This window comes from Triturus cristatus, chromosome 8, assembly GCF_964204655.1.
Source record: "Triturus cristatus chromosome 8, aTriCri1.1, whole genome shotgun sequence".
In the NCBI taxonomy this organism is placed as follows: Eukaryota; Metazoa; Chordata; class Amphibia; order Caudata; family Salamandridae; genus Triturus; species Triturus cristatus.
Window position 1 is genome coordinate 226,587,157 of NC_140591.1, and position 576,716 is coordinate 227,163,872.

Here is a 576,716-nt window from a genome sequence, read left to right on the forward strand (position 1 = left end):
CAACTCCAACTGGTGGAATAACATACTGTTGTATTGCCGTTACATTGACGACATATTTATTCTCTGGAAAGGGACAACGACTCAACTAGAAACCATGATCACAGATCTGAACACCATCAACCCCAGGATTCAGTTCACTTGGAATATTCAAAAACACAAGATTCATTTTCTAGATGTTCTTATCACCAAAACAGAAGACAATAATAATTTTGAAACCTCAGTGTTTTTAAAACCCACAGACCGCAACAGTATCCTACACTATACTAGTTTTCACCCAAACAGCCTCCTCAGGAATCTGCCATTCTCTCAATTCCTCAGAATCAGAAGAATTTGTTCAAACCCAGAAACCACCAAAAATAAAGAACTTGAATACACTTCACGCTTTCAAAATCGGGGATATCCTGACAATGTTCTCCTCGAATGCTTACAACGAGCACAACAAAAGGATAGAACCATGTTGCTCCAAAAACAAACACAAAAATCAACTGATCGTCCAGTCTTTGTTTCCAAATTCTCCACAGCTGCCAAAGAGATCAGGAACATTATCAACACGAGATGAGAGATGTTATCATCAGAAGACGATTTCAATAAAATCTTTGTCACCAAGCCATTATTTGCGTTTACTCGCGGGAAAAATTTCAAAACACTTCTATCTACAACGCATACCAGCCGAACCACTAGTCACTACAAAGGAATGACCAAATGCAACAATTGTGTGCATTGTAATAACGTGATTACTGGCAACTCATTGACACATCCATCCTCAGGCAAATCAATCACTTTGAAACATGCATGCGATTGCAATTCCATGAACGTAATATATTGCATCAAATGCCCCTGTGGCAAAGCCTACATTGGCAAAACGGAAAGAAGAATCAAAGTAAGAATTACGGAACACAAAAGCAAAATTAGGAACCTCAGTACCTCTTCTCCACTTGCCACCCACTGGAATGAATTACATCATACCATCTCTCAATTGAGATTTCAGGTAGTCAAACTTATCAGCATCACTCCAGGCATTGACACATCGCAAAAACTGCTACAAATAGAAATCTTCCGGATCAAATACCTAAACACTTTGATCCCATCCGGTCTCAACGACCGCATTGATATGAACTGTTTTTTATGAATACATGCACATTTCCACTCCACACCCTTTTGATTCCCTTCCCTTTTATTTCCGTACTTTACTAAACCCCATTCACAACACTTATCCAATTCCCTCCAATTTCAATTTTTTAGGGACATAACTACAGATCGATACCTTGATATTTACATTTATGTGCATTTATTGACGTTAAACTGTACATCTTGTATTAGCATATATTCAAAGGGTTTACATGTTGTATATATCTAGATTCACATGAAGAGCACTCCATTAACCCACACACTATCCGGGTTTCTAATCATTACACATCCTCTACATGGTTTATTTGCACTGCCTTCGTTTTTCTTTTTATTAGATACGTCCCCATCGGTAAAATTCGTTTCTCTCTCTAGACATTAATAAATGGTTATTTGCAATAGCATTTTTGCCATATTAGTCCACCAGGTTTTCTTTTTTCCCTGTTCTTTTTCTCATCATCGTTCACTCCTTTGAGGTTGTGAGCGTCCCAGTCATTTCTTTCACTTTATTAGTTAGAATTTTTTTCGAACCCTTTGTTTCACTGATAATTCAGTTTCCGATCTGCATAGCCGCAAGTATTTTTTCGATGTCCATTGTTGCACGTGATTTTTCTCACTGCCGTACATTCTATTAAGCACCAGAGTTTTGTTTGTCCAATCACCGCGTCTGTTTCAGCTTGCCCCACAGATTTCGAATCGCCACTTGTGCGCGTCCCGATTCACGGAAGGAAAGGTATGCGTTTGCACGCATTAGTCCACCGCTTTGTTTTGTTCCGCCGTAGTCTTCTTGGATTACCACAACTATCACTCTTGTTTCAGTGGTTGACTGGCCATATTGGCACAACACAACTCGCCGCGCAGGGAGCACCGTACGTGGTTATTTTCACCCACAAACTATACAGCGCTGCCATTTCACTTTTTGTGAACTAGGTAAGCCCAGAACCATTTCATGGTTTTTACTGCTTCTTAGTTCTGTTCAAGTGGATTACATATATCTACAATTTACCACATCCTTTATGTTACAGATCCTTTTTGAAACTCATTTGGTTGCTACACTCGTTCAAGCGATAAATTCAGTTATTTCATGCTTTCAGGTGAGCGCTCTTAGATTTGCGCATTACCATTAGTCAACACCTCTATTCTCCCCAATTTGTAAAAAAACGGGCTCACCAGAACTTGTCTTTTGGCTTTTTTCACCCTGCACTCCCCACAAGAATGTTTCCTCACGAGTGTATCCCACGAATGGTAAACACATCACGTATACTCAATGCTTACTGTTGTGGTCATTATTCTCACACAAGGGGACTTTAAATAGAAGTTGTCACCTTCCATACTCAAACATGGCTTGAAGTGTCTAGCATGCTGCGTGTTATTACTAACCTCCACTTGAGCATCACAGTATTAGTATTTGCTTTATTAGGTCTTTAACATGGAAAATATATGATGCTTACATCTGTTTTAGGTTGGCCCCTGACGAAGGGACTTTTCAAAATCCCGAAAGGCATTGGGCATTTTCCATCAATGAATTGAAAGCAATTTCTATTATGTACAAAACAGCTACGTTTGTTCAATAATGAACCAGTTAATTTGTATGCACAGTTAAGAAACTATTAACTTGTTGCACCATTGAGAACTTTCATTAAGTCTTTTTTCTTGAGATCAAATGGTTAATCACTAAAGATGTTTTGTTTAATCTTATCTTGTGTAAAGTTTTTCATATTTTGAAAATGTCATTTGCAACATTTTTGTTCTAAAGTGTGTCCTTGGGGGGGATTCCCCAAGCAGGTAAATAGTGCAAGGTACTCGGTGGGTTCTCCCCCCTTTCCCTTTTCGCTCCTGAGGACTGACATAATTGAACCATTGGTTAGAGCCAAGAAAACCAAAACAAACATATCGACAGAATGACATTTTTAAAAATTAAAAGCGATCAGTTGAAATTAGATTTGCTTCAAGAAGATCAGTATTCATCTATATAAATTACCCAGGGGAACTCTCAAAATGACATGTCGTTTAAAAGACGTGTTTCTAAAAGCATATCACACCCCTTCCAACAATCTATGCTCCATCGACGTATTCCTTAATAATTAAAAATGATAACTAAACCTATGTTGTAGTGGCGAACGCTTAATATTTGTTCCCTGATGCTCCCAGTTTCTCTCAGAGTTTATATTCAATTCGGATTCGCTTTCAGGGCGCTATTGGGCTGCTCACTGTCTTCTGTGCCCCTCAGACACGAATGATTTATACATGCACCGCAGACGCGTTAAACCAATCAACAACACGCAATCATAACAAAATGATGCCCTCTATTGTTCTGTGCCACTGCTTGCACACAGCTCTTGCTGCATGCAACATGCTGCTCGCGCTAATGTTGTGCAGCGGTCTTTAAATGCCCCCTGACTGGTGACTTCATGCAGCACACACTGGCACGCAGACAGCAGCAGGCACGTCAAAAGTGCTCGAGTCGGACAGGTAGTGCCTGGAGGCGCTACAGCTGCTTTATTGTTATTAGCCACTGGAGATAAATTCAAGTGCGAGTTCTCACAAGATCTACCTCGATTATCTACCTTGTAAATGAGTGACTTAGACAAGAGTGGGACATTTCAAGCTACAAAAATGGAAACAAAGCAAATACACTGTAAAGACTGATTTGCAAATGGTTAGCCACAAATGTCGACATGCCATGAGCATATGCTGGCACGTGGTAACTATTACGATCGGATGGATTAAATGTAGATAGTACGGCTGCACTATATTGTTATTTCTGGAGTGGCAGAGTGCGGCGTTAAGCCATGACGGCTAATGCCTCACTCTGCCACTTCTGTTATACATATCCCCCTTTATGTTGAGTGCAGTCCCACAGCACCTGTGTTGCTGGACTTAATAAACTCACATTCTACAGTTTTTCAAATTGATTGCACGTCATATGGTAACATTGTTTTGAGAATATTGCTGCAAAAAGATTGTATAACATCAGTATTGCAATTTTGGTGGCAATCTTAATTAAAATAAGTGCATGGTTGCCAAACTTTTAAAAGAACATAGTATTCGCACAAAGTAAAATAAAACAGTGTCTGCCTAGCTTTCCGTATAGATGAAGTTTGCATGGTATTACTGTAACGCACAGAGAACCACAATACCCGTTTTACATTTGATTAACACCAGTACACTGCAGTAACGGCAGTCTTTTACACACGTTTCTTTTATCCCAACCTGAAATTCCAGATGGAAAACACAACATAAAGTCACATAATATTCCCAAGATGTCGCGTTTAATATAGAAATGAATCAAGACTGCTAACAAGCATCACTGAAGTGTGAGTCTCGTGAACCACTTAATTAAAGGGCAGGCTGCGATAGTTTTTGAGGACATAATCCTTCAGTAACAGATATTCCAGCACCCGTGTTACAAATACAGTATTGACGACGCACCTCATTTATAGTTAGCAGTTATGCTACCAATATGACAGATATCTCTTCAGTCGTGTGTCGCACGGGGGTGGGGGCCGGGGGGGAGTGTTAACATAAATTAAGAAAAATCCTTATCCTACCTGCTGAGGTCCTGAGCACGTCCGCGCCGCATCTGGTCCGTTCGTTGGCGCCTACAGCGGTAAGCCCCTCTCAGGCTCTAAGCCAATCCTGGCGCTGTCAGCAGCGCCAGGATTGGCTTAGGGCATGGTTACTCGCTGCCCGCCTGCCCATTAGGAGACCGAGGTTTGAGCCTTTGCTCAACCCCCGGTCTCCTAATGGGCATGCGCCAGCCAGAGCAGACACTAGTGCGCATGACTGGGCACGGAACGCAAATTCGCTCACCTTCCCCAATCATGCGCACTTGTGCTGCTGCCTGTTGCCCCTGCCTGGTCCGTCTGACAATCATGTCAGTCAACATGACGCCGGACCGCCCACCGGCGGTCCGACGTCATGCTGACTGACATGATTGTCAGTTCTCCCTCTGCTTCTTTGAACTTAAGTAAACTGATTCAGTTTACTTAAGTTCAAAGACGCCGATGCTGCGGGTGGGGGGGCTACGCCCCAACACCCTAATGGACGCACCGCTACTGGACTCAGGAGATGGATACCCCCTTGGGAGTTGTGGATGTCTGGCTGCTGTGAGAGGTAAATGGTTCAGCCGGAAGCTGCATCTTTCCCTTCCCCTTTCCCCGACAACCAGTGAAATAAGTTGGGGTATTTGGAGTTCATCACTGTACAGCCTTGTTCAGCCTGGTTGGAGATATTCAGGAGGAGGGTACAATGAGGCCCATATACCCACCAGGGCCATTTCCGAACGCCATGCTCTGCGATGTATTTTTTGCAGGAGATGTTGCAGAGTTGTTATGTTGCCAGGATATATGGCTTTATTGCATTGTTTGTTCATACTTAAATGAATGAATGAAAGGTTTTATAAAGAGAGTGAATGCCCAGGCGTCTTAATGCTGGAATTGCCCATGTGATCGTCCTGTGAGGGCAGACGCTGGCTTAAAGCCTGGGTAGGAATAGCCATGTTTTTAGGGATTTTCTGAAAGTCTGTCTATTGGTTTGGGTCCTCAGTGTAAAAGGTAACATACTCCTTAATTTACAGGACAGCTGTAAGAAGCTTCTGCCACCTCCCCCCCCCCCCCCTCCCATTTTACAGTCTGTGCCCTAGGGATGCCCAGGAGGACAGTAGGGGATGATCTAAGGTTACGTCTTGGGATGTACCATCTGATGAATTTGGTAAAATGAGCAGGGCTGACGCCATAGAGGGGCTTGTGGGCAATGCATAAAGACTTGAATTGAACCCTCTCTTGAACTGGCAGCCAGTGCAAATCTCGAATACTTTGTGACACCGGACTGAACTTCTGAATTGTAAGCAGTAAACGTGCTGCTGGTTTTTTGAAGTGACTGTAGCTTCCGTATAGTCCATTTTTTTGCTCCCAGGTAGAGGACGTTACTGTAATCTATCCTTGATGATATCAAGGCTATGATCACTGTTTTTGTAGATTCTTTGGGATAAACGGGGTGACTTTTTTTAGAATCTTCAAAGTATAGAAGCAAGATGATGTAATAAGATTGACCTGGTCCGTAAAAGTAAATTGATCATCTAACATGCCTCCCAGACTCTTTACCTTCCTTACTGGGGTTGGACATTGTCCAGCGACAACTGGCCACCAGGAATCATTCAAGAATGAGGTATTTTTACCAAATAGTAGTACCTCCGTTTTTTCTGTATTTAGTTTAAGCCAGCAGTTATCCTGCATCCATCTAATGATGTGGGCCAGCCAATTATTAAAATTCTTTGCCACAACATCTGGCTCTGATGATAGTGACACCACAACTTGAGTGTCATCTGCGTAATAGATAGCAGTGAATCAGTAGGAACGGATGAGTTTGGCCACTGGGGCAACATAAATGTTGAACAGGGTTGGGGATAGTGAAGACCCCTGGGGCACCCCAAATGACAACTCAAATGAGTGTGATTTATATCCTCCCAACATTAGAGTTTGCTCTTTGTTTGCTTGGAAAGAACTAATAATATTCGAAGACCCGCCTGTAATCCTCATTTCGGATAATCGCCGCATGAGTACTTGATGGGTCATCGTGTCAAACGCGGCTGAGACGTCTAGCAAAATAAGAATTGCTTTCCCTCTATCTTCTGTTAAAATGCGGATCTCCACAGTGGCTGCAATTAATGCTGACTCTGTACTGTGTTGAGGCCGAAAGCCGTGTTGTGAGGAGTCCAGTTTATTATTTGTCTCTAAGAAATGTACCAGGTCTTCATTTAGAGCTTTTTCTAGAATTTTAGATAGAAGCGGAAGACAAGAGATTGGCCGATACTGTTTGACCTCAGTAGGGTCCTGCGAGGGTTTTTTCAGAATAGGGCGTACTAGTGATTTTTTCCAGCTGTCGGAGAAAGACCCTGAGTCAAGGATATTGTTTAGGAGGGGTACGAGATGGCTTGCAATGGTAGTAGGGACCAAGGGAAGTACCGATGCCGGACAAGGTTCCAGTGGGGATCCAGATTTGGTTGATAGTAGGAGCCTCTCTACTCTTTCCAGGGTCAACTTATTTAACATTTCTAAACAAGCCTGTGGGGTTTCAATGTTATGCTCCAGGTACGCCTGCTCCTCTGACCCAGAATCCTTATGGTGGTTTGAGAACTCTTCATATACAGTGTTTACTTTGTTGTAAATGAAATCTATCAGTTTATTACAGAATGCTGAGTCCAGGATGAACCGTTTGCTTTCATCAAAGTATAATAGTGCACTAACTGTTTTGAAAAGTTTTCTAGCTGAGTTTCTTGCTGAACTAATTGTTTTCGGTAAAAAAAATGCGATATTGCGAAGACGGTTGCCTCTTTATATTTTTCAATAATTCTTTTATAGACATTTTTTTCCTCTTAGAAGTAATCTTTCCTCCATCTTCGTTCCTGCACTTCTTTTTGAGATCCTTCAACTCAGCCGTGTACCACGGGGCTGATGGTTGATATTTGCGATTTCGTTTATATTTTTTTGGGGAGCTAACTTGGTAACCGCTAAATTGATCTAGCGGGCAAAATGTTAATAAAGAAACTTTAAAAAACATAAGTACTCATAGTAAATTCATAAAATGACCATCAAACTGATAAACTGAACAATTTATATGACTACGTTAAGAATGGTGTACAATAAATGCAGTATGAAGCACTGCATGTTCCCAACTGTTTGGCAGGGAGGGAGAGGACGTTTTAATTAATTTCCACAGAGCAATATGCAGTGAGGACAACCTGGAAAGTCAAGTTGGAGTTAAAACCAATGAAATGTCATTGGAGAAGTAAAAGTAAAAACCCAGCTACCTAAACCACCCTAAACCGTAAACACGATAGCCTACCACTTCCCCAACTTGACCTACCCATACCATCGACAACAGACCCACCCTCTCCCTAAACCTTGTACAATACACTAGACAGAACGTTAACCGCTCCCCAATGTGTCTTACCCACACCGCCCACAACTGACAAACCCCTTCCATGAACACACATTCCCACCTGTTTCCCAACTCATCCCATCCTCACTATCCCAGCTCATCTCAGTCACACCACCGGCAACAGACTCACCTCTATTGTAAATACCCTATATACTATCCACACGTTTACATTTCATTATGTGACCTCTTAATGTGCTCCTGTCCCTTCCTCGGCGTCTCTATGCCCTCGAGTACCTTGTGGAGGAGGGTCTCTGTGGGTGCACAAGGAAGAGGGTGTCTGGTTGCTGGAGGGGTGGGGAGGGCGACTTGCCTGCTTGTGGTGGCTGTCATGTTCCCCAGCCACTTGGGAGGTTGATGGACCTATGTGCCTCCTCTTTGCCCAGCTCCTACCACAGATGGAAAGCCACCTCAAAGGGCTCTCTTTTGGCCATCAGTGGTTACCTCTCACCTGGTCTTTCGCTATGGGTCCTCCTCCTCTTCTTCCTGAGACTGGCCTCTGTAATGAGCAGCAAGGAAAAAGGAAACAGACATGAATTGAAGCCACTGAAAGAACCTGTACAGCATCAGTTACACAGCATTGCAGCTTTTCTAGAGCCATAGAGATGATGGGATTCTGCATTCCTGGTATGTTCTTTTTACCTATAATTACTGTTTGCAGTACTGACCATTAATTATTTCACCAACACCTGCATAACAATTAATAAAAACATGTTCTGGTCAAACAGATGGAAAGAATTACAAAAACAATCGTGAGGCGACATATATAGCAGACACGATTAAAGTCATACTGTCACAGAAAATATGGCAGATTAATTCAGGAAACCCAGTACATTGACATTTTCATGCAATAATATTTTTGGAATACTATTGCCACATAATAATTCCAGTCTTACCTGACTCCCAAGCCACACCACAGTCTGCTCCTAATGCGGTATCAGTACAACAAACATTGTTCCTGGGTTATCGAGTGAGTTAGTGTTACTGTGTTAAGTAGTTAAGGTTGACCAAGGCTTGGATTAGGGTTAAGTTTGGTTATTGACAGGTTAGGTGGTTAACGGAAGGTAGACAACAGATTTATGTATGGAATGGCATAAAAAACATTAAAAGAAGGTGTTGTAGAAATATGGCACATGCTGTGAAATGGCAAGGGGTGATGGGCAATGGGCAGCATATTTCTTCGACCTATCTAACTAAATGACTAAGATGCAAAGGTAAAAACATTGTGATGGGGTTAACTTAAAAAGGGTTGGGAACCAGACTTAGGGGCAAGGAAAGCATACCTTAACAAATGCAGTAGTTGTCATTAAGACAATAACTTTACTTAACACTTGTTCCAGCAGCCACTTACTCCTGTACCCCTCCCTGACACTAATCTTCCTGGTTCTTCTCAGCCGAGTCCACTTAGGCAGGATCTAGAAAAAATAAAAGGCACTTATTTAGTTATATGAATACCACCGGTGGCTTCTCCGCTATGGCGGAGGAGCGCCACCATCCCTCAAACTTGAAAAATAAAACGATAATAAAACAGGTTTATTATGTTATTTTTCAAGTTCTGAGGGCTGAGTCTTGGCATCGCCGGGGCAGTCACGGGGTGTGGGGGGCACTGCTGTCAGTTCACATGTGGGTTTACACATATGCACATATGACATACGCACTGAGATGTCTCCAACCCGAGCTGCGTTGCAGGGTTGGAGACAGCTGGCACAAGCTCCCAGTCTCTCTGGGAGGGCAAGTCCAGGGTGCTCACACCAATCCTAACGCTGCTCTCATGCTGCATGATGAGGCAAAAAAAATAACCATTATTTAAAGTTCATATTAAAAAATATAAATAAGTTTTAGGCGGATGTGAACAATGTGCACAGCCCTTGTGTTGTCACTCAGAGTGCAGGAACCCAATCAGGAAAGGGGGCTGCCCCACTGCCCCACTGCCCCACGCTGTATACTTTGGTGAGAGGAAGCAAAATGAGAATGACAATTTAACAGACCAAAACTGCTCTATGTATGTATATTAATTATTTATTTATTTATAAGGTTTTGTATAGCATGAACATGACCCTAGAGGGTATCAGAGCACTTTACATTATAGGGTAGGTAGGATACAGTTGTAAGAATATTATGTATGCTTTTCTGAAAAAACAGACTTAAAGCAATGTAATTCTTCAGCTACAAGCCATAAAAAAGTCAGTAAAGTTCAGGAAGTTGCGTAGCCATTTAATATTGGCTTTAGAAACAAACATTAACATTTGAGCTAGCGAGAGACATCATAATCAGCATATGTTATACTCAGTTCTCATAACCTCCACTCTGTAGCATTGGCAAGGAGGAAGAAGTGATGTATGATGGTGGCTTCCAGTTAGTCTATAGCGAGCTTACTATACGGTAGCCATGCCATAACTCTATATGTAGTATAATATATCTTACATACCTTGGGTTTAAATCGTCTTTCATTTTTATGTCTCTCCTGAGCGCATGCACTGTCGTGTGCAAGACATTTTGTCTATTTAAAGTGGGCTGAGAGGCAGCCCATTACTTACCATTGGTTGACTTCATTGTCACACTCATTTGCTTGCTTTTCATACATTGATTGGCATGTGCGGCATTCAGTTCTTCTACTTGCCTTTGTCCCTCCCTCAGAGCATATACCAAATACCTGTGTCCTACAACTCCTCCCTTAATCCGGTGCTAGTATTTTTTTGTCTAGGCACCCAAATAGAGTGCATGTCTTTTCTAGCAGTCTCCATTGTGTACTCATTCTCCATGTTGGTTTGCCCCCCGTTGCTTTGCACACCGTGTTACTTACTGACAAATGGCCCTTGTCTGAACATTTACTGTACTTTATTAAATTGGTTCGCACACATTACAAGCCAAGTTGGTTTTAAATTACAAAAATGTACATAGCTCAGTGAATGGTGCTCATGTTATCCTCTTCAGTAGGATTAAATGCTCAGCCATGCTTGACAGGATGTCAATCCTTCACATGCAGGTTTCATAGAGATTTCTGCACACGGTGCCCGACCTACCGTGATATCTTGGTAGATTTACCGAAAAGAAGTAGACTTGCTGCGATGACTGGAGTTTCCTGTGAAGAGAGGTTTTATTTTACTGCTGGATGCAGAGTCTGAAGTGGTTCAGCAAGGAAACATTGTTTACATCGCTGTCATTACATCGCGCTATTACAACACGGTTGTTACAACAACTGCATTGTTAGTACGCAATGCATTTACATCACAAGTCATTACAACGAGTTGCACTAGGGGGCGCTGAGGTATTGGAAATGAATTCCAACACCTTCCCTACTATTGCGCAAATTGGAGTAGGAATAGTAATTATTACTATTCCTAAGTTCAACGCGCCCTCTAGTGCAAGTCATTGTAATGACTTGCGAAGTAAATGCATTGCGTACTAAAAACGCGGTCGTTGTAATGCCCGCGTTGTAAAAGCACGTCATGTAATACATCGTGATGTAATGCGCCATATTCCTTTCAGCAGCCAGATACAGTAGGACCCAATACTCAGCTAAGAGGCCAAGGCCCAGATTACAAGTATAGGTGCTATTTATCACACCTGATCAATAACAATACCACAGGGTTTGTTATTTGTCAGGTGTGATAAATAACACCTTGTATACGTATGTGGGGAGTAACATGCAATTTTGGTGTGCTTAACACCAAAGTCCACCTGATACAGTAAATACTGTATGCTTTTCTCCTGTTAAATTTCGTCAGGTTAGACATGCTGATATTTAAAAAAAGTTGAGGTATTTAATGCATCCAATAAAGATCAGAAGTGTTAAATACCTTTCAACTCATAAATCCAACCTGTGCGTAAACAGAGGTTTACGCGCTGGTTGGAATACACCGACCATCTTGTAAGCAGGGCCCTAAAGGTTTTCTGCAGCCTCACAATCCACAGGCACCAAAAAGAAATTACATGTGTGGCCTCACTCTCGTCTCAAGTCCCAGCCAATGTTTAGGCCTATGTTTAGAATGTATTCAAGTTTTTATATAGCACACATAAGACATACAATCAGGGTGATAAGGTGCTTTTCAATTAGACAGTCATTATTACTATTAAGTAGTGATCTAAAATTTAATCACCTGAATCGCTATCAGTGTCAGTTTTTCTTACAGCTTCCTCATCATCATTCCCTATTTTAGGTTATTTTTTGTCTTTTCTGTTGCTATTGCTGGGTACATTCGAGCTCCCTTAACTACACATTTTCTCCACCTATGCTGTCCTTCATCCTTGAGCATCTGCATAATTTCGCACTGCTCTCATGGCTCTGTTCTGGTACCTTTCTTTCTCTTTGGCATGAACTGCTCGCTCCCAAGCATTTAATGTTTTGTACTGTGTAGGTCTAAGAGGTGGTTTCATTTCAAATAATCTTTCCCTTAAATGTACAAAAACCTTTAAATCAAAAGTACCATATTGCAAAAATTTGAATGGTCCTCCATAATCTTGTACCATTGGCGAAGCCAAAAACATGTATGAAGCCCTACATTTGTTGCCATGTATGACCTGACTTTTCACTGGAGCCTCTTTACCCTCCCGAACAAGGACCCGCACATCAACCCTCATCAAATCTCGAAGGGCTTTAAAACATTTCAATTAACACAATTGTTATTATTATTATTATTTTCTCACTTGTAGAGCACGTGGTGGCCCGAAGGCATTCTAGGGCTGAATAAGAGGCAGCAACCTGTCAACCCAGTAAAAGCACCTTAGTGACCAAATTATTTTGTAAAGCCAAGTTTTAATCGCATTCTGGAAATGTAGCTTCTTTTCTGTCCCTCGAAAAGATAGTGACAGAACATTCCAAAGCTTTGCTACATTAAAGCCACATGAGCGTCCACCTCTTCTAGCTTTCTAGATCGCTGGGGTGGAAGCTAAGTGTATGTTCAAAGAACATAGGAATCTGTTTGGAGTGTAGGGAGTAACAAGTTGTTGCCGGATAGGTGGACCTTGGCCTTGTAGAACGCAATGCGCGATGCGTAATGATGTAAATTCCACTCTTTGAGCAAATGGGAAGCCAGTGGAGGTTTCTCAGGCCTTGCCTAACTGACTGTGATCTCAGAAGCCCAAGTAATGTGCATATGGCCTCATTCTGCACAACCTACAGTTTCTTGAGAACTCCTTTTGGGGACTCCAGTTATAAAGAGTTGTCATAGTCCAAATGAGACAGGACCAAGGCTTGCACCACCACAAGTCTCGAAGTTTGGGAGACCAAGGATAGACTCTTGCACAGCAGTCGTATCACGAGATTCAACAATAATTGAGCTATGATCAATTCAGAACACTTCAATGGTTTTTTGGGTCTAAAATGTGGTGTACATCAATATCTTCTTCGACTCCAGTCACAATGCTCTTTTCATAAGCCTATCGCAGATTAGTACTTGATGACTCATCAACCAATCTCAGCATGATACTTCACACCAACTGACCTATCCCAGCACGGCATACCCGGATATAGTTTTTCACTTCTTGCAGCAGTTCACACTCCTTTACAATTTTCTTGCACACCAATTCTACAACTTTAAGCAAGCACAATATGCAAATAACTTTTGTCTGCATGCTAAAGAATTCAAAGTAGTTCATTCATAAAAGAAACAATCGAAAATTAGGTTTTAACACCCTTCAACTTCCTTACACACACAGATACGAATGAAATCTCCAGTAGCGGGAAATCACCATAAATTATATAGTTTTCCCTTTGCGCAATAGGTTTCACTAACACGAATCAAGATAGGTACAATCACAACAATTTGTTACGCTCTCTATCTCAAATGTGCAGTAGATGGTACCTCACGAATTAGCACCACAAAACTGTAGCAGACAAATAACACCACATTTATTCTTTCTTAACTATCCTGGAATCTAAGACTACTACGAGTCCAATAACAACTTCAAGTGCTCAACATCAAATGCTTTGACACGACTAATCTATCAACCTCTACCAAAATGCATAACTTCAACCCAAAGACAAACTCTTAATTAACAGTTGTGATGCATAACCCTATTCTCACACCTCCACCACAGCAACCACCTATTAAACCACAGACTCCTTCAGTCTTCAAGTTCAGGCTATGAATTTAAGGGGTGTGGGCAATTCTAAACGTAGGCACATTATTTCAGTTCCTTTTCTCATGTGACAAACTGTCCTCTCGCTATTACTTAAAGGAGCAGGGTTTTCTATATCTCAATCTTCAGGTGTAATCATTAAATAACCCTCACCACTGGCCGTATGACCTAGTGATGGGGGTTATTTAATGGAGCAAACATCTGTATCAATCCAATGATTTGACAAATTATTAATGACTTTTAGTACAGTCAGAGAATTTGTGTGAGTTAAATTGCTTTAATTTCAATTATTTTAGTTTTCCTGTACATTATTCAATAAGTATTAATCTTTTAAGTATCAGCATTAAAAGTTAATATAATCCAATTATCGATTTTTCAATATAAGGAAAAATACAATATTAGTCAAATTAACAATTAATATTGTAATAATGTAGCAAGCGGGTTCGATAAAGGAATTTCCCTAATCTAAATTCCAGTTGGAATGAAATAGAAATAAGGTGGCAGATAAGATTCTCAATAAAGAGCTGAGATGAGAGAATAAATGCATAAGGAAATGCATGCAAAATAACTGTTCAACATGTAAAACAGGCCTTTCAATGTTAATGCATTATTTTCCGTTAACATGTCATCATTAGTTAGGCTAACTTAAATCAGTACTTATTTACTTTACTTGCAGGCTTATGAATTTAAGTATGATTACCTACTACAAACTTTGCATTAAGTATATGTGCTATTTAAATGTAGACTTTTACATATTTTTAACAAAAAGCGGTTTGCAAAGAAAATTCACTCCAGCAGTTTCCCACGCAATGGTTGAATAACCATCAAAATGTCTTCTTTGCAAAACAAAGTCTTTAGAGTGCACCCTCTTTCTTTGCTGAGTCGTCATTTTTTTTCCAGGGTTTCAACTTCTCTCAACTTTTTATATTCTCTATCCTTTCTCTCTTCCATTTGTATTTCTTCTCTCACCTGCCTTCCTCTTTCTTTATGTTTCTTCCTAAATCCCTTACATAAAGCATATGAGCATATTAAATCGATGCCAGTGACAGAATCTCTTTTGCCTAGAGTCCCTAAAACAGTAGCGGTTTCTAAAGATTCTAATTCAGGTTTCAGATCAGAAATGTCCTTTGCAAATCCTTCTATCGTTCCACTCTCGTCGGGTATGTAGAAGCAGCAATGTTGAGCTTTCAACACTTTACAGACTCTGCCTTTCTCTGTTAACAACATATCTAAAGCAAATCAATCTTGCAGAATTATTGACCTAATATCCACTAATTCTGTGTTAACTGCCAGCAAAGCACCAGATGTACTAGTAGCCAATTTATCTACTACTGTAGATAACATTCTAGTAATTTAAAACTACTCCTACTGGTGGTATGATTGCTCCAAAAATATCTCCCACTAATTGAAATCCATCATTAGTACTCAGGGGGTGTTTTCGGGGTGTTGTCATTGTTAAAGCATTAATGCTATTCACATGATACATTTTGGGAAATAATAAAGCTAAATAGCAAACACCCTCCCACTCAGCAGTTCACTAGAAATAGGCATGTTGCCTGCAAATAAAATAAACTCTGGGAATAACTATCTCTTCCCCTGTTAAGATTTGAACAGGCCATCCTAAAACTTAAAATGTGTGTTCACAGATAGTTATATCAATGTGTCTCTTTCTAAACTGGGTTCTCCTTTTGTATACACATAATTCTTTTGATATGCCTTGCTTCGCAGCTACTCCGGTTGCGGCTCTTCCTGGGCGGAGAACTGTGCCAGTGCAGTCATCAGCCGTAACAGAGTAAGTCAAGTCTCCCGCATTGTTTCTTCTCCCCTGGCTTCCCACAGCACATGTAGGCATCGCGGCAGTCCCAGCCCTCAATGCTTAATTACACATTTCAAGCCGACCATCTGTGAGTGTGTACCTTTAAGGTCTTTTAACATTCTGGACTGGTAGGCAGTTTGGCCAGGTGGCCGGTGCCTTTATTTGTCTGGCCTCGGGTTGATAATCCTGCTGCGCAGTGTTGGCGCATTATGTCTTGAGCAGTTTAATAAATAGCGCAAACTCGACCGGGAGGTGTTTTTGCAGCACTACTTTGTGATGAGGTAAGGCACCTGTAATGTGCACTCACTGAGAATTCCATTGCAGTTCATTTAAATATTTGAGCTGCTTTGCAGGAGTGATAACAAAGAAGCCGCTCCTGTTCCCCAGCTTCATATCGTAAGCAAGAGTCCTCGTAGCTTTCTTCAAGTGTCACACTGACTGAACTCCTTTCCATGCCCTCGAAGCCAGTAAACAGTTTGGTACATAATTACCGAGAAGAGTGGTGCATATTTTGCTTGCTCACCCCCTTCCAAAACAGGACAGACTTAGATGGAGCAACACATCTTTGACTGAACAATAAGCACGTCAAAACAAGCCTCGAGAAGGAGGATAAAGCTGATTTACAAAATGACAGTTAAAAAAATGCAAGCACTAGCAATGACCAGAGGTCTTTTTTTTTAATCAACACTGTTTTCATTGATTGGCGAGTTTGTACATGTGAGTGTCTCTGGGGGTATGTGTGAATGTTTGTGCATCTGCATAGATGTATGTATATATGAGCACGCCATTCATGGATGGTTGAATGGATAGTTGAATGCAAGAGTAGATGAGGTATTGGTGTGTGGGTGCATAAATTAATGGAAGGGTGTGGCTGAGTACATGGATAAGTGAGTGAATATAAATAAGTGCTACTTGGATAGAATAGTGGATGTATAGAAGAATGCATGGAGTGACAACTATGCATGAGCAGTTTAATGGGTGAATTAGATAACAAGAGTGCATCATGGACAAATGAGTGAGCAAGTATATGACAGAATGGATGCCTATAAATAAGTTAGTGAGTGCATAGGAAGATAAGCAAGAGAATTTAACTCACTCGCACCTGCACTCCTAAAACCCTAGTATACGTAAGCCAGCAACCTCATTCACACCTGACTGCCACATGCACCAGTAACCTTCCTCACACCTGCAATGGAAGTTGCAAAGTATTCTCATGTGCACGTCGCTCACGCAACTGGAACACCCACCAGTAAGCTTACACTCACCTTGCTCACACCTTTACTGTCACTTGTACCAGCACCTGTACTGGCACTTTAACTCTCATATGCACTCACACTTGGACTAGCATCATTAATCTCTCTCACAGCAGCACTGACCTCTGCTCTGGCACTAGCGTTCACCCCTGCTCTCCTACTTGCAGTCACAGCTATTCTGACACTTGCACCAGTCACATCTGGTCACTGCTAGATGATTTGAATAACATTTATTGGTGGCTTCATGCAGCGTCTCAGTCTCTTGCAGCCACACTCACTGCAGAGTGATGGAGGACGGTGATTCCTAATCCTCAAAGAGCAGAAATATCTCTAGGGAGACTCCTGATAGCTTTGATTCCACCAACTACCAATTTAATTTCAGAATTGCATGGTCTGAGTAAACCAGCCCTGCCAAGTACCACGCGTCAGGTGTTCCAGTGACTGAGCTAAGCTCTGCATTGCAGTCACTGTCTGCAGTCTGCACAAAGTTGAGTTAAGCATCAATGAGGCTGGCTCAGGCTCCACGCGGGGGCCTTTCTCATATCCTAGTGCCCTTCCATTTGTGGTGCTTTGCAGCATTTTTTAGATTTTCTCAGTGTTTCTTGCTGCTCAAATGGGTGTCATTTCTGATATTTATATATTTCCCACGTCTTCATTGCTCAAGTTTGCTCGCGAGAAAGTGTCACTCATAGTTGCTAAATGTCACTCATAATTACACTGAAATTATGAAAATGTCACACATAAGCAATCTGAAACCTTGGCAGATATGGTCAAGCATAGTTGAAAAATATGCCGCAGGTATTCAAGAGTCTCCATATAACTGACTAAGCACTGAGAGAGTACAGCCCTCTCTCTCACTGGAAAACATTTGGAACATTTTACTGTAATCATGCACTCCCAGTGCCAGGGCATAACAGAGACGATCTATCAGGTCTTGGAATGCTTTCAAACAATCTTTGTCCCATGGAAGCAGATCAGACACATCTTTGTGCATCAGCCTCAGTAAAGGCTTGGACACTAGGAAAAGGTTTGGTATCCACTGTCTGCAGTAGCCAACCATTCCCAGGAACATCCTGACTTCTCGCTGTGTGGGTTGATCTTCAGGATTATCTCTATTCTTTCTTTTGACACCTTCCTCATTCCTTTTTTCAATGAAATTTCCAAAATATAAGATTTATTTATAGTGTTGTGATTTGCTTGTGGACACCTTTTGTCTGTTCTCAATGATTTAAAAGAGCAATTGTATCCTGTTTACAAGCTTCTTGTGTACTTGATGCCACACGCAAGTCATCAATTTCCTGCACAAGAACTGAATTGCAAGGCATTTGTAAAGTCTCAAGATTCTTCTTCAAGATCTAATTAAAGTTCGAAGGACTCTCTGTATATCTTGTGGATCTCGGCACCATGCCAATACTCTATCTCTAAATACAAATGAAAAGAAGAATTGACTGTCCTCATGCAATGGGATAGAGAAAAAGGCCTGGCAGAGATCCAAAACTGTAAACCACTCCGCAGTGCAGGGATAAGAAATAATATTGTTGCTGGATTCGGTACCACAACACAACATGAGACCACTATATCTTACATTTTTCGAAGATCCTGTATAATTCAATACTTGCCGTTGGGCTTATGCAAATCAAAATATTGCAAGGACTTCTGACAATTTCATTTAAAAATCCCTTGTTTTAGCATGTTTTCAAACACTGGAGTTATTCCACCCACTGTCTCAGGTTAAATGGGTTATCTTTATATGGTGGTGTTCTCGGAAAAACAACATTTGGCTTTATTGTGATTTGGTCTGGTTCTACGCCTTTGATTAGTCCGATGTCTTTCCCTGAAAAATCGCAAACTTCTGATTTTACACTAGCTCATAAATCGAGAGGTAAATCTTCTACCGTCCCTACAGGATACTATGCTACAGCTGTTTCTTGTCTGGCCATTTTAAATTCATCATGTATTTGAAATTCAATTGCATCTGGTGTGCAGTAAATAGTGAAATTTCACTTGCGCAAAAGATCCCTTCCTAACAGATTTACAGGACTTGAATCAGAAACCACAAATTGGTGATCCTCCTCAAATGGACCTATTTTTACTAGCACTTTTTTTTAAACAGAATTAGTTAATTAGTTATTTGTGACACCTACGACTTGAATCTTCTTTCCCGAGTAAGGTAGGTCTGGGACTTCTGCTGTTCTAACAGTGGAATGTGTAACCCCAGTGATAATGAGAAATGACACTTCGTGGCCATTAACCTCTCTTTCTACAAATGGTACACATTAGTCTACCTCTAAGACTGTGCCAAGTATGCATTACTCCTCCCCCCTCAGGCACCATTATTGGGAATTGTCAAAATCAAAGCTCTCACTCTCCTACATGGTGATCTGTTCAGATTGGTTCTGATTTTGGAATGGATTTGAATTTGCTCTTCGTACTTGACTCAGATTGAATCTGAGAATACCTATATTCTATGGGGACGTGGGTGCTTGTGGGACCTCTCATCATAGGAACTTGTGACTGCGGTGACATCCTGACTCATTAGAGTGGAACCTGAACCTGAACCTGAACATTTGGCATTTGCGTTTGATTTACCCCTTGCCCATCACCACTCACTCAATTTGAAGTCCTATTCGGGATAAAAATGTGGGCACCAGACCTCAACTGTGGCAGCAGAGTGGCGAACAAAAATCTATTTGGCTTCAATGATCGTTTGGCTGTTTTACATGATCTCAATGAATTCCGGGCATTACAAAGCAACGTCCAAGTAAAACGCACCACCACTGGAGAAGTGAAAGCTGTTCTGGCAATACCTGCCTGGGTACCGAAGATTGGGGACCTGGTCGGAGCAAAGATTGTGGACAAAAAAGAATTTGGGCAATCTTACTGAGCGCCTGTACTTATCCTGGCTGTCAAAGGAACAAGAACAGTTGATCTGATAAAACCACACTATGAGGCCAATACTCAATAGTAGGCCGCGTGAGCTCCTGGGTAGCAACTGATCTCCTCTCGCTACCATACAGGAAGTTCAGATGGAAAGATTAACTACGTTTGAAGATTGTACTCCGCAAAGTGAAGGAGTTACCAACAATGGAATGCAACTTGTACCGTTGAAATTGAAAAACATATAACTACTAATGACACACAGATTCAACCTAACACCGATGTCTATGTGAATATGTCTCGAATGGAGGCATCTGCCAGTTCTACACAACCTGCTGAGCTACCAAAGATAGATCGAACTGCGTCTGGCTACTTCATCGATTTTGACAATTTTTCATTGGATCCAAGTGAACTCGAGTTACCGCCACCGCCTGTTCCACACAAACAACAAATTGGTGATTTCTACCTTTGGCTGAAAAATACTTACTTTGCTTTTCCCTGGCTACGGCTCTGGATTGCAATTGGTCTACTGTTCCTAGTCCTTTGGATTGGTATAGTAACTGTCTTCTTCTTGCAGCTGAATGGACATTACCTTCCAGAACACTCTGCTGTACAACATGTGAACTTGGTCCTGAAACCACATGCATCATTACTCCATGAACAGAGGGAACTGTCCTTAGTAAACATTACAGCAGTTCCAGAATAGTTTGGGACAGAGTTTCCTATGATGTACATGGTCCTACTGAACATTTAAGAATACCACACTTGTTTAAAATTTCTTTTAGCGCTATCATCACCTCTAGTACTCTCTCATATGATTGGGACATTGAAACTGTGCATCCTATGCTATCTGATTTAGAACAATCTGCTGCATTTTCAAATGATGAATTGTATGATGGTACATCTAATTTTGACACCATGTTTTGTTACCAACACTATGGTCACCATTTTTTGCAAAAAGCAAGTATCCCACGTAAAGTTTTCACTTACCTTCAATGGGAAGATTGCCCAGCACCGCCGAAAGGTAGTTCAATCACATTTGCACAGACGTTTACTTATTTTTCTGGGTTTAACACTTCATACCTGACCTTTTATTACTATAAGCTTGCATCTACACCTGCAAAAAAAAATATGCTCACTAAGCTCATATGCTCTGCTTTGTTTATTGCCCAGCTGTCTGTACATGGTTTTGACTTTTGGAAAGACACTCTAGACACAAAATCTGTCTGGGGGACTAAAGATTGGCACGTTCAGGGAACTGTGGCCTTATTTAGAGCATGCCTCACACCACATCAGATGATCTTTCTAAAAGACACAGTGCTACAGACTTCCTGTCTTGGACTAGCCAAGATCAAGAACTTGAACTTACCTCGGATTTCCTCACTAACACACTTTGAAAATTGGCAAAACACAACATTACACGTGAGGATACATTAGATGCCTTGCTACACAATGGTTCTTACAATTCATCAGCCCCCAATTGGAAGGGATGGTTGGTTTGGCCTATCAACACAAATAGGTGTCAGTTAAGATTCAGGAGTATCATCGAAGGGTTTAGTATCCATAGGCCTGACCAGTACTATGTACAATCAAGACACTCTGGGTGTTGGGAAGTTATGCCTAGAGTGACTAAAGACCTCGACACTGTCCCTGGTGAAACAACACATCTCTTCGCTCAGATGACATGGATCATAGGGATTTTTTGTTAGGTCCCCAGAAGCCACGTCAAAAGCGCTTCTTGTATGCTATTTACAACGAGTTATGGAAAAGCTCTCAACAGAAGGCCGCTGAGAGACTACGTGAGACTGATAGGGTTAACCTAGAGAAGGCTTTGGCAGTGGTTGACAATGGCATGACCACACTATCATCCAGAATTTATTCACTGGGCAACATTGTGTCTTCTGCAACAGATATAATGGAACAGGATTTGTCTATTCTCCAATGTGGACAATCGCAATTGCGGTCCATTCTATTATTAAGCTGGATGCTACAATCATTGCGTTCTGGTCATGTGCCCTGGCGTAACATCAACTGTACGACTCTGTTTTCTTTATATAATGTAATGGAAAGATAGATGGTTATGACACGAAAAGAAGCAAAATATACCATGCTGCACATTGAAAAATTGGACACATTACGTTTCACCGTGGCTGAGTCACCTTCCACAGAATGGTTAATCCATGGCTATATTACACTGCTAGTCACAACATTCCAATTTCAATACTGTCTCCAGTAGCACCAGGTAGGCAGGCATGAAGTGCTAGGAGAAGGATACATACACGAGTACTGGAAATTACCGTACAGATTTTGATGCAGGAATGGGGAGAGTAAAGTTTTTCTCAGCGGTTCAAACTGTGAAAGTGCTTTAAGTGCGTCCCTAGTTTGCAAAGACATTTCGCTTCACAGAGCTTGTAATGCTTCAGTTGCTAACTTGTGCTGTCACTTGAAGGGTTCCCCAGCTGCCGTGATTCATCCGGTGTTCGAGTTGCTTTCGAATGAGAGCTAATTGATGTTGAATGATCAAGGCTGTTGTGTGATGGTACCCAGCATTGCATATAGTGTCACAGTAAGTTCCAGGGTTACTTGTTGTATGCAAGTATTGTTTCCACTGACCCACACAGTTAGGGAGGCAATGCTATGGCCTTCATTGAATGTTTCCTTTATACGGTGTGATTCTCTGAGCAGACTAAAAGCCATGCTTTTTCAGAAAGAAGTGGCCTTAACCTGGGGCCGAGAGACTTTTGATCTCCAGGTTGCAAGGTCTTCATCTGATATACAGGCACTAGTCTCTACGAACTTCCCGCTCCATTTCAGGGAAATGGTTCATCATATCTTTAACATGTCGGATACGAGGGGGATTGTGCACCTATTTAAAAGTATAGGTTCGCGACTATTGAGCACCTTTCAGATGATCTTCGGTGTTGTTCCAGCATTCACACACTCTGTATTGGGAAGTGTTTTTGGAGGGCTTCCGCTGGTCCTACTACTTGTAGTGGGTATCCTGGTTTTAATTTTCCTGCTTCGCAATGGATGGCCCAGTTCATTGAGGGATGGAAAAAGCCCTGCTGGTATGACGTTGTCCTAAATGCATGGTACTCCATCTGAGCACACCTCGGCTTCAGGAGCTAAGCGAGCATTGGTTTCTGTTGTTCAGACCAGTCTGGGTTGAATGCATCCTGCTTGTGTTCAGCTGCCTATTCTGCGGATACGAATGCATGTTGGACATGTGTCTGACCCTTCCATCGGTTGCACCACTGGACATAGATCTATCAGTGGACCCCTTAAAGGCCCATGTGTATCAGGGTCCTCAGCGTATTGCCATGTTGATGATGGCATTTTTAGAGCCCTTTCGGAATGGACAACGGCTCTACAACAGGCTCCCTGGAAAATCACCTTTGCTCCATTTACCTGATACAAGAGGTGTTGCAGGGACCGTCGTCTGCGAATGCGAGCGACAGTGATATTGCATCTCCAAACAGGACACAAACATTTGGCTCTCCGTGTGATGGGAACAATTCGGCCCTTTTTCAACAACAAACCAAATTAGAATGTGAAACATCACTTTGTTTTATTTTTTTGCTCTTACTGAGCACCATGGTTTTTGATGTGCTCAGTTGGCCTAAAAATATATTGACTATTAGCGTACTTGTAGAGGTATTGAAGTTTAATAGCATTTTTTTTTTTTTTTAGAGTGTTGGTCAGTGTAAAAAAAGTGGCGGATATGTGAAGGATGTAAATTTGAACCTTCTTATCCTGTGGTTGGTCTACATGTTTCAACCATGTTCCAATGTGCCACGTAAGGTCTGATTGCTTTTATCAGGTCCGTGGAAGCTTGCATGCACACTAAGACATGCAGCTGATTGGTGGTTTGTGCTTACAACTCACTTGTAAAGTCTCCATGTCGCTTTTACTTTTTAGCAACGGTAGCTCCTTGCCACCTGAGATCGGCCGAGGGGGTGGACACTGTAGTCACACCTTCATCAAGGTATCTCACCCTCAGGTACCTAAATGTCCTCAGTCATCCCTAATAGAATATTTTTTTATTAGATGATGGGTTCCACCCATGCAAAACGATCATGAAAATGCTCTATGACACTGCAAGGAGGAAGGTATTTGCAATACAACAGAAATTATGTAGGTTCAAGTTAATGAAGAGCTGCCCCCAAAAATCATAAGTACTAGCACTTATCTGCTGCCAAGGAGAGTACCGGTACTTATAAACGGTAGGCTTCTTGTCTGTTAGTGCTGGTGACCTGTCTGACAGCCAAGGCACTTCTGTAGCAGTGATTGGTGAGCTGAGCCCCTGCTGAACTATTCAGTGGGGGCTCATTTGCATAACGTCCAGTGTTCACCATCCTGCTGTGTTGCAAACACAGGATTGAGGCAGCGCAATTAAGAAATCCAAAGAAGGTAACTAGGTTAAAGGGACTTTCATCCTTCCTGATTCTTTTGCTTGAGTATCTGCGTATGTTTGTCTGTTTGCCTGTCGGTGGTTTTGTGTGAGGAAAAACGTGTGAGAAAGGGGGGGAGGTTCGAGACACTCTTGGGGAGGTATATTAAAGGAAATGTGTGGAATGGTGTGGGGCAGGGGCGGTGGGTGAGATTTTAAAGTGGTGGGGCGCAAACAAATTAGCATACAGCACCGTAGCGAGCGAGCACAGCGAGCGATCCCGAACCCCAAAAGGGGGGTTTGGGGGGGTTCCCCCCCCCAAGAAAATTTTGAAAAAAAAGAAGAAAAATTGTGCATTTTCAAGCAAATTTGAGAAAGCAGGAAGGTTAATAAAGCAATTGTGAAAGTGCAGTTATTACATTAATAGATGGCATAACATAGGTAGCTGCTTATTCAGTATTACCACAGAGCTTCATACATTCTGTCCTATTATGCTCAGGTGCTGAATTCAGACTATAAGACTCATGGAAATCTCAGCTCTAAAAGTATTCAACAAACAAGTAGCAGCATTCACTTTTTGTAAATGAAATCCGCACGTCTGTCTTTCAGTGTAGCAAACTTGTCAATTACTTTCATGTTGAAGTCCGGTATCTTTTGGACTAGCTTGCTCTCTACAGATAGCATCGCCAAAGCATTTAGTCTTTCCTCTAGCATGGTGTTCCTGAGGAATGTCTTTATGCGCTTTAAAGCTGAAAAACATCGTTCAGCTTCTACTGTTGTCATTGGAGTCGTAATCACAATTTTTAGTAAAGTCACTGTCTCTGTAAGTGAGTTTTCCATATGCAGTTTATGAATTAAACTCAGCAAAGTCAAGGCGCTTGTGGCCTTCCGGTACACAGGCATTCCGTAGAGTACAGTTAACTCAGTTCTCAGCTGCTCTTTTTTGAGCATAGGATATGCTTCCACAGCCTGATTCAGAGCACACTCAGGGAAGGATTCATCATATTGTGCAAACTCTTTACTTTGCAATAAAGTTGCACTCACCAAATGTTTTGTGAATGAAAAACGTTCTTTCGCCTGCACAATTACAATGTCACATATCTCCTTTCCAATTCGAACCAGAGAGGTGATGTTTTGTCTGCAGTTTGCAAAAATAGAATGCTCCGGCAGTTTGCTCTCTAAATCTTCAACCCCATCTCTCACTTTCATAATCTGTTGTACAAATGCAGATGTATTGGCTTTCACAGAGATAGTATCTAGGTCTTTTCTTTGCAACTGATCGTATAACACATCAACAGGAATCATTATGTCATGAAATAAAAACAGTAAGAACTGAAACTCTTTGTCTTGTAGTGTTCTAATAAAGCCATGGACTTCACTCTGACTTGTGTGATCAAAGTCTGTTCTGGATACTATGGCGACAAAACATTTCTCAAGGCCCTCCCTCTGTTCAAAGATTAAGTTGACTGTACGAATGTGAAAGTTCCAACGAGTTGAGGATCCCCTTGGTACGCTTTTGTCCACAATCTCATGAAGGGCTTCTGTTCTTTTGGGGGAACGTGTGAAGAATGCTGATATGCCTCCGATATCCTGAAAGAAAACTCGTGTCTCTCTGATCTTTGATACCGCCTGTTGCATAATAAGATTGAGTTGGTGGGCGTAACAGTGCACAAAATGAGCATTAGGTTACACATCTCGAATTCGTTTTTGTACTCCACTAAGGCTTAGACTCATTACGGACGCACCATCATAGCTTTGTGCGATAAGTTTTTGTTTTTGAGGCAGGTCCGGGAAAATTAAGTCCAGTTGACACAGTATTCAGTGATGGTTGCTGCACTAGAGTCACTTAAATGCGTGAAGCCATAAAATCTTTCCACAACGTTTCTGTCACTGTCAAGGTACCGAAACACTAACACGGACTGGGTTTGAGTGGACACATCAGTGGTGTCATCAGCCTGAATAGCCACAAAGTCTGTGTTTCGCAACTCTTGCACAATATGGCTTCTTATAATTTCGAGCATACAGTCAAGGAGTTCATTTTGTATTCTATTAGAGGTGCCCTTAAAGACTGTAGCATGTGCTAAATGTCTTTCCAAATCCTGGTCTATGGTTGTCATTAAATCCACTAGGCCTCGGAAGATCCCAGGTTTTGAGGAAGTTTCTGATTCGTCATGGCCTCGCAATGCCAGTTCGAAAGCACCACAGAAACGAATGCAATCAATGATCTTGGATAGATTTTGTCTGTTCTTATCAACAGCTTCATTGTGTTTTTGAATGGATTTGCGATATGCATCATTTATCTGCTGCTCAATTGGTGCGTCTTCCCCCAACATTCCCAGTCTTGTCGGGTTTTCCAGATGATTTCTTGTGAGCGCATGCTTCTTTATTTTTTCAGCGATGTGCTTCAGGTCGACCATTCCTTGCCGTGTCCAAGAAAAGTCACCGCCAAACAGCAAGCAGGGGAAGCAGAACAGAGAATTTCTTATAGGGCACCCTGTAAGCCAATCAGCTTTTGTGTACCAGGCATTTGAGAATGTACGTTTTGACATTTTTCCTCTGTCCTGGTTAGTTTGCTGTAGGTTTATTTCAGGCTGATGAGGTCCTAATTGTTTTATCTGTAGTTTTTGTTCAAGTGGCCGTGACTGGAATGACTTTGTAATCAGCTCTTGTACTGTATTCATGATGGTGTGTTGCTGGCCTTACCAATATATATATATATATTAAAGAAACCTGTCAATAATCAAAGTACAACATATAAGGTGCAGTGCAATAATATCAAATTTCAGTATAAATACATTATACATATATCTTGTGCATTATCCTAATACATCTCAAATGACTGCTAAAAATAGAGCCGTACTGCCTCCTGCCTCTCTGTGCCATAGTGGTTGCTGGAGGCACTGAAAGACACTGCTTGAGGGCCTTGAGAGTGACCACATACATAGCCTTAACTACCATGTAAAAAAATATATAGCATCAGTTTCCTTACCTTTAACACTGGTGTTTGCTGGGTTGTAGCCGGGGTCGGGTGAGAGAGCAGCGAAGGAGGTTGGGGTCCTCTTGTTGTTTGCTGGAAAATTGCCCCAAAATGCGGTAATGTTTCAGGTTGTCAGGTGCTGAAAATGAAAAGATAACAATTTATTTTTGAAACAGTAGGGTAATGAAACAAAGACTGTGGGGAAAAAACATAACGCTCCAATTTTTTCCTTGCAGTTTGCATCCAGCTCTTAGATGACAGTTAATAGCTGTCTGTTGTATGTTAGGATTTTAACTTAGAAACTGCAAGTAACAAAATGATCTCTCTGACAAAAGCAGTGCCTTGAGCACCAGTTGTATTACAAACGGATATATTCATTTTCAGGCACTGGGAGATTAAGTGATTTGCCCAGAATCACAGGATGTGGACGTGACCTCTAACCATCATTAAATCGGGTGATATTCACTCTATTGTTGCAGGGCTTAGAACCAGCAGGCGGGTGTGATGAATCAGTATATAAAACAACGCATGGCTAGTGCTTCTAACATTATTAAGATGCAATTGTTATTAATAGTAATAATCTAAGAAAACCAAAGGAAAATACAGGTTGAGGCAGACGCATGGTGGGGGCGTTATTTGGAGGTGCTCCTACCCCCACCTCATCCCACTCCAGAGAATGAATAAGAAAATAAAGCGTGCTTTGAGCTGGAAAGAGCATGGGTACGGTCAGCCGGAAAGAATTGCCGGGACGCGCGGCGCCGCCTGCAGGTGTAGGGGGTGCTGGCACCGCCGGGTGAGTGCCTTCTTTGTGCTCAGGCGCGGCCTTGAGGTGCAGCTGCTGGATGAAAAACCTGGACATTACGGGGGTCCACTCGATGCCCACCATCTAAGAGTCAGGTTTAAGAATGCCAGCTGAGGGTCAAAGGCCGGGGGAGGAGGGCGCAAGGAATGCCGAGAAGCATTCAGCGCAGGTACAAGATACACAACCCCCGCACGCGGACAGACCCGTCGGCAGCGACTCCTTCGCGGCATCTCGGTGGGCTGAGCGCCTGCTGCGGAGATGAACTGCACGGGCGTACCTTCAATTGGTGCAGCAGGCGCACTGACACCGGGGCCCATCAGCGGCTGATCTTCGCGGCATCTCAGTGGTCTGAGCCCATGCTCTAGAGATGAGCAGGGCTCTGGCGTAGCCAGTTCAACCTGAGTTTTAAGCATCATCATTTCATTTGTGTGCATGCTGCGTAATACGTGGTCCGTAGTATCATATTACTCATACACACGCCATTCCCTGACATATCAGACCACTGTCTTAAAATGGCGTATGAGAAGGCGGAGTTAGGGGAGGGACGTTCCTTTCACAGTACAGGTATGTAGACCTGCCTTGACCCATTACTGTCCGAACAGTGTAGGGGTGCGAGCAGGGTGCGAAAGTGAGGTAGGGGAGAGTACAAATGGAAACCAGGTTGGAGACCCCTGACCCACAGCTGACACCCATGTGAGGGTGCCCGTGAGGCGGCTCTGAGGGGCTCCGCTTTATTACCCCTCACTCTTGTCCTCCGCACACAAAGCGTCACAGTACAGCGGGGACTGCCAGGTGCCATGTCTGGGTGCCATGTGTTGGTAGCTCCCCCCTCCTACCTATTAGTAACAGGCTGTCATCTCCTAGTCCGCGGGGGCTGGGGGCGCCCTTCCATCGGAGATGACAGAAAGCCTCAGAGGATCAGAGCAAGGCAAACACAGGACTCCTGGGGGGGAGGGGGTCTGTCATCTCACCCCCAACTGATAAAAGGTCAGCTTCTGTCTAACGACCCGTCCCGCGCGCCCTAGAACCAATGAGGCAAAACGTAGCCTGCGGGTCAAGTCGCGGCCTTAAAAGCACACAAATAACGAACCACATTCAACATTTTCGCCAATGACACAGCACGAAGCAGAGCCGCTAAACTGCGCAATGCTCGGATGCAAAACAGTAATGGAAGCTGCACCACGTTTGCAAGGCGCTGTTAAGCTCACTTTGTAAACCCTATACAATTCTTATCCAACGAAACACTAAACAGTCTCTTCGTGCTTAATAGAAAATGTTTTCAATGTCTAACCGCATGATACTCTCTCGACCTGGGGTTGATGGAGTTGGGCCTCACGAAGACACGACTCACGAGGCGACTCTCAGGCGACTGGCGAGTGAACCGTTACCTAACGTAACCAGGCTGAACCGGGACACTGCAGCGCCGCGCGCCGCAAATGGCCAATCACTGCATGACTACATTAAGTCAGAGACAGTGATTGGCCATTGTGCAGGGCGGCTGAGCCACCCACGCTCGGCATCCAATATGGATTGCCCCTGCAGTGCTGCGCGGTGACCGGCCAATCCTGGCGCTACATGCAGTGCCAGGATTGGCTTGAGGGCACACTAACTGCTCGCCCTGTCGCCCTTTTGCTGCCGCCAGCATAACCTGCACCCCCCCCCTACTAGCTAATGGGGCTCTGGCCCTGGGGACTCATGCGCATGCTCGGGCAAGTTGCTGCCCGAAGCATACATGTGGGAAAACAACTACCGCCCCCCCTGCGCCGCCCCCCCTGCGCACTCCCGATTCAGTCGGGTGCTGCCCGGCGGCGCCGGATAAATATCGTGCTGCTAAGCAGTCAGCACGTAAAAACATTTATTTTAATTATTTCGGCAGCCGCGGGTCCAAGCAGGGGTGGGGCTACGCCCCTACGCCCCAATGGACGCACCGCGGCTGGTGTGGGGATGTGTGTGCGTGTGTGTGTGTGTGTGTGTGTGTGTGTACGTCTGCTTGTTTCTGTGTGTGTGTGTGCGTGTGTATGTGCGTGCACACTCGAGAATATATAGTATTGTGCCAAGCAACACCAAACAACAGTATGGAAACTTCGGATATTATTAAACAAGGAAATGTTAAAACATCACTGCGTTTGGCTTTTGTTAGGAGTTAACCTATTTTGTTCATAGAAACGCATTTCCCGTCTGTTTTGGTACCTGCTGCAACTAGTACTAAAGTCAATAAGTAACAGTATGTCTTGCTCTTAGTCCCGCCCCTAGCCCCGCCCACTCGCCCATTTAAATGAGTACCTGCACTATTTTTTTCCCATTTAAAGCACTGACTATTCCTAGACGTCGCTCTCTTTGTCCCTGCTTTCTTTACCCGACAATTTTTCTATACTTCACTTTTCCTTTTGTCCATTTCTTGCTTCACCACTCTCTCTCTCTCTGCCTTGCATATATCCACCTGTTAACCTCAACCTCTGTCTGCTTCTAGCTAGTGCTTAATTTGAGCCAGTGGTTTCCGGTACTCAGCACCAGCACTTAATGGTCAACACTGGCACTTATGACAGTCTGCCACATGGTGGTGTGGTTTGTATTATTTAGAAATTAGCACAGCAACCGTTGTTTATTAATGAAATATGCATTAAAAGAATGGCTAATACCTGCCACCTAAGCTATTCTTATACCTGTGGGGGCCTGGAATGGTCTCAATTGTCACACTTGTTACTTTTTGGCTGGCAGACATATGGCACCTTGAGTTCATATTTTGGCTGTTTTTGTTTGGTCCTGTTTCTGAAAGTTTTTGCTTAAATTGAATATTTTTTTTATCATGAGACCTTAGCAGAAAATAGACAAAAAGATCTAAGTTGTTCCAAACAGTGGGCCACAAGCAAATATGTCTTTCGATACTTCAAAGGGTTTCATTTAATTCATAATGACACTAGGTGGCAGCAGAGACAGCATGATCTGCTGTGAATCATACAGATCTCTATTGTAGTGTGACTTGACTGCTGGCAATAAAATACTGCTAATGCATGTATATGCAATCATATGATTTGCAAACCTGTCCTGTCATGAATGTCTAGTTCTACTGTTGTTACCTTGAGAAAAGTAGTTTGTTATCGTGGGGAAAGGAGTGTACTCACTGTATCATGTTAGCATACTATTTACGGTCGGGATAATAAAAATACCTAGACCTGTAAAACCTGTATTCCTACCTTTGCACCGTCCTTATTCTGTATAAATATGCCCTAAGTCTATCCCAACTCTCTTTGAATGTAATTACTATTTGCTTTTCCACCATTTTTACGTGATGTATTTCCAGGCATTTACGTTCCTTTCCTTAATTAAATAGTTGTCAATGTTTCTGCTGAGTTTCCTTTCCCTCAGTATCATATCATTACTTATAAATCTTGGAATACCACACCCGATGTACAAAAGGCTGTCACAGAGCATTTGATGTTTCTTGCACACCAACTTGTTTGCTACTAGCCCTTCATTTCATTTCCTTTCCCGTACTAATCCATTGCATCGTAAATACACATTCACAGGAGGTTGCAAAACCTCTCGTCCTTATTAGGTAAGCTAAGCAGGGGGCAGTTTGCAACCCCCTACAAATGCCTGCGAAGGCTGGGTTAGAGGTCTGCAAAGGACAGAATTCCTCCATCCCTGAATTAAAATTCCTATGAATTGACATATGTTTAAGGTCTCGCCTAGACAGCGCATTTGCTGTCTCTTGGAGACATTTGTTTATACTCTCAGGGAGCTTAAAGCCCACGTTACTTATCATTGGTTGCCTTCATTAACACTTTCAAAAGGGTGCTTGCATATGATCAGTGGGTGACGGCGTAACCTGCTGAACCCTCCTATGGAGCATGGCCCAAGTACTTGTGTCCTTTCACTACTTTTCTTGTGGAAGCTTTAGCTTTAGCCATTCTTTACAGGTGCACCTCGGCCACATCCTGTGTTCTTAAACAGTTCTCATATGCCTGCTTGTCCATGCATGCTGCCTTTTTTCTCTATGATCAGATCTTGGCTACATACTGAGTTTTCTTTATTTAGCTTTAAACAGTCCCCATATTACTGCTTCTGCGTCATCAGCATGTGACAGCTTCATTCTTTACCTTTAGAGCACCTTGGGCACATGGTAGGCTTGCAGTTCTTTCTCTTGCTGCTTTTGGCATCCTCCCCAATGCACCACCCATCCACTTCTCAATGCACCACCATTGCCTCTATTCCAAGTTGCCCACCTTTTTTGTGCTTACCCAGTCCCACCACCCCGCCCCTGCTTTTGCAATCCTTGGGCCTCATTTACAATATTTTGATGCACTTCAGCGCAGCAAGCATTCCTGCTGCGCTGCAGTGCATCAAAATAAAAGGGCAGGGTTGAGGCGCATTCCTGTCCTTCTCCCCTACGGGGGTGTACAAATAACAGCCGTGCGCCAGTGCAGACACCCTTGTGTCATTTTGCAAGGGTGCCTGCACAAAAATAATCATTAAAGGCATTTTTCACTTTCTACGCGTGCTGCACGCATAGAAAGAGGAAAAACGAGGAGAAATAATAGTATTGCTCCTCGTTGGGCCTCCTTACCCTCCCCTGGGGAAGTGTAGGATTTTGACGCATTACAATCTTTACAATAGGTTGTAAATCTGGGAATGTGTGAGGTTCCATGGATATTACGTGGGAACTCCCACAGCAACCCCTTTCACGCAGAGATACACATATTTGCAAGGTCATGCAGGGTGACTTTACATCGCCTTGTAAATATGGGGAAGCCCATTGCGCTGCCTGTGCGTCAATAAAAGTAACACACCGGCGGCGCAAGGAGCTTGTAAATAAGCCCCCTTGGGTCCATATTAACAACAAGCATTGGCATAGCGAATAGGTCTCGCCTTTGGGACCTTATAAGTGTTTAGCCATGCAACAGTTGCATAACTAAATACTTATAAGGTCCCAAAAGCGAGACCTATTGGCTGTGCCAAGCGGCCTTGCGGCCGTGAAAGTAATCGCGATCAAACATCAAAGCGTCTGCTAAAGTGAAAGTAATCGCGGTCAAGCGTGGGGCGCGTGGCTGCGCACATGCACTGTAGCTCTAGGCTGGCCTGGTAGCACTTTTTGGAGCCCTCTCAATAAGTCTCGCCAGACCAGTGCATGCGCTGGGTCAGGCGAGACCTAAAAATAAAAAATGAGTCCCCACATTCTTTTAGTTGCTTGCAGCTGTAATTTACTACAGGGTTGTATCATTTTTTGAATGCGTTTTAGTGCACATGTACATTTCTTCCTGGAACGGTGGAGAGTTCAGAAACAAGGTAGATGCCCTCATCATGAGGCTGCTCTAGTAAGGTGGACAACCGGCACCCCTGTAAACAGAGCCCCGGGAGTGCCGCGGGCACCACCACCATGCTCAGCGCCCTCTCTGCAGACAGACAGCAGATATAGGGTCAGGTCAGCTCAGCAATCTGCTAACAGCAAACGACCTGAGTGTGTAATAAAGACACGCATGCGGCCTGCAACAGATCTCCCTTTGCATCACTTTGTGTTTTACGGCTCTTATCTGTTAGATTTACAGCAGCTTATCTGTATCTTCCATAGCGCCAAGTCCAGACTCAGGACAACGCAAAGCTACGTTCAGGCCACATTTGACTGTTATTTGCACTCATAAATAGTTGTATTCCACGTGCATGTGTCTTTTAAAGACAGGTTGTTTGTTATTGCTAATTGGAGATACACTTCTCCTGCACTACCTTGAGTAGTGCGCCAAGACGCCTTCGGGCATGCGTGCGCTCTACAAATATAAAAATCAAATCAAATGAAATCAAATCAAATCTAAAGAGGGCACATGATGCACCTCCTTATGTGTCCACATGAACAGAAGACGGATAAACAAGGCGCTGCCAGGTGCTCTTTGCTTAGTTCTGCTTCTTGTAGCCGACCTTGGGGCATCACAACTGGGCCCGGACGTAGGGTAGCAGGAGACTGGCGATGTCACGAGAGCATTGCATGCACTTAGTGAAGAGGTTCTTTGCTCTGTGTATGAGGCTCTTGGCGCTAGCTCAAGCCCAAGAGGTGACTGTAGTTTTTGATTTTGTAAATGCTTATCTTTTCTGATGCACTGCAGGCCCAGTCCGAGCTCCCTAGGATCGAAACTAGAAAGCTGAGAAAGTCGTAAAGAGAAGAAAAAAAAGTTGAGTCAGCAAATAACATGCACACCTCCCAGCCATTTTGAGAGAATAATAGCACAAGATGTACATTTCCGCCATTGGGGAGTTCCGGGAAGTGTTTGAATTTTGTGGGCTTAATGCACACGTAATGTTCACTTTTTGGGATACTGTGTTTAGAACGAACATGGACTTGGGTTTGAACTGTGATAACATAGGATGCATTTTGACACTTTCAACTGAATTCCATTGCTAGGTTGTGCATTAAAGTGAAGCTTTAATAGATACTGTGTTTGCCTGTTTGAGTATTAGAAAATCTGCAGTGATACTGGGACCGCTAATGTGCTTTGTTCTAGGACCTATTTTTATCACTGGAGGGTAATAGTCACAAGAATGTATGGGAAAAGTAAGTATCTGCTCCAGGAGTCGGGAAGACACTGACTGATATGTAATCCAGCACATTAACAACATTTCAAACTTTGGATGTAGGTAATGCTGAATTGCCAGAATAAAAATATCTGTTTAAATTAACCAGCATGCAATTAAATAATGCTGCTCAGAACGTCTTATTACTTCTGCAGGTTCGGAATGTATTTACCACAATGCCTGGGATCTTAATAAAGTAGTTTAGTTCACTTGATAAAGTAGTTCAGTTCACTCAAAACAAAAAATACTGAAGTAAGTCATTTAGATCCTCGGTTGCGATGTATTCACTAGCTGGGTTTGCCAACTGTTGATCCTTAAGATGCTGATACAATATTTTCTGAGTTAATCTTTTTCAGTTGACAGGATCAGGAGGAATGTATAAATTGCAGAGCACAATTTGCGCTTTATTCCTGCTGCGAAGATTAATATCGGTTACTAGGATATAATTCAAAGCTTTCTCCGCTATCGACCATGTATAGTTCGTAATGGTGGAGATAAATGTTGCAAGACCACCCATTGGTCTTCCATACTCTGACAGCTTCCCTGTGTGTTTCATCTTAGAGGTATACCCTTTCAAGACAAGTTCTTCTTTTGTTCAGGTTCCAAGGTGACATATTACATTGAATCTGTACATTCATCCCATTAGATGGACCAGCTTTGAGTTTATTTGTGATTCCTATATTTAAGGATAGCAATGATAGCTCATGCCCATTGCAACCAAGGTATTTAGATTTTTCTCAACTAGTTAATGCTTATCTGAGGTAGAAGCAAGAGTTCCTGGGAGCCAGCCCCAGTCTACTGGTTCTGGTGTGGTTCTCACCCACATCAGTTCTGGGTCTCAGCACCCACCAAAAATGCAGGAGCGGTGATTTTTTTCAATACACCATTAGCGGAGAGGGAACTAAGATGGGGAATAAATCAAGAACTACCTATAGAGATGCCAACTGCTGTGTATTACGGCAAACTGATCCGAAGAATTAGATCAATTCATATACGGATTAGAAGACAGCAAGGCCATAAAAGAAATGCAGCCATAAAAGAGCAAAAAAAAAAAAAAAAATGAAAAGAAGCTCAATGTGCAAAGGTTTCCCGGGACATTTTTCTTAAACCTTCCTCCCACAAATCGCAAAAACACAGCTATATCTTTGTAATCACTTCTCAACGGTGGTTGGTATTACTCAATTCATGAGAGAGCTGGATATCGCCCTTGTTATAAAATAAACAGGTAAACACAGCTGAATGTACGTCAAACTGGCCAATAGAACTCTCCTAAACACAGATTTTAAAATCCTCACCAAGATTCTGGCGAAAAGGCTTGATAAATGAATGCCATATTAGTAGATTCAGATCAAGTTGGCGTCATTAGGGGTGGGCAGGGATTGGCGGAACAGACAGCTAGAAAAAGGATTCTAGCAACACTCTTGAGCTTGGATGGGATAAACATTTAATTGCATGCGCTAGGACTTTTTGAAGGTAGTGCTAAGACACTCTGGGCCAAGTTCCATCATGATAGTGTGGATATTGGCGGGCATATGAAGCTCTGGAAGAAAGAGTCAAAGTGAACGGGAGTTAGTGGAAACAATTTATATTATGAAGGAGCACTAGACAGGTGTGTCCTCTCTCTCAACTTTGCCTTGGTAGTGAAAATCTTGGCAGAAGAAATAAAGAGGAGGACAAAGGTGACAGGTATTACGTTTGGCTCTGCTGAGCACGAGACATGTCTCCTCACAGAGTACGTAACGCTGACCTTGTCTGACCCCTTGGTGGACTCAGAATACTGAGAAAGAGTTTCAGGTTTTAAAATCCACAAACCTGAAAACTGAAATTCTGGGTTCTTGATTCCGTAGGATTTGAGTCGACAAAATTGCCCTTTTCGTTAGATTACATTATACATAAGTTACATAGGCATCCAAAGTCACACTGTGAGAGGGTTGGATGGGGATAAGGGAAGATGGTGCTCAGGCGTGTGCACTATACATATGCTTCGTAATCAAATAAAAGAGGTGCTGTCCGGTCAGGGGTACCAACCCAAGGAAAAAACCCCGGCAAACAAGTGGGTCAGACCCACTCTAGGAAACAAAAGATTAGGTCCTGCGCACACATTAAGGATATCATTTTTGATAGTGTCCGGTAGAGGAATGAAAAAGGCTCAGAATCCGTAGGATTTTGGAACAATGAAGGTTGGCATCAGAAGAATTAGTGAAAAGTATTCTTTATATATGTCAATATCTGACCAATACAGGATATACAGTACATCAGCCGACACGTGTTTCGTCACACCGTGTAAAGATATGACTCTTCAGGGCTAGGAAGGACATAAAGAAAAGATATGAGAAAGTAAGAATAAACAAGCTGAGCTAATAAAAGTTATTGGAAAATTATTTTGAATAAACACCAGTGAGTGGGTTTCGAACTGTATGGAGTTCTCACATAGTGTGCAGAGTAGATGAATGTGCATCAGAGAAAGAACCCTGATAGAAATAGAAAACATGAAACACCCGAATCATTATAGTGGAGAAACATAGTACATGCACAGTCATATAATGGGTTTTTAAGAAGTCAAAGATGACGAAAAGGGAAGTAGTCCAATTAGAAAAATATGTCATATAGAGGGCAAGAAATGCGTGTCCATTTGAGCACGAAATGTGCAAGAATCACAAGCTGGTGAGTACCAAGTATATGAAAGTAAACATGGAAAGACACCTGGAAAATAGAAAGACAGAAATGGTAGAACATGTGGAAACAAAAGGACGACCACCACCGGAACCTCCCAGAGCTCACAGGAGCATGAGAAATGTCTGGACAAAAAGTGGGAGAATGTGAAATAAAGTGATATACGGGGTAAAACCACATAATCATTGTAACCTTCATAAGTGTGTGAGCACAACAATAGAGCATATGGTAAAGCAGAAAGAAATACTGTTAAAGCCGTAGGCTGTATACCTGAGAACCTTCCCGGAAGGACACACAGTCAAAAACATATGAAGAAACACGCAAGCATTAAAGAACTTCGCATCAGAATTTTTTTTTTACATAAACAATGAGGCAAAACCAAAAGTATACTGTAAGAAGCGGGCACAGGTGTATGCAGGCTGTATCCGTGAGAGAAACATTCGGAACAACATATGTACTGGAGAGATGGTGCATCAAATTTTATACATATTAAAACGAGGTGTTCTAATGATCGAAACGAGCGGGAAACAGACGTACACAGACTGCCTACGAAGGAGAAACCGAGTGACATCTGGAAAGTAAAAGATTTTGAATAACAGCTAGAAAATCAAGCAAAGAATGGACAGAAGGTATGGGGAAGCGGTAACGCAATCCAAGTCAAACGAAGCCGCGAGGCAAAGGGAGGGGGTGTGTTGGATTTAACTCAAGAGAGGCAAAGATAAGATAAAAAGAACAAAGCAGCAGTTACCTGTTAACGCAGAGTGCGTGTTCGTGGAGATCGTAGTTGGGTATGAAAAGTGCGGGTGCGGTACGGTGAGACCGGCCACCCGGCGTGGTGAAGTGGGGCGGCGAAGTACACCTGCCACTTAGGTAACCGGTTGTAAGCTCTGGGGATAAGAGATTAAAGTGAGCCTGGTGCGGGTCTGGTGATTGATTGGTTCTGGTGGAGAAAAATTAAATCTTACCGAGTGGGGGAAGGATCACGTGTATTGGATCCACCGATTTCAGGATGTAGAAACATCGTGGTAATGGAACCGGAAGTTTAAATAGAGGGTGTGCTAATGGTGGTGTTGACAACTAGAACGTGCAGTAAACGCGGATGTGCTACAGCGGAAGTGAGAAAAGTACTGTCAAAATCGTCATGGTTACGCGTGTTGAAATCGAAGACGGCTAATGGGGGTGAGCGCAGGAGGAAGTGTAGAAAGCGAAACGTTTTAAAAGAAAAGGGGGTGAAAAGGCAAAGCATGTAGGCACAACGAGTAACTAAGTAAAATTACTAAGAATAAATCGAACAATGGAGGAGGGAATGAGGCTTAGAGGCCGGAACAGGTCAAACAATAGGCAGAAGTTCCAAGAGGTGGTTTAGACATTGTCTAGAGAAGCAGGTATAAGTAAATCAGAATAAGTGAGCAAAATTCAGACAAAGTAGAATGCAGGTAACCAAATTGGTGATGTTCTCTCTGTAGGCAAAAACCACAATAATGAAAATGACAACAGCATAATAATACATTCCAGTGATGGGAATATCCTAAAAGTAGAGCAGTTTGAGAGAAAACAAATAATAAGTGACCGACAGGTGTTGGTCAATCTGCATTAAAATAACTGTGAAGAAATGATGGTGCAACAATAGAGAGATAAGCTACAGGAGTACTGACAGTAAAAAGAAAACAATCAAAATAGACAAGTCACTGTTGCAAGATTGTAGGTCATGAGTTTAGAACAAAATGAATCATACAACAGGAAGGATGGGTAAACGCGTTCCAAGAATGAACAGGACCTGAAAAGTAAAGTCAATGTTCCTAGGTTCCTAGAAAGTATTGCAGTTCATGGTCGATGTTAAGACCGTGTTTCACCGACTGAAGGCGCATGATCCATGTCGCCTCTTGTCTTCTTAGTTTCAATTCACGGTTGCCACCTCTGGTGTTACTCTTGGTGATGTCTATTCCAAAGAAGGATAGTCTTTTTCGTGTGCCCTGAGTTTTGTATGTAGCAATGTGAGAAGCCATTGGGTACTTGGCATCTTCATTGTGCATCGCACGCACATGTTCGCTAATGCGTTCTTTCAGAGATCTGATCGTGCTCCCAACATATTGTAGTTTACATGTGCATTGTAGGATATACACAACATAGGAAGAATTACAGTTGATGTTACAGGTAATTCTGTATTTCTTGCCATTCCAACCGCAAAATTCCTTGGTGCCATTCATGGCCCATTTACAAATGCCACAGCAACCACATTTGAAAAAGCCAATGGTATGTGGTTTGAGCCACGTGGAGGATGTAGATGTAGGGTGTGGAATTGTCGGACATAGTCTGTTTCTGAGTGTTCTCCCTTTTCTGAATGTTATTCTGGGTCGATCAGTAATGTTATCCTTAAGGGCTTGGTCAGCCAGAAGGATATCCCAGTGTTTGTTGAAACTTTTACGTATTGTGGTACTGATGTCGTTGTACTCCGTGATGAGTCTGACAGTTTGTTTGTCTGTCTTTCTGCAGGTCTTGACTTCCAGTGTCGTTTCTCTTCTGATGTTCTTTATTCTGTTAGTGGCTTTCTTGAGGGTCAGAGGTTTGTATCCACGTTTGACAAGTCTGTGCTTCATATCGCTTAGGCAATTTGCAAATTCTGTATCTTCGCTACAGTTCCTCCTGGCTCTGGTGAATTCTCCAAAGGGAATTGTCTCTATCTGGTGTAAGGGATGTGCACTGTCGGCGTAGAGAATGGCATTGCACGAGGTTTCCTTGCGATACAGTCTACTGTGAAGGAAATTGTCTTTGACGTATAGTTCAACATCCAGGAAGGAGATGCTGGTCATACTGGATTCACATGTGAATCTCATGTCCATGTTGTTGGAGTTGAGGTATTCACAGAAAGAGTTCAGGTTTTCTTGTGAGCCAGACCAAAGAAGTAGTGGCTATGATCATGTTAGGTTGCCATTGTATGTCAGCGAGGATTCCTAGAATATGCTTGGTGTCCTGTATGTAGGAGGGCAAATTTCTGACCATCGGTTTCAGAAACAGGTCAACATATTGGGCTAGGTTTTTGGTAGGCCCTTCTATACCATAAATAATCGGATGTCCAGGAGGGAAAGAAGCCTGCTTGTGAACCTTAGGGAGAGTGTACAGAACAGGGTATGTGGGTTTGGCTACTGCCATGTAACCCACTTCGTCCTCATCAATGAGTCCCATTCCTTGCCAAGTCTGGAGTTTCTTGTTGATGAGACTGGTCAGGGGACCAGTAGGGTTGTAGTCCAGACGCTCATAGCAGGTGCTGTCTTGTAGTTGACTCATGATTTCGTTGTGGTAGTCAATGCGGTTCATGACGATCACATTCCCGCCTTTGTCGGCTTCTCTAATGATGATGTTGCGTTCAGTACTTAGATTTTTGAGAGTCATTTTCTCGCCCTTGGTAAGATTTTCTTTGGTCTTGCGGTTTCTCCTCATGATATCCCTCTCATGTTTATCCAGATCTTCTAGTACTAGGTTGTGGAATACATCGATAGCATTTCCTCCAGAGAGGGTTGGCATCCATTTAGATTTGTTCTTCAGGCCACTATGGATGGTGCCATAGGGATCTATGTTGAGGTCTCGTAGTAGCAAGTCGAGGCTTAGTGGTGGGTCATCCGTTTCAGTGATAGACAAAAGTAGGTGGGTGTCAAGCACATCCTTGATGGTCCAAAGGGGCGATGTTGTGAGTAGGTCTTGTCTGATTGGTGTTAACCGCCATAGTTCCAAAGTGTTTTTTGAGTTTAAGGCCTCTGATAAATTTGAAAAGGTCCACTTTGGATCTGCATAGGTCTCCTGCTTCGTAGGGATTGAAATTGAGGCCCTTGTTGAGGAGGGAGATCATATGGTCATTGAGTGGAAAAGAGGAGAGATTAACTACCTGTATGTCAGTGTTGATCATTGTTGCTTGTCGTTCCCGGATCTCAGTTTCTTTTTGTAAAGCTCGTTTTCCAGACCTTTTCCCTCTGTGGGTTTTTTGTCCCCTGTACCCTGTCATTGTTGTGTTCTCGTCTCGCGCCTGATGGCTTGTACCTCGCGTAAAAAACTGGAGCTGGTCGTTTTGGAGTTGGGTTGATCCGAGTTCTCAGGTTCGCTCTCACTTGTGACCTCTGTATTGAGGGATGGCGTACTAGAGGAGATTGGAGATCTGGAGATATTTGTAGCTCTGGGGGCGTTAAGAACTACTCGGTCGTATTTGCGTGCAAAGGTGAATACGCGTCCCTCTTTGTAGTCGGCTTCGTCCCTTTTGAGTTGTCTCATTTTCCTTTCTTTTATATCATTCTGATGCTTGGTCAAAACTTCTTTGAGGATTGCATAGTTCTTTTCGGTTGCGTCTTTAAGGTTAAGGTCTTCTATTTCTTTTTCTAGAATCGTGATTTCAATTTGTAATTTGGTTACTTTGCGTTCTGCATTCTCTATAAGGATATGAATAAGTGTTTTCGAGTTATTGGTCAAAGTTTCTTCCCATTTGCCCAACAGGTCGTCATCCAAGTCATCAAAAGTGGGGAATATCTTTGAATGTAGTCCTCTCGGGACTCTGTTAAGCCTCAGGTATTGCTTCAGTGTGGCGCTGTCCCACCATCTGGAATTTTCTGTCTTTTTCAGTCTTTCTAATTTAATGAACTTTTCTTTCAGTCCTTCTTTACGTTTATGAATTGCTATTTGTTGCTGTACCGGTCAGTGGAGTGCCTTTAGCTAAGTTCTCGAAGAGATCTGCTGCCACCTTGTCTCTATCCATAACAGGGGAGATGAACAAAGAACTTGAGAGATTAACAGGTATACTTTCTGTGCAATGCGGCCGCCCTTCCCTGTACTGTCCAAAGTCACACTGTGTGAGGGTTGGATGGGGATAAGGGAAGATGGCTCTCAAAAATCTAAGTACTGAACGCAACATCATCATTAGAAAAGCCGACAAAGGCGGGAACGTGATCGTCATGAACCGCATTGACTACCACAACGAAATCATGGGTCAACTACAAGACATCACCTGCTATGAGCATCTGGACTACAACCCTACTGGTTCCCTGACCAGTCTCATCAACAAGAAACTCCAGACTTGGCAAGGAATGGGACTCATTGATGAGGACGAAGTGGGTTACATGGCAGTAGCCAAACCCACATACCCTGTTCTGTACACTCTCCCTAAGGTTCACAAGCAGGCTTCTTTCCCTCCTGGACGTCCGATTATTTCTGGTATAGGAGGGCCTACCGAAAAACTAGCCCAATATGTTGACCTGTTTCTGAAACCGATGGTCAGAAATTTGCCCTCCTACATACAGGACACCAAGCATATTCTAGGAATCCTCGCTGACCTACAATGGCAACCTAACATGATCATAGCCACCCTGGATGTTGTCTCCCTGTACACATCCATCAATCCCGAACTGGGACTTGATGTTGTCTCAAAATCTCTCCACCACAGATCGGCTACCTTATGGGAACACACAAACATGGTGATCAGTATGATGGAGATCATTCTCAATAACAACTTTTTCATGTACGAACACCAGTGGTACAAACAGATTAAAGGTGTGGCCATGGGTTCCAAGTTCTCACCATCCTTTGCCAACCTATATATGGGTGCCCTAGAAACAGAATGGCTATGGGGGGTGAAAGCAGCCCAATGGATGGACTACATTATATACTGGGGCAGATACATTGATGATTGTCTACTTCTTTGGTCTGGCTCACAAGAAAACCTGAACTCTTTCTGTGAATACCTCAACTCCAACAACATGGACATGAGATTCACATGTGAATCCAGTATGACCAGCATCTCCTTCCTGGATGTTGAACTATACGTCAAAGACAATTCCCTTCACTGTAGACTGTATCGCAAGGAAACCTCGTGCAATGCCATTCTCCACGCCGACAGTGCACATCCCTTACACCAGATAGAGACAATTCCCTTTGGAGAATTCACCAGAGCCAGGAGGAACTGTAGCGAAGATACAGAATTTGCAAATTGCCTAAGCGATATGAAGCACAGACTTGTCAAACGTGGATACAAACCTCTGACCCTCAAGAAAGCCACTAACAGAATAAAGAACATCAGAAGAGAAACGACACTGGAAGTCAAGACCTGCAGAAAGACAGACAAACAAACTGTCAGACTCATCACGGAGTACAACGACATCAGTACCACAATACGTAAAAGTTTCAACAAACACTGGGATATCCTTCTGGCTGACCAAGCCCTTAAGGATAACATTACTGATCGACCCAGAATAACATTCAGAAAAGGGAGAACACTCAGAAACAGACTATGTCCGACAATTCCACACCCTACATCTACATCCTCCACGTGGCTCAAACCCAATACCATTGGCTTTTTCAAATGTGGTTGCTGTGGCATTTGTAAATGGGCCATGAATGGCACCAAGGAATTTAGCGGTTGGAATGGCAAGAAATACAGAATTACCTGTAACATCAACTGTAATTCTTCCTATGTTGTGTATATCGTACAATGCACATGTAAACTACAATATGTTGGGAGCACGATCAGATCTCTGAAAGAACGCATTAGCGAACATGTGCGTGCGATGCACAATGAAGATGCCAAGTACCCAATGGCTTCTCACATTGCTACATGCAAAACTCAGGGCACACGAAAAAGACTATCCTTCTTTGGAATAGACATCACCAAGAGTAACACCAGAGGTGGCAACCGTGAACTGAAACTAAGAAGACAAGAGGCGACATGGATCATGCGCCTTCAGTCGGTGAAACACGGTCTTAACATCGACCATGAACTGCAATACTTTCTAGGAACCTAGGAACATTGACTTTACTTTTCAGGTCCTGTTCATTCTTGTAACGCGTTTACCCATCCTTCCTGTTGTATGATTCATTTTGTTCTAAACTCTTGACCTACAATCTTGCAACAGTGACTTGTCTATTTTGATTGTTTTCTTTTTACTGTCAGTACTCCTGTAGCTTATCTCTCTATTGTTGCACCATCATTTCTTCCCAGTTATTTTAATGCAGATTGACCAACACCTGTCGGTCACTCATTATTTGTTTTCTCTCAAACTGCTCTACTTTTAGGATATTCCCATCACTGGAATGTATTATTATGCTGTTGTCATTTTCATTATTGTGGTTTTTGCCTACAGAGAGAACATCACCAATTTGGTTACCTGCATTCTACTTTGTCTGAATTTTGCTCACTTATTATGATTTACTTATACCTGCTTCTCTAGACAATGTCTAAACCACCTCTTGGAACTTCTGCCTATTGTTTGACTTGTTCCGGCCTCTAAGCCTCATTCCCTCCTCCATTGTTCGATTTATTCTTAGTAATTTTACTTAGTTACTCGTTGTGCCTACATGCTTTGCCTTTTCACCTCCTTTTCTTTTAAAACGTTTCGCTTTCTACACTTCCTCATGCGCTCACCCCCATTAGCCGTCTTCGATTTCAACATGCGTAACCATGACGATTTTGACAGTACTTTTCTCACTTCCGCTGTAGCACATCCGCGTTTACTGCACGTTCTAGTTGTCAACACCACCATTAGCACACCCTCTATTTAAACTTCCGGTTCCATTACCACGATGTTTCTACATCCTGAAATCAGTGGATCCAATACACGTGATCCTTCCCCCACTCGGTAAGATTTAATTTTTCTCCGCCAGAACCAATCAATCACCAGACCCGCACCAGGCTCACTTTAATCTCTTATCCCCAGAGCTTACAACCGGTTACCTAAGTGGCAGGTGTACTTCGCCGCCCCACTTCACCACGCCGGGTGGCCGGTCTCACCGTACCGCACCCGCACTTTTCATACCCAACTACGATCTCCACGAACACGCACTCTGCGTTAACAGGTAACTGCTGCTTTGTTCTTTTTATCTTATCTTTGCCTCTCTTGAGTTAAATCCAACACACCCCCTCCCTTTGCCTCGCGGCTTCGTTTGACTTGGATTGCGTTACCGCTTCCCCATACCTTATGTCCATTCTTTGCTGGATTTTCTAGTTGTTGTTCAAAATCTTTTACTTTCCAGATGTCACTCGGTTTCTCCTTCGTAGGCAGTCTGTCTACGTCTGTTTCCCGCTCGTTTCGAGCATTAGAACACCTCGTTTTAATATGTATAAAATTTGATGCACCATCTCTCCAGTACATATGTTGTTCCGAATGTTTCTCTCACGGATACAGCCTGCATACACCTGTGCCCGCTTCTTACAGTATACTTTTGGTTTTGCCTCATTGTTTATGTAAAAATATTTTTCTGATGCAAAGTTCTTTAATGCATGCGTATTTCTTCATATGTTTTTGACTGTGTGTCCTTCCGGGAAGGTTCTCAAGTATACAGCCTACGGTTTTAACAGTATTTCTTTCTTTTTTACCATATGCTCTATTGTTGTTGTACTCACACACTTATGCAGGTTACAATGATTATGTGGTTTTACCCCGTATATCACTTTATTTCACATTCTCCCACTTTTTGTCCAGCATTTCTCATGCTCCTGTGAGTTCTGGGAGGTTCCGGTGGTGGTCGTCCTTTTGTTTCCACATGTTCTACCATTTCTGTCTTTCTATTTTCCAGGTGTCTTTCCATGTTTACTTTCATATACTTGGTACTCACCAGCTTGTGATTCTTGCACATTTCGTGCTCAAATGGACACGCATTTCTTGCCCTCTATATGACATATTTTTCTAATTGGACTACTTCCCTTTTCGTCATCTTTGACTTCTTAAAAACCCATTATATGACTGTGCATGTACTATGTTTCTCCACTATAATGATTCGGGTGTTTCATGTTTTCTATTTCTATCAGGGTTCTTTCTCTGATGCACATTCATCTACTCTGCACACTATGTGAGAACTCCATACAGTTCGAAACCCACTCACTGGTGTTTATTCAAAATAATTTTCCAATAACTTTTATTAGCTCAGCTTGTTTATTCTTACTATCTCATATCTTTTCTTTATGTCCTTCCTAGCCCTGAAGAGTCATATCTTTACACGGTGTGACGAAACACGTGTCGGCTGATGTATTGTATATCCTGTATTGGTCAGATATTGACATATATAAAGAATACTTTTCACTAATTCTTCTGATGTCAACCTTCATTGTTCCAAAATCCTACGGATTCTGAGCCGTTTTCATTCCTCTACCGGACACTATCAAAAGTGATATCCTTAATGTGTGCGCAGGACCTAATCTTTTGTTACATAGGCATCCACCTCACTAAATAGTTGACAGAGTAGACAGCAGCAAACTTTAAAGAGGCATTATACTGGTAAATGGTGGCGGACTCTATATAGCTCTTAGGTTGAGACGAAACACACTCAAAATCAATCTATTGCCCAGGGCCAGACTGGGAACCAAAACTGGCCCTGGCAAAGTGCTCAACCGGCCCCCCCGGGGGTTGGGGGTGCGGCCGAGCTGTTTGCCAGGGCCTGTTTCGGCCGATTTTGTTACAGGGCCAGTATTCCAGGGGCCCAAAACCGGCCCACACACTGGCAGCCCACCGGGGAAATGCCTGTTGCCCGCTACAACCAGTCAGGCCCTGCTATTGCCCAGGCCCCAATACGTATTTCAGGCCTCCTGGTAGCTATCCTGGCAGACAAGTTGAAAATGCTGCAAAGAAAGATTATGAAATGTGTATGGGTTTGAGGCAAAGTTCGAATTAGATTATTAATAGCTCTAAGGGAAAAGGGAATGTTGGCGTGTCCCAATATATTGCATTCCTATTGTGCAGCCAACTCCCACATAGCTGTGTTGTGGACATCAAGAGAGACTGAAAAAAGTGACGTCCCATGCACCTGGCTGTGGAGGGCGGGACTTTGCAGGTTCCAGTATGGATGGCCACGTCAGTCAAGACAGTGCTGAAGCTCCAGTAATAAGGGCAAGAGAATACACAAAGCACAACTGTAAGTTTCACTTAGTCATGTGACCCAGAAACAGGCTACAGACACTAAATGGCTAAGGCAAGAAAATGCCAACTTCCTAAAAGTGACATTTTCTAAACTGTAATTTAAAATCTGACTTCACCATAGTGGACTTTTCATTACAATTCCAGAGACACCAAACAAACTGGTTACTTGTTCCCATTTGGAAATTCCACCTTATTAAATGTAATAAGGTAATTCCAATGTTATCCTATGGGAGAGGTAGACCTTGCAATAGTGAAAAACAAAGTTAAGAGTTCTTCACTACCAGGACACGTAAAACTTAAAAGTACATGTCCAACTTTTTAAATACACTGCACGCTGCTCTAAGGGCTGTACAGGATCTACCCTAGGGATGACTTGCATGTATTAAAAAAGAAGGTTCGGGTTTGACACAAGGTTTATTTTGCCAAGTCGAAATGGTAGTTTAAAACTGCACATACAGGTTTTAATGGAAGACATGTTTAAAGGGCTACTTAAGTGGATGGCACAATCCGTGCTGCAGGCACACTAGTAGCATTTAATTTACAGGCCCTTGGCACATTTAGTACCAGTTTACTTCGGACTTACAAGTAAATTAAATATGCCAATTGGGGATAAGCCAATGTTACCATGTTTTAAGGAGTGGCAAGTGCACTTTAGCACTGGTTAGCAGGCAAGTTTGATTGTACTTCTCTTCTCGATAAGAAACAACTTCAGTGAGCTCAGGATTGTAAGATGTGGTCGAACATTCTAGCACCCACGACCAACCTGGAGACGACATGGATGGTTGCTTTGAAGTGGCCATGGGAGGGTTTCGAAGTCCTACTAATAAGGAGTTTCCCTAGCCAAGGAAAGTAACAAGATTGTGAGCTTCAAAACGACCACAGGTAAAGGAGCTGTTATCACTGAGAACTTCAAGTTGAAATTGTGCCCCCTTTCCAATTTCATGGATGTGTTTGAACATTCAGGCTTTAACCTAGATCGACTTTCAGTGATTTTGGGGACTCCACACCAATGGTTTGCAATTCAGTACAGAGAAGGGGCTCTGTTAGACTTGACTATGTGTAAAGCAGGTCATAGAGACAGAAAAAGGAACTCACTTGTCATGCACAATATCCTCAAGGACATTGGCCATGTGTCTCATCTTCTAAAGAATAGATTTTCAAGTAGAACTGGGTGTCATCAGCATAAAAGTGAAATATATTGCTCCATGTAGAGGTAAAGCATGTCTGAGAAAGATTAAAGCCTTGTTGAGCAAATGTGACAGATAGACCTCAAGCTGGAAAGGATGTTAACCATTTTTACACATAGGCCCTGATTTTCCAAGTATGAAGGGAACCACCCAAGGACTGTATTATTCAGCCCATTCTATCATTGGGGAATTTGAGGTGGGTCACTATGCCAAAGGCAGCAGACTGGTCGAAGAGGATAAAGAGTCACAAGTTACCCAGGTCGAAGATGCAGACAGCCTTATCGACTATTTTTAATTATGTCATATCCGTGCTATATTCTGGCCGGAAACCTGATTGCATCTTATTAAAAAGACTGTTTTCTGCAATGGAGCATTTGATGCCGTTTTCTTCAAAGAAGCATTTGAGTTGGGATTCAGCAAATATTTGGGGCCTTTGGCTAGGAAAGCTGGACACTTGTTGGCACATATTTAAATCATAGGCATACCCTTATCTTTCAGCGATTGATGCTGTTCCTTCCAATGGAGAGGTTTTGATCAGGCTGTTCTAGTTGGGGTTTCCTTAAGCATTGTTGTAGGAACAGGTTCAGAGAAGTGATAGGAGTGTTTGGTTTTGGCAATACTTTTAATCAGTTATGCTGGGGTGGCCTTATTAAAGTAGGCCCAGGTGGGATTGGCTCTTAACGAGATTTTATTGTACTGCAGTGATTTTGAACTGTTGGATGAACATGAGAGAAATTTGGAGCTTTTTCCAGGCGCTGTGCTGTATGGCTGGTTGGCATGTAGACAGATGTCATGACTGAAGTCTTACCCTTTCAATCTAATGACCATGGTCCAGAGGGCTTAACACGGGTCAGGGGTGCATTTAGAAACTGCAGTGGACAAGGGATCATAATGAAACACTAAACCAAATCCATGGATACAAATGAAGATGACATAACCAGGGTCTCTAACCACATTACCATGACCTCCAATCCATACCTCATTTTCTTAACCTTGATTTAAAAAAAAAAACTGGTATAGGCTAAAATATATGTTATAGATGTTTTAGCCAGGGAATCAATAGAGCATATATACCCATGCCAGAAGATCTGGAGACTGTTATCCGAACTAGCATATTAACCTTTTTCTCTCTGTATGCAAAAGGATCAAGCTTCCAGTGACCACATTTTTAACATATCTCCTAGAATGTGTTCCGGTCTGCGATAGTGAAGTCTTGATTGAGCTTATCTGCTACCTCATTGCTTATACCCTGTGTGTGAACTCATTGAATACATTTCAGTATGCTACTGCCCATTGCAGAGTAGTGGCTTCCATATTGGAAGAGACTAGTGACATTGCGCTGCCTGTCTTATTATTTAAAAGATACAATTGAAGGACAGAATGCAGAACAAATCAAAACATTCACCCCCAGTCAAGAGATCTGGGTTAAATCCATCATTCTTTTGCTCACCATGCCACCCCAGTTTAGACCTGGCTATATGCAAATCAGTCTTGACCCTGTGCCTCATGGGAACAGTCCAGCCTGAACTGCCAAGCCAGGTCCTCCCTGGACCGAAAACAAGCATCCTAGGACCGGTTTCGGGGTTTCACCCCTCTTCAGCCAGGATAGCTTGATTCCAGTGGCATTCCGGTGCTAGGATGCTTGTTTCCAGTCTAGGGAGGACCGGACTTGGCAGTTCGGGCTGGACTGTTCCCATGAGGCACAGGGTCAAGACTGATTTGCATATGGCTGGGTTCAAACTGGAATGGCATTGTGAGCAAAAAAACGATGGATTTAGGCCCAGATCTCTGTACTGGGGTGAATGTATGACATTGTTCTGCATTCTGTCCATCAACTGTTGTTTTTGCATTTGTCACCCCGTGTGGGTCGGGTATGCTCAGACGTGAGCCCCGTGCTCTCCATGCCACTGGAATCAAGCTATCCTGGCTGAAGAGGGGTGAAACCACGAAACTGGTCCTAGGATGCTTGTTTCCAGTCTAGGGAGGACCTGACTTGGCAGTTCGGGCTGGACTGTTCCCATGAGGCACAGGGTCAAGACTGATTTGCATATGGCTGGGTTCAAACTGGAATGGCATTGTGAGCAAAAAAAACGATGGATTTAGGCCCAGATCTCTGTACTGGGGTGAATGTATGACATTGTTCTGCATTCTGTCCATCATTATTATTTAGGCCTTGGCAGCAGAGTTGTTAATACAGGTCAGCACAACTGGCTCAGATATCGGTAATGCAAAATCACATAATCCCTGCCAAAATACTTCCGTTTTTCGCTATTACCATGGAGTGTAGGCATTGTGTGTGAGTTTCAAGAGAGTTTATTTTACCATTCAATGCATCCACAGACCATGGGTGTAGGAAATTTGTCCTTTCTGCAGGGTCGCCCCAGATTTTTCGCATTTTGCTGGACAATATAATTTTTCTGTTTGTAGTACTCTGTGCACTATACCCCTACAAACCAGTGATTAAGTGCCTGTGCTTTGCCTTTCAACATGGTGAAATTGGTATAGCCCTAGTGGGCATATTTAACTAACCTACAAGTCTGTAGTATATGGTAAAAGTTTACTCAGAGCCTTTAGGTTAAATGTCACTAGTAAATTGTGGTACCCATTGTGCCACTAAAAGAGTGACAATGAAGGATGATTTTATAGATTCTTACAGTAAGCCTGGGATGGTTGGGTGAAGGGCAGAAAAGTGAATGAATACAATAGATGTACACTTTATTTATAAAGAAGTATATTCTAAGTAATTGTTTTACATAGTTGTGCCAGCAGCTCACTGTGCCCAAAGAGCTTGAAAAAGACTGTACCTCTGGATCAGCACCAGAGTGTTCAAAACGTACCAGTGCCTGGCCCTGGGAAGGATGGGTCAGGTCCCTCCTTAGCACAGTGAGAGAGGGGAAGAGCCAGGATTGAATAGAGAAGCTCCCTAAAAAGGCCCCAAAAGAGTTTGAAGGAAAAGGAATCCCATAACCATCCAGAGCACAAGATGGAGGTTCTGATGGGCAGAAGCCCAGGGAGCCATTTCACCTACCCAGGTGTTATGACTGCCCCTGTTAATGCACAAGCATGGGGACTCTGCCTGTCCCAGTAAACCACTTAGAGGTAGACACTGCACAGGGGTGCCAATGTAACGTTAGAGGGAGGCTGTCCACAGTAGGAGAGGGTAGAGCATGCCCTAGTGTCCCTTAGTTGGAAAGTAGACCCAGAAGGTATGCTGGTGATCCCTGAGGGTGGGAGTCATCTCTTCCAGGCGGTCTCTATGAATGGAATGCCTGCCACTACTCTGGAGGATATCTGTGCCAGCCATACTATGGTGGTATCCAAGCTGGTCTCCCCAGAACTTCATCTGTTTTGCGGCCTTGATTCCCTTAGAACACAGGCTCAGAGGAGAGTTAGTCAGCCCCCTGATGCCCATTGACTGCTTCCTTGGCAATGACTTCCACCAGTGAGAAAAGAGCTGGTTGTGGTGATCGCTACCCAGGAAACACAATGTCTGGGTGTACAGCTCCCAAATAGAGAGTATAAAGGCCCAGATAGAGTGTAAGGGGTAGTAGGTGGAAGCCATCCACAGTGGGGGGACCAGTGGGTAAGGGGTTACCTGCTCTGAGAGAAGAACATCCCAAGAATGACCCTGGTGCGGCCACTTCTCACCTGGAAGGGATGCCTGAATTGTAACAAAGGGAGAGGACAGGAGACCTGCCCCAGGTATACTCCCTACTTGACACAGTGTGTCACTTTTGAGGGGGTCTATGTTTTCCCCCAGAATGTCTCAGACTACCAGGCAGCGGTTAGTTTCAGGGTACAGATCCTGAATTAAAAGGCAAGTCTCAGGACACCACCCCTTATGTGCCAAATGCAAAAATGGAGGGAGGGTATTTATCACCTCAGAGTGTGGCCCTCCCTACTCTGAAAAGCCTAAGAGGCAAGGGAGGCCTCAGGAGCAAGTGGAAGGACTCCTTACCAGCCCCACGGCTAGAAGTGAGGCCATCCCAAGGTCCCAAATAGGAGCCTCCACCTGGAAGTGGATGGCCAACGTCCTGGCTCCTGACACTGAACACTGTCAGTGGCCTCTTTAGGTTATTTGCCTTGTAGGTAGGGGGCAGAAGTCTGAACCAGATGCAGAATGGGACATATGACCTTGTTAGTCATGGTGTACTATTTGCATTCTGGGATGCATCTGTGGGCAAGCTCGGGTTAGGAGCCTCACATATGGGGTCTGCAGGGGACCACAGCGTAGGAGAGCTGGGTAGATCGTAGGGTCCTCTGGGGTGCGTGGAATTGGAGTCGGCTGTTGAGGTATGCTGGTCCAGTGTCGTGGAGGGCCTTGTGGGCATGGGTGAGCATCTTGAAGGTGACTCTAGCTTCGATGGGGAGTCAGTGGAGTGTGTGCAGGTGCAGGGAGATGTGGCAGTGTCTTGGCAGGTCAAGGACCAGTCTTGGGGCGGCGTTCTGGATGTTCTGTAGCTTGCGGTGAGGTTTTTGTTTATTCCGGCGTAGAGTGCGTTGCCATAGTCGAGTCTGCTGGTGACCAGGGCGTGAGTGACGGTCTTTCTGTGTTCGAGGGGGATCCGTTTGAAGGTCTTATGTAGGAGGCGGAGGGTGTGGAAGCAGGAGGATGCGACGGAGTTGATCTGGCGGTCTATTTTGAGCTCGGAGTCCAGTATGATTCCCAGGTTGCGAGCCTGGTCCGTGGGGATGGGCGGGCTTCCGAGGGCGGGGCGCCACCAGGTGTCCTTCCATGCGTCGGAGTTTGGGCCCATGATTAGATCTTATTGCCCATAAGGCAAGGTGCATGGTATTTAAAAGCAGGAAATGTGGAAATGTAGGAATTTCATGTTAAACATATACTTACAGTGAGAAAAACCCCAATAGCAATTTTCACTGCAGCAAGGCTAGCTGTTCCATTGGAAAACGCTGTGTAACAGTATCACATTTGATAATGCTAATTTTGGGTAGGAAACAGCTAGAAAAATGATTAAACAGCTATTTTTAATAGGTAGTAAAATTCAAATTCAATTGTGAAGTTTGATCATTGATAACTATTAAGGAAAAGCTACTTATAAAGTTACCTTTTCCCTAGCTAAAGCCACTGAGGCCCATTTGCATTTGCTCTCCCACTTCAGCCAGCCAGTAATTAGCATGTGAAAAGGTGTGAAAACTGCTCCCAAAGCAAAGAACAAAGGCCTGTGTGTGGGGAGGTGATATTGTTCCCATGGCAGGATGACCATTGGGGTTGGGCCCAGGAACTGGGTTAACTTCAAAGAAGCCTCCTCTGTCAAAGAAAAATGTTAACTGCCACCTGAACAGGGCCCTTCATTTGTCCCCTCAGCCAGGTAAGCTCCACTCACAGTGGGCCTGCTTCTGACATCACAGTGTCAAATCCTGCTCGACACTTCTGATGGGGTTTACATATCTCACTGGGTGCACAAGACAGGGAAATAGGATGTTAAAATAATTCTTGTGTATTCTCGATCTGGTTGCTGGAAAATCCTGCTTTTTTCCACCATACTTCTGTCTCTGGGTTTATTGAGTGTACAGTGACTGTCCCATACTGGATTTTCATGTTTGATGTGGGAGGACACTAGTATTACTGTAGTACACTCCTCAAACATACCCCCATCCCTTCAGAGCCCAAGTTTAGTGTGGTCAATCTGCAGGCACCTTGAAAGTTCCCAAAAGACCTGAGAACTTTTCCCTCATTGGAGTATACCTAGGAGTCATTTCCACCCACTAGCTTGTGCCAGGCATAAATATGATATTTGCAGGTACCCACTTCTGAACACTCCTGGGCCTGTGTAAGATCAAAAGAGGACTGACCTTGCTCCACAACCTAAGAAGGCCCTGAAAGAATTGGACGTGCTCTCTCTTGTACCCAGGACAAAGCAGTGGATTCCAAGTTTCGTAAGACTGATCTCCATTTAAAGCTACAGGTACACAACAAGTTACACGTGACCTTTTCCCACAACTGCCCAGGTAACCCAGTGGCAACTTGACCTGGACGGAACACTGCTGTTTGGCCTCTACCTGACACCTTGAGAGTCTCTAAGTGCCTCCGTTGAGGTCTTGGGGGGCTTTAGAAGTGTACTCTTTTGGTAGACTCTGACTTACAGTACTAATGTCAGAAGGTAAAATATTCAACCAGGACAAACCTGGTTGTAATATCCAACCTGTGCTCCATCACGGTCAGTCTCAAATTGCGCCTAGACCTTGGTCCACTGATGCAATTGACTATCACCGGTACTTTGTGCTTCTTGGTGCTATTTTTACTTAAAAAGTTTAAAATATTAAATCTCTAGTTCCTCAAATTAGATTTTTGTCATTTTTATGTAATTTTATTTTATCACTTCGGTTTGGGAATTTTATTGTTTTGCATTTCAATTTCACTATTGTTTTGGTACATCAAAGATACTTTCCACATTTCCCTAAGTTAAGCCTGTCTGCCACAACTACCAGGGGGTTAATCTCAGGTTAATGTAGTGACTGTACAGGTTCATCCCGACATGGGATGGGATTAATTCTTGAGGTGGATAGTCACCCTCCCCAAAATAATAATCCCGTTTCTTACAGTAGTGTTCAGTGGTGGGATCTGGGACTGGTGTTTTGCTGTAACACTCAGTGATTTAACTTAAAATCAAAAATCTCTTTTGCAATTTGTCATCAAAATCAACCTTTACATTTTTAGTTGACTTCTTATCTTTAATTGGTCAAGTTTTGATTTTTCCTAAATTTCATTCCTACCCCCCTATTCTGTGATTTTTAAAGGAATGGAAGTGGATTGAACAGCACTGAGAGCCTCAGCATGATATATCTAAGGTGGATATTTAAGAAAAGAGGGCAAATGCAGGCAAAGCAGTCCAAGAAGGGGGCTATCTGATTGCCCTTGAAGCATGGGAGGACTTCCGCATGCTGCAGTCCACCACACAGGAGCAAGGAGATGAAGGAGCAGATGAGGTGGAGGAAGATATGGAGGAAGATGATGACATTGTGGAGGCTCAATTGCCAATGGGGGATATGCCTGCAGGAGCTGAATCACCTGCATTGTCCACAGCAGGAGAGCAGTGCGTCTTCTCGCAGCTTGACCTTATCAGAGCTGGAGGACAGGTAGGTGGAGAGGGCCCTGAAGCAGTTGTGTAAGGAGATGGGACTGAAGTTAGTAAAGAACTCCAAAGATCTGGAGTCCAGATAACCCTCAGAATCTGGGAAGAGGTGTGCATGTTGCAATCTACATAACAGGAGCAGGAGGAGGATGGTGATGGTGCAGCAGGGGAAGATGAAATGGAGGAGGGAGAGAATATCCTGACCACGGCCCTAGAGCTACATAATAGAGAAGGGTCCACAGGAGTGAGGTCCCCAGCCACGAACAGTGTGTCCTCCCATAGCCTCATACCTGAAGAGCTGGAATACAGGAGAGCGGAGAGAGTTTTGAAGCCGCAACTGGCCAAAGCTGGCAATTTTAGAAAGCAGCTGCAGCCAGGGTCCTGCAGGAGAAACAGACAGAAGCTCAGAGGGCACTTGAGGAGAAATGACTAGCCTTAGAGGAGAAGAAAATGCTTCTGGCCCATGAAATGAGCCAGAAGAAACTGGACCTAAAAGCCAAGAGGGTGCCAAAGTACAGTGAAGAGGGTGGAAGCAATAAAGTAGTGTCAAGAGACTGTAAAATGGTCCATATCCTCAAATACCTGGTGCCTAGTTTGTGGTGTGTGCTGATATTGAGGCCTATATGATGGCCTTGGAAATGCAGATAGTCCCTTAGAAAGATTGGGCGGACAGGTCTCTGAAGGCATATGCCCATTTCAAGGAGGGGGGGGAACAACCTTTACAATGCAACTTTTACAACGCACTACACTTACAACGCATTTTTTACAACGCAAAATCCACTACAACGCATTCCATTACAACGCATGACACTACAACGCATTTTTAAAAACTACCTTTACAACGCATTCCATTACATCGCATACTACCTTTACAACGCATACCATTACAACGCATAATATTACACTACACTATCCAACACTTACCCTACTGTTGCACCCCCTGGAGTTAGAATAGTAATTTTTACCCCTATACTATCCAACACTTACCCTACTGTTGCACCCCCTGGAGTTAGAATATTAATTTTTACCCCTATACTATCCAACACTTACCCTACTGTTGCACCCCCTGGAGTTAGAATAGTAATTTTTACCCCTATACTATCTAATACTTACCTTAAATGCAATTTAATATTATGCGTTGTAATGGTATGCGTTGTAAAGGTAGTATGCGGTGTAATGGAATGCGTTGTAAAGGTAGTTTTTAAAAATGCGTTGTAGTGTCATGCTATGTAATGGAATGCGTTGTAATGGATTTTGCGTTGTAAAAAATGCGTTGTAAAGGTATGCGTTGTAATAGCATGCGTTGTAACGTCATACATCCAAGGAGGGATACCTTACTGGCCCTAGGAAAGGATGACAGGATGAAGTGTACCGTCGTGATGGGAGCCCTTGTGGTGCAGTATGGTCTAATCCCAGAAATGCAGTGTCTGACGTTTAGGGGGAGTAAAAAGGTGTCTAATTATTCTTGGGTTGATATCATGTATTACTATAGGAAGGTATTAGAAGGATGGGAGAAGGGCAGCAAAGTTAGTTACTATGTTGGGCTGTACAATCTATGTTTAAGAGACCACATGTTCAGTAATTGATGTGCAGAGCTGCACCAACAGCTGAATGATTCAAAGCTCACTGTGCTCAATGAGCTTGCAAAGGAATCTGACCTCTGGATTAGCACAATGGTGTTAAAGAAGGTATTTGGGGGGGGGGGGGCATCAACAGAAGGGTGGACAGTGTCCCCACCAGAAGAAGGATGGGGGAGACAAAGAAAAACCAAAAGAGTTCTCAAAAGGCTCTCAAAACAGTATTCAGGGAAAGGATTGTCAGTCCAATTCTGAGCATAAGATGTGTGGTTTTAATTGGAAGAGGTCCTCCGGCTACATCTGGCCCAGGTACCATTAGTGTTACCAGTATGGGCACTTCACATGAAATCCTATCTTTAAGCGCAGGAAGCAGTCCCCCACTTTTGTGTCTACCCTTGAATGGGCGGTGCATTGCTGAAGGAGGAGGATGCCCCAGTTACTTTTGACACGAGTCCAGAGTTTACCCTAGTGTCCCTAGGTAACAAGGAGATGGTGGCAAAAATTCACAATTCTGACAATCCAAAAAGTATAGGCAGTGGGTCACCATCAAAGGGCAGACGGTGGCGGCTCTGAGAGATACAGGAGCCAGTATGAATACTGTTAAGTGTCGTATGGTGTCTACAGAGCAGGTTGTTACAGCATCCAACCAGTTGAGCCATTACCCAGGGGCTCTAGTTCCCTGTGAATGTGGGGGGACTCACGTTTGTTAAAGGTAGCTGCAAGTCCAGCCATGCCCGCTGACTGTGTTAGGGAATGAGCTAGACCACCCCATCAGGAAAGAAGTGGAGCTCAGGTCTCACCTGGAGATGTTGGGGTTGCCTGAGTGGCTGTGCCTGATCACATGGTCCATGGTAGCCCATCAGGAGAGTCAAAAGGACCTGGAGCTTGGAAAAATGGCCTGGTACCTGCCAAGAAGAGGAAGGGCAGGTACTGTGAGAAACCCACCCTAGAGATTCCGACTCTTTGGGAGGAGGCTGGCACTTGGGGTTACACTCTGGAACCTACAGGGGCAGACACTGCTGCCCTGGGAGACCTACATGAGCTAGCTGGGTGGGTGGCAAACTGAGGGCAGCTGACCCAGGCAGAGTTCTGCAAAGTGCAGAGGGAGTGTCCCACTCTTGAGAGCCTACAGCGGCAGGCTGAGGCCCAGGAAGCTGGCGACATCTCTGGTGATCACTACATTTACTTTGCTACTGGAGCTGGGCCAGGATATCCTCTGGCAGGACATCTGGGGCACACCAAAACCTTTGACCACTTGGTTACCCACTTCTATTGGGCCCAGATGAGGATGCAGGGCCAGCTGTACGACCCTAAATTGCATGCGCAAACGGGTTTGCAACCCGTTGGCGCATGCAAAATGGCCCAGGGCCATGTACAGTTCCTAAATAGTGAGTCCCAATTTGTGACTCTCTATTAGGAAGAGGCGTTCCCTTCCTAATAGTGTCTGCAAAGCAATGCATGAATGTTTTGTGACCGCAATTTCGGTCGTAAAACACTCGCAAATTACACCCTCTTTAAGAGGGTGGTAATGCAGTCGCAATTGCCACTTTGTGACTGGCTCAAAAAATATTTTTTAAGGGCAGGCAGTGGTCCCAGGAAACGTTTCCTTTAAGGAAAACGGGCTGCATTAAAAAAAAAACTGCTTTATTTAAAAGCAGTCCCAGACATGCGAGAGGCTCATTAATATTCATGAACCTTGCAATTTCCGACCCCATTGGGAATTGCAAACAGTGTTAAACATGCTGTTGTACATGCCAAATAGCGCCTCGCTAATTGCGAGTCGCAAATGACTCGCAATTTGCGAGGCGCTATTTTGCACATCGTACATCTGGCCCGCAGTCTGGTGCCTTCTGCAAATCCTGCCAGGCCAGTGGGATGTCGGGGCAAAGCACAAGACCCCCTTGTTTCCGTTCCCAAAGTGGGATCACCCCTTGAGATGGTGAACATCAACATTGTGTTATATTCCCGGTTTAGGCCCATGTAGCGAAGCAGCTTTTTTCTTACATTGTCCTCACAATAACATTTCAGCTGTGCCCTTTTGCACATATTTGCTTGCAGGGCAATGTTGGATTAATTTCCCTGAAACTAAACTTGTTTACATATCTAGCTTCGTAAAACATTATCACAATGCCCTGATCATCAAGTACAAAGTCTCTTTTCACATTATGCACAAATGTCATCTCTATCTTCATCCACAGGGCGACAGGGCTATCTACATATCCATAACATCACTAATCTATACGCACATTGAAAGGCAGCTTTCTATTATACAAGATGAGCATCCCGATAGAATAGTAGAGGAGGCACTTCCGCTAACACCAAGGGTCCTTGACTGACTGACTGATTTATTTATTTATAGAGCGCACTATTGCCGAGGCGTCATGGCGCTAGGTGGTGTGCAGGGACGGCAGCAGACAGGTTCACGGATGGGTGAAGAGCCAAGTCTTAATTTCTTTTCTAAAAAACGATCTGCTGGCCTGAAGTCTCAGTTGTAAAGGAAGGGAGTTCCATAGCTTAGCCGCTAAGAAGGAAAAGCGTTTTCCTCCCCATCTTGCTTTTTTGATCTTTGGAAGTTGTACCAGTCCAGAAGTAGAAGATCTTAGGATACGCGACGGTACATATTGAGGAAACAAAGATTGCACATCCTTAGCCCCACCTCCAAATAGGGCTTTATGTACTAGGCAGAGTGCCTTAAAGTCAACCCGGCGTCTCACTGGAAGCCAGTGAAGTTGCTTTATGCTAGCGGAGGTGGGATGATGTTTGGGTAGTTTGAGCAATACTCGCGCTGCTGCCTTTTGAATTGATTGGAGTTTAGAGAATTGAGCTGCACCTGCTCCCAAATAAAGAGCATTGCAGTAGTCTATTCTCGATAAGACCATGGCTCCTACCACGGTTTTCCTCAGAGAGAAAGGGATGAAGGGGAGGATCTTCAGGCCTTTCAACGTAAAAAAGCAAGTTGACGTGACTTGATTAATCTGTGGTGCCAGGGTAAGGTCTTTATCGATCAGAAAGCCTAGGTTCCTTGCCTTATTCACCAGTACCGGGCAGGTACCGGCTACAGATGGCCACCATAATTGGCTCCAGACCGGGGATTTCTGTCCAAACTCTACCACCTCTGTTTTTTCCGCGTTAAGTTTTAAGAAGTTGGAATTCATCCAGGACATCAATGCGGAGAGACATTTGTAGAACCAGGCAGCTGTTACGTCCACGTTAGGTGCTACGGACACCCCTGGCTGGGTGTCATCTGCGTAAGACACCAGCGTGAAACCATAGCTTTTTATGAGTCTAGCCAGAGGGGCAACGTATATATTAAATAAGGTCGGGGATAGGGCCGAGCCCTGGGGGACTCCACCAGGGAGAGTAAACTCTTCAGACTGAAGGCCATCCCAGAGGATCAGTTGTTCCCTGGAGGACAGGAAAGAGGTAAGAAGGGCCAATGCTTTACCACCGATGCCAGCATCCTGCAGCCTTTGAACTAATACCGCATGGTTTATGGTATCGAAGGCTGCTGTCAGATCCAGCAATATCAGGGCAGCCCTTCCTCCACCATCCATCACCTTCCGAATCTCCTCTGTTGCCATAATCAAGGCCGACTCAGTAGAATGCAGAGATCTAAAACCGTGTTGGGTAGAGTCAAGGATGTTATTTAGCTCCAAATAGGTTGTCAATTCAGAGTTCATCGCCTTCTCCAAAATTTTAGCGGGTAGAGGCAGGTAGGAGATCGGACGGTAATTTTTCTCCTCTAGGAGATCAAGCTTAGGTTTTTTAAAGAGAGGACGAATACAGGCTTTTTCCAGGTCAGCGGAAAGATCCCCGAGTTTACAATTTGGTTTAGTATTTAGCATGCTGAGACTTCCCCACACAGCTGTCTGACATCATGTGAGGGCTGTCCAGTTCGTGACGAAGACGGGGTCCATCTTTCTATCATATCAGGTAATGGGGTTGGATCGTCCCTTGGAGAGATTCTTGGCTTTATACCTACACACACTGTAGGTACACTTAGAGTAGGGTTCACATTGTAGGAGTACGCTTGATTACTTGCTTGTTTTATATGCCTGCATTTTATACACAGTTTTAGCACTATGGTAGAACTATTGCTACTATTTATGCTGTTGGTGCTTGTAATCACTTTTATCTGCTTCTGTCTATTAGTCCTTGCTGCACATGTATTTTATACAACAATAATAATGTTGGTTCAATAAACATATTGAAAACGTTCCACTGCGTGTCTTCTTTATACTACTCTGAGAAAAAGTGAGCAAGAGTGACTGAGTGAAGGCATCTGTACTGTTTCCATGATCCCTGAGCGGTCAGGATTGTCATGTTCAGTGGTTGCTAGAAACCATTCGCTCCTTGGTAGGGTAGGGGGGCTTACGGTAGCACTGTGAGCTAGCTTTTCTGTAGGTCAACATATCCTGTTGGGGTGTCCAGAATCAGTCTTGGCACCAAGCCCCTAGTTTATGTTGTCCAAACAAATGTGCAGATCCTACAGATAAGTAGAAACTACATGACATGGCGCTGCCAACGTTGGTTAGGTTCTTATTTAACGGTCAATCTGAGTACTTCAGTCGTGGTTTCTCAGAGACCTCTACTCACATTTAACCAGGATACGTCTGAAGTGGGAAGGGAAACAAATCTGCCTCAGCTAGGTAGGTATACCCTTGTATTGGCTGTAGGTTATTTAAACTTGGAGGATTAGAAGTTCCCACATTGTGTATACCATATCTCTATAGGTATTGTAACTAAATACTCTTTCTCTGACAATGACCAAACAAGCTGAAGACGTTGAAGAGCAGGTTGCGGCTCTAAATATTACAGAAAACTGCAGACAGGCAGTTACTATGAAATGATTACAACATGGCCTCCAGGAAACAGGTGGAGATGTTACCTTCGTGGTTCAGGCACACGAAGCATTCAAAACAGAGGTATTCTATTCATGGGTTAAATTCCCACCTGCAAATGCACGTACACAGTTGTTTCACACTTATATGGAAGATGAACCACCTGAAGAGTATTTCCCATATGTGGACATAAAAGTCCCATTAACTTACCAAGAGCATATTAATTGGTTTAAAGGCGCCCTACCCCATACCACAGAAAATGTGAGACTCTGTCCGCTCAGCAAAGAAGGAGCAACCTGGCCTGTCTTAACTTCATATACACCACATCCAGACATTGCTACTTTGCAGCAGGAATGTGTACACTTTATAGAGATTTAGTAAAAAATTACAGAAATTTTACACAATATATAATGAGAACATTGACAGTTCAACATGCGAGGGCTGCTTAGGCTGCACAACCTCAAACAGCTACTACAGGTATTAGTCCCCAAAAGCTGAACGCCGTTATGGGAAAGATTCCCACCAGCCGGGAGCAAATCCCATTTTGGATAGCGCAGAAAACAGCTCAGCTTGAAGCAGTTTTTCCTCATACGAGCCCGCAGGAAAAACACAGAATACTAGCAATTTGCTTGCCAATGGAGATGGCTACCCCGATAAAAGATTGTGTCAATTGGGGTACAATCTTCGCTGCTGTTTATACATGAACACATGGTACCCCTTCAATAGCAGTTGTACTAGATGTACTGAAACAAATACATAATGAGTACGAGGCAGAGCCTGCCGTAGATCTGGGGATGAAAAGTATGGGCTATTTTGCCCAGGTATCTGCAATTATGTTAAGTAACATAAAAGGGGAGGCAGCAGCAGTGGCTATATGCCAACGCCTGAGGGAATTCACTCCTGCACAGCAGGTGCAAGAATTACCTAAGATTATCGAAGACACATATGCTTCGCTTGGTAGAGATAATCTGGGAGCCAGACCGGGCAAAACAATAGTTAAGAGCAATTCTGAAAAGGATAACTCTAAATAGGCACCCGATTCTTCAAAGAAGAAATGGGAAAACAAACAAACCAATAAACAAAACAAGAAGCAGTCACTGGGTGGATCTCCTCAACAGGAACACACCGAGATAAAATACAATTTGAGAAACCGTGACATTATTATGATTCTGACAGGAATCAGGATATTGATACAAGTTCCTCTTGTTTCTTTCAGGAATCATATGAAAAACGTTCGGAGTGAGGTAAACAGTCAGAACACAGATCGGGAGAGCGTGTCAAGCAGGAAAGGGAGACTCATCGCACTTCGAACTATATCATAAAAGCGGAAGACAAACAAAAGACTTCTAAACCTCAATTTAAAAAGAAGAAGGTAGCCGGGATTTAAATTAGAAATGCCCAGGCTACTGAGGACTCTGCATTGGGAATGGGCAGTGACGATGTTAGACAACGCGTCAGAAGTCACAATAGCTCGTTGGAACCTGATGGATTATCTGGCTGAAGTAGCGCTGAGTCAGCATATCACGGTGTAAACACCTGATACAAGGGTAAGTGTCACACATTGTTTATAGGAAATAATGCTCCAGATGGAGGGGGACATACCCGTACACTCGTTTCCTTTAGGAGAACCGGACATATGGCTATGACAGTATTTGGCCTGAAAAGGATTGGCCACCTGATTCCATATTGGATTGCCCAATAGGGGAAGAAGTTATTTCACCTGCTTTCTCCGACCTCGTACCAGAATCTGTTAAAAATGCATAAGCGCAGTAGTGGGCGTTCAAGCAAGCTCCTGCACTTTACTACAATCATGTTGGGTGGGATGATGATGAGTCACCTCATCACGGAATTCTATTCAAATCAATTCCTCAACCACGAAGACAATACCCAATTAAGCATGAAGCAAAGAAACAAGTCAGGGAGATCCTAGATCAACTTGAATACCAGGGTGTAATAGACAATTGCACCTCACCTATGAATAATCCCTTGTTTCCTGTAATGAAATCTGATAATTCATATTGTTTAGTCTTTGATTTAAACGCATCCACACGTACATTTTCAGTACAAAATGCACATAGTGCAGCACTAATGTATAACATTGTGCGGAAAAAATACAAAACAACACTAGACATCTCAAATGAATTTTCTGACAAAATATAGCGCCTGGGATCATATTTATGACAGCATTCTCAGCGCTAGTTCCTCATTACCAATTTTGTCGATTACCACAGGGGTAAAGAATAGCCCCAGGATGTTTTCAGTCAGAGTAATAGAGTTACTTCCAAATTTTGGCATTGTCCTATATAGATGACGTCTATATGACAGATGATGAATTAATGGAACACTTGTCAAGGATAAACCACATAATTCTTGGATTCTTGAAGAACCCTATGAGGTGAAAGAGGGGAAATATGAGGTCACCTACCTGGTGGACTCCAAAAGATCTAGGAACCCATTAATGCTCCTACATGAACGCACCCAGTCCGTCAGACTGGCACCCTTTAATTCCTTTCGGGTCAATACCACTTGTGGGGTACCTCAAGGGTCATACCTTTCCCCTCACTTGTTCAATATATATATCTGCCCTCTGATTCACGCTCTTCAAGAAAGGGGAGTGAAGGTATACAACTATGCAGATGACATGCAGCTGATTTTTTCGCTTAATGAAACAAATGACACCAAGGAACTATTCCAACACACCATGCTTTTCATCAAGGGGTGGATGACTCATAATTATCTCAAATTAAACTCGGACAAAACAGAGATAATTATTTCTAATAACAGAATAGAACAGTGGGCACCTGTACACTGGCCTGCTGCACTGGGCTCTCCTCTCATACCCAAAAATTCTGTCAAAAGTTTGGGAATCAAGATAAATGCTAATCTTTCCATACAGGTTCCAACAGATTAACCTGGTCTCATCCTCATGCATTTATCAATTGAGGACCTTCAAGAAAATAGGAAATTTTTCTCCAGGGAGGCAAGCACAGCTATTTTGCTTGCCCTGATAATATCCCGGCTGGATTATGCCAATTCCATTTATCTGCTTACCAAACTCACAGGTTATAGCACATCCAAAATCAAGCTGCCAGGCTAGTCTTTCAGCAACCAAGACACTGCCACACTAAACCTCTCATGAAACCGCTCCATTGACTGCCTGTGATCCAGAGGTGTATGTTCAAGACCGGATGCATGGTCTTTAACGCACTTCATGAAACAGGCCCTAAGTTCATCTCCACTAAGATCTCAAGATATTTACCCAGAAGGAATCTTAGATCAGCTACCATGAATATGCTGACTATCCCGAGATTTAAGCGAAAGAGAACGGGCGGCTCGCGCTTTTTTGTACTAGGCCCCACACTCTGGAATTGCCTACCAACAGAAATCAGACTAATTCCGGAATACACCAGTTTTAGGAAAAATCTTAAAACATGGCTCAAGCCTACTGCTAGAACCCTGGAGGACAGCTTCCCTCTCCCCACAGCGCCAAGAGACCGTTGGTATACGTGCACTTTACAAATTCCCTAAACATAAACATGTGTACCGCTTTAAGAGGTCCGAAGCCCTTCCCGAGCCTCCTGTGTAACAAGAAGGAAGGTGGGTCAGTGGAAGGAGTTGCCCTCTTCCCTACCCTGGCCCCAGAGCAACAGAGTGACTGTCGTCACTTGGGCCAGTTTACCTCTCTCTACCTCTTGACCATAGGGCTCACTAATTGGTGTACCCATGACATAGATATGGGGGGCAGAAGGCCAGTCAAGAATAAAATCTACAAGCTGTCTGACAAGTTGAGGGTCAGCATCAAGGATGATGTTTCGAAGATGTTGAATTTGGGGGTGATTAAGCCCTCCTGTATTCCCTGGTCCAATACAGTGGTACTGGTGAAGAAGTTACTTACCTTTGGTAATGCCTTATCTGATAGAGACTCTATCTACCCACTGATTCCTTACCTTAGACTATTCCCCAGGCGTCAGACGGGATTCAGAAGTTTTTGAGCAGTACCCATGCATGCCAGTAGGTGGCATAGTTCGGCTGCGCATCTGTGGCATCGTCGGCATCAGCACCAGAACTGACATGCCCAGTACCTATATTGGGGCTACCCCAGTGCACTGAGGTTAGTTTCTTTTGTATCTTTTCACTCCAGGAGCGTGGAGTCACAATGAGAACCCACTAAGAAAATGTAAGACTGCATATTAGGACAACAAGACTTCAGAATGCAGGGACTGAGTCCATCAGCACCATTAGGAACCAATCAGAGTAACAGACAATTTTGGCAACCTCGAACATGACCCTCTGATGCCCAAGGTAAGCGTGGAAACAGATCTTACCCCTTTCATTGTTTACTCATGCATGCCCTTAGCAAAACACAGGAAAGATACAAAGTACATTTTCAATACATTTATTGAAACAATCATAACCTTGCATAGAATGAATGAGCTGTGATTATTAGGCAGATAAAACAAAGCAAGATAACCTATATATCTCCCTACCAAGCTCTAACACTATTCTTAGAGCATAATAGGTGTACCCTTCTGCCCGATCTCTTAGGCTAGCCTGAGACCCCATACCTGGATGACTCGGTCTATAGTTGGATTGGGCAGTCCGTCTCTGCAGGATCAGCATTGGCAGAGCAGCATGTCAAACAACAGTCATGCCATGACCTTTATAACTGAAGTGACAGCTCTAACCCACAAAAAGGCAGTGCCCTCTTTATATAGTAAAACCACTGTGTTAGAGGTACAGCTCTGATGCAATATTGTATCTAGATGTTTAGAAGCTGTCTCCGCGTGGGTAACCTATGTACTAGGATATCTTGTTCTATGTTCCTAGCCTTGAAAAAAATGTCCAGATTATGTCACAGGTAAGGCTGTCTAAAAAAAAGCATCATGTGCAGCATTACTTAGAAACATATTGTTAAAGTAAAATATGTAACAGGTAACAGAACTATGATGAAGTCAGCTAAAATGTGTAAAACGTTAAACTAAAAGGAGAATGAAAGTGGGTCCACAAGGGCTTCTCCACAAGTGTGGCAAGAGTCCCTGCAATTTGGTGACCCTCCTGGTTTTAGTCACTAGAAAGGCAGTTTTGTGCAGAGACTCAAAACGTGCACACATCAAGAAGGTAAGAACAAGATTTAGATCCCTCTGGGGCATGATGAATAGCCTGAGTGAAAATGTGCGGCAAGATTTTAATAAACCGAGCCACAACAAGTGACTTAAATAAAGGTTGGTCCGGCAACTGCAAAATTGCCAAAATGGCTGTTAGATAACCTTTAACTTTGCCCAGAGCAGAGTCCTGTAGGCCCAACAATAGAGCAAACAGAAGAACCTTAGAGATAGATGCAGAAAGAGGGTCGATGTTAAGTGGACAAAAAACATATCACAAACTTATCCCAAAGGGAGGTATATACCAACTTGGTGGAGGGATGAATGGCTGCCAAAATAAAATCATATACTGTAAAGAAGGTTGAAAGCTGTCAACTGTCACAGCTCAATCTCCCCGCATAAAGGTGAAGGGTGAGCAGGTTCGGGTGCAGAACCCTCCCCCTGTCGCTGGGACGTAAGATCCTCTCATAGAGGCAGCCTGAGGACCAATGGCCACACTTAACAGCTCTGGATACCAGAATCTCTGTGCCCATTCCGGAAAAACAAGAATAACTGGTCATTCCTCATCTTCTTTAGAATACTGGGCAGGAGTGTATAAGCAAAAAGAGTACAGGAGGCCGGAGTGCCTTTCGAGAGGAAAAGTGTCTCTGAGCGCGAGTTGCCTTACAAACCCCATCACAAAACTGGACATTGAATGTTCTCGGCAGTGGCAAACAGATCTAACTAAGGCTCTCCCCACAGCTGAAAGAGACCTTGCACCACCTCCATGTGGAGACGCCATTTGTGATCCGCTAGTCATCTTCGACTAAGTTCATCCACCCTGGTGTTCAGAGAGCCCACCAAGGGTTGAACGAACAGGGAAATGCCCTGGCATTACCGCTATATCCAGAGATGCAGAGCATCTTGACAAAGGGTCCACAACCCCACCTGCCCTGTTTGTTGCAGTACCATATGGTGGTGGTGTAATTCATGAACACCTGCACCAGCCTTCCCTCGATTCAATGCCAAGCGAAGCATCCAAAGCTCCAAGAGGTTGACGTGGAGCCCAGACTCTGCTGGAGACCTGAGTCCACCCCTCGCAGATGGCCGCCCCATCCCAGAAGCGATGCATCTGCCACCACAGTTATCTCTGGTTGAGAAAGGGAGAGGGGTCTGCCACTGACCCAATCGCGGTTCATCAGCCACAACTGTGAATCTTTTGCAGTTCCCTCCGAGATCTGGACCATGTCAGAGCGATTCCCCTGACGCTGTGCCCACTAGGACTTCAGATCCAACTGCTGAGCCTGCATATGCCAATGGACATAAATTACTTGGGTGGAAATTCCGCACTGCAGAATGATGATTCTGCCATGAGTGGGAAAATTCCACCCAAGTGTGGAGACTCCACATTCATAACTTAACGAGTCGTAAGTCCTTTTGTGAATTGGGCCCTTAATATTCTGGACTAGCCACTCTGGAGGATAGGCCCAAAACTGCATTGTGTCAAGAACAGGTCTGATGAAAAGGAGCATTCGAGTCAGGTGTGACTTCGTAATGTTGATAGTGAACCCCAGCGAGTGCAGATGTTTCGCTGTAGTCTGGAGGTGGGAAACAACTGCACCCACCTTCAACAGCCAATCGTTGAGCTAGGGAAAGTCTGGAACCCCTGACCCCTGCAGATGAGCTGCAACCACCGACATTATGAACACCCAAAGGGCACTGGTAAGGCCAAAGAGGAGCACAGCAAATTGAAAGTGCTCTTGTCCCATTGTGAACCACAGGTAATATCTGTGGGCAGACAGGATGGGGATGTAGAAATATGCATCCTGCAAGTCCAATGCTACCATCTAGTCTCCCAGGTGCAAGGCAGATAGAACTTGTGCAAGCATCTTTAATTTTTCTTTTTTCAGGAAGAGATTAGGTGCAGGTCTAGGATAGGACGAAGGACTCTGTCCTTCTTAGGTACCAGAAAGTAGCGGGAATACCAACCAAGACATACTCCTGATGCTGGCATCCTCTCTATGGCTACGAATACGAACAACGAAGTCAGTGTAACGTAAACAAGGCACTTTACATCAAAAGGGCATGGGTCTACAAGCTCGGAACAAACCAATATGTTGTTGTGAGGAACGCAGACCTATGAAGATAATACAAGTTATGTATAAAGCCCTCACTCACCAACCTGGTTGGTGACATGCTTCATCATCGGGCTCCACTGGGTATGGCCGAATGCCATCCCAGTGTGCTGCAACGCCAGGTTACTGCGGAGCGGGGTTCAAGTGAAGTGACAGTGAATTTAAAATTTCCAATTGAGTCAAAAAAGTAAATTTAATAATTTCGCTAATTGGAAATATTAAAAAGGAGTGAAGGTCAAAAAATAGAAGACCTGTTTCACTCCATGGCGGTCAACATGTTTCTGCCTAAATGAATGTTCAACAGGCTTTCGTCAGGACCAGAGTGGGGGTGCAAAGTCCCGGTGGTATGAATGCGCTAAGGTTCACCCTACCGTGGGCTATTGTGTGAAAAATCTGTATTTACAGTGAAAAATCCGCCAAGTAATATTGTGGTGGAGAGAAACGAGTTTATTCTGGAGTTAAAAAGACACACAAACAAAAGACAAAACATGAAAGAGTTGTAAATGTTGATGGTCAACTCGTAATCAGGCGCTGTAGAATCAACCTGAAAACATGGTGCTCAAATGAAGAAGTGCCATTAACATATACCTCAGGTGCAGTAATAGTGAAAACAGTGCACCTAAGACTAACCAAATATTGGTGTCAGGTAAGTAGATTGCGACTTATCCTGAATAGCGTGTCTACAAATGTATATCGGAACACACGTGGACTTTAAACTCTGTGTGAGAATCTCGAGTCAAATATGGGCTGAGGCACGACAGCGCGTGTCCATGTGTAAGTCATCGTGGACTTATAATGCAAAAAGAATGGAAAATCAGTCTTACTAAGAGGCATATCCATTTGAAGCCTCAGGGATCCCGGGGGGGGGGGGGGGGGGGGGGAATTGGGAGCAATATGGCACACCCTGTAAAGGAAAAAGAAAAGAGGAAAAAATCTCGAGCGGCTGAGCTCTGGGAGCGCTTACCGTAAGAAACGGGAGCAAAGGGGGGGGGAAAGGGGATGTTTGTTTACTCACGCCCTCGCTGCTTGGCACCCGTTAGGAACCTAGAGCGCCTCTTGCCACCGGGTCCAGGATGAGAGGATCCATGGCTCGAGGCACGTATAAGAGAAATTGTCCCGTGAGGCAGGGGGGCAGTGAAAAAGAAAGGAGCACGGGGATAGGTCAGAATCTCCCGTGCTCTGCTGTGATTGGTTAAAATGGCGGGTGTACAGCCAATAGCGTAATAGGTAAGGGGAAGTCGTCCAAAGGTAATGGGCGACGTTTTTATAAAAAGGAAAGGGGAAGAAAACTTAATTGAGCGTGGGAAGAAGACTCATGGCTTGCAGCGGTCACTAGGACAGAGGACCTACAAAGAGGGGGAACAAAGACAGAGAAGCCATCAATGGTAGTACAAACGTTGTGCACTGGATTACAAATAAGGGGCCAGCAGCCGAGTAAAGAGAACGACTGCCTGTCTATCGTCAAAGGGGGGTCTCTATGGCTCCTTTGGTCGAGCAAGGAGAGGTGGTCCTCCATCAGCCATTCATAAGTGGGTGGCATGGGTGTTTTGGTAGTCACAAAGGGGAAGGTGTAGCCCCTTTGGACGATTTGCAAAACCCAACAGTCCAATGTTATTGGTTGCCTGTGTAACAGGTTATGGCGTATCCTGCTCTCCACTGGATGCCTATGATAGTCGGAGGGCAAATTAAAGGGATTTGGAGGATGTGGCTGCAGGGGGGTTGGTGGGCTGGCCCAAACTCTGGCTAGCTGTCCTATGTGGTCTATGGGACCCCCTTCCATGGCCACAAAAAGGCTGGGCAGCCTGTTGGCGGCGGTGGCTTGGAGGTTATGGACACAGTTGGGACCCCCTTCCAGGGATGACAAGGGACTATTGACAAGCCCATGGACCTGATTGTAGCGCTGCTGTCCTTAAAGTGCTCCAGCACAGAGTCCGCCTTCTCTCCAAAAAGCTGAAGGTATCAGAGGGCATGTGCATAAGCAAGGCTTAGACATCTCCTGAAAATCCAGTGGTTCTGAGCTAGTGTGGTGCTGCAAGGCCACTGACAATGAAGTTTCTCTACCCAGTGAGTCGGTTGTGTCCAATCCACATTGTATGGGGAACTTTCTGCATCTCAACCATCACAATAGCTTGGCAGAGTATGGACAATAGGCAGCACTTGTGCAACCGCATCTCAGATCGTTTGGTAATATCGGCCCAAAAGGCACACAGTGTTCACTGACTTCAAAACAAGACTGGCGGAAGAGAACATTCTTGTGCCAAAGGTACCCAGCCTCTTGGATTCCCTATCCGGTGGAGTGGCAGGAAACATACTGGGGTTGATCCTAGAGGTGGAGGCTTGGACCACCAAGCTCTCTGGGGTGGGGTGCTGGATAAGGAAACTGGGGTCCCCATGGATGGAGCAAAGGAGGCAAGCAATCATCCTATGCACAGCAGCCCCTGCACAGGGCTTGGACCAGGCCTCAAGTAGGATGTTGGCAAGTGCTTCATGAAAAAGAAGTAAACGTTCAGAAGGGGCAGCTCCTGGCTGAAGCACCTTCGTCAAGACGTTCATCTTGAAAACCACTGTGGGTAGCTGAAGGTCCAATACCTGAGTTATCCTACACACCATCATAGTGAAAGAGGCTCCCTCCTCTGTAGCCATGGTAGGAGGACAGACCAAGCCAGTGTTAGGTGAGGTGTCTTACCCACTGGCCTCTGTCATTTCCCTCATACCAGTTGTCCTTATTCTCATCTAAGGGATGCTAGTATCTATATGGGTCCTTCAGACCCCTCCCAATCGGCTCCCTCTCCAGGCCTATCAAATGCAAAAAGCACTGGCTCCAATCCAGAGAGCATGGTCCTGGTCGGTGCCAGACACAGCATTGGGTGACACCCATGTGGCTCCGCGTCAGAGTTGGGAAGGACAACGAGAACTGCAGTGCCGGGGCGTCAGCACTGGAATGGGTGCCAAGGAAGGTCTCGCCAGCGGCTCTGCTCCAGATCCAACATGGGATCCATGGTGCTCGACTGGCGCTGATGTGGAGCCAAACAAAGCCACCTCCCAGCCCGCAGGAGTAATGCTCAAAAACATTCTGCATCAGGTCTTACACCTGGGGAATATTCTAAGGTAACGAATTTGGAGTTTGAAGTCTCGATCAGATACCTAAGGCTGCCCCAGTGGGCACCATTCCAGAACTTAGATTCTGTGAGGATTACAGGAGACTCAATTCAGTCACCAAGACTGATGCTCACCCTATCGCCAAGCTGATCAGTTCATTGATCGGTTGAGGGCTGCCAAGTTCCACAGTACCTCTGACTTTACATCAGGGTAATCGGCAGAACACCCTGAATGAGGGAAGCAAGGAGAGGTTGGTATTCTGTGCACCACTTACAGTTGAGGGTGATGAATGTTCCTGCTAATTTTACAGAGGTTGGTAAACTGGGTCCTGGCTGTGCTAGAAAACCTTAGTGTGCCTAATTGGATGACATTGCTGTTTTCAGCACCAGCTGGAAGGACCACTTGCACCACCTCCACGAAGTGGCTCTAGCTCTGCAAAAGGCAGGCCTGCCTATCGAGGCCAGTGTGTGCCAGATAGGGCAGGTATCAGTGATGTACTTGGGCCACCAAGTCAGTGGAGGCTTGATCCAACAGCTCCAGCTCAAAGATACAGACCATTACGGCTTGGGAGCGTCTACAAGAACCAGACTGAAACGAGAGCCTTCTAAAGCCTTACTGAACACAACAAAAGTTTTATTAAGAGATATGCCACCTTTGTTGCCCTCTTAACTGAGTGGACTTCCAAGAAGCAGCCCAAACAATGTGCCAGTTAGGGGCATGCCAATTTGACCATGGTTAAAAGGGAAAGAAGAAGCACTTTACCACTGGTTCGCAGAAGTAAAATGAGCAGAATCCGATGGCCAACAAAACAGGTTCAGTCAAAGAAGGCAAAACATGAGGGAATACCACGTACAATTACAACATACCTTTTTACACAACTTCTAGATTCAGTGTAAGCAGCATATTTTCAGAGAAAAGCAGTTCTGGTGAATTCAGAACTGAAAAAGAAGTAAATTAGTTCTGGTCTGTCTTCCAATCTCTGACCCCAGCGTTCTGCTTCACTTCTAAGGTGCCACCAACTAAACGCTTCTGCTCTTACCGCATTAAAGGACCGCTCCCCACGCCGCTGTACAGCCTCGGTGTACTGGTGTTTACTTTGCTGTTCATTTTTGCTGCACTGCCTGCCTGTTTATTTGCTGTTTAGTTTGCCGACTGCTTGACTGTATTTTCCTGTTGTTGCCTGCCTAATTTCATTTTCCTCTCCTGCTAGTCTTTGTGCCCCACTTGCCTTCTGTTCCCCCCGCCGTCTTTCACCCGTTCTTTTCCCGCTCTTCTCGCCACTACGTCCCTGCGGCCCCACCTCCCTGCTCTCCCATTCGCCGCCCAGCTCCCGCCTCCCGGCTGCTCCTCCCTCCCAACTCCCCTTATATGGAGGCCGCACAACGGGCGCGCCTAAGGCAAGCCCGTCTGCGCCCGTCCGCGCCTGGACTGCGCCCAGCGCCAGGACCCCTGGCCCCCGCTACCGCCAAGACGCCCGTCACCGCTACGATCCCAGCACCCTCCACGCACTCGACACCGGACGATCACACACCTGCTTCCTGGCGGCCCCGAAGCGCACCCACGGACCTTTCACCTGCCGGAACTGCAGCTTCTCCAGAATCCACCCCGCCAAACCGCCGACCTGGAAAGAACCCAACTACCTCAGATGCATCCTCCTCAACACCCGCTCCGCCTGCAAACACGTCGTTGAACTCTGGGACCTACTCAACTCAACCTCCCCAGACGTCGCCTTCCTGACGGAGACCTGGCTGAACCTCGCCTCGGCACCCGAATTCGCCATAGCCGTCCCAGAAGGCTACAAGATCACCCGCAGGGACTGTACCAACAGAGTAGGAGGAGGAATCGCCATCGTCCACAGGAACACTCTCAGAGTCTCGACCAACACCGACGACACCCTCAGCACCGCCGAACACTTGCACTTCCTGATCCACACCGACCCCAACACCACACTCAGAGGAACCCTCGTCTACAGACCCCCCAGACCCCGACCACAGTTCAGCGACTACATCATCGACTTCGTCAGCACACACGCCCTCGCCTCCACGGACTACATCCTCCTCGGTGACCTGAACTTCCACCTCAAGAACAATGAAGACACCAACTCCACCACCCTGATCGACATCCTAGCAAGCCTCGGACTCAGACAATTCGTCACAACACCCACCCACTCCACCGGCCACACGCTTGACCCCATCTTCTCCACAAGCCCCCACTCTCCTTCAACCACACCACCGAACTCCACTGGACCTACCACCGCTGCATCCACTTCACCTTCAAGAAGCCCACCACGCACCACCGCACCCAACAGATGCCTTGCAGCTGCTGGAGCAAAGTCACCAAAGACCAGCTAACTATCTTCCTCGCCCAGAGCCCACCCGCCGACCCCACCGACCCGGACACCGCCGCCCGCAACCTCAGACAGTGGATCGACGACTGCGCCAACACCCTCGCCCTGTTCAAGAGACCCTCCAACAGTCACACCAGCAAGAAAGCCAGCTGGTTCCCTGAAGACCTCCAGGCCTCCAAGCGAACCTGACGAAAACTGGAGAAGAACTGGCTCCGTGAACAAACACCAGACAGCTACGCAGCCCACAAGAGTGCCACCCACAGACACCATCATCTCATCAGATCTGCCAAAAGGGCCTCCTTCAGAGACCGCCTAGACAACAACGCACACAACAGCAAAGAGCTCTTCAACATCGTGAGGGAACTCTCCAATCCCAGCTCAAACACCAACGACGTCCCACCTTCGCAAAACCTGTGCGACTCGCTGGCCACCTTCTTCCACCGCAAGAGCACAGACATCCATGACAGCTTCAACGCCACGCCCGCCCCAACAACCACTGAGACCTCCGCCCCCATGACCACCATCCGCACCAACCGCCTGCTCGCCTGGACCAACATCAGCGATGACGACACCATCAAGACCATGAACACCAACCACTCCGGATCTCCGTCAGACCCATGCCCACACCACATCTTCAACAAAGCCAGCACAGGCATCGCACCCAATCTCCGGAAAGTCATCAACATCTCCTTCGAGACAGCAACATTCCCGGAGAGCTGGAAGCACGCTGAGATCAACGCCTTACTCAAGAAACCCAAGGCGGACCCCAAGGACCTCCGGCCCATCTCCCTGCTCCCGTTCCCGGCGAAGGTCATCGAGAAGACCGTCAACAAACAACTGACCCACTACCTCGAGGAGAACAGCATCCTGGACCCTTCCCAATCCGGGTTCCGCTGCAACCACAGCACCGAAACTGCCCTCATCGCCGCCACCGATGACATCAGGACCCTGCTAGACAACGGAGAAACAGCGGCCCTCATCCTTCTGGACTTGTCAGCCGCCTTCGACACGGTCTGCCACCGCACATTACAAACATGCCTCTACGACGCTAGGATCCAAGAGAAGGCCTTGGACTGGACCACCTCCTTCCTCGCCGGCAGAACACAGAGAGTCCGCCTTCCCCCTTCCGCTCCGAAGCCACCGAGATCATTTGCGGCGTACCCCAAGGCTCATCCCTCAGCCCAACGCTGTTCAACATCCACATGGCACCACTCGCCCACGTCGCCCGACTGTACGACCTCAACCTCATCTCCTATGCCGACGACACCCAGATGATCCTCTCCCTCACCAAAGACCCCCTCACCGCCAGAACCAACCTCCACGAATGAATGAAGGCCATCGCCGAATGGATGAGGAACAGCCGACTGAAGCTGAACTCGGACAAGACGGAGGTCCTCATCCTCGGATCCACCCCCTCGGCCTGGGATGACTCCTGGAGGCCGACCGCACCAACACCCACCGACCACGCACGCAACCTAGGGGTTATCCTCGACTCCACCCTCTCCATGACTAAGCAGGTCAACGCCGTCTCTTCCTCATGCTTCAACACCCTCCGCATGCTTTGCAGGATCTACAAGTGGAACCCCACCGAAACGAGAAGAACGGTCACCCAGGCCCTCGTCAGCAGTAGACTGGACTACGGAAACGCCCTCTATGCAGGAGCCTCGGCCAAACTCCTGAGACGACTGCAACACATCCAGAATGCCTCTGAACGCCTGATCCACGACATCCCTCGCCGCAGCCACATCACACCCCACCTGAGAGACCTGCACTGGCTCCCCGTCAACAAGAGGATAACCTTCAAGCTCCTCACCCACGCACACAAGGCACTCCACAACACCGAACCAGCTTACCTCAACAGACGACTCAGCTTCTACACCCCCACCTGCCAGCTCTGCTCCGCCGACCTCGCCCTCGCCACGGTCCCCTGCATCTGAAGATCAACTTCCGGCAGCAGATCGCTCTCCCACCTCGCCACCAAGACCTGGAACACACTCCCCCACCCACCTACGGCATACCCAAGACCTGCTGACCTTCAGAAGACTCCTCAAGACCTGGCTTTTTGAGCAGTAGCAGCATCCCCCACCCCCTAGCGCCTTAAGACCCTCACGGGTAAGTAGTGCACTTTACAAAGGTTATGATTGATTGATTGATTGATTCAACTTGCTGTTCCACTGCCAACAGTGCCTCTTTGTAAACTACCTTCTCGTGGACTGTGATTACTACAAAGCAAAAGTGTTTTTAATAAAAATCTAGCAATACATGATGAAGAACAATGTGCTCGTAATGCCAAGTTAGCACAGGCACACAGTTTCTTTAAAGCTCCATTCACCAACTTATCCACAGCATTTCCGGGAGACACTATGTAGCTAGACAGTCCACGCCTGACAAATTGTGCAGCACTGAGTCCTTGTACACAACTTAAACCAGCTCTTCATGTACCCTCCCCCCCCATACATTCTAGGTTTAAATGTGAATTTGATGGATCCTTTTTGTATTTTAGCATTAACCATCTTCACATATGTACAGACTGCCATCTGGGAGATGGAATACCAGACAAAGACTGAGCAGGCCATCTCTGACCTTCTACTCTGGCTCCATCACAGGAAATAGTATATTCTCTCTCACGAGTAAGGTCGCCTTCCATATTCTCCTTTGAACCGTACCACCCCTTGCCTAGAAGTACCCCCCACCTCAAACTTCAAGTATGTATGGAAAGTATGCCTAGTGGCTTTGTGCTATATGCTGTCCTGCAAATGCTCGCTCATTTATTACGTGAAGGTTTGCTATGCACTGAAGCCATCACGCCTGATCCAGCCTTGTGAAGTGGGTGAACACATATTTGAGGGAAGGATAAGGTCCACCCTAAACCCCCACCTTCCCAAGAATTAGGGGTAAACTTGAAAAGCAGGACTTGGCTAGAAACCACCTATGCACATTAAGGCAGTAGGGAAATCCACAAACGAGAAGAGCACAGAAGTCTCTTCCTGGTTGTCACCACAACCTGTGACTGCCCCTTCCTGCTGCAGCATGCAGGCAGTCGGACAGCCCATGCTGGTAACACCAGCAGAATTGATTGATTGCCTCGATTCAAAATGGTACTCTTGAGGGTGGAAGCACCGTTTTTGCACAGGAGAGGGGAGCAGGAGGGACTAGAGTGTGACTCAGCGCACGCACGTGCGTGCACCCCTCACAAGTGCAAGTCCCCAGGGTTTGGGGCATCTGCGTCTTTGGCAGAATCTCACTTTTGCCGGTTTGAACAGACCTGCCCTCTGAGAAAGAGGGGAGGCGAGTTTGTCGGGCGACTCACGATAGGCCAAACGTAGTCAGCAGGACATGGGGGGGGGGGGGGGGCGGGGGTTTAGTTGACACCTAATGAGATCTGAAGAGGGAGAGACAAGTAAGCAAAGTAAGAAGAACATCATTCAGAAATTAACAGAAAAGGTTTTTCAATGATGCCCTTTCTCACAGCGAGAGGTGCACTGAATTCCGAATAATAATGTTAAACAATAGAGCTTTGCCTTGGTCTTGTCTCACACACGACACAGAGCTAAATCACCCCGAGAGGCCCCAGCGTTTGCTGACTTTCTGAAGAAGGGTTGGGAACGAGCAGAGGTAAGTTTATAGGTCGGTTAACGGGAAATCATAAGCGTGCCCAAAATATCGGTGCAAATGAAGGACAAATTCATTTGTATGAAATGCTGGGAATATTTCATTATGCGAAAAAGCCAGAATTTTGGCCGTGGGTGTCATTAGTTAAAGGGTGTTACAAATCTGATACTGTTGTCTGGGCTATGTACATGGAAGGTGGTCTGTGTGCTCACAATGTGTGTGCTATTCAGTCTTTGGCTTAGTGCCCCTGTATCCTAGTGGCAAAACCTTTACATCCTTCCTGCCTTAACTGCAGGATATGCTTGCATTGCATGTACACTTGCATAGCACTTCCCTGCTCCTTAAGAGGTTGAGAGGTTGAAAGCCCCACCGGCTACTTGAGAGGTTGAAAGCCCCACCGGCTCCTCGAGAAGTTGGAAAGCCCCACCGGCTCCTCGAGAGGTTGAAAGCCCCACCGGCTCCTTGAGAGGTTAAAACCCCCACCGGCTCCTTGAGAGGTTGAAAGCCCCACCGGCTCCTTGAGAGGTTAAAAGCCCCACCGGCTCCTTGAGAGGTTAAAAGCCCCACCGGCTCCTTGAGAGGTTGAAAGCCCTACCTGCTCCTCAAGACGTTGAAAGCACCACCGGCTCCTTCAATGGCTGCTCCGACTGTTGTGGAAGGTCGGTGTAGTGTGTGCTTTATTTTTGACCACGTATGAATAATTTTAGTGCCATGCATAAGGTTTGTCGGAGTCCTAGTCGTGTTGCTGAAAAACAGGTGACGAGTAGGAGAGCTATGTGGGAGGGTAAATGTACTATTGCGTATACTCGCCATAACTAGCTAACCAAGCTTGTGGGACTGAATAATCTAGTACAACAGTAGGGCTAGGAGAGGCAGTGGTGAGACTCAGAAGATCATACCGTCGAAATGTGTGCAGAGCTTATCTCTCATGCTGTTATTCATCTATTATTCTCACTTCCTCAGGCTAGACTATGACTGCCTTTTAAACACTAGTAATTGTGTAGTAATTGTATGAAAACCATGAAAAATCATTAGCTGCCCTGTAAAATGAATTATGTTATATTTGATATTGTCTACCATTCAACAGGCCCCATGGACTCTTGATACAAATGTACCTTCACGCCCTGAAGAAGGTGATACCCCGGACATGGGATGACAACACCGAAACGCGCGTCGGCGTGTTTTGATCTTTTCTGTCCCTTACATGTGCACCTTATTGTCTGCTTTATGAAAAACAAATCAATGTTAATTTAGTTTATGTTTTCAAATGATCCATAATAAGATATATTGTAATCTTCTGAAGCACGACTCTATAAGTAGAGGACTGTACACTAGCAACCGGATTGCTTTACTAAAGAAATAATTGTTCTATTTTTGCACATGTATAGGGATGTTGTATCAGAACCAGTTATAACAATTCTTGATGAATGTCTAGTGTGGGTTCACGGTTTGAATGGGTATATTTGAATGTGAGATTGCATGAATGTCGTATGAAAGGTAGTCCATGGAAATTCTTATTATGAAGGGCCAGTGTTATTGTTGTATATATTTTATAATGTAAAGAATAGATTCCGGTATTGATTTGTTGTCTTTTGAACAATAGCAAGATAAAAATAAAATGCTGTTTCAATAATTGACTCATATAATTTTTGGTGTAAGTACATGGCTTAGCCTGAGTGACATATTAATTTAACGACTTATATGTGTTCCTACAAATAAATAGGTAGAGCAGCCTGTTAGATTTTTGATATCTCAGATGATCAAGTCACCACATGTATCTGGGGCCACTTGCTGTGGTAGAGACAGACCACACGTAGTAGCGTAAACACCGCAATAGTGGGTCTATGGGGACCCCCAAAGAGCATTGGAGGGGATACCAAAGATATAGTCGTCTGTGATTTGCCCAGGAACGGTGGCGGTGAAACCCAAAGGCTGCTAAGACCTCTTACCCTGGGTTAGCGACCAACTCATTCTCTCTACACTTCTTGATTTTTAGCTCGACCTCCTATCTTCTGAAAGGGAAACCTATTCTCCCACAGTCGCATCTTTTACTTGACAGACTTCTGACCCTTCAGTTTACTCGGCCACCCACCTGCATAATCGACCCGCCCCTGTTTTATGCAATGCCCATGGGCTTCAGTTTTTAACCTTATGCCTTCACCTTGAATTTCCTGCACTTTCTAACTCAAATTCACGAGCATCCTGGGGGTGAAGAACAAAGATAATACCTTCTGCTCCAGCTGTTATAGGCGAATGCACCCTGCAAGTAGTCATGCTGCTTTAAAGTGTGGCATGTCACAAGCAATGAACATCACTGCAAGAAAGGGAAGGCTCAAATCCCCGCCATTAACACAAACTTGGTATCATGTTAATACACTGAATTTCCTATAAAGGTCCAATGAACGTGTTACTGATTAACCGTGTTCATCATTATTCAGTTGCACAGGTTAAATCAACCACATCTCGTACCTTGGACTTCCTGGTTAAAAGATCTCTGCGGAAAAGACTAGTCCCTTGCTCAGAGATGGAGCGCTGGAAAATGAGAGGGAATTCCGGGTAATACCATTAGCAGTGCTAAGAGCTGGTGCCTGACCCGGTGTCGGATACACTCCACTGCCTGCAGAAAGCACTCGAGGTTTCTAAGAATCACGCCGGCGGCCAAATTAACCAGAACATTCCGCAGACACTGATAAGATGTAATAGAAAGATAATATTTATGGCCTGAAACTGGTAGTCACTGAACTTTGAGCGCTAATATTCACATATTTCCAGGCAGCCAATAAACCTACGCCTTCCCTGCTAGTCCCTAGTGTACAGTAAGGTTTTCAAACCTCATGACTTCAGCTGTGAAACAATATGATGGTCAAAAATAGGATGGTCATAAGCCAGTGTTTTAAAGTAAGTGTGTGTGTGTGTGTGTGTGTGTGTGTGTGCGTGCGTGTGCGTGTGTGTGTATATAGACACACAACAACAACAAAAAAGACAAAGGTTACAGGGATGTTATAGCGAAGTTCAGATTTTACACAAATAAAGTCATAGAAATTCAGCAGTTATAGTTATCTCAAGAAACTATAACTCACCCCTGCAAATGATATCACTGATTACATCATCCAGTGATTGTGTTTTCTAAATGTTTATGAGTGTTAAATATATATATACTAAGGTACCACGACAGTTAAATTAGTATAATTTGTGTACTACTAGTGAGTGATACTATATTAGGCGAGTGGCTGTGTGACTGTGAATGAGTGGGTGTGTGATTGGCTGTATGGGTGTGTAAGTCTCTGTGTGGGTGTATGAATGGTTGTGTGGATGTGTGAGTAGTTCTGTGGTTGATGTCATCAGTGACGTCAATGACCATTTCATGAGTGATATAATATGTGAGGACATAAGCAGTACATTGCGGGAGCGTAAGTTATAGTTAGCTCAGGTAACTATAACTACTGAATTTCAATGGCTTTGTACAAGTGAAATCTGAGCCCAACTATAAGTTCCTGTAACCTTTCTTTTTTCAGTGAATTTCTACGATTCTTTAATGCTATTTCGTAACTATAACATCCCTGAAGCCTTTGGTTGTGTTTTTTTATTTTAAAGGTTTTTTAAATTTTGTTGCCTGACTGTAACCTATAACCTTTAATAGTGAGTGTGTGAGTGGCAGTATAGGCTGGTAAGTGGGTGTGTGTGACTGTATGGGTCTGTGAGTGGCTGTATGGGTCTGTGAGTGGATGTGTGTGGATGTGTGTGAGGCTGTATGGGTTGGTGACTGGGCATGTGAGTGGCCGTATCGGTATCTGAGTGTGGGTGAGTCCGAGTGGCTGTATGGGTCTGTGAGTGGGGGTTTGACTGTATTGTGTGTGAGTGGATGAATGGATCTGTAAGTGGGTGTGTGAGTAGCAATGTGGGAATATGGGTTGGGTGCCCAGTAGCCTTAGAGTCAGTCTCATCACCGAAATCAAGAATCGAGGGTGAAACATCAGTATCAGTCTTAAGATCCTGGACTCTCCTTTCCGGAGGACAGGCCTAAAACTGCACTGTGTCCAGAACAGCTCAGATGAAAGGGGGCGCCCAAGAGGGAGTCAGGTGTAACTTGAGCACATGGATAGTGAACCCCAGCAAGTGCAGAGGTGGGAGAAGACAGCCTGGGGTGAGCCCGCTTCCAGCAGCCAGTCGTCAAGATGAGGGATGTGGGAAGACTGGCACCCCTGATCTCCACAGATGAGCTGCAACTACCACCATCACCTTGGTGAACACCCAATGGGCACTGGTAAGGCCAAAAGGGAGCATTATTATTTAGCATTTGTAGAGCGCGTAGCTACCCAAAAGCCTCCCAGCATGGCGAACTGAAACTGCTTGTGGCCTACCTTGGACCGCAGGTAACGCCTGTGGGCAGGCAGGATGGGAATGTGGATGTATGTGTCCTGCAAGTCCAACGCTACCATCCAGTCTCCTGGGTCCAGATCAGAGAGGACTTGAACAAGAGTGAGCATTCTGAATTTCTCCTTTTTCAGGAAGAAATCAAGATGGTGCAGGGGTAGAATAGGACGAAGGCCTCCATTCATTTTGAACACCAGAAAGTAGCAGGAATAACAACCACAACCTACTTCTGATATCTACACCCTCTTTATGTCTCTCTTGACAGGCATCAGTCTGTCGCAAGTGGGTAGCATGTGTGGAGGGGAAGTGATGAAGGGGAGGGAGTAGCTCCTTTGGACAATCTGAAGAACCCAGTGGTCTGATGTTATTATCCTCCAGTGGTGCAGATGATGGCGTATCCTAACTGTGACTGGGTGCCCTTGATGGTAGGAAGAAAAGGGGTTTGGAGGCTCTATCTGCCAGGGGGTTGGTGGTCTGGCTCAACCACGGAGTCCGTGGGGGTCTGTGGGTACCACATCCTCAGTCATGCAGAGGCTGGAAAGCTTGCATGCCGTGATTGCTGGGAGGGTAAAGATGCGGCTGGAAGTATCTTCCATGGTGACGAGAGAAGCGAAAGGTGGAATGGGGTAGGCTAGGAGACATGGAAAGGCCTAAGGACCTGTTCATAGCTCTGCTATCCCTGAAGCTCTCCAGTGCTGAGTCCCCCTGGTCTACAAAGAGACCAGCGCCGTCAGAGTGCATGTCCATAAGCAAAACTTGGACATCCCTGGAAAAGCCAGATGTCCTGAGTCAGGCTTGGTGCTGCAATGCCACAGACGAAGAAAACGCTCTTCCCAGCGAGTCGGTTGTGTAAATCCACATTGGATTGTAAACTTTGCTGCATCTCTCCCGTCTGTTATAGCATGGGAGACTGTAGCCTAGACCTCCCACAGGGCCATGGGCAGCACCTATTCAACAGAATCCCAGAGCGCATGGGAGTAATGGCCCAAAAGGTAAGTGGTGTTCATGGACCGCAGTGCCAGACTGGTGGAAGAAAACATTTTCTTGCCTAAGGTGTGCAGCCTCTTTGATTCCTTATCTTGAGGGGTGGTAGAGAATGCACTAGGATTCACTCGGGAAGTTGAGGCTTGGACCACCAAGCTCTCCTGGGTAAGGTGTTGTGTGAGGAAACTGGGGGCCCCGGAGTGAGACAGTGGCAGCAGGCAATCGTCCTGCTCACAGGAGTCCCTGTGCAGGATTTGGACCAGGTGCCAAGCAGGACATCCATAGGGGCTTCATTAAATGTGAGAAGCGGTTCTGAGGAGGTCACTCCTGGCTGAAGCACCTCTGTTAAGACGTTAGCCTTGACTGCCACTAAAGGTAGGCTAAGATCCAGGACCCTGACCGCCCTTCTCACCACCATAGTAAAGGAGACACCCTCCTCCATAGCCACGGTAGGAGGAGAGACCATGCCATTATCTGGAGAAGGGTCCAGTTCACTGGCGTCTGCCAATTCCTCACACCAGTCCATGTTGGGGTCTAGGGCTGGTATTCTTCAGGGTCCAGCGCCCTCCCCCAAACCTCCCCAAGTCCCAACACATAAGAATAGGGCTTCTGTTCCAGCCTCAAAGGCATGTCCCCTCCAGCTCTGTGTCAGAGTCTGGATGAGAATGGGGACAGTGCTTCTGAGGGGCACCGGGAGCAATGGTATCAGGACTGGCACCGTGAAAGGTCGAGGGGGCAAAATAAGCACCAGTCCAGAGCCATCTGTGGATCCAAACAGGCTGGAACCACTGGTGAACAACCAGTAGGGGCCCCTACTGAATCTGTGGGGTCTGTAAGGCACACTAGCAGGAGAGGCCACCCCGATATGAGGTGCATGGCCTCACAGAAGTCACGAAGTTGGGTGAGTGTCACTTGGACTGCCAGAAACTTGGGGAGATGCAGAGCTGGCCAGACCTCAAAGGACGACACAGCCTCATCTTATCAGATGACTTTGACGAATGGGGTGAAGTCGAAGACCTCTTGTTTTTCTTATTCTTGTGGGACTTACCATAAGACGACTTAAAGTATGACGAGGATCAAGGGTTCTACACCAGATCCCGGGACCTTCCTCTCGACAGAGACCGTCGTGGAGTCACATGCCTAGGGGCAAGGCGCATGGTGAGCGCTCCCTCAGGGCCTTGGGTGCATAGAGTGGTGGTCGATGCAGGTCTTCGAGTCATGGTCACGCTCGAGGCAACAGAGGCCAACAAGATGGGGGTCCATCACCGACATCTGTCAGTGATAGGCGCTGTAGGGCTTGAAACCAGATTTCCTAGCTGATATACCTACCTAAGATTGTCAAAAAAGGCTTCGACAAAAGTCAAAAAATAGTCAGTCAAAAAATGACTGGGGGTAGTTTTCTCAATATATGCACGGACTGGCGTGGAACGAAAAGAACTTACGTCAGTGCGCTGAGGGTGGTGCCTATACAGGTGCTTCCAGCACGTACGCCGACACCACGCAGAGCTGGACGCCACCTAATGGCACAGAGGGATATTGCTCATGAAAAATTTCCAGATCCACTCTGACACCTGGGGATAATTCTAAGGTAAGGAATCTGCCACTATAAGTATTTACCAGATACATTGCAACAGTTTGCGATTTTGTAATCTTGCAGCAAGATATCGGTCAAGCTCAAGCGGACTTTGGTTTGGGAGCCGACATGGGTGACAATACCGGTTCATCCATTGGCATGGTGGCGGTGAAGCTGTGGGAACCAAGGTTATCTAGTGGACTGGGAGGAAATCTGCATTGAGTCGGTATGGGTCCAATGATGGGTCCAGAGGGGACAGACATTGCGCATTGTGTCACAGTACGTCTTGTTGATGCTGGATGGCCATTTTGAGTTGGGTTCCGCACACCAAACAGTAACGGCATTGTAAGAAAGGTTGTGGCGCTGTACGCCTCTTGCTCGATGGTAAATCGCACTCCTATTAATTTTATTCGTGCGGACTTGCACACCTTCAATTTTCTCATATTGCGAGCCACACACAGTTGATCTAATGTCAGCTCCGAGCCTGACAGTACAAGGATTTTCACACCCGTATTCAAAGTGACATAACGTGAATTTCTAGTGATGTGTCCTTAAGTATTGTGTATGGTTTTTCCTTGGCTGGTACACAAATATTTAGTTTTTTTAGTATCAACTGTGTCACTGTCATCTTCCATAGCACTGTGGTTTATTATAGAAGTGTGTAAACATGCAGATTGTATCTCCCCCACCTTTTTTCTTGTCCTCTCCTGGTGAACCATGGGGAAAAATGGGAAAATGTTTTTGCAAGATATGCCAGAGTGTGTGGACCTAGTTTAAGTGCAGAAAGGCAAACCTCATTGTTATTGCACTACTTAGGTACGGAGGAGCAGGAAATCTTTAATCCCCTTCCATCATTGTCCGGTGAAGAGAGTGATGGTCTATTAGGGAATCTGGGATGATGAGCGTTAGAACGAGTTCTTCTCTCTGCTATGATCGTACAGGCAGCTGGAACCCACCGATCCCCAGAAACCATCACACACATACTGAAAGCAGAATCACCAGTAGCCATGCGAAGACCCCATGGGAAGGGGGATTTGGGAAACACAATAAACTAACATAGGAAATTAACATAAGAGGTTAAAATAAAAAAAGAATCAACAAGCATGGGTTCGTGCTGGTGGAGAAGGCAAACAATGGGTCACAGATCCGCCTTGGTGATTCAATTCTTAGGACCCACTGAGGGTTTGCTCATGAGCACCCCAGCTGTAAGGTATCATGATATCAGTGGCAAAGTGTTAAAAGGGAGTATATTGCAAGACTAGCTCCTGCAAGGTATTATGTTGTAAGCATACAATAATTGCTCAACAGTAAAAATGACAGGCATGCATAAACACCTGCATTAAGTCTGAATGAAACTATGGTGATAGGCATACATAAACATCTGCATGTGTTTTTAAGGTTAAACTATGTTAATAAGCATACACAAACACACACACCTCCCCCCGCCCCCTCCTACCTGTGGCATTCGGAGCTTCTGTTGCTCCGGCTTCAGAATCTGATGATGTCAACGGGACTGGGAAGGCAGTTGAAGTTGAGCCTGTCTCCCAACTGGAGTGAACTGATGGATGGGATTCATCTTAGAAATAAACAACTTACAATTTACTTCAACTACCATTGTCTTCATTGTGAGGTGCCTACTTCATTACGCTGGCGACAGAGATGCTTGGATCTTAAAAAAGGGATCTCAACATCGAACATATGTGTCTTGTGTCGGGCTTAAGCGTCTTGATTCAAGGTGACAGCTATCTCGAAGAAACCCACTCAAGGTACTGTTTCATGTATTGTAAAGACGAGGAGTCAGGAGATTGAATCTTAGTGAGTTTATTACTCAGTTAACGACACACTCAACCGGAGGCTAGTGCAACCAGTACATAATGACATTAATCCCAACTGTCATAACTGCCACTAGAATCTCCGGTTGTCAACATTCCAACCGGAGGGTGCCACGCGCAGGAGGGAGGGGCGCGCGGGGAAACAGAGTAAAGTGACATATTTACTGTGTAACAACATAACACATCTCCTCCTCAAGGAAAGGAATACATTTTGTGAACCAGAATATACAGGAAGAACATAGATAAGCGTGAGTAACAGGAAACTATTCACAAACAAAATCTTTGTATTTGCTGGGTTTGATCACGACGCGACCACATCTACTTATGGTTGCATCTTCTTCTGCATTGTCCATCTCTAACACTGGTTCTAGATTAGTTTCAGGTGTTTCATTGGGATCCTTTGAACCTTCAGGTGTACAGGCAACTGGAACGCATCTATCTCCGCTTGGTTCTACAGCTTCCTGTTCATCCTCCAACTCAATATCACTACCATGACTCACAGAAGCCCCAGGTTCACTTGTGGTCGCTTCACAGTTCGCACCTATGGTCTCGATAACTCCACTTCCCTGTACGTCTGTACTGTTAAGTCCCTTGTGTTGCTGTTGCTGGTGATCACCATCTCCTTCTGAATCTGTAAAATCCAGTTCAACACGACCCAGCACATCTAACTCTTTACTTTTCCTTTCCTTTGCCTTGTGTTTTTTACTCCTTGTTTCGTTGGGAGTCTTATCTTTCCTTTTACAAACAGACAATGCTGATGCGTGCCATACTTTCCCGTCACTGAGTCGTGCAGAATTGCAAAATACTTCTTCCACTTCTAACGGGTTAGAGAACCTGTTTTGTCCTTTGCTTATGTTACCACTTCTCCTTACTCTCACCATGTCCCCAACCTCCAGGTTAATTTCTTTGCAGTTGTGTTTGCTGTCAAATCTTCCTTTACTCTGGTCCTTGGACTCTTGTATCTTCTTTCTCACATTTTCTACAGACCATTCTGATTTTCTTGCGCTTTTTAGCCAACCGATATTGTCTTTAGAAATGGGAGTTCTTCCTCTCAGCATTTCAAATGGGCTTACCATGGTTTTTTCTCCTGGTGTTATCCTGTAGCTCCATACCATTTTTCCCAACTCCTTTCTCCAGCACTTATTGTTATTGTTAGCCAACTGGATGATGCCTTTTATCACCCTGTTAAACCTCTCTACGGCTCCGTTGCCCGCTGGATGGTAGATGCTAGTAGTTTTATGTTTAATTCCATTTTCATTTACATATTTTTTGAAAACGTCAGACATGAACTGACTACCGTTGTCACTGACAATAATTTTGGGTATGCCTTCCCTACTAAATATTTTGTCCAAAAATTTTACAATATCGGTTGCATCCACTTTCCTGCAAACCTTAATTTCCGGCCATTTAGAGAAATGATCAATTAAGACCAGTACATACATCTGTTCTTCCTGCCATCTCACAGGACCCATTATATCTATTCCAACTCTTTCCCACGCCATGTTGGGGCATTCTAATGGTTGGAGTGGCGGTCTTAAGACATTTTGGGTTTTATCAGAATTCTCACAAGGTACACAATTCCTCACAGCTCTTTCAATTTGTATGTCGCACCCTGGCCACCAATACCAGCTCTTTATTCTCTGTTTTGTTTTATTTATGCCAAGATGCCCCTCATGGCACAAATCAATAAGCCTCTCTCTTAAGGCTGTGGGGGGTATTACTTTGCCCTGTCTCAATATCATTTCGTTTTCCATAGATAACTCATTTCTTAATTCCCAATAGGCTCGCATTTCTTTCGTCATGTTACTCTTCTTTGGCCATCCTACCACAATGTGTCTTTTTACCTCTTCTAATGTTCCATCTTTTTCATATTCTTCTTTCCATGCTTCCTTGGTTATACTTGGGAATTCCTCCCTCACATTGGCAACACATAGTTCTTCCTCCTTCTCTGTTCTCTCCACATTGTGCAAGGGTAACCGACTTAGAAAATCAGCAACGACGTTCTTTGATCCTGGCAAGTACTGCACTTCATAGTTGTAATCCAACAATTTGATTGACAATCTTGCCAATCTTGGTGATGCATTGAATAATCCCTTAACAGTGAGTACTTTAGTCAGTGGTTTGTGGTCACTCCTTAAAATTATTCTTTTCCCCCATATGTATTGTCTATAATGGTCAAGTCCCCACGCACACGCCAAGGCTTCGCGCTCTATTACGGAATACTTCTCTTCCGTTTGTGTCAAAGATCGGGATGCGAAGGCGATAGTGACTTCTTTACCATCAGATTCCACTTGGGTTAATACCGCTCCAATGCCCTTTCCGCTTGCATCTGTGGTGACTACACATTGTAAATCGTTCTCAAAACCCTTAAGGGGTGGAGCGTCACAAATCTCTTTTTTAAGGTTTTTGTAACTGTTTTCACAGTCTTGCGACCACTCGAATTTGATTTTGTTTTTTAGAAGGGTTCTGAGACAGTGTGTTTTCATCGAGAAATTTTTAACAAACTTTGAATAATATTCCACCAGACCTAGGAACGCTCTTAGTTCCTCTTTATTCTGTGGCACTGGTGCATCCTGGATGGCTTTGATCAATTCTTTCTTGGGTTTAACCCCATCCTTGGTGATTTCGTGTCCTAAGTATGTGACAGAGTCTTTGCTAAACTTACACTTCCTGTATTCTGCTGTCAATCCACCTTTCTCTAAGATTTTCAGAACTTGTTCCGACCGTTTGTCGTGTTCTTTTTTGTCTTTTCCCATTATGAGAATATCGTCTTGAAAAATGAGTATGTTCTTTATTCCTTTGAATATCTCGTGCATCAGTCTTTGAAATAGTGCAGCTGCTGATGCTAGCCCAACAGGTACTCTTTTAAATCTGAAGCACCCAAATGGCGTTATAAATGTAGTAAGATGTCTGCTCTCGGGATGTAGAGACACCTGGTGGTATGCTGCAGCTAAGTCAATGGTTGAGAATACAGTCATGCCCTTGGTAAGGGACAGCATCTCGTTTATTTTCGGTAAAGGGTACTGATCGATTAGAATGTTCTTGTTAAGGTCGCGCAAATCGATGCATAATCTTAACTTTTTGTTGGCCCTTCTTGCGACCACCAGAGGTGCGACCCACTCTGACGATTCCGTTGTTTCAATTATTTCAGCATCTAGCAGCTTGTTTATTTCAGTTTCTACTTCTTCCTTTAAAGACAACGGTATTTGTCTTACTTTATGTAGACATGGTTCTGCACCTTCCTTCAGCTTTATAACATGTTGAAAGCCTTTTAGTTTCCCTATTTTTCCGTTAAATACATTAGGAAACTTGTTTACTAAATCACAGTTCTCTTGTAGAGTTATCAGGACAGGTTCGGCACTATTTGGATTCAGAGTTATTCCAAGTTTGCCTTGGTCCCTCCAACCAAGTACTGATGGACCATTAACTGCTACATATAGTTTGCTGCTAGTTTCCCTTTCTTTGAATGCACATTTAAGTTCCTTAAACCCCATAAGTTCTATGGGTTCACCAGTGAATGTCTTGAGACTGATATCTGGTTCCTCTAAATGTCTTCCCACCTTGCTTCTAAATTTCTGTTTCCATACTTCACGGTTAATTATTGTACATGGTGACCCGGAATCAGCTACAATATTAATACTCACGCCACCAATTTCCACCAAGCAGGTTGTTTTTTTTTTCTTGTATTTCACCTCCTCCTCCTCATTTTTTTCCTCATTTATCTCCAGTATGCATAAATTGTACACAGACTCGTCAGAAGATTCTTGCTCGGACTCTTCTTCATCTTCGTCTTCCACGAACTTCACCTTCTCTTTACCCTTCCTTTTGCATGATTTCTGGAAATGGCCAATGATTCCACATTGGGTACATTTATTGTTCCTTGCTGGACATTTCCAATCATTTGCCAGATGTTTTCCGCTACTTGGTTGGAGGGACCAAGGCAAACTTGGAATAACTCTGAATCCAAATAGTGCCGAACCTGTCCTGATAACTCTACAGGAGAACTGTGATTTAGTAAACAAGTTTCCTAATGTATTTAACGGAAAAATAGGGAAACTAAAAGGCATTCAACATGTTATAAAGCTGAAGGAAGGTGCAGAACCATGTCTACATAAAGTAAGACAAATACCGTTGTCTTTAAAGGAAGAAGTAGAAACTGAAATAAACAAGCTGCTAGATGCTGAAATAATTGAAACAACGGAATCGTCACCAACTATTCTTCAATTGGATTCCTTCCATCCGATCATGTCGTTGGGATTGTTCACTTCGTGGCTCCTTTCTTTCAAAATTTTCCTTTTAGTTTGTAGGTTTTAACCTTTGTCTTCTATCTTCCTTTAATCTTGCATATCAATAGTTGTCCTCCTGTTATTTCACTTTTTTTTCTTTACTTTTGGTGCCGCAAATTCACAATTTTTCTTCGCACCACTTCCGTTGCACGTTCTTTCGGTTAACTTCTTCTTTCACTTCTTTTGCACGATCCCTTACTTGTGGGTTCTTCTGTGTGTCGTTCACCATCCTCGTCGCCAATTTGTAAAGACGAGGAGTCAGGAGATTGAATCTTAGTGAGTTTATTACTCAGTTAACGACACACTCAACCGGAGGCTAGTGCAACCAGTACATAATGACATTAATCCCAACTGTCATAACTGCCACTAGAATCTCCGGTTGTCAACATTCCAACCGGAGGGTGCCACGCGCAGGAGGGAGGGGCGCGCGGGGAAACAGAGTAAAGTGACATATTTACTGTGTAACAACATAACATGTATCTACAAGTGATTCCGGGAAGCCTGCTTACAGTACTAGACTCTGCATTTTTTTAAATGACCTCTTGAGGACTCGCATGCAGCAGTGTGTGCATCAGAACTCTGTGCTCAGCTTGGTCTGACTCGCGCACACCGCAAGGACTCTTGCGCTGTAACGTGTGCATCAGAACTTTCACACGTGCACCGCTGTTTCTTCAAGCTAAAGACTTCCAGCGTCAATCGCACCCTCTGACCTTACCGTCGTCACGTTACGCTTACATTGCGGCCATCTCGAGTAGAGTTTTATTTAATTGATAAGCACATAGCTACAGCCGCTTCTTCCTTGTGCTTTGCGTGTCGTTCAGTTTCAGTGAGACGCACACATACTCTTCATTTACGAGGAGCCTCATTTGCAATTCTATGGATATCTTGGAGTGACGCACACCTACTTTGATCAGAGGTAACATGCATTACAAGTTGAGGTAAAGAACATAAGTACTATGCAAGATAATTCGTCAGAGAACTTCATACATCTGTTGAGGACGAAATTTCCTCAAGTGTTTTGTGAAACGTTGGGATGTTTAGGACATTACGTTCATCGCATAAGTCTTGTTGATGTTGCGAAGCCGGTATGTATGAAAGTGTGTAATGTACCTATGAATCCTTATATGATGCTCCCCCAGATCCCAAGAGTAAGGACATGGTAGATTTCTTGTCTCACCTACCATTTCCTCAATTGAAAGAATCAGACCAGGAAGAGTTAGCGGACCCAATCACACGCACGGAAATAAGAGAAGCTATTGTCGCCGGGGTTAGGGGGAACGCAAACTGACCAAGTTATATTTGGAGGGGAGGTGCAGCAATACGACACTCTCAAACTGGACATGGGATAATCACCCTAATCTTAGAAGTAGTCAGAGGAAGTGGTACATGGCAGAGACAGTGAATCTACAAATGAGTGACCAGGGGGGGAAGGAGGGGGTTCGTTTGTAGAGTTTTAATGTTATAGTTTATTTATTGAGAATCTTTAATCCAAACCAAAGTACTGCATTGAGTATTAGTGCAGATATCCGCTGTTCATATACTCTTTCCCAGACAGAAAGGTATTGTTTGTTTCACAAGTATCATATCAAATTTGAATGCGAATATTTGATATAAGTGGAAACTGCTGAGACTATACTGTATTGTTATTCTGATTGATTGCACTGTATTGGGAATTCTGATATAACTGTACTGTTATAATTACTTTGGATGGTTTAAAATTTCAATAAAAATTAATATAAAAAAAGAGAAGATCTTGCCGAATTGTCCCGCAACAAAACACCTGGGTTAGATGGGCTGTCAGTGGAGTTTTTATGCCACTTTCTCGACACTATTGGTTCCGCATTTAGAAAAACAATATAGTGCGGCCTTAAAAATGGGTCGTCTTCCGGATACCGCGATGCAGGCACTAGTGACTTCACTCCCGAAACCTGGCAGGTACCCCAAAGAAATTGTGGGTTACCGCCCTTGTCGTTATTAAATACAGAGTATAAAATTCTCAGCAAAGTACAAGCACGACAATTGCTTCCTATGCTATCCCAGTTAATTCATATAGACCAATGCGGTTTCATACCGGGCCCTAGCACTTCAGTAAACATTAGAAAACTACATCATGTAATGGATACCGTCTCTGCCGATCTGAAGGGAACGGGTTGCATTTCACTTGACAAGAGACAAGCATTTGATACGGTGGGGTGGAAATAAAGGATAGCGACCTTAAGCGGATTCGGTATTCCCACAGAATACCTTAAATGGATCCAGTTGTTATGCACCAAACAGACGGCAAGAGTTAGGACAGGAAGACACATCTCCCGTGCGTACCCAGTGCATAGAGGCACGAGACAGGGATGCCCTTTGTCCCCCTATATTATTTGTTTTAGCCCTGGAACCGCTGGCATTACAATTACAAAAGGGAGTGGAAAAATGGGGAATCCCAACAAGAAGCGGCATACAAGCACTGTTGCTATATGCGGATGATATTATTGTATATATTAAGGATTTATGCGAAAACATAGCCCCCATAGCTAACTCTTTTGCACACCTTGAGAGAGTATCGGGACTGGCTAACAATGCAAATAAATCTTATGCATTTCTCTTCCAAGATGATCAGCAGCTTATAGATATACCGTTTGGAGGTTAGACACTTCTGATAGCACGGCACACATTTAAATATTTAGGGATACAGATTTATAGATCTGCTCTGGACCTACTTGAAGGCAATCTCCAGAAAGCGATGACCTTCCTAAGATCCCAGATTATATTCTGGACATCCCTCCCACTCACAGTAGCAGCTCGGATAGCAATATCCAAAATGGAGATGCTCTCGCGCATATTGTATTATTTTGTTATCCTCCCGGTCTTGATCCCCGCACATTATTGCACAGTGCTAAATACACTACTGATAGACTTGAAATGGGGGAAGGGCCGGAAGAGGGTCGGACTGATGAAAATACAACTCCCAACAGATAAGGGTGGTCTGGGGGCACCGGACTTCCGTGCATACTGTTTTGCCAGCCAGTTGCAATGGTTATCGTACTGGTTGGTAGGCAGAAACCTCCATGAAATAGGATAGGATGTCTCCGTAATAGCGAGAGGCGCATTACAGACGGTTCTGTTACCACCTGTGCGGATCCCTCCTGATGCGCCTCTACTGCTTCGCATTGAACTCATGTACTGGAAACAGGCAACGCAATACACAAAACATACAGTACCATATGCACCAAATATACCGCTTCAGGGTATTCCCATGCCTAAGGGCATATTAACGACCCGCAGAATACAAGTGTGGGAGGAAGCGGGGGTAACGACAGTGGGAGCACTGTTTGGAGACGGAATGCTGCTTAGTCATACGGACTTTGTGCATGAGCAGGGACTCCCTGAATCACTGTTCCTACTTTACTCACATGTGATGCGGTGGGTCAGACAGCACTGGACTCCTGAAAATGCAGAACCACCAACACATGAACTGGTACACGCCCTACACCTAATGGGTAATGAAAGACACTTAATTGGATGGCTGTATAGAGGAACGCATGCACATGTAGCGTTATCTCTCACCCCATTAAGAAGTAAATGGGAGCGGGAACGGGAGTCAAGCAAAGAATTCCCAGATAAGGAGTGGAAGGAAATGCTGGCCTACCCTGAAAATGTATCTAGAAACACAAGATTTAAAATCATTCAATATATGATTTTGCACAGGGCGTATCTTACACCGCATAGGTTACATGAGATATACCCGGAAGTACCAGCACAATGCCCCAGGTGCATAGAACCAGATGCAACGCTGACACATATGATTTGGGTGTGCCCAACTCTATCAGGGTACTGGACGCGAATAACTGGGGACCCTAATCAGGTGATTGGGGGAACAAGACTGGGATCCATTGAAAGTTGCATGTTAGGGGTTTACAATAAGCCCAAATCACAGAGAGTACAGACGAGATTCACTGATTTGTTATTGTTATTAGCAAAGTGATTCATAACGAGACGATGGAAATCATCAAATACACCCAGTATACACGCCTGGCGGGAGGATGTCATTAGATGGGGAAGGGTTGAGAGCGACTCTATACACAGGGAAGAGTATAGAGGGCAACGAAATACACCAATTTCCTTGGAATGGAACGCGCTACTTGAAGCTTTTAAGACACTTGACACACAACCAGAATAGGAGTATTCTTCATTTTTGTTTACATATGGTACAACACAGTGAAATGACCATGGGATATTAGGATGCACAGACAGAAAGTATGTGTCGGTCTACAAAAACAATATTGGGTGCGCCTCTGGTAGGCCGTGCAGATTGTAAATAACTGAATATACTCCATCTCTGCCCTGATGTTCAGAACAGTACTTTCAAGACCTATCTCTGTTCAGAGCACCCAAAGTACACGAGGTATGCATAAAGTGTAATGGACATATCTATCAAAGTACCATGGTGGGTGGGGGTGGGAGTTTATTTTCTTCCTTGATTTTATACAAGCAATATGTTTGCAGTGTATGTCACATTTAGGAAGGAATGTACTGAAACATGATCACAATGGAAAGACATATTCTGTAATGCCTGTTATACGCAATGTAATACTATGAGAATCCTTGCAAATTATGGATGTATGTAATAATCTTATTTTTTCTCTCTTCAACTGCAAATTAAATAAAATGTGTTTTTAAAGAAAAGTGCATAATGTACCTGTGGCTGTACGAGAATTTGTGCAAGCAGAATAGGAGAGGTTAAAGGCAGAAGGTGTTTTTGAAGATGTGGAAGCAACACAGTGGCTTGCTCCGGTTGTAGCAGCCAAGAAAGCTGATGGGTCTTTACACTTGTGTGTTGATCTGAGAGAGCTAAACAAGCATGTTGTAGTAGACCGTTATCCTTTACCTAAGATAGCTGAAATGTTGATGCTACTGCGGGGTGCCAAGGTGTTTACCACCATTGATCTAAAATGTGCTTATGATCAGATTAAGCTTGATGAGGCCTCTAAAGATCTTACGGCGTTCGTGACTCCGTTTGGGATTTATCATTTTGTCAGACTTTCTTTTGGTTTAGTCTCAGCAGCCTCGGTTTTTCAGAGAGCTTTAGAAAATGTTTTGAAAGGACTGTTTGGTGTAAGAATATATCAGGATGATATGTTGATTTTTGGGAGAGATAATATGGAACATGATGAGAGGGTCATGAGTGTTTTGAGCAGACTCAATGAATTTAATCTGACAGTCAAGATTCAGAAATGTAAATTCAGGAGGGAGTCCATTGACTATTTAGGACATTCTATCTCAGCGGGTGGTGTGATGCCCAAAGAGGACTTTGTTGATGCCATTCGCAAGTTGCATTCTCCCACTAATAAGGAAGAGTTAATGAGTTTTCTAGGAATGGCAGAACACTACAGTATATTTGTCCAAGGTTTTGTCACTTTGTGTTCACATGAGAGCTCTGCTTCGTAAAGGGTGAGAGTTTATATGGGACCAAGCGTGTGAAGAAGAGTTTTGCATATTAAAGGAGAGATTGAGTTGTACAACAAAATTGAGAAGTTTTGATCCCAAAAAGAGGTCATTTCTGATCACTGATGCTTGCATGAAGGGACTAGGTGCTGTTTTATCACAAAGGAATCAAGGGCACGATAATGTAATTATGTTTCTTTCAAGGAGCTTGAGGGGTACTGAAATGTGCTATTCTGTAGTGGAAAGAGAAGCCTTCGCTGTATATTGGTCTGTAAAGAAATTGAGGAATCTCTTGTGGAGTTTCATATTAGTAGTAAGGATGGCCCACAAGCCCTTATCTAAGATTTTTAAGAAAAATGGTATTGATGCCATTTTCAGTAGGATCACCAAATGGGTAGTAGCGCTACAAGAGTTTGATTTCAACATTAAATATTTGTCAGCTGTTGAGAACAAGGTAGCAGATGCTTTGTCCCGTTTGGTAGATGGTGATGACAAGAGCTTATCTGTTGAAAGTGAACAAGATGAGGAGTTAGTCTGTTTCATAGAAAGGGGTAGCATTGCCAAGGAAAGGTGGCATGAAGCTCTTGCCACTGATTGTGGTATGCTTAGAGTCTTGGATTGGGTGAGGGCAGGTTGGAACGCGAAACCAAAGAAGATGAAGAAGTAGAAAAATATTGGCATGTTAAGGATGAACTGTCAGAGCAAGAACGCCTGCTGGTCAGGGACATGAGGTTGGTTCCCCCAGTATCCCTTAGAGAGGAACTTCTCTCTTTAGCTCAGGCAGGTCATCAAGGAAAGTCCAAGACAAAGGAGAGATTTAGATTGACTTACTGGCGGCTGGGTATGGATTTGCATGTGGACAGTGGCAGCTGGTTATAACGGGCGAAAGGGGCGTTGCCCTACCTAGCATCCGAGAGGAAAGAGAGAATGAATGTACAACACGAAGCAGCTTTAAATGAAGTGCTCTCTGCTTGGTGCTAACACAGATTCTTTCTGTTGCTTTTTAATGAAAGAGCTGAGGAGCGAGACAAGTCATCGTGCGCATGTGCTGGCTGGGGCAACGGCTATCACTCGCCCTTGAGGGGCACACACGAGGAGAGTGATGTCAGCATGGTATGAGTGGCAATGGTCAACTGGTATATGGGGTACTTATGCTGTGGCCCACGCGTTTTCAGCAGAGCGCCATTGAAATAAATGGTATGGGGCAGGGCTGGCCTACATTGAGGAAGTGAAGTGGATGGTAACAGCTGAAGGACTCCCTTCATGTTTGTACTGCTGTTTAAGCCTCCTGGTTGGATGTTGGAAGCTGGGGTAGTGGGCTGTGGAAGATTTTGTCTAGGCAGCTCCAATTTCATTTCGGGGTCGGGATAATAATCAGAATGCAGCAGGTGTGCGTGCGTCGTGTATCGTGTTGCTGGTGCCTTGGCGGTTTATTACACCGACCAGACGAAATGGGACTTAACCAGGTGGCACACGCTTTTGAGGTAAGTGAACGAGTATAATTTAATGTGGAACATAATATACTCTCTTCCGGTCGAGGCGAGTATTCATTGGGCTTTTTTAGTGCCAGCTTTATTCGGAACGAGATCACCAGTCAAATGTGAGCAAGGGTAAAGTCAGGAGAAGCTGAGGCCTGGGACTATTCCTTACATTCGTAAGGATAACAGACTGAAGACTATTTAGAAAAGCGGTAGGAGTTTGTTGGGCACCTGCACCGGTTTAAATTACGGCAGTGCCTTGTTAGCATTCCACTTACTATTTGCTAGCCACAATCGCAGCCGCAGAACAAGCTGCAATCTGTCTGTGAGCACGTGCGCAGCATATCAGAGAATTACTAATAGCCTGCGGATATGAACAAGCAATGCAATCTGGCAGGGATACAGTTTATGCCCTTGCATGCGCAGTTACGGCGCTGTGCCTTCAGATGAGAATACAAGTTCTCGGAGACCGAGATGTATTTTACCGAGATTATTATAAGCACTGCACTCTGATTAATAGCGTCCGATATCTATCTGCAGTACAGGCTGAGACCATCCTCCTCCCCCCTCCCTATCAGAGCGCTTGACTAATGTGGCAACAGAAGGCTCAGTGAAAGCCCACCCAGTGTTACATGGGTGGGTATAAATATTGTTAAACGGGGCCCGTTATGTTACAAGCTGACGGAGCTTAATGCAGAAGCCATCAGAAGTACCCCTGAGAAGCACGACCACATAACATGTCTAGAATACACAAAAGCCAAAAAAGTGCTTTTGTATTTAATGCGGAGAAGGTAGTGCAATGTTTCATAGGTGGGTACGTGTGTGAATGTCGCACTGCCAACACAGGAAAGGCAAGCCCTCATTCCAAGGTTTAGTGCCGCTTTCCTGCATAGTATCTGGCAGGTAACCTGTGGCTGATTGGTTGATCTAGTAGGGTTTCAGTGTAATGCTTTTTGGGTTCGTTTCAGCATTCGGTTCACATTGTTGGTGAAGTCGGTTCAGTAAGTATGCTAAGCTGTACATGCCCTAGCACAAAAATTTTCGGTGCACCACTTTCAAAATCCACCAGCCGCCCCTGCATGTGGAACATGTTATTATAGATTTTGTTCGATGTGCGTTTAGTAAAAGAGTAGCAACGCCTAAGGTCCAACCCATGGTAAAAAGGGAGCGCCCTAATGGTCCATGGAAGGAAGTTGACTTGGTCGCATCCGTTCTTCAGGCTGTGAGTGGTACGTTTTAGTTCTTGTTGACTTATTTTCCAGATGGCCTGAAATAGCCATTACGCATGGTGTTGAAACCAAGCATGTGAAGGCATTTTTGGAGGAGCTTATGGCTAGAGAGGGGATACCTGATGTCATTCTTACAGACAATGGGGCACAGCTAGTTTCAAGAGAAATGGAACAGTTTCTGTGCGAACGTGGAATTAAACATAAAAAATGCTCATTATGTCACCCAGAGACGAATGGAATGGTAGAGCGTTTTAATCGTGTGTTGAAAGAAACCATAGACATGTAAATGTAAATGTAAATGTATGTGTCTTGTAAAGCGCACTGCTGCCCTGAGGCGTCGTGGCGCTGTAGACCGCTGGGGAACCCGTCCTGGCTATCCCTGTGAGATGGTCCCTCCAGGGTATCTCCAAGGTGAAACCAGGCATCCCCGGCGAATGTGGGGGGCCGTTGAGGAGATGAGGCAAGCTAATGCCCAGAGTTGCCGAGTGTGATCCCTGGTAAGAGTAGGCACCGAAGCGAGAATTATCGAGTCCGCTGGCCCTGGTCCACGACCCTGCCGCTTCGGGAATTGAACCCTGGTCCCGGGCCGTCCTCTGCTTCCGGGTCTGCTGCCTCTAACCAGTGAGCCACACCACTCCACATGGCAAAAAGTGCAGATTTGGATTGGCGGAAAGAAATATTCAAAAAGATGCAAGCATACAGGGTGTCCCCTTATGCTGTTACCAAGAAGACTCCTTTTGAGTTATTCAGGGGTAGGCGTGCCAACACCCTGGTGCCACCTACTTGGGTCAATGACATGCAATAAAATCGTGATGAGTATAATGAGGGGTGTGATTGGAGGTCAACAGAGGCTAAAAAGTTTGAAGCTCATAAAGAGCTTTATGACCTAAGAAAGAGTGTTAAAAGAACTGTTGTCAAAGTGGGAGACTGGGTTTTAGTTAAGAATCCGTGCAAAAAAGGTTCTTCTACAGGGTTTTTAAAACCTATGCAAGTCAACAAAGTCTTTAATAATGCTGACAAGACTAGTGACTTTCGCATATAGAACTTAAACAGAGTTGTCGTGATCAGAGATGATTTGATTCAGGCTCATCTTTTGAGTCGGGAAACCCGACTGGGAACTGATCTTGCGAGCTCCTCCAAAAATACTGAGCCTATTTAGAGGTCTGTGAGGGTGTCTACGCCTCCAGTATATTTGAGTGCATATGTGAAGTAATCAGTATGGTTCTTTATGAATTGTTATCCGCCTCTTATAACTTTTCATTTGTAAAAAAAAAAAATTAGGAAGTGTATCTTCTTTGCTTTGTTGTGCGAAATATTTAACGTTATTTGTATTTTTACAATTGCAGTTTTCTTTCAATAAGGTTGGGTTTACTTTGCAAAGAAGGGAGATGTGTGGTATTCTGAGCCTCTGTTGCTACGGCTTCAGAATCTGATGATGTCATCTGGACTGGGAAGTCAGTTGAAGTTGAGCCTGTCTCCCAACTGGAGTGAACTGATGAATGGGATTCTTTCTAGAAATAAACAACTCACAAGTTACTTCAACTACCGTTGTCTTAATTTTGAGGTGCCTACTTTGTTACACCCTCCAGTCCTTCCCCCCACACCTCCCTGGGTAAGATATACACATGCCATACATCTGGTCCAATCAGGTATTGGGAGCGTTATCCAGACTTTCAGCGGTTAAGAGTACAAGAGACACAAAACTTCCTTCCCTAGAGGAGAATAGTCAAAATGTAAGTTGCGTTGCAAGTAATGTCACGCACAGCAAAAACAAACTCAATGATCCGATACTAACAATCCCACAGACATCCTGCAGTACATGAAAATAGCAAAGAATCCCAAGTTAAAGTTCAGCGCCGTGAGGGACTTCTCTGAAAAGTTGCTAAATATTCTGCCTTGCCAAAAAAAACTGCGTCGAGAGCTGGCCAGAGAAGAGACGAAGAGCTGCAGGACCGCCCCGGCTGGAAATCTCAGTGCAAAGCATTGAGACTAGCAGGGGCGGGGATTAAATACCGTCCGGTTCTCCAGGAAGGCGCCTGACAGTTCGTTGACTCACTCGTGGGAGCCCCAGCTGCATCGGTTCTAGCAGAGGCCGCCCCCGAAGGGGGCTCGAGGGCCGGCGCCATAATGGCCGCCAGAGCCCGACAAGGAACGGAACTTGTTCTCGCCAGAGGGAAGCACCGCAGGGCAAAACGCCCTGAGGCCCCCGCCCCCCCCCTTCCAAGAACAATGGGAGAAGAGGAAGGGGAGATATAAGACGCTCCCCCTGCGGCAGCCCACTTGCATATCATGGGAGCTGGGGGAGCGGCGCCAGCGAGTTTCGAATCCCACCCACCCACACCTAGGGAGCAGCAGCGTCGCAGTGCTGACGAAAACCAAAGGAACTACGGGTGCAAGGGTTGGATATGGAGTCACACTGACGGACGGTGTGTGTGTGAATAGGGCCACTCACTTTGGGATGCCGCATGGCAGGGTGAGTTGGCCAAAAACGGGGGCAGGTAACGGAGACGTCGCTCGCAACCCAGCCCCCGCCAGTCGGCAGGGCGCCAAACAATCTTAACAAGGTAGCGGGTTGAGGCCTAACTCCGGGTGGAATCTGCCCCCGCGCAACGAGAGCGCACAGAGAGTGCAAATCTAACGGTGGAAACAAGTGTATTGGTGTTGTATGGGAGCACACCGACAGGGCGGTGTGTAGAAGGAGGGCCACTCACTTTGGGATGCCGCACGGCAGGGTGAGTGCGCCTGACAAAATCGGGGTAGCAAACGGAGACGGCACTCGCAGCCCAGCCCCCGCCAGAAGGTGGGGCACAAAAGAGACTAACAAGGTAGCGAGTTGGGGCCTAACTCCAGGGAAAAGGCTACCCCCCACAAGCAAAGGGGCGTGGTAAACAACAAAGAACAATCTACGAGCTGTCAGGGTGATTTACGACCCCAGGAGTTGCAAATGAGCAAAAAGACAAACCAGTGATTTATGGCCAGCCGATGATTTATGGCTGATGATTTATGTTGCTCATGCAGAATGATTTATGACAGCGGAATGATGACCGATTGTGACAGAATGATTTATGACATACCAATTATTTATGACCCATGATTTATGTCTGATGATTTATGATGCTCATGCAACATGATTTATGACAACGAAATTATGACGGGTTATGACCGAATGATTTATGACATACCGATGATTTATGACCCATGATTTATGGCTGCTGATTTAGGGTGATCAGGCAGAGAGATTTATGGCAACAAAGTAAGGGCCAATTGTGGCAGAATGATTTATGACGCACACTGATTTATGGCCCATGATTTATGATGTCCAGCTGACAATGCGTGACATCACATTGGTAATAATGTGTGACAATGATTTATGACCCCGGCCTCCAAGGGGGTGTCCGGGGGAGTTGCATAAGTGTGACTATGTAATAAGTAATAAAAACTGCGGCCAACAATTACCACCACATACGACGATTGTTGGCTATGTTTAGTAATGCAGATGCACAAGTATGGTACGGTTCCTGGAATGGGCGCAGTGCGGCCGTTATTTTGTGCAGCAGCTCAGAGGAGCACAGGACCAGGGATACAGAGACAGAGGGAGGGGTAGTAGGAGAGAGAGAGAGAGGGAGAGAGACCCCCATCGCAGTAGGGCTGGTCCTTATTCAACTTGTTGCACCTCGCAATCCAGGTGTGCCTGGGGGGAAAGTAAGGTAAGGAAAACACTACAAGTACACCAAGACAAACATCACATCACAGAGGGAGCACCTAATGATATACAGGGTGTACATTAATGTGTGACATGCGCAGGGTGTGCAGACTTGGTCCCAGAAGTGTGCCTCATAGGGAGATACTTGCTGGGAGCCAAAGCAGACTTCCTAGGGAGGAGGTACGTTAACCATGGGGGAACCACATGTCCTATTGCGATGGAATATGACCCAACCCTTAAAGAACAACGAGGGGGGCGAGCAGCTCAGGAGAGTCTGACAATTATTCTAAAGAGATTTTATTTTGGGAAACACATGCAAGAGAGGGGAAACAGTTGAAGAATATGTTACTGTTTTAAAAAAGTTGGCATCGTCTTGCAAATTAGACAATACTGTAGATGAACGAACTAATAAGGGTCCAGTTTATGCTTGGGGGCATTAATGACAAAGCTTGAGAAGACTTCTGACTATGGGATGATAATTCATTAACAGAAATGATCAATCTGGCAAAAAGATTGGCACACAGCACAGCGTCTGTGGAAGAAATGAAAAAGAATGTTGTGGGAAATGAGCAGTTCTGTTTCTGCGATAAATTAAGTACATACTGGGTTGAAGGAACAAGATAAAAGAATGACAAGAAATCATAATCAGAGCAAAATCAAGCGGTTTAATGGGAAATGTTTCAGATGCAGGGCTTTAGGACACATGGCAAATGATAAAAAATGTCCAGGGTGGAAGGTAACTTGTAAACTGTGTTTACTCAAAGGGCACATGAGTAAGTGTTGCAGGAGTAAAAACAGTTACGGGAATGTGGATGCAGTAATGGATGAAGAGGAAGAGTGTGAAGAAATAGTTTTGCAGGTTACTGGAAAACAAGGTGATGGACCTCATGATAATGTGATGGTGCAAGGCCAGAAAGTGAGACTGCAGTTGGACTCGGGAGCTAAGCCAACTATAAATTCACAAGAGTATTTCAGAGCAATATCAGGGACAAAGTTAAACTGTTTTCATGAAAATCACAAAAGTATACACGTTGCAATACATAAAAAGAAAAATCATAAAATTACCTCCTCTACTAATAATACATGAATGTATAGGAGAGAACAGGTAAGGTGCTATGGAAAGTTAAAAAATAAATCACAGCTTAATACAAGCTAAAAAGGACCAACCCAGTTGAAAGCACCCACAACAAATCCCGCCCATGAATAACCCCAGGAAAAAACACAAATAGTGGGAGATTTTAACCATTGAAGAAAGAGGAAAGCAGGCCTCATATGATTAAAACTCATGTCAGAAGGAGTGGACAGATGAATTTAGAGGAAAGATGAATAAATCTTGGGCATAGCATGATGATATGAAAAGTGTGAGGGAGGGAGGTATTGTCACAAGTACATGCAGGTAGGTCTGAAATTTTACACCAAAATCCTTTAGGCAGCAGGAGTTGATAGAATAGGTTAAGTCTAAAGTAGTTAGCATCCTACAATGAAAATTAGGCATCTCAAGTGACAGATACGGCTCCAGACCAGGAACTAATTTCACCATGATAAAATGGCACATAGTGCGCTTGTGAAGGTCGACGGCACCACGGTCTGCAGCCACCCTGTCGTTGAAAGCCTGTTTAAACCATAAGATGTCCCTCCTTACTATGTTCTTGGTTAGTGAACAGCTCAGGATGGCCCAAAGAATTGAAAATGCGCCTGACAAATGCAAGCCAGTTAATACTCAACATACCATTAAAGCCCAAACAATCTTGTAAAATGAGCCTATTGAGAGACAGATCCTCCTTTAACCAGATGGACAACTAAAATAACAGGGGATGAAATCCAGTGGGATCGGTTCCTCAGAGGGGTTACTCAATGGAACTTAGAGAATTCTCCTTCAACCTGGAGCTGGGAAGCAGGTACATAACCCAAATTTTGCATCCATAACGAGCTAATGAAACACTTGGCCTGGAAAACTTTAATCATTGCCTCCACATTGATGTGGCTCAGACGCGATGCTAGGAGGCCAACCCCATTAATAGCCGATTTAAACCTTGTAGAATTTTTCTTTAACAAGGGTTGTCCAGAAAGTCACGGATCCAAGAGGATCCCAAGTATAAAAAATAATCAAAACTGGTGATGTGGTGGCCCTTAACCAAAAAACATTTGCATCTGGTGTTCCTGAGAACCACCACTATAACATGCGATTTAGAGTGATTAGTGGAGAGATCAAGTCCATCCATGTAATGAACAAAAAGATCTAACAGACGCTGAAGGCCCTTGGCTGTTCGAGACATGAGGACAGTGTCGTCTGTGTATAAAAGAACAGGAAGGCGATGGCTGCCTGTGGTCGAGACATCTACTCCTGGGTCCATTAGGGCCCGATACAGGCCATTAGTGTACAGGGTGAGAAGAAACAGGGCCAGGATACACCACCGACACACCCTTCCCTTCCGCTGCAAAGATCAAGTATACACACCGTCCGGCCCAAATCTGATGACAGCTGTTAGCCCTTCATGCAGAGTGTAAAAATGAGAGCTGGGCCGGTTCAGCCCCCATGGACCCAAGAGCGGCCCAGAGCTTGGATCTATTAAGTCTGTCAAAGGCTGAGCTCAGGACCATGAAGGCCAAATATACTGCCCGTCCTCTCTCGCATGGGTGTACTTAGCAGACAGCAGATAGGGGTTTAGTACCTGGTTCACTGTGCCCCTTCTCACCCGAAACCCATACTGGGCTTCAGAGAGAATATTTTTATCCTTCGCCCAGGCAGACAGAAGGTCCAACAAGACCACACCCAGCATCTTAACCTCGCTATCTACCTCCTGGGACAATAGCAAGCAGGGTCGGCCCTGTTCCCGGGACTATGATGGAACATTTCCAGCTGATAGTGAGTCTCCCTCTGATGACCACATTGAAGTGCTGTGTCAGCAAGGGGGCCCAAAGATTCACCTCTGATTTCAATAGATAGCCGGGTACCCGGGGTCTTGCCCTCTTGCAAGGACTTAATGGCTTTCCTGACTTCTTCCCAATGCAGGCAGAGACCAGGGGTCATCCACTCCTCAGATACCGGGGATGGGCAAGGTTCGAGATCATAAACCACCCTGAACTGATTCCACCACACCTGTGGGGAATGGTAGGAGCCTGGATGCTGGTTTGATCTGGGGTGAAAAGGGGATGGTTTATTTCCTTCAGAACTCAGAACAATTACGGTGGACACAAGCCTCCAGCATCTTGTCCCAAAGCTCCCTCTTAAGAGCATTCTTCTTCACACAGCAAGCTACATGAGAATTGGCTCTAGCCCTCCTGATTTCATCCCCACCCGAGGCTGCCTGTGTAGAGAGGCCATAAGTACTCTATGGGCCTTGATGCAAGCCTTATCAAATCATTTGACAGGTGGCGCGGGAAGGACTGCTACGGTGGCAGTAAAAGATCAGTTAATAAAACTTGCTATGTTATAAAAAGCATGCAAGCTGTTAGAGTAAAGGTGATGCAGGAATAAACTGGTCTATTAACGTGATCTAGGAACTATGCCGGATCCCAACTCTGATTCTCCCTGTGTGAACATGAAAGTTAGCAAACAAGATGATGAGATTTTAAGATGTGAGAAATCGAGAGTTATTTTTGGGAAGAATTTCCAGAAGGGGTATGTGCACAAGATCAAAATCTGAGAAGGTTCTAGTCCCATAGTGAGCAAGCTGAGAGGTACATTTTTAAGTTAAGGAGGCAGTTATCAAAGAACTGGGAAAGTTTGAGGCAATTGGAGTAATTGAAAAGGTTGAAGGAGCAAAGTGGTTGTCCTCTGTAGTGGTTGCGCAGAAACAGAGTGGCAATATCAGGTTGTGTGTAGATCTGAGGGGTTGACATAAGGCTGTTGTTGTGGACAGGTTTCTTATTCTGGGTATCAATGACTTAATGTGTACCTCACTGATGCAAGGTGGTTCTCAACGCTAGACTCAGCAGCTGCATATCACCAAATTAGACTGCATGAAAAATCCATATCAATGGGACAGATAGATTCAGAGGAATGCGATTTGGGTTTGTTTCCGCTGCCTCAGTCTTTCAAAGAGCTATGGACAGTTTGTTGGGTGATTTATCGGTGAAGGTTTACCAGGACAGCATTTTGATTTTTGAAAATTCCCTGGAGGAACATGATTGTGGAGTGCATGCAGTTTTGGGAAGATTATGTGAGAAGGGACTCACATTTAAGTTTAATAAGTGTAGGTTAAATAGGTAACAACTGGACTTTCTTGGTCATACCTTGACCAGGGATGGTTTGAAACCTAAGCAGGAGCTTGATCAAAGCATCAATTTGAAGCCTGTATTGAAGAACAAAGAGGAGTTAGCATCCTTTTTGGGATTAGTGAAATTTTATAGTAAATCTATTGAACATTTTTCAGAGAAAAGATTTATGATTATGAGTTTGGTGAAGGAAAATAATGAATTCAAGTGGGATGAGACCTGTGGAGAGGAATTCAGAAAATTGAAAGAAGAGCTACATAATGTGCAAAGTTTGAAACGTTATTGCCCAGAATAAGTAAATGTGATTTGCATTGATGTAAGTATGAAAGGTCTTGGTACGGATTTTTTCTCAGAAAAAAAGGCAGGGTTGAGAGAACATGAACATTTATTTCACGTGCTCTCAAACCAGCTTAAACAAGATATTCTGTAATCAAAAGGGAAACATTTGCTATCTTCTGAGCAATAGAGAAATATAAGAATTTTGTATGGGGTAGAGAGTTTACAGTAATTACTGATCACAAGCCGTTAAGGGAGGTATTCATGAGGAAAGGAGTGGATAATATCTCCAGTAGAATTGATAAGTGGGTTATTGCATTACAAGAATCCGATTTGCAGGTTGTTCACATACCAGGGAAAAGTAATGTGGTTGTGGACTGTTTATCCAGGATGGTCAGTGTAAGTGATATTGTAAAGTATGAGGAAGAAGTGAATGATGATGTGTATAATGAAAGTAGGAGCTGTGGAGATGGAAGAGTGGAAGAAAGAAGTGGGTGAAGATGAGGTGTTGCAAAGTGTGATATAGAAGATGGAGAAAGGTTGAGGAGGAAAGAAGCTGGTTGCAGAGGCGGTGGAGCTATTTTGGAATATTGAAGATGATTTATCACTTGATGGTATAGTGTTCAGAAGAACTATATTAATTCCTCCTGGGTCAGTACGAAAGAGGTTAGATTGTATGGCTCATGAAGGGTAAAAGGGAATTTCTAGAACTAAGGAACGGTTGTGTTTAAGTTACTGGTGGACAGTGGTGAATGATGTGAATTAAAAAATTGTGATTGAATTTTTGTTGCAAGTTTTTGGGAGAGAAGGGCTACCAGGTAGTGTGCTAACTGATAATGGTGTGGACTTTGTGTCCAAAGAAATTAGTAACTTTCTTAAAAAGAGAGGAATCACACATAAGAGGTCTGCTCTCTATCACCCAGAAACAAACAGAATGGTGAAAAGACTAAATAGAACAATCGAAGAGGCAATACAGGTAGTAAAGGGGGCGAGGAAAGAACTTAAGAGCTGTTTGGAAGCGTACAGGCTCACTCCCCATTGAACCTTCGGTAAGACTCCTTTCAAACTGTTCGGAGAGAGGAGAGCCAATTCTGTACTTGCTCCGCCTTGAACTAATGGATGTAAGAACATGGTGTTGAGGGTGAAGAGTAGAAGAAAAGGGAGAAAAGGAAAGTTGAAAGTGGAAGAAAGGAAAGTGGATGACAGGAAGGTGGTGAAGGCTGTATGTGTTGAGGTTGGGGATGTTGTAAAGATTTGGGCTCCTGTCACTCATGAACAGTATTCCAAATACTGCAGGCCTCTGAGGATTATCAACGTGTTTAAAAATGCAGTTAAGACAGAAGACAATCGTATTTGGAATTTGAATAGAGTCTCGAAGGCAACACATGGACAAGGAAAGACTGGAAAAAATCAGGGTGAAACAAGGAGAGATTCAAGGAGAGGATCGAACAGGCGCCTGATAAGTCCTGGAAGATTCAAAGATTTTGTTATTTATAAATGAGTTAATTTGTTTATAGTATTGTGTTTATTCTATCTATAGTATAGTAAATCTGTGTGCATTGAATTTTGTGTTCTATTGTACAAAGGGAGATATGTATGGTGTCTTGGGGTTGAAATATGGAACATTGGGGCTTGGAACTGGGTAGCATTCTGCTGAGCTGCTATGCGTGGTGTAGAATGTTATGAGCTCAGCTCATGTGGGGTCCGTAGCAGATAGAGCTGTGGATGGAGTCCTTTTTTATGGAGTGAACTACTAGTATCAACTGCATGCAGTCTACGTGTCATTAGAATAACAGCACACATGGCTTCTTTGAAGGCCTCAATCTGCAACAGTCGACAATGGTCTGGGAACTCCGGGCACATTGGTATCGGCTCCATTGCTAGTGACCTTGATGGAATGCAACTGACATCATTATACCGTTGTACCTTCTCTTTAGCGTCAGAGTGGTGGGATGGAGTCTAGTCCTATTTTTATTTTTCTTGCTGGTGTTTGGTCTTGAACTTACCAGAGAAAGGCCCAGTGACTGGGCCCATGACCTGGAGCAGGATATACATAAAGGCCACAGCTTCTTCTTGTGCTCAGTGACATACAGCTTCACCTCCTGGTCTCAAAACACCTATAGGTGTAGGAGGGTGCACTTATCATATGACATTAAGGGTTTGTGGTGTGCCCTAAACCTGGCGCACATGTTACTACTTGTGTAACGATATATCTGTAAGAGACATTAGTTAGTGATAGATTCCTTCCCTTAGAATATCCCCAGGCATCAGACTGGATCCGGAAAGTTTTGCTAGCAGTACCCCTGCACGTCAGTAGGTGGCATCCTGCGGCTCCGCGACCGCCGCTGGCGTCGTAAGCGTCGAGATGGCGTCACGGAGACTACTTACGCGCAACCCATGCGCGCTGATGTCTGTTCTGTACACGACTTTGCGCACCAGGAACGCAGAGCCATGCAAGAAACTGACCACTGGTGCCAAGAAACTAGGGCTCTGAAAGGGATGACCTTGACACTAGAAATTAGTTCGCAGAACGGGGAGGATGGGTGGGGCGGTAAGGAATCCATCACTAACTAATAACTAATGTCTCTTACAGATATATTGTTACACAAGTAGTAACTTGTGCATCTGAAAGAGACACGTTAGTGATAGATTCCTTACCTTAGAATAGATACCCCAGCAATACCAACCTCGGTGGTGGGTCTGCAAAAAGATTACACCAGAAAGTCACGGAGAACAGAACGGCCAAAGAAGCCGCCTCTCCAGACCTGACTGTCAAGGCAGTAATGCTTGGTAAACGTGTGCAGCGAAGCCTATGTAGCTGCCTGACAAATGTCCTGCAATGGGACGCCACGTCCCAAGGCAGCAGTGGCTGCAGTTGCCCTGGTCAAATGGGCACGCAGCCCCCCAGGAGGCTCCTTCTTAGCCAAGGAGTAACATGCTTTGATGCACAGAACGACCCACTTAGAGATGGCCTGCTTGTGCACAGCCCGTCCTTTTTTGGCACCCACGTAGCGAACAAAGTGCTGGTCTTCCACCCGGAACTGCTGCGTACGCTTCAGATAGAATGCGAGCGCACGTTTTGGGTCCAGACGGTGGAGCCTCTCCTCCTCCCTTGAAGGATGCGGAGGCGGAAAGAAGGTGGGCAAAGTGATGGTCTGCCTGATGTGGAAGGGAGTGACAACCTTTGGCAAGAAAGAAGGACGGGTCCTTAAAACCACCTTGGCCGGATGAACCGAAAGGAAAGGAGGCTTGGAAGAAAGAGCCTGGAGCTCACTCACTCGTCTGGCAGAGGTGATAGCTACCAGGAAAGCCGTCTTCAGAGTGAGAAGACGCAAAGGACAGTTATGAAGGGGCTCGAAGGGAGCGCACATCAGATATGTCAAGACTAGGTTTAAGTCCCATTGAGGCATCATGAATGGCACGGGAGGAAACGTGTGCGTAATGCCTTTCAGGAGAAGGCTGATCTGGAAGCCGTAAAAAGGCGGCGATAGCTGAAAGATAACTTTTGATAGTGCCCAGAGCAGAGGCCTGCTGGGCCAAAGAAAGAAGGAACAGAAGGACTTCAGAAAGAGGGGCAGAAAAGGGATCCACAGCCTTCGCTGTGCACCATGCCACAAACTTGTTCCACCTGCAGGCGTATACCGTTTCAGTGGAGGAACACCTGGCTGCCAGAATTACATCACAGACTTCGGGAGGAAGATCAAAGCTGTCAACTGTCGCCGCTCAATCTCCACGCATGGAGGTGAAGGCATGACAGGTTCGAGTGGAGGACAGTGGTATAGGCGGAAAGGCGTACAATAGACTGCAGCTCCACTCGCGATAAAAAGCGTCGCGGAGCGAGTGCCGCCTTGGAAATTCCAACGCGCAGAACTGATGACATTGCGCGTTCTCTTCGGTGGCGAATAGATCTATCCAAGGTTCTCCCCACTGCTGAAACAGACCTTACACCACGACAGAGTTCAGATGCCATTCGTGATCCATCAAGCACCAGCGGCTGAGTTCGTCTGCCCTGGCATTCAGAGAACCTGCCAGGTGTTGAACCACCAAGGCAATGCTTTGATGTTCCAGCCATGTCCAGAGGCGCATAGCCTCCTGACATAGGGTCCAGGACCCCACCACGCCGTTTGTTGCAATACCACATGGCGGTGGTGTTGTCCGTGAACACCTGCACCACACTTTCCCGGAGAGAGGGAAGGAATGCCTTCAGTGCAAGACGGATCACCCGCAGCTCCAAAAGATTGATATGGAGCTGGGACCCCGCCGGAGACCAGAGGCCTCTGATCTCCGCCTCTCCCAAGTGGCCACCCCATCCCAGGAGGGACGCATCAGTCACCACTGTGTGCTCCGGTTGGAGAAGGGAGAGGGATCTGCCACTGACCCAATCGCAGTTCGTGAGCCACCACCGCAATTGTCGTGCAGCGCCCTCCGAGATCTAGACATGATCGGACAGGTTGCCCTGATGCTGTGCCCACTGGAACTTCAGGTCGCACTGCAGAGCCCGCATACGCCATCTTGCATGTATCACCAGCAGGATGCAGGAGGCCATCAGGCCCAGAAGCCGGAGGGTCATCCTGAACAAAACCCATGACAGAGGCTGAAAGATCGTAATCATAGCCTGAATATCCCGGACTCGCTGTTCGGGAGGATAAACCCAAAACAGCGTCGAATCCAGAACCGCTCCATTGAAGGGGAGCTTATGAGAGGGACTCAGGTGCGACTTCGGCACGTTGATGGAGAACCCGAGCAAATGCAGGAGGTCGGCCGTAGTCTGAAGGTGGTTGATGACTGCCTGGGGCAAGCCCGCCTTCAACAACCAGTCGTCGAGGTCGTCAGACTGATGCCCCGACCTGCGCAGATGAGCTGCGACCACCGCCATCACCTTCGTGAACACCCGAGGGGCGCTGGTAAGGCCGAAGGGGAGCACAGCAAACTGAAAATGCTCCTGGCCTACCGTGAACTGCAAGTAACGCCGGTGGGCTGGCAGGACGGGAATGTGAAAATATGCGTCCTTCAAGTCCAACGCTACTATCCAGTCTCCAGGGTTGAGGGCAGCCAAGACCTGAGCCAGAGTCCGCATTTTGAACTTCTCCTTGAGGAGGAAGCGGTTGACGTCCCGGAGGTCCAAGATGGGACGCAGGCCCCTTTGTCCTTCTTGGGGACCAGAAAGTAGTGGGAATAACAACCATTCCCTACTTCTGGCCCTCTTGGCCAAGAGGGCCGCAACTTCCTGCTGGAGAGTCGCCAAGTGTTCCCCCGACATGCGGTGGTACCGAGGTGGCATGGCTGGAGGGGTGGACTGGAAGGGAATAACCCTTGCGGATGATCTGCAACTTGTCCGATGTGATATCGTGCCAGTGGGGGAGGTGATGACGAAGCCTGCCACCCACTGGCATGGGGTGCTCCACAAAGCCCAGATTAGGAAGGTTTGGAGGTAGAAGCAGCGGGGGCAGAGGTAGACTGTCCCCCACGCTGATTCCTAGAGCCGCCCCTGCGGAAGGTTCTGCACAGGCTTGCTGAGGAACGTGCCTGGGCGCTCCTGTCTTGGCCACGAAAGGAACAAAAACCAGGAGTAGCCGGGTTCTTGGTCGAAAGGCCCAAGGACTTGGCCGTGGCCCGCGAGTCCTTAAAACGCTCCAGTGCACTGTCGGCCTTATCACCAAACAGGCGAGTGCCATCGAAGGGCATGTCCATGAGCGTGCTCTGAACATCGGGCGAGAACCCAGTAGATCGCAACCAGATGTGGCGACGCAGCGCCACCATTGTAAAAATCGCCCTGCCCAATGAGTCAGCGGTGTCCAAACCACACCGAATGGCGAACTTAGCCGCATCCTTACCCTCAGCAACCTCCTGGGAAAGCACAGCATGGACCTCTTCAGGACACTGAGGCAACACCGGAGCAACCGTATCCCACACCGTGTGGGAATAGCGGCCCAATAAGCAGGCGGTGTTCACCGACCGCAGCCCCAAGCTGGCCGAAGAGAACAACCGCTTACCAAACTGTTCCAGCTTCTTAGAGTCCTTATCCGGCGGAGCCGTGGGTAAGGCACTCTGCAACGTCGAGGCCTGGATGACCAGACTCCCAGGCGTGGGATGAGTGGTCAGAAACGCGGGGTCACCAGGCGCCGGGCGGTGACGTCTGGCGACATTCTTATCCACAGGGGCCCCCGTGGCCGGCCGCAACCAAGTGCCCAACAGGACAACGGTGAGGGTGTCGTTGAAGGGAAGCAGTGGCTCCGACAAGGTAGACGCCGTCTGGAGCACCTCAGTGAGGAGATTAGTTTTGAGGGCCACCGTAGGAAGATCGAGGTTGAGGACCTCAGCAGCCCGACGGAGCACCATCGTATAGGAAGCACCCATCTCCATGGTAGGCGGGGGAGGGCAAACCCCGGGTCAGAAGAGACATCGAGGTCGCCGGCATCCTCCAAATCGTCCACTCAGTCCTGCTCGTAGTCACACTGACGGGCAAGAGAGTCCTCGGACCCCTCCCAATCATCCTCCCCCTCTGTTTCAGGAGGAACCGGCTGCGGCGGTACAGCCGGAGAAGGGACATACGGCGTCTGAAACAGCGCCGTGAATGGCGCCGGCCGGAGTCGGGCCGGCGCTGTCTCCCAATGCAGGTCCCAGGCCGGAACGAAATGGTCCTGAAACTGGGGCAAGGGCGGAATGAACGGCACCCACAGCCTCGTGGCCAAAGCCGGATCCGCCGGCGGTGCAGACGGCCCAACAGGATCTGGACACAGGACCGCGGGGCCTGAAGGCACGCCGGCGGGAGCCCGAGGCCTAAACAGGTGGTCCATGGTTGCAAGAAATTCTTGCACCTGTTCGGGAGTCGCCGACGGACCCGGGTAAGGCGGGTAGGCCGCGGGACTCCCAGGCTCCAAAGGAGCCACAGGGGCCGAACCCCTGTCGCCCTCGTCTGCATCCGAGGACCGACAGGGGAACGTCAGAGAGCAAACACGCTTCTTCGACTTCTTTTTATGTCGTCGATTACCACAATCTGAGGGCGAAGTCTTGGAGCCCGAGGAGCGACGACTGCGGCCCGCGAGTGGTCCCGGGAACGGTCCCTGGACCTGGAATGGTGCTGGGACGAGTGCCGGACCTCCAGTAGTTTCCGGCGGCGCTCTCTCAAGGCCTTCGGGGCCTTGGCCCGACAGTCCCGGCAGGACCGGGATTTGTGGCCGGTCTCCAGGCAGTAGAGGCAAACATCGTGGGGGTCCGCCGCCGACATTGCGACGGCAGGCCCCACAGAACTTAAATCCAGGCATCCCTACGTGCTCCAGGAGAAAAAAGGGGGAGACAAAAGTCTCAAAAGAGTAGTCAAAAAGTGACTAAGGTACGTGCTCTATCCGGATCTGCGCTTGCTGGTGCGGAAAAAGAAAGAACTGACATCAGCGCACATGGGTGGCGCCTAAGTAGTCTCCGTGACGTCATCTCGGCGCTTACGACGCCAGCGACAGTCGCGGAGCTGCAGGACGCCACCTACTGACGCACAGGGCTACTGCTAGCAAAACTTTCCGGATCCAGTCTGATGCCTGGGGATATTCTAAGGTAAGGAATCTATCACGAACGTGTCTCTTTCAGATACCAAAGGCACACATCATGCAAGACTGTGACAGACATCTGTTTCCAGAAGTCACAGCTCAGCTTAAATCATGTCATTCTTGGAGGGGACATTATTCAGTAGAACGCTGTGGAAAAGTTTGGAGTCACTGAAAAAAAAACAAAGTTGGGAGCAAAGCTCCAGATCTCCGTTTGAAGAAACAGAAAGAAACTGTCAGCGCACAGGGGAGGAGTGTAAATGTGACTCTACTTCATCACCACACAAGGCCACCTAGTGCCACACAGGAACACTAATAACAAAATTACCGGATTCAGTCTGGCACTTGGGGGATATTTTTTCTAAGGCGGAATCTGCAGATCCAGACAGAGGTTGGTGGGTAATGGGTTCCCTTGTTTACACTGAATTGTGTAACATTTGTATTGCAATGTGTTCCCATACAAAATGTCCCATAGTATGCTAGCATTACAATGTAATACAAGTAATGTTATTGTAATATAACATTTGATCACTAGGTTAACACCTTTTCTTCTCTGATAACTTTTATCCACTGATCTTCTCTTGCTCCTTTCTGGCCTCCCACAACTTCTAAACTCCTTAAGGTCAGAAACTCATATTCTTGCCCACCCTCAATTTTAATTCCAGTTTTTACATTTTTAAATAACCGGGGCAAAGTTTTAATCCAAGCTTCAGACAAAAACCAAAAGATTTTTGACTCTGAATTCACGGTTCTGATCGACAACTGTATACCTAAAAATGCAATCTATTGCTCACTTGTGCCAATGAGGGTTGCTGTAGGATTTTTGTTCAGGAGTCCCAGGGTAGACATCGGTTACTGAGCTCAAATAGTGAAAATCAAAGCCTCCTACTACTGGGGTCCTGGGGATTTAACTTTCAATTGAGCACAAAACTGAGCATTAAGTAAACCCATTTAGCACCCGACCCTCAGGGTAGAAAGGGCAAGTGGTTCAAACCATTAAACATGTAATGGTGATTATGGAACTATTGCAGACAATATGGTTTTATGAAATTGTTTAGGTCATAGTGGCCTCATATTGGAAGAAACCCACATCTCCACCCTAACACACGTCTTTGAATCTCCTAGCAATGGAGAAATAACCTTAAAACAGAACAAATAAGAAATTAAGATTTTGAAACGCCTTTATGAGGGAATGCCAACCTTGTCTTTACCACACAGACTGAAGGCCTTGTTTGTATTTATTAAGCGCAACATTCATCCCGAGGGATATCACGGCACTAGGAAGCGTTTCCTTAGACCTCTTAACGCTTCTAGAGAGGCTGGGTGATGGCTTGAAGAACTGGGATAACGTAAACTGCAGAATTCAACTGAAATCTGATAGAATAGGGGATACTGGATCCCTCCTGATTTGATTTATCTTGCAGAGAGCTCTTGTAGGGGATAGTATGGATGCGTGGAATGTAATTTTCGGGGAGTGGCTCCAGTGCACTGTCGGCCTTATTGCCAAACAGGCGAGTGCCATCGAAGGGCATGTCCATGAGCGAGCTCTGGACAACTAGAGGGTGCGGGGTTGAGAGTTTTGCTCTGGGTGACAACACTGACATTACACATGGTTTCTATTCCTGCATGCCCAAAATGTTTTACTTCCTTGAAGGTAACAACACTTAATGTCAAACACGGACACCAACATTTCCTATATATTATTCTTGCAGGTCAGCGGACCCTTGTATTGCTGTATCACTGGTCACTGCCATTAAGCTTACCCATCTTGTTTGTAAAATAATCAACAATGTTTATGTGAAAGGAACCATTGTCCAGTCAGTGCTTTTACGTAACATCTGTGCTACTTGTACCAAACAAGACAACACTATACACAAATATCAGAGGGCACTGATAAGATATACAATCAGCATGGTAATTTCTTTTAACTAATAGGCAGCATTGGATGCTGCTCTCAAAAGTTCAAATCCCAACATGTGCCCATGCAGGTTTTGACTCTGTTTGGGTTATACGTACAGCCACTCCTGCAAAGATGACAGTAGCCTGGAGTGTAATATGTCCCAAAGCAGTTCTTTCCTGCAGTGTCCCATTTGTGCACTGTACCTTACTTGGGATCATCACTGTGCAGACTAAGCCTGCTTTTGTTGGTGAGGGGAGAAGGTGTTGCCCGCTGAAGGTGGTGTGTCTTCCGCATGGCCCAGCAAGCAGGATAGTGATGAATTTGCCCCAGCTGGCCAACACTGATGCAGCCTCTGGTGTACAAGAGCTCTATTTGGCTGAAACAGGGTGGAGCTAGACAGCTGGTGGAGCTAGGTAAAGCTGCTCTCTGAAGGATCTAGCTTCAGTCATTGGGGAGGGGCTTGATATTCTTTGGGCCTAGGTCAAAAACCCACCCTCATTTAAAAAAAAGATAAAAGAGCAGCCCACCCTGGATCATCATAAGGGAGCCAACACAGCTGAAAGTCACCATCACTCTCAGTGATTGATCAGTTAAGTGGCAAATCTGTCAAGACACTGTCCTTCTTTTTAGGGAGACCACCAACTGCGGTCGTAGCTTTCTCAGTGCCATGCCATATCCGGTGCAGTGCTGTGTGGATTTGTAATGATGGAACCTTTTGGCTCCAGATGTATTCCGTAGAACTGTCACATAAGCATTTAGAGCGTAGTGAAGTGAATGCAGGTTTGGAATGTTGTGTTCGTTGTTACACACGAAGAATAAAGACTTGTTATACTAAGTTCCGTGTGTGGTATAGTCATAGGTGAGTACCTGGGCTAGGGAGGGAGGGGGGACGCTATAACTGGTGACGAGATAGGGGATAAGTAACCCAAAGATTAGCAGTGCTCTCCCAGAGAAGTTGCGATGGTCCAGAAAATTGCTCATGCGTGCCAAGTGTGCCTCTGTCAAAGTACGAATTCGACGTCTGTTGCATGTGGAGTTAAAGTGCAGCCTCAGTTAAGTGTAAAGCATTTGAATATAAAAGCTTCGCTGGAAAGTGTACACATCGGTGGCTGAGAGCCTGCTGGGAAGTCCACACAAGAAGTACTGCACAACTATGCAACTCAACCATAGATTCATATGGAGTGATAACGCTAGAGGCAGACGCAACCAGGTTTAGAAAGAGCCGCAAAGAGCAAAATAATGCTGCAAACAGAAACGCTGTGAGGAAGAGATAAACCCGGTGTCAGTCAGCACAAAGAGACACTCACAGGTAAAGTGATGCAAGAAACTGTCTTTTGCCTTTCAGCCCTGAATCAGCCGTTGTGCCACTCCGCTGAGGGAGGCAACCCCAGAGAAAGCACCTGGGGATGTGCTTGCGGAGCTGTCCATACCCAAAGCGGCCCACCACCAAAGCTGCGGGGTGGTGACACAGTAATAACACCCAAGGTCTCCTATAAGCAAAGAGCTCTCATGGAGACCAAGAGGGAAGTCAAGGTTCCATGGGCTGTCCAAAATGATCCAGAGGTCAGCACAGAACAAGGCCTTAGAGATGGCCTGGATGAAACCGGTCCTAGAGGACAGTATCGGAAGGAACTCCACCCTCAGTGTAAGACAATGTCATCAATGGTTACAATGCTGCTGCCTTATTGAAACCATTTGATACCGCCAAAACGTTGAATATTGGCTACAGATTGACTGCCTGGATAGACACATTTGAGGATTTCATTGATGCAATTGAAAAAAACAATAACAAAAAGATTATCAAGTAGCTTAAAAACCTCACTGACGAAGGTGTAAAAGAAGTCATAAAGAAGATGCCGGTAGCTGACGAAATTACATACAGTCAAATCAAAGCTGCCTTGATCCGCAAGTTCACTCCAATGCCCAATATGGATTACAAAAGGTACATCTACGGTCAAGAACCACAGAAAGTTGGTGAGACCATCAACAAATTTGTAGAGTCTGGATACGCTCATCAAGCACTCTAAGTTCAATGAGTTTAATGATGAGGAAGCTATACGCCTCAGAGTGATTGAAGGATGCTTATCAGATTTGTTCAGACGACTAATGCTGAGAGAAACTTAGTTTGGAGCGCATACTCATGGCTGCAAGAGCTGAAGAGCGGACTGATCGACAAGCTGCTGACATGGAGTCCAGAGATGCCCAGAGTGAGTCAGTTATGAGTGTAAAAGCAAGCCAAAGTACCAGGTCAAGAGACGCCAAGTGAATTCTCCACAGAAAAAAAGTTGTGCTGCAGATGTGGAATTTCATTTCAAGATGAAGGTAAACGTCCCGCCACTGGACAGAACTGCAAAGGGTGAGGAAAGAAGAACAATTTTAGGACATCTAAATCTTCGTTAAACAGCTTTTCCATCTCAATATCAAGTGAAAGGTAAGAAGATGATTGTCCTATGTCGATGTTTACATCAGAAAAGCATGCACATGTTGGACTGGGCGCCTGTGAAGAAAAACACCAAGCCAAGAGAAATCGACATGACAAAGTACCAAAGTCATACAATCATTGTCTGAAGATCACATTCAAAGTCAATGGTTGTTTAATACCTTTCCTTAATGATAGTGGTCCGTCAATAAATATTATACCGGAGGAGAAATGTAATGAACTGTCTCCAGTGCCCCAACTTACACCACCGAAAACTAAAGTATATATGTTGGCTGCATTGATGCCACTAACAAGTCAATATTCCTGTGTAGCAAAGATGAAGCATAAGAAAAGAAAAGTACAAGCACCCATTCACTTTCTTCAAGGTACGGCATTACTCCACTTCAGCACAGCTGCTCATATGGGAAGGATATCCGTGAACTATAGCATGAATGCTCATCATGAAACAGCATAGTAATTACCTTCCTAGTATCGTGGGCTGGAAAAACTCAAGACTATGAAAGTTTTACACATTAATGAGGACGCCCTTCCTACTACTTAAAAACACAGACAAATTGCCTTTTTCATTATAGGAAGCTGTTGAAAAACAACTTAAATCTTCACTCAAACATGATATAATTGAGCGTTCCACTGGTCCAACTCCATGGGTTTCTCCCAAAGTGATAGTACCCAAAAAGGACAGTGAAGAAGCTGTATGCATCTGCGTGGATATCCTTCAAGCGAATAAGGCAATTGGAAGAGAATGACATCCAGGTCCACACGTTGCAACAGGATAACACAATTGAATGGTGAGAAGGTATTCTCTCGCCTGAATCTGAATATAGGATATCATCAGTTGGAACTGGAAGAGAATTGCAGGTACATTACAACCTTTTCTACACATGTTGGTTTATTCTGTTACAAGAGACTAAGTTTTGGTGTGTCCCACGCTGCAGAGCTATTCCAAGATGCCATTTGGCGCATCACATAGCCGGTCATGAATGCTTTCAACTATATTGATGATATATTGTTTTTTGGAGCTACACAGGAGCATGACAAACCTCTCCCGCAAGCGTGTCAGTTGCTCGCTGAGGCCGGCTTAACTCTCAATTCAGAGAAATGTGAGTTCCATAAGAAAAAGTTAAAAATCTTTGGCCATATCTTTTCTGATGGGGACATGACACCCGATCCAGCTAAAGTCCAAGCGCTGTTAACTACCTGTCGTTTCTATGTTGCGATCATACCTTAGCATGAACCAGCCATTGCCCGAGATACATACAAGACTTTACCACGGTCAGTGCACCATTACAAGACTTGCTGACTAAGAATATTTATTTTCTTTGGTTACCTGAATGCGAGCAAAGCTTTCAGAAGATCAATGCAAGCTACTGGGAATACTACTGAAATGACATATTTTGAGCCAAAGCCTCATACTGAGATTGTTGTTCACGCTAGCACGGTTGGGTTGGGCGCCATACTTGCACAGCAGACACCCAAATGCTCAAAGACATACTGTGGCTTATGCAAGCCGAAAGCTTGTCCCAAACTGAACATGTTTATTGCCAACCTAAGAAAGAAAGCTTAGCAGTGGTAAGAGATTGTGAACATTTCCATGTATTCATGGATGGGAAGCCCTTCACACTTGTGACCGATCATAAACCATTATTGACTATATTTGGAAATCTAAAATTAAAAAAGCCTCTGCGCAATGAACGTTGGGGTCTGCAATTGCACGAGTACAATTACATCATCGTGCATCATCCAGAGAAAGATCAGAAGCCTGCGGACTACTTTTCACGTGAGCCTCTACAATGTTTAGGCACCCATTTAAAAACAGGTAAAGCTTACATAAATTTCATAGAGAAATCAAGTAGCCCAAACTGCAATTTCGTTTGAACAAATTGTCACTGCCACAAGAAAAGAAAGTGGCATGCTGAAACTGAAAGACATTATTACACATTAGTCTTGGTACCATCATTCTAGACCTCTTACCAATGACAGTGAATATCAAAAGTTTAAGAATGTCAAAGATGAACTGTCCCTTATTCAGAAAGGCTTTATCCTGAGAGGTTTGAGAATTGTCATTCTGGAGAGTCTGCGACAACAGATAATTAAAGTGGTCCATAAAAGATATCGTGGGATTGTTGTCACCAAACAAGCTCTCCGAATCAGAGTCCAGTTTCCACATCTCGATGAGAGTTGAAAGAGAATTAAAGGCCTGTTATCTATGCAACTACCGATCATCGAAAACTACTCAACACCCACGAAATATGTCAAGAGTTGCCAATGCATGCATGGAAAATATTACAGAGGACTTATTTGGTTCTCTTGACAACAGACATCAACTGATGAGGTTGCTGATGAATATTCACATTTTTGATTGGTCAAAGATCTTTAATCTATCACTCTAGAACATAGGTACTCACAAACATTTCCCTGGGGGCCATAAAGTTGGGTCTGTGATGTGACAGAGGGCTGCATTTATCTCTTCAGGGTGGTCGTCAGGGGGACGGGTGATTGGTGGTAAGGTAGGTGTAGGGGAAGCGGAGCATATACATCCAGTGGCTGAATTATGAAACCAGAAAACCTTGGATTAATCCCAGCTTCCCCACTTAACCAAATTGTGTGATTCAAGGCAATAGTTTTATTTCACTTTCCCTCCTTCTTCATTATCACATATTAGAGGACCTCGAAATACATTAATTTAGGATGTGCACTTTAAAAAACCTTCTCCTGTGTTTGATTCAATAAATGATAATGTTAATGTATAATAGGAGATCAGGCCACCCAAAGAGAGCACATACCTTATTTGCGTCTTGGTTCACAATTGCCATTGCTGTCAAGGTAGGGGGGGGGGGTGAATTAATGGTTCTAAATTCATGTTTGAAAACAATCACTTTTAGAAAGGGAAATACTTCTCAATGCACTGATATATTCTGATGTACTAACATAAATTGGATGTGCATGTTCATGAAATACACTTTTCAAATTTTAAAGAGACTTTTTTACACTTTAGCTGAAAGACGACGTTAAAAATGAGCGTTCCTTAAGTTAAGTTCTGCAGGACTCCCTAGTCATGTCTTTTCTTTAACTTCAATTAACCTTGAAATACATTTCCTGTTCAAATAACATCTTTTTTTTTTGTTTGTGCTGAGTCGAGTAAATAGCAGCTTAGTGCTGCAGTTAACAAGGGGGCTGCATGTAAAGGTCAGGAGGGCTGCATGCGCCCCGAACCGTACTTTAGTATCACTGTTCTAGAACGTGTCTGAGACTAGATAGCAGCTTCACGACCTGGGGTGTTCCTGCAATCTTAAAGTCTGACAGTGGCCCACCTTTCAACAGTCAAGAATTCAAAGACTTTTTAGTCATCTTAATGTGAAGCATCAGAAGAGCACCCCTCTTTGGTCAATGGCCTTGTCAAACATTTCATGAGTACTCTAAAGAAAGCTGTCCAGCGAGCAGTGCTGGAGAAGCTTGACCATAACGCTTTCCTAAACTCAACTCTTTAAACTTATGACCCTCATTCGACAACAGGTAAAAGCCCTGCCATCTTGATGTTCGGGAGAGCCACGATGACCAATTTACCTCAGTGGACCAACAGCGGAGCAAATACCGAGGAAGAAACACTCATGAAAGACTTGGATAGTAAGAGAAAAATGAAAGACTATGCGGACAAGCATTGACATGCCAGAGATGTCATGTTTACTAGAGGAGATTGAGTGCTTGCTCATCAGCATAGAAAATGACAGTCCGATGCTCCTTTTGATGCTGAACCATTTTATATTGTGACCAGCAAAGGACACATGGTGACTGCCCAGCGTCCTGGGAAGTCCATTATGCAAGACCTCTCGCATTTCCAACATGTGGCTCATCACTTGTCAGGCATTGATGATATTGCAGAGACTGGTTCTGAACGGACAAGTGAAGGACCCCTGACTGTTGCTATTTCTCCATTATCAACACCAGTCATGGACATTTCTATTGCCTGTCCTCAGCTTCTAAAGACACAGTCGGGATGCATGATTCAAGTGTCACAAAGTCTCACTGAAGAGCTTTAATTGTATTTGTGTGCAATCTTTTATTCAACAGAGGGGGAGATGTAGAGTTGTGTGGGTTTGTAATGAGAGAACATTTGGGCTCCTGATGGATTCCGTAGAACTGTGGTGTAACATTTAAAGCATAGTGAAGTGAATGGAGGTTTAGATTGTTGAGTTTGCGGTTATACGCAGAAGAATAAAGACGTGTTATGTAGTCATTGGCGAGTACCTGGGCTGGGGAGGATGCTACATCAGGCATTACAATTTGATTGCAGTGCAGCCAAATGACTGTCCTTAAGAGCACCTAGTCATCTTGGTTGCTCTGGTTTTATGGGTACACCGCAGCACCACTAGAGCCTCAAGGCCTCACCATACAGCTTGGCGGTGCAGGTCTTTCCCTGGGGCTGCAGCTGGCAATTTTCAGATTTTCCTGCCATCAGCTCCTAGTATTCCTATATCTTTTCCAGGTAGTGTCTTCCTCCAACACCCATTCTCAGAAGAGGGTCAGCTCCTACCCTCAAGGCAGCTATTCTTTTAGCTAGTTGCATAACGTCCAGGTTTCTGTTCCTGAACTAGGCCAAGTGAAAAAGCGAACTCTTCCTTGGCATATGAAAGAGCTTCTTAGTCTCAATGGGTGTGGGACCCCCGATTATGGTGCAGTGAAATCTTCGCACCACAGAGGTCAAGGAATGGTACCGTTTTTGGGCAGTTCTTGTCTTTTGCGTATTCCTTCCAAACTGATTGAGCAAAAGTCTTTGTCTTCAAGTATTAGCAGGATTGGTGGATTTAAGAGTCTCCTAACAGGGGAAACAAAAGAAGGACAAGGAGGTCATGAGAGGCTACCCCACTAAACTCTCTACTTTTGGGGAGTAGCTCTTCCAAAAAACAATAGAACAAGAAAGAACAGAGGCTTTCTCTACATTGAAAATAGGACTCTCAGGCTATAACACTCCACATCCTAGAAAGTTATGAATACCGCTGTTCAGTTGAAGCAACTGCAGGACTTACCCTTGAACTTGGTGCATCCATTCCAGAGCTATTGGCTGTTCATTGTAGGAAACAGACATAGAATTCTTGTCTACCTCTTATCAGAAGAGGACTGCAACGTAACACTGACTTTTGTTTTTATGGAGTGATTGTCGTTGACCACTAGGAGGAATCGCTTAACCTGGACTGAGGAGGCAGAGAATGCTTTCACGTGGAGTTTGCCTCTCTTCCATCACAAGAACCCCTTATAATAGGTAACATTTTTAATGAAAACTGTTAAGATTTGCCGGCATTATACGGAAATTAGTTAAGGTGACAGAACATATGGTGATCATGGGTGTCTTGTCGAATACGACACTGAACAGCACTGGTCAAGGACCATTAAGTCAGCTGTGTACTTTTCAGAGAAAAGCCGGTGGAAAAATATTATTTCATTAGAATTTCTTATTTGCATATATGAACTTGCTGTGTTCTGGATTCTCAAGACTTGGGGCATGGAGAAAGTGGCACCAAATATAGCAGGCCTGGTCTTAACTTTTAAGTTACATGTGCAGTCAAGTGGAACTGCCAAAGTGTCATAGGTGGGTGGATGCCTGGAGGGGGTTGCGTGATCAGCTGGAACTTTACTGGAACTTTGCCTTACTTGTGCTCAACTCGAGCATGACGTGTAACTGACGTGGGGAAGGGTTGCTGTGCAACCGGGGAGTCTGGAAGCTAGAAGTGAGGCCTTCAGTGTCAGGGCGACCAGCACATCTTGTATTATCTGGTATCTAAAGTCTGGAGCAGGGACTGATTCGTGACATAGGTTGCCCATCACCAAGAGCCAATGTGGCATTTATTTCTTCGTTTACTGCTGAAGTCTTACATGGGGGCTATGGGCTTTTCACTGACGTGAGCTTTGTAATCGCACAAAAAGAGACAGGAAGGCTAGGCTTTCTCCTTTGCAGATGGGTCATGTTTATCCCTCCTTCTCCAGGCAGGAATGTGGTTTCGGTAGGAGTAAGCAGATAACCGTGCTCAATACTGTCTCGGCACCTCGGTCGGGGCCCCTTTGGCTGAGGCCCAAGTGTGCAAGGCCAAGGATACGCAGCTGCAGCTTTCAGAGCGTTCTGAGGCCTGAAACCTCTTTTCGGCTCTGGCTGAGCCACAATAATGGAAATGCGGGAAAACTTGATGCAAAACGTGTAGGCCTCAGAGCAGATTTGTCGTTTCTCTCATGGGAGACTGGATTATGGCAGGCCACGTTATAGCATAAGCATCATGATAGACAGGCCATGGAGGGGAAATACACAGGTTACATGTATGTGCACATGAGTGGTGGGGAACACACGGGGACACATAGGCCTTATAATATTTTAATTTCCTCATTCCCTCCTTGTCCCCTGGTGGACCCTCATGTCATATCTATTCTCATGAGACAGTCAATCTGTTCTTGCAGCATTATTTTACCATTTTCAATGCTCTGTAAATGGGGATGTGGAACACATGCAGTAGCACACAGGCCGCAAATGGCCGGGCCACACTGCAGACATAGGCAACAACTGAATATCATCAGTAGTATTAGTCCACAGACTGTCAACACTTTCCATCCCCATGCTGATATTATTTCCCAGAGCCAACTGGACCAAGTCCACGTGCCTGGGTCTTGGTGTATGCTTTGGGCAATCTTGTGGAGTCTTGTTATTGCTTTGTATACAGACGGTGCGTTATTAGGTATGAAAACGCAACAGCTGGAACCGATGACCCTACAGGCCCCGCCCCTATCCACTAGGATGACGTCCAGAACAAGACGATTCTGAAGAACGACCATTCTCATAGCAGACTGTTCCTGGGTCAAGTTCCCCAGGGCTGATGCAGTCTCATTAGCAACTGTTTCTAGAATCCTTGTTAGTCTGCGGATAAGTTTACTATTCTGGACGGGACCTATGAAGAAAAAGAATCCTTTGTTGAAATCTGTATATTGCTCCCAAGCTGTTTCAGTCTGGTCAATGCCAGAGGCATCGAGCCCTCGTCTGTGTCTGATAAGTGCTAGTTGGAGATTTTGATGATAGTTCGATGGGGCCAAGAAAACCGGTGGTAAAAGAAATGATATATAGCACGTCCCACCCCAGTCTAAGGGCAGTTGCACATAGGCTGTCTGGCCACAAATAAAGTAGGTGTGTCGTGATGCTCTGAAATAAGACTTTCCTTTGTCTTTAAACACTATTATAGTGTTACACTCGCTGTGCCCCAAATGTACAGAGCCTTCTTTTCTGACACACAAGTTCCCTTTTACTGGCAGGACTGTGATTGAGGATGGACCTAAATTGTGTATGGGCTTGACATTCAACACTATAAAGTCGAGGGTCGCATTTCCTTGCAGATACTCTTCATTTTCTAGATCTGTACCTTTCCTTTGGGGAAAACCTTCTTCATCGGGGAAACATGCTTTATTCATGACTTCATTCAAATTTCCCCATACCCAGTCGCCCCTACACTCCTTGTCTTGACATTCTTTGGCATCACCGTTGATGGATGTCATTAAGGCAAACCATGCTCCGCAAGAACCATTATGGGAGAATGGAAATGGGAAAAGAGGCAACACTCCCTTTACCTTCTGATACGGGGGAAGTCGGCCACAGACCCAGCAGTCTGTAGCATTGCTAGTCTGATGTGAATGGTGCAGCATCTGAATAAAGGTATTGTTGCGTAAGGCAAGTCGATATGATAGCTCATGGGATGGCAGATCACTAAATGTGTGCTTTATGGTATCATTAGTAGAAGAGTGTAAGAGTGAGGCAATAGGAGGAAAAATAGCATGTAGTATTAAGCTGATACATATCATCGTGATGCACAGATGAAATAAAAAAATCAAAGTCACTATACATCTACCACGTAATATTTTACAGTATTTGCTTTTCATCTTGCTCTTTTTCTCATCAGTAGTATCCAAGATCTGATGCGAGCCAGAATACATGTTCAACCGCTTCACCACCTAGTGGACTTAATTGATCAAACGGGTTCTGACTTTTTAGATCTAAGTTTAGCTTTGTACTCCTGCTGGGGAGTCTCCTCTAGTAAAGGGGGCTCAAAGTCTGAAAAGTTTATGTCCTTTTTAAACGAATCGTTATTTCCAACGTAGCGTTTACAATGATGAAGATGAACCCATCCTTTCCGTCCTTCGACTTTAACAGCGGTCCTCGTGGTCAATAATACCAACTTGGGCGTCTTCCACCTTGGCTCAAGAGGGCTCGTTCTATCAAAGTTCCGTATGACTACGTAATCCCCAGGAACGAGGGAATGTTCCTTGACCTGAGTGTTGTCAGGGAAGGCGGCAGCAACCTGCGAACGACAAGAGAGTAGTGCAGACATCAAGGAAGCCAGGTAATCTGTCAGCATGTTACTATCAACATCGGTGATCTTTTTAGGCATTGGAGTGCCCCACATATTCGGTGGTCTACCAAAGACCACTTCATAGGGAGATAAGCCTGTTCTAGAATGGGCTACCATTCGCATGTAAAAGAGGGCAACCGGCAGGGCTACCATCCAATCTACACCTTTGTCTGCGCAAATCTTTGCTAGTTTTATCTTTAAGGTCTGATTATGTCTTTCTACAAGGCCTGCTGCCTCAGGATGTCGTACACAAAGGAACTTCCAGGTATACCCTAACAGAAGGGACACCTGTTTCATGAATTCAGAGGAGAAAGGCTGACCGTTGTCGGAATATACGACACGCGGTAATCCATAACGTGGGAAAAACTCTCGTACCAATTGTCTGGCGGTAGTTACAGCAGTATAATCAGGAACTGGATAGGCCTCTGTCCATCTTGATAGTGAACATACTACTACCAGGACATATTTGTAACCTCTACATCTGTCCATTTGGATATAATCCATTTGGAGGACTTCAAAAGGATGGTCAGGTGGATGGAATCCACCTTGTTCCATTGGAATGCCTTTACCTGGATTGAATTGGCAACAGATCATACATGTTCTGACCTTTTGTTTCGCTGCTGCACGCAGGTGCTTGTTGAACCATATATTCTGTAAGCTGTCTAGCATTGCTTTCTCTCCTAAGTGTGCAGGACTATGTGCGGTATTTATGATCACTTGTACCATCGCATCAGGAAGAAACCATGTTTCTTTGCCCTTAGTCATCCAACCCTGATCAGTCAGTACCCCTCCTTGTTCCGACCATTTCTTTAATTCGTCTAGAGTAGCATGTGTCTGTATGTCTTGTACATCCTTGGAAGGATCCCTGACTGTCATGGCTTTGGTCATTGATGGTACCTGTGATTTCGTCATGTCTAGTGGGGTCTGAGCTGTCTGTTTAGCTGTTCGGTCTGCCAGATCATTGCCTTGAGAAATGGTATCTGTGGCTTTAGTATGTGCTTTGCATTTCAGAACCGCTATGGCTGTTGGTAAATGTATAGCATCTAGAAGGGCTTGAATAAGGGGCCATGCTGTATCTTGGCCCCGTGAGAGGTCAAGAAACCTCTTTCCCTCCATAGTACTCCGAAGTCATGAACTACCCCATATGCGTATTGTGAGTCAGTGTAAATGTTTACTCTCAGGTGCTTAGCTCTTATGCACGCTTGTGTCAGAGCGATGAGCTCTGCTGCTTGTGCTGACAGTATGTCTATTCTTTTAGTCTCTATGATTTCAGTAGCAGTGGTCACTGCATATGCTGCCACTAATTCTCCCGCCCCCGTCCTCATGCATGAGCCGTCAACATAGAGTGTTAGGTCAGGGTCTGGGAGTGCAACATCTGTCAAGTCTTGTCTTGGTTTAGTCACGGTATGTATTACTTCAACACAGTCATGTGGGGAAACGTTTTCTGTACTGGAGGGCAAAAGAGTAGCAGGATTCAGTATGTTGCATCGTCTGATCTCTATGTGTGGTTGAAATAACGTCAGCTCATACCCTGTCAGTCTCGCTACAGTCAGGTGTTGTGTTTGTGTTCGGTTCAAGAGAACCTCTACTGCGTGTAGTACTTGTACTGTCAGGGGGTGGCCCAGCACTATCGAGTCACTTTGTCTTATGGCTAAGGCTGTTGCTGCAACAGATTTTAGGCACGCAGGCAAAGCCTGTGCTACTGAGTCCAATGTACTAGAGAAATAAGCACAGGGCTTGTGTTTTCCTGCATGATCTTGTGTTAGGACAGATAGTGCTGTTCCATCTCGCTCTGTCACAAAAAGCATAAAAGATTTGTTGTAATCAGGGATCGCTAAAACTGGTGCTTGACATAAAGCTCTTTTTAATTCTTCAAATGCCACAGTGTGTTCTTGTGTCCAAGGGAGGACTTTAGTAGAAGCTACCTCCTGTGTCGTCAACTGTATTAGGGGCTTGGCTATGTGAGCATACTGGGGAATCCACTGCCTGCAATATGAAGTGAGGCCAATGAATGCACGTACCTCCTTCTGTGTCTTGGGCTGTGAAAGGCCAGAAATCAATTGAATACGTTCGGGTGTCAGTCGCCTACCCTCCTTGGATAGCAAGTGCCCAAGGTACGCCACTTGCTGTTCACAGAATTGCAACTTCGAAGGGGACACTTTGTGCCCCTTGTCAGCTAGGAAATGTAAAACAGTGAGTGATGCATTTTCACAGTCAGTTTCCGATCGTGCAGTAATGAGAATGTCATCTACATACTGTATCAGTGCTGTAGTGGTAGGCATATGAATACTGTCTAGTTGTCTTTTGAGTGCCTGACTGTAGATGCTAGGACTTTCCGTGAAGCCCTGTGGTGCTCTTGTGAATCTGAAGCTGCGGCCTTTTAAACTGAAACCAAAAAGATATTGGCTGTCCGGATGTATTGGGATACTGAAAAAGGCGTTCTTCAGATCGATAACTGTTAAGAACGTAGCCTTCGCATCAATGGCAGTCAATAATGAAGAAATGTCCGGGACCACAGGGTACTGTGGCACCACACATTTGTTTAATTCTCGCAGGTCCACAACTAATCTATAGACAGGTGATGCATTGGGATCAGTTCTTTTAAGAATAGGAAGAACAGGTGAATTGCATATGTTTGAATCTGTCTCTATCACCACCCCTTGTGCGATGAGTTCATCGATAATTTTCAGCAACCCTACTTCAGCTTCAGGTGGAATTTTATATTGTCTAATCCGTGGCAGCACCACTCCTTCCTTGAGAGTGTCCTGGTATGGTGTAATGTTCATGAAACCTACGTCAGTCGGGCCTTGTGCCCATAGGTGCTGTGGTACATTTTGAAGCGTGATGTCAATATCTTTCATAACAAAATGTCCCTTGAAATCACGTAAATACAGTCGCACTCCTTCTGGCGAGCAACAGATAATTGCCCCCAGTTCCTTTAACGTTTTTATGCCGAGTAAGTTTTCTGGACATGATTTAATAAGCAGTAAGTCTGTTGTATGTATTAGTGGACCAACTCCTAAAGAGACTGGTTCTGAAACCTCATTGATAATAGGCTTTCCTGAAAAGCCCAGGGATATACTCTTTGAGCCCGAGAGGGGTGCCCCTGGAACCTCAAAATGACTGATGGTAGTTCTACTTGCCCCAGTGTCAATCAAAAACTTTTTATTCTTTCCTAGTAAGCGTGCATGCACATAGGGACCCGCTTGGTCCACAGGAACTGGAATAAGGGGCAAGTCGAATTCCCTCTCTGGGCTTCTTCACGAATATGCTTGGTATTCTGGATAGTTAGTCTGAGCGTGCTCATACATTTGTGTTGTGGCGTGAGCTGGTGCAGGTGCATGGACAGGCGGCGGCGGTGGAAATGTATCTGATGTCTGATGTGTGTTATTTTCTTTGGGAGGATAAGGACGTGGCTTTGTTTTACCTATCGCTATATTGTGTTTCAGGACCGCACATTCATTTACGAAGTGGCCTGGCTTCTTGCAATAATTACAGGTCCCATTATTTTGTTTCGTGCTATTCTTGTTCGTGTTTGTGTTTGCCGGGGTCGATTGGGCCACCAGCATCTTCATCTTTGTGTCTCTCATGCGTCTCTTGTCCTGGTCGTGTTCTTCTCTAATTCTGTTCTGGTGGTATTGTAACATCAGTAACATTTGTGAAGGGCTGTTTGCTTGCCAAGTACTCTCAACCTTCAGTACCCTATACTTCACCTCTGGTAGGGAATTTTCTACTAGTTTGCTCACGAAAAGATGGGGATATGAATCACTACCGGGCTTAAGACCACTATTGATAGTGAAACATTTCTCAAACCTAGAGTAAAAATCGCTAGTGTCCTCGTCTGGTTTCTGTTTACAGGCTGAAATAGCATCCCAGTCTTCTTTCTTGGTAATTAGTAATCTGGGCAAAACTTGTACAAGGAGTTCAGGTAGGTCTTTAGCTCGGGGACCCAGACCAACCCCCGGGCCTCTTCCCTCTTCCTCTCTTTCCAACAGATCCCAGCTGAGCCTTTTCTCTCCCACCTCCCAGTCCAGTCCTTTCAGCTTCTCGTAAATACCAGCAGGCAATAGTACTTTTAATAACTTTAGAATGTCAGCATATGTATATTCTCCTAAGCGAAGAATGTCCTTTAGTTCTCGGTAAAAACCCCCCGGGTCTTTATCATGGGATGGTAACATTTTTTTCATTTCCAGTATCTCTAATTTCCACAAGGGGGTGTAGACATACACCCGTTGCAGTTCATTGTTTGCATCCTTTACAGGATGAACCTCTCGTAGGGGGTTCAGCTTGTCGTATGACTGTCCCTTAACCTGTGGTGGAGCGGGAAGCAGGGATCTAGTCACGTATACTATATACTTGTGTCGCTGATCCAGAATGACATTAATCAGTTCAGTACCCATGTTCATCCACCTGTCTAGTATTATGTCGTCCAGCAACTTATACAATAGACCAGGACCAGAATATTGACTCTCATATAACGTGATCAAATGTTGGACCATGTAAACACCAGCTATGCGCTGTTCGTTTGGTGGGAGGCTCAAGAACGTTTGGGCTACAATATCATTATTATATATATCATATTGGGATATCCACAGGGTGGCTGACCGTGCTAATTCATTTTCGGTCGGGGTGAGGGGCTGATCGTTCCCTAGCCATTTATTCACCGCTTTTTCGGTGATCTGGAACAAACTTTCAAGGGAATATCTTTCTTTTATGGCAGTTCCCTGTTTACGGTGATTGAGGCCCTTGGGCCTTTCGAATCGCCGGGCACGGCCCACATAATGTATTCTGTCTTTGTCCCCTGCTTCGTCATCAGATGATAACTCAGCTTTTTCGTTCGGGCCTCCTTCGTGTGACGCTATTATTGCCTTTCGAATTTTGGTCAACATGTTGTCTGTCTGGCCTGATTTATCATGCTGACCGGCATCTATGCGATCACTCCAACCAATATAACAACGTCTACGTCCCCGTCGCCTTCGTCTTTTTCCCTGATCAGACAATTAATTAGGAAGCGAAGGATATAGTTCTTAACAATTACCTTTCTATTTTGTACAGCTTCTGCTATACACTCAGGACCTTCCCCTGTTCTTATGAATGTGTACATTTTCTTTAGATGTTTAACCATATCTGGTAATTTTTCCAAATCTGCGCCTGCTCGTCTAAGCCGTAGTGAAAACACGAGCATTCTGCCCTTTCCTGGATCATATATACATTCGGAGATGTCTACTTTTACTGTCGGCCCCCCTCCTGATGTTGCCCCGGATCCTCCCTCCCCGCCGTCCTCGAGTTCCTGGAGTTGTTCTTGCGTTGGGAGTGCAGGGAAAAATCCGTCCACGTATGCTGGTGGGGATTCCTCTAGGTAGGTGTTAATGAACGTTTCGGATGCTGTTTGTTTTATTTTTCGGGGTACTTGCGGTGGCACTCTAACCGGTCTTTCTACTGGGGCCACTTTTGCTAGCTCCTCTGAAAGGACGGGATAAATACCAGCAACGACAGTATTTCTTTCTCTTTCAGCCTGCTCTCTTTTTACCCGCTCCCCTTCTTCCTGTAATTTCTCTTCTTTGGCTTTTTCGGACTCCTGTCTACTTCTCTCTGCTTTGTGGAACTCTTTCTCTGTTCTTCTATGTGACTCCTTGCGCCATAACTCAATGGCATCCTTCTGAGCAGGTCTATATTTTCTCTTCCATATCTCTTCCTCTACCTTCATGATGCATTCCGCATCCCACGTTCCCGTAATGGGCCATTTATACTTTGTCTCTAAATCCTTCGTATAATCCACCCACAGTTCTGAAAACAACACGGCATCTAAACCATGCTTACAGTACATGAAATGTCCAGGTGTGTCTCTAGGCGGAATGTTAACTGGTTCCTCTAGTACACCTTTTCTGGTACATATCTTACGCAGTTTTGAAAATAACGGCATGTTGGAATGTAACCGAAAACAAAAATCACAATGAACAAAAAAAAAAAAAAATCACAATGAAACAAACTTTACACAAAAACCTGACACATTCAAACCTAACTGAACCTTACTAAGACAATAACATTCATACAGTTATATCGGTGCACCTGAAAACTTGGACTTTAATTCTTGAAAACATTAATTCTTGAATGCATGCTCTTGAACATACCGGTCTCACAAGTGAGACACGTCTTTACCGTGTTCATTAAATGAACCCGTCATTATTGCAACCCCCATGAGAAACTCACCGGGAAGCAGAACTTGAACTTGAAGGCCTCGGACACTTGACGCTGCGCAGGGAAAGGCGTATCTTAGGTGGATCTCTAGAAACCTCGGACACAGCTCTCTCGCAGGGTGGGCTCTGGGTCGGGACGATCCGCAATCCTCACCGCCTCGTATGGATGCCTGGTCGCAGTCCGTCTCCTTCGTTGGCCTGAGGGAGTTGGCGGGAAAACCCGCGACGTGTACACTTGAAGTCCGTCACGGCTGTGGAAGGGGGCAAAACTGGACCTTCATCTCCGGTGCATGGGGAAGGAGATTTGTCCCTGTTCGGGCGCCATTAATGTCGTAAATAAAATATTACGCGTTCGGAATTTCTATATATCAATATGATCATGCATGAAGCAAGAGGCTGAGTCCGTGGTATCAGGTTCAAAAGGGCTTTATTCAAATAACTCGAGTTATAGGGAGAATAGTTCCATCACCACAAGGGATCAGGACCAGGATTCTCAAAATATTCTCAGAATATTCTCAAACTTTATTCACAGAGTACAGTATATATATGTTTGTAATAATATACGTAAGCAGGAGTGCTTCAGGCGGAGCAAGAGAGAATGAGATAAGAGCATGTGGGTGTGTAAGTAGGCGTGAAGGTGGGCGTCCACTTCATGATAATAGGTAAGTGTCATAGGTGGGTGGATGTCTGGAGGGGGTTGCGTGATCAGCTGGAACTTTACTGGAACTTTGCCTTACTTGTGCTCAACTCGAGCATGACGTGTAACTGACGTGGGGAAGGGTTGCTGTGCAACCGGGGAGTCTGGAAGCTAGAAGTGAGGCCTTCAGTGTCAGGGCGACCAGCACATCTTGTATTATCTGGTATCTAAAGTCTGGAGCAGGGACTGATTCGTGACATAGGTTGCCCATCACCAAGAGCCAATGTGGCATTTATTTCTTCGTTTACTGCTGAAGTCTTACATGGGGGCTATGGGCTTTTCACTGACGTGAGCTTTGTAATCGCACAAAAAGAGACAGGAAGGCTAGGCTTTCTCCTTTGCAGATGGGTCATGTTTATCCCTCCTTCTCCAGGCAGGAATGTGGTTTCGGTAGGAGTAAGCAGATAACCGTGCTCAATACTGTCTCGGCACCTCGGTCGGGGCCCCTTTGGCTGAGGCCCAAGTGTGCAAGGCCAAGGATACGCAGCTGCAGCTTTCAGAGCGTTCTGAGGCCTGAAACCTCTTTTCGGCTCTGGCTGAGCCACAATAATGGAAATGCGGGAAAACATGATGCAAAACGTGTAGGCCTCAGAGCAGATTTGTCGTTTCTCTCATGGGAGATTATGGCAGGCCACGTTATAGCATAAGCATCATGATAGACAGGCCATGGAGGGGAAATACACAGGTTACATGTATGTGCACATGAGTGGTGGGGAACACACGGGGACACATAGGCCTTATAATATTTTAATTTCCTCAGGGAGATGTAGAGTTGTGTGGGTTTGTAATGAGAGATTATTTGGGCTCCTGATGGATTCCGTAGAACTGTGGTGTAACATTTAAAGCATAGTGAAGTGAATGGAGGTTTAGATTGTTGAGTTTGCGGTTATACGCAGAAGAATAAAGACGTGTTATGTAGTCATTGGCGAGTACCTGGGCTGGGGAGGATGCTACATCAGGCATTACAATTTGATTGCAGTGCAGCCAAATGACTGTCCTTAAGAGCACCTAGTCATCTTGGTTGCTCTGGTTTTATGGGTACACCGCAGCACCACTAGAGCCTCAAGGCCTCACCATACAGCTTGGCGGTGCAGGTCTTTCCCTGGGGCTGCAGCTGGCAATTTTCAGATTTTCCTGCCATCAGCTCCTAGTATTCCTATATCTTTTCCAGGTAGTGTCTTCCTCCAACACCCATTCTCAGAAGAGGGTCAGCTCCTACCCTCAAGGCAGCTATTCTTTTAGCTAGTTGCATAACGTCCAGGTTTCTGTTCCTGAAGTAGGCCAAGTGAAAAAGCGAACTCTTCCTTGGCATATGAAAGAGCTTCTTAGTCTCAATGGGTGTGGGACCCCCGATTATGGTGCAGTGAAATCTTCGCACCACAGAGGTCAAGGAATGGTACCGTTTTTGGGCAGTTCTTGTCTTTTGCGTATTCCTTCCAAACTGATTGAGCAAAAGTCTTTGTCTTCAAGTATTAGCAGGATTGGTGGATTTAAGAGTCTCCTAACAGGGGAAACAAAAGAAGGACAAGGAGGTCATGAGAGGCTACCCCACTAAACTCTCTACTTTTGGGGAGTAGCTCTTCCAAAAAACAATAGAACAAGAAAGAACAGAGGCTTTCTCTACATTGAAAATAGGACTCTCAGGCTATAACACTCCACATCCTAGAAAGTTATGAATACCGCTGTTCAGTTGAAGCAACTGCAGGACTTACCCTTGAACTTGGTGCATCCATTCCAGAGCTATTGGCTGTTCATTGTAGGAAACAGACATAGAATTCTTGTCTACCTCTTATCAGAAGAGGACTGCAACGTAACACTGACTTTTGTTTTTATGGAGTGATTGTCGTTGACCACTAGGAGGAATCGCTTAACCTGGACTGAGCAGGCAGAGAATGCTTTCACGTGGAGTTTGCCTCTCTTCCATCACAAGAACCCCTTATAATAGGTAAAATTTTTAATGAAAACTGTTAAGATTTGCCGGCATTATACGGAAATTAGTTAAGGTGACAGAACATATGGTGATCATGGGTGTCTTGTCGAATACGACACTGAACAGCACTGGTCAAGGACCATTAAGTCAGCTGTGTACTTTTCAGAGAAAAGCCGGTGGAAAAATATTATTTCATTAGAATTTCTTATTTGCATATATGAACTTGCTGTGTTCTGGATTCTAAAGACTTGGGGCATGGAGAAAGTGGCACCAAATATAGCAGGCCTGGTCTTAACTTTTAAGTTACATGTGCAGTCAAGTGGAACTGCCAAAGTACCTGGTTCACCCTGGCACAAATAGAATAAATCTCATGAAGTCCCAACTTGGCAGCTGGAAATATCTCAAGGTGAAACTGTAAATTGAAGTTTTCCATCACAATGCAAGCAGCTAGGGCGTGAGAAGCAGCCATTTGGGAAAAGAGCACTTTGGTTTTTAATGATAAGTGCTGCTCTAAAACTTGTAGCAGGAATTGGAAGTCTAGGAGAAAAGATAAAGAATGCTTTAATATGCGGTTTTAGAAATAAAAATGCATTATTTAGGCCTCAGCCTGCAGAGGATCAGGCAGCGGAGTAGGGATGATCACTTCTGCCAAGGGTTTGTGTGCTTCATTATGCATAGTACAACGTTCAGCGTTGCCTCGACTGGGTCAACGTCCCCACCCTGCACTCTGTAGGGTGACCACCCTCAGACAAATTAATCCAATTTGTTAGAAATCAAATGTCAGATCGCGTATTGTTAGATCATTAGTTCCTTTTATTTAGGACGTCGAGTTGCATCACACGTATGTATCCTGTTCATTTTGTATGCATTAAACTGATTCAAGCATTCAAAGGTTCGGTTGTCAGCGTGTTTAAATAATAAAGGACAGTTATCATGCTGAATCTAACCCATGATTATGGCATTAAACTTGGAACCATCCATTAACCATTATCCACCTGAGGTGCAGCTTGTATTTTAATGGGTGCACAACGGAGTTTAGAACTTTGAGCACCGGTATGTATTTGTGCAGTCACTCCGTTCACACTAGAAAGAACCTTAAGGTCATTTTAAGCGTCTTTTCTTTGGGGTTTCTTTCATCACACTGGTTCAAAGATGTTGTTTTCACTTTTTTTGCACAATGTAGATCGGATAAAACTTGGCCACGGACATGCACTGCATTTCTCTATTCCCTATCTTTTTACATTTCTTGATGCTTTGAATCAGTTTAATGTTGCGGTTTCCACGCCTTTTGCATTATTGATTATTTCTACATTTTACTGCTTGAAGGGACCCGTCCCTAAATGCATTGGTATTCATATAACAGATGCATTCCATGCATACAAAATTAACATGATATATACGCGTGATGCAAGACGACGTCCTAAATTAAAGGAAACTAATGATCTAACCAGTCGCGATCTGACATTTGATTTCTAACAAATTGGATTAATTTGTCTGAGGGTGGTCACCCCACGGAGTGCAGTGTGGGGATGTTGTCACAGCCGAGACAACACTGAACTTTGTACTATTAGATTCACGGCCAGGATCAGAGGGCGAGACCCACTTGCACTCTACCAAAACTAGACTGGTATAATATATTCACTTAAAGATCAACTACAGAGTGCCACAAAACTTTTCTAATTCTTCATTATGCATAGACATGGCTGAGGACAAACTACCATTGGAATTCTTATGAGATCGGTCTCTCCTAATGGAATCGAGGACCAAAGCGTGTTCAATCTAGCTTGTCAAAGCCATGCATTATATTTTACTATGACCTTGTACTGTTCCTATTGGAGCAGGGTCAAGACTGATTTGCATATGACTGGGTCAAAACTGAGGTGGCATAGTGTGTAAACTAACGACGAACTGGGATCAATGTTCCCTCTAATTTTTTTCCTCTGTGTGTGGCAGTGTTGGGTCTCTGTGCGCTGCAACCATGGCTATGTGCGCCAGGAACCAGACCGCGCGTGTGTGCAGTGCCAAATATCACTCCAAACTTTTGCTAAAAAAACTGAAAAGACAGTGCAATTCCACACATATTAGTCAGTTATTTGGAGTGAGAAGGATAGCGGAAGGATAGAAGGGTAAGAAAGGTTTGAATTCATGTAGCACCTGTTACCCCTGATGGGTGTTGAAGTGCTTCTCTGGTGAGTAGCACGCTACTCCGGAACCCATAAAGTATTAGTGTTGAAAATTAGTATAGTGAAATACGAAGTAATTTGGTGGATATGTTATTCAGTTATTAGGATAGAGAATGGTAGGTGGCGGATAGAAGAGGGTAAGAGGTTTGTATTTATATAGCACTTGCTACCCCTGATGGGGTTTTGAAGAGCTTTTTTGGGCGAGTAGCACGCTACTCTGGAACCCATGAAGGATTAGTGGTGAATTAGTATAGTGGAATATGAAATTTGAGCAGTGAACATGTTAGTCTGTTATTTTGATTGAAAAGGATAGTGGAGGGATAGAAGAGTGAACGATTTAGATATTTTGTTGGGGGGAGGTCATAGCAGTAGGAGGAGGCTTTTGGATGAATAAAAAGGAGTTCTGGAGGGGAAGAGTCAGAGGGAAGACTTTAGAAAGGTTTGTTTTGGGGAATCGGTATAGTAAAAGAGGTGTCATGATGCAAGGAGGGGTAGAGTAGGGGAGAGTCTAGAAACAAATTTTGGGGATCATAGTAGTGGCATGGGTTAAGGATAAATGAGAGAGTTGATGTAGAGGATATATTGATAGATGTATAAGGGTGAGAAATAGTGTAGTGCATTGGAAAGAGTAGCAGAACGAAGTTTGAGATGAGTCAGAAAGTTGGGCTAGAAGATATATTGAGAGAAGGAAGAGTACTATAGGAATAATAAACAATGGGGACTGTTCATGAAGGGTGGGGAGAGAGGAGAATACAGGAAAGGAGAAAGAGAGGAATAACCGAAGAGAGAGGGAGGAAACATAGAAAGGGATAAAGGATCATGTGGATAGAATGGAACCAATAATGAAAGAATACATGAGGACACGATAATTGAGACATGAAAATTGAAACGTGAAAATGAAGAATAAGAACATTTAGTGGGGTGGAGAGAATTTATGAATCGTCGGAGAACTGGATTAAGGGAATTTTGGAATAATGAAAAATCTGGAACGCAGAGAAATTATAGGGCAGACAGAAATAATGGAAAAGCAAAGAACTTTAAGCCTGCAAATCCAAAAACATGAAAATAGCACATTCCAATATCTGCTGCCTTAGCAACTGTGCTCTATGGCAGAACCAGATCATAAAGAGTTGCAAAAACATTACCATAAGAGTTACACTTACTTCGACTTCGGAAAAGGAACGGGTGGTAGTTGCTCTGATTTTTAACAGAAGGAAAAGGAATAACCTTTACAAAGTAATCGGTTTCGAATTTCAGGTTTAAAAATGGCAGAGATTTCATCACCGATTTATCAAAGCTATAAAAATGGAAGATATAAAGATATAAAAATGGAAGACGCAGGATCCTTTTTATGAGATTAAGAATTTTGTAAAAGGTGCTCAGAATGCTTAAATCAATGCACAGTTAATTTTTTTTTGTGACACTGTATTACAAACGAGTCACTCTGTAAGATTTCTGAGCTAAGAGATGGTCACGTGCTGCTAACCCAGACCTGTAAACACGATCTGTCTTTGAAAGTAATACCTCCTTCCCAGGAAAATAAACCAGGACCTGTTGTTTGAATGGCAAACCAGACATGCGTGCCCAGATAGTAAGTATAATATGGACTCCCTGATGTACTGGAGGCGCGGGTGTCCACTGGCGCACACCAGGCACCGATATCTCAGGGGCAGGTTACCTGTTCATTTTTACAACTCTGGCTTGAGCAGTGATGATAAAGACGGAAGGTTTCCACTTAAGATGCCGCCAGACTGAATAAGACCCTTATTTGTGAGGAACTTTACCAGGACGCCGCCAGTTGCCGACTAAGTGAACTGGGAAACCGCCAACTCATCTTGTAGCCTCCCCGTGTCCCTGGAGGGATTGACCGCCATATCGCCGCATTTGGCGTGGGGTCGAGGCTGCAGGAGCGCCGGAGAGCACCCGGAAGGAGGAGGGAACAACAGCGTGAGGTAACTGAGGGCGCGTGCTGCAGGGACTCTCTAGACCAGGAGTCCCTGCGCTGCACAGGTGTGCACGGCCGCGCCCCCAGCAAGACACGCCCCCGGCCGCAACGCCTCCTTTAAGAACAGCGCTCTTCCGCTCAGCGGGACGCGAGCGGGACGCCGAGCGAAGCCCGGGCAAAGGGTGGGCCCTCTGTGGCCCTCAGAGGCCAGAAGAGGCTGGACTGGGCCATAAACCCTGGTCGGTTACACTTAGCTCCTTTTTGCTACTACTGCTAGGAAATACGGGTTATGAACTGTCGCGAAACTAGAAGTATGGCCGCTGTAGGAGCTAAAAAACTCACTGGAACTCTGGACGATTTTATCACCCGCACTCATGCGTTAATCGACGAGGGAATAATACTAATGGATAGGAGAGTGTCCCAAGACTTGGCCATGGCCAAGCGATCCTCCCTGGGCCTTATTGCACAGGCACAGACTCCTAACATTGACTCTCGGACAGATATACAGGCCCTAGTACATAGCACTGGAGAGACTGGGGATCTTGATGCTTCAAACACTTTACAGGATCTGGAGGCTTCTCCTAACCTTCATCTCCTAACAGAGAGTGGAGCGCAACAAAGTGAGTCAAACACCTCTAACACCATATCCGCTACAAAAGAAAGGGGCCGGATAGAAGGGGCAATCCCCAAGCAAAATCGAAAGGCCAATAAACCATCCATTCCTAAAGGAAAGAAGGTTCGAATTCCCCCTAACCTCCCTAACATGGATAAATTGCCAGTAGTTTTACCTAGTCCCACAGGGGGACCGCATTCTATTAAGAGTGGTTTACCCTTGAGCCTTCCAGACGACACTATCGTCGACCAAAGTCTGGAAGAAATTCTGGAGCTGAGTGGGGAAGTTGGTAATTTAGCAAAATCACCATCACAGGAGGGGAATGGTTCAAGCATAAATAAAACCACTATTTTTAATATGTTAAAAGTATTGCTGGAACCCATAGAGGCTAGATTACGCTGCCTGGAAACTGTCCTAAAAAACATACATAAGGATATAAGTGCCCCTAGTTTTACCTTGAACAACAAAACCGCCCAGGTCACCATCCCACCTAAAACGGCCAACAAGCCTTCGGTGGCTGTTAACAGAACGCTGGAGACCAAAAATGTGGCCCCCAAGAAACCTAGTAACACTCCAAACCAGGTTGGCACCAAAACAAAGCCCTCTGTAATTGACCAAACTCAGAAAACAGATCAAACCCAGAAAACAATTAAAATTAATCCAACCCCTCAGGCTACATCAAGTGATTGCTTATCACAGCCTCTAAATCTTGATGCACCCGACAGAGCCAAGGGCATGGCCCGCAGAAATATTCACCTTCCCCCTGATGCCTGTCCCTACGTGATCATTCTCACTGGTGTTACTGAAATCCCTCCATCAGAAGTAGAATCGTACCAGGCTCTTAAAAACAAAGTATGTCACTGGCTATCCAAAAATTATCCCCTCCCGCCAAACATACCGAGCAATATTCTAATGATAGAGAGAGTTCCGTGGGTGGGAGGCAACAGAAAAAACCTACAAGGGGACTGCGTAGTGGTCACCTTTGAGAATACGGAGGTTGTAGATTTTATTTGTAGTAGTGGATCCCCTAGATATCAGGCGAGCACGGTGACTGCTAGACCTCTTTCCTACTTTTATCTACCACAAAATCAAGCTGATAATCGATGGAGCTGGTTAAAAGGACCACATGACCGTAAATCCAGACAGAGACTTAATCCCCCCTGGGAAATACAATCCCTTGGGTGGGAGGAGGGGTGGGATGCGGGATGGAACCTGGCAAGGAGCAGAAGAGGTAGACCGCGCCAAGGCGGTCCTCTTGTTGGTCCACATCACATCCAACCTTATTATTACCACCAGCTTACAAATGGTCTAGACAATCCCTTGCACTTTCCAATAGCCAATCGCTTTGAATGCCTGTCAACCACAGACTGGGTTGACTGACAAACACAGGGCTCGTCAATTGGACGGAGTTATCAGATTATTCCTATTCAACCATGTAAGGATGTTGCTACGGAGGTCTTGATTAAATTAAACTTATCTCCTACGCCTGACAAAGGCCCGGCGGAGGGCGAGTGCCGGGGAGCGCTTACCCCTCCTAACGTAGATTCACTATATTGTAAATTTCTCACCTGGAATGTGGCGGGTTTAAATGTAAAGGCTCTAGATCCCATATGGCAAGGGTTCGTAAAACAAGACGACATCCTGGCAATCCAAGAAACATGGGACACCACCACAAGTTTTTCATTGGATGGTTTCCGCAGTTTTTCTACTCCAGCAGTTCCAGGAGCAAGAGGGAGAGCAAAGGGTGGCCTACTCACACTGTGTTCTCTGGACTTGGTGGGGGTTTTTAAAAAACTAGATTCCGCACCCATGAACACGTTAGTTGTGGAGTGGACTCTACCTGATTCAAACATTTTTTTGCTTATTAATTTTTATAATTCCAAGGAGGTTTCCTACGCGAATGAGCATTTGACCTCCCTGTTAGACTTCCTGTCAGTCTATAGACAAGATTGCATTTCCGTCCCAGAGATGGTAATCCTGGGTGATTTTAACATTCACCCTTGTGAGGGAGATTGCTATAACGATAGATATGGGGGTTTACCGACCGAGGGCATTCCCCATGTCTAACACACGAACGAGGGTGAGTGTCTTGAGACTTTCCTTGCGAACTTAAACCTATTTGAATTTGATCAGGGCAAAAATGAACCCAGAGCCCCAACCTTTATTGGGAGAGACGCCAACACCGTCATAGACTATATTTTTGTATCAACCGGGGTCCTGTTAAAGGCATGTGAGTATAGGGTTGTTACTGCTAGTTTCAGTGATCATCATCCTGTCCTCCTAATGCTGGACCTAGACTGTTTCCGGATCAGTAGATTGACAGGCGTGGCAGCTTCAAAAGACTTGACGACTAAGGACCAGGGAAGGCGTCTAAAATGGGGGATGATTGTCCCTGATCAATTCTTCCAAACATTAGCCCAAGAGTCGGAGGCTAATATGGCAGTGTGCTTAGATCCAACCGCCCTGGGCTCCGATGTAGTGGCTGCATATGAGGAGATATGTGTAAGGATCTCTAAGAACCTGGAGCCAAGGCCAGGCGCACAAAGGAATAAGAAGATTTACAAATGGTTTAACAAGGAATGCTCGCTAAAACACAGTGCCCTGCTGAAAGCACTAAAATATAAACCCAGAGACAGGCCCTTAGTGGCTAACCTAAGAAAGAATACAAAATTGCAGTTATTAATCGCAAAACCCAAATTAAGGAGGAAGCTTGGGATAGTTTACTATCCATTGATGTATTGAGAGACAGCAAAAAGTTTTGGGCCACTGTGAACCAGCCTTTTTTTTCCGAGGATGGGAAAACTGATATGGACTGTGTGATCGAAGACGATAGATGGCTAGGCCACTTCAAACAGATTTATGAATCCACAGCATTAACTTCACCAGTCAGTGCCCATGCTTCATCCCACCTGGTTATGGAGTTTAACACCACCGAGGTTGAAAGGGCGATTAAAGACACAAGTAAACACAAGGCCCCGGGACCTGATGGGGTCCCCGCAGATCTCTACATCCAGTATCCGCAATTTTGGTCAAAAATATTAACCAATGTTTTCAATGCGATACCTGCAGCTGGTGTTCCTTCCTCCTGGTCTACCTCTATTATTGTGCCCATCTTCAAGAAAGGGAACAGGGGGGACCCTGCCTGCTACAGGCCAATCTCCCTGTTGGACTCTGCCGTTAAGATCCTGGGCAGAGTCATTCTGCAAAGACTGGGGGATTGGCTTGTGGAGAGCGGGATCCTTTCGGAACTACATTATGGTTTCAGAGCACATAGAGGGACCATGGACCAATGTTTAAACCTTCACCTCATTATTAGCAAATACACCGTGGTGAAGGGGGGGCTTCTTTATTTGGGATTTATGGACTTATCTTCTGCTTTTGATTTGGTTAACCGTTCAAAATTGTGGATTATTTTGCGTGACTTGGGTTTGGACACTACTTTGGTTAATTTTTTGCACGACCTCCATCAAAACTTGTCCGCCTCTGTTAGGGTAACAAGGGAAGGAAGATGCACTGCGAAGTTTAGGTCAGGGAGAGGGGTCAGACAAGGCTGCATCCTGGCCCCTCTCCTCTTCACACTGTATATTAACTCCTTGGGGAAATCCCTGAACTCAGCTACCTTGGACATGCCGCGTATGGGGGGGCTACCTATTCCGGTCCTCCTATACGCGGACGACGCTGTTCTTATAGCTCGGACTGGTACGGGCCTGCAAAGACTATTAGATCACTTTGGTGGTTTTATGGAAGCCTTGGACCTAAAGATTAACACTGCTAAATCTCATGTTATGGTTACAGGTTCACGGAAGAAAAATATGAAGGTTAGGTCCTTCAGCTGTAACAGTTCTCCAATTTCGAGGGTACCCTTCTTTTGCTATTTGGGAGTCACCTTTGACGAGAAAGGAACTTGGGGTGCCCAACTGAAACTAAAGGAGAATGGAGTTAGCAGATCCACCACAGCTCTTATGCATTTCTCCAAAAGATTGGGTTCGAGACCCATGGAAGCCATGACTCGTATTTATAGAGCCAAATGTGTGGCAATTGCATCCTATGGGGCTGATATTTGGGGCTACGTTTCAGCCCCAGGCATCCAAATTGCAGAAAACAATTTTATACGAGCCTTATCACTCCCGAAATCATCTCCTACATATTCAATCCATAACGAAATAGGCTTGGGACATGTCACTGATCTCTTAAAAATGTCCCCACTGTTATGTTTTAAAACCTGGACAAATGAGGAGATCACATTGAATCATTGCATTCTCAAAGATTGTATGACTCTGGATAAAGCAGATAGCATACCGTGGCTGGCGTATGTTAGAGCGGCATGCGCTAGGCTAGGGCGCCCGGATATGTACTCTTTTCCACAGAATCTTAAGAAAGAGGATGTAAGGTGGGTCAAGCAGCACTTTCGAAATATGTTGGAGGCTGAGAGGGAAACGGTTGAGCTTTGTAAACCAATGGTAAGATCATTTTACCAACTTTCGTCGTCCATGGCTATGGAACCTTATTTAAAATATGTAACCAAACCATATCATCGTTTCCTACTTATAAGGTTCAGGTTCAACCTGATACATCTTGTGCTTGGCTCGTACACAAAGTGGGGTACTCCAGAAGATTCCCCACCCTGCACCTGCGATTTTTTTTCCACACAGGACACTCTGCACCTAGTTATGCTTTGTGAACATTATTTGGTGGCCCGTAAAAAATGTCTTTTCCCTATCTTGAAAGACTTAAACTTTGCTCAGGTACGGCCGGCTCTATTATACCTACAGATGTTGAACTCGGTACAGGTCACATATGGTGTAGCTTGTTTTTTGGTAGCAGCCGTTAGACAAAATAAAACAAGACTTGTCCCAAAAATCATCCACCAAACCTGACACTTGCAAAAAAAAAAAAAAAAAAAAAGAAAAAAAAAAATGTTGGTGGGAATGTTTAAAATATACTGAAATGGGTACTCCCTATATCTATTTTTTAAACTTGTTCTTGTAAATCCTTTTTTAACATGTTTTTTATCCAGGATTGGCAATCACCTTTAAACTTGTTTAATTGTATTTTAACCTTGTTTTATGTACTATGTATTGCTTTTATGGTTTTAATTAACCGAATAAAGTTCTTTGACTGACTGACTGAATAAGACCATGCCGCAAGCCTCACCTGTGGCCAGTTACTAATTAACCTGCTCACGCAGTACACGTAACTGCGCTTCGTTCTAAGTGATGAATGTTGGAAACCCTGCCCTCTTCTCATGGGCTTTGTTCTTTTGACTTTTCCACTCAGTTGTGTTTATAAAGCGCTTCCTACCCTATAGGAGGGCACTAGGTGCTTTCTGTGGACGAGTGTCCTGTCACTCTGTTTCCTTTGGAACTGGGCGCTAAAATTGAACTACTTAGGTACTCCCTTAGCCCAAGTGTAACTCCTCTCCCCAAAAACAGCGAGCCCCAGAAGAAAAGCAGAGTCTCAAACACGGCGTGCGTTAAAGAACACACTGTGTTTGAGACACTGTTTTACTTTTCTTAACAGTGCACAGCTGCTGGGCTGATTGTGGGCCTTTGAGTTAGTATTCATGTTAATTGCAGCCCTGTGCGCTGCAGTTCACAAGAATACTATCTCAAAGGGTCACAATAAGACCCGCAACTGTGCACAATTAAGAAAAGAAAAGTACGTTGGGCAGATTTACAAGCCCCGTACGCCACTTTTGCGCCGCCGTTGCGTCACTTCTGTGATGCAGTGGCGGCGTAAAGCCAGCGCCATGCTGCAGGGTATTTACAACGTGAGGCATCTGGGAGATGTGTCACATTGTAAAGCCCTGCGCCAGAAGTAGGTGTTGCTGTGCAGGGGAGGGGGCGTTCCGTCGCAGGAACGCCTCCTAAAAGTGGCCGAGTGAAATCTACAAGATTTCACTCAGTTACTTTTGAGCCAATGCTGCGTCAAAATCCTGCGCCTGCTTGAAGCAGGCGTAAGGATTGACGCAGCATTTCAAAGATACGGCACCCCGGAGCCTTGCTAAAGCTGCGTCGCGCTTGCGACGCAACTCCATCAATACGCTGTCTTTATGGCATAGATGTGTCACGCATCTGTCTGTTTTTGCCCCATGGTGCACCGCATTGTAAATGCGGCGCATCCATGGTGACGGAGCCGTGACGCACAATAACTGGTGGAACCCTGCTGATATGCAGGGATGCGCCAGTTATTGTAAATCTGCCCCTAAGAGTTTAGCTTTATTTTTTGCTCTCAATCTCATTTTACATTTGGGTTTTCAGCTTTAAAACATGACAATTTAGATTTCCTTATGAGCCTTAGGATTCCGAGAACAGCGAGCTATACAGGCTCAGTCAGGGCTGTAAAATAAATGATATTTTCAAGTATCCAGTGCCATTTAAATGACAGAGCTCGGCCCGCCGCCGTACTCCTGACGAGAGCAGCCAGTGAGCAGAGTGTTTGAGACACTGTTTTCTTTTCTTAACAGTGCACAGCTATGGGGCTGATTGTGACCCTTTGAGTTAGTATTCATGTTAATTGTAGCGCCCACGGGCGCTGCAATTAACATGAATACTAACTCAGGGGTCACAATCAGCCCCGTAGCTGTGCACTGTAAAGAAAATGAAAAGCAGAGTCTCAAACACAGCGTGTGCTTTAGCACACGTCCTGTTTGAGACACTGTTTTTTTCTTTTGTTAACAGTGGACAACTGCGGGGCTGATTGTGGGCTGGCCTTTGAGTTAGTATTCATGTTAATTGCAGGGCCCACGGGCGCTGCAATTAACATGAATACTAACTCAAAGGGTCACAATCAGCCCCGTAGCTGTGCACTGTAAAGAAAATGAAAAGCAGAGTCTCAAACACAGCGTGTGCTTTAGCACACGTCCTGTTTGAGACACTGTTTTTTTCTTTTGTTAACAGTGGACAACTGCGGGGCTGATTGTGGGCTGGCCTTTGAGTTAGTATTCATGTTAATTGCAGGGCCCACGGGCGCTGCAATTACCATGAATACTAACTCAAAGGACCACAATCAGCCCCGCAGCTGTACACTGTAAGAGTGCAAGGGCCACTCCCTCGTGTTTTCGTCGTCTCCCCAACGAGGAAATGAAAGTTTTTCGCGGGGGCAAACGGTCTTGCGAAATGTGCTGTGTGTGCGCGCTACAGACAGTGCACTGTGCGCTTGGGGTGACTTCGGTGGGCGCGCGCACACGCGCGCAGGTTTTTGGGAACACTGACTGGGATACAGCTTAAAGAAATTACAAGTGACTGAGATTAATTCTAGCATTCCACTCATCACTTTTTGTATAAGTGTGATGGGTATGCCCAGAGAAAGGGTCCCATGCTCACAGTGTCACTGGAAGTAGATTTAGGAGCCCCGATCAAGGCGAAACCAGTCTTGGGTTCCTGGTGCTATGGTTCAGGGAGGACCTGGCTTGGTAGTTCAGGCTGGACTGTTCCTATTGGAACAGGGTCAAGAATGATTAGCATACGGTCGGGTCCCATCTAAGGTGCTATATTGTGCATAATGATAGACTGAGATGTGGCCCAAGTGATTACCAGTGGCTCTGATGAATTCAAGCATTCTGCTTCATATTTTAATATGGGTACATATACACGCTACTTTAAATAATGGATTCAACTAAAGACAGTCTCTAGGTGCCAGCAAGGAACTCTACCCGCTAGCCTCTTGGCGAAAGGATGGCCAAACTGATTTGTATGCTCAAGGTGGTTGTCAAACTTGGTATGCTCTTAAAGCACTGTTTTGCAATACAATCATGTTTAGGCACAGGTACTTATTTTTTCTCATCATACTGACCTACAGCAAGAGAAAGACAGAAAAAACTGTGACAAAGGGAGAAAAACTGAAAAGGATAGAAAAAAAAGTGACAAGGGGAGAAAATCATTAAAAGATAAACGACATGCCTGTGCGGTCGAGCATGCACAGCGTCCACCAGTATATTTTAGTTTACATTTACAGTTCCAAGATGGCCGATGGCCATTTGAGAACCATACCTTTTAAAATAAAGCATGCACGCAATGCCACATAAATTGTGACTATGATTGGCCTGGTAGCCTTTTGCAGCTGTTGAGCCTTTGCAAAAATAAAATAATAAAAGAAAAAACGGTATTGGGAATGTGGGACAGGAGGGTGATTAACAGGAAGTGAGTGTATGTAGCACAAGCATGAGCGGGCCAGTAGTAGTGGGTGAACGTTGCACAGGTGACTGTGGTAGGAAGGCGATAAATCTGTGGCAATTAATTGTGCAAACTCTCATACTGCAAGTTCACTCCAACCTTATTAACATGGAATGGGGTGGAGGACTCATTTAATACTGAGAAACACAGCAAGTTGCAGTATCAGGTTCTCCTAAGTGCAAAAATACCACATGGTAATTCCCGCCAAAATGAGGCCAATTCACTACTGAGAACAGGAAAGTTACACTAACTGTGGCTGGTCATGAATGGGCTCAGATAAAGAGTTTCTTTGGAAGGCACCACATACATTTTATTCATTTAATACATTTAAAACATTAGGTTAGGAGTTTCAGTTGGAAATGTATGCATGGTAAAGGCTATCTTGTTTCACATGTCTTTTAGAAAGAATCACTGTAGACAACTGAAAGATCTGGTAGCAGGAAAAAACTACACAAGACAAAAAACAAAATCACAGGTCAGTTTCGTCAATTTTTATTTAACCAATACAATTCCTGTTTGTTACAATGAAGGAAACTTCAGCAAGTATAAATGTGATACAGTTTTACAAACAATCCCCCATTGTTCAGTACCTTTAAATAGAATTTAAAACCCTCATAAAAAGTGCATTTTATGAATTGCTGTTAAAATTTTAATACACAATTCCATCATCTTAAAATGTTTCAGGTCTCTGAACTCTAAGTACAGTTTCTGCATCACTTTACATGTTGCTACCTCCATTATGTTTTAGTAACTGACAGTAAAAACCCTCTACTTTTGCCACGCATAAAAAGTAAAAGATCTAGGTTTAAAAAACACTAAGTATGAATGTGAAAGCTTCTGCAAACAGTTCTTCTGGATACCACAACAATCTTTAGCTGCTGGTTCAATTAGGGACACCAGAAGGGACTTACAATCAATATATTGCAGACAGGCAAACTAGATTTACATTGCAGAGTCAACGGCGGGATTGTCCACAGTACAGCACCTATAGAATTCTCATATGAAATATAAGAGTAAAACACTGCAGTCATCCCTCAGATGATTAATACATCTCTGGCAATGGATCAAAGCAATTCACATAGTTTAGGAAGTAGTTTGCTTTCAAATGGTCATGGGACAAAAGAGGGAGATTTCATCATTACCCAGGGTTCTAATCTTTCAAGAAGAGCATTTCTATAAATCTACTAGAGGCCAGGTATAATCAAACGCAATAGAGACTAAAGGACCATTTTATGGTTTGAAACTGAAAGCACTATCTTAAGACTCAGTTTATCAGCTTTAGGCAGAACACCTCTTTTTTGCTAATGGCAGAAGACATATTTCTCAGCTAGGTGTGCATCACACAATATTCATCACTGATGCTAGGCAATCTTTGTCTAAGTTAAGCAACTGTGATGAAAATTAAAGCTTAGAAAATACGTTTATGGTGAAATACTGTTTGCCAAGACCAGGTCAAGGCCACCCACATATCCTTGTATTAGCTCATTTGTATAGGTAAGTGGTGGTAAACTAACCACTAACTGCACCAGTGATATTCTATTTGTCCCAGACAATATGTGAATGCACCAATACGTACACCAACTTCCACCAACCTAAATTTGCATCATAACCAGCCTCACAGCCCTCAGTATTACTCTTCATGACAAATACACCTAATTTTCACATAAGGACATGCATAAGGGCATGCCTTTAACAACACAACATGGTAGTTTCTGACTGCTGACCATGCTCAGTTCTCCCAAGATTCCCAGCACAAGGCACATTGCAAACAAACCACCAAAACTTGTCAGCTCCAATCTAAAGTGCAGTTGGAGATACCCTAATGTATATGCATACAAATCATACTGAAACTTGAAAAAACAATGAGTTGTACTTCTGGTAGGGGCAACCTTCCAAAGACAAGAATGGAAGAGTCCCATTGAATTTCTTAGTCAGTATATTGCTCACAGATACAAAACAACCTAACGTTGCACAACATTGTTAATATGAACGGTGTTCACCAAATTTTTAAGATCTACCCAGCTACTCCATTTCCAGCTTATTTGTGTACAGGCGTTTTTTATTCATAGTTTAAAGTCTCTACGCTTAACAACCACCCTATTTTCTTGAATCTGATTCTGCACCGAAATATCAACCTTTCAACTCTCGCTGGGAGGGCCAACCTCTATCATAATTCTACTAGTTAATAAGCTTATTCTAAGGACACCCAGTATGAGACTGGGGTACAATCTGTGCCTCGCATCACATGCTACTTGCTGTAAGGAAAAGAGCAGCAATGAACTACAAAACTGAAATGACATCACAGCTGCAGATTACATTACATAAAAGCAGTACCAAACAAAAGATAATCTGCATTAACACTGATGAATTAAGGGATTGTTATAAGAAGTAAGATTGACTTTCACAGCATGCTACATGTTTGTCTATAATCTTCGACACAAAAAAATACAAAACCCCAGGAACAAAAACCCAATATTGGCATTTATATTTGAATTAAATGTCTAAGACACAGATACAATTATATACATTCATTAGACTGCCTTCCAGCAGAATATAAGGACAAAATGTCTTCAAGTTAAAACCTGCATTTTACATAGTAGGGCATCAGAGCTTTATTGGCCCCAGGAAAATAAGTTCAAGCTCCATCAATGCTCAGTGTGAGTCAATAATGTTACTTCCTACTGCCCAGTTTGCAGCAAAACATTTTAACAATGGCTTTGTGTTCTTTTGGTAACCTTTTACTTCACTCCATAATCTTAGTATTAGTGAGCATTCACCCTTTTAAGTAAGCATTACAGCCCACTGTTGGGCCTACAATGGTTGTTAAAGGTCCGAACCAGAGTTGCACCCTCAAGTTACAGGCCTATAACGAGGGAGAGGGAATTAGACAAATGGCATTGCCAAAGGCAGATGGGCTTTAATGCTATTGGAACACTGTGGGCAGAATGTTAAAAAATAAAGAGGGAGAAACCAAAACACAAGCACTGGAATGTTTTTTGGAAGGTCTATGACAGCCATTATTGAGCCTGAGCTACTCCATTCTCTTCAATGTAACTCAACATCCCAATGTTCTAAAATCATTATCATTTACATACCATATCAATCCAGGAGATAAGGCACATTTGAGCTCCTTTGTAGACTATGAAATATTCCTGTCAAGAAACGTACAGATAGACAATTCTTTTGCCCCATGATTACAAAAAACTGGCCCAAATTAGCAAACCATATTAATTATGGCCAGGTCTGATTCTCCAATTCCAGTTAATTGGGATAGTATTAATTCCAAGAAGGTGACTCTTTAATACCTATTTTATCAGCATTTTAGTTTTAACAACTAAGGGTTAAGCACCAAATACAACTGCAAAGAAGAACGCTAAGAAAGCTGAACTGTAGGCAATATGGTGGCGAAATGCATTTCGATTTTCTCAAGTCAAGATCTAATAGTTGGTCTTATTTATCATGAAATCACCATCGTTTACACCTTGTCTCTCCATCTGCCAGAGTCCTGCTGACGTTAGAAGTTATTATTCTGCTTTTGAAGCAATTCTGTAGCATTTTAATTATGAGATGTGAAATGTGCTAGAGTACAATTGCAGGCATTTCGTTTGAAAAGTACATCAGTACTTGAACAGAGAGACTTCAAGATGGAAGACTGTAATTGCAGGTCTCCGCAGGAACTCACTGCAATAACTCTCTGCAGGAACCGAAAACTTTGGCCACATTTCCTAAAAGCACATGGTCTCTCCTCACACAGTCTTAACAAATTGTTGTTGCCACAATGCTTTGCTGGAAGTTTGTTATATACTTCCTTCTCGGAATGGTTAAGTTACGGTGTAGAGTAATACTGTGTAAGCAAAAAATTGCATTATTTCATTTTTGTACTATGGCATTTAATGTCGCTGGTTGCTAAGTTTTTCTACCACTAAAGAGTATTTTGAAAAACCTTGGTCTCCTCATACAGATGTTCCCTCAATACCCCCCACTTCAGTTACGCTAGATATGTCATAAGTAGCGCAATATATCAGATTTCAATTAGGTTTTCACTTTTGTTGCAAACAACACTTAGTGTATATTGCTCCCACAAAACTTAGTCTTTCATATCAAAATGTGCTTAAACTGGTGACAATCACCATTTCACGAGGTACTTACTTTGGCACAAACTGCAATAAAGGCAAACTGCATTGCACATTTATACCCTTGCATTTATACTTTTCGGGTAAAAAAAGAAAAATACAGCAATATTCAATATAAAAGCTAAGCTACATATAAGTAGCTACAGAAAACAGCTCTAAAGGAACATGACCCTGTAATACCACTTCCGATTTCAAGTTTTATATAACAGAACAAAAATGGAGGAAGCTAAAGAGCAGTAATTACACACAGTCGAAAATTGGAGCAAGTGTGAGATTGTGGATGGCTTGCATGTTACTATGTTAGCTTGAACTTCAAAACTATTTAAATACATTACGTGCCAAAAGGCAGCCATCGCAAAACACTTTTAGCAGTGGGTTTTTTCTGTCAATTTAGTTTTCTACAGCTAAAGTTGCATGGAGTGTATTGCATTGTGTTGAGTCTGGTCGAGAACCTGTGTTAATAAACTATAAATAAATAATGAAGAGTAGCATAATTCAAAAGCAAAACAATATTCTTTTCTAACAGTTAATTACCATTGTCAAAAAGTATTGGTGAGATTAAATATGCTTGCAATACCCAAGTTAATTCTGGAAAAGGAATGACATTTTCGAATAAGTACCAAATTGGTACAAGAACGATAGATGGCAATATAACCAGCCTTAACTCATATTTCAACAAATACCTATCAATGCTTGAGTGATGCAGCTGGTGTGGGACGCTTCATGTGCAGCAGACAACTTGAAGCTACATTGGTGGTCAGAGATACTTATTGTTTTAACACATCCACACAAAAAACCTGTGTGTAACCCGATGACTGCAGGTTCAAATCCCATTTAGTCAACGCAACCCCTCATCGCACATAGGGCACTATAATGAATACCATGAGTTAAGTAACAATACCACTCATTACCAATGCCTAGAGACAGTTCACATTCAAAAGGATATAAAAACATACATATCATTTACTTAAGTATCAGTACTTAGATTTAGAACCTTCTCGAGATTCAAATCTATCCAATTAATTGGCTTAAATAAGGGTGAATCAGTCTGCAGTGCAAAACCCCCACAAAAGCAATAGTGCTTGCCCTAAAAAATACTTTAAAGTGTGCTTTTTCAAGTCCTTTCAATTGACTCAACAGCCTGCTCCAAATCAGTGGACCACAATCCTTGAAACATTCAGATTCACTCTTCATGTTAATGGGTGAATAAGTTAGAACTACAACACCACTAAGCTGAGTGAGGTACACGTATGCACTTCCACAAAGTATCTCTGGGGCATACAGAAATATAACTGCATCTGGGGCATCACATGCAAACAAGTCATTTTGAGCGTTCTGACAATACCAGCCAAATCTTGCACATGTCTATACAAAATATAACCTTTGGTTTTCTTTTAAAATACACTTATTGATAACAAATTACAACAGTAAACACCACCGGTACACAAAATGTATTGTCATTTTGCCCTATGAAATAGAGGTTTCACCAAAATGTATTCCATGAGAAGCTGCATCAGCCTGGTCTGGATTCTAACCTGGGACTTGCAAACGTCTGCAGTGGGGCCTTAACATCCTGCTAGCTAGATCAGGTTTTCAAAAACAGTTCCCACAGTGAATTTCAAAGTTCAGTTTTATAAGGTCTGTCATTTGTTCACAAAGCATATGTTTTATAAATTTATTGTGCCTCAATTTGGAGTCATAATGTTCAATTGGATTCAATAGTTTTCTCCTCTGCCTCAAAAGGTCCATTATTCCAAAATGTCCTTAATTTAGGGCATTACATTTTCCTTATTTGTGAGCCATGTAGGTCATGTGATAGACATCTCATTTTTAATAGATGTTCCATAGCTCCTTCTTCGTTTGGTGTATCAGTTTGACAGCAATGAAAATTACAGGCATTACTGTTACCCAATAGAATGCTATTTACTTAATCAACCTTAAAGGGAATAGCTGCATTGTCTTCCAGAACTCCAACATTTTAAACTAAAAAGTCTTTACTTTAATTTTAATTTTCCAATGTATCTATCCTCAATAGACAAACATGCTTAGAATGCCCCTACCCCCACCGCCCTGAAAGCTGAATTTCAGCACACTTAAAAAAAGTGTTTTAAGTTTCTTATGGCATCATCACGTACCAATTTCTTTTACTGCAACTTTTAGCATGTAAATCTACATGCGATACTAACAGTGGAAACCTATCTTGACGTAAATAAGAAAGGCTATTCAATTTGTAATCCTAGTCTGACATCAGAGCTGTATTTGTGTGTATATACCCCATTCAAAATGTTCTGGTGTTTATGATTAGTACGGAGATGCCATACTGATGAAACGTCTGTCTATTTAGTTCATCATCCGCATCTTTAATTGTAAATGCCAGTATATTTCGAGATATTAGAATGTTAATAGGTATAATGCAGAGTAGATCCAGTTTTGCATAACCTCTTCTCTAGCAAAGTGTACCATGTGAATTCACAGGATAAGGCTAGTGTACCTAGCAGAAAATAGTAGAAGGGAGGCATGTATGGACTCCAACTACTTTCCATGTTTCTGCAGACAAATTAACACCACCTTCAGCGTCTTGAATACAGCTCGTATAACAGCACTAAGCTGATCTAAGGAATAAACCAGTTGCAAATCACTGCTTTGAAGAGTCTGGTGACAAGGATCAAACTAAACGGTGCTGCAAATACACTGTCTCTCTTGGCTCAGGAGATGGTAGCTGGTGTTTTGATGTAGGCGAAAATGTACTTCCAAATACGTTGCTTTTTAACAGTTCACCATTGGTTGGAAATGTTTTCATCTAACCACTATGGTCATATCCAAATAGTAAAAGGGACCTTTTTAGCCTCTTATCATAGGCATGCAAAGTGTGTTCATTACTAGCCGAGCAATAAGAAAGGAGAATACTAAGAGACACTAGCTAGTCTTTTGCAAAAGTGATGCCATCCAGGAAACCTATATTCAATGATCAAAAATCTTCTAACACAATTGTGCATGGATTTATGTTGAGGTTCATTCTTTGCTAGAACAGTGCTAAGCTCCCAAAACAGAGCAGAACAGGCATCTGCAAAAATAAAATTCTTTCATAGAACAGCAAGAAAATATAACTGGATGGGGTTGGTTGAAAAGTAGCTTTGACAAATGAAAAATATTCTAATAAAATATGATTAAAGACCTGCATTTGCAGAAACAAGAAATAGAGATAAAAGAATCTAAACATAAATATGTAAAGGAGTATTTATTTTTGCAATCTGCCATTTTTCATTTTTTTATTTTATGATTAGTCAGGTAATACGTCCTGGCTGAAAAAAGCATTGCCTCATTTAAGACTACTATATAGCCATAGGGAAGATTATGATATATGCACTGCTACGAGTTATGAACCAGACTATGAAGCTGCACAAGTTGGATTGCCAATCAGAACCTTCTCCTCTGTCAGTTTTAGTGCTTGATATAAAATGTAAAGCAGGTCAGTGTATGAGATATGCCAATTCCTTTTTTTCAGCCCAAAAATTACACAGAGATATTCCGTTTGGGTTCTTTGAACATTTTAGCATGTCGTGCTTTGAGGTTCATAAACTTATTGTGTAGCATTCGCTAAACGTTACAGAAGTAACACACATCTTGATGTCATTCCTGTTCAACTGTGTTAAGTATCTTGCTCTATACTGAGGGCATTTGCATTCCAGTGTCTTTTTTGGGGTACGTTTTGGTGATAGATCTATCCTTGAAGACCGGACACAATCATGCACTTCCTGTGCACCTTTGCAATGGCCCCAGCCAGGACTACAATTGGCGCATTACAAATTGTTGGAAATTTAACAGTAGGAATTTGTAATTCTTTCTTCTATTTGCAATGTACATGTGTACTCTGAAGAATCAAGCTGAAATAGTCTTAGGTCTCCTGTGGACTTCCAACGTGGACAGACAAAATTGGAAAAGAGGAATATGGTCCTACTCACAGCTACTGTTTCACTAGGCCCTGTATGATTATGGGGGAAGGGAAATCACCCCAAAAACACAGCATTCACAATCCTAACTGCCCAATATGAAGTTTTTTCTCAGAGAAAAATAATGATTAGCTTGCGGAGTACGCACTTTGTGCGAGAAGAATGGAGTTCTGAAGAAGTCCTTCCTATTGGTCCTGCAAGGATATCCTCAAAATGTGTAAGGCAAAGATCCTCTGAGTAAAGGAATGCCAATACAAATATTAAATACTGCAAAAAGATCTGATCTTTCTCCTGCTCAGACTCAAATTGTAAAGCAGCATACAAATACTCCTAACACTCAGAAGGGTGTGGTGGAGGATAACATGCTAGTTTTGAAGAATCTGTCAATAAATACTCCCATGTCCTAGGAGTGACTAGGGTTGAAAGCCACCTTGAGGTGTCAGAAGTAACACAAATGTAAATCTGCTCCTCAATCAAGTTAAGCCTAAGGACCTAGAAGGATGAAATAGTTTTTTCAGGAAAATGTCCTCTTAGAGCGTGGTTTGTTGTGAGTTTATTTATAATTTCTAAACTAAAAAGAAAGCAGGGAATTTTGTAGGCACAAAAGGAAGGATCAGAGTTGTTGTTTATCAAAACAGAGGCTGAACTGACAAACAGCACTAACTGAAAGTGCATTACTCTGCTTTCATTTCCTTCCGAGCAAGAAGGCACTTCTAGTGTAGCTGAAGCATACCACTGTTTTTGCTTAAATCCTATATAAACTTAGAAAATGTGTTCCTGGATGCCTTTCAGTGAGAAAAAAAAAACATAGATCGATTCTTTATGGTCATCATCACTGCTATTGCCCTTATAATTTATGGTAGTCTCTGCAAAGCATTGATTTACCAACCCTCAAGATTTTATCTTATTCTTTTTTTTAACCAGTTCAGCACTCTTAACTTGGATATACCATTTTTACATCCTAAATATTATTTAGAAGAAAGGTGCCACAAATATAATTTAAATGACGAAATGGCAAAAAAGATGGCTAAGATAAAGTGAAAAGAACTTTATGGCTGGAAAATAACACTCAGTAGCCCTCAACACAAGGCCACTGACGGTGCAGATGCTCCCTTGACGGTAGAGAGGGAGAAATAAGAGGAAATATCAGAGGGTCCACCATTGCCAAAGGCTTAACAAAAGGGTTGCAATTAAAAATCTGAAGACCATGTACAGCCTAGTGTGAAAGTAATAGGGAAATGTGGATATTGTCAGGGTGTATTAGCCCTTATTTGTTATCAATATCAATGACTATATGATACCAAAGGGTCAATAACGCTTTTACAATATCCTGAGATCATTTCACAGAATCAGGAAATACTCCAAAAGCATGTAAGCCATAAGAGATTCCATGCAACAGAAATGCTGAAAGCAGGAGTTCAGTCATTTTGACAAGTACCCCAGATTAGGAACTGCAATTAAAATGATGTTTAGATATTAAGCGTTGGAATTTGTGTGAAAGAATAGTGTGTTTAAGAACGGATTGCCAGAAAATTGATTTGTTTAATAAAACAGCTACTCATTTCCAACTCTATAAACACACAGTGAGGCCTAAAATGTTTTATGTGTAAGAGAGGTGTCATGGCTAAAGCAGCCTCAATGCTAATCACATGAGGAAGAAGGCAATCTAACATGACAAGGAACTACTGAAATCAGCTACTTGACAAGTGCTTTGCGTGATGTTGGTATCTCAGGGGCTCGTGCAAATCCAATCCTGTACTTCTGCACATTCAACAACCGCTCCCAGTCTGAAACACAAAATACTCAGCTCCAAAAGAACTCTTTGGAAATAGAACAAGCAGGCAAGGCAGGATTTAGCAATGGGTTGCTGTTTTTTTTTTCCCCAAACAAGGCAGGATATTGCAACCGGTTGCTGTGTTTTTTTTCCAAACAATGCATATCACCAAGGGAGAGGCTTGGCAAGGGTGAGGCAGGCTTGGATCATTATATTCCCTTGCCGGCTGGAGGCCATTCTTAAGGGTAAAACTCTAAAACATGAGAAAGGGGGTCAAGACGGTACAGGCCGGGCTTGCTTTTCGGAGCCACTTCTAAGCCAACCCTTGGCCACCATCGGCCAGGCTGCCCGAATGGGGAGCTAGGATTCAAAATTAAGTTCCACTTTAATCAACAGATGTCTGAGTGGGCTAAATTATTAGAGCAACGAAAAAAAGAAAATGCATTTGAAATATCTGTTGCTTAATGCTGTCCGCTTCATATTTGCTGAGTACATCTATTCTCAAATATTATGAAATACAATAAAAGAGGGTTATTTTTCAAAGGGGCTGCTTTGGTATTTAAACATTACACTGTTTTGAACCAAAAAATTAAATTGAAAATATTACACTTTGTGCAAAACAAATGTTTTTCCCCAGACTTCCCGGTAAGTTGTAAAAAACTGAAGGTATTTTCAAGCGAAATATTGCACTTTGCTTTTGTTCTTACACAAATAATGCACAGGATTTATCACATTTTGTAGCTTTGATTATTACAAGTTGAAGCGCACAATGAATGACAGAAGCGGAAGGGAAAGTGCGATTCCTTACCCCTTAGAGGGTATAAGCGACAGCATTAACCTTTCTCCTGCTAATATTATATTAAAAAGAGCGACCATGACAAAGTAAAGCTGTGCAAGAAAAAGATACTTGCCAAGTTCTAAACAAGTGAAAGGAACATTGAGTGGGGTGACGGCCACTAATATTGTGCAAAACGATATGGATTTGATAAATGTCAGCTAATTAAAGTGTCACCCGAAGAAGTACCAGATTTGGGCAAATGAGGCGGGTCCACTACAGACCTCAATTCCTGGCAACGTTTTTTACATTAAATTAGCAAAGTGTGAAATAGCTTTTTATTTCCCTTCCGTAGCATGATGAAGGGTCTGCTGGTTTATTGTGACCCGCTTCACATTTTCAGTCACTGGACAGTGCTTTTCACCGGCATCGCAGACACCTTTCACACTGCAACAGCAAAATAATGGTAGAAAAAAACTTTCCTGGTGAGCAAGATGCTAAGAAACCTTCATATTACTTCTGCAGCCCCGCTCTGAAACGCACAAAGGCAGAGCAACGCCATTTTTGCCAGATATGCAAATGTTATCATTTGGAGATGCCAGTACAATTAAAAACAAAAATGATTAGTTGACTAGAATATACAGCTGAATTGACTATGTGTCCCCCGCCTTTGCCACTAGAGAGAGACACAAGGCATTGGGAATCATAAAACACTGAACTCCGGATATGAGACAAAGATCCAAAATTCAGCTACAAGGAGAAAAGCTGTGCTCCTTGTTTTTAGTTTCACTATCATTAGTAATGTTAGGCATCAAGAAAAAGAAAACGCATCTTTGCACATAACTGAAGCAAATGCTGACGCTAGGATAGAATCAGTTTGATGCTACATCACAAACAGCTTCTGGTAGGCATCTACAGGAGAAGGAAGCTTCAATGCGTCCATTGCACTCATCTCGCGTAACTGCATCAGGTCAGGTGGCGAGTTATAGCACGGAGAGCGTACAAAAGTTCTGCCTGCATCCGAGCTTCCATTAGAAGCAGGTTCACATGGACCTGGAGGGCACAAAAGGACAGAAATGTAAGCATCTTACTCACATCAACACTTTTTTTATTTAGTTTGTTACTATTGTATGCAACCCGCCCAAAACTCAAGCATGATATCAAGATTATGAAAAAAACATACATTTCTAAGCTTTATTGTACTTCGAAACAAAAACTCAGTGCATCACATCCTACTGACAGCCTCAATAACTCAGCATGGATTTTAAATGTTGGCACGAATACACAGCCAACTCGCTCCCTCCCAATTTACCAGTCACCTCATTACAAATACGTCGAAGTCCACAGATGGGACAGTAATGTCTTTTTACGCAATACAAATGCTCCTTTAATTTTCAGGCTTAGGCCTGGAGGAATAGTTGCATAAATCCAGTCTGGCTGAGCACAGCCATGGTTCCAGGAAGGGCAATGTGGCACTTTCTTTTAATGTGTAAAGCCAGGAGGGAGACAGCAGGGGAGTGCAACATTCAGCTCCCTGATTACAGTTATCAACATAGAAAGATTCAATCTAGCTATATCCATTGATAGAACAGACGGAAGTCTTTTTATACATTCACATATCACAGATAAATAACCGAGTACTGCTCTAAAATGCCTGGTTTCCTCGTAAGTGATTTAAAAAGTTTAAAAAGCTAATGATTAGGAGCTTACAATTCTTCCTGAAAGATCTGTTGAGTTTTAGGAACCTAATTTAGCCGTACTATATCCTTAAGGCAGGGGATATTTCCCAGGGAAATACATGAATATTCGTTGGTCAGTTTCTGGGACATTCCTTAGGCCTAATCGGGGTGTGAAGTTACCTTCCAAATCCACTTAAATCCTTTACTGTTTTCAAGCAAAGTTATAACAGTTTCTTTTCAGAAAGGAACTCTGCCAAATCCACAATTTAATCTTTTAGTTTTTTCAAGCCAAGTTATCAGAGTTCCTTGTTAGAAAACCAGGTCAAAATCAGTTTTAAGTGAAACATGCACAGTTAGTTTTGGGAATAAAAAGAAACACCACATCCAGGAAAGGTCTCATGAAGTTTCCACCAACAATTTTTCTGATTGTTTCCCTCAGGTGTATTGTGGAGCTATTGCAGAAGATCTTCACCATGGCCAGTCCCAAGCCCAGCTGTGAAAGGAGGAGACTTATGTGTGGGGCTAGCTGCCACTCCATGTAAAAATCCTAGCTGCAGAAACATCCACCAAAAGACAGCCCGGCCTTGGGAGAGAGGCATCTCCTTCATGGAGAGCTACAATGCCTTGTGGTGAAATTAACTACAATAAAGCCCTTTGTGGTAAATATTTCGTTACCGGTACTATTTTTTATGCGGTAAAGTCTTAGTGAGAATAACTCAGTAAAAATAAGAGGCAGAATCCGTGGTATTAGAGGTTTTAAAAGGCTTTATTCCTATACATAGGAATACAATTCGAATTGTGGGCCTTCTATTCCATCACCACGAAAGTTCAGGAAGGAAGGGGGCATATATTATTGACAGATGAGCAGTTTTATAGAAAATGCATTACAGTGAAACAGATGCAGGAGGCGTAACAGCTGATAATACAGAAAAACTGTGCATACGTAACTAATAGAGGCGTAAACATGGGTGTAACTAAATAAGTCATTAAACATGATGTCACAAGTGGGTGGATCCATAGGAGAATCCTGCAATGTCAGTAGAAATATTCGGCAGAGATGCGCGCGCAGCCGCATGACGTGTGATTGACGTGCAACTAGAGAGTGAAGGGGACTTGACATTTAGCTCTACATGTGGAGACAGAAGTCTGGGGTTATGTCAACCTAATCCCAAATCATATCTAATATCCTATGTTTAAAGAACTGTGTTATCCAAAAGGAAAGGTCTCTAGGATAGAATCTATTCTATACTGACTGTTAGTGCGTGTACAAGCGTCTAAGTGTCTACACTAGATGCGAGGGGGTAGGAATATTCCATGGTAACGGGGCTATGAATTACTTGCATGAGGACAGCGAGGCCTGGCCCCTTTGCACGGTAGCTGGAGGAATGTTTACCTAAACTGCTAGACAGGAATGCATCGGATGAGGAGCGAAGGAGATAATCTCGAAGGTGAAATACAGTTTTTGGCAGGCGATAGGCTGGATCAGGCACCGTTAGCCGCGCAGGGAGTAGGACAAAGTTCATGGTCACAGATGCAGGCTCAGACTGGAGCTTTCAGAGGCAGAAGGCAGGAAAGGCTTGATGACAGAATTCGGGCCTACTCGCATGAATCTGTAAAATGTGGAAAGTGAACCATATAAAGTCGGTGGCCTTTCATACTTAGGAATGGAATATCTGACCCATTCATGGCGGGTCTGAAAGAGGACATGGTGGACGCACATATATTTGCGTCTTCAAAACTGGAGTAGGAGGGAACATACATGTACTTATAGCATGTACATGGAGCCGTTGGGGTCTACGATAGGGGACATAACTGATCACAAAATTCATATTTCCTCATTCCCTCCTTGTCCCCTACGGACCCTCAGGAGATATCGATCTTCATCAATCCATCGATCTGTTCATATAGCATCATTTGTTCTTCTTTCTTCTTCCGGGATCTTGAATGAAAACGTGGATGTGGGATACACGATGTGGCACACAGACCACAAATCGCTGGCCCACATTGTAGACATAAGCAGCAACTGAATAGTATGAGAAAGCCAATACCTAGGAAGGATAGGATTCTCCATCCCCAGGCTGACAACACGCCCCAGAACCAACCGGACCAAGTCCAGGTGCCTGGACTCTGGTGTATCTGGCTTATAATCTTATGAAGGCGGGTTATGGCTTTATATACTGACGGCGAATTTTCTGGTATGAAAATGCAGCAACTTGATCCGATGACCCTACAAGCTCCGCCCCTATCGGCCAGGATGACGTCAAGGACAAGACGATTTTGAAGCACAACAATCCGCATAGCAGACTGCTCTTCTGTTAAATTGCCTAAGGCGGAAATAGTCTCGTTCACTACTGCTTCAAGGGTTCTGGTTAATCTACGTATCAGCTTACTATTAGTGACTGTACCTATATAGGGAAAGAATCCTTTATTGAAATCTGTGTATTTTTCCCATGCTGTTTCAGTGTAATCGTCAATTGGGAGATCTCTCTGTTGTCTATTGTGTACTAAATGGGTATTTCTATGATAATCAGGAGGAGCTAGGAAAACAGGTGGCAGAAGGAATGCTATGTAACAAGTACCATCCCAATCTAGAGGTAGACATATATATGCGGTCTGGCCACATATGAAGTAGGAATGATGGGAAGCTCTAAATGTAGACTTGCCTTGATCACTGAATTTTATTACAGTGGTGCATTTACTGTGGCCCATGTGTATGGAACCATTCTTTTTTATACATAATTCCCCTTTTACTGGGAATACTGACATGGCGGGCAAGATTGGTGTAGCTTCAGATTCCACGTTCAGGATCATGAGGTTAAGTGTAAAATTACCTAATCCATATACTTCATTTTCTAGATCAGTTCCTGTTCTTTTGGGGAGTCCCTCCTTGTTAGGGTAGCAGACTTTAAGTAAAACTAGGTTCAGGTTTCCCCAAACCCAGTTGTCTTGATAAACTGCGGAATTTGAATCTAGGGAATTAATCAAACTAAACCATGCTCCACAGGAGCCATTGTGTGTGAATGGATATGGAAAGAGGGGCAAAACTCCCTTATAGTTTTGATAGGGAGGGAGTCGGCCACATATCCAACAATTTGTGGCATTGCTGGTCTGATGGGAATGATGTAACATACTAATGAATGTGTTGTTGCGCAGCGCAAATCTATATGACAACTCATGCGGAGGAAATTCGCTAAAAGAATGTTCTGCAGTTATATTGTAAGCATGTTTAAGAATAGGGTAATACATATGCAGTAGTATGCTGGAAAAAATAATCAGAAGACTTAGAAAAAACAAAATTAATAATGTTACTGTGCAGTGACTACGAAGTGATTTACAATACGCATGCTTTTTCAGCTGCATTCGCTGATTTCTTTCTCTATTCCGGTCTAGAGGATACATGTCAGAGACAAATTCAACCGATTCACCTTGGAGAGGACTTAAACAATCAAAATGTCTGACTTACTAGACCTCAATTTTAGTTTGTAAAGTTCTGGTTTGGTTAATTCAACCAAGGGGAGCTTTGAGTCTGTCTTTGAGGGAATATAGGGTTGAGTATTTATACTGGATGGTAGTCCATAAAATTTCTTGATATGACTCGAGTGCAACCACCCTTTGCGACCCTCGATCTTCACGGCAGTCCTTGTAGTCAGTAGAACCAACTTAGGCGACTTCCACCTAGGATCCAGTTGGGTCTTCCGGTCGAAATTCCTGACCAAAACCAGGTCACCAGGAACCACGTCATGGGGCTTCACCTCAGTATTATCGGGAAAAGCTGCGGCTACCTGTGAACGACAAGATTGTAGTGCAGACATCAAGGAAGCCAGGTAATCTGTCAGCATATTACAGTCAACATCAGTTATTTTGCGAGGTATAGGCGTCCCCCACATATTTGGTGGTCTACCGAAGATCACCTCGTACGGGGATAGCCCAGTTCGAGAATGTGCTACCATTCTCATGTAAAAGAGCGCAACTGGTAAGGCTACTATCCAGTCGACACCTTTTTCCCTACATATTTTGGACAATCTAATTTTCAGAGTTTGATTATGGCGTTCCACGAGACCTGCGGCCTCGGGATGCCGGACACAGTGGAATTTCCATTGGTAGCCTAACAAAAGGGAAACGTGTTTCATTAGTTCGGATGAGAACGGCTGGCCGTTATCTGAGTAGACAACACGTGGTAAACCGTACCGTGGGAAGAATTCTCGAACTAACTGTTTGGCAGTAGTCGGAGCAGTGTAATCTGAAACCGGGTATGCTTCTGTCCAACGGGAAAGAGCACAGACCACTACAAGAACATATTTGAATCCTCAACATCGTTCCATCTGGATATAATCCATCTGGAGGACTTCAAAAGCATGATCGGGAAGTTGAAATCCACCCTGCTCTACGGGGATGCTTTTACCTGGATTAAACTGACAACATATCATACAGGTACGAACTTTTTGTTTAGCTGCTGCTCGTAAGTGTTTGTTGAACCAAATGTGTTGAATGCTGTCTAGCATAGCTTTTTCTCCTAGGTGTGCTGGACTATGTATTGTGTTAATGATGACTTGGACCATAGAGTCGGGAAGAAACCATATAGATTTTTCCTTCGTCATCCATCCTTGATCCGTTTGGATCCCTCCTAATTCAGTCCATTTCTTTATTTCTTTTGGTGTAGCATGTGTCTGTATGTCAATTACATCAAGGGCGGGATCCTTAACTGTCATGCAATGTGTTAGTGTCGGGACTATTGTCTTTGTCATGTCAGTTGTGAGAGTCTGATTCTGAGCAGTCTGTTTAGCTGTTCTGTCAGCTAGGTCATTACCCTGAGAAACTTTTGTATGGGCTTTGCATTTCATAATCGATATTGCAGTAGGTAGATGAATCGCGTCTAATAGGGTTTGAATGAGGGGTCCGTGCTGGATGTGGGCACCGTGAGAAGTTAAATAACCTCTCTCTCGCCACAGTACGCCGAAGTCATGGACGACTCCGAATGCATAACGTGAATCTGTGTATATGTTGACTTTCTTATCTTTGGCTTGAATACAGGCTTGTGTCAGAGCGATGAGCTCTGCTGCTTGAGCTGACAAAGTGTTAATACGATTTGTTTCAATGACTTCAGTGTCTGTTGTGACTGCGTAAGCGGCCACTAACTCTCCTGTACTTGTTCTCATACATGACCCATCTACATACAATGTCAAGTCTGGATCTGACAAAGGGATATCTGTCAAGTCTTGTCTGGGTTTCGTCGTGATAGTAATAATTTCGACACAATCATGTGCCAATGGATCTGTTCCGCTCACTGGTAACAGTGTGGCAGGATTTAACGTATTGCAACGTCTGATTTCTATGTGTGGCTGAAACAATGTCAGTTCGTAACCGGTGAGTCTCGCTATAGTCAAGTGTTGTGTTTGTGTGCGATTCAAGAGAACCTCTACTGCATGTGGTACTTGTACTGTCAATTGATGTCCTAACACTATGGCATCGCTTTGTCTGATTGCTAAAGCTGTTGCTGCCACCGATTTCAGGCACGCAGGAAGAGCCTGAGCTACTGGATCTAATGTACTAGAGAAATAAGCACATGGTTTGTGTGATCCTGCTTGTTCCTGAGTGAGTACTGACAAAGCAGTACCTTCGCGTTCTGTAACAAAGAGTGTAAACTGTTTGCTGTAACATGGTGTTGCTAAAACAGGTGCTTGGCATAAAGCTTTCTTTAAGCTTTCAAAGGCGTGTGTATGTTCTTGAGTCCAAGGGAGGACAGTCGATGTGGCTGCCTCCTGTGTTGTCAACTGGATGAGTGGTTTTGCTAGGAATGCATATTGAGGGATCCACTGCCTACAGTATGAAGTGAGGCCTATAAAAGCCCGCACCTCCTTTTGTGTCTTGGGTGGTGGCATGTTAGCGATTAACTGGATGCGGTCGGGTGTAAGCTGCCTTCCCTCCTTGGACAGCGAGTGCCCAAGGTAAACAACTCGCGGGACACAGAATTGCAGCTTAGAAGGGGACACCTTGTGCCCTTTGTCGGCCAGAAATTTCAAAACCGTCAGTGACGCTTTTTCACATTCAGGTTCGCTTCGGGCGGTGATCAGCAGATCATCGACATATTGAAGCAAGGCAGTGTTAACTGGCATGTGGATACTGTCAAGTTCTCGTTTCAGTGCTTGGCTATAGATGCTGGGGCTTTCTGTAAATCCTTGAGGTGCGCGTGTGAATTTAAAACTTCGTCCATTTAAACTGAACCCGAACAAGTATTGACTTTCTGGATCTATTGGGACGCTAAAGAAAGCATTCTTGAGATCAATTACAGTGAAGAACGTTGCTTCTGAGTCAATAGCTGTTAGTAATGAAGAGATATCTGGGACCACGGGGTATTGTGGTACAATACATTTATTTAATTCGCGCAGATCAATAACTAATCGATATACTGGTGGTGCTTTTGGATCCGTTCTTTTAAGAATCGGAATTATCGGGGAATTACATACATTGGAGTCTGTTTTGACAACCACTCCTTTTGCAATAAGCTCGTCAATGATTTGCAGCAAAGCCACAACAGCATCGGGTGGTAACTTGTATTGTCGCATTCGTGGTAGTATTACTCCTGTTTTTAGTGTGACACGATATGGTGTAATATTCATGCAACCAACATCAGTGGGGCCTTGTGCCCATAAATGTGTAGGTAAATTCTGCAGTCGGTGATCCATGTCTCTGGACACATAGTGACCTTTAAAATCACGTAAAAATAGTCGTACTCCTTCCGGAGAACAACATATTATAGCTCCTAGAGCTTTCAATGTTTTTATACCTAACAAGTTTTCTGGACATGATTTAGTGAGCAATAAATCTGTAGTACGTGTCAATGGACCGACTGTAAGTGGAAGAGGTTGTGTTACGTCATTTATTATAGGTTTTCCTGAGAATCCAAGGGAAATATTTTGTGAGCCTGAGAGGGGTGCCCCTGGAACTTCACTGCGTCGTATAGTCGTTCTGCTTGCCCCTGTATCAAGTAAAAACTTTCTGTCTTCCCCTAATAGTTCACTATGTACATAAGGTCCCTCTTGGTCTACAGGAACCTCAATAAGGGGTAAGCCAACTTCCCTCTCTAGGCTATCTCATGAGTATCGCTGATAATCGGGATAATCTGCTTGTGCATACTGATACATCTGTTGTGTTGTCGCTTGTGTTGCAGCAATAGGCTGCGCTTGTGGTGGTGCTACAATCTGTTGTGGAGCTCCCTGTTGCGGAGCTAATTGTTGCGAAGCTAACCTAGGTTGTGCATGCTGAGGGATTTGTTGTTCATTCTGATCCTGTCTAGGTGGACGTGGTCTCTCCTGCGTTCTACCTGTAGCAATATTATGTTTCAAGACTGGACAATCGTGTATATAATGACCTTGTTGTTTACAATAGTTACATGTCCCTTTCGTAGGACCTGCGGAATTACCCTTTTGATGACCATCGGTTGGAACTGACTGTGCAACAAGCATTTTCATTTTTGTATCTTTCATACGTCTTTGTTCGTGTTCTTGTTCTTCTCTAATTCTATTGTGATGATATTGTAACATCTGTAACATCTGTGATGGGGTATTACCTTGCCAGGTACTTTCGAATTTCAATACTCTATTCTTAACTTGTAGCAGAGAATTTTCAACTAATTTTGTCACGAACAGATGTGGATATGACTCACTACTGGCTTTGATACCACTATTTATACCAAAACATTTTTCAAATCGGGAATAGAAATCACTAGTGTCTTCATCTGGTTTTTGTTTACAGGCTGATATTGCACCCCAGTCTTCCTTTTTCGTAGTTAATAAACGTGGCAGTACCTGTACTAGTAGCCCTGCTAGTGCTGTAGTCTTTTCCCCAAGCCCTGATCCTGCAGCTCGGGCCTTTTCTTCGTTTTCTAATGCTGTCCAATCTATCTTTTGGTCTCCCACCTCCCATTCCTTTTCTTTGAGTTTCTCATAAACACCGGAGGGTAATAGGACTTTTAATATTTTCATAATATCGGGGTAGGTATACTCTCCCATGAGTAACAAGTCCTTTATTTCACGGTGGAAACCTGCTGGGTCCTTGTCATGGCTGGGTACTACTTTCTTCATTTCTAATAATTCTAGTTTAGTTATAGGCGTGTACACAAACACGCGTGTAAAGTTATTACCGTCACCTCTAATTGGGTGTACTTCGCGTAACGGGTTCTGTCTATCTATAGGATACATTTTTCTTCCCATAATGGGAACTGGAACGTGTTCTGGGCATACGAAATTTAAATATTGGTTTCGGAATTCTAGAATTTCTTTAATCAAATCAGTACTTGACCCTCTCCATATGTTCGTGAGTAGTTCTGTCAATATGTCAGGTAAGGGTCCTGGATCGGAGTGTTGGCTTTTATATAATATAAGGAGGTGTTGAATCATGTATATACTAGCTAAACGCTGTTCGTATGGGTCAAGATTCAGAAACGTGTGTGCAAGTACATCATCATTGTAGTCGCTGGGACTGTCAGCCCATTGTACTGCTGACCTAGCTAATTCTTGTTCGTCCATGGAATCGAGCATATGGTACCCTCTTCGATCTCGGAGTAATTTATCAACGGCTTGGAATAGGTGTTCGGGGGATTTTGTATTTAACATAGGATTTGGAAAATGTCTATTATATTCTGGACGTATTGGACGTATCGGGTCATTAAAGTCTCTAGTATTATTATGTGGTCTTCCTCTACCTACATAAGCTATTGTTTCGACTTGTTCTGATTCTTGCTCCTCCTCCTCTTCTGATTCTACTCTGTCTGTTTCTCGTCTTTCTTTATGTATTCGTTCTACTTCCTTGCGGATCTTTCGACTCATGGCGATTATACACGCCTGTCTATCGTGTTTCTCTTCTGATATGTTCTGACCCCATTTGACAAGTCTTTGCATGGTATCGTGATCTGCCCCGGGCCTGTCTTGATTCCTAATTACACAATTTATGAAAAAACGTAGTAGCTGTCTTTGGACATCCACTTTCTGATATTCCATAGCTTCGTTAATACTTTCTGGACCTCGCCCTGTGTGGACAAGGCGATATATTTTGTCTAGGTGTTCACCCATTCCTGGTATTGTCATTAAATATAATGTAGCTCGTCTTATACGTAGTGATGATATGAGCAATTTATCCTGTCTACCTGGCACTGGGTCGTATCTACAATCCACAAGCTGTTCTTTAAACATGTCGGATGTCGCTAATTGGGGTGTACGTTGGAGTGCTAAATCTCTAAGGGTCTGTTTATTTCGCGGCGGGGTGGCAAACATGTCTGTCGTACCTCCTGTAGCACCATCTGAGGCGCTAGGCACGAAAGGATTCGTTGGACGTAGGATAGAGATTGTGGATGCGGGAAAAACTGTAGAAACGGACGGACCTGTGGGAACTTGTGGAGGAGTTTGTAGTTGCGGGGGTACAGACGGATGCTCTTGGTGTTGAACACCATCGGCAAGCGGTGAGTGTGGTATGGCATTAGCATACTCGGGAGCTACGTCATCTAAATAAGAGGAAAGGAAAACGTCCTTTGCTGTTTTGGGATGTGTTTTGGGATGTGCTTTTATCGGAAGCAATGGAGGAGTTAAATCTTTTGGTATTTCCGGGGTAGCCTTAGGTAACCCTTCGGCCAAAAGAGGATACATACCATTCATAAGAGTGTTTCTTTGTCTATCTACTTGTTCTGAGTTTACTCGGGTACCTTCCTCAAGTAATAGATTTTCTCGAGTTTTATTTGAATTCTCTCTACCTTTCTCTTCCTGCCTGTGTGCTTTTTCTGTACGTCTGTATGATTCTTTACGCCATAATTCAATGGCATCTTTCTGTGACTGTCTGGCTTTCTTTTTCCATAATTCTTCTTCTACTCTCATGATGCAATCTGCATCCCAGGTCCCTGCTGCGGGCCATCTCTGACTTTCTGGTAATTCTTTGGTGTAGTCCACCCATAAATCAAGAAATAATACGGCATCTAGACCATGCTTATGATACATAAAGTATCCTGGAGTGTCCCTAGGTGGAATGGGAACAGCTTCTTCGAGTACCCCTTTTCTAGTTTTGATCTGTCTCAGTTTCGAAAAGAGCGGCATTTTTAGATCTTGTTTCTAGAACACACTTTATACGATGAACACAATAATGAACAGTCATTCACACCACAATGTATAGAACGTATTAAAACATTTAACATTTAACAGTTTTAACGAACAATGATAACTAATAGAAAACTAGTTACTGACATAATACTGACACTAGATAATATTTATTTATATGCAAGACATACTATATATACTGCTAAACAGTACAGATACACTGCTGAAACAGTGCAGACCGGATTTGTGTACCCAAACCCGTCTTGACCGGCACAGACTGTGTGCACGTTAAGTGCCTCCCCGGTAATGGTACTCACCGGGTAGCTCGGAACGGAAGGCCTCGGAACGGAACTGAAACTGGACCGGACTGGACTGGACTCGACTCGACTGGACTCGAAACTTCGGAACCTGGTGGGCCTCTGTATACCTCGGATCTTGCTCTCTCAGCTAGGCTCTGGTCGGGATACTTCGCACTTCTCACCGCCTCGTCTGGGTGTTGATCGCAGCCTCAGTCACTCCCGCTTGGCCGGAGGGAGATACAGGAAATCCTGCGGGTACGCGTTTTTGTCCGTTCAGCTGTGGCAGGAGACCGGGCCTGCAACGCACCGCCGGCGCGTGAGATGAGAAAGTGTCCCTATTCGGGCGCCAATTTATGTGGTAAATATTTCGTTACCGGTACTATTTTTTATGCGGTAAAGTCTTAGTGAGAATAACTCAGTAAAAATAAGAGGCAGAATCCGTGGTATTAGAGGTTTTAAAAGGCTTTATTCCTATACAAAGGAATACAATTCGAATTGTGGGCCTTCTATTCCATCACCACGAAAGTTCAGGAAGGAAGGGGGCATATATTATTGACAGATGAGCAGTTTTATAGAAAATGCATTACAGTGAAACAGATGCAGGAGGCGTAACAGCTGATAATACAGAAAAACTGTGCATACGTAACTAATAGAGGCGTAAACATGGGTGTAACTAAATACGTCATTAAACATGATGTCACAAGTGGGTGGATCCATAGGAGAATCCTGCAATGTCAGTAGAAATATTCGGCAGAGATGCGCGCGCAGCCGCATGACGTGTGATTGACGTGCAACTAGAGAGTGAAGGGGACTTGACATTTAGCTCTACATGTGGAGACAGAAGTCTGGGGTTATGTCAACCTAATCCCAAATCATATCTAATATCCTATGTTTAAAGAACTGTGTTATCCAAAAGGAAAGGTCTCTAGGATAGAATCTATTCTATACTGACTGTTAGTGCGTGTACAAGCGTCTAAGTGTCTACACTAGATGCGAGGGGGTAGGAATATTCCATGGTAACGGGGCTATGAATTACTTGCATGAGGACAGCGAGGCCTGGCCCCTTTGCACGGTAGCTGGAGGAATGTTTACCTAAACTGCTAGACAGGAATGCATCGGATGAGGAGCGAAGGAGATAATCTCGAAGGTGAAATACAGTTTTTGGCAGGCGATAGGCTGGATCAGGCACCGTTAGCCGCGCAGGGAGTAGGACAAAGTTCATGGTCACAGATGCAGGCTCAGACTGGAGCTTTCAGAGGCAGAAGGCAGGAAAGGCTTGATGACAGAATTCGGGCCTACTCGCCTGAATCTGTAAAATGTGGAAAGTGAACCATATAAAGTCGGTGGCCTTTCATACTTAGGAATGGAATATCTGACCCATTCATGGCGGGTCTGAAAGAGGACATGTTGACGGTGGACGCACATATATTTGCGTCTTCAAAACTGGAGTAGGAGGGAACATACATGTACTTATAGCATGTACATGGAGCCGTTGGGGTCTACGATAGGGGACATAACTGATCACAAAATTCATATTTCCTCACCTTGGTGAAAACAACACACAATTCTTTTTTCAAGGGATCCCCATTGAACCATTCAGGAAGGAATCGATTCTAGTATCCATCAAGAAACATCCCCTGTGTGTTTTATATTTAAAAGAAGGTCCCGTGGCCAGAAACAACCACCATGAAAATGTATGAAAAATATGTGGCTAAAATATAGGAAGTGCCTCAGGTAAGCAACCAACACGGAGCTAATTGGCAGGTTCTCACCAATTTGCTCAATTTATCATCATCAACAACTTTCCTTAGTACTGGGACCTGGTAGCACTACAAATACATGTCACTGTTTCCCAGTGCACCAACCAAGATTCAAATCTATGGCCTTCGGTTACAAACACACATGCAGTGGCCACATTGACCAATTGAGCTTTCCTACTGGAACAAGGTGCATTTCCCACAATTTAGTTTAATTTGCATTTAGGTCTCGTATTATTTTAGGTCTGGCCTCTGATGCAGCGTTAGCAGTCTTGTCAGACTATTTTTCTCCCCCCCAAAAAATCTTCTATATAGACCTACACAGAGTGGCTTTCGGTCAGTGGGCATGGTTCCTTAGTCTTTTAAGCTGATATTCACAGTTTGATTCCACCCATCACAGCATACAGAAGGTCCCTTCACTTTGAATGACTGCGCAATGCTTGTACACACTGTTCACATTTGCCTAAAATACTTCAACTGCAAAGCTAGGTCAAAGATTGCTTTATTTTATTTATATTAACTTTATTTTGTTTGTACTCCTTTTGATAGTTTGTTATAAAGTGTTTTAGTGACATAACATTGTGGTTACCTGCGATTTGAGTGCTTAATTAGATTTTGTCCGCTTCACAAATTAAAATAATAAAATACAAGCCACAAGCATTGATGTTAAAAATCAAAACATTTAGTCAAGGACCAAAATCGATTTTTTATAAAATTCCAATTTTGACATAAAGCAGCTATGCTTCAATGACATTTTCATTTTAATTTAAGTTTTGCTGCATATGGTTATAAAAATAGTTTTAAAAAATAAAGAAAAAAATTCACCATTGCTCCAGCTCTCAAAAGGCATACCCATTAGCTTTGTCAAAAAAAAAAATGCTTTTTGACTGTCGATTACAGGCTTTAGTCCTTTCTCGAGACACAAAGGACCACAAGCAAGGGTTGGCGGGTAGATAATGCAGAAGAGAGGCTGTACATGCACGCTGTGGGTAAAAAAATGTAAAGCTGATAACGCTCTGAAGACCTCCCAAAAGCAGCTCCGTTAACCGGTGGTTTGAGGAGGTTCAAAAACACTAGGTTTTCTCTTGTTTTTGTTGAAGTATAGTTCTGGCAGGTTTGATGTAAGTGTGTTTGCACAGAGCACAGCAGCCTGTGTAATATCTTACATTTGCCTTGGGAATACTCACCTTCTCTGAGTGCTTGAACTGGCGCCAGTAGCCATCATACATGCGCTTCGTAGTCCTTTCGGGATAGCAGGTCACTGTCTTAATGTAAACCTTCAGGCTTCGTTCAAGCAACTGATTAACTTCGCCGTAATCGTAATCATCATACCTATGGAAAAAAGCTCAGGCTTAGTAGCTGCACTTTCGTCATTCAAAGCAGTTTCAAGCTTGCACTTCATAGCTAACCCACGTATTTTTCTTGTGTTGGTAAATACAAACTCCCTGGCTGTCTTTGGCCCACACTACACAGCAGATTACACAGGAAATCTCCTCAAAGACTAGCACTGCGTTGCATGCATAGCACGAGATACTTCATGCCAGAGTTTGCACAATCTCCGGTGCAAGGTGTCCCGTACAAGCCACCTCATGAATTGGCCTGCTGCACTGAAGACCACTTACCACTTAACCAGCCTTTCCGAAACGTGTAGAAGACCAAAGGCTTCCAACCAGATAGGGGGGGGAAGGGTATGAACTTGGGCACACAGGCTGGTGTGATGTAAAGAATCAATGGCTACCTTATAGAAGGGCACCAGCAAGCTCTTGTCAGGACTTCCGAAGGTGCTACTGACCTGAATTATGATGACTTATCCCATCTTAATGAGTACCTCTTCTCACTTACTCTTTACAACTAGCCAGACCGCCATTGCTTAAGTTTCCTAAAGATCACTGAGCCTTTCCTAAGGGGAGAAAGAGGGTGGCAAGCTAATGTGAATCAGGTATAATATACTAAAACTCACAAATTACCACCCTGCAATTTGGGTTTACAACCACACAAAGCCGCCATTTACCATAGTGCCTGCTTTGTGCTTCAATGAACGTGGCCCACTGTGTTTTATGAAGACTGACAGGTGCCAGGTGAGCTGGCATTTCACAACATTCACAACGATTGAGAGATTACTTTAAGGTGACTGGAGCACCTTAGTCCCTTGTTCTTTTTCATGACTATGAGGTAGGAGCTAGAATTGCCAGGCGACAGCACATAAAAGTGCTTCTCACATGATCCATCTAGCTGGCTCTGCATGCTTCTGGGCTATGCTGTGCAACCAGCTCAGTGCTATTCTAAAGAGATGGTCATTAACTTGACCATCTTTCAACACCATGTAGGGTGTGTGTTGGTGAAAGCGCACTGAGTCACATCGATACAACCTTTTCCTTACATCATGTTCAATTGTCTCCAAGCTTGTGAAAAGAGTATACAAAGCACGGCAAGCTTTTGCAAAGGAGAAAACTTGGGTCAAATCCAGGCTTCAAGCTAACACGTTGAAGAGAACTACCCGTCAAACTTTACATAACCCTTAGGTGTGGCCTTCAAAGATCAGTGCTAACATTTACTGCAGCGAGCGGCCCATGAGCTTACATAATTCATCGATTAAAGCACAGCTCCAGCTGAGCTTGACAAAAATACCAGACAAAATATTCTATCCAGTTCAATAGAAGGTTTAGATACTCAATTGGGAATGGCGTATTTTCATCACTGCTCACAAAAACAAAGAATATCTCAAATCTTTTGTTAAATAATAAAAAAATGTAATGGCATAACATCAAAAACTCATGGAACACCTTTTAGCCAGGTGATGAATGAGGTTACAAACCAACACGGTATAAGCATGGTCGTTTACTGAAGGCGTGATAGACCCTAATAATAAACAACTGAGTGAATAAAAAGCACCACATTTTCTTTCAGAAAATCAGTAAACAGATTGGATGCCAAAAGGGTTGACAGATAGTAAACATCCAAGCTGCGGCCATTGCCACAGGAAAGATCACCTTACAGGCAAGAAGCTTCATTTCACAGTCAGCAGCAGCTATAGACTTAATGAGATTGGGCATGGCCTGACCTATGCCAACTAACACCCATTTGTGAAGATCCCCCGGAAAGAAGCGGAACATATGCCTGGCCTGTTGAAGTGTCAATGCACTGGGTAAACAGTTGTTGCATAAAGAGCTGGCACATGGCATCACTTGAACACGTCAATAGTGTATTTTTATTATGAAAACACCAATCATCTGCTCTTGTACTAGGCCAAGACCGAAGAAAGCAACTGAAGCTCCTCACTTGCATTGGAAACTTTGAAATTTTAGTTACCAGAAGAGCTGCCTAAAATACTTCCCCAGGAATGTTCTTATTTTATAATTTTACTAAGAGCAATTTAACCCAAAATGTATATGTAAGAAGCGGAACATGACAACTGTGAAACGGCTGGAAAGAGGTGCCACAAATAAAGTCAGTAAAAGATTTGGATGTAACGGAGGAACAAAAAACAGAGAAGGAGGAGTCAAATAACTTAAACCTTTCTGAAAACGCCCCACTGAAAGTGACCTGAACAACCATGGCCGATTAATTAGACATGAAAGATGACAGGTCAGCAAGTGATGATTGTAGCCACTCCCAGCCTCCAAGAGACAGCCTTAATGCAGGGCAACCGGAAGGGGTGAATTAAAGTGAACCAAGCCTTCTGATGTACATCATCGCACAAATTTATTTCAAATTTATTTCAGCCGCCCACCAAAGAACCGGCTGGCATCCCATTCATTCAGCCTCAGCATTTGGGACATGGGATGGAGGTCGAATCCTGCTGCAAAAGCAGGTACCCTCTGTGCGGAACAAAGAGGTGGCTGAATGCTGAATGCAAAGAAAATATGCGTAGCAGATATTCTTAGTCCTATCTAGCGCAATCAGTATCAACTCTGCTTGATCCTCCTATACCGTATGTAGTACTTTCAACAAAAGCAGCATCAGTGGAAACACGTGCCGCAAGCCCTGAGACCAGCTGAATCTGGAGGCATCCCCCAGGGAACCATTCAGAGGAGGCGAATGGCGCAAAAACTGAAGCCACTTCCTGCACTGGGCTGCGGCAAAGAGATCCACAAGTGGATACCCCAATCAGGAGAAGACTGCCCTCGTCCCATCGAGGTGTAGCCCCCACTCATGGTCCTTCAGCAAGAGACAACAGAGTGTCCCCTCTTGTGCTGTGGACCCAGTTCAGTGGGCCATTTCCCATTGTTGTGCTGATTGTCACTGGTCTAGGGCCGCACACTGCTACGTCTGTTAATATAATGGACGGCCGTGGTGTTGAGTGACAGCATCTGAACGATGATCCCTGATGCTGAAGAAAAATCTCTTTATGGCAAGGTACACTCTTGCTGATGGCTAAATGGGCAATCCATCTCCAGATGGGAGAGGACCATCCACCAGTGAAGGTCTGAATGGATGGACCTTAGCCAAGAGACTTCCCTGGATAGGAAGCCAGAACAGTTGCAAGCATCATTGTAGGCTTCTCATCCACGATCTGGCATGAGGGACCAGCAGGACACACAAGGCCATGTTTACCCTTCAGGTTGAATGTTGAGGGTATGTGACTGGCCCTTGCACCCTTAGGAGAATTAAGAGTACTTCAATGGAAATCTTTGGCCTTATAATGGATTGCAAAGAATTTCATTCAAACAGTATTGTAGTGCAGAGTGAGGCCAAACCCAATCTCTATAAATACCATCAAACCAACTTTCAAAAGCCATGGGTAAATCTATTCAACGTGTAGTACAGACATGAACTATCTGAAATAATGTTATATCAAGTAAATAAAACAAACGTAATTTATTTCACCAGTTAATCAATCATTCTATCATCCAAATTCAATTGTGGCTACTTGAGATATCACTGGATGGCAAACCTGCTGTTCTGCCTTTCATAGTAAATTCCATAGTCTGCATATGCATGAAAAAATCTGTCAACAAAGTATTGCAAGTTTCAAACCAGCAATCAGGTCTCCTTTGGTGTAATAAATTTAACTTGCGTTTTCGATCAAGATTTAAACATATGGTGAACTCTGGAAAAAATGCTCTGGGACTGCACTGCTAACAGTTCTTAATATTATCCTTAAAAATCCTATAACCTCACAACATCAGTGCAATTATACATGCTTCAGCATGGATTACTATGGAAAAAAGGATGTTTGGTCTTCAGAATGCCGTAATGTATCCCTGCGTGTCTTGATGTCTAAATCTTGTTAGAACATTGGAATGTTGGGAGCTCCATTTAAAACACTGGAGTAGCTCCGGGCTTATAATGGCTGGTATAATCCCGGAGCTCCAACATTCCAATGTTTTTGAGGGGGATTTCTATCCCCTCGCGCTCCCTAAAGCCTTTCTTTTATTTGTTAGAACATTCTTCCCTCTAGTGGCAGAATGTTCTAATAGCCTTATAGCCCTTCGTAGCTGGGCTATACCGGCTATTAAAGTCCCGCTCCCTTGTTAATGGCCCTCCCCTTCGGCTTGGGCCTTTAACGCTGGAGCGGGCCTTTAATAGCCGGTATAGCCCGCTATGGCGGACTACAAGGCTATATTAAAGGATTCTTGCCTTGTATTTAAGAGCAATATAATCTAGATTCCCTAAACTGTCCAGTCATCTGCAAGCAAGCATTACGAGACACTGATGACCTTTCTTCAGATGTATCCCACAATACTTAAACGATTTCCAAGTTAGTAATTTATGCCTGTCCTGAAACTCTAGAAAATAAATGGCAGCCAACCTTTTTTTCATTTAGGCATATGTGGGTGTGTTAGGATGTTGCACCACCATCGACAATGGGTACGTGGTATCATATAACGTTTCAATTATGTTGCAAAGTTGACAGCTATCTTTTTTTAAAGAGTAATATTCATTTGTCGTTCTATCTATTTACACTGGCTTGACTTTCCACAAACTGTTACCTTCCAAAAGAACCACTATAATAGCAGACACTACGCAAATGTTCCACTCATACCTTCCAGCATTTCAGCTAAACGAGGTTCAATTATAACTAATCACCCTCGTAACATAGAAATAAAGGAAACAAGGAAATATTTATATAAGGAGACACATTTAACAATCACTGAACATAGTCCTTGAGCCAACCCAGCCAATGTCTGTTGTCTAAAGCGGATACCAGATCTGTACATATGGTAAAATGACGTGAGCCCATGCCATTTCACATTGTGTGTTCTTATTCCCCTTTTAATTTTGGACATCACAATTTTACTTTTTGCATTCTATTCTAAAACTGGTCATGGTACCCTTGTAGTTCTCATATTTAGTTGTAGCTTAGATTTGTAGCTGCTTCTTATGAGTATTAACCTCTGGTTCAGCTTATTTAAAACAAACTGTGTAATGAAACTAGTAAATAAAAGTGCAATAAACAACCGCATAACCACCAGAGAGAGCATGTGTAAACCCAAAACTAGAGCGGAGTAGCTGAGAAATTTGACATAAAAAAAAAAATCACAAACAGCTGTACTTTAGGAAGGAACACCCTGAAAAGAAAATCTACAGCCCTAAAATACCAGGAACTATAGGACATATAAACATTTGTTTCACTAACAGAAAAAGCAGGTCACAGAAATTCCCTATAGCCCTATAAACCCACACTTAGTATGTAACTGAAGGACAACTTTCCCATTAAACAATATTGCTGCCTGAAGAGTGACGTTTCTTCCAAATAACCGGTTATTTCTGTGTAGTCACTGATTGAAGATAAGGAAATAAAGTATATTTTACTGTTATAAGGAATGCCTTCAACGAGGTAGAAAAAAGGAGGCAATGTTGTCATCCTGAATAGAAAAGATCATGTAATGGAAGTAGGACAAAAGCTAACCCACAACAATGATGCTCAACGAAGATGGCTCGGTGAACTGAATATTTGTTGATGACATATGCAATGGTCTTCAGAACACATGTTTGAGTCCTGGCAAGGCCAAATCATCCTTCTATACTTTATAGGTTGTCAAATAAAGTACCAATTAACTAGGTACTCATAACAGCACCTATTCACAAGGATTACACACTGCATTATTAAGTTCCTGAGAAATCTGAAACAATGGACAAGTGAAGGACTCCTTAGTAATGAGTCGTAAAACTGTCCAGACATGCATGTGTACCAAAGCATTCCTAAATAATTCTTAGTAAATAGGAAATACAAAAATAGTAGCGCATCACGGAAGAAAAATGTCAAAATCTGGATCATTCACTGAGATGGTTTCAGATCACAAAGATGGAGATATGCATCGGCTGGTGCTCATACTGGTCTCCTGCATCACGACATTGCCGACTTACTTAACAACGTACCTGGGATCCAATATGCCAAGGTTTTCATACTTGTAAGAAAGAAGTATATAGTTTGTGCATGCCAATTAAAAATTATTAAGTCTGGCTGCTATTAAATTATTTATTTACAAAAGGTCTACAAACTAGTGCCTTCGGTCCAGATTATATTATAAACTTTACACTAGGTAATAAGGTTTTTATACTTGAAAAATCAATATGTATACACAGGCTCTAAGGTGCCACAAAGAGCACTGGGTTTGCTTCCTCCTTTGCAATCTAATTATCAGTTAGCATGAAAAGGGGTGGACTGATGAGGACAATAAGAGGAATACATCAAATCAATTGTTCTTTGGGCAAAACATACATATTATGTCAGAGTTATCTAGAACAGAACAGATGGAATGCTGCAAGACTAACTCAGTTATATTAACTCCAATCAATACAAATCAACATTTTCCTCAAAATGCAGCAAGGATTCAAATTCCTAGATATTTAGGTCTATATATCAAAGTGCACTTGCAAATCTATTGCAAAATCACAGGAATTAACTGTGCTCAAAATGACCAACCATCTTATTCGTTAAAATGCATCCCTTTTGGGGAATACCAGTTTTATAAGTAATTGCAGACCGTAGAGTATTTTCGATGATTGCAAGCGATAGGTGGTTGTCTTGTTCTAATCCACCTGTAAATAAGGAGTAAAATATTTTTTCAAGTACGAATCGCAATGGCCATACCATACGGGTCTGGAAGTTAATGGTTCGCTCTCAGCAAGTACAGGAGGAATGATCAACGAACATAGTTTCTTTGCATTAACAATATAATGATGTATTTCTAATATTCATATTTACTATTGAATGCTAAATTTTAGATGCCATCCATATAGCGAACAAACAATACATCTGGTCCCATATGCTAAAGTGGAATGTATGAAAAATCTATATGTATAAACTTACCTTATGCCAAACATACAGTGAACATAGTTAAAAAGTGCTCTTCTTAACATAGTTGTGTCTACATCTTCATGAGTTGCCATGGTATTGTAAGTTAGATTGTAGACGGTCCTAAACTTGTCATCCAGGAGGTGCCCAATGTCCGAATAAAGCCTATTGACCAGGGAGAAGCCATGATCTTCCCAGGAATAGTCCTAAATAAAGAGAAATTACACACTCAGTTAAAGAATTACAGAATCGGACTGCAAGGCATAAACACATTATCCACTCACTGAGTTATCCACCTTCGGAGAACCCTCAAGTCTGTGCTACTACTGGGGAAACCCTACAGGTTAGCTCTGATGGCACCGAAGGTTAACCCAACTACCACTTTGAAGTTCTGTATCTGAGAGTTTAATAGAAATAAAGCAACATGCAAAGCATAACAGAGACATATAGAGCTACATAAAACAAACATACACAACCAAAGTAGTAAAGGAGATCACTGAATGGTTTGTGTACTTTAATATAAGAAGGTGTAGTCAGAATCCCAAAATGTCCACTTGTTGACAAATGGAAAGTAAATTGGAAACGTTACTTACCCTAAAGATTATATGGTAACCCCAGTCCCAAAGTACTCTAATTCAATAGCTGCTTCACATTGAGAACACTATTCTCAGTACTTTCGAGGGTACTATTACAAGGATTGTCTTTCAGATGCATTAAAATCCTATTCAAATATTCTTGACAATGCTCCTACTTGGTTCTGGTAATGAAAGAGACCCAGTTGCGATGATTCCCTGATGCAGGTGAGAAAGCAAAAGACACTACTGATGCAGGTGGGCAGTAGTGTTCATGTAAAGCAATATTTTGAAAAGAGATATGGCGTTAACAATGGTAAGCAACTACCCTTTTTCAGTGTTCTCTGTAAGTAATGTACCAAATCTGGGCAACTATTATCGTTTCACAGCCTCCATACCCGTTCCTCAACTTCACCTGCACCAAATCAATTGTGTAAAGAACTGAAGTAATCATAAAACAACAAGCTAACCATCCAACCGACCTTCAATCTGAGTGAAGAGGTCTTCTCCGCACATTTTGTTGATAAGTCTAGAAAGATCCAACTAGAACTCCAACATGCATCACATAACAGCCTTCATGAGCTCAGTCCATTACAGCGACCTGCCTAAGCTCTGAGAGTGCTCTGTCCTATAGTGGAACAGGCCTTACTCCCAAAAATAATGCATCCCTGAACAATTTCAGACTGCCTGACGATCCAGAGCTTCAAAGAATCATAATGTCACTAAAACTCTCTAATCATTTCCATTATCCCCTGCCGGCTAAACTCTTCAAAGACTTTAGATCCGCCATCCTCCCTCTCCGGTCCGCAATTATCCATGAATTGCTCGTACAGGGTAGGATTCCGGATTGCCTAAAGATAGGTCAAGTCACTCCCATTCCTAAAAAGCCCAATGTAGACCTATCTGATCCCAACAATTTACACCCAATTTCCAACATCATGACTCTAGCTAAACTTTATGAGAAATGCGTACACCTACAACTTTGCAATCACATTGAAGAGTTTCCGCTGCTTGACCAATACCAATCTGGTTTTAGAGCGGGACTTAGTACTGAAACAGCCCTAACCCACATTGTTGATGACGCCTTGAGTCTAATGGACCATAATGTGCCCTGCCTCCTTATCCTTAATCTATCCTCAGCGTTTGACACAGTCAAACACAAAAACCTGATTGATATTCTGGAAAAAAAGATGGGGTTAGCGGGCCCGGTCTTAAATTGGTTTAACTCATTCCTACAGAACAGAACACAAAGAATAAAAGTGAATCGCTCCCTCGCTAATAGTGCCACAGTTTCAATTGGAGTGCCCCAAGGTTCCACACTCTCACCAACACTCTTCAACTTGTTCATGGAACCCCTCACTGAAATCCTGAAATGTTCAAACATACAATACCACATGTACGCTGATGATACGCAACTCTATATGATAGTGGCCTCTCTAGAAGACATCACAACGCTGAACTGTGTTCTTCTGAACACTCAACAATGGCTAACTCACAATCACCTTCTGCTTAATACTCTCAAGACTGAATTCCTCGTGATCGCCCTGCCCACCCACTCCATACCCATTCAAGACTGGCTCAAACATCTTACGGCCCTCAACTGCAATCCTCATGTGGTGGATTCCACTAGATCCTTAGACAACACCTCAATATGCAAGAGCATATCGGTGCAACAACTAGAGGAGCCAACTACCAACACGCTTAGAAACATCAAGCCGTTCTTACCTCCGGTGACCTGCAACTTGCAGCTCAGTCACTAGAGATTTCTCGTGTGGAATATGGAATTGGGACCTTGGCCGGGCTGCCCAAAGCTAGTCTGACCCCCCCCTTAGGGCCACTCTGAGCTCTACTGCCAGACTGGTCACGGGCTCGCAGAAACATGATCACATCACACCTGACTTAATTCAACTCAACTGGCTATCGCTCAATGATCGGATTAGGTTCAAGATTGCTTGCCTGACGCACAGAGCGCTTCACCATAATACTCCCACTTACTTGGCAAATAAGCTCAAACTCTCTAGTATGTCTAGGCGCCTAAGAAGCTCAAGCACTCTCCTGGGGAACATCCACATATTCAAAAAGAAAAGAACATACAACCATGCCTTGTCAGGTCTGGCCCCAAGAATTTGGAACGCTCTTCCTCCGGATATCCTTTCGAACCCTTCAACCTCCTTTTTCGAAATACAAGTCAAAGATCTTCTCTTGAATAACCAGCTGAAATAATACTCCCGAAGTCAATATAACTCGAGCAAGGCCTTGCAACTAGCTATTAGGAAGGGACGCCTTTAGAACACCCCTTCCTAATGGCGACACGCAAACCCTATTTTGCGCGTTAGTATAACGTTACCAACGCGCAAAATAGAGTTGATACAGTCTACAACCCTTTTTGGAGGCTGAGACGGCCCAAATCTCCGTTTGCGACTGCTAAAAAAGGTAGTACAAGTGCTCCTAGGTGAAATATTCCCCCTGTGTACTTCCATAATTAAAAAAAAAAAGGTGCGCTCAAGTGTGGGAGGCATCATATAAAGGAAAGCCTATTATGGCTCAAGAAAACTTTTACTCACGGACAAATGCATAAAAGAGACCTTAAAGTTTTGTGGAGCATTCACTCTGCAGAATGTAATTTGTGTGTGTGGAGACCGCAATCTCATACATACCCAAAGATGATGTGAGAAGCTGCAAAAATGTATTTAAACACCAAAATCTTCTTCTGTCCCCTACATTTATCAGGAAACTAGTCGGGTATATACATTTGACTAGAAGTCCTCCTTTGAAGCCACTCCCCATTTGCTATCTGTGATGTCTCATCTTGAATGCTAGGTTTCACAAATCCATTTGTTGATCTTACCTGGACGGGCAGCTAGTCTCCTTAAGAAGCCATTTATTAGTATATCTCAATGTGATGACTAATGTACAAGTTACTTACCGTCGGTAACGATGTATCTGGTAGAGACGATTCTAGCCGCAGATTCCTTAACGTAGAATTATTCCCAGGCGTGGGACTGGATCCGGAAAATCTTTGCCACAGCATCTCTGCGCGCCGGGGGCGGTACCACGAGACCCCGCCCTGCCGTCGTCCGCGGACGTGACGTCAGCGAGCTCACATAAGTCCCACCCCACATAAGTCCCACCCCGGCGCACTGACGTCAGTTTTCCGTGGAGAACTTTACCGCGCCACAAAGCGGAGCCATCACAAACAAAACTGTGAGAGTATGGGAACAGTGCGCGAAAAAAATCAGTGAAACAAAAAGGGAAGAAGTGCATGGTGAGGAACAGCACCATTAGGGACAGTGCCAAGCACTGCGTTACTGAAAGTCATGGAAAGGAAAGAGCTGAGCACCGCTCTGAGAAGCAACCCTGCAAAGCGAAGGCGATAATCTCCCTGGAGGCAAAAAAAACACATGTTAAAAATGACGTGGCAGACGACAGAAAGTCTGCAACCACAATCTATAACAGTGAAGGGCAACAAGTCCGGAACAGAGGAGTAACGACAAAGCACCCCAAGACAACACCATCAAGGAGTGTCATACCTCCTGTAAAAAGCTAAGGGCTGAGGCACAGCCAAGAAACCCCAACCCAGAGTATTGCGGAGGAGATTTTGAATAGGCCCCACACTGGAAGAACCAGGGTGCAGGGATGCAAAAGTACACATGAACCTACTGTCCAATCACCAGAAAAGAAGGAGTGGAACAATTAAACAGAACGAAGCATCCCACGAGGGAGGAAGAGAAAGAGAGCACCTGCAGAAGACAAATGCCACCCAAAGGGAGGCGAGTGCAGAAGACCAAGCTGAAGGGTCCTCGCAGAACGGGGAGGAAGAGCGGGTCGTGAAGGAATCTGCTGCTAGAATCGTCTCTACCAGATACATTGTTACCGAAGGTAAGTAACTTGTACATCTGAGAGACTACTAGCCGCTGATTCCTTAACGTAGAAAAGATACCCTAGCTATACCCAGAGGGGAGGAAGGTCTGCGAAAGAACCTCACCAGCTTGGAAGAACACAGGGCTCAACAGGGGATGTATCATGGGGACAGGAAGAATGGTCCAGCCCCCACCAAGCAGAAGAAGGCAAGAACAAGGAGAAGGGAAGGCCAGGATACCACAAGCCTACCCGTGGAGCAAAGGGCGTCCGCCAGAAAACCCTGAGGGGTAGAAGGCACCCCCCCCCCCAGTACCAGAGGAAGAAAATAACCACCCTCAAAGCCAGGGAAAAGAGAAGGAACGGCGGTAGAGCCTGCCCCAGGAGAACACACACACAGCGAAGGGCACAGCTGAATGGGTGTCTATCCCGAAGTAGGGAACAAGGCCGGAACTGTTCCACAGTCGAGAAGCGCAGACGTGAGAAAGAAGACACAGATGCGCAAAGCTCCAACAAACAAGGGACAGGAGCACACTGACACGGCAAGGCCCACGGAGTGGGACCAAAACGACCAGGCGCATGCAGCAAACAGCTGGCAAATACTATGAAGCAGCAGCTCAGAACAAGGCTGGCGCAAGACGAAGACATACAGGCCCCAGCCGAAACGGCAGAGAACTAGGTGGAAACACCAAGACACAATGCTGTAATCAGCATGACAAAGGTCGGTCCGATGATCCAGAGGCGAAGAGGGAACGAACCTTATAGAGAAGGATAGAAACATAAAAGAGACCGCATTAAGCGGTATACTGTGACGCCAGGAAAACGCAAGGAACCTGAGAAGGTATCCACGCCCGCCTAGCCTAAGACAGGGCTATACAATAGCCAACAAATACCCCACCTAGGGTATGAATCGTCCCTGAACAAAAACAGGGAAACCCGCAGCAGAGGTCAAGAACATAAAAGACCTGTGGGAACACCACAGATGGCTTACCAAGCAGCCAAACACCTCTTAGGGAAACCCGCAGCAGAGGCCAAGAACCGAAAAGACCTGTAGAAAACACCACAGACGGCTTACTAATCAGCCCAAAAAGACACAAAGGAGTCCGCGTGGGTGTGAAACAACAGAGTTCCATCAAAAGGTAAATCCACAAGACGCTCCCGAACATTCTCTGGAAAAAACCATCCCGCAGCCAAGCATGGTGGCGGAGGGCCACAGAACTCGCCATAGCACGGCCGAGGGAATCAGAGACGCCCACGGCCTAACGGAGAATGAAGGTAGCTAACTCCCGACCATCCCGCACATGTTGCCGCAGATCAGCGCGGGCACCCTCTTGGGAGGCGCGAGACAGAAGGGACTCCGCGGAATCCCACAGATCGGAAGTAGCCCTGGCCAACACACAAAGGGTGTTGAGTGCACGCAAAGTAGCGCTAGTGGAGGCGAAAATGTTACGCCCCCAGGAGTCCAGCCACCGAGCCTCCCGTGACGGCGGGAGCAGCACTGAAGGCAAGGAAGGAAAAGCAGCCCGCAGGAAAGGGCCCTGGGCCGAGGGCTAGGAAAAAAGGCAAACTGGATCGTGCGGAGCAGGAAGGTGGCGGTGAAGGAGCGGTTGAGGCACCGGATCCCCCGTGGCAGGGCGCCCCGAGAAGAAAGTTGTGGAGCGACGCTTCAAATGGGAGCAACGGCTCCTCTCCATCAGAGCCCTGGAGGAGAACCTCTAATAAGTGGTCCGTAGGGAGTGGGGCAGCCAGATTGCCCATGTGCAAAATGCCAGTGGCCGTGGAAATGGCCCGGACAAAGGCCACACTCGCCTCCGTAGGGCGTCGTGGGGGGGGAAGCAACTCCTCCGTGGGCGAAGGCTGCAAACTAAGATGCCCGTCCCCGTGCCCTGCTGGAGGGAGAAAAGACCAGCCCCTGTAGGATGGGAAACCCACGGACGAGTGGGAAACCTGAGAGGACTCTGGAGAGGACAGAGAAGCCTGCGGGGCAGACAACTGCAGGGAATGGGAGAGCGGGTCTGGGGGCTGTGGACGTGGAGACGGCGTAGAACCCGCCCTGGAATCTGCCGGAAAAAAGGCCACGACGCGGCGCCCATTCTCCGGTGAAGAGGAGACAAGGAGACGACAACCCTCCATAGAGGAAGGGACATCCGGAGAAGAGTCGACGATTCGACGTCAGGGAGTCGACCACAGGCACCGAAGTGCCCACCGGCGGCACCGGGTTGACCTCCACCACCACGTGCCGCATCGGGGAGAGGCAGGGTCTGAGACGAAGCAGCCAATGAACAGCGCTGAAAAGGCGCCGGCTCGACCCCCTGGCGAGGCAGCCCGGGTCCCGGCCTCCACCCGCAGTGCCGCCCGCACCAGGGAGGAAAGCCGTTGACGCCGGAGAAGCGTCGGCTCGGCCTCCGGGAAGACCGCCGCCTGCCCAGAGGACCGAGGGGGAATTGGGGACGAGCCCTTAGTCCCGGAGACCTCCTGCGACACCGCATGGAACCCCGCAGGGCTTTGCGGCGAGGCACGGACGCCATGGGCGGAGGGCAACCCCGAAGGGCCGAACCTCGACGGCACCACACTTCCAAAACCTGAAGCCGAACTCGTCGGCCTGGCGAGTCTGCAGAAGGCCCCGCGCACGCAGAGGAATCCAGGCCCAGCGCACGGCGAGGAATCCACAGACATCGCAGAAAGAGGAGGAGGAGGAGAGCACAAGGAAGCCTGCAGAACTGTAGCGTAGGCTTTCATCTGGCCCTCGTCGCCCCAACGCCAGGAAACAGCGGATAGGGTGGCGACGGACGAGGGCGCACGTTCCGGGAGGGACCGGCGACCTCTGCCGAAGGAGGACAGGGCCTCGGCGGCAAGCTGCAAGACTTACCGGCAGGCGAACGACACCAAAGGGGCCTCGGCGAAGGACGATGCCGCAGCCGGAAACGGCGGCCCCTGGACCCGTCTGAGGTAGGAGATGGACGCTGCGACAACACCGATCTGGACAAGCGGGCCGACAGCAATTTCATCCGGCGCTCCCGCCGGGACATCGGCTTGAGATGCTGACAAGCCTCGCAGTCCGTACAGTCATGGTGCTCGCCCAAGCACCACATACAAATAGTGTGAGGGTCCGTTGCCGAATTCTGACGTGCATATTCCGTTCGAGGCATATGAGCTGCAGATTATACACTGTGCATAGATTATACAGCAGTACCCAACCCTAGCGGTGACCACCGGTATCCGTTGCAGTAGTTTGGAACAGTGTTTTGAGTACAGCCTGGCCCACAGTAGCTTGTTGCTTGGTTTGCACATCTACACAGTAATGTTTTGTGAAAGTGTGCGGTGTTGACCATGTAGCTGCTTTGCATATGTCATCTAGTGGTATGTTTCCTAGAAAAGCCATAGAAGCCCCTATCTTTCTGGTAGAGTGGGCTTTAGGGGGAACCGATAGCGTTTGTTTTGCTTTGTGGTAGCAAATCTGTATGCATTTCACAATCCACCTAGCTATCCCTGATTTAGAAATAGGGTTGCCTTTATGTGGTGGAGAGAAGGAGACAAATAGCCGTTTGGTTTTCCAGAAAGGTTGTGTGCGTTGGATGTAGTAAAGTAAAGCCCTTTTTACATCCAGTGTGTGTAACGCTCTTTCCGCAACAGTTTGAGGTTGTGAGAAAAAGACTGGTAATTCTACCGACTGGTTTAAATGGAATGGAAAAATGACTTTGGGTAGAAACTTTGGGTTGGTGCGGAGTACAACCTTGTTCTGATGCATTTGGAGAAAAGGTTCCTGTATAGTGAGTGCTTGTATTTCACTAACCCTTCTGAGGGAAGTGATGGCCACTAGAAAAGCTGTTTTCCATGTGAGAAATTGGATCTCACATTTATGTAATGGTTCGAAAGAGGGTCCCATTAACCGTGTGAGAACTATATTCAAATTCCAGACCGGTGAGAGTGGTACTCTGGGTGGAATTACTCTTTTGAGGCCTTCCATGAAGGCCTTGATGGCAGGCACTCTGAAGAGTGATAGGTGCTGCCTGTTCTGTAAGTAAGCAGCAATGGCAGCGAGATGTAACCTAATGGAAGTATATGCTAGGTTACACCTTTGTAGGTGGAGTAAATAACATATGATGTGCTGTATGGACACATTTAAAGGATTGATTGTGTTGTTGTGGCAGTAAACAACAAATCTTTTCCACTTTGCAGCATAGCATGCCCTAGTAGTAGGGCGTCTAGCTTCCTTGATAATGTTCATGCAATCAGGGGGAAGGTTAAGGTATCCAAATTCTAGGACCTCAGGAGCCAGATCGCAAGGTTGAGCTGGGTCCGGGTGCCTGATCTCTCCATGGTTCTGGGTTAGGAGGCATGGTGAGAGGTGTAGCTTTTGGTCTGGTACTACTGAGAGTTCCAGCAATGTGGTGTACCACAGTTGTCTGGCCCATGTTGGAGCTACTAGGATCAGTGTTAGGGAATGCTGTTGTAGCTTTCGCACCACTAATGGAATTAGTGGGAGAGGTGGAAAAGCGTATGCAAATTTGTTTGACCAGTTCATCCATATCGCATTGCCTTTGGACAATGGGTGTGGATATCTGGCGGCGAAGCTTGGGCATTTTTTGTTTTCGTGGGTGGCGAATAGGTCTATGTGTGGATGCCCCCACTTCTGAAAGAACGGGTGAAGAACTTGTGGGTGAAGTTCCCACTCGTGGATCTGCTGAGTCTGTCTGCTGAGCAGATCTGCCACGGTGTTTTGGACTCCTGGGACGTGTTGGGCCAGGAGAAAGATTTTTTGTGGAATTGCCCATCTCCACATGCTCTGTGCTAGCTGAGATAGCTGTGGAGAGTGTGTGCTCCCCTGCTTTTGAATGTAGTACATGGCAGTCTGTGCGAATGAGGACTGCCTTGCCTGAAATCTGCGTCTGGAAGGATTTTAGGGCGAGGAAGATTGCTAGTAACTCCAGATGGTTGATGTGGAGGAACTTTTGTTGTGGCATCCATGTGCCCTGTGCTGTGAGATGTAACAGGTGAGCTCCCCAGCCGGAGAGCGATGCGTCTGTTGTGAGGATTATCTGTGGGACCGGGTCCAGGAACGGTCGACCTCTGGAAAGGTTTGTGGTGTTCCACCACTGCAGAGAGCGATGGGTGCGACCGTCTACCAACACCAGATCTGCCAGTTGTCCCTGGGCCTGGTTCCACTGGCACGCTAAGCACTCTTGGAGTGGACGCATCTGGAGTCTTGCATGGGGCACTATGAAGATGCAAGAAGCCATCATCCCTATCAGTTGCATAAACACTTTTGCTGGGAGAGAGTGTTGAGATATGAATTTTTGACGCAGTGCCTGTTTCTTTGCAATCCTGGCAGGATTGGGATAGGCTATGGCTTTTGAGGTGTCTATGGTGGCACCGAGGTATTGTTTTGTGTGTGATGGTACCAGGTGGGATTTTTGACGGTTCACCGTGAACCCTAGCTGGTGGAGTAGTTGGACTGTAGCGGCGGTATGTTGCACACATTGTTCGTAGGACGTGGCTTTTATTAGCCAATCGTCCAGATACGGGAAGACGTGAATGTGCTGTCTTCTGAGGTGTGCAGCCACTACTGCTAGGTACTTGGTGAATACCCTTGGTGCTGTTGTTACCCCCAAACGGGAGCACCTTGAACTGGTAGTGTTCCCCGTCCACCACAAATCTGAGGTACTTTCTGTGAGACCGGTGTACTGGAACATGAAAGTATGCGTCTTTCAAGTCCAGAGTGGTGAGAAAATCGTTCTGGGAGAGAAGTGGGAGAACCTGTTGAAGGGTTACCATGTGAAAATGGTCTGAGTGTATGTAAGAGTTTAGAGGTCTGAGATCTAGGATAGGTCGTAGAGTCTCGTCTGTCTTTGGAATCAGAAAGTACAGGGAGTAGACCCCTAAATTTTTCTGATTTATGGGGACCTGCTCTATGGCTCCTTTTTGCAGGAGGGTGGTCACCTCCTGTTTTAGCAGTGTAGTATGTTCTTGAGACATAGGGCGATGCCTGGGTGGAATGTTTGGGGGGGCAGATGTTAGTTCTAAGCAATACCCTGACTGAATAATTTGTGTCACCCATCTGTCTGAGGTGATTGTCTCCCAGACGTGGAAGAAATGTTGTATTCTGCACCCGACCGGAGTGGAATGGTCTGGAGGGAGCGGGGGAAAGTCATTGGGTAGTGGCAGAGCGGGCGGTATTTGTTTTGCCTCTGTATCCGCCTCTTTGATAACCCTTTGTGAAGGTAGATTGAGGAGGGGATTTGTAGGACGTGGATGCACTATCCGAGGAGTAGCCTCTGCCCGTGCCTCGAAAGGAAGAGCGGCGAAAGGAGCGCCTAGGAGTGTGTGACTGTAGGGCTCCCATGGAGTCACCGTGTCAGTATCTTTTTTCATCTTTTCGAGGGCTTCATCAACTTTTGGGCCAAATCGATGATCTTGGTCAAATGGGTGATTTAATATAGAGGCTTGTACCTCAGGTTTAAAACCTGAAACTCTGAGCCAGGCATGACGACGTAGAAGGACACTGGTGTTTATGGCCCTGGAGGCTGTATCTGCTGCATCTAGGGCACAGCGAATAGAGGTATTAGTTATTAGTTTTCCCTCTTGGATCAATTCATTGGCCCTGTTCTTATATTTTTCAGGGAGATGGTGCATGATGGTCTCTAACTCATCGTAATGTGCCCTGTCGTATCTGGCCAATAGCGCTTGCGTGTTGGCGATACGCCATATGTTGGCGGCTTGCGACGCAGTGCGCTTCCCTGACGCATCTAGGAGCTTGGACTCCTTGTCAGGTGGTGGTGCTTCGCCTGACGCCTGGGAATTGGAGCATTTTCTAGCTGTAGATACCACTAGGGAATCCAATGGTGCAGGGCCTTTAATATATGAAGGGTCTGTGGGGGCGGCTTTGTATTTCTTCTCTATACGGGGGTTAAGGACCCTGGCCCTGACTGGGTCTTTAAAGACTTCCGGTGCATGTTTAATAACCCCTTTTAACATAGGTAGGATGGCAGTAGACCTATGTGCGTCTTCAAAGGTGTCTAGGAGGAAATCCTCCTCTACCGGGTCAGTGTGTAACTCCACCCCGTGGTAGTGTGCCGCCCTCTGTAATAGGTGGTGAAAACCCAAGGAATCTTCAGGTGGGGATGCCCTAGATGGGTAAAGGTCATCCTGTGGGACATCTGGGATGTCCTGGTTATTATAGTCGTCCCATGGGTCTGGAGATCCAGTAGGGGTGGGATCCTGTGGCACATCTGCTGGATCATAAAATGGGTCTCCTAAGTCGTCTGGGACAGGAGACAAGGTTGGGGAACGATGGGGCAGGGGTGGAGAGGGTAGAGGTGGGGAGGGTGGAGGAGGAGGGGAAGGCACTCTGAAAGGGGAGGTAGCAGTGTCTTTCCTCTTTGGGGGTGGAGGTGGAGCTGGTTTATCCAAGTGTCTCTTTTTTGTAGACAATGTCAAATGTCCAGTTTTTGGATCCTTGGTGAGTGTCTTTTGGAGAGGATCCGGTGTAAAAAGTTCTTGCGACACTGGTTGTTCGGTCGGCGCCGAAGTTTTCGGGGCCGACGGCTTTTTAGGCTTGTCCAAGCCGTGCTTCTTTGGGACCTCCGATTTTTTGGTCGGTGCCGAAGAAGGCTTCGGCACGGGAGTGTCGGAGCCGAGGGCCTTGTGATGTTTGGTCGGCACCGGCAGGGTAGGTTGACACCGAAGGCTTTGGTACTGGGTTCGGTGTGGATATGGAGGCCGATCTTTTCTTCGGTGCCGAAGGGTGTTTTTCGGTACCGATGGTAGGCTGACTCGAGCCCGAGCTGCCGGAAGGCTTAATAGGCTTCTTTACCGGGCCCGAAGGCCCGTGAAGACTTTGCAAATTGGGGTATAGCCTTCGCTGCAGTTTATACCAGGACACATGGTACCCTTCACTGGCTGTTTTACCGGATGTATTGAAGCAGCTCCAGAATGAGTATGGGGCAGCACCTGCTTTGGACTTCGGGATGAAACTGATGGGCAATGTTGCGGCAGTATCCATCATTATGTTAAGTAACATAAAAGGGGAGGGAGCGGCACTGGCTATATGCCAACGCCTGAGGGATCTCACTCCTGTTCAGCAGGAGCGGGAATTACCCAAGATTTTCGAAGAAACTTATGCTGCTTTAGGTGGAGAAAATTTGGAAGCCAGACCTGGGAAGCCACAACTTAAGAATGATTCTGAAAAGGATAACCAAGCACGCACCGGATTCTTAGCCAAAGAATAAATTAGATAATACACAAAAAAGATAAAGACAAGACACGATCACAGGGGGAGTCTCCTCAGCATGAAGCTACTGAAAAAAGATACAATCTTAGAAACCATGCTAACATTAGGAACCCTGACAAAAGTATCAGGATACTGATACACGTTCTTCTTGTTTCTTTCAGGAGTCATCCGTTAAACATTCAGAGAGAGGTGGATGATCATAGCACAGATCGGAAGAGGACATGAAGCCGAAGAAGAAATCACAACGCTCATCTGACTACATCAATAACAAAGAAAAATCCAAGAATTAACCTCAATTCAAAAAGAAAAGGGTAGCTGGGATTAAGATCATTCAATCCCAGAATACTGAGGACTCGGTTTCTGAACAGGGAATGGGCATTGACAATGCTGGACAGCGCAGCAGAAGTCACGATAGCTCGCAAGAACCTGATGGATTATCTGGCAGAAGTAGTGCTGCGTGAGCATATCATGGTGGAAACATATGATAATAGGGTAAGTATTAACCATCGTTTATACGAAATTACTCTTCAGTTGGAGGGGGAAATATCCAGAAACATCAAAGCTCTCTCTTAGGAGAACTTGACATATGGTTACAATATTCTTTTGGCTGAAAAAGACCGGCCACCTGAGTTCGTAATGGAATGTCCAAACGAGGAAACGTTAATTTTACCTGCCATTTACCTCATTCCAGAATAAGTTCAACATTCCTATGCCAAGGAGTGGGAGTTAGAGCTAGCTCCTGTGTTATACTGCAATCATGTGGGGTGTGATGACGAGACACCTAATCACAAGATCTCATTGAAATTAATTCCTCAACCTCAGAGTCAATACCCCATAAAACATGAAGCTAAAAACAAGCTATGGATATCCAAATACAACTTGGATACCAAGGTGTAATGGAAAATTGTACCTCAATGAATAACCGGTTTCCTGTAACGAAACCAGACAATTCATACTGTCTAGTATACAGACATTTAAACACATCTACTCGGACATTTGCAATACAAAATGCACACAGTGCTGCACTAATGAATAACATTGTGAGGTAAAAATACAAAACAACACTAGGTATTTCAAATGGATTCTTCTGCCAAACTATAGCGCCTGGAGGCAGATATTTGACAGCATTTTCAGCGCTAGGCTCACAAAGGGAATTTTGTCATTTGCCTCAAGGGTATAAGAATAGCCCTGGGCTGTTTTCAGCCAGAGTAACGGAGTTACTTAAAAAGTTTGATGAGGAGGAGTACTATATGTATTGCAGAATACTGTTGATTGGAAGATACCATGGGACACCGAACTCCACTGTGGGGCATAATTAAAGCATGTAATTCTATGAAAGATCCACTGTGGCAGCTTTTTAGCTAACAGTCTGAAGTTCAAGTCATTTGCTTTAAGTTCAGTCTCTGCACCACTAGGGTTTATGCAGCACAACAACTCCTGTTCATAGGCCTGGTTCATGCTTATTGAAAATTTTATGAAATATAATACCTGTATGTTTTCGAGGACATTTAAATTCAGGACCACCCATATGTCCGTGACAGCAACTCATGAACGGAATGTCTTGCTTTTGAAGCCACTGGGTGAATAGATGCAGCTGCCATGCCCTAAATTTGAGTCTCACTGGTCAAACAGGTAATCAGCTACCACCATCGCCAGAGCTTTCTAGAACAGCCATTTGGCAGTAGAGGTGAAGTGCTGAAACTGGAGAATGTAACTTTGATGCCTCAAACTAACATCGGAGGAGAAGGTCATGGCCGGCTTGGTATCCAAAATGCACAAATTAAATGAATCCTCTGAGGTTAAGGAGAAGTCACCATAATTGATAAAGAATACAAAATAAGAGTAGGACATGTGGGTGGATTATGAAAAGGTTGGAGATAGCTATAAGACAAAATGCTTCGACCGCTCATTTTTCAATTAACAGTTAGAAATGTAATATGTACTCTGTGATATGTTGAAAATAAACTGCATTTTCTCCTCTCTTGCCCACCGTGTGAAAGCTAAAACATTGGGTGAAAACCTATAATGATAGTATTGGGGGTTAGAACTAGGAAAGAGGAGTTGGTGTCACCCAAGCGTAGAAGTGAGATGAATATCCATTATTGTAATACAAGTTATACAGGATAATGAATGAATCTTTGTAATACAACTTTACTTTTAAGGCTCATGGGAATGGGGTGCCAAAAAGCCTGTCTCGAACATGGCTGTAATGAATTGAGGCTCTTTGTGATGTGGAATATAATTCAGCATCATCCGCTTCCAAAAATGGGCTGAAAAGTGCACTTGATCTCAGACATCAATACCCCACTACACCAGCCACTGGCGAGGAGAAAAACCTGGTCTGGGGAATCTTTTTAATATGGATCAGGTGAGTCCATTTTATAGAGAAGAGAGATGGGTGGGTCAGTGTGGAATCTGTAGTTAGACTGAATATCTGCCAGAAAGAGCATTACCAAAGGTAAATAACGTGTTCTTCTGGTTGAGGCTTCTAACAGCACATTACTGACCTTGTAAACAGATACAAACGCAGTTCCTCCCCAGGTGGTGGGTGTATGGAATGGCCCAGATCAGAAAATCCGGCATGACTGAACAGGTAAAATGCCCCTCACGCCAGACCTAGCTATACGCACAGTAGTGCTTTGCTTTGTCAAGGTGTGGCCAGACTACCATGTCGCAGTCTGACAGATGCCAAGGACAGGACAGGCACTCCATGAGCCAGCACAGTGGGTGTATGCTTTGTCCTGGTACAGTGAAATGGGTCCTCCAGAGGCAGCTTCTTGGACAGTGCATAGCAGATTTTGATACAGCTTACTATCCACCTTCACAAAGAATTTAGGGTACAGACAATTGAGTCTTTCCTCCTCTTTCAAGAGGTGAAGCGAGGCAAAACAAAACATAGGAAGAGTGATGGACTGCCTAAAGTTAAAAGCATACGCAACTTTTGGCAAAAAAAGCAACCTTTGTCCTTAGCACCAATAAGGTAGTGTAGGACAGCTGCCCTGTGAGAGCCTGGAGTTCAGACATGTGACGAGCTAAAGTCACCAGAAACAGAAAGACAGTCTTCAGAGTCAGTAGACGTAGTGGACAGCAGTGGACAGGTTTGAATTGCATACACATGAGGAAAGTGAGGACAAAATTAAGATCCCGCTGTGGCATCACAAAGGGCGTGGGGGGAATATAAATGAGTTAAACGTATTAGAATCCTCATCATAACAGATGAGTTGAACAAGGATGGCTGCTGACAATTGAACTGCAGTTGAGCCTCCACTGCAGGTCTTGCGCAGTTTCCTCCGAATAACAGCCAATCCCTATTTACCTTCGGTCAAAAGCTGAACTTATTGTAGCACGACGGACAGGTGCTCTTCTGAAAGAGGTCTGATGTAGGTGGAAGATGTGGTGGAAAGAAAAGGAAAAGAAAAACAGGCTTGTTGGACGATTTGGAGGACCCACCTTTTGGATGTCATATTTTACCACCTTTGCAAGAAATATCTGATCCTGCTCCCCAAAAGGTGCTCATGTGCCACTAAGGGCAAACTACATCTGTTTGGAGGCTGTTGCCATAGGGGAATGGGAAATTCATTGCCCCTGGTCGTCTAAATGTTGTCTGCTGGACCCCTGTCCTGGATCCCGAAAGGAATGGGGCACCCATTGCATGAGTGGCGGGCCTTGGCGTACACCAGCCCCTTAACAGGGGCAACACTGCTGAGGATGCACTCTTTAAAGGGTAGATAGGATCAGGGAAAGTGCTCTGGCTCGGCATTCGTTAAATTGTTCCAATGCTGAGTTTGCCTTCTCACCAAATAAACAAGTCCCATTGAATGACATGGCTATTAAAGAGGCTAGAACGTCCCCAGAGAAGCCAGTGGAAATCATTCAAGTGTGACACCAAAGCACCTTGGGAACTGCCAGCAAGATCTCGCCAACCATCTCCCATTAAGCATGGATATATCTCTCAGGCATGCAGCTGGCACTGACGGCCCAGAAGGCTAGGCTGGCCAAGTTTCACCCTACTGGTAGACGTTTGAACCACCAAACTTTCTAGTGTATGGTGCTGCATGAAGAATTCAGTGATGCCTGGAACCTGCCTGTGACGTCTGGCAACCTACCTGTTCACTGGTGGACAAGAACACGGCTTCGATCAGGTGCTCATAAAGGGGTCAGTCAGGATTTTATTAAATGGAAGTAATGGTTCTGATGAAGTTTGACCCCTTGCTAAATTTCTGTTAGTACATTGGTTTTGCCTTCCATAGTTGGCAGTTGTACATTTAGTACCTCTGCTGCATTTCTCATTACCACAGCACAGGAAAATCTTTCTTCCATTGGTGGTCCAGGGGAGCAAACGACCCAGTGCGTGGGGAATTATCCAACCCACTGGCCTCCTGTAAGCCCATGTATAAATGGTTATCATCATAATGTTGGGGAAAATAGCAAGAGTAAGACTGTGAGGCAGAATGATGTCCTCGGAAACTCTTAGTCTGAAAGTGGCAGGAATGGGAGGAATCCCGGTTGGCCTTTTTGTCCTTCTGCTTTGACACGTTGACTTATCAGAAAACTTGGACTGTGACAAATACCTGTCACGGAAACGTGTCTGCGCCCCACACTTCTTGCGTTAACAAGACGTCCTAGACTTCTTTTGCGTTCGGCGACATACATGTTCGCTTTCTGGGACTACATTTACATCAATAATGGCACACTCCTCCCTGGACTCGGGAGTTATGCTCTGAATCCAAATACCAGAGGCACACCTCATGGGGATCTGTCACAGATATCTGTTTGCATCAGTCCGTATAAGGCTTTAACCCTGTAGTTTTGGGAGAGGACATAGTTTCCTTGTACAGTGAAAAAAAAAGTAATCAACCTGTTGGTAGCGAGTTCTGGATCCAAGTGTCAAGGTGTAGAAAAGAAGGACACTTGGGGGTCGCTTAAGTGAGGCTCCATTGTCACTTTCCGAGTGGAACAAAGTCAACGGAGCCAAACGGCATCACCCACCGGCATAAGGGAGCAATGCTGTTAAATCTTACAGATCCAGGGAAATCTGCAGTTAGAAGTATCAGTAATTGGAGTTTCCCTTCCCATAGTGCATATCTTCAGTAAAATCCTTAGGCATCTGACATCTTGATTAGTCGGGGTAAAAGATACAATTGAAATGGAAAACTATTGTGTGTTTTATTCATCTGACATCATATCCTGGACTTCCTCAGGTATTTGATCTATTGAAAAGCAAGTATCTCTGAATTTCAGCATGTCCATATTAAAATGAAATGTAAATGTTGATGGTAGCCTTGTCTTGCCAATACCAGAATCTAATATCCAGCTACAGCTTTCAGCTTTGTATAAACAGTTAGATGTGGTAGCTGGCGTCTAAAATACTTCTGCCTGAAACTGAAGCTTACTCTACAGTCATGTGGATGTGGCTGATAGACATGCTTGTAAGAACAATTTTTAGTACTCTTTCCGCTACAAAGCTGAGAAGTACTCGCTGGATATTTGATTCTGGTATTAGCAAGACATGGTTACCTTGAACATTTACATTTTATTTTACTACGGGTGTGATTGGAATTCAGAGAGACCTTCTTTTCAATCGAAAGTTTATGATCAGAGCCATGAGGAAGTCCAGGTGATGATGTCAGACAAAACACATCCTGGCTAGTTGTCTTAAAGAAGGAAAGAAAATAAAGATCTGGAATTTAGATAAGACTGTACACAACTCTACACATCATGTTTCGAGTGCTTTCAAGGACTTAAGAGTATTATTCAAGGATTTCGAGCACCTGAAACATCTAAGCTAAGAATTTTGGTTATGTGATTACTCAATAAATATCTAGAGGTGTGTTAATACTCAAGGGTATGATTTCGATTTCGGAGGACGGGTTACTCCATCACAACGGTGATAGATATCCCTTCCGCAGAAATATAAATCCCATTGGAAATTATGGGATTTAGATTTCAGTGGGCGGGATATCTGTCACCATTGTAACAGAGTAGCCCGTCCGCCGAAATCGGGCCTTAAGTGCTGCTATTGCGCTGGCATTGTCTCGGACATCTGAGATTAAAAGATCTACAGATCTTTCAGTTAACCTGCATTCATAGTTTTAGTTTGCGACAAAGAAACTGGGTTCCCAACAGTAATCATGTTCATATCTGATGCTTGCACACATAAAAATCAAATGGTGTACCTGCTGTAGACGGTCTATGAGGCACAGGGAGAGTCATTTACAAACCTGAGCTCGAAATGTTGGTAGGTGTTCCTCTCCTCTCCTAGCAAAATCTTTGTATCCAAACCCTGGATCTTCAATATAGCGTGAAGCAGTAGACGAAGAGACTAGATCATCATCGAAAGCTGAGAAGGGGCAGAAAGTGCAACGCCAATAATATCAGAATAGGTATGACTAGTTGTGATACTCATTACCATACAACACAAACTAATTAGTCTTGATTACTTTTTATGCTGACTCTCCAACATGTCAGCAAGTATGGGAAGCATGCTGAAAGGGGATATGAAAAAAGGAAATAATGGACAAAATTACAAATCTCGAAAGATACAATGTTTTTGCAGTAATCAAACATTTTTCTTTGAATCAATATTTTCACTTTAAGCAAAGTGAGAACCCACGTTGACGGCACTTTGGAGTCTGTTTTTTTATGTGGAGAAATGCTGCATGCTAATCAAATAACAGGCACAGTGTCTACAAAAAGTGCACCTAAAGTTTAATTATGGCAGCAGGTTGTTCAAATAATTTGCACATGCCCATGGATTCTGACAGATTATTTACCGTGCTACCAATTTAGCATTTTGTAAACACACATTTTCATATTTTTCCCCTACTGAACATGACAACAGAAATAGATCTTGTGAAATTCATGAACATGCATTTAGCACCCACATTTTCTGTCAGAACTGAATAAGAATTTGATTGTAATAATGTGCAGAAATTCGAATTTAGGGGAGAGACGGGAGATACTCCCTACAACACTAATGTTGTACAGAGACAGCATACTGAGGCGCATCCCACAGGAAACTTGCATTTCTAGTTACGTTCAATAAAAATGGAGTAAAACTAGTCTACATCCACCCAACAATTTTTATTTAGTTTGTAATAGTCTCATATTTCAGACCAAAAATAATGCATTTGGATGACAAAAAGAAATTTTCTTTGTATACCAGATTTTAACCAAAAAAAAAAAAAAACTTATTTTAGAGCTCATACCTACTACATCAGGTAAGAAAATCTAGACCTCCTTAACCAGATCCCGTTCGCAGGCAAAAGAACGTTGGAAGGGGTTTATAACTGCCTATTTGTACTCTTCCAAATTGGTTTAAATATAGAAGCAGGCAACGTTTATAAGGCCACATCTTAACCAAAGGAGTTGAGAGTGTAGACTTCTTGAAGACCATCAATACTGAATTTAAAAAAAACTTTTCTTATCTTTGCAAGGATTTTAAAAATGACTGGAGAGGCCAACTTTTAGGGACCTCCATAGTTGTTATCAACATTTACATCACATTTATTGCAAACATTTGCAAACCATTGGTCCGAAGGATCATATTCATCAAGAGCACCAAAAAATATCATAACTGACAAGTATAAAATGTCAGCCAAGAAGAGTTTCACAAAAAAAGTTAACATTTTGCTGTGGGGAAATAATGTTAGTTTAGCAACCTGAAATATTTAATCACTGAAAGAGATACAGTAATATGGTAAGAATCCTACTTCTCCACCCACTCAATGTTCTCTGGGTTCAAGGATAGGCATTTTTCGATCTTTTTTAATTGTTGCAATATTTGCTCCATTGAAATATAGCCAACTAACCATGCTCTATACAACTGTTTAGTCAGTACAATGGCTAATCTCTACTGGCCCTGCTTTACTGTAGAGAAAACAAGCATTTGCAATGCATTAGGTCTCACATTAGTTAAATGCAGAGCTATTAGCTTCGCAAATGGAAAAGAAATGTGGCGTCTGCCTGCCTTTGTTTTTTTATTTATTGATTTTGTAGTAATGGCAGCACACCATGCTTTAGATGTTTAACCCTTTCGCTGCGGCGGGAATTCCGCCGCAGCGCTGGGGGGTGCGGGGGGCAGCGCGGTGGCGCTGTGCTCATGACGGAGCCACTCCGTCATGAGCCACGGTTGAGCTGTGCTCATGACGGAGCGGTTCCGTCATGACTCCGCCCAGTTGCGTTGTCCCCCCGCACAGGCGGGGAAACAGCGCCGCGTGGGCGGCACGGCCGCCAACGGTCGTGGCATGACGGAACCGTTCCGTTATGAGCACACGGCAACCGTGGCTCATGACGGAGCGGTTCCGTCATGAGCGGGGAAGGGGTTAAAGCTAAAGCGCGGCGTGCCGCCATTGCTACACAAGTCAATAAATAGAAAAAAAAAGCAGTGCGGCTGCCATCTTTTTTTCTATTCATTTACTATTGTAGCAATCGCTTTAGCTTAATATGTTTCAAAGTAAAGCGTGGCTTGCTGCAATTGCAATAAAAGTAAATAAATGGAAAAGAAAAGCGGCGTCCGCCCGCCTGCTTTTGTTTTTCTATTTATTGACTTTTGTAGCAATGGCGGCACACCGTGCTTTAGCTTTAGATGTTTAAAGCTAAAGCGTGGTGTGTTGCCATTGCCACAAGAGTCAATAAATATATTTTAAAAAGTTGTGCTGCGAAAACCAGGAAGGACAGCAGCAATAATGAGAGGGAAGGGGTGCGTCTGCGAGCCAGGAGGCAACAGATGGCTAGAGACGGCCAACTAATAGAAACAATCCGTGAAATACCAAAGGCGGGACAGAGGGATACTACTGACCAACCACAGTAAAAGAATTCCCAAAAGGCATGCCAACCAACCAACTAGAAGTGCTGGGCGGAGCGTAAAGCCCATATTCTCAATACAACATTTCTCAAAGAGACAGCACAAGCGCTGCCTAGGCGAGACTTAGAATGAAAAAAAAAAAAAAGATGATCAGCAACAGATGAAGGCATTCTTTATGCAGTCAGACGAAGACTAAAGCAGTGGTAGCACTCACTTGCTTTTTCAGGGATTCAATCCTGCTCCTTCACTAGGCATTCTCGATTTCTTTATCTCTTTTAAGACTATTAAAACTATGTTATCTGAAAAAGCGAATAAATAGGTACACCATAGGGCATGGTGGAGTTTTTCAATGTTAGGTCTGTTGTCAGTATAAGAAATAGGTCTTGTGGGACTGAATCAGTATTCGTACAATTATTCATACAGTATGGTTTGAAAGCGTGGTGTACAGGGAAACCATGTGGCAGACCTACACATTTAAATTCTTTTTGCTAAATGGCAGTGGATGTTGCTTTATCCTATTGGAGGTAACATTCAGGGGCAAGCTTCTTCAGCACTGATAAAGAGCACTTGACACTGGATGGATGGGTCAGATCTTTACCCTACATAGTACTTTCAGAAGGTCAACCGCATGGAAACACAAGAAGGCTTGGGTTTCTCAAGGGGGAAGCACAAAACTCTTGAGAGAGACAGTTAGTAGTTGCCTTACTCCCCAGTAGAAATTTCGTAAAAACAAAGGTCAATGATACAGATTCAATCAAAGGAGTCAGAGATACTTGCAACATATTCTCTTTGGTCTAAAAGTTCAGTTTCTGATTTGTAAAAGAGCCATATTGAGCAAAAAAGTTTCTAACAAAAATAGAAGAGGTGTGTTAAGGCGTCAAGAGTCCCCTTACTGCAATGGGGAAAGGCCCAGTTGAAAAGAGGCTGCGAGCTGGGACTAGCAAACCAGTCTAGGGGAACCCACAGGTGAGGCTTGACCCTTTGGGTCCTCAGGCACGCAGGGACAACCTTGGTCTACTTTTCCTTGGGTCAATTCTCCTTAGGCTGCGGGGCTCTGATACAGTGGTGTCTTTTGGCGTCGCATAAGGAGCTGGAGTCTCTTGCCCGGTAGGGAATCCAGTCTGGGCAACCCCAAGGATTAGCTTGGCTCTTGTGGGTCTGGGGACCCCGTTGGCATCGTTCACTTCCTTGAACACGGGCTATCGGGTGCAGAGGTATTTTGAGACGCCGGGAAGCAAAAGTCACAGACTAACTCTTTGTTTCTGCTGCAGAGTGGCAAGCAAGACAGTTTGGCCAATCTTGATGTGGGTCTCACTGTCCCTGAAGTCCCTCGACGTGCAGGTCGGTCTTCATTGGCGTTGGTGTCTGGCGTTGGTGTCTGGACTGGACACAAGCCCTGGCTGCTGCCAGGTGTTCAGTACCCCAGGTATTGGTACTGTGCGGCTCTGGTCAGTCCTGGCATCCCCACACTTGGAGGGAGGACGGATTTGACCTGTAGGACCACAGCTACCTCTTCCTGGGTGGCTGATGCGTCGGTAGTCCCGGTGAGCGGCAGGTCGGTGAACCGGGTCTTGCTTCTTTTGTGCCTGTGGCTGCAGGGGAGTAGCTCCTCTACTCCAAAAGAGTTCCTTTGTCAATTTACAAAGAACTGGCAGCCCTCAGCTGTAATTGGTCAATACTAAAATGTCAATACCCCAAATGGGCTATTATCTATACCTTGAATGTAAAATGTAGATATAACTATTTTCAAGCTCATTGGACGTACATTACAAAATCTATGTATCAATTGCAACGGCGCTAGTGCATGGCGCGACCTTACATAAAATCAATAAAGTATGTTAAAAAAAAAAAAGAGGCCTTGGGTAGAAGTGACAACATTTGCTAATGTTTTTCTAACAAACCTGCAAGTAGATATCTTGCTTACTTTCTCAAGCTAAAAACTAATAAGCAAGAATGTAGATACATCCCCTTCTGTTAAAACTGGAGTTTGTTATCTTGGAGCTAAAATCAGATCTGAAAAGCATATCTGACTCAGCTAAAATTAGTGTACGAAGATCCATTTGAAAATGCTGGAAATCTTCACTTTCTTGATCCCATTAAATATAATAACTGCCAGAAAGTCATAGAGGAATGTGACTGAATCAAGTAGCTCAAGAGCATCCTCTCGGGAAGTCTCCCCTCTGTCTCCCCTCTGTGAGAAGCACACTTGGGTACTAGTAATAATAAATCCATTTAGTAATGATGTATCCGATTCACCAGCCATCCATAGGGAGCAAGCACAATTTTACATTTTGCTATGGGTGTATACAGGGCTATTTTCCCCTTCCAAATGAAAAGAATTAGAACCCGCACAGACCCAAACCTGCAAAGTCATTTGACAGAGAGTGGTAATTTATTTCAACTGTGTTTGTTCAAATAGTACCATGGCTGTTGTCTGAGGTCTCCCTAGTAGAAGGGTCAGAATGAGTTGCACTGTTCCTAATTTTAAATAGACACAAAGACCTGCATGGAAGAAACCACAAAGATGATGTATAAATGTAAATGAGTAACGATCTGCTTCAGCGCTTCCTCTGTATGACCGTATCAGAGATGTATTGAGCGGAACCCCAACAAAATGTATCCCCCCAGTAAGGAAATATTTGGGGGCACTTATAAAAAACAAGCTGTCTAGGGCCTTGAACACAGGCAATAGGTTTTTGACCGTTCCCTCTGGAGACTGCCCCTGTATCTGTTTATCAAGTAAAAACTCCCTACCACGGAAGATTAGAGGCCACTAAAAAGAAAGCCTTAGCAAATTCACTTTCAAAAGAATTTAGGCTGAAAGGAAGACCCCCTATATAACAATAACTGGAAAAGCAAGCCAATAATGCTTGAATAAATAAAGCTTGCAGCAGTTAAAGTTTTAAAAAAAATACAAAAACGGTTGCTCTCTATATGCAATGTATTTATGAGAGAGAATTTGTGAGATGAGGAAGTACACTTTTGTTATGTAAGATAACCACTAATGATTTGCAATGTGAGCAATCCATAAGGAGGTAGAATGATACACCAAATCACCAACAGCATGTGGTCGGAGCATAAGCTCATGCTACACAGATGTTAAAGAATTAGTAGCAATAGGTATGCAGACAACTGTGCAGTAAGCAAGGCTTAAAAAGTTGCTTAACTCAATACCAAACTGGCAGGCAGTATTAAGGGTATATGAAACTTGCATATTGAAGTTCTGCAGAGGTTTGCCGGTACCTCTGATGCAAAGTCTTCAAAATCTGAGCCATAGTCAGCATGCAAAATGCATTACCAGGAGAAACCAGTTCACAGTAGGCAGGTCTAGGACAGACCTGGTGACCTTGTTTTTTGTCAAGAAGTACTTGTAGTAAACCATTAGGCGCTTCTCCTGTTCCGCAACCAGCTCAATAGCTCCCAGTAGCAGAAGCTCCTGAATCTTCAAATGTTACTCTGGGGCTATTTCTGGAGTGCTATCTGAGAGGCATTAGTACTAGAGGGAATATTTTACTATAGGACATCCCTGGTAAGACTATTGTATTTGAAAGAACAAAAGTTGCTGTATCCTTGGAGCTAAATGCTCGTTGTTCTCCGAGGATGAGAGCTGACCTCCCCTCAAGGAGTCATGCAGATTCTTTGACTGGGTCTGCAGAGCTGGTAAACTGGGGAGCTGACTTGTGTTAGTTGCAAAATGTACATGTCATAGTAGATGCACAACAGGAATAAAACTGCTTACCTTTAAATGCGTATCTGGTGTAAAGGCTCTGGAGCTTGGTACAGATGATAAACAGCCTTTTTGGTTCAAAGTTTTGAAGCTTAGGAGTTTTTCCTTCACTAACCAAGTCTTGCATTGCTCAATTACTTAAACGGTGGTGGGAAAAGCAGAGTTATTAAAGTGCACATCTATGGTCACGGCCAAATATCAGATATTTCAAATAGGGGAGAGATGAATTGACGAGTAACCCCAGCACTAACTCTCAATTAATGTGTACACACAAAAAGGACTGGGGGGGGGATCTTTGAGGAGGAAATTATTCCAGTTCAAACATGTCTTTTCCTATTGAATTTCTTTCCACCTTTGCTGGATTATTCATAAAAATGTAAAGGTACCCCTTGCTCACACTTGGTAAACATGCACCATTATAGGGACCACCTTCACCGACTCCTTAATGATTCAATGTGGGATCATCTGGAGCTCGAGACTTATTTTTTTCAGTTTGTAAAACAAGGGTCTCTTGAAGGTTAAAACTGTATTTGGGCAGAGATGCTTATGTTAACTTTATTCAGTATTGGCCTGTCCTATACAAAATTAAAAACATAACACTAGGTCCTTTTATGATCAACATGTTTCAGCCCTTTTAGTGTACATTCTCAGTTTCACTCTGTAAAAAACAGAAGACTAAAATAACAAGCATTTGGAATGCAATATGTCTTGCATTACTGATAGCTTGAGGTATTGGTGTTGCAAATAATAATGCAAGCCAATAGCTCATACTTTAAGTAATACGAGACCTACTGCATTGAAAATGCTTGTTTAGTGAGCCAGGAGCATTGTATGTCTCAGTGCAGTACCGCAAGCTGCTCCTAGAGGTCCCTAGTGAGCAAGGCACCAGCACTGCATGCCTAGGGGCAGTATTGCAAACTGCTCCTAGAGGTCCCTAGTGAGCAAGGCACCAGCACTGCTTGTCTAGGTGCAGTACCACAAGCTTCTCCTAGAGATCCCTAGTGAGCATCACACGTTTGGTCACATATGGTACTACATCCTGTAGAAGATATGGTAAATCCACCCTACGCATAATGCATTGCATGCAAGACAGAAGCAGGAGTACATTCAAATAGCTATGTCCATATATACAATTAGTAGCTTTGAAATGTGACAAAATAATTTTTGATATTAATTTGGTATTCGGTTGTAGCTGATGAAAGGAAATTTATAGAGGATCTAATATAAATGTGAGATGTGCTAGCGAGTAAAGTAACCAACCTAGTTTAGGACCAAGTGACTGTCATGTCTGAAGGCCTTTAAGAAAATAGTGTTTTGCGGCTGTAATTAAAACCCAGGGTGTAACAACACATGTAACAGAGGGTGTCCTCATGGGGGGTTACAAGAAGAGACAAGGCGCTACTATGGAGGGACTACTATGCCTAATGACCAATGAAAAGCCACCATTTACAAAGGACAGGGGCAGCAGTCAATTAAAAAGATAGATGGAATGTAGGCGGAGTTTTATGCCCATATCCTGAACCCAGCATGTCTCGAAGAGACAGCACAAGCGCTGCCTAGGCGAGACCTAAAAACCACTTAGGAACCCATAGTAAAAGAATGAACAGGACTCAAACAACTAGCTGTGATGCCAGGACAGATACAAAAGTGTGAAGCCACAGCATGGTTTGCACAGGATAGCTGGGAGTTGGAATGAGCCATACAGTGGAAGCCATACTTTCACTCCATCTTGATTGCTTTGCCATCTTAAAAGAACAGTATAATCCATTTTAAAAAATGGCTGCCTTATTACCAACAATTGCCAGGTCAACTCAATGAAAAATTTCGAATTCTTTGGACACACACATCCACATATAACACTTAAAGATCTTTCATAGGATCACATTAATTTTACTTTCACATTTACCAACAAAATCATTATGTAGCTAGACATTCAACAAGTCTCTACAATCTATACAAAAAAGGATGGAAATCTCAAACCCTTACGAAAAGGATGATCAGTAAGTGCATCTGTGCCAGGTTAATGGTTGATAGCACTATATGAATTTATAACATACAATAATATAACATCCAACGCTGCAAAGGAAACCTGCATGGAATACATTACAATAAATCCAGTTTTCTGCATCAAACCGACATAAATCTTACAAACAGCTGAGTTAGCACTTCTGCTGTACTTATATTCATGCCCCACTTCCCTTTTAGCTATTTTTAAGTTTACTGCTACTTCTGTATGTTGTTTATCTTGCTTTTATGCCAGATAGCTAAATGTACGAAGAGGGAGCTAAGCCCCCCTCAATAGATTTTACTTTAACAACTGTTACAAATACTTGAAATGAGCAGCTCATATCATTAAGTGGACAATTCTTGGAAATCAGTGGTTATCATAAGCCACTGGAAGAAACCCATCCTTTATTCTACTTTGGTATATATAAGTTGTATTTGAAGAGTGTTACTACTGGGTCAGCAGTGAATACTTGTGACTCACTGCACTATGGGAGATAGTGTGGGCCACTGTTCAATAGAGGCTGTGGATACAGAAGAAACATGCAAGGACATGCTAAACTTATATCACCTTCAGGAACAGTACTTGGGACAATGTAATTATTTTAAAAAATAAATGCACTTTGTGAAGAGAAAGAAACATTAGCGAAGGACTGATAGGGGGCAAGTTGTGAAGAGACAGTTAGGGGAAAGGCATTTTCCTATTCTTATAAAGAAAATAAAACAAAGCCCTAACAAATAAACTCTGAAAATAGACATGTTTCACGTTGTGATCACAGCTTCTACTCCCATTTGCAGTGGTGGCTGCTTCGGAACAGGGGTGGTGAGGCAGGGGGGAATTGCAGTAAAAAAAGATAATAAAAAAGTAACTTACCTTTTCCTTTGCTGCCGTGCGTCTCTCCTCCATCCTCTTCCACACGATCTGAAAGCACCCAGGCTTCCGGGCTCTCCCAGCCAATCACGACGCTGCAAGCGTTGTGACTGGTCTGAGCGTCCTGTTTGGACGCTCAGGCTGTGCCTGGGGAGGCGGGGCATGTTCTGCACGGGGCTGTGCAACACATCCAAATGGAGAACAATGCCAAAAGGTCCGGCCAAACTGTCACGTGCACTTAGAGGAGTGCAAACCACTCCTCACTCTGGCGTCACGGAGCCCAACCCTGCCCCTCCAGGATCCGAGCTCCCCAAAGAAAAAGAAAATGATAGAAACGTTATTTTATCATTTTCTTTTGTGCACTGCTGAATTAGCAGTGGGGCGATGCTCCTCTGCCTTAGCGGAGGAGCCGCCACTGCCCATTTGTCCTGCCACACCCCAAACTTTATGTGTTCTAAAGCAGATCACGATGGGCCTCTATCACACAATCTATTCTGATGGGGTGCGCACAGAAGCCTTAAAGGGCTAGGCCATGCTTCATTTCAGAAGTCATGAATTACCACACTTGATCCCCCCCGTTAATTCCTCATTTCTCACCAGATTTTCAGCCAGACTTTTCGGCTGGTTTCAGCAGCTGAAAAACTCCGGAATGAATCTCTTAACTACGGTTACCGGCCCCATCTGGATTACTGGGGCTTCCAGAACGGGAACCTTACAGACATGCTTAAATGAAGCTGAAAGCAGAGGATGCCACGTTACATTGCCTTTCATAAGTCTGCTGCCCAACACTAGATAGTCCAAAGTGCCTTGCGTTTAATATCTTTGTCTACATTGTTCAATCGTCCTACTCACGCCTTACCAGACAGCGCTTTGTCTCCAGGTACCATCTAAGTGAGTGACACTCAAAGTACGGCCCGGGGGCGAGTGCAGCACTCCGGACCACTACATGTGGACCCCTCATCAACAGCCGCGCTGGGCTGCAATCCACTTGACTCAGTACGAACATTAAAAAGATGTTAAATGAAAACACACATTTATTTAATGGTTAATTTAAATTAAAGAAAGGAAGTAACTAGGGTGTCCTGCACGGCTTACCTTTGAAAATACTTTCATTTTTAAATACACATGGCAGATAAAGTCTGCTCAAAATTCTAAAAGGGTATTCCCTTCACATGCAGAAGCGTTTCACCTTAGCACGTCAGATGAAATCGGTGCATTCAGGAGTATTTGTTTTAAAGGTAATGGAGTTCAAACACAAATTTAGAAACATTCTTCACCCCACCTTGACAAGAATTTCCGTAGTGAACTGAGTAAAGCCTGTTATGTGCTCTCGCTGGGCGCCTTGGGCTTCAATTGAACGTGGACTACATGAGAGTTTGTTAAATGAAGCACAGGGTGAAGGTTTTTTTACAGCATAACCTCCTCAAGTTATGAATGTCGAGGTCCTCTTAATGTGATAGTGAGGAAGAAAGAGGGAGAGCAGCACACATCTTGGTTAAGCGGAGAGACCTGCTGGCATCAATGCGGCCCCCGGTCCCACCACAGACTAAACTTGGTGCCCCTTGTAACATGTTTGCGGGTACCCGGGATGCAAGTGAAGTGATGGTTCGTCTCCTGCAGCAGGATCCGAGAGGCGTCCTGGAAGAGGTGTGGGCAGAGCCGATGCCAGCCGCCACCGTTACTAAGCGCCTCTCGAGCACTCCTGCCACGGGTCACTAGGCACAGGCTTTTATCCTGAGCCCATCCTTCATCTCTGAACAGCCAGCTGGCTCCATTGCGCAACCACCCTCGCCCTGGAGGCGATTACCGCTCAGCTGACGGCGTTTGATCTGCATGTTAATTGTTGGCTCGTTCCCAACAAGCCTTGGAAACAAAAGCCACACGGCCATTTGACAGAACCTTAACCATCAGGGGTTAATCTGAGATTCACAGGGCCCACTTTACCGACTCTCTGGTTCATTAAGCAGTCAAAACATAATTAAATGTGGGAAGAAACCTGCCTGACATCTGCCCGCGGCTAGAACTGCTTCTGCTTTTTGGCACAGAAATCCATCGTTATAAGAAGAGCAAAAACTAAAAAACGGTGGTTTTCTCTGGTGCATAATTTCTGCCGCCAATATCTCAGCTATTTTAAAAGCGGACTAACTCAGAGCCCATGAACAACATCACCTGCGAAAAAACTAAAACGATACCAACTTCAGGGCAGGTTAGGCGTATGCTTTGGAAGGGGCAGAATGAATGGCATAGTATCTATCTCAGTGCCCAATCATCGCTGCTCCCACCCCCCAGACTGACCAAGTTAACTTGTGCTTCCTTCAGACATTGTGTGAAAGAAGGGAGGTGACCAGCAAGAGTATACTGACAGGGGCAAAATGGAGCAAGGAAATCCACTGCTGAACCAGGAAGGAGGTGGGTTCACCACCTCCTTCCTGAGTGTGACGTCACAGATGCGGGTGATCCAGCCACATGTGAAGGTAGCGAAGCCGAGATGGCAACGGGTGGTCATCTGTGTTCGCTCTAGTCATCTGGCACTCTTACTAAACCCAGAAATTTCTGAAAACTAGAAACCCCGGTAATCCAGGTTAGTGTGTGGGTTGCGAGAATACTGGAACGTTTTCTTACCTAAAATGCCATGAAAATTAAAACATCAGCATTTTCCTCACAATTCTGTGGCTTAAACTTCTGAAATGTACTAAATTTCTAACACCCATCGTTCCCACACTTGTCCCAAGAAAAAAGCTGCTCCACTTATGTGGCCGAGTCTAGTGTACGTGCCAGGAATGCATCAAACCAGGGTCAATGCGAGTTCTTGGCAAGGACTCCCATGGTCCCTGGTTTGATCCGTCCCGGTCGTGTTTTGTGTCGCAGGTGCAAAGTCCAGCCGCACAAGTGCAGTACCTTCGTTATCAGGAGACGCATGGGAACAGACCAGTAGATCATTTTGTTATTACTTAATAGATTTCTCTACATGTTCGGCTTCCAAATGTAAGCCATTTCGCAAGAAAGAACACGTTTTGCAAAACGCCATTTTGACTGACTCCAAATTCAGAAGGCTACAAATAATCACTGTTCTCTAAACTAAGCATTTTGTGTACATTTCAGAAATACATAGGTTTCCTTCATAGCCAGTTTTCAGTCAATAGATTTAAACATATCAATTGCTAAATGGTCGGCACACAGTAATTCGAAGCTGAAGCTCCGTTGTTGGCTCTGGGTATGATTGAAAGTTTCTGAAAAACCTACAAATCCTATATATCCTTGCAAACAGTAGGATCTGGCAAATGTGATTTTATATTGCTTTTGTGAATCAGCCATCACGACAGAAAATTACAGATGAAAATGTTGCCACCAATTGCTATTTGTTTCGACTTATTTTCATTACTTTTTTGCCTCAACAATTAGTTTCTTTGGGAACAGGTTACAAGATCTACACAAATGATGCCTTGCTGAATTCATAACTTGGTCTGCTTTACAGAAATGCACAGCTTTCTTTTATCACCTATGGGTTTCACACCGGTCTCCACCACAAACTGGAAGTAGGTGGAAAGCACACAATTAGGCAAAATGGGCTACCTCTTAAGAAATGAAAAAACGGAGGTAAAACATTATTTTTGATACAGCTCTGCGCGTTCCCTAAAGCTGCGAAGAGGAGGAGGATGATGATGATGATTTTAGCACGGCAAAACGTTTGCTGATGTTATTGTTAGGAAAACGAATCCAGACACTTTTTTTTCCATTTTACCCCACAAAAACCCCAAATTTACCTGTGTGGAGCCTATTTTCTTGGGCCTCTCCAGTGGAATCCAAGAACCCTTTGTACCATTACGATCCCAATGATGCTGGGGAAAAAGGACGCATATTTTGTGTGTAAAATATGTGTAGTTATGTAGGCTTAAGCGTGAAGTACCGTATTGGAAAAGTTTAAGTTAAGGGGTTAAAAGAAGAGGTGCAGCCTGGAAAAAGATTTAGCTTTCCTGATGCTGCTTGGTATCTACAGAGGGCAGGGGTTGCAAGGACAATTCCAGGGGTCGCAACTGCTACCTCTGGCAAAACTTAAATGACTTGAAACCAAAAGGAGGAACCTAGAGCTTTTTGTATGAGGTCCTGCACAATGCTCCAAGGAATATGAGAGACAACAGAATGTGCAGTTCCTTTAAAGAGGGGTTGGGGGTATGAGGGAAACAAGCCTCTTATTGAATGCCCTCACACACCTAGCAAGGTGCCATGCTTCATCATTTCGCTGCGCTCCTCGTCGGGCCGGCGCTGCAATGCCCGACGGGCTCCCGTGAAGGGGCTCTTTGCCGGAGATCTTTTAAGAGACAGCCGTTTGGTGCATGAGGGTGAGTGAACTGTGTAGTGAGTGAGTGTGAAGGGTGGTTTAAAATAGGTTTAGCACTGCCCTGAAGGAATTAATTTTAGTCACGGGTGTGCTACCCTAATTAAAATGTGTGGGCCCTGTTTGGATATACAATGATCCACAGGGTCTAGTACGTGTGCGTGGGTGACAGGTTTCTTGCCTGTTGCCCCTAGCGGGTCACTCGGCAATTCTTCAGGACCAATGTCTAAAGAGTAAGTGCTCCAAAACTCTTACACTACTACAAGGCCAGTGCCGTAAAAAACTATTTATATCACCAGCTTTGTAAATCCAGGGAATGTGAAAGACAACAAGGTGCGAGCATCCGAGCCCAACACCAGATGGCGATGTATGCACACAGCGTGAATTCTGCAGCTCATATGCCTCGAACAGAGTGTTCCTTTGCAGTCTAAAAGAAAGATCTTCGTCTGTAACCCGTTGGGTTCTCTAGAAAATAGCAGAGTGGAAACGGACTTAGATAGGCAAACTTATAATGGCTTTGCATGGAGAGTACATACTATCACAATAGTATAGAGCCTCCGCAAGGTAGTTCTAGAAGACCGGCATGCATACCCAGTCTCCTGTCACAAGGTGGATGTCTTTACTAGGAGAGCTTTTTAAATGTGAAAACTGTCTTCTCTGCTTCAGCAGTCTGGCAATGCCAGACCCCAGAACCATGTCCTTGGTGGGAATCTAAACAATTTTGCATGTCACCCCAATGAGAAATTCAACTGGAAGTCAATTGAATACCAAATGGCTGCAATAATTAATGAAAAGCAAGACACAATCGTTTAAGGATGGGTGGTCAAAGAGCCAATGCCACAAATGTCCTTACAGCTAGCTACCATCTGGTCCTGAAAATCTTGTAGAGAGAAAAACAAGCCATGCAGGGTTTGGTGGCCCAATAATGCTTGTGAATACAACCACGTTCAGGAACAAGTTGTCCTAACAGAGTCACCACTGAAAGCGACAATACAACATGCTGCCATAAACCAATTCTGCTGGCACAGGTTGTTTACATGGGTCGGCCGAGTGCACATCCTACACTGCGGCTCATAAACATCTATTACAGCTGCACGTCCATACTTCCATGGCTGCCAGTCGTTCAGCGCTGAAAAGCACTGCTTGCGTCTGTTAAGGAAAGGTATTTGCTGAAAACCATGGAAAAGGCATGTGTAACACTTACTGGATAGCAGTGTAAAGAAAGAGTTGGCACTGTAAGGGTAGGAGGATAGCAGGAGACACACATACCTAGCTGATGACCCACAATACCCTAATCCAAGACTTCACAGAAAGAGATGGGTCAGAGGCCTTGCCGAAGTGCCCCTAGCCCACCCTTGGTTAGAGTTACAAATTTGATTGTTTTCAGGTGGATCTTGGCAGTCGATGGTGTTCATTTATCATTCATCTATGACTTGGTAATGAACAGGAGAATGGACCACTCAGATTCCAAAAAGTGGAAAATACCGAACCCACGTTTTACAGGTAATCAAGTACTGATTAGAATGGCCTTATCTCTCTGCGGCTTGCGGCTGCCATGTCTTTAGGGCCGAATTGAAGTGCACTGCAGTTTACTAAAAGAAGGGGAGGCAAGTGTTGCGGTCGATGGACCAGTTATTGATGAGCGCATGGCACTCGTTTCCACGCGTTGGGGTACTAAGGTTTGGCCAACTGAACTATTATCTGCAGGGACCGATTTCTACAGCAGCAAACATGCCCAGATGGTGCAGCACCTAAGAATGCAGCGGCCCCTGCAGGTCACCCCAAGCTTGCTAGGCCTATGACTGAAACACTATATGCAGCGTTAGGATTCATTCGGGTGCATGCCATTGTCTCGGTTGAACTAGCCTCTTCCAAGTACGAAAATGAAACACAGTGGTTGCCTGCCACAAATGTTTAATCTAGCATACGCAAAAAGCGTTATGGCTTCAACTATGACAATGTCAGTGGCGTCTGAAACCAGTTTAGGTACTTTTATGAATTCCCGGTTTTCAGTCTTAAGTATGATTTTCTCAGCAGATGGCATGGCACGGACATTTTGGATGAACAAACTTCTCCTTAGATTAGAAATACACAAGAGCACAAAACATTACAATAAATAATCTTCTTCCGGGTCTCTTTTTGTCGTCATCAATCTCTCCAATTACTATTTCATGAGGAACAAATGCTGTATGTTCAGCAGCCCTTCTAGGCCCTGTGCGTAGCATGTGACTACACGTTAAGCCACTAACATTATCTAGTACATGTCCAGCCTCTTTTCTAGTACTAAGTAAAGTTGGCCCGGGATTCGTGTATTGCTCACACTGGTGTGATAACTCATATAATTTAGTGACTCCTAAAGAAAAAAATGTTTACCTTCGGTAAAAATCTTTTAGGTTCCTCATCTGTTGAATGTCCCCAGGCCACAGACAGGATCCAGAAACTTTTCCATAACTCTCCTGCGACGGCAGGGAGTGGTGGCTCAAATTTGGCACCAGAAAGAATGTTACTAGAACCATAAAACGTCCATACCGGCACACAGATGTTGGTACCCCAACTAATGTGTCCATGCCGAGAGAAGAAAACAACATCAATTGTGGCAGTGTAATGCAGCAATCTTGGCTGGACCATTTTTAAATGTGGCCTATGACTATCGTTCAGAACAAGGTCGTCGATTGGCTCGGTGAAGAATCTGCAGGTAGATGGAGCACCTATCAGAAAGATTGTTACAGAAGGTAACCAACTATTTCTGCTGATGGATACCTTTACCTGTTGACTCCTCACCTGTTGAGTAGATTACAAAACAGTACTCAGGTGGTGGATCTGAAGGGCTGTCCAGACAAGGAAATCCCGGAGAACTGAGCATGCAAAATGGTTATCCCTACTCACCTCTGAATCCAAACAATAATGTTTGGGTCAATGGAAAATTCCAGGTCGAACAACAGGGATGCCCTTGCCTGCATGTGATGCATCACCATCCTTGGTGAACTGGCTTTGACCAATCAGTTGTCCAGGTACAAGAATACAGAGATTTCAGACCTCCTGAGATGGTGAAAACCCGCGTTACCGATGTCAGTCCAAATGGGAAGACTGCAAACTGGCAGGGAGTGGACCCTACATCAAGGTACCTCTTCTGCGACTGAAGGATAGGTATGCAGGAATATGCATCCTGCATGTCAAGGAGAACCATGCAGTCTTCCGCTTCAAGCACCAGAAGGACTTGAGCCAGGGAGAGTGTCTTGAACTTTTCCTGAAGTGTAGGATCGAAACTAGACTGGTGTCCTTTCTGGGAACCAGGGAGTACAGAGAATAGCACATCTGCCCAATTTCTTTATCTGAACAAACTCCACTGCTCCTTTCTGCAGCAGGGCTCCACCTCCTGCTGCAGGATTTGAAGATGGTCTTCTGGCTAAGGCTCTGAAGAGGAGTCTGCTAGAGCAAACCTCCTTCCACAGTCTGAAGGCCTTCCAGTCCTCTCATGGGACGCACATGCTCCTTCAAGGAGAAGCTAAAGCAGTTTGCCAGGTGTTGCAGGGGAGGAGGAGTAGTGGGATGAGAACTGCTAGATTTCAAGGCTCCTGCTTCTGTAGTGCCTGAGCATTGTGTTTAGCTGCAGGAGAGGATGAGAAGGTTGGTGTTGCTAAAAATTAAATCCTTTTGAGAAGCCTCGATTTGTTTGAAATGCATGTAGGCCCTAGCGTTTGAATGAAGGCCCTAAGAACCTTACCATGGCAGCGTCTGTGTATAGGTACAGTGGAGCCCATGGCCCTAGCCACCGAATCAGCTTATCTAGCCCAACCCTAATGATGTGTCTTAACGAGTCTTGTCCGTCACAGACCACCTCTGCAAAGTGTTCCTTAAGACGGACTGGCAAATTTTGGAAAACCGTTGCTGTCATGTTCTCTAGAACATGGGTATTTCACATCCGGAGACAGTCTGAATGAAGGGAGCAGAGAGCCAAGCTACTCACCAAGAAGATCTTTTTCCCAAGAGCCTCAAACATTTTAGATTCCCTATGATGACAGGGAACCAGGAAAGCTCCCAGGTTCTGTTTAGTACAGGATGAGGCCTAGTCTACCAGACTCTCTGGGGTAAAGATGTACTGTCAGGAACGGTGGATGACCTGGTGCTGGCCTGTATCTCCTGACCACTAAGCAGTTCACTGCTGGGGCAGATGCATCTTTTCCCACAAGTCCTTTAGTGGCTCTGTTTGTGCCTCATTAAAAGGCAGCATTGGTTCCGCCAAAGTGAAGAAAGGATGTAGGACCTCTGTCAGGATATTAGATTTTGATTCCACAAAAGGAAGAGGCAAGTATAAAACATCAGCTGCATTCCTAAAAACAGCAAGAAATAAAGTCACTTCTGCACGTGCTGGCTCTGAAGGGGGGCACGGTCAGGTGAAGTGTCTAGTCCACTCCTGTTTTGAGGCAGTAACTAATCTGCCATACTGGAGTAAGGGGGTGGCAGCAAAGTGGCTGCCTTGCTGATATCATAGATGTCAGTTGTACCGCTTCTGACATCTGTAAGGGATCTAAGTTGGACCAAGTACATCATACATGGTTGGCCAGTAATGCTGGTATGAGAAGGCGCATTCTCCCCTGTAGCTTTGCCCCTCTGGAATGCAGAAGGAACTCTGCTGGCTTTAGCGCCACCTATTCTTTTGAGAGCACTGGCATCAACAAAGCCAGTAGAAGCAGCACACCAATGTATGTAATGGCCCCGGTGAAGGACTTGCGGGTAAGGGTCTTGGTGCCGAAAAGACCATTGCCGATGCCAGTGGTGTTCCTAGTGGAACAAAATAGAGGCTCAGGCCTAGGGAGAACTGATGGGTGAAACCCCACTTTGAGACCCCCAAAGGTCCCTTAACCTCGGAGGTGCACCAAAGAGGACCAACGCCTGCTGGAACATCTCCTACATCGCATGGAAAAAACAGGGCTGGATCAGCACCAAGCACAGGGATTTCAGCATAAATCCACGATGTTGCTGCAAAATGCATGGTCACTGGTGGAACCAACCAGGGCCCTGGAGCAGGTGCCACTGTTGCTCTGCCGCCTGGCCTTATATCCAGGAGCTCCCGCTCAGCGGACAACTACTCCTTTGGGGAAGGAGTAAATTGAGTGACTCGGCCTCGAGGAGAATCCCCTCCAAGTTTCCTCTTTTTCTTATGTTTCCCCTTTTTTCCCCTAAAGGACATGGAAGAAGGAGAGGAATGAGATCAATAGTGTGTCCTCGACCTGGAGCGAGTACGACGTTGATCCAAACAATCACTGTGGGCCATTAAACATTTGGCATTCCATTCTTTTATGGCCTTTGGATTCATGCTACACTACTGTTAGAATGACCTTCAATCATGCCCTGACGTGAGGCACCACAAGGAGGCCTCTGGGGGGTCAATGATGGACACTTGCCTGTCACAAGTGCAACACGGCTGCATCCCTGACTTTTTGGGAGCTGGAATTAAGTTAAGCACAGAATAGGAAGGTTCTGAAAGTGAGAATTCTTTGAGAAAATCACTGTGACATGAAAAAAGAAGAAGAAAAAAGAAAAAGAAAATTAATAAAAATTCCTACATCCACATTCAAGGGTGCAAAAAAAAAAAAAAAAAAGGGGAACGGACATTGTTGCACCAGGTGGGTGCTCTATGGCTTCAGTGATGACATAGTATTATTTTGGGCACCGTACTGGAACTAGCACCCCACATAAGCGATGAAAAGTGCATGGATCCAGTATGCTGCCTGAGGATTTTCGACAGGTGAGAAATCTGCAGACAGAAGAATCGATCAGAGGTGCCATACACAAACGGTCCATGCAGACAGGCTCTAAAAAATTCTGAGGATGCATTTTAAATTTAAGTCTTGGGTAAGAAAAACAGGTGAGACACACAGGGGACCGATTGCCAAAGTTCCTGCCAATTGTGAGAGAGGCTGGTGATGCCTGGACTGGGACTCCTACACCTATAGTATATTTTAGGCGGAGGTGTTAAAGGGTCTGTGATGACAATAACCCTCATGGTGGAACATGGACTCTTAGTGCGGGCATCCTTCGAGACAGCTCGCCACATTTGCAGCCTATGCGTCACAGGTCTTCATGCCACATGTGCACAAGATGGTCATAACCAGGAGCTCCTGAAGGAGACCACATTTGCCAGGTACCTGCAGCAATTTCCACAATTGCCTTTCATTTCAAAATTATGGAAGGACTTATTTACTAAAAAGGAACCAAATGACCCAAATAAAAAGACATTGCCTTTTTAAAAGAAGTGTACCGACGGGTGTGTATTTCGGATGACAAGTATTATGGGCTGCACTTCCCATTCCACTGATCAGAATAAGTGCAGCAAAAAAGCTGTTACTCCCGACAACGCTGCCCCTCCCAGATCAAACCGTGGAGTACCAAAAGATATTATTAAATTGCTAGCAATAGATCGAGAAGGACATCATTTTCATAAGGCAGACCCCAGGCATGCAAGGTTTGCATAGGTGTACACAAAACCTGCAGCTCAGCAGTCTGCCAGTTCGTACCGCCATTATGTAATGGGCAGTAGCATAACAGAGGCATATTGCCTGGCAGACACCAGTAAAACCCCCAGCAGTATGGTCTTGCTCAATTATGTAGAGGGCCACAGTATTAAAAATGTTCACCAAAATGGAGATCCAGTAAAGATCCAGCTGGCTATCTAATTTAGTTGCAACCCATTGCCAGCTCCTGTAGATGGAAGGCTTCTTTTTACACGCCGACCTACAACCCATTGGTTGCATCGTGCTACATTTAGTGGTGGACAATGCAGAACATACAATAATAAAGTAGCTAATGCCACTTTTAAGTCAGACAGCCCTCATCTCACTCACTGTCCAGGACTCAGACTTCATAGGAAGTCCCTCCTCACACCAGTGCCTTTTGACATACACATTTCGACATCATGTACCGACATACGAAGGAGAAAAACAAGAAGAACATGAAGGGAAGGGAAGGGGAGGGACATTAGGTTCACACATTACAGCATCATATCGGCAGATGCGGAAAGAACAAATCAGAAAGCACTAGAACTGGGCCCAAGAACAAAACAGTTACCTGCAGATATGACTAGAAGGCTTTCTTTCTTCTCCTTCTCAAAGCGAGTTGTCATTTCCGCCTGAGAAGCCTCTTCATCTTCTCGATCTTCTTGAAGTCTTTTCATTCTTTCCATTAAGGTCTCAAGTTCACTGGCCGAATCAGTTGACTGGAAAACCAGAAAAATTGGCGAAGAATAATTAAATGTTCATCCTGAGTTAGGTGCCAAATTCTGATATTTTAGAGAGAAAATACATTGAACGACACACAAGTTTTGAAATTAATTTGCAGGTTATCTTTTTAACCTCACTGCCATTTTATTGTTTTGTAACCTAAGACAGGCATTTCTGCTCTACTGGCTCCTTACTACAGTACAACTTCAAAGTTACCAATACAGTCTTCTCCGGGTACCTGCAATGAAGGAAGCAAGAACCAAGAAGGTTCCAATGGACCAAAGGCATGATTAATTGTGTCACACCTCTTACGTATGGCCAAAAGCGCATCATCATCATGAACCTTGAATCTAGTCTCCAGTAGCTTAGCCAAGTTCAAAGGTGAATGCTACTTTCCTGCTGCTGTGGACACTGCAGATACAGGACTGTAAAAAAGACACCATGGGCTACTGGCCACAGTAAAGCCAGGAAGTAGCACGGTGCTTAACAGCCTTTAAGAACAGGCAGGTCCAAAGTCAGGAGAAGGGGGCAATAGTTGGCATTTTGAAGAAAAAAAATGCTTTCAGGTTTAGTGCTTGCCCAGGAGGATAGTGACAAGAGTGTTTGTCTGGTCCAAGAGTCGGATAAGTAATTCTGCAAACAGTCAAATAGTTACCTTGTAAGCATTAGTCGCTAGACACAGTATTTTATAGTTCGGATTTACTATCTGAAGCTGTAGTTTCTGTTTTAACCATTGTGACATAGGCAAGTATGTATCTATCCTGCTACAGATAGGGAGATTGTAGGATCCTGCCACAGACAGGGAGGTCACAAAATCCTGCTACAGACAGGAAGGTCGCGGGATCCTGCTACAGACAGGAAGGTCGTGGGATCATGCTACAGACAGGAAGGTCGCGGGATCCTGCTACAGACAGGAAGGTCGTGGGATCCTGCTACAGACAGGAAGGTCGTGGGATCCTGCTACAGACAGGAAGGTCGTGGGATCCTGCTACAGACAGGAAGTTGTAGGATCCTGCTACAGACAGGAAGTTGTGGGATCCTGCTACAGATAGGGAGGTCGCGGGATCCTACTACAGACAGGGAGGTTGTTTGAGTTGACCAGAGAGCACGCGCAAAACATGGGAACATTGCTAATAGTTTTGACAACTAACATACAAAATGTGAATTATTGAAGTGGTCTGTTGCTTATGTAAAATGAACATCTCTATGGGATACACGGTCATCAATTTTATAATCCTGGCAATGTAAATCAAAATGTGTTTTAGAACAATTTAAAATGCATTACTTCCGCTATATAGTTTTATGCTAGTAAAAGAATGAATAAACTACCAAGAAGCCATTTGTGGCAATTGGCTTCTTGCACTGGGAAAACCTTAAACGAGACACACAGCCTCTCAGATAATTATACAATTTCACAATGTGAGGATAGTTGCCAATTCCCTATATGAGCCAATAAACCACATTCTGCAATTAGAAAAAAAGTTTAGATTCTTAGAAAAAGAACTGAGCTTAAGAAAAAAAAATGAAAAAAAGAAAATACTCAGTTACACTTACCCCAAAATTGTTGCTTGTGAGCGCTGCATTTTCTATGGTGTTGTCATTGGCAAGATCACAGGCGCAGAAGTTGTTGACTGGCTCTGGTCTGAATCCATTGGGAGGGTCCTGATCGCTCTCTGGATTTATGCCACTTCCGAACACGAAGCTTGCCAAAGCATGGTAATGAGCCAGCAGGACCACAGCATGCACAAGCTCAGCCAGAGACCAGTTGTTCTGCCCAGTCTTGACCAAATTCTGAAAGTCAATCCAAGTGAAGAGACACATTAAGAACGTCATCTCCTCGAGCCCTCACAGGTTCAGGGCAAGCTTTGACACAGCTCATGTGAAGATGGAAAATGTGGCTTCGAACATTCCTGCCTGCTGCTGTACCAAAATGTCAGATTGTACAAGTCTAATGGCCTCAATCAGAGTGTAGAATATCCAATAGGCTCAGAGCATCCCCTATGGGATTATTGTTTGCCTACAGCATCGCATGCCGTTTTGGACTCCGTTATAAACTTTGCAGGAATTAATGGGGGAAAATGTTCACTGACGTTTTTGAAAGGGTTTTTACAAGCAGTATTATCCCAGATTTATGCATGTACAATGTCTGACAGGTAGAACATGGACGAAAAATCACACACTAAAAATGAGGAGAGGCATTTGCAATCACCTGCAAAGTAGAAAAGCAGGCACGGAACAATTCGTGCCCAATTTCCCGCTTTGCACACTAATCAGAATGACCCCCTATGTGATTCAGCTGTTATTGCCAGCTTCTTGATTTTAAATTCGGAGGATCTGTCTATTTGGCTGACCAGCTCAGTTCACCACCTCTGGTGGTCTCTCTGCACATCAGCCGGCAGAACACCAGACTGGGGAGCAAGAAGTGCAAAAAGAAAAACCTAGTCAAGATCTGGAACCCTGCTGCTGGTCTTTAATCTATGAACGAGACGAAGACACCTCCTTAAAACCTACCTCCCAACCCTGTAAGCAATCACCTTCCCCTCTCAGAAACAAGAACCCACAAACTAGATTCAAGCTTTGATTGGATCTCTGCCTTCGACAAGGTACAGTGCTCCTCTGCTTTTCAGCGAGATTCGAGCCCTACAATTGTCATAAACACAGTGCTTTAATTGGGATGAAAAACCTGGGCGGGGGGGGGGGGTCTCTCAAAGGGGTGTGGCCAATGTCATTAAGGCGTGGCTTAAAAACACATAAGCTAAAAATCTGTGCTTAGCATAGTGTGCCGCCCGACTTGTATTTTGCTGCTTCTGTCATTGCATCCAGATATATGTTACAACAAGTATCATCAAACCTACAGGTCAGGACTATTGACTTTGTATTGTATTGTAGAGTGTTCTTGTATAGCGCATCTATCACCCTACGGGTATCTTGGCGCCTTGCCTTGCCAATGGTTGCATACGATAAATAAGCAGCAACTATGGCTTGTATACAATATTGAAAAAGCTTCCACTTAAAGCCCTGTAATACCACAACATTGTTGCTGCTCCTGAGTTTCAAAAGGAGAAGGGAAATCCAGAGCAAATTACTCTCTAAAGGATTTCTCTTCCCCCTACAACGCTCACCTGGCATGACGTCATGCCGCAACTTCTCCACTAGTGAGAAGTGAGCAGTGTGAGCACGCGAACATTGATATGCCTGCGGTCACTGCAGTCTGAAAAAAAAACAGACCGCCTTTGCCAGGGCCCAAAACAGAGCCCGATAGAGACCAGTTTCGAGGCCCCCTTTAAAAAATTGCCAGTGCTCACCACCGGTGAGACCCTGCCCACTTAAAGCACTGCATAAACATACACTCTTATGACTTTTCATAATACCCTCCATAACATTTTCATTAACATATACAATAAACAACACAGCTTCTGGTTTATACTAGATTTGGGATTTTTGTTTCAGGAACATACGTTCTCAGTTTCATAACGTACATGCCATCTCTTATTTCGTCACTAACACTTCAGTTCCTTCATCGAGAATCCAAAAGACCAATATTTAAGTCTTGCATTCCCTGCAATTCCAACTCTCTGTTAGTCAAACGATACATCTGAACTAATTTTAAATAGTACATTGCTAAGCTATCAATAAATGATACGAACTAAAAGAAAGTAAACTACAGCTGTAGCAGATGAAGGACTAGAGAGTTGCTTCCTTATTGGACCAATATGTTGCGATTAACTTTCGCTCCACCTGTGTGTGGAGCTCACCCCACTCTGCACGCCACCTCTGCGGAGCTCACCCAAATCTGCATTTTACTTCTGGTCACAGCTCCCTCCACCTCTCTGCAGAGCTCACCCCACTCTGCACGCCACCTCTCTGCAGAGCTCACCCAAATCTGCACTTTACTTCTGGTCACAGCTCCCTCCACCTCTCTGCAGAGCTCACCCCACTCTGCACCCCACCTCTCTGCAGAGTTCACCCAAATCTGCACTTTAATTCTGGTCACAGCTCACCCTACTCAGTACTCCACCTCTCTGCAGAGCTCACCCCACTCTGCACGCCACCTCTCTGCAGAGCTCACCCCACTCTGCACGCCACCTCTCTGCAGAGCTCACCCAAATCTGCACTTTACTTCTGGTCACAGCTCCCTCAACCTCTCTGCAGAGCTCACCCCACTCTGCACGCCACCTCTCTGCAGAGCTCACCCAAATCTGCACTTTACTTCTGGTCACAGCTCCCTCCACCTCTCTGCAGAGCTCACCCCACTCTGCACGCCACCTCTCTGCAGAGCTCACCCCACTCTGCACGCCACCTCTCTGCAGAGCTCACCCAAATCTGCACTTTACTTCTGGTCACAGCTCCCTCCACCTCTCTGCAGAGCTCACCCCACTCTGCACGCCACCTCTCTGCAGAGTTCACCCAAATCTGCACTTTAATTCTGGTCACAGCTCACCCTACTCAGTACTCCACCTCTCTGCAGAGCTCACCCCACTCTGCACGCCACCTCTCTGCAGAGCTCACCCCACTCTGCACGCCACCTCTCTGCAGAGCTCACCCAAATCTGCACTTTACTTCTGGTCACAGCTCCCTCCACCTCTCTGCAGAGCTCACCCCACTCTGCACGCCACCTCTCTGCAGAGCTCACGCAAATCTGCACTTTAATTCTGGTCACAGCTCACCCTACTCAGTACTCCACCTCTCTGCAGAGCTCACCCCACTCTGCACGCACCTCTCTGCAGAGCTCACCCCACTCTGCACGCCACCTCTCTGCAGAGTCACCCAAATCTGCACTTTACTTCTGGACACAGCTCACCCTACTCAGTACTCCACCTCTCTGCAGAGCTCACCCCACTCTGCACGCCACCTCTCTGCAGAGCTTTCCCAAATCTGCACTTTACTTATGGTCACAGCTCCCCCCACTCAGTACTCCACCTCTCTGCGGAGCTCACCCCACTCTGCACTTTACGTCTGATCAGAGCTCACCCCACTCAGTACTCCACCTCTGTGTGGAGCACACCACATTCAGCACTTCACCTCTCTGCGGAGCTCACCCCACTTTAAAGCGCCCTCATAGTGTCTAATACAGCATTCCTACATTGGTAATTTTGCAACTGAAAGTCCCAATAGAGTGGAGAGGGGTAATTTTGGCATTCAAAATTACCACAGTAATACAACTTTTACTCTCTGGATAATTGTTTTCTGAATTTTGTACAGAGGAATAGAAACATTGAGCATGCTAACGGAAAAGGGTAAAGCACAGGTATGGACCCATTAAAGGGCTCATCTACACTTCATCCTACAAATCCTTTACTTAATAGTAAATATAACGTAGGGTCTGGGCTTTTCTGAGAAAACACACTCACTGGGATTCGAAGAAGGGCAAAACAGATAGGAGAAGGTAACAAAATAACACCGAACGTTTGGGGCTACTACCAGTTAGGTAAGAGCAGTAAAATTAGAAATTAAGCAGGAATGTGATTTGAAGACCTCATTTGCACTTAAAGAAGCACTTCCATGAGGCATCTTGGTATGGTATGTGTGGGAAACTTGAGGCGAAAATTGAATCCTTATTCAGGTCCATGCAGGAGAATAAACCTATAAATGAAAGGGACTTTCCAGAAGAAGGTAGGCTGAACAGGGAAGAATGAAGGCTGAACAGGGAATTAGTGAGAAAGAGCTGCAATAAGATTATAAAAATAAGGAATTTTGTCAAAATAGCTTCAGGTGAAGCTTAAAGGCCACTTTTGTGCCACGGGGTTTCAGGCTTTCACCCTACACTTCAACGTAAATTATTTCCCCTGCCAATGACCTTGTCAATAAGACAGGGAAAAGAATGCTGCCTTACAGAGCATACACCAATTATAAACAATGTTTAGGACCGAAGACCATAGAACACTGAACATTTTCGAGCAACATCTGTAATGTGCAAGTTGATGGATATCATGTAGAAAAAACATTACGTGAGAAACATATGTGAAAATCTTCATTTTGAACAAATGTGCTCACATTACACGATGGCTATTTTGCCAGTTTGTGTCTTCGTCATCCCCTTTCGCATTATGGCTTTTATAAGATAGGCTTTCATTCTCATCACACTATTCTACACCAACATCTACTTTCTAGGTCTTGCCTACCAGACAGTGCAAGCTGTCTGGTTGCGAAAGACCTATAGTAAACTTAGTGGGCTTACAGCCCGCCCACTGTTTGCTATTGATTGTATTTATTGTCAGTCACATCATTTTCTTGCTTATCGAATGGATTCCCTTCCTCTTCTGATGTGTGTCCCTCCTCGACTGATTGATTTGTATCCTTTCACTGCTTACATTTAGGAAACTACTTTATTCTTTGTCCTTCACCACTCCACGAGAGAGCAGGTGTTTTCTAGCTGTCTCTCTCTTGTGTGCTGCATTACTGCCTCAAATGTCACTTACCCCCACCACCTCATGAGCTGTGATGCTCCCCACACCTTTGAGCTTGTCGGTAAGAAAGGCACAGCAACAAGGATAATTGTGCTGGTGTATGGCTGAGGAACAGACTTTAAAGATTGTATCTGTTTTATTTATGCACATACTGCAAAAAAGAACAAGCTGAGGCACACAAAGGCGTTTATGTCCCTGTGGAAACGGCCACTTGCTACATTCACCCTGCTGCCATTTGAGGCAGAAGGCATACTTAGCAGGATACTTCTGCAGACCCATATTTCTGCTCCCAGGTCTAGAACAGACAAGCAACTGGCTGAATACTGAGGAAAGTACATTAAAGCTTGATAGGTGTCTCCCTGTACATTTGGACACTTCCTTATTCTTTTTAATTTCTGAGTGAAGAATATTTGAAAAATATACCATGCAATTTATAAACATGGAAAACACAATTCAATGTACAGTTATGAGAATCCATACCCACTTTTCCTCCAATATTGTGAAATTATTTTTTTCTTTAACTATTTTTAAACAATACTTTACAGACAAACATTGGCAAAATCAACCGCTCTGCACTCGCATTGTTTAGATAAGACCTACTGTCTATGCCAATTTTAGTTTTAAGTCTCATTATCAGGCATCTCAGTGCCCTGCATTATAACTTTTGTGGGTGTTGACATTTCCTACGTTTAGAATAATGCAAGTTTGCAACACACTGCACTGTCTGTTCGCAGTTTGTTCGTAGTCATCAAATTCTCCATACGTATAAATAAACAATCTTCATTTGTGGTGACAATTTTTTCTGGACAGTTCAGCTACCAAAATTGTTAATTTTTACCAAATATTCACCTTCTATACATTTTCTGCAGATAACTGAAGACGACCTTGGAATTTCTTCTGATGCTAAATATTCTGCAAAACAAATGAATTTGAGCGCGACGACTTAATGGACAGTGAACCTGCGATTTACTTTTATGCAACACAAAGCTCAATCCTCAAGCTTTTTCCATTCTCATACACCGCCTGGACCTCAAATACAAGTAAAGGATCACTTTTATAGAAATATTATCCATTACCTGAATATGCTCTTTGGTAACGAGCCAGGGCCTGTGTGCCAGGAGTTTATTGATTTCATTTAGATTTCGAAGTCTTTGTGGTACATATTCTAAGCCTTTCAACCATTCCGGATCACCCCTTGTTTTCAGAAATTCGTCGTTGTGCATGTTTATCAAGTAAGAACACTGATGTCTGGCTGCTGCCTGTAAATGCAAACATGTAAAATCAAATTCCACCTGTTTTAATAAGCACATCATTTTAGTGCTAATAGTACAAATTTTAATTGACGGTGTAACTCTGTACAAATCATTCTCTGTTTAAAAAAAAAAAAAAAAAGAATTATTTCCCAAAATGACATCAAGCACTTGGAGGTGGCAGAAGTCTAGAAATGACAATAAGATAAAACTACAGTTAATTTTCTAAGTTCCTCCGACAAAGCCATCATTCAGACCCAACATAATATGCGAATAGGATGACTGAAGCGGCTAACTTTCTTAAAGAATTACTTAACTTTCAAAAAGAAGCTTGCTATCATTACTCCCACTCCTGCGACTAAGAACCATCTTTTGAAGAACTGTCTGGAGTTTTTTTTTATTTTTAATACGGTAGCTGCTATGATGAATACTGCTGGTATCTTAACCAAACCAGAAGTAGAAACAATCATATCTAGAGAAACGCAGACAATCTAGTTTATCGCCCCCCCAAAACTAACGCCCCCTTCGGTCTGCCCTCCTTTTTTTTGAGGCACTATCACCAGTGGAAGTGGGAGTCAATCTTGAATAAAGTGAGTGGAGCTCATTAGACCAGTCACTCACTAGGACAGAGAGTATCATCAATAGCTAATTTTTTAAACAGTGATACCCAGGAGTGTGTAGGCGAGCTTTGATTTTTAACTTTATGCTGCACCTTCTTTTGTTAAGATCGCTGGAAAAAAGACAGCAAAGGCCCAGCTTTCACAGTATTTAGAAGGGCATCGTTTGCTTGGTAACAAATAATTTGGTTTCCGTCCCTACTATGAAACAGCGTCGACCCTCATGGATATGAGACACTACGGAGGTCCGTCGCAGGAGATCTGCAGTTTCTCTAGGCAGCCTTGGATACAAATCGACCATAGACTACTACTGGATCAGTTGTTTAAAGTGGTGAGGATCTCCAATAATGTGATCAGTTGGTTTAAGAACTAGAGTCAACAGATCCACCCAAGTAAACGTGGTGAAAACCCTGCCCATCTTACTCCAGCGTCCCGTGGCATCCCTAAGGGTTCCACCCCCTTGAATTCCATCCGATTTAACATGCTTTTGCAGCCACTGCATGTAGGCACCAAGTGGAAAGGGAGGATGTCATCCATGGGTTTCAGATTCTTAGCTTTTCGGTCACCTGACGCACACCTATGCCAACACTTAAGAAAAGTTGCCTCCATTCAATTTTGGATTAGATGCAACTGGTCAGCATTACATTCAGGCCAAAAAACTCGCAACAGTATGGTCCTGTGACAGAGGCTCCTTAGGATCAGCTCAGCGTTGGGTTGATTTAGTGGAAATACAGTTAATTCAGTCAAACCCTGGGGTTTCCTGCAGCTCTAACCTGCCTTTCGAAAAGACAGGTGAATACAGTCAGCTGTATGCATGCGGAACCAGTTTGTCAGATCAGAGGGATTTTGCGTTGAGCTTATTGCGAAACTGGGAAGCTGACAGTTGTTGAAAATGAATGTGTCCTGGCAAGTATGGGACAGTCAAGGAGGCACTCCAAAAGCAAATGAAGAACTTGAGGAGTGATGTTAAGCAGCTGTGAGAGATGGCTAAAGAAGCAGAAGGACGCAAATGGCACAATAATATTTGCGTATTTGGAATACCGGAGAAATCGGAGAGCCCAAGTGTGGAGCAGTTCCTAGGAGATTTGTTGTCCTACACGGTCTTGGAGGGTAAGGTTTCAAAGTTTTTAATAGTGAAAAGAGTCCATAGTGCCAGGAACGCTGACTCTACCTGGTGCACATCCAATAACAATGGCAGTGAACCGGCTTAACTTCAGGCTCTGTGACCATATGTTGTAAATTGCAACAAACAAGGGACCTTGGTTGGTTAATGGAAAATAGCAAGGTCTCCATCGACCCGTACTACACTGCTGTAGTGCAATCACAACGGTACTCTTTCATGGAGTTAAAAGACAATTGCAGCAGCCAGGTTTAAAGTATGAACTTCTTTTTGCAGTAAAACTCGCAGTAGTTGACAGGACACTCAATTGCTCACATTAGCTAAAGAGGCATGGTTGGAGTCCAGGGAATATCCCACAAGTGTCGACCTTGATAGAGGTGAACAAAGACCTAAATCGAGGCACAACAGGAAGACGTCCAGAAGGCCTACTGGAAGACCTACCAGGGAACAAGTGGAACGTGAAAGAGCACACAATTGTAGAGGTACAGCGTCAAAATGGCATCTGCCGTATGTGCATGGACTGATGCAACCTTAGATGGGGGCTACATCCAGGAGAGAAACAGAGAACTCTCAAGGGGACCCTTCTGTGGGATTAGTGATCACACCAATACATCTGATGAAATTCTCTGAGTGCTAGTATCACATTGATGAGCGGGTCATCATGGACTGATATACAAGGATGGTGAGATCAATCAATCAATCATAGGCATTTATAAAGCGCACTACTCACCCGGGGGGTCTCAAGGCGCTGGGGGGGGGGGGGTCCGCTACTGCTCGAACAACCAGGTCTTGAGCTTCTTCCTGAAGGAGAGGTGGTCTTGGGTCAGGCGTAGGTCGGTGGGGAGGGCGTTCCAGGTCTTGGCGGCCAGGTGGGAGAAGGATCTTCCTCCTGTTGCCGCTCTGTGGATGCGGGGGACGGCTGCGAGGGCGTGACTGGTCGAGCGGAGGTGGCGTTTGGGAGCGTAGAAGTTGAGGCGGCTGTTGAGGTAGGTCGGGCCTTGGTTGTGTAGGGCTTTGTGTGCGTGGGTGAGGAGCCGGAAGGTGATTCTTTTGTTGATCGGGAGCCAGTGCAGGTCTCTCAGGTGTCTGGAGATGTGAGTTCGTCTGGGGACGTCGAGGATGAGTCTCGCCGAGGCGTTCTGGATCCGCTGGAGTCTCTTCTGGAGCTTGGCGGTGGTACCGGCGTAGAGGGCGTTGCCGTAGTCCAGTCGACTGGTGACGAGGGCCTGGGTGACCGTTTTCCTGGTCTCGGTGGGGATCCACCGGAAGATCTTACGTAGCATGCGCAGGATGTTGAAACAGGACGAGGAGACGGCGTTGACTTGTCTGGTCATGGAGAGGGAGGAGTCCAGGATGAAGCCCAGGTTGCGTGCGTGGTCTGTCGGTTTGGGTGCGTTGCCCAGGGCGGGGGGCCACCAGGAGTCGTCCCAGGCGGAGGGTGAGGAGCCCAGGATGAGGACTTCCGTCTTGTCTGTGTTCAGTTTCAGGCGGCTGGTCGTCATCCACTCGGCCACGTTTTTCATCCCTTCGTGTAGGTTGGCTCTGGCGGTGGCGGGGTCGTTGGTCAGGGAGAGGATCAGCTGGGTGTCATCGGCGTAGGAGATGATGTTCGGGTTGTGTTGGCGTGCGATGGCCGCAAGGGGGCTCATGTAGACATTGAAGAGGGTGGGGCTGAGCGAGGAGCCCTGAGGGACGCCGCAGATGACTTCCGTGGTTTCTGATCTGAACGGGGGCAGGCGGACTCTCTGTGTCCTTCCGGTGAGGAAGGAGTTGATCCATTCCAGTGCCTTCTCCTCGATCCCGACGTTGCTGAGGCGCTGAGATAGTCGGGGGAAGTTTATATTTTCGCAATTAAGCACTGGACAAGGTAGGAATTACAGTCAATGTGACTCTGTCCCACTTTATGTCATCAACATTATCTCAAGAGGAACTGAACTCAAACTATTTGTATTTTTATTTTATTTGTTGCTGGAGCTATAATTATAATATAGCCTGGGAGTAAGAGGTGGGCACAAATGTGTTATGTAAAGTTATCCTTGTTTATACCCAGGTCGATAATGAACAATATGTGGGTGAGGGAACCACCAGAATGTCATGCAGACACTGTACTGGCACACCTATCCCTAACGGGAGGGGATAAATTGAAATGCAACCAACACATACAGCATTATGACAGACTGTAAAGGGGATATCGATTCCAAAGGGGATGATGGACGGAGCGCTTGAGCAAATCAAACACTCACCCCCAGTCAATTGATCTGGGTTTAATCCATCATCATTCTTTAGCTCACTCCACCACCCCAGTTCAGACATGGCCATATGCAAATCAGTCTGACCCTGTGCCTCATGGGAACAGTCCAGCCCGTACTGCCAAACCATGTCTTCCCTGGACCGGAAACAAGCATCCTGGGACCGGTTTCGGGTTCATAACCCTTGTCAGCCAGGCTATTTTGAATCCAGTGGTAAAGTGAGCAAGGGACCCATGTCTGGGCATACCCTGCCAGACGTGAGTCCCGTGCTCTCCATGCCACTGGAATCAAGCTATCCTTGCTGAAGAGGGGTGAAACCCCGAAACCGGTCCTAGGATGCTTGGTTCCAGTCCAGGGAGGACCTGGCTTGGCAGTTCGGGCTGGACTGTTCCCAGGAGGCACAGGGTCAAGACTGATTTGCATATGGCTGGGTTCAAACTGGAATGGCATGGTGAGCAAAAGAAGGATGGATTTAGGCCCAGATCTCTGTACTGGGGTGAATGTGTGACATTGTTCTGCATTCTGTCCATCAACTGTTGTTTTTGTAAAGGGGATAGGTCACGTACCAAAAAGATATCAGATATCTGTATTTGTAAAACGTCACAGCACACAGAGTATATTCACAAAGCTCATTAACATGTGAATCAGAGACACACTGAAAAAGAAATGAAAAATTCCAAAAGTGAGCAACCTATTGGCCATTTGCATGTGGAGCATTGATATGGATCTCCCCACTACAGGGATGTGGATATTAAGGGAAGATGCATAATGTTAGTAGGGATGGTGGATGGCGGTTCACTTATGCTCTTGTGTGTAGGCACCATATTCCAATCATGCGAGGTTCCCCCATGGTTACTTCACACACCACAGTTGCCATGTATATGTGGAGGTGATTGTAAATGTATACGAGACATACACATGGTCAGAACATTTCCCGCCATTTCCCATGGCCCTAAGTCACATGTCAACTGCCAAATGCATGCTTGGATAGTCCATAAGACAACTGGGTGGCACATGGAGAGAGATGTACCCAAGGCGGGAACTCCCTTGTTTCTCCTCGGGTGGGACGTGACATTGTCATCCATCTTAACACGACACTTGCAGCCAGAAACACTGCTAGATGTCTCAATCGGGACTACTGTGTTTGTGACCGCATACAATATTACTTCCAAATGAGCACAAAGTCTTGGGAGTAGAGGTCGAGAGGCATGCTTTCAAAGCCATGATAAGGGACATTTGTATAAATAAAACATATGGCTTTAAACACACAGTACAGTGAGAAATTACAGATGTGGAGGGGAAGTAATTGACATAAGAAGTGAACAACAGGTAGCACAGCAACTAGTGAAAAACACGGCTGAGCATTCTGAGCTGCTCTCTAAATTAAGTGACAGGGATAATAAGGAATATACTACTAGACAACATGCGGAAGGTGACGGGACAGGAAGACTGCTGGTATAGGTGTAGATATGGAATGCTCAAGGTTACCAATTTGTGTCAGAACAGAAAAAGGGGACATACTTAACACATAAGTAGGAAATCAATGAAGTGTTCACTAGATATTATGCCACTGTATATAGGAGTGGGGTTCTGAAACAGGCATAAATGCAAACACACCTAAATACAATCATGATGGCCATGTCATGCAGGTACAGAGAAACGCAGGAACGGAGAAACGCAGGAACAGAGAAACGCAGGAACAGAGAAACGCAGGAACAGAGAAACGCAGGAACAGAGAAACGCAGGAACAGAGAAACGCAGGAACAGAGAAACGCAGGAACAGAGAAACGCAGGAACAGAGAAACGCAGGAACAGAGAAACGCAGGAACAGAGAAACGCAGGAACAGAGAAACTTGCAGAGATTATTACAGCGATAGAACAACTGGGGAGAGGGAAAGTATTGGGAAAGGATGGCCTCCTAGAAACATGTTATGCAAGTTTATGGCTCAACTGCCAAATCGCCTATTCTAGGTATTCAAGGGAACTAGTTTGAGTGGGAAACTATCAACATCAATGACGGAGGCAATAATAGTAGTGCTCCCCAATAAGGGCAGAGATCCCTGTCGTTGTAAAACCTAGACTGCAAAATCTTAGTTAAGACCTTAGCCAATAGATTGAGGACAGTGGTACTGTCACTGCTGCACCCTGATCAAAAAGGCAGCACAATTCAGTGTAACGCGTTCCACAACCTTTGATACCTCTTATTTCACAGATTGTACTGCCTGAGAATGGCCCAATCCCATGGGTCGCCTCGATGAATATTGAAAAAGCATTTGGTGCCTTTAATCGGCTGTATTTCCAGGAGAACCTCCGGAAAATAGGCATAGGGTTGGCTTTCTTAAAATTGGTGATATTGCTATACTCTGTCACCAATGGGCAAGATTAAAGCTGGATGAGTCTTTTCTGACCCATGGACAGTGAAAGGGGCACCGGTAAGGTGTGGCCCGTGTCACCATTCTTGTTTGCTCTGGCCATAGAGCCACTTGCCTGCTTGTTGTGCGGTAGAGGGTGGGACTGAGGCATGTGTAAACAGGATAGACTGCATATAACTTCGCTATATGCGGATGATGCGCTACATTACCTGCGGAATGAGCGTGCTGGACTAGAAGAATTGATGGCCGTGTTGGAGGACTTTGGCAGGTATTCAGGGCTGAAGATAAACTGGGCAAAGTTGTGCCTCTTCCCACTCAAAATGTGGACTATCCAAGAACAAACTAAGCTGACCCCTACCCAACTACGGATACGTGGCACTTTCAGATACTTGAGAGAATATTGATCATTGCGATGAGCACCTCACTACGGGTAAACATGGTATGACACTGACATATATACAACATTCTATCACATTCAGGACTACGTTGCCCCTGTCTCAGTTGGGCAGGTGGCAATTGCCGAAATGATGGTACTGCCCCAACCTATGTATTTATTGTTGGCCTTACAAGTGATACTGAATGGGTTTTGTATTCAAATAACTACACAGTATGTTAGTCACTTTAATTTGGAGCAGATTTCCAGATAACCCACTGGCCCAATAACGATGGGACCTGGGGATGCCACAGTATGAAACATATTACACAGCATGGCAATTATAGTAGTTGACAAGGTGGTTGGATCCTCGTGAAAATACCAAATAAGGTTAAATACATCGCATAGAGGTAAGATCATAGATTGCGTGCTGACCTCGAGCAGATTCACTTTTTGGATACCAAAACTTTTGAGAGAAGTTAAATACTGCTAGGGGAGATGTGCGAGCAAGGGTTTGGGAGGCACCGTCGTCTCTCCCCGGGTTTAGGGAGGATGCACACACAAAATGGCAGACACCAAGGGGCTGATGCAGAAATGAAAACTATCAAAGATCTTTAAGAGCATGGCATTCTGTACACCTTTGATAATATTGGTAACGTTTATAACATCAAAGGGGGGCGAAGGTTTAGCCCATTAAGGAGAGCTGCTCCAAGCACATAGGCATTGTCTGACACCAAACCACCGAGATCAGTTGTTACAGATGGGCATGGTAAAAAAAAAGAAGAAGCAACTTTACTACAAAAAGAAACATTTTGGTTATACTTGCCAGACAGACTCACTAAATGCAAGAAGTTAACTGCACTCGAAATAATGGATGTTCAATGGTGAAGAATCATGCAGTACACAAACAGTGTACAGGAACCCATGTTTTAGGAACAGTAGGACACCTAATTCAATTACCTCCGCCATACTACCTGGCCCCTGAGCATATAGGAAAGCAGATACTAGTTTTACTAAGTGTAGATCACTAGTAGAAAATATTTACCAATTCCAATTTCCAAGCTTTATTTCGATCATTACAGACCATAAAAGCAGAAGATAAAAAAGCATATAATACATTAAAAAAAAAATTTAAGCGTCACAGGATATAACCGATAACAATTCATTATACAACCTTAATGACAAGTTAAAAAGTTATTAAAATTTAAAAAAGATTTAAAACAATGAGTTCATATTTAATAAGTTCAAAGCTATGGAAGACGGAAAAGGTACGTTTAGACTGCACTAGTGGAATTTAAGAACTTGCGACGCCTAAGCCACATGGAATTAAGGAAGCGGGACACTGGAAAAACAATCGGGGGTGCGTTCCAGTTCGCAGGGCTCTAAGAGCCTCCTGTGTCTGTCTGAACCCCAGGTTCCTGCATATTGGTAGGAGCCAGTACCTTCTAGCTGCAATATAACCTGGGCAAAAAAAAGAAAACGTGTGTATGCGACTCTTCCTGATTCTCACAGGCCGGACAGGCAGATGAGGAGGCTTTGGTCCATTTGTTTGTAAATGCATGAACTGGTAGACAGCCCCATCTAAACTGGACATAAAGTTACCTTGCCACAAGTGGATAGACGTCATCGAGAAAAGTCTCAAATAAATCTTGGTTTTTAAAATCAAAAAAATCTGAAGTTAAACAACCATTTTTAGCATTCCTATAGAGTTCACCCAATCTAAAAAGTCTGTAAGCTTTAACTAGCTCGAGGCGTGAAATAGACCGAGACGCTTCCTCCGGGTGTGTCCATAAATTTGGCCAGCCCAGTCCAAAGCACAAGTCTTTGATATGTGCCAGCCAAGATATTTTTCCCACCCCTGGAAGCCCCAGGATCGCCTTGAGTTCCGACTGGTAAGCTAGTAGTTCGGGTGTCGCCCACAGTCGGCGCCAAAAGGTCAAATGTCGCAGCTCAATTTCCTCATTTATGGGTCTACGGCCAAGGTCCATGCGTAAGGGGATAAGAAGAGTACTTGGCGGTAGGCCCAAGAGTTGTCTCATAAACGTATTCTCAGTTCTAAGCAGTGCACCTACAGGGCGATGTCCCCAGAGTTCAGCCCCATACAGGATTGCGCTCCTAATTTGAAGTTTGTAAATCTCTGTTAACGGGCCCAGTTGTCTTGATGTTATGTTCCTATATAATTTTGCTAGGCCCCCAGTCATCCGAGCTAGCCTCCGGCATGCCTTTTCTTGGTGCAGGCCCCACCCAAAGGTTTCCGTTAACGTGACACCCAGGTAGTCAAAGACTGCCACCCTCTCCAGCTGGGTGCCATTTAGGGTGGGGTTGGGACGAGAAGTTCTGCTAGGATTAAATACCATATACTTGTTTTTTGCTGTGTAAATCTCTAGCCCCCTGTCTTTGCAAAATATAAAAAAGGTGTCAAGAATCCTTTGGAGGCCCATAGGTGATTTAGAAAGTAACAAGGTATCGTCAGCAAACATCATTGCTGGTACCTTGTTACGGGTAAGCTTTGGGGCATCAATATTGGCGATTTGGTTCAGTTGTTCCACCAAAGCGTTTATATAGAGACAAAACAGTGTGGGGGCCAAAACACACCCCTGCCTTACACCCCTATTCACTGGGAAGCGTGAAGTCAATTCCCCGAAAACATTTACCACATGGTATTGGACTGCTTTAGCATTAAAAAAATATTGGGGGTGATATACAGGTACTGGGAAACATTTAATACTGAACCCGCTCTTGTGTCGGTTGGAATAATTGCCGCGAACCATTGAAACTAAACACACCTCCAGGTTTTTGTGTTTGGCTTTAGTTTTAGAGAAGAGCTGAATAGCTATTTCTAGGAAAGCCTTCAGGGCACCCAGTATAAAGATGTGGTTAAAAGATGTAAACTAATAGGCTAAGGCTGAAATTGTGACAAAGATCAAGATGCATTAACAGGCAAGAGGGTTTATGACACAAGTATCTGATGCCTTTTTGGTAGCCATAGAGGGGATGACTGAAAACTCCCACCATAAGGAGCAGCAATAGAAAATTAACTGAATAGGAGACAACGCAGGGGCGGATGGTAGGGACAACACCGAGGCCACGGCTTGACATTTATAGAAGCACGTAGAGCTCACAAAATGGGTAGCTGGAATAATGGCATGCATTAATGGTAGATGAGTGGTTGTGTGCTGCCCTCTTGTACCATAAGAACTTGTTTATTTTGATGGTATTAGGGGATATTGAAGCAGGAAACCGCTTATTTGTTGTTACAGTTATTTTTTTTTTCTTCACACACTACAGTCATAATTGATGATTGTAAAAATTAGAGCTCTCTTCTGCCGCAAATGTATAATACTGAAAAGATGCATCAAGACATTCACCACTGACATACACTACTATGCACTGTTATAAAAACCCAATAAAGAGCTATTAAATCAAAAAAGGGATGAACATATTTAAAGGCACTAATGAAGCACTGGACGTCTGCTGTGGTGTTGCATGACCACAAGGGTGTCCCATATTGTCAAAGGGAGCAGGCTTGCAGTGAAATGCACTTATTTAAACCCTGAAGCATACATACAGAATCGTGTTTGTACTCAAAATTTCATTTTGTGAAGATATTAGACTGTTTCCTTCGATAATTAATGATTAATTTCAACAAACAAAATGACTGCCCAATTGGTGATGGTCACGGGCATTCCATCAACACAACCCAAATAATGGATGACTGCTCAGGATATGAAGAAACAATTCAATGATCAAAACCATGCAACACTTATATAGTGCATAGAGTTCTTTTTTTAAAATGGTTTGCGTTGAAAGAACCTTCAGGGGCAATGAGTCGTCCACAAGAACCCTGAACGACATATTGATACAAGCATTCACAGATCCTAAGTGGCAGGGTGTGCATGCAACATGCTGCCAGCCTTGCTATCCTCTTGGCAGACCATTTCCGAGACCAAGAAACTGATGGGGGAGCTTTAGGATAATCATGCGCTGTGAAATACTGGTCACGTTGCCAAAGAAGGTAAGTTGCACAGCCCATTGATCCTTTCTGTAAAAGTATTGCACCAAGTCAGCAACCTGCGCCAAAAAGCTGTAAATTTTATAGTATGGGAGTTTATGAAGAACTATCTTTTTGGATGTCAATCTATCCCTTGGGTAGTCATTTCGATGAATTCACACCCCATCTCTGGCAACCGGATGAATTTTGCTACTCTCTCATTTCTTCTCCCATCCTAGGTGTGTTCTTCTCTAGCATCACCTCTTCCATAATTCCTAACATGTCCACCTTTAGTTGATTTTACCAGTTGTATATGGATGGATTCTCACCCTTCTGTCACAGCCTGGGAATTTTATCACATCTTTTTTTATCCTTTTCCCATGCTCTCGTTGACATCTTTGACTTTTTATCATCTACCAATTCTTTGATGTCCTCCTAGTCTTTGTACCTAAACCGAACACAAATTTAAATCACGTTCTTCTTGGCCTCCCACAATTTATAGGTATAAAACCCAAGCAATCCCGTTCTACCCCTATCTCAAACAAATTTTGCACATATTTACAGTTTCCTCAGCACATCTTTACAGGTTCATGTGCCTGCAGAATACAGTTGTACAATATCCATGAAATAAGACCACTCTCAACCGGTCAGTCGACTAAATCCATTCTCCTTCTTGTATCATTTGCCTAGTCATGTGCCCGCTTGCTCTCTGCCACCCCTCAGTCCCCAACACTTCCCACATTTCTCTGTATCTTCACTCCTAATTCACTTTCTTTTCTGGTTGGCCCTTATTACCTTGCATATATTTACAAACATGTTCATGGAATGCTATGTACGAGTTTGAATTAAATATGCATGTATTATGTAAAAGTATTTATTTAGCACAAGAGAGCTGAACAATGCTTGAAGCAAAGGAGTAGGATTCAAAGACATTACAGAAGACAGGGAAAAGGAGCAGACCTATTGTGAAGGGAGCAGTGCTCCTTGAAGAGACGAACTTCCAGCTTCTTTCTGTATTGCAGGAGGATTATTTATGAATTGCAGGAGGTTGGACCAGTTATGTCAGTGGGGATGCAGTTCCATTGCCTGGGAACATGAAAGGAGCCTTTTGATTTTTTGAGAGAATATTTTCGTCTAGTTTGGTAATACAATTTCGGGGGCTCCTGATATGGCACCATCTTCCTAAGGTGGTTTGCATCTTCATGAGGAAACTTTAAGGAAGAGTTGAGAAAAATTGACACATTGATGGATAGTCATGCTTTTGTTGGGAAGTAAGGATACAAAAGGTTCCATGTGGACACTGAAGATGATGGGCAAGAGCATGGTAATCTGTGGTGCTCTGCAAGAGGTGAGTTCATGGTATCTTGCAGTTCCACTCTGAGTGAAATGTTGGTGGGCAGAGAGGTAGAAGGTGAACCACTGCAGGACTGTGTGGAAGAAGCCTGTGTGTAGTTCCAGTTTATGAATCAGTTCTTGATGACCGACTGTATGGAAGGTTGCAAAGGTTGAGCAAATCAGGAGACCGGGTTGTGTTAGTTGTTTGTGAGAAAGGGGTGGGAGGCAGTGTAGATGTCTATTTTGTGTTATGTTGCGGTTGTCAAATACTGTGCCAGCTACTGGTGTGATCTGGATATTTTTGACCGATTGAGAAGCTCTTCTGAGCGCAATGTTAATTTTTGTCCCATTTAGTTGCCCTTGATGGGTACAGTCTAATTGATTGTGGAAGATGGAAAAAGAGATGGGAATATTGGCTAGTCAAAACAGGGGTATCGGGTCTCCACGATGTACTGAGAGTGATGATAACAGGATGAGGACGAGGTTATTGCCTTTGGAATGGGTGGTTGGTGACATGCTGTTCGATGTCCACAGTGATAAAGAGCGTGTTGAGGAATTTCTTCATGGTCTTTGTGCTGGAGTTGCTAGGCAGGTTGAAGTCTCGTACGAATGGAAGATGTAAGTGCTGTGGTGGAGACAATGAGGTCTGTGATTTCTTCTATGATGGTATTGTTGGTTTGGGGTGAGGGACGAGCACAGATGAGAATGAAAGAGGCTGCCCAAGACAGAGGGGAAAGTTGATGTTGGCAGGCTCCTAGGACTTGGCTCTTTGATCGCAGAGGGTGTATCTACCAAACAATGCCCAAGTGATGAAGGACGATATGTCCTCCCATGGTTACTCAGCTCTTTCTTTAAAATCTTGTTGGTTCACTCAAAGAAGTACTCAGTACTCTTAATCTCTGCAATGTCCTTTAGTCTCTGTCCTTGTTTTGGGAATCTTTGAAACATTTGTTCTGTAGCATTTCTAACGTTTCCCTGGAAAATATCCTCATGTCTAATCACTGGCTTTATCTTTTACGGTGTTTTTAATTTCTCATTTACCGAGACTTGTGTATGTGATTAACATACACATAAGATACATAAAAATAAACAAGCCTCTACCCAAGTACCATAGTACCCTATTTTAGGACCTTCAAGCCCGAACCCAAAGCACACCAAAAGTATGAACAGTATGGTTGGCATCTTAGTTTTAAAAAAGAGTAGCAAAGTTCTCCCGCAGTGTGGTGAGATGAGGCTAGCAAGAAACCAAGAGCACAGCTATGCACGGAGAAATCATGGAAATTAACTTCGATTCTTTTTATTTATTTATTGTATGCTTTTTTTTCTAATAGCAGAAAATCCATCAGTTTCTTGACGTCTCAGCCCAGGAGTTGCAAACTAGGTTTTGCATGCGGATTAGGTTTTTCAGAAGAGAGGTCTACCACCTTTCAAAATGCGGTTTCTGTGGTGTGGGCTTTTCCTACAACTGATCATATTGTGACCTTTCAACTAGTCAGTGTGATTCATGTTTATCAACATTAAGTGTTTACCCTGCAGAGTGTTTTATAGGTCTTGCTCAGATGTTACAGTCCTACATTTAGTAAGTGTGGGCTAGGTTGTACCAGGGAAGGACTCCTGTGAGGCATTGGGGCGCGACTTTCTCATGTGATTTTGGTTAATGTCAGAGCGTTCATTTCTCTGCCTGGCTGTTTGGATTCTTGCCTGAGAATTATTTTTCTTCTCCATCCATGTGTCTATTGGTGTTAGTTCCCTAGATGTGTCCCGTTGTCCCAGGGTCTACCAGTCCCCTCTCCCCTGCCCCCCTCCCACCACTCCTTCTCCTGATTGCCTATACTAGTGTTGCGTGCCCTAGGGACCTTCTGCTTCACAGCCTAAAACACAGTCATTAACTCCCCGTGTCTCCCTAACTAGTATTCTCCAGTTCTCTATGTCCAGAGAGTCTCACTGTCAACCAATCAACATTTTCTAATATATTTCTTGGAAGTACTTGAATTTTACCAAGCCAACATCTTCACATAAAAGCCAACATGAGACTTCAGTTCAAAGAAGAGAACTTCTGCACAAAGGTAACCTTTGTCAATACGACAATAGCATTCAAGGCCATGCTTTTCATCCAAATGTGTGTACAGCAGTAGCTACAGTCCTGAAAATATCTCACATTATTCTTCTAGGTGATTTTCAGCTGTGTACATGTTCATTAGATTTGTACACCACATTCCAACTCTATGCGATTCTCATCACTTCTTTAAATCTACATTCGTTACACACGGGTTCTAGTGGGAATAAACCAAACCTACCATAATGGCAATGTAGTGCCTGTAGTGTAAGGGGAGGGGTCCCTCCATGCGTAGCATATAAAACTGGGTGCGGAGGAAATATTCCAGATACTGGGGGTGTAAACTCATGACATGCGTGATGTTGTCCAGGCGGCCGGAGGCGCTGTATTCTTCCACGAGCCAGGTAGTACGTTCATCCACTGCATTTGCAGGAACCAGCTGGAGAGAAAAAATCCAAGCACATTCTAAGAAAAAGAGGTTTGTGATGGTAAAGGAGAATTCCATACCAGAAGGGAGGAACAAAGGCATACACTGTCAGAACAGTAATTAAAGACTACTGTGAAAATGGGCTAAAGACAGAGGAGGGAAAATATTGGAGAGTGAAGGGGTTTAGGCTAGTTTTGGACTACATTTTCCAGACAGTCTGATTCTACATGCGCCAATCCAATGTTAGGAGTAATTATGTCTTATGATATGCACTGTCTGCAAAATGAATTTTATTTACCAATGGTATTTATGTTATTTTGCATCAGCACCTCAAAAGGTATATGCAATGTATCTCTTTAGTAAGCAAATAAAACCCAGCATTCAATGCAAAAGAAATTTCTATGCAGTCTTTCACCTACAAGCTTTGTCACCCTAAGCTAGGCTGTGGAAAATAGGTGTGCTCCAAGGCCTGAATTCTTTCTGAAAACTTTTCATTTATTTTATTACAGTTTTTTGGACCACTTGTCCGCATAAACATCAAATAGTTCATATTAACAACTACCACAGAAAAATCATAGAAATAAACTATAACTGCATAATTCAAGAGGATTTTATTCCGAAATATTACTTTAAAAAAACAAAAAATCCAATGAGATCCTTCTATTTAGAGGCCAAGTCACATGTTGAGAAGAAGGCGCCAGTGAAAAAAAGTCACCAATGACTTACAAGTAATCGTCATTACCCCGATTACCCTTCCTCGCTCAGTACTTACCAAATGAGGTGCATCTACATCCTCCCGGTCACCGTGTGACCTTTAAAAACCTAGGAACAGCCTTCTATTCACTTCCTGTCTGCCCCTCCAATCTGCTTAAGCTCCTCCACCCAAATGGGTTGCAAAAGGGGCACATTTTCTTGTAGTCCCCAATCAGTAGGAGCAGAAGTAGTTTTCATGGGGAGTACCTATGTAAGAGTGCTGCCCGTAAGTACTTGGACACAGAAAACCCTATGTGGGGAGTGGGGGGGGGGCGGAAAGACGGTAGATAGTGGCCTGTTCCAAGATGTGGCTAGTTCATGTCATGTCTGAGAGAAGAAGGACCCACCTCAGTTAGTAAGTAGTGGGACGAGGAAGGGTTTAGTAGGTATTGGCTAGAGAACCAGAAAGATCAAACACAGTTCTTCAAGTGGATAGTAACTGCACTTCTTAAACCTCACAATCGCAACGCACTGTAAGACTTTTCTTTTGAAGTGCTATTGCCTAAAACAGAAACATTTATCAGAGATACGTCGCTGGAGGCTCTATCTTTCGACATTTAAAGTTCGTATATTATTATGCAATCAACTCCAGCATCTCAGAAAGAAAAAGGCAAAGGGACACATTTTACAATAGCTTGGAAACTGAAAGTATCAGCATAAAGAAGGCACTGAGACAGGTGTCCATTAAACACCACTCCTTGGAAAATCAAATCAATCAAAACCACTGACTTGATGTTCCACATTTTTACTTGAAAGTCTACACCTTTCTCAGAAGAAGCATGAAGTACAAATGTCTGGTGTGCTTAGAACTCTGTACATTTTAGGTCTGCAGTAAAAGCAGTACTTGTCGTGCCAAATCTGTTGCTTATGATCCATAAAACAATATATGTGCAGAGGCGCTTTGGGTGGGGCCACAAGATAGCACGTGTCTCATCGTGAGTATGCATATTTAGCTGAAAGTAGGGAAGTGTTAGGACAGATAATGCTGTCTATCACGTACACCCCGCGCCACTGATCACACCACCCGTCCATTACATAAATGCAAAGCATGCCAATCTGAAATACACTGCCCAATTTAAATGCCACATGATAGGGAGGTAGTTCATTATGATGCACACTCAATGCTACCATCTCCGTGGGGACTGCGAGCCCCTAGTTAAAATCCCAACCTGCACCCATTGTAACCAAAAATATATAAAATAAAATAAAAAATTTAAAAAAATAAAAAATATATATATATATATACACATATATATCTATATATATATATATATATATATATATATATATATATATATATATATATAGCTTTATTGTTTCATAATACAAGGGATTCTGCAAGCCTTGTATAAACTAGCAGCGGCTGGCATGTAGACAAGGTGGGAAGATGGGCATATGTGGTGTTGGTGCATCCATGCTTGCAAGATGAGTGGTGTGTGTAAATAAAAATTTAAAAAACCATTTACCTTGCTTGCTGTCCGACGTCCTTCTCGCTCCGGTCTCCTCGGGCTCCAGTAAATTTCCTTAAGCAATCCTGGTGCTGCTATCATACTGGTAACCAACATGAGAGAAGGGCCAGGATTGGAGGGAGCTGCCTCTCAGCACTCTCAAGATCACTGGCCTGTACTTTCTCTAACCCAGCTGTCTTAAAACAGCCAAGTTAGAGAAGTTTAAAATGTGCATATCTGGCTGGCCGTTGCAAGACAGCCGGCCAAAAAGACATGCACACTTTAAACTGAAGTGCGCAGATTCCTGCTGCCACTCAGCAGCAATGGCCCCGCCCCGTCCTGAAGCTCAGTTCAGGATGGGAGGATGGAAAATAAAATGTAGTCCCCAATCAGTAGGAGCAGAAGTAGTTTTCATGGGGAGTACCTATGTAAGAGTGCTGCCCGTAAGTACTTGGACACAGAAAACCCTATGTGGGGAGTGGGGGGGGGCGGAAAGACGGTAGATAGTGGCCTGTTCCAAGATGTGGCTAGTTCATGTCATGTCTGAGAGAAGAAGGACCCACCTCAGTTAGTAAGTAGTGGGACGAGGAAGGGTTTAGTAGGTATTGGCTAGAGAACCAGAAAGATCAAACACAGTTCTTCAAGTGGATAGTAACTGCACTTCTTAAACCTCACAATCGCAACGCACTGTAAGACTTTTCTTTTGAAGTGCTATTGCCTAAAACAGAAACATTTATCAGAGATACGTCGCTGGAGGCTCTATCTTTCGACATTTAAAGTTCGTATATTATTATGCAATCAACTCCAGCATCTCAGAAAGAAAAAGGCAAAGGGACACATTTTACAATAGCTTGGAAACTGAAAGTATCAGCATAAAGAAGGCACTGAGACGGGTGCCCATTAAACACCACTCCTTGGAAAATCAAATCAATCAAAACCACTGACTTGATGTTCCACATTTTTACTTGAAAGTCTACACCTTTCTCAGAAGAAGCATGAAGTACAAATGTCTGGTGTGCTTAGAACTCTGTACATTTTAGGTCTGCAGTAAAAGCAGTACTTGTCGTGCCAAATCTGTTGCTTATGATCCATAAAACAATATATGTGCAGAGGCGCTTTGGGTGGGGCCACAAGATAGCACGTGTCTCATCGTGAGTATGCATATTTAGCTGAAAGTAGGGAAGTGTTAGGACAGATAATGCTGTCTATCACGTACTCCCCGCGCCACTGATCACACCACCCGTCCATTACATAAATGCAAAACATGCCAATCTGAAATACACTGCCCAATTTAAATGCCACATGATAGGGAGGTAGTTCATTATGATGCACTCTCAATGCTACCATCTCCGTGGGGACTGCGAGCCTCTAGTTAAAATCCCAACCTGCACCCATTGTAACCAAAAATATATAAAATAATAAAATAAAATAATTTTTTTTTTAAATATATATATATATGTATATATATATATCTATATATATATATATATATATATATACATATATATATATAGCTTTATTGTTTCATAATACAAGGGATTCTGCAAGCCTTGTATAAACTAGCAGCGGCTGGCATGTAGACAAGGTGGGAAGATGGGCATATGTGGTGTTGGTGCATCCATGCTTGCAAGATGAGTGGTGTGTGTAAATAAAAATTTAAAAAACCATTTACCTTGCTTGCTGTCCGACGTCCTTCGCGCTCCGGTCTCCTCGGGCTCCAGTAAATTTCCTTAAGCAATCCTGGTGCTGCTATCATACTGGTAACCAACATGAGAGAAGGGCCAGGATTGGAGGGAGCTGCCTCTCAGTACTCTCAAGATCACTGGCCTGTACTTTCTCTAACCCAGCTGTCTTAAAACAGCCAAGTTAGAGAAGTTTAAAATGTGCATATCTGGCTGGCCGTTGCAAGACAGCCGGCCAAAAAGACATGCACACTTTAAACTGAAGTGCGCAGATTCCTGCTGCCACTCAGCAGCAATGGCCCCGCCCCGTCCTGAAGCTCAGTTCAGGATGGGAGGATGGAAAATAAAATGGTGATATATTAATTTTATTACCATTTCATTTTTCATCCCTAGGGGGTGTTTTGGGCAGAGAAGCGAAGCTCCTCTATCCTAATGGAGGAGCCGCTCCTGGTAAAAACAACGTCTCCAATTTCTTTATAATCAGCAACAAACTGGAAAAAGTTATTGCTGCCAAAGCCAGCAGCCGAGGTGAAAGGCAGGTCAGGTCAAGAAGCAGCTGTTTAAAGCAACCAAAATGAAACCTTGTTTTTCTTTCTTCTGCTCTTTTTTCTAACTAACAGGGTAAAGTAAAACATTTTTATATTTTTGTACTCCTTAGATTATTATAGAAATTAAGAATATTACTGCATGTTTCTACACATTCCAAGCTCCTACAGCATTTTTTTAAAAGCAAAACTGACTTTTATTGAACTGTTTCTAATATATTTTTGTGACACAAAAGAGGTCTAACAGATTTTTGATGTGTTTAATTTTGCACAAGCAGTTCTATTTTCATTCTTCATGTATGCAAACAGGCTCTATCTTTAATATGTAAGAGCTACGCACCAAGTTGTTTGAGGGAAAGGTGATGGTGAGACCATGTATTATATGAGATAAAGTTCCCCTTGCCGTACATAAGGATATTTCAAGGCACCTCGGAGTTCCATAACCTTATAAAGGAACTCAGCCTTTGGCCTTGTTCCTCTATTTGACTTTGGAACTCCTTGGTGACTTGCAATAGCCTTATAATTTACAGCAGGGGGTACATTATCCCTTATATATTTTAAACTTGGAACAATGCAATAGCAGTTTTACAGACATCGCACAATGAGACGGAGCATCTGGAAATTCTTATATCTGAGATAGCGCTTAGAAGCTGCACTCTGCATATCTGTTGACTGTAAGAAGATACAATCTCTTGTTTTGTACCTGCATTTATATAGTGCTTCAGAGTGCCCTATCGAACGAGTATCTCATTGCGGCGTGGAGTGCTTGGATGGTAGGGTGCTCCACTTGTAAGAGGCCTGCGTGGGAAATGTTTGTGTTGTGAGTGAGTGGCTAGAGTGAGGCTCTTCATCTGTCTCGGGGCTCTGGCAGCACCTCAGAGGGTGACTGCGGAAAGACTAGTGGGAACAGAGCCGGCACAACTCACATCTACAAGCCGGACGATGGGGGGAGCACACCCTTAAGGCCTTAGTTTACTCCACATTCTTGGTGTGCTTCGGGTTTACAGGCTTCCCAAAGAGGTGCATAGATAGCAAGGGGTGTTAGGCAGACATAGCAGGAGTTTCCCACAGAAACAGTACGGCCATACAATAAGTGCTGCTCGCTCACGTGCATCAATGGGGTATGTGTGCATAGTAAGTTAAGTCACACAGTACAAGAGTGTACAGGGCATTCTCTTTCACTGTGCCTCCTGTGTCACTGCAGCATGGTGCAGAGTGCAGCAAGTCATACAGTACAAGAGTAAACAGGGCATTGTTACTGCAGCATGGTGCGGTGGGGTACAGTGCAGTATGGAGCAGAGAACATCAAGTCACACAGTACAAGAGTGAACATAACATTCTGTTTCACTGCGTCGCCTGTGTCACTGCAGCATGGTGCTGTGAGGTAGAGTGCAGCATGGTGCAGAGCACAGCAAGTCATACAGTACAAGAGTAAACAGGGCATGGTTACTGCAGCATGGTGCTGTGAGGTACAGTGCAGTATGGAGCAGAGTACATCAAGCCACACAGTACAAGAGTGAGGAGGGGATTATGTTTTACTGCATCTTCAGGGTTGCTCTGGAGACACTATGGCAAGGTGCAGTGGTGTATACAGTGCAATATGGTGCAGAGTGCATTAAGTCACACAAGACTGAACAGGACATCGGTTTCACTGCACCTCCTGTGTTACTGCGGCATGGTGTGGTGGGGTACAGTGCAGTATGGTGCAGACAGCATCAAGTCACATAGTACTAGAGTGTACAGGACATTTTGTTTCCCTGCGTCTCCTGTGTTACTGCGGCATGGTGTAGTGGGGTACAGTGCAGTATGGTGCAGACAGCATCAAGTCACACAGAACAAGAGAGAAGAGGGCATTCTGTTTCCCTGCGTCTCCTGTGTTACTGCGGCATGGTGTAGTGGGGTACAGTGCAGTATGGTGCAGACAGCATCAAGTCACACAGCACAAGAGTGTACAAGGCATTCTGTTTCATTGCGTCTCCTGTGTTACTGCGGCATGGTGCGGTGCGGTACAGTGCGTACTGCATCAAGTCACACAGCACAAGAGTGAACAGGGCATTTTGTTTCCCTGCGTCTCCTGTGTTACTGCAGCATGGTGTAGTGGGGTACAGTGCAGTATGGACCAGACAGCATCACGTCACACAGCACAAGAGTGTACAGGGCATTCTGTTTCACTGCATCTACTGAGCTACTGCAGTAAGGCACAGTGTAGTATAGTGCAGAGTGCATCACGTCACACAGCACAAGAGTGAACAGGGCATTCTGTTTCACTTCATCTCCAGGGTTCCTGTGGAGACACTGTGCATGATGCAATGGGGTACAGTGCAGTATGGTGAAGAGTGCATCAAGTGACACAGTACAACAGTGAACAGGGCATTCTATTTCACTGCATTTCCAGGGTTGCTGTGGAGACACTGTCCATGATACAATGGGGTACAGTGCAGTATGGTGAAGAGTGCATCAAGTGACACAATACAACAGTCAACAGGGCATTCTATTTCACTGCATCTCCTGGGTTGCTGTGGAGACACTGTGCATGATGCAATGGGGTACAGTGCAGTATGGTGAAGAGTGCATCAAGTGACACAGTACAACAGTGAACAGGACATTCTATTTCACTGCATTTCCAGGGTTGCTGTGGAGACACAGTGCATGATGCAATGGGGTACAGTGCAGTATGGTGAAGAGTGCATCAAGTGACAGTACAACAGTGAACATGGCATTCTATTTCACTGCATCTCCAGGGTTGCTGTGGAGACACTGTGCATGATGCAATGGGGTAAGTGCAGTATGGTGAAGAGTGCATCAAGTGACAGTACAACAGTGAACAGGGCATTCTATTTCACTGCATCTCCTGGGTTGCTGTGGAGACACTGTGCATGATGCAATGGGGTAAGTGCAGTATGGTGAAGAGTGCATCAAGTGACACAGTACAACAGTGAACATGGCATTCTATTTCACTGCATCTCCTGGGTTGCTGTGGAGACACTGTGCACAATGCAATGGGGTAAGTGCAGTATGGTGAAGAGTGCATCAAGTGACACAATACAACAGTCAACAGGGCATTCTATTTCACTGCATCTCCTGGGTTGCTGTGGAGACACTGTGCATGATGCAATGGGGTAAGTGCAGTATGGTGAAGAGTGCATCAAGTGACACAATACAACAGTACACATGGCATTCGATTTCACTGCATTTCCAGGGTTGCTGTGGAGACACTGTGCATGATGCAATGGGGTAAGTGCAGTATGGTGAAGAGTGCATCAAGTGACAGTACAACAGTGAACAGGGCAGTCTATTTCACTGCATCTCCTGGGTTGCTGTGGAGACACTGTGCATGATGCAATGGGGTAAGTGCAGTATGGTGAAGAGTGCATCAAGTGACACAATACAACAGTACACATGGCATTCTATTTCACTGCATTTCCAGGGTTGCTGTGGAGACACTGTGCATGATGCAATGGGGTACAGTGCAGTAAGGTGAAGAGTGCATCAAGTGACACAGTACAACAGTGAACAGGGCATTCTATTTTACTGCAATTCCAGGGTTGCTGTGGAGACACTGTGCATGATGCAATGGGGTACAGTGCAGTATGGTGAAGAGTGCATCAAGTGACACAGTACAACAGTGAACAGGACATTCTATTTCACTGCATCTCCAGGGTTGCTGTGGAGACACTGTGCATGATGCAATGGGGTAAGTGCAGTATGGTGAAGAGTGCATCAAGTGACACAGTACAACAGTGAACAGGGCATTAAATTTAACTGCATCTCCTGGGTTGCTGTGGAGACACTGTGCATGATGCAATGGGGTACAGTGCAGTATGGTGAAGAGTGCATCAAGTGACACAGTACAACAGTGAACAGGGCATTAAATTTAACTGCATCTCCTGGGTTGCTGTGGAGACACTGTGCATGATGCAATGGGGTACAGTGCAGTAAGGTGAAGAGTGCATCAAGTGACACAGTACAACAGTGAACAGGGCATTCTATTTCACTGCATTTCCAGGGTTGCTGTGGAGACACGGTGCAATGGTGTACAGTGCAGTGATATAGCACAGTCACGAGAAAGTAGTTCTATAGGATAATACAGTGCAGCACTATAAGGAATGTCATGACTGCACTATGGGTTAGTGTTTCCCAAAGTGCATGAAGAGACTTTGTTCACGAGGCAGTTCAGTCCTTCGACTGAATAAAAATGATACAGCAGTGAAATGCAGCGCAGCACTGTAATGTAGTGCAGAATGACGAAATACAATAGGAGACACTTCAGTTTAACACCTGTGATACAGTGCAGTGTGACGTTGTCTCTTCTATGGCAGTTAAACACAAAGTGTGGCAGCATGTAGTGCAGCGACACAGTGCAGTCATGTTAATGGTACAATATGAGGTGTGTGCAGTATGATAAAAATCTGGTGCAATGTGATGCTGTCCGGCCGTGCAGGATTACAGAGTGTGCTGTCGTGCAATGTGTTCGATTGCAGCGCTGTGCAGTGCAGTAAGAATTCGCTCCAACCAGGAGGCGCACGTGATATACATATGATCGTGGCAACAACGGCAAATCTGCTTCTGTGATCGGTTTGCCTGTTTGACGTGAACCCTTATTTACCCACCCAAGTGGCCCTGCTCGCGGTTCTTGCCGTGGCTTCTGCTGAGTCTGGGAACGAGCTGCTGAAAAATCGTCTGTTTCCTTCTAGTTTTGATGGTTGGATGGTGTCCAGTGGAACTCTATACTGTTCATATTCAGTGCTATCAATCTATATTTGTCATAACCATGGGGCGCGCGACGGATCACCAAAGTTTGAAGAAACATGGAGACAGTGGAATTTAGCGGGCCGGAAGGGATCCATCAAACATGGATAGCACACCCGGGTGCACCCCTCCAGAAGTGGCCAAGCTCCAGCGGCGGGTATCTGCAGAATTCGCCGAATCCATTCTGCAGGCCAAACAATCTTCCAGAATTTTCACCCAGCAATGGCGACTTGGGCTGGTACTGGAGTTAACAGCAGGTGGCAACTGATGCAGCACGAGACCCATCTGCAGCAGGACTCAACCCACATTCTTTAGTCAATACAAACGCAGCCTTCAGAAATGCGCTAAATGTTGCGCAATAACAGCACCAACACTTTTAAGCTACTAATCATAATGCAGTTTGGGGAGTGAGCTATGTAAGAGGCTGGTAATTAAGTCTTTCTAAGATCAGGAAGTGATTAGAGATTTTGCCATGGCATTAGAGGAGGTCAGTACTGCACATGGAATGCTATACTGACACCCAAATAATCCTGAAAAAAACGAGAACGGCTGTGATGAGAAGATCATGTGAATTATCCAGTATTTAACTTATCTTGGTATATAGCTTACATTTTGAACTATTACAGAATCATACTTACAAAGGCATAAATGTGAAATGTCGACAAAACAATGAGGTTTCTTTGGGAAATTATATAAGGTAGCAGCAAAACAAGACTGAAGCCAAGAAACATACATAAAATTAACAAACCAATTAGGAAAAAGAAAATTGAATACAAAAACAAGACAAAGTTAACGAAATTGGAAAAAATGAGCAAGAGATATGGATTTTTAAAGCTTAAAAGTTAAAAAGCACAAACACAAAACACCAACACAAGATAAAGAGTGCGGGTGCCTGGGTCCACGTGCTTCTGCAGGCCGACTGTGAGGGATTGTCGATCTAGTACAGGTCAGTTGTTCGAAGCGGTCAACAGTTTTGGCACCCAATTCAGAAGACTTTATTATAGTGCAGAAGGTCCAGCGCAGGCAGGCAAGGGCCTCACGAAGGCAGTATACTGAATGCGGGGTCCCGCAGAAGCATTGTGTTTTGGCACTAAAAGCTCTGAGTGAGGGAAACAGGCTTTCTAAATAGGGGAAAGCTACTGGAGTATAGGAAGTAAAGAACAGTTACCTTTGGTAAAGCCTTATCTGGTAGAGACTATCTAGCGGCAGATTTATTACCTTAGAATTATCCCAAGCGTCAGAACGGATCCGGAAACTTTTTGTGAGCAGTACCCCTGTAAATCGGTGGGTGGCGTTCAGATCTGCGTGGAGTCATCCACACCGAAAGGAACTAGCACGGTGCCTATGGAGGTGCCACACCAGCGTGCTGACGTCAGTCTTTTTTCACAACTTTCCACTCTAGAATGGTAGAAACACAAAGAGTACTCACCAATAGTGTGTGAAACCAGGGCCCTGAAAGGGGAACAGCCCTGAATCTAAAAACTGTTCGCAAAGCAGGGAAGATGGGTGGGTCAGTAAGGAATCTGCAGCTAGAAAGAGGTGTTACTCAAGATAAGTTGTTCATCCGATTAAGACTTCTAGCAGTAGATTCCTTACCTTAGAATAGACACCCAAGCAGTACCTCCATGGAGAAGGGTCTATGAAACAATTTCACACTAGAAAGTCCTGCAGGACCAAGAGGACAAAGTGCCTGTCTCTACGTACCAGACTGTCCAGGCAGAAGTGCTTTGTACACATTTGCAGAGATGCCCACTTTGCTGCCTGGCAGATGTCCAGGATCAAGACTCTGAATGGTAACGCAGTGGTCGCAGCCTTGGTTCTGGTTGAATGAGTACGCAAATCTTCAGGGGGCCGTTTTTTGCTTAGCAGATTTTGATGCAGAGCATGATCTACCGAGAGATGGCCAGCTTCTGTACCACCTTCCCTTTCTGAGCTTTGACATACCCCACAAAGAGTGGTTTGTCCACCTGGAGCTCTTTTGTGCAGTCAAAGTAGAACGACCACGCTCTTTTTTTGGTCCAGTCAGTGGATTCGCTCTTCTTCCTTAGAGGGGCAAGGCAGAGCATAAAAGGTAGGCCGGGTGATGGACTGGTCTACATACAAAGGGAGTGATCACTTTCAGAAGGAAGGAAGCTCTAGTGTGAATGACCAGTTTGTCTGGGAAGATGTTGCAGTACAGAGTCTTAGATGACAAAGCCTGGAACTCAATGACCCTCTGGGCAGATGTTATTGCCACTAGAAAGTGGTCAGAAGCCTAATTGGACAGTCATTTGCGGCTCAAAAGTAGCACACACCAGAAAGGATGCAACAAAATGTTGTTCCCACTGAGGCATATCGAAGGGTGAGGGTGGAAACGAGTGCTAAGGACCTTTGAGAAATGTACAATAAGGGACTTGAAAAGTAATGGCTGATCTGGCAACCGCAGGAATGCCAAAATGACAGAAAGAAAGCCTTTAAGGTGTCTAAAATAAACCAAGAGAAATAATAAACAGAAGGACCTAGGATAGGGGAGCAGACAGGGGGTCAACCTGCTTTTCTGTACACCATGCCACAAATTTGCCCCAACGGCAGGCATATACCGTCTTGATGGAGGGACGACTGGCTGCCAAGATGATATTACAGACTTCGGGTGGAAAGGTCGAAAACAGCCTACTGTCACTGCTCAATCTCCATGCATGAAGGCAGAGTGTTGACCAGTTCAGGTGAAGAACCACCCCTGCTGCTTCAACATAAGATCCTCCAGAACGGGCAACCTGATAGGAGGACCGATAGCCATGCTCAACAGCTCAGTACACCAGACTCTCAGAGCCCAGTCCAGATCCACAAAGAAGATTTGGGCCCGGTCGTTCCTGATCTTCTTGATAACTCTGGGCAGGAGTACTATGGGCGGAAAGCCGTACAGGTGGCCCGAGCTCCACTTCAGACAAAAAGTGTCTCAGAGCAAGAGACTCCTTGAAAATGCCAGCGCGCAGAACTGCTGACATTGAGCGTTCTTGGCAGTGGCGAATAGATCTAACCAAGATTTTTCCCACTACTAAAAAAGACCCTGTTCATCCGCCGGATGAAGACGTCATTCATGATCCGCTAGGCATCTTTGGCTGCATTAGTCTGCTCTGGCGTTCAGAGATCCCACCAGTTGTTGAACCACCAGGGACATTCCCCGACGCTCCAGCCATGTCCAGAGATGCAGGGCCTCTTAAAGGGTCCATGATCCCACCTGGCCTGTTTGTTGCAGTACCATATGGCGGTGGTGTCCGTGATGGAGGGAAGATATGCTTTCAATGCCAGTCAGATCGGCCAGGGCTCCAACAGGTTGATGTGGAGCCCAGATTCCATCGAAGACCAGAGGCCTCTGATCTCCACCTCTCCAAGATGGCATCCCCAGTCCAGGAGTGATGCATCTGCCATGGTCAGAACTGGTTGTGGAAAAGAGAGGGGGTCTGCTGTTGACTAAGTTGCGGTTCATTAACCAACAATGCAGATCTTTGCAGTGCCCTCTGAGATCTGGACCATGTCAGAGAGATTCCCCTGATGCTGCACCCACTGCAACTTCAGGTCCCCCCCCCGTCACCACCAGGATGCAGGAGGCCCCGAGGCCCAGTAGCCTCAGCATCTATCGCATCGAAATCCAGGCTAGAGGCTGAAACATCGGTATCCTAGCCTGAATATCCTGGACTTTCTGTTTAGGAGGATAAGCTCGAAACTGCACTGTGCCCAGAACTGCTCCGATTAAAGGAAGTGTCTGAGAAGGGGTCAGGTGTGACTTTCGCATGTTTGGCATGTTGAGGGAGCGACCTCACTGACCTAGTCAGTGTGTGTTTTCTCTCCCCACCGTGCAGCACCACCTGGTAGTGGTCAGCTTCTCACATGGCCCATGGGGACATTGTCGTCTTTTCTAAGGTAGCATGAGCACGCTGCAGACTGTTTGCTGCTTTGCGCACATTACTACACAAGTTTATTTTGCAAATACCTCCTTTGAGATTTTCACACAAGAACCTACCGCTGTTTTCACATTCTGCAAGGTTCCTCGGAGTTTGTCTGAGCATTGTGAACAAGGTCGAACAGCACTACCCCTTGTTGTTCTGTTCTGGTCAGGCCCTAGCACCTAGACAAAACTTGCTGATGCAGCTGTTTGGGAATACGTACTTTGGTCTTATTGGAATGCACGGATAGGCAGCGAACACTTGAAGAGGGACCTTTCCAGCAGGAAGAGCATGACAGCACCTATGATGTAGATTTACCATCTATAGACTGAGGTACGGGGTCTGCAGATAACGCCCAGCGATCTTCTAATATATGATCATCCTGCTTCTATACAAGGGGAGGGAGGTTAGGCTATGCTGTCTTTTACGATGACGGCTCCCTTAATAATTTACGGACAACTTGATATGCTGACCGTATTTGTGTTATGCATTTTTCTGCTTATTGTGGCATGTGTATTGCATATTAGAGCACGTTAGTTAAAATAAATGTTTTAAACTTGTTCGTGATTCTGTGAGATCATATTGTGGACAAAGTACAAGAGTGTGAGCAAAAGGGTGTGTCTTGCAACCATGATTCCTGAGAGTTGGGAGTATTGTGTTCTGGGGTGCCTAATCACTTGTTCCTCTGTGAGTGAGGAGAAGGGCAAGTGAGACACTATAGCTGGTCGGATCGGGGTCATGGGTACCAAGGTGGTACGATGACTCAGACCCTATATACTAAGGTCCCATAATCCTACGCTTAGTTCTGTGTTTGCGCGGAGCCCCTGCAAGCACTTGGCTTGCAGTTCAAGGTCCTCCTCCACCCGCAGGCCCCCGCAGGCACCTCATCCCTGGTGGCCCAGAGGTGAGCCCTTCTTCCGTCTGCTATTTTCTTTTCTTTTTATTCTGTTGCTGCTCTTTCTTGTCCTTTATTTTATTTTCATTGCCTTTCTGCATTTTTTTGCGATGTCTCTTGCTTCTGTCCTTTACTTCACTCTGCTACCTCCCCCCCTCGTCACTGCTCGATCCCAGCGGCCCGCCCTTTCCAAGCGCTGTTTTTCCCACCTCCTGACCAGCCCTCCCACATCCCCAGCACTACTTAATGGCGGCATGCCTAAAGAAGCACCAAAGGAAAGTCTGCCCACGCCTGGACTGCGCCCAGCGCCAGGGACAGTGGTTCTCACAGCCTCCATCGCTACGGCACCAGCATCCTCTGCGCACTCAACCCGGGATGTCCCACCGCCTGCCACCTTGCATCACCCAAAAACACCCAAGGCACATTCACGTTGCGCCTTCTCCCTCCGCACAACGAACCTGATAACTACACGATGATCCTCAAGAATCAGACCCGACCACCTCAGCTGCATCCTACTGAACACCCACTCCCTCAAAAGACACACTGTGGAGATCTGGGACCCGTTTGACTTTGCGACAACCTCGCCACCTTCTTTCAGCGCAAGATCAAGGAGATCTATGACAGCTGCGCAACCGAAGACCTACCCACTCCACTCACAACCACTGCATCCAATGGCTCCAGACCCCAGCATACCTTGCCCAACTGGACCACCTTCACCTCTGACAACACCCTGCAGATCTATAAGAGCATCCACTCTGGAGCCCCCTCAGATCCCTGCCCTGACCACATCTTCAACAGAGCCAGCACCTCCATTGCACCTGAACCCTGCCACACCATCAACTGCCCCAACGAGTCTGCCATCTTCTCTGAAGACTGGAAACACGCAGAGATCAACCCCCTGCTGAAGAGACCCTCGCCCAACCTGACGGACCTCAAGGACTACAGACCCATCTCTCTGCTCTCCTTCCCAGACAAAGCCATCGAGAAAGACAACACCACCCAGCTCTCAGAGTTCATCCAAATGAACAAAATCCTGGACCTCTCCCAATCGGGCTTCAGAAGCAACCACAGCACCAAGACCTATCTCAACACCGCTACAGACGACATCTGCATCCTCCTCGACCGAGGCAAGACTGCTGCCCTCCTCCTCCTCCTGGACCGCTCAGCTGCCTTCAACACAGTCTCCCATCACAACCTCGACGCAAGACTCCATGACGCCAGCATCCGTGACAAAACCCTAGAATGGATATGCTCCATCCTCATCGGCTGAACGCAGAGAGTAAGACTTCCACCATTCAAATCAGAACCCAGAGATCAGCTGCAGAGTGTGCCTCCGGGATTCTCCCTGAGCCCTATCCTCTTCAGAATCTACATGGCCCCGCTTGTAGCCATCGTCAGAAGCCACAGACTCAACATCATCTCCTATCCATACGAAACCCAGATGATTCTCACCCTCACCGACGAACCCAGATCCGCCAAGAGGAACTTCCACAACGGGATCAAGGCAGTCGCCACCTGGATTAATGACAGCGGCCTCAAGCTCAACTCAGACAAGACTGGGCTCCACCCCCTCCGACTGGGTCAACTCCTGGTGGCCGGCAGCTCTCAGAACCACCCCACCATCCCCCCCACACGGACTACGCATGAAACCTCTGCATCATCCTGTACTTCTCTCTCAATAAACCGCCAAATCAGCGTCATCTCTTTTTAGTGATTCCACACACTCCGACAGCTTCATAAGATCTTAAAGTGGATCCCTACAGAGTCCAGGAAAACGGTCACCCATGCGCTTGTCAACAACAGACTCGACTACGGAAACATACACTACGCCAGTACGACCCAAAAACTCCTAAAGAAACTGCAGAACATCCAGAATGCCTCCGCCAGACTCATCCTGAACATACCATGCCGCAGCCACATCACAGACCACCTGAGAGACCTTCACTGGCTACACATCAACAAAAGAATTACCTTCAAGCTCCTCACGCATGCATACAAAGTGCTCCATAACTCTGGACCTGCAAACCTCAACCACCGTCTCCCCTTCTACACTCCCACGAGACATCTCCGCTCCGCCCAACTGACACTGACCACCATCCCAAGGATCATCAAGACCACGGCTGGAGGAAGATCCTTCTCCTACCTCGCTGCGAAGACCTGGAACTCCCTGTCTCTGCTCTTCAGGCAATCACCATCAGTGCCACAATTCAGGAAAGACCTCAAGACCTGGCTCTTCAACTGAACCGTAGATCTTTCCCTCCCTTAGCGCCTTGAGACCCTAATAAGTGAGTATACTCGCTTTACAAGAAACTTGACCGATTGATTGGTTGATTGATGGACAGTGATGGTCAGGGACAGTCAGGGACGAGCCAGCCTTCAAAAGATCCAATTGTTCTTCTTTCTGTGGCACTTACCAGAATGTCCAGACGACATTGACTGCGACAATGTTCGATGGCTCCGCAACTGATCCCGGGGCCTTCCTCTTGACCGGGATAGAGAGCGGTGCATGGTAAGGAGCTTGAGGGATGGCTTCCTCAGGCAATGGGGTGCATGGCGCGACAATCGATGCAGGTCTTGGCGTTGTGGTCGCACTTGAGACACCATAGGAAGATGAGGTGTGGGTCCATCACCGACATTTGCCAGTGACAGGCACCACAGGGCTTAAAACCAGCCTTCCTCATAGATAGCCCTTTCACGCCAGGAGACAATGTTTAAAAAAATCTTTAACAAAATGTTGAAACATGCAACTCAAAAAGTGACTGGGGTTGGCTGTTCTCCAGATCTACGCTGACTGGTCTGGAAAGATAAGAACAGACGTCTGCGCGCTGGCGTGGCACCTATATAGGTACCGCACACGTCATTTCAGGTGCAAAAAATGCCACACTGAGCCGAATGACTCCACCTACCAGCGCGCAGAGGTACTGCTCATGAATAATTTCTGGATCCAGTCTGACACCTGGGGATAATTCTAAGGGAAGGAATCTACAGAGAAAAGTCTCTATCAAACATAAAACTTTTACTGTAGGCACATATTAACCTTAATGTTGGCATTACAATATGTACTGTGCTTGGAGCGCTTCCAGGCAGTACTTATAGGTGACTTGACTAATTTAAAAAGTAGGCTTTTAAATATGTCAACACCATTTTTTAAATTATGTGCACACTATAGCTTTGCTCACAGGCCAGGTGTGCACTTGGAGACTTGAAATAATATTTTTAAAGTCACTCTTGGAGATGGTGTAAATCTACAGAACATGCCACATGTGACATTTATCTTTTAAGCCACTAGTTTCTGCACTATTTTACTGTGGCCTTACTTAAAGGTAAATACTTCAGCTGGAGTCAGTATATCTGGTAACGTTTTTAGGAGGACAAAGTATATGTTTTTTGGGGGGATTTTTATATAGCGTGAACTTAGACCCAAGACATTGGGTATCAGAGCGCTTTAAATGAGCACCAGTTTTGTTACAGATGGACTGACACATTCATTTTTGTTAGACACGGGGAGATTAAGTGATTTGCCCAGAATCACAGGATGTTGAGGGTCGTTGCAGAGAGTCGAACTCTGTTCCCCAGCTTCGAGGTCGACCGCTCTAGTCGTAAGGCTACATCCTGTTTAACAGTCTCTCAGTGCTCAGTGAATGCAAGTAAAATGTCTGTATACCGAGTATGAAACAATGGGAGAACCACACCAAAAGATTCTCTTTCCTGCATCCATGTTGTAATAAAATACTCTAGTCATAAACTAACTTCTAGTTATGAAGAAAGAGTATACCTGAAGTTGAATATGAAAGTGCAAGTTTGTTTTTTCAGTGGGACACAGGCTTTAAAAATATGCAGATTTTTACTATAAATGTTTTAACTTGTGCTGCATTTCCCAGTATAATATTTTTTAAATTGAATGTTTTGCAATCATTATACTTAGTAAGACTACCTGATAAGCACAAAAACCAGCTGTATCAGATGCACAAGTAAATCAGGTACCACAGCAAAGTAGCAAAATTAAATGTTTGGGTTACAGGACAAATATTTTATACATAAGAATAATTATGTACAGGATACCTCCCCTGCAGCTTTTCAGTAAAGAAGAACATTTGAGAAACGATTCTGTTGTGCAACAAACTACCTTGAGTTAATGGCAACTTGGCCAGATTTTTATCCGCGTAGGGTCCAATAAGCAGAGGCTCTGGTAAGCCTTCCATTGTGACTGCACCCAAGTGGAGCCTGAAGTATTGTGACTGCAAGGACTGAGCCGTTAATGGCCATGGCTTCCTTCAAATATCGGGCTAGTGTATGCATTCTAGAGGAGGAGGAGGAGACAGTGTTGGGGTGCACACTGTATCCAGACACTTATGCTTATTAACCGGCTGTGCAATGTGAGCCAACAGAGCGATGACCTTTCCAACTCGGAACAAGAAACCGGATTGGTCAACACAACCCAGTACCTTAAGCAAAAGATTCACAGCATTCCTTGAGCAGATCAACTGTCCATATGGCTAAAAGACATTCATACTGACATGGCCAACAGCTCGGGAATTGCCAAGATCTATTCGCTTTGCCAATGCTTGTTCAGTTTAACTGGGTCTTGTGAACAAATGTGGGAGTGATAGTGAGAAACATTTGAGGAGCTTTGAAGTGGAAGAAGGATGTGGGGTAATGGCCAGAGTTGCCGACAGGAGAACTGGGGAACCAGGTTTGAAAATCTGGTTCGGCCGAACAGTTTGTGATTCTGGGCAAATCCTTTACGCTTCCCCCTGCGTATGGCAATGAATGTGTCATTGTGTAAGTTAACCGGTGAACACTTAAAGTGCTCTAATACCATCAGCTGGTGTTTAAACTATGGCAAGATGGAAGGCGGAACAAGTGCTCCAATACCATTGGATCAAGCAAAACAATAAATAAATAAAAGCAGCAGCGACAAGGGAGGCAATGGGGGGGGGTCAAGCAGGAGGGGATGGGGAGATAGGCAAGCAATGACGGGAGAGGGCAGTGGAAGCAACAATGAAGGGGGGAAAAAGCCATAATTGAAGCAGGATCAGCGAAAAAAGTATGTGCCAATGTAGAATGTAACTGGTGCGCACTTAAAGCGCTACAATACCATCAGCTCGTGTTCATGCTATGGCAGGGCGGAGGGAGGACTCCAATGCCATCGGATTGTGGGAAAAAAAAAAAAAATTGGTGGGGGAAATTAAAAGTTGAAGCAATAGGAAAATCTGTGAACGGGGCAGGAGGGAGGAGGCAGAGCTGGTAAAAGCACGAGCACTATGTAGAGTGCTGAAAAAAAGAAAAAAGTAGGCCCTAAAATGAGCGCAAAACAGGAGCAGTGGATGTTTGCAAGTACTTGTTCCATGCTCTGAGGAGGGCTAAATACAAGAAGAGGCATGACCATGCATGACAGGGACAACTGGTGACAAAGAATATGAGACAAACAATGGAGCGAGCAAATGGGAAGCCTGTGGGCGGGCTGAATCCCACAGAATAAACACCGGTCTCTTCGAGAGGTGCATGCGCTGTCTAGCCGAGACCTAAAACTGGAGGATGGTTTGTTCTCAGCAATGGTGTTGATCAGCCCTGTGATTGCGATTTCTCTAAATGAAAACCAAGTAATGTTGGATTTTACTTTACCTAGGTTGGCAACACAGGCATTTTACGACCTTTAGCCATGCACAGAGTAGACAGGCCAAAGTCAGCAAATAGTCTATGGGTAGCCAACCCCAGCTACACAGAGCCTCGAACCATGCACACTGGTGGGAGGAGGAGGCTTTGGTAGGGGGTGCAGGGGATGGAGTAGGAAGCAGGCTTCCAGTAAGGCCCTGGACCAAATTTTCTCTGGGCACCTGCAGTAAATGGCCAATAGCTGTGCGCAGCAGGAGCTGCCCGCAAGTCCTGTCCTCCGCTCAGCCCTGCACGCAACCCAGCGTTGGCTGCCAACCCTCAACGATCACAGTCTTCGGTCATGCACACAGGGGCTAGCTGCAAAGAGGGCCTAGCTTCTGGCCAGAGACTGCGCCCAACTCTCAACAGGCATTTTTGGCCATTGGTTTTGGAGCTCAAGACTTCACCGTTCGATCGAGGAATTTGATCTGCTCGGTCCTCAATATCACAATAAGCAGTCTGCATCTCAGCTGTGAAGAATAAAAAAAAATCCTACTTACCTGGAACAATAGTTTTTAGAATGAAACTATTCTAGTTCGACATAATGTCCATTAACCTGCCTTGTAGTACTTGGGCTAAAAAAAAAAAAAGAACCCTATTTAATTAATTTATTAATTTGTAGTTTTATATCGCCAATTCAAGACTATGGGATATAAGATCAGTATGAAAATTAGGAAGTATAGTAACAGCAAGGCCGCACTAGCGAATGCTTATTTGTCTAGGAGAGCAATCCAGATTTGAAATCACATCAAAAGGAGAACAAAACAAAGGCCACACAGCAAATAATGAGAAAGAGATTAATTTAGAATGAGGGAATAGAGAGTATTTCAGGTAGTATTGACTTCCAGATTCAAGGGAAATTTCCCGAGAAGAACTCAAAAATAGTTCTTTGTTTCTTAAAGTTGGACGGCTTCAAAAGCAGGGATTCAGCACATCTGAGGGAAATGCTGACCACAGACAGGAGGAGTTTCTGCACATGATATTTCGGTATACTACATTACAGAGCTTTTTGAATGATAAAAAGCAATTTAAAAATGCTTTCTGCTTCTAACAAGAAGCTGCTGAGCATGATTATCATGGGCGTGATAAGCTCAAAAAGTCTTATTCAGGAACCCATTCTAGCTGCAGCGTTGAGGGTGGCTTCATAGGCACTAGGCCTATTTTGGGAATACAATGAGCCAGATGTACGGATATCGGTCTCAAAATACTGGTCACAACTTTTGACCAATAAAGATTTTTGAGAATACCTATATACTAACAGGCTGGTTCTTACAAATCCAAATCACAGTGGGTCGGAATGTGCCCAACCTAATGAATATTAGAAAAGCAGGCAGCAAACTGCGACTAACCCAACAAATGGATGTCATCACAGGAATGGTGGCCTGCTGGGGTCAGCAGACCACCATGTCTGATCGCAATTTTAACACAGCCTGTTCCTAAAGGAACCCAGGCTGCATTTAAAGTGAAAAGAAATGTTTTGTTTGTTTAAGAGTGGACAGTGGTGGACCAATGCCTACTCCCAATTTTTTTTTATTATTCACAAAGGAAAAGGGGTCCTTAAGGGACCCCTTCCCTTTTGCGAGTAACTTTTCAATAGTTTGTGACCGCTATTTCAGTCTTAAACCACTGACACATATAGATAAGAATCCCTATTTGGAATGGATGCCTACAACACACCCCTTCCAAATAGCGATTCTTTACATATTTTTAATCCCATTTTAGTAGTTGGTATAAAGGTACCGACTCCTAAAATGGGGCAAGTACATTGCTAAAAGAAGTTTTTTTCGATCGAAAACTGCAAACCATAGCCTTTGGGACTAAAAAACGACTTTGCGCATGTGGCCCTATATTATTTTCTCCTATGCCATTTCAGGTGGAGGCTAGGAGGTTAAAGTATGACATCCCTCAGCCAGCAACTGAAATAACTGGCTACACGCTTATTCTGTGGTCTCAACGAAAAAGGTAGGAGTCTAATCTTTGAAGAAATAGTACAGGATCAGGTTCTTTCTATGGACACGTTTGTATATGAACTATAGGACTTCAGTAAGAATATTGCTATAGTTTATGTTCACCAGCAGTAGGCACACCCCAAGTCCAACATCACCAGACTCACTTAGCAGTAAAGCAATCTAAGACTGGCACTGCCAATTAAGCATTTCAACTTCCAAAACAAGATAAAGGGTGAAAGTGCTTAAAATCCGATAAAAGCATATATATATTAATTGAAGAGCCGGGTGACAAAAGCACCTTCAGAATAGAACGAAGCCTGCAGAACACTCCATTTTGCTGCAGCATTCCTCTAGCAGCTCTGCCGGTCTTTTCTGCTGCTTTAATTAGCAGGGAAACCATGCTAGTTCTCAAGCCAACTGTGAGTATCTAACTCGAAAAGATGCAGTTGAAAGTGTTTCCTGGTAACCAGATTCAGTGGTAGGTGCTGTGGGTTCTGAAAGCTTTTTGCACAGCCTCCACATAGGGTACGAAGAAAGGATAATATAAAGGCCAATATTTATTCGGGAAAAGCGTCTCAAACTTAGCAATACTTCCTCCCACCTATATTACCATACCTAAAAATGGTTGCTGCTGCAGAGACCATACACCTGGGCACCGAAACAGCTTCACAACCTCTAGACCCCACAGATATAGAGAAGGCCAATGCAACTCCAAAGAGACAGGAAGGTGGACCATTTCCGGTATTTAAGAAGCTTCTCATGCTTCCGCATAGTAGTACATACGTAGAAATCTGGGCAAGTCCTCATTTAGAGGAATAAAAGAACCTATCACAAGGAAAGTAGTAGTGTAGCTCTTACATCAAGTGAAATCAGCTCTAGAACCTTGGATGAGCGGAGTGGGTGAGAGAAACGCCCTAGAACTATGATAATTTCTCAAATCTAAGTGCTCATACCAAAGTGCAAAGATAAATGCCTACTTAGTGGTACCAAGCTCATCACAATATCACACACACTGTATACAAGATAAAATACCTGCGCACCATATTGGGTCAGGCAAGAAGCGTTTTTTGTGCCAGCTGTAAAAACTCCAGAACAATCTCATTTTACTCTACAATTCCAACAGCGCCCTCATCATGATGTCAGTGGTCAACTCTCAGCACCAACTTCTATTATGCCAGGATCCTAAACTATTCCCAGGTGACTGAATCTGCTATTATTTCGGGATTTGGGGGGTAATGTGTTTGTGCACATCAATGGAGCCAGGAGGGCCTTATACTGCCTTTTCATTAAAAGCCTGAACATCTTGCAACTGGCACTGTGGTCGCTAAACAGTTAGTCTCTGCTGTTGCAGTTACCTCAGCATATGGATCTAACCTTTATAAGCTGTTTAGTCCCTTAAATACTCATTGTGGGCATGCTTTGCATTCAGGTTTAACTTCATCGCTTAAGGCTTTAGATGCTCTAACATCTTGATGGTCACAATGTCACAGTAACTTCACCGCCATATTCACTAATCAACAACCTGACACTCATGTGGCCGAAACACAGGGGGTCAATTTTGCCTCATGCATACAGCTGTGCACGAGCCGCTAGTTGGCTATTCAGTAATCAGTATTTGCAAATGCAAATTAGTTCCCAACTGATTCAATCAAAAAGACAGATTTCCTTGAATCCACAGATCCACAATGTATTGCACGTCACTTTAGGATAGTGTTTCCACACTGATTATGACAGTTCATCAATATTAATGACAAGACAAGCTTCTGTAGCCCTGCAGCGGTGGGCTACAGAAGGTTGAGCGTGATTGATTGGATTAATAACATTGAATTGATATAGCAATAATCCTGTCCTGTGCACACCAGGTGGAAGCCCTCGCCGCTAGGGATTATTATTGATACCTTAAAATCTGTGCCAGAAAAGATTTTGCCTCTTGTATGTTGCAATGGGCACCAGACAGCTGGCAAAGCGTACTTAGCCTTAGAATGATCAGATTTCATAGAAACCGATTAATTCAATGCAAACATTATCAGAAACACTTCATAATGAGTAAATGATTATACCGTACAGTCTTGTGGCACCCTGCAGGCCATCTTGACTCTTAGAAACTCCTGAAGGTCACTTTCTGAATCCTGTTGAACAGGAATTACTTAATTTAAGCTACAAAGTGTCCTCCTCTAGCAATCCTTACAGTCAAACCTAAATTCCCCCTGATCACCAAACTAGATGTTTTAACATCCTGATGGCCAAAATTCCACAACAATCAATCACCAACTTAAATCATATCACCAGAAGCCTAAGGGTTATATTATTTAGCTCCTTCCTTCATCATGGTTTGTTATTAACATTTAGAGACTGCACAAAGGGATCAGCAAACTAGAATTATATATATATATATATATATATATATATATATATATATATATATCCTTTACCAAGTTTACCTTGCTTTGAAGACGCCACACACGTGGAAGTTAAATCCTTTTATTGTTGTAGGCAGAAGGGATACCTTGCTTGTTACAGCTGGAAAAGCGCCATACGCGTTTCGGGCGTGCTGCCCTTAATCATTGGCATGCAGGTGAAGTCCCGACTGTCTTTGCTGCATTTAAAACATCTCTCGGGCCCGCCCTGATGGACATGCGCCCCAATGCCTTGTGGGTATTGCAGTTCAATTCGTTAACCACAGTGGGTGCAGACAGAACTTTCTTGCAAAATATTTCATATCCAAGTGGTTATTCCGCTGTGCAAACAGGTAGGTACACTGCCAATGTCAATCCCACAACCACGGACTTCCACGTCCCACTGGCACCCAGCATGACAGGCGCCAAGGTCCGCACTTGCGGTGGGGCATCCTCACGACGAGGCTTCGCCGCAATTAATCTCCTTTACCAAGTTTACCTTGCTTTGAAGACGCCACACACGTGGAAGTTAAATCCTTTTATTGTTGTAGGCAGAAGTGATACCTTGCTTGTTACAGCTGGAAAAGCGCCATACGCGTTTCGGGCGTGCTGCCCTTAATCATTGGCATGCAGGTGAAGTCCCGACTGTCTTTGCTGCATTTAAAACATCTCTCGGGCCCGCCCTGATGGACATGCGCCCCAATGCCTTGTGGGTATTGCAGTTCAATTCGTTAACCACAGTGGGTGCAGACAGAACTTTCTTGCAAAATATTTCATATCCAAGTGGTTATTCCGCTGTGCAAACAGGTAGGTACACTGCCAATGTCAATCCCACAACCACGGACTTCCACGTCCCACTGGCACCCAGCATGACAGGCGCCAAGGTTCGCACTTGCGGTGGGGCATCCTCACGACGAGGCTTCGCCGCAATTAATCTCCTTTACCAAGTTTACCTTGCTTTGAAGACGCCACACACGTGGAAGTTAAATCCTTTTATTGTTGTAGGCAGAAGTGATACCTTGCTTGTTACAGCTGGAAAAGCGCCATACGCGTTTCGGGCGTGCTGCCCTTAATCATTGGCATGCAGGTGAAGTCCCGACTGTCTTTGCTGCATTTAAAACATCTCTCGGGCCCGCCCTGATGGACATGCGCCCCAATGCCTTGTGGGTATTGCAGTTCAATTCGTTAACCACAGTGGGTGCAGACAGAACTTTCTTGCAAAATATTTCATATCCAAGTGGTTATTCCGCTGTGCAAACAGGTAGGTACACTGCCAATGTCAATCCCACAACCACGGACTTCCACGTCCCACTGGCACCCAGCATGACAGGCGCCAAGGTCCGCACTTGTGGTGGGGCATCCTCACGACGAGGCTTCGCCGCAATTAATCTCCTTTACCAAGTTTACCTTGCTTTGAAGACGCCACACACGTGGAAGTTAAATCCTTTTATTGTTGTAGGCAGAAGTGATACCTTGCTTGTTACAGCTGGAAAAGCGCCATACGCGTTTCGGGCATGCTGCCCTTAATCATTGGCATGCAGGTGAAGTCCCGACTGTCTTTGCTGCATTTAAAACATCTCTCGGGCCCGCCCTGATGGACATGCGCCCCAATGCCTTGTGGGTATTGCAGTTCAATTCGTTAACCACAGTGGGTGCAGACAGAACTTTCTTGCAAAATATTTCATATCCAAGTGGTTATTCCGCTGTGCAAACAGGTAGGTACACTGCCAATGTCAATCCCACAACCACGGACTTCCACGTCCCACTGGCACCCAGCATGACAGGCGCCAAGGTCCGCACTTGCGGTGGGGCATCCTCACGACGAGGCTTCGCCGCAATTAATCTCCTTTACCAAGTTTACCTTGCTTTGAAGACGCCACACACGTGGAAGTTAAATCCTTTTATTGTTGTAGGCAGAAGTGATACCTTGCTTGTTACAGCTGGAAAAGCGCCATACGCGTTTCGGGCGTGCTGCCCTTAATCATTGGCATGCAGGTGAAGTCCCGACTGTCTTTGCTGCATTTAAAACATTTTTTGCAAGACAGTTCTGTCTGCACCCACTGTGGTTAACGAATTGAACTGCAATACCCACAAGGCATTGGGGCGCATGTCCATCAGGGCGGGCCCGAGAGATGTTTTAAATGCAGCAAAGACAGTCGGGACTTCACCTGAAGTCCAAGTGAAGGTAACATTATCATTAGACGTTTTTAATCTTATTTCAACACCTGCTTAAAAACAAAACACGGAAATTTACCAGTTCTAGTTTATGGAGCTAACTATAAACTTTCTCCCTCTCCATGCACTGCTGATAACCTCCCATTTTACATCCCTCATAACATGTTAAATGACATCATTAATGTAAACACTGACCACATCTCAAATGACAGGCCCTGCGCCCAGCCACTGCCGCGTGTGGCCAATCCCCAAGGAAGCTTGCCCAGCGTCTCAGTAACATGGGGGTGAAGCTTGAGTGGCAGCTCCCGGGGAAGTAATCCAGTACTTCACAGAAGTACCGGCAGCAGAAATGTATTTTTGTAAGAATATAAAAGCTCCCAATTTTGGGAGGAGTGGGGCAAATCGCTCAAGGATCCCCCTACAAGTGCCTGGGGGTGTCTACCCTGTCCCCATATACCCAGTTTTAAAAACATTTTCAGGACATGTCTACAGTACAGCTATGATAGTGTTCAGTGAGAGCAGGACAGGAACATAATATAATAACAAGCATTTACAATGCAATGGTCTCGGCCTTGGTAAAGTTAGAGCTATTGGCATTGCTCATGACATTATTTTTGTTTATGTTTTTGTTTTTAAAAACAAAAACGGCATTGTCATGAGCAATGCCAATAGCTCTACCTTTAACAATGCCGAGACCATTGCATTGTAAATGCTGGTTTGGAAGGAGGGAGCAGCTCAGTACGACGTTTTCAGATGCGCTACTGTAAAATAACGAGAAAAGTAAATAAAATGTTTGAGGTAAAAAGTGAAAGACTATACAGTGATACAACAGGCAGAGAGCTAGAAAGACCACAAAAGGAGCAGAAGCAGCCGAAGAAGCAGAGTGCGCAGCGACGCTTGCAACAATGCCCACCCGGAGAGGATGTTCTGAACCGAAAGGGATGCCAGACCAGAGGCCCCGGACCAGACCAAAAGGCGTCGAGAGCGGGTGCGTGTTCGACGCAACAGAGGGCCTGCGAATAAACCAATTTTCCCCCTTCTAAAAAAACCACGTTCCCTGCCCCATGTTGCCGTTCACCGCCACTCCCTTCGCCTCCTAGCACCGGCGAGTCGGCGGTTAGTAAGATACATGTAGGCCGAGCGCTGCATGTTTCAGGCCACCCTTCTTAGGCTAGCATAGTTTCGACCGATCACGCCTGGCCAACCATGCCCTTGCTGCCCAGACAAGCGAGCCGTCGGACCTGAATTACCCAAAAATACAGGCCAGCACGGGGATCGAACCCTCGACCATGGCTTTAAACCAACGAAGCTAACAGTCATCTTCGAAACGATGAGCTACAGTGAACGCGCCAGTAAACTTCAGTGTCCAAGCTCATCCACCAAAAATATTGGTGTAGGTTAAAAGGACAGGTAACAGCTGCACTGTTGAAATAGACCTAAAAACCCGTGAGCTCTGGCAATTAACTTCATTAAATTCAGTCTGACATCAACAATTTACATATATCCACGCCATTTAAGAAAAACAAAAAAAATCCCGTTTCTCTACATGCGAATTCATGTATTCTGAAGTTCTATAGCGCAAACCAGTACAAATGAGGCACCCTTACTACCGCCAACAGGCTGCCTCTTGCGTTACCGTTGCACTCCTAGAATGTTTTGATGTCACAGACTTGTTAACACCCACCCGCTGCTTGTCTTTTCATTTACGCCATCCTGGCCTGCCAGCCCTAAGCTTAAGTATTAATGATACACAACAAAGGGGGCATGGCATGGGTTAGAGCTAAAAAGTGAGCGCAAGGCCTGCACTGGGAAGGGATGCGCAGGAGTGACGTGCGTGTGAGCTAGAAAGACCACAAAAGGAGCAGAAGCAGCCGAAGAAGCAGAGTGCGCAGCGACGCTTGCAACAATGCCCCACCCGGAGAGGATGTTCTGCACCGAAAGGGATGCCAGACCAGAGGCCCCGGACCAGACCAAAAGGCGTCGAGAGCGGGTGCGTGTTCGACGCAACAGAGGGCCTGCGAATAAACCAATTTTCCCCCTTCTAAAAAACCACGTTCCCTGCCCCATGTTGCCGTTCACCGCCACTCCCTCCGCCTCCTAGCACCGGCGAGTCGGCGGTTAGTAAGATACATGCAGGCCGAGCGCTGCATGTTTCAGGCCACCCTTCTTCGGCTAGCATAGTTTCGACCGATCACGCCTGGCCAACCATGCCCTTGCTGCCCAGACAAGCGAGCCGTCGGACCTGAATTACCCAAAAATACAGGCCAGCACGGGGATCGAACCCTCGACCATGGCTTTAAACCAACGAAGCTAACAGTCACCTTCGAAACGATGAGCTACAGTGAACGCGCCAGTAAACTTCAGTGTCACTGTACTCTTTGCGTGTCCATTGCGAGCGAAGAGCCTCGTGCATCACAACACACCAAACCGAATCCCTCCAGGCACATCCACGCCGAGCAGTCCGATGCCGCTTTTTAGATAGCGCAGAAAATGCAAATTGACACGCCAATCTACTTTCATGTGTGGAGCCAACAGCAGGGGGAGAGGACGCCAGGAACACCACCGCCTTTCTCCGAGGCAGAGCATTGCCTCGGAGAAAGGCAGTGTCCTTTTCGGATTCGGGGGCGTGTTTTGCTGTTGTCTCCTCCCTGAGACTTTTCGCAAAAAACACGCCCCCCGATCCGAAAAGGACAGGGCCTAATCGGAGTGACGGGACCTCTTCTCCAGTGGCTGGCCAGCATTTACGAGGCCAGCCAATGGAGAACAGGGCAGAAGAGGGGCGGGTTCAAGCCCCTCTTCTCCCAAGTCATTAAATCTCCGGACTTCCGGTCTGCCGACCGGATGGTCCCGAGACCTAAAAAAGATTTGAACATTTCCACATAAAAAGCAGAAATGTATGATTACAAAAGAGTACAGAAAAGCTGAGGCCCATGGGATACTGGAAGATTGAGTGCCGAGCCCTGAAAATATTTGGCTCCTACACTGTGAAACAAACACCATATAAAAATAAATAACAAATAGGAAAAAAAGATTCTTTAAAATCCCCCAAAAGGTATTTTTTTTAACATCGAAATCATTTCAACTTAGTACATCAGATTATATCACAACATTGAGAGGCATTTATTGAAAAGAAACATGAACTTAAACATATTAAATCGGACCCAAGAGAGGTGCTTGTGTAGTCACGTACTTCAAAGAGCTCTCAAATGTAATAAGGAACGAGCACTGGCAAAGCAAATAGGTCTTACCTATGACAGATCTATTCGCTATGCCAATGGTTTTTAGCCATGTTGCAAATGGCTTAAAATAAAGAAAACAAGCATTGGCATAGCCAATAGGTCTCGCCTTTATAAGTATTTAGTTATGCAACTGTTGCAAAGGCGAGACCTATTGGCTATGCCTTCGCGGCCGAAAGTGATCGCGATCAAACATCAAAGCGACCGTGATTACAATAAATCACGGTCAAGCGCGGCGCGCGCGCCCTCCCACATGCACTGTAGCTCTAGGCTGGCCTGGTAGCACTTTTTGGAGCCCTCTCAACAAGTCTCGCCAGACCAGCGCATGCGCTGGGTCAGGCGAGACCTAAAAATGCTTAATGACACAGCCAGCGTCAACTGCGTTAAAGCTTTTTTGTTTCTTTATTTGCAGCCATGCTGCACTGAAGCCGAACGCCCCTGTAGATCTATAGTCTGGGGGCTGCAAGTGCAATCCTGACCTCTTCATGCGGCCCAATTGTTCAAAACAGGCAAGCATTTATTTACAAGTTAATCGACGTGAAAGAAAGCAAGTAACTAGGGTGTACTGCACCGTTAACTTTTGGGCCACCTTCATTTTTAAAGACGTTCTGCAACAAATGTTTAAAATATGAAAACATCTATTCAATAGTTCCAAAAATGTATTTATTCACATGCATAATTGTTTCATCTTAGTAGTAGTACATCAGACTAAATATGTTCAAGTTAAAAAAATAAAATAAATAAGGAATAGTTTTCTAAGATGAATTTTGAAACGTTCATGCTTCTACCCACCCTGAAAACCCTGCCAGTGAACTAAGAGGTTATTCAGCTAAGTGCACCCTCTGGAAGGCCTGGGTTTCTATTCTACATGGACAACATTTTAGTAAAATCAAATGTTGGAGAAGTTTTCGTACGGTACACATCCTGAGGGTATGTAATTCAAGATCGTATTATATAATAATAAAGAACAAGCATAGGAAAAGCCAATAAGCTTCGCCTATGTGAAATCTTTTTCGCACATGTTCCAGAGGTCTATAATAAAGATGTGAAATAACGGAAAGAGCTGCTGACTTAGGGAACCGGGTTCCAGTCGGCTCAACCTCCTGTGACCCTGGCCAAATCATGTAATCATAAAAAAGTATCTTTGTGCAAACCACAAATCCAATGGCAAGCAACGTGCAGAATACATTCCCAGCTACACTTTCTAAAACTCCACAAGATGTCTTTCGCATACCAAACAGCTACGCTGTCTGCTGCGACCTAAAAGGAAGCACAGAGATAAAACATATGCCTAAGATCGCCCATTTTGCTGAAAAGGGGAAGCCAGGAAAAATTCCAGGCTTTCTGATTTACATTGTGCCATTCAGCCCCTCGATTGGTTTCTCTTTCCCGCTCATGTTTCACATAACAAATGTATATTTTTTCTTTAATTCTTGGTGCATTATGTAACAGCGTGAGTGGCAGACAGAAGCCACATAAAAGCTCGGCTCGTTTTCGGAGGAGGGTCCAAGAGGACCTAGAGCTGAGCCAGAAGCCAGGCATCTGCCTAGAGCCTGGTTTGAAAGCTTAAACCAGGCTAGCCAAACTGTAGTGGAGCTAGGACTGCCAGACTGGTGCCACAGTCCTAGATTATGCCAAAACGGAAAAAGAGGATACATGGAAACTCCAACCTTCCAGCAAGGCGGGGCCTGAATTGAACCAAGATACTGACCTTCTGATGACGCAGCGTGAACATGCACAGTATCAAGATCTCCGGGAATCAGAGGAAAGACGGACTAAAAGAGGCAGTCCAGCCATCAGAGCGAGTCCTGCAGGAACCAAATGCCAGGAAAACAAAAAGGCAGCCAAAAAAGGATAATGAAAGCTTCACAGCGCGGAGGACGGAAAAGAGGGTGCCAGGGCTGGGGTTTGAAAAACACTGCGTGCAATGTAGACAACAGACACATACAAGGAACGAGGCCTGACAAAACTGGTTCCTTCAACAACACGCCCAAAATAGTAAGATGTTTACCAAAATAAAGGATGGGCAGCAAAAGGCAGAATACAAGCATCTTCAAAACAAAATGGCGCTACATACAGCCAAGAACCGGACGGAACACAGCCTCTCAGGCAACTTTTTGTTTTTGCTTCTTTTTAATTAAACCAGAAATACCTCCCCTCACATTCCAACACCCCATAATTTCACTTTCCTCCTTTAGCTTCCTTCATTTTTGCTTTGATTCTTCTTTTTATTCATGGGTGTTGCTTTGTCAGTTTAGTTCTTATTTACAATCCTTTCTTTAACCTCAGGACAAGAGGGCTCAGTTGATTCAATCTTTCCCATGTCCGAAGAGTTTCCAACAGGACAGTGCCTGCAGACTCTCCATAGCAGCTAACAGCTCTGCAGCTGCCACAGGAGAAGGACAGCAAACACCTATTTAGAGCAAGCCGTGGTAGACCAGGAATGCCACCTGGGTGGGGGTGGTTGAAAAGGGAAAGGGGATGCTGACAAGAGTAGCAACAGATAGGCGAGTAGGGTGAACCATACATCCGCAGTGCGCAGGGAGAAAGGGAAGATTAGGGCCTGCATTGTTATTTGGGGAGCTCGCTTTGACCCATACTCCAACCAGTGTTGCAGGGAAACGCAAACCACGATCACATATAGTAAATAATTGTGTTTGGCTTATAACATATACGCATGATGCTAGTAGCATATTTGGTTTGATGTGTATGCCAAAAGAGATAAAGTGAACAACTCTACATGTAAGAGGAGATGGGCACTGCACCTTACATAACAAGCATTTGCAATGCAATAGGTCTCGCATTTACACGAGTTTGAGCTATTCTTGTTTTGGTTTTTAAAACATAAATAAAAGGCATTGTCATTTACAATGCCAATAGCTTAAACTTGCGAGACCCATTGCATTGCAAATGCTTGTTATGTTATACGACGCTCAGTTTGTTTATTTTTACAAAGTGAAACCAGAGAGCTTGGATAAAACGCATTTTCCCGGCATGTATTTTGTGATCTTGGGTTTATTTTTTTATTTTACAATTATTTTCAAATACATGATTTCTGAATACCAGCTGCATAGAAATGTACTGTGTTTGATTTAATAGACCGCAATGTTGCTTGATAGTGATCTGCGACGCAGACAGGCTTTACACAAAAAGTGTCTGGTCTCTTATTTTACTAATGGGACTGTCACCATTGTAGGGGCGGTGGAAGAATGGTTCTAAATCCATCTGTAAGAAACTATCACTTTTAATAAGTATTTCTAAGTGCAGTACTATCATGTGACATGTTTATGTCGAAGCGTCCAAATGTAAATATTAACATTTTGATCGTGCAGCTCATGCCCCTTCGCTCGGCTGTGCATCTTAATTTGCTGTAGAATCAATCGTTCTGGGTGACTCACAGATTTAGAGGCCCCCCCTCCCTGTTAGTAGGAAGCACACAGCTCCATGAGTTGTGGTGTGCGGCAGCGGAACCGCAATCTGAACTCAAGTGACCGACAGACTTCTGATCACACCTCGCCCATGAGGGGTACTTGGGCGCATGCTGCCCATGCCCGGGGACACCAGTGCCCAGGGACACTAGTGACACGAAACTGAAAGCAAAGGACACATCCAGAGCCTGATCAGCGCTGCGCTCCTGTGGCAGGCAGTAAAGAGGCGTGTCTGTGCGAACAGGGCACAGACAGCATTGGCCGTAGCAGAGGAGGCTCCGCCTGCAGCCAGAGAGGTTACAACAGGTTACGTGACGACAGTGACAGGCAGGAGCGTGTATGCGACAAAGAGTGGAGTTAGAGCTCACCGCAGGCATTGAGTCAGCTTGACCGTGTGTCTGTCACAAGTCCTGACTGACAACTCCTGCGGCAGCGCACAGTGCACACGCAGCGAGGCCCTGCTCACAACCCCCATCCTCTGCCTTGAGGGCCTCGCCTCTTTGCTAACTCACCAGCAGCGCTCAGGGACCTCATTGCCTTCGGCGGCGGCCGATCCCGCTTGTCCCCGCCCACAAAAATAGACTATGAAGTTAGTCTGCTGCCTTGGACTGCTGCGAGCAGAATCTTCCGTCAGGGTGGGCGGGGCCTAAAGGAGACAGGGCGGACACAAACCCCGCTTCCGAAGAACACAGACAGAAAAGCAACGGCTATAGGTCTCGCCTAGGCAAGCAGCGCATGAGCTGCAACACAGGCGAGACCTAAAAAGCAATGAAATGATGGAAACAAAGGATAAGCTTTCGCTTGGGATGTGTAGGACCAGGTGGACGAATCAGTAGCCTTCAGTTTCTAATAAACCCCGGTTGGAGTATTTTTATACTGCAGTAACTTAATACATGCATTATTTATTTTCACATTTCTTGACTGCTTGCTTAGGTTTGTCGAACTTGACATCACATTCCCACAAACAGGATAAAGGGTAGCACACGGCAAGGAGCACCAAGTCTTACTAAGCAGCACAGAGCGCTAAAAAGCATGTTACTTAGAACACCTGGGCCTAGCAATCAAAGACAGAGCTGTGAAACAAACATGGATTGTTGCAGTGACCCCACTCTCGTGACCTTATAATAAAGCACAGTTCGTGCAATGAGTAACTACAGTACAAATCGCAGCGCCTGTGTGGCCAGGCGTCAGACAATAGCAGACTCTATAAGCCTCCCTGTCATCGCAAAAGAGCTCAGAAGCCGGCCGTGCTATGAAGGTCACACCAGTTGGCAGTCATATGCTCCCAAGTTCAGCTCACATGAAAACCTCGAGGGGAGCAGGGCACATATGAGCGGTTAATGCAAAAGGCACACCCTCCCGCCAGGGGGCAGCACTGCGAGGGGACAGAACAATACGGTGAACACCTGACCCACTACGTATGGGGCACAGCCAAAAGAGAAAACTGAGCGAGTATACATTTGCCTCTGGTAAAACAATGTAAAAGATCCATGTGTTAATGTTGCTTCAAAAAACTATTTTTAGTAATAATTTGGTTTAATTAACTGTGAGCAATATGATGGCCCTGTCCCTGGACCGAATAATAAAAGTGTGTGGAATCTAGCGTTTCGTTTCCCTTTTTCACACTTTTATTTTCTTTGCATAGGCCGCCTATGTAACCCTCAGTTCCCCTTTTGCTCCCCACCACACTTGCTCTCCACCCAGTATGTTGTGGTAAATAAAATTCCTTTACCGGGACTTAATTTGATACGGAAACATAATAAAACAGCTCAGTAAATAAGAGGCAGAATCCGTGGTATTAGAGGTTCGGAATGGGCTTTATTCCAATGATCGATTATAATCGGTTGCTCCAAGTTCCATCACCACGGAGGTTCAGGAAGTGAAGTACATACTTTATTGACAAGAAATGACTTTTATAGTACATACATTACAATGAAGCGAATGCAGTAGGCGTAACAATTGATAAGGAAAATGACGATTCATATGTGTAACCGAAAATGGGTGTAATAAGGAGTAAAAAGGAACATAATTGGTTATGATGTCATATATAGGTGGATCTATAAGATAATACTTGGCATAGATGCGCGCGCAGCAGCATGACGTGTGATTGACGTGCAACTAGGGGGTGAAGGGGACTTGACATTTAGCTCTACATGAGGAGACGGAAAGTCTGGGGGGTCAAGTCAACCTAATCCCAAATCATATCTAACATCCTATGTTTAAAGAACTATGTTATCCACAAAAGAAGGACTCTCGGACAGAATCTATTCTATACTGACTGTGCGTGCGTGTACAAGCGTCTAAGTGTCTACACTAAATGCGAGGGGGTAGGAATATTCCATGGTAACAGGGCTATGAATTACTTGCATGAGGACAGAGAAGCCGGGCCTTTTGCTCGGTAGCTGGAAGAATGTTTACTTAAACTACTAGACAGGAATGCATCGGCTGAGGGGTGAAGCAGATAACTCGAAGGTGAAATACAGTTCTTGGCAGAGAATAGGCTGATGTCAGGCTTCGTGAGCCGCGCAGAGAATGAGACAAAGTTCATGGTCACAGATGCAGGCTCAGACTGGAGTTTTCAGAGGCAGAAGGCAAGAAGAGTTTGATGACAGAATCAGGGCCTACTTGCCTGGACTGTAAAATGGCATAGGTGAACCATATAAAGCCGGTGGCTTTTCATACTTAGGAATGGAATATCCGGCCTATTCATGGCGGATCTGACAGAGGACATGTTGACGGTGGACGCACATGTGTTTGCGTCTTCATGACTGGAACTGGAGGGGATATACATGTACTTGTAACATGCACATAGAACCGTTGGGGTCCAAGATAGGGGACATAACTGACCAGAAAAATCCATATTTCCACATTCCCTCCTTGTCCCCTACTTGCCCGTCAAGAGATATCAATCTTCATTAATCCATTGATCTGTTCGTATAACATCATTTGTTCTTCTTTCTTCTTCCGTGACGAATGAGATCTTGGTGGTGGAATACACGATGTGGCACACAGGCCACAGATCGCTGGTCCACATTGTAGACATAGACAGCAACTGAATAGTATGAGAAGGCCAATACCTAGGAATGATAGAACTCTCCATCCCCAGGCTGATATCACACTCCAAAACCAACCGGACCAAGTCCAAGTGCCTGGGTTCTGGTGTATCTGGCTTACAATCTTATGAAGGCGAGTTATAGCTTTATATACAGATGGCGAATTTTCTGGTATGAATACGCAGCAGCTTGATCCGATGACCCTACAAGCTCCGCCCCTATCAGCCAGGATGACGTCAAGGACAAGACGATTTTGAAGCACAACAATCCGCATAGCAGACTGCTCTTCTGTTAAATTGCCTAAGGCGGAAATAGTTTCATTCACTACTGCTTCAAGGGTTCTAGTTAATCTACGTATCAGCTTACTATTAGTAACAGTACCTATATAGGGAAAGATGCCTTTATTGAAATCGGTGTATTTTTCCCATGCTGTTTCAGTGTAATCGACAATTGGGAGATCTCTCCGCTCTCTGTTGTGTACTAAATGAATATTTCTATAATAATCAGGAGGAGCTAGGAAAACAGGTGGCAAAAGGAATGCAATGTAGCAGGTACCATCCCAATCTAGAGGCAGACGCATGTATGCAGTCTGACCACATATAAAGTAGGAGTGGCGATAAGCTCTAAATGAAGATTTGCCTTGATCACTGAATTCTACTGTAGTAGTGCATTTACTATGGCCCATATGTATGGAACCAACTTTTCTTACACATAATTCACCTTTCGCTGGGAATACTGACATGGTTGGTAAAACTAGTTCAACTTCGGATTCGACATTTAGGACCATGAGATTAGGAGTAAAGTTACCTAATCCATATACTTCATTTTCTAGATCAGTTCCTGTTCCTTTGGGACGACCCTCCTTGTCAGGATAACAGACTTTGAATAAAACTAGGTTCAGATTTCCCCATACCCACTGGTCTTTGTAAACGGCTGTATCTGAGTCTATGGAATTTATTAAACTAAACCATGCTCCACAGGAGCCATTATGTGTAAACGGATGTGGAAAGAAAGGCAGGACTCCTTCATAATTCTGATAGGGAGGGAGCCGGCCACACACCCAACAATTAGTTGCATTACTAGTCTGATGGGAATGATGTAACATACTAATGAAAGTGTTATTGCGCAGCGCAAGTCTATAAGACAATTCATGCGGGGGTAAGTCACTAAAAGAATGTTCAGCAGTAACATTGTAAACGTTTCTGGCAATAGGGTAATATATGTGCAACAATATACTTGCAGTAATTATTAAAAGACTTAAGAAAAACAAGATTAATAATGTCACTATGCAATGGCTACGCAGTGATTTACAATACGCCTGTCGTTTCATCATTTTTCGCGACTGTCCATGATTCAGGTCTAGGCGATACATGTCGGAGACAGATTCAACCGCTTCACCTAGGAGAGGACTTAAACAATCAAATCGTCCGACGGCCTAGGCCTTAATTTTAGTCTATAAAGTTCTTTACCGTCGGCCTCAGCCAGAGGTAGTTTTGAGTCAATTGGTGAGGACACACGAGGTGGGCTGTTTACATCTGAAGGAAGTCCATGAAACTTCTTGATATGACTTGAATGAATCCATCCTTTCTTGCCCTCGATCTTCACGGCTGTCCTTGTGGTCAGTAAAACCAACTTGGGTGTCTTCCACCTGGGCTCCAGCTGAGTCTTTCGGTCGAAATTCCTCACAAAGACGAGGTCCCCCGGAATTACGTCATGGGGTTTCACCTCAGTATTGTCGGGAAAGGCTGCAGCTACCTGTGAACGACAAGATTGTAGTGCAGACATCAAGGAAGCCAAGTAATCTGTCAGCATATTACAGTCAATATCAGTTATTTTGCGTGGTATAGGCGTCCCCCACATATTTGGTGGTCTGCCGAAGATCACCTCATACGGGGATAGCCCTGTTCGAGAGTGTGCTACCATTCTCATGTAGAAGAGTGCAACTGGTAACGCTACTACCCAGTCGACACCTTTCTCTCTGCATATTTTGGACAATCTGATTTTCAGTATCTGATTATGTCTTTCTACGAGACCTGCTGCTTCGGGGTGTCGGACACAGTGGAATTTCCACTGATAACCTAACAAAAGTGAAACATGTTTCATTAATTCGGATGAGAACGGCTGGCCGTTATCTGAGTGAACAACACGTGGTAAACCGTATCGTGGGAAGAATTCTCGAACCAACTGTTTGGCAGTAGTCGGGGCAGTGTAATCTGAAACCGGGTATGCCTCCGTCCAGCGGGACAGAGCGCAGACAACTACGAGAACATATTTGAATCCTCGACATCGTTCCATCTGGATATAATCCATCTGGAGTACTTCAAAAGGGTGATTAGGAGGATGAAATCCACCTTGCTCTACGGGAACACTTTTTCCTGGGTTGAACTGGCAACAGATCATACAGGTACGGACCTTTTGTTTGGCTGCTGCTCGTAAATGTTTATTGAACCAAATGTGTTGAATGCTGTCTAGCATAGCTTTTTCTCCTAGATGTGCTGGACTATGTATGGTGTTAATTATAACTTGGACCATTGAATCAGGAAGGAACCACACAGATTTTTCCTTCATCATCCATCCTTGATCCGTTTGGATCCCTCCTAATTCAGTCCATTTCTTTATTTCGTCTGGTGTAGCATGTGTCTGTATGTCAATTACGTCAAGGGTAGGATCTTTAACTGTCATACAATGTGTCGGCATCGGGACTATTGTCTTTGTCATGTCGGATGTTTGGGTTTGAGCAGTCTGTTTAGCTGTTCTGTCGGCTAGATCATTGCCTTGAGAAATGATATCAGTAACCTTCGTATGAGCCTTACATTTCATAATTGATATTGCAGTAGGTAGATGTATTGCATCTAATAAGGCATGAATGAGGGGTCCGTGCTGAATGTGGGCACCGTGGGAAGTTAAATAACCTCTCTCTCGCCACAGCACGCCGAAGTCATGTACAACTCCGAATGCATAACGTGAATCAGTGTATATGTTGACTTTTTTATTTGTGGCTTGAATACAGGCTTGTGTCAGAGCAATAAGCTCTGCGGCTTGAGCTGACAAAATATTTATACGATTAGTTTCAATGACTTCAGTATCTGTTGTGACTGCGTAAGCAGCCACCAACTCTCCTGTATTTGTTCTCATACATGAACCATCTACATACAATGTCAGGTCTGGGTCTGACAATGGGACATCGGTTAAGTCTTGTCTAGGTTTCGTCGTTATTGTAATAACTTCAATACAGTCATGGGCTAGTGGGTCTGTTCCGGTTACTGGCAAAAGTGTGGCAGGATTCAATGTATTACAGCGTCTGATTTCTATATGTGGCTGAAACAATGTAAGTTCGTACCCTGTAAGTCGCGCTATAGTCAAGTGTTGTGTTTGTGTTCTATTTACAAGAACCTCTACTGCATGTGGTACTTGAACTGTCAATGGATGTCCTAACACTATGGCATCGCTTTGTCTGATTGCTAAAGCTGTCGCTGCCACTGATTTTAGGCATGCAGGCAAAGCCTGAGCTACGGGATCTAATGTACTAGAAAAATAAGCACATGGTTTGTGTGCTCCTGCTTGTTCCTGTGTGAGTACTGACAAGGCAGTACCTTCGCGTTCTGTAACAAAGAGTGTGAACTGTTTTCTGTAACATGGCGTTGCTAAAACAGGTGCTTGACTTAAAGCTTTCTTTAGGCTTTTAAAAGCTTGTGTATGTTCCTGAGTCCAAGGGAGAACAGTCGATGTGGCTGCCTCCTGTGTTGTCAACTGAATGAGTGGTTTTGCTAGAAATGCGTACTGAGGGATCCACTGCCTGCAATATGACGTGAGGCCTATGAAAGCCCGCACCTCCTTTTGTGTCTTGGGTATTGGCATGTTAGCTATTAACTGAATGCGGTCGGGTGTAAGCTGCCTTCCCTCCTTGGACAGCGAGTGTCCAAGATAAATAACTCGCTGGACACAGAATTGCAGCTTAGAAGGGGACACCTTGTGCCCCTTTTCGGCTAGAAATTGTAAAACTGTCAGTGATGCTTTTTCACATTCCGGTTCACTTCTCGCGGTGATCAACAGATCATCGACGTATTGAAGCAGAGCAGTGTTAACTGGCATGTAGATACTGTCGAGTTCTCGTTTCAGTGCTTGGCTATAGATGCTGGGGCTTTCTGTAAATCCTTGAGGTGCGCGTGAGAATTTAAAGCTACGTCCATTTAAACTAAACCCGAACAAATATTGGCTTTCCGGATCTATTGGGACGCTGAAAAAGGCATTCTTGAGATCGATTACAGTAAAGAATGTCGCTTCGGAATCAATAGCTGTCAGTAATGACGAGATATCTGGGACCACAGGAAATTGCGGCACAACGCATTTGTTTAATTCGCGCAGATCAATAACCAATCGATATACTGGCGGTGCCTTTGGATCTGTTCGTTTAAGAATCGGAATTATCGGTGAATTACATACATTGGAGTCTGTTTCTACAACTACTCCTTGGGTAATGAGCTCGTCAATGATTTGTAGTAAAGCCACTACAGCATCTGGTGGTAACTTGTATTGTCGCATTCGTGGTAGCACCACTCCTGCCTTTAATGTGACTCGATATGGTGTAATATTCATGCGTCCAACATCAGTAGGGCCTTGTGCCCATAGATGTGTAGGTAATGTCTGTAGTCGGGGATCCATGTCTCTAGACACATAGTGACCTTTAAAATCACGTAAAAACAACCTCACTCCTTCCGGAGAACAACATATTATGGCTCCTAGAGCTTTCAGCGTTTTTATTCCTAACAGATTTTCGGGACATGATTTAGTAAGCAATAAATCTGTAGTTCGGGTCAGAGGTCCTATCGTAAGTGGGAGAGGCTGTGACACTTCATTAACAATAGGCTTTCCTGAAAAACCAAGGGAAATATTCTGAGAGCCTGAGAGGGGTGCCCCTGGAACTTCACTACGTTTTATGGTTGTTCGACTTGCCCCTGTATCGAGTAAAAATTTTCTGTCTTGGCCTAATAATTCACTATGTACATAAGGTCCTTCTTGATCTACAGGGATCTCGATAAGGGGTAAGTCAACTTCCCTCTCTTGGCTTGTTCATGCGTATCGTTGATAATCAGGATAGTCGTACTGTGCGGTCTGGTACAGTTGTCGTGTCGTGGTTTGTGTGGCAGCAACAGGCAGCGCTGGTGCAGCTGGCACAAACTGTATAGACTGTTGTGAAGCTGGCATGGACTGTGCATGCTGCGGAGCTCCTTGTTCATTCTGGTCCTGTCTAGGTGGCCGTGGTCTTTCTTGCGTTTTACCTATGCTGATATTATGTTTCAAAACTGGACAATCGTGTACGTAATGACCTGGCTTTTTGCAATAATTGCATGTCCCTTTTACAGGTCCGGCTGAATCACCGGAATGTGTCATACCCTTTTTATGTCCTTCAGCTGGGACTGTCTGAGAAACTAACATTTTCATTTTCGTGTCTTTCATGCGTCTGTGTTCATGTTCTTGTTCCTCTCTAATTCTATTGTGATGGTATTGTAACATTTGTAACATTTGTGATGGAGTGTTACCTTGCCAGGTACTCTCGAATTTCAATACTCTATTCTTTACTTGGGGTAGGGCATTTTCTACTAGTTTTGTTACAAACAGATGTGGGTATGATTCGCTACTTGCTTTTAGGCCACTATTTATACCAAAACATTTTTCAAATCGGGCATAGTAATCACTAGTGTCTTCATCTTGCTTCTGTTTACAGGCTGAAATTGTACCCCAATCTTCCTTTTTCGTAGTTAATAAACGTGGCAGTACCTGTACTAATAAACCTGGTAGTGCTTTAGTTTTATCCCCAAGTCCTGCTCCTGCAGTTCGGGCCTTTTCTTCTGCTTCCAATGCTGACCATTCTATCTTTTGGTCTCCTACCTCCCACTCCTTTTCCCTGAGTTTCTCGTAAATGCCAGCAGGCATCAATACCTTTAATATTGTCATAATGTCGGGATAGGTATACTCTCCCATGAGTAACATGTCTTTAATTTCTCGGTGAAAACCCGCTGGATCTTTGTCATGACTGGGTACCACTTTCTTCATTTCTAACAATTCTATTTTCGATATGGGCGTATATACAAATACGCGTTTAAACTCATTGTCCTCGCCTTTTATTGGGTGTACTTCTCGTAAAGGATTCTGTCTATCCATGTAATACGTGGTTCTTTCCTTGATGGGCAATGAGGCACGGTCTGAACATACAAAAAGAATATACTGCTTTCTTGATTCTAGAATTTCTTTAATTAATTTAGTACCTGAACCTCTCCATCTATTCATAAGCAATTCAGTCAATATGTCAGGTAAGGGACCAGGGTCCGAATGCTGACTCTGATATAGTATAATGAGTTGTTGAATCATATAAATCCCAGCTAACCGCTGTTCATCTGGGGTGAGATTCAAAAACGTGCGTGCTACTGTATTATCACTATATTTTCCGGGACTGTCCACCCAATGGACAGCTGCCCTAGCTAAATCTTGTTCATCCATAGAATCGAGGAAATGATAACCCCTTCGTTCTCGGAGTAGTTTGTCGGCGACTTGGAACGAATGCTCGTTAGACCTTATATGGACTACGGGTGTAGGGAAACTCCTGTTATTGTCTGGACATATCGGACGTATCGGGTCAATAGGACATCTATTACTATTACAATATCTTCCTCTACCTACATAGGCTATAGTGTCTGACTGTCCTGCGGGCAGTCCTGACCCTTCCTCCTCGTTTTGTTCGAACTCGTCTACCGCTAATCTTTCTTCGTGTAGGCGTTCTATTTCTTTACGGATCTTTCGGCACATGGCTATTATACAATTTTGTTTATCATGTCTACCTTCTGATATATTCTGGCTCCATCTGGTAAGAATTTGCATTGCTTCCGGGTCTACCCCCGGTCGGTCTTCATTTCTGATCACACAATTTATGAGGAAACGTAACAGTTCCCCCTGTATCTCCACTTTCTGGTATTCCATAGCTCTGTTAACACATTCTGGATCTCGCCCTGTTTGGACAAAATGGTATATTTTATCTAGATGTGCAGTCATTCCTGGTAACTTCCCTAAGTACACTGCGGCTCGTCTGATACGCAATGATGCCAGGATCATTTCGTCTTCTTTGCCGGGCACAGGGTCATATCTGCAATCTATAAGAAGTTCCTTAAGCGTGCGGGCATTTATGAGTTTGGGGGTACGTGAATGTGCTGACTCTTGAAAAGCAAGTTTATTTATTCTGGGTGGCGTAGAAAAAATGTTACTAGCACCTCCCGTAGCCCCATCTGGGGTGTCGGGTGTGAAAGGATTCGTTGAACGTGACACAGCAACTATAGGTGTGGACACAGCTATAGAAGCAGCTGTAGGAACAGATGTAGAAACAGATGTGCTTGCCGGAACTTGTGACACGATCTGTTGCTGTAGGGATACGGGTACTGGGTCTTGGCGTTGAGCCTCCCTGATAGGCGGTCTATGTGGGGCGGAATTAGCATACTCGGGAGCTGCGTCATCTAAATATGAAGAAAGAAAAACATCTTCTGCGGTTCTAGGATGCCCCTTAGGATGTACCTTTATTGGAAATAATGGGGGCGGCAAGTCTTTCGGTATTTCTGGAGTAGCTTTAGGTAATCCTTCGGCCAGAAGGGGATACATACCATTCATAAGGGCATTTCTTTGTCTGTCTACTTGTTCTGATTTCACTCGGATCCCTTCCTCAATTAATAGATTTTCTCGAACTTTATTGGAATTCTCTTTACTCTTCTCTTCCTGTCTACGTGCTTTTTCTGTACGTCTATGAGATTCTTTACGCCATAACTCAACGGCATCTTTCTGGGATTGTCTGACTTTCCTTTTCCATAACTCTTCCTCTACTTTCATGATGCACTCTGCATCCCAAGTTCCCGCTGTGGGCCACCTCTGACTTTCTGGTAATTCCTTGGTGTAGTCTACCCATAAATCAAGAAATAATATAGCGTCTAAGCCATGTTTATGATACATGAAGTACCCTGGAGTGTCCCTAGGAGGAATAGGAACGGCTTCTTCGAGTACCCCTTTTCTTGTAGTGATCTGTCTTAGTTTCGAAAAGAGCGGCATATTGAGAACTGATCTTATACTTAATCTTGAACACACTTAGTACAAAAGCACAATAATGAACAACCAGTCATACCACAATATGCAGGACGTTTAACACATTAAACATTAAACATTAAACATTTTTTAACCTTTAAAATAACCAACAATGATGATCGTCTGCATAACTAATCACCAAGCATAATTTTTGACAATAACTAGATACTTCGGAATACTTGATATACTGCTAAACAGTACATATACACTGCTAAAACAGTGCAGACCGGATTTGTGTACCCAAACCCGTCTTGACCGGCACAACCTATGTGCACGTCAGAAATGCCTCCCCAGTAATGGTACTCACCGGGTAGCTTCGGAAACGGAAGGCCTCGGAAACTGGACTTGGACCGGACTGGACTCGACTCGACTCGTCGGAAACTGGACTCGACTTGGGACTTCGGAAACTGGTGGGCCTCTGTATACCTCGGATCTTGCTCTCTCAGCTAGGCTCTGGTCGGGATACTTCGCACTTCTCACCGCCTCGTCTGGGTGTTGATCGCAGCCTCAGTCGCCCCCGCTTGACCGGAGGGAGATACAGGAAATCCTGCTGGTACGCGTTATTGTCCGTCCAGCTGTGGCAGGAGACCGGGCCTGCAACTCACCGCCGGCGCGTGAGATGAGAAAGTGTCCCTATTCGGGCGCCATTCATGTGGTAAATAAAATTCCTTTACCGGGACTTAATTTGATACGGAAACATAATAAAACAGCTCAGTAAATAAGAGGCAGAATCCGTGGTATTAGAGGTTCGGAATGGGCTTTATTCCAATGATCGATTATAATCGGTTGCTCCAAGTTCCATCACCACGGAGGTTCAGGAAGTGAAGTACATACTTTATTGACAAGAAATGACTTTTATAGTACATACATTACAATGAAGCGAATGCAGTAGGCGTAACAATTGATAAGGAAAATGACGATTCATATGTGTAACCGAAAATGGGTGTAATAAGGAGTAAAAAGGAACATAATTGGTTATGATGTCATATATAGGTGGATCTATAAGATAATACTTGGCATAGATGCGCGCGCAGCAGCATGACGTGTGATTGACGTGCAACTAGGGGGTGAAGGGGACTTGACATTTAGCTCTACATGAGGAGACGGAAAGTCTGGGGGGTCAAGTCAACCTAATCCCAAATCATATCTAACATCCTATGTTTAAAGAACTATGTTATCCACAAAAGAAGGACTCTCGGACAGAATCTATTCTATACTGACTGTGCGTGCGTGTACAAGCGTCTAAGTGTCTACACTAAATGCGAGGGGGTAGGAATATTCCATGGTAACAGGGCTATGAATTACTTGCATGAGGACAGAGAAGCCGGGCCTTTTGCTCGGTAGCTGGAAGAATGTTTACTTAAACTACTAGACAGGAATGCATCGGCTGAGGGGTGAAGCAGATAACTCGAAGGTGAAATACAGTTCTTGGCAGAGAATAGGCTGATGTCAGGCTTCGTGAGCCGCGCAGAGAATGAGACAAAGTTCATGGTCACAGATGCAGGCTCAGACTGGAGTTTTCAGAGGCAGAAGGCAAGAAGAGTTTGATGACAGAATCAGGGCCTACTTGCCTGGACTGTAAAATGGCATAGGTGAACCATATAAAGCCGGTGGCTTTTCATACTTAGGAATGGAATATCCGGCCTATTCATGGCGGATCTGACAGAGGACATGTTGACGGTGGACGCACATGTGTTTGCGTCTTCATGACTGGAACTGGAGGGGATATACATGTACTTGTAACATGCACATAGAACCGTTGGGGTCCAAGATAGGGGACATAACTGACCAGAAAAATCCATATTTCCACAATGTGCATGTTGGCATCTTTACCCTTCCTCACTGCGCCACCCACCCTTGCACAGCAGAACAACGGCCCGCTTCATGCGCGTCTTTCAGTAGCCAGCAAGTTTACATGCAACTGCATTTGTACAGCACTTTGTCACCCCTTAGGGAGGCCCAAAGCGGAAGTATTCAACGAGTATTAAAGTGTCCCTTAAGCATGGTTGTAACAGTGTTGGTTGCGAATGGTCCTATCTATGTGTGTAGGACACAAGTCTCGGGTATAGAGGGTAGACGGCGTCTACTCACTATTATCACAGGGGAACACCATCTACTCTATCAAGAAGTTGCCCCCAACAGAAATATGCTGAACTCGTCCCGGTGTAATTTTCGGACACCTGGACACATTCAGCAGCGCCTGCACCAAGCCCGCTTTCCTAACGAGCAGCAATAGGCACTAGGGGGCAGGGTGCCTTGTCAGATTCCTGCCGGGTCTATAACATAGGCCTAAGTTAAGAGGCAACTGGGCTGGTAGTCATCTGGAGCCTCACACCTAAATGCAAAGAGAATGGAGGGGAAACAAGGGCTCACAGCTTGTTACTTCACAGGTACTTAATAGAGGCAAGGGTTTTGCTTGTTCAGTCCCTGTATATGAAACAGGTATGAATTGTAACAATGTTAGATGTTTTTCTCTCTTGCAATATTTACACACATAATAATTTAAATACCCCTATTTTGTTTTATTTCTTCTATAGTGCTACTCATCCCATTGTAGGGTGTCAGGGAGCTTTATATCACACGTACACATTGTACATTGACAATAAATCATGCAAGTGTGTAAATCAACGTATAGGATGTATTACTTAAGACAGTGAGGGTTACAAGGTGTAGTAGCCAGTTCCTTCATAGCTCACTGTACTATATCAGGAGTACAATTTATGAACTGCAAGTAAACGGAAATCTTTTTTAAAAGCAGTATCCCACGTACCTAGCTACATAAAATGTGCTTTGCAGGAGACATATTAACCCTCTATGCTACTTTGATTCAAAACTGGGACTAGATAAAACCGAGATCTCTCCAGCAAATGCGCTAACCTCCAGAGTTATCTTTCCATTACTATTATTCCCTGAGATTTATTTCCCTAGCACATAAAGATCTCTTAATCAGGTGCGTTAAGAAATTTTAAAATGCAGACTTTGCAAACAATTAACCAAAATAGATTTAGGGCCATATTTATAAAAGGGTTGCGTCGCTTTTGCATCACGCAAAGGGGTGCAAGCATGATGCAACCCTTAAGTGCAATTTTTGAAGCCACTCAAAGTCACCTGGCGTGTGCCTGAGTAGCTTGACAAAATCAGAGTAACGCAACACAGCACAAATCGCTGGGTTGAGTTACTCTGCCCCAGGAAGGCGTTCCATGGGTGGTGTGTGGGTATTCCCACGCAACACCCATGGAGTTTGATGCATTCCCAGATTTATCATAAGTGGTAGACCTGGGAATGCGCCAAAACTGCAATGCCTCCACAGGTGAGGCACAATGAGGAGAAATATGTTTATTTTTCCTCATTTTTCCCCTCTTTCTATGTGTGCTGCACTCTGCTTACAATGTAGTCACCCTTGCACCAAGCAAGGTGCATTCCTGTCCTTTCCCTGTCACACAGTGCAGCAAGGTGGCTAGCTGTGCTGTGTCAAATAACGATAAATATGCCCCTTACTCGCCACGTTTCTCATTGTTGCCAATCTCTCTGCGGCACAGTTTATTAAAAAAATATATATATAAGTTGAGGTCCAGATTTTGCGCCAGGATTGCATTCCTTTTTTGGCACACGACTGACGCAAAATGTGCAATGCAGATAATGATGCCCTTGTGGCTAAATGTGCCATCACAAATGCACAGCTATCCTATTTCTCTTTCATATGAAAAGAGATAAATCTTTGTCGGATATAGCCCCAAAACACTGCAATGCCTTTCATGTCCATTTAAGGCCAAAATACAATGTAATGAACCCTTGACAGTCACTCCAATTGTGTTGTTTAAATAATACCTCATAATGACATATGATTGTGGTCACTGATAACGTAAAATGGACTGATGAAAGAAGATGGGTATTTTCTTTATGCAAACAGTTGGTTTTTGTCAGGGGTAGTAAGGGCTATGCACATGCACTTACAATACAATGTAATAAGTAAATGCTGGTAGTTATGGTTTGAACTAGCTGCATGATTGTGGATTAATATGAGTTTGCTGATTAGGTGTCTTTGAAGTCCACTGTAAAGAATGGCATAGTCAAGAGGTGACAGTACCAGAACTAAATAAGCTATGCCCTATAGGAATATCTCAGATACAGAAAGATCCGGAGTCGAGTTGTCATAGTATTGAAGGCACTTTTGCCTACTTGATTAACCTGAGAATGGAGTGAGCAGTTGGTAGGCCCATGATCACTTTCAGGTTACACACTTCGGTCCATGTGGTTCACAATGCTAGAGGTTACTTACATTAAACACTGGTAGGGTCATATATGGACTAGTATTTCTCTTTTGTTGCTAACGGAGCTCCAAATGGTTTGGGAACATCCAAATGATTACTGCCTTTAGGTATTGGTAGAGTCCAGATGGGTCCAAGTCAGGAGGTCTTTGTCAATTTTAGAACAACCTAGGGATCATCGGGGTTGTTAAAGCAGCTATGTTTGAATGACAAGCGTAGGGAACATATACAGGTATATAGTGAAGAACGCAGGAGAGATTATGGAGCCTTGTGGAACACCTACCCAGTGAGTGAATGATAGTGAGCCGAAAGGAGGAAGCATGAACATTTTGTCTTGGTTACTAAGGGAGCAATTAATTCCATTAAGTACTGTGCCTTGAATTTCAGGTAATGTCTTTGGAGAAGCAGTTGATGATCAACCATGCCAAATTCTGAAGACAAGACGCGTAGGAGGAGATACATAACTCTGTTAGAAGCCATTGTGTTCTTTGGGACAGCTCACATTTCAAGTATTGGAGATCCAGTATCCCTTCAGTGTCAGAAATGTGTCTGTCTGAAAGGTGGCTGCTTTGTTCAAGAACTTCTGCTATCTGAATAGATGCAATTTTATTCAATGAGTTTCTCAAGAAACAGTCCATTTGACACAGGCCTGTAACCTGCGGAGTCCAACTGATCAAGTTGTTGTTTCTTTAGCATTGGCTTTATATATGGTCAATGTTATGCTAGGCAGATTTTTAGAGTGCACTATCACCCAGGAGGGTATCCTGGCGCTCTGCAGGTGTGAGTCTATGCACTCCTAGAGCCTAGTGGGACTACTCAAATAGCCAGGTCCTCAGCTTCTTGCAGAATATAAGAAGTGAGGAGGGGGTTTTATTGTGAAGCGAGGAGGTGGTCTTTATGTCTATCAGAAGCTCGTTCCATGCTTAAGGAGCGATGTAGGAGAAGGTTTGACCGCCAGATCTGGTTTTTCGTATTTTGTGGAATTTGTGCAAGTAGGAGTCCGGCTCTGTGAAAGAAGATGCAATTGTTGAGGTATGATGGGCCAGTGTAATGTTGAGCCTTAAAAGTCTGGATGAGGAGTTTGAATTCTGCTCGTTTGTGAATGGGGAGCCAGTGGAGTTCCTTCCGGTTTGGTGTGATGTGAGTGCGGCGTGGGAGGTGGAGAGTGAACCTGGGTCCGAGTTCTGAATGGTCTGCTGCCTTCTGGTGAGTTTGTTGTTGATCCCGGCGAAGAGGGTGTTCCCTTAGTCAAGCTTGCTTGTGACCAGGTCATTTGATACTGTTTTCTGGGTGTGGATTGCGAGCCATTTGAAAATCTTCCTCAGGATCTTCAGGTTATGGATACATGAGGCAATGATGGCACAGACTTGGACGGTCATGTCGCCTTTGCTGTTGATGATGATCCCTAGGGTCTTGGCTTGGGTGGTGGGGCTTTGTGTTGGCCCTACCTCTATTTGCCACCAGGGAGAGTCAAACAGTGATGTGAACATCCCAAAGATCACAATTTCGTTCTTGTCGGTGTTCAGCTTTAGACAGTTGGTCTTCATCCAGAGGGTGATTTCAGTCAATCAGGCACTGGACTTGGTACTGGGCGTCTTGCCCGCGCAAGAGAGAATGAGTTGCATGTCGTTGGCATATGGCATCAGCAATGGTATAAACAGACTCTTCTTTCACCATCAGTGGGGATTTAGTCCCTCATGGGTACTCAACTAGTCCTAGAAAACATAAAAGAGCGCCTCCTATTTTCCTTGGACAAAAGCAAAGCAATAACCATCTGTCGTAATTTCGTCTACAATGGCGATGGGAGTACTCTCCGAAACTTGATATTCTTTTCTACAAACGCCCTGACTGGAACTTAAGTACTACCGAGATATTTGCAAAACACGTACGTCTGATCCTTGAAGGAAACCAGTTATATTTAGACCCATATTGTATGGGACCACATACAGGTTTTACCGGAGGTGTGGCGAATCGGTTTTTCAGTAATTGCATCTGCCCTGAGGATGTCGCTGGGCGATTGACCCAAGACGAAACACGTGTTGGCTACAGGCAACAACTTGGTTATACCATCTACGCCAATTTCTTATCACGAATCGATGTGTAATACACCTACGGTTATGATCAAGATGAGAATATTTGAGAAATTAGAAAATAAAGAAGAATATTATTTGATAATACATTGGACTGACATCTTATTGGACTGATGCTCTAATGATATCTTTTTGATTGCTTGTTTGCTTCTTGCTCTGGAACGATATTCTGTTTTGAGTTTATCCTCTGTGTATCTTCAGTAACTGAGGATTATTGGGACGTAGGTGGCAGTTTCCTTTCTGTTCCCTGGAGCACCTTTTAAGATATTTGTCTATACCCTGACTAAATCTTTGGTTTTGCGCAAGGTTTAACTAACCACGCTTCAAAGTCACATTCACATTTTTGGATAAACCTCCAGGTGAAAGTGACCCCGGCTATGTGTTGTGATCCTATCTTCACCAGTGTCTGTGAGTGGCCTACGCTGTCCCTCTACCCCCTCTGCCATCATGTCTCCATTCAATTAAAGCAGCTCCTTGTAACTGTACCCCCCCCCCCCCATTCCCTTCGCTGCCACCTAGTACTGTGGTCGTTAGATGACCCACCCCACCAATGCTTTAGGCGCCTGTCGCCCCGCCCAACTGTATGCACTGCTTACCACCAAGTCCAGTGATTCCATTAGGGCAATGAGTGGCAAGCCCGGCTGGTTCAAGGCTGTACAAAGGAAACAAAAACACCTGCCCTCCACCCACTACTCAAACCCCCCCCCCCCTCACCACACCATCTGGAGCATCATCAGTCCCTTTCATCTTAAACAGCCCCTCATGCAAGTTCATCCGCTGTCATGGTGTGTCCCTCGGGAGGTCCATCTCCTTTGCATTCACACTTGACCTCGCTGACCCATCCTCAGACGGCTCTGAAGCTGGAGCCAGGGCCTCCCGGCGATTCGCCAAGGGCTGCAGGAAACCACGCTGCAACCACCACCTTGTCCTTTTCCATGTATGCCTCCGCCCTGGTGGGAGTCACTCTCAACCTCCTGCATTGATGACGCAGTGTTTGTCCGGTCCTGCGTAATCAGTTGGCTATGCCTCTCCAGCCAGTCCCAGACCTCCTTCGCCTCCATAAACAAGTAACCTGTAGGGCCCACCTCGACCCGGAGAAAGGTTGGGAACAACAAGGCATATTTGCTATTGAAATGTCACAGATGTTTCTTAACTCACAAGAGGGATTCCTGCTTATGCTGGACCGCTGTTGTATAATCCAGATTAATGCTCAGTGGGGAGTTCTCAATCCGCCAGGGCCCAAGGGCAAGTGCCACTTGCAGAATATGGTCTTGGTCCCTAAAGTTCAGTAGGCGAACCACAATGGGTCTAGGCAGCGCTCCAGGAGCCGTGGGTCGACCCAGAACCCTGTATGCCCTCTCCACAGAAAACAGTGGCGTCACCACACCTCTCAGCACCTCCGAGGCAAACCACTGCTCTACAAACAATTCCAATGAGGGGCCTTCCGCCTTCTCTGGAACCCTCACCAGCCAGGCATTGTCCAGCGAGAGCTTCTCTCAACAGCTTCCACCTTTGCCGAGAGAACCTCCACCTCTCTCTTCACCCGGGTCAACCATTCTTCATGGTCCACCACTGATGGTGAATCCGGGCCATAGTCGAATCCACATCAGTCGCTCTTCTCAGCCAACTTGGAGTAATCCACTCTCAAGAGACACAAATTACCACCGCCACGATCTCATGCTCCTGCATCTCCTATGAGATCTTAGTTTGTTGCACTACGACAAAGAGGAGGTCTTCTGCCCCTCAGAGATGAATATACTACGCTATAGACACTGATTGGTTGACTGGGCATCAGCTAATCAGTACACTAGACTGATGACCTATGTTTCTATACTTTGCACTATGATTTTTATTCATCCATTTTACATATATTTGGTTAATTCTTTACTGCCGAGTTTTGACAGTAAAGACTAAAATCATAATCTTCACCTCAGTGTCTTTAATAGAATCCAAACGTACTGTCACATTATTGGGGTAGATTTTCAGAGTGATATTCTGGCATAGCCGGACTCCTTACATGAAAGGGGCTCCCTTGGTTAGGGTTTTAATAATAACGAACAGCATGTGAAAATTAGACTGGCATCTTAAACTGCCAAGGGTAAAGAGAGGGAAGTCCATTAACCTGTATTCACCATAACTTTGTAGGCACTCATTTAAATAGAAGCACTTGGTTCATCCTCTTCATTGCATTGTGATATAGACATGTCCACTCTTTCTATCCACTTCAATACAGGCATGAATGAGGCTGGAAGGTGGGTTGCTGCAGGTATTCTTATCGGAAACTGACTGTGCAGGTCTGCTCTGCCACAAGCCATATGAATCCTAGCACCAAGATCACGCAGTGCAGGCTTGTACACGTTTGCGCCCATGGACTTGCGTCAGAAACAAAACGTCCAAGGTGAGGGCATCAGTATACCGCCTTCGCTTGGAATCGAATAGCTTGATTTGGAATAGATCACCAATCTCCTATGAGACAATCCACCATGAAATGAATCCTTTAGTCATAGCTCTGATCTGCAGCACAACCTTATCCACGTGCAGCCTGTGTGGAGGCTGGACAGAGCCTGCTGGAAAGGTCAGCCAGCACTTTGGCAGAAGCAATTACCACAAGGAAAACATGCTTTTTAAAAGACATTTTCCAATGACTACAAATTGGCAGCATTCCAAAAAGGTAAAATAAGCAGGAATTAGACTGCGGGACACAAAATGTTGATTACAAAATCTTAACAGTTGTGTAACCCTTTGAGTTTCTAACAAGGGCGAACGACAGCGTGATAAATCTGCAGCAATAACATTGACAATCATTTATCATGTTCTTAATGAGTTAGAATAATGCATTATAGACGCACTACAGAATAAAAAGAATAGGCATGAGAACGGCATCTTTTTGCTGCTAGTAACGCCACAGAAAGAAATAGGGAACTGTGCTATTTATGAGCACCAAGGGCTAAATCTGTGCCCACGCTGCAAATTATAGAACCAAAAAAGCAATAACTACATCAGTGGTACAACCACAGCATTAGCAGCCGCTAGGAATGAGGGTCACTGAGTCCATCGAATGATCATCAGTAGTCGCGTGCAGATGTGGTGCACGGCTGTACTCTGACAGCAAACTAATGGAGGCGAGACCGAGAGAGGGAGAAACACCGATCGAAACCTCGTGTAGAATTATTTTTCCATATATATCTATACAATTGTCTAGTTGAGGGTTCATAGACCTAAGCAACCACCTTTAGGCCGTCATTTGAAATGCCTATGTCTTCAAAAATTATGTTTAGGACGTATCACTGCCTGGTTGAAGTGAAGTATCCCTAAGCAAGTATGATCAGGAGACCCAGATGCACCAGAATTTTTAGTGCCATAGCAGACAAAATTCTAGCTGGCTCCATTTAAGACCTTAACTGTCATTGACTAGCTGCGTCTGATCCTCTTGAGCACTATTGTCAAAAACAAGCATTTGGAAAGCCAACAGGTCTCACCCACGCAAGAATTTGCTTTGTCAAAGCTTTTTTTTAGCTAGGTTTTACATGCGCACCATGGATGAAATTTAAAATTGAGCGCTATGGCACTTCTTTAAAACAAATTTCATCTATATTGCGTTATAGTGTTTTTTGTTTTATTTTTTATTTCAGTTGTGCTGCACATCAGCCGCTCTACTGTACATGTCAACAACAAAAAATAGGGAGAAAGCCAAAACTATGCGTAGGAGAGACCTTTTCAATTTGCCAATGCTTGTTATCCTTGTTCTTTTCGGTCTCCTGACTACTTCCCATCAGCTGCCGATTCACAAAGGCATGTAAGAGTGCGCAAAAGAGTAGCCAAGGCTTGCTGCTTCCCATATTCAGATGCTTTTGTGGAATGGCCCCCAAACTGCAAGTGCACTCTAGTCTGTAAAGTTCTCCACAGCAGCTCACTGATGTCCAAAAATAGTAGAAACCATTTATAACTGGTGAACTGGAATTCCAAATAGAGAGTTCTCACTAGGCTGCATGAATGAGGAAGTACTTGCTTTCCACTTTATTTGTCAATTAGTAAAAACCACCCCAAAACAAACATTTGACTCAAATATAGGAAAGAGAGGAAAACTAATACTAGTGAGGGGTGCAATGTGCAAAGCACCTCAACGTTCCAAGCCTGATAACAAAAGGAGACACATGCTAACTGGAGTATTTTTTTCTGCAGCCTTGTGACATCAGGGATGTGCTTAAGGTAGTTAACTCGACAGCAGCGCATAGGATTTGAGAAGCGTAGAGGATTATTCAAATACCGGTTAAAAAAAGTCAATGTTCATGAGCGGAAAAAAGAAAAAAAAACAACACAATAACAAAAGTTGCTAAATGGTGCAACTCCGCACAGCTAGTAAAGAAGGTCCCACGGTTCTCGTGACCAATTATAAGGGCGCTTGAAAGGATGACGCAGGCGAGGAACAGATAAGACGGAGCTGCAGAGGGCAGATAACGTGCTTACCTGCCGAGTCCACCAGGAGCCGTATCATGAGTTGCGCTGGCTCAGCACAGAGCTAGCTGAACGACTGTTTATGAGCCCGCAGTGTGTAAATAAATTATTTTAACCTGATATTACTGCGAGTTGGAGCACTGCTTAAGGCACCAGTGTTCAAAAAGAAGCAAGCCTTACACACGGTTTCCGGGCTGTACTGCCTGGAAATCAAGACCCAACTCGAAGAAATATATATAGGGGCGTGGCTTCATGGGGGAGTGTTTGGGGAGTTCCACCCCCTCAATAAATTTATTATTTAATAAATAGTTGAGCACAGACGCTTTAATTCGGGTATGTTAAGGTGTCTATTGGATTTCATCTAGGATTTTTAAATACTCGGACAAAGACACACTTTAGTCTGTTTTAAGGTCTTGCAACACGGTTATTTGCTGTGTTTTAAGTACACCTCACATCCGCACTCCTTTCCCTTTCCACTGGCTCTTAAACTCCCCTCACGGGCTGCTTCTCATATTATGAATAACATGATATGCCAGCCTGATTGTCGGAAAATCTTAAACGCACACCCCAGGCTTACTTACCAAGCTGCGCCTCTGAACGTCAGTCAGGTTGAATTCATTCACTTTACACACGGCACGCGATTAACAACAGGCGCCCAGTGCTCGAGCTAGCCTGGACCCTGATATGAGGCCCCACCTATCTGTGGTGTAGGGAGGGTCTGGATGAGCCGTCAGGACTATCTGCAACCTTTCCAGTTAATTTACTTATTCAAGAATTGGTTTAAATTGGTTCAAGCATAAGTGACAGTTATATGTATCCCGGCTCCATTCTAGAGAAGAGCAAGTGAAGCCTGCATTATCACTAGTTGCAAGAAAATCATTTTCTGAATAACATCACAAGGTGAAACGGACTACTAAGGCTAACTAATCAGGACCTAGCTGCTCAAGCAGCAAGCCTTCAAAGCTTGTACGGCAAAACAAATCTATCGTTTTCGGTTATAAAAGAAAACAACTCCTACTCTGTCAACTCCTGCTGGTCATGATTTACAGGGGAAGGAGGACACATTTCCGCCTGTTCTGTGCATCTTCCAAGCTTCCTGTTCCTGCGACTGGCCCCGCCTTCCAACACAGGGCGAGAGGTCCCAGTGCTTCAGGTCCTGAGGGCTTTCTATACAGGAACTGCTGCTGTGGAGGATTTTAGCCACCCACTGCCAGTTCTTTTGGCCACCCACTGCCAGTTCTTCTGGCCTCCGAGCTTTCCTTGAAGTGGATCCAGTAAACCAGGGCGGAAGTAAAATGGAGGGGCAGCAAGACCGCAAAGTGGTAAGGTGCTCGGTTCTAGTTCCAGCTCGGTGTTACTGTGCTAAATTGTGTTTTTGGTGTCATTGGTGTCAATAGGACAGCCTGCTTGTCCTTAAATATGATTAAACTGCGTAGCAACCTTTAATATTGATACAGCATAGTGGCCCTCGCTATTCGACAAAGCGTTTGTGGTATCCATGTATGTTCTGACAACCACAGTGCTGGCTGTTAGCTGCCTTCCATCTTTTCTTACTATATTCCATGACTGTGTGGGATATTTCTTTTTTGAGTAAGTCAAAATTGAAATCATTGGTATCTGAAACATTTACTAGGACTACAGAAATATTCTTCAGTCTCTTACTCGCATAAAGCCGCTAGTCTCTCGAGTTACGCTGTGGCAGCAAAGTAGAAGTGATCTTCTCCAAACCAGCAAAATCTATAAAAGCAACTGAACATGAGGGACCTGAAGCTATTAATATGCTTAACCCTCCACGAGCCAAAGGAAACAGTACATTATTCCTCAGGCGCTTTATCTCCCTTCCCCCTTTCTCAATCTGATGGAGATAATTCTGGTTCTCTTCTTCCTCCCCTTTCTGTTCAAAGTTTGCCTGAGGACAGTCTTTCGAAGACTTGAATGAACGATCCAGTTATAACTTTGGTAGCTTTGTCAGGGAGTATGAAATCTGGTCCACAAATGACCACGAAATTGGCAGAAATTCCTTCTTTAAATCTAAATCCTCTGACTTGACAGCAATACAATAACTCTGCTCTTGCCTTAGCAAATACTGCTAAAAAGAAATGCACCACAACGATGAGGGTCCCGCACCCATGCGCACAGGGAGTCACTTCCTCAAAATATTTAAATTACCAGTGCTCACTTAACAAATGGTCACCGTTACAAGTTTGAAATTAGCAAATACTGCAATAAGTCCCTCCCTGGCAACAACTACAGACCCTACCATTGTTACGAGCAAGCTGCTTACTGACGTTTTCTTATTTTTTCATTCTCATAAGTTGATTCCTAAAACTGTCACAGACAAAAGAAAGTCAGCTGTATTGGAACCTGAACTAGTTACAGGTCCTGAGTTAACCGTAAGAATAACACCAACACAACATCTTCAAATTATCGTCCAGGAGCAGTAACCGCAACCCACACCTTCAATACCTCCCTAGACAATTTTGACTGGGCCATCTAAAGCACAGAAATTGACCAGAAATTTCAGAAGTGTCTGCTCCACTGCTAGAGCACATTCTTATGGAAATTAAATCTTGAAAACAACATCGGATGGCTACTGCAGATGAGGTTAAGGATAGTCTGCATAAAATAGCGGATCAAATGGCTCAATTGCTTTATAAAGTGGATAAAATGGAGCAACGTATCTCTGAATGAGAGAACAAGATGCATATAACTTTAGAGCAAACCGTTTAACTTGAGAAAGAATTAACACTGCTCCATGATAAACAATAACAGGTGGAAAATCATCCAAGGCATTTCAGCTTGAGAATTATGAGGGTACCGAAGTGTGAGGTGGACAAGGTAATCAAATTCAGACAGTCAATCAAAATAAATTAAAAGAGGTCCTAGAACAACTTCCCACGTCTTGCTCAAAAAGATGCGCTATGTTGGAAACTTTCACCATGGAAGGGCTAAAGGAAGTAATTGCTAGCTCAGCCTGCAGCAAATAGTGTGGTCCGGTCGGGTATCATGCAGAGTTTTCTAAGGCAATTTTGAGCGTTTTACACACTCATTTGTTAAGACTCGCGAATCTCATTCTGGCCAGTGGTGCAATTACTTCTTCATTCAGCACCGGGATTGTATTCAGTTTTAAAAAAAAGGGCAAGAATTCTGAAGACCCAAATTTCTGTTGCCTTATCTCTCTTGAATTTTGAAGATAGGACTTTAATGAAATTATTAGCAAATAGGGTAAATAAGTTAGCACATAAATGAATTCACATAGAGCAAAATGTTTTTATTGCAGGGTGACATTGTGTGCAAACACTAATTATTTAATTGAAGCTCTTGATAGTTTTACTACAAATCAAATTTCAGCTATGGTCTTTCTATTGTATGCGGAGAGGGCCTTTGATCTGAGTTTTGGATTGTTAAAAAAATGAGTTATACCACCCAGTTCATAGAGTTCACAGATAACCTCTATAAAGTGGAAGAAGCTAGATTAATTTAAAATTAGTTTGACACAGGGGCTTTTAAAGTTCTACGCAGTACTAGACAGGGCTGCCCTCTCACCATTTTTTAGGTCCCGCCTGACCCAGCGCATGCGCTGGTCTGGCGAGACTTATTGAGAGGGCTCCAAAAAGTGCTCCCAGGCCAACCTAGAGCTACAGTGCATGTGCACGGGCGTGCGCGTCTCGCTTTACCGCGATTACTTTCACTGTGATGTTGGATCGTGATAGCGATTGCGATCACTTTCATTTTTGCGGTCGCACGGCCGCTTGGCATAGCCAATAGGTCTCACTTTTGGGACCTTATAAGTATTTAGTTATGCAACTGTTGCATGGCTAAATACTTATAAGGTCCTCAAGGCGAGACCTATTGGCTATGCCAATGCTTGTTTTAATTGGAGTCACTTGCTATAGCTATCCGAAAGGATAGCATCATCAACCCACCTCTTTTACAAATGGTGAGAATCAAACTATGTCGATAATAGAATGCTATTTTTAAGAACAAGACACAGATATACAAAGGAGTATTTGAAATTGTTTCTGATGTGCAAACTCTGGGGTAGCTACAAAGTTGATAAATCCAAAACAGAAGTTAGATAATGCAAAAGCATCCCACCTCCCCTCCCCCCCCCAAACCTTACTACCAGGGCTCAGACAGTGTTATCAATCGACCAAAGCGCTATTTGGAGATGACATTTTCAGCTAAAATAGAGGATAGTTACGATTTAAATGATACACGTTAGCAGAGCAGCTTTAATTAAATGGCGATTTTACCTTGATATACTTTTTCCTTTGCATTCTAATCACATATATATTTTGATTAATACTTTAAACAATTTCATAATCAAATACAATAATATTGATAATATTCTCAGGTTAATAAAATCTTATAAAAAAGTTACTTGTAAGACATTACTATTTAAAAAAAAAAAAAAAAAAAGAAAGTCCAGGTTTTTTTTTTTTTTTCATTCCCTATACTAATAGCGCAACCAGTCTTTAGCATCTAAAAGTAAACTTTGTAGATAAAATGACAATAAATATATGGAAAGATAATTGAAAAAATGGGTTAAAGGGGAATATTTTGTTTTAGATTTGGCGAATCTCATATCCTATACTGCTATCCCAGATTGGATCCTTTCTGGTATTCAATATTCGAGTATCTTGAAGGAAAACTACAGCTTAAAATTCCTCGACATCCCATTATAGTTTTTTTCAGGCTATAGTCCTCTGAATGGGATATTGTTGAGATGTCATGGAGTAATCTATTATTCAATCACCTCTTTTACAGATTGGCTTACAAAAACTTAAAGAATTAACTAACCAAAAATATTTTAATCTGGGATGATTTCATAAGCATAATATAACAGCACCATCCACTAAATATTTCAAATATATGTTTTATTTGTTGCAAATATGTATAATTACATAGCTTAAATGTGTGTAATCTTGAAATGTGATATTTGTATGCATTTCTAAATAGGTTTATTATTGTACCTCTGAACACGAAAAAAATAAAATAAGCAAAATTAATACGCTATTGAGCATTAGATAAACCTTAGCAACTACATAACAAAAATGATGTATTGCAGATTCTTGTAAAGATAAATAAATAAAAAAATTGTGGTCAAGTACAAGTAAAATAAACATACTTTAGTTTTTCTTTCTCCCGACAGGTGGTCATCTAAACCTAGAACTTTTTTAATGCCATATCTGAATTCCTAGCATCAGATCAATTATACATAGTCTACTTAGTTTAGTTAAGTCAACCTCACAGCATTTTTGCAGAATGAACATTGCCACTGAGCATATATACATATAAGGAGTTTATAGTCCGTTTTCAATGTAAATATTGAACAATATGTGTAGCTTTAACATTTTTGAACCACCCATTTCCTCTGTTGGGTCAGTACCTCACCAATCCCATGCTTATTGGCATCAACTACAATACTAAGAGGTAGATTACGGTCTAAAAGACTATAGAACAGTTACATACAACAATTAGCTCATTTGAGTTTCAAAAGCCAACTTTAAAGTCAAAATCTAGAGTTCAGCCTAATCAATACAGACGTTAAAAGAAGCCTCAACATTCTATGCTCCTCTCTAGCTTCCTTTGAAAATATTATTATATGCAAACTACTCAAATTCTGGACAAATGAAACATTTTTGGACAAACTTGATTGTGAGCGTTCAGAAACATGTTCACTGCCTCTTCAATTAATACCCATGCCAAGGAACTTTTACATTATACGTTTTTTAAAACCTTCCACCAGGTAAAAAAAATCACTGTATCTACAGCCAATACAATCCCTCTTACATATTTAATTATATACTCATTCATTACAAAAAGACCTCATAGGGAGCTTGCCAGCATCAGACCTGTTACAGGTGAAGAACGACCCCAGGGTCTGCATCGTTGTTCCTCCTACAGAAGGGCACTGTTAATGAATAAGCCCAGGGGCATGGCTTATTCATTAAGACTGAGGGGGTGTGAGGTTCAGCTTTTCTAGCAATCACGCTGGCATATCATGTTAATAATTACATGAGAAACAGTACATGAGGGGATTAAGGGCCAGTGGACAGGGAAAGTAGTGTGAACTGTGAGGGGCTACTTAAAACACAGTGGGACCTATTAGGATGAGGGCGGACTTTTGTCCGCCTGCCACCCTAGCAGTGCTGGGACCGGCCGCCAGTGGTGCGGCAGTTCCATACCTGCAATTAGGATGCCACCGCCACCATGGCGGTGGCAACCTCTATTCCCAGCATTGTGGCGGGCGGTGCTCACAGCACCGCCCGCCACAATGCTGGGAATGCACTGTGTGCATTGTCATGCACAAGGCGACAGGCACCGCGCGGTGCCTGCCACCTGGTCCATGACAATTTAGGCGGGTACCATAGGTACCCCCCCCATGTGCACCCCATCACCCTCCAAATACCCTGGGGGCCCGCAACGGGCCCCCAACAGCAAAATTCGCATGCCTTTCCGTGGCGGCGAAAGGCTGCTCCCGCACCCATGCTAATATGGATGGCGGTGTCTAGCAGACGCCGCCACCATATCTAGCCCCTTTTCCACCCGGTCGACCAGCGGAAAACCGGCAGACAGTTCTTCCGTCCGCTGGGGTACCCCGCCATACTAATATGGCGGGGTGAAATGTAGGGCGGATCGCCACCACAATGCGGGCGATGGCGATCCACCCTACATCGTAATCAGCCCCAGTATTTTGGAAAAAAGAGAAAAAAAAAGTGAGAGTGAGTGAGTGTGAGAGTGAGTGTGAGTGTGTGTGTCAGTCTGTCCAACTGATAGCTCCTGTACCAAACGTGTGTCCTCATGTAACGTAACTGGTGCTATGTAAAGCGCTCTGATACCCGATTAGGGTCAAGTTCGCGCTATATAAAACTCTGTTTAAAAAAAAAACTATTAAATAATACATTTGGGGGGAGGAGGGGTTTGTAACACACTAAACACCCCCCTGAACCTGCGCCCCTGAATAAGCCATCCTTTGGACTAGAAGACTGTCAGATTTCCGGAGGTCCATAGGTTTTGGTGTATATAACTCACTCTCAATAGCACACAAATCCCGATTTGAGCCCCAAAAGGCATTATAAGTGGGGTATGAATTGTATTATATTGCAACATTTATATAGCACTAACTATCCCTATGCGTGGCACTGAAGCACTTACCTACATGCAAAGCATGCTACACCATGTAGGGTGTTTGTTTGGAACGGTGTTGGCTTTGTTTTGATCCGGTGTGGGAAGTGCCTCCATGTCATGAGTGAGCACTGAGGTGCGGTTATTATGGTATGGGATGAAGCACTTAGCAGTGTGATGGCTAAGTGTGGGAGACTGGTGCACAGTTATTGATTTTCAACAAGCAGGCAGCTTTGAGCAGCTCTGAAGGTGCATTTATGGTTATTCCTATTTTCAAAGTCCACTTAGCTAGTTCCTGAACTGGGCTGCCTATTCTCAAACATTGTCAGAATATTTGAGAATGTTCACGTTTCTGGTCCTGAGCAGGCATAGGGTGGAGGAAGACATGGATCAGCGATCTGCTGGGATGGACTTTGTTACTATCATCCTATATCTCATTGCTATAGTGAGATGCTAAACGGTGGTTATAGCATGTAACTAGTAGGGTCTTGCAAAGGAGAACTAAATTAAAGATCTCCTTAGGCCAGCAGCATGTAACATATCTCTTCAGTCACTCAATGACTGTTCAGTTTGTGATGGGTGGTTTATTGTTGTAGACTGGTACAGTACAGGATGGTGGACATGACCCATACCAGTTTTGTCTTATGCGAGTGTGATAGCGTACAGTAGTATAAGGGAATTACTTTGCAGCCTGTATGAACTACTATCGTTCCCAAACACGGAGTGTTATGGTATTAGATTATGCTATATAGCACTTACTATTCCTGAAAGAGTATTGTAGAGCTTTACACTGCTCCATACCCAGGCTTAGTAGTTTTTTTTCTTTTTAGTCCCATTGTTGGCTATTGGGGTTAGTCTTGCACGCTTAAGAAAAAAAAACACAGACATTTACTTTAGTTTCTATGTGGTAGATTAATTTAAGAGAAGTTAGGTGTGATCTTCAGTGGAAGAGGGGATACATGAATCCATGCATTGGTTGGCAGTATTAATAGATGAGCTATAGGAGATTAAGTATTCTTAGGCTGCAGGGGTATGGCTTTTAAAGAAGGGGGGGGGTTGTGATTTTTGCATTGAGGTGTGAGAAATTTGTAGAGCTACAGTATTAATAGCAAGGCAAACATGCATGGGACTTGAGAGTAGGCTGTGCTTGGAGAGAGGAGGCATGCAGAGGATGGAAAGGAAGGTGGTAGTCATTCAAAAGAAAAAAGAGAGCCGAGAATCAGAAGATTTAAGTCAAAGTCAAGTTTTCATACATGGATTTTAGGAATATTGTGGAGGCTGCTTTAGATTGCTTGCAAAACTATAGAAAGAAACAACATTATTTGCATGTGTTGCAATATCATTGTAGGCCATGAGCACTCCAGTCTACACACACCCCACCATGACCTGCGCGTAAACAGAATTTAAATAAATATGGTTTCATTTTCCCATACATCAGACCGGAGGAAAACACTAAACAAGAATGTTGTACTTCAAATGTTGATGCTAGAGATTTCCTTCCCTTTCCATCTGGTGATCGGGGTGGGATAACAGAGTCAGTTTTAATGAATTAGTGTAAAGTAATGCTTTACAGGGCAGGTAGCACTGGTGCGGTCTCCATTCTGAAGCACCCACAATCTAAGCATTACATGTATGAGATCTTACATTTGGCTGTCATTCAGCATTCTTGTAACAGTAATCAGACACAAAAGGAAAGGCCTCGCCTAGAATCTTCACATGAATAATAGAAAAAATGCACCATATTAGTTCCCCCCCCCCCCTCTTGATTTTTGCCATGTACAATACAGGCACTATTCTTTGAGGCAAACACCAAACATTCTGTGTGTGCGTGCCTCACAACGTAGAAAAAAAAACATGTTACTGGCATTCCATCCACAGTTCCAGGGCCGAAATTCAGAATGTTGCCGTAATCACACACCTGCTATATACCACGCAGGAGGATATCTGTATTTACCAGAGGCCCTATTATGTAAAGGGTGCCCTTTCCCTGTTTGCGCCGGATGCACCTTAAAACAAGCATTGGCATAGCCAATAGGTCTCGCCTTTCGGACCTTATAAGTGTTTAGCCATGCAACAGTTGCATAACTAAATACTTATAAGGTCCCAAAAGCGAGACCTATTGGCTATGCCAAGTGGGCCGAGAAAGTGATCGCGATCAAACATCAAAGCGGCCGTGTGGCAGCGAAAGTGAAAGTAATCGCCGCGCGCGCATGCGCGCACATGCACTGTAGCTCTAGGCTGGCCTGGTAGCACTTTTTGGAGTCCTCTCAATAAGTCTCGCCAGACCAGCGCATGCGCTGGGTCAGGCAAGACCTAAAAAGGTGCGCTAGGCGGAAACAGGGAAAGTGTGCCCTATTACATGGAATGCTCTGTCCCCAGAGCAGCCGCAAACTCACGCTGCTCACAGGGCCGCACATTCCCGTTAAAAAAGGGGCAGCTGCTTTGAAGCCGCTTTGCGTTTTCATAGTGCAGGCGGCAAGCTGCCTATACTTTTAAAGGAGTTTAGAGATCCCCTTACAGGCGGGTGCAGCCACCTTTTAGACAGCGCACTATCAGTTCGCCTCTTGAGAGCTTCTTTGCCTCTGCGACTGCGTCTGTAGAACGCCATGGGTGCATAGGCAAAGGGATTCCCTCATTTGCAAGAGGCATGCCCCCATGCAAATGAGGGAATACCCTCTGAAGATAGCACTGCCACTTTATGTGCGCCAGCGCTATTGATATTATAGCAGGGGCCCTACAAGAGTGTGCGCCCCCTTCTGTAATACCAAAGTTCCCAAGGGGTGCACAAAGTGTGCGCAAAACACCCGTTGCACCCTTGGGACACTAATGTAAATAGGCCACAGGTGCGCAAAAACATGCAGGATCATATGGATCCTAAAATAAGGACCTCAGTGGGTGAACTTTTCCGATTACTGAGTTTCTCAGCAAAGCACCCTATATTCCTGTAGCAGTGGAGACATCCCACAAGCCACTGCGGTGTTGTTCCATGCGCCAGTATTTTTAGAGTCCCTGGTGTTGTGATTACTGCCAATTCCCAACCCTGAAGCGAGCTTCCCAATCAAACATAAATAGAGCAATGTAAACAATACCAAAACAGCTACATCAGACTAGCAGAAAAGAAAGATAATGGTTACCTCTTTTTCTGGTATAAATGCACTTGGCCCTCTTGTTATGGGCAGGGAGACGCTGATTTTTCTCTCCTAGAGGAAAACAAGTATAGTTCAATAGCAGTTCATCGAGTGCATGTTACATGTGACATATGACGCACTGTATCTCAAAAGATTACATTCCATAAAGACATTCTGCTTCACGTTTGAAACTGTGCACCTCTGTCTCCAGGCTTAATCATTAAGTGGCATGTTTGAGTAGCTGTAAATGTTTTCCAATATGCCTTGCTCAGTAAGTGCTGCTGTAAAAGCACCCAGAGCAAGTCCCCATAAATTGACATTTTTCCGACAGACCTGCCGCAATCAATGAAACCTTTAATTCACTAGTCCTTTTCAGTTCAAGGCCCTTCGGGCAACCTTCCTGGTTCAGAATCTATACGATGGCTTAAATCGCATTCAGATTATCAGACGAATGTGCAAGGGATAAACCACTACCAGCCACAACTTAGAATAGGGAATTTGTGATCTAACCACGTTCGATGCCATTCAGCAAGGAATGAAAAGAAATTCAAGTCAAGTCCGGCAGCACCAGTAATGGTCTGGAGCTCTATGCCTCTCAAAGGCCAACTCGGATGGAATCAGCGCTCCCTGTGAGAAGTTAGGAGTACGATTGCACGGTGTTTGCAGCAATGCAACGCCATAAACCCCTTAGTGGTGTACTGAAGCTCAGTACTGGACGGGTCACATGTTTCACAGTAGGAAGTGCATGGTTGGAAGAAGTCGAGTTGCGGGGCGCCACTAAGTGCTAGTGTCACAGAGGAGGTCCAGAGAGGTACGCTTACCGGACATCACTCGCTGGGCTCAACTGAGTTGCGGAGCGAAGAGGCCTGAGCTTTATATTATTTTTATTTCCGCTAAGATTGAAGCAATGGACTGAATATAGGGCAGACCATAAGGGAGCTGGGCAATAAGAGCCAAGTGAAAAGGTTGTGGCTACCCTACTTAAGGGGCATTGCATTAAATCTGAAAGTCCGGTCAGAAAGCATAAACACTAGCTCCCAGAGCACCAAGGCTGCTGAGCAGGAAGCCTGTGGGACTCTTGAAGGGGACTTTAGTGTGGTGTGCTGCACTGCTGCTGGTATGGTGTTGGTCAGTAGGTCATTAGTGGGTGAGCGTGTGAACACGTCTATGGAGGTGCAAGTTGGTGTAAGTGCCGGCAATGATGGTGGACAGAGAAATGGGCATTGCTGTCCATCAAGACAGGTCACCTGACGCATACAATCTGCAGTCATTGTGAAGCCATCTTTCATCATCAAAGAGACATTAGCACAACCACTCCCCGCTGACCCGGCTACAACCTAAAGCTGGGCAAATACTGCGAACAGTTTAATTCAGGTCACAAACAGAAAGGAAACCGAGGATGAGAGGCACCAGGCAGAAGCATGCCTAGCCCAAGACAGACCTCCAGAATGTACTCAGAAGATGGGCAGAACATGCGATTGGGAGCACAGCATGTGGTCATTTTTAAAGCAAAAAAAGGAAGATTGCACTTTTGCAGTGAAAAAAAGAAGGCATACTGAAAACACAATCCAGTCATAATTTATGGGCCTCCATGGACAGGCCTATTCTCATTGGATTGCTCAAACTAGTTTATCAAGATTTGCCATGGGCATTCCATTGTAGGCTCTAGTCTAGACCAAGGAAAGAGCCAGAAAATTAAAACATCCCCCACTCCGAATCACTGATAGAAATTCAAACGTGAACCTCGGCCTTCCCGGCAGAGTTCCTTTCACCCATGTAACTTTCCATCCATCAGTCCATTTATTTACCCTTGATTTTATCTTTTCACCCATTTATCCATCCTTTTACCTTTCCATCTATCATTTACAGTGCATTCTTTTCTTTCACTATTTCTTTTGTGCACCACATCTTCATTTCTTTTAACACTCATCCTTCATTCTTTCCTTTCAGTTTCTTCTTTCCACCACTTCCTCTTTCACTCCACTATTCCTTCTTCTTTCCACCTCTTTTCACCCATCCCCTTTTTTTTCAGAGGTCGAATGTCAAGATGTCTGGGAGCTCAGTGTTTACTTTTCTTTACTTACTACTGAGAGACTTATGTGACAATCCTGCCGAGTATCCATGTAAGAGAAGATGGTGGGATTATTTTTTTTAAGAAAAAAAGAAACATTGGAAATGCAATTGATCGCATTTGTTTGAGTTAGAGCGATTAGGTAAATGGCATTGACATTTAGAATTCCTAAGTGTTATGGAGTGTATGTAGTGGAATTATGTGGGTTGATTTGTTAGTTGTGTAATTGTGTGGTGTGGAATTATGTGGTGTGGATTGGATTTGTGCTGTGGAATTATGCGTACAGTGCGTTGTGGAATTATATGGATAGTAATTATGTGGTATTGGGTGTGCTGGAATTATATGGAGTGGGATTGTGTTAAGGAGTGTAACTATGTGGAATGGTATTTTGTGTTGTGGAGAGGTATGTTGTGGAGTTGATTTTTGTGGCAAGATGTGCAACTTTTTGGTGTGGATTGGATGTATGTTGTGTGTTGTGCAATTGTGTTGTTGAGTTGTATTATGTGGTTTGGTGTCTAATTATGTGGTGTGGATTGGAAATGCGTGGTGCTGAATTGCGTGGCGTGGAACTGTGTTGTTAGCTTTGCATTTGAGAGCTATTGTTAATGTGTTTTAGCCATGTGTTAAGGAGTGGGTTGGATGTATGTGGTGTGGATTTGAATTATGTGGGCTTGATTGGAATGGTTTGTTGTGTAATAGTGTGGTTTGGAATTTTGGGGTTTTGAGTGGAGTTGTGTGTAGTGGAATTATGTGCCATGATGTGCAGTGGAATTATGTAAATAGAAATTATGTGGCATCAAGTGTATTGGAGTGTATTTACATGGATTGTTATGTGGCATAGAGTGGATTTATGTGGGGTGTGTTGAGTAGAGTAATTAGGTGGAGATGAATTGTGTTGTTGAGTGGTATAATATGGAGTGTAAATATGTTCCATGGTGTTACACTGTGGTCTGGTTGAATCATGGCTGTATTGTCGCGTCACCGGCATCCAAGTCTATACCTATTAATAAACTGCTCAAGAAAGCGGATTGCAGTACCGGTCGCCATCCAGACTTAAAAGACAGTCATAAGAACATTCAGCAAATTATGAAAGGAGCAAATGGAAAAATAAAGGCTAGAGTATTGATAGTCCATGTGAAAGTAGGGGATTTCTCCTGTTATTGCACTATTTTCGAAGAAAAGCAGACAGTTTCCAGATGTATGGTAAGAGAAAAGATCATGTGCAGCAAGTCTCAGCACATTATTTATCACTTAAAAATCACCTTTAAATATATTTTAGAAATTCAACCATTTCTCTCCAAATATAAGCTTACGAGCACTGAAAATACACTTTGATTAAATAATTTTGTCATACATATGTTAATTTAAACAAACAAACCGTTCCAATTTAAAAGGCTAGGATGCACACAGGAGAGCTACTGACAGGTAGCTGGAGCGCTACCAGTAGCTCACGAGCGACTCGTTGGAGAAGCCTAATTTAAAAGCTTCAATAAAACAGTTCCCCGGAAGTGGATGGATACAGTACTTTACCGATGAGAAACTGATAAGAGAAGCAACAGGAGTAAAAAGCACCGGTAAATGCAGAATAACATAACACATTCACTTTTTTCACCAGCATAATAAAAAAACATTGCTGCACAACTATAAAATTACCCTCTAGAAAAAAAACAAAAAAAAAAAATCACACAAAACGAGGCATTGCACATTCTTTAGGACTTGTAAGCCTTCATCACACAGTGGGAAAGGTGATTATTTTGGGGTCGCCCGAACTTAGGGTGAGGACCCAGAAGATGGCCTGGAAAGAAAAAGGCAATGCACGCCATGCTGAATGATCTAGTGGGTGTCACATCGTACTAGGACCACCACAGGCTGAGTTATGGGAAAAATGAGTTTTGAATAAAGGGCCCAAAAGCATTATGGGGTGGGTTTCCGTAGTGCAGTAAATTTTATAGCATCAGCTCCCCCCACTAAGTCGGGGAGAGCTGCAGTAAAGTTTTCCTTGTGCTTTCTTTCCTTTCTGTGGCCTCATGCATCGTTTCCCTTTTTTTGATGGGCGTACTACCGCGTGCTGCTGCGAGAGCCTGCAGCCTTTCCTGGTGTCTGCTGCTCGAGCAGAAGCACACGGGGGTCCCGGGATGGGATACCGCCCCCTTTAACAATCAATCCAATCAATCAGGCGTTTGTTAAGCGCGACTACTCACCCGTAAGGGTCTCAAGGTGATGGGGGGTTGGGGGTGGGGCGGTTAGCAGGCTCCAGTCCATCAAGGGAGGGGTCTGTCAAAGAGACCGGTTTTGAGGTTTCTTGCGAAGATGGGGAGCGATGTTGTCTGCCTGAGGTGGAGCGGCAGGGCGTTCCAGGCTCGGGCTGCGAGAAAGGAGAAGGAGCGGCCTCCCGATCTAAGTCTTTCTGGTGCGGGGGACTACAGCGTAGGAGAGCTGGGCAGATCGTAGGGTCCTCTGGGGTGCGTGGAATTTGAGTCGGCTGTTCAGGTATGCTGGTCTGGTGTCGTGGAGGGCAGTGTGGGCGTGGGTGAGCATCTTGAAGGTGACTCTAGCTTCGATGGGGAGCCAGTGGAGTGTGCGCAGGTGCTGGGAGATGTGGCAGTGTCTTTGCAGGTCAAGGACCAGTCTTGTGGCAGCGTTCTGGATGTTCTGTAGCTTGCGGGTGAGGTTTTTGTTTATTCCGGCATAGAGTGCGTTGCCGTAGTCGAGTCTGCTGGTGACCAGGGAGTGAGTGACGGTCTTTCTGTGTTCGAGGGGGATCCATTTGAAGGTCTTATGTAGGAGGCAGAGGGTGTGGAAGCAGGAGGATGAGACGGAGTTGATCTGGCAGACCATTTTGAACTCCGAGTCCAGGATGATTCCCAGGTTGTGTGCGTGGTCTGTGAGGGTGGGTGGGCTTCCGACGGCGGGGCGCCACAAGGAGTCGTTCCATGTGTCGGGGTTTGGGCCAATGATGAGTACTTCTGTTTTGTTGGGATTTAGTTGTAGGCAACTGTTTTTCATCCATTTGGCGACGGCTTCCATGCCTTCTCGAAAATTGTGTCTGGTGGTATTGGGTTCGTTGGATAGGGAGAGGATGAGTTGGGTGTCGTCTGCATATGACACAATGTTGAGTCTGTAGGTTCCGACGATGGGGGCAAGCGGAGCCATGTAGAAGTTGAAGAGTGTAGGGCTGAGGGAGGAACCCTGGGGGACACCACAGGTGGTAGGTGTAGGGTTGGAGAGGAAATGGGGGGGGGGGGTGGTCCTGACCCACTGCGTTCTGCCGGAGAGGATGGAGCAGATCCAGTTGAGGGCCTTGTCTTGGATCCCTGCGTCGTGGAGTCTGTGTATTAGGGTGCGGTGACAGACTGTGTCCAACGCCGCTGAGAGGTCGAGGAGGATGAGGGATGCTGTTTCTCCTTTGTCCAGTAGGATGCGGATGTCGTCTGTTCCAGCGACGAGGGCGGATTCCGTACTGTGTTCTTTTCTGAAGCCGGATTGGGAGGAGTCGAGGATGTTGAGCTCTTCGATGAATGTGGCGAGTTGGCCGTTGATGGCTTTCTCGATGACTTTTGCTGGGAATGGGAGCAGGGATATGGGTCTGTAGTTTCTGTGGTCGGTGGGGTCCGCAGAGGGTTTCTTTAGGAGGGGCTTGACCTCGGCGTGTTTCCAGTCGTTGGGGAACATGGCACTTGCCGGGGAGCGGTTGATGGTGTGGCAGAGCATGGGTGCGATGGTGTCGGCGGCTCTGTTGAAAATGTGGTGGGGGCAGGGATCTGTGGGGGCCCCGGAGTGGATTGACTTTATCTGCAGTGTGTCTTCGGTGGGGAGGGCTGTCCAGTTGTCGATCGCTGGCTTCAGGGTGTCGGGGGTGGTTGGTGAGGGTTCAGTGTGTTGGTTGTCTTTGTCAAAGTTGTTGTAGATGCTATTGATTTTGTGGTGGAAACAGATGCTGAGTTTGTCGCAGAGATCTTGTGAGGGAGGGACGTCGGTGGACTCGCTGGTGGGTTGGGCGAACTCCTTGATGATGTTGAAGAGTTCTTTGCTGTTGTGTGCGTGAGTGGAGATTCTGTCTTCAATCGCTTTTTTCCTAGTTTTTCTGATGAGTTGGTGGAGAGCGTTGGTGGCTGCTCTGAAGTTGTTGTAGGCTTCTATGGTGTTGGTGTTCCTCCAGGCCTTTTCGAGGCGGCGGCAAGTGCGTCCGGACTCTCGAAGTTCGGTGGTAAACCATCTGGCTTTCTTGGTGTGAGTATTGTTGTTTTTCTTGAGTGGGGCTATGGTGTTGCCACTGTCGGAGACCCATCAGTGCAGGGTTCAGGCTGCGGTGTTGGGGGCGTCATTTTCAGCGATGGTTAGGGTGGAGTTGCTGAGTGATGAACTTAGCTGGTCGTCAGTTATTCTGGTCCAGTTTCTTCGTGGGAGCAGGTGCAGTTGTCTGTGGATGGTGGGTGTTCTGAGGGTGAAGTGGACGCATCGATAGTCAGCCCATGGGAATTCGGTGGTGTGGCTGAAGGTGATGGAGTTAACTGTTGTGAAGAGGAGGTCGAGGGTGTGTCCTGCTGAGTGTGTGGGTTCGATCACGATCTGGTGGAGTCCAATGTTGTGGAGGTTGTCCAGCAGAGATGTGGTGCTGGGGTCCAGTTTGTTGTCGAGGTGGAAGTTGAGGTCTCCCAGTAGGGTGTAGTTGATGTCCGTGCTGGAGTTGGCGACAAGTCCGCTGGGTCCAGGGGGTCGGTAGATGAGGGTTCCTCGGAGGGTGGGGGTAGGGATGGCCAGTCTCTTGAAGTGAAGTTGTTCCATCAGGTCTGTGGGCTCGTCAGGGAGTGTGCTCAGGCGGAGGTTGGATTTGTGGACAATGGCGATTCCTCCTCCCGGGCGGGTGGGGCGGTCCTTCCTGGAGATCTTGTATCCTTGGGGAATGGCGATGTCTGGTCCAGAGGTGGTGTTGGTCCATGTTTTCGGTGAAGAACGCTACGTCCGAGGTGGTGCTGTCGAGGAGGTCCCAGATTTCGGTGGCGTGTTTGTGGAGGGATCAGACATTGAGGAGGATGCATTGCAGGGTCTTCAGTTGGGCTGTGGTCTTGCAGGAGGGTTGCGCCGGGTCCGTGGTCTTGGCGGTGCTGCAGGTGTGCCGGCAGCGGTGACAGCTGAAGGGTCCGTGGGTGTCGGCTGGTGATGCTAGCTTGCAGTTGTTGTTGCATCCTGGGTTGAGAGCGTGGAGTCCCGCTGGGTCGTAGCATTGGTGTTGAGGAGGTTCAAGGTTCCTGGCGCTGGTCGCAGTCGGGTCGCGCAGCGGCTGCCATCAAGTAGGGGTCGAGGAGGGCTGGACAGCTGGGAGGCAGGGAGGGAAGTTGGATTGGGCCGGACACATTGGTCGTGCTGGGAGGAGGGGCCACGGAGAAAGCAGCGGCAGAAAAGGCAAAAAGAGGAAAGAGCGAAATGAGGCAGTGAAAGGTGCAAGAAAAGTGGGGGAAAGACACAGAAGGAGAGTGAGAGGGGAAGATTAGATCAGTGAAAAACGAGTGAAAACGGAGATAAGACACAGGGGGAGTGAAAGGGTGAGATTGAAATCGGTAAAAAAACGAGAGAAAACGGTGGAAAGACACAGAAGGAGAGTAAAAAGGGGGAGATTGAAATCAGTGAAAAACAAGTGAAAACGGAGAGAAAGAGTAGAGCGAGAGAATGGAGACAGAGGTCCACTGGACCACCAGAGATGAGGCGCAGGTGAAACCTGCAGGTGGAGGTGGGCCTTGAACACCAGCACATGAGAGTGCAGGGGCTCGAGGGAAGGCCTCAGTTGATGGTGGAGCTACGAGGGGGGGGGGGGGGGAAGAGAAATATCACTGACAATGAATCAGTGGTCTTGCTCATAGATGGGTGTATGTGCAAATGGTTTTTGAAGTGGTGCGTGGGAGAAGGAAAAGGGATGGGGGAGCGACTGAAGGGCAGGACACACTGCTCAGAACTAGAGTCCAAAAAGCATGTCCCCAGTGAAGGAGTTTGTTTTTCAAGTAAAACGTGGCCTAAGAAACAGAGCTGCTGACTTTAAACCTGGGGAACTGGGTTCGAGTCTCAGGTCGTCTGGTAACACAAAAACAAAAAATATTTAATCTCATAACAAATAGAACTAAACAATGTTTGAACAGTTACAAGATCGGGTGAATAAAAGGGATTTAAAGAAAACAAGGTGGAGGGAGGGATAAGTGCACAGAACAGGCGCCCGCCTGATGATCAAGAAACAAAGAAATGCAAATGTTGTGTGTGTTTGCTGGAAAGCCGAAAGTAAACAAAAACCAGGAGGAGCACAGGAACACAAGTAACAAGGGTAGTCCTCAAGCCCATATTCTGAATACAGCCTGTCTTGAAGCGACAGCACAAGTGCTGTCTAGGTGGGACCTAAAAATAGTGCCCAGGAGGAACACAAGTAACGGGGGCAGTTCATAAGCCCATGTTCTGGATACAGCATGTCTCGAAAAGACAGTACAAGCCCTGCCTAGGCGAGACCTAAAAATTAACTGTGCTGATGTTTCAGAATATATCAGAACTAGTACAAATGAAGCACATTTTTTGGGAATTCTTAAGTGCGGTGGAAACAAATATTTGAATACGATCAACACACATTAATTCACTAGGTGATGACGTTTGCACATATTGTGTGCAATAAAACTGTATCTCGGTGCAAATGTAATGGTCATTTCAATTAAAAATGTGCTATCTGTAATGGCAGTGCACTACCACACCATGCATACTCCACACTGCGCCACTCCATTCCAATCTATGCCCTTCCACTCTATTCTACGCCACATCAAATGACTCCAAGCAACTCCAATCTATGCCACTCACTCCACGACTCAACATGCCACTCCACTACATGCCTCTCCACTCCACACCAAATATCCCACTCCAATCTACTCCACCCTACACCAACAATCCAACCTACTCCAATCATCCCTCTTCAATCTACCCCACGCCAATCCAATCTACCCTATTTTAATCCACCCAATCTACCCACCTACACTCCCCAATCTCTCTCACTCCACTCCAATTTCGACTCCACTCAAATCTATCCACCTCTAACCCACCCCAATCTACCCCACTCCACTCTACCCCACTTCACCCAATCTACCACACCACATTCCACTCTATACAATCTACCCCACTGCTCTTCACTCCACATGCCACCCAAATCTACCTCACTCCTCCCCATTCCAATTCACTCCCCATCGACCCAACGCCACTCCAGCCCAATCAACCCTACTCCAATCTATCCCATCCAATCCGCCCCACTCCTATTGTCCCCAATCTACTACACTCCAATCTATCCCACCCCAAGCCACTCTATCCAACTCCACTCCAATCTACCCTACCATAATCCACCTAATCTATCCCATCCCAATCTACCCCACCCCACTCCAGTCCAATCTACCCCACTCCAGTCTACCCCACTCCACCCCAATCTACCCTACTCCAATCTACCCTACTCCAATCTACCCCATTCCATCCCAATTTTCCCCTTTCTACTGTACCCCAATCTACACTAATCCAATCTACCACACCCCACGCCACTAACTTTTAGCAATGCTGAACAGCAGCCACACAGGTGTACACAGGCAAGCCCAATTGGCTTTGCCAATGCTTGTTCTACCTTGGCTTCATTCTGTCTCTGTTACTGCACCTACAGCTAGCTCTCTGCTGTCACTCATCTTCTCTGACACCGTATTCCCTTACACTGGCGTTTTTAGTTTTTGTTCGCAGGCATGCAAACATAAGGCGCCCTTAAATAATTGGTACACATTTAAGCGTTACCCAGCTTAGCAATCCTGTGGCGCACTCCACTTTAGACGCACTGGGTGGGGGGTGGGGGGGGGGGGGAAGAGATTCACAATGCCACTGCTCTGGACATCTGGTGTTAAGACTCCTACAGTAGCATTAGCCTTCTGAGCAGACTCTGACACATGTGATCTGTTTAAAATATAACAGTTTCCATACTACAATTGAACTGTATGGGTATACTGTGCTTACAACACCAATGAAAAAGTGAGAGGTCTATAACCTTAATTATAGATTTAGAATAGGACTCATTCTCGCTGATTCGAACTAAAATCCAAAAAGTATGCACTTTACGGTCGCAAGTCATACACAACATTTACGCTGGCGGTCTGCAAGTTGTCACTTGAAGCACAAACAATAATATGCCATGGATGAGAGGGAGGCTGTGGGTGCCAAAAATGACAAGTATGTCTGAAAAGACTTCTGTAGAACAGTCCCCCTTCTAAAAGGGGAGCACAACTCACTGGAATTCGCAGTTTTGAATCACAGGTATGTGGAGATAGTTTTGACAAAAACAAAGCATGCGTCCAGGAAATGAAGTGTGACACTTTTCTACAAACTGGAAGCCGGAAAATATTGGTAGGCTAAGCAAGGCTAGGCCTCACCGCAAATGAGATCTGAAATAAATAAATAAAACAAAACTCCAGCTTCCTTCACTATCTAGCAAGCAAAAACCCTTAGTGGTGGAAGCTTCAGTTAATACAAGGCCCCCCGGTCAGGAGTGCATAATAGATCATACACCATCCTATAAATCAGAAGGCCCTCACGACATATTAAATCGTCAGAACATATTGAAGTTATTAATAAATACAAGGCTAGAGTCTTGTAACTGCTTGCCTGCAACCCTGCCAACATTCCAAAATAACATTTGCAAATGGCCCAGGATGCTTTTCGGATTTACAGCATATTTGGAGGGCAAGAAAAACACACACAAAATATGTCAGACAGGAATTGAAGGCCATACACGGCTCTCAGTCAAGTAGAGCATTCACTTCCAACTGGGCTCCTGGATGTATAGATAATTACACAGCCTGGTTCCACTTTACTTAAACAATTGCATTTTACCTGCCACCAAAAGACGTATAAAGTCAAGGCACACAAAACAAGCATTGGCATAGCCAATAGGTCTCGCCTTTGGGACCTTATTAGTGTTTTAGTTATCCAGTACAATATCCTTGGTGCAACAACATCATAAGGTCCCAAAGGTGAGACCTATTGGCTATGCCAATGCTTGTTTTTAGTGAGTGGCTCGTGCAGGTATGCCACTGTGAGGTAGAGATGCTGCGAGTGCTTTTACAGGAGCCCCTGTGACACTGCGCCTCTTCAAAATGTATTTTGGGTCTGGTGTAATACTTCCAGCCCCTATTCCCGTCTTCTCGCACCCAATGCATCCTTAAATGACCCATGTACAGCCGGGGTTGACACTCCTATTACCCCTGCCCTCCAGTGACACTTTACCTGCCACAGGTGGTGGTGGGTAGACGTGGTGGTGGACGTGGAGGACGTGGTGGTGGAGGACGTGGTGGACGTGCTGGACGTGGTGGTGGTGGTGGACGTGCTTGACGAGGTGGTGGTGGACGTGGTGGGGTGGACGAGGTGGTGGTGGTGGACGACGATGATGTGGTGGTGGTGGACGACGATGTGGTGGTGGTGGACGTGGTGGACTTGGTGGTGGACGTGGTGGTGATGGAATTGGACGTGGTGGTGGTGGAAGTGGAGGACGTGGTGGTGGTGGACGTGGTGGTGGTGGTGGAGGACATGGTGGTGGTGGAGAACGTGTGACACTGCGACTCTTCAAAATGTATTTTGGGTCTGGTGTAATACTTCCAGCCCCTATTCCCGTCTTCTCGCACCCAATGCATCCTTAAATGTCCCATGTACAGCCGGGGTTGACACTCCTATTACCACTGCCCTCCAGTGACACTTTACCTGCCACAGGTGGTGGTGGTAGACGTGGAGGACGTGGTGGTGGAGGACGTGGTGGTGGAGGACGTGGTGGTGGAGGACGTGTTGGATGTGCTGGACGTGGGGGTGGACGTGCTGGTGGTGGTGGACATGGAGGACGAGGTGGTGGTGGACGTGCTGGTGGATGTGGTGGTGGTGGACGACGATGTGGTGGTGGTGGACGACGATGTGGTGGTGGTGGACGACGATGTGGTGGCGGTGGACGGGGTGGACATGGTGGTGGTGGAATTGGACGTGGTGGTGGTGGAAGTGGAGGACGTGGTGGTGGTGGAAGTGGAGGACGTGGTGGACGTGGTGGTGGTGGACGTGGTGGTGGTGGACGTGGTGGTGGTGGACGTGGTGGTGGTGGACGTGGTGGTGGAGGACGTGGTGGTGGAGGACGTGGTGGTGGAGGACGTGGTGGTGGAGGACGTGGTGGTGGAGGACGTGGTGGTGAACATAGTGGTGTGGGACGTGGTGGATGTGGTGGTGGTGGATGTGGTGGATGTGGTGGTGGTGGATGTGGTGGTGGACGTGGTGGAGGACGTGGTGGACGTGGTGGTGGTCAAGGACGAGGTGATGGTGGTGAACAACGTGGTGGTGGTGAACGACGTGGTGGTGGTGAACGACGTGGTGGTGGTGAACGACGTGGTGGTGGTGAACGACGTGGTGGTGGTGGTGAACGACGTGGTGGTGAACGACGTGGTGGTGAACGACGTGGTGGTGGTGGTGAACGACGTGGTGGTGGTGGTGGTGGTGAACGACGTGGTGGTGGTGGTGGTGAACGACGTGGTGGTGGTGAACGACGTGGTGGTGGTGAACGACATGGTGGTGGTGAACGACATGGTGGTGGTGAACAACATGGTGGTGGTGAACAACATGGTGGTGGTGGTGGTGAAAGACGTGGTGGTGGCGATGAAAGACGTGGTGGTGGTGTCACACAGACAGCTGCACTATAGGAGCTCTCTATGTCAGGGGGTGCTACTGAATCTGGGTGCGGGTGGGTTGTTGACTAAATCTGTGACAAAATGTAATTTGATTTTCAATGTGAAAGGAAAAAGAGGAGGGCATCCAAGGAGGTATTATTTTGAGTCTAGGCAATGAGCTCCAGCCAAAGGCCTTTTCCTGGTCCCAACGGTGCCAAACAGGGATGATGCCACATGAATATGGCCTTAACCATCCAAACCCTCAATCTGGATCCACACTAACGGCACAGTGACATAACTGAATCATAACATTTTAAAACGTTTTCTAACTCATTTACCTTAAAGTGTATAGTTTACAATCAATCACTGGTTTTTGCTTAAATATGTATTTTATGTAGCTCTGTACATGCTATGCTCTGAATCTCAAGCAAGAAAGGTGTGGAAAGGAGGGTTCATTTTCCATTAAAAATATAACACGCATAGACCGGAGAAGATGCTTTTTCTTTGACAACATATTTTAAACCCTTGTAATGTTGCTTGTCCTACTCCAACCACCACAATTGGTAATGCTAAATACCACATTTGGCAGCGGTGGGGGGCAAATGAAAGCCCGCGACATTCACGTTACACGCAGCTCTCAGCAGCTAGAGTTCAACTCACTTCTACTTTCACATCTAAGCACATCGTTTTTTTCTTGTTGTTCCTGATACTCAGCATATTTACAGACTGGATGCTAGGGCGGTTTCTCTTAGGTACTGATGTCAGGGTTTTGACTGATGTCCCAGCCTGCTTTCTGGACCTACATACAATAAAATAAGCCACTATTATGCCCTTCAAGCAAGATCAGAATGACCTGCATTTACCTTCACAATGCTTTGCATTTTACGCATGTGCAAGTCTTTTCTTTCCAAAGTTTGTTTTCCCAATCTGGAGTCCAAAGAAAAACGTGCTTATCTTCCGTACTGATAGGATTCGTGGACACTGAGAGCCAGGTGTACGATTATCTGGTCACAAAATACTGATCACAAACTGCGACCAGTTTTTTTGCGACCAGTAAAGATTTTTAATTAACAACCTATGGACTAATGGACCAGTTCTTAAAAATTTGAACCGTGGTGGGTTGCAATGTCACCTGCCTCATGAATGTTCATGAGGTAGGTTACATATTACGATTCACTATGACTGAAATCCATTACAGGAAGGGGCCAGCAGACCACCATCCTTGTGATTAACATTCAATAAAGTAAACTTTGTATCCAAATACAGCCGTTTTCCTTAAAGGAAATGAGACTGCGTTAAAAAGTTTGTAAAAGCCTGCTTTTTGTTTAAGTGTTTGCAATCATTCTGTGGAGCAGGGCCTACTCTTCAACAAACTTTTTTTTTACATTCCCAAAGGGAAGGAGATCCCAAGGGGAACACCTTCCTTTTTGTAAATGTATTATCATATCTATTGAGATGTCGGTAAAATATTAATGTTATGCTACTAGATTTTAATCACAAAACATGGGTGTGTTAGATGCCGATTCGGTACTTGAAAGGGACACCTACAACACAGCCCACTCCAGATACAGAATCGGTCTGTTTGCAATCCCATTTTAGGAGTCAGAAAGACTTTTCCAACTCTTAAAAAATGGATTAGTACATTAAAAAACAGCCATTAAAAGGCTGCAAACCGAATTGGAGCATTTGACCTTCAAAATGCTTAGCAGATCTGGGTCTAAATTTGTCTGCAGCTTCCTCACCTCATGAATATCTTCCAGGCATTAGATGGCATCTGGACACTGTTTCCCCTAGCAGTAACTCGCCAGCGCCACAAGGTGGCTTTATGCAACCCGAGACCAGACTCTGCCTGCCCAGCATCTGACATCTGTGAATACAAGAAGCCGACCTGTATGCTTGGGTCAGTTCCTGGTAATTTTCCAACGCCCCCAACAACAGTGTCAATACAACATATAATATGTTTGGAAACCTTGGGGTCTTATAAAAGGCTCTAACAAATCCGGGTAGGACAATAAGATCACAACATCCACCACCCCTCTCTATCAAGCATTATAAAGGCGTGGATTGCGGACCCCACTGACTCCGATCCCCGCCCTGACTTAGCTTTGATCTCTAAAATACAGTGCTTACCCTTAGTCAGGAGCTATAAAATCTTAGCTGCATCTGATTTGGGTGGACATCTTAAGCTAGCTCAAATCACCTCCAACCTTATAACGGGGGCATGTGTAACCACTGCACGGTACAATCATTATATACCAAATCCTCACTGCCAACAGTTTCATTACAGAGAGGAGACTGATGGGGTGGAGTCTCTGAAAAAGAGACAGCAGTTCCTGGAATGCCATCATCCTCTGTTGGTTGGTGTATTTTTTGCCAGACAAAAAGACAAGAAACCTTTATTGTTTTTGTCCCATTTGTTTAGGGACAACATTTTTATAAAACTTTTTGATGAAACAAACATCTTATCCTTAGTTCATAGTTTGCTAACTTAATATTACAATGAATTTCATCTGGTTTACAACATTTCCTTTGCATTTTACTTACTCTTTACAATGACACATGATAGCGGAATACAAAAAATTGTTGTGGTGTCCATTACTCCTTATAACCCCACATAAAAGATATAAGCATCTTTTAACAAGTTACATCTACTCATGAGTAATAGTAATCAAACACTTAAGGGTGAGCTAGTCCAAAATTAATACATTTTTAAAAACTACAAAAAAAAGGTAACTATCATAAAACACGTCCTTTCATTATCAGGATTGTATAAAAGTGCACATGCTTTATCAACAGTGAAAATATCATTGCGTATAAACAAAGGCTTTAAGAAAATCTCATCTGGGGATTAAGTAGCGCAGGGCACCCAAAAACTGCATGGTCAAAATCCTGAATTCCATTTGAACATAAATTGCAATCTCGATCATTTTTTCTTAATTCCTTAATGGTACTATTTGCAACCTGATTTGAAGAATCAATGATCGCACAATATGAGTATGTCCTTAACCTTACACTCCTGAGAGGGAAGTATGTCCATGCAAAGTGTGGCAGTCTTTACATGGCATACGTCGACCTGTCCGCAGCTTTCGACTGCGTAGATCACACTAAGCTCTGGACCATAATGATCCAAATGGGCATTGATACCAACCTGGTCAACTACATCAGGGAAATCTACTCGAATACCACTACTAGAGTAAGATATGGCATCGGGGGGCAGCTAACATCATCTTTTGGAATTGAGCGGGGGTAAGGCAAGGCTGCGTCCTGGCTCCCTTTCTTTTTAACATTTACACCAACGGACTAGAAGTAGCCCTGTTAAAAGGTAGCCAGGACCAGCCACACATCACACAACGCCCAATCCCCGCCCTCTTATATGCGGACGACGCAGTTATACTCGCCCGCTCCCCTTGAGTTACAACGGGCCCTGGTCAGATACACAAATTTTATGAAACAACTGGACCTAAACATTAACGCCAAAAAAACCTTTGTGATGGCATCAGGGAAACATTCACGTAAAACGAAAAATATCTATCTACAAGACACTAAAATAGAGTACACCACCACTTACCCCTACCTAGGACTCGTGATAGATAACAAAACCACCTGGAAAAGTGCAATAGAGAATAGAAATTCACAGTTTTTAAAAGCAGCAATGGCCCTGAGAGTGTTTGCCCGGAGGCTGGGCAAAAGAGCATCTAAGGAAATGCTAAACATCTACAACTCAAAATGCCTTAGTACAGCAACCTACGGGGCCGGGATTTGGGGAAATGCACGTGTTACTTTACTTCAAAAGACAGAGAACTCCTTTTTGAAATTCCTGCTGGGAGTCCCATCGTCCACTTCAACTTTCAATATTCACAGTGAACTGGGCCTTCCATATATTACGGACGTGATACGCATGCAGCCTATCCTCTTATGGCACCGCATCTGGTCTACACCAGAATTAAAATTTACTCAGGAACTCATTAACGACTGCATGAAATTGGAGCACGGATCATTAATCACTTGGCTTGCTTTCGTTAAAAAGTTCTTAACGGATTTAGGACTTGAGCATCTTTTTTCAAAACCTCAAAATATCACCTTAATCCCCAGAAAAAGATTGCGAGACATGTGCTTAACTCACCTAACTGATCTGCGCCTGGCTCTTGAATTAAATAAAAACTCTGCACAGTTGTCTTTTTCCATACAAACAACAGACCAAATAGAGCCATACTGGAATTCCACTCTTAGTAACTATGAGAAATTCCTACTTACCAGAATGCGACTGAATATATTCCATCGTTTAATTACTTTTCCTGGGATAAACGACTGGAGTACCCAACTGACGCCGTGCCCTTGTGATGACCTTTCTCCCCAAACAACTTTGCATGCAATAATGTTTTGTAAATTTTATGTAGAGCCAAGAAAGTTATACCAGATTCCTTTTTTGAAACATTTGGGCCTAACTCATTGTCGGCCAGCTTTTATGGCCCTCCAAATGTTAGAAACAGAAACACTGGCAAAAAATATGGCAATGTTCTTAAAATTCTGTGTACGACACAGAACTAACCTTTAAATGGAGATTTGCCCCCCCTTCTTGTTCTTTTTTTTTTAAATACCACACTGGACAGACGGTCCTCACGAGTCATCCAAACATACCCTACGATGAACTGGGATTAGCCCTCCTATGCATCCTAAAATTGCTAGTGGGGGGTTTGTTTCTTTCCTGTCTTGCATGGTCTAAATTTTCTTACTCTATTTTACCATTTTTAAACAATGTTAAAACATTTCTTTTAACTGCTTTTCTGCTCTTTGCACTTATTTCCATCCGCTCAGGCCAAACTAATTTATCCTGTAAAAACGACATGTGTATAATCATTAATGTATTTTGATATGTAAACGCTTTTATGGTATGTAATTTCCTTACCGAATAAAGTTTTTCAATATGAGCAATATTCCAAGTCAGATAGGGCCACATTCTCTTAATACTGCAAGACGTAGGTAGCAAACTATATGTTTTGCCGGTTTCAAAACGGAGTCTAGTAATGGCTGAATTTGCTAGGGCTGAAGGTGCAACTTTTTGCGCTGATGGTACAACCTAGTCCGTGAAGGAGACACACGGATAGCGGAATGTTTGCATTGTTCGTCGCTGCAACTCTTTGTCCAACCGTCGTTTGTGTAGGAAATACGATAATGGTGTTTCTGCGTAGACGGGCTGCTACAACTACCAGGGACTTAGGTGTTACTACAGCCCCTGGTATGTCTCCAAAGTGCGAACCTCCAAATGGTAATGTTCTCCACTGGGTTTTATGATAGAAGCACACATGGTTTTACCACGCATGCCTCTACCACGCAGCCCACCCACGAACGCACCTTTACCACGCATGCCTTTACCACGAAATTTAATGGATTAGGCATCAATGGTAAAGGGGTATGTGTAACTAAGGTCACCACTACCCCGCCCTCCCCCACCCCCATGCTGTCCCTTAAACTGCCCCAGTCCCTTCCTCTGCCCTAAAACCTACCCCGACCCCCTCCCAAAACCAAATGATTTGATTAACCTGGCAAGTGGGGTGATGTAAGATTGAACGATGTGTGGCTCAGCGAAGATTCCGCAGGCACCCCACATGACAAGAAGAATTGATCAGAGATGAACTCTCCTAACACAACATGCTGCGCTCTCTCTGATAGAAAGGATTTATTCAGGCTGAGGGCAAGGCCCCTCATCACTAGCTTGGCGAGCCAGTCAATCAGGATGATATGATTGACCATATCAAAAGCCACAGAAAGATCCAAGAGTATCAGTGCATCCTTGCCTTCACCATCTAAGATTGATCTCAGCTCCACCGAAGCTGCTACCAATGCTGTCTCCATGCTATGTGCATTTCTAAAACCGTATTGGGTGGAGTCCAGCAGGCCATGAGTATCAATCAATAGATGGTATGAGTTCCAGATTAAGGGCTCACTCCAGTAACTTAACTGGAAAAGGTAATCAGAGATGGGCCTAAAGCTGCTAGGCTCTAGTGGATCAAGACCGTTTTTAGGTGTTGCCTACGCTAGGAGGGACCTTTTGGAATCGATCAGCATTTTGGCCAAAAACATGCATTTTTTGCATTGCTTTCTATTGCAACGCGAGCACGTTTGGAGTTTCCCTTGCGGGAGCGAACTTTGGCGCCATCTGTTTGTAATTATGTTGAAAACAGATACCACTCCTGCTTGCTCCCGCAAGAGAAACGCTGTGTGTGTCTGGGATGCAGGCCGTGTCAGTTGCCTTTCAATTCGATGGCACACCGCACCTCTACCCCCTTCTGCCATTTTGGTCTTTGCCCCTCCCGTGCTGCGATTGGCTCTGTTTATTTTTAATCTTTTATTTTGTTTTGTGCTCTTCCGTACTACGTTAACTTATATTTTCAGCTGACTGAAAGAAATATCGCGGAGGTTACCCTTTCCTCTTCTGATAGCTCCCTGGAAGCAGTAATACGATACAAAATCCAAAGCATTATATTTTATAGTGCGCGGACACCCTTGACTAGGACGAATGAGTATATGAGCCTGCAAACAGAAATTAATTTCAGTGTTTGAAGGGCTGATTAAGTTTCTTTTCTCAGCAAGAATGAAATGCCTTTAGAAACCAATACTTTGAATAAAAATGTTAGAACGGAGAACCCGGATAATATTCGGCCTTTTTCTGCTCTCCCATGTGCCCCTTCGAGTTCCTCCTCTCCTTCCGCTTTCTGCCAGCACCCTCCTACCAAATAGTTGTCCACCACCACCACCACCGCGTCCACCACCATCACCGCGTCCACCCCCACGACCCCGTTCACCACGTCCACCACCACCCCGACCACGTCCACCACCATCACCACGTCCACCACCACATTCTCCACCATCACGTCCCTCCACCACCACCAGGTCCACCACCACATCCTCCACCTCCACCACCACCACCACGTCCTCCACCACCACCACGTCCACCACCACCACGTCCTCCACCACCACCACGTCCACCACCACCACGTCCACCACCACCACCACCACGTCCACCACCACCACCACGTCCACCACCACCACCAACACCACCTCGTCCACCTCCACCACCACCACGTCCACCTCCACCACCTCGTCCACCTCCACGTCAACCACCACCACGTCCACCACCACCTCCACCACCGCGTTCACCACCTGCACCACCACCACGTCCACCACGTCCACCAATACGTCCACCTCCGCCACGTCCACCACCGCCACCACGTCTTCCGCCACCACCACGTCGTCCGCCACCACCACCACGTCGTCCGCCGCCACCACCACCACGTCGTCCACGACCACGTCGTCCGCCGCCACCACCACCACGTCGTCCGCCGCCACCACCACCACGTCGTCCGCCGCCACCACCACCACGTCGTCCGCCGCCACTACCGCCACGTCGTCCGCCACCACCACCGCCACATCCACCACCACGTCCACCACCACCACCACGTCCTCCACCACCACCACCACGTCCTCCACCACCACCACCACGTCCCCACCACGTCCTCCACCACCACCACCACGTCCCCACCACGTCCTCCACCACCACCACCACGTCCTCCACCACCACGTCCACCTCCACCACCACGTCCACTTCCACCACCACGTCCACCTCCACCACCACGTCCACCTCCACCACCACGTCCACCTCCACCACCACGTCCACCTCCACCACCACGTCCACCTCCACCACCACGTCCACCTCCACCACCACGTCCACCTCCACCACCACCACGTCCACCATGTCCACCACCACCACGTCCACCACCACCACGTCCACCATGTCCACCACCACCACGTCCACCACCACCACCACGTCCACCGCCACCACGTCCACCGCCGCCACGTCCACCACCGCCACGTCCACAACCACCACGTCCGCCACGTACACCACCACGTCCACCACCACCACATCCACCACCACCACGTCCTCCACCACCACCACGTCCTCCACCACCACCACGTCCTCCACCACCACCACGTCCTCCACCACCACCACGTCCTCCACCACCACCACGTCCTCCACCACCACCACGTCCTCCATCACCACCACGTCCTCCATCATCACCACCACGTCCACCTCCACCACATCGTCCAACACCACGTCCACCACCACCACCACCACGTCCACCACCGCCACCACGTCCACCACCGCCACCACCACCGCCACCACGTCCACCACCACCACCACCTGTGACAGGTAAAGTGTCACTGGAGGGCAAGGGTAATAGGAGTGTCAACCCCGGCTGTACATGGGACATTTAAGGATGCATTGGGTGCGAAAAGATGGGAATAGGGGCTGGAAGTATTACACCAGACCCAAGATACATTTTGAAGAGGCAGAGTGTCAGAGGGGCTCCTGTAAAAGCAGTCGCAGAATCTCTACCTCATAGTGGCATACCTGCAGGAGCCACTCACTCAAAACAAGCATTGGCATAGCGAATAGGTCTCGCCTTTGGGACCTTATAAGTGTTTAGCCATGCAACACTTGATGTTGTTGCATCAAGGATATTGTGCTGGATAACTAGACACTTATAAGGTCCCAAAGGCGTGACCTATTGACTATACCAATTCTTGTTTAAAGAGTTGATTATTTCATTAAAAATCGTAGTCAGTTGGATACTTAAAATCTCTGAAACCAAATGGGCACTTTTTGAAGGACAAGGGTCTGATGGAGATTCAGATTTAGGGGCCACGATTAAATTGGACACCTGCTTTGTACTAAATATGGAACATTTCTCAAAAACAGCAAGGGTGGGTTGCCCTCTTCGCCTGTCAAAACAATAGAAGTCAATAGATTATTAGTACAAATGGATCAAACTACTTTTACTTGAGATTGAAAAAAATTAACTAACATCTTTTCATGATTTCAGTTTCCATGTGTGACATTCAAGTGATATATGTGTGACTTTTTCAGTGACACCATGTGGCAAATCGAACAAAACAATCACGCCCAGGCAATGAGTTCAGTTTCAGAAATTACTGTTTTTTGCTTAGTGTAGACTAGGCCTTACAACTGTAGCAATACCACTTAAGTGCTTATTCTAGAATACAAACCTAACACTGGAAGCAGTGTCAGTCATAATACTAGCACTGAGGTGTGTATCCTGGCCTAGGCCAAAGAAGTGAAGATAAACATTATGTACTGCCCCAGCAGGTCCGCATTACATTAAATAAACATGGTTCACTTTGATATTTACTTTTTTACTCTGATATTTGCCACCTCAATCCATCATGATCAACAATGTTCCCTATGCGTGGCCTGAAACAAGTAATCAATCAGTTGAGAAATGGAGCACTGGAAAATGGACTAATATATGCAAAGAGTGCAATGTATGTCAACAAAGCTTTACCTGCGAGGAGAATCTAACAACCGAAGAGGAGCTCAGTGATTATGATCGGTGCACTTCCGCTGCTGGTCACTTGGGACCACAGCGAGACAAGGTGCTCTGTAAAGAGATGAGCCTGAGGGGGGTTGCAGGTGGGCACTTAATACTCTCATGGGCACTCCACAGGAAGAGGCAGGCCACAGACCAGTGCAGCTCACTCCGGTCACCGTCTTCTAGTTCACGTAGGGTCAGGCTTCTCACAGTCTCCTCCACAGGATGCAGCCCCCACTGTATTGTGCATACATGTGTGTATTGGGCTGGAAAGGGTCTCACCAGCATAGCTTCCGCATTTCTAGAGATTCAGTTTGTCTCTCGCTCTCCTTCCAAATGAGGGTCAGAGTCTCAACGTGGGCGTGCCGTCTATGCGCTTTCCTGTTCCCTCATCTATGATGGAGAGCAGTGAGGCGGCAAGTGTGTAATGGTCCCCAATGAAAAAAGGTAGTGGTGGAGGAATGGAGCATTGGGGAGGGGTGGAGGAATGGAGCATTGGGGAGGGATGGAGCATTGGCCATTGGGGGAGGGAGGGAGCACTGGGGAAAGGGATGGAGCACTGGGGAAAAGGGATGGAGCACTGGGGAAAAGGGATGGAGCACTGGGGAAAAGGGATGGAGCACTGGGGAAAAGGGATGGAGCACTGGGGAAAAGGGATGGAGCACTGGGGAAAAGGGATGGAGCACTGGGGAAAAGGGATGGAGCACTGGGGAAAAGGGATGGAGCACTGGGGAAAAGGGATGGAGCACTGGGGAAAAGGGATGGAGCACTGGGGGAGGGATGGAGCATTGGGGAAGGGATGGAGCATTGGGGGAGGGATGGAGAACTGGGGGAGGGATGGAGCACTGGGAAGGGATGGAGTATAGGGGGAGGGCTCAGCATTGATTCTTTCTGAATGTTATGGTTTTCACAAAATTGATGACTCAATTGAAATAATCTCCCTCACCAAACGACCAGCCAAGACCAATTTCGAATTATGGCTGTATATACTCATTTTAATCTGTTTTCTTTCTTTTGATTTCCATTGCTGTAATGAAGAGTTTCTGTGCATGGTACAGTCATCGTAAAAAGTTAAAATGCTTTTCATTTGCGGGCCTAACCTCAAGGCTGATGTGGGGGTTTAGGAATTATATTGCAGTTACTCAGGCAAAGAGAGGGGATTTCTTCTGTTACATGCAATTGGGCTGATTCAACATCCCCACGGTTGCATGTTCGATCTTTTTCCAAGGTCTGTCATGCTTTCAAATGGGCAGCTGCTCAAAACCATCAGTGCTTCCTTGGTTTACTTACAATTGCAAAAGTACACATCTCAATCGGTTACTGGGCAGAGGGTGGTAATTTGGTGAATAGACAACATGAGGCCTCAGCCAAGTAAAGGGAAGTCTAAAATATGTACGGAGAAGGTATGGCCAACTCTTCGAGATACCAGAGTAAATCTGTGAATTCTTCAAAGGCCCACCATGGACATATTTGATAAACCTGAGCCTTCAACCAAAGAACAGAAAACTGGAATAGCATGCTGCCTCTCAGAGTAGCCAGTGTCTTTTGTATACAGAAAGGCCCCGGGCTCAGAATGTTTGACAGTCGGGCACAGTTAGTGCTCAGAATAGGTGGTAGGAAGGTGGATTCCAATGCTGTGCATGTGGAGTGGTGGATCACAAGGGTGGCCGCATGGGCTGGAAGAAGTCCATCACCCAATCAGAGAAAAGATGCCTGAGCCTATTAACAATTGTAGCCAACGTTTTGCAATACACTTGCAATTTTTTCCTGACTAAAGTAGAGGTTTTCGACACATTTGTAACCAACAAACAAATCACAACTATCTCTCGGGCAGAATGTGAAGCAGCCCCTTTTACCTGCTGTTCTAGACACGTTTTCCCCTCTTAGCATCGAGAAGGTCTTAAACCTAATTAAGTCTACCAAATCTTATCTAGACAGAGCTATTGGGTTCATATGCCGCTCTCTCCCCTTCTGGCAGTTGCTTCCACTGCGCCCGGGTCGTATTCTCTAAAATGCTTATACTTCCCCCGCTTTTTGTATTACTTCGCAGCTTTACCCATCGTGCTCCCAAGGAGCCTCTTCCGTGACTTGCATGGCTTGCTTTGGAATCGATCTGGAGTTTGGGCAGCCATCGGGTTGCTCCATCTACGCTGCAGCACACACTTAGAGGGCGGAATAGGGCGCCCAACTTTGAGCTTTACTACACTGAGGCACAGTTACAATGACCCATATCTTGGATGGGCGCCCCAACTCATCCAGAATCCTTGCAAGTACGGGCAACATTGCAGGGAGCGACCATTTATACCTGGCTATCCGTTCCCCCCCCCCCCACCCCATCTGTCCTACATTTGAATTCAGACCAAACCTTCCGTACTCTCCCTCGATCCCACTCTGTGAATTGACATTATTCCATTGAACTCAGAGGCATGTTGACTCTATCCTGTGGACCGGGGCTGCGATTACACAGGGACGGGATCTCGATAATGAAGCAATGCTAATGTCATCCCCAGACATGGTTCAAAGATATGGACTGCATACCGGCCAATTCTTAACTTATCGCATCATATGGCGAATGATCCACGAGACATGGGTTCCTGAGGAGGCTGAGCCGCCAACATCCTGGGCCCTGTCTGTGTTACTGACAACCAACTCCACTCGTCATGCTATTACATTTCTATATTCTGCCCTTAATATTGCTCCATCTGACCACACCACGGGGTACGCGTAAAATGGGATGCAGTACTCCAGCAACCCCTCGCCAACACCGTATGATATCACACTCTACAGTTGACAAAGTCTGTCTCACCTAATTCTAGGTTTCGTTTCACTCAGTTTAATTACATACACCACACTTATCTCTCGCCACACCGAACGCATGTTCCCAGTGCTCTCTCCGGAATGTCCACGATGCAAATTACAGACCGCTGATTTCATGCATATGATATGGACTTGTGCACCGCTATTGCAGGAGTGGGTAGAAGTTACCTCAATGCTGGTAGAACTATCTCACCATCATCTTACCCCCCCTCCACCTACCCTTCCCCTGAATCCTGCCTGTTGGGATTGCGACCTTGCGCGAAACATAGTCATGGCATGGACATCCCCCTCCCTCCTCCGGAGATTCGTGGGTGGCTTAGAGTATTGCTGACATGGACAATGGCTGAGGCATACATTTTAAGATTACTCCATATGAGAGGTGGTTCCCGCACAGGGGGTGAGAAATGGGAGACATTCTTGTTGGCAGTTGAGGCCAAGACTGATGAACGCCCATCTTGAACCCATAATGTAACACACACTCTCCTTTTTAATGTAGTATCGGACAGTGCCCTGTGGACCGAATCATCACTTTTCCTCACACGCCCCCATGGCTTCGCCCCTGCTCCCCTCCTATATACCTCAAGCGTAGCTTCCCTCCAATGGGCCACCTGCTCCCACGGCTCTTCCCTGGGAATTCACTTAGTCCCTACTCTCATACTCAAGGCGCGTCTGACCCCCTTAAGGACCTGCCCATCCAACACCACCATGCAGTGCAATCCACAGACCCCGGATGATACAGTGATTTTCTGTTGCAACTGGGACAAGTAGACATGTGGACCTTGCATGTCATATTGTGAACTGCACTGATTGCAGAGCTCTAAAATGTTGTATTGCTGTTTCCCTATTCTATCTCTCTCCCTTCCCCCTGCCCCCTTTCAATCTTACGAAGTGGCAGTTGGTCATGTTTATAATTGTATGTACTGCATGTGGATCCTTTTTGCTGAACATCTAATGTGTAATCTGCTGACTATATGCACATACCAGCACAGTGCTGTGTGCTCCACTGTTCATCGCTGCTCAGTATAATCTAAGTTGTTAATATTGAGTCAACCTATGGAGTCCAAGGTGTGCTGGCTGGAGGTGTGGACCCCGAGGGATAAGAGCTCTATCGGCTCGGCTTTGGGCTCCATTCCCGCAGTGCTCTTCCTCAGCCACTGGTCTCTTGGGAGATTGAGACTCACCTTGCAGCATAGCCGATGCACGTGGTGTAACTCTGGTGTTTGGCTCTGAACTGGCTCCAGCTGTGGTGCTGGCTCGAGGAATTCCTTGAAGTTGGAGGCCTCAGAGAGAAAGTCCTTAAGTTCTTCTTGTGCCTAGCCCAGGGGAACGTAGAAAGGCATGGCCTCTTCCTCCTTGCCACTGGGGATCTCTTCAGTCTAGTAAATGTTGGGCATTGCAGATAATATCGGCCCTGCAACCAACTTCTCTCCCCTCATGTGTCTGAGAGTCTTTTTGCAACGGAAGCTGCGGCAGGCGTTGCATGAATATTCTCTGTACTTCGAGTAAAAACAGAGGTTGCAGACTTTGTGGCAGTTGGCCCAAGTGGATTTTGGTTGCACATAGGGTAGAAATGGAACAGTGTGTTCACTCCTGCGATCCTAGGTGGATTCTCGTGGAAAACCTTTAACGACCTCGACGGGCAATAACAGCGAATCAAGGCGGTTTGACCTTAAAAGTTGACTCTGAAATATTACTCAACAGAATATCACTGTTTTTATTACTAGGGAAGAAGAGGGAGCTGGAGAACCTGAAACAGAAAGTAATCCAGTGCCTATAACACCTTGACTATGGAGCAGCCTTCCGGTCAGATCACGGAAGAAAACAATACGAGGTGGAGCCTTTATGCTGATGCATTCTAGACTACAGGAGGACTCACACAAGGTATTCTGACTCAAACTTCTTAATAATTTTTTTTTTAAATACACAAGTTCCAAACATACAGGTCCAACACTAGATGGCAGGAGTATGCCAAGCATGGCTATATTCAGCCATACATGCTATACACGTATTATTCCTCATGGCCCTTGAGTGTATCCATAACCTATGCCCTAAATTCACTTTGAGTGTCTATGTTCCAGGGTATTTCAATACTCATCCGCACCAACTCTCATCTGTACCTTGTAAGAGGGATTATTCTAGGACATGCTTATTTTGTAGAATTAACATTTGCTGGCATCCAGAATTACTGGTTTAGAATGCCCAGAAGCCCACACAACCAATGCAGTGAACTAATGAATTACAAAACAAAACTATGGTAGCATTTATTCTTTTCAGGACTCTTAAAAAAAATGTAAGGGCCAATATACCCTCTTGAGTAGCTACAGAAATGTTTCTAATTTACTTAGTAACTTCTTTCAAGTGCTGTTTTGGGATACTGTTTTTAAGTACAACTTTAAATAGTCACGTTACCTCCATCCAGTATACAAACAAGCCTATTAAGGCAAAATAAATAATTCAAAAGCACTAGTCCTCTTGCAACGCATTATGCTAAATGCATGTCAATTTATTCACAGTGAGGAACAAATTATGGTTCCACTGACGCACCACGAAAGGATTGGATGAAAACATATGGACCGGACAAACAAGAAAAGGCACTAAAATAGGTGATTTAAATCAAAACTGTCGGTCAGGTAAACACAAAAATGCTGAAAGGGCTAACAAATAACCTTTAAGGTTACCTATAGCAACTCCTTGCTGGGTCAAAGTGTAAAACATGCTATGTTATGTTGATTTGTATAGCACACTAAACACCCAAGAGGGTATCCAGGTGCTTGGGCAGGTGTGTAGGTGTGTGGTTCCGAAGGTTCTTATACGAGGAGCCATGTCTTCAGCTTCTTGCGGGACTCCAGAAGTGAGGTGAAGGCTCAGATATGTTGAGGGAGGTCCTTCCATGTCTTGGAGAATAAGTGACCTCCAGTTTTGCTTCCGTGGATACGGGGAATGTGTGGAGTGAGAGTAAGGCAGGTGTAGGTGTCTGGTGGATTGGTGAAAGTGCATGTGGCTGTTCGGGTATTCTGGTCCTGTGTTGTGTAAGACTTGGTAGGTGTACATAAGAAGTTTGAATTGGCTGCACTTGTGAATGGGGAGCCAGCAAAGCTTCCTTGATGTGGGAGAGGCATGGAAGGTCGAGTACAAGTCTTTCGGCGGTGTTCTGGATGGTCTGCACTCTGTGTAGGAGCTGTCTGGAAATTATGTCGTAGACTGTGTTGCCATAGTCCAGCCTGCAGGTTATAAAAGCTTGAGGTACAGTACGTCTGGTGTTCTCAGGCAACCATTTGAAGATCTTTTGCTGCATGCATAGGATGTGGAACCAAGAGGTGCACACTGTGTTGACTTGAGCGGTCATGTTGAGCTGGCCATCTAGGATGATCCCTAGATTTGCTTGTGTGGTCTGTTGGTGTAGGTGTTAGTCTTAGCTCCGATGGTCACTAGTCCAGTACTTCTGTCTTGTTGGAGTTCAGCTTCAGGCAGTTGGTTCGCATCCGGTCTCCTACCATGGTCATGCAGTTGGTGAAGTTGGTTCTGGTGGTGATGGTCTTGTCCGTCAGAGGGAGGATGAGTTGGGTGTCATCGGCATAGGATATGATGGTGATGTTGTGTGATTAGATGATGTTGGTGAGCGGTGCCATGTATATGCTGAACAGAGTGGGGGTGCAGGATGATCCCTGTGGGACTCTGCAGATCAGTTTCTTGGTCTCTGATGTGAATGGTGGCAGCTTGATCCTTTGGGTCCTTCCCCTGAGGAAGGAACAAATCCATTTGAAAGTGGATCCTTGTAGCTGATCTCGTGTAGTCTCCTGATAAGGGTATTATGGGTGACAGTGTATAAGCCCGCAGAGAGGTTGAGTTGAATAAGGGCCGCTGTTTCTCCGAAGTCCAGGATGATTCAAATGTCATTGGTGGCCAAAATGAGTGCTGTTTCAGTGCTGTGGTTCTTTCTGAAACTTTACTGAGTGTGGTCTAAAAGACTCTAGGTGGGTTGTGAGTTGTTTGTTGATGGCCTTCTCAATCACTTTGGCTGGATAGGGGAGCACGGAGATGTGTCAGACGTTGCTCAGTTGATTCAGGTGAGCTGTGGGTTTCTTGAGGAGGGCATTGTTTTCTGCAAGTTTCCATTCATCCGGGAAAGAGGCAGACATGATGGAGGTATTGATGATGTGGGTTAGGGTGGTGCTGACTGGTGATTATCTCAGGTTGTAGATGTGGTGGGGCATGCGTCCGCTGGGGCTCCTGAGTGGAAGGTCCACATGACTGTGGCTATGTTGTTTCTGGTGAGGGTTGTCCATTTGGACAGGTGGCGGTCTTGGTTGATGGTAGATAGAATCAATGAGTTCTCTGGGGTTGGGTTCGTGTGCTAAGTTGCTGTAGAGGTTTGCAATTTTGCTGCGGAAGAAGTTGGATAGGTTGTCCCAGAGGCAGTGATGTTGACAGTGGCTGAGGGCAAGGTGAAATCCTGAACTTGCAGCTATTGGAGCTTCCTTTGAAGTGGGCCTAGTACTGTTTTCTAGGTGTCTCTTGTGACAGCATCCGAGTGCAGCCTTGTAGTCACTGGTGTTGAAGCTGGGTCGCCATTTCCTTTCTAGCACTTTACAGTGTTCTTTAGTGTATTTAGTGTTTGGTTTGATGGGAGCAACAGAGTCTGCGCAGTTCTTTATTCAGTTGTTGATGTCCTAGTTTGAGAGGTTGTCTGTGGGGCTAGGTTGATCTGTGCTAAGGGCGCTGAGCCAGTATGCTTCTGTGATTTTTGACCCAACTGTGGCTTGGAATGCTGATCCTGCTAAGGGTGTTGACTTGGAAGTGAATAATGGAGTGGTTGGTCCACGTGAGCGGTGTGGTGGAGTTGTATTTGATGCTGTTGCTTGTGGTAAAGATGTGGTCCAGTGTGTGTCGGCTCGGAGACGCACATGGGTTAGTACGATGTTGCTCATGCTTTTGAGGAGTGCTGTGGAGCAGGGGTTGTTTCAGTCTTCCTGGTGAAAGTTGAGGTCACCAATGAGAATGAAGGCTCTGAAGTTGATGGTGAGCAGAGCGACGAAGTCTGTGATGAGGTTGGTAAATGTGGCTCATGGTCCAGGTGGTCAGTAGGCGAAGTCTGTGATGAGGTTGGTAAATGTGGCTCATGGTCCAGGTGGTCAGTAGGCGAGGGTTCCAATCATGGAGAGGTTTTCAAAGATCTGCAGCTTGAAGTGCAGGTGTTCCATTAATGGGGTGGCGTTCTCTGTGGATGTTTTGCATTTTATTGATTTCTTGTGGATGATAACGAGTCCTCCTGGCTTGTGATGGTGGTCCTGTCGAGCGATCTTGTAGCCCACTGGAATTTCCGTGGTGATGTCGGCAGGTGATGAGGATTTGAGCCTGGTCTCTGTGTTGAGGAGGATGTCGGGTGCATCCTTGCTCAGCGCATCCCTTATTGAGGTTGTGTTTTTGCCGAGTGATCGTATTTTGAGAAGTGGGTGTTTGCTGCAGTGGGTGGTGTAGGGTAAGGGCATGGGTAGGTGGCTGATAGAGAACCAGCTGTGGCTGCGGGTGAAAGCTCCTACTGTGGAGTGAAGCATAGCATGGCAGTAGTAGGGGGGGGGAAAGGCATCTGAGGTCTAGCAACCTAAGGAGTGCTGCAGAGTATCACTGGGTGGTGATCGGACCAGGGTTACAGGCGCTGGGTGTAGTCCTGGTGCAGTCCTGGTGCAGACAGGCTTGCCTTGGGCGCATCTGCTACACGTCCATGTTGCAGCTGGCGTTAAGCAGGTCCTGAGATGGGGAGGAGTGCAAGGTGCTGTGAAGTTATTTCCTGTGCTGATGTGTATGCGGGGGACGCTTGACAACTTAGTCTATAATGGGTCTGTATTGCAGTAATCACACAAGGCGAAACACTTATTCCTGTGCTCTGCATAAACAGTTTTCGTAGATGGATGCCTGACCACCAGAATTACATCCACAACTTCGGGAGAAAGATCAAAGGCCGACAACTGTGGCCAATCAATTCCCATGTAGGAAGGTGTAGACTGCATGGGCCCTGGTGCAAGATGCTGCTCTGCTACCGTGACATTAGATCTTCCTTAAGTTGCAGCCTGTTCAGGGGACACATGCTCATGCCCAGACGTTCTATAGACCACACTCTCCTGATCCAACTGGTGGCCACTAAAATGACTTGGGCCCAGTCACTTCACACCTTGAGAACTTCGGGAAAAAGAGGTAGCAGCGGGAAGGCATACATGAGTCCCCTACTCCACTCTAGACAGACTGCATCTCCAAGACACAACCTCTTGGGAACTCAAGCATGTGAGACTGCCGACAGTGTGTGTTCTCAGCTGTAGCAAATAGCTACGGCCAGGGTTCTACCCACTGCTGGAAGAAGCCCTGCACCACTGCCCTTTGTGATCCAGTTGGTATAAACTGAGCTAATCCAGCCCGGCTTTCAAAGATCCCATCATGTGATTCATGACCAGAGAGATGCCATGTCACCAGATTCACAGGCCTCCTTGCGCACGATCCAGAAGATCTGTTAGTTGCAGAACCACATGGCGGTGGTGTTGTCCTTAAGAACCTAGATCAGTCTTCTTTGGATTTAAGGTATGTGAGAAAGTGCCATCTTTCTTGCATGGTATGCCCCCACTTTTTGCTGAATTGCTGATGTACTTTGACTGAGTGTGCCCTGGGCTCCTGCCAATCAGGTACCCAGGGCCTGTGTTCCTTCCCTTAAACTGCATGAAGCCTAAACCCAATTGGCATCTCTGGCCACATGTCAGCCCCTGGTAAATGATACCCTAGGTACCCAGGGCCTTGTGACCAGAGAAGGCCCCCAAGGGCTGCAGCACTTAATATGCCACCCTTAGAGGCCCTGTACCCCGACACACACACACACTGCCTTTGCAGGCTGAGTGTCTTGATGCAGAACAAAACAGAGAGTCGACATGGCACACATCCCTGTGTGCCATGCCCGCAAAACACACTGCCCTGGCATACCTGCCCTGGCATACCTCAGTCACCCATCTAGCTGGGTGTCCTATGCCAGTGGTGTGGGTACAGGTGCATGAGCCCTGTGCCCCTACAGTACCCAGGTCCGTTCCTGGGCACTGTAAGTGCATTGCTGCCATTAAGAGTATATGGTGCTGGGAGGTCGTCAACACAAACTCCACAGCACCACGATGGCTACACTGAAGACTGAGAAGTTTGGTATCAAACTTCTCAGCACATTAAACCCACACTGATGCCAGTGTGGGATTTAATGTAAGATGCACAACAGAGGGCAACTTAGTTGCCCTCCTGAACCTAACCTACAATCCACGTCCTGTCTGAGATGCTGCCTAGGGTGCCACACAGCAGACATGTTGCTAGACCCCTGGGTAGAGAGCCATCCGCTCTCCTGGGCCTGCAACAATGCACATCCTGGGCGAGGCGCTAGGTCTCCTCCCCCAGGATGGGCAGGGGAAGCTTCAAAGGCATGCCGCCTTTGTGCGCTTCTCCAGGCCATTTGCGTTACTCAGCAACTGGCCCTTACCGGTTCTGACCTCCACTCTGGGGCGAAGACTGGCGGGAAACCCCAAGGGAGGAAAGGGGGTGTGCCAGCCTCTGCCAACCTCACCCCTCAGGTGGGGGGGAGGCGAGGTGAAGCACATCTCCGGGCTCTCGCCATCTTGAAGATGGGGAGCCCTGCCCAATCAGGACTAGGCTCCTGCCCCCTCCCACTGGAGAGTGGCAGGATAGGGGGTGTACCCACCCCAGGGAAGGGACCCATTGGTCCCTGCCCTTTACCTTCCTGTAACGGCCCTAAATTTAGTATTTAGGGGCACCCTGAACCTTCCTTCCTCAGATCCCGAATCTGAAACAAGCAAGAAGAACAAGAAGAAAGAAGACCTGCCGTGCAGCTGCTAACAAGAGGACAACACTAACTGACTTGGCCCCAGCCCTACAGGCCTGTCGACCCTCAAACCTGCTCCTGCTAAACCCCAGCATCTCCAGTGGTCAGCAACCTCAAAAGCACCCTGCACCCAGCCGCCCGAGTGCCCCTGCGAGTGCAACCTCTGTCCTATTTTTCTTCCCCACTTGCCCTGAGCAAGTGACCAGGAGCCCAGCTCCCACAGCCGCATGGCCTGCCTGCTAGAAGCCACCAACCAAAGGCCCCCTGACCGCCATAGGCTAACATTGGGCCTAACTCTCTCTGCACCCTGCTGCCCCTGTGCCGCTGAGGGTGTAACAACTGTACCTACCTGACCCTGGGAGACCACTGAGTCTATGCCCAGAACCTTAACTCTGCCAGTCGAGTACTTACCCAAAAGCCGATAACTCACTTTTCTTCCATAGGGTAACATTGACTGGTTTCATTTGGAAATTCTTCTAAGTGTTGAGTTGGGAAACTTTAAAATTTTCACACAAAAAATCAGCCGATCAACGAAAACGAAATTACTCACCTGCTATCAGGAGAGATCCCAGTGCTGGATCTTGGTGCCCAGCACTGACCCTGAAAAGTAATTACAACTGTACTTACCGATAACTTGATTTTCCTCCATAGGATAACATTGCCTGGTTTTTGCCAGAAATTCTTCTAAGTGTCGATTTTTTAAACTTACAAATATTCCTTACAAATCGCCTGTGTAACAAAAACGATTTCTGTCAACTGTTTACAGGAAATGCACCAGGGCTGAATCCAGGATCCAACCCAGAGTAAGAAACTCATACGTAAAGTAACAAACTGCATCTACTTAAAAAGGTCCCATTGAGCTCAATGTTATAATTGTGTTTGAATTGATGCCCATTGCAACAACTGTAACTATTGCATTCAAAAGTCTAATGCCTATTGAAAGTATTTAACTAAAGCAGCTCATTCTGAGAAAGTATATTTTGATACCTATTGTTGGTTCTAAAATAAAACAATCATATATTTTTATATACAAACCACTGGCCTAGAGTTCAGTTCTTGATTGTGTGAGACCATTTGCTGACTGAGTGTGTACAACAAATGCTTTACACTGTCCTCGGATACTGCCTTACTGCTCGACCAAGCTACCACTTTAGAGAGTAAGGTTATATCTAACTTTAACCTCTGCCAAACCTCTAGGGACTGTGGACTCTGTGCACACCGAACCTTACTTTGGTGCAGTATATACATAGCCACTTTCTTACAAAGTAGGACAACAGCAAGCAAATGCCCCGCAACTCAAATTAGTTGAAATAGAGACAAGCCTCTGCCAAAAAACAGAGTTCCCTTAATCTCCACCTCTCCCAGATGACCTTCCCAGCCCAACAGTGACACCTTTGTCAACACCGTAAGCTCTGGGTGGGGTGGGGAGAGGGATCTGCCACTGGTCCAATTATAGTGCAGCATCCACCACTTCAGGGTTTTTACAGTCTCCTTCGAAACCTTGACCGAGTCTGGGGATATCCACAAAGTGTGGAATCTGAAGTTAAAATGTATACATTGATATTAATGTTTTACCAATAATGATTGTGGAAAGCCAAAGTGCTTTTGATGTAGCACTGCGTAGGTGCAATCACTTGTGATTGTTTCACTGGTAAACATATTCTTCTGAAACAAATATTGGCAAAAACCAACAGGTGTCGCATAAGAGACTAATTGGCTCCCAATGCTTTTTGGCCATTCTGGACAGATGTGCAGCATGGCTGAAAATAATGTAAAAAAAAGAAAGTGCTACGACGCGGCCTTTGAATCATTTTGTAGGCATACCCCAGCACGGATAGGTGTGCCTACAAATTGAGGCAAGCTTTTTCTTTTTGATTTACCAATCCAAGATGGATTAGTAAATAAAACGTGCGTGAAATGTGCTTTTGATATAGTGTATTGGAATGGGAGACAAGGCAAAACGGAGGGAGAGGACAGTATAGAAGGATGCTATTTGGGGAAGAGAAGGGAAGCACACGGTTAAGGAGGGGCAGGGGAGAAACGCATGGGCAAACTAGAGAAACATTATGCACATCAGGGAGACAACAGTAAAACTCATGCGCTTTCTTCGAGCACTTAACGAAAAGAAAAAAAACAGTGCCGGAAAAGGGAGAATACAAGTAAAGGATCCATGCTCCAGAGGAGGGACAAACACCAGATGACGAAGGAAAGCTCACACAATCTGCTGAATAAGAAGCAAGCCAATGAGAGTGACCATAATGAAAACCAATGATAAGCAGTAGGCAGGCTCTATGTCCCACTGTAAACTAACAATGTGTCTCGCAACAGACAGCGCATCATCAGTCTTAGGTGAGACCTAAAAAACTGGAACTGTAGCAAGTTCAAATTATACTTTCAGAGAATTTGAGAAAACAGTAAAACCACGACAACGCAATCTCTATAACCTTTGTAACATTTACCGAAGTGTCTATAAGACAAAGAAGTGATGAGGTGTGGTATGGATATAATGCATGATGACGTGCTTAGTCCTCAACCAAACTGTACTTCTCCAACGCGAACTGTAGAAATAATTGATTAAACTAACAAATGCACTTGTACAATCAACAGTAATTTCTGCAAAGCACTGCATGCTGCTGGCCCAGAAAATCTGTACAGTGGGTGCAAACCAAAATAAGGCTGTCAAACCCTCCTTAAGCTTAAACCTGGCAACTGGGTCAATCCATTAGTGACAACAGACGATAATGTGCCAGGACAAAGGACGAATTGGGCGACAGCGCTAAGATACATGCAAAAGCAGTTCAAATGACAATAAGGACAAGCCAAGCACTAGCAAAGCCGATAGATCTCACCTATGCGAGGTCTATTAGCTTTGTCAATTCTTTTTTTTTTTTAGACATGTTGAAACGCAGCACCGGCTGCTGAGCAGCATGGCTTGAAGTCAATTAAAAAAATTCTATGAAGCTACCAGGGAGGGAAAGCGATCCAGAGGGGGCAGCAATACTGAGAAGGGATGGGTGGGTGGAGAAAGAATAAATAGTACCTCCATCACAGCGCGAAACACGGAAGGGCACTGATTAAGTTAAATCAATCTGTGCTTGGTCCATGCTCCACAGAAAGGAACGGAAGGGACGCTTAGCCTGCACCTGCCAATTAGGAGGCAGCAAAGAAAATGGACGCTGATCCCAACAAATGGTAAGCAATGGGCAGGCTCCAGTCCCTTTATTAAAAACAATAATAAAGTCTTTGCATGTGAGAGCAAAGACATAGCATGTGCTGTCCCAGGCTCAATCTAAAAACAAGGCACGATGAAATTAATTTATATTTCTTATTAACTGCTTGCCCTTCTGACGAGTCCCCTCGTGTTTTTAGAGTACTCCCTTCCAACAAAGCTTTATGTCCACCACATAATCTGAATCTGGCCTAAAACACCTCTCCCCCTACACACAATATGGCTTTTGGGAGACTGGTGGATTAAACCTGTTACGCAGCCAAAGCGAGCGACTTCAACTGGAACAGGACTACAAATGCCAGCAGCGCTCTAAAAGCTGTGCCGTATTTTGAAATGCAAACCTCATAACATCAGCTCCAGAAGTAACTGACAACATTGTGTTACAATTGTATGTTTGCTGGTAATGAGAATGAGTTAGTTTAAGCACAAGTGCTCAATGCTCCTTCATCGATGTGACGTCACTTATTTTTCATGATACCATCAGGGTCGGATGTCAAACGGTCATTTCCTCTGAATTAAGCCCCATAACGGGATTTGATTTCTAGTAGTACAATCACAAGCCAAACGCCATCTGATGTCATTAATATTGATTACTTTATGCTAATCAGTCGGATTGAAATTTGAAGAAAAGCATATCTCTTTGGTCACAGAATGTTGTCAAGTACTCACATTTGTCCCAAAACACCTTTAAGAAGAAATGGTATGAACAGGATACTGTACAGGAATAAACGAACAGTGGATGGTCTGCTATTCCTTGTAGGCAAAAGCAGATTGGGTAGGGATGCACTTCAAGTTTCCACGTTATTATAAACAAAAGAATCAAAGAAACAAACACTATCTTAAGGACATTATTAAGTAATTAGCGTAGAGTAGACCTACCGTCATGAATATACACTCAAGGTGCCGAGCACCACAGAACCATCCATTTCTTTTTGTATTTTACACTTATTTAGCCTCTCTTTTTCCTGAGCTTACATTTACAACGAGGAACGGTGTATGTAAGACGCTTGGCTTCATGCATGCGGGCAGCCGCGACCACACACAACATGCACACGGAGAGGCACACCGAGACATACATTGTCATTACGCCCAGCACACACATAGGCATGCAAGCACACTGAAGTAAACATACAGGTATCAAAGCACACCAAACAGTTGTGTATAACCATGAGCATTAGGGGCCACAGGATGAGGTGCATCAGCATTGGACAAGATACCACGCATCAGAAGCTGCAAGGTGATGTACGTTGGGAGAGGGGCGCAGTGCTGTCCTAACACATGGGCGCACTGGGCACTTGCCCGGGGTCCCCGCGAGAATAGGGGCCCCATGCAGACCAGAATTTAACACTACATTTTTGTTAAACATTTTTAATCATGTGAGTGGTTGTGTAGGCGGGGCACAGTGCCCTGCTTTGCCCGGGAACCTATAATGCTGTTAAGACGTCCATTGGGTATAGGATGATGCGCATCAGAGGGGTGGGGGCATGGATGTCATTTGGGAGTAGTCAGGGGTCGCAGCTCTGACCTCTAGCTTGCCCCCTGCTACTCCTGGCACTTCCTTTGTGATCTCTGGCCTCAGAGGGAGAAAACCTTTTGCCTCCTCTCTGAGGCCAGGGGTCGCAAAGGAGGTGCCAGAAGTACCAGGGAGCAAGCAAGAGATCACAGCTGCGACCCCCGACTAATGATGTTCATGAGTGTGGGGGCATTATGGACACACCTAAGGGGAGAAATGAGAAACCTGACCTCCCCGCGTTGAGAATCTCGCCGGAGTTTGAAGTTGTACAATAAGTGTACATAACGATGTATAGGGCACACTTTGGTGCGCATTAGTTAGGCACAGAGTGCTATGAGAGAGATCTAAAGTTGAACCATTTCAGTCAGGGACTTATATTTTTATATGTTGTATTTTTTATATTATATTTTTCCTGCTCTAAATGAAAGACTACACGTAACAGAATGCAAAAAAAAAAAGTTAGAGCCTTATATGGAACTTACACGTTCGTTTAGGAAAACAAAGAAAGAAGCTTTCATCTTTCATATAATACGTTTCATTAACTGCAACTGAAGTACTTAAAATGGGTTATTTTGAAGTGGCATCTATTGACTCTCGAAAAATACATACATGCACACTTGCATAGTTCCAAGCGCCCCCCGACATGTGGGACTCCTTCAACTAGGCCATAATTTACTCTCTTCTAAAATGACTAAACCAACGAAAACAGCAGAAGCTATTTGAGGGATTGGGTGCAGCTCAACCAGACGCAAAGCGAGCAGTTCCACTTGGTTGGTCCTTGGGTAAGAATACAAATCTCAGAGTTTGGGAATGTAGAAGGGGGCAGGTTGTTTACTGGAGACCGAAAGCATGGTTTGCTGGTTTGGGGTAAAATTGTCACATATCTCAGGACTAGTGATCATGGCAGAGCATAGAGTGGGGTGTGGCAGACCATTCAATAAAGTGTTTCCCACATTTTAGACAAAGGCTTCCTCCATAAAAAGTGCGCTAGTTTTCGTAAACTGGCTAAAAAGTGAGCTGGAACAAGGGAAATTATTAAGAAATTTGACTCGTAACATTTGCTTCGGTATTCTGCTGCTTCTTCGAGGTCAGGGTCTCACATTTCACACTGTCTTCCAAGTCGCTGCTTCTCTAGGATAAGAAATGTGAAAGAAAGGTCTCCTTCGAGAGACTGCGGCGCCTGCCCAGCCGGCCTCGCCTGCTAAGTTTGTCAGAGTAAACAAACAGGACTTGCTGTCATTTGTTCTGCCAATCACCTTGCTTATTTCTGAGACGACCAGCAGTCGCCGAACTCCCTTGGCCTGCTTTCCTGCGCTGAAATCCGAGCTCCGCTCTCAACAGAGGCTTAAATGAGTTATTAATGACCTCGAACTGCTACGATCTTCATCGGGCGACGAGAAAACGAAATGCTTAAAGACATTAGTCCATTCGAAGGACTTTTATATTAACAAATTCAGCTTTTAATACAGCAGTTAACAAGTGCCAAAGAGAATCAAGAGCTAAAGCATAAGCAGACTCGACAACTGGCCCAGGATCACTGTGGTCACGGAGGGATGATGGGATTCAAGTGTCTCGGGATCGACCGTCAGCAACTTCGACACAAGACCAATGTAGGCAGAGGTGGGCATGCTACAACCCACATTTTTGAAGATAACCATTATGTAAATAAGTTGGATTTAGATTTGAAGCATGTAGATCTATCTTACGGGATGTCCTATATATCTGCATAGTTACCGTCCATTTGGCCATGTGCTGATTGCCCCTGCACCCGATCATACACCGCCCCAGCACCTATGGGTAAAATATGCCCTTGAGCTCACCCCTGTTCAGTGAGGGCACACTCATTAGCCCAGAGATGGGAGATAAAAGACATCAAAGATGAGCTATTATTTGTGCGAGGGAAGTTTATGTCCCAAGATCAGGCATCAATTCACCTACCGGGGTTGGGGGGAGGGGGGTAGAATAAAAAAATAAAATAAATCACATCTACGCCCCTGCCATCCTCCAAGTGCAGGACAAAGGACCATCAATTTTGAATGTTTGACTAAAGAGGCACCACTGGTCCTGTGAAATCAGGACTGCAATCCCATTGAAGTGTTACACCATCAAATTATGCTTAGTTCGTCGGTCTGGGGTTTCACCTCTACATCTGTCCCTTTTTCATTAAGAAAATGCAGTGCTTTGTATGTGAGGACTCAAGACCTTTTAGCACAAAGTGGTTCTTCTACTACAATGACAGGTAAGGGGTGCAAGAGTGTACGCTAGCCTTATGTTTGAGAACAAGGTCTCAGCAGCAGAGTGGTGGGGAAAATGGTGAGTGGGGATTTCAGGCCATAATGTCCTCATGGCTGCAACCACGAACCTGTTCAAGATGGGCTGCCAACGGGCGTCTTTTCTCCTGGTTTGTCAAATCTTTAGGTAGCAGAAGCACGCGGTCAACTGGCTGCTGCAGGACTCTAATCTTGTTTTTGATCAATTCTAAATGCTGAAGGATTGCATCCACATCTCTCTTTGTGGAAGGACACAGTTAGTTTTCACACTAGTCTCCTGATACATTCCCATCTGTTTTGGTGCCTTAAATCTCTGGAACTCATGTGGTTTGTCCCGAACACACACTACTTACGGGAAGAACGGACTGCTGGATGTTGCTACAAACTCTTCTAGAGGATCGTCTCTGTTCTAAATCTATTTCTGCAGAAGGATATCCATAGGGCGCGGAGATGGTATTCGTACCAGTCCAATCAAGAAAAGCTGTCATTCTCAAAGCAGGCTAATTTAGCAAACTGATCTCATTGAAGTTGATCACAATCAGAAGAGATATCGCTGGAGTGCTCTCAGCAAGTTCTAAAAAGCAGTCTTAGTTCAAAAGACCACGGTCACTATGAAGGTTACATGAATTGGCAGAGGGGAGCACCCACCCGCAGACATGGTTAGAACGGGTTAACATACATGTTCCAATGATTGCGTGTCATGTGGCCTCAAGTAAAACAAAAATATCACAGGGTGTCCAATGCAATGGTAGATCAGCAGAGCGCAAGCATACCCTCATTGCTGGTTTACCACATCTAACCAGTGGTATTTGCTATAATTAGCAATAAGTGGACCGTCCAGTTAAATTTCTTTGCCAAACTGGGGGAAAAAGTCTTTCCTCCCTTCTGCTCCAAAACTGGGAAGGAGGGGGCTTACATGATACAGTTATTATTGCGCCTGTATCACTCCAGGCTTATGAGCATTTCCAATTGTTTCCATATGTGTATGAGGACAATCAGGTTGAAGAGGGCCCAAGTGATCATGGTGTGTCCTTTCTGCCCTGTTGGGGTTATTAACTCCTTATGATTCTAGTAGCGGACCAAAGTGGCTACTGCCGGTGTCATACTCGCCTCCCAGAATTCCTGGCTCTCCTTTTCAACACTCCATCGCTTGGCTTTTCTGTGCCTGCCTTGGAATTGGTCAAACAATCATTCTTACAGGATGGACTCAACACTGCGGTCCTATTTGCATCACTTGGCTTCATTTCAGGTGTAGTGTCGTTCCCAGGACTTCAATTTACTGGTTTGTGTGTTCCACAAAGCTGTCTCTGTTCTCTTTCAGGGTGAAAGCCCTGGGACTCGATAACAGCCTGTAATCACATTGTTACTGCTTTTGCTTAAACTTGAACTACCATGGGATTAAGGCATTACAGACTGGGGTTTAGGGTTCAGTCCCGCAATCTTGTCATAGGAAATTTGTTTCTGGGTGAGATCTTACTCTATTGTTGTAAGCACTACAGTGGGGTTTTGATGGTCCGGTTTGACATCAAAGCTGTCACCAGACAGTTATGTGAGCATCACCAGAGCTAGGCTTTGGCTCTGCCCACATGTTGGGGAGCCAGGAGTGAATGTTTTGATTAGACAGAAGTTGTGCGCGTCCATAAAACAAGTGCTTGCCCTCCACACAGCTATGATCAGTTTTTTTTCTTACCCATCTGCCAAAGCTTGTAATTTCAGGGGCATGGCATTTTAATGCTTTTAAAGTGTATTGGATAACTAGAGAATTTATGTTGCATTTCCCTGGCAGTAGCACAGATAGCAGGGAAGTCATTAACCTACATGGATTTTTAGGTCTGGCTTGACAGTGCAACTGCCACCTGACCTTTTAGCCTAAACCAATATTATCCCGCAGTGCATTGCTTCCACACCAATGCATATCTATTCCCAGGCTTTTGACTTGCAATGCTTCACAATACCATACAACATTCTTTGAAAGCCAGAACTTGTCTGAAACTCCTTGAATTTCTTTCGCAATGAGGAAAATGTTGTTCTATTAGTGGTCAATTCTTTCAGGAAAGGGATGGTGCTTTGTTTCATTTCCTACAGCACTCTGTTTCTTTGGATATGACCAGACCGGTTGGTGTGGAGAGTGAGGCTAGCCATTATCTCAAAGGTGACATCTCCGTCCAGTCGGCCAGGACATTTTGGGTTATATTATCAACGGCCAGCGATAATTATCGCTGGCCGTGCTTAGCGATAATAACATTATCGCAGGCTCTCTCTGGAATTTATCGCCCTGGTAGCGCGTTATTAACAACGCGTTTCTACAGGGCGATAAAAATTCCAGAGATAGCGAGGTTATCGCCCTTTTGCAGGGAACATCGCTGGTTTTCCAGCGATGTTCCCTGCAAAACGGCAATAACCTTGCTGATACGACCCACAGGGTCGTATCAGCATAATCTACCCCCTATGTTAGGGATGGCTAAGTCAGGATATTAGCAGACGTTAGATTTTGGCGAAAACTGTTGTTTTTGGCTTTGTAAGCCAAAAAAGCGGAGATAAAGCCCTTGTAAATATGACCCTTTGTTCCCAGAGTTTGGTCCAAATCATTCCCTAGAGGTCAGCATGGTTTCTGTAGGTTAGCAGTGTATAGTTGTGGATTACTAGCACTCTGGTAGCCTGCTTATCAGTTATACCATGGCTCAGAAACGGATGCCATCCACTTTCTTTGACTCATTAGATCATGCTGGAGACACTAGGCACCTCTGCGGCACCTGGAGAGAGCCAGGCAACTGGCATTCAGTGTCAATGAACGAGGAGCCAGTCCTTGCACATTCGCCATCACTACAGTTTGCAGTACAAAGAGTAGGAGATTAAATACTTCGGGTTCTCTCCAGGTTATTTGGCTGATATCTTTTGCTGGTGTGAGTGATCTGCAATGAGTGATCTACACTAGCATCACACTGACGTCTGTGTACGTATTGCTTCTTTTTTGCAGTGACTTACTTCTCGCACAGGTTTTGAATTTCCTCAAACCAGTAAGTATCGGAATGTGGAAGACGGAGGTAATGCCTCAGTTACTTCTCAGTAAACTCCTGTATGCACGTCACTAAACCAAACCATCACTGCGGTGTCCATGGCTGTCCAGCCAATTACAGATGCCACCAAGGTGAGATGGGCTCACCTTAAAGCACCAATAACAGTAACAAGGTAACGTGAATGATCAGTAATGGGGCTGATACGCAAGCAGAAAAGTGGGTTTCCATCAGTGCTGACTTTCAAACAAATCCCTGCAAACGATACACATTTCGGACTACTTCTCACGTTGCCAGTTGCTCACATCCAATGACCTTCCTGTGAAAACCAGCATTCTGAACTGGCAAGAGAGTGAGACTGCAAACATCATTAAGGATGTGCATCATACTTTAAAAGCATACCTTGGATACACACACGCAGATTACTGAATAGAACACACACACATGGAGGCAACCATCTTTCTGCAGAAAAGGAACACGAGAACTAGAGGTAAAGAAAGGTATGAGACATGGGAGGAGGCGGTTTAAGTATAGTACTGAGTTATGTAGTGTAATACAAGAGTCCAGTGTCATGAGAAGGCAGCAATTCACAGACATGTTTTGACCTCCTTATTTGCCATCAATTTAAATGTTTCCGTAGGTAGAGTATGTAAGAGAAGACAGCCCAGCCAAGCAAAATAATAAGTCTAGAGAGCAGAAACCTAAAATCCACGAAAAGCTTACAGGAAGAAGACTGGAAAAGGTGTGCTAATGGAAAGAGTGGAGTGACCAGTAAACAGTCCCAATACTCTTCAATGAACATCCAACATTGGATGAAAGAGGCCAGTGCAAATCTACGCTTATGTCTTTCGGCGTCTCTTTTACTATTTTAACGTTCATGATTTGTTTTGCGGCTTTTGTAGAGCGATATTGGCAGATAGTACGTTAGATAGGAATTTGGGCAGCAGCAGAAGGTATGACTAAATAGTCACATATTTATTTTCCCGATCACCGATGTGGATGGCAGGTTACAGGGAATTAAGTTGGGCAGATCCTGTTGGGAGTGAGAAGCCATGTACAAAGGTGGCATGATGATAAAGCACTGGTGAGAGCAAACTCCCAGAGCCGTGCGTGTTCGAAAGCAGGAGAGCAAGAGCCAAGTGAGACGATCTGTAGGGCCTTTCTGCACAGTAACTATGCAGTCCTAGAGAAAGCTGGATGACTCATGTAGGTAGAGCGCCTCCAGCCATAAGCCAATTGAAAGAGATGGCCCTGAGACCCTACAAAGTTTCAGGAAGCATCCTTCCAGCTTCAGGTTAGCATGGCGAGCACGGCACATTATGATATTTACAGATGAATCTTCTCTCAAGTTTGATTTCTCATCATTGTTATATTCGAACTGTATTACGCTTTTAATATTGATCCCCCCCACCCTTCTGAAAAGAAGCCAAGGAGTTGGTAGGAGACTATAAATGAACATTCAACAGGCTGTAGTTCAATCTAAAAACAAGGAATCTGAATCAGGCGTATTATTTAGAATCTGAAAGAATGAGAACTGAAAGTCTCTTATGAATAAGGCAAAATGTCAAACTCCAGAGTTGGTTTTCCCTCTTCCAAATGCTCCACTGCCACATTAAAAACCCTGGCGGAATTCGAATACATGATTTGATCGGAGTTCATTACCCAAAGTTATGCGAAACGAGACCTTTCTCCAGATTTGCTTTTACATCTTTGATTTGCCATGAAGCCGTCTCATGCGCTTTAAGATCAGGGTCCTGTAGTTAAAATATGTCAAGCATGAGCGCCTAGCAAACTTGATCGGTAAAAGGATTGAAGAAAAAACATCGAACAGCGGGGAGCATAGAGGACCCTTGTTACTTGGTGCCCGCAGTCTGGGGCAGCTGTTCCCATGGCTCAGCTCTGCTCTCCCAAAGAAAGACAATCCTTCCCATCGACATTGTTTGCCCCCAAACAGTCGGCGTTTGCCTTTAAACAGCAGGAGCATTGTCCTGAAAACTAAGGAAACAAAGCGGTGCCCACTTCCAAATCTTGAGCTCATCACAGGTGATCCACGTCCGGAGTCAATATAAACAAAGTGATCAGCATTGAAGACACTGATGCATGGTGCGAAAGATAGGCCTGCTTGTTTCATGGTTACTGGTTGACGAAAACCCTGCTGACAGACACCAACCATCATGTACTGAAGAGGGGGGAAGTGTGCGCACCACTACCCAAGCCCCTTTCCAGCAGCTCTCTTTTCAATGCATTAAGGCCATGGGAAAGAGATTATCACCATAGTGCTTCCATTTAACAGCAAAAGGAATGAAGCCGCTGTGTCACTCCTATCATATGTCTATGTTCTCGTATTGAAGGCAATCAGTCTTCGCTCCGTTGAGGCCTCTCCATATCATGGTCAGGACCATGCACTTCATCTTGGAAGAATGGCGTTTCCTTTCTGCCTTTAAAAGTGTAATGCACACACACATTATATATATATATATATACATACGCAGACACACACCATGAGAAAGCAAGCTTGTCACGAAAGAGTGAATCTACATCACATGCTGAGAACCTTCCCCCTGGAAATGCCCGCTGCATCTACCAATACCTTGATGGTGCACGGAAATTTACACCAAAGAAACCTGTTCAAATCACTGGGGTCGCCCAAGTTCCCTCCTAGAAAAACGGACCCAAGAGCCCTACTACTCTATTGAAGGCAACTAACACACAGTGCGGACAAACACATATGGTTTGGTATTTGTTGTATACTACAAAATATGCACTTCTGAGGGGGGTATGAACCACTGCTCGATGCAGACATGCCCAGAATTTTAACAAATGAACACTTCACACTAGTTACCTTCTGCACAAAACTAGCCATGAAATAACACATAAGCTGAGCAAGCTATAAAACTAGACAGCACATAACAGACTACTGGAAACATAACGTGCGATATTATTTTACACTTCAGACAGAATTGCTTTAAGATGTGCACCAAATCCCCACGAGTTAAGAACCACGCTGGTCTACGTGCCTCCCGTTCCAAACAGAGTTTAATTCAAACCAGCGAATGCACAGAAGGGGGGATATGTAGGAAAAAGAAATATTTCGATGTAGGTGCTGCCAGAAAAGGCACTGAATATTGAAAATGAGCAATACTTTGCAGTAAATGGACTCAGTAAACACGGCGGGTCCTTGTTTAGAATCTAGATGGCACGCTAACTGCGATCGTGACAAACTTGAAGATATATATTTCACATGCCCTTCCTACAGAAAACAGTACTTTTTATTATTTTTTCGCTTGGGAGCCACTGTGATTAAAGCAGGTCTGTCTCAAGCAAATGAAAGCGCTGTCAAGGGCAGCTTACAGGTGACACCTCTGGCGCTATTAGCACCTACTAGCGCCAAGTCTCATTTCACCATGCTGGTGTAAGTTTCTCTGCAAAGCACCTGTCGGTAACAGACGCTTTAACATTTAGTATGTTGCTTCCGTCCAGAGTTCTCGACTGTACAGATCAACTCAAAGTAGTACTACTGTCATCGCAGGTGACCGCTGTCTTCATGCCTCAGCTAATGGTTGGTGGCAGACATCTGACAGTCGTGGGGCACAAAATGAGGCCAGTGGCGGCATGACTAGTTGTTCCGGTTAACAACTGTGTAGTCTGTTATCAGTCTCAACACTTGCTGGGAGGTAGGCAGGATACACCAGTCTAGGGGTGCGTTTTACCCTAAATGTGTCGAGCGGGTCCGTGATACCCAGAAGTAAGCCATCTCCCTCTCATGGTACATCTCCCTCTGCTGTGGGTTCCTCTGCATAAGCCCAGCTAAGGAGTCTGCTTTGAATTCACACATCTTCAATGAAGCAGGAAGGGTTATTTCTGCCTCCAATCAAGTCGGTTTCAGTAGTTCAGCCTCTGGACTGAGCGAGGCAACAGCTGAAGGAAGGACTGTGGCCAAGGACATGAACATGGCAAGACACCATCACAAAGGAGATGAGCCACCTGCTCACCCCCACATCCTGCGACAAGGTGCGCCAAGGCAGCAGAAGACCAACAAGTCTCTTGAATTGGCTGCACACTGCCTTGATTTGACGCACAGAGAAGACTGTCAACAGGCAACTGACCCGCTTCCTTTAGGAGAACAACATCCTGGACCCGTCCCAATCCGGATTCTGCAGCAACCACAGCACCGAAACCGCCCTCATCGACGCCACCAACATCAGGGCCCTGCTGGACAATGGCAAAACCGCAGCCCTCATCCTCCTGGACCTCTTGGCCGCCTTTGACACCATCTGCCACCACACCCTACGCAAATGCCTCCACGACGCAGGGATTCGCGATAAAACCCTGGACTGGATCACCTCCTTCCTCACCGGCAGAACCCAGAGAGTCCGCCTCCCCCATTCCGATCCAAAACCACCAAGATCACCTGCGGCGTACCCCAAGGATCATCCCTCAGCCCGACCCTTTTTAACGTCTACATGGCTTCGCTCGCCAACATCGTCCGATCACACGAACTCAACATCATCTCATTCGCCGACGACACCCAGCTGATCAGTTCGCTCACCAAGGACGCCGCCACCGCCAAAACCAACCTCCACGAAGGAATGAAGGCCGTCGCAGAATGGATGAAGAACAGTTGCCTAAAACTGAACTCTGACAAGAGGGAGGTCCTCATCCTCAGCTCTACCCCGTCCGCCTGGGACAACTCCTGGTGGCCGGCCACGCTGGGAGCTGCACAGACACCCACCAACCACGCACGCACGCAACCTGGGGTTCGTCCTGGACTCAACACTTTCAATGACCCAGCAAGTCAACGCCGTCTATTCCTCTTGCTTCAACACCCTCCGCATGCTTCGCAAGATCTACAGATGGATCCCCACCAGAACCAGAAGGACGGTCACCCAATCCCTCATCAGCAGCAGGCTGGGCTACGGCAATGCCCTCTAAGCGGGAACCACAGCCAAACTCCAGAGAAGACTTCAACGCATACAGAACGCCTCCGCTCGCCTCATCCTCGGCATCCCCCGACACAGCCACATCACTGCCCATCTGAGAGACCTGCACTGGCTCTCCGTCAACAAGAGGCTCACCTTCAAGCTCCTCACCCACGCTCGCAAAGCACAACACCGGACCAACATACCTCAACAAACGACTCACCTTCTACACCCCGAACCGCCAGCTTCTCTCCGCTGACCTCGCCCTCGCCACCATTCCACACTTCCACCGAACAACCACCGGCAACTCATTCTCCCACCTCGCCGCCAAGACATGGAACACCCTCCCCATCCACCTGCGACAGACCCAGGACCTGCTGACTTTCAGGAGACTTCGCAAGAACTGGTTGTTCGAGCAGTAGCAGCACCCCCCCAGCACCTTGAGATACTCACGGATGAGTAGTGCGCTCTACAAATGAATGATTGTTTGATTGACACACACAGCAGCAGACATTATGGGATGCCAGTGATCCCAAAATACACTAAAGTCACTGCGCACACATTCTGGGCTATTTGGCTTACAAGTAACTAAGCAACAACTACATAAGGGATGAGCTTGGAAAGGACTAGTTTCCTTCAACTGTTTGGGGACAACTTTACAAATTCTGTGGCCTGTTGACTAGGCCCATCTGCTACTGATTCTGAACGTAAAATGCCCTTGTGAGCCAAATCAGAAGTACACTGTTTACTTGAAGCACAACATACCAGCAATGAGAAAATACTGCTACAAAGGCAGGAAACGTGACTGTCTACCTTGAGAAAATAGGAAATCCTCCAAGACAGAAGAAAAGACCTGCTGTTGTGACCTGAGGAGGAAGCAGATACCCTGGAATGCTGACAGCCTGCCTTATTCAAGCCCAGAGCTCAAGCCTCCACATTCAAAATGCCATTCACCTAACAGAGATGCTTCTCTGAGACAGCAATCTCAGCATGGAAGTTGTAAAGTTAGGACCCAACCCTACCTCGAATCCTTCAGAATTCACCTGAAATCAAACCTATTCCACCTTTTCTTTGACTATTCTGGCCCGTCTGCAAATCCCCTCCCTGAACTATGATCCTCCTAGCCAGTGCTTTAAATGGGCAGATACTGTCCGGTACAGACTACCTGCACTTCTTTAATTTGAAAGGGAGAGTAACTGCACTTCTTGGCTCCGCTGCAATACATTTAATAGGAGAGTACCAGCACTTTTCAGGATCAAGCAGGTACTCTGCACAGCGAGTACTAGCACTTCTATATTTCCATTTAAAGCACTGCTCCTATCCCGCAGCTTACCTCTGACCCCTCACCTTCTAGATGAAATTACTGTTCACACTGGCCTCCTATGTTTCATGTGCTCAAATAGATAACTGTATAGGTTACACATCCATGTTACTCACCTAAATGCTTCAGTGTGCTATAAAGAACAATAAATAGTCTAGCTGCTCCATGTGCTGGTGTGAGGAACTCTGAATACCCAAGTATTACCAACATCTCAGACCTGTTGCTGCTTCTGATGTATACCTACGATTGCAGACACTGATCCAATGTTCTCCCCTATTGTGTCCGGTTCCCTTCACATTGTAACCAGTGCAAACGTATTCATGTGAAAGCAAGATAAGAGTCTGGTACCCTTTGGGTTGGACTGCAGTGGAAGATGCCAATCGCCAGAGTTCCTGGTGCTTGTACTAGCCTACCATGTGGGACAAGGATCAGAGCCTATCTGAAAGAGTTTGCACTAGGGCATTCAATATGGTGAGCCCTGACCACCTTACCCGCATCATTACCCTAAGACTACTCTTCTTCCGGTGGCTTAACTCCTTTATGTGAATTGTTATGACCATTCCTGGGACCACCGTAGGCCGCAAGAGACGGGAAGTTCGGACTCTGCACACAGTTGCCACGGTCCCTGCTGACCTCTACTATTGCGCTCTTAGAGTGCAGACTCTAGGAACTCCCCAGAGCAGCTGCGTCTTCCGCGCATACCGCTGTGATGGATTGCTAGTCTAAGCACAGGACTCAACCACCATGCATCAGCTTTTTGCAACTGTTGTAAATCACAGGTGCCGTTATTACCAGTCTAATATTATTTAATTGACTGATCTCGGAAGGGTAGAAGGCTCACACACCTTGCTAGGATCTAAACTTGTGACCCGCAGAACACAGCAGATGTCAGCAGGCAGCAATTAACAAACTGAACCATCTTGGCGGCATTGATAGGAGATTAGGTGTTCACCCACACTCTTCTGAAAACCCTCAGCTGCTCACAGAACTGGATTCTAAGACAGAGGCTTTATAGTCAAGTCAAGTCAAAGGCTTTATTTCGATAAAAACTTATCATAAAAGCTTCACAATTAAAATGAGTTTGATTACATTTCACCTTAAAATCCTACTTTTTCAGTAAAAAAGACATCATAAATAATTGTTAAAAACAGATTAAACATTTCCTTTAAGCCTTTTGCTTCTAATACACCAAGCCCTTGATAAAAATTTTGAAAGGGCACAAGCATACAAAGGGCGAGAGTCCGACATTAAAATACGTAGTGCCTCAATGTGATGCTTGGTTCCTAACGAGCGACACAATTGCTTAAGCCATCTACTTCTTGGGTGTACATACTCCTGGCATTCGAACAAAAAGTGTGCTACAGACTCTTGTCTAGATGTGCAAAAGGGGCAAAATTCTGTGGTCTGAGCTGGGGGTTTCCACCGGGATGTAAAAGCATGAAGTGGAAGAGTCCCGGTCCTAAATTTAAAATAAAGGGTCCTGTCAAAAGGTCTCTCAATAATGTCTAGATATAATTCCCGGATCGGCAAGTCCTTGTATTTCAGAAAGTCCTCCGTGAGTCTGCCCAATGTGCAGTTAGTATTCCGTTGGGTCGCAATCCAGTTCCAGTATAAACTCTTAAGTGTTGCTTTTGGGGGGAAAGACCTATTTTCCCAGGCTACACTTAGACCCAGATTGCACAGGAGGGCTTTCATGTCTCTCAACCATTTTATCCTATGCCACCCGGGGAGTGACATTACTTCAGAGAGGCCTTTAGCATATTTTGCTAGCTCCGGGACTCGCCACAACCGAGCCCATAAAAGTAGGGGTCGAAACTTTGCCAAATCACCAATGGGACGACAACCTAAGTCAAGCATTAATGGAATCGTAGGGGTACCTTGGGGAAGTGATATAATGGCCCTACAGAACTTCCTCTCAGATCTTGACAATTCGCTAGTGTTGCATGAGCCCCACAGTTCTGCCTCATAAAGAGCAGAGCTGACTCCCCTTGCTGCATAGATTTCAATAACAGGGGCTATAGGTCTAATTGCACAGGAGCGCTGCTCCTTCAGAAGAGCCCCTGTTACCCTCTTATGGGCTAGCAGCATTTTACATAAATGAGGAGCCCACTGCATATTGTGCGACAAACGGATGCCTAGATAATCAAATACATCCACCCTCCCCAAAAGGTACAGCGTTCAACTTTGGGGGACGCACAGGTTTTTTTGGGGGATTCATCACAAGATATTTCGTTTTATCAGTGTTGATTACCAGGCCCCGTTCTGCACAAAAAAGCTGGAAGTTATTAAGTAATTTTTGAAGGCCCATTGGGGATTTGGACAGTAAGAGCGTGTCATCCACAAAGAGGAGGGTAGGGATACGCTCCCCCGCCAGGGATGGTTCATCTGAGGGATCTTTCAGCAGATGCTCAACCACACCGTTAACATACAAAGAAAAAAGGGTGGGAGCTAGAACACATCCCTGGCGAACCCCTCTCTCTACCGGGATTCTGCTTGTTTTCTCTCCTTCCCTGCCCCATCTAATCTGGGCAAAGGTATCTTTGTGTAGCCTTACAATTAACAGTAGAATGTAATGGGGTATCCCCATGTCAGCAAGGACTCTCCAAAGAGTCTCCCTAGGTACAAGGTCAAAGGCAGTCTTTAAGTCACTCGCCTTTGCCTATGACCACCACCTTCCAGTACACTAGCAACATTCTAAAAGCTTGTTCAATTGTGCCAGTGCCTGCCTGGTAGTCAGAAAGGATGTTGTTTTCACTAATCCATTGTGATATTCTAACCAACAACACCTTGCCGACTACCTTTTGGGTTATGTCTAGCAGGCTTATGGGTCTATAGTTCGATGGGTCGTCCCTGGCCCCCTTTTTAAAGATAGGAACAACCTCCGCCCCTTTCCAAGATGTGGGGATCGGTGCACCCCTACTGATAGCATTAAGCAGGCAATAAATAAGTTTACCCCATTTCAGGATATCTGAACGTAATAGATCCCCGGGGATACCATCTGGGCCGGCCGCCTTTTGGGGCATGATAGTACTAATGGCATACTCTACTTCTTTTATAGAAAAATTGGGCTCTGCTAAATCTACCTCCCAGTCCTTTTGGGGCATAATAGTACAAATAGTACCGGTAACATGCTCTACTCTTTTTATTGGAAGGTCAGGATTAACTAGAGCCACCTCCCAACCCTGTTCATCATTGGAGAGAACAGTGGTGATATCACCAGTTTGGAGAGTATACAATTTAGAAAAGTGATTAACCCACCCTTGGCTGGTGATATTACATGTTATAAGGTCGCTATCTGGTCTATTTTTGGCTCTAATTGTATCCCAGAAGCGCCTTGAATCTTTCCCAGAGCTTACCTCTTTTAAGGTGCACCAGTACTCTTCTTCCCACTCCTTTCTTGCACTTGCCAGGGTTTGCTTATAGTTATTCCTAGCTCCCTGTATCGTTACTTGGGATTTGCTTTTAATAGCCCCAATCAAAAGAGTTTTTGCATGCCTGCATGCAGATGTGTACCATTCATGCTTACCCCTAGGGTTGCGAATTACCGTATTCTTACCCACACAGTCCTTTTTCAAAAATACATTCCCAATAGACCTAAGTGTTCCCTCAAAAATGGATGTAACCCTTCCAAAAACTGACCGGGCCGGATCAATGTTTTCCAACTCCATTTGTGAGGCTATAAGCATTGCATTGATAGTGTTAAGTTTAATTTCATCAGCTGAAACTAAATTCCACTTCAAGCGCCTCCCACAAGAGGGGACAGAAATTTTGTGAGCTTGCTTAGGGGATACTTTAATTATTTCATTGAGCCAAGGATTTTTGAGAGACAAGGAAAGCGAGTTATGGTCGCTTTCGACAGTAGGTAAGACTACCATATCCTGTACCAGACCCCAAAGTGAAAAATCTAGCAGGATGTAGTCAATCCTTGAGGTATGGTTGACTATTAAATGTGACGGCACCCGTGGGGTCTGAACTTGTACGGCCATTAGTGGCTCTTAGACCAAACTCCAACGTTAGAGCATTCAGCTGAATCGCACTTTGGAACCATTTTTTAATCGGAGGAAAAGTTAGGGCTGGGATACCCCATCTAGCATCATCCTTGCCCGGGTCCAGAATATTATCTCTTGTGAGAGGCTCATAGGTGCAATTAAAGTCTCCCGCAACCAGGACTTGGGCACCAACTGTATTTTCTCTAAGCTCCGTTTCAAGAATGGTCACTATCGGGGACATAGACCCAAATTTAGTGTCTCTGACATATATTGAACAAATCGAGGATTAATCCCCTACGAGGGCCTCTCAAAGAAATTCCTAAAATGTCAGGGCTATTGATTTGCTTAAGTTTTATGCAGCAGTTTAAGGCAATGCTTACCCAAATGAGAAGGCCTCCCGAGGGACGACCCTTCCCATTTCTGGGAAGTACTGCAGGGACAGAGTATGTTGCATATCCAACTCGAGTGGTTCTAAACTCCAAGTCTCCTGAAACAGACAGATCTTATGCGCCTCCACTAAGGCATTCCACTCTGGTAAGCACAATTTCCTTTGGATGCCTGCTAGGTTCCAACTTAGGATCTTTAGAGTACCCCTAAGATCATGAACATTGCTATTTTGAGGACCCGGGTTATCAATAGAGGGCATGGGTGCAACAGGAGACAAAGTCAATAGAGGGCATAGACTGTGCAATATTAAGCCCCGATACAGAAAAAGGGCAGGGGCATAGAGCTGTGACCTGCAAGATTTCTTGATCGATTGTCTGCAAAATTGGGGTTATATAGTTAATATCTATGCTTTTATTAGTCATAGAGCTAACTATAGGTTGTGGAAATTTGGGACTGATGTGTTCAGTGCCCTCAGGGCCATATCCTGTACACGATAATGGTCAATCCACTGCTTCTAGGCAGCTGAATCTATTAGCAACTGGTATGCCTCTCCAGCCTACAGAAGGAGCTATGTCTCTACCCTCATAGCCAGAACAATCATCCCACTCCCTTCTTCTATCCCAATTTCTTGCTTGTGACCTGCTCCTATCAGGGGTGACAGTGCAACGATTTGTAGGGGGGGTAGAAGAAAGAGAGCCTTCTCGTCTCTATTCCATCATTCTTTGCCCACATACCCCGACGGCAAATATAGTCAGCCGTACGCGGGTCGTCAAAGTTGACTATGACGCAATTCAAACCCCCCCCCCCCCCCCCCCCCCCCCCCGAGTCTTTTTCTTCTCGTTTCCTAACCAGGGCACCTTGCGCACCATTAAGATCCTCTACCGCAATGAAGTGGAAGCGGTCTGTTAATAGTGAGCCAATGCTGTACCTTGTTTTTTAAGGACCATGTCGGTTCCTCTGTGTTTGGGCTTAATTCGGGAACTCCGGTCATAATTACAACATATGGGTCTGCTTCTAATGGTAGATGTGTAGGGTGGCCGCTCTCATCCCCATTCTTATTATTATTATGCAGTGGCCCTGATGATTTGAATGGTATAGCTTTCGTGTTATTGGAAGGGACTGGGGATTTAGGTGGCTCTACAACCTTCTTCAATACGGCTGGCGGTGGCTTTGATTTTGTACTTGGCTCATTAGAAGGTGCTTTTGACACTTTCAGCTCCGCCGTTAGATTTATGTTATTAGCTTTTGGCTGCCCTGGTTTAGTCAACCCAGCACCCGTCTGAATCTTAGAAGATGCATTCATAGAAGCTATCTGCTTTTCAATATTTGAAAGAGAGAGTTCTATGGGTTGCATATAAATTTTAATGAGTTCTCCTAATCAGAGTAGTAGTTGATTATTTGCCTCACAAACTTTGCAACCCTCACCCAAACTACCAGGCTCGCTAGGATTAGTTGGGTTCAAAGAAAGGGCTGATATATCCATTACTATATTAATTGTGCCGCTCTGTGTGGATGCATTTTTACTTGGTGTTTGAGTAGTGGGAGGTTTTTTGTTGGATTTACGTTTACATTTTTTCGCTTCTTTCGTTTTGGGATAGCACCCTCCCTCTTCCCCCTTAAATGCTCAATATTGGGGACCTCCTGCCTCGGGCTCATAAAAAGTTCAGGCGTCCTCTCAAGCGCCTCACTTAATTGCGTATCCGAAAGAGCAAGAGATGCCGAAAGATCGACCATATTTGGCACACTATGTGTTTCAACTTGAACTTCAATTAGAGGCCTAATCTCCCTTAGGTTTGTGGGTGTCTTGGCTAATGCTAAAGGGCCTATTGATGATCGCTTGGCTAAAGCCAAATCCTGAGAGACCCTACGCTCCAAAAGTGATATACCTTGATTATTGCCTCATTAGCCCTAGTAATATATTGATCAATTGGGCCAGATGTATGCACTGCCCCATGTGCAATTTTGCTCCTGCTACCCCTAGCCATCATACCAATGAGATTACAATATGGACTACCAGATAGGGAAACAGAAAATTATCAGTTAACAGTTAAACAGTTGTAAGAAATATATCATGAAACAGCACGGCAGTCCATAAAGCAAATATAAGAGGGGGAGCCCAGTCCAGTCTTACCCGTTTAACGGGCATAAACGGGCCCGCCCTTTGCCCGGGCTTAGCCCGGCGCGGTCCCGCGAGGCGGTGGCTCTGCTGAAATGTATGCGCCTCCAGGCGCGAGACTACAGGATGCGGCTTCCTGTTTCCGCTGCTGTGAATGGTGGGAACTGTGGTCCCCCTCCACACGGCAGCCGCGTTAGAGTGGCGGCGGCGGGAGGGAGACGGGCAGCACACGAGGGGATGTGCCCAGGAGCAAGAAAACGCCTCAGATTATGCCAGCTATCAGGTAGGAAAGAGGCTTTATAGCTAGCTAGCCGCGAAAAGTTTAAACATGGACAGAGTGTGCCAGGAAGGAAGAGAGCGACGCAACAGTTCGCAATGCAAGCTGTGAAGGCGGTGAAAAGAAGTCGGCCATGAATATGCTGAGCCAGAAGGCAGTGGCACTCATTGGGGTGGTCGGGCAGGAAAGAACGAAAGTGACTGCAAGACAGGATGGACAATCGAGGAAAGAAAGAGAGAGGCACGGAAAGAGATAAAAGAGACTTCTGTACAAAGAATGGACGCAGGAAGAGATGAAGATAAATTAAAGAGACAAAAAGTCAATATGAATGCTAGTTAGATAGTGGTAGCCATACAGAACAAATGCAGTGAAAAAGGTAAGGAGAGGTAACGTGAGAAACGAGGAAGAAAAGCCTGCTGAGAGTGTTAGCACATCGGCCTGGGTTACAGTTTGAAAGCTGCAACGAATCAGGGACAGCTTCTGATCACTCTTCCTTAAATAAACCATGAATGTAGGAAGAGCTAAATTATTAATGGGTGGTTCTAACACCGAAAATGAATGTGTATTCGATTGCTATGGCTTTGAATGTTTAAAGGAAGGCAAATATATCCATACAGTAAAATTATTTAAATAGTAGAAGAAAAACCTACATATGTGGAACCTAATGACTTTCACAGAGGAAATAACTTGAGTTAAGCTGATCACATGCATTGTAATTGAGCCGGGTAAGACAGTGGTACCAGTGCACCCCTTCTAGTCATTAACTACAGCTAGTCTATGGATAATCATCAGTCCACACAGGCTCGAAAGCAAAGTCAAGTTGGCATTTCAAAAGAGTATACTAGGGAGTTCTCCCTTGCAGTTCTATCAACCCAACCAATACATGTATGAAGTCACTCTTGTAGATCTAATTGTGGTCACGTCATTCTACCCAGTCTTGAAACACACTACCCAACTCCTGGTATGGCGCTAGCCACAATGGGTTTGATTGTCCCAGACACGCTCAGAAAGAAGAGCTGCAGGTCGAATTTCAAAGCAAGTACCACGTGGCTACTACATTACAACCATTAACTGGTATGTAGTTCAGTGTGTTGTACCACCCAGGCAATTATAAATGACTTTTTAAAGAGGGTACTGTTTTTATTTTTTGCGTTCAAGTCCTTCTTATTGGGAAACCAGAATAAAGAGAGAGGTATACATTAGAAAGCAAAACCTAAAATATAGCTCTAAACAAAGCGCACCTTGTAGAAAGTGCACAGTTAAATGTGTAAAGGTTTCAAGGGGTGATTATAAAATTAAGCAAACTTTAATGTGAAAACAGCGTCTAAGCATGGTACTATACAAACACCAGCTAATACAAACAAACTAGTGTCCCTTAGACCAATTGTACTTGGTGGCAAAAAGACCGCACCTCCAACTCTACTTTGTGAGAAGACCATCAGGCATTATTCAGAGACATCAAGTCCCTGGGGGCACTTTCTACAAAACGGGAGGAGGGCGAAGTATCAGTCCCTCGCAGGGTTACTTCAGAGGGCACAGCCCTCCAGTGTTCTCCCTCTGCCTGGGAAAACAGAATATTTTTTTCCGTGGCCATCTAGGCAAGCCACTGCCAGTGCAAGACTACTTCTCCACAAGCCCTGTGGTTATGTCACAACTGGCGTATGAGGGTATTTATGAGGGCTCATACTCGCCCTCTTTTTTTTTTTTAACCACAGTTAGGGAAAAACCTTCAACCCACCCAGTTGACACAGCCTTACAATAATAATAATCAGTCTCTTTCATAACAGCGCCGCATTCGAAGTTACAGAGCAATCCTAAATCACAAAGTACACAATTGCCTCAAGAATGGGAGAAGGGGCCACAAACTGGATGCCATTAGGCCATAAGGGACCCTGGGAAGAACACAACAGCGACCCCTTTACCCCATAGAGGATAGATGCTACCCAGACAACTAAAAGTGGGCCTTATTTGGCTCCATGTTGCACAGGTGCAGCATGGGACTGCAGTCCCAAAGCAAAATGACGAGCACCAGATGGCGAGGGCTACAAATTATGGTAGTTCCTGGTGGGTCTGTCTTGGTGTTAGCCATTAGTCTAAAATATTGCTGAACATCTGGATCACCTGTAAGTTTACCCTACCTGTGTAGTGCTAAGATCAATAAACTTGCATTAGTTCTTCCCAAGCACAAATCATGGTCTGTTTTGTGATATATATTTTACATAACTGTCGCAAGAGCGAGAATGATGTATGGTAGGCATGAAAACGCTAGGAACAAAGTCCTGGCAAAGGCAACAGGGTTGGCTACGTCCGGACTGGAAGCCTTTCATCACTATTTGATGAGCTTGGGTCTGGTTTTGGGTGAGGGAATGGACCAATGACTGGATGGATGAGTCTATGAGTGCATGCATCCATACAAAAAGAAGTGACTGAATGCATTAATAATGAGTAGGCGCAAGGACGTATTGTTTAATAAGTGATTTCACAGATGGAGAGGTGAAACGGTCAGTGCATGATTGGATGAAAAGGTGAGCAGATGGGTGAGTACAAGCAGGTTACACCAATCTTCCCCGGACACCTCAGTCCTGACAATGTGCTAAAAATGTCTACAATTACTTATATTGTACAAGTATTACACCAAAGTTGGGCACGTTTGTGCCAAGTATGTCCACAATATGTCAAAAATTAAAACTATCATGGTCGCAAAAGATGTTATGCATTCCTCTGTAGTCTCTAGGGTAGATTCAAAGTTGCAACAGGCAAGGCTCGAGAACAGCCAGGCTGTACAACACAGGAAGAGGGAAATGGAGACAATCTGCATGGGACCAGAAGAAAGAGGCAGCAACTAGGGTCTCTAACAGACACTTTCTCTCTGTTGTAGTTGTTGGTGCAGGCTGACACTTCTCTTTGTGATGTCCATCATACCTCAGGACATTGCAGCAGGGAGGTGCTGCGGATGTACTGTCTCAATTACTTACCGGTAATTCAATCATTCCAGACTTCATTACAGTCTTAACAAGTGGAGGAAATCTCCTCCCACGGCCCCATCTAGTTCAAACCCCCATCAGTGTCACTTTAAAACTGAAAGAAACCCATCGCTATAAAGGGGCTGTTTCCCAAACGCTCTTCCTATTTGTTACCAGTAATTCCAAAAAGACCTGGCCCACAGATTACTCTCTCGAAAGGGAAGGTGGGTGGGTGATTATACATCACTGTAACAAAGGATAATTCACTTGGAGAAATGGAAATATTTGGGAAATTACCTCTTCATTATATTCCTCGTTATAGTCCTAAACAGATGAGTAATACCAAAACTTGGAGGGTAATATGGGTCACATATGAACCTTCATAAACCAACTGAAAACATCATTCATAAATTGAAAAGTTGTCACCATTAATAAGGTGCTCCTCAAATCTCCACTCCAGTGCTAATGAAAGAACATTATAACCAAATTCACCACAAGCCAAACCCCCACACTGGACCCAATAATGCTCCACAAAGCTAGATAGAGAGGCCTAAGTAGCTGCCCTGCAAATCTCAAGAATTGATGGCCCCTTTACCTTTGTCCAAGAAGCAGACATGCCTGGGTAAGACCTCCCCTAAACCTCACCAGGTCCGGGGCATGCAAACCTATTGCAACGTAAGCAGACAATTGTAGATCTTGCCGATCTGCTCGGAGTGAACTGAAGGCTTTAAACCATTCCTGAAAGGACCTAAGTTTACACAGGCTCAACTCATCTGAAATCTTGACATAAATGCCCCTTCTGACATCCAAGGGATGGGCAGAATTCTGTTCAGAAAGAGATCCTGAAACCAATTGTGAAAAAATCAACTCATGCTCTTCGTGAAACAGAGCGCTTACTTCAGGTTTTAAATCGGGGTCAAATTAGAGGACAAATTTATCAGGATAAACTCTCAAATAAGGGGATCTACAGGATAGACCACCCAAATCCCCCAATCAGAGAGCCAAGGCCCATTGTAGCTTGTTCCTTCAGAAGACATTAGGGTGTAAACCCTCGAGTATGCAACATTTACCAAAAGATTCTCAATGATGAGCAAAAGATTGACGAGTAGACCCTTCTCTAGATCCTTGGACTGCTATGGCTAAGCTTCTAGAAAGGCCCATTTCTGACAATCTAACCTTTCAACATCCAGACTCTCTTTCAACCCCCTGACCGTCAATCTGAGCTTGGTCAAGGACACTGGCTTGAGGAAGTGATTTTAGACACTGAGGAGAAGTCAGAAGAACCCACTCCTGACCTCTCCCTCTATGACAAAGAGGGAGCACAGATGAGAAGGACAAGAACGGAACAGCAATTATGGCTCAAGTCTTCTCCTTCTAGATCTTTATGAACACTCTTGGAATGAGGGGAAACAGTAAGAAGCATAAAGGAGACCTGTGGGCTAAACACATAAAAGAGCCTCTATTGCCCAGGCTTCTTTCTGCCTGTACATCCCGATGAATTTTTGGCACAACATATTTTTTCGGGATGCAAAGAAATCCACAACTGGAGAAGCCCATCTCTTGCAAATTCTCTTGACCACCACTGGATTTTGACAAAGATTATGTGATGACAGAAAACACAAGGAGAGCCTGTCTGCTGCCTTATTCTCATTCGTCCTGATATAAGCAGCTTTAAGCGATGAAAAGTTTCTCTCTGCCCGATGGAAGATAAGTTGTGCTATCCCTGTTTTGATAGGACTTTGGAGGTAGGTTGTCTAATCTTATCATTACAGGAAAAGTAAGAATCAGTGAAAACCACAACAAGGCTTGTTCGACTGCCTCCAATTCCTTCCATTTCGAGGAATGTCTCATTTGAGAGGACCATATACCATGAATATCATGTGCCCAATCTCGCTCCCCATCCATATCTGCTTGCATCCGTTGCGATTACTTTGGGTTGGACTAATGCTAAAGATGCCTGTGCTTTTAGATACAAAGAATCAAGTCACCAGCTCGGCTTCAGAATCACTTCATGAGACACTGGAAGAAAAGCATCCATGCTCCTAGACATGTTTCCCTAGGTAACATTCAAACAACCGCAGATTAAACCTTCCCTATGGTATAACGAGGACTGTCCCTCCCAAATCTCTCTAAACTTGCAACCACCATCTAGCCTTAGAACGCTAATGCTTCTGAAAGAAGGAGACATGGAATCAAATTTTCAGTTTCCTTGCTTCTGGAAGAATAAACATTCCCACATCAGTTCGAAACTTTGCTCAGATTAATTTGATATCCAACAAGGGGATCAGATTTGATTTCTTACAGTTTACGAAAAACCCATGATTTTGCAACAGAGTGATCACTTTCTGAAGGTGGGCTGTCGACTGCTGAATTGAGGAAGAATAAATCATCCAGTTGTCCAACAGGGAGTACGGTTATCTCTTGATTGTGCAATGGATATACCAATAGTGAGGATACTTACATGAACACACTTGACACTAATTTCAGACTGATTGGGAGAACACAAAACTGGAAGCGACGACTGAGAATGACAAAATGCAGATACTTTTGTTGCTCTTGGTGAATCGGGATGTGAAGATATCCATCCTACAAATCCAACTGCACCATACACTCTCCTTGTAGATCCCAAGGAATAATTCTCTCAAGACAGCCCATTCTGAAATGGATATTGGAGACCCATTTGTTGAATACGTTCAGGTCCAGCATCAACCTGCCCCCTGATGACTTCTCCAATATTAACTGGAAGGAATGACCTTTCTCTGAGCAAATCTTGAACTCTCTCTGAGAGAATGGTGGCTTTCACCTTGTTCATTGCGACAGGGGTAGGGATGAACAGGTGTTCTGGAGATTGAGAAAAAGTCTATAAAGCAGCCTTGCATGACTATGTTTACTACCCAAAGAACTGTCACATCCTTGAACCAGATTTTTAATACTCTCGGATAGGACCACTCACCAGGGGAGCTGGCTCCAAAGCCCACTGATTAGCAGGAGTGCTGCTTACTTTATTAGTTAGTAGGATGTTTGTTGGAGGAAGCCTTTTTGTAATCCTTTTTGGTCTGAAACTCCTCCTTCTAGACTGTCTATGTGTATACTGAGAAGAAGAAGAAGAATTGGATTTCCATTTGTAAGGAAAACATGTTTGCTGTCTTTAAAGGCTTTAGTAACCACAGAATCAAGTTGTTCTCCAAAAAGCTTCACTGCTGAAAAAGGGATGTTTAAGCAATGCCACCTTCTTTGAATTGTGTGCCTTTGAATCCCTAAACCATATTTGCTTTCTGGCCAGAATGGAACCTCCCCCTGCTATAAAGCTGTTGCCCTTACACCATCACAGGAGACATCGGAAAGAAATTAAGTCTGTACTTCCATGCCAATCAGCATGACTGAGCAGTCTTGTTCTTCTTGCACCGCTGCAGGAAGGCTGTCAAAATATTTCACAAGCAATTGAGCTGTATAAGCAGCATGGATTCCAAAATCCAAAGCCATGTTGAGGGCAGCATAAGTCTTCTTTAGTGCCTACTCTGCTTTTGTCAACAGCATCTGAAGGAGTACAGTTTTCTGGATCAATCAAAGTTTTGTCTGCAGGATTAGCTAGCATAGAGTCTAGTTTCATGCTATGCAGAAGGACCAGTATTGCATTCTCATACATCTTCTGCATAAATCTCTGGACATCAGGTGATGCATGTGCTTATAAGAGCTCTTGCCCTCCATAGTAAATAACAAAACAAGCATTAAAAACGCAACAGGTCTCGGCTTTGTAAAAGTTCAAACGGTTTGTAATTAGGTGGCTTTTTAGCTTTGGTTTTATTAGTGTTTTACAAACTTTCATATACACAACATGAATTTGTATGCATATATGTAGCTGTATGCATGCATTTATATTTATATAGATATGCAGATATATATATATATATATATATATATACACACACACACATATATGTGCATGTGTGTGCGGGTAGAGAGAGAGGTAGAGAGAGGGGTGTAGAAAGTGAGTAGTAGAGAGTGAGTAGTAGAGTGTAGTAGAGAGTAAGTAGTAGAGAGTAGTACAGAGTAGAGAGTAGTAGAGAGAGGAGAGTAGTAGAGAGAGGAGAGTAGTAGAGAGAGGAGAGTAGTAGAGAGAGGAGAGTAGTAGAGAGAGGAGAGTAGAAGAGAGAGGAGAGTAGAAGAGAGAGGAGAGTTGGAGAGTAGTAGAGAGTGAGTAGTAGAGAGTGAGTAGTGTGAGTAGTAGAGTTTTTTCTTGAAGCATAATTTAGCAAACACTGCCATTTAATTTTGTCCTCCCCTGCCGTAGAATTCCTGCGGACTGATCATAAATACAGGAAGATCAGTCCAAGGAATTGTTTTAAAAGTATTTTGTCATTCAACTCAGAAATTCCACATGTTCTGCGCTTCTTCGACAGATTCCTTGGCTCCTGCACTGATGCTGAAATGTTCACATATCTCTCTGAAGGATGCCCTGCCTCTGCATACAAGCTGCACTGAAACCACGGGGTGTCGTCAAGACTCCCCGCCGTTCCTAGGTCTATCTGTCTGGCCACTGAAGCTGTCTGCTCTCCCCTTATAATCTCCAGACTCGCGGCTCCGCCTTTTATCCGCCGCCAGAACACTTCACCCAGTCTTGTTACACATTCTTAGATGGTCCTGCCTGGGGCATTTATATTAACGTTACCACTAAGCTGCCAGCTCGCAAGTGTGACCGCCCCCAACACCCCCCGCCTCAAACATCCCCCCTCCACCCGTTCAATTTTGCCCCCAGGCGACAGAGAAATCTTTAGCCGCTACAAATGGTTCCGCTCTCCCTTTTCACTGGTTAGTATTTTTTTAGGCTCGCTCTGTAAACAGACAGCTTGGCCTGCCACGGAATCTTCACTAATAATTAATTCATCCTAGGAGCGATCAGACAGCCTTGGGAGAAGGCGCGGGGCCCCAGAGGGCCGAATAGCTTGAAACTCTGCACCGAAATGAGCGCTTAATGGGAGTTCGCCGGGTTAAAGCACGCGCATCTCTTGGCTCTTTTATTCATTATTTTAAATGGGAAACACCGATCTCGCGGGAGGCTGGCAGCCTGGAGGTACTGGGAGCATCGGATGTGACAGCAGATAACGACTGCCAGGGTCTTCTGATCTCCCGCGGAGCTCTCTTCGGACCACGGAGGTGGTATAGTACCGGAGAGTGGTGTGCGGTGCGGTCTCATCACCACAGTGGGGGTGCAGCGCCGAGAGGTGTGCAGAGCTCCCTTACACAGGGACAGGGCTCTAGTCCCCTCAGATGTACAGGAGACGCGTGCACCGTTCCCTCATATGCACAGAAGTGGTATTGCACAGAGTGGATGTGCAGAAGTCCCCCACGTTTCAATAGGAGGTAGATGAGAACTCACGGTAGCCCGGCAGGGAACTCTATATAGTGCCCCATCAAAAGTTCAGCAGCCAAGTGCAGCTCCAGCCACCGTTACAAGTAACCTTCGCCAGTTACACAGCCCCTCTGAGCGGTAGCGAAGCCGAATCCGCCGAGCCAGAGGGACACAGAACACCCTGAAGAGCGGAATTTGGCTGCCTGGAGTACAATCACCTAAGGGATATAGCCCACGAGCAGGGCTTTAAGTGAGATGAAAAAATTGGGGGGAGTAAAGTTATACACAAACGTATACCCATAAAAAACAAGCTGTCGACGTTGCACCCCACAGAGCAAATGGAGGGAGGGGGAGGAACAGCAGAGAGAGTGGGGTGGGGGTGGAGGAGAGGGGAGGGGAGGGGAGGGAAAGAGAAGACGCGCATGACGGTACGTGCAAAAGCTTGCTGAACTCTCTTGTCTTTATGGGGCCATGTATTTTGAACACATGGCCCCATAAAGATAAGAAAACGTTTGCGACAAAAGGAAAGGAGGCGAGCCCGTCCAAGTGGGCCGCTTGAAAAAGCCAAAGGGAGGCAACATAGAAACTCCTTAAAAACATTAAATCTCGGTGAGCGAGCTACGCATGTGCGCAGCCACGCTAGCCGGGACCTAAAAAATATCCGTACCTGGAAGTGTCCCATGACGCGCCCTGTGATCTGACTCTGAGGCACATTAGCGGCAAATTAAAAGTTAAGAAAATAAAGTTTACTGCCCTTATCAGAAACCCGTCCTCTAAAGAAGACCCTTCATGACAAGAGATACTGGAATTAAACAAACACGTCCAGAGTAATTTATTTCCCATATCAGCAACATGCAATTAAAAACAAAAACGGTTTACAGCCCTCGGCGGGACAGCAGCCGGGGATCAAAGATGCAATAATGTCCTTTTGGATAAAGGCGGCGCAGCCGTTGGCATGAATTACCTGCAATAATGTATTGCCCGCAGATAAAGGCGCCCAAGTGTTTAAAAACATATAGTGACTCTGCCCCAGAGACCCCCCTCCTCCCCCCTCCCATCACGGATTTACGTACGGTTAAACATCGAGTGAAGATTTAAATACAGACAAACCTGCACTTCTCCTTGGTCCCCACGTTCAGAAAAATATCCGTACCTGGAAGTGTCCCATGATGCGCCCTGTGATCGGACTCTGAGGCACATTAGCGGCATGCCCCATGACGCACCCTGTGATCTGACTCTGAGGCACATTAGCGGCAAATTAAATTTTCTGTGAAGTAAATGTTAAGAAAATAAAGTTTTGCTTTCTCCCGTTGGAGAAGAGTGAGGAGAGAGTCGAAAGAGAGAAATAAAAAACATTGAAAACAAGGCAAATATAAATATTGAAAACGAGTTGAGGAAATCGCTGCTACTACAATAAGCGCGGCGCGCGCAGCACAGTCCCGAAAGTATAAGAGGATCTCTTGTCTTTATGGGGCCATGTGTTTAAACACATGGCCCCATAAAGATAAGAAACCTTTTACTTCAGAAGGAACGCAGGTGAGCCCGTCCAAGTGGGCCGTACGAAAAAGCCAAAGGGAGGCAACATGGAAAGCTCTTTTCCAATGGCTGACCACCATTTAGCATAAACGGTGACGCCAGCCAATAGAAAAGAGGGGCGGGGCTTAAAGCCCTTTACTGAAGCTACTCAGAAACATTAAATCTCGCTGAGCGAGCAGCGCATGTGCGCAGCCACGATAGCAGAGACCCAAAATGACCATATAAATGTTACTAGGTCTGTAAGTGCAAGGAAACTCAGCCATGTGACCTTAAACAGGACACAATATAGGCTGAAATCCATCAGGCCAATGTTGGGGAGTCTTTACCCAAACTCGCCTTCCCCATGGGAAAGCAGCAGGCCAGTCAAACTGGTAAAAACTGCAGGCCTCGAAAACTCATAAAAATGTTACCAACCCTGCAGGTCTAGTTGACTTGAATAATCTATTCAACCTAACTGTAATGCCCCTGACCTATAAACTGGTCTCAAATTGTGCCATCCTAGGCAAATACTTTATTTCATTGAGTCGCATGTTCATTATCACATACGAAACCACCTTCAAATATAGGAGTTCAGCATGTCTATGTACAAAAACGATTTTCTTTGATTTAATAGACTACACTTTCGCTCCATGTATAATAAGAATCCAGCCCACATATAGGGTACACATGAGTCCTGACTTGCCTCTTAGTTCACAAATAGCATTGCCATCAAGGCGGGGGCAGGACTGCTTCTTAGCTCATGTTTAAAACTCTTGCTTAATAAATACGTTACTAAAACATGATGTGGTAGCTCACGGTCATTTACAGACAGCACATTTTCATTGAAATAGCCACAAACATTTCCACTGACATGCAGTATTACTGAAGAAACTTTTTAGCGTACTAACGATAATGCGTGGAAATTGGGTTTCAGCAAAAATTTATAATCCTGGCACGAATGTCTGACAGTTCACAATTCTTTTCTTTCTTTGACTGCAAAGTTAAAGGATTTTGTAAAAACCAGTCTCCAGGACAAACTAAGCAGCAATTTGTAAGGAGCCTACATCCGACCTCTGCCTTTGAACATACAGCAAATGGGACGAGATAAAAATAACATTTAAAAGGCATCTTTATTACACATTCACTTGCTGAATGAAAATAAAATCTGTTCTTCGCTAGCTCTAGCTCTCTCACCAGAGCCCAGACTAGGTCAGTAGTCTCTAAAAATGGCCAGCCCTGATAACATTTGGCTCGCATAGCTAGTGGGCTAGTAGATTTCTGAAGCCTGAACTTGGACAATTTCTTTCCTGTTGTTTTTTAAATAATGACATCTATTATGCACTAATCAAGGGTTCCCTTTCTCTTTTGGAAAACAAATTGCCTCTTTTACACGCTACTTACACGGGCGGCAATAAATTCCAAATGCCTCTACGTAGTGACGCTTCTGGGTCCTTTTCCAATCGAGGATCAGCGCCCTTGCCCCTCACGAACACCGGCCTGGAACTGGGCACACCAGCCACCTCATAGCCGGTAATGCACGCCTGCCACCCAGTACTCCCAGCGGGAGCAGACATGCCCCATAGTGCCTGCCTCACTGCTGAAGACCCAAAGGGTCGTGGACCAGGGTCAGCGGGCTCGATAATTCTCGCCTCGGTGCCTACTCCAGTCAGGGACCACACTCGGCAACTCTGGGCATTAGCTTGCCTCATCTTCACAACGGCCCCCCCAGACCGCCGGGGATGCTTGGTCGCACCTTAGAGATACCCATTAGGGACCATCTCTCAGGGTGAGCCAGGACGGTTTCCCCAGCGGTCGAAGCGCGGAGATACTCCTCCGGGAGTCGATTCTAGCGCTATATAAACCCACAATTAAATTAAAGGAGAAGGGCAGACCACCATCGCAATTCAGAGCCCCGCACAGAAAAGGTAAGGGGAAAGCTAATACTTTCTTTCTGCATCTTCTGATGAAGCAATGCGTGAGATCTTTTGGACTTTACAGGGTCTGTAGGAGACAGACAACGAAAAACAGGAAGAATGTGTGGGGAAAAACCCCTTTACGGGCAAGGTGTTCAAATTTAAAGAAGTGAAACTGAAAGGGGATTAAGAGAGAGGGGTCTGTGGGAGGAGATATCATCCTCCACTGCTTAGGACTGTAACAAGAAAGATAACAAGGAGGTAACAGCCCATCCCATTTTAGCATAAAACACCACAACTTCAGTGAGAGGCTTAAAGGCAGCTCATTTAGTCTGCCTGCAGAGTGCTCGAGAGTTGCTCACTCGCTATGACGTTAATCTGATTTCAGCCACTTCTTGCTACCAGACAGGCTCTCCTTATGTACTTATCACATCATACACCCCCTCGCCAAAAGCCTGATGATGGAGGCGGAGCAGAAGCCAGAACTCACAGAATCACCTCCAAAACAAATGTTAACTCTCCGACGGAAGCCCCAAGTGTCTAACAAATCTATTTGGCGGTGAAGATCCAGATATAAGCAGCCTAAATATCTTGAAGTTGGGTATCAACTAAAGCACTGCAATATTTGTATAGGGATGCAACTGGGTGGCAATACCCCCTACAACAATTTCTCTATGTCTTAATCGAAAACTCACTTATAATCTGTCTTTTTCAATCGAAGCTCGTCGTCTAAATTGTTCTTACTTAAGATTTTGTTTGCATATGGACTCAGGTATTTGCTTACTTGTAAAAGTATAAATCTGCCTGAATCTATGCCCCTCTAAATCTTCTTCTGATATTCAATGTCTCAAGTGAACATTTTGAAATCTTTACGTTTCGAAACCCATTAATAGTCTCCTACATTAAAGCCTCTTAATCTCCATCAGTGTCCCGTACATTCATCAAACCCACTTTTGAGAGACCATCTTGTACACACACAAAAATCAGTTCCTCACAGCTGGTGCAAAAGTAGAGGTTTAATCCTAGAACTAATGTATTGGCCATCGCAAAGGTTCTTAGCAACTGTAGTCTGTACCTTTGAGAAAGCGAAATATTTTTGTAATGTTACTTCATTCGCAACCCATTAAATTATTTACTTCACTTAGGCATCTAATGTTCATTTCAATGGTCTTGAAGGGTGTGTGGAGATATATCCCTCAAATTCCAGCATCGCATTGAAAACATTAGCCACTATATTAGTGCAAATAAGTTTTGAAGACATTCTTTTAAAAGTGTTTCAGCATTTCCTCTCCGATATGCAACGAAAGAACCTGAAGGAGGTATACCAGTTTGGAAACAAATCTGAATGCTCACCCGGCTTTCGATACAAGAGATGTGATCATTGTTTCACACTCAAGAAATCCTTTTCAATCTGGAAACAGATACAGGCACCATTAACTTTCACTCCATAATATGAGTTACATAAATTGCTTCGAACTATGAATTTTAAATCTGAAAACTAAGGCATACCAATTAATCTGGGGTGGTGTTCTATTTTGTAATCCATCGTCATAGAATCACTGGTATATTAACATGGTAACCAGATTAGCAACTTGGGTTATTCACAGCTATCACGTCACTGCAGTGAAAAGGCAAACGTTTGTTTTCACTGTGGTGAAACCACTTGGGGGGGAAAGGGTTGCCTCTATGGATTTCGGCCCCGCCTGTGGAAACCAAAGCTAAGCCGAATGGCAAATGGTGCTCTGCCATCTCCCATTCCTCTCTCTGCTCTTTGTAGGCTCAAACACTGAAGAGGAGATTACAGGTGGTATTCTGGAAACACCAACAACCATATTCCCTTTTCGGTGCAATCTGTGTGGAGCCATGGCTGATAGGGCACTACTCTCCGTTGTGACTCAGAGTTTACCATATATTAAATGTGTTTGCCTGAAGTAGAAGGCCTTTTTCAGTATCAGTTTGAAATTGGTGGAGTTTCAAAAGTTGAAACGTGTAGAGAAACTCCATTATTTCATGTTAATCATTCACGGACGATTGTCAATACAGTATATGCCACTTGCTGTCAAAGTCTTGATTCCAAGAAGGCGGTGTGGGAAGCAGCGATATGACTCCTCAACATGAAATCATGGAAAACAGGTTTCACCATTTGGGTGCATGTTGATTATCCATGAAGAGATGTTATTCTGAAAATGTACGTCTTATTTTCCAAAGAAGTTATTTTAGTTTCTAATTTGGCAAAGGAGCTTCTCCGTCATGCTTATTTTATTCAGATAAGCAAACCAAGCTATGATTAAAAGATTGCTGATGTGTATACATATTTGATGGGGTACGTATGGTGGTTACTTTTAATTTCAGACATGTTAAAGATTGGCACGTCCTGTCACTCAAAAATGTATCTGCGGTATTAGTTTGACAAATATATTTTACCAGAATTCCTGGATTCTGGGATAGTTCCAGACTACCGTCTACCAAACAACATGATTTGTGGTTTCAATCAGAACCTATACTGGAATCTTTATACATTGAATGTGTTGCAAGGATTCCAGGTCTTTGTTAAAAATAACTAAAAGATAACTGACCATTTCTATCTACAAATTAACTTACTTTCTCATTTAGGCACCCACAGACCTGTGTGGGCATGCCATGTTTTTTTCTTGTATAGTACAACCCCTTTTTGTGACTGTGGGTGCCAAGATGTCTCTGCGCCCTAAGTGAACTGTAGCTAGGAGTTGCTTCATTCAGCTATGCAAAATATGGCCAACTCAATCTCTTCGTACACCTTGACCATGGTCTCTGCCATTGATACTTGCTTCCTTAGACTAAGGCGATGTGATATTCTGGACTGCCAGAAATTCAAAGGCATCCTTAAGCCTGCTTAGGACCAAAAACTGTAATCAAAATATCTGCTTGGACAATCCTGTAACCAGCTATATAGACTTCGATAATAGAAAATACCATAAAGGGACCTGCAGAGCTGGCCTAAGCTGAACGTCTACTGAAAACCATACACTGCGTGTATCTCTCACACCTCTTCATCCCCCACACTGATAAAATGCTGCGTCCAATAATATGATAACTGCACCTTGGTGATCATCATGCACGACATGGAAACACTTCCCACTTAGGATAAAAAAACAAAGACACCATTCTTACAACCATACACCCAACATGGCATAGCCTGTTGTTCATGTAGACAAGAACGTCAGTGACCGATAACGGGGTAGTAAGCACTATATAAATACTGCAATAGAATGCGGTTGTTCGTCTGGCGGTAGGCCTTCATCAGTATGATCATATCTAACTAGTATAGGTCCAAATCAAAGATTATATCTCCTTTAGAATTGCCTTTTTAAGCTTTTAATACTGGTACATACCTGGCCTGGTTGATCTTCAAGTGTAGTCTCCAGATTGTTACAATATGGAACAGTCTATCTAATTTGCCGCTGCTTACCAACCTTTGCAGGTTTTAAAAACAATCTATCAAAACCTTATCCTTCTGGCACAGATACAGGTAACCGGATGTAAAGCAAAACAGACCCCCAAGTTATGTGCACTATGTATATGTAGTTAGTGATAGTAATGTAAGTAACATACACTGTAATTCACCTATTCTTAGACTCAAAGAACTCGACGTTCGGACTGAATATCTGATTCAACCTGAGCTTTAAAGAAAATGCCCCTATTCACTAATATCCTATATAGTCAATAAATGAAAAGATTACAATATAAACATCCTGCAAATGCCCCATAAACTTTAGAAAATGTTTTGTTCCATTTACCTGTATTTTGAACCACAATCTGTATTTGCGAAACCAGTGGGGGTACCTAGTCCCTGGGGAAAAAGACGAAGAAACTTCACACACCTTTTATATAAAGACTGTTCTGAAGATGTATGTACACCTGCAGTAGCATTTATTGTTTAATTTAACCTACTGTCATTGTACTCAGACAACTTATTTTAACCAAACCCACTCTTACCTTCAACTTGCGTTTAGGGTATAGTGCATGCTTCCAGAGTCCAATGCATGAGGACAGAGTTAGGCTGTTGGCACTCCTATGCTTTTCTCTAATTCTTTGTATGGTTCAGGGTGGGAATTCTGAAAGGGGGTAGTTCTCTTTGAGGCCCTTGTGGGCTTACTGAGGGGTTCTCCCTTGTCGCAACCCCAGCATGTGTGGGCACAGGGAATTCTGAAATTTTAGACACCCCAAGATTTTACCTCAACCAGAATACCCACATTTACTGGATCGGAAACTGTGTTGAACCTCAATTTCTTTGGTAATATCAGGGGCGGCTCCTCCGCTATGGTGGAGGAGCATCGCCCCACTGCTGTAACTGTGAATAATGATAAAAAAATAATGTTATCATTTTATTTTTCACTATTGCCTCTGATGGGTACCAGAGTAGGGGGGCAGGGCCATCCTGGGCTTCAGGTAGGAGGAGTGATGGGCTCACCAAGTGCGCATGTCGGTTTGGTCTGCAGTCTTAGGGTGGCCAAACCGACATGCCCACTTAGCATTTCTCCAAACTGAGCTGTGTGCACAGCTGGGTGGAGAACACACAGCCTACCAGAGTGACATACCAGGCTGCTCAGACCTATTCCAGCGCTTCTTTCATGCGGAGTAATAACATTTCCAGCATCAGAACAGCGTCGGGACTGGCATCTGGGAGCCTGCGCAGTGTGCACCAGTCAACGACTGGGAGAAGAGGAAGATGGTGGACGCCGCGTCAGGTAAGAGGCAATTCATTTTTTAAATGTTTTTCTTTGTGTGTTTGTATTTTTGTATTCCCCACGCGCTGCCGTCCTACCACGTCGCATTGGGGGCAGCTACCTCTGGGTAATATGTCCATGTGTTAAGAAACCTCCCAAGACATCAGAAGCAGGAAAAATACAATTGAATTTATAGTGAAATGGGTCCTTTCAAAAACCAAGTTCTAGATCAATGGAAAGTTAAAAGGTTTTATTACAGAATAAAAAAATTAAAGGGGTACAGAGTCAATGTCATGAAGTCTCTCAATGCAGAGTTATTAAATCCCAAAAGAGCAACAAAATCTGGAAATAAACGGACAGGATCCCTAGCTGAACAAGAAAATCTTCTGTCTCACCGTCAAAACCGAGTGTTGGCAAACATAATTTTCACATGAAATTACAGAATTTGCAGACTCACAGTGGCGTGAGCAAATGTCGCATTTCATCAGAAAATCAGAGCACATGAAACAGATGTCTTATTGTCTTAACACAAAAGCACTCTCTCACTACATGAATAAATTCGGCACTCTATGCAAGTGTTCCTCGCAGATGCTAGAACAAAACTCGATACATGAACAATGTGTTACATGAATGAATATACACAACGAACCAGCAGAAGAACCTTTGTAATATATCAGGTTTTGACTAAGTTCATTGAGAGTAGAACAAGAACAGTGGTAATAAACCAATCCATCTCAACTTCACTTCGCGCTGCAGAAGTGGGCAGAGGGGGGAAGAAACATGAGCGACAGCGGTGGCTTCCATCCATTTGAAGGTGGCTTATGTCTAATCTAAGGCTTACTTAAAAATGTATGAAAACACACCTCAGCATGTTTTAAAAGCAACAGTACTATATCAGTGTATACCTGTATTTTTAAGCGTGAAAACACTCTTAATTGGCAATGATACACAAAATATAAATGCATAAAAATCCTCCAATCGTGCAGGACATAACATCAATGACTGGATCTATAAAAGGCTAGTGTATGCTACTAATCCCAGCCAACTAAATCGCCTTTGATAATGCAGACGCTGGTAAGGAACACTATCTTCTTCTAAAATTCTGAAACTACAGCACGTATTTTATTTTTTATTTTTTTTAAATATAAGCACATCAAGCAAAGGTACTTACATGTTACACTTCTAGACTACAGCCTAATGGAAACTCTGCCTGTCGAAACTGCCAGTTTCCCTCAACAGTCATATGTTGCCTCCTCCCAACACTCATAGCTGCATGTTCATGTTTTCACTTCGAGGAGTATGTAACAATGATTATCTCACCAGGCTCTGCAATTGTTTTTGCATTAACAGTGGTGATTGGTTAACTGTGAAACCAGTTGAAAGTGAATACTTGCATTGCGTCTTGCTTCTACAAAATGTTCAAATGCGCTCTTTTCCATGTTGGAAAAATAGGTTATAGAATGCATTTTAAATAAGAACTACCCAACTATATCACCCTAAGCACCCTGGGTTTAACAGGCTGCTCGGAAGGAGAACTTATGAAATATTTCAGTAAATCAACATTTACTATAGTAAAATGCATTAAAAAAAATATTTCCATCAGCTAATTATGTACGTGTCAACAAAAAGCGAAATGGATTAAAACACTGGAAACACATCAGAAACATCTGAGCTATATCTACCTCGCAGGCTGTTAAGTGTGTCACCACCTGACCAGAAGAACTGTCAATGATAAATTACATGCCAGAAGATGCAACACCAGTTTTAAATAATGTGACTGGAAATATATTGTCAATCATTGTTAATAACAAACATGTGTGTACTAACAAATATAACAGGATCATAATTGCTGCTATCATACACCAGGCGCTGCAACATATGTTTTGATGCTTCCTAATTGTATTTGAGTTGTTTATCAAACAAGTCAGGGTGCCCCAAATATTATAATTAGTGACCATCTGCCAGAGGGCTGTTGAGTGGTGACAGGACCACAAAAGGTTATAGATTCAGTTAATATGTGGACCACAAAAAGTCCTAGCAGACCTGCTACTATTATATGGAATGTGTTACCATGAGCTGCCCAATACTACCATTACAAACCCTAATGTGTTCTGTTAGTTAGTGCGTGCTGCTTCCAAGCATTAGATGCTGTGTTGCGCATAGCTACATATAAATATCTGAGCCTTAACACAGTACTGCACTCATACCCACTGTCTGTGAATGAATGATGGGATTTGTTGAGCACTCTGCTACTCTAAAAGAGTGCACGGCGCTATACTGAGAGCAAAGAGGAACAAGCATTGGCATAGCCAATAGGTCTCGCTTTTGGGACCTTCTAAGTATTAAGTTATGCAGCACAATTTGCTTGGTGCAACAACATCACCTGTTGCATGGCTAAACACTTATAAGGTCCCAAAGGCGAGGCCGATTGGCTATGCCAATGCTTGTTAATGTATGCTGAATGTCTAATTAACTGTTGTTGTGGTGCTGATCTTTAAATTGGCCAGACTTTCACAAGCACTGGTGTTGGCTTTTAAGTTCCGGTGCTGAGCACTAGAAACCTGCGGCTCAAATTAAGCACTGGTCCTTCCAGTAGCTGGACTACCATGCCTGATAATGAATTGTAAAAGAGTAACCTAGGACTGGATGCACAGCTGTGAGTTTGCCTTGGTTCTGATTCTTTGGGGAAGCAGGAGGCTATCAGTTTATTCTACACCGGTGTATCTTGGCTTAAAGCAGACCCCTGCTCTGTTCCAGAAGGGCCGCCTTTCCTCAGAATGTGAGTGGCGTGCTGTCATACTCCCCCGGCCCCTCCCATTCCCACAGCTGAAAACTGCATGATCTGCAGCAATGAAACCAACCACAGAATAAACCTTGGAAAAATGCGTCGTTTAAAATCATTACATAATAACTGCAATTGAAGGGATTTTTCAATGAGCTATTTACGGAACGGTTAGTGCCGCGTTTTTGAACATGTCCCTTTTGCGAGCAGGAGCACTGTGTTAAGGCACATCTGAAACAAAAGGACCGCTGTTCCAAGAAGGTTGTATTCTTTTAACACATTTTCCGCTGCAGTATTTTCTTTGCCACACCCACCATCATGAGTTTTTCGAACTCCGCTATTAACAGACAAGTTGTAATAAGAAGAGGTGGGGTCCAGAGAGAGGCCGAACTGACGTCAGCAGTCCACTCATAGTATGAGTTCAGGGCTGGACCTGGGAGCTGTGATTCAGATACATTGGCCACATGTTATGCAATGTGGGTAGGGGGCAGAAGCAACATAGGGGCATGGGTGGGAGTAGGTTTTTAAAACAGGTGATGTGAAGTAACACAGAGGCGCTGTTGGGGGACGGAAGCAACACAGGGAAGAGGGACAGATGCAACACAGGGTGCAGGTGGGGGATCAAACAGGATAAAGACAGCAATGTGGAGGAGACGGTGAGAAAGCACATGGATGGGAAGGCAGCACGGGGGATTAGGGGGGAAGCTCCTAGGCGAGAGGGAGTAACCAAGAGTGTGGTGAGGGAGAGAAGCATACGAAGGAGCCTCGCGTGGAGTGCATATGAACAAAAAGAAACAAGCGTGCCTTCTCCACAATCTGTCTGCACTTTGAAATTACTTTTAGGAGCTTGTGGAGTGTGTTTCTTGCATTAATGGTGTTGAACAACGACAAAAGTAAATGGTAACGGTTGTTTTCTACCGACAGTTATTCAATGTGACACTTTGCTGGCCCCCTGGTTGGGTATTTGCTTGCTAAAAAGCAGCCTGGGCCCTAATACTCTGGCCTAGGGTGGCTACCAGACAACAGCACCCACAGGAGCGCCCAACTCACCATACAGGCATAAGAGCGACCACTTACGCCCAAGGAGGTGCACTCACCTGCTGCTCACACTGCAGGCTGTGAATGTTGTCGCTGCGATGCCACACTCACGGCAGATTGTGCACTCGACGGAAGCGAAATGTATAAGCCCGGGAGTTAAAAAAAAAAAAAATACACGCGAGTGGTGAGCGAGTTGTGTGCGCGCGCAAAAAGGAACTAAAAAAAACACGCGAGTGGTGCGCGTGCAGCAGCGTCAAAAGTGAAAGTGATTGCTGCTTGATCCCTACAACAGCATGAAGGCCTTAGAAAACACACGAGTGGTGAGCGAGTTGTGTGCGCGTTGCGTGCGTGCGCACCAAAAAGGATTTTTTTTTTAAAAAGCACGCGAGTGGTGCTCGCGCAGCAGCGTCAAAAGTGATTGCGCTCCAGACGGCGCCTGATCGGGCGCTGAAAGCTGGCGGCTGCTAGGCCAGCAAAAGCTGTGGTAGCACTTTTAAAAGCCCGTTACTAAATGTCTCGCAGAGCAGCGCATGCGCTGGCTCAGGCGAGACCTAAAAAGGAAATTTAAATGCTAAAGTGCAAAAAGCCTGGTCCTGCGTTTCTTTCTGAAGGGCCTCTTGCCTTCAATATGTCGCAGTTCTACTGGACGCCTATTCAAGTAGAGAGAAGGACCTACGACCGGATTGTGTTAGTCAAACCCTATGGACTATGGCCAAGTGACCGCTGAATGAACGTAGGATTCTCTTGGGAGAGTAGTGACGTATCCTGGATGACAGGTAATCAGGCCCAGAGTGACTCAGTGCTCTGTGCATTAGGAGAAGGGTCTTCAATAGGATCCGCATATGCACAGGGAGCCAATGCAGGTTTCTCAAAAGAGGAGAAAAATGTGCTCTGTAAGGTAAGCGTCGGGCTATCTGGAGCATTTTGAATCATTTGCAATTTTCTCAGTAAGTATTTTGGTAGTCCTGCATGAGGCACATTAACATAATCCAATCCTGAGAAAAGCAGTGCAATTACCACTGATATTCTCACTGGTATAGAAAGAAAGTGTAACAAATGTTTTGCCAAACGCAAAAGACCAAACCATGTGCCTACGACTGTTAATTTGGTTGTGCATAGACATCAGATTGTTGAATTTGATATCCAGTTTTTTACCAAATCCACTTGCTGGTTGGGCAAAGATGCCCCATCTGGCTAATGTGCCTGCAAGTTGAAGATTAAATTGTGGCTAAAGCCAAGAGCCTCAGTCTTACTGGTGTTGCATTTAAGCTAGTTAGTTTGGGGAATTATCTCTCCTTTCTTGAGGGAAAAGATCAGCTGAGCAGTGAAGCAAAACAAAAATATAGTAATATTATATATACACATATATGTACACACACACACTCACTGAAAAAACCATAGGTTTCAGGGACGTTATAGTTAGCTGGACATTTCACTCTTACAAAACCATAGAAATTCCACTGTTATAGTTAGTTCAGCTAACTATAACTCGCGTCCCCGCAATGCACTGCTGATGACGTCACATATTGCATCATTCATGACATGGTCAGTGACATCACTGATGACATCTCAAATGACATCACTGATGACATCATCCAGGGACTGTGTCTTTCTGTAAAGTTGAAATATGTAAAGTTTAAAATATGTTTTATATTTATATATATGCCAAGGTGTATTGAAGAATGAGAATGAGTGGGTGTATAAGTGTTTGGATGGATGATTTAGTAAGTGCATGACTGTCTGTATAAGGGAGTAATTAAACAGGTCTTAGTGAATGAATGAGTTAATCACTAAACTATGTAAATGTCTATGTCAGTTGGTGTGTAAGCAGTTGCATGGGTTGGTGATTAGCTAAATGAGTGTCCATATGGGTTATTGATTGGTTGTCTGAGTATCTGTATGGGTGCCAGTGTCTATGTGGGTGGATAGGTGGGGTGTGTGACTCAGTGCATGGATATATAAGTGGGTGATTCAGTGGGTATATGGGTTGAAGAGAACATCTGTGAAGAGCGGTATGGATGGGTGAGTGTGAGTATGGTTGTGTTTGTGAGTGAATGGATGTTTCAGTGGTACATGTGTGAGTAACTAGATATCTGAAATGCAGTATATGTGAGTGACGGAGTATATTAATAAACTATATGTGAGAGTGAGTGATTGTGAGTGGCTGTATGGATGAGTGTGTGGTTGTATCAGTGATTGCATAAGAGAGTATGTGTTTGTGTCTGTAAGTGAGCTTGTTTGTGAATAACTGCATAGGTGTAAGAATGGAAGTGTGATTGATCTTTTAAGGCATGACTGACTAGGTGCGTGAGTAACGCTATGGATGAGTGGCTGTGTGCGATTGTCTGTATAGGGGTATGAGTACATGTGATAGTGCTGTATTAATGAGTGACTGCATGTATAAGAGACTATGGGCGAATGAGTGGATGTGTGTGAAAACCTAGGAATCCGTGCGTGGGTATGTAGTAACTGGTATTGGTGTGTCCATGGTTTCGAAAATGGTAGTCTGTATTGTACAGTAGGTGTATGAAAGGTTATATTGGGTGTGAGGAGGTGCTTCAGATTATCACGTGGATGATGTCATCAGCGATGTCATTTGAGATGTAATCAGTGATGTCACTGACCATGTCATCATGGATGTAATATGGGACGTCATCAGCAGTGCATTGCGGGGGCGCGAATTATAGTTAGCTGAACTAACTAGAACGGTGGCCTTTCTATGGTTTTGTAATTGTGAAATGTCCAGCTAACTACAACGTCCCTGAAACCTATGGTTTTCTCAGTGAATTTCTAAGGTTTTTAAAATGCTAATTTCTAACTATGACATCCCTATTAAGTCCCCTTGAATCCTAAAGGTCCCTGGTGGCCAAGTAGCCCACCAGGTACATTCAGTAAGCACCACAGACCTGCGTTTCAGAGAGGTGTTCTGACGCCACGCCCCTTTTTACACCACGCTGCAAACACGGCTTCTGGCACACTGCTGCTCAGAGGATGAAGTCCATTTGTGTCTTGAGGTCCTCAGGACACAAGAGGACCTCATCGCCCCACCAGTAGTGCACCAGAATCCGCGTTTGCAGAGTGGTGTAAAAAAGGGGCATGGCCTCGGAGCACCTCTCTGCAACGCACCCCTGTGGCGTTTACTAGAGGTACCTGTTGGACTAGTTGGCCCCCCAGGGACCCTCAGGATTGAAGGGGAATTAATCCCCCAACTTAAAATGCGCCACAGGGCCTGATGTGACAAGTGCGCAAACGTGCCCTGTGGCGCGTTTTAAGTTGGGTGATTAGGTCTCCTTGAATCCTGAGGGTCCCTGAGGGCCAACTAGCCCACCAGCTACCTCCAGTAAGCGCCACAGCGCTGTGTTGCAGAGTGGTATAAAAAGGGGGCGTGGCCATGGACCACCACTCTGAAATGCAGCTCCCTGGCGCTTACTGGAGGTACCTAGTGGGCTAGTTGCCCCCCCCCCCCCCCCAAGGACCCTTAGAATTGAAGGGGACTTAATCCTCCAACTTAAAATGCACCACAGGGTGCATTTGCAGAGTGTTGCCGGGAGGGGGTTTATCTCCTTTTTTTTTTTTTTTTTAGAAGGGGGTTCTTTTTGCTTTTTTGGGCCCTAGAAACCCCATCCCCCAGGGCCTGACTCCTTTTAAAAAATTTTTTTTTTTTTTTTAATCTGAGCAGGAAGGGGGCCGCATGAGCCCCCTCCCACGGCCAATTCCGGCCCCGGGGACCCCATCCCCCAGGGCATGGCGACATTTATTTTTTTATGGAGGGGGCCTGTGTGGCCCCCCTCCCGAGGCCTCTATTGGCCCCAGGGACCCCATCCCCCGGGGCCGGCCTGTATTTATTTATTTTTTTATTTTTTGTGGGCGGGGGCCGCGTGGCCCCCCTCCCGGGCCACTTCTGTCCCCGGGGACCCCATCCCCGGGGCCTGGCCATCCTTTTTTCATTTATCGGAGGGGGGCTGCGTGGCCCCCCCTCCTCAGGCCAATTACGGCCCCGGGGACCCCATCCCCCGGGGCCGGGCAGCCGCGCTTTTTTTTTTTTTTAATGGGAGGGGGGCCGGGACACTGCAGGAGCCGGTCCTGGGGGGTGGCAGTCCCCATGGCCATAAAGGGCTCCAAGAGGGGGCCACGTGGCCCCCTCCCACCTAGTGCACAGCCTCGGGGAGGTGGTGTTCCCCAGGGCTCCGTAACAGACCCCTGCATTTGCATATTAGTGCCCAGGGGAGGTGGCGGTCCCTGGGGCTTGTGGGGGGGCTTGAGCCCCCCCACGCAGGCTTATTTACTTTATTTAAAAAGCCCGGGGGGGTGACGTGTGCCCCCCACGAATAATTAATAAAAGCTCCGGGGGGGTGGTGGTCCCCGGGGCTTGGGTGGCCTTTGAGGCCCCCCTCACATTAAAAAGGAAGCCCCGGGGGGGTGACGTCCCCCGGGGCTGCGGGAGGGCCGAGTGCCCTCCCGCACATAATTTTAAGCAAACCCTGGGGCGTGGCGGCTGCGGGGGCCCCCGCATATATTTATTGGCAATGCTTCCAGGACCTGGCCCACCCGGGGACCTCAATTAAATGAAAGGGTAGAGCCCGCGCTTCATTTTTAAAGACAAATTCGGCGGGATTCGCGACCCCAGAGTAATTTCGCCAATTCTTTTTTTTTTTTTTTTTTTAAATGCTTTTTTTGGTCTTGGGGGTCCTTGTGGGACCCCCTGAGCAGGCATAGGGGGTCAGGGTGTTTCTACCCTGCCCCCTTTTCTTTTTTTCACCTTTGCTTTTCTGTTTTCTTGTGACTCGGTTCTACTGAGTCGAGTCACAAGATGGCTGTAAACACTTCCTGGTTTGGAGGGTTGACAGCCAATTAGAATAAATCCTGTGGTCGGAAGGGTTCGCGAACCCTCCTCGGCCATTGATATCAAAACTTTTATTTTTGAACTTCTCAGCAACTACTGAACGGATTTACACCATTTTTTAAAAAAAAGATCGCTTTCTGAACCAAGCACTACCTTTTTGCCAAATTTGGGGTAATTCTGTTCAGCAGTTCGGGCTGTAGCCTGTCTCAAAATTTCCTATCGAAATTGACATGGGGAAAACGTGTTTTGGGACCCCCCTTTTTTCTAAGCCCCCGCTTGAAGAATCACCCCCAAACTTTCAGGATAGGAGCTGACCTGGATAGACTTTTTTGGGGGAGAATTTCGCTAAGATTCGTCAAACGACGCCAAAGTTATTAGCCAATCAAACAAGCATTTACAATGCAACGGTCTCACCATTGTTAAAGTTAGAGCTATTGGCATTGCTCATGACATTATTTTTGTTTATGTTTTTGTTTTTAAAACATTTAAAGAAACGGCATTGTTATTTACAATGTCAATAGCTTAATCACTCTGAAATGTGAGACCTATTGCATTTGCAGCCACACACAGAGCCACACACACAAAGCCACCCACACAAAGAGCAAGCCACACACAAATAGAGCCACCCACAGAGCCACCTACACACACACACACACACACCAAATCTTGCCTGTTTCTCACTCCTTATACATCATGTTCTCCTTTAGCCCACTCACATGTTTAAGTCCACTTTCGGTTGTTACCACCACCATTGTGCTCATACCTGTAAATTGGTTATTCTCTGTGTAATACAAGGTAGCTGCCCTCCTTGTCTCCTCTTTTAATGTTCACTTTGTTTCTTCAGATCCTATCTCTCTCTCCCCTCTCTCTCTCTCTGTTCTTCTTTCTCATACCCTCTTTCTCTCTCCAGCTTGTTCTTTTTCTCTCTTACTCTCTCCGACATATAATTGCTAGCACTTTATTGTTTTACATATATTCAATCGCAGACATCCTGCGGCTCCACTCAAAGTAACATCCGACAGCTGATCCGCGGTACCTTCCCTCACACTCATCCCTTGCCCTATATCATCCTGTCCGTACATACTTCAGCACCCCTCACTGTTCGACCATTCTTCCGTATTCCTGTCCGGTACCCCGAAATAGTCTCCACTGTCTGCTCTCCCCTCCAGCACCCATCACTCTCCAACTACGACCCAGTACCTAACAATGTGCGACCCCAATCGCAATCTATGCGAGCCTCCATGAGTCCCTCACACTGTCCGATGCCACACCAGGGTCCCTCACAGAGATTTCTTTAGTACTTTACACTGTCCGCTCCCCGTAGCCACACGGTCCCCCTGTCCAATGCAGACACGTTTGCGCCGCTAGTTTCTTACCTTCCCGCGAGAGTAGGACCCCCGGCGCAGTCCTCAGTGTCGGGTTCCTGAGCTCCACGTCCGACTTGCGGGAGCACAGGCTGGAATCCGCCTCCACAGGACAGGAAGAACAGAGGGGCATCCGTAGGGTCCAGCCCGGGGTGCCCTCGGGCTTATACAAGTCCACGCTCCGCACTTTACGCAGCTGCTTGCCCCTCCAGTCAGCTCTGGGCAGCTCCCTGCCACCACCGCCAGGATCCCGGAGGCCAGCATGACCTCCAGGCTCGGCACCACTAGCATTCCCGGAGCCTGACCCGCCAGACGCTTGCAACCCAGAGGACGCACTCCTGTTCCCGGCCGAGGACGCCATTTTTTCGGCCAAGGTTTACATTCGCTCTACTGGACCCCGGCACGGAGCCGCGGGAGAGGGCGTGGTCAAGGGAGGCGGGTCTGCCGTGATGTCACCACACGAGCTGTGGAACCACGCCGAAGGAGGATGGTACAACTTGGAAGGCGATAGACATAAAAGATATACTAAGACTTGCACGTTGTTTGCTGAATTCATAGACCAATCAAAATGCCGCGTGAGTGTGGCCGCAGTACTTGCGTACTTAAGGTAGTTAAGACTACTGGTCCGTTTACCGTACATATAGAAGAGGAGTGTTTTTTTTAACTTGTCTAACCATGTAATGGTCGTTGTATGTTTTTCAAAATGTATTCTTATCCCGGAGGATTGGCTGGCTCACCTGTAAAGCAAGCACACCCCCGCCTTTCTCCGAGGCAAAGCAGAAATGCCTCGGAGAAAGGCAGCGTCGTTTCCGGATTCGGGGGCGTGTTTTTCTGTTCTCTCCTCTTGCCATTGGCTGGAGGAGATAATCAGAAAAGTAGCAAAAAACACGCCCCCGAATCCGAAAAGGACGGGGACTGTTCGGAGAGACAAACCTCTTCTCCAATGGCTGGCCAGCATTCAAGAGGCCAGCCAATGGAGAAGAGGGGCGGGTTCAAGCCCCTCTTCTCCAAAACATTAAATCTCCGGACTTCCGGTTCTGCCTTCGGCAGACCGGATGGTCCCGAGACCTAAAAACGCCTTTCCTATGGAAACTAGGTTCTAACTATAACTACCTACTGACGACCGCCAGAAGGTAATATCATATATATATATATACACATACATACATACATACATACACACACACACAAATACACATAGGAAAATTACAAAACTAAAATTAATTACCCAGTGTTGCTAATATAATAACTTTGGCACCCTTTGATGAATCTCAAGGAAACTTTTTTTTTAAAAGTTCTCATTATATATATATATATATATATATATATATATATATACATACATACATATATACATACACACATATATACACACACACACACACACACACACATACACTGAAAAACACAAAGGTTAAAGTAACGTAGTTAAGTGAATGTGTCAGTGAACACATTAACGTTTTGAACTATAAATTATTATTTTATTTAAACACACTTGCAGCAGCCAATGGCTGAAGGGTGCTGACGTCAATGTCCCTTTCTCAAGAGAGAGCTAGAACTTTGTGACACAGCTAAAGAGGTCTCTGTCAGACCTACATATTAAGAGATTCCCTGACACAAGACTGACTCACAAAAAGGGAAACAATCTTATCCAAAAACAACTTGCAGTGATGCGATATACACTATTATAATTCAAAAAGAAATATGAAAATTATTGCGACTTGAAGTAGGAAGGTCCTTTAGTGGCTAGAAGTGCCTTACAAAATCCCCACTCAAAGTACACCATCTTGAATCATCTTCAACCTCCCACAAATAAAATGCACAGCATCTGTTGCTCCTCTGTTAGGTCTGCCCTATATAAATACCAATACATATACACACTCACGGAAAGAAGGTTTTGGCAAGTTGATAGCCACTTGCCAATTATGTGTTCCCCAAACTTAACAAGAGATTACAAACCTACCATCTGCCATTTCCAACACCACCTCCCCCTCTCCCCCGAACTAAAATAAAGAACCCTGACCTCTAACTGGACAGGGATGACTATGGATCCTGAAATGTTGGCAGTCAATGGCATCACTCACACAAGCAACTTGATCCAGGAACCAGATGTGGCCCTACCCTACCGCAGCTTCCAGAGCCTCCTACGCCACCATCTTAAGGCCAAGCAATTACCGCTGAACGGTTGTGGATCCCGCTATCACTCTCACCGCAATTTGGCTATGTCGTCCCACCGTACTGCTAATTGCAGTTGTCGCTCCGTCCCTGGGCACTGTTCCACTGATCAGAAGGCGCCGCAGGCTCCACAGTGCACAATGCACCTCAGAAGCCAGGTCGCTCTCCGTGAGTCGCGACTGCCATCTCGTTCAGAGTTTAGGCAGGATGCGGTCCGGGAGACAGATCGCCGCTTTCTCCCTCGGTTCGTCCCTCAGGCATCTCGAGAGTGCGCCCTGTGGAGCGCCCGGTATTCTGCTACAGTTTGAGGTGCCGGGGATCCCTTCTGTGTGTCAGAATGCCTTGCGGCGGAGGGAGGCCACGGAGGAGCAAAGAATTGGTGTCCTTCCTGGTTACCATTCACGATAATACGTATGCCCATGTTCGATGGGGCAAACCAGGGGAGGTGACGGACAGATTTAAAGTATCCAAAGGAGTTCGCCAAGGGTGTGTGCTTGCTTCCACTCTGTTCTCATTATTCATTAATAGGGTTATAAACTATTTCTCCAACCATCCAACTGATGCTCCCTCTTTGGCTGGAATGAAGATTCCCCTACTCATGTTCGCAGACGATACTCTTCTGATTTCGAAGACGAGACAGGGCTTGCAGTTAGCCCTGTCTCGCTTCGAGGTTTTTGTCGCGAACATGAGTTGGAAATAAATGTTGGGAAGACCAAGTTCATGGTTTTTCAAGGCCCCAGGAGCATTAATGCGCGGGTATGTTTGGGTGGTGTCAGTTTGGATCAAACGGCTGTGTTTACCTTTAGCGAGACTTGCAGCTGGTCAAACCAGCTGGATCTTCTCGCTCTTAAACATGCCCAATTAGGTGGAGCTTTGTTGAAAGAGCATAAACATTCTTTAACAAAACCAATAGCTCCCCTAATGAAGATTTATGGCTCCAAGATTCTTCCTGCCATTTTATATGGTGCTGAAATTTGGGGCTTTAGTAACCTGTCCAAATTGATGACTGCCCAGAACAAATTTCTCCGGTCAGCAATAGGGCTTCCGCAATCAACACCGCGTATTCCATTATTATATGACTTGGGAATCCAGCCTCTAGAGGAGTTGGCAGGGTATAGACCCCTGGCGTTGCCTGTGGACTACTCCCGAATTATTTATCTATCTATGCTAAAGCCCTCTTGGAGGTCAAAGGGCTGGAGGGTTCGCATAGGATATCATGGTTGTCTGGTATTAAAACCCTATTGACAGACCTTGGGATGGGTGACCTTTGAGCCAACCCAGACACTGCAGTTTTCCCGCCGAAAAATGTTTTAAGGGACGCTTATTGGTGTATGATTAAGAACAGGAGATTTGCCTCCCTTACGGGCACCTCCATGACTGCTACATTTTTCGCTCTTAAAGACGAGTCTGTTTATGAAGGTTACTGGGACACCATTATGAAACATCTTGATCGTAAACTGTACCATCAGTTTAGAGTGGGCGCCCTACCACTGCGAGGTCTCACTAAAAGCTGGAGTCCTCTTGGTAGTGATAAGTGCCCCTTTTGTGTGGATATGATCGAATCTATGGATCATTTTCTTTTTTGCTGTCCATCCTACCTTCTTCGTCGACGTGTTTGGCTTCGTCCCGTCTGCAGATTAATGAGCACCCGTTCTGCACAGATTGCCAGTAGAATTTTGAAAACAGACACATCAAAACCTGTTGTAATAGGTGTTGCCAAATTCATTAGTTGGGCGTGGATTCTTAGGGTACGGAAACTTAATTCTTGATATGTATCCCACACGGTTTCAGTTGCTTTTAAACTAGCGCCATCACTATCGACTTTTAGGTTAGACTGGCGTGTGTTTTATTAAATTCTACTATGCTTAGTCATTATGTCTTAATCATTTGACTACTATGAAATATTTTACATGATTTTAATATTTTTATCTTGTACTGTAATATGATCTTGTATTTTATATGAACTTTCTTTTTCTAATATGTATAGTATGTCTTATGATGTTAATCGAATAAAGACTTATTGACTGACTGACTGGCAATATGCTGACCAAGATTTAGCTTCCTGTAAAATGTAGTGGAATTCCATTCAGCAGTTTTTGCAGTAGCACTTCTTAAAGAAGTCAATGGGGAATGCATGGTGATTTTTCATTTTGGGATCTTCCTTTTTTCTCAGCCACTGCTTGACGAATGCCCACAAAAGTTTCCAAGCACTAATAAGGCAAAAGAGAGCACTTGTTGGGACATTTTTGTGGAGATTCGTCAAGAGAGCCAAAGTTATTAGCAACACAAAAAACGCATTTCCTATTGAACTGCTGGCCTAACCATAACTACAATTTTGTATATGTATTAAACAAATGGATCATCTCCTCTGTACTGGCAGCTGGTGGAGCTTACTGAACTTAAAACATAGGGCAGGTCGTTAAAACATACAGGGGAGGGGCAGCCCTTCCAAGCCAACCAGAGGCCTTTCGTCACAATATGAACTCCTCATTACAACTGTTGCTGTGAATGTTTAAAATGTCATGCTTCCCCACTTACAAAACAACTGCATAACAAAGATAACAAAAGATCGGCCCCTCCCTTACATGGACAACAATGGATATATGCCCTACAGCAGTGGCAACACTTCATACAGCACGAATAAGGTTTACAATCAATCCCTGACTGGCTGATGAATGGCACAGCAACCAAGTGTTGTGTGTCGAGCTCAATGCCACACACTGGACCGAAGCAATCGACTGCAGCGCAAACAAAAGGTTAGAAATGAAGAATGTGTCTTGGAAAGCATCCACTTGCATAAAACAATATGATAAATGTGCCCTCCTTCCTAGAGCAGCTATTTTATATGCTGAATATGTTGTTTTCCCAAGTAAAAAAATCGCCGCAAAATACACACATGCAAAAAGGGCACTCGCTCTGTCTGCCTTACATAGGCTCACCTCACAATTAACTATTGAAATGGTCATGTAACTTGCAATAGAAAAAACTCCTACTTTCATTAATGACAATTCCAATCAACCAAATAGTGAATCAATGTGATGAATGAGACTTGTAGCCCAAATGAATTATTATCCCTCATTATGAGACTTCACGAATCCAATTATGCTAGAATTCAATGGGGGGGGATGGGATCGGTAACCGCGGATTTTCCGGTTGAAAGGGGAGTTCGTCAGGGCTGTTCGATGGCTCCTGTACTTTTTACATTATACATCAATGACGTTGTGAGCCGTTTGCTCTCAGCCCAAGTGGATGCCCCTTTTTTAGCAGGGACTAAAATCCCTATTTTAATGTTCGCTGATGACACGCTCATCCTATCGAAAACTCCCAGTGGTCTACAACATGCCTTGTCAATCTTTGATCAATTTTGTGGGGAGTATGGCTTAGAGGTTAATACTGCCAAAACTAAGCTTATGATTTTTAACCCCCACCGAAGTTTTAAATCTAAAATTACTTTGAACAATCGTCCGTTAGAGGTAGTGAAAACCTTTACATACCTAGGTATTCATATATCTAAAGAGAAGACCTGGCGGAACCATATTGATCTGGCAACACTCAGGCATAGACAACTCTCTGGTGCCATCTGCGCAGAGCATAGGAAATCCTTAACTAAACCTATTAAACCCGCCTTGCAGATTTATGAAGCAAAGGCTTTAGGCTCCGCGCTATACGGCACTGAGCTTTGGGGTTTTGAAAAGGTGGCTGCACTTCAAACCTCGGAGAATAAATTTCTCAGGGGTATAACTGGTGTTCCCAAAAGCACCCCGTTATTGCCCCTAAGATATGATTTGGGTATAAGAGCAGTCACAGATTTAGTTAAATTACGACCAACCATTTATTGGCACAGGTTGTGGACTACCCCTGTATTGAAACATTATGCCGAGGGTTTTTTTAGATATTATGAGTTCCGATGTTTACCACAAAATTGGATGGTTGAAATTATTAAAGACATCCCTTATGGAGCTTGGTATGTCCCAACTTTGGGAAGATCCAATGAGAGCAATCTTTCCCTCCAAAAATATTCTAAAAAGTGCTTATTGGGAGATGGTTGCCTCTCGACATTGGAGAAGCTCTAGCGCTGGTTCAATGTCTGGTGAATTTTTAGAGGCAAAAATGTATCCCTGTTTAGAATCGTACTGGGACACTATTACCAGGCCTGGAGATAGGAAGCTCCTCTTCCAACTCCGAGCAGGTGCACTCCCACTTAAATCTCTGACAGCTAAGTGGAATGGTGGATCCTGTGACACCTGCCCTGTTTGTGGTATTACTAAAGAAACCATCGGCCATTTTTTATTTTCCTGTAAACCCTATGCGGCACCAAGGCGCATTTGGCTGTCCCCAATGTGCAAAAATCTTGGGACAGTTAGCAGCACTGTGGCCCTGCGTATTATACGCACCAGCACTTTGACATGGGTTTTAATAGCCACTGCAAAGTATTTAGGTTGGGCGTGGTCAATTAGAAGGAGATTGCTAGGTACTTAACTACTCTCCCAACTACTACAGAGACTGCTAGCTACTGACTATTCTCTGTCATGTTTTATTCTCGTGTCTTATTAGCCGTTTTACAACTATTTTAAACCATGGTTTTTAATTATTTTATTCTTATTAACATAGGTTGAACAGTACATGCATATAGGATTAAACATTTCAGTTAATAAATGAAGTGTGCTTTGTAATTGATGTCATCGATGAAATTTAATCTTGTTTTAAATTGTATGTATTTGTGTTTGTTTATTGTATTGTGTTTTGGCTTTTATGAATGAAATTCGAATAAAGCATACTCTGACTGACTGACTGACTTGTAGCAGCCAATGGCTGAAGGGGGCTGAAGTCAAGTGCCTTTCTCAAGAGATTGCTTGAACTATGTGAAACAGCTAAAGATGTCTCTGTCGCACCTAAATTTTAACAGATTTCATGATATAAAACTGTCTCACAAAAAGGTAACCATCTTAACCAATACAATAACAATTTACTGTGATGCAATATGCACCATTATAATCCAAAAAGAATATATGAAAATGATTGTTACTTGACAGACGAAGGTCCTTTAGTGGCTAGAAGTGCCTTACAAACTCGCCACTCAATGTACACCATCTTGAATCATCTCCTAACCTCCCACAAATAAAATTGGAAATGCAATCGGTCTCGCATTTGTTGGAGTTGGAGTTATTGGCATTATAAATACTGTTTTTTAACTTGCCATGTTGCAGGGTGCAGTACCATATGTGGCCAAAAGAGGTCCCATGGGACCAATTTTGGTCACATATGGTACTATACCCTGCAGAAGATATGGTAAATCCACCCTACCCATAATGCATTGCATGCAAGAGAGTACCAAGTGTACATTCAAATAGCTATGTTCATATATACAATTAGTAGCTTTGAAATGTGACAAAATCATTCTTATATTAATTCAGGATTAGGTTGTACTGTGTGTAGAGCTGATGAAGGGAAATTTATAGACGGTCTCATATAAATGTGAGATGTGCTAGTGAGTAAAGTAACCACTGCCAGCCTTGCTGAGGACAAGCGTGCGTCCTGCCTGAAGCCCCTTAAGAAATTTGCGCTCTGAAGCTGTAATTAAAACCTAGGGAGTAGCAACACATGTAACATGGTGTGTCCTCATGGGAGTTTACAAGAAGAGAAAAGACAATACTAAGGAGGGATTACTGCGCCTATTGACAAGTGAAAAGCCACCATTTACAAAGGACAGGGACAGGAGCCAATTAAAATGATGGACAGAAAGTGGGCAGAGCTTTATGCCTATATCCTGAATACAGCATGTCTCGAAGAGACAGCGCAAGCACTGCCTAGGCGAGATCTAAAAATTGAGCCAGTATCCTCAAGTAAAGAGAGTACTTAAAAAGCGAGGTGACATTGTTACTTGTGGAAATTGCTCACCTAATGTCAAAATGTGACTGAAGCCTGCATGCTCAAATGAAGCAAGTACTTCAAAACACAACATAGATTGCTTATAACATGGGTATAAGTGGGTCATAGAATGAAAAGACCGCAAGAGTTTTGCTTAAACCCAGAGGAACACTTGGAGATTTTATTAACCTGACTGACGAAACAAGTGTAGGTTAGAGAATCTGTAGAAGAGACAAAACATTAAATGGGATTGTGTAGTCTCTGTATAAGAATGTTCATGGACTTAACATACATAATAAGTGTGATCCATATTAATGAACCACAGCAACATCCAATTCAAAGCTACAGGAACATCCAGCACTCTGCAGTTATGAGTATGAACCGCAGAACATGTTTGGTATTCTGCTAGAAGCACACTAGGAGGACTCCAACGTCAATTTGTCACAGCAGTACACAATGAATTCCGCAGGACGACTCCACCTCGATACAAATATATTCCAGAAAATATATACATGATCACGACAGTTAACTTCCTGTCCCTCACAGAATTATGATACACGCAGACTGCTAACAGTCACTTTCCTTTGCAGAGAGCGATTCCACTCCGTCCCTGTGTCAATGCAAATGTTTAATGGCCACTATGCCTTCTGAACAGCTCAGAAGACTGCTTTTTCACTATCTTATCAGAACCTACATGACACAAATTGCTGTACCTAGAGGATATTTTAAAATGTGAACATTATAAATGTCAAACCTGTAGATTTATTTATTATAGTCTAGTACGTCTAGAAATGTGTTGAATTTAATGGAGAAGAATACGTCTGCCTTGCCAATCATTCCTGCAATATACACATTTGAAATAGAAGATGTCTGCACTAATGTGTAGATGTTAGGTAATGTTTTACTAAAGATGCATAGAGAAGAGTACACTTTCACTCCTGAATTGCGATATGCTAGCACAGTGTTTACATTGAACGCAACAGAATAATTTACATTCTTCACTATACAAATGTAAGCCATGCAGACACCACGATTATTGCAACGCCAGAAGGGTTCTGTTCTGGTAGGACTATTAACAGGGCCTACAAAGGGCACAAAAGACTTCAAAAGGGATGCTCACGTTTTCCGATGGCTTGGTATAATCGTAATTTGAATGCCTGAATTAAAAGCAAAAACGTGGTGGGCACCTTTTTCTACTCAGTGTGGTATACCTGCGCCATTGTCTTGTAGGTACTTGTCAATTACCTTTTAAGAGTCAACGGGTAAAGTCCCATACTCTCGGGACTTGCATTAGGTTTCTGCTCTTCTGACATGAACATCTGCACAGTGAGCAAATTCAGTGAGACCAGTGAAATCGGTCAGGCCTCACCACATGGCCATATACTCAGAAGAGGTTAACCTGGCGGGCTAATGAAAAGTAAAACAACGTCAATATGGCACTGGTGGGTAGGCATTGGGTCTTTGGCTGGTGCCCTAGCCGCATGGTTAAGGGCATGAGCCCCAGAAAGTTGTTGTGAAGCTTACTACAAGCACGGCACATCCTCCTTCTGAGGTACCTAAAGAAATCAAGTTTTAAAAAAATGCATCAAACGGTCTTTTAAGTGGGCTATGTCCAGGCGTGTTTGTACAGTACTGAGTTCATATGAGAGACAAGATGGGCTGACAACATTTCCCAAGTGTGAAATCCCTTGTCTATTGTATGGTTTTAGAGGGCACTCTGGTGAGTGATTTGGATAATATGCATGCACTTCTGTGACAAGTACATGCTTAGTGCTGTAATTAAACCAATAACTAGATGTAGAGTGAAGAATTATAAAATGTTTACCCCTCCAAGTTTCAAGAATACCTTTACAAGCATTATGTGTGGAACATAAGTAACTTTATAACAATAACACACAATGTCAGACCAGCTGGAGCGTGATGAACTACAAACGGAGTGTGCGATGAAACACTGCTGTAAATTCCTTGGAGAGATGAAGAATAACACAAAGGGAAAAGTCTTAAGGCAGAATAGACAACATTTAACAGCATTAATGCGAGTGCAGAGAATTAAATTAATTTACGCATAAGTGTTTCACTGCAAGATGATTGTTTACTGACTAACACAAACAGGAGATACAAACAGCTCAAAATATAAATAAATGTAAATACTTTGGGAAGAAAAGACACGTGTGCCTGTCATACGTTTGACATGAATTAGCTGTAATGGATGGTAGGGGGCAACTTGTTCGGAAAAGTTGGAGTTAGTAACAGCGTAGCACAGTGGATGATTTGCGGTTTCACAAAAGACTCTGTATAGCAATTAATACAGTCTCACAGATTTCATCACAAGACAAGAGCAGATGTGCCTGGGCATGTACAATAGGATTCAGCTATACAAAGACATTGCCTGAGACTTATTTCCCACGGCCTGCAACTCTTTGGAGAAACTGCAGTAAGCCAAGACGGGTGCAAAGACAGTGCATATGGCCACACGAGTACTGTAACATGTAAACATGTATTTGAATATACATTTATACGTGTCGTCCCGTCCATAAACATGTTGTGACATTACAATCTATTCTGGTTTGGCACTATGCATCAGGGGTTCACTGCAATCCATCCCCCAGACAACACTCACTTGACAGCACGGGATCAAACTGTAAAAATAATGATCTTGAAAAGGTGAAAGTCCAGCTGGCCATCAGAATACGGATCTGGTTCATCTACTACCAGTAAAAAGTCAGACTCGAAAAATACTGTAAAACAAACGCTTACGCAAATAACTGTAATGTGTGCCATGACTACACTTAGCATTAAGGTCTGCCATCCTCGTTATTACTGAGATACGATTTTGGAACTATTCTGCATGAAATAAATAAAATCATCGACAGCCCTGGAGAGCGAGGTTCCTCCTTTGGGTAAAAGTGAATTATATGTTTAAATGGCAGATTTTGTTTACAAGTCCCTGTCAAAAGAAATGGAAGTTCCGTATAAAAGGAAACCAATGGCACAAGAAGGGTTAATTGGGAGAAAGGGCTTCCCTGCAGCAGCCCCTTTCTCTGCACTGCTAGAGGGGCTGTAGGGCAACAACTGTAAACTGATACTAGAGCTGTGTAGCAAAAACGGGCTGAGCTGAAGAGGTCTGTCGGGGTTGAAAAATATAAGTGTTGTATGCTGTTGGCGAAAGCAAGGTTTAAGCATAAAAGAGAAAAAGTTACATCTTCAACGCAAATTTATAAGAACGTTTTACAGAGCAGCTGCCAACTGCACGGGAAAGAGGCTTGAAAAACAACTTTGATTGGCAGCTCGCCTGAGCCACAGAGGAAAAGCGCAATTTCCAGACTAAGATCTCGAACAGTGTTTAAGATCATATCTACCACATGGTCTCATTCGCGCAAATTCAAGCAAGGAGCAGTTTTCAGACAGATACATGCAGGCAGAGAATAAAATCGACGCGGGTTAGCCTTCTGTCCAGTAGCTTTTTGTGAAATTACAACAGGTCAGCAATTTTAATTCATTTGCACTCAGCAAACACAGTGCCCTTTCTACTAAACGGCTGCAAACAAATGGGCATTTGTGCGCATGGTGCGATAGCTCCCGCCAGCCACATTAACTTTTGGATTTATTGATCCTTAACTCTACTGCCCATTTAATTAACTGGTATCGAAAATGAACAGCGTGCATATCGTTTGAACTTTACATGTGGTACGTGAAGTAGGCGAGTGTGTGTTCGTTGATAGTTTGGCCGACTTCCTACAAAAGTACTGCTGTCAATCATACGAGCAAGGGAGAAATGGTGTCTTCACAAATCCCTGCCTTTAGGCAGCTTTGGTGGCACAGTGCCCACATTCAACGGGTTTGCAGCTCCATTGACACGCCTGTTTTCTAGCTGTCACACTAGTAAGGAGGCGTGTTTTTAAGTGTGTTCAAGTCTCTTTTGCAGAGCTCACATGTGGTGTATGTTTATGAACTCCCACACTGAAATATGCTTTCCACGCAGCGTGAATCTTTCAAGGGTTTAATTTCTTACATTCCCCAACTGTACCGGGCTGAAGGCATGGTTTAAAAAAACCGACCGGAAAAGGGAAGCCGGGCCCACCGAAATGAGGTTTATGCGCTAGGTTTCCAGAACGCGAATCTTGGGTTCCATCTACCACTCTGCGGTGTCAATGAACACAAGAGTCCTGTGCGGGCTGCGTGTGGTTTGACAGCTTCCTCGCTGTGGCACAAGGGGGAGCTACAATCCATTCGCCTACAGGGCTAATGTAGCAACAAGTTAAACTAATGGGCTAGTTAATAAAGTGGAAGGACTTCGAAAAAGGAAGCACTATCAGAGGTAAAACAATGGTTCCCAAAATAACTACTTAAATAACTCATGATTTCCTAAATTATAGCAAAGATATAACCACAATTTTACACGACCATTATACACCTACAAATTAGAGAAAGGTAACGATGTGCGTGATACTAACGTAAACACATGTGTTCAACACACAGTAAAGTCCTTTTGAAAATATTTTGGGTAATGTGCAAAAGAAATTATAAAAGTCTGCACTGTTCAATACTTGAGATGCCGCCCTATGTTGAAGTGAATTAGTCCTCGCAAAGAGAATTATGACAGCTTCACAAATAGAAACATAAATAAGAGCTGGCCTCTTACATTTATAATCCTTGAAAACTCATATGCATCATAAAAATCCCAGTGCCGCGAAATTAAGTAAATGCAGGGATGTAGTTTGTCCGGGACAGAGGTGGTGCAATTCAACATTGGGCGTAGATGAAACGCGAAAATACTTGTCCAAAATGTGCACCTTTTCAGTGCCTCTCTAGTAATAAGGAAGCTCTATATTATTTACATCCAGTTGTGTAGTGAGAAGTAAAAGAAGTGCATTATTTGCCATTCTTTCCTCCAGACCTCTCCTGTTTATAAAGCACTGAGCTTGTACTCGGCGCTATACGGTTTGTACGGCAGTATTATATGACAATGCTCTGTTACACCGGGAGGGGTCTCCGTGGAGGGGAAGTTTGTTGTTTTTGACAGCCCGAGGCTCGCTCACCTGCCGCCGCAGCGCTTTCCGGCAGTTGGGGCAGATCAGGTAGTCGGCAGTGCCGGAGATGGTGTCCACGCTGCTCCTATGCATCCTGCCGCCAGCCCCGCAGCCCGACTCACACCGCTGGGACCCGGGCAGCAGCGGCAGCGGAGGCAGCAGCAGGAGGGGCCACGGCAGAGACACGCCTACAGCGAGAGCAAGATTGGCAGCCATACCCGCCCAGGCCGAGCCCTGGGGATGGAGGCTGACTGACACTCCGCCCCTTTTCTTGAGTGAATGCTGTGGTAGGGAGGGGTGGGACAAAAGAAGTCTGCCTCTCGCAGAAAGAACAACAATGCGGGTAAAAAGGGGCGGGCCATGCTCCTGAAACCACGCCCACCGAATGGAAAACACTAAGGAAGGGCTAGACCGTTTTTCCTTCCCAGTTCCAGTATTTCCAAGTTATTGAAGGTATTCTACTAAGAAGTGGAAGAGTACGACGAGACGTCTAGGGACGAACGTGCACTCTTCAGTGGCCATCTTGAAAAGGTCTTCTCTCCCCACAAATCTCATTTGCTATAAGAAGGAGAGCTCTCAGTAAGAGAATGCATGATCTTTAAAAACACCCAGGTGTGAGCTGAGTGGCAAAGAACTGGAGGGAGAGCATACTTGTTATAATTAAAACACACTTTTAGGCTAATTATTGTCCACGGTTTTTTATCGATATGTTTTACTTTGTTCCAGATTCTATTTTTAATAACAAGAAAAACACCTATCAGGCTTCTTTCCCTTCCCAAGTGGAAGGCAAACTCGTCCATATACATATCACAGTCACGCCTACTTTTTCAGGCTGTGCGTTTGTGATCTGTCGGCGTCCGTCCCAAATTCCGATTAACGTTTTTTTGCCCCTTCTCGTCAGTTGTCCCCTGCCCTACTCGCAGCTCTTTCTTTGTAGGAAACGTCAAGCCCCTTTCCTCGCCCCATGCCGCCCTAATGTATATTCTGTCCCCCTAGTTCGATGTTTTTCTCATTCCTCCGGGCATGCGCATTTCCTTGTTTTTAGCTCTACCAGACACCATTCAGCTGAACTGTGTCAGAGTTGCGGAGCTTTTTTTAAGGCTAAAGGCAAATCCTGAGAAGTTATGTTTTTTAGGTCTCGCATGAGCAAGCGCTTTAGCGCTGCTCTCGCGAGAGCTTTTGTAAAAGGGGGATTTGGAAGTGCAAACCAGTGCTTTCAGGCCGCCAACTACGGTGCATGTGCGCCCACCAACTACAGTGCATGTGTGCCCGGCGCGCGCACCATTTGGCAGCCTGCGTGATCATTTCGCGGCCGCTTTGATGTTCTCAGTGAGCTGCGCGGCCACTGAGAACATCAAAGCGGCCGCGAAAGTGCACACCATTTGCCACCCCCTCCCTTATCCCACTTCCTGCTTGTTTTTAATGCAGGTTTATACAGCGCAAACTCGTGCCGTAGGTACTGGAGCTCTTTAAATGAGCGCAGATTACGTTACACAGACACATTCAGGCACGGGGAGATTAAGTCATTATTATGGTGGCCAAATGCTTAACTTCTTTTTGCAGGCAGCACAAATGCTTACGTTTATTTTGCAGGCGGCAAAGAACAAAACAGCGGGACGGTAAAGCACAGTGCTTGCTTCCTTTTATTTTCCTTAATTTCACGGACTCTCCTGGGACCACACCTCAAAGTGTAATCGGTACATAGCGGGAGGGTAAAGCTTAGTGCTTGCTTCCTTTTATTTTCTATTATTTCACGGACTCTCCTGGTCCGTAATTTTTGTTGAATTTGGGGCCAGCCAGCAGCTTTCATGTAACACAGCTGGTTTTTGATGCGTGTGCAGTTTTGTTTTGTTTGAGTGCTTTTTTTTTAATGCAGATTTATACAGCTCAAACTCGTGCGGTAGGTATTGGAGTGCTTTAAATGAGCACGGATTACGTTACACAAGAACACATTCAGGCACAGGGAGACTAAGTCATTATTATGGTGGCCAAATGCTTACTTCATTTTGCAGGCGGCACAAATACTTAACTTTATTCTGCAGGCGGCACAGAACAAAACAGCGTGACGGTAAAGCACAGTGCTTGCTTCCTTTTATTTTCTGTTATTTCATGGACTTTCCTGGGTTCCTACTTTTTGTTGGATTTGGGAAACTACACCATCACAGCTGATGTCAGCAGTGAGCGTCACAGACTCTCTTGGGTCCGTGCTTTTCGTTGGATTTGGGAAAACATGAAGTATTCTTTTTTCTCAACTTTAAAAAGGTAATTACATTTAGCGTGCATTTAAAAATATGCGAATGCGATGGGGATGTTGTCTTTTTACCCCTTACTTCAGCAGTAACCTATATTTTTTTTAGGAGCTTATCATCCTGCTGGTTGTTCAGTTGCATCTCACAGATGCTGCGAGCCAAGAGATTACAATCTTTACTGCAAGGCTCAAAGCACTTAATTAGCTTGTCCTGGTTTCCTTTCCCAACTTGCAAACACATGCTAACACTTCACACTAAACCAGACTTTCGGTCTGAGTTTTTTCCCTAAACAAATGTCAATAGATTATAATCTATCAACACAGTTACAAAATGAAGGTGAACTCGAAGTTATTTTAACCAAAATTGAAAACGTATTGACCAAAACCAAATTATTTTTTAAAAAACGATAGTACTTTTTTTGTGTGAGTGCGTTTGGGAATTTTATAAATTGGATATAACATGCTTCAGGGTCTATTTACACTTCACGCGCACTGGCTACCGGCATGCGCGCACCTTCTACGGACGCAAGTACAGCACAATGGAGTCCAGGTACACTGGCGAAATGGTTTTTGAAGTGAACGTTGTTTCTAATTTAATTAGTGCTACAGGCATTGAATAAAATGATGGAACACATTTTGGAGTCGGTCCCTGAGGAGTAGATTGTGTGTAATCGGTACATAGCGGGACGGTAAAACACAGTGCTTGCTTCCTTTCATTTTCCGTAATTTCACTGACTCTTCTGGGTCCGTACTTTTCCTTGGATTTGGGAAACTATACCATCACAGCTGATGTCAGCAGGGAGCGTGAAACTTGCTGATGTATTTTGGCAGTGAGATATCCAATGGAACACATTTTGGAGTCGGTCCCTGAGGAGTAGGTTGTGTGTAATGCAATAGGTCTCGCATTTATTTGAGTTTGAGCTATTGGCATTGTAAATGACAATGCCTTATATTTATGTTTTGGTTTTAAAATAAATAAATAAAAGGGACTAACTAATAACAGAAGGAGGGTGAAATGGCCCCATCTTGCAGAGTCACCTTTACAGCTTGCAAACATTTACCAAATTGCAATACCCCTTATAGCCCAGATGGGTGATGGGTGATCCAACTGGACAATTGCAGGCATTGGAAATACATAAACAACTAGTTATGGCTCTAGGGGATGTTTTTAATCCTGCAGGCAGAACCAAGAGGTGTGTGCTGAAAACCCACCCCTGGTTTAATGATGCATGCAGGAAATCAAAAATGGAGCTTCTTGCAGCAATTAAATCGAAAAACAAAGTGAATATCAGGGCTACTAGGCAGATGTATAAGAAGGAACTGTCTAGGGGCAAGATAGAATGGGAAGAAGATAGGTGGAAAAAATTGAGGGATGCCCTAGTGTCAAAGGATGCTAAATTATTCTGGGCATTGGTAAACTCTGCCACGAGAGATAGTGGGGAATCGATTTTACCAAATATTGCTTCCTCAGTGTGGGAGGCACATTTCGCCGCACTTTACACTTCTTCTTTGGTTATTATACCTGAACATTTGAATAGGGCTACGACATTACAACCAGACGATCCTCTCTATACTCCCCCGGCCCTAGACCTCCCGCATGAGTATCGACTGCGGGGGGCCTCAGACTGGGGAGACCAGATAGGCCATTTGGACGCTGGGGTGAGGCTGGCCTCTGGAAGTGTCGAGAGTATCTCAGTCAAGGAAGTTGAATCTGCAATTGCTAGGCAGCTTCCTAATAAAGCACCAGGCCTTGACAAGGTACCAGGCGATCTCTTCCGTTCCCAACCAAAAATTTGGGCACCGTACCTAGCCGTATTGTTCAATGCGGTTTTGTTGGGAGCTAAACTGCCGGACACCTGGCAGGGGCCGAGATTGTTCCCATTTTCAAAAAGGGTTGCCCCTTAGTCCCCTCAAACTATAGGCCGATAAGTCTTTTGGATACTACCCAGAAACTTATGGGCCGGATCCTTCTGGAGAGAATACTTAGGTGGGCGGATGAGAATGAAGTAATAACTACCCTCCAGGCTGGCTTTAGATCTGGGATTTCGACCCTGGACCAGCTCTTTAGGCTACAGGTCCTTTATTGGAAGACTGTAAGTATCGAGGGTGGTAGCCTCTACTTGGTCTTCGTAGATTTACGGGCCGCCTTTGACCTTGTGCCCAGGGAAAATCTATGGAGGGTCTTGAAAGAACTAGACCTTCCGCCCTACCTATTAGACGTTTTGAAGCGTTTCCACGAAGGGAATTATGCCCAGGTTAGATGTGGGAAGAATGGGGAACTATCGGCCCGCTTCCCTGTAACTAGAGGAGTGCGCCATGGCTGTGCCCTGGCCCCTACGCTCTTTAGCCTCTACTTAAATGGCCTGGTGGGTGAGCTAGATATTGTTAGGGATAGCGATGCCCCTCGGCTGGCGTTCGCACGGGTGCCTGCTTTGATGTTCGCAGACGACACCTTACTGTTGTCTCGAACTTCTACAGGCATCCAGAGGGTACTGGACGGTTTTGTATCATTCTGCGCCTCGCGGGGACTTGAGATCAACCTAGAAAAGACGAAGTTCATGATCTTCGGTCCCCCGAAACGCACCCGCCCCAGCCCAGTTTTAAATGGTACCCCACTTGAAAGGGTTAGAACTTTTGTATATCTGGGTGTTACCCTGACTGAAGATTTCGGCTGGGGTACCCAGGTGACCAAATCTGCCCTGAGGCTTACACAGATAGTGGGAGGTATTAGTAAGTTTCAGAGGAAAACTCAATTTAGCCAGTCTCCCCAGCCCTTGAAATTTATGGTGCCCAAGCTAGACCTGCCGCAATGTATGGCGCAGAACTTTGGGGCCATACGTGTATATTGAGCCTCTCTAAGGTTGAGCACACATTTATCAGGAACTTGCTAGGGCTCCCCCAGAGTACTCCACTTATACCTCTGAGATTAGACCTAGGTCTAGAGCCTATCTCTGAACTCCTAGCGACTCGACCCCTTTTGTATTAGAGAAGGCTGTGGATAGTACCTGAACTTGGTGCCTATAGAGCTGAGTTCTCTGCAATTTGGGATCAGCTGAAGAGCAGAAACATACCCTGGCTATCCCATATCAAAGCTGTTGTACATCAAATAGGCTTGCCTCAATTATGGGAGACCCCAGAGGAAAGTTGCCCAGCGGTGCGGAGAACTGAGCTGCTAGCCCTACTTAGACAACACAATTTAAGTTTGCTGCACCGCTCGTCAGTAATGGGTAGGTTGACCATTGAATTTCTGCAAATAAAATTTGTGCCCAGGAGAGAGGAATTCTTAGATCTGATTCAACCCCCCATGGCAAAAAAGTTCTATACACAATTAAGGCATGGCTGCCTCCCGATTGGGGCATTGATTTGCAAATGGGCTGGACAAGGAGAGGGAATCTGCCCAGTTTGCAATGAAAGTACAGAAGATATGATCCACGTTTTATTCTTCTGCCCTGCTTATAGTGCAATACGTAGATCCTGGTTGGCACCATTGGGTAGAAATCTGGGCCTAAAACAATGTGCCCAAGCCTGTAGGATTTTAAGATATGACACCTCACCCCCCATTGTGTTTTCTGTCTCTCGTTTTTTATATGGTATGTGGCGGAGGAGGTCTGCCGTGATTAACTGTTCTTAATATTGATGAACTGAATTGTTTTTTATGTCTTCCTTGATAACTTCTTGTTTAATAACTTCTTAACCTAGGTGCTTAAATATTTATGTATTTTATCTTGTATGTATATATTTTACCTGTGCTTTTATGGTCTCCGACCGAAATAAAGTTACCAAGAAGGAGATTTTTATTTACAATGCCAATAGCTTAAACTCGCGTAAATGCGAGACCTATTGCATTGCAAATGCTTGTTTGGTTTATGTATTTTCTTTAATACACTTCTGGTGTTAGAGAGTTTTATAATAGAAACGGAACATTACGTAATAATTATCAGTTACAAATTTTGAGTGACAAAATTGAAACAAGTATGGAAGTATAAGAACCATAATATAAAATCCAGTTAAAGTAGTTAAAAGTAACCCACAAGGCTCAGTGTAAACTATACGTCTGAGAGGGGTTGGTGTTGTAAGAACGATCGTGGTCACAGCAGGTCAGTGTAAGTTGAGTACTTTATTGGAGCAAGAAGGTACGAATGTCTCTCTCCCAGTCGCTGCCTCCAACTGCTACCCACAAAATTCTTCAGACCCCCACTAGAACCTGTGGCATCCTGGTACCAGGGAACCCGGTAACCAGGATACCACAGGTGGGGAGTAGAGAGAGTAATTGAAATGTATTTCAAATAGAAGGGCTCTAAATTCGGATTTAGAGATTGGCAGTGAGGTAGTGGTGCGTAAGGTTGGAGGCAAAGCGTTCCAGATTCTCTTGGCCTTTCCAGAAAAGTATTGAGCCATCACTCTTTCCTTTTTGGGATTGTATCAATTTTTTATTTTTGAATAGAAATACAGCAGGTTACAAAATGTTCCAGCTATCGCGACAAGAATTTTAGATTCTATTAGGGACATGGAGGCGAGGATTATGCTTTCTCAATTTCTTTACTGACTCAACAGCAGCCAATGAAAAATAAACTACACTTATTAATAACATAATTTCCCATGAGGCTTTGAACCACGCCTCCTCAAACAGCCAATAGCAACATATCAAAGCGAACAAAATAGGGAGGCACTATCTTGGCTTCCTCTTTCTTTGCAATACCAGTCTATAATGTCCGAACGCAGAAAAAGTTCCAACTCTCAACGGAGAGACAAGCAGCAGAGTCCAAATTCTCAACGGAGAATATAATCCACGAATCCTGGGAACAACCGTCATCCTCCAACAACGAGGTGGTCCATCTCCATCCAAATCAGCACCTTAGTTCTGTTTAGAATCGTTGCCTGAAACAGAAGCAAGTTTGAAAATAGGGAACCCACAAGGTTTGATATCTCAGGGTGGGTAATGACATTGTATGAATATAACACAATATATAACATTACAAAAAACAATGGTCCCAGACCTTAATTTATCAGAAGTGGGCTGTAAGTCCGTACTTAGGGATATCATTCAATTATTATGAGCTATAGATGATAAATTTGGGTGGCTCTCAGTATTGAATACAATGTTCAACATAGAATCAGACATGCAACAAACCAAAATTAAAAATTCATCATACGTTTATTCTCTTATAGTCTTTACTTTAGACAATTATTTCAATCAAGGTTGCTCCAAGGGGAACGTGCAAATAGTAAGAGTGCTTAAGTATGAAACAGTGAAAAGAAGGAAAAGGAATTCAGGAGATTGTGACATAAAATCATTTAAACAATTAGACAATGGACTGGTTGTTAATCACCGTCCTATGAAGCCTGGTCACGTTTTCAAATTATGCACAAAATGAGTTACATTGTGCATAATTTGAAAACGTGACCAGGCTTCATAGGACGGTGATTAACAACCAGTCCATTGTCTAATTGTTTAAATGATTTTATGTCTCAATCTCCTGAATTCCTTTTCCTTCTTTCACTGTTTCATACTCAAGCACTCTTACTATTTGCACGTTCCCCTTGGAGCAACCTTGATTGAAATAATTGTCTAAAGTAAAGACTATAAGAGAATAAACGTATGATGAATTTTTGATTTTGGTTTGTTGCATGTCTGATTCTATGTTGAACATTGTATTCAATACTGAGAGCCACCCAAATTTATCATCTATAGCTCATAATAATTGAATGATATCACTAAGTACGGACTTACATCCCACTTCTGATAAATTAAGGTCTAGCACCATTGTTTTTTGTATCGTAATTGCACCCAGGTCCTTGATTTTGGGTTACCCCATTTTTTGTAATGGTTACAATATATAACATGGCAGTTAATCTTAACTGTCCCAACGGGTGGGATAATCCTTGCCTCCGTGTCCTTAATAGAATCTAAAATTCTTGTCGCGACAGCTGGAAAATTTTGTATTCTATTTCAGGACCGGAGGTTTCTGATTATGTTGGTTCAAAGCTCATCAATAACAACAGAAGAAACATGAGGAATAGGTTTGTAGTAGAATACTTTAAACATTGAATCTGACGACCAGTCGGCCGCTTTCAAAATATCCTCTAAGCGAGATCCTAACATGAATGCTTTAGAGGCCATAGCTCCTCTAGCAGAATGAGCACCATACACAGAAACATCAATGCCTGCTTGTGACATCACCCATCTGACCCACCTAGCCAAAGTGGCAGCTGAAACCGTTCTAAAAGGTTTTTGAATGGCTAATAACTGACCCAAGGGGTCAGACCTATGTGCAAGAGTACATTCTTCATAAACCTTTAAACACTGTAAAACACATAATTTATTATTGTGCTCGTACTCAACTGAACGTGACATCGTTTTCGTCCGTCTAGTGATGATGAAAGATACACCCTATGGAGAAAACATTCTGCCTGCTAGGTCTAGAGCGCGCACATCAGACACTCTGCGACAGGAGATTAAACATAACAGTATGGTAAGCTTGGCCGATAGCTGTTTCAAGGAAAGGTCTTAATTATCCGGCCAAGACTCCAGTAAGGATAGGACCTTAGAGACATCCCATAACAATGAATACCTGGGATGAGGAGGATTAGCCACCCTAATACCTTTGAGTAACTTACACACAAGGGGATGCATCCCCACAGATTTACCATCAATGGAATCATGACCCGCCGAGATTCCTGACCTGAAGTTGTTAACCGATCTGTAAGAAAGACCTGCTTCAGCACACTCCGACAGAAAGTTCAAAACCTCTTTAACATCCGATCCCACAGGATCCACCTGCGTTGAAGGCACCAACCCACCCATCGCTTCCAGGAAGCTGAATATCGTTTCTGGGTGGATGGAGCCCAAGCTTGTTGTATAAAACCGTCAGCCGCCGATGAAAGGCCGTCAATGCTCTCGTGTCTCCTGAGAGCGTCCATACCATGAGAGACAGTTGGTTCTGCAGGACCAGTGGATGGGGAGCCCCCACTGGGTCCTGGAGAAGCGTCGGGAATATCGGAAGTGGAAAAGGAAGATCCACAGACAACTCCAATAGTGTGGGAAACCAGGACTGAATCTTTCACAATGGTGTCACCAACACTTTCGACGCCGCTTGTCGACAGACCAGGGCCGCCACTCTCGGGATCAGAGCAAAAGGAGGGAATGCATAATTTCTCTGAGACCCTCCAATGTTGAAGGAACGCATCCGTTCCCATCGCCATCGGGTCCGGTTTCCAGCTGAAGAAAAGAGTGAGATGGCCATTGAGGCGAGAGGCAAAGAGATCTATCTTGCAAGGACCTCGTATATTCATAATCTCCGTAAACAGAGAAGGGTGAAGCCTCCAGTCGCTGTAATCCCTCAGGAATCTGGAGTTCCAATCCGCCACCTGATTGAGCTTGCCCGGCAGATATTCCGCTATGACAGGGGTACTCACAAACTTTCTCTTGGGGGCCAAATTTACAGTGTGGTATGTGGCCGAGGGCCGCATCTTGGGGGCGGGGTCATTGGGGGAGGGGGCGGGGCTAGAGCAACAAAAAAAACCTGTGACCATGAGATGGAACACAGGTCCCTGCAGCGGACGCCTTCGTCCACTGAGCCACCGGACCCAGCATACACATATCTCTCTCTCTCCCTCTCTCTATCTACCTCCCTCCCTCCTCCGTCTCCCTCCCTCCCTCCTCCGTCTCCCTCCCTCCTCCGTCTCCCTCCGTCCTCCATCTCCCTCCCTCTCCCTCCGTCTCCCTCCCTCTCCCTCCGTCTTCCTCCGTCTCCCTCCCACCTCCATCTCCCTCCCTCCTCCGTCTCCCTCCCTCTCTCCTTCTATCCGTATCTCTCCCTCTCTGTCTCTCTCCATCTCCCCCTCTCTGTCTCCCTCCCCCTCTGTCTCCCTCCCCCTCTGTCTCCCTCCCTCCCTGTCTCCCTCCCTCTCTCTCCCCCTCTCTCTCTCCCTCCCTCTCCGTCTCCCTCTGTCTCCCCCTCTCTGTCTCCCCCTCTCTGTCTCCCCCTCTCTGTCGCCCCCTCTCTGTCGCCCCCCTCTGTCTCCCTCCCTCCCTGTCTCCCTCCCTCTCTCCCTCCCCCTCTCTCTCCCTCTCTCCCCCTCTCTCTCTCTCCCTCTCCGTCTCCCTCCCTCTCCGTCTCCTTCCCTCCCTCCCCCTCTCCCCCTCTTCCCCTCTCTCCCTTCCTCTCCGTCTCCCTCCCTCTCCCCGTCTCCCTCCCTCTCAGTCATGGTTACCTTTTTCCTTTTACACTCATTATTCTGAAATTAGTGAGTGCTTTTGCATGAAAAGGTAAGGCCATGACTACAGGTCCTGGAAGGGACCCGTTTCAGTGCCCATTGCTTATATTCTTTCAAAACATAGGCAGTATGGTATAAAAAGAGCACACTCGTAAACACACAGTCGCTGTACACATTTTGTTTTCCAATTCACCCATCAAGCAGGTATTTCACTACCTCCAGGCAAGGTGCACTTTCCCACACAGAGAAAACTATGTTGTTCAAAGAGAGAGGAGTAAACAAAAGTATCACCTCACTGGCAAACACTGTAAAGTGGCTCTAATGTGTTTAGGTGTAAATAAATCATTCTGGACATCTTGCAACCACTCTGTCTTGCTTTAATTAGTTATTTATTTTTCACATTTGGAATGTTTTATTTCTCTCCACCCGGAGGCTGCACTTCTGTCAGAGAAAGACAACGTTTCCAGCAAAAATGTTATTCTTTTTTAGATCCATTTCACAGGGGAGCAAATAAACGAAAGGAGGAAAGAGAGGGTAATACCCGTTTCTTGAAGTCTCGGTTTTCATTAAGGAGCGAGATAGAATGAGAGGGAAGACTCGGAGGCTTAGATGCCGTCACCGTGGTGTGCGCACAGCTTTTTTTATGGGGACTTGGGGAGGCTGAAGAGGATTGCTTCCAGGCGCAGCCGTCTCCCTCGCTTAGAGTGAGGGGGGCTGCGTTATGCCCCTGGCAGCTGAGGCAGCTTCCCTTCCAGGGCACACACACAGCCCCACCCGAGTACTTCACAGGTCTTTAAGAGACCATTTGCATGATAACGAGGCTTTGTAGTATTTCACCTCTTAGCGCCCCAGCAGCTCCACTCGGACTATCGCTTGAATCCCGGGCCCCCACAGAGCAGAGTCTGTGTTTGCTGACACTGTTAAACAAACACCGGTACAATGTCTGCAAGGTCCGCGGGCCGCCAAGAAAGGCCGTACTATGAGTACCCCTGCGCTATGACATGGATCTTGTGATTCAGACAGAAATGCCAGAATTCCTTGACAATGTTGACCAACATACGTGACCTCGTTCCTCCTAGGCGATTGATGTAGGGGTAGTGGGTACTAGAAGATCTAGATGCTGGGATATAGGTAATAAGGCGGAGGAGAGCGCCGTATCCAGCTTAGCATCCAACTTCTTATCAATAATATCTTCCATTGACTCTTCATAATAATATGCATCGTCCTCTTGGCCCTCACACGCAGCTACCTCCTTTTGGTAGAACTCACAGTCTGCCATGTCTCAGATGAATAACAAATATCCACTCAAAAGTCCCCAGAGGGAAGCACAATTATCAGCCCAGACTTTCTCAAGATAGGGCGTCAGATGGGAGCAGTGGCGGGGCAAAGGAGCAAGTACAAAGTCTACAAAGTACTTATAAAAACTGTAGGACTAATGGAGGGTGCTAACCCCTACTACTAGCACAGAGAAGGGGTGCCAAAAATTAACTTCCCAGTCAAGCTGGGGCTTGAGGGGTTAATGCTCACAAACGCTGTGGTTGAAACGCTGCCAAAAAGTAGTAAATCGGCCTATTAAATGCTCCCAAGCCAGCTGCGTGGATCCCCAATTCAGCCTGGGGCAAGGCGCCTCTCCGGCAATGAGGTGGGAGCTGCGCGCGCTAATCCCCGTGAACGCTCAAAAGAGCGAGTACAATTCAGCAACGCTGGGCAGCGGTAACCTTACCACGGGGATATGGCCTAAAGCGCAACACGCGCTTGAACGGGGAAACTAAACACAAGCGAGGGGGCACGCTAAGAATCGGAGCGTGAAATTATCAACCAAGGCAAAGCAATTATACGTGCGGCAGCGCAGAAGTTGACAAAGCACAGAGAAACGATAATACCATAAGCACATTCGTGCACATCAAATCAAAATTCAGTAAAACTATCAATTAGCCAGGTTATATAAATATAATGGAATCAAAACAGAGAGGCAATTATCTTGACTGCGGAGCAGCAAAGAAAGAGGGAGCCAAGATAGTGCCTCCCTATTCTGTTCACTTTGATATGTTGCTATTGGCTGTTTGAGGAGGCGTGGTTCAAAGCCTCATGGGAAATGATGTTTTTAATAAGTGTAGCTGCTGTTGAGTCGTCAGTAAAGAAATTGAGAAAGCATAATCAGAAGCCTCCGGTCCTGACATAGAATCATTCGCCTACATCTAACGGCCAGCGAAGAGAACGGCAAGAAAGAAAGTGGAAGAGAAAATATCTAGCAACAAGAACAGCCAAGGAAAGGAATGAGAAAAAAACATGCCATGCTCGCAGATAATGGTACAAATGTCGACTCCTACCCCCCCACTATATCTGAGTATTAAGTATCAATTGGCGTGCCTGTTGTGAAGCGCAGGACTCGCAGGTATATTGGCCAAGAGAGCTCTCTAAAAGTGGTGGAGAGGTGCTGCAAACAAGGGCCCTACATTTTCTCAAATTTAGGTAATGTATAATTTACAATCTCTGTCAATTTCTCCATACTGAGTAGATCCCAGAGTTTGTATGTCCAATCTGCATGTGTGGGTATGGTGTCTGTTGCCTCCCATGACAGCAAGACCTGCTTCACAGCGCACAATTCCAGAGATATGGCCCTCCCCCTTGAGGTGTTGGGCAGTCCCAGCAGCATAAAGCTAGAGAAGCGGGGCAATGCAGTATTAAACATATGATCACTGTTTGCAAGGACCTCCGACAAATAACGGTGCAGTTTAGGGCAGTGCCATAGTAAATGAGATAATGTGCTGGAGTGATCGCAGTGGTGCCAACATCTATCGTCACCCCTCCCCCTTCCACTTAGCTAGGCAGGAGGGTGTTTAATACCAATAATGGACAATGTTGAGGAGAGTCTCCCTCCCTGAGGCGGTACAGGCCGAAGTGCAAGCTTGACGGAAGACATCAGCCCATTCATTATCTGTGAATCAGCGTTCAAACTCCACCTCCCATCTCTTTCTGGCTGGCAAGGCCAGGGATGTAGCAGAGGTTTTCAAGAGGGCATAAATGACTTACAACAACCGCCGGTCATCCCGTCTCGACAAGAGCCAACGTTCAAATGGTGTGAGGGGCCTGCTTGCATGAGGGCATATTGACGGGTGGGTCACCCAGTGGCGAATCAATCAATCAATCAAGTAATTTGTAAAGCGCTCTACATACCCGTGAGGGTTTCAAGGCGCTGGGGGGGAGGGGGGTGCTGCTGCTATTGGTCAAAGAGCCAGGTCTTGAGTTGTCTCCTGAAGGTCAGCAGGTCTTCGGTTTGTCATAGGTAGAGGGGGAGGGTGTTCCAAGTCCTGGCGGCGCGGTGGGAGAAGGATCTGCCTCCGGAAGTTGTTCTACGGATGCGCGGGACGGTGGCCAGGGCATGGTCAGCAGAGCGGAGTTTCCTGTTGGGTGCGTAGAAGGAGAGTCGATTGTTGAGATAGGCTGGTCCGGTCTTGTGGAGTGCCTTGTGTGCGTGGATCAGGAGCTTGAAGGAGATTCTCCTGTCGATGGGGAGCCAGTGCAGGTTTCTCAGGTGGGGGCTGATGTGGTCGCGGGACGTCAAGGATCAGGCGTGCAGAGGCGTTCTGGATTCTCTGCAGTCAGTTGATGAGTTTGGACGGAGCTCCAGCGTAGAGGGCATTTCCGTAGTCGAGTCTGCTGCTGACTAGTGCCTGGGTGACTGTTTTCCTTGTGTTTGTCGGGATCCATCTGTAGATCTTGCGGAGCATGCGGAGGGTGTTGAAGCAGGTGGAGGAGACTGCGTTGACTTGTTTGGTCATGGTGAGTTTCGAGTTGAGGATGACTCCCAGGTTGCGTGCGTGGTCGGTGGGGGCCGGGGGGGTCCCCAGTGATGTGGGCCACCAGGAGTCGTCCCAAGCAGAGGGGTTGGGCCCGAGGATGAGGATCTCCGTCTTGTCTGTGTTCAGTTTAAGGTGGCTATCCTCTATCCAGTCGGCGATGGCCTTCATTCCCTGGTGGAGGTTGGATTTGGCGGTGGGAGGGTCCTTGGTGAGGGAGAGGATCAGCTGAGTGTCGTCGGCGTAGGAGATTATGTTGAGGTCGTGCTGTCGGGCGATGCATGCTAGTGGTGCCATGTAGATGTTGAACAGCGTCGGGCTGAGGGAGGATCCTTGAGGGACGCCGCAGATGATCTTGGAGGCATCGGACCGGAACGGGGGAAGACGGACTCTCTGAGTTCTGCCGGAGAGAAAGGAGGTGGTTCAGTCCAAGGCTTTCTCCCGGATCCCTGTGTCTTGGAGTCACGTGCGAAGTGTGTGGTGGCAGACGGTGTCGAAGGCGGCGGAGAGATCCAGGAGGATGAGGGCCGCCGTCTCGCCGTTGTCTAGAAGGGTCCTGATGTCGTCTGTGGCGGCGATGAGGGCGGTCTCGGTGCTGTGGTTGCTGCAGAATCCTGATTGGGACGGGTCCAGGATGTTGTTGTCTTCGGTGACGGGTGAGCTGGGTGTTGACTATGTTCTCGATGACCTTTGCTGGGAAAGGAAGCAGGGAGATGGGTCGGAAGTTCTTGAGGTCGCTCGGGTCCGCCTTGGGTTTCTTCAGTAGTGCGTTATTCTCGGCGTGCTTCCAGTTCTCAGGGAAGGTGGCAGTCTCGAAGGAGAGGTTGATGATTTTGTGCAGGTGGGGTGCGATGGAGTTGCTGGCTTTGTTGAAGATGTGGGGCGGGAGAGGGTCGGACGGGGATCCAGAGTGGATTGTGCCCATGGTCTTGATTGTGTCCTCGATGCTCACATTGGCCCAGGTTGTCAGGGTGTCGTGGGCGGTGGGGCGCGGTGGGTCTGGTGCGGTGAGGTCTGCAGGAGTCATCCGGGGTTTGAAACTGTGATGGATGTCAGTAATTTTCCGGTGAAAGAAGGTGGCGAGGGAGTCGCACAGGGCTTGGAATGGTGGGATGTCGTTGGCACTGGAGCTGGGGTTGGAGAGCTCCTTCACGATAGTGAAGAGCTCCTTGCTGTTGTGTGAGTTGTTGTCAAGGAGGTCCTTTTGGCAGTCCTGATGAGGTGGTGGTGATTGCAGATGGCGTATTTGTGGGTAGCGCGGCTGTCTGGCGTCTTGTCATTGTGCCATATGTTCTCCAGTTTCCGGCAGGTGCGTTTTGAGTCGAGGAGTTCTGGGGTGAACCAGCTGACTCTTTTGCTAGTGTCTCTGCCGGTGAGTTTTTTCAGCGGGGCTACGGTGTTGGCGCAGTCGTTAATCCAGCGTTCGAGGGTGAGTGCAACCTCATCGGGGGTGGTGGGGTTAGTCGGTGGGTTGAGTGCGAGGTTTGTCTGTAGTTGTTCTTCAGTGACTCTGCCCCAGCATCGGCGGGGGGTCTGTAGTGTGCGGTGGTGTGTAAGGGGTTTTCGGAAGGAGAAGTGGATGCAGTGGTGGTCTGTCCAGGTGAGTTCGGAGGCGTGGCTGAAGGTGACGTGGGGGCTTGAGGAGAAGATGGCATCTAGCGTGTGGCCGGCGATGTGGGTCGGCGTCGTCACGAGCTGTTTCAGTCCGAGGTTGGCGAGGTTGTCGATCAGGGTGGAGGAGTTGTTGTCGTTGTTGTTCTCCAGGTGATAGTTCAGGTCTCCGAGGAGGATGTAATCGGTGGAGGTCAGCACGTGCGTGCTGATGAGGTCGGCGATGGAGTCGCAGAATTGAGGCCGGGGTCCTGGCGGTCTGTAGACGAGGGTGCCTCTTAGGGTGATCTTGGGGTCCGTGTGGATCTGGAAGTGTATGTGTTCGGCGGTGCTGAGGGTGTCGTTGGTGTTTGTTGAGACCCTGATGGTGTTTTTGTGAATGGTGATATAGTGCCAGCACTCAGAGACCAGGAGCCCAAAATCCTGTTGAACCCTTGGGAACTCTAACAAGCCCTGTGCATCAAATAGATCCCCAATGCGTTTGCAGTTTGCCTCTTGCCACCGCGAATATGCCACACCATGTAATGCTGGGGGAAAATCTGCGTTCCCTATGATTGGGGTAAGAGGCAAAATAGGGTTGGAGAGTTGCTTACGCACGCAGAGTTTGGTACAGGCCCCAACTGTGGCCCTAACTACCGGAGAGATATACACACCCGGCGGGCGGTTTCTTCACGGCAGCCACGGAATCTTCCATATATTGACCCTGCCACTGCTTGGTCCAGGAAACACCAGTGTTTCTCCGTATAATGACGTTGCCATTCAACTAGGAATCACAGCTGTGCCACCTGATGATAGCGTAATAAGTGAGGTATGCCCAGTCTGCCCATAGCCACGGGGAGATATGAACACTCCCTGGCCATTCTAGCTCACTTCCACCCGAGATGAAAGATTCTATGGAGACCTGGAGTATCTTCGGGGCAGAGGGATGTAGCAGCAGCATCTGCATGAGGTATAAGATCTCAGGTAATAGGGACATTTTGATAGCTGCTATTCGCCCGACCAAAAGAGAGGGCCCCCATACCAAGACTGAATTAGGGAGCGTGCCGTAGCCAGCGAAGACGCGTAGATATGTGGCACCGATTTTTCTATGGTGGAGAACAGTTGAATGCCCAGATAAGAGATTCCCTGCGTGGCCCATGGAAACGGGAATGCTGTTGCCAGATATGCCTACTCGTCCTGCAGAATGGTGAGATTAAGGGCCTGAGATTTAGTAGCATTCACCTTGAATCCTAATGCCCTCCCAAACAGTGTAAGTTCCTCTAACAAGAGGGGCAACGATCAGCGAACCCTATGATAAGGGGGTATCCCGAACGCACTCCACTAGCGGCTCCATGTAGAGAGCGAATAGGAGCGGGGAGACGGGGCAACCATGGCGCATTCCCCTAGAGATAGGAAAGGTATGAGATAGCAAGCCATGGATGCGTACAAGCACAGCTGGCTCAAATCCTCTGATGGAAGCTAGGCCCCAAGCCAATAGCCTCCAAAATCAGTTGCAAGAAGGGCCAATGCACCCGGTCAAATGCTTTTGAAAGGAACAGCGTGGGAGTCCGGGAACGGTTCGTTTTATCAATTAGGTGGTATAGGCGCTTTGTATTATCACCACAAGTGTGCCTGGGGATAAAGCCCGATTGATCGGGGTCCACCAACCCGGGCATATACCGCCCAGTCTGTTCGCTAAGATCCCAGTGAATAGCTTTGCATCCTCGTTCAATAAAGATATGGGGTGGAACGAGGTGCAGCACGGGGTGTCCTTCCCCGACTTAGGCAGGACTGCTATGACAGCCGATCTCATAGTCTCAGCGAGGGTGCCCAGAGTGCTGAAGGAGTTGTGTAACCGTGCCAGTACAAGGAACAACTGTGTAGTAAACTTTTGCAGAATGCAGCTGTAAACCGGTCCTGGCCTGGAGCCTTATCAAGCTGGAGCTTCCCACCGCTTCGAGTACCTCCTGTACCGTGATGTCTGTCTCTAAGAGCGCCGCCGTGAGTCACTATAGTTTTGTTAAAGGAGCCCTCCCAAATATGCGGAGCAATCCGTATGGAGTAATGGCTCGGCGCTGTATAGCTCGGCATAAAACCGACCGAATTCCGCCACAATGTCTGCATCTTGCGTCAAGGAATGCTAGGCATGGTCCACCAAAACGGGAATACGATGGGCGTGAATCTGTGTATGCAACCTATGGGCCAAAAGCCTTCCGGCTTTGTTGCCCCCTGTGTAGTGTTAGATAGTCTGTCATCCCTCTTTACTATTTGATGTGCATGCTAGTTGTTATGTAGCATTGCATGCTCTTTTTATGTTTGAGCTGGGATCCATGCTCTGTGTTCCTTCTTCATGGTTGCCAACTACAGCTTTGCCAGTTGGAGTTGGGAACTGATGGAGAGAGGATCCACGGGACTTGGGCTTCTCATTTCCAATAAAGAAGACTACGACATTTGAATAATATACACTGACTCCTAGGTTGTTTTATTTGGTATTGCTCACCTCTTCATTTGGCGACGGTTGACGTGTGCATTTAAGCATCCCATAGTACTTTTATACAAATTTCGAGGTCCCGTTGGTTGGAATTTTGCTTTGCTTTATGGGACCACTGCTACAGATCTGCCAGCAGAAAGATTAGATGCCTAACCCGAGTGGTAGAAGCAGTGACTAATCAGACAGCAATGGCTCTAGGAAATATTACAGAAGAGCTCCAAATTACAAGGATTGTAACTCTTCAAAATAGAATGGTGCTTGATGTAGTGCTCACCGATCATGGTGGAGCATGTCGCATCATCGGTAGTAGCTGTTGCGTGTTCATACCTGACCACGTCCCTTCTGTCTGTAACGCCATTTCCAAATTATATAAAATAGCTGCAGAAATACATCAAGACCATGGAACATGGTCCTGGTCTGAATGGTTACAGGGACTTATTTACACTTGAGGTTGGAAATTATTAATGGGAATAGTAATTATAGGAGCCATCTTTCTAACTTGCTGCTGCTGTATTCAATGTGCCCCTACGATATGCACCACTTGTATAAATGTTTGCAGTAGTATTAAACCTACCCAGTTAATGTTCATGAATTGAATCAAGAAATTATGATTCACACTGAAATTCACGAACTTATGAATATTTATATACAGGATTAATACATATACCTTTTAGAATAGATTCAGCACAGCTGAAAAGGAAGGACTGTGGAAATGTAAAAACTGAATTCTCTTGTTTTTTAATTAAGCTGTGCCTCATCCATTTTTACCCCTGCCCTGTTTTCAGCCTGGCTCTATACTTGACACCACACCTGCATAAACATTGGTAAATAATCTAAATTGAGACATTGTAGGCTGCGTAAAAATGCAAAGTCAGCACAAAAGAACAGCTGATGTCTGCACTGGGTTTTTTAAACAATGGTAAAGCCTTAGATAAAGTTTGTTCAGATAGCCTATCTTGTTGTGCAGCTTCAGGGAGCAACAGTTGCACAAGACACCAAGGTTGTTGATTCTTACCGATTTTCTCATTTGTGTGCTCTTCCCAAAGCTCTATTTACCTCTGGGCGTCCCTTGTCTGTGATCTTTGCTATAAAAACCCATGTAACCATCGTTCAGTGTGCTCTTTCCTTGAGTATTTCTATGGTGCTTGTCGGACGGAGCCCCATTCATGAATGCTCAATAAATGACCTATGGTTTGAACTTCGCTCCAGTGTCGATTACTCTTTACTTGTTAAGAACCCGTGGACGAAGTGGTGACCCTGCACCAGCAGATTAAAAATAATCTGCTTCACAGCATCAAGAGTGTTTTATGAACAACATCTTGTTAGTTATATAAGCCAGACATCAAACCTCATGCGTACGGTGGACAATTAATCAAATTGGTAGGTTACTTTGTTGGTGAATTAGACTACAAAGGATGGATCGGTGTGGGTAATATTTATGTCTCTTGTAAGGGGAATAGTATAATCAGCTGGTTTCACCAGGGATATCTGGAATCGATGTTGGGTCCTAAAAGCTCTCCCCCAACTGTTTCAAAGAGAAAGGTGTCTGGTGATTCTAGTAGTTCTCCATCGATGTCTAGTGATCTTAATAGTTCTCCGATTTTTGGGATGGACAAGGAGCCTAGTAAGGTTGGTGTAGTCCAGGAAATGGTACTGACTGAGCAGGTGGATATTTGGTATTGGGAATTTCAAGATGTTTTAGTGACAATTTGGGGTGCTTGACTGACTATGTGCACAAGATAATGTTGAGAGATAATGCAGTTCAAGTGTCTTGTATGGTTCAGGGAGTTCCTTTTTCCATGAGCAGGCAATGATAGATGAATTGGACAGATTAAAGAGGGAAGTTATTTTTGAGGAAATGGAAGCTACTAAATGGGTGTCCCCGGTTGTAATGGCTCACAAAGCTTCTGGTGGAATACATTTTTGTGTTGACTTGAGAGGGTTGAATAAAACTGTGGATAAATATCCTCTTCCTAATATAACAGATATGTTGTCGCAGCTTGACAATGCTGTGGTGTTCTCCAATTTAGATCTTAGGTCAGCGTACCACCAAATCATACTGGAAAGTCATTGCATGGATCTTACAGCATTCAAAACTCATTTTGGAGATGATTAAATTCATTAGGATGCCTTTTGGCATGCTTTCAGCAGCTTCAGCTTTTCAGAGGGCTATGGAAAATGTGTTGGGTGTTATGTCAGGTGTTAAAATTTACCAGAATAATGTGCTTCTATTCAGAACCATACTGGAGGAATATGATCTTTGGTTAAGGTCTGTACTAGTGAGGTTTAGGAAAAGAGGACTCACTCTAAAGGAGACCAAATTTATACTGAAATGTAAGGACATTGTTTATTTGGGTCACAGGTTATCGGGGGTGGTGTGAAAGCTAATGAAGACTCCTTAAACGCGATAAGCAGTTTGGCTGTTCAAGAAAGTAATGATGACTTTTTGGGTATGGCTGAGTACTACAATAAGTTCATTTCTCAATTTGCTAGTCCAACCTTCAGTATGAGAAAATTGTTGAAAAAGGGAGTGATGTTTACATGGTCTTCGCAGTGTGTGTTGGAGATTGAGGATTTGAAAAGTGCCTTGTCGAATGTTCCTTCGTTGCAGGGCTTCATTACGAAAGAAAAGTCTGTCTTGATTACGGATGCTAGTGCTAGAGGGCGTCAAGCAGGGTGAGGAAAATAATGAAAGAACACATGTTTATTTAAAGATGTTTGAAAGGTTCCGGAGTACTGTATTCAATTATAGAAAAGGAGGCCCTTTGTTTATATCAGAAAGCTGACGACATTTCTGTGGCGCACCAGTTTTGTGGTCAGGTCTGACAATAAGCTGCTTAAAGAGATTTTTGGTACTAAAGGCTTGGATGAGATGTCGTGCAGAATTTGCTCCCGGTTAATTTCCTTGCAGGATTTTGAAATCCAGGTGGAGTATATTCCGGGTATGGAAAATTTAGTGGCAGACTCTCTCAAGATTGGTGAACGCCCAGACATGTGTGAATGAAGGTGGGCTGGATGATATGTGGGATTTGGATGAATTTAATGTGTGTGACGTTATTGTTAATGAAAGTAAGTGGAGAGACTATTTATCAAATGACAACCAATTGAGGGAATTTACCAAAATGATTGAAGGTGGTTGGAAGACGCGTAATAGTACAAGCCCAGAATGTCTGAATTTTTGGAAAGTTAAATATGATGTCTCAAAACATCGTGGGTTGTTGTGAAGGGGCACAAAACAAATTCCTCTGGCATGTGTGAGGGGTAAAGTAGTGGATTTGGCCCATCAAAGACATTTAAGCATCTGTAAAACTAAAGAAAGAATAAGAATTAATTTTTGGTGGCCTGTTTTGCATGCACAGGTGTAAAGAGTGATCAGAGATTGTGTCTATTCTAAAGGTATGTAAGGCAAGAACACAACCCATGATTATAAGAGAACCACCATAGGGACCTTGGGAACAAGTAGCTCTGGACATTTTGGGTCCTGTTACCAACAAGAACGGACAATATTATGTACTTGTAATGACTGACTTGTTTTTCAGGTGGCCGGAGATATGTATTTCTCAAAGTATTGAAACGAGGAATGTGTTAAAGTTTTTGAATGAGGTGTTTCACAGAGAGCGGATTCCGGAATCCATCCTAACTAACAATGGTGTGCATTTGGTGTCTCAGGAGATAGCATTCTTTCTGACACAAAGTGAAATCCAGCATAAGAAATGTGCCCCATATCAACAGAATCACACGAGATAGTGGAAAGATTTATTAGGATTCTGAAGGAAGCCATACAGATTGCTAGGATGCAGGGAAGAGATTGAGGGAGGAAATTGAGTCAAGCTTGGAGATTTATCTTTTCACTCCACATTCCATCACGGGAAGAGTACAGTTTAAGCTCTTTAGAGGAAGGCAGCCTAACTCTCTAATATGGCCTTCCTGGATCAATCGTTTAAATATGGGCACTTTGAATGATTCGGATGAATAGAAAGAGAAGTAGCAGGAAAATATTGGGTTGAGGAAAAAAATTGAATGTATGACATTACATCGCATACATTCACAACGCGGTAGTTTACATCGCGTTCATTACAACGACTTGCGCTAGAGTCGCTGGACTTAGGAATAGTATGATTTTCCATTCCAACTCCAGTGTGTGGAACAGGAGGGAAGGTGTTGGAATAGTAAATCATACTATTCCTTAGTGTAGCGCGCCATCCAGCGCAAGTTGGGTTTAGCGACTTGCGTTGTAATGACCGCGTTGTAAAGCTATCGCAGTGTAACGACCGCGTTGTAAAGGTCGTTCTCCAACAAAATTGTATGACTCTAAACATTTGGTTTGTCATACTACGATTGCTGTGGGAGATTAGTTGAGGACACGATTACTACAGGGTTGGTTAAGACCTCAGAAAGTTGGTAAACTTTTTAGAAGTGCTGTAAAACTAGAGGACAATCGCAAATGGAATTTGGGAAGAGTAGTAGTTGTGAATTGTGAGGAGCGGAAAGATGAAGTCGAGGATGCTGGGAAGTGTACTGGGAAGTGCACAAATCTTCATGGGAAAATGTTGACATGATTCAAAAGACCAAAATGATTTTGGCACCAACTAATTATTAGAAAGATTATGTGAGCAATGTAGTAGGTTGTGATGAATATCCCCACACCCTTTGTGGGAATATTTTGTTGTGTTGGGTGTGTTGGTTAAATTAACTTTACAGGGGATGCTTGATGGTTAATAGATTTTGGCTGCGTAAATTTATTGTTTTTATTTTGTTTGTCTTTTATCTTCCTTAATGTATTTTCATATTTAGTTTTTGATGTTTATAAAAGGGGAAATATGTGTGGTATCTTGGAATGTTGGGATCTAGAGTTTAGGCTGAGGGTTCTATGTGTACATGGTTAGAGAGATCAGAAGCTGCGGGGTGGATGAGGCATTTCTCTCAATGGAACTCCAATAAACTTATCTAACTTATTGGATATTGTACCATTTGTAACTTGGCTCACTTAAAGTACTAGGGAGAGGTTTGCATCCATGATCAAACCTAAATTCCTTGTTTGCGGTGATGGTTTATGTGGTAGGCCAAGTTTTCTTGGCTATATGGTTAATAGGTTTGTAATAGGCCTATTTACCACAGGCTGTCATCTCCATCTAAGTTTTTGTTGTATTTACTTTAAGGTAAATAATTCAATTCCGAAGGTCCATAGCAAGAAGGCATTGGCTGATGTCACAGGATTTTGAATCTGAGGGATTAAGAAGTTTTAGTGTGATTTTAGGTCTTAGGCCAAATTGTTTTGGCCATTCGGTGGATGGGTTGTAATTGGCCTATTTACCACAGGCTAGCATCTCCATCTAAGTTTTTGTTGTGTTTACTTTAAGGTAATTTATTACATTACAAAGGTCTATAGCTAGAAGACATTGGCTGATGTCACAAGAATTTGAATTTGAGGGATTTTGAAGTTTTAGTGTGATTTGTGTGTCATGCACACAATTGGCTCAGTTGAGTTTGGAGAAAGAGATCAGTTCTATAAGTGGTTTTAGTTATACATAAAAAAAACAATCAACAGTTGAACCTTGAGGGACTCCCATGTTTCAGGGAAGAGATTGAAGCAGAAAAGAGGGGGTGGTAAATCAGAGTTCTGTTACAAAGGAATCAATCCAATGGATCAGAGTGGTTTGGACCCCTATAGTTTCAAATCTCTGGAGCAGAATAGCGTGATGAACGACTGTTTGAAAGGCTGCAGACAGATCCAGTACCAGGAATCCTGAAATCACCATTAGTGTCCACCTTATTTTTTATATCACCCCATCTTGCAATTAGCACAACCTAAATAGCACAGATCTTATAAAGGACAGAAAGCAGGGGAAGAATGTGGTGCTGTAAACCCAGAAACAGAACCTCAGCAGAGCTGCAATCTCACCAGAGCGGTGAACAGCTCAATAAACATGGAGCCATGTAGACACTGCTTTACCCCACTCTGAGAGAAGGAAACGAGCTCAACTGCACCTAAAAAACTAAAGAGAGTAGATAGCTCTATGCACAGGGGCAAGGTAAGAGAGGAAGGAGCTAGTGTATGGCCTCAGTCACAGGGCTCTGGCAGTCATGAATTCCTTCCTGCACAGGATTATAACAGTTATTGCAAGGATAGGACAGATTCTGATTTGCTGAACAGATCTGAACATTTCATTCTATTACTAATTTCATAAGATTAGGTACAAGGATTTACGTTTGCTTAATGGAACCTTTTCAGAATTAAGACTTGGTATTGGACGCTCATGCAGGAATCGATTGTATTTTAGCCTATATAATGTTCTGCAAGGAGGCAGTAATTAAAGCTTAATTTATTTATAAATATCTGAATATAGAGAACCTTCCAAAACTTATGAAAACCAAATTGGATTGGTAGAAAGACACAGACACAAAAACTAATTATATTCCGACCTGAAAGATGCAAGCTATTCTATCTAGTGTCCTAGTCGCAAAATAATCTGAGACAACAAACACAGCTAAAGTGCCAACTAAGGGTGTGAGAGATTCTGCAAAATGTTGAAAGTGTATGGTATTCAGCAACATGTTCAAAGTGTGATCTAGAAAACACCCTGTTGTTGCTCCATGGTTTAATTTTAGTGAAGGAGGGACCTATGAACACATGGAACTTATCACTAAATGCCCAAACTGGCCCTCTATGGTGTAATAATAATAAAAAAAGATCCCACAAGACAATATCAGAAGCAAAAATCACTGACCATGAGAAATGTATGGGATCTCATTCTACCAAACTGGAAATGCTGCTTGATTCTGAGATTTAAGGACTGCATTCAATACATGTTGCTAAACTGGATAAATACTGTTTTCATCAACATAGAGAAAAGGCATGAGTACATTTGGTTGGATTTTCTCTACTGCTACTAAAACTAAGATCTATTTGTGAATAGTGTGATACATAGTCTTACTTTACGTGGCTATTGTTTTTGCTACCACTCTCCATCCCTGTCTTCTCTATTTCCCATACTCATTTGCTGGTTCTTAGTGTTTGGAAGAGCATTAGGAAATTAGAAAGATCCAATTTGCTATCAATGCAATATCATTAGAGCTATTCTCAAATTTATGGACTATGAACTACTTCTTCAAATGTATAATAGAGTTGTATGTAGTCTAATAACTTGCTATATTGGAGAATTCTAATACAGGATTTTAAAAGATGAGATTAAGAAGGAAGTATTTGTACTTATTTATTTGAAAAACCTTCTTATGAAAGTGCTGAAAACATGTGATCATGACAGTACATATGGACATTCTCTGTACTAATCTGATATATTGTGATGATCTCCTCTCGGTCACCTATATTGTTTACATTTATTAATGATGTTAAAAAAAATGTGCGGTGTCGAGGACAGAAGTGACGTTGTTCAGTGCTTAGTTATAGTGGCCTAGTATTGAGTCATGCGCAAAAAGAACATTTGATGGACAGAATGCGGATCAATGTAAAACATTCACCACAGTACAGAGATCTAGGCCTAAATACATCGTTTTTTTTGCTTCCCATGCCATTCCTGTTTAAACCAAACCATATGCAAATCATTCTTGAACCTGTTACCCATTGGAACAGTCCAGGCCGAACTGCCAGGCCAGGCCCTCACTGGACCGAAAACAAGCATCCTAGGACTGGTATCGGGGCATAACACGTCGTCAGCATGGCTAGCTTGTCTCCAGTGGCATGGAGAGCATGGGACCCACGTCTGGGCATACCTGTCCCACTCACGGTGACGAATGCAAAAAGAACAATTGATGGACAGAATGCTGATCAATGTCAAACATTCACCCCAGTACAGAGATCTGGGCCTAAATCTATCGTTTTTTTGCTCCTCTTGTCAATCCAGTTCAGACCCAGCCATATGCAAATCAGTCTTGACCCTGTTCCCCATGGGAACAGTCCAGTCCGAACTGCCAAGCCAGGTCTTCACTGGATCGGAAACAAGCATCCTGGGACTGGTTTCGGGGCATCACCCCATATCAGCCAAACTAGCTTGACTCCAGTGGCATGGAGAGCATTGGACCCACGTCTGGGCATACCCGTCCCACTCGGGGTGACAAATGTAAAAAGAACAATTGATGGGCAGAATGCTGATCAATGTCAAACATTCACCCCAGTACAGAGATCTGAGCCTAAATCAATTGTTTATTTGCCATGCCATTACAGTTTAAACCCAACCATATGCAAATCAGTCTTGACCCTGTTCCTCGTGAGAACAATCCATCCCAAACTGCCAATGTCCTCATTGGACCGGAAACAAGCAAAAGAACAATGAATTTAACCCAGATCTCTTGACTGCGGTGAATGTTTGATTTGTTTTGCATTTCGTCCATCATCTGTGTGTCTTTTGTCGTGGGCCCATGGCTCACTGTGTCACTGGATTCAAGCTAGCCTGGCTGATGAGGGATGATGCCCTGAAACCTGGGTCAGGATGCTTGTTTCTGGTCTAGGGAGGACCTGGCTTAGCAGTTCAGGCTGGATTGTTCCCATGAGGAACAGGGTCAAGACCGATTTGCATGTGGCTGGGTCTAAACTAGGGTGGCATGGGGAGCAAAAGAACAATGGATTTAACCCACATCTCTTGACTGGGGGTGAATGTTTGATTTGCTCTTCATTCAGTCCATCATCTGTGTGTCTTTTGCTAGTATTGAGTCGGGCATTTCATGTTTAGTGGGGTGATTTTGCCTCTGGGGAGGGTGACTGACAGATACAGAAGGGACTTATCTAATTAGGGGTATGGACCCCGCTGTGTGCCAGCAAGGGTGGTATTAATATTAGATTAGATCAGAGGGGCTCTCCTGCTCTCCCTTAAATTTTAAAGACGTCGCCTAAACAGGCTTAATCAGATTTCAACTTTTGATTCTTGTATCTCTACAGAAGGAAGGGTTGTAGGACGGAATATACGAAATTAGGATTCACAAAAATATTCAAAAATTCCGCAATTACGTTTTACGAATGGAAAAGAGTTTTGCGAACCGACCTAAGTACTAGTAAGTTGGGTCACATAATATGTATCGTAGAGCGTCACAATCTGACCTACCTTATTAATATTCACGAGGAAGGTTGCAAATTGTGACTCCCTAAGACTGGATGTCATCACAGGTAAGGTGGTTTGCCGTGGTCAGAAAACCACCATTTCTGTAATTGCATTTTAGTGACGTACATTTTTTTTAAATAAATGCAGAAGGTTTTTCCTAAAGGAAACGGCCTGTAATTAAAAATGAAAAGTGTAATTTTTTAAAGATTGTTTAAGAGGTGGCATCGATCCCCTCAACAAATGTTTAATCCTAACAACTTTTTTTTAACATTCACAAAGAGGAAAAGGTTCCAATTTGCTACCAAATGTGTTACCACCCAAACTCAGAAGTCTGTAACTTTTCAAGGTTTTGCAACGTGTTTACGGTCGTAAAACATTGACACATACCATAACGAGTCACTATTTGGATGGGACGCAAAAAACACGCCTCTTTCAAACAATCATTATGCCTTCCAAAACAGACGAGATGAGCATATTTTAAAAGGCCGTTTTGCAAATTTCAGGCTTTGCGGCAGAAAAATAGCTTTGCATATCAGGCCCCGGGGTCAGTCCTAGAAACAATAACTGGACGTGTATCACGACTTGTTTTCGTCTCCTCATATAACCCTTTGAACCCGTCCTTGCTTTTCATATGAAAGTGCCCCCAGCGTTCTGCAGCCCTCCAAGTGAACAATTACATCGACACTGTTTTCTGTGGGTCGGCATGCTTTCAGGTGCCGAGTTCCTAAATTCCAGTCATGCAAGCAGGTGAACTCTGAGGCCTGCACGAGCGCAGAGATGGAAATGGCTTTGTTTGTTCTTGTATCTGTAAGCCTTTGTTACAGAAATATTTGCTGGTGTTTACACTGGCAGAGTTCCACCCTTTGCAGATGGCAGCTGACTACAGTATCACTCCGGCAGGTGCCAGTCGGTATCTTTTAAAAGATGATGTCATTCTTAGCATTTGGAGGTGGGGTAAAGTAGTTAACCCCTTCAAACCCTACCTTTCTGAAACATGCCCTTTTGTTGAGCGCCGCTGAAATGGAAGCAGGCCAGGAATTGCCATAAGAGGTTTATAAACTAACATTATCCTCGTCTATACATTGTGACTTTTCTTTATGTTCCCCTTCTTGTATTATGTGCATTCATATGAAGCTGCTGATGCTTATGTGAGGCGCTGCCTGCAGCCTAATGGATTGCACTACATTACACCCAGTACCTCTCAATGAACACTGCCCTTGTACGAAAAAAAACAGCTTGCACTCTTAAATCAAATGTTACATAAATAAACTGCACTGGACGCCCTCGGCTCCTATGAGACTTAGCAACTAGCTGTGAATGCTATTTCCCTCAATGCAAATCCAAGAGTTTCAGACTAATGTGCTCCTGTTCAAATGCCTCTTTCATGTGCCTGTCTCCTAGGCACAGAAGGGCCTGAGCTGCCTGGTTTAAAGCCGGTGATAGACATTGAGGTCTGTAATATGTAAAGGTTGCACCATTGAAAAAAGGAGCAATTCATTTTGCACCAAAACATAGCTTTCTTGATAGGGAATGGAGAAAACAGGTTCTCTTCCAAATGGAGCCAGGACTGGATAACATGGGATATTTCCACATGGAAAAATGCAGTGAACTAATTTGCTCTTCAAGAGAAGCCACTGGGATGGGAGTGATATGGATGAGATGTGCTACGGTGTGTAGGTAGCCCTTAAGAGGTGAAGTTTGGAGTCTGGAGACCATGGAGCAGGACTTTATCACCTTCCAGATGCAAGGGTACGAGGGCTTGCAAAGCAGTTCTGAAGCCACCTTCTAAAAGAAACATATTTCTTTAGAAGGGAGAGCTGGTATTAGGCCATCTTTGTTTTTTTGGCAATGTGTTCCTGGAGGGTGAGGTTGGTGTTCGAGGTGCATCCAAGTGACTTGGCGTTTCACTAAACACTGGGATTCAAAGCCATCAAGGTTCAAGTCATTGGGCTAGCATTGTACTGTTTCTTGTTCTTGGCAAGTAACTGAGATTCGGTCTTGGTTGGATTGAGCTTCAGGTAGGAGCTGGACATCCAGGTGTGGATGTTATGCATGCAGTCCATGTCTCTCAGAGTGTAGTATATGTGTTAGCCTATGTATATTCATTGCTGTTCTTCGGCCCAGTGTGAAACCACATAGATCTTCATGGATCAAAGCTCCCATGGCCAGTCCCAACCTTTTGGCCAAGATCGTACACAGAACCTTAGTGTCTGAGTCAATCAAAGTCAAGAGCCTATAAGATGAAGAGTCCACGGGATCACCACCATGCTTAAGCATCATGCAAATAATACCCTCTTGCACAGTGGAAGGAAAAAGGTCCAGCTTCCTGGCCTCCTGAAGGTTTTTTCGGTTAACTGGGTCCTATGCGCGCTCTCTGTTATGAAGCGCTGCGTGAGTCCCTCAGATGGAAGAGTGCTCACAATACACCCTCCAAGAATTAGTCAAGATGTCGATCTTCTATCACAGCTGGAAATCCAACAAATTGTAGGTGAGACCTTTGGGACCTTCTCTTGGCATCACCAAGTGATGAGTTAGTTCAGACTGGTGTCGAACATTCAGCTTGTATTTAATACCTCCACTGTCATTTCTTGTTTGAAATGATCTCTCACTGCCCCTTCTCAGATCTTTTCTCTAAAGATTTATCTCCAGTGAAATGGCATCCATCTTGGTTTCCAAAATGTGGCCAGAGTTTTAGATTGCTGCCAGAATTTGTGCTGCTGAAGGGCCCTCTGATGCCTGTGGGGTGTTCGCGGCAGCCTGCAGTCCAGGCACAGCACTGCTTGAGCTAGAGGCAGTCTGATCCATCTTGGTTTGTTGGGTGAAACTTGTTTTCTTGTCTTTCACCATGATAAAGATGTATTACAGAACCAAAGTCACATGAGTGCCATAACGCCCTGTCTGCCTTACCCACAAGGAGCATAACAGAATGGGGTCAGGTCTATATTATGCCACAAATCAATTCCAGGACATTGCTGACTCACTTATCAAGTAGCGGCAAGGCCAACTGACACAATGTGTCCTGCAGGCCAACCTTCCGAAGTAGTTCATGATACTGGAACTTCCAAGAACATCATCCGCCGGGCCTCAGGGTCCCTGGTAATAGTAGCTTACAAAATGAGAGCATGGAAGACTGCACAGCCACAGCATGAACCAGGACCTCACGCCACCTCTCCTCTTCAGGCACCTAGATGCAGCACTGGGCACTCTCCAAGGCTCACACCCAAGCAGCCGCCCCAGTTAAATATTGACCTCATATGTGGTAAAGTCTGTCAAGGAGCCATCCTCTAGGGCCCCCATCAGCCACCACTCCAAGTTCTCCTATCCAGGGCCACACCCTCTGTGTTGGGATACCGGTAGCGGCCCACAGAGGTGCCTAGAGGGGAGAACCCTGCCAAGGCACAGTCCCTCAAAGCATCAGGCTGTCCCTGTGGATCGCCCATGTACCCGTGGTCCAGGCCGCACCCTCCGTCCAGCCCCGTAGGTCAGGGACCAATACACTGGAGAAGTATTCTCCTGGCATAGTCACTGAAGAACAGCTGCAGACGGAGGCCCCTGAGGATATGCTCTTTTTGGCCTCAAGGCTAGACCGCCTTCAGGGCTAGACTGGCACTTTGAGTAAGGGTGTCTGAACCAAGCCGAACAAGGGAGCATGACTCCAGCACCCAGGGCCGAATCACTTCACGTCTCACTCCAGTAGCAGGTGGGACGCTGCATATCTGTCCACAGCCAGCAGAGATGGTGAAGCGAGCGCCACCCACGCAGGCCGGCTCTCCACGATCAGGTCCGAAAGCAAACACCAGCAAGCAGGGCCCCCAGGCTGCGTTCCGCCGTCCCTCGGAGGATGCCTCACCCCGGCACAACTGGCTATGGGCATGATCCCTGAAGAATGATAAAAATGTCTGGTGATTTAGAGTTATGAGCACCCCCAGCATCGGGTCACCCCCATACTTGGCCAGGATGTGGCAGACTTCTGTACAGGTTGCAGAGCTCCTAGCAATTTACTGCAGGAGGCCATGTTCCCTGGAAACACCCCTGGTAGGACTGCATTTTTTAGGGAGGGTTTCCCAGTCTTTCCTTTCGCCTGTGTGAGTCATAGAGACAAGAGGAAGATTCTGAACGTGTCATACTCTAGGCTTCTGACATGTGTCTTCCTCTTCACGGAGCAGCTCCACCAAACTACACCAAACTCTTTGCCGCCCCTTCTCCAGCATCCTGATCGCTATGGATTGCCCTATGTTGCCCCCTGTATTGCCGACTGACCTGGCTGATACAGTCGTCCTGGGGTGGGCTCAAGGCAGCCTTTTTCGCAACTCTGTGGCAACCCACCACAGGTGTACACCTTATAGCTTGACATAGATCATGGGTGGAGATTGAGGCATGGCAGACTCAGGCTGCAGGGACTGAACCCAAATTTACTTATAAATGTGAGAAATGCAAAGAAAACTGCGGTAAGGCGACGCTTCATTACAGACCGGCCAGGTAAAACTCATGCTGCAGCTTAGCCTTCTACAGGCACGCTGAGGCTGCCTGATGTTCATCCCTAAGTACAAAACAATATTCACAAGGAACTCATTTGTAAATAATAATTAATAATGTGTGACTTAATTATGTCACTCTGAATCAATCACAACCTAATTTATGAAATATGACTTTTCTTCACAAAAAACCATACCAAATCAATTGTACATCAACATTCATGATAAGCCCACACAAGAACCCGTTTCCTTTTAATTATACCTAACCTCAGCCGAGGTAGGTATTATTTATTCTAAGGTTCGTTTATATACAGACTTGTTATCAAAAATACAATTATACACAGTTTACTATTTACAGTGATGTGTGACCCCAAGTGAAAAACCATAACCTATTACAATGCTTGTGTGTAACAAAAGTGAACAACAAGGAATTAAAAGGTTATTGGAAAAATATATAAGGACAGACTTTTTTGAATTATGAATGATTAGTCAAAACTGTCTCTTTTATATGTTGTCGACGACGTTTCGACCCACTCTAGGTACCGGGTCTCTTCAGGACTGTGTTTCTGGGGACTGAACAAATTAGACTATACATTAGTAACCTTAGTGGAGTAATATTCATTAGGTATTGGTTAGACGGGAGCAGTAAGGAATGGACCTTTCCCCGACGGTACCGCACGACAGGGAGTGAGGTGCAGGCACGGCAAGTGACTAGAGGAGAGTTGACGGCATTCGAAGGGAGCGAGACATAGAGAAATTAAAGGCGCAGGACTTTGTTTTTTACTGTGGTTGGCCCAGAACCTCTCTTCGCAACGGACCTTGGTGTGGACAGCACAAATTCATAGCAAACTACACGGGGCTTTTAACTCTCAGTCTATTTTACCTGCGGGACTGCGAGGACCAGAGTGCTTTCCTTGCTGCTGATCACTCGCACCTGGTTCCTCTTCCCGCCCCTCCCTCCGGCCTATTTAACCCTCACCTGTTCCCGCGTTAGCGGGACGCGTGCGGGGCGTAGTCCGGGGCGAAGCCCGGCCCAAGGGCTGGCCCGTTCTAGCCCGTTACAGACCGGGAAAGACCGGACCGGGCCATACCTCTTTCGTTTGCTTCAGTGTCCCGGCTACCCATTGTCTGTCTTGTGTTGCTTTAACTCCAATTTTTTGTGATTATAGTTTAAAATGGCAGCTAGGGAAACTCGTAGCAAATGTCTTGTAAGCAGTGGATCTGTATCAGGGACTTTAGATGCCTTTTTATTTCGAGCCAATTCTCTATTAAATAATGAGATAACGGTTCTCGAGAAGCGCCTTTCCATAGGCATTGAAAATGCCAAAAGATCCTCATTGGGTCATATTGCTCATGCAAGAACGCCTGACAAAGTTTCTTTGCCCGGTAAACAGGCATTATCTACTGTTATCCCTGCTACCCCTGTCTCTAACTCCCCTATTGATAATGAGTGTCTCCACAGAATGAATAATGCTAGGGTATCGCCTTTGAAAAGCCCCAATTCCAATCCTACTACAAAACAAATTTTGGCAGGTAGGAAGCGCTCTAGAGCTGTTAGGGAGGGGGCCATTCCTAAGAGGAATAAAGGCCCTCCAATAAAGAGAAACAAGTTGCAGAAGTCATCAGTTCTTCCCCCCCGTACTGATATTGTCCCTGAGAGTATCACAAATCCAAGCGCGACTCCCGTCGCTATAAGTAAATCTACATCCACCATGATTACTTGTCCAGTTCAGGTGGCCTCCCCTCATTCCTCAGCTACCCCTACCTTCAACACTAATATGGGCACAAACACTGAACCCTCCTACAAAGATGTAAAGGCTCTATTAAAATCCTTGCTTGATCCTCTTTGCATTAAATTGGACCAATTGGAGGATAGAATAGCTAATCTGGCAAGGGTAATTGAGTCTTACTCCAACCCCTCCGCTGTTTTACTTTCTTCTGATAGGGGGCGGGGTAATGTCGCTGCATCGCAGAGCACAAGCGCCTCAACTACACAACTACCCATACATACTTTAGCACCCTTGACTTTGCCAGCACAGGTCCCCACAGTCCCCTCTAGTAGCTCTATCCCTCCCTCTTCTACTGTGATAAACGAAAACTCTCTAGCTAGGGTAGAGCCAGACCTGCATCAGACCATAACCAGAAATGCTCCTATTACTGGAGTATATCAACCCCCAAATCTCCCCCCAGAGGCTGCCCCGTTTGTTGTAGTTCTAGCGGGAGTCCCTAAACTTACCGAGGGAACCATCGAATCCTTCTCATCGCTCAAGAACAAAGTGGTGAGTTGGCTTACAAAGCATAGACCCCTCCCCTCAAATTTTTCGGGTGAGATCTTGATGGTTCGAAGGGTTCAATGGGTGGGCAATACTAAGAAAGGTTTTATTGGGGATTGTGTGATTATAACTCTGAGGGATAAGGGTGCTGTTTCTTTTATTCTAAACTCTTCCCACGTGGGGTCTGAATCTTTAATAAAGACTCTCCCACTAGCTTTTTTCTATCCCCCTTCCAGAAGACACCAGGAACATGACTATGATCAAGGGTGGACACGGGTGGGTCGCAATGGATTTTGTAGTGGGCATATTACCAGATATGAACCACAGGGCCCTTCTCTATACATTGGGGACTACAATCGATTTAGATGTCTTAGCGAGATTGATTGACTGGTCCTAAATCCATCTTTGACCAGTAGGCCGAACCACGCTGAATCATCTACCCAAGGAGAATTAGACAGGGGAGTTCCTAAAACCACATCTATGGTGCCATCAAGCCCGGTTTTATATCCAAATCCTACTATAGCGACCACCAAACTGCTAACGGACGAGGTATCTAATATTTCATCACAGACCCTGTCCTATGTGAACTCCCCTACTGTCCCTCACACTGGGGATAATGTCTTTGTCCTATGCCCTAGTCCTCCTACTATAGCTGATTCCCCAAATCTAACTATAGATGCCCCTACCAAAGGAGAGCTTAAGACTGATGTCAACCTTATCTCCTGGAACGTAGCGGGCCTAAAGAACAAACAGATATGCAATGAGTGGGGTAATTTTATGGACACCTTTGATATCTGTCTGTTACAAGAGACATGGGCCACGGAAAATTACCAACGAGAGGGGTTTGCCTCTTTTGGCATTCTTGCTCTATCCAGTGGTAGGGGGAGACCTTCTGGAGGTCTTAGCACCTGGGTTGCAATCCACCTGGGTGCTAAAGCCAGGCAACTCCAAACAGGCTCTGATGACATCTTATGTGTTCTACTGGACCTGCCTGAGAACAGGCACTTGGTTCTTCTAAATGTCTATTCTAGACCTTCCCCAGGAGGAGGCGAATCTAAGGTCATTACAGCTTTGAATGATTTCATTCTGACTTTAGATCCAGATTACTCTGTTATAGTAGGCGGCGATTTTAATTGCCAGTTTGAGCCGCTTAGTCTCTCTTTTCAAAATGACCTTGTGGCGGAAGACACTCACTTAAACATCCCTGACCCCATGATTCCCACGGTTAGAGCTTGGACCCCATCAGTATTACAAATTCTTTCTCTTACCCTCTCCCTATCGTTGAGGGCCTGCAATGGCCGATTCAAATCCGACCAGCCTGGACACACCCCTTTTAACAGAGCTGGGCACTTGTCGATCTTGGATTATATCCTGATCGATACAAAATCATGGGATAAGGCCCTAGACTTCAGAGTGGTCGTTCGTGATGATAGTGACCACAACGCCCTTACCCTGAAATTAAAACCAGACCATTGGGGATATTCAACGTATCCCAGTGGGGTGTTTCCTCCTTTGCAATCTTTAACTCTGCATAATAATAAACGAAGAGTTAAATGGTCAAGCATCCTTATGCGTCCTGAGAAACTGGCAGAAACTTATAGATTGGTACTTCCCTGCCTTAATGAAATGGCCGGTGTTGTGCTAGATTGCTCTTCCGTGGAAAGTTTATCTAGCCCCGTTACTATCCATACTCAGCTATCTATGAAACTTCAGGACGTCTTTTCTCGTTCAGAGGCTCCTAAGGCACTTGTGGTCAATAAGCAATCCTGGTATACAGGTGAATGCAGGAAACTAAAAGCTGAGTTGATTCTGGCAATAAAAGCAAAGGATAAACCCAGAACTAAATCACTCCGTGCCCTTTATAAACAACAGACCAATAGGGCAAGGAAGTCCTGGGAAGACGACATGTGGGAGGAGCTAAGAGTATCTTTACAGAATAAGGATTTTAGGGCTTTCTGGGCCATTGTTAGCAACGGAAAGAAAGATCCTGAGGCCATCACGGGTTCCAATATAGCCCCCGCAGTGTGGGAAGGGCACTTCGGGGGTCTATATTCTATAGTGGATTTTAATTTACCTTCCTCAGTTGACTTTTCCCCCAATACAGCTTGTCGTGCTGAAGTTATCCCACGAATTAAAATTAAAGAGGTTGAAAATGCCATCTGTATGCTCATACCTAATAAAGCGCCGGGCCTGGACAAAATCCCAGGCGACCTTTTTAGGTCTGAACCTACGGTATGGGCTCCTTACCTATGTGTCCTTTTTAACTCCATCTTGTACGGCGCAGATCCGCCAGTAACCTGGCGTGGTGCTGAGATAGTCCCTATTCACAAAAAAGGCTGTCCTTTACAGCCCTCGAATTATCGCCCGATAAGTCTAATTGATACGACTCAAAAATTATTCGGGCGTATAATTTTGAACAGATTACAGGCCTGGGAAGAAGAAAATAACGTTCTGAGCATTTTGCAGGCTGGCTTCAGGAAGGTTACTTCAACCCTTGATCAGATATTTCGTCTCCAGGTTATATTCTGGAAGACTGTGAGTGTAGAGGGTGGCAGCCTCTACCTCATTTTTGTTGACCTAAGGTCAGCATTTGATCTGGTCCCGAGAGAAAAGCTCTGGGCCGTTCTGCAAATGCTCAATGTTCCCCCCTATCTTTTAGATGTTCTGAAGAATTTACACAAGACCAACTTCGCTCAGGTTAGATGTGGGAAGTATGGTGAACTCTCTGAACGTTTCCCTGTTAGCCGAGGAGTCCGACAAGGATGCGTGTTAGCGCCTACGTTGTTTTGTCTATACATCAATGGGCTTATAAAACACCTTTTAGCCCTAAAAGATATTGATGTCCCTAGGCTCGCCTCGGGCAAGGTTCCTGCCCTAATGTTCGCTGACGACACTTTGTTGTTGTCACGCACTCCTATGGGAATCCAGCAAATATTAGATGGCTTTGTTGACTTCTGTAGTGACAGGGGTCTTGAGATCAACCTAGCCAAAACGAAATTTATGATCCTCAATCCTCCTAAACGTACTCGCCCCAGCCCAGTTCTGAATGGTATTCCCCTTGAAAGGGTGAAAACGTTCACTTACTTGGGGATTACACTCCAAGAAGATCTGGGCTGGGGAGGTCAGGTGGTTAATTCCACACTCAAGTTGACCCAAACAACAGGAGGTATGGCTAGATTGTTTAGCGGCACGGTTTTCAAACCAGCGGCTCCAGTGGTAGAAATCTTTAAAACCCAAGCCAGACCTGCCTCAACCTATGGAGCAGAACTATGGGGTCATTCCAAAATAGATAGTCTATCGAGGGTTGAAAACTCCTTTATTAGGAAATTATTAAGTTTACCCCCTAGCACCCCGTTGGTCCCAATTAGACTAGATTTGGGACTGCTTCCTATTGAAGAGGTGGTGGCGGCACGGCCTGTCCACTATTGGAAGAGATTATGGTCTAACCCAGACCTGGACATTTTTAGAGATGAATTTCTGGAACTCTGGCCCACACTTAAACATATGAAGATTCCCTGGTTAACCCACATAAGGGATACTTGTTCCAAGATTGGTCGCCAGGAACTCTGGGATACCCCAGAAGGTTCCTGTCTATCTGTTTCCAAAACCAATCTTGCTGAAGAATTAAGATATTTCCATCTAACACGCTTGCACATGAATCCAAATATAGGCAGGCTGACTGAGCCGTTCCTTCAGATTAAACCGAACTATGGGAGGGAGTTATTTTTGGATTTGATTTTCCCTCCCATTGCCAGGAAATTATATGTTCAATTTAGAATGGGTACCTTACCACTCAGGTCTTTTACTTCTAGATGGGACACCAACAAAAGCATTTCATGCCCAGCATGTGGCTACAAATTGGAGGATGAAATCCATATGTTTTTTGTTTGCCCTGCGTACCTCACCCACAGGAAACGTTGGGTAAAATCAATTTGTAGGAACCTTGGTTTTAGAGACTGCGCTAATGCCCTGCGAGTTTTAAAATACGACACCCATCCCCCAATTGTGTTCGCAGTTTCACGTTTTTTAAATGCTGTATGGTTCCAGCGTAGGAAATTTTCCACCAATTATTAATAATGTGAATATTTTAATCTGATTATTTTATTCTGTTATGGTGGTTAAAATGTGATCTGCTTTTGTTGATATATAATTGCTGTATTGTATTCTTGCTTTTATGGCCTTTGTGGCCGAAATAAAGTTTTTTTGGATTGGATTGGAATATTCATTAAAAGGAATTGGGCTTCAAGGGCAAGGATGGTCGCTTGCCAATAAAAAGCACACTTATGTCCATGTAGGATCCAGTATGTGGCGGTAAGTGGAAGAGATGAATATCTCCCAACCTATAATCAAAGGTACAATATTTAGGTACATGTGCTAACTCGGTTCGTGACAGTGCTCACCCAGGTGATAAAAGGAATTAAACTTACTCCAATTCACTGTCTCAGATAGTGTTTGCCGAGTAATCAATCTTGATATTCCAGTATTGGTTCACTGAGAATAGTTAATCTCTTAAAACGGTGATTTCTGTAATCAATATGGTGGCAATTAGCGCATTCACTATGTGCTTAAATCGATACATTTTCTCACTTATATATTAAAATTGGACTTACTCAGTATTGTTCGCCTATCTTCGCAAGAATGAGAGGAGATATTATGTGTATATTCGGTTACTCCCGTAATAAGTAATTCGAGACGTCACTCACTGAAACAATAAAATTAAACAAATCAATGAGTGGAAAAACGCCACTTCTCTCTACTTTAGTATATTCGTGAGCTCGTCTAAATAATCCCAACGGGGAGGCAAACTTACTTTAATGAAGACGCCCGTCTCGCAATCGAGATATCTCTGTACCGGATACAAACACTAGGATACCTGTCGGTTACCCGGAAATAGTACATCCCATTATATTGAGATCACGTTGAACTCAAGGAATAGAAGGCGGCGGCTATGGCGGCCATCTTGAAATGGGAAAGATCGCGTAGTTTACTTATATAGACGGATGTTATTTTTCTTTTTGATCCATCAGTAAAAATAATTGCACAACCTTCCTCTATGTATAAAAGAGGTGATCGAGAACAGTGCCAGAGTCATTCGCATAATTCAATTTATAAACCTACTTCATCAATGTGGTGATTCTGCGGGAATTATTTATAGATATACCCATCTATTGGTAATGGCCAGATTTAGGATAATTGTTTATTAATTAGAAGTGGATTTATTTCTCTTTTTCTTTCTTTACGTTATTCATATGCACATTAATTATAGACAGTTGTACATCCTGACAATTTAATGTGAATCCTATCACATAAATGAATTGGTCATGTACAAAGTCATGTATCGGAATAACATCGCAAATACTAGAAACAATAATTAGAATACAACATCTCAATCAAAAAAGGACATTCACATTCAATTCTACATAAATTATACAGTGTGCTAAAATATACAGTGAATAAAAAAAAATTGTCTACCTTTTTGAACAGCTTATGCATGATCTAACGTAAAAATCCTATATAATGTTTCCATGCTGCATCTAAGACTAAATACATCATGACAGAGCCCTGTCAATTTGGATTAGAAACTCTTAATTATGGTCAGTGTAAGCTTATGAACCTGCGCCACTCTTCAAGACTGTTCAGTCCAGCGCGGATGGATCCACATTTGTCAATCCATTTACATTCCAGTGTTTGAAGAATAAGTGACATGTCTCCCCCTCTTGGAGGTATTTTTGCTTTTTCCACCACTTGCCATTGTACTTCATCTGCGGAAAGACCTTTCTCTACATAATGATCCACTAAAGGTGCATTTGTTACCTGGCAGCGAATACGACTCCTGTGTTGGCCGATCCGTGCCCTCACCGGTTGAGTGGTCTGGCCAATATAGATCAATTTACAGGGGCACCAAATGCAATAGATAACGTTCATTGTAGCACAATTAGTCATGTCATGCAATTTTATATTCACATCCCCATGCGTGAAAAATTTGGTTTCTTTAGTGAAATTGCAGGCTATGCAGTTTCCACATTTGTAATGACCTGTGACGGCCGGTAATGACCATAGATCTTGTATAGTTCTTGTGTTTTGATGTATACTGGTGTCCGAATGAATTAGGTGATCTCTTATGTTTTTTCCTTTTTTAAAGGAAAACATAGGTAGTTCACGACAACATTCAAGAGTGTTTAAAGTGGACCAATGTCTTTTAATGGTCTTCTGTATCTGGGTGCTTAATGGACAGAAAGTGGTGACACATACACTTCTTTTCATACTTTCTCTCGTAGTTTTGTCTAGTAACACTTCACGAGGGCTAAACCAGGCCCTCTTCATCGAGGTTTTCACCAATCTCTTAGGATAGCCTCGCTCACGTAACCTGGAACTCAAGATGTTAGCTTCCATGAAAAAATCTTCCTTTTCCGTACAGTTACGCCTTAGTCTCAAAAATTGACCATAAGGAAGGCCATCTTTGAGGGACCTTGGGTGAAAGCTAGTGTATTGAAGTAAGGTGTTTCTATCTGTGGGCTTCCGATACAATGTCACATTCAAATGATTCCCACGGCATCTTATTTTCAAATCAAGGAATGGTACCATCTCTTTATTTTTATGGTATGTGAAGGTTAATGCTGTTTGGCATGTGTGTAGATAAGTGATGAATGAATCTAGATCTTCCTCAATTCCAACCCAGATAAAAAAAATATCATCAATGTATCGCTTCCAACATCGTATATTTGTGTGGAAGGGGTTGTTAACATTATTGATATATTTATCCTCCAGGTCTCCTACATAGAGATTTGCCAAATTTGGAGCAAAAATGGCCCCCATAGATGTTCCTGAACACTGTTGATAATAGTCTGAATTGAATCTAAAATATTTTTTAGTCAATGCGATTCTCAGTAGATCAGTGATGAATTTAGTAGGAACCTCAACTGGTGCTGGTCGACTATTCAAAATATTTTGTATTACCTCTATACTCTGCTGTTTGGGGATATTGGTATATAAGGAATTTATGTCCATGGTTACCAAGGTCTCTTTTATGCGGTCATATTCCATGCCCTCCACCAGGTTGATCATGTAGGTACTGTCCCTCACATAGGTAGGTAAAATAGGAACATATTCTTTAATGAAACTATTGATATAATACCCCAATGGTTCCATAACTGACCCACATCCTGAAAGGATAGGTCTCCCTGGGGGATTATCAATATCTTTATGTGTTAACGGTAAAGTTTATAGGACAGGAGTCCTTGGACAGCTTTTGTTCAAAAATTCAAATTCCAATTTTGTTAAAAAGCCATCATCTAATCCTTTCTTTGTGACTAGCTGTATTGACTTTTGGACATTTTTAAGGGGGTCACATAGCAATCACTTGTAGTGGTCTGTGTTGTTTATTTGTCTCTTTATTTCTGCCTCATATTTCCTTCTCTCTTGAATTACAATACCACCAGCCTTATCAGCTGGTTTCAAAATAATCTCCTCATTGTTCTTCAATGAACGCAAAGCCTCACGTTCCAATTTCGTGATGTTAAAGGGAGTAAATGTTTTTTGTTCTTTCATTTTCAATACATCTTCTAACATCCCTTTCTCAAATGCCAAGATTTCAGGTGGCATCATGCTGTTGGTGGGTATAAAAGTAGATTTGGGACGCATAAGTGATCTCGAGGTCGTTGGAATTTCTTCATGATCACTAAAGAAAACCCTCAAGCGTAAGGTCCTGAAAAATTTGTGCAGTTCTGTTTGTAACTTAAAAAAGTTTGTTGCTTCTGTTAGTACAAACGATAAACCTTTACTTAGAAGTGATAGTTCATGGTTATTCATCAAATGTGTGGATAGATTAAAGACTGGTATAATACCCTCCTCATTATAGTTTGATGGCCCCATTGGGACTATGGTATCATTCTCATTTGATCTTCTATTGTCATTAATCAATGTGCGTTGTGTCATCTCCCCAGAACTTCTACCTATAGTACTGGCAGTTATATGGTCCATGGTCATATTATCCTCCTGTCCTTTTACTTTTTCATAGGTGACTAGCTTTCTGGGCCCCATGTGTAGTATTGGCGGCGCGTTTGTCTTTCTCTGGCAAACTGGTGCCAATTCCTACTCTGATTCCGATTGGAGCCCCTGCCCCTCCGTGCCTGTCCTAAAAAAGGCTGTGTGTGTCCCACAAGGGGCTGTTGTTGTTTTCTTAGTTGTGCACTTGTACCTTCCCCCGCATCATCCGAGGCTTCAGATCCAGCAGATGATTCTGAGAAGCCCACCAGGTTATTATTTTTAAATCGTCCCCAGGTTACATTTTTCTTGAACTGCTGTGGTTGAACATAGAAATCTTCTACTAGATACGAAAATGCTTTTACTCTACTGTATGCATTAATATCTTTTTAAACCTTATCGGCTTTTTTCTTTGAATTCCTCAATACTGTCACATCCAAAAAGCTCTTTTTCCAAATTTTCAATCTCAATTAATTCCTGTTTACTATGTTCTAAAGCAGTCTCTATACCCAGGACCATCCAATGCCTAGAGCATGTGGTCGATATATGTGAGAAGCCTCCTTTAAATTTCTTATCGTCTCTAAAAATGCCTGGGATGTTTCTTACTATTGACCCTTGTGGGATAATATTTGCTCGTAGATATTCATCCCTGACTTGATTACCATGACTCGACTCTGCCAGCTTCTGGCACAGTTTTGGTGACAGCATGACACACATACATATCCTCTTCCTCCCAGCCTCCAACACCCGATTGCATTCTCACATTCATTCCTGCAATCTCTTGGCAGGATCCTCTGGGGACCCATTGTAAACTTGTGGCACCAATAGAGAAAGAGAGTGAGAGGGCAAGAGGAAGGGGAATGATGATTGGAAGTTGAGGAGACCTCAGGATTTTGTGAGGTCCTTATGAGTACTCTGAGGACACCATGAGAAGTGCAAGGTGCTAGGGAGAAAGCAAAAGGCACAGTGTACCACCATCCGAGAAGGGTCAAACATGGGGGGTGGGGGTGCTGTAATGACCAAGACGAAAATGGCTACAGAAGAAGCAGGCTGAGGCAAGGGCTAAGGCATAGGACAAGGGGAAGGTGGAGAGAGATAAGAGCCTTAGAAAACGGTGAGCCCACAGCAACTACAGACATACTAACCACTCACTGACCTCTCACAGATGCTCAATTTTTAAAACTACGTTCTGCACACTAAAGAGACTCACAAGAGAGTGTCAGTACAAAGCACACAAACTACATGTAACAGAAACCCAGACCCATGGCTTCAAGACTGCTGGTAAGGCAACATGAGCAGATTCCTCAGTCACCCAAACTTGTGACCTGCCCAGTGACCAAACTACCAAGATATCTAGTGAGAAGCCTTGGCCCAGCATCACTGTAGAAACTTTAAGAAAGAGTCCATGGGGATCCAGAGATTCCAGGGGTATATGAAGCCCTACGAGCTTCAATTCATCATAGACAATTAAAGGCAAAGTCAATAGGGATGGCTGAGGTAACAACAATGAAAGAGCTTGAGGACCATTTGGTAACACCTATACCAATGCCATCCTCTAACGATCCCGCAAACAATCTCATCTTGGGGGGGGGGTGGAAGCAAGACGTGCCTGCATCAGGAGAAGAAACAGGTCATTGAAGAAGCTGAGATACATGAAATACTTGGGGAGGAAAGCAGGCCGCGTCCTCTACCAGAGGATTAACAGATCCTAGTGGAAGCATAGGTTCATGAATCCCTAAGGCTACTAAACTATTGCTGTCAGTGCTGAAGGAAATGGTGTATGGTCCTTTCTCAGGCAGCAAGATCACAAACGTACTAACAATACAAAGGTTAGAATCTAATTCTGCATCCAGCATGAAAATAACTTCACCAGGTGAGACCCTGCAGCAATTCGCTCCCTGTGAAGTATTAGAGCTCTTAAATAGCACACCGCTGGGGACGTTCAGCTTCACAAATCATTCACAAGGCAGAGATGTAATATCTGAATCTGCAAAACCACAATGAAACTGGACTTCAATGACAAAACTAAAGCACTGAATGAGGAAACGGATTGCTTCCAGGGGCTACCTCTAACCCCACCAATGTTTTTCTTTCCTCACAAGAGAGAAATGATTGACCAGTCATCAAACTCAAGCACAGATGGACACAAGTCTACTCCCCACCAAGTAATTTCCTGCCAGACACCCCAGGCTTATAATAACACTCTAAGGTGGGTAGTGGCATCAAGTGTGAGGGAAATGGAAGGCTTAGATCAATGAAGCATCTTTCTAGCCACACTATCACAGTAGCAAAGAAGCAAGGAACAACGGCAAATGCTTATATAGACAGGACAATTAGCGGTATACCATTATTGGAGAAGTGTGGCTCAATGGTTAGAGCGGCAGACCCTGTTGCAGAGATCTAGCCCGGGACCAGGGTTCAATTCCCGCCTCGGCGGGTCTTGGGCTTTCCTTGGACCTGACAATTCTCGCCTCGGTGCCTACTCTAATCATGGGTCCCACTCTGCAACTCTGGGCAATAGCTTGCTTAATCTCCACAACGGCCCCAACAGCGCTGGGGATGCCTGGCTTCACCTTGGGGGTGCTCAGGAGTGGACATTTCACAGGGAAAGCCAGGAAGGGTTCCACAGCGGTATGAGTACAAGCGCCAGGACGCCCCGTCACTGAGGCAGCATTGCGCTATACAAGTACAAAATTTCATTTCATTTCATTAACAAAAAAAGGATGCCAAAGAGCTAATGCATGAAAAGGAGACAATCGAAAAAAGCATTCAGATAGTAGTCAAGATTCAAAGTAAGCCTAACAAATCTACCAACGTAACATATCCGGGCACAATACATTATAAGAGATGGATAGACCCCGAAGTCAACAAAAAAAGGCCTATGGTGAACTTTATGAGCATCCTGGGTCAGTAACATAGAGAAAGTGAAATGCAACATAGACCAAATAGTACACGAGTTTGACAGTCATACCACGAACACATCAACAGTGTTGGCAATGAAGAAACATTTTATATATGTTTCTAGCTAATGCTACTCCTGCTGAAATGAAGCCAGGTGCTGGTGGAATTATGACACAATATAGCTGAGCTCAAGCTATGAGACACTTCTGACAAAAGTAACCATCCCTCCATGCAAATCAATCCTTGAAACTCATACCAAAAAACATCAACACGACCGAAGCACTCAATCTGTGGGACAATGTATGGCTAGGCCACAGAAACCCACACAGAAGAAGCATAACTCATTCTCTCAAATTAGACCTCCGAGAGCATCAGAGGAAAAGATGACACCCCAGCAAATGTTTAATCACCAAGACCATAGTCCAGGTAGGGCTCACTGAAATAGAGCACTAGAAGAGACATCATAAAGCGAGCCCCTGTAGAATGCTACATAGGTGACTCTGTTGGGTCCACCCAATGGCCAGAATAAGGAAAAGAACATATTACAGAACATTTAAAGCTAATAAGTGGCCATAAGAAGATACCTATGGACTAAATAGAGAAAGATTGTTTTTGTTACTTAAGAAACTTTGCCATCTACAACACACTCAAAATTTCAGCCAACGAAGGTAGGCTTTCAATCCAAAACAAAGTCTGCAAATGGTTAACAGACAAACTGGGGGATGATGAGTGACCTCCAAACGGTCAAAAGACATAATATAGTTTCTGGATCAAGAAATGACTACACCCTCGTGGGCACAGGAAATTAAAGTGTAGTCGAATATATTCTGTCCCTCATATGAGGCGCAGTGTCGGAAAAGGAGGTTTGTTTAGAAGGCTGGCAGGTTTCCTGGGCTCCTCTAATCTGGGTATAGGGTGTTAGAGTTTGCATCGATTACTCTAATTGTTATGCATCCCTGTGTTTCTCGATTCAGCCCTGTTTGTGTGATAAGCTTGGAGCTGCTTGATCTCAGGATTCTATTAAATATGTAAGGAAGTGTTGATTTCTGAAAGTAGATTGGCAAATTCTCTTGTGAGATGTGATGAGTGAATACAAAAGTTAGGATGTTATTCTTTGTCCTATCGGTAATCAGTGATGTTATTTAAGAGCTGTGGCGATGACGTGTAACCATTTTTCAGGTTCAGGCATGGTCAGGTTGATAGGTTTGTAGTTGCTGGAGATTTCGAACAATGTTTTGTTTGCTCAGGCCTAGATGGAGTTACAATATTCTAGTCTGGACTGTATAACATAATTAATGCTTGGGTTTTCTGTTTTTACTGATTTTTACAGATAAACACAGACAGAAAACAATGTGTTTCCTGTCTGTATTTATTTTTAAGAGCTGAAAAATACTGAAACTGGTGCTTCTTGTGGGAGACTCTCCTTGCTGTGTTTCATACATTCTAGGCAACAGCTGAGCAGATAGACAGTATGGATAGTTAAAAGAGGATTACATTTCCCTAAATACAGGCATATTTTATCATATATTTGTAGTATTACACTAATATGTACCTGAGAGTGTAGTTTTTTGTTGTATGTGACTGCTTAACTTACTAAAACGTGAATGCATCCATGTATGAGTGCACGTCCAAGAGTCAAATAAACATGGAAATATACTATTTTACAGATCCATTTATTCTCAAAACTCAAAATAAATATGAATAAATAGCAATGAAATGGGCAAAAAAAAAAATATGTATAAATACAGATGGAGATGTTAAAAAAATAAATACCATAAAAACAGGAGCCCTAAACATAATGAATTTTTGTAAAGTGCCTGTTCACCCAGGAAGGAATAGTGGCACTGAATAACATGTTTATTGTTACCCAACTCAGTGTTATCACGGAAAAGTGGAAGCCTGAGTGAACCTGCTGAGATATAAATCTGTGGCAATTATGTCAAACAAAGGTCACTGCAATGGATTAATTACTCCATTGAGCCACCAGACCCAGCCTAACAAAGCACAGCCTGCAGTGTTTTACCTAATGATGCTTCATAACTGTTTGGTGGCATGATGAAAGGTCTCTGTTGAACCATACTTCAAGACTGTTTGCAGTTTGGACAGTCAATGGAACTGCGTCCATTTCTTCTAGACATTTAAATGGAGTGGATATCCAATTAATTTTGTGTAATTGTACAATAACGTGCTTACAACAGCAACAACAAATGCACCTGCACAGCTGAATCCAACTCAACAGAATCCAACCGCCTTCATGGGAAGGGTACATTTTAATACAAAGAGTATCATTTGACCTAAATTCCGTGCTCCATCCATCATCATTGAACATCTTAAGTAATCCTCAACATATTTCCTTATAAAGCTACCAGGTAAAGTCTCAAACTGGAACGCAGTAGAAGGAACTTAGCCCTGCAATACCATCATCCTCCCACCACCACAAAACATCCCCATGTCAAAACTGGTCTTGTAGAGATCTTGGAAGAAACTTTCTTGACTCAAACATTAAGCCTGCTGCTACCAAAATATTCTCTGAATCCAGGATTAACATACAGATGCGTTTTGTTTGCAGGTTGGAGAAACCTTCAGCTCCTTGGAAGAAAAAATCTGAATCTAGAAAAAACCTACACTCATTTTTGGGGCCCAGGACTTGATTTTCATAATTTGACTTTGACCCACAGTATGGGAGAATAAGGTAGAAAAGGAGGAAATGAGGAAGGCAAAGATTGGAAAACAGTGACAAAATGAGAAAGCAGGAATAAAAAAGACTTTGCAAGAGTGCACTAAGGAAAAAGTGTAGGATGGTGGAAGAAAGAGGCATGATATAGAATCAAGACTAGGCCATTTGGCAGCATTGATGTGAGCTCCTTGGACAAACTTTGAGCCCTTGCATTTATTATAATTATTTTACAAATTAAGCACTTTGTACGTGTATGACGTATTACTATGTGACTTTATCTCTAATTTTATAAACTAATATAAACCATTACGACAAAGGGAATTTGTTTTCAAGATGAACTTCTGCAACAGTAATCACTGGAACAGGCATCACACAATAGAGTCAGCCATAAACGGTAGCACCCAAGTACCTGGGTTTCCAAAACATCCTCCTTTGGTTTAAGTAAGTATTTGCTTAAGAGCATCGTTAGGGTGTATATTACTTTACGTATATAGATAAGGAGCAGAATTCATAAACATCCCAACAGCTTTATGACCTGTCTTTGCTGTTTCCAAAATTGGGACTGCAGTATGAAATATTAAGTACGGTATATCATTATACCATAACATTGTTGCTATAATATTCAGGCTAAAAATATCAAGCGGTAAGTGAATGTAGGGAAGTTTACCTCTACTATGATTGACTCCACATATACGTACCTTGACTTCTACATACCCTGACAAGGGATTGGGCTACTTTAGGCATATAGATAAGGAGATGATTTCATAAATGTCTCACTGCATTATTACCTGTCTTTGCTGTTTAAAAAAGGAAAAGAATGAACAATCCCTTCTCTGGCAAAGGGACACTGTCCAAACCCCTTTCAGAGGGTCACAGGGCAAGCAGGAGCTACTGGGCAGAACCCTGGGGGTTAAAGCCTTTTACTCCTGATGTCCCTGGGCTTGACTTACTGTGGGTCCTGAGCAACTGGACCATTTACCCCTTCAGCACTTGACTGTTATTAATAGTGCGGGTTGAGCAGTCCAAGGCTTCCTTGTAGGGGGAAGGAAGAGGAGGTATAGGGTAGGGAGTTGAATGCAGGGGGTGAACACAGGCTCTCAACTCAAAATACATTCAGTAGCAGCAATAAATTACTATTCAGTCAAATACTTTCTTTTATGAAAAATATATATTTACATACAAGCATGAAGTAAAACACTGCATACAAAAATAATACACACAGTCCCCTGAGGTTAATACGCTCGAGTTCGATAAGCAGGTCCTAGAGTCCGACCTCCCTCTCTCTAATGGTAGTGGTTATTCACCATTCACGATAGGTGACACTCAGGGTAAGCCCACTAGCAGTCCAAGTCTCAGGATCCCTACTCCGACTCTTACAGTCTGAAGTGTTCTAGCGCCTGAAGCAAAGTGAGGCAAAACAAGATCCCCTTGGCCTTTCAGCCGTGCCATCAGTCGTCTTGCCTGCTCCTGCAGGGGTTGCGCTTCTGGCGTCCCCAGGAGCATATCACTGTCGGATGTCATGAAGGTCTGCAGTGGCTGCTGACGGTGAGTAGCACTCACTTTTTTGCAGGGGCAGCGGCTGGGCTTCCACGGCACTTCCTCTGATGAGAAGGTAAGATCTTCTAAACCTTCTCACAGGTAGGGGGACGATCACTGGGGTTCCAATACTTAGTCAGGGCTTGTGCACAGACATGTCACCAGGACGTCCTCTCCTCCTGACATCGGAAAATCCATGCAGCACACAGGGACGCGACTCACTCTACACAGGAGCGACATCTGATCAGTGCAGCCATGGCTAACTTCATGGCGGACCCCTCTGGCACACGGGGCCGCTGACTTGAATCTGCACATGGCAATCAGCCAGATTGGTGCTGCAGCCTGTCTCCTCACACCTCGCTACAGAAATACATTCGCTAGGATCCCCCACTGGACCTCGCTCCCTCAAAGCACTCTCCTCTTCCTCACATAGCATACTGGTCTTGGCAAGCAGGCTGGCACTGGTGCTCCAGGCTGCAGGGCATGTGGCATTGGATTTCTCTCAGTGATGTCCCTTCACTCAGCTGGGAGACTAGCACACCTTAGCCTCCAGTCCTGATCACCGGCTGCTTGACAGTTGACAATTTTGGAGACCTTGAGTTCCCTTTCTTATAGTCAATCCATTTGTAGACACCAAATGTGTTTTAGAGTCTGAAGTTTGTGTTGGGGGTCTGCTTCCTTTTGAAGTGCCAACTTCTCTGCCTTGTCCTTCCTCCAGAAACCAATCCGTCTCAGCAGGGGTGTCTCCAAATCTATCAGCCTAGTACAGGCCATGGGGGCAAATAGAGGTTTACACCTGGATGACAGCCACAGTGATATGTGCATCAAAAGGTTTTCCCAGGGAACCAGCCCTTCCCTTCATTATTCAGTTGTCAGTCCCATCCCCTTCCTAAGATGTACCAAGGCCCCTTTTCCAGTGATCTCTCTAAGAATCAAAGAGCACCCTGGCTCTTCCTCCCTCCAGTGTTTGTCCCCCACAGCTTTCAGGAATGTAGCAATCCACAAATCTGTCTGGGGGTTCCTCTGCTGCCTCATGCTCCTCCAGTCAGCTCTGGGTCTCCTAAAATGGAACCCAGAGCCTTCCATAAATTGTGCCCTTTCACGGGCACACTTGCACACAGCACACACATACAACCACAAGCGTGCTGCAAAGCACCACATACTAACTTGATGCAGGCCCCATGATTGTACTCTTCATAGGCGCACATACACACAGTACACACATGCAACCCTCTGCGCACTGCAAAGAGCTACATACTAACTTGAGGTAGGACAAGGGTGAGTTAAGCACACAGCAGCAGAACATTACATGAGTGAACCTGTAGGCTTCTCTCCAGTGAAAGGTAAAAAGGGCTGTTCACTCCCACTGATCACTACACTGTATGTTGCCACCACCACTCGCGCTGCTTAACTCCTGGTAAGGTCAGTACCTTTCACCATCATGAGGGTAACAATTTGGGCGCCTTCCCTGGTCCAACAAAACCACAATCCATGAGAGAGGCCTATGTCATGGTGCACACGCATGATCCCTTTATCACCCCTGACAACACAAATCAGGACCAGGTATCCAGATATGGTTGCAGCAGGGGATCTCAGGAAAGGGGAGCACGTCCGTCGCCATGCTAGGGACTTTTCTGTCAATAGAAACAGCGGTAGCAAAATCAAAGAATCACACAAAAATGGGTTACACTTTGATCTTCAACCCTATCTGGTCACTGATGTTAAAGGGTTTTATATCACAGTATGGAGATTTGATAACACCATGAGAAAAACACTACTTCTCCATGCTCAAAGGGGGTCATTATATCCTTTCTTCACAGGAACAAGAGGGCATCAACTTATAACATCTGTCTGAGGAAAGCACACTACCTGATGAGTCTGCCATTGGTTCTGCACAAGACATTCTCATGCCCAGTCTCCCAGTTTTCCATTCCCAAGTCCTTCTCCACAGGTTGATGTTGTCGCTAGTTTCTACTTCCCTTGCAACTCACGTGCCTATGAGTCTCCATCAGCCAGTTAGGTGCCCTAATTGATTAATTGTATTGTTGGACTAAGTATGGGGGATTAATATTTAAGTATGAGAGGATGTAGAGTGGTCACAGGCAGCGAATCTGTGACTCACTGCTGATGACACCAGCTTTGGTGCATACAATTGAAGGAACTATGGATACGAAATGTGAGAGTTTGGAAAAGGAAATGAGAGCAAGTCGCAGAGATTAACAGACCTCTATCTCAGCAGCCTATGACTAAAGAAGAGGGCCTGCCCATTTTGACAGCAGGCACTAGTCCTTATAAATAGTTAGGAATAAATCACCATTTGATTACCTTAATTTGTGTGTCATTGTTGCTTTTGTGATACAGGTGGATATGGTCAGTTGTGTGTTTACTTGAAATAAGTACTTGATGTCTTCACCATTAATACACAACACATTTTTTCAACTGAAATAATCCCACCATTGGACATTTTGTTAACATATACGGGCCTGCAAAACTCTTGATCACCCTAACAAAGAAAGCATCTAACATCAGCTTACACAGGAGAGTCTCCACTAACCTTGAGCTGATGGTTGCCAGAAACTAGATCCCTGGAAACACTATGAAGAAAAACATGTAACTGCAATGATTAAAATCTGTTCCAAAGGCATGACCTACAGAAAGACCAAGAGATCGCGCTACTTTCAATGCATCTCTTATGCAATATACCGAACTGAAGATCAAATCAAAATAGTCAATGAAGTCTGCAACCTATCCAGCATCTCAAGAAGTTTAAAGCACGCTCAGGAACTGTGATGCATTAACGGAATAATTAATTAAAAAACCTTGTAACTTTGATTTTTACTTTCTTTCAAAGATCAGGATCAGCTGTCTCACTCATCCTTCACAGATAAAATGGGCTATCTTGAGTACACCTCATAAACAGTGATAATTCAACTTACTAACAGAAATGTGAGCCAATAATCCCATCAACTGCATCAAATTCAGTTGATAATTGCCTTCTAAATATTTTCTAAAACATTCTCCTCAAATTCTTTGCTGCCATTCCAGCTTCAAAGCACCCTATATTCAACCGATACTACAAAAGGAGGGAGTTGACCAGGTTGATATAGCAAACTATAGACCAGTATCTCTTCAACCCTTTTTTGATAGACCCTTTTCCCAGATCTCAACCTTCAGTGAACAAAACACATTACTGTTAGACAGACAGAATGCATTTGGAAAAGCTCTCAAGAAATTTGTTGACGTTAATGGAGTTGCCAGGTTCCTCTTACTTGACTAGCCCCCAGCATTTGAGACGGAAGATCAACAGCTACTAACCTACAGACAGTATGACACTGTGATCCATGGAACAGTCCTCAACTGGATACAATTAGTGCTTAATTTGAGCCTGTGGTTTCCGGTGCTTGGCACTGGCACTTATGACACATGATGGTGCTGTTTGTCTAATTTAGAGATAAGCACAACAACAGTTGTGTATTCATTCATTATTCATTAAAATGACTAACATCATTCTTATTGGGTCCTGGAATAGTCTGGATTGTCACACATGTAGGAGGACAATAGTTAGTAGTTGTGATCGTACCATGATTGGCAGCGCTGGCAGGAGGAATGGGTAGTGCAAGCTGCAGTGGCCCCTGACGAGGGCCCTGGCAATTATTTATTTTACAAATTAAGCACTTGATAAAATGTTATCTTTAGAAAAGATTGCAAATTGTCTCTCTATTGCTTTAAACTCTTCATCCTTAAACCTGTAGAATAGGCATCCCACAGAACTCAACAACCACCCATCTGCTGGTTAATATTTACTTACCCCCCTACACATTCTTGTAAACTCAATTAACCTCATATGTTACAACTTTGCTCAAAACAGTCAGATCATCTTCAAACTAGACTAATCATTGGAGTTCAAGACATCCAGACTCAGCAAAAGTCTAAAGAGACATCCGAAAATCAACACCTCAAAATTGCACTATTCATAGGTGGATTGTGGCAAAATCGGTTTAATGTCAGAATATTGAGGTCACAAATATTGACATCAGAAATTTCGATTCGAGGATATCGAATAACCACTGTATCATCAAGATAAGCATGTGTTGGTAAGATAGATTTCTGATTCTTAACTTTGCTTATATGTCAGTGAATATTGGATGGTTGAACCTTCTGTGGTGCAAGGGACAAGGATGTTGGTTGAAGTGTCATGTCGTAGTGTTGGGTTTGCATAGCATCCATGAAGCCTAACAATTCTGCTCCTGATTTGGTGCAGCGGCTGCATTTAAGTACATTTAATGCATGTACTACAAGGTACGTAAATGCAGAGTTAAGAATTGTAGATCTATACTTATCTTGATCATATATTGGTAGTTGAGTAGCACATGACCATTTGAAAATGCCTATGGTCCTCGAAAGTGCAATAGAAATCCTACAGTACCATACAATGGAGACAGACTAAAGGATGGCTGTGAGGCCTAGGGAAAGAATAAACTAAACCTAAATCTGATTGGTATGTAAGTTTGTGAGTCAGTGCAGCCAACTGAAATCAACGATAGTGACCACAAGATTTTACACATATGTGGTGTATGTGGTTCGCTGCGAAATGGCGGCCAAACATGTCTCTCTCTAAAAGTGCAGGCAGTCACTCAAGACCTGTGAGTTGTGTCTTATTACATACAACAAAGGAAGCATTTGCTTCAGAAATGTGCTTTCAATTCAAATACTTCTGAAAATCACCATCGTGCTTGCTGTGCGAACAACTGCTTTCTCCACCCAGCAGCAGAAGGATAGCATTGTAAATGGAAGAGACCAATCAGAATAGAGAATGGCAACTTTAGGCCATGAGATAATTTATGAAACTGTATGTTGACAAAAAAGCTATATTGAGCTTCTTTATAAGCAGGCTGAACTTCCTCTGCACTTTCAACGGAGACAGACCGGCTCCACAAATGAAATGTACAGTAAACTGACCATAAAAAAGGGCTTGTGGTTATGAAGGAATGTATGCAGATGTGAATACCCATCAGAGAGCAGAGTTTGAGCACATAAAATCTTGACTCAAGGCTTAATTATTTCACATAGTCTTTTACAATAGTCTCATCTGTGCGGCATGCTCTAATCTGGCTTTACTGTCATCTACTGTTTTTCGTCTGTGTTTTGTGACTGCTACCTTGTGAGTTGAGAAAATATTACCTACAAAAATAATAGTATTTAAATAGTCAAAACCTTTTCCCACGTTGTGTCCGATCCACAAGTAACATTGTATTTGCAAAGCCAGTGCAATTGACTGTGCAAATGCAAAGTCTCAATACACATTAACTCCTCAATGTTTTGCTCAAATCATTTCTATTTATTCACCATTTTAGAGAGCTAAAGAATTGTGCATGTGCTGCTAAAGAAGTGCCTTGTTGTGGTGTCATGCTGGTCTCTTCACCAGGCGCGGCCCGTGCAGGTAAGAGCTTTGGGTGGGGTTTTTTTTTGTGGAAAGATGACAACAAGGTAAACTTATATTTTATAAAAACAAAAACCACTTACCTTGCGCTCGCGCATTGCCAACTTGGTGATGTGGCGAGTGCAAGGTAAGTGGTTTTTGTTTTTTTAAAGTTACGTTTACCTCGTCATCATCTGTCGACCTCCTACCACTGCTCTCACCTGCACAGGCTACGCCTGCTCTTCACTGACCCCTGTGCTCTGTGAAACCTCTTCACGATCTTTAGATGACATGAGGGTAAAATTTCAACTCCATACGGATTACTCCCAGCTCATAGGGTTTCTATTTGAGTGCTCCATGGTGGCTGTAATTTTCATGGGGCTGGTAACTAGGTTACCGGCCTGATAGACCTGTCAGGCGTATGGTCGTCTTCCCCCAAACATTTTGCCTTCTCCTCTCCTGTGTTGCTGAATTCGTTTTTATTGGCCTTAGGACTCTTCTAGCCAGTACCAAAGTGCTTGTGCTCACACCCTACAACATGGTAAAAGTGGTTTACTTAATTTACTTTTAGGTCCCTTGTAAAGTGGTACACCATATACTACATTATAGTGTAGTATATAGTAAGCTAAATGCTACTAGTGGGCCTGCAACTTTTACTGTGCCACCCAATTTGGTGGTATCTTAAAACATGTCCCAGGCTAGCCATCACAGCCTGCATGCAGTGTTAAAATTCCAATTCAACTTGGAAAAAGAAACCCCTTGTCGGGCCTAATACAAAAATGTTATTGCATATAAGTCACCTCGAACATAAACCCTAAACAGCCCATAGGACAGGGTGCATTGTATTTAAAAGGGTGTTCATGTACTTTTAAGTTTTACTTGTCCTAGTAGAGAAAAACTCACATATTTATTTTTCACTACTGTGAGGCCTATCTCTCCCATAGGATTACACCGGATTACCTTATTACATTTAAAAAGTGATAACTTTTGTTTGGGAGCAGGTTGAAATATCATGTTTGGTGTGTAAGATATTGTATTTCAAAATCCTCTTTAATAGTAAAGTCGGAGTTTAAGTCACAATTCTGAAAATGCCACTTTTATAACGTTGGCATTTTCTTGTCCTAACAATTTGATGCCTGCAGCCTCTTTCCTGGGTCACATGACTAGGTGTAGTTTGCAGTTAAATTCCTCCCAGACAGTTACACAAGAGAGGGACTAGGTGTTGGCAGGGTGGACCATTAAAGCAGGGTGGCAGGGGCAGAGCTGTGCACAGTCATACTTGCACTTCAAAGACACTGTCTCAGCTTACAACAAAGAACTTCATACTAGTCTATAAAGCCCCCAGACGGAACCAGAGCAGGGAGGCAGAACATTCCAGACACTTCTATGGGGGGATACGTGGGGGTGACTCCAATTGCTCATTGTTTGGCCTTTTTTTAAACAACAAAGTAACTGAGGAGCTTTAGCTTGAGGTCTAAGACAGAGCTCAGTTAGATTATTTTTCTGTTTTCATAGACGCTCTGCAGAAAGTGTTGGGACAATTTCAGACAGTACAGAATGCTGTGGCTCAGGTTCAGGTTCCGATCACAAGTATAGTTATAGGACATTTCACAGTCTGGATCCCTGCAAGTTAGGTGATGTTTTTTATCCTCTTGAACAATCATTAGCTAATCAGATGGATGGACCTTCAGCACCGGGTTCTGGTGGGTGTAATGAGGTGCCAGTTTCTGCAGGTATACCAGGCTTTTGATAAATATACATTGTGGACAGGGCATAGGTTCTTAAACTGTATACTAGAATCTACTCGTGCCCAGAGGAGTACATTAAGTTTGAATTTGATGTTTTACCACTTTTATGCATACAGTCACGGTATGGAACCTACAAGAATGTCAGTTGTAGGTTGTATGTAGTGAAGGTATCATAATTATTGTGGACAGTGTGTTGAACATGCCAAGCATGAATGGTATGTGTTTTAGATTGCTTTGGGATAAGCATGAGGATGGAGTTAGCATTGTGTGTTATACGTTTCCTGCACATTGAATTTGTTTACTTGCTTTTTTGAAATGCTGGGCAGGATATTTGCCCCTTCCTTTTCTAAGACCTAAAAGTTGCAAACAGGATTCAGGCTTGTCCTTGTTCAACATTAGCATAGGATACCTGCACTGGATGCCATGGGAACCCTCATGAAAGCAATGTCATGTTTCCTGTGATAACCTCTGCTGCAGCAGAAGCACTTCTTAAATAAAATGGCAACAGCCGTCCAACACCGGGCCCATAGGAGTGCTGAATTTCATAATCTTCTTGCTATACTTTATCACAGAGGCATTTCTGTAAATTTCCAATGAGTTAACTTAGGCGGTTTAGAATTTTTAAATATTGTGTTATTTCTTCTACTTTCTTCTAAATTTGTAAATTTAATTTCAGTCTACTTAGTTTACATGTTAGGTTATTTCTATGTGCATAAGCCATGTCCAAGGATTGAGCCGGTGTCAATCAATCAAACAGCAGTTGTAAAGCGCAACTCTGTCACCCCAAGGGGTATCTGGGTTCTGAGTCTCTGTTGAAGAGCCAGGTCTTGAGTCTCTTTCTGTAGTCTGCAAGCAAGGAGGCTGTCCAGAGCAGGAGGGGCAGGTCATTCCAGGTCTTGGCAGCGATGTAGGAGGAGCGGCCACTGCTGCATCAGATGCAGGGTGTGTGTGCGAGAGCGAGTGAAGAGGAGGGCAGGTGTCTGAAGTGTTGGTGGAAGTTCAGTCGGTGGTTGATGTAGGCAGGTCTGAGGTTGTGAAAGGTTTTGTAGGCTTATGTGAGGATCTTGAACTGGCATCTCTTCTGGATTGGGAGCCAGTGGAGGTCTCTCAGGTGGGGGCGATGTGGGTTCATTTGGAGAGGTCCAGAATGAGTCTGGCTGCAGCATTCTGTATGGTCTGGAGTCTTCTGAAGAGCTGGGTGGAGATGCCAGCGTAGAGGGTGTTGCCGTAGTCGAGGGGGTTGGTGGAAAGGGCCTAAATGACGGTCTTTCTGGTGTTGGTTGGGATCCATCTCAAGAGTCTGCGGAGCAGGCAAAGCGATTGGAAGCAGGAGGGGGCGACTGCGCTGACTTGACATTTCATGGTCAGTTGGGTGTTGAGGATGATGCTGAGGTTGTGTGCATAGTTGGTCGGTGTGGGTGTAGGTCCGAGTTCTGCAAGCCACCAGCTGTAGTCCCATGCAGAGGTGTTCTTCCCGAAGATCAGCACTTCAGTCTTGCTGGAGTTGAGTTGGAGGCAGTTGTCTCTCATCCATTTGGCTACGTTGCTTATGGCATTGCAGAAGTTGGTTTTGTTGTTGGAGGGGAATTCAGTGAGCGAGAGGATCAGTTGAGCAGTGGCATTTGATGACATCTGCAAGGGGGGGTCATGTAGATGTTGAACAGGTATGATCCTTGTGGAACCCTGCATATGATGTTATTTTGGTGCAGAGGTGAAGGGAGGCAGTCAGATGCTCTGTTCACATCCTGTAAGAAAGGAGAGGATCCACTTGAGGGCGTCTTGCTGTATGCCTATGTTGTGGAGTCTGTTGATGAGGGTGTTGTGGGAGATGGTGTCAAACGCCGCAGAGAGGTCAAGGAAGATCAGGGCCACAGTTTCTCCGCAGTTGATGAGTGTTCTGATGTCGTCTGTTGCGACAATCAGCGCAGTATCTATGTTGTGGTTGGCACGGAATCCTGATTGTGAGGTGTCCAGTAGGTGGTTTTGTTCCAGAAATTAGGTGAGCTGCTGATTGATGGCTTTCTCAAGTACTTTGACTGGGTAGGGGAGCAGGGAGATCAGATGATAATTTTGAGATCGCTGGAGTCGGCTGAGGCTTTCCTTAGGAGGGGTCAGACGTCTGCATGTTTTCATTTGTCCTGGAAGGTTGCTGTGGAGATTGAGGTGTTGAGGATGCTGGTGAGTTGTGTGCTTATTGAGTTGACTGCGAGGTTGTAGAGGTGGTGGGGCAGGGGTCGGTGGGCGCCCCGAAGTCGATGGAAGACATGATGGCTGAGGTGGTCAGGGCAGTGAGCGGAGACCAGGTGGTAATGATTTGGCTGATGTTCTGTGGTTGGGGTCAGTGGGTTGGAGGTTGAAATTGTCGTAGATGTTGTTGATCTTGCTGTGGAAGTAGACTGAGAGGGTGTTGCAGAGTTCTTGAGAGGGGTGAATGTGTTCTCTGTAGCTGTTGGGTTCGGATAATCTTTTGACTATTTTGAAGAGTTCCTTTGTGTGGTTAGCTGCTGAGTCGATGCAGGAGGTGATGGCTGCTTTCTTGGCTTCCTTGATGTGCTGGTGATAGTTGCTGAGGGCTGTTTTGTTGTGAGCTGCTCTGTTGGCAGGGTTCTAAACAAGTAATCCATAGTTTCAGTTTGTGAAGCTTCAAGATTTGGATTTAGACTTTTTAGTATCAGAGGTTCTTTTTTTTTTTTTAATTTATTTTATTTGCAGTTTGAACACATCAATAGAAAAAAGCATTAGCACAAATACATTTCAAGCCGACACAAAATACAGTACATAAAATACAAGAAGAGACTTCTAAAAGCAGATTTAAAATTTGTGAACCTAACTCGACTGGCTACTAGTCATCTCCCTCCATATTGAAATCGGGGCCCAGAATTTTCTACCAAAATCACGCATTTTTTTGCCCTTCTGCTCATACAAACAGCTCTCGATATTATGTATACTCAATAACCTTGAGAGCCACATTTGAAAAGAAGGGGCCAAAGTATCTTTCCACCCTGAGGCAATTAAAATCCGCAGAACCGCAACAGACATAAAAACCAGCGCTTCTTCAGTTTGAACCAATTTCTGCTTGTGATCAGCCCAACAACATCAGGGTAGGAGATAGATCGATCTTATGACCTAGCAGCCCCTCCCAAAACTTACACACTTCCCTCTGTACTGAGGACAATGAGCTGCAATAAAAAAACATATGAAACGGGGGAGCAGGCAGGTTTTGTTTTAGCCCTACAAATAAGACAGGGGAGGGCTAGGAATATTATCTCCCTGATTGAGGAAAATGGTGAGGAATTCACGCAGTCAAACAAGATCCTACAGGCTTTTAAAGACTTCTACCAACGCCTGTATAACGAGGAAACACAGGAGGATAATCAAGGGGTTGAGGTGGTGGATAATGGCCCCCGCCTTAACACCCTGGAGAAGGATGAACTGGATAGGTATATTAGCGGGGGAGAGATTTTAGAAGCTCTGCATGAGCTAGCCTCCGGTAAGGCCGCTGGTCCGGATGGGATCCCCTGGAGGTCTATAAATGTTTAGAACCAGTGGTCATTACATTATTAGTGGATCTTTTGAATGGAATTATGTGTACGGGAGTGGTTCCACCCTCCTGGCGAGAAACCAACATTGTGGTCTTTCACAAGAAGGGGAAACCCTCGGAGAAACTTGGCTCTTATCGCCCGATATCGCTTATTAATGCGGACACCAAGTTATACTCTAAGGTATGGGCAAAGAGGCTGGGCAGGATCATTGGCGGTCTCGTTTCCCCCTGGCAACATGGATTTATTCCGGGCCGCAGTACTACGGACCATATAAGAAGAGCAATTGCGCTGTTTGATGCCCAGGTAGCAGGGGGAGGGGAGATTGCCATGATCTTGCTCGACGCAGAAAAAGCCTTCGATAGGGTCGTCTGGGATTTCCTATGGGGCGTATTGGTAGGGAGAGGATTCGGGGAAAAAGTTATCAGAGCTCTCAAAGTAATGTATGTGGATCCGGTTGCAAGGGTGGTAGGTATGGGAGAGAGCTCTGAGAAGTTTGATATTAAGAGAGGCACTCGCCAAGGCTGTCCCTGCTCCCCGATCCTCTTCGCACTGTATATCGACCCTCTTATTCAGAAAATTTTGGGGTCCCCCAGGATTTGTCCGGTGGTATGTAATGGCCACACTAGTAAAATTTTGGCCTACGCCGATGATTTGGCAATTATTACAGTTAACCCTCAGCAGGCGCTTACGGCCTTGGTTGAAATAGCAGAGGAGTTTGGTAAGCGGTCGGGCTATCTTCTGAACGAGTCCAAAACCCAAATAATTTGTTCTCTGAATATCGCTAAAAGTGACACGAGATATGTGGACTCAGCAACCTATCTAGGGATTAAGATCAATGCCTCAGTCGGGGAAATAATTGCTGAGAACTATCCTCCACTCATGAAATCTATTGAAAAAGAGCTAAAGAGGATAGACGTGCTACATCTTTCTCTGATTGGGAGGGTAAATGTTTTAAAAATGTCTATCTTTCCTAGAGTTCTTTATCTGTTTAGAGCCATACCCCTATTCCTGGATGAAAAAACAATCAAAAGTTTGGAGTCTATTTTTATAAAATTTGTCTGGCAGTATGGCAGGATCAGGCGATCAACAAATTATATGTCACTTCCTAGGGAAAGGGGTGGTCTGGCCCTACCAAACCTGAGACTTTATCATTGGTCATGTCTATTGACACAAATGTCCATTTTGTTTCAACAGGAGGTTAATTCTGGTGTTATTAATTTGCATGCCCAGGACTTACCTTCCATTTTTGAGCTGTTAATTGGGGAAAAGGCCATTGGGTTGTTGTGGCGTGAAGTGGACCGCAGGTACCATAAGAGGCCCCGCTTGAAGATCTTGGAAGGGGTCTGGGAGGTTTGGAGGTCTATTTCGAAGCTTTGCAAAATCCCAAAAGTGAACCGTTATCTCCAGCTGTGTAACTCAAGTCTACTCCCTTATGTTGGGGCTGATAGGAATTTACAGGTATGGAGGAACTTTGGCATTAGGTCCTTCGGGGACATATGGGGAGACCTTGAACCGCCAGGTTTTGATGCCATCCAACAAAGGTTCGGTATTCCGGCCAACCACTGGTTTTTGTACTGTCAAGTCGCTCGGATATTAAAGGCATTGAGGCCTAAATCTTTGTTAATGGAGGACGCCCCAGTAATCGAAATGTTGATGGTTGGGTGTAATAAGATAAAAGTGGTTTATAAGCAGCTGATTGCCGAAATACCAGACGATTTGGAAAAAACAGAGGTAGCTTTGGCTCGGAAATTGGCCGATTCGGATGTAGATTTAGACTTGGCCATCACCCTGAATAAAAACGTTTTTAGATCTACCAATCTGAGGGCCCAGCATTATAAAACGGTATTTAATTTATATCATTCTCCTGCCAAGCTATTTGCTTGGGGGGTTAGGGGGAATGATAGTTGCCCCAGATGCAATGCTGGGCGAGCAGATCTCTTGCATATGTTTTAGTATCAGAGGTTCAATAAAGATCAGATCTTGATATGATTTGATTTGATTTATATTTATAAAGCGTGAAGAATGCCCGAAAGGCATCTTGACTCTGGTCTCTGCACTACTGGAATCAACACAAAAGCATAGTCAGATCCAAATTTAGCCAAAAGAAGACAAAAGCCAGGTTTTTAAATGTTTCCTAAACTTCATGAGGTTTGATTGGGACCGTAAATGCAGTGGCATTTGGTTACACAAGAGAGCTGTGGCATGCACAAAACTTCTTCGACCCTAGGTGGCTTTGCAGATCTTAGGCACTTGCATGGTCTTAGCAGAAGCAGATCTCAAGCACCTTCTAGGAGTATACCATGAAAACATTTTGTTCAGGTAGACTGGGCCTATTCCGTGTATGGATTTGAGTGCCATACAGAGTGCTTTAAATTAGTAACCAGTGAAGATCCTTAAGCCCTTTATCAGCCAATTCATAGTTCTTAATGGTTTTTAAGAGACGGACAGCTGCATACTGCAGTCTCTGAATCTTTTTTTAGCAGACCTTGTTGTATGTGCAGATAGATAACACTGCTGTAGTCTAAACGGAAAAGCACAAGAGAGATGACCACAGTTGTCTGTTGGTTTGTGGAAATGAATGGTAGAGCTTTTTATAGTATTTTTAGAAGTTAAAATTATAAAGAGATCAGCTGGTTTGTATGGTCTTTGAATGTTAATTTGGAATCAAAAATCACTCCATTATTTGTTACTTTAGTGACTGGAGAGGGTAAAGGGCCAAGTGTGGAGGGCTACCAGGAAGAATTACAGAAGGACAGGTCTGACCCAAAAAGAAGCCCCTCCATCTTGTAGGAGTTCAATATTAGGCATTGGCTTTCCATACAATTGACTGTAGTTGACATACAGTTCTTAAATATCATAGCTACCTTGTCTATGTTTGTGTGAATGAAGACAACAAATGGATACAACAAAGACATCTTTGTTTGAGTAATAATAAAATCAACTGATCAGTACCATAGAACAAACTAGTCAACACACTACAAGATACTCCATATGGTAAGGGTAAACTGTGGTAAGTCACACCTTCAGCTACCGATGCAGGTAATTGCATACATACGTAGCAATCACTCGCATCCATTGTACCTATATATTCATAAAACAAACTAGTATACACATTTAATCAGCTATTAGTATTTTTAAATTTGAAATGTAAAGTGTCATCAACCAAAACATTCCAACAAGTGTAATTAGTTTAGTCAGTTATGAACGTAGATATTAGCTCAGGATTTAAATCAGGCACGTAATGTGGCAAATTTAAGATACTCAGCAATGCAAATAATACTAAAACAATACTAGTAAAGACTCCAACATATACACATTTGCATCTAGGAGAGGTTCCAGTATTAGGTCTCATGGCTTCTCACGACTCAGACCATTAACTTCGTAAATAAGAAAAATAGCAAATGGCAGCTAGCATAATTTGAGCAAATTCAGCAAAGTTCGGAACACAAATACCAAGGCACAGATCAGTTTTGTTAATGAGTATGTTCAGGATAAATTGCGTCAGTCCTTCAGACAGTACACTTAGATTGAAATTCAAATCCACAACAAAGTTTATTTTAAGGAGGTTCAGGTGGAGTTGAATGATTATGACATAAGGCAAGGTATTCCTGCACCCATTCATTCGCAGCAGTGGCGGCTGGTGACATTTGAAAGTGGTGAGGGATAAAATTAGTGTTTGCGTAAGCGTAGCAAGCAAGCCCAAACAACCTAAGAGGGGTTCGGGGGATATCATCCCGGCGAGAAAATTTTAAAAGAAAAGGGTGCATTTTCAAGCAAATTTGAGAAAACAAGAAGGTTAATAAAGCAATTGTGAAAGTGCAGTTATTACATTAAGAGATGTCATATAACAACATAGGTACAATCCTATTCAGTATAACCACCGTGGTTCATAAAAGACTTCGAGATACAATCCTGTTGGAGTTTCTCTGTGTAATTTGTGAACATAATTATCCTCTCTGAACAATACATGGCAAAATACGATCTCGTGGTATGATTAATCCATATGGAACCAAGTGACCAAGGTTCTCATCCCGCCATCCACACTTAAATACATTGTGTAATCCTTGGCAAATGATTTATATCTGGTGATCTCATATTGCTCCATTGTCAGGTGCGAGAGGGCCAGTGAGCCTTGCCTCTTTAATATCAGGTCGCCTTGCACTGAAGGGCCTGGGGTGACCTTTTCTCGTCATGAATCCACGCACACAAGTGCTGAAGTGTAAAAGCAATGAATGACCTGTTACGGGGAACATCTCTCACATGTATCATTATGCTAAATAATCACCATCACAGGATGCATATTGCAATTTGACAGTGGAGAATGGAGGCGGTCAGGCAAGCCTGTTTCACTGACAGTTGTTGAACATGGGTGGTTGCCCTTGTGCACGTTACTGCAAACATGAAAATGTCAAATAAGCCACTGAAATGTTGGCAGCTCTGACAAGCAATACACACTAGCATAGGTCGGAAGCCCGAAGTCCTGTCAACTACATAGATGAGGTGCACTAAGCAAACATAAAGCACTACACCTGCCTGCAACACAAGCAGAGCATCCACTACGCACGACATTTAAGACCTACCCACCAGGGCTGTAAGGATATGCCACCGAGATACCCCCCATCCCAAGACAAGATCTGCACATTTCAATCCTTATATGGTCCGAATCAATAGCATTCAAGTTATTATTTGCACTGACAGAGCCGCAGAAACAGTAACGGTTGTTGGGTCCGAGTCCGAGGGCTCACCATGCCCGCTGCGGTGTAACACCTTTTTTCAAATGGGTACTGTATTCTTAAAGGTGTACCTGACAGTGCACCAGGGCTCTGTCTACTGTATAAAAAGCTGAGAAGAACTGAAGCTAGATAATTCGATGGAAATAAACAAAACACTACAGTGCTTTCTTCTTTTAAAAATGCTGTCTCTAAGCGTAACGAATGAACGGGGGGGGGGGTTGCCAGGGCCGCACGGCTGTTGAATAACAATAAAAAAGTAAAACCTTAACCTACCTTACCGTCGGCACCGCCTCCGCTCCTGGCCGGTGTGGCGATGGTGCAGCCAGGTCCCGCGGTGTTCCCCCTGCTTTCCTGCAGGAACAGGAAGCAGCCAGCAGGCAGCCTCTTTCCAGCCAATCACAACGCTGCAATGGCAGCGTTGTGATTGGTGAGGCGCAGCTGAAAGCGCCCCAGCCGGGCCAATTTCTCTATGTAGGCTGCATGCAGCAGCCTACATAGAGAACAAGCATTTGCAATGCAATAGGTCTCGCATTTCTGAAAGTTTGAGTTATTGGCATTGCATTATTATTTGCAACGCCAATAGCTCAAACTTACAGTAATGCGAGACCTAGTGCATTGCAAATGTTTGTTACATGTTTCCTGTGAATGCAGAAGCAATAAACCGGGGACCTCTGTCTGATTTTTCACTAAGCAGAAGTTTAATTTCACGACTACACCTCACGGGGTACCCGCTGAAGCATGTCTGTGCATTCAGCCACATCCGACCTCTTCCACCGCAGGTCATTAGGCGGACAGCGCTACAGACTAGCACAGTGGTGTGTTAATGTGTAGCGTGGTTTTGCGCTCTCTCTGACACACAGACACGCTGTCTTGCTCTCTATCCCTCCAGACATTACTGCCTCTTTCGTTGTTTTCTATCACAGACATGATTGTAACACGTTGACAATGAAACGCACACGCTTAGCATGACGAACCACAACACTGTACAAGGAGTCCCTTGAACCGGTCACGGTGCAGCCACAAAGGGGGGGTCTGGAGAAGGAACAAATAAAGCAATCCATAAAACTGCACTCACTTAAAACACATCGGCTTCAGAATAAGAATGAGCACCGGGTTTTCATTGGCCGAGCCTGACTTGAGCTGAAGTATTTTAGAGGTAGAAATACATCAACAAGAAAGACAACGAGGTCAGGGGTCACCGGCAGCTTGTTAACAGCGTAGAGGTCTTCTGTAGCCTTATCTGCAGATACAGCCTCGCTGGTTTCTTCTGCGTTTAATTTATTTCTTTTTTTAAGACATTTATCTTATTTCCTCTTTGGCAGATGTATAACACACACGCGCGATGCGCGCGCTCTGTAACGCCAGCCTCCGGGGACAGGAGATGTGCACGCGTACGGAGTGCACATCTCCTGTCCGTACGCATGCACATCTCCTGACTGCGCGTGCCATCCACTGTCTCTCTTTGGCACAGAAAGCGGCAACAATAGAGTCTCGCCAAGCGAAGCAGCTGCTCTGCATTCGCTAAGCGAGACCTAAAAAGGGGGAGTGCGCATAACTGTTTTGTTCGGCCCTGGGGCTGACCAAACAGTCAGTACCCACAACAGTGGGTAAGCCACTCCCCCCCTGCTCTCGAGCGGGACCGCCCACCCGCCCCCAACCAGGCACTTCTGCTTTCTCGCAGTGTGAGAAGCAGAAACATAAAAGGGCAGTTTTTACTATTTATGTTGCTGCCTTCTCACACTGCGAGAAAGCAGTGGGGCGACACTCCCACACCCCAATGGGGGAGCCGCCACTGATTCGCAGCCAGATAGGTCCATTCAGGAGATGAGTACCTTTGACTGGGTACTCTTGCTCTTTTCTGTCTCCTTACAGCTGTTCATTTATCATCACTGTCACTCTGATCAGACTGTTCAGAACTTTCAGCAATTGGCTGTGGTACTCGTACTCTTTCTTCAGTTAGGCAACGTCCAGTATCTCACCTCTTCTGGGCCAACAGTCTCCGGGTACAACTCACTTTCTTGATGCACTAAGCCCTTTGTTAAAATCTACTCTACTGTCTGTGACCCTCTGGTACCATCAATGGTTGACTCTCTCAAGTGCTGTCCCATATGCGTGCTGGTCCCCAACAGCTTGACTAACCTGATCCCTTTGTCTCACCGTAACCACCGGCACATCAGGAACAGATGCTGTAATATCATCAAGGGGACAGAGGACTCTGCGAGTTTGGGCTGCAAGTACCCAGTTCGGGAGACCTCCGCACTTCACTGCAGTATTGATGACCAGGATCACCTGGTATGGCCCTATCCAGCAGGGTTCCAAGCATGATATTCACACATGCTTCTTCACCATTAGCCAGTCCCTGGGACTGAGATCAATGACTTTGCTCCTGTTGAGTGAGTCGCAAGGACAGCTTCTTCCACCTGGTGAGACACAGAACGTACCATGTCAGCCAGTCCCTTGCAGTAGTCAAAATAAGGTCATCTGTATAGTGAGAAGAACATTCGCAGGAACAGCTCATTGGACCGTAATGATCTCATGGGGCGATAAGCCTGTCCTTTTGTCTGGTGTACTTCTCAGACTCATTAACACAAAAGGCAATGCATCGGGCCACTTCAAAGACATTGAAGCACACATCTTCTCCAGTCTGGTCTTTAATGTGCCATTCACTTGCCCAACCAAACCTGAAGCCTGGGGACGGTTACTGCAATGGAGCTTCTGCTCAATTTGTAATACTGTACATAACATTTTCAGGACCTCATTTTTAAAGTGATTTCCTCGATCTGACTCAAAAGAAGTCGTAAAGCCTAACCGTAGAATCAGCTCCCTCAACAATAACTTTGATACTTTTAGGCTATCATTTCTGCATGTTGGATAAGCTTGCACCCATTTTGAGAAAATACAAACAATGACCAAAAGATATCTCAAACCATTGCAAAGGGGCATTTCTATAAAGTCCATTTGCATCCGGTTGAAAGGACCTACTAATTTCCCTACATGACTCATTATAAAAGGAGTTTCCTTTCCAACGTTCTGCTGTTGACATAATATGCAACGGTGACAAAGGTTCTCAGCAGTCAATCTGAATACCTGTCAAAAGAGGCGCATCATTGCATCTCTCCCTACATGTGTGGGCCATGATAGTGTCTTGCCATAGATGATAATAGACTATCAGGCAACACCGTTCTGCCATCAGTTTAAACCCAAACGTTATCCTTGCGTTTGGCACAACCCGCCCGCACCCAACTTTGTTGCTCAGCTTCTGTTAGTTCCTCTAGCAGGTTTTTCACCTCTTCCCACATCTCTACTGCAGTTAACAACAAAGTACAATCTGTCACTTCTGATGTTTCATTCATCAAATCCCTACTAAAGGAATGAGAATTTAAAGCACAGAATTTGGCAATTTCGTTGGCGTTTCAATTTCCAATGGCTACATAATCAGTGCCTTGCCTATGGGCTACACACTTGACTACTGCAATTTGAGCAGGCAATTGTAATGACCGCAAACAGTCCCTCACACTTTCTCCATTTCGTATAGGTGATCCGAAGGAAGTCATGAACACATGCTTTGACCACAATTTCCCAAAGTATCACTAGAAATTGTTACTCTAAGCTGTTCTAAGACACTGCAAGCGCTTGTCAACAAAATTAATTCAGCCACCTGAGCCAAATACAGTCCTTGCAAGCATGACACTTCCACCACACCAGCAACTGTACAAACAACATAAGCAGCTTTCATATTTCCTTCATTGTCTTGCAAATAGGAACCATCAACAAACAACACATGATCAGATTAAGGCAATGGTCCGTCACGGCGGGGCTTTGTACATAACTCAGTCACATCCTGACAATAATGTTCAGCTTCATCAATTAGTTTTATTTCCAGGCAGTGGCAATAGAGTAGAGGAATTCAAAATGGTGCATCTTTTAAGAGTTACATTTTTTGCATCCAAAAGAATTTGTTCATACATGGTCAAGCGACTATTAGTAAGATACTGTGACCGAGTACGGGTCAACAGTATCTCCACTGAATGAGGTACAAATACAAATAATGGATGTCTCATAACAATGCTTTCACAGTGCTCAAGACTCACACATGTAGATGCAACAGTTTCAGACATCCAGGTAATGCAACAGGATCAAGAGTGGCTGAAAAATATGCCACTGGTTTGCAATTACTTCCATGCATTTGCGTCAGTACAGAAAGTGCACATCCTTCCCTTTCACAACAAAACACTGCAAAGAGTTTGTTGTAAGCAGGCATTCCCAGAGCCAGTGCCCTACAAAGACACTCTTGCAGCTCAGTAAATGCAGTCATACAACTGTCATCCCAAGGTACCAGATAAGACACGTCTTGGTGTTTCAACCTCTGTAGAGGTTTTGCTGTCAAAGAAAAGTTTGGAATCCACTGTCTGCAATAACCCACCATTCCTAAGAACATGCAGACTTCTTTTTGAGTGGTTAGCGGGCTCATGTTAAGAATCGCTGAGATTCTTTCCTGTGACATTTCCTTGCTAGTTTTTCAATGTGGTGTCCTAAATTCAGGACTTCAGTTTGGCAAAACTGTAACTTAACTGGTGAACCGTTATGTCCATTTTTGGCTAGATGATTCAGAAGTGCAATTGAATCAGCTTTGCAAGCTTCTTTCATGTTTGATGCCACCAGCAGGTTGTCAATATACTGTACCAGTACTGAGTGATTTGGCATTACCAGAGACTTGAGATTCCTTTTGAGGATTTGATAAAAAATCAAAGGACTTTCCATATACCCCGTGTGGGACTCTTCACAATGCCCAAACACAACCGCTGTAGTGGAAATCAAATAAAATCTGACTATCCTGATGCAATGTAATTGCGAAAAAGGCATGACACAAGTCAATGACTCAATACCATTCGGCCTCGCATGGTATCTGAAATAAGATCACAACTGGATTTGGTCCCACAGGACTACATGGGACTAAAATGGCATTCACCTTGCACATATCCTGCACAATGCGAGTTATATGTACTTCTCATTATCTCCTTTAGGATTCCTTGCTTAATCATTGAGTTGATCACAGGAGCCATTCTGGCAGTAGTATCTGTAGTCAAATTGTACTGTGGGATTCTTGGATATTCTGCATTGGGTCTGACAGTGATTTAGACTGGTTCAACACCTTTAAGAGGTCTGATATCTTTACCTATAAAGTCCCAGCCTTTAGGTAAGACGGTGCCTCTCAGTCCAATGGGCAAGTCATTTAAAGTCAATAGAGGGTACATTCCCATCTCAGATTGTTTTCGAGCAAGTTTAAAGGCAAGGTTCTCGTCACTAGTGTGAAATTCAATACCTCTTGGAGTGCAATAGATGGAATAGTTTAATTTGCACAGTAAGTCACGTCCAAGTAGATTCAATGGACTTGAATCACGCACCACACATTGGTGTTGATCTTCAAAACACCCTATATTAACAGGAAATGTTTCTGAAAGTGGAGTAGACAGCTTTTCATTTGTAACTCCTACACCTTGGATACTTTGTCCTGAGAGGGGTAGGTTGGGAACCTTTGCTGTTCTTACAGTAGAGCAGGTAGCTTCAGTGTCTACAAGGAACAAGAAATGATTTCCATTTACCTTTCCGTCCACATAGGGACCACTCGGGTCTACCTCCAAGGCTGCGCCAAGCACGCAGTCCTCCTCCCCCTCAGGCACTGTCAGGCTGATGGGCCCTGATCGAAATCATCTGTTTGAATCAAATACTGTTGTGATACATCTTGATTTTGGAAATAATTTCTATTCATCTGCTGATTCTGATTTTGATTCATATTGTACCTTTGTAGCTGAACATGTTATGTTATGTTATGTAATAAAAGGTTTTATAGCGCGCTCCATTACTCGAGAGTGTCCTGGCGCGAGCAGTTATCTGAGAACCTGAGAGACGGAGAGTTTAAGTGGGTTAATCAAAGAGAAAAGTTTTAAGTTGTTTCTTGAATGGGCCGAGCTCCTGAATGCTCCGAATAGACAAAGGCAGAGAATTCCATACTGACGCCGTTTTGACTGAGATAGACTGACCTCCCAGCCGAGATCTACGAAAAAGAGGGATGAATATCCAAATGTTGGGTGGCTGAGCGTAAGGCTCGATTGGGGACATAGAAGCTGAACCTCTTCCTGATATATGCAGGACCCAGACTATGCAGCGCTCTATGGGCCACCGTAAGAGCTTTAAATTGAACTCTTTGTGCCACTGGGAGCCAGTGCAGATCACGTAGATGCTTTCTCACATTAGACCTTCTAGAGATGTTAAAAAGAAGTCTGACGGTGGCGTTTTGAATTGTTTGCAATTTACTCAGCAGATAGCCAGGAATGCCACAATAAAGGGCATTGGCATAGTCTAAGCGGGAGAGAATAAGTGCCCGGGCGACAGTTTCCTTTGCTTGGCTGGGAAGAAGAGGAAAAAATCTTCTAACATTCTGCTGAGGCATCAGGGCTTGAGGTTTCTGTATTGACTGGGATGTATTAGGATTTTGAATTCTCTGTCTTTGCATCTGCTGAGTCTGACCCCTGTTATTTCCCTGAAACTATGCATACCCTCCGTTCTGTACCTGGTTCCCAGGATTATTCACATTAAACTTACTCTCGCGTTTCCAATGCTCTAACTTTCTGCACATGTAACATGGATTTGTTTTCTTCAAAGATGACACATCAACACCTGTTCTAGAATCTATTTGTACACCACGACCTCTACCTTGTTGCTGGAAATGCTGCTGTTTATAACCATTACCATTACAGGAGCCAAATTATATACTCCCTGTGCTGAAACTGCATTGTCAAAAGAATTCTTTCCTTTCTGTACCACTTTCTTCTGGGCCACCATACATTTTTCTTTCAACTTCTTATGTTTTAAATCTAATTCATCCTCACAAAATTTTGCATAACGTGAAATTTTATCTATCAGCTTACTTTGACAACACAGTAAACATGTCTGAATCATTGTTGAAATCTCCAGTCTCACACCAATCACAAATCTGTAAACAAAATGCCCTGAGTCTTTTTCTGCCACATTTTCAGTTCCACGGTATTGTCGAAAACCTGTATCATTCTCTCATAGTAAGTATGAATTGATTCTTTGATCTCTTGTGATGTTCTATCTATTTTCTACCAATCAGTTTCTTGTGGGGAAACCTTTGTCATCAGGAAAGTAATCACTTGTTGGTATTTCTTCAATACCACAGGAGATGGAGCACCAGTTCTCGAATCCCTCTCTGGTACTGCTTCAGATCAATCCACAGAGATTTTACACACTGGCCCCAAATCTCCAGGATCCACAATGTCAAACAAGGTATTCAAATCGATCCACAAAACCTTTGAAATTTTCACTATCCTTTCAATTTGTCTGTACCATTCCACTGGATTAGCTCTCATTTTTGGAAATTCCTTGGTAAATGACAAAATATCAGCTCTAGTCTAAGGCTCATGCACATATCCTCCACCAGGTACTTCTCTCATTGGAAGCATCTGTATCCCTCCAACACCTCCATCGATTACAACAGGAGGTGTCTGCAATCTAAATCTCTGTGTTTCCTTCTTTTTTGACTATCTACCTTCCCATTTCTCTCTTTCACCCCATTTCTTGATCAATGTTATTAATTCTCTAATCTGTAATTTCATTTCAGCTGGCCTTATGTTTGCAAGGTCTTTGGCACTAAAGTCTACAACTTTTGCAGCACTTTTGATTTTTGGATATCAATTCCGTATTTCTGAGTCAATTCAGCTAGCTCGTCTTGTAATGTCTTTACAGAATTCCTCTTCCTTATATGTCTCTAAACACGATGGGCTAAGAGGTCCCACAATTATTTCCTCTAGCTTTACTTTCATTTTGATCACATCTAATGTTTTTCCTTTTTCTAGGACTGAAATATTTTCAGAACTCTGGTTATTAATTGGGGTACTGAATCCTTTAGGTTAAACATCTAATTCGTGAGGAGTGACTTTAGATATCTCTTGAATTATTTGAATGTAAATCTCCATTAGTTAAATCTTTACTTGTTCCAGTTTGCGTATTTAATTTAAATCTATCTGGAACTGGCATTCTCATTGGCACAGTGTTTTCAGAAGCATGGTAACTTATTTCAGGAAGCTCACTTGCTCTGGGGATACAAAAAGGTGGTAACATCTGTACCATTCTACAGCTTGGATCATATTGTGTCTGGTTTTGAGTGGAACACATACTCATAGTGGCAGTAGTATTACTTCGGGTCGGAACCATTGGCGTCTGGATTAAAGATCTCATTTGTCAAATCTAATGGATTATCGTGTACTGTATTCACTTCCGCAGGTATAGTATGAGTATGTGCAGTATTTACATGTGACATAGAAAAAAAAGATGTACCACAGGTCCAATGGTAACGGGAACAGTCGGAGCATCTGGAGCTTTAATGTCAAATGGCTTCAATGGAGCTGTTATTCCTGTTTACCCCGTACAGCCTAGCTTTCTTGGCACATCAGGTATTACAGTGGCATTTGGAATTTCAGCTGTAGTACTCTTTGACACAAGGTTTCAGGTTGTTTACCTTCATAACTGGGGTGGGAAGCTCACCCATCTCCTGAGACCACCACTTGGGTGACCAAAAGGAGGTATTCCTCCCAAACAGCAGCACCTCTGTCTTTCCAGAGTTCAATTTGAGACAGTTGTTTGACATCCATTTCCCAATTTCCCACATGCAGTCGTGGGATCTGAAGGCTATGCTCTCTGGATTGCTAGCCAGCGACACCACAATCTGTGTGCCATCAGCATAAGATACCACTGTACAGCCAAACACCTTTCTAAGGTTGACTAATGGGGTTACATAAAGATTAAAAAGCGTAGGGCTTTGATGATCTCAAACCCCACATGGAACCCCATAGGGAAGCGAAAAAGATTTAGACCTGAATCCATTAAGCCCCACAAACTGCTCCCTATCTGAGAAGAAGGATCTGAGAAGTTTCAGTGCCGTACCCCTGATCCCCAGGGACGGGCAATATGAAGACTATGGTTGATCGTATCGAATGCTGCGGAGAGATCAAGTAAAATTAGCGCAGCCTTCCCTCCCTTATCAAGAGTTTGCCTGATTTACTCACAGACAGTGATCAAGGCTGACTCGGTGATGTGCTGAATTCTGAATACATGTTGTGTGGCATCTAGAAGATTATTGTTCGAAATGAACAGAGATAATTCAGAATTAATGGCTTTCTCCACAATTTTTGCGGGGGGGGGGGAGCTGAAAGATTGGCCTATAATTATTCAGATCTTTAACATTCAAATTGGGCTTTTTTTTTAGCAGGGGTAGAATGGGTGCCTTCTTTCACTCCTTAGGGAAGTAACCTTCTGTAAACATTTTATTTAAGATGTCACTAAGGTAGTTGGCCGTGATGTCGGGTGCTAAATGAAGGAACTTGGGGCGGCAGGGGTCCAATGGCGACCCTAATCTTGTTTGACAAATAAGTGCCTGAATTGTAGTTTCAGCATGGGGCTAAAGTCTTTCAAAAGGGGGATGGTTTCCGATGAGCAACTAATCTAAGTAGTAGCTTCAGAGAGAGGATTAGAGTCTTCCAAGAGGGGCTTATTTTCTAGAGGTGGGTTAGAAGAGGAAGTCCCCCCCAATAAGGGGGTGGTTGTCATCTCTTCAGAATGTCCCGCAATTGGATAGTTGGAGACAAATGTATTATAAACCGATTCAACTTTGCTCAGAAAGAAATCCGCCATAGAATTACAACATTTTTGATCAACTGAGGTGTTTTTAAGTTCAGCCAACTTACTCTTGCTCTTTTGAGATGTTTAAAGAGGCCTTTATAATGGCTGTAATGTAGCTGGATTTAGCGTTGGAAACTACAACTTTGTAGGCCTGGAGGGCTTTTTTGTAGGAAGTTTTGTCAATGGGGTCATTCTCTGACCGCCATTTTCTTTCCTGGTCAGAGATATTTGGAATGCTAAAGCTTCACAGTTTGAGATCGCCTCCAATGGTCCAAAGGACGCTTTAAAATAGTCCCTATAAATAATGGCTAATCCCCCACCCTTTTTACCTATCCGAACTAGCCTGAAAATAGTAGATCCACTGGGGATGGTCATGATGAGATAAGGAGCAGAGGCAGCATCTGCCCAGGTCCCAGTAACAAAATCTTAAATCCAGTAAAAACTAAGGCATTTGTAGTAAGAGCTCTAGCATTTATGAGGGTGGCTTTGAAGCTACTAGGAATCAAAGTTGACTTGGTGGGAGTGGATAAGGGTTTTTTTAAACCCTGTATCCTAATATTAGGTAGAGTTAGCTGGCAATGGGGTCACATTCAATCAATCAATCACAAAATTTGTAAAGCGCACTACATACCCGAGAGGGTTTCAAGGCGCTGGGATGGGGGTGTGTGCTGCTGCTATTGGTCGAAGAGCCAGGTCTTGAGTTGTCTCCTGAAGGTCAGCAGGTCTTCGGTCTGTCGCAGGTAGAGGGGGAGGGTGTTCCAGGTCTTGGCCGCGCGATGGGAAAAGGATCTGCCTCCGGAAGTAGTTATCCGGATGCGAGGGATCGTGGTCAGGGCGTGGTCGGCGGAGCGAAGTTTCCTGTTGGGTACGTAGAAGGTGTTGTGGAGAGCTTTGTGTGCGTGGGTCAGGAGCTTGAAGGAGATTCTTTTGTCGACGGAGAGCCAGTGCAGGTTCCTTAGGTGGGGGGTGATGTGGTTGCGGCGCAGGATGTCGAGGATCAGGCGTGCAGAGGCATTCTGGATCCTCTGTAGTCTGCTGATGAGCTTGGACGAGGCTCCGGCGTAGAGGGGGTTTCTGTAGTCGAGTCTGCTGCTGACTAGGGCCTGGGTGACTGTTTTCCTCGTGTTTGTCGGGATCCATCTGTAGATCTTGTGGAGCATGCGGAGGGTGTTGAAACAGGTGGAGGAGACTGCGTTGACTTGTTTGGTCATGGAGAGTTTCGAGTCGAGGATGACTCCCAGGTTGCGTGCGTGGTCGGTGGGGGCCGGGGGGGACCCCAGTGACGTGGGACACCAAGAGTCGTCCCATGCGGAGGGGTTGGACCCGAGGATGAGGATTTCCGTCTTGTCTGTGTTCAGTTTGAGGTGGCTGTCCTCCATCCAGTCGGCGACGGCCTTCATTCCCTGGTGGAGTTTGGATTTGGCGGTGAGGGGTCCTTGGTGAGGGAGAGGATCAGCTGAGTGTCGTCGGCATAGGAGATTATGTTGAGGTCGTGCTGTCAGGCGATGCGTGCTAGTGGTGCCATGTAGACGTTGAACAGCGTCGGGCTGAGGGAGGATCCTTGAGGGACGCCGCAGATGATCTCGGAGGCATCGGAACTGGGGGAGGCGGACTCTCTGAGTTCTGACGGAGAGGAAGGAGATGATCCAGTCCATGGCCGTGTCTCGGATCCCTGCGTCGTGGAGGCGCGTATGTAGTGTGCGGTGGCAGATGGTGTCGAAGGCGGCAGAGAGGTCCAGGAGGATGAGGGCTGCCGTCTCGCTGTCGTATAGCAGGATCCTGATGTCTCCTCTGGCGGCGATGAGGGCGTTCTCGATGCTATGGTTGCTGCGGAATCCTGACTGGGACGGGTCCAAGATGTTGTTGTTTTCGAGGTGCCGGGTGAGCTGGGTGTTTACTATCTTCCTGATGACCTTTGCTGGGAACAGAAGCAGGGAGATGGGGTGGAAGTTCTTGAGGTCGCTCGGGTCCGCTTTGGGTTTTTTTCAGCAGGGCGTTGATCCCTGCGTGCTTCCAGTTCTCAGGGAAGGTGGCGGTCTCAAAGGAGAGGTTGATGATTTTGTGCAGGTGGGGTGCGATAGAATTGCCGGCTTTGTTGAAGATGTGGTGCGGGAGAGGGTCGGATGGGGAACCGGAGTGGATTGTTCCCATGGTCTTGATTGTGTCCTCGATGCTCACTTTGGCCCAGGTTATCAGGGTGTTGTGGGTGGTGGGGTGCGGTGGGTTCGGTGCGGTGTGGTCGGCAGGGGTCGTCCGGGGTCTGAAGCTGTCATGGATGTCGGTGATTTTCCGGTGGAAGAAGGTGGCGAGTGAGTCGCACAGGGCTTGCGATGGTGGGATGTCGTTGGCGTTGGAGCTGGGGTTGGAGAGTTCCTTCACAATGGTGAAGAGCTCCTTGCTGTTGTGTGCATTGTTGTCAAGGCGGTGTGTGAAGGAGGTTCTTTTGGCGGTCCTGATGAGGTGGTGGTGGTTGCGGATGGCGTCTTTGTGGGCAGTGCGGCTGTCTGGCATCTTGTCGCTGTGCCATATGTTTTCCAGTTTCCGGCAGGTGCGTTTGGAGTCGAGGAGTTCCGGGGTGAACCAGCGTACTCTTCTGCTGGTGTCTCTGCTGGTGGGGTTTTTCAGCGGGGCGACGGTGTTGGCGCAGTCGTTCATCCAGCGTTCAAGGGCGAGTGCACCTTCATCTGGGTTGGTGGGGTTCGTCGGAGGGTTGAGTGCGAGGCTTGTCTGTAGTTGTTCTTCAGTGACTTTGCCCCAGCAGCGGCCGGGGGTCTGTAGGGTGCGGTGGTGTGTGAGGGGTTTTCGGAAGGAGAATTGGATGCAGTGGTGGTCTGTCCAGGTGAGTACGGAGGCGTGGCTGAAGGTGACGTGGGGGCTGGAGGAGAAGATGGCGTCTAGTGTGTGGCCGGTGATGTGGGTCGGCGTCGTGACAAGCTGTTTTAGTCAGAGGTTGGCGAGATTGTCGACCAGGGTGGAGGAGTTGCCGTCGTTGTTGTTCTCCAGGTGATAGTTTAGGTCTCCGAGGAGGATGTAGTCGGTGGAGGTCAGCGCGTGCGTGCTGATGAGGTCGGCGATGGAGTCGCAGAATTGAGGCCGGGGTCCTGGCAGTCTGTAGACGCGGGTGCCTCTTAGGGTGGTCTTTGGGTCCGTGTGGATCTGGAAGTGCATGTGTTCGGCGGTGCTGAGGGTGTCGTTGGTGTTCGTTGAGATCCTGATGGTGTTTTTGTGGACGATGGCGATTCCTTCTCCGGCCCTGTTGGTGCGGTCTCTGCGGGTGATCATGTACCCGTCTGGGATGGCTATGGCGATGTCTGGCGAGGAGGCTTCGTTCATCCAGGTCTCGGTCAGGAAGGCGACGTCCGGTGATGTGGTGTTGAGTAGGTCCCAGAGTTCGACGGTGTGTTTGTGTGCGGATGTTTATCAGGATGCATCTAAGCTGGTTGGCTTCCGTTGTGGTGGGTGCTTTGGCGCTTTCTTGTCAGGAGAAGCGGAGAAGCTGCAGTTCCGGCAGGTGAAGGGGCCGTGGGTGCGCCTCGGGGCGGCATTGCAGCAGATGTGGGTCCTTCCTGGGTTGAGAGCGACGAGGGTTTTGGTGTTGTAGCGGAGGTGGTCCTCGTGGCTGCTGCGGGGGCCAGGGGTTCTGGCGCTGGGCGCGGTCCAGGCACGGACGGGCACAGACGGGCTTGCCTTAGGCGTGCCTTCGGCGCGCCAGCGGCACGGCCGCTCAGCGGCCGCCATATATGGGGAGGTGGGGAGGGAGGAGCAGCTGGGAGGCGGGAGGTGAAGGACGGGTGTGACGAATGGGCGCGGAGGGGGCGGGGCAGCAGGGGAGGCAGCGGCGGGGACGGGGGACCGGAGACCGGCGCGGAGCATAGAAGAGCAAAAGGGGTACAAATCAGGGTCACAGAGGCACAAAAGTCAGCGCAAGGGTACGAAGGACGGCAAGGGGTACAGAATAAAAGGGGCACAGAGCAGAGCGGCGAGCGAGGGGCAGGGGGCACAGACAGTTACAGGCACAAAATCAAGGGTCACAGAGGCAAAAAACAGCACAAGGGTAAAGGCACAGAGCAGAGCGGCGAGCGGGGGGCAGGGGGCACAGACAGATGCAGGCAAAAAGCAACAGGCAGCAAGTGGGAACAAACCTAAGGCCACCACTTGCCACCAGGGATGAGGCGCAGGTGGAAGCCTGCGGGTGGTGGGGGGCCTCGAATTCTCCGGCGGCAGCAGCGACAGCGACAGCGGGGGTGCAGGCGGAGCTGCAGCGGGGGGAGCGACCTACCAGAAGGTCAAGGGTCGCATTGAGATGTTTGTGGGCTTAAGAGATGTCAGCGTGGGTCCCGGGCAACACGCACTATTACCCCTCAGTGAGACCAGCTGGTTTTGTGAATAATGTAACGGAATTACCTGCTGTGGAGCAAATCTGGCAGGGGGGCTGGCGCTGAGCACGGTCCGGGCGCGGACGGGCGCAGATGGGCATGCCTTTGGAGCACCTTCGGGGGTTCATGTAGATATTCAGGCCTTCAAGCTAAAGCTAAGGGTTTATTGAATGAGTCATGGGCCCCAGGAACAAGGAAAAGGTACAGGGGTGCTTGGAAAAAATGGTGTAGTTGGTGAATGGAAAGGGATCTGGATCCTGTGGAAGTACCTGTACACCAGGAAGCCAATTATTTAGCTGTTCTTTTTAATCCTGGACTTTCTTATAGGACGATTAATTGTTATAGATCTGCAATTTCTTCTGCTCATGCATTGGTTAATAATTTGGCAATTGGAAATAATAAAAAGAGTGATGAAGGGTGTGAGGTTGATAAGACCCTCTAGGGCGTGTTATGAGTCCCTCTGGGTTGTGAATCTGATTTTCAAACTCTTTACTTCCTGCTCAGCCAATGCTTACCTCTCTCGTAAATAAATATCCTTGAAGTTGGCAACTTTGTTATGTTTGACTTCCTTTAGGAGAGTCTCAGATATCAAGCCCCAAGAGTTGTCTAACAGCAGAATCTATTCACCAGAGTAAGTACACTTTGACATTTGGAAAAGAACGAAAAATATGTCAGATTCAGACTTCTGTTCCTTTTTTTCATGATTGTGAGAAATTGGGTGTGGTAAGTTGTATGTAAGTGTGTGAGAGCAAGGTCTTGGAGTTCAGAGCGCATGGTGTTGATCAACTGCTTTTATCCTATATAAAATCTAATAAACCTGTATCTACAGCTACATTGGCCAGATGCGTATGCATGATTATGAGCAAAGCTGGTGTAGATCTTCCAAGGTTTGGAGCCAATTCTTCAAGAGGGGCAATGACTAGTAAGGTCTTTTGGGCAGTTGGTTCCCTACCAGACTGGTCGAATGCCAATTTTTTTTTGCAAAGTTTTATTTGAGATCAGTGGAGCATGTTAGTAAGAGACCAGAGGTTAACATTATGCATAATTAAAGTCATACAAAGGTATGACTTTAATTATGCATAATGTTAACCTATGGTCTCGTAATGAAATGGCGATTCTCCAATTAATATGCAAAGAGAATCTTGATTTCATTAAAGACAATGGAGGCTAACATTATCCCACCCTCCTCACCCGTGAATGGAGGTATTTAAACGGTGAGTATCTAAAATATGGTGAACTTCAATAATATCTTTGTGGAAGTGTTTAAGGAAAATGTATCTCTTTTGAGCAGCTAGTTTTTTACAACTCTGAGGTTAGCAGTGTTGATAACATTTATTGTGAGGTTTTTTCCCATTGTTTTAGATAAAGCTGCATAGAGTTCAGCAAAAGTCCTCAAAGTGATTTGTTTCCTGTTTCGTCGCAGCATAAAGAGGAGGATGTCTTTGAGCATTGGATATTTATATGCTTCCATGAACATTCTAAATGTTTTATGATGTATTACTATTCTTTAAAGGGCTGCATGTTGGGGCAGCAATAAAGGGTTAATGCATAAAGTTAGCCTCCGTTATCTTTAATAAAATCAAGATTCTCTCTGTATATTAATTGGAGAATTGCCATTCTCCTACTTACGCTCCCACTATCATGCTGTGAGAAACCAGACATGCCCGCCTGCTGGAGCTTGTCATAGCATGTCAATGCTGATGGCACTATTCTCAGGTCCCAGCTCAGCACAGTGAGCAGCCATGAATGTGATACCACACAATAATCGCTTGCCACAGTGAAGCAACTTCAAGTAAGCAACATTCTCTGACCTGTATATTGTGTTCGAGTGTAGCACACCAGGAAAGTGAACCAAATGGGAAGTTTTGAAAGTGACAGGGAAAGTTATGGGTAAGTGGCGGGAGTACTGCAATAAAAATAAAAGAAATTCTCCAAGGTTAAACGTGGGTGTAGCGTAGCTGTATCGTGAGGCAAGGCTGTCTCAAATTTATAAAGTTTTTTTATTATTTGGCTTTTCAATCATCATCATAACATCCTCATACTTTGCATAGAGTACATGCCTATTAACTGCCCTCTACCCCTTATGTACAAAGTTGTTATCCTTTCCAAACATAGGATTAGATATTATCATCTAGGCAATTCTTTACGGTATCTCCCGGTACAGCGACAGTTATTGCACACTAGTATCAATATCGCTTAGCCCTCCCCAACAACATAACTACTACCCCCTTCCCACCCCTACCCCTATCCCCCTCTCCAGTGTGCTCCACTTCTGTGTACAATTTCCAATGTGAACTGGTCTATGGGGTTTGCCTGAAATGTGCCTTCTCTGTGGTATGACCTCCCTCCCCATATTACCTGGTACTCTCCCTGTCTACAGCCCTTCCAATCCTCGCGTTCCCCCCACTGCTCCCAATGGTCCACAGTCTAGTGGAGGGTCAGGTTCATCTTCCAGGTTCCTGTCGGGCCTGCGCAGCGCCTCAACTAGCGCCTCCCAGGCACGCCGAGGCAAGGCTGTCTCATATGGTAAGTATTGTAACAAGAAATATGGATGAAGGGGATATTTTGTTGCTTACGGTTCTGATTTTAGTGACTGTGTTTCACAACAATCTGGGTACACCTGGCCCTACTGTGCCTTTTTCCTTCTCATATGCATTTTATTGTGAATGCAAAAATCACACCAGGAGTGAGTGAGCTAGAATTGTGCACTCTGTAGTAATCTTGCACGAGCTAGAAAGAGTGTAGACAACCATGGTAACCACTGAAATGCAAACAGCTTATTGTGATTATTAAGATTAGGCTTGATCTAATTGGCTCCTGCGTCCAGGGTATCGATGACTCAAAGACAGTTAGGCAATCCTTGAGACAACTATTTCAGCGGTCTTTGGATTCTTATACTACTGCTAGCTCACTACATCGCCAAGTTACTCCTCTTTAGGATTTGACTTGTAAAGTCGAATAGTCAAGGCTTACTCTTGGAGGGTGGTAGGAGGTAGAACATATAGTTGCGTTAACAGATATATCTTCCACAATAAATATAATAATAGTATTATTCATTCAAGTAGAACCTGTCTATGCTCCCTAGGGTGGGGGTCTTATGTAGGGGTACAATTACAAAGATACATAAGTTAGTCTAGCCAAGCGTAGCATCCGGGTTTGAGTACATCGACTCACACCACCTTGGTTTCGCAATCCAGCAGAATGGGTGAAATACACAGGTTCTTACACAAAGTCTACACCATCCGATTCAAGAAACACCTTAAAGCTGAACACCTCATACTGGCTTTTAATTGACCTTAACAACGAATCGAAGTTGCAGTCAATGAAAATCAGAGTATTCTGTTTCGCTGTTTGATTGGACTCCAACACCCCTCCATTCATTTAAACATTGGGAAATATTCAAAAGGTAACATGCGGCACTTTGTAATCCCAGACAAATAAATAAATAAGTACACTGGCTGCTATAAGACCAGACTGACTGGATACATTGTTTCACTGTAAGCAAAGATAAACAAACATGTGCCACAGAAACTTAAACCAGGCGCACTCTGATCAAGTCAGAATTGAGTGAAAGCAGTGCTTAATTTGAGCAGGTGGTTTTCGGTGCTCGGCACCAGCACTTAATTAACACTGGCACTTATCACAGTCCTCCACATGGTGGCACTGTTTGTCTAATTTTGTGTTGAGCACAACAACAGTTCTTTAACAACTGAATGTACATTAAAAATGATTAATTTCTGCCGCATAAGCCATTCCGCTTTGGGCGGATTGAAGTAGTCTGAATTGTCACATTTATATGAGTGTGATGGTTAGTAGTTGTGTTGGTACTGTTATTTTCAGCACTGGCAGGGGCAGTGGGTGCTGCAAGCTCAGTGTCCGCCTGACAAGGGCCATGGCATTTAAAAATAAATGCAAATTAAGCACTAAGTGAAAGCCATTAGTTCATTCGGAGGCCAGAGAAATACTGGTGCAAGTAACAGTCAGACACAAATCCCATGATATTGGCATACCTTTGCACCACACACAGGAAATTAATCACATCCACAAAAGTCAATTATTACCAAGCCACAACTGCAGAAACAAGTAACAAAACTGAATTCTACTACATTAGAGTGAATGTTTCAACCAGCCAGATATATCATTACCACATTCCATTTAAAATTGACAAATTTTTAAGGATTCTGATATGCAGAGCATGACAATGCCCATTTAGAAATTGTTGTTATAGCACGGTATGCTTAAACATGTAATAATTTTAGGAATATTTAATTCGTTTTTTTCTTTACACAAAAGGGCAAATTTTTTGCCCCTTGTGGGCACGGTAGTTTGTCTCATTAATGTGTCATTAATTTAATGATGGACATCCCCGGGACCTTTGTTGTTGCTCTTTTCCCTGGCTGGCATCTCCTCTTTTTAGGTCGAGCCTGGACAGCGCATGAGCTGCTCTGCGAGGCATGCTGTATTCGAGTATGGCCTTGAAGCTCTACCCACTCTCTGCCCATATTTTTCATTTGCTTGTGTCACTGTCGTTTGTAATTGCTGGCTTCTGATTCATTAATAGACTTGTTATTACCTCCTTAGTGTCTCCTTGCCTTCACTTGTAACCTCCCATGAGGACTGGCCCTTTTACTTCTGTTGTTACACAGTATGTCTTATTTAGTCTGAGAGCACTATTTTATTTAATGAGTTTCTCCTACTGCAGGCACGACATGCTTTTCCTGCAACATTCAGCATGCCATGCGTGCTTTCACTTTCACTTTCCAAAACCCGGGACAACGGCGGCTTCTTCTTTGAAATGAAATAGGTCTCGCATTTACAAGAGTTGGAGCTGTTTGCATTGTAAATGACAATGTCTTTTATTCATATGTTAATTATCAAAACAGATAAATAAAAGGCCTTGTCATTTACAATGCCAATAGCTTAAACTCACGCAAATGTGAGACCTATTGCATTGCAAATGCTTGTTTAGGTATGATGAGAGACAGCATTATTTGCCTTGACACCACATTCTATCAATTTCCCAACAAGTACAATACGAAAATCTACAGAGAGTGCGGTTTTGGGTCAACTTCTTTCAGGTATTGGATTTCATGTGTTCTTGTTTTGCAATTGCTTGGATGTCTGTCTGTGAAGGCTTTGGCGTTTCGCGGTTGTTCACATTGCCCCAGTTGTCTTCCCAATAGCTTTTGGTGATGGGGCATCGAATAGTCTTTTTATTAGACTGCAGCTGCAACATGATCTGGTGCTTGTAATAGAAAGCTAATATGTTTTCTTTGAGTATTAGCTTAGCAGGCATGACAACATTTACTTGATGATTTATGACCATTTTGTTTAGGAAGTGGGTGTTTCTTGGATATCTTAGCCTGTAATAAAGACATATTGCTATTCACTAATCTCCATTGCGTGTTCATCTGTTTTACTTTGCTGGTATGAAAACATGTAGTAGGAATTGCAGTTTGTTTGTGAAAAATAAAGACGTGTGTACATGTACACTTTCTTAATGATGCAACAAAAATACAGGCATTTTGTTTATATTCCACTTCTGTTGCTACTTGGCTAATTACATGTGTGTATGTGCAAATTCAACCAAACGCTTGTCATTTGCATATGTTGTCATATTATTATTAATATCCACCAATACCACCCTCCATTTAACAATTTGCTTTGGATATGCACCATGCACTGTCCACTAACATGAACCCTTTTAAACACTTTTGCACAACACTATAAAAATATTATCATCATATTCTAATTAACACCCTTGAAGCACTTCTTTACACCCACTAAATATATGCCACTTTGAAACTGTAAAGAAAGGTTCGCTTTTATTAAGTTAGGCATATAAATACATTTTTCCCTTTTTAGGTTTGGCCTGCACAGTGCTTTAGCTGTGCTTGTGAAATCTCTTGTATTTATTTTAAAAGGGGGCTCTTATCAGTTTCCATGGCCTAATTTCTGTGTTCATTTGCTTTTGTGTGGGACTTTTTTTTGGTTAACTTCCCCTGGCTGCACACATTTACAATACTTCTACTTAAGCTGTTAAACGTGTTGTATCCTTAAACCACCCAGGAGTCTTGACCTCTAGCTTAGGTCCGTGTCTGGAGATGGTAGCAAAATGGAAGGAGCTCTCCTGCCTGAAACTAAACGGAGACAAGACAGATCTCATGCTCCTAGGCAATTTGCCAACTTTCAATCCTGGGCTACTGTGGCCAAACTGTCTTGGGCATCCACCAGTTCCAAAAAAAACAGATTAAGAGTCTGGGCATATGGCTGGACCAAGCCCTGACTTTTGACTATCAAGCAGCGAAACTGTCGGCCACATGCTATGGCATTCTGAGGAAAATTCTTCCTCTTTTCCCATTCCTTGCTTGGTGGATAATGATCACGCATAGACTACGGGAACACGCTCTATCTAGGAGCCCCTCAATCTACCATCTCCAAACTACAGGTCATTAAACGCTTGCTTCTCAAAATCCCTTATCGGCAATCCGCCAAACCTGCACCAAACACTCTGCACTGATTGCCCATACTGGAGAGAGTCAAATTTAAGGCCCTCAGCATCACTCACAAGTCCTTTTGGGGGGAAACGCCTGCTCATTAACCAATACATTGCTGACCCATACTGCCTCCACTCGGCTAACCTCTTGCTCACTGTTGTCCCAAAAATAAAGAGAGCAAGAGGTGGCGGCCGCTCTTTCTCCTATAACACTGCCAAGCTTTGGAATTCCCTCCCTCCCCAACTACGTAGGGAGTCTAACCATTTACCTTTCCGTAAACTCCTAAAAACCTGGCTGTTCCAAGTTAACAGCCAGTGAAGATGCCTCCTCTGTCCGCGTCCACAGATAGCGCTGGGATGCCTTAGGGTAGCTATGCGCTCTATAAGTGCTTATTCTATTCTATTCTGTTGACACTGTTTAAGCCTCACTCACTTCCTATATATATTCTCTATTCCAGCTGTTGACACTGTTTAACCCCCATTCACTGTCAAGATATGATCTCCTCCCACGGAAAAGGTAGAAAGCTTCCAACAGTATGCTGGAATTCTTGCTTTTTATTACTTAGTTATGTAAAACAGATGCTTAACCCTTAGAATGTTTGTGGCATTTACTTTTCGTGCCTCAGTACCTTTCTTTGCACTTTGTAGGCATTATCGGATTGATTTTTTCAACTTAATCTATTTGGTCATTATAATCAAATTCTAAATGTTGTAATAAACATTGCACGTTAAAAATAAAGTTAATATACAAGAGCCATGCTATATTTTACTACCAAACAGGCAGCCACAAGTGCAGTTACCTTGCAGGGAACAGAGTCATGATTTGAATGGTGCAACATGTGCAGTAGCACCGGGCCCAAAAGTTGTCAGAACTCCTCTAAACAGAAAACAATCAGTCACAATTGCAGTTACCCTGCAGTTAAAAGGGTCTTGATTTGAATGGTGCAGCAGGTGCAGTGACACCAGGACCAAAAGCTCTAGGTACCCTACTAAACCCAGATGTTTGCTAAAATTTCAAACTAAACAGGCAGTCAGAAGTGTAGTTACCTTGCAGTCAACAGGCTAATGATTTCAATGGCGAAGCAGATGCAGTGACACCAGGACCAAAAGCTCTAGGCACCTCACTTAGGGCCAGATGTATCAAGCTAAATTGCGATTGCAAATTTGTGATTCCCTAAATGCTATTCTAGTAGCTATCGCAAAGTGCGATATTGCTGTAAGGAATCACAAATTACCACCAACTTCAAGTTGGTGGTAATTTGCGATTACATTGAAAAATTCACTTTTTAGCATTTTTCAAAGTGCCATGTTGCACACATACATGCCCTTTGGGCATGTATGTGCACCACATGTGCACACATGCACATTTCAGGGGTGCAACAGGGTGTCCTTTAGGAACCCTTGCACCCTTGAAACTGCCTGCACAATTTGCGAGTACCAATTGGGTACTCGCAAATTACGCATGCAATCCCCATTCATTCCTATGGGCCTCTTGGCCCATAGAAATGAATGGGAAGCTATTCCTTATTTGCGACTCGCAATGTGTGAGTCGCAAATAAGGAATGTGTAGGAATCACAAAAATTATTGTGATTATTACCTACATAGCATTTTGAGAGTCCTTAATAGCGATTCTATGAAAATCGCTATTAAGGACTCGCAAACTGCTACAATGATACATCTGCCCCTAAACACCTAAAATTGCTATATTTTACTACTAAACACTCAGTCACAAGTGCAGTTACCTTGCAGACAACAGGGCCATGATTTGAATGGTGTAACAGGTGCAGTGGCACCGAGCCCAAAAATTGTCAGAACTCCTCTAAACACCTAATATTGCTATACTTTACTACTATACAGGAAGTCACAATTGCAGTTACCTTGCAGTTAAAAGGGGCTTGATTTAAATGGTACAGCGGGTGCAGTGACACCAGGGAAAAAAGCTCTAGGGACCCCACTAAATGCAGAATATTGCTAACTTTTACTACTAAACAGGCAGGCACAAGTGCAGTTATCTACCAGGCACCAGGGCCATGATTTCAATGGTGCTGCAGGTGCAGTGGCACTGGGCCAAAACGTTGTCAGAACTGCTCTAAATACCAAATATTGCTATATTTAACTACTAAATAAGCACTCACAAGTGCAGTTAACTTGCAGGCAGGAGGGTCATGATTTCACTGGTGCAGCAGGTGCCGTGACACCGGGGCCCAACGCTCCAGGAACCCCCTCTAAACACCGAAAATTGCAATATTTTACTACTAAACAGGCAGTCACAAGTACAGCTACCTTACAGGCAATAGGGTAATGATTTGAATGGTGCAGCAGGTCCAGTGTCACCGGGATAAAAGTTGTCCTAACGCCTCTAAACACCAAATATTGCTATATTTTACTTCTAAACAGGCAGTCTCAAATGCAGTTATCTTGCAGGCACTAGGGGCATGGTTTGAATGGTGCAGCAGGTGCAGTGTCAACGGGCCCAAAAGTTGTCAGAACTCCTTTAAACACATAATATTGGTATTATGTCAATGGATTCGATTATTTCTCTCTTTCATTTCATTTTTTTAAATTTTGCTTTTACTTACTCACACTATACCACTAGTGACAACACAATATAGTGCCTCCTCGTACATAAACAAGCCATAACACTTTAACAGACTTTTTTTTAACTTATATTGTACAACTACTCAGAAAGCTGTAACTTACAACAAAAAACAGCTTCTTATTAATCGCCTAGGCCAAACCTAATGCATTTACCAATGCTTGTTGTATAATGCTACAATATATAATCTCCCTTTCATTCGTATTACTTTTTCACTACCACTCAAAAACTTCCCCATGCCTTTTGAATTTTGTTTTGCCTAACAAAGCAATGCACACCAATGTACATACTAAATTACAAAGCAACATGCTTTCTTCACTACTCTATACATGTTCTCATTTTCTAACATGCTTTGGCAATGCCAGTAGGGCTAGCTGAAACTGAAAGTGAGTCAGTCACTGGTGAGTTCAGACACTCAGTAACTCATCATACATTCACTCTGCGAGCCATCTTTGCCCTCATGCTTCTCCTCATTCACCCACCCACTGGCTCATTCTTACATCCATCCTTCCATCCATAGTAAAGCACACACACGATCAACAAGCATCTCCAAGATAAATTAAAAACTAAAAGTAGAAAAAATAGAAATGCCTCTGCATAAACATGGTGTTGGGCATGTGCTTGTAATAATAAAATAAGTCAGTGATTAAAGGTAGGCGTGATCATTAGGCAATAGAGACAATGACTGAAGTGGGCTGACCCTCTGTCCCATGCTATATGCTGTCGCTACAGAATGAGAATGTGAATGACACTCAAACAGACCAATGGCTGAAGCCACTGACCGACCACCCTTCTATGCATGTATGCATTTTATATGAAGTTTTGGGTTAAAAGGAATGTTACAAAACAAAACTGTCAGGCCCAACTGCTGAAAACACTGACGCTTTGCTGTATGCGTGCCATATTCACTGCTCCCAAACCACAATTCTTTTGTTTCCCAAAAGAACAAGCTGGAGTTTGTTGTCATTAATCCTATTTCCTGTTGAGAACTGGCAAGCATCCCCTAGTTGTCCGAAACAGGGTAAAATAATGTTGACACGCCCCCTTCAAAAGTGAAGATGGTCTGACATCTATTGAACAAATCAATGGGTGAGTTACACCAGTTTGAGCTTATATGAGAAGTCTACCAGTGCAATTACTTCTCCTAGTGTATTTCCTTTGGTAAAAATTCACACAAGGGTGGGAACATCTAGAGTAGTAAATCATGCAAGTGGTAGGTAGTGGCTATCACAAGACAAAGTTTGTGAACATTTGCAAACTTGTACATTTGTGGGTTTCATGAACTGAAATCCGACCCTTTCATACCATGGATGTCAATTCACCAAAATGCCTGGAGTAGCGGAAGTGACTTCACATGCTGTGAGAAGTTGGCCTGGCATATGCTGGTCACTAGTTATAGTGGCCACCTTGCACCAGTCCAATTCGACTCTTATGGTAGATAGGTTTAAGAAAACCTTTTAAAGAAAGCTATCCTAGTGGTAGCTGTGGAGAGCAGCCTTCAGGCTAAGTCTCAGAGGAATGTAAAGCAGCTTGTTTTACCTTATAATCTCTTGAATTACCAAATGAAAGGACACCACACAGGTATATATATCAAATATATATGTATTTATTACTAGACACACTCTACTAATCTCCTTATGAGATTAGAAGCCAGATACACATTCAAAATTCAACGGTTCTCAATATGTTAAGCACAAATATGGCTGGAGCCCTAGGGGCGTCCCAAACCATATACTAAACAAATGGTATAAGAAAGTCGACTTGCAAAATGACAAGGCCTAGGGCCTGGGGAATCGCTGGGGCTTCACTACTGCAGTGTTAGCAGGTAAGTAACAGGCCCACGGGAGACGCATGCAGTGTGTGAACACAGCCCCGGGTTCCCTATTGATTATAATGGTGCAAGTCGCGGTTTGATTTTTAAAGTTTTAGGGTACTTCGAGGAAGTCTACAAGCAAGCCACTTACAAGGTAAGTACTTCGAGGGCCAACACGTATTAGGGCACCAGAGTGCACGAGTTACCTCACCCAGGGAAGCCGGGTACATAGGTGTCTTTTGGTGTCGAGTCACGTCGCTGTTTTCTATGGAGACCAAAGAAGACTTGCTGCTTGCGTCGTCTGAAGAAGTGTCCGGTGGAATCCAAGGGTGGATTCAAGATGCAGAAGACCTGAAAATTGAAGGGACAGTGTTCAAAGTCACTTGCCAGTGACCGGTGGCCAGGAAGATGGATGACCACAGATGTCGGGTGATTTCAGGTCATCGATGGTGTTTTGACTCTTCACTCACGAGGTCCAGGAGGGATCGATGATGACCAGCAGCTGGATTCGGAGTGTCCCACAATGTCTGCAGCTGACTGCGGTGTTGGCAACCGGATTGGAGCCAACAAGCCTTGGCAACTGCAAGTTTTGTGTAGAGTGAAGAAAGTCGATGGTGCAGACCAGCAAGGTCTGAGGGACTTACCCAGCGAGGGTAAGTGAGGGCAGGCCTGGAGCAACCAGGAGAGCCCTTTGAGTTGATAAGAAATTCTTCGGGGGACCCACAAGGCAACAGGCAAAGGATCGCAAAGACGCCTCTTCAGGAAATGCTTCACAGGCGCCCATGGTCACTCGGGACAGGGTAGGCCTCTGATTTTCACTGCAAAATCTGCTGGAGGCTTGGGCCACAAAAGGTCCAATGCACAAGTTCGTAGAACATCGTGAAGGGATTTCACTCGACAATAGTGCACGGTCCCCAGGTATTGCTGTTCCTCATCACTCGTGGGGTCCACTCACCACAGCTTTGCTGGGGACTCACAATGGCAGTCGAGAAGTCAGGAAATCTACTTCCGGGGCTGCAGGGACTTCGAACTCCAGCGGGAGTGGGAACGTTTGTGACCGTTGATTAAGGTTTTTGTCACTCCTTGACTCCAAGGGAGATTCTTCTGTCTTCCAAAGGTAGTTAAACATCGAAGGGCCAGGATTCTTCTTTGTAGAGTGTCGTCCAGGGTTATCTGTTTTGCAATGGCAAATGGTCAGGGTTGGCGGTGGTTACACCCACTTCCCTTTGTCCAGTTTCACGCCAGAGCAGGGACAGGTAGCCCCTGAACCGGTTTGAGCTGGCATATTCACAGAGGAGCCTACTGCTCCCCCAGTGCAGGACTTCAAAGCACTCTAGGAGTGCACCCACCCAGCTCCAATACACTAAATCCTGTCTGGAAGGTGGTGACACCTCCCTGTGACAGGATGCCTTTTGTTGGGCTTCCTCCACTGCGAGTTTCAGTCAGCAGCAGGAGGGCAGCCCAGTGTCTGTGCTGGTGGCATCCATTTTGTGATGCCAGGGCTCTATAGGATTTCTGTCGTTTTACATGTCGTCCCCTCTAGAAGGGTGGGATCATGCTCCCACATCATGGACTGATGTGGGGGTATGATTCCAAGTTGTTTGACACCAAACACAACATGTTTTGATGCAGTCATTCCAAAGTTAGCATTTTAATGCACTTAAGAGTATTTGGTTTAACCGCATCCACAAACAGCCATAGAGAATAGACTCTGGTAGCTGCAGAGGGGCCCTGCTCATACAGAGGCACCCCCTCAGATTGTAAACCACGCACCCTGCCCTCAGGATTGATAGGGCCAGCAATAGGGGTGGCTGATAGGTTTATATGTGTGTGTATGGTGAGATATAGGAACCTATATCTCAGTGAGGAGTGCTAACACTACCTCACACAGGCTGCAGTAGCAAGCCTGTGGTGTCAGATTGAGTCTGCTTCCCAGGGGTGGCATAATACATGCTTCAGCCCCTGGTAGGCCTGTGAAGTTCCTATGCCCTAGGTACCTAAGGTAACATATACTAGGGGCTCATAAGGTACCACAGTATCCAATCACTAGTGCATCTAATATGCACACCAAGCCGTTTAGAGAGAACAGAGAGACTGGGGCCCTGATTAGCAGGGACCCAGCCAGACTATAGCCAGAAACCAGTGTATACATCAGAAAAAAAGTGGGGCAACATAAGTGCAGATCCTACTCTCATACACAACCCCCCCAAACGCAGGGACATCAAAATAACCTTGACCAGTTGAGTCTTCATGTTCTAAGTGGAAATACCTTGAGAGTCCATCTACATTGGCATGTTGTGTCCCAGGTCTATGTTCCACTGTATAGTCCATCCCCTGTAGGGAAATGGACCACCTGAGCAGTTTAGGATTTTCACCTTTCATTTGTTTGAGCCATAGGAGGGGCTTGTGGTCAGTCTGAACAATGAAGTGAGTGCCAAACAAGTATGGCCTCAGCTTCTTCAGGGCCCACACCACAGCAAAGGCCTCCCTCTCTATAGCTGACCTCTAGGGGTCCGCCTTCTGTTTATGAAAGCTACTGGCTGGTCTTGACCTTCATCATTAAGTTGAGACAGTACAGCTAGGAGCTCATAAGGTACCACAGTATCCAATCACTAGTGCATCTAATATGCACACCAAGTCGTTTAGAGAGAACAGAGAGACTGGGGCCCTGATTAGCAGGGACCCAGCCAGACTTTAGCCAGAAACCAGCGTATACATCAGAAAAAAAGTGGGGGCAACATAAGTGCAGATCCTACTCTCTACACATGCCCCTTGACCTTCACTTTCACTCCCTTATACATACACACGCATTCACACATACACATACAGTCACACATATACACACTCTCTGTCTACACATGCACTCATATTCCCAGATACACACTCTCTCTTGCATAAACACATTAAACAGTGCAAGAACGCACGCAACATTCATATATTTAAAAGCATTTTTTACTTACCTCAGATGCCAGGAGAAGTCATATTCAAGCTATTTGTCCTGCATTTTTTATTAAACTAATAGCGACTAATGTAATATTATTCACTATTAGTATAATTAAAAAATTGTGCAAAACGAGGTGAGTGGAGCCCCCACCAATGTCCATAATGCCCCGACAGCGCCAGACCCCACCCCCCTGGCGAACACAATCCGCATCAACCGCCTGACCAACGTCAACGACGACGAAACACGCAAGATCATGAACTCCATCCACTCAGGATCACCGTCAGACTCCTGCCCACACCACATATTCAACAAAGCAGACGCAGCAATCGCACCCCAACTTCGGAAAGTAATCAACATCTCCCTCGGGACAGCCACATTTCTGGAAAGCTGGAAGCACACCGAGATCAACGCCCTTCTCAAGAAGCCCAAGGCGGACCCCAAGGACCTCGAGAACTCCCGGCCCATCTCCCTGCTCCCGTTCCCGGCGAAGGTCATCGAGAAAGTCGTCAACACACAACTGACCCGCTACCTCGAGGACAACAACATCCTAGACCCATCCCAGTCCGGGTTCCGAAGAAACTACAGTACCGAGACAGCCCTCATCGCCGCCACAGACGACATCAGGATTCAACTAGACAACGGCAAGACATCAGCCCTCATCCTCCTGGACCTGTCAGCCGCTTTCAACACGGTCTGCCACCACACACTAAAAACACGCCTCCAAGATGCCGGAATCCAAGAGAAGGCCCTGGACTGGACCACATCCTTCCTCTCTGGGAGAACCCAGAGCGTCCGCCTCCCCCCTTCCGCTCCAAAGCCACCGACATCATCTTTGGCGTACCCCAGGGCTCTTCCCTCAGCCCGACGCTGTTCAACGTCTACATGGCCCCCCTCGCACATGTCACCCGCCAACACGATCTCAACATCATCTCCTACGCCGACGACACCCAGCTCATCCTCTCCCTCACCAAGGACCTGCACACCGCCAAAACCAACCTCCACGAGGGAATGAAGGCCATCGCTGTATGGATGAGGAGCAGCCGACTGAAGCTGAACTCGGACAAGACGGAGGTCCTCATCCTCGGATCCACCCCGTCAGCCTGGGACGACTCCTGGTGGCCAACCACGCTAGGAACAGCACTGACACTCACTGACCACGCACGCAACCTGGGAATCATCCTCGACTCCTCCCTCTCCATGTCAAAGCAGGTCAACGCTGTCTCCTCCTCCTGCTACAACACCCTCCGCATGCTCCGCAGGATCTACAAGTGGATCCCCACCGAAACAAGAAGAACTGCGACCCAGGTCCGCGTCAGCAGCAGGCTGGACTACAGCAACGCACTCTACGCAGGTATCCCGGCCAAACACCTGCGACGACTGCAACGCATCCAAAATGCCTCCGCTCGACTGCAACGCATCCAAAATGCCTCCGCTCGACTGATCCTCAACGTCCCTCACCGCAGCCACATCACCCCCCACCTGAGAGACCTATACTTGCTCCCCGTCGAACAGAGGATCACCTTCAAGCTACTCACCCACGCACACAAAGTCCTACACAACACCGGACCAGCCTACTTCAACGTCCGACTCCGCTTCTACACCCCCACCTGCCAGCTCCGGTCCGCCAGCCTCACCCTCGCGGCTGTCCTCCGCATCCAACGAACGACTGCCGGTGGCAGATCCTTCTCCTTCCTCGCCGCCAAGACCTGGAACACCCTCCCCACCCACCTACGGCAGACCCAAGACCTGCTCACCTTCCGAAGACTCCTCAAGACCTGGCTCTTCGAGCAGTAGCAGCACCCCCTCCCCTCAGCGCCTTGAGACCCTCACGGGTAAGTAGTGCTCTTTATAAATACAATGATTGATTGATTGATAAGGACGAGCTGCTTCTGTTCCTGCCACTCATTTTGCCACTGCTGATGCTAGGGGTCTCAAAGGCAACGCCAGGGGTCACAAGGAGCATGCCAGGGGTCGCAGGAGCGACCCCTGGCGACCCCTACATGACCTCCATGTTTCTTATCCTGGAAATAGATTAACTCAAGCCAATGGCTACCGTAATTCTCTTACAGGATGGAAAGGAGAAAGGATCGCTTCGAGTTTTGCTGGACTTGTAAGAAATGGGCTTTTGTAATGGGTAAAAAGGGTTACCATTCCTGAAGAAGAAAGAAAAGACTGTGCATTTGCACAGCTTCTTGACATTTCTTGTCTGTGTAATTCTATAATATGATGTCGAATTACACACAGTGACACTAGATGACTCAGGACGTTTCCAGTAGTATACTTGGATACATGGGTCTGGCGCAGATTTTCATGTATACTCCTGGGCGTGTAATGGAATACTAAAAAGCAGTAAAACAGACCCTCATGTAGCTTACACCTATCGTGCTACTTTATTCATGAATTGGATCTTTGTATCCAGGCACAGCTTTCAGGCCATTTCCAGAAGCTAGTCAGAATCTCAGAACAGAAAAACAAGACTTAAAACTTAACTGTTGGACATAGTGGCACTAGAATATTTACACACCAGTAATCAAGAGTTTTGTAGTGAAAATTACAATACAACAATAATGTAGGCATTTTTAAAGCACACGGTTCCTCCTGGAGAAGCATCTTGGCACTAGCAGCAGGGCCACCCATAAACACGCAAAAATCCTGGGTCACCAGCCTAGACATTAAACAAATGAGCCTTCAAATCTTTCCCGAAGACCATTTACAAAGATGCAAAAAAGAGAGCAAACAGAAGAGAGTTCCAGAGTTCTCCTGTTAGAAAAGCAAAGAATCTCCCAAACCGCCTAGCCCTACGAACCCTCGGGGTGTGCAGGAGCTTCAGTGAATTGTACCTCAAGGATCTGCCTTGACAGTGGACCTTAAGTCTACTTCTCAAATACCGCGGACTGTTCTGCTCCAAAGCTCTGTAGGCGAAGATTAGTGCCTTGCATTTGATACGGATAATGACTAGTAACCAGTACAACTGGTAAAGATGAGCGGAAACAGAATGATGCTTAGGAACCTTAAGAATAAGGCGTGCAGATGCATTTTGGATGATCTGTAACCGTTGCAATAAGTAAGCTGGCAAGTCCAGATATAGACTGTTTGCATAGTCCAATTTTGAGTTACCGAAGGCGTGAACAGTGGTCTTCCAGGGCACCACCGGAACAAGATGCATCCTCCTCCTCACGGACTTCAAGGTAGCAAAGCAGCTAGCTGAGACTGCTTTGACCTGCAGCTTAAAAGACAAGGCGGAGTCAAATTTAACATCCAGTTTTCTCACACAAGAGGAGGGAGTGGGAGGCACCACAAGCTCTGACAGCCAACAATGGAAAGAGTCAGCGAACTTGCTTGTGTAAAAAAACCAAAAAAACATTTTATCCGAATTCAGTATTAGGCAGCTCTCACCCATCCAATCGCCTACTGCTTTCAGGCAGTTTTTGAAAGAATTCAAGGCATCAGATGCCTCATCCTGGAAGGACAAAATGAGCTGAGTGTCATCAGAATAAGAGATCCCCTTCATGCCACACAATTCGACCAATTTAGCCAGGGACTTCAAACTCATTGAAAAGAGTAGGGCTTAAGGCTGAGCTCTGGGAACCCCATATTTAAGGGGCTTGAAATCTGAAGTAAACGAAGCAAGAAAAACAGCCTTAGATCAATCCTCACGATAGTATTTAAGGCAAGAGAGAGCTTTCCCCTGCATTCCAATCTTCAACAGCCTATTCAACAAGATAGAATGTAAGATCGTGTCAAATGCTGATGACAAATCCAAGAGTACAACCATAGCTGAAGCCCTCTGATCAAGGCTAGAATTGATGAATTCAGAGACCTCCAGTAAGGCCGACTCTGTGCTGTATCCTTCCCGGAATGCAGATTGCGTATCATGGAAAAGGGAGTTTGATTCTAGAAACAGGCAAAGTTGTCTATTTACTGCCTTTTCCAGCATTTTGGCTACTGCAGGAAGAAGTTAGATAGGTCTGAAGTTGCTAAGAGTCTTAGGGTCGGCATTAGCTTTTTTTTTTAACAATTGTAATATGTGGGCCTGTTTCCACCCCTCGGAACAACAGCAGACTCTAGTGAAGCATTCAGCAGTTTGTTCAAAATGGAGTTGACAAGAGGCAAAACTGATTTCAAGATATCTGGAGGGCAGGAGTCTTGGGGCAAGCCAGACTTGCAATTAGCCAATAGTAACGCCGAGTCCTTCAGCGTAATAGGCTAGGGCCTTCAGAAACAACCCTCATTGTTGTTGCTTCTGACGTGCACTGTCTGGGGAAATGATCATAGATTGCTTTAATTTTGTAAGAAAAGACATCCGCAAGCTCCTCATAAAGGCAAGCAGAAGGTATGAGAGGATTTTGCATGGCCCTAGGTGACAGAAAAGAGTTCACAATACCGAAGAGTGCTCGAGATTTAATAGCGGCAGCATTAATGGCCAACGCAATGATCTCCTACTGAGCCCTAGAAGAGGATTTGCGGAAGCTAGAGAGTGGCATATTATACACCGGTTTTGCATACCTATCATAGGATGTGCGCAAATGCTCTCCTGTCATTTGCAGTAGGCCTTCTCTTCTCTTAAGGCCTCCGTAAACCATGGAGGCAGACAGCTTAGCTCGGTTCTGAGAAATCGATTTAATCGGGCCACACGATCTAAGGCTTCAGAAATTAAATTGTCCACCAGCTCCAGATCTCAATCGACAGGGCCTGAGAGTGTTCTAGGGATCGCCTGCAGTGCCTTCACCAACTCGGTTTGTGAAATTTGCTGCCACAGTCTGATGGATTTCTGACCGGGGACCCCCTGTTCCACGGCCTGGTTAGTAACAATTCTTGAAGGGAGTAGGAAGTAGTCTGAAAACATTCACTCACAGGCCCATCTCATAAACACATTCACATTTCTAGCAAAAGATCATTAATGTAAACTATAAATGTGGCTGAGGGTCTAATTTTAGAAAATACCTTACTACATGTCAATTTTATTCCAGCACTTTTCTGGACAGTCAGTGCTATGGTGTTGAGAATAATCTTGCCTAAAACCCATACCACCCAGCCTTGACCATATGGCCTGAGCTGCAACCACCCCTCATTTAGCAAAACAACTGTTACTTGTGACTTGTTAAAAATGTGAATTTTGTTTTAATGATTCCTGACAAAACAAGCACATTCATGAGAAAACCAAAAAAAGGTTTTCATGGGTGAGAATACCCAGTCTTTGATGGTTAAATCAGAATCGCATAAAAAACAACAAAAATAAACAAATCCCCTCATTCTTAGGATTTGCAGAGGAAAGATGCAAATGTGATGTATGTGATTAGCTGCCAAATATATAACTACAAGGTCCACAGTGCAATGGGAGACCAATTAGTAAGAAGTTCTCTTAATGCCAATAAATACACCTGTGTTATTAAGAGTGATTTGATTAACTTTTCTCACATTGTATTTGTTAAGATTTTAGCTTCCTAGGGAGTAGTGGTTCCCTAGCAGAAAAGACTAGTTGTGAATAGTTAACTACCACTACTTCGCTCCTCTGTAGAGCTCTAAACAGAGCGAAATATGCATCATGATTTGCATTGTAGCCAAATGTGGGAAAAAGTATTACCCTATGAACAACTACAATTGCCAAAATACATTGGGACTAGAGTACTTGAACTGTTGAGCTAAGGATTGGATGCACGTGTGATGTAGAATACTATATATGTACCTGGTATTTGTATATGCACTACACTACTTAAAAGGCAGTTTAGTGAGGGCTAAAAGCAAGGATACGGTCAACAAGTGACTGGAAAGGTAGCTGTGTTTTGTATTTTCTGGGAGCAGAAGGGGACTGTTACTGCATTTGGATATTAACATTCTTCAAAGATGTGTGCCTGAGCTTTTTCCTGAATTGGAGCACTGTTGAGGCAGTTCTGATGGATATGGGGATGTTATTCCAGATCCCGGGTGCATAAATGGAGAAGGCATGTTGCCTTAGTTTTCATTTTTGCACATCTTTGTCACCAGTCTGATCGTGTCCTATGTGAGTGTGTGCAGAAAGTCACCGCAGGTCATTAGCTTGTCAGACAGATATGCATGGGTGCTGGTCTTGATGGCTTTGTAGATGAAGCACTTGTTTTTAAGATGTGGCTGGGCAACAAAGGAAGTCAGCGGAGTTCCGGCAAGGTGGGAGTATTGTGATTATATTTCTCCAATCTGATTATGATTATGTGGTTTGTGGCCTGAAGAGCAGGGCACTGCACCATCCAGATGAAACAGTACAAGGACTTGAATACCAACTCTGAAGTCGTTTTCTGGGAGGAACATATTTATTTTCTTTAATGCAGAGAGAGGTTTCCAGACTGTCTTGGTTTTCTTCGTGATGCATTCCGTGAGGGTGAGGTCAGTGTCCACGGTGAATATCAGTGACGTGTCAATGGTGAAAGTTGAGGTTTAGATCCTTCCAAGTTCATGTCATTAAGCCAAGTTCATGTCATTAAGCCAGGTTTGTACTAAATGTTGCATGTTGTTCTTAGAACATAGCAGGTATTCTGTTTTGGGAGTGTTGAGTTTTAGGCAGATGCTGTAACATGGAGGTCTGCATGAGGTGAAGGATTGTTTGAAGTGTTGGTCATCTGTAGCAGAGGGAACTTTCAACTAGAGATGTGTGTAATTGTTATATTTGTGAATTTTGATGTTGTTGTCACTGAGTGGTTCCAAAGGGTTCCATCTAGATGATGAAGATGAAATAGACAAGATGGAACTCTGGAGGATATCGTAGGTGATAGAGAAGTTCTGGTACCAGGTGGTGCTCATGTGAACAAACTAGTCTCATTTGTATAGGCGGAAGGAGAACCACTGAAGGACAATGCCACTAAGTCCCATTCAAGATTTCAAGGTGCAAATTAGAGTAGGGTGGCTGACAGTTTCAAAGGTGGCTGAAAGATCCAGCAGTCTCTGTGGCAGTAAGGCATCTGTGATTTGTAAGGTCAATGTCTCCTTGTTGTGGTGTGATCTGAATCCAGATTGATAGTCATGCTGGAGATGGTTCATATTTATGTGATCTTGGAGCAGAGACTACACTGCTCTTTGCGATGATCTTGCTGATGAAGAGAAGGAGAGTTGGGGAATTTGTCAGGGTCCACTGTGGGCTTCTTCAGGATTGTGAGGCTCTGGCCTGTCTTGAGAACTTCTGCAATGCTACCTTAAGAATGACGCATTGGTGATAGTGAGTAGGGATGAGAAAGTTTCTCTGGAGATGGTTTGAAGAACACTCCGGGTAGGCCATCATCTTCAAAGGAGGTGGCTTTGAAGGATTTGAGGATGTCAGTGAAGTCTGTAAAAGGGTAGCTGCAAAAAATATATACAATGTTCAAAATAGAGTAGGGGCGCAGAAAGAGAGAAAGGTTCAATATTTCTAAGAAATGCATCTGACAATTATTAAGACTATCTTGATGAAATGCATCCCGATAGTATTTGCTTGCAGAGTTTTATCTCTGACGCTAGTTTCATTGTGACAAATGAAAAAAAACTAGGTTCACACCAAGTCTGTACAGTTGTTAAAATATCATTACATAAACATGCATGTAGGAATGTTAAAATAAACAGTTTAACTGATATACGCATTCTGTCTCTTGCCGGCAAGTGATGTTTTTAGCTACACTAATGGTATGTCATGTTATTTAATCTTGATATAGTGCACAACTCAATCCCGATGGAGTATCTCTGTGCTTGGCTGCTCAGAAACTAATGCTCTTTAGAAAATCCATGTTTTTAACTTCTTAAAATTTGTGATATTGGAGCAGGAGCGGATATGAAAAGGGAGTTTGTTCCAAGGAAAAGGAGCCAAATATGAGAAAGATCTGCCACCAAATCTGGAGGTGTGTATGCATGGGATCTGCAAGAAAGCTTTATTTGTGGACCTTAACTGTCTGAAGGGTTGATAATGGCAGAGTCTTGAATGAAGATAGACAGAAAGGGCCTTGTTTAAAGCATTATACGTCAGGCAGTTTAGCTTGAAAATTGCCTGTTTCCTGATAGGCAACCAATGCAGTTTTTTTAAGGAGAGAGGCTGAAGAGGACAGTTCAGGTTGCAATTTAGCCGTGCAGCTGTATTCTACACAAGCTTCAGTTTAGCTAGCAAGGTGTCATCAATTGCTACCAACAGTGCATTTCCATAGTCCAAGCGATTAGTTATAAGTGCTTTGACAAGGGTTTTTCTGGAACTGGAAGGCAGCCAGGGAATTTTTTTAAGAGCCTCATTGTGTCAAAATCAAGTGCCACAGGTTGCATTGACTTGATCTTTCACAGATAGCCTTTGGTCTACTTTTACTCTGAGATTTTTCGTCACTTGTTGAGGAGAAGGGGCTGGGCCAAGTTCAATGATCCACCAATCAGCTGGCTAAAGCTTATGTGCCTTACCAAATAGCACAATCTCAGTCTTCTCGCCATTTAGCTGAAGACAGCTGTTGGTCATCAAGTCCACGATTCCCCTTAGCCAGGTCATAAACCGAGATGTAACTTTTTTTGGATTCGGTCCGAAGGAGATGAGAAGTTGGGGATCATTGGCATATGAAACGATCTCCACACCTCAAGATCTCACAAATTGTGCCAGAGGCGCTACATAGATGTTAAATAGTAATGGACTCAGAAACGAACCCTGTGGGACCACTCTGTTGTTAAACATCTTTCTCGATCTAAAGGGGCAGAGACAGGTGTTTTGGGTATGAATGTCAAGAAAATCCCTGAGCCAGTGTAGTGCACTGCCGTAAAGTCCTGCCTCATGTAATCTGCGTATTAGGATAGGGTGAGAGACAATGTCAAAGGCCGCGGATAATCTAGTAATACCAACATGACCGGTGTTCCTGCATCTAGTGAGAGTCTGATGTTATCAGTGACAGTCACCAATGAGGTGTTGGTGCTGTGTAAAGCCCTCAAAACCAATTGTTAGGGGTCTAAGTTCTTATGCTCATCTAGAAAATTTACTAGCTGTTTATTAATGTAGCTTTCTAGTGTTTTCTGAGTAGAGGTAGCAGCAGCGAGATAGGTCTGTAGTTTGAGAGAACTTTGGGATTTGCAGAGGGTTTCTTGAGAATCGGGGTGCTTGGGCACACTTCCATACAGTTGACATTTGTGCTTTTGGCTAGACTGGCTGTTAATCTAGATGGGCATAGATCTTGGGGAGAGCCTGATTTGGCCAGGGCTAGCATCTTCTGCACCTTCTCCAAGGAGCATGGTTCGAATTGACCCAAGCCAACAATAGTATTTGGACGAGGTTGACTTAAATCAAGATCTATCTTCAGTAGTTCTAAACTAGTTTGAAAATTCTTGTAAATTATGTCAAGTTTTTCTTCAAAGAAGACTGCTAAAGAGCCACAAAGTTTTTGGGATTCCAGAGTTGTAGAAGAGAAGGCACAAGCTTTCACGAAGCTATTTAGGGCCTTCCAGAATCTGTTGAAGATGCTACAAGAAATGGGTGTTCAGGGACTTGCACTGAAGTGGTTGACTGATTTTTTAACGGACAGAACCCAGACAGTCACCCTGGGCTCTTTTAGGTCTGCCCCATCCCGGGTTACCAAGGGGGTCCCCCAGGGCTCGTGTTTGAGCCCGACTCTTTTTAATATCTATGTGACCCCTTTGGCTAAACTTATGAGGAATTTGGGCTTTAATCCCATTTCATATGCAGATGATACCCAACTCCTCCTAACTTTTGACAAAAGTAGACCTGACATCCAACACATCTTCTCCAAGGGCATGATGGCTATTGCCTCTTGGATGCAAAGCAATTTCCTCCAACTAAACTCCGAAAAATCCGAGATCATGCTGTTTGGAGGAGCTGTCATCTGTTGGGCACCTACTTGGTGGCCTGAGGAGTTGGGTAAAGCCCTGACACCTAAAGAAGTGGTAAACATTGTAGGTGTCAAAATTGATCAAAAGCTCACTCTAGATGCCCATGTCAACTCCACCATTGGCACCTGTTACTATGTCTTGGGTGTACTCAGGAGAATTTTTCCCTTAGTTCCCCCTGCGACAAAAAAAACGTTGATGCAGGCCCTGATTCTGAGTAGAATAGATTACTGCAATGCCCTGCTTCTCTCGACCAATGAAGCCTCTTTTAACAAACTAATGGTTGTGCAGAACACGGCTGCCCGCCTAGTTGCGGAAGCCCCGCTTAGAACTCCCTCTATGCCCCTCTTGAAAAAACTCCACTGGCTCCCGGTAAGGAAACGAGTGAAATTTAAGATAGGTTGCACTGTCTTTAAGGCCTTAAACGATCTAGTCCCGTCCTATCTCTCTAGTAAAATAACTAACTACACTCCTCTGCGCTCTCTTAGGTCAGGATCTAAACGCCTACTTTGCATCCCAAGAATTAAAAAATCACATAGCGGTGGCAAAGGTTTCTCATATCTGGCCCCTGTCCTCTGGAATGAATTACCGCTACATCTTCGTGATTGTCTGACCATCTCTCATTTCAGAAAGCTCCTAAAAACCTACCTTTTTTAATCGGTCTGAGGGTTCAGTAGGGCTGTTCCAAGCGCAGAGATACCCCTTGGGGTGATTCAGCGCTATACAAAACCATAAATCAAATCAAATCAAATCAAATCTTGTACAATTCCTTTGTGGAATTGCCTGCTTGGCGAATTGTGGAAGCTATATAAAGTTTCTGTGCTGCTTTGATTTTATTGTGGTAACTATTTAGCAGAGCCCTGTGTCCTGTTTTATCCGCAGGGGATTTAGTGGAATGCCATCTACGCAAGTTGTCAGTGTACCAGGGTGCATGGCAACTCAGGGAGGTTGATGGATTTTTTTTTAAAGGAGCAATTTGATCAAACGTAGCAGTAAGAGAATCGTGAAAAGCAACCAGAGCAGTATTAATATCCATATAAGATGTCATTGTGACGGTCCTAAAGGTATCAGAGAAAGAAGCGGAAGTAGGCGTCTTCCATAAGCGGCGTGGTCTGCTAGTTTCTATACCAGGTTTGGCTGGGACATTTACTTGGAATACAAAATTTATCAGATAGTGGTCTGACCATGTAATTAGAAGAGGGGGTTCACTTATTGCTTCCACTATGCCCGTAAAAATAAGGTCATTGATGTGTCCTGCCCTGTGTGTGGGGCCTATTATGCTTTGATTGAGCCCCAGTGTCCCCATGTCTGCTAGGAGTTGGGTTACTCCTAAGTCATCAGTGTTCTCACCATGGTAGTTAAAGTCACCCAGTAGTAAGAACTTATTACAAGTTAGAACATGAGACATGATATAGTCAGTTAGTGCCTGGCTAAACTTTTTCCTAGCACTAGGCTTGCGATACACCAGTGCCCCCCTCCAATATTCTGTGACAGAAATCAAGATTTTGAAAATACATATCTCTATCCAGCCAGTGAGTAAGGTGTCTACCAATTCAACTCTTAAGGAGTCATGGAAGAAGATAGCAACACTCACTCCTGATCGTTCTACCCTGTCTAATTTGGCCAGGGAGTAATGTTCTGGTATGGCTAGTGGAATACAAGGGAGCATGTGATACTTAGCCAGGTCTCAGTAAAGAAATTGGGAGAGTGAGATGCAATAAGATCCCATTTTTCAAAGGAATGTTTAAACATGGACCTAATATTACAGCGGAGTCCATCTATCTTCTGTGTAGAGCAGTTAAAGTATGGTGGACGTGGTCCTGATGTTCTGCTTGGACATCTTGGAAGGAATAGCTTTGAGAAAACCAAGAGGTGTGTGAGGTATGACCAGCATTTCCGTAGCCCCTAGTGTAGTCAGAGTGTCTAAGAAAGAGAATCTGCTCTTTTTGCAGGTGACAGGTCCCTCTAAAGTCGGGAACCACTGACTAGCAGCATAGCAGAGGGCTGTTAGATGAGAAGAAATCTGTGCGAATTTGATTTAGTTCAGTAAAGGAGTACTTTCGCACAGTGTGGCTTACCATGATGCCAAGATGTCTGAAAGGAAAAGGGCTGGGGTTCTGGTGTCGTCCTGGCACAGATGGGTGCAGACTGGCTTGCCTTTGACATGCTGGCAGTGTGCATCCGTGCCCTGCAGCTGCTTAAGTAATACTCCCTGGCGAGGAGCACAGCGTCGGTCGACTGACTCGTTACACAACAAGCGGTATAAGCCGCAGCGGACCGGAGAGCAGTGAGTGATTTGGCAAGACTGTAGTATGGCTCTATTAAAATATAAGTAAAGCAGAGTGGCACAACTGAATAATAATAGATTTAAAAGCAGACTTGAAGTGCACCCTTAAGAGGTGAGTGATTTTGGCGGGAATTGTGAATCAGCGCTATTGATATCGACAGAGCAGAGTGGTGCAACAAAACAGTAGAAGTTTTGACAGCAGACTTAAAGTGCACCTTTCCTAAGCAGCGCTGCACATCCGCTAATAGAAGGTGCTTCTGGGATAGTCCTCAGTAAATGATCAAGATTGAGTACGAGGGGGGAGGAGCCTAGCGCGCAACCAAGATGGCCGCGTAGGTGCGAGGCTCCCGAGGACCTCCGCAACCTCCTACGATTATCCTGAAATTATCCTGTCCTGGATGAGGGGACTATGTTGGTGAACCCGAGCTGAGGTGGCACCCGTTTTCCGCTTCCGAATCGGACCTCGGACACCGGAGTGAGCACCGATTGAGGTTTGCGGCCTTCCCCTCGCCGGACCCCGGATTTGCGCTGTGGGGTGATCCAGTGACAAAGTGAACAACAGCGGCAGGCAGGGCCTGGCGACTCGCGTACCCCGCACTTTCGCTTTCGCACCACCTTGTCGTTTCTGCGAGGTTGGGTCGCGGAGCCCTTGGTGTTGGTGTGGTGTGGCCTTGCTGGGAGATTCTGCCTGCCTGCCGGCTGTGATCCACCCCGCTGCTCTGAGGGGGCCCCCCCGGAGCTCGTGGCCCTGCTTTCCTGCCCTACACGACGTGGCTGGTGCGACTGGGAGACTGGTGGCCATGGCCACGAAACAAGATGGAGACCGGGCAAAGACCAAATCGACCCGGCGTGGCGCCGTCCATCAGGCCAACAGTATGGACCGCTATACCCTCCAGAAGGGATCTCCCGATGGACCGCGCAAGTCCCCTGAGAGCCCTCCTGATGCCCCAGACCTGCCCGCAGATCTGACTCTGCGAGATGTCATGGGCGCCATTGCCGAGATGAAGGCCTCGGTGGGCCAGCGGTTTGATACACTGGCGCAGAAGATTGACTCGGTCCTTGTGGATGTTGGCCTGGTGAGGGCCGATCTTTCCAAAACCAACGACCGAGTAGATTCTTTGGCCCACACCGCATCGGGCCTAACGACAGATGTGGCGGCCTTGCAAACAGAGGTGCGCCGGCTTAGTCAGGCGAGTGCGCTTATGGATCGACGCCTGGAGGACTCCGAGAGTCGGGCACGGAGGAACAACGTCCGCATTATTGGGGTGCCCGAGGGACGCGAGGAGGCGGCGGCGGATCTCTTTGTGGAGGACCTGATTGCTACCCATCTCCAGCCACGGGGGCTGAGCAAATTCTTCGCTGTGGAGAGGGCCCACAGGGTTCCCGGGGGAAGGCCGAAGGTCGGAGCCCCTCCGAGACCTCTCATCGCCCGGATTTTCAATTTTCGGGATAGAGACGCTATCCTGCAAGCCTCCAGACTGCATGGACCGGTCAAGCTTGACAATATGGAGGTTAATTTTTATCCTGATTTCACCCCAGCGGTCCAGAAGCAAAGACTGAGCTTCCTAGGCGTCAAACGCCGTCTTCGGGACCTAAACCTCAAATACGCCATGCTTTTCCCAGCCAAGCTGCGTGTGGAGGTGGATGGTCGCACTCACTTCTTTGATCGTCCCGAAGCGGCCGGGGACTGGCTGGATACTCTGCCCGGGGATCGTGATCGGGGGGGGCGGGGGGGGGGCGGCGGGGGGAGACGGCACGCTGGATCGGGACTGAGGATCTAATATTGGGCCTCACTCTGGACGAAAATGTTGCCACTTTTGATTCTGCGTCAGTTTTTGTAAGTTCCCCTCCTATGGAGGTTGTGTTGGGTCTATTGGGGGTTCTCCCTCCTCCTCTAGGGGGTTAACTATATATGGGGCGACAGGCACACTGCACGTTGGGGGGGCTGTTTGGGCTCACGCAGGGGTGCAGGGAGGGGGGAGTTCTGTTGGGGTGGGTGGGTAGGGATGGGGTGTTGTTCGTTTTTATCACAAGGCAAACGTATTTTTGTGTTAGTTCTAAAGTGCTCTCCGGGGGACGAATGATGGCTTCTGTACATGATGGGGGGTAGGGAACTAACTTTGTTGTCTTGGAATGTGAATGGACTGGGGGACAGGATCAAATGGGGTGTGGTCCTGCAGTTTTTGAAGCGAATCTCGCCCGATGTAGTCTTTCTGCAGGAGACACACCTTATTGGCAACTCCTTCTGCGCCATGAATCGGCGTGGCTATCGCCTAGTGGCTCACTCGGGCTTCACGTCCGGCTCAAGGGGTGTGGGCATCATGGTGAAGAACTCGCTCCCGTTGGAGCTTGATGAGGTGCTCCACGATGACAGGGGACGTTACACGGTCTTGGTGGGAAGATTGGAGGGCAAAGTGGTTGTTTTTGTGTCAGTATACATCCCACCGGGGCTGCAGTCGACCACCTTTGCGGACCTTGGGCGCCTTCTCCTTGGCCTTCCGGGGGGGCTTTTAGTTGTGGGGGGGGATTTTAATGCGGTGGTATCTGGGTCTGTGGATCGTCACCCCCCTAGGGACCTCCCCCGGGCACAGGCGTGGCTACCCGGCCTCTTGGATACATTTGGATTAGTGGACTGCTGGCGTTTAAAACACCCCACGCAGCTGCAGTACACTTTCCACTCGGGAGCCCATGGTAGTCTCTCACGACTAGACTATGTCCTTGTCCCGGCGGCCTATGTTGGGAGGGTGGGAGAGGTGCGCCATTTGCCACGGGGTATTTCGGACCACTCCCCGCTCCTACTGCACTTTGATGTCTTTCCGAGGGGTGAGGGTAGGGTGGTCCCAATCAATCCTTGGTACCTGCGCGACCCCACCATTCGCGCTGAATTGATTAAATCCCTTCAGCGATATTTTGATGAGAATGTGGGGTCTGTGCCTTCGGCTGTACCGCTATGGGAGGCCTTCAAGACAGTACTCCGAGGGGAGGCCCTATCCCTTATTTCCCACGCCCGGAGGCGCGAGCGGGAGGAGGTGACCCGGATGGAGGCTGAAATAGCCGAGTTGGAGGGTAATTTAGAAGGTGGGGTGACGGATGCCGCATTGCATGTCCTCCAACTCAAGCAAGCGGCCTATAGGGCCCTCGTCACGGAGGCGGCCAGGGGCCTCAGTAGAGAGCAACAGGGGCGACTGTATGATGTGGGTGATAAGGCTGGTAAACTTATAGCGTGGTTGGACAAAAAAGAGAGAGCGAATCGTGTGGTCCCGCTGATTGAGAAAACGAATGGTGTGTGTGTAACTGAGGCAGAAGAAATTGTCTCCTGCTTCGCGGATTATTTCCGTGGGGTGTATTCCCCGGTGTCTCCCTGCTCGGAAGAGGATTCCCGTGCCCTGCTCAGTGATATCGCGCTGCCGTCCCTTTCCGGGGATGACAGGGTGTCGTTGGACGCCGCTCCCACCTCCGACGAGATCGCCCTCGCCATACGCTCGGTCGCTTCCGGCAAGGCCATGGGTCCGAATGGTCTCCCTATCGAGTTGTACAAGTTGCGACCGAATACGCTGGCACCCCACCTCCGGGCTATGTTCCTGGCGGCACACTCGGTGGGCTCCCTCCCGCTGGACCAGCGTCTGGCTACAATCGTGGTCATCCACAAGGAAGGGAGACCTCGGGACCGGGTTACATCCTATCGGCCCATTTCGCTACTGAATGCGGAGCCCAAGATTCTCGCCAAGGTACTGGCCAATCGGCTGGTCGGTGTGGTGGGCGATTTGGTTCATCAGGACCAATCGGGCTTTATTCCCCATCGCAACACAGCCCTTAATCTGCGGCGTTTGCACGGTGTGCTCGCACGTGCCCCGTTCATGCGGGAGCCGGCCATTTTGGCGTCCTTAGACGCCACCATGGCGTTTGACACGCTTGAGTGGCCATACATCTGGGCGATGCTTGCGAAGTTTGGATTCGGCCCAGGGTTCATCAGTTGGGTCAAATTGCTGTATTCGGGCCCATTGGCGCAGGTGGTGGTGAACGGAAGAGTGTCAGCTCCGTTCGAGCTGGGCCGGGGCACACGGCAGGGCTGCCCCTTATCGCCGCTCCTCTTTGCACTTGCCTTGGAGCCCCTGGCGGAGTGGCTGCGGTGGGAGCCTTCCATCCGTGGTCTCCGCTGGACCCCTGAGTATGAGGACCGCGTATCCCTATACGCTGATGACATCCTCTTGTACCTAGCTTCCCCACGTAAATCACTCATAGTACTGGTTGATGTTTTGCATTCATTCGGTCGTAACTCCGGTCTATGTGGATAATTTTTTTTTTTAATTAAATTTTAATTACGGTAAGCGTAATCGGCGTTTTTTCGAAAAAAAAAAAAATAATGTTTTGCCTTGGGGGTTCTTGTGGTTAGGAGCTGTCTAACATGCCCCTTTACATGTTTTCAACCTTTGTTTTTCCTCCCCCCCTCAGAGTCCGAGAGAGAAAATGGCGGCCGCCGCTTCCTGGTTTCAACCGATTCGAATGTTTACTAAGATCTAACAGCCAATCAGAATCGCGCTCGCGAACGGCACCGTACGCGTACGGTAAGCTTACCGTAAGCGCACGGTAAGCGCACCGTAAGCTGCCACAGATATATATATTGATTTAAATGCTATTTTCTCAGGAACTACTGAACAGATTTACACCAGACCTACAAAAGGCACTTCCTTGACCTGTAGACTACCTCTCTGCCAAATTTCAAGTAACTCTGTTCAGCCGTTCGGGCTGTAGCTGTGTCTAAAGGTCCTATGGAAAAATGCATGGGAAAAACGCGTTTTGGGACCCCCCTTTTTTTCTCAGCCCCCACTTGACGAATCCCCCCGAGACTTTCAGGGTAGGAGCGGAGCGTAGCGCCCCATTAGTTTTGAAAATTTCGCGAGGATTCGTCGACCGGCGCCAAAGTTATTCCAAATAGAATGTTGCGGTTTTCCTATGGAAACAGGGTCCTAACTATAACTACCTACTGGCGACCGCCAGTAGGTAATATATATATATATATATATTACCTACTGGCGGTCGCCAGTAGGTAGTTATAGTTAGGACCCCTTTTCCATAGGAAATCCGCAACATTCTATTTTGAATAACTTTGGCGCCGGTCGACAAATCCTCGCGAATTTTTCAAAATAGGTGGGGCGCTACGCTCCGCTCCTACCTTGAAAGTCTCGGGGGGATTCGTCAAGCGGGGGCTGAGATAAAAGGGGGGTCCCAAAACGCGTTTTTCCCATGCATTTTTCCATAGGACCTTTAGACACAGCTACAGCCCGAACGGCTGAACAGAATTACTTGAAATTGGGCAGAGAGGTAGTCCTCAGCTCAGGGAAGTGCCTTTTGTAGGTTTGGTGTAAATCTGTTCAGTAGATTCTGAGAAAATAGCATTTAAATCAATATATATATCTGTGGCAGCTTACCGTGCGCTTACGGTGCGCTTACGGTAAGCTTACCGTACGCGTACGGTGCCGTGCGCGAGCGCGATTCTGATTGGCTGTTAGATCATAGTAAACATTCGAATCGGTCGAAACCAGGAAGCGGCGGCCGCCATTTTCTCACTCGCACTGTCAGGGGGGTGAATAAAAAAGGTGGATAATGTGAAAAGGGGGCAGGCTCGACAGTTCCTGACCCCCTAGCCTTGGTCAGGGGGTCCCAGAAGGACCCTCAAGGGCAAAAATGAAATTTATTTTTTTTTCGAAAAATCGCCGTATGCGCGTAGCGTACGCGCACGGTGTAATCTGCGAAATTCCGCGAAATTCGCGGAATTACGCGTACCGTGCGCGCACGGCAAAAAAAAATTTGCAAAAAGGAAAGCTTAAAAAAAAATAAAAAAAAATGTGAGGTAAGGTTGGCTCTTATAAGAGCCGTTGGGTTCATACAGGGATGGAGGAAAGAAAGAATGGGAGTATTATGAGCGTCTACAAACATGCTGGTCTATCTTATTGTTAATAAGGGGAAGACTGACCTCCCCAAAAACAATAAGACCACCACATTTTGTACACCTCATTTCAACACTCCCAAATCGAGGGTTGATGTCCAAAGGAAAAGAAGAAGGTGATGCTCCAACAACAGAGGAAGGGCTCAGCTGAGCTGCCGATGATGTACTCGGCTGAGCATCTGAGGCTGGGCTCTGGTGACTTACTGAAGAGTTTTCTCCAGTATGTCGAGCAAAGGTCCTTGGGTGTCTGTCCTGGAGGTGTCTCTTCATAGAGTGATTTCCAAAGGAATATTTCCTCCTTGGATTTCCTCTTGATAAAACACGACCACAAAGTGTGCAAGTGACCAATTGAGCATTCACCTTTTTCTCCCCCTCTGGAAAAGTGAAATACTCCCATACAAAAGAAGTCTTTTGTTTCCTCCTTCTCTGGATCATGGTGGTGCTGCTGGCCTCACTCTCAGAAGAGGTCTGCTGTTCTGCCATTGTATCCCAATGTCAATCCAGCTCCTGCTCCTAGAGAATCACAAGCAGAAATGAGGGGAATGGGTGTGGTGTGGGAAGAATCTGGAACTGAAAGTAGTTTCAACCAATGAAAAGTGTTCTTTCAAGCAGTAATGAGGGGAATGGGTGTGGTGTGGGAAGTTTCTGGAAGTGAAAGTAATTTCAACCAATAAAAAGTGATCTTTGTAAGTCACATGACCTGCCGTGCGCGCACGTGACGCTTACGGTGCGCTTACGCAGCGCTTACGTCACTTTCGCGCATGCGCATTACACGCCCCTGCGTAACCGCGACGTTGCTTCCGGGTATACGCGTACGGCACGCACGTATCACGTATCGCGCATGCGCATTACACGCCCCTGCGTAACCGCGACGTTGCTTCCGGGTATACGCGTATGGCACGCACGTATCACGTATGGCGCATGCGCATTACACGCCCCAGCGTAACCGCGACGTTGCTTCCGGGTATACGCGTACGGCACGCACGTATCACGTAGGCGCGCTGCACTAATGACGTCCAGAGCGCGTAGCGTCAGCTTACCGTACGCGTATCCTACAAGCGCGCAGCGTCAGCTTACCGTACGCGCACGGAAAAAAATGCATTAAAAAAAAAAACCTTTCCATAATGCAGGATATAGTACATATATTATTATATAAAAAGGCTTACAAAAAATGACATAAAAAAAATTTGCATTTAAAAAACCATACAAATTCACTGAATTTGGGAATCACACACATTATAGTTAGAAATTTAAAAATCTTGCAAAGACACTGGAAAAACCATAGGTATCAAACATATTATAGTTAGGAATTAGCATTTAAAAAACCTTGCAAATTCACTGAAAAAACCATAGGTTTCACACACGTTATAGTTAGGAATTAGCATTTAAAAAACCTTGCAAATTCACTGAAAAAACCATAGGTTTCACACATGTTATAGTTAGCGGAAATTTTACTGATAAAAAACCAGTGAAATTGCCCCGTTATAGTTAGTGCTGGCAACTATAACTCACGCGACCGCAATCCTCTGCTGATGACATATGTGTCTTTATGAAAAAAAAATATTTGTAATATATGTATAGCTAAAAATGTATGGAAGAAGACATGGGCAAATAAGTGTCTAAATACAGTATTAGCATCAGCAGAGGATTGCGGTCGCGTGAGTTATAGTTGCCAGCACTAACTATAACGGGGCAATTTCACTGGTTTTTTATCAGTAAAATTTCCGCTAACTATAACATGTGTGAAACCTATGGTTTTTTCAGTGAATTTGCAAGGTTTTTTAAATGCTAATTCCTAACTATAACGTGTGTGAAACCTATGGTTTTTTCAGTGAATATATATATATATATATATATATTAGCTTCTCTGTATTCCTCACAACAGAGATGGTACTCCACGTAGTGGGGTTTCAAGATATTTTATTTTCAATACTCTGTTTGCAGACACAAGTGTCTACGCGTTTCGGCTCCCACTGAGCTGCCACATTGTCTGTTATTACATTAAGATAATTGAGAGCCTTCTTTTTCCTTAGGATAGCGGCTGATTGCCAGACACTTCTGAACCATAATAGATTTTGGGGCACGTACATCCCCCTCATTTATGTGCACATTTCCGATCCTCAGCCACCTCCCACCCGGGACATGCCTCTCTCCTCCTCTCTCTCAGTCATTCATTGAGTAGTCCTTACCTTCCTGAAAGACCTCCAGTTGCACCAGGCCATGACTACTGAGCCAACAGCTGGCTCTGTGCCTAATAGAGTGTTAGTCTACACAGAGACCTATAGTAGTCTCTTTTGATGTGACAAGTGTTCTTTAGTAGTAATTGAGCAGAGAGTATGTCTGGCTGCGAGATCAGACAGTTGGGTGTGCACCCTTGCCACGTCACTGCCCGGCAACAGAAACCTCCGACCCGTGCTTTTTGGGGATACATACCACTACCCGTCCAGCAGGGATGTGTCCGGCAGTCACTAAAATAAGATACATCTCTTGAAGGCAAAATCACCCTATAAACAGTTATTCTACATTAATATTGAACCCAGAGATGACCAAATGTCCTACTGCGGTCAGCATCTCTCTGTGGATCCAGCATGATGGAGACCTAGGTACTGATGCGCTCGGCTGCAGAACAATTGACTCAGCTCTCCCCGTGACCCTTACCATAAGAAGGCACCCGGATACACAAATGGTATCTTTGGGACTGCTGCAGCTGAGTGCTATAAAGAGTTCTTGTCAAGTGATATATGTAAGCTAACAATAAGAATCATATAATATTAACATCTGTTAATTACTTTCAGGTGGCTCATGAATCAAGTTGAAAACTAAGCTTATTTTACACTTAGCTACAAAGGTTGGGGTAGTTATCATACCAATAGAGAGGAAGTGCTGATTAAAATATGTAAAGATACCTGTCTGTTGTTATGCTGCAGTTTCAGAAATATTAGCGTTCTATCAAGAACACAGAGGGTTGGTTGTACTGACTAAAAGGTATGTCCTTTTCACTGATAAAGGCAGAAATACATGGCAGGTGATGAATCTAAGTTTATTTAGACTTTAGTCCATTAAACCTAACTTCACACAAACATAATAACAATGTCTAACACCCAATTTGTTTGAGATTTAAAAATGGCAGTTAAAATACATAAAATGTGAATGCCTGAATATTAATATTAGTGACACAGATACAATTTAAATGCTTGCATATTTGAATTATTAACACAGATACACATACAATTACAACCCTAAAATATTAATTAAAACCAATGTTAGAATTGCTATTCGCAGAAATGTATCTTTTCTCCCCCCCTACTTTTTAGGTCTCGCTGAGCCCAGCGCATGCGCTGGCTCGAAGAGACATTTTGTATGTGGGAATTTCAAAGTGCTGCTGGCTGGCCTAACGCTTGCGTTCACGCGATCGTGCACGCGCGCAGCCGGCCGCCAGCAGCACTTTGAAAACTCGTGCGTCATCGCGATTGCTACCACTTTCGCTTTCAGAGCGATCGCGATCACGATGACGCACGCGCACACACAACTCCCGCTTCTCCCCCTCCCCCTCCCCCTCCCCCTCCCCCACCACATATTGCGTCTCGCACGCGCGGCCAATGTTTTTCTTTTGTGACTAAGACTTCCCCAACTACCTTTGTCTGCTGCCTAAATACTTTTGGCAATATAACTTTTTCTCTGACACCACCTTCTACCAAGCGCTATTGCAACTAATTTTATCATTTAACGTTATTTACTGTGGACTACTATATTATAGTCTCTCTTCCCTTTCTCGCAAACCTTAGGCAGCACCATTCACAGCCGCCAGAAGGGATCAGCTTGTTTATTATGCACCAGGCAGCCCCGTTCAATACTATATGGCCCCGGAACATTAATTAAACCGAACCTTGCCGGCAGAATCTTTAACTCTTTTCCCAATAAAATAATCGCCCTAATTAGATGATGCAGGCAATAGTCAACAGACTGGGGACCGCCCATGACGCTAGACACACATACGACTATGTCTGTCGTCTGTTTTTACTCTTTTCTTCCCCAGACGCTGCTCGCGCCCAACAGGAAATTGCGGGACAAGGAAGATATTTAAACCCCGCTGGAATCCGGTACCAGTACCGACGGAATCCCTGTGCAGGCAAAGTAGGTTGAGTTGCGGGCCTTGAGCTGTGACGAAGTAAGTGGGGGGATGCATTAGCGAAGACCCTGACTTTGGGGATTGTCTTCGTTATTCTAGTATGCTCACGCCTCACTCTTCTTTTTTAACACCACCAGTGTGTGACATATATATTTTTTTCGCTATTGAATTTATAGCAACGATACCGCATATTATCAGTACGCGTTAGTGCACACGCATCTTCATCGCATGAGAGGTGGTAGTGTTTGTTTGTGTCCCAATACCCAAGGTAGCAGAAGTGGCATCACACAATTTGACTCCAAATATACTACAGCGTTTACATTTTTTTTTTAGCACCTTGATTGCCCGCCTTCTACTTACTGCAAAAGGATTGATAGAAGTGCCTGGAGAAGGAACTAGAAAAACAAAAGGGTTTTTAAGTGTCAGGGGTACCAACAGCATTCAAAGGGCAGCAGCTGCTGCACCTTAAATGACATTCGAGCCTTCTGGTGCACTGAAAAGTATTGCGCACTAAAACATAGACGCGGTTACATACCTGCATGGCCCAACCTTTCAGGAGCTGCCAGGCATATTAAATTGATGTGCGACTATGAATTTCAATGAGCAACCATGCATTTCTGTTTTTGCGGGTGTTCGGTACGTTTACATCGCATGTGTGGTTTTCAAGTTAATGGCACGATTAATTAAAATCTTCGCAAAACGTTCACTAAAAACCACTACAAAAAATAGACCATTATAAAATTCATGGTGAACATGCAATCTGCAGCAACTAGAAGGACATATAGGCAGAACTACAACAGTCACTAAAGGTAATTCAAATAACATATTATTTCTCAATGCATAAAGTACTAGTGAGGTCCTACTCGGTGGTGTGTGATGCTACCAGATGTTCGCAAAAATGTCCATGCGAAAAGTGCCATAAGGTGCGTATGTATGTATGTAAGTTACTGTGCGACTGTCCATAGGGCATACATTCCATGTTGTGCAGTTTGTTTTTCTAACTCTGTAGAATGCGAAGTTTTTCCTGAAATACGGTGAGAAATTTCACCTGTCTCATTTTTTTCAAGGCTGCATGTGCCGGGTTCGCATCTGCACCTTCAGCTTGTTAAAAAAAAACATACGCAATAACTGCCTGTGAGCTTTTAAGAGCAGGGGACAAAGGCATGCAATGTGCAGAGGTTTATTTTTCTGTTATACATCATGTGCATGTTTATCTCCACGTAACATAGAAAGGGTAAGGTACATGTGCACACATAAAACCTTAAAACGACACAGATTAAACACACACGGCCGTGTGTGCAGTCCGTGCGAGCATTTTGTCTGTGAAACTTCTGCACCATTAACTGTGTTATGGCGCACAGCTTATAGCCGAGGCAGTCGCTATCTGTACACATAACTAGGGGCGCGCACATCATAGATATTAATTGACGTTCATGAATGACTAAGTCTGTGCCACAGCTACTGACATTGTGCAATGTCGTCTTGGAAGTTCATGCGAGTCTGCTGGTGATGTCCTACTTTAATGTAGGTTTGATTACGAAGGGCCTGTGCTCAGGGTGCTGATTGGGTGGAACTTTGCTCTCTGATGCTTGAGTTTTTGAGTTGCCTTCTGCTCAGTCTGATCCTTCTCACAATTATTCCCATGCCGCTTAACCATGCAGCATGTTTCCAAAATGTTCTGTGGCAGCCTCGAGTATCCTCCTAGCCCTAGTCTTGTTATCCACTGTGCCAAGCTCCCCTCTTCCCATCCACATCCTCGTACACAAAGCCCGATCCCCTTCTGGGAGTAACAAAGTAGGGAAGGGGTCTTTAAAGTACAGGATTTCACATCCAAGGAGTGGTTTAAGGCCCCCATCATGGTGCTGTGTGGATTCCATGACCATGGTGCGATGTGCTCGCACCTAACATGTCCCCCTGCTAGACTGCCAAGCTCTTGGGCCCCTTGGTGTCCTCAGCAGCTTTAAGGTGATAGACTGATTTGAGGATTTATATAACACACTCGTACCCAAAATAGGCGTCCTGCTGCTATGAAGATGTTTCCGGTCCAGGGAGGACCTGGCTTGGCAGTTCAGGCTGGACTGTTCCCATGAGACGCAGGGTCAAGACTGATTTGCATATGGCTGGGTCTAAACTGGGATGACTTGGTCAGCAAAAGAACAATGGATTTAACCCAGATCTCTTGACTGGGGGTGAATGTATGATTTATTCAGCATTCCGTCCATCAATTGTTTGCGTAGCACTTCTATCCCTAAGTGGGATGGGTATGCCCAGATGTGGGTCCCTTGCTCACTGTGCCACTGGATTCAAGCTAGCCTAGGTCTTGTGGATACATGACTGGTGAGTCCTCCACGGAGGTCCCGCGTCATCATTTTGGGACTCAGTAACTACTACAGTCCGTGTAGGAGGTGCCCAGAGGCTTCTGCGGTCTACATGGTGTATTGGGTACCGCAAAGGGTAGAATAGAAGCACCAGAGCGCTATGGCCTGTGTTTTTATGGTGATGTATGCATTATGATTCACGTGTTCTTATTCCCTAAACTGCTGCATTGCATGCCCCGATAGTAAGACGCATATAGTTTTGATTGTTGTTTATTCAGGATAATGAGTACCATTTCCGGACCTACACCATACTAATAATACATGGTGATTTCTGTTTTCTACTATAATTATATATAAGGTAACAACTACTTATAATGCTTTTTATTATAACTTTGCAACATGCTGCACAACAGCCACACTACTCTACAACATAGCTTAAATACACTGGCAAAGCCAATAGCTCTGACTATACACTTATAAGATCCAAAAGGCGAGACCTATTGGCTATGCCAATGCTTGTTCCAGTTACTTACAGATACTAAAACCGTACCTATAGAGCAGGCAACATCTAAAAAAAGTGCATGTGTTTAAAAATTGATTTCCTTCCAAATTCGTTCTTAAGCCCTATTTGAATAAAATAGGCCCTATCAACTGCCACCTGAGGCTGACAAATTGTAGACAATCTATCAAAACATGCATACTGGTACTTTTTATTTTCAGCCGCCTCCCACAAAGGCGTTCATCATTCACAATCCTCCCAATTTCAACTGAAAGTGTAAAGGCCGGATTTAACCCCACCAAAAATGTCATACATTTTCTTCACGAACTTTGATTGGGGAGTTCTGAGAGAAATCGGAAGTTTGTACCTTCCTGCCAAGAGTTTCTTCGGTACAATGTGAAGCTCTTTCTGTTAAGGTAGCTCAAATCCTTATCTCTGGCATCTAAGGCAACCTTTTCCTTTATCTACTTTTTAGTATATTTTATTAAAGCCCACGCGACAAGTTTCTAGATTTAGAAACGTAGCCAATACATTTAGCCAGTACCTTGTGCCTCTTCCACAACACAGTTATGAATGACAAATTATTTTCATAAAAAGCAAAGATACTTTATCTATTGAACACTCTTGCATTCTTAGACAAAATTGTATAGTTATATTAGCGGATATATTATTCCAGGAAGTTAAGCCAATTTCTGTACAGCTAGCTTCTATCATAGATGATGGGGGAGGCGTAAGAGATTTTATAGGCATCTACCCTCAGTTTTATTCCAATCATATCACAAACTTAAAATTATGATTTCGTGCCATACAGCATTTGAGGAGGATCTATAACCTTGAAAGCCATCTTTAGTCCCCTCAAAGTTGTACATGCTCTAACTTTAGAGCGTTTAAGTGGAATTTCCATTGAAGATTAATAGAAAACATAATGTTCTGGGGCCCGATTCACAGAACTAACTTAAGACAAAATCCTAAACTTACTACCATTTTGGTATTCACAGAAGGCACTTACTCATTTTGGTATTCACAGAAGGCACTTACTCATTTCGGTATTCACAGAAGTTAGGAGTCCTAACTTTAGGACTCCTAAATGCCTTCTGTGAATACCGAAAGTCTTAAAATTAGGATTTTTCTCAGTTTAGTAGTAGCATAGTTAGGACTCCTAACTTTAGGACTCCTAAATGCCTTCTGTGAATACAGAAAGTCTTAAAATTAGGATTTTTCTAAATTTAGTAGTCCTAAATTTAGGACTCCTAACTTTAGGACTCCTAAATGCCTTCTGTGAATACCGAAAGCCTTAAAATTAGGATTTTTGTCAGTTTAGTAGTAGTATAGTTAGGACTCTTAACTTTAGGACTCCTAAATGCCTTCTGTGAATACCGAAAGTCTTAAAATTAGGATTTTACTCAATTTAGTAGTCCTAAGTTTAGACTTAGGACTACTAAATTGAGAAAAATCCTAATTTTAAGACTTTCGGTATTCACAGAAGGCATTTAGGCGTCCTAAAGTTAGGAGTCCTAACTATACTTCCACTAAACTGAGAAAAATCCTAATTTTAAGACTTTCGGTATTCACAGAAGGCATTTAGGAGTCCTAAAGTTAGGACTCCTAACTTCTGTGAATACCGAAATGAGTAAGTGCCTTCTGTGAATACCAAAATGACTAAGTGCCTTCTATGAATACCAAAATGGTAGTAAGTTTAGGATTTTGTCTTAAGTTAGTTCTGTGAATCGGGCCCCAAGTATTTATAGGTCTCTTCCATCGACATATACCCAATGAACCACTAATGTGTTTTGATTTTTCCCCATCACCTATAAGTTTGTTTTATCAAGTCTTTGATTTGCAATAGCTGTTGAAAAGTTGCAGTTTTCTTTACAGACTCACCCTGGCCACATCCAGTATGACAACGTCATGAGCATGCAGTAAACATGGTATGTGTTGACCCCTCCCCACATCCTAAGAGAGAATGAAAAAAGACTCATTTAAATAAATCAGCTGAATATGTATTGGGATATTCTGTGACACCAAGCAGGTGACTCAGGTATGTCTTACTGCCTTTGATACCCACTTTGACTGGCAGACATCAGTGCCCAGTAGAGTGACAAGTCAGAGTGAAGGCATCTAATGCTTTCTCTGTTATCTCCTTCCCATATCTCCATTCTGCCATTGGTCCTCGTATTCTTACTTTTTGTGGTCATTAGTGAAGCCAGTGAGAGATCCAAGACTGCATTTCTCACTTGAGATCCATTGTACACAGTGCTTTACTCTGCTGTGGGGCAGAGAGAAGGGTGTGGGGCTTCCTGGTGAGCTTGGCTGAACGCGCCGGCCCTGTGGACGTCAGCTCCTCGCTTCCCCTTCTTCACACACCCTTCAGCATTGGGGTAAATTGTGACTGAGGAGAATGCACTATGGTAATGTACTTTCATATATGGAAGCGAAGGCACAACACTGGAAATTCATGTTACAATTTGCAGTCGCATGGAATGTCTTTGCTCTCTCATTGAGCTTGACATTGGTGTGTCTGCTAAATCTCCCCAAGAAGGGTGCGCTTTGGACAATTAATTGCAATACCTTAGACTTTGACTACACAGAATTGGGACAGTCTCTGATCGAAACTGAAAAACAATGGACAACCCAAAACAGTTCACGTTGTAGGTTCACCTCCAAGCGCCACCTTTGCAGTTAACTGCCATGCAAGCACAAAACTTGCTGTCAGCATCTATAGAGGTGTTGTCACTCTGGCTTCTTCGGATAGCCAAGACATTACACTAAACACCATAGGAGGGCACATGAAAATGAGATTTATTGGATTTAGGGCTTCTAAGGACAGATAACAAAAAGATGGCAAAGAACGTCATACTAAATAAAGGCAAGTTGAAAAAGCTACAGTCAGATGTTGAAGTTCTGTAAGCACATGTCACTGAACTGGCAGAAAGGATTGAATTCCTAGAGTACCACGCTTAAGATGCAAAATGTCATTCATAAGGGAATGATGTGAGAATGTAAGGCCTGTTCGAGAGAGCCGAGGGATAAGGCATGGAATTATTTCTGGAGGACTGTTTTAGGAAAGTGGTTGCCCAGTAAGGTCTTTCCAACATTGTCATGCCTGAGCAAGTTCCCACAGAGTCTCTGATATCCCCATGGCTCCTACGCCCCCTCCTCGTCTGGTGGTGACATGTACTTATCTTAAGGGATTCCAACTTGCGTCTTCAGCAGTCAGGAAGAGCAGAACATTCGAGGAGGAAAGTTCTTTTGTTTTTCGACTACAATACTCAACAGGAGTGGAGCTGCTTCCAAGAGGTAAGACTATGGAATGTTGGCCTCAGATACATGGTACAGATACATGGTACCTTTTCCTGCTAATCTATAAATTCTTTTCCTCAGATTCCAATAAAGCAGGGGACTGGGTGGTATATTGTGCTGCCATTAGGAGGAGGTTTGAGCACAAGAGCTTTCAACCCCAACACAAAAGATGTAGGTACTGTCCACAGCCCAATGTGCCATGGGAAATGTCATGAGAATGGAGAGACTGACCGTGATATCTGAAATAAGCAGACAGAACTCACTGCCCAATATACTGCTTTAAAAGACTGATGCAAAAGCATCAGAAGAAGATAGGGACACAGAAAATCTGGGGCTATTGGCAAGGATTGCCTCACACTATCTCCAGAACCGCTGATGATGTTGCATAATATTGCTAATGCTGATATGAAGCAAGGAGTAACGAACCAGCAACATATATTTAGACCTTTTTATTTGTAGTTTAAGGATGGGGTATCAGAAGAGATTGTTTTCTATCTACACTGGGTGAGTCGGCTATTGAACAAGAGGGTAAACGTTAGCCAGCCCCTATATGAAGAGTTCCTGACCCCAAGGAACCAAGCACTGGCTTATCTACTTTTGTATTTCTTTGGGCTGAAGAATGCTCCTCCACAACTCTGTGGAAGGGTGTTGTTAGGAGTTACAGGTGAGTCTTCTAAATATTGAGGCTCCATACTTTACACTGAAGTGATGGAATATGCTGAGGTGAGATGCCTGGTTATAAGTAGTGCCAATAGATTGTTAGCCTAGAATGTGGCTAATTGCGGGGCACTTGGGGTGGTGAAAGAAGCAAGATGGCTGCACATTATCATGACAACAGTACCTAGATACACCTTTTTTGTCCTGAAATGTTAGGAAACTTGGGAATGTATCTTAAGGTAATAGGGTGTATGCTTATTTGAGGATAGGAGGGATGCATGCCTCTATGCTACCTGAAATACAGTTCTCTAGTTACAAGGGCATAAGAGAGGTCAAGAATGTTAGAACATACTCTGCTTTTGGCAGGAGTGCTTAATATTGATTAGGCCAGGATAACCCTTCGTCCTTAGAAATGAGGGTAAGGATGACAAAGGCAGAGTTGTGCTAATTGAAGGGACGTTAGATGGAGATCTGCTTGTGATCCTTCAGATTTATAACCACATCACAAATTGAGATATGATTGTTTAATTTCACCTCTTTTTAAGGGAGCACTTTACCAATATAGTGAATTAGACCATACATAGATACAGGCCTCACATTGCTAGACCTGACTGTTATGAGGATTCAGAGCCAAACTGCATAGCTTGTTAGATGGCTGACACCTCGAAGTGGGCAGAGAATAACCCACTATGGTGTTACATTTGTGCCTGTAGCTTACATGCAGCTTTGAGCTTTTAGGGGAAGACGGCCAGCTCGGCCATGCATGTAACCAGAGTTAACCTCTGCAGGTGGCAACATTGCATGAGGCATAATATAGGAGACTGTGGAGAGATGTCATTAAAGCTTACTCTTGAGATGATACAGGATCAGTGGGTGAAGTACAGGTGGAATGACAATTGTTCAGAGCTGTAGTGAGAGGGGTCTGCATAAACACCACATCTGAGGTCTGTGCGGCTCTATGCAAAGATTTGACAATGTTTGAGATCAAGATAATAGGTCATGTAGGGAGATGGATGGTACCTGACCCTATGTTGGGTGCCGATCTTTCTGAGAACAGCAAACACCATGCTCAACTTCTAGAAAGGCTTAATACGTTTGATTATCGAGAATACATTACTAGTCAACACACTTAGGGTGACCAATGCTGGTCACTCGTTGGCTAGCTTGGTCTGATCGGATATCCCCAGTTGCTACACTGAGATTAGCAAAGGGGCATCAGTATTCTCTCCATAAGAAATTAATGCTGTTTTTTGAGGATTATGTTTTACTGTATCCTCAACCACAAAGCTAGCATCGTAACTTGATGTGTGATTGCATCCGAAGAGCAGAGATAAACACATTACCCACAGACATGAGGGAATCAGTTGATACAGCACTTGCGTTGCAGAAAATAAAAGGAACCTGAAGCACTTGGACCGGGGCAAATCCTCAGGCAATGATAGCTTTCCCCATATAATTTTACACCACTTTCATGGATAGCTTTGCCCCAGGATTACATGATATGTACCTGGTGTTAAAGTCAAGAGCCAAATGCCCAACACAATAAAGGAAGCTACAATTGTTGTTTTGCCTGAACTCCATTGTGACCTGACATGTCAAATCATAATACCCTTAATAAATGCTCAACTTTGTCAGAGACACTTTGGGTAAACTTCTAGTCCTGAGAAGAAGGAAGGTCATACCTACTCTTATTCAGTCCGTCCTGAATGATATGAATGGGCAGGAGTACTTACCATTCCATCTGCATCCCATTCCTCATTTTGGATAGGGTATCTGCAGAGGCAATTGACGCTGGTCTGGCTTCGATCAACATTGAGAAGATTTTCAATACACTGTGCTGAGGTTATCTGTTTCAGGTGCTATGGTGTATGAGATTTGGTGAGGAAACCCTTGCTTGGATTTGCACGGTACATACTGACCCCACAGATGGGGTTATACTTGTATGCGACTCCTGGCCAGTGAACAAATACATACCAGAACTTGTTTTGCCATTAACTCTTCTACTGTTACCTCAAGCTTTTGACCTCATCTTCCATTATCTCACCAGTTAATTCTTTGACATTAAACTGTAATTTATCAATCAATAAATCAATCATAGGCTTGTAAAGTGCGACTAGTCACCTGTAAGGGTCTCAAAGCACTGCAGATTTGCAGAGGCACTGTGGTTCAACCGAAGAGCCAGGTTGTGAGGTCCTTCCTGAATTGAGGCAGTGATGGTGATTGCCTGAGTTGGAGAGGCAGGGTGTTCCAGGTCTTTGCCTGGAGGTAGGAGAAGGATCTTCCTACGACTGTGGTCTTGTGGAAACATGGGACGGTAGCCAGGGCCAGTTGGGTGAAGCGGAGGTCTCTGGTGGGTACGTGGAATGCAAGGCGGTGGTTGAGGGACGCAGGTCCTGCGCCATGTAGGGCTTTATAGGCATGTGTGAGGAGCTTGAAGGTGATTCTTTTGTTGACTGGGAGCCAATGGAAATCTCTTAGGTGGCTGGTGATGTGGTTGCGGTGGGGGATGTTGAGTTGAAGGCTGGCAGAGGCGTTCTGGATGTTCTGCAGTTTCTTGAGGAGTTTCTGGGTGATACCGGTGTACAGTGTGTTGCTGTAGTCGATTCTGCTGCTGGTGAGTGCATAGGTGGCGTTCTTACTGGACTTGGTGGGGATCCATTTGTGAGTCTATCCATGCAGGCGTAGCGTGTGGAAACAGGATGATGGTACGTCGTTGCTCTGGCGGCTCATTGTGAGCGAGGAGTCCAGGATGATGCTGAGGTTCCACGTGTGATCTGTGGGTGTGGGGGAGGTTCCACGTGCTGCAAGCCACCAGGAGTCATCCACGGCAGAGGGGGTGAAGTCGATGATGAGGACTTCGGTCTTCTCTGAGATGAGCTTGAGGCTGCTGTTCTTCATCCAGGCGGCGACAGCCTTCATCCCATCTTGAAAGTTGTTCTTGAAAACTGTTGGTTCGTTGGTGAGGGAGAGAACCAGCTGGGTGTTGTTGGCATATGAGACGATGTTGAGTCCATGGTTCCTGCCAGCAGGGCCATGTTGATATTGAAAAGCGTGGGGCTCAGGAAGGAGCCCTGAGGCACTCCGCAGCTTATCTCTGTGGGTTCAGAAAGGAACAGAGGTAGTCTGACTCTCTGTGTTCCGCTGGATGAGGAAGGAGCAGATTCCTTCCAGGGATTTTCGCATATGCCTGCGTCGTGGAGTCTTGTGCTTAGGTGAGAAACAGTATTGAAGGCGGCTGAGAGGTCCAGGAGGATGAGGGCTGCCATTTCACCTCAGTTGAGGAGGGCGGTCTCAGTGCTGTGGTTGCTTTGGAAACCGGATTGGGAGAGGTCAAGGATGTGATTTGCTTAGATGAACTCGGAAAGTTGGCCGTTGATGACCTTGGCTGGGAAGAGGAGAAGTGAGATGGGTCTGAAGTTTTTGAGGTCCGTCGAGTCGGCACAGGGTTTCTTCAGCAAGAGGTTGATCTCTGCGTGTTTCCAGTCTTTTGGGAAGGTGGCGGAGCTGATGGAGCAGTTGATGATGTGGTAGAGTTTGGGGGCAATGGTGATGCCTGCTTTGTTGAAGATGTGATGTGGTGAGAGGGTAGGGGTGGGCATGGTGGTGTACAGTGTGTTTGATGAAGGTGAACTGGACGCAGCGGTGTTTGGTCCACTGAAGCTTGGTGGTTCTCCAACAAGGACAGGGTGTTTTTGTCATTGGAGTTGTTGTCCAGTTGGAAGTTGAGGTCACAAAGGAGTATGTAGTCCGTGGAGGCGAGAGCATGAGGTGCGATGAAGTTGATGATGGAATCGATTAAGGGTGGGCGGGGTCCAGGGGGTATATAGATGAGGATGCCACAGAGGGTGGGGCTTGGGTTGCGTGGGTGGTGAGGCAGAAGGTACTTTTGTGCACGATGGCGATGCCTTCTCTGGGTTTGTTGACGCGGTCCTTGTGGATGATCTTGTAGTCGTCCGTGATGGTGTTGCCGATGTCCGGGCGGATGTGGGGTTCATCCAGGTTTCCGTGAGGAAGGGGATGTCGGGGTCTATGGAGTCGGGCATGGCCCAGATCTCCACGGCATGTTTGTGGAGGGAGCGTGTGGTGAGCAGGATGCAGTTGAGGTGGCCGGGTCTGGTTTTTGTCGGACGTGCAGTGGGGGGCTGGTGTGCAGTGACAGGTGAAGGTGTGGCTGCAGTTCCGGCAGGATAAAGGGCCTTGGGATTCCATTGGCGATGCCAGGCGGCAGAAAGTGTGGCATCCGTTGAGAGCGTGGTGGGTGCTGGCGTCGTAGCGGTGGATGGTCTGAGAACCAGGCTCAGTGGCTCTGGTGGAGGTCCAGGCACGGACAGGCACAGTCGGGCTTTCCTTTAGTGCGCTTTTGGTGCACTATAGGCATGGCCACCATAAGTAGTGTGAGGGGGAGGGCTGGACAGCTGGGAGTCGGGAAAACGGAAAGCAGCGGATGAGGGTGGGGCCAAGAGAGCGATCAGCGGCAGGGGCACAGGAAGAAAAAGCGCAAAAGAGGCGAGGGAGCAGCAGAAGCAGAAAAAGGGAAAAAAGGGAAAAAGTGAAACAGAGAAGTAAAAAGGTAAAAAAAGAGAACAGAAGGCAGAGAGACAGAGGGTAAAGCAGGAACCTCCCCACTGGACCACAAGGGATGAGGCGCAGGCGTGTGCCTGTGGGTGGAGGACGGCCATGACTCTGACCAGCAAGGGTCGGGCTGCAGCTACTTCGGCGGAGCTGCGTGGGAAGTCAAGCACTTCACTGATCACAACATCATCTCCTCTTTTTGACCTTTGCTGTGTCTCTAATACCTAACCCTAAATGTAACCCTTGGCATAGCCCCAATTTTATACATTACCAATAATACATTTTCAGTTACTCTTGGATTACTTTAAATAAATTAAAATTAATTTAATCAATATAATGTTTTCATTATCGTAACTATGTTGCTAAACATTAGTATAACTCTAAGCTTAAATAAACACCTAATTATTTGCATGTAAAAATATCTTGTTTTATTTAAATATGATATTAAGTTCATTTTAAGCTAATTTGCCAACCCTTATATTATCCGCTTACGATAAAATGTAGACAATTGTTTGTTTAAATTAAATTAATATATAAGTAATGAATTTGAATTAATAAATGGTCACACGTCCTAACCACAATATTAATTCTTACCTTAACCAATGTTAAATGTATAATTAATTAAATTAAAGTGTATCTTTATAAACTATAGTACCCTGACAGTAGCATATTGCATCGATGTTTAAACACCTCGGGGACATTCCTCTCGCTCTTATAATAACTGTACCCCCCCCCCCCCTTGCCTCAAACAATGAAACGTGCAATAGTGCGTCGACTCAGCGCTGACTGCCATCGGCAAGTGCGAACATTTGTTACATTCAGGCCAAAAGTCACAGTTTGGTGTAAATTCAGCTGATAGAATGTAAGCAAGAAAGACATCGGCCCTGACTCGAGAAACTTGTTTTTTTTACCGTAATCTCTCTTAAAAATCCTGCTCGTTTCTAAGAACAGTAAAGCAGTTCCGCGCAGCGTCTCGGGAGGCTGTGCTGGCGGTGCGGACTGAGTCACTCAGCAGTAAACAGCTCAGGAATGTCAGGAGCCGCAGTGTTGCAGCTGTAAACTGTATGTGACTCTTCACAGGGCTTTGGCAGCGAAAAGGTGCACGTCAGCCAACGCAGGGGGTCAAAGGACACGTGGGGTGAAGGGTGGAAAGGGCAAGTTTGCAGCCTACTGTGATTCAGACTGGAGAGGAGGCTGTGCGGTGGCTGGACCGGTGCCTGACTGTCTGTTCTGAGGGGGGATCTCGGAGATTTCTAAACACAACCGAGACAAGAAGGGATTAGGAAGAAAAGGAGGTCAGAATGGAAATGAGGACGCGCACAGCATAAGCCTCTGCTAGGGTGAACTGCAAGAATCCAGTGTGTTTGTACAATAAATAAATATGCCTTTGTGTATTTAACCAGTGCACAATTTGTGAAACAGTAAGTGCAGCAACCCAAAGTTATTTTTAGGAACTTGGCGCTGCTGAAGGCTGGGGTTGCCAAATTCCAAGGGTGACCTAGTCTGTGCCCTACTGATGAGTCCTAATCAGGGCAAAAATGGTCTTGGGTTGCTTGTGTTCCAGTTAAGGGAGAACTGTCCCTATTGGAGCAGGGTCAAGACTGATTTGCATATGGCTGGGTCCAAGCTGAAATGGCATGGTGAGCAAAAGAATGATGGGTTGGGAGGCTCCCCAGAATGAAGTGGAGAAGTGTGGCTCAATGATTAGAGCGGCAGACCCTGATGCAGAGGTCTAGCCCGGGACCAGGGTTCAATTCCCTGCCTTGGCGGGTCTTGGGCTCAAAAATTCCATGGACCTGATAATTCTCACCTTGGTGCCATTCCAATCATGGAGTCCCGCTCTGCAACTCTGGGCAATAGCTTGCTTAATCTCCACAACGGCCCCCACAACACTAAGGATGCCTGGCCTCCACCTTGGGGGTGCCCAGGAGTGGACGCCTCACAGGGAAAGCCAGGATGGGTTCCACAGCGGTATTCATACAAGCGCCTTGAGACCCTTGCGGGTGAGTAGTGTGCTATACAAGTATCAATTTAATGCCAGTCATCAGACAAATTGCAAGCTTTCCTCCATCCCCTTTTGCGTGTTTGATGTATGTCCTAAGTGGCACGGGGATGCCCAGACATGCTCACTGTGCCAATGGAACCAAGCTATACCCAACTGATGAGCTCTAATCAGAGCAAAACTTCCCATCACTTTTTGTTTTGGAGCCCTAGTCTTGGTCCCGACCCCATGCTGCTTTCTTTGACCACTCTACACTTCCAGGTTCTTTATCTCACTTTTGAGTTCCATACTTTCTTTCTGTGTTAAACAGGACACCTGCTTTTATCATAAACAACTATGTTGAAATCTGGTTAATCATGCAGTGACATCACAACATTGAAGAATCATTTTGGTTATCCACTATTGAGACATCTCAGGAGGAAGTGCTTGCTTCCCCTTTGTACCACTGCATTGCATGGGTCTCCAGAGACCCAAGCAGGACAGAGGACTACTGGCTGTCATTCTTACCCGCCACCTTCGTGCCTCTTGGGTCTCCACAGACACGAGGGAGGTTGGAGAATGTAGGCTGTGCTATCCCTGCCCCATTGCTGAAAATCCACATTGATAGGACAAAACAACCATGCTTCCAAGCTGCCTCTCACCACGCAGACGTTCCACTCTTCATGTGAGGGCAGAGAACGTGACTTTGGGTAGGCAAGGATTGGGATGGCACAGAGGGTAGTGGAGGTGACTGGAAGAAAGCCAGATTTTTTTGAGGCCAGGTAGGTATTTATTTTTCAGTTTGGGAGGAAAAGCAGAAAGTATATGTACAGGGTGGTGGGGTAGGGTGACAGGAGGCCAGCCTTTTTTTAAACCTTTGTAGGAGAAGGGCATGTTATGTCTGAGTCCCTGTTTCTCCTCTTGCCCTGCTTTTGTATTGGGCGCAAGGACAGATATTTTAGGGGTAAATATAAAATACAATTCTAGATCATTAAAAGGAGTTCTGAGTGCCAACAATTACACAGTGATAGTGAAGCATGAATGTACAGAATGTGATTCAGAACCCTGAGATATAAAAACCTCCCTGTTATTCACCGTTACCAATCTATAATTCTATATTTCATTAATTTCCGTTTTTTCCTAGGACATGGCCTGACGCCGATTAAATGAAAGGTGTCACCCGGAGCTCCCGGCCGCATCCGCCATCCGACCCCATCCTGATGCTCTTCCGGCCAAAATTGCCTACCAATTGCTGCTACCCGTAGATAGTAGGGCGCCCTGTAGTTTGGAGGCAGCAGTGAGCGCCTGGGGAAAACGGCGGGCAAGATCTTTACCAACGAGCACCGCGTACCTGAGGAGTTCCAAGATGATGGCTGGTGAATATACAAGGCCCAGGGCACTAGCCCTCGAGTCCTGACCTTGTCTGGGCCTTTGGATCGGCTGACATTTCTGTATTTTTTTGGCAGTGCTGCCGATGGCACAGTGCGCTGTGTGGAGCTAAATACCTGCACAGAACCCGACCACGACTGGTGCTGCAAGCCGGAGCAGGGGCTGCCGGTGGCCCTGGGCAGACAGTGAGTCCCTTAGGAGGAACACGCATGAGGCGATAGTGCAGCGGTGCTGCAAGGGAGACCCCCTGCTGCCATGGATTGTGTGGCCCCTTTGCATGGAGCTGCAGGGCAGTGATCGGTGCCTGGTGTTGCCTTGATCTGCTCAACCTAACCTTGCTCTTTTCTCTCTCCGGTGCCGGTGGGTTGGCCCGCCCTGACATCGCTATGGTTGGTGAACAGGGGAGACCTATAAGGGCGAGAATCCTGCTGGTGGCTGCACCTGTACACTTGGTTCAGGGAGCCTGACCCTGCAGCCCGGCCCAGGGTCCCAGATGAGACTGGTTCATACTCTCTTCTGCATCCCTGACAGGACATCTCTGCTTATCTGATTGACAGCTGTGGCAGGAGTTGGGATGACTGGTGGAGCCACTGGTGGGGTGGGTGACCCCCTTTGCCTTGGCTGGTGAGCCCCCTTTCTGTGTTCTGAGGTATTGGAACTGTGAGTGTAGAGGGGCGCATCTCGGGGCTCCATTGCCTGCTGTGACTGTGGATTCATGCTCCTCACAGGGGTCTGTGCTGGGACTACTGTGCACTTATTCTTTCTGGGCCTAGCCCTCGCTGGGGATTGTGTCCCCCTCCATTGTGATCTCCATGCCACCTTGGTCAGGCATTCTAAGTAGGGAGACCCATCTAGTGATTCCACGACTATTACTACTGCAGCGAAACAGATGTAAGATGGCGCCCCGAGATCATCTAGGGCCCCTGGGGCGGCTTTGGTGGTCACACTCGAGTCTATTCTTTTGGCTATTAATAACACTAGGGAGGAGCTGGAGCCCAAAATGGACTGCTGTTGTGGCAGATATTGAAATCCTCTCTGATGACTAGTGCAACATTTCTGAGAAAATCTCCACCAATGAGAAGGCTATTGCAGAATTGGGGCCTGCTACTGGTGCGCTGAGGTGCCAAGTGTTGGAGATTGAGGAGAAGTTACAGAAGCGGGAGTACAGGGTCGAAGATGCTGGGGGCGCCCGTATGAATAACATTTGATTGGTGGGACTGCTGGAGCTCATTGAAGGTACGGACATGGTTGCTTTTCTGGAAGGATATTAGACACAGTTGCCGCGGAGGGCCTGTCCCCCTTCTTTGCCCTGGAGGGGCCGCATAGGGTCCTGGCTCGACCACTATCACCGGGGGCTCCTCTCAGGCCGATGGTGGCTAAACTGTTGCACTATCGCGACCGAGAAGGGATGATGGGGGAACTTCACATTGACAACCACAGAGTGATGCTGTTGCCAGACTTTACTATGGCTGTGCAGAAGCAGCGAGCGTCCTTCTTGGAGGTTAAAAAGCACCTTCGGCAGATGGATGTCCAATATGCCATGTTGTTCCTGGCAAAACTCCAGCTCATCGCAGGTATGGGCACACAGTTCATCACAGAACCGCAGGTTGTGTGGGACTGGATTGATCTGCAGTCTTGGAACGCTGGGCCCCCTGCCCCTGGACTGTAGGCAGGGTGGGCACAGCGACACACGGCAATCAGCTTGGAGACTTATTCCCACCAATTTCTAACAACAACAAGGCGGGCAACGAGCAGGGGCAGCGGCTGTAACTATAGACAGTTTCGGGAGCGAACCTTGTCAGGTAGTGGCATCAGACCTGAGCCATGATACATCTACAGACCCTGGAATGGATTCTGCAACGAATTTGGGGCTGGACCAAGAGCTTCCCCACATTACTCCTAGGTCTGTCGATGCCATTATTTGACACTAATTGACCATAGCCACTCTGAGTTCCTCTGCTTTGGATCTTGGGAGTTACTATGCTTTGCTCTGGTGGGGGGCAGCCCGGAGGACGCCATCGCCTGTGGACATTGTTTGACTGTGCCAAATGCTGAGTGGTGGGGCCAGAGGGTGATGGTGTCTACAGCTCATATTACCCCCACTGCTAGTTTCCATGTGTGCATGGGGGGATGTGGCCTTACTGTCCGGGGGGAGTAAAGCGGGGTTCTGTTTTGTTGATGGCTCAGTATGGGGTGCGGTGGCTACATTTATCTATAATTGGAAGGGGCGGGTGTATTCTGCTTTGTGAGCAAAGTGGCCGTTATACATTATCATGTCAGTGGACTACATGCCCTATAAGTTTATATTCTGGAATGTTCCGGGTCTCAATAGTATGGCTAAGCGGTACAAAGTGTAAGCTTAGTTGAAGCTGAGGGATATTCATATTGAGCTATTACAGGAGTACCACCTGACTAAGGCTGAGGGGCTGACCCTCCACAAGGGGTCAAACATACTGCACGTTCTACTCTGCACTTGTGAGGGGGGTACTTATATGGATGATCCCTGGGGTCCTTTTCAAGGTTCTACACAAATTAAGTGACCCAGCGGGTGCTTTGTCCTCCTTAGGGGCATCAGGGAGGTGGGGACATTACACTTGTCAACTATTATGCCACCAATTCTGACTTGGCAGTTTGGGCTGGACTGTTCCCATAAGACACATGGTCAGGACTGATTTGCATATGGCTGGGTTCAAACTGGAATGGCATGGTGAGCAAAACAACGATGGATTTAGGCCCAGATCCCTGTACTGGGGGTGAATGTATGACATTGTTCTGCATTCTGTCTATCAACTGTTGTTTTTCCAATTCTGACCAGGCGTACTTCCTAGACAAGATTGCTCAAGTAGTCACATTACATATGCCCTGTATGTTGCTTGTTGGGGGGATTACAATGGCGTAGTCGATCTTGAGCTGGACAGCTCACACCCTCCTCTGCCCTGGGCCCCAACGGACCTTGGGAGGAGGTTTGGGGACTGGCAAAGACATTTGGGCCTTGTAGACACATGGTGGGTGGCTCATCTGCGGACCTGTGACTATTCCTACTTCTCTGCAGCGCATGAGCTCCATGTTCGGCTTGATACTTTACTCTGTAAAACCCATATTCGCCCGATATGCCATAGCAGTGGCTGTCCAGCCTTCTTTCGCTGCATCACCGCAGCCGACTGCCCGCATGTGCGGAGCAATATGTTGCACGTTTGGGAGAATTGTCTAGGGCTGGAGTGTCTTTTTGTACGGAGTGCTGGTGACGGCTCTGAAGCATTGTTCGCCAGGAGAGCTGATCGAATCTAAGACACATCTGGGTTTCCATTTAATATGTACCTACTCAAGGGGGGATAAACTTGTCTCGGGCCTCTACTGGACTCTGAGAACTGACATCTGACCACTAAAAGACGTGTGGAGGTGGATGGGGGGTGCCCATTGCAGAGAAGGTCCTGGATCGTACGCGGAAATTATCAAGGAATGCAAGGTTAAAACTGATTAGTTTCTACATCTTACATAAGGCATACCTCATGCCAGAAATAAGTAATAGATTCTTCCCGAATGTCCAGGCCCTATGCCCCAGATGTGGAGCCTTTGGGGCAGGGATGCTACATATGGTGTGGGACTTCCCCCGGCTCACAGCCTACTGGGGAGCTGTGGTTACTCTTCGCAACGAGTTCACTGACTGTAGTGTTTCCTTGACACCACTGATGTGTCTGTTGGGGCTATTCCCGCACCCTGCTAAATTCGAGGTGACGTCTAAATGTATACACTTAGGCATTATCCTAGCAAAGAGACAGATTACCCTCAATTGGAAATCGGGGTTAGGTCAGACAGTTGCTGGGTGGACCAGGGATCAAATTTGGGGGGGGAATACCTCTTTAGAGCTGCTAAGCGGGCCAGGATTCCGTGGAGGTGTCTAGAGTGTAGGAGGTCACTTGGAGGAACTTCAGACAGGGTTGATACATCAGACAATGAGTCTGTCCCGGGAGGGAGGGAGGTTATGTTCTCACCGCAGGCACCCATGGAGTAACCTCTCGGTGCGATGAACTGCTGCTCACTCAGGTCTCCTGGCACGCCAACCTGTGTGCATTTTTCTTACCTCTGGGTACAGCGGACACAAAGCAGTGGCATATGAAGCAGGAGGACCATACGAGCAACCCGATTGACCTCTGCCCCACACATTCACTTACTTGGACACCAAACCGGCCAGACTGGGATAGGGTGAGGCGGGCGGGTTGGCAGAGGAGGGGAGTTTGAATGGAGGGGTGGTTGTTGTTGGCAGTGTGAATGGGTCTTGTCCTTAGTTGGGGGGAGTAGGTAACAGTGGGGAGGTTTCGATCCTGTGTGCACCAATGCTTTACCTGTAGTTAAATGACTATGACCTCCCTGGCTACCTCTGTCATTGTACATTGTTTTTAAAAATGCCAGTAAAGTTTGTTCATAAAAAACTTTGTTTTTATTCCTCAGTACATACAACAATCTTGTGGGTGCAGTTAGGGCTTCCACTGTCACTGAATAAAATGCAGATCTGAGATTGGGGGATAAGATCAAAAGAAGTGTTGTATTGCAATACATTAGGAGGCTATCGTCAGACATTGTGTTGGTGCAAGAAACACATCTCATCGGCAACACATGCAAAGCAATGCATAGAGGGGGATACTCGATGGTGGCCCATGCAGGCTTTACATCTAGTTCAAGGGGAGTTGGTATCATGCAAAAAAAATCGTTTCCCTTTTCACTTAGCTCCTCCCTCACAGACGACCGGGGCAGATATTTAGGAATCACTGGCTCCTGGGAGGGAAGGACAATTACCTTTCTTTCGATATATGTCCCGCCGGGGATGCAGGGTATAACATTCACGGACCTAAGTACTGAACTCCTTAAGCTCCCTGATGGACAACTAATGCTAGGGGGGGACTTTAACTCAATAGTGTCAAGCGCTCTAGATAGGCATCCCCCGCGGATAACTCACCAAGTTGCGCAAGCCTTCCCCTGCTTCTTAGAAGCAATGGGGCTAATGGATGGCTGGCGGACATACAACCCAGATAAGATTCAACACACATTTCACTCCGGAGCACACAATAGCCTGTCCCATCTGGACTACATACTTGTCCCGGCATCACAAATCACTGACCTTTGTGAAGTCCGGCACCTGGCCAGAGGCATCTCCGATCACTCTCCACTATGGGCTCACGTAGTCATTGCTCAAACTCAGGTGGGACGGATAGCCCCGGTGAACCCCATATATTTTAAAACCCCCAAAATTCAGAAAGGCCTCATTAAAGGCATTGACGACTACTTCCTAGAGAACGGCCATACAGTTGAATCCCCCCAAATACTGTGGGAAGCCTTTAAAACTGTAATCCGAGGACAGGCCCTCTCCCTGGTGGTGGGTTCTAAGAAGGATAAGATGAAAGAAATCTCCGATATAGAACAGGAGCTATATCGACTAGAGCAAGAAACTACCTCAGACCCCACACCTGAAACACTACACTCCCTCCGCCTGCGCCAAGATGAATACAGAGCCTTGGTCACCGCCTGGGCTAAAATAGTGGGACAGAATAGGCTGGGACGGATATACGACTGGGGAGATAAGGCAGGTAAGCTGCTAGCCTGGTTGGACAGAAAGGAACAAGCAAGTAGGCTTGTACCGGAGCTTAAAGGACCGGATGGATCCTCAGTAACAGACCCACAGGAGATAGCAAACCAATTTGCAACACACTTCCTACTAATATACAGCACAGTAGCACCCTATCCTGAGACAGACTTCATCGACCTTATAAAAGACGTCTCTCTCCCGACATTATCAGACTCGGATCAGACATTCCTTGACAGTGCATTCACGGCGGAGGAAATAGCAACAGCCATACGGGCGTTACGCTCAGGAAAAGCAATGGGCCCAAACGGCATTCCAATTGAGCTTTACAAACTTCGACCGGATAAACTGGCCCCATACCTTAAATCTATGTACGAAGATAGTCTCGAGCAGGGCGTATTGCCACCCGACCAGAGAATAGCCACCATAGTCACTATTCATAAGGCAGGAAAGCCCAGAGCTGAGTGCGCTTCCTATCGACCTATTTCACTACTGAATGCGGAACCCAAGATTCTGGCCAAAGTACTAGCCACTAGACTGATAAAAGTAATAAGCGACCTTGTGCATCCAGATCAATCGGGATTCATGCCCAAACGAAACACTGCCCTCAACCTGCGAAGGCTACACGGGGTCCTGGGCAGAGTACCGACTATTCTCGAAGACGCCATTGTAGTTTCCTTAGATGCCACCATGGCCTTTGATACTCTGGAGTGGCCCTATCTCTTCGCGGTCCTTGCCAAGCTAGGATTTGGGCCGAACTTTTGCAGTTGGGTGCGACTGCTATACAGCGAGCCTATGGCGCAGATAGTGGTAAATAACAAGAAGTTGGAGCCATTTACACTTAACAGAGGTACCCGTCAGGGATGCCCCCTTTCCCCCCTCTGTTCGCCCTGGCCCTTGAATCACTCGCGCAATGGGTCCGCAAAGATGTTATGATTCGTGGCATCCGCTGGTTGGCCCAGTGGGAGGACCTAATATCCCTATATGCGGATGATATTCTCCTCTATCTTACGTCCCCAAGGAGATCCTTAATAGCAGCCTTTGATATTCTAGATGTGTTTGGGAGGTATTCTGGATTTCGCATCAACTGGCAGAAATCGCTCTTATATGTCCTTTGGGAGACTACTCCATCGCTACCCAGCAACTGCCCAATTCCCGTAGTCTCCGAAGGCTTCAAATACTTGGGTATATTCATTTCTCTTGATCCACTGGCCCGGTACTCACATGATCTGCTCCCCCCACTGCAACGGCTCAGATGTGACATAACGCACTGGAAGTCACTCCCGCTATCACTCTTGAGCAAGGCGGCATTGTTCAAAATGATGTCACTGCCCCGGTTTTTATATGCACTACAGAATTCGGCCGACCTTGTCCCAAACTCCTATTTTAAAGAAGTAGAAGGGCTCCTCAGAGATCTCCTATGGGGAGGAAGACCGCGTATCGCCCTAAAAAAATGGACACTTGGCTGGTATGATGGAGGAATAGGCTTGCCGGACATTAAAAAATATTACTGGGCCGCCCACCTCATTGCTATTAAACATTGCACATATGGCCGCTTCGATAACCCAGGGTACCTAATGGATCGCTGGCTTTTACCCACCGGGGCCTTCTTGAGGACACTATATTCAGCGCCCACTAAATATCCACTTACGGGTCCTACCGGACACACCGTTCAAATCTGGCACTCTGCTAATAAATCACTAGGCTGGCAAAATAAGCTCACGCTGGCCACACCACTGTGGGATTCGCAAATGCTAGGTTATATGGGAAACACAAAAGGGTTTGATAAATGGGACTTAATGTGTGTCTCTCAAGTTAAAGACCTCTGGAGTGGAGGGAGAGTTAAAACCTTCGACACTCTCCGAACACAATATGCCCTAGCAGACACTCAATATTATCGGTATCTTCAAATCAGACATTCGCTGCTAGCATCAATTCCAGAAGGTACGATCCCACCAGACACCTCCCCGCTAGAAGACAGATTGCTCGATGGCCATTTGCCTGACAGAGCCATCTCTCTGACGTATCGTAAACTTATTAATAATGTCGAAGACCCATTGTTGAAGCTGAGAGACACATGGGCCGAGGATGGGATAGAACTGGACGATGAAACCTGGCAGGAAGCGATCTCTTCTCCTAAAACAGTCGCTATCTCAGCTCGACTCCGATTAGAACAGCTGAAGATCCTTCATAGAATCTATGTAACGGGCCCGCAGATGGTCCGCATGGGGGGCCTGACAGATGGCACATGTAGGAGGGACTGCACGCAAATAGGCACATTCATACACATACTATGGCACTGTGAGCAGATACAGGACTACTGGCGCAATATCCACAAGATCATGAGTGAGGTGCTAGGGGTGGAGATCATGCTGGAAGCGCCCAGATGCCTCCTAAACATAAGGGAACCCACCGACCTCACCACTTATACAAAGAACTGGGTAACGCTCGGATGCATAATAGCCGAGGGAAATATCGCTCAGCTTTGGGGTGCCCCACATCCGCCCACGGTCACAGCTTGGGAGAAAGATTTGGACTGGTGCATGCTAAGGGAAAAGACAGTATACATCGCCCGTGGTTGCCCCCGGAAATGGTTGAAGACTTGGTCCCCTTGGAATACATATCGGGGCGAGATATGTGCCCCTCCCCAAGTAGCCGATGATGATGACTCCCCATCCCTGTAACGTCCAATGTAATTGAATGATTGTACTGTAATTTCCTTGATTTCACTGTAGCCCTTAACTTGATTCAGTAAGTTTGTACCTGTAAGTCGAGAATGTTTAATAAAGAAAAAAAGATTTAAAAAAAAAAAGATGCAGATCTGAACTCCATGATCTGGAAAGGCACACCATGTGCATCCTCTTTTCGAGCATGATTACTGTCAGTTCTCTGGGCTGTAGATGACTTACAGAGGTAGCAACAATTAATTATAGTGTTACAACAAGCGTCTTCACCTGTTTCCTGCTAGGGAGAGTAGCACAGTGACTACTCTAATGTTTAATGCTTTTAACATGCCAAGTATCAGGACAACGGGCGTACCCTACCACTACGTATTATACATCGATCCACCCTGCATGGGAAGAGAAGTGACAAAACCCAACTTCACAACTAATTTGAACTCCAGCCAGCAATCAATGCGGCAAATTTGCGTTCAGCTGTATTGGGATGGCGAATCAAGGCACCTGCAGTTAAATAAAGTAAGCTGTCTAGTGTAAGTGTGTATTACAATCCATCTGGCTCCATTGCATCAGTTTTCAGAGCGCCATGCATCGTCCAGTTTCATTTGGCTCGAAGGGCCCCGTACATGCCAAAGGAATCCCAATTGCCTTTTGGTCCAGACCTGCCTAGCAGTAGAGTCCAGTATTCTTCCTTTCATGCTCATTAAAATCACTTGGACCAAGTGTCAGCATCACTGGTGCATGAGCAGAGAGCATCCGAGGTAGACACTCCACACGTTTGGTCCACGACAGCATCTCTAGACATACACCAGTAGTCAATATGTGGCCAATCACTCCATGTAATGGTAATACATGTACCCTTATGGACTTGGAATGTCTAGCCCACCATATGTCGACCAGGTCGGGGCAGTCGTGATAGTCTGCCGCTGCAGGGCAGTATGTGGGTGGGGCCCACGAACTCAGTGGGACTTATCAGTGTCAGGATTCAGTACAACATTAAACATGCCGCCCCTTAGGATTGTTGACTGTCCAAAGCCTAATATTTTATGCCTTATAGCTAGAAATAGGTTTAATAAGGCTAAATTACAGTGTTATCAACGATCCAGTACCATTTGATGGCGAATGTAAGAAGGCCCTCTGGGATTTGAGAGAACTATATAATGCATCCGTCCTTGGCATGCACAATTATGATTTGGCTTTAAACTTGAGTTTTGATCATTATTTTGAAAAAACAAAGAAGAAAAAAGATCAATTATTGTTTTTAGAAAAAAGAGTTTCTGAAAACTTATTTTTGATTCTTGAATTTTATTTCAATTTTTGTTTTTGATCGAAATGGCATACAGCATATGCTCTGAAATTGTTATCAGGGTGTAATTGATAATGATACCAATAGTGTTGGCTTTCTGTTGAGACTTATTTCTCCAGTAGTATATGTCTCCACAGAGATATAATTAACCACAGTATATAAGAGAATTGGGCCTAACAAACTGATATGCTGGGAATGTTTAGTTAGTGGACTTAATGATAATGTCTTTATAAAAATGTTGGGTGAATGGGTTAAGAATTGCATGGTGTATACTTTTCTTCCTTATTCTGTGGGTAAAGGTGCATCTTATTTACAGCAGTCTATTTCATATTTTTTTGTCTTGCAATGTTTTTGGTAGTATATTTAATAAGCAAGTGTTTCTACCGCCATTTGAATTTCAAAATTTCTCTGGAGAATCTTATAGTTTCTGAAGATCCCGTGTATAGGGTAACTTAAGGTAAATATTTGAATACAGTTGCACAAACTAACCACAACATTAAACAGATTAACACGGAGTTTGTGTATAGTTTGAGTAAAGAAGAGCACACATTTGTTAAGGAATAAAATGAAAGGAGGGTGAAAATGTTGAGAGATCGGAGAGATGAGAAGACAAAAATAGAGCAGTTTAAGGCTGAGGACAACTTTAAGTTTTTGAATTTTATCCACATTTTAGAATGGCGCATGAGGGAAATGGTGAATTGTGTATGGTGCATCATGAACCTACAGACGTTAGGTCAGTAGAATTTGTAGGTTAGAGTGAGTGTGAGTGAAGTTATGTTGTTAGTGGTGATTTTCTGTTTGGTGAAGAACCAATACAGAGAGGAATTTAATATATTGTGGAAAGACTGCTTATTTCAAATTGCCTCGTTATTGGGTGGTGTGAGTAGGCCGCCCCCATAGATACCCTACCCCTCCTTACTTTCTATCAAAAGTGGAGTGACGACGGTTCACGAAGGCAGGGAGAGAAAGGCTCTTCCACTGCCTCTTACGTACAGGGAGGAATTCCGCCGGGGGAGGACAGAAGCCAATGGGTAGATGGAGAGACGGGGCTAACGCCATATGAAGGGATCACGGAAGTGCCGCAGAGTCATCATGGACCGGAGGAGCAAGGAGAACAGTACATGAGCGAAGTGGAGAGCAACGCGGAGAAGCAGTGCGCATCGGAAGGAGCACATCACAGAGAGGCGAGCCTAGAAGCCGACCCCAACGTCGTCCTCGACCCTGAAGGAGGAGTGGAGACCTGGTCAGAGGAGTGGTGGATTCCCCCAAAGGACACCTACGAGCTTTTGCAACTCAGGAGAGTTGCGGCTGTAGAAGTATGTGACACGGGAGGGGGGAGGGAGTAAAGGGTGGGTAGTGAGGAGTATACCACATCACGGTCACTGTAAATATTGCTGCACACGTGTGTGATATCTGCATTGAATGTACCACCGCCTACGCACTAGCCCTGAGCACCTTTCTCACCTTTTTTTCTTGCATCCTTTTCCCCTCTTGTTACATCGAAAGACTCCTGACGTAAGGGTGTCTGAGAGCAGGTGTTTCCTCCATTACCGCTGGCAGTTTCTTCTCTTTAAGTTGTACCTTTTTAACATCCAATTAAAGCCGGCCAGTCCTTTATCCAGCATAACAGGTGTACCCTGTTGAAGACGGTGAATGGTTTTTATCCAGCAGAATAGTGGCAACAGATGAATTTACTACCTTTTCTCTCCTTCTTTCTCGAGTCTGCCGGGGTGCCCAACCAAGTCAAGAACCATAAGACTACTCAGAAGGAGGACTGCGACCACCATCCCGGAGGGAGAAAGGAACCATTTATACCACTCTTCGAATTGCCTTACTGGTTGATTTTTTGCTATCTTTAATAAACCCAATCACAATTGATCCCCAAATTCGGCCTCCTCGTTTTTCCTTCTGCCCATCCCTCTCACACTTGGTGTCAGATGTGGGATCAGCGAGGATGGAGGCCACAATGCAGAAAATGGCAGAAGGCCAGGAAAGACTGGGCCGTGTAATAATTAAATTCCTGGCCATGGCAGAAAAGGACAGAGAGAAGCTCCATATATCCCTATCAGAGCAAAGCCAAACCCAGGAGACAGTCATCAACAGACTAGCTGACACCCTGTGCCAGAAAAGGGGTCATACCACTCTGCCTTCGGTGTTCCTCCAGAAGTATGTTAGCGGGGAGGACTCTGATTTTTTCTTTTCAAATTTTGAAAGAATGGCCAGGGCAGCAGGTTGGGCCGACAACAAGTGGGGCCAATATCTGGGACTGTTGCTAGCAGGTGACCTGCAGGCCGCCTATCAGGCTGCTAATCCACTAGGTCTTACTCCCTATGACGATGTAAAGAAAACTATGTTGGAAAGATTAGGGATAGACGATGAGACCTACAGCATACGCCTACGACAGGTGAAAGAAGGTCCCCAGGAGACCCCCAGAACCCTCTCCTATCGGGTTCGGGATCTGGCCGACTAGTGGTTGAAACCCCTGACCTCCACATGGCGAAAGAATATCTAGAACAGTTCTTGTCCTCCTTACACCCACCTGTACAGAAGTGGGTGCAACAGCATACCGGTCTGACCTTTTATTGGGCGGCGGAGATCGCAGGTGCGTTCAATCGAGCTCAGGAACTCCAATGGGGTCCAGACGAACATCCATGGAAGCAACCTAGTGGGGCTCCTTCTAAGACAACCAAACCAACCGCTCCCAGAAGACAGGACACTGTTACCCTATTGCCTGGTCCTTTGCATGTTCCCATTCGACCCTCACCCCACCCTGGACCCAAGTGATTTGCCTGTGGGCGATTTGGTCACATAGCCAGGATATGCCCACAGAATGAAGAGCCCATGGAGGTTGGACTCACCAGTTCCTACTATTGCATTCCGGCAGGGAAAAGACCACCCTATTATCACATCATGAGGGTCAACGGGGAAAAGCGACAAGCCCTGATGGACACGGGTTGCTTGCAGAGTGTAATGCAACCCTCAGCTATTCCAGGAGGAATCACACAGACCACTGGGACAGTAAACATACAGTGTGTACATGGGTACAACAAGTGGTATCCCACCACCGATGTACAGATCCAACATGGTCCAGCTTATGCACCAGTTCCCCTGAAGGTAGGACTGATTCCTCGTGTACCTGATCCTTTAGTCCGGGGGTCCAAATACCCCTATCTATCTATGGTCGTGCCGGAGACAACTGCGGACAAGGAAGACTGGTGCCTGAGTGCGCCTTTTTCTAAAATGCCCTGTTTGGCGCCTTCTCAAGAGAAACTCCGGAAAAGCGGGAAACAAAAGAAGAGAGAAAAAAGGGACTGGACCACAGTCACCTTGACCCAGAAAAAGGAGGAAACTATGTGGCAGTATGACCGGGGCTTCTTTGCCACTCAGAGGGAGGACCCTACCCTGAGGGAAGCATGGAACAAGGCCACAGACGAGGAAGACCCTGATCAAGTAGGTCCCCAATTCATCATGAGGAAGGGGTTAGTATACAGAAAGGAAGAGAAGGGCCTTTCCCTACAGTTACTGGTTCCCCAATCATATATAGAGAGAGTGATATTTCTTGCCCACAGTCACCTTTTAGGGGGACACTTTGGGGAAGAAAAAACTGAGAAAGCAATACTAGAACAATTCTTTTGGCCCGGTATATATCAACAAATCCTTAGATATTGCAAAGAATGCCCCGTTTACCAAAAGAATAGCAGACATACACCCTCCAAGGTTGCCTTACGTCCCCTGCCCATCATTAGTGAACCCTTCTCCCGAGTAGGAATGGACATAATCAGACCTCTGTTTCCCTCCAGGAGTGGTTGCAGGTCTGTGCTGGTATTGGTAGATTACGCCACTCGCTTTCTAGAGGCAGTTGCCCTACGACATCCAAATGCACTACACATAGCGAAGGCCATGGTAAACATCTTTTCCAGAGTAGGGTTTCCCTGGGAGATTATAACGGACCTGGGGACACCTTTAGTTTCTAAGCTTATGAAGCAGGTCTGCCTACAATTGAATATCTAACAAATCCGTACAGCGGCCTATCATCCTCAAACCGACGGGTTAGTAGAGAGATATAATGCTACCCTCAAAACCACTCTAAAAAACTTCTAGAGTTAGGGACCCGCTGTTGGGAGGACATGTTACCCCTGGCCCTTTTTGCGATACGGTGCAAGCCACAGAGAAGCACGGGGTGTTCCCCGTTTGAGTTGTTATATGGCCGACCCCCCCACACCCTACTGGATATTGCGAGAGAGGAATGTGAGGAGGCACCAGAAGGGACCAAACCCCTCCACGAGTATGTCTTAAGCCTAAAGACCCACCTCGAGGAAATTCAAAGCATTTGCAGGACACATATGGAACAGGCACAGGAAGCCCAGAAGCACCACTAAGATAAAAACTCCAGAGAACATTCTCTGAAGGTAGGCGATTATGCTTTACTCATGATGCCTACCTCAGACCACAAACTCCTAGGACAGTGGCAGGGCCATTTTCGAGTTATAGAGGTGGTCACTCCAGTGACATACCACCTCGAAATGGACCCCGAAAAAGAGACCAATACCCAAATCTTTCACATAAATCTGTTAAAGAAATGGGAAGGAGAAATACACCACACAGTGGCTTTATTCAGAAGCCCCCCTCCTTCCTACACCATAAGCCTAGATCCAGACCTACCAGAAAACCAGAAAGATGCCCTACATAGCAGGTTATTGCCTTTACAGACCGTAATCTCCACAACCCCAGGAAAAACCACACTGATCGAACATGCCATTATCAGGCTACCAGAGAAGACAGTGAAATTACGCCCCTATCGCCTCCCGGAGTCTTGTAGACAGGCTGTTGAGAATGAGGTGCAACAGATGCTCCATATGGGAGTAATAGAGCCTTCAACCCGTGAGTGGAACTCTCCCATTGTACTGGTGCCAAAACCGGATGGGTCTATCCGGTTTTGCATCGACTTCCGGGAAGTGAATAAGATCTCGCAATTTGATTCTTACCCGCTACCGTGGGTCGATGACATGATTGAGAGGCTTGACAAAGCACAGTACATCAGTACCTTGGATTTAAGCAAAGGATATTGGCAAGTGCCCTTAAGAAAACAGAATAGGAAGAAGACCGCATTCTAGACCCCTGGGGGTTTGTACCAGTTCACCGTCTTGCCTTTTGGGTTGCACGGGGCTCCGGCAACCTTTCAAAGGTTGATGAACGCCGTACTCAGACCCTGTGCTGACTATGCAGGGCCTATATAGACAATATCGTCATTCATAGTGCATCCTGGGAACAGCATCTTGACCATCTCGCTGCAGTTGTTCAAACCCTGAAAGACAGCGGCCTGACCATCAACCCTGCCAAAGGTAGGTTGGCAGCTAGGCCTGTAAAGTACTTAGGGTATCTCCTTGGAGAGGAACTCATTAAACCCCAGAATGAGAAAGTAAACGCCATAGCCAATATCCCTTTTCCCCAAACCAAAAAGGACCTCAGAGCGTTTCTAGGCATTTTGGGCTTCTATAGGAGGTTTATTCCTGATTTTTCTCAAAAGGCAGCCACCTTGACAGACCTCCTACAAAAAAATGTGAAGACTGAGAAGGTATTATGTTGCCCATCGAACAATCATCTGTCCGCCTTCCAAACCCTGAAAACAGCCATCACCTCCAAACCCGTGTTGCTGAGTCCGGATTATGAGAAACCGTTTATTTTACAGACTGATGCATCAGATCAAGGATTGGGTGCCGTCCTGTCCCAAGCTGATGCCCAGGGACAAGAAAGACCCATACTATACATCGGCCGAAAACTCTTTCCCCGGGAAACAAAATATGCTGTAATCGAAAAAGAAGTCTTGGCAATAAAATGGGCCATCGAGACCCTCCGCTACTATATGGAGGGGAGAGAGTTCACACTATATACAGACCATGCCCCCTTAGAGTGTCTCTCCCGTAACAAAGGCCACAACGACTGGATCATGAGGTGGTTTTTGGCACTACAACCTTTTCTGTTCACCACTCTTCACCGAAAAGGGAAGGAGCAGTCAAATGCTGATTTTTTTGTCCTGATATCCCCTAGACTTTTTTCTTGCTGGCAAGAAAGTTAGGGAAGGGGGATGTGAGGAGGCTGCCTCCATAGGCACCCTGCCCATCCTTCCTTTCTATGAAAAGCGGAGTGACGACGGTTCACCAAGGCAGGGAGAGAAAGGGTTAATCTCTTCCTCTGCCTCTGACGTACAGGGAGGAATTCCGCCGGGGGAGGACAAGAGCCAATGGGAAGACGGAGAGGTGGGGCTACCGCCGCATTAAGGGATCACGGAAGCGCCGCAGGGTCATCTTGGACCGGAGGAGCAAGGAGAACAGTACAGGAGTGAGGAGGAGTGCAACGCGAAGAAGCAGTGCGCATCGGTAGGAGGACATCATGGAGAGGCGGGCCTAGAAGTCGACCCCAACGTCGTCCACTACCCTGAAGGAGGAGTAGAGACCTGGTCGGAGGAGTGGTGGACGTCGCCAGTGGACACCTACGAGCCGCCGCAACTCAGGTGAGTTGCGGCTGTCGCGGTACGTGATGGGGAGGGAGTAAAGGGTGGGTAGTGAGGAGTATACCACATCACGGGGCACTGTAAATATTGCTGCACACATGTGTGATATCTGCACTGAATGTACCACCGCCCACGCACTAGCCCGTTTCCCTGAGCACCTTTCTCAAATTTTTTCTTGCATCCTTTTCACCTCCTGTTACACCGAAAGACTCCGGACGTAAGGGTGTCTGAGAGCAGGTGTTTACTCCATTACCGCTGGCGGTTTCTTCTCTTTAAGTTGTACCTTTTTACCATCCAGTTAAACCTGGCCAGTCCTTTACCCAGCACAACGGGTGTACCCTGTTGAAAACGGTGATGGGTTCTTATCCAGCAGAATAGTGGCAACAGATGAACTTACTGCCTTTTTTCTCCTTCTTTCTCGAGCCTGCCTGGGTGCCCAACCAAGTAAAGAACCATAAGACTACTCAGAAGGAGGACTGCGACCACCATACATGAGGGAGAAAGGAACCATTTATACCACTCTTCGAATTGCCTTACTGGTTGACTCTGTGCTATCTTTAATAAACCCAATCACAATTGATCCCCGAATTCAGGCTCCTCGTTTTTCCTTCTGCCCATCTCTCTCAAACTTGGTGCCAGAAGTGGGATCAACGAGGATAGAGGCCGCAATGCAGAAAGGTGGGTTCATAATATTTTGCTTTAGTATTTCCTAGTCTGTCATGTGACCTGAAAAAGTATGCTGTTGATTTGAAGAGAGTGAAGCATGAATTTGGGCAGATAGTATTACATATAATAGTAGCTATGATTCCCTCTAAAAGAGAGGCTATGAATGATGCGAAAATTAGAAGAATGTCTACGCTTTTTGATAGGCTCTCTTCTAACACTGCTAGCGCTTTAACAGAGATTCATTCTGAATTAATCGCTATGCGTGCAATTATAATGCAAAACCACTTAGCACTAGATACTCTTCTCTGGAAGGAGGGTGGTGTTTGTAAGGTTTTGAAATTTAGAGAGTGCTGGTTCTTTATTCCCGATAGAAGTTGAGGTATTAATGCCTATGTCAGTAATATTACTAATATTTCTCAAGAAGTATAAGTTCTAGAAGATCATGGCTTGTGAGAATCAGTAGGTTCCTGGGTTAGTGAGATAGGAAAGAGGTTTAGTAAGGTTGGAGAATGGATCGAATATTTGGGAGGTAGTATGTTTAGGATGTTATTAAGCCCTGTAATTATTGTGTTGATTTGTGCAATTGTTCTGTTTCTCTTGTTCAAATTTTCAGAGCTAATGTTTCTAAAATGTGGGTCTAAAGAGAAAAGAGGAACATCTTAAAGAAAACAAAATGAAACTGAGATGGCGGATGCCAGAGATCAAGTGTTTAGCATCGGAAGCTGATGCAGAAATTGAAACACAAGAAGCAAAAAGTGATGTGAACTGTGTTATAATTATTAGATTAATTGTGGATTTTAGTGATTATTGAATAATCAGAGGTGGGGAGTTTGTTGAAGTTTATTGTGCAATTTGTATTTTTGTGTATAATTAACAATGTGCAGAGTGAGGATTCACTTTAAAATGTACACGTGTACACTGACATGGTGCTATTGCACTTGAAATTAATTTGCTGTGATGTACTAAAGCATGGGAACTGCCAACATTTTTCCGGGGCCAAAATGGGATTTAGGAGAAGAGAAGCATGTACATCTAGTGGCTGAACTGAATTGCACAATGTGGAACCAGAAAACCTGTGATGAATCCAGCTTCCCCACTTGACCAAATTGTGTGATCCCGGGCAATTGTTTTATATCAGTTTCCCTCCTTTCTCTTCATTATCACATATAAGAGGACCTCGAAATACATGGGTTCAGGATGCATGCTTTACAAAACCTTCTCCTGTCTTTGCTTTAATCGGATGCTCTTTATTGTATATGGTTAATAAAAACTGTTACATTTATGAAACTCACATTTCACTAAAACCAATTTGAATAAATAGGCGTTGAATAAAATTGTAATATTAGAATTTAAAATGTATAGTATTGTCTTGAACTGTTTAACTTTAAAATGTATTGTTCTTTCTTTTCAGCTGGCAGTAGGAGTGCACTCGCTTCTGCCGTTTTGATGTCTACCATGGATCAGAACTTCAGTAGTTTTCAGTTAACTGCAGATCTTTTGCATTGAAACACGCAATCACTGTTTGCCGTTGTGTCCGAATCCCGCGGATGTCAAATTCTGATTGAAGTAGCCTAACCCTTTCTTGCTTTAGATGCAAGCAGGTGCATATCAGGTGGGCCATGTCCTCCTTTCCGTTCCTGCATAGACGACAGTCAGTTGAAGCGTGTCCCCTTGCCATGGTGGAAGGTGCAAGGTAGATGAAAGCTTCCCTAGCTTGTGTTTGATTCATTTTTCTTTTATGCACCTTGCATACCCCAGAATGAAGTAAGTTTGAGGGCCGAGTGTTTTATAGCTATTGATGGTCATCCATGCATGGCTTTGTTTTGCAAATGCGGCTTCATCCTCAACTAGCAAAAGGGTCCTGATTATCCTTCGTGCTTTCTTAAAAAGTGTATGCAAGATCGGTGTCTCCCAGAGCATGGAGAGCCCTGCTTTTTAAATAATTCAAGGCCTGCTGGTGCGTGATAAGCTGTATCTCATTCCATAGTAAATTGTTTAGAGAGCTCTCAGGGGCATCCCCGATTTTATGCCAGCTCGTTAGGTAAGCCCTCTGTCTTGCAAGCTGTTGGTTGGTGAGCCCAAATTCCAGTCTGATCTGTGCCGCCGACACGTAAGTAGGTACGTTAAAGAGGATCCTGTAGGCTCTGATGATCGTGCTATTGAGATACTTGGCGTCCCTCCCCCTCAAAGCGTCGCTTCTGTACGAGATGGTCAGTAGAATTTTTGCTTGAATGACCTGAAGTAAGGGGTTTAATCACTAATGGCATTGTTGTCAGTGTGATAGGGGGAGCATGACCGTTTCTAAATTCATGTTTGAAAACTATCACTTAAAAAAAAAATACTTCTGAATGTACCATAATCTGATTAACTAATGTGAAACGGTTCTGCTGGTTAATGAAATAAACGTTTTGAATTTTGAAGAGACTATCATATTTTTACACATTTGCTGTCTTTAAAAGTTAAGGGGTGCAGTACGCCCTAGTTACTTTCTTTCTTTCTTTAACTGCAATTAAGCCTCAATGTCATCTTTTTCAAAATAGATGTCTTCGCCCAAAAAGGGTTCACAGTTCATTAGTTCTGCAGCACACAGTCAAGCAGAGTAATGTCTGTTTATTTCCATTGACGTTGCTCATGCTGTACTTGAAGAAAACTTTCCAGCACAGTGACAGTAATGTTGCCTGCTTTCACAAGCACACTGTATTGCATTCATTCATAATACTTCGCTGTTGCTATTGTAACTAATTTGTCCTGCCATCTCTGGATGACACCAGCATAGAGAGTGCAGAATCAACATTCATGTAGTGGGATAGTGCTTAGATGCTAAGGCAATATGATTTTTTTTGTAAAACTGTGCTCTGATTTGCTGAGAGTACAATTCTTTTGCTCATACCAGATGATTTTCTATGCAAGAAACCTGTAGATAAACCCTCGATTTTGGGATGAGCAAGAAGACTTTCCGATGCTACTTACTTATTTTATGTTGTCCTAGTTTCTGAGAGCCTTTATGGCAATACCTTATAGCATTTGCATCTACAATTCCTGTACTACATACTTGAATTTTCATAATTCTGTTAAATTTCCAATCCTGCCCTAGAATTCAATTATTGAGTCCGTCCTAACTCAATTGATGCTTTATCTCTGAAACACATTGCCTCCTGAAACTAATGTTTAACACCGTCCCTGATTCATCAACCTGTGTGCGTGCTATTGAGGTAATATTTGTGGGGGTGTACAATTTAGAAATTCCTCGTGCCCATACATAGTGAAATCAGGGTAGATCGAGACCTCATTTCCCTGGTATTGCAGCTCTCTCCTCTCCCTTACTCTTCTCAAGATTGTGTTGCAGTCTCTGTAAGGAAATGAATGGGTGAAAATCGGGGCGCAGGAGCTGCTCGCGGGGGTATGGGGCGAGGGCCCAGTGAGTAGTGTGCACACTCAACAGAGAGCATATTTGTTAGCTGCTCAACAATCGGGGATTGAGGCATGTTTGCAATGTTAGTCTCAAATGTTGTCCATAGCTGCGGATTCGAGCTGTCCAAGTATTCTAATATTGCTTCTCCGTGAGCATGCCACAAAATCCTCATTCTTTGTCTTGATCACCTCGAGCACGTTCTCCATCCTCAGCAGCTGTTCATTTTGCGATGTGGTTTCATCTTCATTGTCAGGTGCTCTGCAATTGGTCAAGACAGTCGTCATGATTCTCAATTCTGTGTGTCATCCGTCCAGTCCATTGGTCAATGTTCTATTCGTGAAATCAATATTGCAGAGACTACAGGGAGTAGATTTTGTGTTTCCGTGTCTGCACTGGTATTTCTTTAGTCTCTATCCATGGGGTGCGCTTGATTTTCATCGCCACTGACAGATTACTTATTTTTCTTCTTCTTAAAGTTAACACGCAGTCGTGTTTACCCATCAAGGAGAAATGTTTGCAGGTGCAGCGTGTCTAGATTGGTAATCAATAGCAAACCATCGGACCTTCCTGCATACAGTGCAGTAAAGTCACTTCTAATCCTGTTGTGTAGGTGCAGTGGGTCCCGCCTCGCCCCAACAATGTTGTTGCTCGAGGGGGCCCTTGCAGATATGCAAAAGCGTTGTTCTACCCCCAGGCTCTATCAGTCCGCTCTGTCCTTGAAGGCTCATGTGGGGCAGTGGCACTCTTCCAGCCAGGCTCACATGGGCTTAGGGGCAGTCTCTCCAAGCTTACTTGCAGCAGGTTGCATTCTTTGCGATCATGTTCAGCGTTTCCGCAGCCGTCAAAAAACTATTTCAAATATGGCAGAACCCAACCAACCTAAACCAGAACCGCTATTGCTGGGACTGCTGCTGCCTGCCTGGGGAGACTACCGCTCCCATACCGCCTTGCCCCTTCTGCACCTGCCGCCACTTGAAACGCGCCCGGAGGCGCTTAAATACAAACACGGCTCACGCTTCGCGGGAACCGCTATTGCTGGGACTGCTGCTGCCTGCCTGGGGAGACTACCGCTCCCATACCGCCTTGCCCCTGCTGCACCTGCCGCCACTTGAAACGCGCCCGGAGGTGCTTAAATACAAACGCGGCTCCCGCTTCGCGGGAACCGCGCACGGGTGTGCGCCGTGCGAAGCCCGGGCAAAGGGTGGGCCGTCTGAGGCCGGACGAGGCTGGGCTGGGCCACCTTATTAACGTTGTCAAATCTGTGTTCCAGTGGCACCTGAGGTAGGAATGTTCAAGTTTGGCATCGTTTGTACCCTCTCTCTTGCTGTAGCAGGTGTGTTTGTGGGCTGTTAAGTACCCCTACAATGAACAAACGCAAAACTGGCGATAGGGTGGTCGGCACCCTGGACACATTCCTAAAAAGAGCAGAATCCGTCCTAATCCACGAAATTGAGGCTACTGAAAGAAGACTTTCCCTATATCCCAGGTGTTTAGGGGGGGGATTCACGTTATGTACACTCTCACATACTACTCGGTCTTCACCAGAAGTCGTTGCTCCGTCCACTGGTATTCTGTCAAGACCGCCTAGTCCAGACTTTACTAATTCTGTGCATCATTTGCCGCCTCCACCAAGCCCCCCGCGTCGCCCTGCTGGAGTAACAACTAGAGGGATGAAAGTGGTGGGGAGTTCTAATAAAGCGGCACAGAAAAAAGTAAGGAAGGGGCGTAGCATCATAAAACACAAGCCTCTCTTTCCACCCACTGCCACGAATGGGGTCTTTGTTTTTGGTGACTCAAGCTCTGTATCCTCCGACAACCCTCCTAAAGCTTCTACTGATTCTAATCATCTTGTGAGTGGGAATGACCCTTTCCTTGCTCTTAAGGAGCAATTAGCTGCTTTACTTGAACTATTCACCAAAAGACTGGATTCTGTTGACCATAGGCTAGCTAGGATTGAGGACGCCCTGGCATGTTTTTCACACGAGGACCAGGCCCTGCATTATAGGGCAGTTACTACTGGTAACATCTTGGCCTCGGTGGAGGACACTCACAAGGACCAGAATGGTGCAAAGGCACAAGTCGAACCACATGTGGCTGGGGTAGACACAGCTGGTAATGTAAGATCTATCTACCCAACCAAGTCGAGCAATGTTGAGATAACCCCTAACAAGATTCCATCTCTGCCAAGGAGCCCTCGGAAGTCGGATATCAACAGTGTTGTAGGGCATAATTCGAGGCACTCCCATCTCCACCTGCCCCCCGAAGCGATTCTCTACACAATCATCCTGGCGAATGTTCCTCCCCTTCCCCCGGGCACACAAGAACACTGGTCCTCCCTTAAAAACAAGGCCCTACACCACCTGAACAAAGTGACAGACATTGGGGTCGGTTTATTCGAGAATTTTAAAATGGCTAGGCGGATTGAATGGGTTGGGCACTCTGCCAAAACTTTAAAAGGGGATTGTGTAGTTCTGAGCTTTAGGTCTCCGGGTCTGGTCCGTTACATCTTGGAGACGGTCGATCATGCGCCAGCTGAGGGGGTATCCATTGGCATACTTCCCCTTGGCTTCTTCTATCAACAGAGACATAGGGATGGCCGACTAGCCCAAGGTAATTATCCTAGGCCAGACTTTCCTACTCAGCTTAATAACCGTTATGATGCCCTCTCTTCTCTTGAAGACATAGATTGACAATGGGTGGGTGTCCCTGGGGGAGTAGTGATAGGATGTCTCGGGACAGTAGGAGCGACATCTACCACCAGTTCTTTTAATCCAGTTGACCCTTTGGTCCAAACCCTGGTTCCCTCTCCTGCTGTACCAACCCCGGTTAGTTGCTCTTTATCCCCAGATGCTGCTACTGGGGGTCTGCTCTCTATTCCTCAGAAAGAACACATGATTATTTCCTCGTGGAATATAGCGGGGTTGGAATCAAAAATTGGGTCATTAGATTGGTCAGCCTTTATCAACAGAGTGGACATATGGGCGTTTCAGGAAACCTGATCAGTGGATAACGTGTTCCATGCCGGTTATTTAAACTTTTCGAAACCGGCTACTAAGGGTTTAAGGGGGAGACCGGTAGGTGGCCTAACATGTTGGGTTAGGCAAACCGAGGGGTTATCTGTGGTCGAGATTCCCTTTGACAATCCCAACCTTCTTGCTATAAGAGTAAGATCTTCAGGCGGCCTCGATTTATCCCTGTTTAACATTTATGTAAGAGGTCAAGCGGGGGGCAGGAGTTCTCAGGTAATTGTAGCCCTCGAGTCCTTTTTAGCGATGGGTGCTTTGAACACCAATTTGATCATCACCGCGGATCTTAATACATGCTTTGAGCCGCTGGACGGTGATGATGGAAGGCTTAGCGAGGAAGTGGACTCTCTCTGGGGTGTGCCTCAGCTGGACCTTCCACCTATTAAAAAATGGACCGAGGCCACACTCCAGGTTAAAGGGTTGTGCCTGGAATGGGGTCTTAGGGCAGTCAACGGCAGGACCAAGTCTGACGCACTGGGGGTGGCGACCTTTGACAACGGCCGCCACAAAAGCAGGATTGACTACATCCTTGTAAAAGTCGAATTCTGGCACCACGTCGTAGATATGGAAGTACATTCTCGCCCCAAAAGTGATCATAACCCCTTGGTACTAACACTAAAAGGTCTGAGCTTCGGCCCCACTGCCACTCTGGAGCCCGATAGCAGTTCAAACCATGTAATACTGGGAAACGATCTGAGAAGGGTTCGCTGGGAGAAGGTGGCCCTCGACGAAAAAAGTGTGCTAGAAATCAGGGGATTAGTTATAGGGTCTCTGAGGAAAATCAATGATTGTGGCCCGCAGGAGACTCTCAAAGATTCACTCCCAACAATTCACACTGAGCTCTTTAGCAAGCTGAAAATGTATTTTATTAACACCAAGCCGATTAGAGCGAATCGCAAGCCAGAATCCATCTCTTGGTATAATGACATGTAGGTCCACCCACAAGGCACTCGTAAAAGCTATTAAATCTAGGAATCACACTTCTATCAAACAGTCCAGGACTTTATAAATCTTCCTTAAGATCTGCAAAAAGAGATTGGGATGAGGAGCGTTGGAAGGACCTGTTATTAGCTTGCAATGGGAGGAACATGACACAGCTTTGGGACCTAATAAAATGGGGGAACGGGCAAAGGTTGATCACCCCTAGTAATAACGTGGATCCACACCTTTGGGTTGCTTTCTTTGAAGCTCAATACCGCCAGGGTATGGAGAGGGAAACTAGTATACCAATTATATTCATAGATACTCCCCTGACATTTAGCACCAAGGAGGTTGAGGTGGTAATAAGGAATATCCCAAGTGGTAAGGCACCTGGGCCCGATTGCATCCCCCCAGATTTATTTAAACAGCATGGTGACCTCTGGGTACCCTATATTACGACCTTGATTAATTCTCTGGCGGGGGGATCTCCTTTCCCACCTTCATGGACTGGGACGGAAATCATCCCGATCTATAAGAAGGGGGATCGTTCCGCCCCGCCCAACTATAGGCCCATCAGCCTCATCGACGCTCTACAAAAAGTTATAGCCCGGGTCCTCCTGGGCAGGATCCAGAATTGGATGTCTAATGAAAATATTTTATCTCCCTTACAAGTAGGATTCTGGGCTCACATGGGGACTTTAGATCAGGTTTTCAGATTTGTCATGCTCTATTGGAGGGAGGTTATTCTATGTAAGGGCTTGATTTTTGCAGCCTTCGTAGATCTAAAATCTGCGTTTGACCTCGTTCCCAGATCCAAACTGTGGGATGTTTTGTTGGGATTGGGGATGCCCAAGGAATTGGTGGACTTTGTGATTAAACTCCACAACTCTAACTACGCACAGGTTAGGTGGGGGAAACCAGGCGAGGTTACTGAGAAATTTAGTGTGGGGAAGGGTGTTCGCCAGGGATGTGTCCTGGCCCCAACACTTTTTTCACTGTTTATCAATGGGGTGGTACAGTATTTTGACAACTTCCCCACAGACGCGCCTATGCTGGACGGCCAAAGGGTACCTCTGCTCATGTTCGCTGACGATACTCTGATTTTATCCAAGACGAGGCAGGGCCTTCAGCTGGCACTGCCTCGCTTTGAGGAGTTCTGCAGCGACCATGAGCTAGCGATCAACGTGGGTAAGACCAAATTTATGGTACTCCACGGGTCGAGGCCTGTAAACCGCAAGAGTCTACATGAGCAGGAAGCTCCTGTCTTTACCTATTTGGGTATCACCATAGGTGAAAAATTGAGCTGGTCCACCTAGGTGAAGCTACTTGTATTGAAACACTCTCAGCTAGCGGGGGCGCTGACAAAAGAACACAGGCTTTCCCAGACCAAGCCTTTAGCTCCAGTTGTTAAAATTTACACCCTGAAAATCTTACCAGCTATTCTCTATGGTGCTGAGATCTGGGGGTACAGTAACCTAACCGATTTAGCATTGGCCCAAAACAAGTTTTTAAGATCTATTGTGGGCCTCCCTCGATCATCCCCCCGTATTCCCCTTCTCCTTGACCTGGGTTGCAGGACATTGTTCATTTTAGAATGTTGGCTTTTTGGAGAAGGCTCTGGACGGTCCCAGAATTACTCCCTTTTGCCAACACCCTACTTGAAATAAGGGGTATGGATCGTTCTAATAAGATCCCTTTGATGAATACAGGCCCCAGCTAGGCCCGCAGCATACAAGGGTTCACTCTCCTGTAATGGAAGCTACAAGGAAGTTGGCACGGAAACTGCAAAGTACAAAGACAAAGTTTATTAACCCTTAAGGGTGGTCCTACAACCTATACAACACTCTTCAGTATTGCACAGAGTAGTACAAATAACTTGCGTACACGGTCCCCTTTTATACACAACAGAGGGGCTCATAAGTGGGTGAATACATCATGAGGCAAGCGTTTTTACCTTTTATGGGCATTTTCGATACAGAACCAATATGTGGGCGGAGTAACCAATTTCCTGAGCCCGCGAAAACATGGTCAAGCAAGGATTAACTGATAACAGATGTGGTCAAGTCTGGGCATGCGCCAGACGGACAAAGGAGCTATTTATAGACTGTTACTAGGCAGATTATAAGAGCAACTAGCGAGAAGGAAGGACTCTTCTCGTGCACAACACGCGGAGACATGACAATACAAAATGGAGTCCAGACATTAGTCAACATAAGACAATAGACATGTTCTAAGGCAGGAAAGTTAATGTCTTTAGTGAATGCTTAACCATCGCTGTTTTAGTTTTCAACAGACGACCCTTTCAGCATTTACTGAAGACATTCGGCTTATTAGGATAATCATCAAATATGTCAATTTTCATAATCTCTTCCACTTCTTTGGTTAAATGTTTCTGATGGGCAACATTGGCGATAGTTTTCTTATCAGGAATACAAAATGACACACATAAAGAACAGAGTAAAGGACCACATTGGACACAGATGCAACAGGAAAACAGAACTGCTACAATAATACAAAGACCAGTTAAAACCTTCCATCCCCATGTAGTGATCAATGCCCAAAACCATCCAGAAAAGGTCCAAGAGCCATTTTCTGTATGGATTTCAGCCGCAATTTTATGTAGTTTCTTGATAGCATTATAAACTGATGGCGTATGATCAGGAATAAACACACAACAACTACTTCCGATAATTTTACATGCTCCACCTCTGTCAGCTAACATAACATCTAATACCATGCGATTCTGTAATGCGACAATTCTAGTAATTTACAATTCTTCCGTAAGATTCCCAAGAGCAGCGGCGGTCTGATTCGTCACAGCCTCTACAACTCTCGTTAATCTTCGAACTTTCCTACTATTTAGGGCAGCTCCAACAAAGAAAAACAATCCTAAATTAAAATCAATATACTGTTGCAAACTCGTATCAGTTTGGTCAACATCATCAATAGATAGAGTACGTTTATACCTATTTACAGTCACATTATTCAACAACTTCAAATCTGTATGATAAGATGCAGGTGCCAAGAATACAGGAGGTAATAAGAATGCTACATAACATACTCCGGACCAACCGGCCGGTAAGCGATAATAACCCTTATTCCCACACACGAAGTATGTATTATGGGATGCTAAGAAGGTGCTATTATTCAACCCGTCAATGTTCAAGATAGTGATACAGTCACTGACACCAACAGGAATATAACCCACACTCTGGACACACAGGTCCGCTTGAGCTTGCGCCACTTTGAATCACGAATCGGTCCTTCCCCACAGTGTCTCTAGTGTTCGTGAAAATGTAGGGGATCGATTCATTGTCTGGTCGATACTCTTCCCATTCCCATACTGTCCCATTCGCTTGTGGATAACCATCTTTATCTTGATGACATTCCCTATTAAGTCTGAAAAGTAATCGTCCCACTGTTGGTTTCCGTGTGGCAAAAAGCAAAGTTTACCATGCTCTACAAGAGCCATTATGAGAAAAAGGAAGAGGTATGAATGGTGTTCCTCCTTTCTTCTGATGAGCAGGCATCATACCACATATCCAACAGTTCGTAGCATTGGTAGCAACATGGGTATGATGCAACATCTGAATGAAAGTGTTATTCAAATAAGACTGACGATGCTTCAGTTCTTGATACGGAAGGGTATAAAAATAGTGCTCCTCAGGCACTGAAGTAGTCAAAATAAGCAACTCCCGGGCAGGAGTCACATCCTCAACAAACCATGTGGTTATCCCAACAATAGCTACTGTAATAATAAAACCTGTTGCGCAAAAAATCTTCTTCTTCTCCATCTTAGAGTGAAAAGTCAGTATCTTCCTGAAACTAAGAGGTTGTCAGAACTCTTCCCCTTAGGCAGCGGTTGATTTCTTCACCAGCGGGCCAAGACGGGTGTCGCTACACTAATGCAGGGCTGATCCCCCCCCCTTGCCACATTGGCTCTCCGTTTCACTAACCTAAGGGCCGTTCTGACAACTTTGAATACAGCAGTCACTTCCTCGGTCTGAGGTGATATCTTCTTCCTCCAGGAATCGCTTGGTCCGGAAAGAGCTCCTCAGTGTCGTTCGGTTCCACAGCACGGCCTTTCTCTGCAGTCAGAATTTCTCGATGGTCGGTCAATACAGCAGGCTCCACCAATCCGGGCGGCACTTTGCGACAGTGCAGGGAATGGATCCAATTCTTTCGATTGGAAACTCACACAGCCGTCCTCGTTGCAAGTAAGACCTGCTCAGGACCAACCCATCTCGGCTCCAAGCTGTTCGTCCTTTCGAAAATCTTCAGCATAACATAGTCTCCAGGTCGGAGATTATGACCTTCACCTGTGGACCGATCAGGGAGTGCCTCTCGGACCTGTTGATGAATAGAAACCAAATTATCCGTTAACTGTGCCAGATAGTCATTCATCATTACACAAGGTACATCATACACAGACTTAGGTTTTGGTGGACCCCAAATATTCATTGGGCGTCCAAAAACGATCTCATAAGGTGTGAGACCGGTTCGAGAATGCGGTATCGATCTAATTGACAATAATGCCAGCGGCAAAGCGTCTGGCCAAGTCAAAGAAGTTGAAGCTTGGATCTTAGCGATCTTGAGCTTCAAAGTACCGTTATACTTCTCAACCAATCCCGCAGACTGAGGGTGAAATACTGCATGGAACTTCTGGGTAATGCCTAGACCCTTCAGGACATACTTTATAACGTCCGCTACAAAGTGAGGTCCGTTATCACTCCACAACAATCTGCAAACACCGTATCGAGGGAAAAACTCCTTCAATAACATCTTCGCTGTAGTCATTGCAGTATTGTCTTTCGTAGGGTACGCCTCAACCCATTTACTGAAGGCACAAACCACTACTAGAACATACTTCAGGTTGTTACAGCGTTCAAGCTGGATGTAATCCATCTGCAAAACCTCAAAGGGTGCAGTAGGTGTCGCAAATCCTCCTGCTGGAGTTCGGGTACCCTTTCCTGGGTTATACCTCAGACAAATCATACAGGTCTGCACTACCCTTTTTGCCGTACTAGCGATCTCCGAATGCTCCCAAACTCGTGTGAGTAATTTGACAATTGCGGAAGCTCCGACATGCGCTAGTCCATGTGCCATCTGAACCATAGGTTGGACGAAAGCAGTGGGTAACTTCCACTTATCCATCTGCTTACTTCTCCAACACCCTTCATCATCTAATTCTCCATCATTGGACCATTGTTCCCGTTCCTTATCGGAAGCGGTCCTCTGTATTTCCAGCACCTCTCTCCTAGCATCGTGCCATCTTTCTGCCTGTGACTTCACAACATACATTACAGTAGCACCAGGCTGCATCGCAGTCTCTCGTGCCACCCGGTCTGCCAAAGCATTCCCTTCTCCAACTTTATCAACCACTTTCTTATGGGCACTGCATTTAACTATAGCAATCTTCTTTGGATATGTTAATGCAGTCAAAAGGTTGTGAACTAACTCCCCATACATTATCTGGGTTCCATGGGACGTTAGAAACCCTCTCTCCTTCCAGAGTAGGCCGAAATCGTGCGCTACTCCGAAGGCATAGCGGCTATCTGTATAAACATTCACACACAATCCTGCACTGAGCTCACATGCCCGTGTTAATGCTATCAGTTCCGCCGCTTGAGCTGATTTCTGTGGTATGCGTGCTGTCTCCACTATTGTTTGCAGTGTGGTGATTGCATACGCTGCTGAAGTCGTACCATCTGGTAGCTTCAGGCATGATCCATCCACCCACAGTTCTCCATCTACATCTGTAAAGGGCGTATCCTGGAGATCAACACGACCCTTTGTCTGTTCCTCCGTCACAAGAATACAGTCATGTGCCTTCCGTGCTTCAGACTGAGTTTCCGGGAACGGCAACAATGTGGCCGAATTTAACGTTACACACCTTTTTAACGTAATATGAGGAGCCAAAAGTGTCAACTCATATCCCGTTAAACGGGCACTGGTCAAATGCTGCGTCTTCGTCTGGTTAAGCAGGGCATCAACAGCATGGGGGACTAATACCAACAGTTTGTGAGATAACACAATTCCCTCACTTTGACGTATTGACACAGCTGTCGCCGCAACCGAGCGAAAACACCCTGGTAATGCTCGGGCAACAGGATCAAGTACAGCCGAAAAATATGCACAAGGGCGCTGCTTGTCGCCGTGCATCTGCACTAAGACTGATAATGCACATCCATCTTTCTCATGCACATACAGTGAAAAGGGCTTCGTATAATCAGGGGTCCCTAACACTGGTGCTGAACAAAGGGCCTGTCGCAGTTGCTGAAATGCAATTTCACACTCATTTGACCAAGGAAGAGGAATTGGTGTGTCCTTTGTCAAAAGGGCTAACAATGGTTTAGCTATGTGTGAAAATCCCAATATCCATTGCCTACAAAAAGAAACAAGACCCAAAAATGCACGCACGTCCTTCTGTGTGGAAGGCACTGGCGTGTCCAAAATTGCTTGAATACGATCTGGTGTGAGTGCACGCCCCTCCTTAGACAAAAGGTGACCCAAATAAGTCACCTTTGGTCTACAGAATTGCAATTTTTTCTTCGACACTTTGTGATTGTGAGATGCCAAAAAGGAAAGCAAGGATAACGTACTCTGCTCACACAACTCGGGAGTGTCAGCCGCCAACAAGATGTCATCGACATATTGTATAAGGGCGACACCCTCGGGCAGAACAAAGGAGTCCAATTGCCTTTTCAATGCTTGACTGTAAATGCTAGTGCTTTCTGTATAGCCCTGAGGGACTCTACAAAATCGATAAGACCTATTATTCAAAGTAAACCCAAAAAGGTATCGGCTATCAGGATGAATAGGGATCGAAAAGAAGGCATTTTTCAAATCAATAACTGAAAACGTGGTCGCCGTTGGCGGGACCAAAGTGAGCAACGTCGTGATATCAGAAACCACCGGATACTGAGGTATCACGATCTTGTTCACTTCCCTTAAATCAATGATAAACCGATAAACTTTAGCATCCGTGTCTTTCTTTAAGATGGGTAAAATAGGACTGTTGCAAACATTGTAGGGAACTTCTTCCACCACCCCCACCTTAATCAAATCCTGCACAATCTGAATGAGCGCCTCCTCCCCCTCCTGGGAAATACGATATTGAGGGAGGCGCGGTAACACCGCACCCTCCTGGACACTAATATGGACTGGTGGAATCACCATCTGTCCCACATCGGTATCTGAAGTAGCCCACAAAGAATGAGGGAGGGAAGCTAACACAGAATCCTCCACGACCACACACATCCGGTCTGTCATCGGGTGATTATCATTTAATATCACACGTACTCCAGCGGGGGAACAGCGGATCGTAGCCCTGAAGTGTTTGAGCATGTCAAGACCCATAATGTTGTCAGGCGTGTTCGGGGCAAGCAGAAACGGACAGGGTGCAGAAAAGTGATCAACATGGAAGGGAAGGGGTCGAGAAAGAGGGCTTCGAGAGAGTGCACCATCAAACCCTACCGATGTAACCATTAAGCCAGATGGGGGAGCCCTCGGAACCAATTGTTTGGACAACGCACTGCGAGTCGCTCCTGTGTCAACTAGGAACCGATCAGTAGAACCCAAAACCTTTGCTGAAACATAAGGACCCTTCTGATCAACCGGCACTTCAACTGATTCCAACCCCCATCGAACGCATTCCTATGCATGCCGCGAATCATGGTACCCAGCGCTGTCAGTCCCTGCCATTTGATACTGGTGCTGTCGATCAAACACATTGGATCTATCTCGCTGCTGCGCGTTAGGTTCAAAACGAGCACGATCATTAGAATTCCCTCTGAAGTTCGAGAAACCCCCTCTACCTCTCGGTGGACCTTGACCACGCCCCTGACGAGATGCATACAACGCCGGACAATCTCTGGCCCAATGACCCGACTGTTTACAATACGCACATTGATTCCTATTTACATCTGACCGACCCGAAGGGGGACCATAAAATCCTCCCCTACCTCTGTCGGCGCCCCGACGAGGCGGACCATATACCTGTGCTAGCATCACCTTTGTCTTTAAATCTTTCGATTTTTTCTCCTCCAGCCCCTTCGCTTCTTGTTCCTGACCCTCATAATACTGAGCCATAGTCAGGAGGGATGCCGGAGACGAAGTGGACCAGGAACTTTCACTCGCTTTTAAACGAGCTGCTATTCCCGGTAATAAATTTGTCACATATTTATCCACAAAAAGATGTCTACCCGTGTCGTCTGTAAGTGACTGACCACTAAAATCGTGAAATGTCTCCTCAAAGCGCGTAAAGAAATCAGAGACTGATTCATCAACCTTCTGTTTACATGATGCTAACATATTCCAGTCAATCTTTTTAGGGGGGATAATCGTTTTCAACTTAGTCAAGATAGCAGCGGGAAGATCTAAAATAATCTGCGGTGGTTTTTGCGCGTGTTTTCTCTCCCTGTCCTCATCCTCAATGTCAGACCACTTAGCCTTAAAAACGGCTTGATCATCCACCTTCCGCACAGATCGCCACATATCCGGTGGTAAGATAAGCCCAAAGAACAAATCTATATCTGCTAAAGTCATAGTACAAGAATTCAAGGCCCCTTCGACTTCTTCGTAAAAGGCCGCTGGATTCTTGCGGGGGTCAGGCAATGCATTCTTCAATGCCATAACATCTGCCCTATGCCAGGGAGTATAAACCCAATTATACACAAAATATCCCTTAGCATCGGCGGAAGTAATATCCGAACTAGTTCCCGCTCCTTTAGGAGGAACGTACAAAGGTGCCGCCTCTCGCATTGGTTTGACATGCACTAGTTCGCTCTTATCTGAGTGGGAGGTAGATGATTGGTCATCGCCGACACGTGAATCCGACTGCTTTTCTTCCTCTGTTTTTAGGCGCGCTCTCTCTTTTAGATCACTCGCCGCGTCCCGTAATGCAAACAGCCGTCGAGCCGCATCAGGCGCCGAGGGAGAAAAAACACCGTTACGTAATGCTTTAGCATCTATTACCACATCATCAGGCTCAAAAACGTTGGAATATTTCCGAAAAGCAGAAATCACTTCATCAGAAAAGTGTCCCAAAAAATACAACTTCTCTCTATCCTGCCACTTTTCCCAAGAGTCCAACAATTCAGTGAGGGATAACTTGCCCTTAAGTGCACGAAAAGAAAGTTTCCGAAGCTCACCCGTTCGGTCAGCCGATAACATGGACCGAGTGTCTACCTTACCCGAAGCTGATCCAGAATCCTGTGACCTCGGGGCAGACGCACCAACATAAGGGGGCGGAGAGCGATCTAATAAATAAAAATCATCGTCAAGATTAGTAAGGGCAGGATAAAGTGGCTGACGGACAGCGTATTGACCCGAGACTTGCAACCTACGCTCTTTCTCTTGCCTCTCCGTCAGTTCTCTTTCCTCCCGACGCTTCACTTCCTGTGCTCGCACATGATCATTCTTCCGTTGCTCTTTATCAAACAGCGCTTTCTCACGTTTCTCTCGCTCACGCACTTCCTTCACCCATAACCGCACACACTCAAACATATCTTGACGAGCACGCCGTTTACACATACACTGTTCCACATACTCAATCTTACGCATATCAAACGAGCCATACAAAGGCCATCGCAACTCAGGATCCTTTTTGGTGTATTTCCTCCATACTCTGCTGTACATTATAGAAGAAAGACCATGCTTCACATACATATCCCTATTAGGAGTCCCCTCTGGGGGAGCTGGAGCAGATTCCTCGAGGTTTAACCGGTTTCCAAAGCAGCAGCACCACTTACGGAGTGCGCTAAAAGCAGGCATGCTCAAAAATAATGCAAAATATGCAGTATTATATAAAAAATGGCACTTAAACGTTGCGCCGTTCAAATTTACACAGCTCCGGAGAAATATCTCCACATTACCTGCCTATATGTGTTGCAACGCATATATTCACACAGTAATCAATACAAAGCATGACCGGTCATCACAAATCAAACTCAAATAGCCAACCCAGGCTTCAAAACTCGGAGCAAGTACCGTACAACGGTTCTTACCAATCAAGAGTCCAGGTTCCAACTGCCAAGCTCCAAAATTCGCCCAAACGGCTGTCACGGCAAAACCGACAGAAGAGGTCTCAGTCGAGGACCGGCGCCACCCAGAAGGTCAGTTCGGAAGGAGAGGAAAAAAAAACCTCGGGATGCCAGGGCTAAAAGACGCCGCTGGCAGTGATCACATCCCCGGCCAAACTCCTCACCTTCACCACGACCAATCCTTCGAGCATCCGAGTCGCCGATGAGCCCCACTTGACGGGCGCCAATTGATGAATACAGGCCCCAGCTAGGCCCGCAGCATACAAGGGTTCACTCTCCTGTAATGGAAGCTACAAGGAAGTTGGCACGGAAACTGCAAAGTACAAAGACAAAGTTTATGAACCCTTAAGGGTGGTCCTACAACCTATACAACACTCTTCAGTATTGCACAGAGTAGTACAAAGAACTTGCGTACACGGTCCCCTTTTATACACAACAGAGGGGCTCATAAGTGGGTGAATACATCATGAGGCAAGCGTTTTTACCTTTTATGGGCATTTTCGATACAGAACCAATATGTGGGCGGAGTAACCAATTTCCTGAGCCCGCGAAAACATGGTCAAGCAAGGATTAACTGATAACAGATGTGGTCAAGTCTGGGCATGCGCCAGACGGACAAAGGAGCTATTTATAGACTGTTACTAGGCAGATTACAAGAGCAACTAGCGAGAAGGAAGGACTCTTCTCGTGCACAACACGCGGAGACATGACAATACAAAATGGAGTCCAGACATTAGTCAACATAAGACAATAGACATGTTCTAAGGCAGGAAAGTTAATGTCTTTAGTGAATGCTTAACCATCGCTGTTTTAGTTTTCAACACCTTGGCTCTCCAAAATTAAATCCCTTCTTACTGAGATGGAGATGAGGGACTTATGGGTGTCTCCCGAGTCGGCTGTATTCTCAATGAAAGTACTGTATAAAGCGGCCTTCTGGAATTTGATCAAAAATCGGAGGCACTCCATCACGGGTGGTTCCCCACTGACAAGAGTTTTTTTGGATTTTAAAGACGACCCCCGGATGGAAGGCTACTGGGATTTGATCACGAAACCTAGAGACCGCAGGTTGTTTCATCAATTTCGAGTAGAAACACTCCCGCTCAGGCAATTTACCCGCAATTGGTCAACTGGTAAGGGAGACAAGTGTCCATTTTGCGTAGACCTTGTTGAAAATATTGACCATCTTTTATATGTTTGCCCTGCCTACCGTTTACCCAGAAGTGTGTGGCTTAAACCCTTGTGTAGAAACTTGGGTACGAATTCAGCATTGATCGCTAAAAGGTTACTGAAAAACGACGGCGACTCCACCATTATAATTGGGGTGGCAAAGTTCCTGAGCTGGTCCTGGGCAATTCGCGAAAGAGAAGGAGGGTGATGCTTCTTAGCCAAGGTCTTATTCAGGACTGTATTTTTTACTTGCCTAAAAATTGATGTACGTTTATATGCATAGCCCTTGGATTCACGAGTTAATTCCTTAGTATCTTGCACTTTATTGCTATGCACTTTAGTTCGCGATCTCCTGGCCCGTCATCGGGAATGCTTTATGTGTCTTTCATTTTATAATACTATATAATGTTTGTATTTTATAATATACCAGGTTTTAGCTTATTGGTATGAGTCCAGTAACTCTTATACAGGGACTCTGCTTTTTTGCACATTGTATTTTACAAAGCTCTTATATTGCTGCTTTTGCTTTGGTCATAGGGACTGACTGATACCAGGAATACTTTAGCCCTTTCTTTTTTTTTAAACCGTGTCATTGATATATATTGTTGTTTAATGTGTTCACTTTTAAGGCATTAAGTTGTCGAATAAAGTATTCTTGACTCACTAAACCAAAACATAATGGCAGGTTATTGGCATAGATTATTGCTAGGTTCTCTTCCCGCTCGGCCGAACCTCACACTATGGCAGCCAACCTCCAGACTTGCCTTCCGATCGCTCCATTGTATTGAGAGGTCTATCAACCCCTGCAACCATGTCTGTGTGAGACATGGATGGTGTTTGTGTGTGTGTGCGTGTGTGTGTAGGTTACACCTGTGCCGTAGAGTGTGTAGATTTTATGTGCTTCGTAAGGCTGTAGCAACTTAGGAATCCATTTTGATTTACTGAACTAGAGTAGTACATAAAATGGAGGTTGAAGAGAGCCCTGATGGCAATGTGAATTGCTGAGCTTCTCCAAAACATTTCTGAGGTCCTTTGAAGTAGATCAAACTCTAGGTAATGAAGGATAGGTGGCAGAGTATAAGGAAAACTCCTGTCATTTCCTGCTTCATTGTTCCCTAGAAGTGTTACCCCCATTGGGCTGAGTGGTAGTTAAGTGGCAAAACCTCTTCATCCTTTGTACTTTTAATTTGAGTCTCTCCTAATTGTATACTTACAACTCAGCCCCACATTCCTGCATGCAATGTGAAACAAAGACTATGGCTGGACAAGTCTGAGTCAGGAACTGTCTGGAAGCGGTCCTAAAGTTGGACTTGTGGATAGATTTTACAAGCTTTGTCTGCAAGCGTCAGAAAGTTTGCCAAGGTTTAACTTGCAGAATCCAGAGTCCCACACCAATGGCCACCGAGAAACTTTGCTGTGCTCTAGGTTAGAGTGGCGACTGCCAACTCTCGTCAGACGTTCAGGAAAAGGAACCTGGAGGTTTGCAGCTTGTGAGTAGGGGATGTTTTGGGCCTGCCTTGACTGAAGGATCTTGCATGATGAAGATGCTACATGGAAGATGAGGTTTGTGAGAAGTATAGGTGGAAGGAGCACACACAGCCCACTTTAACTTAGGGAAGGATGTATACTACCATGCCATGTGTTGAGGCCATGAGACCCTGTGGCATGCCCAGAAGCTCAAGTGACTGTGACGGCTTGGCACACACACAGAGATTGCAAAGACATGCTGCGTGCTCCACTCAACATACTAAAGCTATTGTGTCTGCATGGCACTTGAAGTCCTAAGACTTAATTACGGCTGTAACATCAACAAAAGCCAAAGTACCTAAAGAAGGTTGGCCCTGTAACAAGATTGCATACCACAATCAGAGGTTTTCACTGACCTCTATGAGATCACCGAGCATCCTAGAGTGGGCTCGTCATGTGGCGAGTTTGTGTTTGGACCTGAGAAAGAATTGTCCCCGAAGCTCCATCTAATTCTGAGCAGCATCAGTAGAGGATGGCCTTTGTCACTCCTGTATGCACCCTGTCCATCCTCCTCAGGCACAGCGCACTCCAGTGTACTAGAAGCAAGCTGGAGGCACTATCTCCGTTGGCTGGGCCTACTCCTGGTGGGCCATGTATGACCACACAAACAAGGGCTGTGCTGCTCCTGCCTTCTGCTGGTGGAAACTGGCTGATTTGCTAAAGATTGAACACTCAAGACACAGAGCAACAGTGTAGCATTTGCAGGGGAGTTGAATAAGAATTTTGGTACAAAGTGTTGCTGATACCTCTTGCTAATAAACTTTGGGGTGGGTGGGGTTGGCTAGGAGGGAACACAGGGGCCAATGAGTGAGTCACAATCATCCATTCTTCCCAGGTTCGGACTGGCCTATAGGGCAATTAACGTTAAATATCAACGGAGTTGATATAATGCTAATGCTGGGTATCGTGCAGCATTAGCATTATTTCCCAAGTAAGCGGTTTCACAAGCCCCTACAAAACATGATTCAATCATTTAGAGAGGAAAGAAAAAAAGAGAAAAAACATGTATGTTCAAACTGCTTAGTTACTGTGTGAGCAACATATATTGTAGTTAAATAATATAAATTCACAATATTATTGAATAAGATGATCCATATGTGATAAGTGAAACAAGTGCTTTTGCAGGGCGTCAAGTTAAAAGGTGAATATACAATATATACAAAACGATTCACAGAGTTTGGTGAGCCTGTCCATTTAATTCAAAGTAAAGTCTCTCATAGTTGGTCTGGATCCATTTCTCTTCGGTTGCCCCAAAATCTTTATGAGAAAGGCTAAATGTAAAACCATCGATGTTTCGACCCTTTCAGGAAGCGAGTGCTTTCTTAACATCTAGACGAGTCTTCATCAGGACTGTATAGGGAACATCCTGGAGCTGAAGGTATTGTGAAAGGATGATTATTTGAACCCCATTCGATGTAATGACTACCATATAAAGCTGTCCTTCCAGTCAGAATGCAATGTTTTAGATAGAAATTCAGCACACATCCTATGATGACTTGGAGTCCCGGGGTGATGAATGGGAGCCCAATGGATGCTTTCACAAGCACACAAAGCTGTCCTTTCACAATACCTTCAGCCCCAGCTATTCCACATGCAGTCCAGAAAGAGGATGACTATTTTCTCTGTGGAGAATTCCCTTCCCTTGAGCCCTACCAGTGTTAGAGGTGTTCAAGCCTTTTCTCACTCTGGAAAGGTATTTACTGCTTCCTTTTTAGAGGAATAAATTTGCACTCATTCCCAGGTGTAAATTGGTCAGCAAAATGTTTGTGAAAATCCTACCCGTGTCAAATAATTTGATTATGCATAATATTACTCCATTGTAGAGTAATATCAGTCTTGGGTAAACCGATTTATGAGTTCACTGTCACTTTTTGTGACTACATTGTAAATCAGCCCATTTACCTGCATAAGTCAGACCTGTGTGCACACATGGCTCTGTGAGTCATTTTCAATAAATACACAACATCACTTCACCTTGCAGAAGTGGGTGGGTGATTTGGGCCTGATACTCTTGAATGAAGCTGCAAGCCTGCTTATGGTTGTGTTGCCTTTAGTAACAAAAGTGCTCGAGCAAGTTAGGACATTCAACCTAGAATGGCAGAAACTGACACCCCATCGGCTGGAACGATGGAACATGGACGTGTATGCATAGGGCCGCATATCTATAAATGCGTTTTTAGAGCGCAACACTAAAGAAAAACAAAAACATTAGGATCACTTGAAAATCATAAGCCAAATTAAGGAGAGAGTGCCATGGCTCAGGGCCCGGAAGTGCAAGAAATGACATGAGTTGGATTCTAAAATAATTCACACACATTCCTCAGAGAAAGAGAGTGCATGTCTCATTAATGCGGAGACCACTGTCCTCAAACAATAAAAGGACCCTAGGACCACTACCTACAGTGCTTAATTTGAGCCTGTGTTCGCTAGTGGGGCCACTGGCAATGATATTTGGGGACCAGCACCTTAATTTCCTCATCAGAGTTTGACCCAGAGCAAGAGAGAGAAAAACACAAAAGGATTCCTCCTATTGTGAAAGAAGAGAAAGACGGGCAAAACAGTGACAGCGGTCGAAAGCAGGGATAAAAAAAGACCCTGAAATAGTGGAATAAGGCCGCTGGGTGTGTGTGGTGGTGGGAAAATGAAGCATGAGGTGGAATCAAGCCTACACAGTGGCACTTATCATTTGGGCAAATTAAACACTGGACATTTGTAAATGAGCACAACTCGAAATTTCAACCAAATATATATAAATCTCTGCACATTTGTGCCTCTGATTTCTATACCTACTAGTCAGTGGGTGGCTCGTGGAAGCTGGGATGCCACAGACAATACTCCTCTGCCAGAAATATATTGGTGGCCCAGCAGTCGTCCATTGAGACAACAGGGCTGCCCTCACACCATCTGTCAGACTGCTATGTCTATAGTAGAGGTTGGCGAGGCCTGGGACAATGGTCAGCTGTCCTGGGATACCCCTATCACCCTCAGTACCCGTGGCCCGGGGTTAGGTGCATGATTTATCGGGTTAACTAAATATAATTTTTTCTCCTAAAATAGGGAATAGGGTTAAATATACCCATGTCCTCGTATTTATCATGCCTTTTTAACCCAATTATTATTGTCAGGTTTGACATGCTGACAATTTCCTGGGAATGCATTCCTTTTCACTGCACCAAGTATTTGAAAAGTACGTTAAATTCCAAAAATTGCCTTTATTTATCCTATATATAGATTTACTGCTTATATTGGAGTTTAATGGGCGGCTGGAAATGAGGCCCTATAGGTGTAGGGCAGGGCCATCTCTATGCTCCTCTTCAGGACTGAAACCACCGGTTAGGGCCTATCCTTCCCTTGACTATGTGTGGACTTTTTTTTATATTTCTTGGTTTTCAATCTGGTTAAAATTGTATGTTTTGTTGATAGTAATATGTTTTTCTGTTTTTGATTCATATATGACAGTTATTCATTATTTCTGTATTTTTTGGGAACTTTTTCTTAATAAAGAATTGTGAAAGAAAAAAACAACAAAAAAACGGGAGAGGCTGGGGTAGAGGCTGAGGAGGATGGGAACGGCTCACAACACTCCTACCAGTGCTCATAACCCTTTATGCTTATCTGGAGGGGAAACTGAACTCCTGCTTAAAGACGTCACACGGGATGAAACCAGGTTATCTGTCGGTCCCAACTCTTCTGGCTTTGTTCATTCATGATATGTTTCCTGGAGTACATGATGTCCCAAAACTTTGGAATCTTTGAGTTTCTAGTATTGTTATTCGCAAACGATTCAATTATTGTAGGCCGAATGGCAAACACCCTCAAAGACCAATCAAAGACGCTTGAGCGAACTCGTCAAACAAGCATTGGCCAAGCCAATAGGGATCCTTGAAAGTACCAACAAATGTAAACACAGGTATTCACAAATACTGTTTGCATGAATTGTATGCGCAGATGTTAAAATCACATTAAAGCCTGTCCTACTGGCTTTGCCAATGATGGTAAAAAGTAGCAAAAAATATTCCTTCTGTGTAGAGTGCATATAGACGAAACAGAGCTAAATGTGACACACAGCATAGTTGAGTTCATTTTTCAGATTTAAAACAATCCCTTGTGCATTCTAATTGAAACACGTTCTAGAAGGTGGAAAAATACATAGCCAGCTTGTAAAATGAGATGTGAGAGTAATACAAGTCTAGATGGAGCCAAGCCAAAGAACACTTTATTTTAAATAACTTCTAAAAATGTCATATTAACCGCTGTGCCGTCAAGCTAGACATCAAAAGGGACGTTTACATTACCTAGCTATGCCATCTTTGCAAAAATTGTAGACTAGTCTTTCTTTAATATTTGTTGTATTTTTTCATTTATTGGCATACTACTTTGGGGGGTCAGTTCGAATATGTGGGCAGGTGTGGAAACGGCGAAATGTGTCAGAAGTGATTATTTTAGTGCAGTTAACACTATTTTTGCATTAGGTGTAAAGGCCTGAACTCTGTGCCTATCAGGACCAGAGCACGAGCAAAAAGCTGGTAATGATTTTACTCCACAAACTGCAGAAAACGAGACAGAGACAATGCTAGTAGATTTATGTGCGATAATGTCATGATACCTGGTTATGATAACACTGTTACAGAAGTGTGGTATAATAGAAAGACATCCAGCATTCTGTAAATGATTTAATTAGGGGGGTAGTGCTAATTGCTTCCAAGTGGCATTTCTCCACAGCTCCACTGCACAGAAACAGCAGAATGTAGTCCTGAAAGTAATTCCAGCGAAGTCTTAAAAGTGTTCCACTAACTCAAGAGGTACGCTTCTCCATGCTGCTCAATGCCACCAAGCAAAAGACACATAATTGATGGACGGAATGCAGAACAAATCAAAACATTCACCCCCAGTCAAGAGATCTGGGTTAAATCCATCATTCTTTTGCTCACCATGCCAACCCAGTTTAGACCTGGCCATATGCAAATCAGTCTTGACCCTGTGCCTCATGGGAACAGTCCAGACCGAATTGCCAAGCCAGGTCCTCCCTGGACCGGAAACAAGCAAACTAGGACCGGTTTCGGGGTTTCACCCCTCTTCAGCCAGGATAGCTTGATTCCAGTGGCACAGTGAGCCCGGAACCCACGTCTGGGCATACCCGGCGCACTTAGGGCGAGAAAGCAAAAGACACATAATTGATGGACGGAATGCAGAACAAATCAAAACATTCGCCCCCAGTCAAGAGATCTGGGTTAAATCCATCATTCTTTTGCTCACCATGCCACCCCAGTTTAGACCTGGCCATATGCAAATCAGTCTTGACCCTGTGCCTCATGGGAACAGTCCAGACCGAACTGCCAAGCCAGGTCCTCCCTGGACCGGAAACAGGCATTCTAGGACTGGTTTCGGGGTTTCACCCCTCTTCAGCCAGGATAGCTTGATTCCAGTGGCACAGTGAGCCCGGGACCCACGTCTTGGCATACCCGGCGCACTTAGGGCGAGAAAGCAAAAGACACATAATTGATGGACGGAATGCAGAACAAATTAAAACATTCACCCCCAGTCAAGAGATCTGGGTTAAATCCATAATTCTTTTGGTCACCATGCCACCCCAGTTTAGACCTGGCCATATGCAAATCAGTCTTGACCCTGTGCCTCATGGGAACAGTCCAGCCCGAACTGCCAAGCCAG

The 576,716-nt window shown here is 44.9% G+C and overlaps 1 protein-coding gene across 1 annotated transcript; it reads right to left on the bottom strand.

Moving 5' to 3' along the window:
* Positions 1–157,119: 157,119 nt before the first annotated feature.
* Positions 157,120–404,940, bottom strand: SESN3 (sestrin 3). The gene is made up of 10 exons (XM_085621415.1): positions 404,727–404,940; positions 309,322–309,387; positions 244,053–244,250; positions 229,525–229,707; positions 223,596–223,832; positions 221,890–222,037; positions 201,299–201,417; positions 182,433–182,623; positions 175,363–175,507; positions 157,120–161,414 (listed from the first exon to the last, which is right to left on the bottom strand). The coding sequence occupies exons 1-10, from the start codon at positions 404,931–404,933 to the stop codon at positions 161,328–161,330; spliced, it is 1,581 nt and encodes a 526-aa protein (XP_085477541.1). The 5' UTR covers positions 404,934–404,940; the 3' UTR covers positions 157,120–161,327.
* Between the last annotated feature and the right edge of the window lie 171,776 nt (positions 404,941–576,716).

Excerpts from the sequence above, each read along its gene's own strand:
- SESN3 (XM_085621415.1), bottom strand. The coding sequence starts at position 404,933 with ATGGCTGCCAATCTTGCTCTCGCTGTAGGCGTGTCTCTGCCGTGGCCC. Across the intron at positions 223,833-229,524 it reads TTACCAAAGAGCATATTCAG|AATTTGGTCAAGACTGGGCA; the intron begins GTAATGGATAAT and ends ATTGACTTTCAG. Across the intron at positions 161,415-175,362 it reads AGTTCAAGCACTCAGAGAAG|GTCCATGTGAACCTGCTTCT; the intron begins GTGAGTATTCCC and ends TGTGCCCTCCAG.